Source organism: Notolabrus celidotus, chromosome 19, assembly GCF_009762535.1.
Source record: "Notolabrus celidotus isolate fNotCel1 chromosome 19, fNotCel1.pri, whole genome shotgun sequence".
Classification (NCBI taxonomy): domain Eukaryota; kingdom Metazoa; phylum Chordata; class Actinopteri; order Labriformes; family Labridae; genus Notolabrus; species Notolabrus celidotus.
In genome coordinates, this window is record NC_048290.1 from 14965498 (window position 1) to 15453084 (window position 487587).

The 487587-nt window shown below is 40.4% G+C and overlaps 14 protein-coding genes and 2 long non-coding RNA genes across 47 annotated transcripts; 8 read left to right on the forward strand and 8 right to left on the reverse strand.

Annotated features, from left to right (window-relative positions):
- Positions 1–46284: 46284 nt before the first annotated feature.
- LOC117831386 lies at positions 46285–48342 on the forward strand. Its single transcript, XR_004634986.1, has 2 exons — positions 46285–46468; positions 47974–48342. It is a non-coding gene; the product is annotated as an uncharacterized LOC117831386 (long non-coding RNA).
- Positions 48343–82013: 33671 nt separating this feature from the next.
- LOC117831447 (ephrin-A5b-like) lies at positions 82014–175141 on the forward strand. The gene is made up of 5 exons (XM_034710148.1): positions 82014–82938; positions 156817–157109; positions 168335–168400; positions 168528–168608; positions 169634–175141. The coding sequence occupies exons 1-5, from the start codon at positions 82814–82816 to the stop codon at positions 169756–169758; spliced, it is 690 nt and encodes a 229-aa protein (XP_034566039.1). The 5' UTR covers positions 82014–82813; the 3' UTR covers positions 169759–175141.
- An 8349-nt stretch (positions 175142–183490) lies between these two features.
- Positions 183491–185871, forward strand: LOC117831351. The gene is made up of 2 exons (XR_004634979.1): positions 183491–184031; positions 185275–185871. It is a non-coding gene; the product is annotated as an uncharacterized LOC117831351 (long non-coding RNA).
- Positions 185872–226105: 40234 nt separating this feature from the next.
- Positions 226106–231512, reverse strand: LOC117831349. 2 transcript variants are annotated; one of them, XM_034710012.1, is made up of 7 exons: positions 231412–231512; positions 230056–230184; positions 229338–229666; positions 227935–229228; positions 227671–227795; positions 227053–227287; positions 226106–226924 (listed from the first exon to the last, which is right to left on the reverse strand). In XM_034710012.1, the coding sequence occupies exons 1-4, from the start codon at positions 231496–231498 to the stop codon at positions 229000–229002; spliced, it is 774 nt and encodes a 257-aa protein (XP_034565903.1). In that variant the 5' UTR covers positions 231499–231512; the 3' UTR covers positions 226106–226924; positions 227053–227287; positions 227671–227795; positions 227935–228999. The 2 variants fall into 2 exon arrangements, with proteins under 2 accessions (XP_034565903.1, XP_034565904.1); XM_034710013.1 differs by having other exon boundaries at positions 230056–230181; positions 231412–231434.
- Positions 231513–245360: 13848 nt separating this feature from the next.
- LOC117831311 (growth arrest and DNA damage-inducible protein GADD45 gamma-like) lies at positions 245361–246541 on the reverse strand. The gene is made up of 3 exons (XM_034709945.1): positions 246441–246541; positions 246119–246326; positions 245361–246006 (listed from the first exon to the last, which is right to left on the reverse strand). Exons 1-3 carry the CDS (start codon positions 246539–246541, stop codon positions 245893–245895), a joined length of 423 nt encoding a protein of 140 aa, XP_034565836.1. The 3' UTR covers positions 245361–245892.
- Positions 246542–250718: 4177 nt separating this feature from the next.
- gadd45gb.1 (growth arrest and DNA-damage-inducible, gamma b, tandem duplicate 1) lies at positions 250719–252216 on the forward strand. The gene is made up of 3 exons (XM_034709911.1): positions 250719–251084; positions 251198–251405; positions 251518–252216. The coding sequence occupies exons 1-3, from the start codon at positions 250942–250944 to the stop codon at positions 251629–251631; spliced, it is 465 nt and encodes a 154-aa protein (XP_034565802.1). The 5' UTR covers positions 250719–250941; the 3' UTR covers positions 251632–252216.
- A 940-nt stretch (positions 252217–253156) lies between these two features.
- si:ch211-22d5.2 (serine/threonine-protein kinase NIM1) lies at positions 253157–265983 on the reverse strand. Of its 3 annotated transcripts, XM_034710324.1 has the most exons (11): positions 265688–265983; positions 264692–264797; positions 264361–264429; positions 264022–264086; positions 263551–263686; positions 262397–262524; positions 262080–262184; positions 258808–260879; positions 257987–258288; positions 256536–256804; positions 253157–254554 (listed from the first exon to the last, which is right to left on the reverse strand). In XM_034710324.1, exons 9-11 carry the CDS (start codon positions 258258–258260, stop codon positions 253793–253795), a joined length of 1305 nt encoding a protein of 434 aa, XP_034566215.1. In that variant the 5' UTR covers positions 258261–258288; positions 258808–260879; positions 262080–262184; positions 262397–262524; positions 263551–263686; positions 264022–264086; positions 264361–264429; positions 264692–264797; positions 265688–265983; the 3' UTR covers positions 253157–253792. The 3 variants fall into 3 exon arrangements, with proteins under 3 accessions (XP_034566215.1, XP_034566218.1, XP_034566219.1); XM_034710327.1 differs by lacking the exons at positions 262080–262184; positions 262397–262524; positions 263551–263686; ... (2 more) ...; positions 264692–264797; positions 265688–265983 and having other exon boundaries at positions 258808–259509; positions 259683–260755; XM_034710328.1 differs by lacking the exons at positions 262080–262184; positions 262397–262524; positions 263551–263686; ... (2 more) ...; positions 264692–264797; positions 265688–265983 and having other exon boundaries at positions 257987–258272; positions 258808–260755.
- A 655-nt stretch (positions 265984–266638) lies between these two features.
- On the reverse strand, positions 266639–289191 carry ghrb (growth hormone receptor b). The gene is made up of 9 exons (XM_034710404.1): positions 288876–289191; positions 282240–282327; positions 274589–274724; positions 271796–271977; positions 270754–270932; positions 270288–270432; positions 269967–270057; positions 269627–269696; positions 266639–268780 (listed from the first exon to the last, which is right to left on the reverse strand). Exons 2-9 carry the CDS (start codon positions 282316–282318, stop codon positions 267908–267910), a joined length of 1755 nt encoding a protein of 584 aa, XP_034566295.1. The 5' UTR covers positions 282319–282327; positions 288876–289191; the 3' UTR covers positions 266639–267907.
- Positions 289192–295509: 6318 nt separating this feature from the next.
- Positions 295510–311917, forward strand: c7b (complement component 7b). The gene is made up of 18 exons (XM_034709604.1): positions 295510–295985; positions 296799–296860; positions 297114–297189; positions 297394–297535; positions 297798–297942; positions 298030–298168; positions 298318–298446; positions 298564–298807; positions 299601–299714; positions 299807–299973; positions 300227–300455; positions 300815–300986; positions 301127–301214; positions 301342–301474; positions 310037–310228; positions 310356–310452; positions 310563–310738; positions 310812–311917. Exons 1-18 carry the CDS (start codon positions 295980–295982, stop codon positions 310988–310990), a joined length of 2490 nt encoding a protein of 829 aa, XP_034565495.1. The 5' UTR covers positions 295510–295979; the 3' UTR covers positions 310991–311917.
- Positions 311918–312130: 213 nt separating this feature from the next.
- On the reverse strand, positions 312131–337918 carry c6 (complement component 6). Of its 2 annotated transcripts, XM_034709603.1 has the most exons (21): positions 337234–337918; positions 336862–337034; positions 335361–335491; positions 334455–334593; positions 322321–322452; positions 321232–321388; positions 320369–320513; positions 320055–320196; positions 319610–319748; positions 319286–319480; positions 317624–317867; positions 317137–317259; positions 316892–317058; positions 316581–316806; positions 315969–316137; positions 314711–314822; positions 313889–314021; positions 313616–313810; positions 313353–313440; positions 312911–313155; positions 312131–312818 (listed from the first exon to the last, which is right to left on the reverse strand). In XM_034709603.1, the coding sequence occupies exons 1-21, from the start codon at positions 337363–337365 to the stop codon at positions 312637–312639; spliced, it is 3369 nt and encodes a 1122-aa protein (XP_034565494.1). In that variant the 5' UTR covers positions 337366–337918; the 3' UTR covers positions 312131–312636. The 2 variants fall into 2 exon arrangements, with proteins under 2 accessions (XP_034565494.1, XP_034565493.1); XM_034709602.1 differs by lacking the exons at positions 334455–334593; positions 335361–335491; positions 336862–337034; positions 337234–337918 and adding an exon at positions 322856–323150 and having other exon boundaries at positions 322321–322511.
- A 2751-nt stretch (positions 337919–340669) lies between these two features.
- On the reverse strand, positions 340670–349809 carry rnf180 (ring finger protein 180). Of its 4 annotated transcripts, none has more exons than XM_034709805.1 (8): positions 349697–349809; positions 346748–346821; positions 346390–346488; positions 344487–345245; positions 344057–344185; positions 343696–343893; positions 342227–342352; positions 340670–341673 (listed from the first exon to the last, which is right to left on the reverse strand). In XM_034709805.1, the coding sequence occupies exons 2-8, from the start codon at positions 346802–346804 to the stop codon at positions 341554–341556; spliced, it is 1488 nt and encodes a 495-aa protein (XP_034565696.1). In that variant the 5' UTR covers positions 346805–346821; positions 349697–349809; the 3' UTR covers positions 340670–341553. The 4 variants fall into 4 exon arrangements, with proteins under 4 accessions (XP_034565696.1, XP_034565695.1, XP_034565698.1 ...); XM_034709804.1 differs by having other exon boundaries at positions 343696–343915; XM_034709807.1 differs by lacking the exon at positions 340670–341673 and adding an exon at positions 341740–342014.
- Positions 349782–353529, forward strand: htr1ab (5-hydroxytryptamine (serotonin) receptor 1A b). Its single transcript, XM_034709808.1, has 2 exons — positions 349782–349815; positions 351822–353529. Exon 2 carries the CDS (start codon positions 352056–352058, stop codon positions 353301–353303), a length of 1248 nt encoding a protein of 415 aa, XP_034565699.1. The 5' UTR covers positions 349782–349815; positions 351822–352055; the 3' UTR covers positions 353304–353529.
- Positions 353530–356291: 2762 nt separating this feature from the next.
- LOC117831160 (formin-like protein 13) lies at positions 356292–432488 on the reverse strand. 24 transcript variants are annotated; one of them, XR_004634952.1, is made up of 10 exons: positions 432349–432488; positions 432104–432128; positions 431462–431576; positions 431173–431314; positions 409444–409549; positions 390258–390323; positions 364412–364540; positions 363560–363704; positions 362923–363305; positions 359824–362489 (listed from the first exon to the last, which is right to left on the reverse strand). XR_004634952.1 is itself a non-coding variant. In XM_034709689.1 (7 exons), the coding sequence occupies exons 6-7, from the start codon at positions 363213–363215 to the stop codon at positions 362021–362023; spliced, it is 762 nt and encodes a 253-aa protein (XP_034565580.1). In that variant the 5' UTR covers positions 363216–363305; positions 363616–363704; positions 364412–364540; positions 431173–431314; positions 431462–431576; positions 432104–432488; the 3' UTR covers positions 359824–362020. The 24 variants fall into 24 exon arrangements, 4 of the variants coding, with proteins under 4 accessions (XP_034565580.1, XP_034565579.1, XP_034565581.1 ...); XR_004634938.1 differs by adding an exon at positions 409769–409928 and having other exon boundaries at positions 432104–432488; XR_004634943.1 differs by lacking the exon at positions 432104–432128.
- On the forward strand, positions 402475–414106 carry parm1 (prostate androgen-regulated mucin-like protein 1). Its single transcript, XM_034709687.1, has 7 exons — positions 402475–402913; positions 403025–403528; positions 403640–404062; positions 405629–405785; positions 407684–408292; positions 411277–411355; positions 411818–414106. The coding sequence occupies exons 4-7, from the start codon at positions 405755–405757 to the stop codon at positions 411894–411896; spliced, it is 798 nt and encodes a 265-aa protein (XP_034565578.1). The 5' UTR covers positions 402475–402913; positions 403025–403528; positions 403640–404062; positions 405629–405754; the 3' UTR covers positions 411897–414106.
- LOC117831162 (platelet glycoprotein Ib alpha chain-like) lies at positions 423449–428016 on the forward strand. 2 transcript variants are annotated; one of them, XM_034709693.1, is made up of 4 exons: positions 423449–423516; positions 425716–425934; positions 426187–426263; positions 427279–428016. In XM_034709693.1, the coding sequence occupies exons 3-4, from the start codon at positions 426204–426206 to the stop codon at positions 427693–427695; spliced, it is 477 nt and encodes a 158-aa protein (XP_034565584.1). In that variant the 5' UTR covers positions 423449–423516; positions 425716–425934; positions 426187–426203; the 3' UTR covers positions 427696–428016. The 2 variants fall into 2 exon arrangements, with proteins under 2 accessions (XP_034565584.1, XP_034565585.1); XM_034709694.1 differs by lacking the exons at positions 423449–423516; positions 425716–425934 and having other exon boundaries at positions 426139–426263.
- Positions 432489–433235: 747 nt separating the features above from the next.
- spp1 (secreted phosphoprotein 1) lies at positions 433236–471673 on the reverse strand. The gene is made up of 9 exons (XM_034708903.1): positions 471608–471673; positions 440679–440951; positions 436244–436315; positions 436090–436134; positions 435937–436011; positions 435504–435566; positions 435229–435387; positions 434783–435118; positions 433236–434471 (listed from the first exon to the last, which is right to left on the reverse strand). Exons 3-9 carry the CDS (start codon positions 436295–436297, stop codon positions 434052–434054), a joined length of 1152 nt encoding a protein of 383 aa, XP_034564794.1. The 5' UTR covers positions 436298–436315; positions 440679–440951; positions 471608–471673; the 3' UTR covers positions 433236–434051.
- Positions 471674–487587: the final 15914 nt, after the last annotated feature.

The following is a 487587-nucleotide window of genomic DNA, read 5'->3' on the forward strand; positions in this document are numbered from 1 at the left end:
GCCTCAGTATCTTAATTAAACAGCAGAGTGGTTTAAAGAAAGATCTTCACAAAAATCTGTTTCAGGTGGAGACAAACATAAAAGAATAAATTAGCGCTTTTGCACCTGCATTGTAAAAAATCCAATTAAATTAATTGGCTGTTTGTTTCACACCTTTTCTCTTATTTTCTGGAGTTGGAGGGAGGCTGGGTGTCACACACCGTTAGCTCTAAACGTGCTCAGCCTCGTATTTGTCTAATTGGACACTCCTGGGGACCTTTGAACACACCGCAGACACGTTTTTCTCCTTTGTCTTGGTTAACTGTCTCTCACTGTAGCCGCTGACATAAAAACACTCGGCTCTTTGTGTTCGCTGCTCTTCACTCTCTCTGCTGTTTTTATTGGCTGATAACTAATTAAGGAAATGGGTTTCTGTGGCGCATGCTGAGGGATTTGATTGTTGCCTGGGTGTCTTTTTCTTCATGACATTGTCATCTGACAAAACGTATTACAAAAAATTACACAAGAATAATTTCCTTTGTTTACTTTCCAGTGACTGCTGTCAGGAGCTGACATTGTTTTCTCACTCCAATGTTTAATTCAGCATCGGGCCCCTCCTGTATTGACTTTAGGACAGATTGAAATCCTACTTTTGTTTTGTTCTACTGTATGTTTTCACTCAGGAAACAAAGCACACATTTGCAGCACTTGAGTTGTAAAAAGGTTGCAGCTGAAATGGAAATATCAGGATGGAAATCTGACAGCCTTTGAGTTGTTTTCAGAGTGGAGTGACGACCGTCTTTGTGCTGAAATGTCATTACGAAGCAGCAGGAGAATGTCAGAGCTCTGATTAGAAGGAGACATATGTGTATATTATGTCACAACACAGTGTTCTGTTCTGGGATATGAGACGTGACAGGAGACATTTCTTTTCTCTGAGCGGAATATAAAGCAGGAGACAGGCCGCAGAGAGAGAGACTCAAACTGAGACTGAAAAAATGGGAAATCATCACATTTAGGCCAAATGTAAGTACTCCTAATTTTGAAAATGAGGCTTTTGCAGCTGAAGGTGCTTAAATCCATAAAAACGTTTGTATCTTCCTGTCAGGGTTATGCATTATAAATTTCACATGGTTTCGAAAAATAAGAATGAGCTGCAACTTTTAATAACACAGGTTTTAAATATATTCCAGGAACTACCTTCGTCTCTCTCCCTAAAATACTTTGTCTACATTTAAAGGTACTGTTCAGACTTTTTAACTGGTTGCAGCAACAAGATTGGTTATTTCTTGAATTTTAGCACCTGTGTTCAAGTTGTATTTCCTTCAAAGGAAGCCTAATTGTATTTGCCACTCACCAGGAAGTCTCCCGTTTAGAGCTCCACTTCTCTTAACGTGAAAAGATTTGATGACACTTTAGATGACATTTTCTTTTGGCATAATGTTTTGTTCTTTGTTTCTTGTCTTAAGCAAGGAAAAGTAGTATCAAAAAGAAGATCTGGAATATTTATTTACTTCAACAAAAAATGCATGCTTTTGCAAGAGCCATATCTGTGCCACAGAGGGTGAAGGTGCTCATGGGAAAAGAAGTCTTCATCTTGAAAAAAACAAGCGGCAACCTCCGGCCGCGAGAATTGAAGCCAATGCAGAAGTGTTAAAAACTGCAGTTCATCGAGTGTCCACTTGAGGCTGGCTCTGGAAGTACCAGAAACAACATACACACCAATTCAAAAAAGCTGATCTTTGCAGACGAAATAAACATGTTTACAGCCTGGTTCAAAAAACAAGTGTAGTCTGGATAGCTCATTTCATCGACACTGTACAGGGGGTGAATTTTTTCATAATGCTGGAATTTCGAAGATATTAAGATTATGAGTTTTCAATTACGAGAGGCACAGCTGACTTGATTGACAGGCGGGAACACTGTAGCTGTTGGCGAGGAGGCTCAAACTCTGCCTCTTTACGTCACACTGGCTCGACAGAAGTTATGTTGAGTTCAACACAACTTGAAAGTTCCTCACAGTGCCTTTAAGTAAGGATCCCATCATAATTAGGAATTATAAAACTATATGATTCATCCAGTCTTAGTGCAGGAATAATCCTGCTGTGCTGCTGCTTGAATACAGACGTGTTTAACGTCTGATTAAGTCAGATTTACACAATGCTTTGTTCCTGATCTGATATTTTGTAGTTATTGAAAAGGCAGAAGTAGCCTTTTTGTGGTGCATGTGGCTTTTCAATCATGACACTTTTATTCCTCACATGGCCGAACATCAGCTGCTTTTGATTTTGAAAGTATTAATCAGCCGTGGTTTTACCTGAGATTTCATTTAAAGGCATTTCTGATTCAAGCTGCACCTGATGTACTCCTTTAGAGGAGCCATTCAGGGGAAAACACACTCCTTTATGGGAAAAAGTCTCAAGTGTTTGTCAGGGGAGCTTTTAACTTCATCACTAAATACCAGCAAGGTGGAAAAGTCACGTACTAACAATCTTAGACACCAAGAACTCCTGTAACCACAAACCCTTCGACATGACCTCATGAGCGGGAACCTGTTGTCTCGGTCCAGCAACACCTCATGAACCAGGTTCCACATCCTGCTGCTGTTGGCTGGTCCCGCTGTCCACCGGGTCCTCTCTGAACCTGCACAGTCTGCTCTGTTTCCGTTAGTTTCTGATCACATGATCTGAGGCGAGGAGCTGCTGTATCCCTCATAACCATGTGTCAGAGAGCAGGAGAGGGTCGGAAATTACTTAAGTCTCTTATTACTCACATAAAAGCGGCAGCTAGAGATGCAATTACCTGCAAGCACCTGAGGATATGTGGTGGCAGAGAGGAGCGGCGTGCTGTTGTTAATCATCCGCACTGCTTTCTTTGGCTGAAGAAATGTACTCGAACAGGTTGATGACATGTGACGCTGGCGGAAGAAATGAGAGCAACTTCTATTTTCTTCCAAACACAACTTTCCATTTTCTCATTTAAGCGCCACAATTCATATGAACCTCGGTGTTAGTGCATGAGTGGACAGAATGTGAATTTCCTTTTCAGAGTGCACTGGTGAGCTGGAGACGGCAGCATGGCTGGTTCATATGCAATTCATCATCATGTCAAAACGCGGCACACAGTTGTCTTTACGGAAATGAATATTTGTCTATTATGTTGTGTTCTCCTAGTGTGTGAGCTTGCGTTCAGACTCCTCTTCTGCTTTGACAGTTAAATGGAAATAAACCAGCATTGTCAAACAAACATGCTGTGGCCCTGAGAGAGTCCCCAACCTGCTCGTAAATCACCAGGGGAGAAGAAGAAGAAATGTGGTGCTATCTTTGTGTTCTAGCCATGCTCTTGGCCACAGAGTTAACTTTATAATTCCAGCCAGCGCAGCTACGATGAATTTATTCCATTATGTTGCCATGACCATGCATGCTTGAATTTGTGTGTAGATCGGCGTGCACATGCATGCTTTTAAGGTCTGGGTTTATCAGCACTGCCGCTGAAATTCTCTCTCAGACCAGAGATAAAGCTCTGAGGCCTCCAGGCTCAAAGCTGCCATCTTACCACAGCACGCGAGCTGGTTGTCATTCACACACAGCTGCTGTTTGGAGAGAGGAGGCATGCAGGGGGGGATTAATAACCAGAAACACAGCCAAGTGACTCGCAAATGTGCATGTATGAATGTTGTGCTCATGCATTAACAAGCGTGAATGTGTTTTTGTGTGTGTACGTGTGTGTGGAGGGGGGAGATTCAGGGGTCATAAATTATTGTTGTTTGAGGGGAGGCTTCAGAGATTAGAAAGGAGGGGAAAAGGAGGGTTTTCAGGTATTTTAAGGGATTTGCGCCTGACGATTTCCCCATTCTTCATTCATGGTCGCTCTCCAGGCCAGATGAATGTCATTCTGCTTTTAAAGCCGGCTCCACACCCATATAATCAGAGATAATTTCACCTTTCAAAAGTCCTTGTGAAGCTCTTATTACTTGGGCAACTGCTTTTCACATTTATTATTTTAGCGGCTGTCCCTTTCGAGGACACTTGTGTGTGTGTGTGTGTGTGTGCCGACCATGGAAAGAATGTGGGTTCTTTAGACTGACAATCCAGCTGCAGAGGTTATAGCCAAAAAAATACCAAACACTTTAAAACTGTTCTCTGAATACATAGTCAGTTAAACTGCTTATTTAGTGACAGTGCAGAAATGTCAACTGAGGACAGCTGAAGCTTAAGCTCTCCTTTATGATGTGGGTATGTCTGATTTAAAGATTACCTCTGCCACGTGGGGTCTCTCTTTCACGTAAAGATAAATTATTAAACAATTTGATGCATAGGACACACTTTAGATACCTGATTTGTAATCTTGAAAGCAGACTGGCTGGTGATGCAATGCTGGTTTAGCTAAGTTAGGAGAGCAGGCGCCCCATGCACAAAGGCTACAGTCCTCCTTGCACCATGTTGCAGGATCAATTTCAAGTTTTTGGCAAGATTTTGTGCACATCCTGCCCCTTCTCTTTCCTCACACTTCCTGTCTCTCTCAAGCTGTTCAATATAAATAAAGACAGTGATGTGTGAACTTTGGCTACATAACAAACATGGATTTCAGGTCAGAGAAACATCTTGAGGATCTTAAGAGGCCTCTCTCCCTGTGAATGAAGTTGAACATAACCTTTCTCCAAAGCAGGGGATGAAGATAGATAAGATAAGAGATAAGAGATTCCTTTACTCGTCCCACACAGGGAAATTCAAGTGTTGCAGTAACAGAGTAGACAAAGTGCAAAAGAAATATATAAAGCAAACTGGAGCCTATAAATGAACAATTAGAATTAAAATTAAAGAGGTAAAAGATAAGCATATCTTAAAATCATACACATACATATATATATATATATATATATATATATATATATATATATATATATATTATTGATTATAGAGTCTGACCACTGCAGGAAGAAAAGACCCGTGGTATCTCTCCGTGAGACACCGCGGGTGAAGAGGTCTGTCACTGAATGAGCTACTTAGTGTTGTTATGGTCTCCTGGAGGGGGTGTGACATGTTGTCCATCAGAGAAGATAGCTTTGCTATCACTCTCCTGTCAACCACCACCTCCACAGGGTCCAGCGGGCAGCCCAGGACAGAGCTGGCCTTCTTCACCAGTCTGTTCAGCGTCTTCCTGTCAGCAGCAGAGATGCTACTTCCCCAGCAGACCACTCCAAAGAAGATAGCTGATGCCACCACAGAGTCAAAGAAGGACTTCAGAAGAGCCCCCTCCTCACCAAAAGACCTGAGTCTCCTGAGCAGAAAGAGTCTGCTTTGACCCTTCTTGTACAGCGCATTTGAGTTGTCTGACCAGTCCAGTTTATTGTTCAGGTGAACACCAAGGTACAGGTAAGATTTCACAATCTCAATGTCCGTTCCTTGGATGTTCACTGGTGTGGGAGGAGGGGACTTGCGTCTTCTGAAATCCACCACCAGCTCTTTGGTCTTTCCTGCGTTGAGCTGGAGGTGGTTTCTCTGGCACCAGACTGCAAAATCCTGCGTCAGCTCTTTGTACTCCCTGTCGTCCCCATTGATGATTAGGCCAACAATGGCGGAGTCGTCAGATAACTTTTGCAGGTAGCAGCTCGCTGTGTTGTGGGTGAAGTCTGCAGTGTAGAGGGTGAACAGAAACGGAGCCAGAACCGTTCCCTGGGGGGGCCCCCGTGCTGCAGACGATGGTGTCGGACTGACACCTCTGGGCCTTCACATACTGTGGACGATCGGTGAGGTAGTCCAGAATCCAGGACGTGAGGAGGTGGTCCACTCCAGAGTGTTCCAACTTGTCCCTCAGAAGCAACGGCTGAATGGTGTTGAAGGCACTGGAGAAATCAAAAAACATGATCCTCACAGTGGCCCCAGCCGTGTCCAGGTGAGAGAGGGCTCTCTGATGGAGGTAGATGACAGCGTCATCCACCCCGGTGCCAGGTTGGTAGGCGAACTACAGTGGATCCATCAATGGTTTTACCAGGGGTCTTAGGTGACCAAGGACCAGTCTCTCCAGGGTCTTCATCAGCTGCGATGTCAGCGCCATCGGCCTATTGCTGTTGAAGTCTTTTGGAAGAGGGGTCTTTGGCACCGTAGGTAGGTAACGAGTGAGGTAGTAGTATGAATACTTGAATGAATAAAGGACTAGTCACAGTTTTTAATAGTGCACACTACCAGTCAAAAGTTTGGACACGCCTTCTCATTCAATGGTTTTTATTTATTTAAATTATTTTCAACATTGTAGATTAATACTGAAGACATCGAAACAATCCATAATCTGGTTTTGCCATAATATGGATTACAACAGTCGTCAAATAGAGCTATCCATTGTGTACTAACCCTACCTCTGAACAACACAACTGATGGTCTCAAACACATTAAGAAGGCATGTCATTCTACAAATGAACTCTTGACAAGGCTCATGTTAATTTGAAACCATTCCAGGAGACCACTTCATGAAGGACTAAGAGAATACCAAGAGTGTGCAAAAAGCTGTCATGAAGGAAAAAGGGGGCTACTTTACAGAATCTAAAATATAAAACATATTCTGCTTTGTTTAACACTTTTTTGTTCATTAAATAATTCCATATATGTTCTTTCATAGTTTTGATGCCTTTGGTATTAATCTACAGTGTTTAAAATAATTACAATAAATACAAACCCTTGAATGAGAAAGTGTGTCCACACTTTTGACTGGTAGTGTATGTTCAAGCTTACATACTTAAGGTTTCACTTTTTCAAAGCCTCCATTTGGTGTTGGGATAAATGTCTGATGTTCATTTTTCAACAGATTTTTTTTAAACGGAGACCGCCAAAGTAGTAGGACTGTAAAGTGAGACAGTACATTATATGACAAAAACCATGAACTAAAACAGACGGATTCTGAGAGAGAGTTCGATACCTCTGGATCAATTATTTCTTTATTATTAATAAAAAGTCAACAAGGAAGTTGTGGTTGGAAAAATCTGACTTTTAGATTCATACAATCTCTGACAGCAGTTTGAATCTTTCCTCCAACTTTCTGCAGTTCCAGCAGAGCGTATTCAGAGCCTAGCTTAGGGCAACTCACCTAGTATCTCTACCCCGACCCCCCCCCCCCCCCCCCCCCCCCCACACACACACACACACACACACACACACACACGCACACACACACTTTACATTCATGAGCAGAGATTCATGTACGCGTGCTTGTGTATAAATGACCACCTCCTGAGTTTTGCCTGGTGGGCATCTGCTGCCTGTGGGTCAGGTTATAATAAGGTGAGACACAACAAGGTGACACTCCTCCTCTCTGCTTCCTTCTTCCCTTAAGTGATTCCTTCTGATGTCACCCAGTGCTTCACCCCACCTCCATTATTCCTCCATCTTGCCTCAAGTTCTGGGGCGTACGGAGCACCCACGTCAAAGGCGGACCCATGTGTCGTCACCTGCAGGGGGAGCGCCGATGGGGAGGAAAGATGGAGAGTGTTTTTCTATTCTCTGCCACAATAATAAGATATAAAAAAGAACTGCAGGTCTTATTTAAGTAACCCCAGTGCTTTTTAACTTTAAAGACTCATGAAGAAAGCCACATGTTGGCCAAAGGCTTTTCCTCTATCCTGAAATCTCTAAAAACTGCATTTGAAATAGTGATTTAAATAGCTTCTTTTCTTATTAAAAGATTACCTTACGGCAGTGAAACTAAAGATAGTGACATGGACGGGGACAAGGAATGCAAATCAGTGAAAGAGGGTTTTTTATGTGGCATGGGCGTTTCTTAAGTTGTACTTTAAACAATACTCCCACGCTGAACCTAAGAACTTTGTGCTCAGTTACTATCATTAACCATGGCACGAGAAATCAAGACACAGTGGGTTGTACTTAGCAGAATAACATCCTTCATTACTTATTAGAGTACTGACATGAGAGGAGGAAAGATTGTATAATTGGATGTTACATTGACTGACATGTTCAGCCGCACCTCAAAGCCCCTTTCCAACAGATTTGAAGGCATTTAAAATACCATGTGTCTGAAAAACTCTATTAGTTTATAATAGTTAAGTCCAGATCATGACGTCTATCTTATGTCTGAACACACAAACTTGTCATATTGACAAAAAGCTCTGGACACGAGTCTTTCCAGATCAGACTGGGAAACATTTCATCTTTCAACACAGCAGAAGTCTGAATTATAAATTCATGTCACATGAAGTAAAAATGAAGTTGACATCAGCATTAAAGTAAACATACTTCTGCCTTCTAGGATTAATGTAATGATTTTTAAGTTTTAATCATGGCCTTTTGATAAAAGTAATTCAGTATAATATACTTAGGAAAAATTATGAAGGAGCCAATTCTAAGTTGTCGGATCAGCATTAACCAGCATTAAGTTTCCTCCTACAGGGTGCAAAAAGAAAAAGATAGGAAACCTTGGCTGTTTTTGAAACCGCCTACAATACTAGCAGTACGTACTGATTTGGTCAAAATTCAGTATGTAGTAAGTAGTAAGTGAACAAGAGCAAAATCTGCAGTATGCCAAAACTCCCCGGATGTCTACTGATTCAGGAAAATATCTCAGCATACATCGGACCAGTCTGCCTTGCGTACTGTTTCCCACAATGCACAGTGCTCGTTGCGCTTCTTCTTTTTCCATCTTTTTTGACGGGGGGTTATCCATTTTGGGGTAATGTGAATGTTATTGAATTACATATAAACCACTTCTTAACTTTTCAAATCATTAGTGGATGCTAAAGAAGTTCCTCCATTGGCTTCGCCGTTGTTTACTTCCACATTCCAAAACTGGAAATCCAGTGACGTCTGACCCAGCATGCTGCATGACAGATCAAACAGAACAGTCATACTACATACTAATTTCAAAAGCAGTATGTAGTAGGCAATACGTACTGCCTACTACATTAGTAAATAGTATGCAGCAGGCCGTTTCAGAAACAGCCCTTGTGTTACAGATGGAGGTAGTTGGTGACCCCCATGGCTCCTAACGAGCCAATCATGGAGAGCACCTGTCCTCATTGCACCCAGCTTGAGCTCATCAACCTGGCTGCTCAATAAAAGAAGCTTCTTTCCCTCAGTTGGGTGTGTGCAACAGAGAAGACAACACCTTCAGTTGTTTTCTCTGGGTTTTGGTTTTTGTGAGATAGTGTGTATGTTTGTGGATGTATTGTGGAGGGAAGGAGGGTGGCAAAGGGATAATTAAAAAGAGGATTGATCTCTCAGGAGAGTTTTTGCAGATTACAGTTTGTTTAGGCCATTTCCTTAGTTTGTCTACTCTTTGTAGCAGAATTAGTGGGGGGGCTGTGGAGCTTTACACCTCCACTCCACCTTTTAGACCCCAAAAGCCTTACATTTATTTGTACTTGAGGGTTTAAAGTTTTTTTTTTTTTTGTAAGTGTCCCTGTCAATGACCTCTGTCCTTCATGTCATGTGGCTTGCAGACACATAACACCTTGATTAGAATAATAACCCTATCAGCAGTCTTCTCATGAATAGTAATGTTCATTCTTTTCCTGCATTAATTGCGTTGTGGCAATTCTAGTAAAAACTAGAAGGTCTGGCCAAGCTAGTCCACCAAAAGGCCACGACCAGCAATGTGAGGGGAAAAAAAGCTGGACCGCAGCACAACTGATCTCCTCACCGCCCATCTGAACACGGGTTCATCATATGAAATCAAAAGAAAAGAATGGGCTTTAGAGTTATACATAAAGCTGCATAATTTGACCGTGGTTGATTTGATGAGTGGCAGAGATGCAGCTTTTTGCAGGAGGCTGAAGACTTTCAACTCCACCCTTACGCTATAGTTTCTAGATTGATGGAAAGTTTGGTTGGGTCATTTCCAACATGGTGACTGCAATCTTTGGGCTTCATAACACCTCTTATATGGCTGACATTAGAGACTAAAGGGAGGTGTGACCACGACTACGTCCATGTTCTACACAGTGTGTTTTGTGTTGAGTTCCTTCAACCTGCATTCTTTCTAATGGCCAGCAGAGGGCGACTCCACTTACTACAAATAAATGGAACATGACACAATCAAAAATGAGTAGAATCTAACTTATTTCATTTTCATGCTTCTGAAACAAAAAAGACATTTTATTTTTCCTTTTTAAAATCTGCAAGGAGGAACTTTTGGTATACAAAAATGTTAATCCTATAACTAAATGCCAAGCTACTACATTATCAGCCAAATTCCAGCAGATCCGTGTCCGGTCCGTCTCCGATTCGTCACGGTACCAGATCTGATAGGTTTCTATTCTAGTCAATGTGTTAACTTCCACTAGATCCGCTCCATTGCGTTCCGGCTGCGTCTCTGATCCGGCAGGTCGGAGCCCTCCGGATCAGAAACACAAGACTTCTATTTTTGCCGGATGCTGGAGCACGACGCATCAGTCGGGACAGAGCAGATGGTGCGGGACAGGAAGTCAGGCACCAAAACAAAATGAAAACATACGGTTAATTTTCAGAATAAAACACTGTTTATCGTTAGATCATTTTTAACTTAACTGCAACAACAAACCATCATGATGAGTGGAGCCAGGCCTGGAGTCAACAGGTCAGAGATTGATGAGAGGAGGAGGAGGAGGAGAATCCTTGATTCAGTTATTACAGTGGGAAAACCTTGGTCTCATGACTCCTGCTGTCCTGCTCCGTGCTGCGTGCTGAAAATGCAACCAGTGGGTGTTGATGGACCAGATAACACGGAGCCAGACCGCAGTGGATCAGAGACGGACCGAACACGGTTCTGGTCGAAGTCCCGTGTCAGACTAAAGGAAACATTCCTGTTGAAAATATATAGACAGGCTGTTTCTTCATCACGCTGTCAGTGGTCTACTCTCTCGCAGTGGTTCCAGGCATTAAAATGTATATTATAGATAGTTAGTTTTGTTGCTGATGATCTTGTTTGCTTTTGTAGTTCATAAAGAGGAATAAAATCAACACCGCTCTGTCACGAATCACACTTTAAAGCTCCTGTGAGGAGTCTTCAGCTGGTTGTGAAACAAACTTTACACCTGCTCTGTGTTTTTGGTTTTATTTCTTATATTCTCAGTTTAATCACTAACCTTAATCCCTGCTGATGTTTCAAGTTTAATTTGCTAAATGAGAACAACAGTGTGGGAAGTAAACACGCAACACTAAGACTGCCAGACTGGCAGGACTCAAATCACACACCTGCACGACACGTTGTTTCAGCTCAAGGCTTGAATTTTTTTTTAACTCACTCAAGTCTTTTTCTTTGTCAAACCCTCGCTCATTCCACATTTCTGTGCTTCTCTCATGTAGAAGCAGCAGCAGACGTTCGGGGAAGGTTATCTCAGTCCAACAGATGACTTTCATTAGCAGCAAGAGCATCCGCCAAAATTCCCACACACCATGATCATCACCAGATTTTCAAACAAACACTGATTCCCGTCCCTGTCGGAGGAGGCAACATGTTGGTGGACAGGGATGAACACATGGACAGCACCCTGCCACATGGAAGAAACCTCACAGGAAATACCAACTTTTCCCGATCATTCATCAATCAACAATCGGGGATGATTAATGAGATCCTCTGACCCCGATAAATCCCAATCAAAGTCCAACTAAAGAAGACAGCATGTTTGTTTTTCTGCTACAGGACATATCTCAGCTGTTAATTACATTTCCTGTGTTGTCCTGTGAGAAAAACAAACACTTAAACTCTGTAAACAGTGCGGTCTCAGAGCATAAACTAGACTGCGAATCACTACAGAAAGGCACAGACTGAACCGAAGAACACACTCGACTTTTTATTGTTGAATCTTTGTGTTACTGCCTACTTTGCCAGGCCTCCCTTAGACATGAGCTCTCTGATCTCAAGATGACTAACCTGGCTGAATGAAGGTCAAAGAAATCTAACATAAAATTAGGACATATATATTTTCTTTTACAAGGTTTCACTGTACTTTTTACAGAATAAGTAAAACTACTTTGTTTGGTTTTGACACAAAAGTAAATACAAGTGATTGGCTCCTGTCTTTATCCAGGATCTTAGAGCCTGGGGCTGCAGAGGTAAGGACACTACTCCAGTTGTCGCTCAAGCAATGCCTGAGAAGTGTGTGAGCTGCAGACATACAGTATGTCTAAAAAAGAGACACCTGATGTCACTGTATACATTAAAAGTAACGTCATCATTTCCTTTTTGATTCATGTAAATCTTAAACCGTCCATGACACGTTTCTCTCCTGTACTCCGTCTTTCCTCACCTCCTGATCCTCCTCAGGTGACCTCAAACTCTTTGATGGAGTTACAAAAGCACAGGGCAGGTAGCTCAGCTCATCTACAGTCTGTGTTTGAGGACAGTCTGCTTCTGAAGAGAAATACAACAGTGAAAAAAATCAATTTCCCATTGACCCCCCATCCTTTCTCTGTGGTGTTCTCCTGAGGTCCGTCCTCACGTTGCACGAAAGAATGGTGAACTAGAGAAAGTTCTCTCTCTGAGTTTCTTCACTTTGAAGTAAAGTCCCAACATTTGTTTGATCTCTGATGTCTGGAAAAGCACATCTGAATCTGCAGTGAAATTCACATTAACTCAATACTTAAGGTTTTGATCCATTCTTTGTAGTCATCTTGGTCAATACAGTACAGTAGCATTTTCCTCCCATACTGACTTGGATATATGACTAATAAGGGATGGTGCATTTAAACTTTTAACATGTTGGTCTTCTGTGGCATCATGTTGTTTGATAAACTACTTTTTGTAGTTGGTTATTTCGTGATTTACCCAGGAGGAGGACCTAATGTGCAGAAAAATCCTGGAGAACACAAGGAAGACCATGATTGAACACAGGGAAAGGGAAACAGAGAAACTTAATCCACAGAGTAATTAACTCAGGTGTGGACACAGGTGAAAATAATGAGGGGAATCAAAGAGGAGGGAAACAGACAAGGACAGGAAGTAAAACTAAACTGGAAAAACAGGGATCAAGAACTACAAAATAAAACAGGAAACACAGTAGACTAGACTAAAACACAAGAACACAACACAAGACATGGATCAATAATAATACGAAGAAGACATAGGGTAACGTAACTACCACGGAATACAAAAACAAGGCATGAAACACAAGGGACTAGGGATGTAAATTTCAAGTATGATCGATCTTTGGAAATGTTAGCGATCAATTATCGATGTGGAGCAGCCTTATAATCTTCGTGGACACAGTAAAAAAGGTGAAGGCTCAGACTTCAACAAGGGAACTGAACAGAAACATTTCAGACTCAGTGTCCAGTTTTCTGTCTACTCGTTCTTATTGAGAAAAATAAGCATGTGAATGTGGTCAGGTGTCAGCCAGGAGCGCAATCAGGTCATAATCAGTCCGGCAGCGGAGAAAAAAAGCGCTCATGGAGACCTGTCACTCAGCTGCTGCCCCCAGCTGAGAGTCTCCGCTGTGAGCAACACCTTTAGTCAACTGATTCTGAAACATGCTTTAAACTTAAAACACCTTCCTGATAGCTGAACCAAATATGAGACCACATGATGTTTGTTCCACGATATAAAATTGAAATAAAAAAATGTGTTCAAGTAGGTTTGCAATATTCGATTTAATTGTTGACATCCCTACAAGGGACATCTATAAAAATCAAACAGGAAACAAAGACAGATACAACACAAGGAAAAATCAAAAACCAAACAAGATCAACTCATGACACATGGCACACCTGTGTCACCTGTGTAATAAGTAAGCTGTTTAATCAGCATCCTCATAACCCACACAGTCGAGTGGATGGATTTCTTTGAAGTAAAAGAACAGTCCCACATCCACTCATGAAAATTGGAGTAAAAATAAAACCGTCATTCAAATAAATTTTTCCGTGTGTATAAATTGCTTCTCATCACGAGTACTTAAAGCAGAAAGGTGAAAAAGTGCAAAAACTCAAATTGAAAATTTGACACCTGTCAACTAACTCTTCAACAGTCTTTCAAGTTGCCATGGTAAGGTCTCCAAAGGTGTCAAAACTAGGTCAACTCAAGAGAAGCAACCAAAATAAACACTAACGTAAGAACATAACAGTATCTTCTGTTATTAGATCAGAGGCTGTACAAAGATGTAAAGCTCTAACAGCTGAAACAGAGAATCTTTCCACAGTCCCAAATCCAACATCTTCTTAACATCTCCATGTTCCCAAAGTGGTTCACTCCTACTTTGACCTGACCTGACATTCAAATGGAAGTGGGCACCTAGCTTAAATTCACCTGGACCTCACTCATCATGGAGAGCAGAAAATGCCAGAAAACCAGTTTCCAAGATCATGAACGCAAAAAAATGTAAACAAAAAGTCTCTTTTCCATCCAAGACTCCATCCATCTAAGTCTTCAGGATGCATTAAAGTAAACTAGGCAGGAATAAGCTTTTACATGTTTATTTTTCTGAAGAAATCATGGAAAATGATCAAATCAACATTTTCTAGAAACAAAGCAGGAGTTCAGTCTTTTTCTAACCGTCTCTTCAGAAGCAGTGCTCTGAAGAAAGAGTTGTCTTGTGTTGAAACCTTATTTTGTGTTGTGTTATGGCCGTGCCGCCTCACACACGGAGTACAGGCTCACTACTGGTAACCTGCACAGATAATGAGCCATATCCGGGCTGTAATTAGATTGACATTTTGTGCTAATAGCCTAAACCTCTGTAACTGCTTGTTGAGGTAAATTCTAATATTCATGGTGAGATCGTTTATGAGGAAGCCCCCGGCATACATATGGCATTATATTCTTCTGAGCCGAGAAGATTATGTTCAACTTTCTTTGTGATGTGTCTATAACGCTACACATCGCTAATTTGTCATACTCTGCTGAAGTGAGTTTCTGGTCTCAGAGGCTGAGTGTGCAAGGAAGAGGCTTGTGTCTGACATCAGCAGTCTGAGGAGGACAGAAAGAGACATTTCAATAAATGTTCTCCTCGTCTAAGAGACATATTAGATTGTTTTTAGAACATCCGTCTTTGCCCGACATTCATTTTTTCATTTTAATTGACGAAACTTGTCTTCATCTCATGCCTCAACTTCCTCCTGCCTTTTCACACTACCTGATCAAAACCTACACATTTAGATGAGGAAATAAAAACTCATCGCTAAAACAACAGCATGTGATAACAAGGACCCAAGTGGTAGGATGGTGCCGAGTCTCCAGTCGCTTATATCTGGTAAAGATGTGCTATCGTAAGGTGAGAATTCCTGAAACAGTCCGATCGTGACAGAGTAAAAGACACAGGATGATGGTTTTAAGAAAAAACAAATAGGAGTGTTAATTGGAGAGTCGACCACTGCTTTGCCTTGAAATCCATTTGGAAAAAATGCCAAAAACAAGAAAAACGAACTTACTTCAAGGTACTTTTACCTTGAAACAAGTAAAACTCAGTGAAAATTTGCTTGGTAAGATTTCTTAAAGTAAGATTTAATATTTAGAAAACTGTGATCTTAAAATTTAATGGGGAAAACTTATTTTAAGCAATATTCTACCAGTATTTAAAGCTTCATGTCTCAGAATAAGCCAGGAATGCTAACAATTAGTATTTTTTCACTCAAAAAAAGATTATTGCACAAATAAATTTCACTTGAACTTCTTCATTTGAGATATATTCATCTTAATTGGAGTTTTATTATAGCGGCACTTCTCTAGGTTTAAGACCATCTTGTACTTGAAATAAGCTTACAAAGTTTAATTTGAGCATTTTGAGATATGTCTTCTCATAGTGAGCTGGATATACTAATATTCAGTCATGTTGTTTTTTAGGATAAGCCAGCTATGCTCAAAAGTAGGTGTTGCATCATTGTGTGCATGTAGTTTGAGGATGTATATTTTTATCTGATTTAGAAGAAACAGTGCCTGAAAACTGTAACCCCCCTTTAATAAACAACAACTTTTCTGTCTTACCTTTATCAATGGAGCTGTTTTCTGATAGATTCTCCAATAAAATGCATCAAGTAAAAGGTTTGTCTTAAATCAAGATTATCCGTCTTCTACAAATAAGATCTCAGCTTGAAAAATGTATAACATGAAAAATAAACCTTTCTTCTAAATTACAACTCAAAGCAAGATAATTTCAAGATTTTTTGACTTAACAAGATATTTAAGATGAATTTTCTTAAAACAAGTCCCTCTATCTTGCTCAAATGTTACTTGTTAAGTACATTTATCTTAAATCAAGTGGGATAAGACATTTTGACTAAAACTGAGACAATTTCACTTGGTAAGATTTTGAGTTTTTGCAGTGCTCTTTTATTTTTCGCTACAGAACAATGGCGGAAAACACGTTTGGTTTGTGTTTTTGATCACGGCAACCCCGCCCCTCACTCCTGACGTAAGCGGTTCACGGTTTTAGAACAGCAAAGAGTTGGAGCCGCTCTGGAACTGGTTTTCCTGGCCGGGAGCCGGATCACTCCCAGTCGAAACACAAAAAAAAACGGTTCTCAATTGAGTGCTGGTTCGGAACCAGCCCTGAAACTGCCTCGGTTGAAAAGGGGTAATAGTGGTGTCACATTCAGCATTAAACAGCTGCCTGAGAAGACACGGTGCAGAGTTGCTGTTTCCTCTCTCAGGCCTGAGCTCTGTTGTTCAGGGAGACGAGGAGGTGAGAGCAGAAGAGAGTGACCAGGCAGTTTCTCTCCACCCCTGGTTACACATCACTAGTTTACTTCACAGCGATAATGCACTGCAGGTCTGGAAACACACACACACCTCTCTGGGTGATGATGCTACACTTCTTCGCTGAGTCACGCACGGAACATCCCGAATGGCCCTTCTGATGCACAGTGAACCCCTTACACACACACACTCAAAGACAAACACAGACACACACTTGATCATGTGACCTCTCACATTTCAAACAGACACCCGTCACGTTGTGTGCTGCCCATCCCGCTGAGGCCTCTGTCAGCCGTGACTGACGGGCTGACAGGAGGATGCTGTTATGAGTCATGCCTGGGCTGGTGGCCTCACAGCTGGGTACCTCCAGCACCACACCTGGGTACCCCAGCTGTCAGCAGCACCAGCCAAACCGGGCAGTGATGAGAAAGACAGAAGGACGAGTATCACTCACAGGGAGAGGCTCTAAAGAGACAATACCAGATAGGAGGATGTTGAATATGGATGTGAGACACTGGTCAGACTTAAGTAGCTTGTAAGGCGAGACCTTTCATAATAAGGAGCAATCTGCAGACGACCCGCCTGCAGAGACAGAAAAAGGACACAATGGAAAGTCTGTTTGAGGAGAGAGTTTGGACAGAAGCCGTGGAGCTTTTTGGTGCAGATTGTAGGATTAAAGTAATGTTCAGTAAATCTAGTCTGTAAGCCTCGTTGATTGGTAGATGCAAACGGCAACATTCCTACAGCTCTCTGCAGCCAGAGAGAGATACCTGTAATGAGTGTTTACAATGTGTGCAGAGTCGCCTCTCTTTCACCTGACACATTGCAGAACAAAGTAACACATTTGCAGGACAGATTGTTGTGTTTGTTTTGCTCAGACAGACAAAAGTTTGCAGGAGACAGAAGGCAGGAATAAAAAATTGCATCTTAAATAGACTTCTCAGGAGCAGAACAAACAGAGCTAAGGCTCATAAAATTAAAAAGCTAGAGTTCTTTGAGAATATAGACATGGTGCTATGAGAGAAAATGTAAAAAGCTGTAAGAAAGGAAAACAGAGCTTGAAGAACACAGGTCCAAGTATTGCAGAAACTTCTCAATTTCTGCAGCTGGATCGACTTTAACCTGAATAAAGTTTGTCCAGTTTTCCTCCAGGTCCCTAGTTGAACTCTGAGTTTTTCTTATTTGATGCTTGAGTCAGATACTTAACATAATCAGCATCAACATGTGCTTTCCCAAGGCAGCCTACAAAATCAGGTGTTCAACAGATGACCATCCCTGTTTGTATAAATGTTATTTACGACTGAATGCTGCCCCTGTTAGCTGCACTCTCTACTGCAGTGTGTTGGAGCTGCTCATTGAATCAAGGGAGGTGAAAAACGAACACTTGCACATTAAACAGCATGATAAGAACCAATTATAAGAGAAAGCATGTATGAGAAAAATGTATTTGACGTGTAATTACATTTTTTAGTTTGACCCATGTACCATCTGTTCTGGAGGTGGCGCGCTTTGGGACCTATACTTAAGCCAGTTACCAGGGGGAGCTAAAAGTTATGGCTTTATCAAAAAAAATCTCTTCCTGAAAGTTTTATTCATTTATTTCATCTTAATTTTAGGGACTTTCAACATCCTCCTGAACTCCTCCTCCCTTTTGAACCACACAGTCACCTGGTCACTAACTTTAGAAAGAGGCAAGGACACCTTCATCAATAATCTGAACCCAAAAATAAAAAAAGAACTCTGCAGTTTCTGTCTCATTAAATCTCAAACGGGTGTTTCTGTTTTCAAATGACACTGGAACTACCAGGGAGGAGTCTCCAATTATGGTTGTATTTAACCAGCGTGACATGGTTTGGCACGTCAGCCTTGCTGCTATTTTGTAAAAACTGCCAAACTGCAGTGGTGGAACGAGGACTGACTCCAATCCAAAAAAGGATTTCCCAGTTTCTACCTCTGGAGTCTGGTGTGACTCTGGTTTGGCTTTTTGGCTGTAAGCAGGTGTTTGTACTCCCTGGTAGTGACCTTATTGATAAAAGACGAAAGGCTGTATCCTGATTAACATATTGACTTGGTTGTGTCTTTTCCTTTATAACATTATTAACTTCTCTATTGTCTGTTTAACTCTAAACAGGATCCAAATGTACATAATAAATATCATGCTGCCTTTGAAAGGATCTGAAACAACAGTTGAGACATATTTTTTAAAAACATCATTCACTCATTTTTAAAAAGTCTACAGAGGAATTAAACCAGTCAGTTGTTGCATTGGGTTGATATATGGGTAAGAACCTATATCATGGTGTGCAGGTTGCTGGGAGGGACACAAGAAGACAGGCTCAAATGGAAATGCAAGCAGTCCTTTTCTTGTGAAGTCTACAATTAAGGTCTTTATTCTACCCACAAACATTATAGCAAGAAGCAGGGTCACTGGCTGTTTTTGAAACCGCCTACTATACTAGCAGTATGTACTGATTTGGCCAAAATTCAGTATGTATTAAGTGAGCAAGAGCAAAATCTGCAGTATGCCAAAACTCCCCGGATGTCATACTGATTCGGGAAAATTTCACAGAATGCATCGGACCAGTCTGCCTCGCCTACTGTTTCCCATAATGCACAGCGCTAACGTTACGCTTCTTCTTTTTTCTTCATTTTGATGGTGGAACTCAGTTTTTAGGTGCTGTGAAAATGATTAAATTACATATAAACAACTTCTTACTTTTTTAAAACATTAGTGATGCTAAAGAAGCAGTTTCTCTATCAGCTTGGCCGTTGTTTACTTCCACTGTGCTGGTGCTTTTGTTTTGGATTTTTGCACGTGTTTTTTTAATTTGCAGCATGCTTCTCTTTAAACGGATATATTCAGGCAGTTGAAGATTGCCTGCTTTTGCCTACCACCGTACAAACCAGGAGAAAACATCCCCTTCTAATACAGTCATGCTTTGGACAAGTAAACAGATAAACCTTCAGCATCACAGCGAGCTGAAACTTTCCATGTTTGATGGTAGGAAAACACAGTCCATAATCGATCAAATTTTTCCAACCCCAGGTAAAAGGGTCAAGGTGTTTGCTCTAACGATATGTTGCAGGTTTACTGCTGCTTAAAACACAGCAGGAGCCTTTTCAAAGAGCTCACTGGAGCAGTTTCTTTCTTCACTGTTCCTCTCTGAAATATCCAAAACTGATCCCCCTCCCTCACATGAAGGCCTCCTGCTGCTTCACTGATGGAAAGCTTTTAATGTGAATCCACATGTGAGTTTCCTGCCACCTCTGCTCTACATCAATAAGCTCTGGATATATAAGGTGTAATTTTTCTGTTCACCTTGTTTTTGATCAAAGATGTTGGTAGTAAGTACAGCGCCCACAGAGATAAATCAGAGCAAATGGCCAGCTGACCAGCCAATCCCTCTGCTTGTACATCAGATAAATCAAGACCAGCCAAGAGACACACGGCTGTGAGCTCATTTATTTTCAATGATCAGAGACGTGTTGGCAAATGTGGAACACGGTCACCTTGTTTACTTGTTTACAGAGAAGAAAAGTTGGCTCTGGTCTTAAGTTTTGGGTGACTTCGCCCATCAACAGCTAATCACAGAGCAGCCGGATGTACAGTGAGAGACGAGGCCTGACCCTGCAGCAGACACCCGGCCAAGCACCCAGGCCTCAGATGCTGCTAATCTAATCACCCCGTCCACATGGCAGCTCACCTCTTCTAACCTCACACACACAAACACACTCACACACTCCACAACTTGTCGTGCCCCAGCTGGGAGCGGCGCCACCCAGACACCCAGACGCAGCTCACTGGAGCAGGGACCAGACCAGCACCTGCTGCCTGACTGGGAGGACCACACACTTCCACACATTTCTCATTGTTTTGTCTCCCAGGCTATGTTTTAAAGTGAATTTCCTTCCCTCCCAATATGAGACGACCTCAAGTTGGGTGATTGTTCCCTTGGTCTCTTATTACCCTTCTCCCTCCTTTATTCCTCTGACTTCTGGACTTTTCCATCACTTTCTCACTGACACTCTTCATTCCTCTTTATGCTCCTCTATTAAATTTTAAAAGCTGAAACACTAGCTTAGTTATTGCTCTGATTCCCTCATTTAAGAGAGTCTGTTTTAAACAGAGAGATCATATGCCCCACACTGCTGGAGGAGCATGTGACCGCACTTATTCTGCCTCGAACAAATGGTAATTTGTTTTGCATTGACTTTAAACCACATGGCTTCACAATCAGAATTGCATGCATGGTGTCTTTTTCTTTCATATGTAATGATTAAACTGTATAAAGGTACATGGTCCTACATCTATTTTAAAAGCAATCTGCATTCCACATGAATGAGGTTGTTAAAGGTCCTTTTAACAGACAACTTTTGATTGTTACTGTAGAAAAAGCACACGTGTCTGGTGTCCCAGTTAGCAGGCCGTTGTCATTTACTGTTCATACTCACACCCACCCTCAAATTATTTAATCCACTATCATCTTTATAAAACCCACATCAATGTGACCCAATTAGGAGGTGCTTTGGTTGGATCTAGTGCCCAAATGAGGCTTGAGTATCTGAGAGAGTAACTGTCCCAGTTGCATGGAGAAACTCTGGCAACACGGAAAGACCACTTGGGTTGTTGGCTGGGGGCAATGGATACAATCACCAAGAAGACTTAGATTTGAGTGCTCTCTCACACACAAACACCAAAAGATAAATAAATAAATAAATAAAATCTCTGAGTTGCTACTGAGATGTCTCACCTGGACCAAATCAAGTAGTCTTTGTCCGTACATTTAAAACTGGACGGTCTATTTATTTTAAGTTTGCTGTTTGTTGGTTGGTATTTTGTTTATTTGTTTTTTTTTTGTTTTCTATGACCCTTGGCAATCTATGTTTATGTAACTGCACAAATAACAATAAAAATGTCATCACAAAAAAAACGGTCTCCCGATAATCACACCTTAGATATGAAGAAAAAAGAAGCTCGGAGGTACCTAACAACAAAACTTCTTCAAGAGTTACAGAAGAGGAAAACATCTTAATCATGTGCTACAACCACCTTTAAATAAATGCTATACAGGCATTCTGAGAATAAAAGACTGTTAGGGAGCCTCTAAAGCATCAGCATTTGACGTATGGGGTTAAGAAAAGGATGAATGTTTGTGGTACTGAAAGAAACTAGAAATGATGAGCAAATCACACAGACTGGTTTTCAAGGTACTGCTGCAGACTCACAAACCTCTACTCAAAGAGCATCAACGCTGGAAGAACCTCTAACTACCTCTGATGGTGAAATCAGAGTCACAGTCAGCACAGAGGATTAGAACATTGGGGCATATACAGGCTCCCCACATCTGGTCTTAATCAGGGCTAATTAGACACACACACACACCTGACCCTGCACTGAGATTTATCAATCGCCAGACTTTATTTATAAAGCGCTTTTCACACAATGGCATTGTAACACTAAGTGCTGCACATAAAAACAACTTAAAATAGAATACATTAAAAAAAGAAGGATGGATATAAAAATAAAAAGACCCCCATCCTAATCCCCCAGCCCTGACTCCAAATCTACCCCACAATCCTAAAGTTAAGGACACAATATATGGAACAATATTAATAAAAAAATTACAAATAAAATAGATAAGATAAAAATAAATAAGAAGTTGCTGAGCGAACTGAGGAAACGCTCTCATGATGTCTTGATGAGGAAACACTGGAGGTAAAATAAGATGTTAAAACTCAACACAGGAAATTAAACTCACAAAAAAAAAATACATTTCTAAGATAATAAAACGCTAAAATATTAAACCATTAAAAGGAAATAAGATGCTATACTTAAAAAATAAAATAAATAAAAGTGACTAAAATTTTGAACTAGATAATGAATAAATAATACAAATAAATAAAACTTTTATAAGAATAAATTAAACTCAATTAGAAGTGGCCACTCCCTAAAACATGAAAAAAAATCACTTAAATTATACATTAACATTGCAATAAATAAATGCATATACTGTATATGACTTTTATTAAATACTACTTGATCTTAAATGTATAAGGAAAGGCAGACTCCAGCAGTAACAAGGAAAGGTGCTCCATTAAAAAGGTAATTACAGAGCGCAGATGCATTGTTACAATCCTGAAAATACAGACGGCCTTATAAAGAATCAGATTGGGGTCTCATTTTCCTGTGCCTATTTCAGAAAAATCTCATCCATCCATGCAATTAAGATGACACACGGACAAGCTGAGATGCGTTCTGCACTCATGCCTTGTTGAATTGATGCTTTGTATTTCAGTCAATGTGCAGCTGTGACACCTGAGCCCCAAAACCCCCTTTCATTATTCTCAAGAAGAGAGGGCTACTCTCATTAAAGGGCAATTTTAAAAAGGGACCAAATGGTGGAGTATAATGCAACAAACCCATCAGGTTATTTTTGATTTTGATTTTGAATTATCTTTTTTCTAGGTCGGTTGCGGTTTCAAGATAACCTGCTTGGTTTCCAAAGATGACATGGCTCCAACTGAGGGCTTTATATTGAAAAGTGAAGTTGAACTGCAGACCATGCAGTGCCCCAGCTGCCCCTTTTCTCTGCTTTTATTCATCTCATTGGTAGCCAGAGGATTTCATGGCCACTGTGATATTCACAGTCAGTGGTCCAAGAAAAAAGCTGAAGTGGTCCTGCTGGGAACACTCGTGGCACACAGCTTCTCTGAGCATCATGCACCGACATGCACACTGGCATACTGCAAAAAAAAAACATCAGCACAGTCTTCACAAAACCTCCAAGGCTGGAAGTGATGCAAATGCAGAAATGCAAAAATAACTGCAGTTCCTTGAATGGCCACTCAAGTCGAGCGCATCAAGCCGGTTCGTCCTCATAGAGTCCCATGGGGAAATGCTAAGGAGTAATAATGTTTGAAGCCATTTAAAAATACATATTTGGAGTATTTTAAACAAATTTGCCATTCACAACAACTGTGCTAGAGATACATTTGTGTAAATCTTGTCCATTCAAATTATATTTTGACTTCACGTTATGCATTATCAGTGACATGTTGATGCTGCTAGCAGAGTTTTATTTGTCAGGAAGAGACCTGATTTTAGTCACTTGTCTCATTACAGTAGAACTGCATAACTTCTATCATTGGGGTGTCATTAGAAAGGTCAGAGCCAAATTTAACCCTAGTTTGCTGGACTCTATACAAACATTATTATATAGGGCACCAAATATGCAGGTAGAACCATGGCTAAAAACTGCTTGTGAGAAACATAAGCAGTGCCAGGCTTTAATGGTACATAGAGCTGAGTGTCGTCTGCATACAGTGAAAGTCTATTCTGTGCTTATACAGGATTTGCCCGAGGGGAAGCACGTAGACAGTGAATAAGAGGGGACCCAAAATAGAGCCCTGGGGTACTCCATAGGAGAAAGGAGCACATGAGGAGGCATGTCCAAGCATTTCAGAAAATCACCTGTTTGACAGATGAGATATGAACCAGTTCAGTGCCTCATCACTAATTCAAACATCTGATGTTCATACTCAAACATCAGGCATCAACAGTTGCTATGTGATGACTAAACATAATATTGAATGGTTAAAACAGAGAATAACAAGTGGCGATTTAGAAGAACAATACATTGAAAGTTTTGAACAAGAATCCATATCTATATTTGTGGATGCCACAAACACCACAATAACTTGATATCTTGCTAAAAGACAATGAAGTGTTACAAGAACAAGAAGTTCATTAACCACCTGTATCAAGTCACATGAGTGGGGAAAAAAAAGGTAGACACCTCTCCCACTGCAAGCTCACAAAAATATCAGAGCAGACATCACTGATCTTACTCACACAGAGGCAGGTCTGGCAGCTTAATTAGAAACTTCCTGTAAATCACAGCAGCTGCTGCATTAAGATCCCAGTGTGACAGTAGAATACCCTGCTGGTCATGTTCTAATAATAGAGGTAATAAAATAACTCTGAGTGTCCAGTAAGGATATGACCACTATCCAGACCAGACACAGCTCCCGGAGAAAAATTGCAGCATGAAAATGAATATTAAAAGTTTGAAGTTGTGAAGCAGTGCTGCTCATGATACATTCATGTCATACGGGAGATGCTATAATTACAAGTTTGATTTGTAAATACCTTCCTCTGTAAAACTCAAGTCATAATTATGACCAAGGAGACTGAATGCTCTGAAATGACCAATTTTAACTATTAATATGCAAGTCGCAGGATGAATAAACACATGTCTCTCGCCTTGAGGTCTGCTCTACACTCTAGCCCAAATGTTTTAAATGTATAGAACTTTTTCAACTCTTAACATTAGCTCTGCAATCTTACTTAATGACTTAATTTGTGTTATAATAAGAGTTCTTCATCTTTCCTCCCTTTTACTCTGAACAGGTTGATTACACAAAGCATTAAATGTCCATTTTCAAAGACAGGATTCTTGTCTGCAATGGAACAAATCTAATAGATGCACAATATTGCGGGGTTATTAAGAAAATATTATGTTGCAGGCAATTTAACAGTGCTTACCCCATGACTTTCAGTGGACAGTTACATTTTACAGTGTAGTTCCTGTAAAGTTACAACTTTAATCTTATACATTTACTACTTTTTTCTCTTGCGACTTTATTCTCGTACAGTTACGACTTTAATCCCTTAATCTCCATTTTTTTTTTTCAGCAGACATTTTTTTTTCAGCAGACATATCGCCAAAATTGTCCACCGTTGCTACGAATCTCATCAGGGGAGGTTTTAAAGTTTTACAAGAAAGCTATTGAACAAACGACTTACCAACCCTGTTAAGTTTTTGACCTGCTAGCCTCTCCTTACATACAATTATCCTCACTAGAAGAACAGCTTCCTCTTATCTATTCTTCTTTATTTGCAGCTCCATTAAAAAAGTTATTTCTTACTAATTAATTAAATGTACACCCTCCCTGACTGCTCTTGCTGATGTTGTTGATGGTGGTCTGAAGGGCTACCTCCTGTTTTTTCCTTTAAGTGATGTTGATGAAGACTCAGGACAGCCGGCTTCACTTGGCATAGTTCAGATTAACCACAGTTTGTCAGTGACGTGACCACAGCCTTGTGTGGTTGGTTAATTCTGGGGGTTTTTTTTGTACCAACTTTACCTGGCTTCCACAGGGACCATTACACATTTCAAAACATATCCACAAATGCCGTCTAAAGGCGTCGTTTCAAATGAGGCACCAGGAATGATTAAAGATGTCACATGTCAGGGATGTGTATCTTTTAAACTGTTTTCTTTTTCCCACTTTAAACAACCGAGATAAAGCACGTCAAATCAATAATGTGAAGATGTAATTGACCGTTGACCGTTATGTTGTACGTCATTCCTTAATGTTGGACTAAAGCTCATATAGACTGAATAGAGTTAATAGGGAATATGGCCTTTTGATGAGGCTTGATGAGGCATTACTGCCATTTGAATGCTTTGCTAAAGAACCCGTCATTATTGAACAATGGAGGTAATGGAACCTTAAGGGGCTGCTATTGATCAGTGAGCTGCCACTCTTTTAGACTAATTTGATCAATAATTCAGCCTTAGCCCGGAAAAAAAAAAAAATCTCTAGTGCCTGTGGTGTGAACTGCTCTGACTTCTTTTGTTCACGTATACCTTTGTACAGAACATTTCCATTAGGGGGATTGTGTAGCCGCATGCTAGCTAGGTGCTATTAATACCAGAGAGCACTTTAAAGGTAGATGTAGATGATGAGATAGCAGGACGGCAGCTGGACTACGGAGAGGGAGTGAAGAAGTTAAAAGATTTCAAACAAAAAGAGAGAGAGGTGGGGAGGCGACAGAGAGCTGTGATGTGAATCACTCAAAAAGGTAACAAGCTGATCCCTCAGTGATAAACTGGTGAGACATGAACGTTATGGGTACAAGTGTGCATCGGGGGTTTGATGGTTACTGTCTGGAGACGTGAAGAAAATGACGATGAGACGGTTTCATAGTCTGTTGGCATCAGAAACAAGATTTCTCCTCTCCTTTAACGTTAACCTCACACCTTCTTCAGTATCTGCCAAGTGAAGATGATCTCAGGGAGGATAACTGAAGTTTATAACTTCTGCATAACTTTGTTTCAAACTGTCAAAATCATCTAATACGTCTTGCAATTACAATGTTCACTAGCATATTTCACTACAACCAAATCTTACTGCAGTTTGTGTAATAGTGCTAATACAGAGATTTGTGTACACACACACATTCCAGTTTGTCTGTATGCATTTCAAACCTCTTTGCTTTTATTGGTATTTATTTCTATTTCTTGCCAGCCAGATGGGAACACTTTTTGGTTTGAAGAGATGGTAACCTCTGCAGTGGAAGGAATTCCCCAGACTGCAGAAAACATGGATAGAGTCTGTGTGGCATCACTCTTTGGTTTCTGCAGAGTTGTCAATGAAGCCTGATAATTACTTGAATAGACAGGCTGTAAACGTGTTTACATATGCTGTAAAAATTGACATTTAATATTGGTTTTATGGGGTTTCCTGGCCTTTGCAGGCTGCTTCAAGTGGATACTCCAGGTGCACTTGGCTTTATATCACACCAGATATTGCCTCTTAAGACTTACATGCCAGGCAGCTTTCAGGTCTCTGTGAAGGACATTGTTGGTAGCATCCTTTATGAAAGAAAAAACACAAACCAACTCCAAGTTAATGTATCGTAGCAAAAAAATATATTCCCAAACTATAATCCTTTCCATAAATGAACCGATAAGTTTTGTTGCCTTCACCAAACTGTAGTTAAGGTCTGCAACACTAACGAAAGAAACTCATCTTCGTCTGCAAGCTCTGGTCTTGCACAGAACTAAGACTCCAGTCTTCTGGATGTACAGTAGGTCCTGTGCTTTTTAATCCATCCGTTGCCATCCTGGTGGACTTTCTAGCTCTATACACTAGCTCTATATACACTTAATACCAAAGCATCTGCCTTCCTGAAGAGCTTTCGAGGTTGCAGGTTCAAAGAGCACTCGTATACAGTGACATTTGGCGAACGGACATGAGGAAAAGGGATATTAATTTCCACTTAAACAATTCAATTAAGAATATTTGGTGGCTGTTTCACAGACTGAGTAACAAGCTGTCATGAACTCTTCTCCTGCAGTTTATATCAGATGACTGATCAATCCATGTGGCTGTCACTATGCACCATTACTGAGGTGTAATGCGTCATGTTGTTCTTTTACCCCTGGCTACGAGGAGATGAGATGAGGATCATATCCTATCAAGGATAGAGGTAATGTTCTCATTCATCCTACTGTGTCCTTCTTGAATGATGACTTACAATGTATTATATTATAATCAGGCTACCTGTCTAACGCTTGGCCTGTTTGTGTATGTGTGTCACTTTTTTCACACACTCTTCACCACAACAGGAGACTAAAGGATGTAACTTAGGCTCCTTGTTTCACTCTGAGTCTCTCTATTGATCGGATTCATTAGTAAGGTGCTTCAAAGATGTAAAGACATAGAGAGATGCATTGAGCATTAGCAGTAGTAGAATAAAAAGACTTCCTGTGTTTGTCTCTTTGATTGTCCAGCTGGTCCATGAGAGTCAGCTTCAGTCTCTGCCAGGAACGCCACCCGGTGTCACAGATTCTCCTCACATAGTCATTACTTGGGCAGATACCGGGGAGAGGATGATTCTTCTTTCTTCCTGTAGTTGCTCTTTTTCTTCTCACATGCATTTAGTCTTCTTTCGTCTTTCCTGTCTTCCTCAATCTCAAACTTTTAAGTGGAAAGAAAAAAACTCATGCACTAATCATTGATGCTGTGCAGGAAGCATACAGTGAGATTTACTCAGCAGGGCTCCAACACATACAATGGGCCAAAAGATACGTCATTGCATAGAAATAAATCTTTGATTTTAGTCGTTTTATATGTTTCTCATGTAAACTATGAAGTTTAGTTGCTTCATCACATGACTCACTGACTCAAGACTTTACTTTAACTGGTAGCCGTGACTCCTTAATTGAAACCGTTATAATCATTCATAATCAATGTAAATCTACAAGATACATTGCAAAAGGTGATTATCATACAAATAAATTAATCAATCATTTTTTATTTGCATAGCATCAAATCCAAGCAGAAGTTCTCTCGTGGCACTTTCCATATCAGATGAGTCTAGATCATACCTTCTGTAATATTCCTAAAGAGAATAATAATCTGAACCAGCTGTTCCCCTGATAAGATAAAGATAAAGATAAACTTTGAGGGACATCTTCAGATACATTTTGAGCTCTCTGTCCCCAAACTTTACTTACTTTAACTTGAAATGCTCTTATTTCACCACGTTGTTTTCAGTTCATTCATATATTTATATAGACGTGCAGCAGCAAGCAGGTCAAGAATGCACTCTGTTATATTAAACAGAGAGACTCAAAATAAACCCACCATGAGCAAGCACTTCACAACAGAGGCAGGAACAAACAACCTTTAACCAGGCCGAAACCTCGAGCAGAACCAGGCTCACGTTGAACAACAGCCCTGACCAGTTTGCCCTGGAGTTTGCCAGTTGAATAAGTCTAACACCTCATTGTAGACCTGCTCTGCACTGAACAGACGCAGTTAGGGGTTATATAATATGATATTGAGAAGTGTTATATCCCAGCATAAGGTAGCCTAATGGGGCAGACAGCTACCCACAAAATGAACCATTAAAAATCACAAATAATCAAACAATTTAAGAGGCAGCAGCCGATCCTCCAAATGCCTCCATTCTCTGAGGGCAGCACTGAGGATTTTAATCATCCAGGATCAGGTGTTCCTAATTGCCAATCACTAATTTCACCTGGTCAAACCTGCAGAAAACAAAAGAAGAGGGACAAACAGACACACAAGACACATAGCATTAACATAAAGCACCAAAGGCCAGATTTTTGAGGGTGGAGACCAAAAAGGAGCAGAAAGGAGAAATCATTTTTTACTTCTATTCATCTGGTTAACACAAATATGAACTGTAATGTTCTAAACATCTAATATTACCTTTTTTTTAGACTAATTTGCAACTCACATGCTCTGATGATCTGCTTAATGTTTAAATGAGAAATGTTTTGTGTACAATTTGGCAATACATTCTGATATTGAAGAAAAAAAAGTAGATGAACTGGACTTTCACAAATGCTTTTTATTTCAAGAGTCAGCCTTCAGGGACACGGACAATTCAATTCTTGTCGAGCAGTTTAATGACAAGGAGTCATATCTTTCGTTTGGCCTGATATGAATCACCTACTCTGATAGGGTTAAGATTTGACTTGGAAATTAGCTCTGCTGAGTGTTTTTTATTCAATAGACAAAAGGCATCATGATGTTATCAGTAACACTTGTGCTTTTGTTATGTACTGGTTGGATTTCATGCTGTGGAAAAGGACTACACACATACATTTTTCATATTTATGTATGATGATTCGGTACTGTAAACAGCAGCAGATTTTGTGTTTGATTTTGTACTCACCAGCTTCGACTCACAGTTAAAATACTTTGATATCTCCATGAGAAACACAAAAGTCCCTGTGGTCCTGTTTTCAGGTTGTACTCTACATACTGTACATCATGTGTTTTGTTTCCAGGGTTCAAACCTATCTATTTTTCTCTCCATGAATCTTTCCATTCATCGCTCTCCCCTTCTATCTTTTCGCTTTCACAAACAAAATTACAGAGATAAAAGGACTCAGGAGGGTGCTTGTTCGCACACAGATGAACAGGCAGGCAACTAGCAGCATATTCAATACCTTGTGTTCCTACTTCAGAATAAACAGCAACAAAAAGCCTCTTGGTGTCTCAGTGCAGGTTTGATCAAGGCTGCTTTTGACATTATCAGGCCCATGGGTGCTGTTACTCCTCTCAGCTCCATATACCTCCTCTTCAAACTGCACGCTCCTGAAAGAATTAGCAACCTGCAATAACAGAGAGCCGGGCTCAAAGCTACGCTCTGCTACACAGCGGCAGCTCCACACCGCACTTCAGCTGCTTATAAATCTCCTAATAAACATCTGGGCTTTCTATAAAAGGGAGCCCGGCTGAGCATGTGCAGCGTACCTGACACCAGATACTCCCTGTGACACTGGGCCTTCAGGACACCTAGAAACAGCTTTGTGCTTTTATTATTGGCCAAGACGTGCATGAATGCATCTGTGCTAACCCAGCTGAGTTTATGAAGGGATTGTGCACCAGGTTTCCATGCCTCTGCCTGCACCTGAGCGAAATGACTATTTATGTGAGAGCAAAACTGAAAACATATAAAGCTTGTACTATTTATCATTTACACTGGGTAACACTTTATTTTTATGCTTCTGGGATTATCCAATATGCTGGCCTCCCACTGAACTGGACGTCTGGTGGTTTCTGCTTTCTCCAGTGTCTGTTAGAGCTGAATGGCTTGAGTGTTTTCCCTTGTGTTAAGAGCAGGATTAAAAAAATCAGGACTGACATATTAGCTGGTGACAGGATCCATGTCGGAGATCTGGTTTATGCTTCCAGGCCTGCTGATCCCAGAGCTCGTCTGAAACTGAGTTTATAGGACCATGGGACCTGCAAATTTCCAACATGACACGCTAATGGCTTTATGTGTTTAAACGGTGTGCACTGTAGCATTTCATTGCACAAGCACTATCTGCGAGATCTGACATGTTGATTCCTCTGAGGACAGATAAGAGCCAATTTGTTAGCCCTGTAGGATTAACTCCAGTCCTGCTCTGGATTTTGGCCTCTGCTTTGGTAGTGACGGACAGACTCCAGCTGTCAGTTTGAGTCTGAAAATCTGAAAATGGTGTTGGAGTTTGGTGAGAATTCATCACAGGATAATGACTGATAATTCTTGAATTAAACTTGATCCTTTTCAGCTTATTTCTACCATCGCCCCACGTATCCGTAATCCTCCAAAGTTCACAGGTTTGACTCTGACAAAAAGCCAAAGTTTCCGTGAACCGAAAGCTGAATCCCAAGCCTCCTTTGGGAGCGTTGCTTCTGGCTGCCTTCTCGGTCCAGCCCGTCTGCTGAAATGTGATTATGTATACTACGAGGCTCACAAGAGGGATTTACACAGAAACGCATTAGTTATGCGCTATGTCATATGGCAAGTGCAAAGTTACAAAAATCCCCTAAATAAGTGAATAGATGGAATTATTTCAAAATGACTTTTCTCTTTAGCCTGATATATCAGGAGAAATGCACGTACTGACAGATTTTATATTAAACACAGATTTTAAGTTGAAATATTCATTTATATGTATGTCTGTAACAATGCCTTCAAGGAAAACTCTGGCTTTATTATCCTTTGGTCCGACAGCAGATCTTATTATCAGGAACAGGACGTCTCTTTTCACTTCTCTCACAGGATAGTTTGGAATATCTCTCCACATTTACTGATGTAGCAGCTTAATGTCTGTATTGGCACTGCTGATAACTTCCTCTCTGGCAATCTGGTCAACTATTTACCTTTGCTTCCTGCCAGAGGGTGTTTGTGGTTTTGGTAACAGTGGGTAAAGTCTAGTTTTGCCCCTCCGTACCTCGATTTATGTGGTACAGGGGGTTTGGTGGATGAATATTAAAACACAGCCGCTCCATTTGCTGCCAGGAATAACAGGCTGACTGGTTTCCTGTGCGGGGTTAGATTGCCTTCTTTGCATGGGCTTCTGGGAGAGTGAGGCCAGTCGAGTCACAATTTCAAGAAAGGTCACCTGAGAGAGAATAAAGAGGATAAAGAAAGCAGGGCTAGAGAGAATAATCAACTGAAGGACATTTCACATGTGAATGCAGCTGTTTAAACTCTAAACAAAGACAAAACACTGCTGGAACATGGCTCACACTGAACATCAACAAGGACGTGACCATGGGGTCAAGAACACAGGCTTCAGCGGGAAAATTGGGATTTGGCGGACTAAACTGTGTAGGAGGGATAGTCCTGGTACTTTCAGAGAGCATCCAATCTCTCCAGAATCACAGATCTGACTCTCTTTGTCTGTTTCCTTCAAGGAGACGCAGGATACACAAAGTCTGACAGTCACACGGCTGTTTGAAAGAGTTTTTTATTGTGTTGTCACGCTAACAGCGTTCACAACTAGTAGAGGTTACCATGCAGTCTGCAGCAAGAACGCAATGTGAGATCATGTTTGTACTGTGAACCAAATAATGAACCTCAAAGAAAAAAGGAATGGTCACATATTCGTGCACCAAGCAGTCATGATCTTTACAGCAGAAATAAACAAGTTTACAGCCTGGTTCAAAAGACGAATGCAGTCTGGAATGCTCATTTCTTGATCGGCACACTGTCTGGGGTTGAATTTTTTCTTAACGCGGCAAATTCAAAGATATTAAGATTACAAGTTTTCCATTATGAGAGGCACAGCTGACTTGACTGACAGGTTGGAACACTGTAGCTGTTGGCAAGGAGGCTCAAAGCCCGCCTCTTTACGTCACACTCGCTCGACAGCAGTTATGTTGAGTTCAACATTTCCAATATGGCTCCCGCAGACGATTCGCCTCAAAACAGCGCTCAGAAACAGAACTGTGATGTCGGATACTACGTTCATTATTTATACAGACTATGGGACAAATGTATTAAACATTGCAGATACAAACTGTAACCTTGATGCATCTTCATATTCTTCGCACATTCCTTCTTTCTGTTTCTATCTTTTCTACATTCTGCAGGGGTCATCAAAGATTAAAGAAAACTCCTGTGGCAAAAAATATCTGAGACATAAAGCTGAATGGTTCATCGCCTCCTAACGTAATCTGGAAGTAACTGATAAATTCCATTTGGTATTTTCTCTGCAAGCTGTTTAAAGTTGGAAAGTAAGATTGTTCGTGTCTGAGTATCCTGTTTTATCTGCCTGCTTTTGAATGTACAGAATGTAAAGAAAGGGGATTAGACTTTATATATTTGACTGGTAATCTTCATATATTATAAATAATGAATTAAATGCAAAGACAAGTAAGGAATCCAGAGTGTTTTTGACTCTGTGGGATTAAAGGATATTTTCTCTCTTTCAGGACACTGTGCGTGTTTTAACAGTCAGTACCTCAAAAATGAATCAAACCCCTAATAATAAAACAAAGAGACCAAAAAATGAGATCAGGTTCTCCTTGTTTCCCCTCAGGGAACATGATATTATGATGATCAGGATCACTTCAGCTGCCAATAACTGCATGAGAGTTTGTATTGGCAGAGACCTGAAACCTAATAGTGCTTCACAGAATATAATAATGACACAAAAGGTGGAAGGACGACAGGATCTCATGGTACAAAATGGCAGCACAGGATGTATTAATGAACCAGAAAATATGAGTTTTAATCTAAAAATATACATTTATACAGTATCTTTGCAGAACATCTGCAGCTGTGGAGGAAACTGTGGTTGGTTCTCTTGTAGGAGAACCGCAACATGATACAGTAATAAGAAGGTGTCGTATTTAAAACTGACAAACTCAGACAGACCTTGACCTTATAATGGTTATGGTTGTGTTGAAAAGGAAATGTCTGCTTAGACATCTAGATGTTAAAGCTCATGCAGAGTCTCCGGGGTTTGTTCAAAGACTCTTGTGAAATATAACCACATGTGGTCTGATGACGTAGTTCTACATTAAATCATTTATGAAGGTTACAATCTTAAGTTTAACTGGAGCTCTCCTGAGGTGGACAACCTGTACTGAATGTCAGCTAGAAGAAAATAATGTGGACTCTTTTTATTGACATTGTAAAATAGGCTTTCATACAGGTACTTTGATAATTAGTCTGTAACCACTTCTTTTACTACTTTTATTTTTCATGTTGGTGAAGACATATTTCTCATTACTTTATGAAACAATGACAGGGTTTTGTCAGAGACACTGCAATCTCAGAATCATCTATCATGGTCTGATGACAAGAGGCGTTGTGTCTCTGTGAGGGGAATGCCAACTTTTCAGTGCATCTGGTGTAAGCCAGCGATTACAAAAACAACATACTTTACTTATGTAATGTAAATGCTGTCATTTGTTGGTCAATGACACTTGGTGTCCATTAATCTTTCAAGTTGAAGTAGCCCTGAGTTCAACAGTAGACACACAGATGTTTCAATCTGGCTTACTTCAGTGGCACCCAAAATAGAAACCCAATTTCAATCAAAATTCCCAGGTGACTCAAATTTAAAGGAGTAAAATAACTATGTTGAACCGAGGTTGGGACGATCATGCATTCCAGAGAGTCCGGAAATCTTGCTGCTGATGGGCTTTTGCAATGCAACAAGCAATTTTGATCTGAATCAGCTTGTCAGCTTCACTTGTATTGTGTTTTTAGAGGTACATAAATCTTCAGATTACCGCCAAAGGAATGGGGATGTCATTGCAGAGTTTGCACTACGCCTGATTTTGCTGTTATATATATATATATATTAATACATGGTCACTGAAGGTTAGGCTACAAATGAATGCTGTAAATCCAGACCATTGTGTACAGATTTTACGTTTTTTTATCTAGAGTCTGTAAATAGAGATTAGGGATACTGTAATTCCAGTGTACGGCGTTAAAAAATATATTTTCCATAGGAAGACAGAGAACTTTCTTCAGTCCGGTTTGTTGAAGCTGTTATTTTATGCAGCCTGCTTGGGTTGCAAGGCCTCTGCAAGGCTCCTCAGGCATCAGACAGCTGTTGCCACTTTGCCCAAAGTCCCCGGTCATAGCATCCGTTTCAGTGTGGTCCAACTTTGACTGAAAAGTTAGAACTCAATGTGATATGCTGGTTGCACCCAACACAATACAGTCAGTGCTGCTCACAGCATCAAATATTATTTAGCTCTAAATGAATAATAAATAATTGAAAGCCTACATTCCTGAAGGTGAAATGTGAGGTTGTAGCTGGTATGCACGAGGGGGGGTGTACTGCAGGGATCATGGGGTGTAAACACATACCTACCCTGGTTAACATGCAAGCAAGCCTGAGGATACTCCGGGGTGGGAGGCATGTGAGCAACACTGGAGCGGACTTAACAAAGCCTGCTCCAAATCCCTGCACCCCTTCACGCTGGAGCCTGTGGAGAACCAGCAGGATTATCAATAAGAGAAATATGCTGACAGCCGAGAGGTAGAGGTCGTTCGTTACTAATGTGCAGACACATACGGATCAGAACAAGAGTCCTCCCAGGTGCATGTGTGCTTACAGTGTCCGTGGTGTACATGTGGCTTCATGCTCATTAGTCCTACATACATTATGTAAACATGCATGTGGAGGAGCTCATTAACTAACACTGATGATGGTGCTTGTTAAAGGCAGAAGAGTGAACATACAACAGCAAGAAAGTTGGCACAAGCGTGTAATAAGCCACACACACACTAACTTTCTCTCCTGGAAATGATCCTTCATTATTCATTCTGCGGTATTTTAAAACACCTTTAACTGGTGTTATCTGTTACCTGTTTTGCAGAAATGTTATGTTTTCTAAGATTCTCCTCTCAGTCTTCTGACCGTAGCATGCTGCACTGACTGTGTGATATTTAAAACAATAAATCAGTCTAGCACAAAAAACATCTGTAATTTTCAATCAATCCTGCTATATTAGCTGCTTTTCTGCAGGCATTGTCTGCTGCCTCTGTTTGGTGCAGCTCACTACCCACCACAAGTGCTGCATTCAAGCCCTCATCGCCAACAGTCTCTCAGGTCTCTCCAGGTCAAGTTTTCCATTAGATATTTATCAACTACATCAGCATCCTGGGGTTGTTTGAGCTGCACAGCCAGAGTGCCTGCACATGTGAAGTATTTGAGTTCCCTTTTTCAGTGGAATAGCTATAACTGCTCGGTGCACCATGTCTCTGGCCTTCTTGTAAACATCAAACAGCCCACAAAGCAGTTGAAAATTAACTTGCACTGAAATTATCTTGTTGCATACACTAGATTTCAAGATCGTTTTGGAGAAATCTCACCACAATTTATCATTTTTGGATGAGGATGTTGCCTTGTTCTCTACATTGGCTGCCTGTTTCTTTTCGTATTGATTTTAAAACTATTTTACTAGTTTTTAAGGCGCTGCATGGCCTCGCACCAGACTACATATCAGAGATGCTTTTAGTGTATAAACCAGGAAGGCCTCTCAGATCCTCCAGCTTCTCTCTTTTAGCTGTTCCTCAGAGGAGAACAAAAACATTTAGTGACGCTGCTTTCAGCCACGATGCTCCTAAACTATGGAATAGCCTGCCGGAGGATCTGAGGGGAGCTGATAGAGATATTCAGACTTTTAAACATAAACTTAAAACGTATTTATTCAGTCTGGTTTTTATGTAGGATTTAACAATTTTATTACTTACTTTTTACCCTTCTATTGATTTGAATGTGCTTTATTATTTTATTTTATTTTAACTGTTAATTTTTATTTTTTTATCTACTCAGTTTAATTGATATTTTTAGCCTTAATTTCATTTTAAACTCTTATCCTTACCCTTTTTAAATGTATTTATTTTAACTATTTATATTCTTAATATTAATTTGATACTTCAACTTTTTTAATTACACATATTTTGTTTTTGTCGGTGTGCATTAGTGTCCATTTTAAAATCCATTTTTGTTTTTTAATGTCTTGCCATTATTTTATTTCTGCTTCTTTCTTGTTTTCAATCGCTGTAAAACTCTTTGGGTTGCATTTGATTTGTATGAAAGGTGCTATATAAATAAAGCTTGATTAATTGATTGATTGATTGATTGATTCATTAATTTATTCATTGTTGTAGCTGGTTGGAAATGGTTGAAGGTGGTCATCCACGTTTAGGAAGCGAAGGCTCAGTTCCCAAAGAAAACTGTTATGTGAAGTATTTTAGTGCTCACTTTTTATTCAAACCGTTGCTTTTCCTTTGTACTTTCCTATTGACTTCAGTAATCTTGACACTGTTCATGACACAAAGGACAGTCCAAACATGTGCATGCTCAGTTTGACGTGCAGGTTAATCGGTTAAGATTGATTGCTGTTGTGTGTGTGAGTGTGTGTTCAGTCCCTGTGCCTTTGTGGCTTCTGTCTGCATGCAGGTCGTAAATATGTTTCTTCTTTCACAGCGCAGGCCACACACACAGTTAATGATAGAAGCAGAGGAAATTGTTTAATATCATTACCATTTTTCCACTTTATGGTTTGACCCCAGACTATGTTAAATAGCCTATAAAGCAGCAGAGATTTGCAGTGCTGTTCTGCGCCCACAGTCAGTCTCAGAGCTTTTGTTCTCCTTCTGAGAGAATTCCTCTGCTCATGTGCTTTTCTGCTTTCCTCCACTCGGGTACTTCCCTGCAGCACAGTATAATCAGTTACATGAGGTTCTGACATTATTTTGCATAATGGCTGGAAATACTTGCAAAGAGGGTAAACATGTAAATGAAAAACAAAATGGATGTTTTTATTGTTACCAGAAGAAGCAGGGTAATTTCATTCATTACAAGCCTTTCACTAAGTGAATGCTCTCACTGGTCTCAGATGGAATTAATCTACTTATTGAACTTTTATTGCCTTTGTGTCTTTTTCCATTACTGATGTGTTGGCTACATCTCCGTCCCTCTGATACACAATCATTTAGTCAGCTTAAGTCATAGCTCATAAGTGGTTTCTACCATAAAATACAGTGGAAGGAAATGCTGTGTTGATCACCACATCCAAACAAAAAAGAGAAATATCTTGATTGGGTGCAACAGAAATACATGATCTGGGTTTCCTTTCAAAATGTGCATAATATATAACAAACACAGAAAGGGAAAGCATCATGATTTTGCTTTTGTAACCATCTCACCAGAAAGGTCATGGCCTTTTAAACTGAAAAGAGTACATTTGGGTCAAATTGAGCACCAGCAATGGGACTGTATATGTTGACTATGCCAGTAAAGGATTAAGGAAAGTGAGCAGATGTTTATATCAGGGTGTTCAAAGTGCACAGTGGTGGGGATTCTTAATCATGTAACTATCCGCTCACTATACACAATCCCACTTATTCCCCATTTTCATAAACATTTATCCTTACCCTTTTTTTATGTATTTCATTAGTCTCTAGTTCAAAATCTATTTTTGTTTCTTTAATATGTCTCCCCATGCAAAAGAAAGGCCCAGAGAGAACCCACGCTGGGTACTAGGGCTTAATCCAAGACTCTGAAAAACCAGGTTAATTGGTCACTCCAAATTGCCCGTAGGTTTGAGTTGTGTGAATGGTTGTCTGTCTTTCCATGTTTGCCCTGTGATAGGTTGAAGTCAGCTGGGTTTGGCTCCAGTCCCCCGTGACCCCGAACAGGATAAGTGGTCAAGATAATGGATAATATGTAGTATGTTTTGCCATTTTTAAAATTTCTTCTTTTGTCATTGGTTTCATCGCTGTGAAGCATTTGATTTGTATGAAAGGTGCTATGTAAATATAGCTTGATTGATTACCCACAAAAGATATGGACTAGTTGACCAAAAATATTGGTTTCATTGATTTAATACTGGCTAATTAAGCTAATGCAAGCATGTTATTGCAAAATGGAGAAGGCCGGAGGACCAAGCCACACATCATGCAGATCTGTAAGGATGCAGAGTCACTGATTGTTTCTGATGAAATTAAAACCATAATTTTAAAAGCTTTACCCTTTTTAGAGCAGGTTCGCACTTGCACAGCTTTAGTACTGAAGACATGACTGAACATACACAGAATTTTGACACGTGCTTAACAAGGCGGGTGAAAGGACAACGATCCTCCTTCCAGCGGTGAATGGCTGCAGAGGATTTTTTGACTGCATTAAGTGGCATCATCTTTCATTCAGAATTTTCCATGAATCCCAACCTGGGCCAAAGTGATTTCTTTCAATTTCACACATAAAGATGTTTAATTTACATGATTAAGGAAAAACTACAGTTTCAGAAATATATAAATATGAGTCATGAATTGAAGGTCACATTCTTAACTTTCAATTCTACGTGACCGAACAGGTGACACTCCTTTTGAAGTCTTCACCCTGCCCCATGTGTATCACCTGTTACAAGATAATGATCTCTATTAGTTAAATATTTCCTATCTCATATTTTAACTGTTCCTTCATGTCTTCAATTACAAATCATTTGATCATATTTCTCTCTCATCCCAGAAACAGTTTGAGGCAAAAAAACAACAATAAAAAAGTAATGTTTTATGCATACTCATTAAACAGAACAAACATTGTTCGTCACAACATTTAATGATCTTACACCTTGCATTTACAAAAATCATTAGTGGTGTTATTGGCCTGCTGTGTTGAGGTGTTAGCAGGCACGGCTAATATGAGCTCTGCGTATGCAAAACCACGTTCTCTATTAGTCTCTGAACAGTGTGTTGTCTCTCCTCACACCACCAGCTGAGACTCATCCACTGTCAGCATCAGTCACAGTCTGATGAAGTCTCAGTGTGTGTGTGTGTGTGTGTGTGTGTGTGTGTGTGTGTGTGTGTGTGTGTGTGTGTGTGTGTGTGTGTGTGTGTGTGTGTGTAAGTCTTTGTTTATCATTAGGCCTTGGTAGACAACTCAATGTGTTTGCTTTGGTTGACGTCTTTGTTGATGGACCCTGTGACAGTAGAGGGATGTTGTTTTAGTATTTAATTGGTCTTGAGCGAGTTTTGTGTACATTTGTAGTAAGACATCCCCTCTTAGACTCCTTTTCAGACATGTTTGTGTCTTTCTTCTCTGCCTGATTCATGTTTAGAACATTTCAACTAACTGGTTTCTGGTTGCAATAACCTGAACGACTGAACGAAGGTCCTGAGCTGAGAGGATTATCCCTCAGCATCAGCAAACTCTGACGCTTCTCAGAGGAAGGTAAACAGTTTCCACTGACACCCAGAAATAGTTTGAGCTGCTTCCTCCAGAGTGGAGCTCTCACCTCCCTTGGGTCCTGTGCAATAGATATAAACATCCCGTTTTAGTATGAGCAATAAAACTGCTTAATTTGCACTACAGCAATTAATTTGCACCCTATGTTTTTACAAGCAAGATACTCACTCTCTTGTTATTTTAGTTTTAAAACATTTATTAGTTTTGTAAGTTTTAATTAGTTTTTACTGCCATTATGTCTTCCTCTTTATAACTTATATTTTTATTGAGTTTTACTAATGGATGACTCTGTTTTACTGTGCAAGGCAAATTTCCCAACTGGGACAATAAAGACTGAAATGAACTCTGCTTTTACAAGCTAATTTTATGTTTTGTGTTAAAATCTTAATTGCAAAGTAACTACCAACTGGAGCATAAAGGTACAGTGCTTTCTTTAGAATCTGTGGAGCAGCATTATTATTTCTGCTCGTCCAGTTTTGCTCTGCACAGGAGAACTCACTTTGTTTGAGGAGTGTTATGATGAAGTTTCACTCGACTTGCTTCCCGGGATTCTCTCCTTCTCTGTCTCCTCTGAACTTTATCCAACTCCTCTGTGATCAAATCACAGCAGGAACATCAATAAATCCCATGCAGAGGTTTATTTGACCAATCCCTGTGCCCTGCTGCTCGCTTGTTTTCAGTAACTCAATCTTTGCATTTACATTCTTTGTGATATTTGGATGTGAAAAGCTGTTTGAGTTGATCTCCACCTTTGCAGAATTTGCTGTTACACCCATGAGCCTTTTGATGACATCATGCGGAAAATCCCAACCAGATCCCAAATTAACCGTGTCATCCAATAAATACTCCCTCAGGATGAACCCACAAGTCCAGAAAACAAGTAGGACATCACATGGTACCTGTACCTCACCTGACCCGAGGACTTATCAGTCTTAGTGAAAAGGGTTCTCTTTAGCGTCATATCAGCTCCAGCTGTTATCACTCATGTATGGTTTTAGTTAGCGGTTTGTCTGTTGGGATAATGTCTATTTTTCTACATCAAGCAGTTGTAGGCCAAAAGTGAGCATTCAAGGGCTTGGACTTGGAGACTAATGGACTGATTTTCGTTGATGGATTTTTCCTGTTGCGTAGTTTCTTATTTTCTCTCATGGTTTACAGCCCACACTGTTACCAACAGGAGGGAAAACTCTTGAAAACCATGTATATGCTACCTGCAAGTAAAAACAAAGTAAAGGTTAGCAACTAGCTAATCAACATAAAATATCTTTTGGGTTTTAGTGAACACTTTCAGGCGTTTTTAGGTTGGTCTTATCAGAAAACAATCTTGGTTCAAACAGCTGTATGAGCAGAGAGACGGGCGGGGTGATGGAGGCAGAGGAGAGGGAGACTGCACAAGAGGAAGCATATCCCCTAACCTGATGCTGTTTCATAATTGACATAGCTTAATTGAAGCCTACAGAAATTATGACAACTTTCTTTTCATTGAAAGTCCAGCCACGACTCAAAGAAAGGGATTGCAAGCAACTTCATTCACCAAATAATCGTCCTGCACAAAACCTAAGAATAACAGCATTGTGTGAAAACAAGGACAGACTCTCCTTACAAGAGAATAGATCAGGCTTTTTCTTTGACATTAATTAACTAAAATGTACTTGCACAAATTAAAATGAAGTCAACATTCTTCCGGTCCTATAAGCCACATTTACTTGAGCTATATGGACCAGTGTTCTGTGAATTAAATATAACTTGCATTAGATCGTATATTTCTGGGCCCCGCTCAGCTAGAAGTACCTGCACAAAGCACTAAAGTAAATCCAGAAAACAAACCTTGGAGATGACTGTAAAGTTGACTGAGCAATGTAAGCCTCCAGCTGAAGTTATAAACCGAGTCACAATGCTGTTTGGTTTTCTGTGAAATCTTTAATAGTGGGTTGTTTTAAAGCAGACAAAATATAAACAAACTCTGGTGCTGTCAAACTCGGGCAATTAATGTGAGGGGAGTGTTATCTCCTTTAGGTATGAATACACATTAAGCCTTGCCCTGATGTAAGTGCTGCTCTCTAATGATGTTTGCGGAAGCCAGTGTCTTTTAACAACTTTATTTCTGCTGCTCGAAAGTGACCTCGGGGTAGATGTTGAGACAGGACAGCATTTAAGTCATTAAAACTCTTCCTGAGGCAGCCTAAAGAAAATAGCATTTCATACTTATCAGGTTGTCCCCCCTCATTTAGATCATGTGGACCTGCTGGTGGCCGTAACTCAACCGTCTTGATCAAAGTGGGTGACTGACAAACCTTACCATCTGTTAAATGAACAGCCAGTGTGGATTAAGCATGGTGTGGTTCTCTGAGGGGGTGGTTACAAAGGGTTAATGGAGGGAACCTATAAATTAGAGGAAAAGAAAGCTGTACGTCATCCTCTCAAAGCGCCCGGCTCAGGCTTGGGGTCAAGACCTTGTGTCTGAAATCTCGGTGGCTCTAAACAGAGCTGAGTGTTAGGGTTGGGTAAACTCTCAGGGAGAAAAGACCCTTTTGAAATGAGAGCGAGTCACAGCTTTGGGTTCAATCACTGGAGTATAAAATATGGCTAGTGTCCTCTCACGGAGCTAACGAGAGCTGGGTCCCGACCTCTGACCTTCATGTGTTGAAGGTCACCACGCTCATGTGAAATTAAGAGCTATTAACAGGAGGTCATTGCTAATGAGGACCCCTTTCTGCCTGTCCAAGGAAAGCTTGATCTGAGGAATGTGGACTCCTCATGCGCTCTGTGAGAAGTTAGCACCACAGGCTCTTGTGACACGGGCTGAAGTGACATTAAATTACACAATACGCTGGGCTCGAGGAATTCCGCTCACGCTGTGGGACTAGCGTTGAAAGCAGTAGCAGATTTAGCTCATTACAAACAGCAGTGAGAGGTGTGAGAGGTAATACGGTAATGCCGAGACAAACATGACTTTTTCACGGTAAAGATTAAGTGTAATCCATTTTTCCGAGAGGCCAAAGGCGTTCTAACATTTTGATCCTCAGTGGGAAATCTTGACAGTGTTCTGAAGGATTAGCGTAAAGTTTGGTGTGGTTTTTCATGTTTCCCAATAGATGATTACATGAACCGTATGACCTCTGATCATCAGGTTAAAATGTCTGTTTCCACCCTTCCGTTCATGTGGCATGTTCCGTCACTTCAACATGTGAGTTGACCCAATAGTTTGTACCAGTCCACTTCAAGAAGAATGAAAAATGAACGGTAAATAAATTTATTTTGAATATCTTTAGCAGGAATTGACCGAACAGCTAGTGCAGATCCTTGAAACTGACACCTTGTCAGTAGTACACATCTTCGTTTTAAAGGCATTGCTGATGATTCACACACTCTCAATAAAGCTTGAATAAAAGTCCATTCAGGAAGAGGATATTTTGCATGATAGCACTCACTTATATATCCTGTTCTATTGTGATGATCCGAACAAATAACAAAAAACTTGTCCTTAAAGTGTCTTGTCTTCTATTCAGGGTTTAGTAATTCATTTTAATTCCTTATTTGTAACAACAGACGGTGCCTTTAATCTCTAAAGTAAGTGTTCCCCTCATGACTGAGACCAGCCGTCACAAACTGCTGCGATGTCAGGGAAATAAAGATGATTAAACATTGTGAACAAAGTTGCTAAAATTATTGGACAATAGATGGCAGGATGTTTCATTTTCATGGTATTAAAATACTGATACCATTAGTGCTTCATTTAGACAAGGGATCACAGTCACTGTGGGAAACTGACAAAAACTGCAAGTCAATAAGAAAGCCAAAGGAAACTAAACCCTTCAGTTTTCTGAAAAGGTGTTGTAGGAAGTATGACTCCCCACGGACAACCACTGATTCTATCAAAGGAGAGACAAACAAATGAATTCAGCCCAAAATAAAAGGAAATGTGAGTCATTGATCGGGGGGCACTTAAACCCTCATGTACCCAGAAAGCCAGCTGAAGGTGTTGACCTTCTGATACAGCCTCTCTCAGCTGATTGCCACCAGCTGAGGGGGATCACAGGTGCTCCCAATAGCTGCGGATGAGTGAGGCAACCTGTGGACCAGATTTGGATCTCTTTCGAACAAACGAAAACACTTTTATTCATTCAAGACACTAGATCTATTACAGTCCTGAAAAAGCTTTTTTCTAAAAATGAATCTTGAAAAGTGGAGGTCGTCCTATAATTGGGGTCCTGTATTTGGGCCAACACAATAATAACCTGGTCCCATCTATTTAACAGCACTGCAATAAACCTTCATGCTGGCCTATCATGTTTTAGCTGTCTTTTAAAACGTGGCTTTTCTCTGCCTTCATGTCTTTCTCTGTCCCGCTCGACCTGCTCTGTTGACATTGATGCGTGCCCTGGTATCCGGCAGAAATAAAGGTCTTTGTATCTGATCCATAGGGCTCCGACCTGCCGGATCAGAGACGCACCCGGAACGCAACGGAGCGGATCCAGTGGAAGTTAACACATTGACTATAATAGAAACCTATCAGACCTGGTGCTGTGACGGATCGGACACGAACCGGACGCGGATCTGGTGAAATTTTGCCATAAGTTTTGTTGTTTCATCATCATCAGCCCCAGCCAGAGTCTGGACTCCATGAGTTTTTTCTCATGCCTCCCTTGAAAGTTCAAGGTCCAAAGACTTTCTGACAGTAATTCTGCTGTGATCTACCCTTAGTCTATGGTTGTAAACTAAAGGCGGGTTTATACTTCTGCGTCGTCCCTATGCAGCAGGGGCTAACGCACCACATACTTGTGCGTCGATGTGTCCGTGTCGCACAGCAATTCTTTGCCGAAATGCTTGAGGGCAGTGAGGTCTCTCTGATAGCCGGTCGCCTGCTTCCAGCCCCGCTACGATCTCTGTTTACTTTTCCACAGTGATTCCGAGTGTGTTATGATAATCTACAGCTGATACATGTTGCTGTTTATCATACAGACATGATTACATGAAGAATAGAGAGGAGGAGATGAAATACACGGCGGATGAGCGGGGATCCCGGAAGTGCTGTAAATGCAGGAAATACAATGCCACCGAGCCAACCAATCACAGGGCTTTCGGTCTGCGTCGTTTCCACACGTAGTTACATTTTGGAGGAGGAGCACTTCAGCTACGTGCGTAGGCCTCTGCGTAGGTACGGGAGCTACGCAGACCTCCGGCTTAGGCTACGCCGTCGATCGACGCAGAAGTATAAAACAGCCGTAAGCCATGAAGGAAGGGAACTCCTGGTACACACAGGATAAATGGTCCTTATGACTAGGCCTGTGTTTTTTTTTTTTTTTTTACAATTTTCCTGATTTTTGTGAGATAAATGATTACAAAAAACTTCTAAAAAATGATTTAAAAGGACATGTTCTTCCTAGAAAGTCAAACTACATTAACTCAGTCAAAAAGGGAACTTTTCATTAAATTTGTGACCCATATCTTTCCTGCTCGGGTAATAAAGCATTGTGATTTGTCTCTTTCTGTTCTGAAACCCTTATAAAGGTTATGAATTCATTATCACACTCATTATTCTGTACACACACTCTTGCATTGTGTCCTGTAATGAGTAGAGTCTTTATGAACATGCAGCAGACTTCTCAGTGTGATATTTCTCCCTGATCAGGAGGGGGAAGGGATTTAAGTTGTGACAATAACTTTTCTGTAAATGAGGTGATGATAACTCCATCATAAACGTGTCTGTGTCATATTTGTTTGTTTGTGTGACTTCCCACATGTTCTGTGCTGCTCCACAGCTTGTGTGGTTATGATTTGATTTTCCTCATCTGAATTCAGAGTCTGTCTCTGCTGATATGAGCTAACTGGATTCCACATATCTCACGGTGATTATCTGATTACAGTTCATTATCCTGTGACCTTACACCAACCTGTGCTGCTGACAGTCTGACAGCAGGAGGCGCTACAGCTCACACAGGGGTCTGTTACTCTCTGATGTCACCTTCCCTCAGGTGGATGGATCTCAAAGTGAAGAGGGACACATCCTAAACTGTCCTCCTAAAGCGGAGGAGCTGTGAGGCATCGTGACTTTCATGGTGAGACAACAGTTGTGTTAGAAATAGTCAGATTCCAGGAAATGCACAACAAGCAGGAGTTTCTTCTTGTAAGTGAAACCAGAAATGTTGACAGAAACTTGAAGCAACAAAAGGAATATGAAAAGTGAGTTCGGTGAGTTCAGTGTGGGTGTGTAAACATTGGGGATAAGCTGAAAGGAAGACAACAATAGCTCACCTTTAGGCAAAACAAACAGTCACAAGACAAGTGTTGCTGCAGATGGTCATTCAGAGCTGCAGGGTGTCGGACCAGGAGGATTAGAGTAAATCAGAAAGAAAATATGTAATTTACAGGATCAAGCATTTAAAACCGCCAAGCGTATCATATTTGATACGTCAGTTTTTGAGACCTCTACATCATCAGTTTGATATATTTTTTCCAGAAAAAACCTGATGTATACAATCAGATACATGCAGTGCATGGATAATCCACCAGGTGTGAGTAATTCATGCTCCAGAGGGATGTCACTTGAGACATCCAAAATGGCAGCTTCAGATCAGAGACCCACTCAAGGTTTTTCAGGGATATTTTTTTACCAATTTTGAAAACGTTTGGATGAAAATATCTTTCAATTGTTCCATATAAGGTCATTTATTTTCAGACCTGTCAATCATAATTTTATTACATTTCATACATTATGCATTCCATAAAGCAACATAGTCTTTTTATTATTTAAGAACATGTTTAAATGACATAATCAGGTATATTTAGAGTAGAAATTGAGATACTTATAATGTCTATTGTATTTTTATATATGCAACCTGCTGTATCATGATGATTGAGGACTAGTTGAATGTTGCCATGACTCCCTAGTAAATAATTGTCTTTTGCTCATTGATATCCACTAAAAATGTAACAATTCAGAGAAGAAATATACAATTTTTTTGTTTTGTTGTGTAGCAGATACAGAATGTGTATGATGTTGTCGTGCAATATGGAAAAAAAAAATCTGGGTTTAAAATTACTTGGGGGAATAATATCAAATATGATACAAATTAAAACTCATATGAAAATTGCTATTTAATTTCTTTTTTTATTACTTGTCAGAAGGTTCAACAAACACTCCATTTTCAAAGAATTAGAACATCTGACATTTATTTTATGGTTCAGGCTTTACAGGGTTAATTATCTATAGAGCCCTTTTTTATACAACATATCAAAGTGTTGAAAGTGAAAGACAGCAGCACAGAGAGGAGACCGCTAAATGAGATCAAAATGAACTGTGTGAACAACACGTTAAAAAAAAGAACAGAAACTTGGAAGTATTTAATCCTGTCAGGCATGAAACCTATAGGACCAGCAGAGTGATGCTTCTTAGGCTTCACAGAGACTTCATCAAACTGTCCGCCCATACTGAATGTTTTCTGCTCATGCTTCATAAACCAAAACATCTGTTTCTACATCATAAACAAGGCACATCTGGCTCAGGCAGCTTTCCCCCTCAGATATTGTGAGTTATTACCCAGCTTTTTTTATTTACTACCAGGCTGTGTTGAATACCGGATTCTGATTGGTCAAAGTCTCATAACAACAGTGATTCAACAGAAGCAATGCCAGGGACAACCTGATCACAGGTTTCCGTCTCTGCTGGTCCTGGAGCAACATCCTGTCCTGCAATCCAGGCAACCGCAGAGCTGATGAGAGCTTCTCTGAGCTGCTGACCTCTACAAAGTCACCTCGACCAGAAGAGGAAGAGATGAAAGCAATTAAAAGTTGTGACATGTGTCTCATTTATGTTTGAAGGTGTGTTAATGCAAAGCTCTCAGAAGAGGGAGAGCTGAGGTTTTTTCATCTCACATGGAAATGTTCAGTTTAATGTGATTAATAACAAATAAACCAGCTAATGTTTTAACTTAACCATGAATTCAAATGTTCAGTTTTATGTTCAGTCGACCTGCAAGGAGGCAGATAACAGGCCGCTGCCATAGAAGCATTACTGACTGTAATGCTTTACAGCAGCGTGCCTTATAAAGATGATGCCAACTTAGTATTAAGGAGAAATAATGCTTGCAGTGTTCACCACATTAGCTCAGATAAGGCTGCCAGCGTTTGTTCATAAACCAAAGCGGCAACAATTCCAACCTTACAGAGGACTTGGATTTATTTGTACCCTCTCTCTGATGCTGCCAAACACTGCAGTGTAATGTGTTTAAAGCAGCGTTTTAAAATAAACACAGGAATACTATCCATGGAAAAAACAAATTCCTTAATCCGGTCATAATCCAGTGATGAGTGAAGCAGAATTAACAACATCTTTATTATTCTGAGGAGTGTTTAAAGGTGAGGTGTTTTCTAATAACAGCAGGGACTCTTACTAAAACCTGACACAAAGCCTGCCTCCCTTCAACCATGAGATAAGTAAATGTTTACATTCTTAGGTTTTAAGACAATTAGGGTAAATTAGCTGAAGAGAGTGAGACCAGATTAACTAAACTAACACTGAGAGACCTGCTGAGACACTGAGAGGAATCCTGCTGAGGGTTTGTTTTTCCAGCCTAAATTCACTCACAACACTTATCCTCCACAATAAATCATAGACATAAAGAACAAGCTGTTCATCTAGTCATCAAGCTGTTCTTCTATTTTTCCTCAGTATGTCAGATATACCTTTACTTTAAGGTACATTCAATGCTTACATACATGTTCTTGCATCCCTTCCATTATAAGACTCAGAATCATGTTGACACAATCCAAAAACACATGAGATAAAAACCTTTATTAGGATTGCCAGTCTGCGACTATTTTTAAAAGTTCCCCAGACGATGTAACCACAGAAAACAGGGTTTGGATCTTAATTTTGACCATATGATAAACCTGTTTCTGAATGGCAGCTGTTAAATTCTCTTATCTGCTTCTTCTTTCTTTGACTGCCATTTCTGAAACACTGCAAAGCAGATTTTTTATTATTCATATTTATCAGATTCATATGTCTTCACTTAATGTCTTTAACATATTCTCCTGAAATATCCACTGAAAATGACTCAAGAATTATCAAATTATTTTAAAGTTTATGAAATTTAGAGAACTTAGTCAAAGCTTTGTATAAATATATGTACATATATACACTGAACAGGAGGGCTGCAGGATAAATGCAAAATTTGTATTTTTGCTCTCATTTTTCAAGAGCTGAACTCAAAGATCTAAGACTTTTTCTATGTAAGAACGGCACATTTTTGAGCAGCCTTTTATTGTGGCCAGCCTAAGGCACACCTGTGCAATAATCATGCAATCTAATCAGCATCTTGATGTGCTACTCCTGTGAGGTGGATGAATTATCTCGGCAAAGGACAAAACACAGATTCAAACAATATTTGAGAGAAATAGGCCTTTTGTGTATGTAGAAAAAGTCTTAGATCTTTGAGTTCAGCTCGTGAAAAATGGGGGCTAAAACAAAAGTGTTTATATTTTTGTTCAGTGTGTGTATATATAAAAAGCCTGTTGGTTTCTGATTTGATCAGTGTAAATGTAACCAGACCATTGAATTCTTTTAAATTGAGCTATTTGTCATTCATAAGTGTTTTTATTACCCACAGGGGATCACGGTAAGCTCTGCCTCTTCAACCAGAGACAGAATCAAGAGAGAAGCTAGACTATCACGTACTGCAGGGGGGGTCAAACCCTACCACGTAATTTAGCTAATTTGATTGACCTCCAATCCAAATGCGTATGTTGCTATAAGTATGTTTAGAAACGTTTTACTATGACGCTTTGTTTTGGCACCTTTTATGGATGCAACACGTGTTCCTCCGCCTACAGCACACTCTCTGCCTCTGATCTGATGAGCTTGTATTGGAAGAAAGATATGCCGGTGAAATACAACTGATGCAGCTATATTACACAGATTGCAATATTGCTCTATCAAACATAAACATGTTTTGTGCACACACAGTTGTCCTTGATTCAGCCTGTGATGCATAATGACCCCAAACAGATGAAAGAACCGGTTTTATCTTAGTTGGCTGTTTTAACCATTACATGCAGGTAACATGAGCACAGTCTCAAACAGATGGTTTATTGTAGCATGGTGTTTTTGGCTTTTAGCACCTCAGAGAGAAAAGCTTCAAAGATCAAATTATCCAAAAGACCCAAAAATGGAAGTCTGTGTTATTTTCTCTCCATGTGTTTTGCTCTGTACATGTTTGACGTTGAACTTTCCAGGTTTTCCAGGTAACACAGAGCAGTCCATCTCCTCTCCTGAGGCGACCCTGCCCAGTGTATCATCGGTGTATCGTCAGTGTATCTGCTGCTGCTGCCTCTGACAGTTGCCACATAATGGATTATCAGGGCGGCAGTGTAAACAGTTCAGGGCGCGAGCTGTGTGCAGGGGAGGTCAGACACGCTGATTTATTGCCTCTGTGATAAATCACCTCCTCTTTCAGGGAGGAGGTCAGCTTCAGATCGTCCTGACACAGGAACATCTGTGGATTCAGCTGTGGCCTCCCTGACCTGCAGGCAGGGCGGACCATGCGGCCTGGAGCCACCGTGCCAACTGAATACTCCTCCTCCTCCTCATACTTCTCTTCTTCCCACCCCTCTTCTCCTTTGTCATTTATGTCTTGTTCTTCAATCTTGCGTTTCACCTTTCCTCCTGCTTTTATTGCTTCTCCACTTTCTGTCTCCAATTTCACCAAACCTCTCCCTTATTCTCATCTGCTGCTCCCCCTCTTCTTAAACCGTTCAATCTTCTCCTCCCCCTCCTCGCTCTCCTCCCTCCTGTCCTTTCTACTGTACACACTTCCCTCCCCCTCATTCTCTGTACACTCTCTCACCTCTCGCTGCTCCTCCTCTGTCATTCCTTATTATCTCTCACCGGTAACTGCTGCTCTCCTGCTTCTTATCCTCCACCTCTTTCTCTTTTTCCTGTTTAATTAGATAACATGCATTAGTGCTCTCTCCATCATCATTAAAGTGTGACCTGCTAACAGACAGGTTGATAACATGCAACATACTTACTAAAGCTGTTGCAGATTACTAACTGGTGTGCATAACTTTGAGTCTCTGTGATTTACACAGACTGCAGATGTAATGAACCAATATGCTGTTCGTCTGATGTGCATTAGAGCAAACATGAATTACTCTTGATGCTGGGCCCATGACAATGTGGAGCTTAGATTAAAGTGGCACAGAGGCTTCTTTTTGGGTTTGTAAGTTGTAATTCATTCCCGTAAGGGGAACCCAGAAAACATTTACAAGACCTCTATGGCCACCGTTTGAAAGATGCTGAAACTGAAAGTTTTTTTACCCACTGTTTAGAAAGTGGATTAAATGTCTACTTAACAGCCGGCTCTCACAAGGAAATCTGCTTCTGACACAAGATTTGTCAGATATTTGTCATGAGTTGATCTTGTAATGTTTGGGATTTTTCCTTGTGTTTTATCTGTCTTTGTTCCCTTGTGTTTCATGCTTTGTTTCTTCCCTGGGTGTGTTCTGTGTTCGTTATAAGTTATCCTATGTCTTCCTTCCTTTATTTTGTAGTTCTTGGTCTCTGTAGCTGTTTTCAAAACGGCCTGCTACATACTATCTACATATACATACTGCATTTGAATATAGTATGTAGTCTGACTGTTCTGTTAGATCTGATCTGCAGGATGCTGAGCCGGACGTCACTGGATTTCCGGTTTCAGAAACGGAAGTAAACAACGGCCAAGCTGATAGAGAAACTGCTTCTGTAGCATCACTTATGATTTAAAAAGTTAAGAAGTGGTTTATATGGAATTTAATAATTTTCACAGAACCTAAAAACTGAGTTCCCCCGTCAAAAAAGAAGAGAAAAGAAAAAGCGGAGGAGCGCTGTGCATTGTGGGAAACAGTATGCGAGGCAGACTCGTCCGATGCATACTGTGAAATTTTCCTGAATCAGTAGACATCCGGGGAGTTTTGGCATACTGCAGATTGTGCTCTTTTTCACATACTACATACAGAATTTTGGTCAAATCAGCTACTAACTGCTAGTATAGTAGGCGGTTTTGAAAACAGCCTTTTTTTTCCATTTTGGTTTTACTTCCTGCCCTTGTGTTTCCCTCTTTTTATGATTAGCCTGATTAGTTTCACCTGTGTCCACACCTGTGTTGATTACTCAGTGGATTTACCTCCTCTGTTTCCTTTTGCCTGTGTTAGATCATACGTCTTCCTTGTGTTCTCTGTGTGTTGCTTTTTCCCAGTGTTTCCTTTTGGACTCTTTTGGATTTCATTATATGGTCTTTTGTTAAGGTTTTGTTTGTTCTTATATTATTTAATCTTATTTCTGCACAATTTCACCTCTGTTTTTCCCCATTGTGACCATATTCACATCATTTTCAAATAATAATAATAATAATAATAATAATATCAAGCTTTATTTATGTAGCACTTTTCTTAACAAAGTTACAGAGTGCTTCACAACAAAAAATGTAGAATATTACAAAGCATAAAAAAACAAGACAGGGAGAAAAGAAAAAAAACAGAGCAGAGCAATATTCACAATCTAGGAGTGGAGAAATGCCTTCTTATATAAAAAGGTTTTTAGTGAGGATTTAAAAGCAGTTAAGGTTGTGGACTGTCTTATTGGCAGTGGCAGGGAGTTCCACAGTCTTGGAGCTCTGACTGAAAAGGCCCGGTCACCTTTTGTTCTAAGGCGGGATCTTGGCACAACCAGCAGAGCTGCATCTACAGATCTGAGGGTCTGCTCAGGCACATAAGGGGTCACATCTGGTACATTTTGGTGACAGTAATCCTGAGCTCTGAGTCATTTTAGCCCTAATACTCAATCCTCTGACCTCTGGCAGGTGAGTCCACCACCACTGCTGTCAAGAAGTTCTCAGTCCAATTCTCTGACTGATGAAATATCTGTCAGGTATCAATCAGCTACGTCAGCGTCCAGGGGTCTTTCTACCATTGAAGCTTTGCAGCTCTGCCTGCCTCATGACACTGTGGTGAAAATGAGCTGCAAGTTTACATTTTCATTCTTCTTTTCATTGTTTTGTGTCTCTGAACAGGAGTGTAGTAAATCCATGCTGTCCTATTTTTCTTCCATTTTACCAAAGCAAAATCTTGATGCAATCTTCAATAAACTAAATGTAACCACATATTCAATGCTGGCTCTCCACAAATAAACAATTCTGTTGTGTCATTGAGAGAAATATCGATAGAAATGATGGAAAAGCAGACAACAGCGTGTTCAAATTGAAGCTCCTGGAACAGTCCTTGATCTTTTGTCCAAACTTGCTAGTTTTTATTTTTAATGTTTGATTTGAATATAACTGAAATACTGATCACAATCTGTTGTGTTTTATTATCTGCACCCTTATATGAAGAATATAAAACTAAGAATATAAAACCATGAACAGGATAAATCTGTTTGTAAATACACGTTTAGTCCCGGCCCGTCAGACTCAAAGAGATTGAAAGTAGCATTTTGCGATCAATGTCCCTCATCAGCATGGAGCAGCTGATCTGTGCCTCTGTCTCCTTCCACGCTTTCCTCATTACCTCACCCTCCTGCTAACACACACACACACACACACACACACACACACACACACACACACACACACACACACACACACACACACACACACACACACACACACACACACACAGTGATGGGAAGTATTCACTTGGGAGATCCATGTTTGTGTTCACGCTCCAGATTTATCCAACATAACTGAGTGTGCTGGTATGTGCATGTGATGTTGTGATACAGAGAGCTGTGCAGAATTCCCCCACTGCGCTGTTTGTTTGTGTGTGTGTCGGCGTGTGTGTGTGTTTGTGTGTGTGTTTGTGTGTGTGTGTCACTGGGGCCTGTCATTCGATTACAGGTCATACTAATCTAATCGTCCAGCTGTGAGCTCAGTGTGCAGGCACGTATGAAAGGCACTGTAGAGCAGGAGAGCACAAACCTCAGTCTGTCACCATGTTACTTTTCGCTCAATGACAAACTATGTCTGGGCCGTGACTGATAGCCTGCGGCTGTTTCCCAGACTGATTACTGTGGGAGTGAGCGGCCTTTAGACACTTCACCAGCTCTGGTTAGAAATGTAAGTGTAAACACGGGGTCACGTCTGGCCTCCAAATCACACGCAGGTCCGTCTGAAACTAGGGGGAAGTCCAGGTGTGACGGAGGACAGCAGCGTCTCAGAGATAAAGCTGTTATCAGTGTGACTTACAGAACTGGACAGCACCGGTGACTTACTCTCCTCCCTGAAATCATATCGACGGGAAACGCAGCTCCCTCACATGAACTCCGAGGCGTTGCGTCTGCTTTATCATTCTGGGACCCGGCTTGTGAGCGTTGGCAGCTGTTTCAGGTTTTCTCAGGCTCAATCAGCTGAGCGGCTTGAGGTAAAGGAGATCAATACTTTTCATTTTTAACACAGAGGCGATATCGACCGTCTGAAAAACGGCCTCTTCAGCGGGCACAGAGAGGCTTTCTGCACCATGATAAGAAGCGTATTATTTTAATCATCATTATCTTTCATCTGCTCCCTTTCTTATCTGTCGCACTTACACAGGAAGATGGTTTTGGAGGAGGTGGTAATATAAAAAGCTTCACGGAGTGTTACAGAGGCAAAACAGATTTGTTTACTTATCTCTAAACCAGTCACTTCTCCGTTTTTTACACTCTTTGTTGAATTAGAGCCGCAGCTAATAGGATGACATGCTTTTGTCAGGTTATAAAACACGCTGCCATGAACACAAATATTCACACAACACTAAAATGAACACTTGTAGTATATATAACACCTCGTCCAAAACTGAAACACACAAATACTACTAATACTTCATTTCTGCCCTAAAAACGCACTTGGCTGTACCTCATCCTGCTCATTACACACCTATTTACACAAGAAATCAATAATCTAATTCAGAATCGTGCTTAAAAATGACTGCATTGATTTGAAAGAGATCTCACGTCTTCTTCTAAAGATAGCTGAACACTTCCATTGATGAAGTGAGACACGTTGAACAAGACCACTTGAACAACCGACCTATTAAGCTTTAATTTCTGTGGCACAAACACATTATTAAGTATATTTCAACATGGCTGTTCTCCAGCTTCATTCAGAGTCTTATTCATGACTGTTTGTTTGATTGTTTGGTCTTCCTTGGGATGGAGGGACAGGAAAGGGTCACTTTTCAGCTGCGCTCCTGCTTCCCCTTGGTTGACTGTGACACTGTTTTCTTCAATTTTGACAGATTCTGTGTCATCTCATTGTGGTTCAATGTGTTTCTGCTCCTTCTTCATCACATTTTCTTCTCTGTTTGAGTCATGCACGTATTCCTATAAACAGGCTGATGTTAAAATACCAGACTTCATTCTGCAGATCAATATCACAGGAAATGGTTCTCTGGAGTCTATCATTAGATCTGTTTGTGACAGTCATCATTTATCCCCAGTTGATCAGAAAAAATAAACCATGAACTTTGACGATTGAACAATCAGAACCAAGTATTCAACCAGGCAATGTATTAATAAAAAGAAGGCCTAAAAATGTCACAAGTTCAAGCAGGAACCACCGGTCTAAAAATATGAGGCCAATGCGGAAGTGTTAAAAACTGCAGTTCATCGAGGATCTGCTTGAGGCTGGCTCCGGAAGTACCAGAAACCACATACACACAAATTCCAAGAAGACGATCTTTACAGCAGAAATAAACATGTTTACAGCCTGGTTCAAAAAATTAGTGTAGTCTGGATAGCTCATTTCTCGATCGGCACACACTGTATGAGGGGTGAATTTTTTCATATCGCTGCAATTTCCCTGAGTTTTCCATTATGAGAGACACAGCTGACTTGATTGACAGAACACAGGAACACTGTAGCTGTTGGCTAGGAGGCTCAAAGCCTGCCCCTTTACGTCACACTCGCTCGACAGCAGTTAGGATGGGTGAAGTCACGAATACTACGTCCACTATTCATACAGTCTATGGTTGCACCTCTCCTCCGAAAGGCTTCTTCAGTTTTTAACAGAGTGGTGGACGGAGCTGGAAACTAAGCCTCTAAGGGTCGTTAGTATGTTAATGAGTGTGACAAGGAGTCGTTGACCTAGTTCCTGAGGGTTACTCAGGTCTTTGAAATCCTACACGATGGAGGACAGCTGACACATCTTGAAGTCCAATTTCCTTTTCGGATCAAGCTTTCATTCTGACCATAATCACTTCAAGTGGTGATAGGACATTTAACCTCATGTCATGGTGAAGTGAAGAACCAGTTTGTAAAACAGGATACGTTGCAGGTGCTGCTAGCTGCTTACAGTTTGCAGTGCACAGCTAACTCCATATTCCTGCACCCAATGGAGTCAACATTTCTAAAAAGGCAACCGCCGTCTTTGGGCTTCATAGCGTCTGTTAAGAAACCATTGGGTAAAGTCACTGAGATGACGTCCATGTTTTTTATGATCTATGGTTTTCACTTAGACTCACAGCTTGTTGGGTTTGGTTCATATTGGTTCAAGATGACTTGAGCAATAGTTTTATTTTATATAAACAATGCCTAAAGAATGAACAGCTGATTCTGAAGCTCATCTATTTCTACTGTTAGACACAGCAGTCCTGGTTTGTTTTTCTCTCTCACTGTTAGAGCCTTTATTTCTGAGAGAGTTCTGCTTATTGTTTGTGTTATTTCATGTCAGTGCAGCATGCGTAATTAAAGGCAATTAAGCTTGTAGTCAACCCTGGCCTTTGATTTGTCGAAGGGCATAGCAGGCATTGTTTTATTCAAAGCTGTGAATCTATTGTAACACACTGGTCTTTCAGTGTGCTTTATTTGTTATGTACTTTTGTACAAAGCTTTTTATTTTATTTTTTATCTATGTTGACAAAAAGCTTTCCGTAAAATATTGAAACAAAAAACCGGGACTTCATTATGTTTTCAGCTTTTCACCTCGCAAGCTCTCGATCCATGGTGCTACCAGCCTCGCAGTAAAACCCTCTAAGGAGGTGAAGTTTAGAGAACCTCACGTAAAGTGTCAAGCAATACTTCTAAATGAGTTTAGTTGGCTTGGAATGATTATCTAATTCTTGTAAGATTGTGCAAACTTCAAATTTCAAAAACATGCAAAAAATACCCAGGCAGCAAATGTCAGTATTTAATCCCTCAGAATAATTGTGTGATTTCCTGTTGACATTAAGGCCAGTTGTAAACAACAGTTTGTCCTTGAGAGTGTATCACTGCATTGAAACAATAAACCCTGCTGCTGACACAGCCATTAGATTTGTATTGCCTCCGCCTCTTATTGCCACTTTATGAATATGGTTTGTATTTCATCTGCCAATTTGGTCAATGAATAAAATTACAATATATTGTTTCTGTGCCTCGTGAAAAACTGTGATGGAGCTGAGTTATTCTGATCTGCATCGGGCGGGGCGGTGATTCATGGTCACGTTCATGCTCTAATATTACTGTGTGTGTGTGTTAGTGTGTGTGTGTGTAGCTATGTCATGAATACAAATATTCATTGTTTTCCTATGATAATATTGGTACATTGTTCTGGTACTTCTCTCTGTTATAACAGCTGATGGTATCACTAACACTGACACTATTCTTCACTTCGGGTTGTGGTACTTTACATTGGTACCATTCAAACAGTCATGGGACTACTTTTTTAAAGTTCTCCTGTTTTAATGAGTCAAACTTTAATTCTGTGTTTACAGGGTCTCTGTCATTAAGGTCACTGTGTAATCCAATAAACATCTGGCTGAAGTTCTCCAGAAAGTTTCAACTCTCATCTTCATCAGATATTTGTTTTATTTCAAAAATAAACTAATCTATAAGATTTCCAAAATGTTCTCCTTTCCTTTTTTTCACCCTGTAGACTTTGGGCATCTAAACATATTTAGCAAGTTGTGCAAAAAAAATAAAAACAGGCCTACCATGAGATATGTTCTACTTTTGTCAATCAAGATTTCAAACTTCCTCCATGTGACAGCAAACAAGATAGGGATGTTTCTCTTATCTAAAAGAATCTCTCAGCTTAAATCTTTTTGTTTAGTTTTTTGGGAGAATTTTTTGAGCAACTGCATTTCATTTGCTGAGAAAGAAATCAAGATTATTACAACAAATTATTACTTTGACACCCACTGGTTGTGCTTTAGGAAAGCAGCACAGAGCACAACCGTCGGACAGCTGGAGTCATGTGACTGACCGAGGTTTTCCCGCGGAATTACTGAATCAAGGATTCTCCTCCTCCTCCCCTCATCCATGTTGTCTTTATGGTCCTCTGAAAACCTCTAACCTGTTGACTCCAGGCCTGGCTCCGCTCAAAATGACATTTTGCTGTCATAGTTAAGTTAAAAAACAATCTAGCGATAACACAGAATGTTTTACTCTAAAAATTAACCAGATGTTTTCATTTTGTTTTGGTGCCTGACTTCCTGTCCCGCTCCATCTGCTCTGTTGAGATTGTTGCGTTGTGCTCCGGCATCCAGCAAAAATAGAAGTCTTGCGCATCTGATCCGTTGTGTTCCGACCTGAGACGCAGGTCTGAAAGCAACGGAGCGGATCCAGTGGGAGTTAACAGATTGACTAGAATGGAAACCTATCAGATACGGTGCTGTGACGGATCAGAGACGGACAGGACACGGAACTGGTGGAACTTTGCCTTTAGACCCATCACAAAGACGGGACTTAGCTGACTTTTATTGGAAGGGAGACATTAGGCTGGTTTAAGGACTGATTATCTTGTAATGTGTGGCTAGATGTTTGCTGCTTGAGCATTCAGCAAAATGCTATGAAATTATAGAAATGAATAGCTGTTAGTGTGTGTTCACAGATAATAACTAAGATGTGGCTAAGTAGCAGCTATTAAGTGTCATGAGCCTTTATTTGTTCTATTCCTCAGCAGGGGGTGACTTGATTGAATGAAAATGTCTGATTGTATGAAACCAGATATGAAAAAGAGTTGAATTATTAACTAAGGAAACATTTTCTCACTGAATGATAAGATGAGTCTGTAGATTCAAGTATTTTTCAAAGCAGCTTTGTATTCATTTAGTAACAATTGCTGTTTATAATAAAGCAGAGTATGTATGACAGCACATGGTTGACGATCTCTACCACAATGACCTGCAAAGACAGATGCAGGGATGTGTATCTACCCAGGGGTTGAAATCCTTCTGCATTTTTCTTTTCTGTACAAATGTGTTCGTACTGTTTCCTCACGGCACACAAAGAAGATGCTCCTTTCTTGGAGTCTGCATTGCAACAGGCTCATGACAAAGGCACAAAAACCAGGCACTTCAAGGTTGTGGAGCCCTGATTAACTTGAGCTATTGCTACTAGCACCAATTCAAGGTTTCAATGAATCACCTTGGCTGCATCCATTGTGTGGCGCTAACCAGATACTGAGAGGAATTTACTCACTTTGCGCTTCCATGTCAAAGCGTCAGTTTGTGCAGAAACACTTGTATTGTCTTATATTTACTCCAGGGTTAGAGATACCTTGACTCGTTTTTGGGGGTCAAAGTTGCTGAAAATATCGTAAACCTTGACTGCATCATTCGCTTCACAAAAGAAAGACAACACTGAAAAGATTTTTGTCAAAAGGCCTCTCCTCCTCCTCGAAAATGTGACCCTGCTTCCACTCCGAGGAGCCCCGAGCAGATTTATCCAATAATCCTCACTGACAATCCAGCAGCAAGGGCTTTCAGGATTGTAAAGGAGATTAACTAAACAAATACATCACCTTTACAGGCTAAATCTGTCTTCAAGGAGACTGCTGAGGGATGAGCCTCTGCGCATGGAAATAAAGACAATGAATGAGAGCGTGGTGTCCGTTTGGGACGTCAGAGTGATCCGATAGCTGCTGAGGGCATCCTGTGACCTGGAAATCACACGTCTCATCTTTGCAGAGATCGATGTGTCACTCACTGCTGAAGTGTCCTTGAGCAAAAACAGGAAACAAAATGATTTGTTGAATGTAGCCGTCATTCCTCTGGTGTGTTTGGCATTTATTGAATACTACATCAAATTCAAATCTTTGTGAGGTGCTTTTAAACCTCTCAAAACGAGCAGGGAAGCATCAGAGCCGCTTCAACCGCATCTCGGTGCTGGTGCTTTGGAGAACAGAAGCTTCTTTAGCATTAAACACATTAAGTCCACTCTGTCAGCAGAGAAAGTCTGAAAACTTTGGCTTCATGTATTTAATATTTTAAGCTCTGGTTCATCAGATTAATGAAGTCCTTTTGAGACATTAAATTGAGCCTCTTCTATGCCCGCTTACAAGCCTCTTTTGACTCCACAGGGGGTGACACTGAGTCTACATTGCCTAAAGTGATTTCACCTGTGCTGGAGTCAGTACCTGCTGAAGTCTAATCCCCAGTTTACACAGGATGCGTTGCATTGCGTTACAGCTGTGCAGCGTGTTTGCTCAGTCCGACAGCTTGTGCCCCTGCTACACAGGAAGCATGTTTGGAGCGTAGCACCTGCTCAGAGCAGGCAGGAATAGCTGGGTCCGGTATAGAGGGAACTACATACAAACAACAGGTCACAGAGCCTTTCTGTGGTCGAATTTCTGCTCATTTGGAGAGTTTTCCATTACTTTTGTGCTTTAATCATCACTGAGTATGCTGCATAACTATAACGTTTAGTTTTTGCAGGTTTAGATGAGTTGAATATGAATAAATATGCTCTCTTTTGTTGTCCCGTGACCTTCTGACATAGTTATCATCTTAAAGTCCTGTTGTAGTCGACCTGGATCACATATATGTGGCTGTTTGTAGCTTACATCCATAATCGATGAGTATTTCTGATCTAAACGATCTTTAAACAGTCGGGACTCCATATATGATGTTTTATTTTGAAATTGGCAGATGTTGCAGTGCCTGACTTCCTGTCCGAAGCGTATCTCTGGTGGAGCGGTACGGGGGCACGCCGTCGAGACAGAGCGCCCTGTGTACACATGAGCATTGACTAGAATGGGAATTTATTGGTGCAACCGTGACGCTGCGCATCCTGTGTAAATTGGGGGTAAGGGTCCTTTTTTATACAATGGAAAACGCACGGTCTAAGCGAATGATGCTATATGGATTGTTACATTTTGCTGGTAAGCAGCCCATAATCTGAATCGATTATTCATAGTTGAGTTTTATGTGTCCCATGAATCTAACCAATCAAGCGTCATCTCACATTCCCTTAAAAACAAACCGCATCTTCACCTGACGCCCATACAACGAAGCCAGTTCAAAAGATTCAGCTTCACCTAACCTGACATAGGAGATCTAAGCAGTCACAAGCAGCTGGTGATAAACATGATAAGCCAATACAGAGTGTGTTCACATGAATGGGGCAGTGTCAGCAACATAAGCCCAATCACAGACATGAACAAGTCAACTGACAGCAGATCGCCATATTTTCAAACACAAAGCAAACTGTGACATTAAAATATGAAGTTTATAATCCAGATTAAAATCAACACAGCTGTGTTTGCAGGAAGAACTGGCAAAGCAGACAAAAGTACAGAGTGAATGCACAAGTTATTATTGTTATTGTATCACTTTCCTATAATTAATGCATGATAGATCTGACTATAATAACTCCTGTTTATTCCCTGAAATTGAAGTGTCGGTTTAATTTCATCTTGTGGTGTGTGTGATGGTTTCAGAAGTAATATTTTAGCTGCAGTCCAGACGGTATCAAACAAAGTGTTATGAAGGTAGCACTAATAAAAATCAAAGCATGATTAAAAGTGATGATGCATCACTTTATATTTAATATAGTACAATAACTTTAGCACTAAAATGTTTACGTCTTTATTGAAGTACAATGTCAGAAAAGTAGTATTAATATCTTTGTTTAATTTTGCCATATGTAAAATCGACAAAGTGTTCTGCTCCCCTCAACGATCAAGCGAGTTGATTGGTTGGTCAGCAGAGTTTTCTATGAACTTATCTCTTGTCCTGAACATAACCTGTCCTGGAGCAGGATAAGACTTCAGCATGATTTAGCCTTGTAAGAAGTGAACTCCCTTGGTGGTACTAAAAGTTAGAGTTAACCCTGAAGGTAACTCAATTACTGTAAATCCTGTATACTCCTGGTGTTATGCTATTTTGGGGGTGGATTCTGTCGATCGCCAAATGAAGTTAAGGTGTTAACTTAAATTCAGAAGCAGGACCACGTCTAAATCACACCCTCAATCACCTGACAAGCCCACTTAAACGTAGCCAGCCAACTCCAACCGTTTGTCTGTGATTCTTCAACCCACCCTCCCTCCCCTTACTCTGATTCAATTACCTTTTTCCTTATCCCCTTCTACTCAACTTGTGCTCGCTTCTTCTGTGGCCTTGTCTAATTCCAGGTACAGCCTGGGGTCAAGATCAGCTCGGCAGGATAATGATGTGACAGAACCCCCATCCTGAGTCTCCTTCTGCTGGGCCACACAACGCACAACTAATTCAATAAATGTTCAAACTTATATCCTTGTGTGGCGTGGTCCTTGCTAGTGAAACAAATGTTTCTCGCCGTTGGAAATGGACCTCCTTATACACAAGCTGACAGTTTACGGGAGCAGCAGATCCAATCCAAAAATCTTGCCAAAGTGAAGAAGTTGTTGGAGGAGAAAGCAGTGTGTATTTGTGAATGGTCAGACAAAGCCCAAAGAAGTTTCAGAGAGGTGTCAGGGGACAAGGGGAAATAAAAGTTCACTGTGTAAGAGACATGAGGTGGAACAGGAGGAGGACCACTGAGCCAAACAACAAACAATGTGACCTCCACCTCCACTGAGGTCAACGTCCCCTAGACTTTCTGTCCTGAGAACACTGAGGGATTTGGAGGGCATTCAAGGTAAATAGCGTCAACCTCCGGTCTAAAAATATGTGTCCAATTCAGAAGTGCTAAAAACTGCAGTTCATCAAGGATCCGCTTTAGGCTGTCTCTAGAAGTACCAGAATCCACATACACACCAATTCAAAGAAAACGATCTTTACAGCATTAATAAACATGTTTACAGCCTGGTATAAAAGACGAGTGTAGTCTGGATAGCTCATTTCTCAATCAGCACACACTGTACGGGGGGTGAATATTTTCATAACGTGGTAATTTAAGAGATATTGAGATTTCGAGTCTTCCAATGAGAGGCACAGCTGACTTGATTGACATGCGGGAACACTGTAGCTGTTGGCGAGGAGGCTCAAAGCCTGCCTCTTTATGTCACGGGTGTAGAAAGGAGGGGGAGGACCCAGGTGCAGATTAAAAAAATAAGGGACTTTAATAAACTAAAAAACAGATATAAAACAAACTTACTTCAAAACAAAATCCAGGAAACTAAAGAAACACAGGAACACTGGAAGACGGGAATCCAAATGACACGACAGAAGCACAGAAGTACAATGAACAGACACAGAAGGGAGGAAACACAGACCAAATAGACACACTGGGTAACCAGTAAGGACACACTGGTGAAGACAATCACAAAGGCGGGAAAATACAGGCAGTAACACTAAACTTATCACAAGAATATTCTATAAAAAATAAAACACTGAAAACCAACCCAAGACCACAGGAAAACACAGGTAGCAACAAGACAAAACACTAAACACTAAACACATGACTTCAGAGGTAAACATCACGCTGTGCTGGATTGAGGTTTCCACTGTGAGAGCATATTTAAAATAAGGGTTCATTATAGATTGTGTATAATAGAAATCTCCAGACTCAAAGCCCACAGACAACCAGTCTATTTAAAAGTAAGAGAACAGGACATTCATAATTTCAAGCTTTGTACAAAACAGAGCGGGATACAGATTACAATTACATCTCTCATGGTCTCGGGCTCTCTGATTACAATGAGTCCCTCTAAGTGATACATAAATACACTCCTGTATCACGCTCATTAATCATTGACTTGACTCACACCCTTTGAATGACTCATGAACACTAATAGACTCTAAAGATCGGGAGCTTCTGCAATTAGCATTTCTGATGGAGGGAAGTCTTTATTTTTTAATCACCTCTCTAATCCCAAAACAGATCCCAGTGTCTGTCAAAGACAGATGTGTGACACTTAATGCTCCAAACAGCACTCAAGCTATGTTTGTTTCCTCGTGGCATTAGCTTATGCTAGCTAAGTCAGTGTTTAGTTAGAACAGCTGCAGCATAACTTCTGGTTCATCAGGTTCGTTGAGTAGCTCTGTTTGGATTTTCATGTGATGTTGGTTTTTTAGGGTGTGATGTTTAACTTAATCACATGTGAACTTGCAAACACACACCTCTTGGTAATAGTGGTTGCATCTTTAAAAACAAGAGTTAACAAAGTGCATATGAAGCTGTACTCCCACGCTGGCATGACAGTTACCTTACCTTTTTCACCAATGACATGCCAGCTTCTTTACAATGACTGACTTAAACTTGTGGATTACTTTTTGCCAATTTACAACATGTCATGTGCTGAAAATATCACATGTTCAAAATATTATGTTATCTCATTACAGTGGCACCTGTCAGTGGGCGAGTGGGAAAGCAGGAAAAATGGGCCAGTGTAAGGATGTGAGAGACGACTTTGACAAGACCGAACTGTAGACGACTGAGTCAGAGCGTTGCCAAAACTTCAGCTCTCATGGGATGATCCTGATCTGCACCTGCCAAAAGTAGTCCAAGGAAGGACAACCAGTTAACCAGCCACATGGACACAGTCGGACAAGGCTCACGGATGGGGAGAGAAGGCTGGCAAGAGAGAGACTGGAGCTCAAAATAGTTCAGGCTGTTCTGATGGGGTTGCATAGCTGCAGACCCACGCTCATGCTGACCTCTCCACCATCAAAAGAGCCTACAAAGGTCATGTGAGCCACCGTCCTCCACTTCCTCAGAGGAAGTGGAGGACGGTGGCTTGGAGGAACACAACAATGAGTTCAAGGTGTTGATTTTGTCTCCAGATTTTCAGGATCTCAGTCCAATCGAGCGTCTGTTACTTCTTTTCGACCCAAACCGGGTTGTATTTCCGGGCTGGTCCCGTTTGTTTTTCCGCCCGCTCAAGCCCGTGGAAGAGGCACGTCACGACATCAGATTTACGTGACCGCTTTTCCCAGCAGCGCTAGCGCGAACCTTCCCTCACAACAACAACGATGGTGGACAACGGCAGCTTGTCTACTTGCCTGGCCGATGCTTTGCCTGGGAATCCATTAGTCACTTTTATTTTTTTCGCTGCAGGACAATGGCGGAAACACGTTTGGTTTGTGTTTTTGATCACCCCAACCCTGCCCCTCGTCCCTGACGTTTGCGGGTCTAAACCAGCAAAGACTTTGAGATGATCCGGAACCGGTTTTCCTGGGCCGGGAGCCAGTTCACTCACAGTCGAAACACAAAAAAATGTTTCTCAATTGAGTATTGGCTCCGAACCAGCCCTGAAACTACCTTGGTCGAAAAGGGGTATATGCGATGTGCTGGATAACCAAGTCTGATGCGTGGAGGCTCCACCTCACAACTTTCAAGACTTGAAGGATCTGCTGCTAACATTTTGATGTCAGATACAACAGCACACCTTCAGAGGTCTGGTGGTGTCCATGTCTCATCAAGTCAGAGCTGGTATGGTCCTGACCTAAGGAGAGGGGGGTCAATACCAAGCACAGAGTCATGATGTTGGAGTTGATCAGTGTTTATGTATTCAGCATTAAGAGACTTTGATCGGTCAATGTATTAGCGGTGCGAGAGTTTGCTAGTTTAAAGAGGAATTTGTAACGATTGTCGTAAAATATAATCCTGAGTTAGTCCATCCTTTTGTTCTTGTATTTAAAACTCTCTAGAAGTCTAAGATAAGAAGGATTCCTGACTCACATACAGGCTAGTTCCATGGCTCACATGCTGTTATTCATCAACTCTCCCTCTCTCTCTCTCTCTCTCTCTCTCTCAGTCCTGGCTGTACCACTCTGCTGGGCTGGCACAGACTCCTGTGATCCATCATTACCAGCCACAGCCGATGCAGAGTCACCTCAGCTACGCTCTTCTCCACAGGCTGTCTGCTAATTAGGAGGAGCAGAGAGTTGTGAAGTAGCTGCGGTGCAATAACATCCACAAGATATGCATGTGTGGCCAACATGGAGCCGGGAAATTCTTGATTTAGTTTCATGAGAGGCTGTTTCAATTTGCTGTCATAACAAAAGTTTGGTACTAAAATGGGACAACTTCCTCTGGAAATTACAAAATTACAATTAAATGTGAAAGTTTATCGTTTTAGCTGAAAGCTGTGATGACGCCTAATGTTTAAATTTTCAGGATCAGACGACTATTAGACAAAAACAAATTTCTTTTTATGGGCGTTTGAATTTGCACACAAAAACTCTTTGTATTTGTGAAATTGCAGAAAAACAAGTTACATCTGCCCCCAGACATCTCTGCACTTTTTTTCTTAAAGCAGAGAAATGTCAGTGAATGTTGACAACTCCTTTCAGGTGATCTTTGGAGTGACATTGTCTGTATCGCCCACATGCAGACATTACCACATGTCCCACCAATCACCAAAATGCCACCGGTGCTACGCCTGGCAGCTGCTTTCTGTTGGCGGTTTGACAGTTTCATGATGATTTGGTAGCTTGCAGGATGCTCTGCAGGAATTTTGGTGCCGAGCCAAACTTTGGAAGCCACAGATATCCAAATGAGGAAGAGTGGGGCTGAAAATACAGATTTGGTGCTCATTGGATTTGGTTAAATTATGTTTATATCCACAGACTGGGTCTTTGTTGTTTCTAAAATTGGTAGTTTGAAATAAATTCCTGAGGGAAAATAAAAGCTCCAATTCTTTTTTTAATTATCTACCATTTTGCAATCAGAGGTGGTGCTCTATTGATGCATGTATAATGAAGCAATTTGCATGGCAGAGACAATACTACCTCCACATAATGATTTAAATATAAATTATGCGCAGCTGTAAAGCCTTCCTGACATGTATTTTGTACGGACATAAAACTGCAGGTCAGTCTGGGTCTTCCAAACTGAGGAAACGGTTACTTTCTAACTTTGAGCCTGGGGGGATTTTAATGTAGAAGCAGGGTTGAACAAAAACAGTCGCCATAAAGTTAGATTAATTCTATTTTCTACAATAAACTGCAGCATTGACATTAATCCCTCCTGAAGTGTGTGAAGGCCACGCACAATAAGGAAAATATTAAAATTTTGAGAACATTCAGTTTTAGTCACAGGAGAGAATATATATATTTAAATATATATATATATATATATATATATATATATATATTATGGCAAGCCGTTCAGGAAATTAATATATATGGAATGAAGTCTGAATATATGGATTGAAAGTCTGAATATATTGAATGAAACTTGATATATATGGAATGAAACTCGATATATATGGAATGAAGTCTGAATATATTGAATGAAACTTGATATATATGGAATGAAACTTGATATATATGGAATGAAGTCTGAATATATGGAATGAAACTTGATATATATGGAATGAAACTTGATATATATGGAATGAAGTCTGAATATATTGAATGAAACTTGATATATATGGAATGAAACTTGATATATATGGAATGAAGTCTGAATATATTGAATGAAACTTGATATATATGGAATGAAACTTGATATATATGGAATGAAGTCTGAATATATTGAATGAAACTCGATATATATGGAATGAAGTCTGAATATATTGAATGAAACTCGATATATATGGAATGAAGTCTGAATATATTGAATGAAACTCGATATATATGGAATGAAGTCTGAATATATTGAATGAAACTTGATATATATGGAATGAAACTTGATATATATGGAATGAAGTCTGAATATATGGAATGAAACTTGATATATATGGAATGAAACTTGATATATATGGAATGAAGTCTGAATATATTGAATGAAACTTGATATATATGGAATGAAACTTGATATATATGGAATGAAGTCTGAATATATGGAATGAAACTTGATACATATGGAATGAAGTCTGAATTTATTGAATGAAACTCGATATATATGGAATGAAGTCTGAATATATTGAATGAAACTCGATATATATGGAATGAAGTCTGAATATATTGAATGAAACTCGATATATATGGAATGAAACTCGATATATATGGAATGAAGTCTGAATATATTGAATGAAACTTGATATATATGGAATGAAACTCGATATATATGGAATGAAGTCTGAATATATTGAATGAAACTCGATATATATGGAATGAAGTCTGAATATATTGAATGAAACTCGATATATATGGAATGAAGTCTGAATATATTGAATGAAACTTGATATATATGGAATGAAACTCGATATATATGGAATGAAACTCGGAATATATGGAATGAAAAATCACGTCATGTATGGCTTGCGCCATGTTGTCTTTCTGGGGTGTGATCATAGGGGTGTGATTTTGTTTTCCGGTTAGACGTAGCTTTTAGTAATGCAACCATGAGGGAGGCACGAGATGTTTTCACTGCAATTTTAATTAATGAAGGGGTTATCAACCCCTTGGGTAATGCATGTGCTTTTAAGTCAATCCGTATAGGAAAAAGGAACCCACCCCTCCTCTCTATTAAGTTGGTTTCATCCAAAAGTGATGATCGGACCGTCTGCACAGAGAGACGAGAGGAACACGAAGCAGTGGGCTGCAGAAGCATTTAGGAGGGTAGTTAACAAGTGAAAATACGAAAATATTAAATATCACAGGTTATACACACTTCTACAAAGGCTAAAGATATTGCCCCTTCTTTATTCAGGTGGTTCAGTCCTCTAGTTCGCTAGCTAACTTTTGTTATGACTTGTGATAATGTAGCATCCTGTTCAATGTTAACAGGTGGAGCTCATACCTGTGTGCATCATCTGACAGTGAGTGAGTGTAATGAAAAAGTACGACCAAATTACCACAGGTTACAGAGGTAGAGGAAAATGTGTCCCCTCAGAAACACTAAAAAGAAGTGCAAAAGGTTATTTTCAGAGAGACATTAATAAAAGATGAGTCTCTTTGATGACAATAAAACAATACGATTATAAGTGGTGTTCAGAGTACTTATTTAAGCTTTCATTCAATATATTCAGACTTCATTCCATATATATCAAGTTTCATTCCATATATTCAGACTTCATTCCATATATATCAAGTTTCATTCCATATATTCAGACTTTCATTCCATATATATCAAGTTTCATTCCATATATTCAGACTTTCATTCCATATATATCAAGTTTCATTCCATATATTCAGACTTTCATTCCATATATATCAAGTTTCATTCCATATATTCAGACTTTCATTCCATATATATCGAGTTTCATTCCATATATTCAGACTTTCATTCCATATATATCGAGTTTCATTCCATATATTCAGACTTTCATTCCATATATATCGAGTTTCATTCCATATATATCGAGTTTCATTCAATATATTCAGACTTCATTCCATATATATCGAGTTTCATTCAATATATTCAGACTTTCATTCAATATATTATTTCCTGAACGGCTTGCCATAATATATATATATATATATATATATACGGATTTGATTTGAAGCAAAGGCAGCTTTCTGACAATTTAATCTGGACATCCAGTATGAATGACAGTTTTGTATGATAACCAACCTTCTACTTTTTTCCCCCACACTTACACTTTTTTCTTAAAGCTCCTGCAAATAAATTTTGGTTTGTGTGGAATTTGGCGCCCCCTCTGGATAATGTGGTACCTGTTATCTCTTAGCTGTCTTTGTCCTACATATGTAGGTCATGATTTTAGACAAATAATCTCATCTTGCTGTTCTTCTCCAGGCATTGTCTTCCTTTATTTACAGCTGAAGAGAGACAAGGAGAATGGGGACAGATACGCAGAACAGGGCTGTGGCCAGGGGTCGAACCAGTGGTCACTGCAATGAGGACAATCGCTTCTTGACATGAGGTGTGCGCTTAGACCATTTGGCCAATATGCAATTAATTTCAGTCTGTTTCATAACCAGATACAAACTCCTCTAAAGAGCTTAAAATTTGACTTTCTTTTTCCTGGCCTAAATTATGTTTGAAATAGTGATATTTAAGCATCCACTCATTTAATATAGAGTCTGAATGAACATTGTGCAGGTTTGGTGCAAGCTGTCACATGACCAGAGTTGTATGCAGTCTGGATGCATCACGAAAGAGGATGATTGCACTAACAAACCCAAATGAAAGTCCATAACAGGATAAAAATGAAGACTTAGGTACACAAAATGTTAAAGATGTTTATATTGATAAGTTTGCATATATTTGTCTTTGAGCAGTGTGGTCATAAAATGGGTAACATGTTGACTGCAATGACTTACAGGAGAGAACACTGCCTTTCTTTTGTTATATTCTTTAAATGTAAAGTACGTAATGTTGTATATGATATGATATATGATATTGGATTACATTGACACTACAAAAAAAAAGGCTCCCAGAACACAATAAGACTGGAGAAGGAAGAAAGTGTTGCCAGGCAGAGTCAAGCACAAGCACCAAGAAAGAGAAACTCTTAAATAACTTTAAATGGTCAAATTAATTATATTGCAATCAGGTGTGGAAGGGGATTTCTTCTATGTCCTCCATGTTGCTGATTAGCTCTACTTTCACTCTGTCTCACTCACATTAATGCATTAATGATACAGCAGCACAAACCTTAACTTGTCCTGGGTGTACAGTTTGCCTTTGTTATGTATCTAATTGTAAGACAGAGCTGTTGATGCCTCCTGTGCTTGCATGCCGACTGAGTTCATTCAACCCTCTGATCTACGGAGAGCCAAGAGGAGAGCGGCTCCTTTTCCAGTTTATTATGAGGCCCAGACTCAACAGATGTGATACGAGTGTCACCGTCTGTAACTCAGCTTCCTCCCTGCAGCTCGTCCAGATAAAATAACACTCTCATCCTCCTCATGTGACTTGAAAAAAACGTCCTCACACATCTGGAAAAGTGTGTAGGAGTTGGACCGATTTCACCCCTGATTATATTAATGTCAAAATGTTATTAACAGACTGTATATACAGAGGTTTTATTACAGGGCACACAAACATGGAACTGTAGCTGTGAATACTTTAAATGTGAGATGTCTTATAAATGCTCCTCAGACACAACAAAGTTTTAAAGATGCCTGAAATGATCTCTTCAGCATGTGGTCTTTAGTGCTGTTTAAATGGATCTTCTTGCAATCACATTTATTTGCACAGATTTTAGGCCAAATATGCATAAACACTCATTTTAATGCAAATAAAAACAATCATTGATTCCATAATTACAAAACTATTACTTTAAGCTTTAAAAACTCACTGTGAAGGGATTTCTTGTTGTGTTGATTCTAAAGAGTTAAACCATATGCATTTACGTTACTCAGACATTTACTTGGACACAAAAAAAATCTATTGTTTTTGTCCAGGACAAGGACTGCATTTCCCATGAGTACCGTCACCCACTGTTGCAAAAACGTGACTCTTTCCAAAGCGTGCATTTGTTGTGTTAGCAAATGAATAATACAGATCTTCTTTTTAATCCTGCTTTTCTGTGTTCAAGAAAACTTTTGGATACAGAGGGATGAGGCCATGTAATGACTTGTAGCTACGTCAAATTATTAACTGCAACGTAAAAAAGACAAAACTTTGTAAACTCTAATTTATTACTGTTAGTTAGCTTATAAAGGTGAGCAGATGTACCGATTTAACATTACCTGTCACAGCTCTGGTGTCCAAGTAAATGTCTGAATAACGTAAATATGCACATGGTTTAACTCTTTAGTCTCTAAAGAGCAGTGAAGCCATCATAAACAACATTATATCCTGTTAATAGACATTGAGCTCTTTTAGCTAGCAACGGCTGTGTTGTACGTTTCTCCGTCTAAAACAATACTTCATCAGAAAACTGTTTTGATAATCCTGCTCCAGTAACAGCCATGAGGACAAAGGAAAATTACTTCAAGTAAAAAAAACACTCCTCCTGCTTGCTTGGTGACTTACTTCAGACCTTTCCAGCAACTCTTAAGGTGAATACCGAACATCATCTGGCTTGAACACAGGCACTAAAGTTCAGTGTAAAGAAATAACCAAGCTTGTCGCTGGTAATCTCATTTTACAGGGTCATGAAAAGGTCAATATGAGAGTCTCACTGTGCCTTTAATTCACTTTTTTCTAATTCACTTCTCTGTAGAAAATACTTAATATACTCAGAAGTTTCAACTGAACTACGACCAGACTTTAAATTCAAGTAATTGTCGTCTTTGAGTTCTTTTACTAGTTTGCATACACGTTTGTTTTAGGGGCCAAATATCTTATGGTTTCTGGCAACTGGTCAAACAAAGTTAACTCTTAAATATGAGGACTTTCTTACATTTAATAGACCACATTAAATATTAATTATTAGCTTAACTGACATCAATAATAATATTCTGCAGGATAGGTTTGTTTATTACACTTTTTTTTTTCATTGCTGAGTTTGAAACAGAACAGTATCCCGTCTTTACATCAACACTGTGTCTCTGGAGTTTATTTGTGATACTTGGTGTTTCTACATGCTTCAACCTGAAATCTGTCATCTGATTGGATATTTTAATTTTGATTTTGGCTCCTGTTCCTCAGGCTGACCGCAGCGTAACTCGTTTATTTTCCAAACCTGCTTTAAAGCCACCAGCTTTATTGAAAAGTGTCTGTTTCATTGTCACACAGATCCTCCCAGAGGGGGGTCAGATATCTGTCGGAAGCAGAGCTGGGCCGTGTATTCCCTCCTGCCCTGCCTCTCACCCCCTGCCCCCCACCTCAGCCATGACCCTGTCAGGGTGAGATCTTTCCCCGCCGACGCTTACCCCCCCCCCCCCCCCCCCCACTCCGCTGATGCACTCGCGGGGGAAAATGAGCTGATGAGTCTTTTCGATGATTGGCATCAGATCAATTTTTGACCACGCTCGCAGTGATTTTGTTCATGCGGGTCTGATTCACAGCTCCCAGATTTCCTGTTATGATCAAGTGGCCACTTCAGCTCGAAATACTTCACATCAAAGACTAACGAACAAAAGCTGGCAGAGCTAATTTCCAGACCTTTTCATTTGAAGGACTAAAAGGTGTAAGTGCTGTGTGTATAATTAATCTCTTTGATAGAGATTAACTCAAAGAGCTACTTCAAAGCCTCATTTCTTTCTGAGCTGATTCAGCTTTTGTTTACAGGTCCCTCGTACTGTGCAGGACGTCTCTCTGCTGTTCAAAAAGGGGGCTCTGACCCGTCCAAAGGGAACAACATGCACTCAATATATGTACATTTATCATTCAATCATCCATCCTGTCTTTTATTTCTCTCCTAAATCTAATCTGAGCTCCTACGGCTTTAGAAATAAGCTAATTTCAGACTGACTAAATTGTGTTATGAGAACGAGAGAGAGCGGATTGATTGAACGGGCAATAAGGGCCAATCAATGAGCAGATGAGTGCTCCACAGTGTGTGACTCCCCAGGGCACATTTGCCTTCGATTGGGACAGCACCCGTTCATTCAGTCTGTGGTGCGGTCACCCTCAGCTGTGACCCTTACCCTGAATCAGTGCCAGGCATGGACTCTGTGACTGATGTTTAACTACAGAGCCATGTGGGGATGAAAACTGTCATCTACTCATCCTCATACAAGTTTTGGGCATCAGTTCATTAATTCATCTGATGAAGAGACCGGTCAGCAGAGCAGAACAGATTATTTGAGTTTGGGGCTCCGGGGATTCAATGATCAACCACAGGGGAGCCTGGGGTTAACTAAGGTTTACAGAAATCAAACCACTTTGATACTATGGGGCATGTTGACCTGCGTGACCTTTGAACTGACCACAAAGGCCTAAAAGGAACTCAAGTTTTTAAAAGCATGAAGCTTGGATCAACCAGAAAGACACTGTTCAACTACAGGGGCACATGCACTCCAGACAATACCCACACAACCAGGTCTTCATATTGCCTCTCCATTTGTGAGACAAAGTGTAGGTCCACTAATTCAAACATCTGCTTTCTTAAATGTTTCCCTTCTTCCTGGTTATATCCCAGCACCTCCATGGTTGAATCGATAAAAGGAGCTTTGGTCGAGAAGGAAATGAAATGAGACGATTATTGAGGTGCAGCAGCAGCAGCACCACCTAACTCAGCTTAAGTTCTTCTTTTTGCCGTTACTGTTTGAGCATGCATTGCCTTTGACAAGCATACAAAGAAGGAGGTGGGAGTTGGATTAAGTGCTGCAAGGTCTACCTGTACTCTGAATTTTCCAATTGCCAAATAGAACCACAGATAACATACAATGTAAGAGATGTGAACATATATCAGTCTGTTTGGTTCGGTTTTGGCAGAAAAACTAAATTATAAAATTTCATCAGGATGGAAACAAGCAGTGTTGACGGGGACACTGTTGCACTGAAGTGAAAAAATGCACTGAGTAACTCAAAATTAATCCCTGGGGGAGGACATTTAAAAAACGGTGGCTTAAACACCTTCCCTCGGGGCTGACAGGCATGTAAAATAACGATACAGTAAATATCAACATTCATGTGGATGGTTTGGTTTGTAGGTCAAAGAGGCATCAGTATTCATTTCAGTGTGTGTCATAAGCAGCTTAAAGCCTGAACCTGTCCTAATACAAATAAGACTGTAAGGTATATTTAGGTTAAATAAGGGGCGCCCCACCCCTCCACCCCCCTCTGTGTACACCACTGGTATAAATGAACAAATCCAACAATCACCTCCCCATGCTAACATAGCTAACATTCCAGTGTCAGCAGCCCTCAGTCTGAATGAGTTTAAGCAGGGCCGGCTCCACGGGTCACAGACATCACTTACCTCCACACGGGGAAACGCCACTGAGAGCACATGGATGGAGCAACGTTTCTTATCCAAGACAACATGTGAGGTGTGTGTGTGTGTGTGTGTGTGTGTGTGTTTGTGTGTGTGTGTGCCTGTCCTTGTGTGAGCTTACACACACACTCCCAGGCTTTTGTGTGCAAGTGTGAGTTTGTGTATTTGTGTTTGCAGAGGTCATGTATACAATAAGAGTTCACCCAGGTGCCACACACAGACCCACGAGTGCAGATTCAACAGGAGTAAGTCAGACCTCCCACGATCCTCTGGCGCTCAGTCAGCCTGTCATCGAGCATCCTCCTCACACCCCTCCTCTCCCTCAACTCCTATTACACCTTCATTTGTGTATTTTTCACCGCAGCCAAATCTTTTATTAAAGGTCTATTCTTCCTCAAACTTCAACATCCACGTCCTGTAGTGACTGCCTGCAGGGTCAGCTGGATCAGTTCACAAAGGAGTTTAAGACAGAGCGATGAAGAGAGAGAGACGGAGGAATAAACCGTTCCCTTGGGGGAGAGATAAACATTTACTTTTCCATGAGGAGATGGTGAAAGCATTACAAGCAGTCTCAAAACAAAGAAAAGGGAGAAGTGATGAAAGTACAAATGAAGTTAAATGGGCAGGGAGAGGAGAAAAGAAAATGACTGTCAAAACCAATCTGCATCCAACTCACAACTTATTCCAACAATAACTTTTCACTCTTTCTAAAAACCTTTCAGAGATGAGGAGCTTGTTGGATGTAAAGTGTCCATGGCCAATACCAGGAATTGATTTAATATGAAGAATTGAAATGACAGCTCAGCCTGAACTCAATGAAAGATAAGTTGGTGGGAAAGGTTTGATCGTATATGAACCAAAAACACAAGAAACTTAACAGGAACCATTTCCACCTAATTTTATCCTCGACTTTCAAACCATCTCTGTCCACTCACTGCATTTTTGTGCTGGCAGCGAAAGCTTCTCTCGATCCTACGTTCATAAACGCCCTCAGCTGTTTATGTTTAGACTGCTCAAAGCACTCGCAGTTCAAAATAGTTTAACAGTTAAAACACTGTTATACTTATTAATGTCACTTCTCCTTGCAGACCAAATAAAATCAAAAGAGGGGACGGGACTTCTGATATCAACTTTATCGACGAAAAATGGTGGAGGGCCAGTGGAGTTTTTTTCAAGGACACAGTTTCCAGGTTAAGAGCTGCGGCTAATGCAAGGACACCATCTCTATCAATTAGTTTTATGTCTTCATAGTTTTTCCCATCAAATGAAAGCAAAGATGAAGTACAGAGCATATTCTAATTATTTAAACAGGTTCATGTGCAAGTGCAGAAAAAACACAGCTTGTGGACACAGGCCCTTGCTCCTCCAAAATAGAGTGCCGTGTCAATTTTGTTATGATTATGTGAAACTTAATTACCTCATACAAAGCCACCAAAATACAATGCCTCCAAAATGTACTAATGGTGGCTCAAGGAAAAAGGGTAACGCAAAAAATATAAATGTTTTCTTTTCATCTTTTCAGTACAGTCACAAATCACACAGCCGTGGCAACACATCTCTTTAAAATTTAGAAAAGAAAGGAGACCCACCCGCCATCCTGCCCAAAACCCACAGACTTGATTGTGTTCATTATTAAAGAGCGTATTCTGTGATTACAGCAGATTCCCGACCAAATAAAAGCTGCACATCAAAATCTTGGATATCAAGATTATCAAAAAAGGCACAAACAGACCGGTCGCACAAAGAACTCAGCAGAAGCTTTTTTTATACAACTAATCCCAGTAAGGTATCCAGTGCCCTAAATGTTCAAATTAACCCCCCCGAAAAAGTCTATCTACAGGTAAGTCAAGTCTCGGCAGGCACCTTAGTACACTAATTTTCAACAGAAAAGTATGGCCAATGGACAGACTGTGTTGTCTTTGTTCAATGTAAGACAGAATACAGGAAGTCTATGGCTGCAGGAAAGATGATGCTGATACTGAGAATAACATGTCTTGGCTGGTGCTTCAGTTTTAGTGTTCTCGATGTTGATTTTCATGTTTTTTTGTGTTTTGCTAAAAGTTGCACACAAAAAACACAAACCTGCAAACTGTTTTTAAACTTTCAGAACTTTTTTTTAGCAAGAACAAAAACAGACAAGATGATTAAAAAATAATTCCTGCTGACTTAAATATGTATTTTCTTTATATGGCTCAAACATACACTTCAAGTTATTTCTGAAATACTGGATTTTTCAAGCTGGACCTGCTAGGGGGTTTATGTAGCTCTTTAAAAAGTACTTTCCAAAGGTCACATAACAACATCATGTGGCGCTTCTGCTAACTTACAGCACTGAAAATCCTTCTCAAAACTCAGATTAATCAGCAGAAAAGAAACAAGTGAAGTGGATACAGCAGATTTTTAACTTTCATTAAGACTAAACTTCACTTAACTTTCAGTACAAGCTGGAAAATGAAATGGTGTTGTTCTTTTGCAAAGCTGTACGTGATTACAGAGTGTTTACGAGCTGCTAATGCAGGAGTACTGAAGGGCTGTAATGCTGGTGTCACAACATAAACACTCTGAGGCACTTTGATGGTGCTCGACTGCATCCATAAAGAACAGAAAAAAAGCAGTTACAGTCTGCAGCTCCCCCCGCCATGTGTGATGTATTCTTCACATCCAGATCTCATTCCTCCATGTGTGTGACAGTGGACTCATCAGGCCATGGGACACATTAGGATGCACCGCTGTGTGTCGTGCTGCAGCCCCACTGACCCTAATTTATAATGACTCCATTGTCTTGGGGAACACAGACGTACATCAGGCCTAAATGAAGTGGGACAGGCACTTTAGCTGCAGTGATGAGGTGATTATAGCTCATGGATTAGTCTGGCCGCGGTGGCTGATCAGTCGGACATGCACGCACACACACATGCAACAAAAGATGCACACACGCAACAAACACTCAGACCTTGAGGTTTATGCATTAATAGAACACAAAAACACGAATACACACACACACACACGCAGACACGCACAAAATGACCTCACAGTGACACCCAAACAAACACAGTCTGAGGTGGATTTACTGTAAACAAAGCCCACAGAGAGACGGTCACGATTCTGTCCACTGTGGGTTCATCTTCCTCACCAGAGATTTTAGTATTCATGCTTTACAACAGGCGCTTGTCGAGGTTATTTACTCGTTCTTTAGGTGGGCTCAGGGACTGACAGATGGATTTAATGCTGTTCAAGGTAAAGAGAGGTACTTCAGAGTCCAGTTATGTGTCACCTGGGATTTTAAAGACTGTGATATTGAATATTAAAGCACATATATATGTCCGCAGGCTCATCGTAAGACTGAATCTCACTGAATGTTTTACTTTTAAAACCAATCTAGCAGAATAAAAGACACACACCCTGAGGATAGTTCACTGAAAACACAAAGAGGGCACAGTCAGTCTGATGTTATTTAAAACCATAATATGGTGGCTGTTGTGTCAACACATTAGAGGCATCACCCAAGTGATTATAAAAACAAACAACCTCAGCAGCATGATATGATACGATACGATACGATAATAATCTATTCACTTAATGTCCCCTTGAGGAGTTTTTCCTTGGACTCTAGTGCTGCACACACTCAGCTCTAGCATTAATAAATAAAAGCATTACAAACAGACTTTGCACTTTACCCATACTGCACATGTTCAGCATAAAACACAACATAAGTACGTGATATGAGATAAGAACACCATGAAGCTTCTGCATAACTCATGCAGCCTCATACACAACATGTTCACATTACTGAAACAGAACTCGGTCACAGGTTAACGCTTGAACATATTGTGCTATCAGCAGATTTAAGCTCATCTCTACTTCAGACATAAACTCCTGCAAGTCTACAGAATGCATGAAAGTTCCATTTATGCATGGATTATTTCACAGTTTTTTTTTACAGTCCAGCTCAGACACTGCATTATAAACCACATTACTGTTTACCTCTCAGTCCAGGATAAGAAATCATTTGATATGATATTTAAAAAAAATGTGACATTTTTAATTATATACCGTCTAAAGCAGGGGTTCACAAACTTTTCAGCCAAAAATATAGGTGCCAAAGACTCGGGGGCCCCCACTGTCCCTCAAAGTGATTTAATGTGGCTTCATTTAGCTGGTCTGCAGAACATTAGCCTACCTATATGAGCATGTGTCTGTGTTTCCTGTGCCGTTATGAATTAACCTACTGCTACTGATGCTTTTGATAATTAACTGTTCACTAACCCTAAACTTTTTAGGAGGAAAGTTTAGGAGTCATCTGGCAAAAAGAAAGGCAGAAAACTCATAACATTTTCTATTTTCAAGGTTTTATTTCAAGTTCAGCTACTATTTTTGATGATATTCTTTACTGTAATGGGTAAAATGTACTAATTTTAGATGACTTTTAAAAAAAAAAAACATTCTGGAAGACATCTCACGACCCCCCATTTGTATCTCGCGGCCTCCAGGGTCCCGACCCACACTTTGGGAACCCCTGGTCTAAAGCATTGATTTTATACAGCCTGACAATATGTACAGTTAGTTTTAATGCCTTATAATGCACTTTATGTAACACATAATTCATATACACAACTATATATTAGATATGTGTGTGTTAAAACACTCAATCCAAGCATTTGATTTAAATCTACAACAATTCACGTGATAATTATGCAGCATTCAAAATGTCATAAGCTTTCAATATGATATATATGTATTATCTGATCTTATATTTACCTGACCACCTCTCTATTTCACGCCCCTTACAGATCATCATTTCTTATAAAACAATTTCAGCATTCAGGGGTTATTCTGCAGAAGTTATTTCATTATGGGCTTCAGACACTCAATAGTTTATAGATAAGTGTACACAGTGTGTCATCGGAGGCTAAGCAGATGGAGAGAGAAACTGTGAACCAGACATGATGGAGTTCAGTGCGCCTGTGAAGGTGGAATAAATCAGAGTGTTTGTGAACAGAAGCCACGGTGTGACTGTTCAGTGTCTCTGTAAAGTTTACAATCCTGCTGCTGCTGAGCCCAGCGGCCCTCACACCAGATCCCTCAGTGTTCAGTTGTTATGAGGAGGATTAGTTCAACCAGCAGGCTGAAGTCTGTCTGTGTCTGCACTAAACTCACTCACTCACTTACAGTCCTCGTCTGCACCTTGAGACAGAGTCTAAATACTTTGAATGATTCCTAACAAACAGAGGAGCAGTGAGGATGTGCTTTTCTATAATGAGCAGTGTATTGAATTCCTTTAAAACAGACGGTGTCATTGAGAGGTTGTTCCTCTTATCACCGCTATGTGGCGCCCTGAGTCATCGACCCAAAGTAATGTACAGCACAGTCAAATCTACAGCAGGATGTGAGACCAGTGCATTGTTGATAAAAAAAAAACCGACATTATTCAGAGGGGAAAATAAAACAAATGAAGTAGTTTCGTAGTATATGTTCTGTTCTGTGATATTTTAGTTTATTTTTCATGCTCAATTGGAATTAACTCTAAGATGAGTAAAGATGCAAACAGTTATAATTTGCAACGCATGTTTTTATTCCTGTTGAAGTTCGTGGACTTTCTGCATTTGCGTGGATCATATTTATGTCCGTGTTCTAGTGTTAATGTTCGTTTTAAATAACTCACTAAAACTGTTATAGACTGAGAATTTTCACTATATAACTGTACTTATATGAGTGGGAAACTTGGACAGGATGAGTCCTAAATGTGATGTGAAAATAAAGTTTCCTCCGTGAAAGGAGCTCGTTGTGCAGCAGCAGCAGCAGCACGACTGACCTGATCTGGGATCTGGCTGCCGGGCCTGGGAAGCTCACACATACCCCCCAAGGAGGAGGGACGTTGTTTTTGTAAGCGAAACGCCCGTCATTCAAAATCCGAAGCCAATGAGACTGTGAGCAACCGTGAAACTGTACACTGCAAAAAATGTGCGCAATAACAAACCGCGCTGCAGCGGCTGCACTCGAAATATATCATGAATGAACTTGAACTGAGGTCTTAATGCCTGTTTCTGAGTGAACTGGTCTGCTTTGGATGCAATCTGTAAAAACATGATGCACCAAGAAATAAAAAGAGCTTAAAACTTGCACATGATATTGCATTAAACTCAATGTACTTTAAAATATCACTTACATGTGCAGTACTTTGATTTCCGGTGCAATACCTCATAATCATGTGCAATATTGTAAATCATCCCATAACATATATTATTATTATATTCATCTACTACATGTGCGCTCTGGCTTAGGCTAATTTAACTTGTTTCATGTTTTTAAAAGTACTTCTTTACCTTTCTTTGTACAGATAGTATTTTTATTTTTATTTAGAAATTTTGGATTTGTGTTAAGGTGTATATATTTATTGCCCTTACTGTCTTGTGTCCTTTCTGTCTTGTTGTGTCCTTACTGTCTTGTTGTGTCCTTACTGTCTTGTTGTGTCTTATACTGTCTTGTTGTGTCCTATACTGTCTTGTGTCCTTACTGTCTTGTTGTGTCCTTACTGTCTTGTTGTGTCCTTACTGTCTTGTTGTGTCCTTACTGTCTTGTTGTTAAGTACTAGTGTTCCATTCACCACGTCAAATTCATTGTGTGTGCGAGCTCACTTGGCAATAAAGCTTTCTTGAATCTTGAATCTTGAATCTTGAAAGCACAATCTCAGGCAGATTCAACAGCATGAACGCCTCAGCTACACAGACACACACTTTTTACAGCGTGCCCCGGCTGGCACAGTAGGAGGGAGGAGGAGAGAGAGGGAGAGGGGGTTGGTGGAGGAGGGGGGTTGGTCCGGGAGAGCATGGCCGCAGGAGCCACAGCGCTGCAGACTTGGTTTGGTTCCTGCACATTGGTAACAGCGCTCGTCAGGGGACATTTCACCCGGAGATTGTGAGCGTTTACGCGCCGTGGAGACATTTGATTTACTGCGTGTGTTGTTGTTCGGAGGGGCAGAGGTGCTCGGGCAGCTGGAGCTGAAGCTGCTGGTTGGAGTGTTCTTCCTTTCGTGGCTTCTGGTGATTCACGGCGAACAGGAGACAGGAGCACAGACACAGAGCCGAGGAGCGACGGGACAAGGACTGCGTTTCTCCTGTCGCTAACCTTTGCATTGTGGAACATTTTCTCTCCAGTTTCTGTGTTTATAACTGCGTACGCAACGCTGCCTCCTCTCTTGGTGATTCAATGCGAGTTGGAGAAACTGTTCGCAGCACTGCGCGGAGTTGAGCCGGGGGAAGAGAGTACGAGGTTCGGACTGAGATCTCCTGGATTTTAAACGGCTATTTCACTTTATGTGTGACTGTTTTAAATCAAAGTGAGGGGAGAGTTTGCGTTTGGTGCAAAGTCATTGATCTGACTGTCAGACTGAACAAGTCCCCGCTCTGCTCAAAGAAGATTCTAAGCTTCTTTTTTCTTCTGAACTCGGAGGAAGAGGCATTACATTTGTGCGGGAATTAAAACGCGCAAAGTGCAAGACTTCACTCCTAAATCCTTCAGAGTCGTAAACCTGATCCTGAGGAGGGACTGTTATCGATTTGGCTTCTCCGGAGTTCCACAGCAAACATGCCGCAGGTGGAAATGATCCTGTTTCTCATCCTCGTCATTGGGATGTGTGTGTTCGGCCAGGACCCGGCTTCCAAGGTGGTGTCCGACCGCTACGCTGTCTTCTGGAACCGGACCAACCCAAAGTAAGTAGCCCGACCCGTTCGCCTAAAGCTATCCTTCCTTCGGTCTCTTCAGGGACACACAGACTCACAGGGGATCCTGATTTATCCGTCACCCTTGACGTTGCGGGTTGTAGCTGCACTCCATCTGCTTCACAGTAGTTAAATTGTCGACAGACTGGTTGTTGTACACACTCTGTTCTCTCTCGGCTCAATATGAAGCAACAAATGTTCGCAGAACCTCTTCAAAAACAAAACCTCAGTGTGAATATGAAAAATATAAGAACTCTTTTTTTTTTATCAGTTTTGAGCTGAACTTAACAAAATGCAACATTTGCTTTAATTACCATTTTTATAAGCTCATCTTCAGCTTTCTTTAGGGGTGATGGATGTTTGTCAGATTCCCATTTGATTGCAACCTTTATTTGTTGTCTCCTTTGATTGATCGTCGTGATTATTACTCTTTAATAATCCTCCAAATCCGAATCATCTTTGTAATAACCCGAGCAGCATAAATCACTGCTGACGGATGAACAACATGCAATCCCCCCCACCCCCTCACACACATATCCTGGCCGCTATTACGCACCATTACGCGCTATTACGCATTAATGTTCGGTGTTTGCTCGGCGTTAATGTCGAAAATGAAATACATGATGATGGTAAGAAGCGCTGTGAGAGATGTTCGGTTGAGCCGCTGTCTTTGAATAATGCTGAGTCGCTTCCAGTCTGCTGCTGTCGATTAGAAATGACACAATTGATTCTGTGCCAGATGGAGACTCATCCTGGGAGACTTATGCAGATATATTGGTCAAATTTTGAGTTGTTGTGGTTCACGCCTCCCCTCACAGAGACAGTGCTTTGATTTTAAGGTGCACATTAAGTATGTTATGAAATATTATAAACTTTAAGTTGCAAGTTTGCATAAAAAGTCTCCCCAAATCTCAAATCTGAGCAGTGCTTAGGTGACATTTCTTCTCCCTGTGTGTCTCAGGGCATCTGTGTTGACTGCCTCTTATTACTTGAGCTCATCTGAGTGTGTCACTTTGTTTCAGTGTGACAGGAAAACTCTCCAGGATAATGTTTGGGTGTGAGTCCAGATACAATCAAATATCCACGTCAACATTTCCTCTGGAACATGCGATAAACTGGTTTGTGGAGCAGGAGAGGAGTTGAATTGACATCCTGTTAATGATAGAAATGCAAATGTTGGGATGGTAAGATCAAAGGCTGATGGAGGTCCTGCCCAGATAACAGACGGATATCTGAGACTGATAACAGCTCTCTGTCTCTGTCCTGCTCGCAGGCTGCAGGTTGCTTTTTTTTCCCTGTTGGCTTCCAGACTGTTCCCACTTCCCAAGTCTTGTTTCTTGGTTGCCATGCACCCCTGTCCCTCCACCCCGCTCCACCCCTCTTGCCCCCCTCCCGGCCCACGCTGAGGCAGACAATGCCGGGGTACACAGGGGTATTTCAGCTACGGCCAAGGCCCAGCGTGGTGCCCGGTCTTGTGAGAGATCCACACATGCTGAGGTCACACACTCGGTAGTAACCAGGCGAGTTTCGGGTTAAGCAGCGCAGAGGGGACCGTTGTCAGGGTCAAAACCGGGGCAGCACCGCCGGCCATGGGGCCCCGGTGACGGCCCCGGCACAGGCGCCCCGCCTGGGCTTTGTCTCAGCAGAATGGAGGCTAAATAAATGAGTAACTCTAAATGACTGTCTCCTTTTCTCATTCATGACTTTAATCTAAACCTGACCCCGGCTGTAGAATGTAAGAGAGGGCCGTGTTTAAAGCCAGGGGGCCCCATGACCCTCAGCAGAACCTAACAGTATTCCATACAAGCTTTCTGGCCCCGGATCCCTGCTGGTTAATGTAACCATACTCAGTATTGGAGCCCTGGGAACCTGCTGTGGTACAGTCCCAACTTCCAGATGAGCCCCCCCTCTCTTGCCTTCTCTGCTGCATATTTGACCAAAGTGGGAGAAATGGCATCCGGAGCAGCAGTCCATACTCAGCCATTCATGAAATCCCCTACAGGAGCTCTGGAATTGAAAAGGGAAGTGAGTCGTGAAAAATGGAAATGCGATGACATTTTCATGTTTTTCTATTGTTTCAAATGAGGCTGAAAGAAAGAAACCTTCGTGTGATTTGGCCCAACATGCGTCCGTGTTTGCTGTGCTTTCATCTCAGAGAAACATCCTCCCGTGCTGATGCTTGTTGCTGATTAGACGAGCAGGACTGTGAGCAGCGCTGGGAGAGGGATTTACAGCCCTCGGGATGGTTCAGTTTCGCCTGGAGTTTGAAAAGCCTCCACAGTGACAGCGAGTAGCTTTACTCACCCGTATAAGCTACTTAATGAAATTAAATGAAACTCCAGAATCAGGGAGTCTTGTTAGAAAGAAACTGCTGAGATGCATTTGATGAAGACTCTGAAAGTTTGTTCTTTTGGTGCCAGATCCTCCAAATAGAAGCAGAGAGGCTTCAGATAATTGTGTCTGCAAAAGGCTGCAGGGGAGTCTTCTGCATTGTTCTCCTCACTCCATTAGTCTGGAGATGTTATGTGTAGTGGTTGTGCACTTAGTTGCTACATTATGCTGGTTTGGAAAGTCTGGAAAGGCTGGTTTGGTAGTAAAGCTCAGGATTGAAAATAGAGTGTTGTAAATTGGCCCCATGCAGCCGTCTGGTCATATTGTAGACATTGTTTTCAGGTTCTCTAAGTTTGTAAATCACTTTGTTTCACTTTTATACAGTCCTCTGAAGTTGTTTCCACTATATTAAATGTTAAATAACTTTTAATATTAATGACAAGTTTATTGAATTGAACAGTTTGGGGCCATTACCCATCAAAAGTTGTGATAAAAGAGACCCTTTATCTACTTTTAAAGGAGCACTGTGAAAGACGGAAATCTTTATTGTCTCATCACACGGCATCAGACTTGATAGATCGTTCTTGTGGAAAAAACTCTGCCAAATGCTTTAACACTATGAAAAAAGAAGACGGATGGCTAAGGGATGCAAAGACAGAAAAGTATCATCAAATACAAAAAATAAAAAGTTAGATTGGATCCAAATTTGGCAGAAATTCTATAAATGGCGTCACAGTGAAGTTTTAGACATTGTAATAAAGGATTAAAGAGGAAATTTTATTTTTACTGTATTAACTGTATTAGCTCATAAAAAATCTTGAGACTTCTATCCTACGATGTATATTTTGTTACAGTATTAAAATAAAACAGAAGTTTCTCATCTAATTCCATGAAGGATCATTATACCTCATTTCAATAATAATTTGTCACTTCTGAGATATCGTAATATTTTCTGAGATGTTATTGTAATGTAAAAAATCTCCTTCTGTTCCAACCTCCGCTGTTACAAACTCTAAAGAAATGTTTGAACGTACTTTGAAGGTTAGAGGTTTTAAAGGCGTGAACTTAGCTTAGATGCCTGCTCTTTAAATCAGTTATGTTATATCGTTATTTATCATTAGTTAAAGCTTTTGTAAAGTAGGTCTTGTGTGAAGTAGTCCATGAAATGATTTTACGGCAAAGAAGACACAATCATCACAGTTTATTAAAGATCTTGTAACAACTTATCTTTATCCCTCTAAAATCACCGTTAGTAACAAATCATAAACCTGGAAATCAAATCAAATTTAGGAAGCATTTGTCCTCTTTGTGAGCAGTGAGCGTCACTTAGTTCCAGCATATTAATTCATTCTTAGGTTTGATAAAAAAGTGGCACCAGGGGAACAGCATGGACCTGAGAGTACAAAGCGGAGCTCGGAGAATACAAACTGAGGCGTTGGGTTGTGGAAAAGGCTCATGTAAGAAAAATGAGCCACAGATGTTCCTCGTCAGCTCTGCCGTCTGTGTGGGTAACCAAATGATGGAATAAAGCGTACGAGTGGGGTACTTACTGCTGCTCTGACAAGGAGCTATTAGTGAATTCCCTGCTCACCAGCTCTTTAGCTGCTTCATTAAAACCCACCCGGGTCCATATGGTCTGCAGGCAGGCGCTGCTGTGGCCCAAGGTGTTTATTTGTTGCTGATAGGTGGGATCAACGGAGAATCAGGGCCAGGTTCCGTCCTTAATCTCCCGAGCTGTTTGTGTCTCGGACGCCATGGAAACTGATACCCCTCGTCATCAAAGAAGCTCATTGGGTGGGACTAACGACCTGACAGCTGGGCAGAGAGGGATTCCAGCGTTCAGGGAGAGCTCTGTCACCCCAGGGGTTTCCTTTAATCCCTGATAATGCTCCTCCAAAGCTCTCTCCAGCAGATGCAACATATTTCTCCATAAGACAATCAAAGAATCTTTTCATTGGCTTGATTTCATGTTTGACAGAAGTGCGGTTGTTGACTTTAAAAGTCTTCTTTGATGATCCAATTCTCTCTTTCATTTCAGTCTGTGCACATATGTGATTGTTTTCGGTCGCAGAAATAGGAGTAAGCTCCTCAACTTGACACTTTTAGTGCACGCATTTCTCTTCAGAGCACAGTGACCTCCACTATTTGCTTTTTCTTACGCTGCTCTCTTTTTAATCTCCACTTAGAGAAACAATACTCTATTTTTCACTTGGTGGCGAGCTGATGTTGTGATAGTTTCCCAGTGGTATTGTGAGTTGCCCCGTTTGCATTGTTCCCTGTGTTTACCCTCGCTTTCCCCTCTCAGCCTTTTCCCGGCTCCCTGCCGCTTGGTTCCGCTTGGATTAAAAATGGACACAAAAAGGCAACCACGTCCAAATATTGACTGGGTCTCAGGACCGCAACCCCTCTCTCAGCGCCGGCACAGAGCGCCTGAAAGGCCGCTATTGTTTCTCTCGTACTCAGCGGCCCATAGCAGGGTTTGAGCTGTGCAGAGAGACAGAATTAGGAGGAGGAGGAGGAGGAGACGGGAGAGGGAGACGCGGTTGTGGAGAGTATGCATATGTTATCTGAGGTGGGGCAGGGAGATTATAACAGGCGGGACAGCACAGTTGCGGGGGTGAAAGAAACTTCCGAAATAGAGGCCAGAGGCTACGACAGAAGAACAGTGTCCAGGCCGCAGAGTCCCGGGGTGGGGTCAGAAGTGGTGTTTCCACCCCTGAGGAAGTGTCAATCTGAAAAGGCATCAAAGAGAGCTGAGTGAATGTGATTTCCTGCAGGGAGGGTTCAGAAACTATCAATAAAGTGAGGATGAGAGGCTTCTTATCTGAGGTTTACCTTTCATTTTATTACAAAGTGCAGGAGCATTAAGCCTCCTTACAGCACTCCGCTCTCTCAGAGCATGAAATGAAAGAGCAGCACTTCACAGATAGGATATCTGCCTTATTCACTCTCTCATATCATGTTCAGTGTCCTACCGCTGCCTGCTTTAATCACCTGTACCTTCAAAAAGTGCTTCATCAGACTGAACCTTCAGGTCACTTCTACTGAGAGTTTCATGTAATAAAATTTCTGAAGAGGAGGGACAGTCGTCCTGCGGAGACGCCCGTCATTCCTCGTGCTCTCTATGACCCTGCCTGCAGAGCGAAGCGGCCCCTGCCCTCCTTTACGCTCTGACTAATAAGTCGAGGCCCTCAGGCTGTGCCGGCCTGATTGACAGGAAGTAGTGACAAGGGGTGACTAATGAGTGTGGCAGGTTTATTAGTTTACGGCAAAATTCCTCACAAATTCTGACACAGCAAGTGAACTGAAGTAACAAAATATATTCTCTAAGTTGTCTTTTCTTTCTGGAAGTTGTTTTCTTTTAAAGAAACAGTCAACTTGTTTTCATATTGGAAATGGAAATTAGGGAAACCTTAGTGTCCTTTTGAGAACAAATAAAGGTTTGAATGAATAAATGAACAAATTAATAGTTTGAGTCAGCAGCCTATCACAAGAAAGGAGACTTCAGAATCTCAACATGGGAGTGGAAAGCTGATCTTTTCATGCAGTTGGTGAAAGAAATTATTATTTCAAGAGCTTTTTAGAACTGAGTCTCAAAACCTCGAAAGAAAAAAAGAGTGTGAAAGGTCTTTGCTTCAGCATGAAAACTACACTTGAGTTTACAAGTTTAGATGAAGGTATGTGGAAAAACAAACTTATGAATAAGCTTGTGAATAAATCTCTGAATCCAGAAGAACATTTCTGAGAAACAAAAGGCTGGAAACAACTTTAACTTGTTAAAGTTAACCCTTTCATTCGCCATATAAAGGAGATATTCCTTGTTCCTCTGAAAACAGTAACGTCATTGCACTTGCATATTGCTTTCCCAGTCAAATAGTCATACCTGCATAGAAGGAAATTTATGATGGCAGACTTCTGACTCTAGTGAGTTTATCAACGTTCTCCAGTCTAAGTCAGTGATTTTTGCCATAGTCATCTTGTTTGGTTGCCTGTTGAAGAAGGCTTCAAGTAAGATTTATTTTTATAGAGCACCTCTCAAGAACAGAGGTCACAATGTGCTTTACAACAACAACAAAAGAAAAACATTAAGAGGCAAAACAGAGATTGCAAGGCGCGTGGTGTTCTTTGCTAGTGTTTCATTAAGAAGTTACACCGCCAGCTACTGATTTATTTTTTTAATTTAATGCGGCTGTTCTCGTGTCGGGTCTGAATGTAGATCAAGTTAACCTTACAAGTCTGAAAGTAAAGCTTGTTTCAAGGTATTTTAAGATACTACGAGCCACAAGTTTGGCCCTTATTGCTTATAATGAGTAATAATATCTTCTAATGCAGCAAGCAACTTTTTCCTGACAAGTTTCTTGATTAAAGTATTTCATCTCATCTCAACTAATACACTTGCAGGTTTGAGTTTTGCAGTGTAAAGGCAATCTGTCTGCAGTTTATTCCTCTCAGTATTTCAGTGCAGTGATATATTTTTCAGAAACTTTTCCAGTGTTATGATCCTGAGAGAAGATTCGACACAGTAACAGAAACACGAACTGTAATCTGGAGAAGTCTTTAAACATTTGGGCTTGTAAGCGGAAACAGAAACCAATCTCTCTGCTGGCGGATGTTTCCAAATATTTCAGAAAATTAAATGTTTCTGACTCCAAGAAAATAACTCTGTGTGATTCGAAGTGTCCAGATCCGATAGTGTGCTGGTTTGGCATCCTGTGTTTGATATGCGCGACAGTCAATGGATTAGCGGGGGACTCTTCAGGCCTAATCTCACAGTCTCAGTCCGCTGCACAGAGGTTCACTTTTCTGCTGTTTTAATCTTAGTGGGGCTTTTTTGTGTGTGTGTGCTGTTTAAATGTGAGTGGTGAAATGGCATCCCCTGTGTCTTTGTAGGCACCGGTGAGGGTATTAGCAAAGAGGCTCTAAGGGGCTTAAGAGGTCAGCCCTCCCTTTGTGTGGAGACACAAAACACTTCCTGTGAGACCCTTCACCCCTCTCTGTTCTTCCCTCAGAAAGCCAAGGCCTGCCTGACCATTCACATTAATCAGCCTTAGCTCCTAATGACTGCAGTAAAGCTCCTAAAAACGGCCACAAAAAGAACCTAAAGAGCCTCTAAGCTGCTAACAGAGCGGGAGAGGCTGCTGCTGTTTGTAGTGCATCATGCAGAATCAAAGATCATGAGGCTGCGTTTTGGTCCTCTAAAGTCTACTCAGCACCAAAAAGTCAGGAAATGTGAGTTTGTGTCGTTTTTCAAGACTTTAAAGTGGATTCAGGGAAAGGGAAAGTTATCAGCAACCTCTGCAGCTGAAGGAAGGCTGCTGAAATGTTTGCACTGTAAAACATGTTCAGTTTTTAGTAAGACATTTTGTTGCACAATTTAATTCTTGAAGTCTTGATTTCTTTTTAAGACATTTTTGTAACATATTACAAGCACAATTTGACTATTTTCAATGTTTTTTAAAAGAATAATTCGATTTTTTTTTATTCTGGAGAAGCTATTGGCCTCAGTCTGTGCTATTTTTTCTAAAAAATTCAGAAGTAGCACCACTCTTGGCTTTTTTGGCTTAATATGTGCACATTCAAGGGATATGGGCGATTTTTCTTTATTATTTTTTCAGTAAATACACAAAACTAAGCATGACTGATGTAATTCTTCATCCCTTTTTATGCAGAAATTAGAAATTTTGAATTCGCTTTGCCATTAGCTTTGGTCTATATTGCGTTTTTTACTTTAACATTCAATTTTATATGGCACTATTTTATAGAGAAGGGGTTTACAAGGATACATATTGACAATTATGCAACTTTAAATAAGGATAACATGAAGAAATGTCCTGAAATTAGTAGATTTGAATTGGAACAGGTTGAAATCATGCAACATTACTAGTTTTTTTTCTTGAGTGTTTTTAGGAATAATTCTAAATAAAATAGTGTCATTAAAGTGTTTTTCTTTGTTTGTGAAATGGGGATATGTGTGGAGAATGAGCTGTTTCAACAGGAGTAGGTTAATCCATCTTATTCGTTGCGCTCAGTGCACAAACACATAATTAGAAGCATTCAGCTTCAAATTTCTTGAAATGGTTCTTTTGTGTTTGAAAATATGTCACATAATTGTTAATTCTTCTTGGAGTCTTTCAGGATTCATGGTGAATTAATGAAAAGGAAAATATTAGCAGGATAAATTCTGAGTTGATTCAGGAGGACAGAGTGGAAGCAGGACAGAACACAGTCAGCGGGACCATCCGAGTTTATTTTATCATTGTTTGGATTATTAAGAAGCAGCTAACCCTCTCCTCATGCTTATTTATCATAATTAAGGGAGGTTCAGTTGAAATTCTGCAGGTTTGACTCACTGGCGGTGATGTCAGGAGTTTCATTACGTGATGTTCCTGACAGGACAGACGCTTTCTGTCTCTGCTGGTTTGAGACAAATGGAGGTTATGAGAAAATTGGCACATCAGTAGATTGAAATCATAAACCATTATGTATGAAATGTAAATTGGCTTGAAATCTATTCTTGATAAAAAGCAAATGTGATCCTTTTGACAGCGGGGGCCAAACACAGTAAATGTTTCTGGAAGTGTATTTGGGTCAGTGCGGCTTTGGAGGGAGGCCTGAAACAAGAAGTATGTGCACCTCCTCATCAGGCCCTTGTTTCCTGATTCTAAATGGCTGCTGACTTTTTACTTTTTGTGTTTCTTGGAAGAAATTAGGCCCAGCTGACGTGTAGGTTAGTGAATCATGTGTGATTCACAGAGTGATGAAGCTCTGCGAGACAAACCAAAACATCTGATGAAGAAAAATCTGCTTTGTGAGCAGATCTTGACGCTCGCTGTGTTCTTAGTTTCTTTTGTTTCTCTGGTTCAAACGTCTTGTGTAATCATTTGGGTTTATCTCATGATAGTTTAAAGCTGTTTTTCTGTTACCACAACAGAGAGGAGAACTTTTGGCTTGTTTTGCAGTTTTCAGACCCATGTGGCGAAAAAATATTGAAAACACAATTTTTATTTACACGCGTGTGACGTACAATTGTTGTTTCATGAACTTGGTGTGACTTTGCGGACCTTTCGTGTGGCTCTCCGGCCCGTTGAGACCCAAAGTGTTTCCTCCTGTTGGATTTCAGCACACGTGGTGCTTTGGGACCCATGAAATATTAAAAAAGTCGTTTGTGATCTGGACGAACCTTCACACGCAAGCAGGAGAAATCCAGGTCAGGACCGCCATGACTCTAATAGAGGGGTCGACATAATGTCGTCTGTTCTTTTTCTTTTTCTCAAAATTCTTTCCTGGCCTGTGTTTCTGTGCTGATGTACAAACGTGATTAAATAGTTTTGTGCATTTAATCACTACACAAACTTGAGTTGTGCAGGCATTAATTGAATTCTCAGACAGCTTACGTGTGCACACTTTCCGTAGACGTGGCTGATTTCTTCCTCCTCCTCTTCGTCTTTTCTCTGAGCTGTGTGGCGGAGCGTGGAGCTCAGGCAGCCATTTTCCAAATTCGACTCCATTTTGATTCAAAGAATAAAAAGTAGGTTACGAATCCTGGGATGTCACTAGAGTGTTTTCTGATCTTTTCAGACCTGACACTCAACTCCGGCAAAAAAAAAAAAAAACCTTCTTAGGAACTCACTTATGTCTTTAAAGGAACTCACTCGTGTCTGTTACTTCAATCTTTGAGTCAGATGTTCCATTAATGTGAAAAAAAAGTAATATGAGAAAAAATATTACGTTTCAATTATCAAATCAGTCTTTATTCATGAACCTTGATTCTGTTGAAATGATATAATTAACTTTTACAAAGTTCAAGATCAAGAAACAATCGTGCACATTTTTTGAAAATTGAATTTTGAGGTAATTCTGTTAGAAATTCTGTCCACAGTGTTTTCAGACTTACTTGTGCTAATCTATTTCCCTAAATCACATACATTGCTGAAGATTGATTAGTTATTATAAAATCTTTAGTACATTTGCCTCATTTCATCAAACAGTGTTCATGTGCAGGCGGTAATATCCTTCACCAAATCAATGTGCTGGCCAGTGCTGAACACAAACTCCGATAAAAATCAGACGACTCTAAAACTTGATCTGATAAAGATCTTTAAATCAGTCACAGATATTTGATATGAGCACGGAAACTTCAGACTGTCTAGATAAAGCTTTTGAGATGACGGACAGCAACAAAAGACTTCAGCTCACTTCAAATATTGTGAAGAAGCTTTAGTTGTATTTCAATCTTTCTTTGTTGATTGTTGAAAATAAGTTCAGCCAACTAGTTTTCTCCTCATAGATGTTGAGCTTTCAGTCTTATCTTGTGCTAAAAATACTTTAAAATCAAGGCTATGCAACTTGAAGCTAGTTTGATAGTTTGACCCAAATTCAATGCAACACGGTCATTTATTTTGGATAAGACACAGTAAAGTCTGCTGCTGTTAATTGTGAGCTTTCTGGCATCTCGCAGCCTGATTGACCTACTAACACAATAATGGTGGCACAAGCTTTGGTGATGCTCTGTCGCCCGGTTGCCATCCCTGCTGCCCGTGCGAGCAGCTACCTTGGCGCTCGTATCACCGGTCACAGCAGCAGCACGATGGGAACACGCGGGCAGACGCTGGGAGCGCTCGCGCCGATGATCCCCTTTTATGTCTTGGCTCCATCAGGGCCCGGAGTTATTCTAGTGCATAATTGATGGAGGAGTTAGAATAGCAGAAGTAATGCGATGAGAGGGTGCAGCCAAGCGGAGCGAGGGATCGCGTGCGTGGGGCTGCAAACATTGCAGGGGACGAGAGGAGGGCATCTGGCGTAACAGGTCCCAGTGCTGAGTCGACACAGAATATGTCACCGCTGCAGCCAATCGCAGAGCTCCTTTTCCCGCCCAATCAGAGTGCTCCACTTGAGCAGAGTACTACGCTTTCATGAATCAAGACTCTAGGTTATGGAGCCTTCAAAGAGCTTTTTTCAGCTTCTTTTCCTTCTTATTTCAGGTTTAAGATTTCCAGTCGATCCCGGCGTAAAACTGAGATAATTACACCTCAGGAATGTTGTAAATCTTTTCTTTGTGTCCGACTTTCTTTGTCCTTTCCTTTAGAGGATCCTGAGGCCGACTCTGCGGTATCAGCAGTGACAGGGTGGATATCACACCTAGACAAGCACCTACAAAGAGAAACTAATGGCCCAACAAGTCTGTTATTGTCTGTTTTACAAAGGAGACAAGGTCACAGAGAACCCGTCCCGTCCTGCATGAAGAGACGAGGAAACTTCTGAGGAAACTAATAAAAACCAGGAGAAGAGACGAAGCAAACCAACAAATCTTCAGTCTTACTTTAATAGCAGAAAGTTTTTTTAATAGGCTAACAAATTACAGAAAAACTACAAACTGATATGGCAGGACATGTGCATATGTTCATGATTGAGCATTAAAAATGGAAAAAGTTAAATACAAAGAGGAATAGAGGAAAGCACCCATAAGTACGTACATGATGTAAGGAATGGCGATGTGATGCACTCCATGTTTGACATTTCAACCTTCATTACTAGTTGCAATTATCTAGTTTAATGCACTTTAAAAAAAAGAAGACAACCTAAACTAGAGGGTTAAGCTGATAAAAAACTTTAAAAGTCCTTAGAACAAGAAAGAAAGTGGCGATGTGACTGCTGCACTTGTTTCAGTAAAGTACATTTTATGTAAGAACTTAATTTAAAAAGCTTGTTTCAGCCTAACACAGAATTAAGCCAGAACAATTGCTTTTTAATACAGTAAACGCATGAAACATGATTTTTTTTAAATCTTGAAAATATGATTATTTCAGCTCATTAGCAGATGTTTGAAACAATTTTTTACAGAAGTATAGTTTTGATTTTACAGCTTTGAAAATGTTGAGTTTTAGCTTTGTAATCACCCCATCTTCAAACTGAAGTACCCAGACCAGACGACTCCAGCACAGAGTGTTTGTTGTGTATCAATTAGCTTCATATTCAGTGCCTTAATATGCAAAATGTGCATTAGAGCCGGCTAATGGAAATTTATTGTAATTTGTGGAAGTGTTCTTTTAATTATCCAGCAGCCAGCGTAATGCAGACAGTGAGTTTTGCAGTAGTTTTGTGCGTGGCGGAGCAGACAGTAGCGGCTGTCTGAAACACAGACCTGTCCAGCTGAGCACTTAGAGGCCACTGGACCGGTACTGTGCCTATTAACATCATAAAATCCTGCTCATAAAGATGTTTTATTTGTTTCCTGAGTGTGCAGGCTGCTTAGGTTTCCATCAGAAGTCTTTATGGCTCAATGCTCATATTTCTGTCTCTGCACAGAGGTGACTATTAAGTTTTAGTGGACTTTTGTAAGTAGCAAAACGCTCGGTCACAAAAAGTTCACTAATTACTTTTTTCTTTTTGATTGTGGACTTGGGAAGTTTTTCAATACGCTGTGAGAGTTTGGAATAATACATCTGGTATACCCAGTGTCATTTAATGGCAGGTTTTAGAAAAAAAATCACAGGTCATATTTAAATACAACAAAAAAATATTTGTAATCAATTTGCACCTGAATTAATTTGTATATTTATATATTTTTAGCTTTCTCTGATTATCTTTGTCACTTACTATATATATTTCATACTATTTTTCATTAATCACACCATTTTTACTGTATTTTGATTTACTTCCCGTTAACATTTTATTGCTTTAATTTTTTTCATTGACAGAATAACTTTTTTTTTTTCAGTTTTAGCTTTATTATTATTTAAAATAATAGCTTTATTTTTAATGGAAAAGACAGGCAAACGAAATCTTAGTTGAATTAATCGCTAAATTATAGTCAGTGCAAAATTAGCTTTTTGCAAATTTAAATGTATTATTATATGTATGCTTTGTAAATGTTTAGTCATTTGCATGAATATGTGCTGTATGATTTCTAAAGACATCACAGTATATAAAGATGTGATACCCTTGCACATAGTTATACCTGAAATTAATTAAATATTCAACATAGCGTTAAATTGTAAAGACATTTTTTGTTTAATTGCTTTTCTACATTAAGAAAAAATATTTAAATATTAAATAAAGTAGTTTCCATCTTGTTGTAACTTTACTTTACCTTATTTCAGTTTTTTAGCATATCATTAGATTTTAACGGTGCTGCAGCCATCCTTTTGAACATTAAGCTGATATTTAGTCTCATGACTGCAGCTCTACCTTCTGCAAAAGTCTTTTCAAAGCTAGGTGGCATTTGCAGGGTTGAACTCGCTTTGATGCAGCCGTGTGTCCCCGGCGCCGGGTTCCACCTCTGTCACTTCCCCTCAGTTTCACTTATTTGAGCCTGTGTGATTATAGGCTGGAATAAAAGGCAAGAATTGATTGTAGATGAGGAAGAAAAAAAAACATGGGCCTTAAGTGTGGATGTTTGAGTCCTGTGACCGCTCCTCTGAGTCACATGGTCCTTTCCAGAAGTAGTGTTGGTGAGGTCTAGACACGCGATACACAAGGGGGTTAGAGAAACACGCCGGCTAAGACGTCACACACATTTACCATCCACCAAGCCACTCCTGTATGGAGGCAGGCCTGTTTCTAAATTTGCCCAGCAACCCAGCAGTGGAGTGGGAGATGTGGTGCGATGGTGCTGCACCACTGTTTGACAAAGGTCTTCACTTGTCTGATCAGAAATCACATTATTTCCTGATTGTTTGAAAGTACAGCAAAGACTCTGCCGCCTGTAAAGTTTGTGCTGCAGTGGTTAATTTTTGATAATTGTTCCCTTGTTGAATTAAGAGTTTGAAATTGAACTCTGGAGGCTGAATCACCAGCTAAGGGGCTTTTTTTAATTTGGTGGTATCACCTCTTTGTCATTTGCAGCCAAAAATGTTAAAATTAGGTTACAAATCCTCCACACTGCAGTAAAAATGTAAAATATGCTAATTAGTCCAAACCCCCCTCCTGAAAAAGAACCCCAAAAAACAGGGGTGTGTCCTCGTTGAGAGTCTCCAATCAGGATTAACCCATTACCCCGCGGCAGCCAATGAGGCGTGGAGCAGCTGTGCTTTCATTGGTCCGCCGAGTGCAGATCACCAAAACTGTGCCAGATACACCAGGGTAGAAATAACCCAGAATTTCTGTTGCCTGAAGGGAGCAAAGCTCTTAATGCAGCATGTTGAATCCAAGCTGCAGCAGCCGCCTGCTTTCTGTAGGATGTAAACTGAAATGCCAACAACTATCTGAATAAATCACTATCTGTATGGTCGCTCCTCTTCATGGCTCACACAGAGAGTCTGCCACAGTATAAATGTTAGAGGTTACAGCCAGCTGACTGTGCTTCTCTCTTTCATGCTTCCTTGCTCGCTAATTATGTCTGCCAGTGCTTCTAATTCTCCACTTTCAAGGAAGCTGAAATCTTTTTGTCCCTCCAAAAAACTGACATTTGAAGTAATTAGCCTAGAGAGAACAAAAATCTACAAGTTTAAAGTGAAACTATACCTGTTCTGTACAATAACCTTCAATATTAAAGCACAAAGTAATACAAGAAACTCCAGATAAGCCTTGTCTGTGTGACAGCAGCACAGATTTTAAACTATTCTTCTTAAATTCAATCTTTTTCGGAATCCACACCATTTTAAAATGTATCGCAGGTTGTATTCTACGTGATGTATGAAATATGTTCCCGAATGAAAGATTTTTAATGATCTTTTTTAAAAACTCTCAAAAGCGTAAGACACAACATGGTGCCGTAACCCCGTAAACCTTTAAAGGGCCCGTAAAATGTCCTTGGCATGATCCCAAAAAATGTCACAGTGCGTACAATTTAAGTACAAAATATATACAATAATGTTGCTGCTGGTTTGATTTGTTAAGATGTTTTGAGAAGACTTAGTAGGATTTAATTTTTCCAAATTTTCTATAGTGACATAAAATCTATAATCTAAGACAACAGCAAAAATAAAAAATCAACAAATTCACGTATGTGGTATCATCAAGCCTGCACACATTTATTAAAATTACAATATTTAGTACAGTGATTAAAAAAAAAGATTATAAATCATGTGACAGAAAATTAATTTGGTGCATTTAAAAATATATGTATTCAGGATTTAACCAGATTTTTTTTTACAGTATCAGATTTGCTCACAAAACATTTAGATACCAAAAATTTTACCTAAAGAACCGAAATATGTCTTAAAGAAATGTTACTGCACACTAAACTCCCGGTTCAAAAAGTATTTGTTATAATTCTGTGAATACTTTGATAGATGAGTCGTTGAATATCCCAAAAAGCTTTATTTTCTAGATGAACCACTTCTTTTTTATATTAATTTTGTTAAGTATTGTCTTGTCAGACTTTTAAATGTCTTCACCTGCAGGTGTGTTGCTCCTGGTTCAGCTCTGCAAGCTTCCCCGTCCAGATGTTTCCCATCCAGCTGCTCTGCTATTAGATATAAGACGGGTGATTAAAGCTTCTCAGACTTCCAGTCTTTGTTCTGCACCCAGAAAAAACTCCACTTTCACTTCTGATCACTCCTCTCACTCCTTTATTCCCTCCATACATGCAAACATACGACCACGAGGCGTTCATTGTACGTTTACATTACTGTAACGGCGCTGTTCTGCACTTGATTATGAGCTGACGTGTGCAGTCAGCCTCCAAACAGGACAAATGTGTGGAGTGTTCCCCTGAAGTTGGTCCACTTTGTGAGTGTGGACCAATTTGTAAGAAAACTCTCTTCCTTGTGATCCTGCTCAGATAAATGTCAGCACATTGGTGACTTTAATTTGGCGGTGTGCTCTGTGGGTGCAGACACACATTTAATCTACTGTGGAAAATGAGTCTGCAGACTTTGGGGAGACAGTGTGATCACACACACAGTCACTCACACACACAACACAGGCCATGCATGCCTGCACACACACCGATGCAGACGCAGACTTGTGAGCAGGGTGTCATATGTTTATCATGTAAGTTAGCTGTTTGATCATAATTTGTGATTAATCAGCCATGAGGGCTTTTGAATTAAGAGCAGCTTTTCATGTCAGAGTAACTGCAGCCTAATCCGTCTGGCCTTTCCCAAAAGCTTTATAGTTTAGCGGAGCAGATGACACAGAGCGGGCGGCTGGGTGCTGGTTACAGAGTCTTAGAACTGAAAGGTTGCAGGTTTTAGTCCCAGTCTACAATAAACTCCTGCTTTACTGATGAATTATGGATCTAGGAGGATTTATCTTCGCACATTCAGACAGTTTGTCATCTGGATGAATCCTGAGCAGGCGAGGAATCTGCTCTCTCTTTGTCTTAAAAAATGTCTCAGGTGTGGAGCTTCAAAGATTTGCAGCAAGAAAAGACCAAAAGGAACAGAAACACAAGAAGAAATGCTTCCACGAAGATGCTAAAGTCTACGAAACATGGTTTCATGTACTGAAAGTGACAACACAGCACTACACAGAGCCAGAAGATCGACTTATATTTAGAATCTTAAACAGTAGACTGAGATTGATTTTCTCAATGAGGAACTCTTCTATCTTCATGTCACGTATCCTCCATTTGGCTGGTTTCTTCCACATACAGCAGCTGAAATCTGTCCTGAAGCTAACGCCCGGACATGATGCTCACGTCACTTACTGGTTTAAGAAAACTGGTCAGTTTCGTTCAGCACTTCATCTGAGAAATAATGTTTTTTATTCAAATAGTTTGCAACAACATAAACGTTTGTAAGAGAACCTTCTGGATTTTTTTTTCCAAATATATTTATGCAATATAAAAACGCCTGACTGGCAGGTTGCAAAAAAGGTGAAACTGAACTTATTAGTGTATTTACTGATCATTTTTGTGACTTTTTTTGGCCAAAAATCACAACCTTTATCACTCTCAGTATGCGTATTACACATAATTGTTCACATTTTTCAGTCATGTTCAGTACAAAAGCATTAGCCGTAGCTTTAGAATGTTTTTATTTTAAATTTAAATCTGACTAAATACACAATCTTTCCAGAATCTCAACGTAGATACTTTCATTGCCTAAATTTAACCACAAAACAGAGCAAGGACCAAAGTTGTGAATCCAGTGAATGAATGTAGTGCAGTACTTGCATTGTGAAAACTATCCATGCAGGTATTATGCAGCCATAACCAAATAATTAGCAGTTCTGTATTAATCGTATATATTCTTTAGTATACAGAGTTTGATATTGCAGTATAAAGTCTTAAAATCTGTACTTTTTGTTGACTTGAAGTCAATATTTCTGATCTTTACATTCACCCTGAAGCGGCTGTTTTATGAATTAAACTAATTTATTGTGGAAAATCTGAAAAATTTTGCCTGAATTTTGAAAAAAGGGAAATTTGGGAGATGCAGGTAGTCAAACCTGAAACACCTGAATGTTGAATTCTCATCTCCTGAATTGTATTGGAAACCATGCTTGCAGCAAAAAAAAAAACCCTGTTTGTTGTAAAAGCATGTTATTGAAGCACAAAGTGTAATATCTGCCTGTGTGGACTCATAAAGTACAATCAGAGGTGAAAATAGTCACAGCTTTTGGGTTATAATAAGTGTATTTATATATAAATACAACCCCCTTACTATCACTAACAATATTTATTTTTTTTTCCGCCCAGCTCCTTACTTGAATCATTTTATAGCTGGCCTGCTCACATGCAGAGACTTTGTTCTTTAATTGATTTGAAAGCTCCTTCGTCAAGCAGAGCATCAACTCAAAGTTAGGATTCGAAAAATAGCTCAGACCAACTCTTTTAAGAGACAGTTCTTGCTTGTGCAAATAAAATCTTTTCACCATTTAATTCAGAAAAGTTTCAGCCAAAACAAAGCCTTCACATTTATCTGCACATGTCTGCCTGTTCGCCTCCATTGTTTCTGTTCCTCTGCATGTCTGAAAGAAACAATTCCCTTCTAATCTCACGAGTATCCATGCCAATAAAATACCTATAAAACGCTTCAGACTCACCCTGCACGCCGTGCCCTGGGCACACTGTTCCCTCCCCACAAATGTTTCTCCTACTGCCCCCTTTGTTCCGCTCCAGAATGGAGTTGACGCGTGTGAAACCGAACGTGATATCAGGGGCCCGAGGGTTCATTATTCGCCGCTGTTCTCACGGGGCGAGTGAAAAATCACTCCTTTGTGCCTTGGAAGAAAGAGCCTTCCTCTGACCTCATGGTTACGCAGTGTAATGTCAAAAGGCCCCGAGGTTTGTGCGGTGTAGCCACACCCACTCTGTTGTGGAGCCGCCGTGGAACCCAACCAGGGTTCCCCATCCCTGAGAGGAACAGAGTGAGGAAAAAAGCAGCCTCTTGTAAACAAATGTTTGGATCCCACATCCTACACCACACTAATTGGACCTTGGCTGCTTGGAGAGTCTCTTTTTCACTCAAATCCAAATAGTGCATTTTCTGCATTCTCTGTATACTGTCCACATCAGACCACACTCACTCTCCAATTAGGCTCCTTCATCCAAAGGACACGTTAAAGACTCCTTGGTCTCTCTGCAGCTCTGCACTCTATCAGACCAGTTCGAATTACAGGTTTCTTAACGGTTGGGGAATCTCCTCTGCTCGTCTTGGAGAGTTGACCTACATCAAACACGTTTCTGTGTGCATCAAAGTGGCAGCATGAAGACGCTTTCCAAGTGGCAGATCTTAAAGCTTCACTGTGAACACTTTTAAGACATGATGACCCAGAGGAGGAGCCTTTCAGGTGTTCATTTAAGATGTGTTTTACATTCATATGTGTATATTTTCTACTCTTAATCCCACACACATGAAAAGAAATATGACATTTATGTTTGTTTTTTACCTGGAAGTGTTTAATTCCTTAAAATAAGTCCCAAAGTATTTATATTTTAACTTGTTTCAGGTAAAAGAAGATTTTACTTTTATTCTAGTTACTCAGTCTGCTTGAATCTGTCTTGCCATAGATGTTTCAAAACTTCATTTTCTTGTTTATTTGTTTCTTGCATCGTGACTTTTGTGAACATCACTAAAAAAATGCAGAGTGTAAGTACGTGGGAGTTAGCAGGAATACTAATTTTAGCACTAGTCCCAAGGCAAGTTATAAAAAAACAGACATGTAATGCTACTTGAGATGACACATTAAGGGATTAAAACATAAATTGACTTGCTAAAATTCTGATTTATGACAATGAATGCAAAGTCCTTTGGTACTTTAAGTCTTGAGGCAGCTTTGGTCTGTCTTGTTTCATTAAGCTGACTTTATTTGTCATATAGTCCCTAAAAAGCACAAAGACTATATTTACTTTTTATAAGATCCAGTGCTGTGATACCTCAGAGTGAGGCACAACATACTAAAGAACCCTCTCAGTGATGACTTATGTTTCTGTTGATCTCTTGTTTGGAGATACTTTATCTGCATAAGAAATTTTGGGATAATTCTAGTTAAAAAGTTTTAATGCAAAGACAGATTTGTTTTGCAGCAGCTGCTTAAACCTGCAGTACTCCTCCATACTGCTGACAAGTCCAGAAGTTGACCGCAGGCTGTGATGGAGTTTTCATAGCAAATCCTTGTAACTGTGCGATATATGATAGCCCGCTTTAATCACTCATTATTATGACACGACTCAACCAAAGCGGCGCTCTCATGAGGTTGATTTTGGATGCAGCTCTAATGTTCCATCCAGCTCCTCCATCTTTCTGTCGTCTCCCGCCTCCCTCGATAGCGCCGCCTTGTTAGCCAGGAATGTGGAAACGGGACATTTCTGCTAAACTGAAGCTTCATGGGAAAACGTTGCTTCTTCTGTGTCTGCAGAGGAAGAACTGTTAATGGATTAAGTGGCTGCTGTTTCCCACCCGAGGACCAGGCCTTGCTCGTACCCCGGTTTATTCAATCTCCCCCCCTCCATCTGCATGCAGGGCTAATAGGCATGGCTAGCGTAGCTCAGCTTTAGACCCCGGTCCTCCGCCATGAACTTGGCTTTCCTGCCCCTCTTCACCCCATTCATGTCAGCAGGTCCTGGCAGTCTTGTCGGGCTTTTTTGAGTGTGTTCACTTTGGACGGCAATGAAAGGAGTCGGGGGAACACGGGATCTTAAATCACTTAATGAGGGGAGACAGGCAACGCTTTTGTCCAGCTTGTTCTGGAGCTGCGTCCAGCCAAAGGCCTCTAACGGGCTCTGACACCTCGCTCTGCTGCAGACCTGAGGGTGTGTGTGAGTGTGTGTGTGTTGGTATGTTGCCAGCTTTGCCTCAGCCTGCTTTGGCTTCGACGTTCCGACCATTTTTGTTCAACTTCGCAGCATTTATTCACATTTCCTCACAAGCTCGGCATGTTTGTTTGGTCTCGGCCTTTTTTGTGTGTTTGGGCGGCAGGAAGCATATTTGTATGTGTGGTGAGGGTTAAGTGGGAGGCGGAAAAGAGGCCACATGATGTGTGAGGCGGCCATGTCGAGGACAGGGTCGCTCCCTGCGGGTGTTTGGCCTTGGCCTACGTTAGCATGTGCTGACTGAGGCGGAGCGTGGAGGGAAAATCCAGAGAAGGAAATAAATAAACAAGTGGCAGCAGAGCTTCATGTGTTTGTGTTTGGTTGTTACGTCGTCCTTGGAGTCTTTCTGATCCAATGAATAAACACACAAATATGTTAACGATGGGTGGAAAAGATCATTAAACGTTTTAACGGGGCCAGAATGTGTTGTTCTCAGGTTTGTTCCACTGGAGCATGCTGATCTTGATTCTTTCTTTTTCAGAGACAGGGTTCTGAACATAATGTCAGATTATGCAAAAGGTAAAATAACAGCACGTGACCTTAAACATCGGGGCAATCACACGACATTTAGACATGTTTACAACACTGCAAGAAGTGACCTGGGGAGCTGATAACTAAGAGGGTAAAAAAAGTAGCCTGAGAGTTTTTCGACTCTGTGTGCCAATCATTTAAATATGCAGTTTATAGTAGCTCAGTGTTTCAATGTGCGCTGCTGAAGGTTTGAGGTTCAATATCAATACTAGAAACTATGCTGTCTTATTTTCTGGTTTCTGTTAGAGTCAGTGCTCCAATAAAGTAGTTCTTTCATCTCATTTGACCAGAGTTTTGCATTGTTCAGCCACTGTACACAAATTATCAACAAATATCCAATGCTTTCTCGTTCCGTGCCGATGCTTTGTCACATCTTTCACGCCTTGGATTATCAGGCAGAAACACAGAGTAGTGGCGGATAAGCATCTTTTTTCAGGAGGCTATTTTTCTTCTTCTCCTAAGTTAACATGTTTGAATACAAGCCTGACTTATACTTCTGCATTGAATCTACGCCCTAGCATACGCCATATGGTTTTTACGTAGCCTTCAGTCGTAGCCGTACGTGCATATCCTCCAAAATGTAGCCCCACACAGAAACAACACAGACCACAAAGCCCCATGATTGTTCCGTGATTTTATTTCCTGCATTTACAACATTTCAGGTATCACCATCGTCCTCTATCTATACGCTGATTCAACCAAGCCATTTCCTCTGTTTTCTTCGGTGCAGTAATTGCAATATGATGAACTGCTGCTTATCAATGTGCTACATTTCCAACATCATAGATCAGATTTAGTCATCATTGGTTCCTATGCACAAACAAGCTGGGAACATTGTGGGACTGGAAGCTGATTATGTGACTATAGCAAAGAAATTGGATTGCTGTCCAGTATTTAGGCGGAGTATTATAGAGCAACATGGACAAGTACACACACGTACGTAGCCCTCACGATGGTGTAGCCTCAATGTAGAGTAAACGCAGAAGTGAACTGAATTAGCCAGGTGCTGCATTTCATTTTTTATTTTGGCCCCAGTTTGTGAAAGTTTCTGCTGTTTTTCTGCCACATGGAACCTGAAACATTTTTGACATGTTCAGACTCAACGATGAGTTTGTCCTTGCATTTTTCGAGCCTACAATAAAAGGTTTCTTTAAAAAAGTATTCTTCAAGCCAGCAAGTGAAGTGTCCCTCAAAGTAGAGCTCACACTGTGTGCCAAACAGTCTGCGTCAACATGAGGTAGCACCATCATGAGGATCAGGAAGGCCCTGGGCAGACAGGGGTCAGCTTTGGAGGTCTCCACTCTGTGACATCACATCCCTGGAAACCCCCCTCAGCATCCTCCACCCTCCACCAGCCAGACTCCCTCTCACCTCCCTGACTCTCCTGCAGCTGAGAGATGAGCGGCTGTCTCCTCCTCTGCTGCTGTTGCTGCTGCTGCTGCTGCCGGTTCAGTCTATTCACCTCGCTTAGTCCATTCTCACTCATGCGCCTCCATTAACACTCCCCCACAGTCTTCCTGGATACTCCTTCCTCCTGTTGTCTCTGACATCTCTGCCCAAGGTGTAACAGCGCTGGGATGGCTTTTTGCCTCTGACAGTTATACTCCCCCTCTCTCTCTCTCTCATTTATTGTCTTTCCCTGACTACCACCAACTCCCTCCTCTCTCTCTTTCACACATGCTGCACACACACATTTCACACATTCTCGCACACACCGAGTAGCTGGCATGCTGTCGTTTGCTTCCAGTTCTAGAGGCATAAATGAGCTTTCTGAACTGGTCTTCATTAGAAACCGAGCTTCAGAGGACAATGTGTGCACCCTGGCACCAAACGGACCCCGTTTGAACCATTTACATATCAGTTTCAAACAGCTGCTGTACATGTGTGTGTCTGCGTGTGTGTGTGTATTGAGGGTTTAAGTTGGACTCTAAAAAGCAGAGATTTATACGGCGTTTTCAGTGTAGCTTTAACTGCAACTGCTTCTTGGCTGTTAGAGCTCACTGTTCTTTTCAGCTGGCTCAAGTCCGGCTCCTTTCACAGTCCTCCAAAACAAGAAGAATGCCACGAAGTTCCCATGGTAAATCACAATCACATTTACATTTTAGGCCTCATCCAGAATGCCACGAATACTATGGGAGAGGCTGTGTTCAGGCCCACAATGGCACTGCATTAAAAAACCATAAAAGCCTGTACGGGTGTGAAAACAAACCACCACAAACAGTTTGATTATATCACATGCCAACACATTTTTACAGCTGTTTACACTCTCTGAGGACAGATTTTACAACTCTGGAAGGATATACAAACAGTTCTGTTCCTCATTCCTCTTTTTGTTTTCAGATAAACGGTAGAACTGCAGAGCTTGATTCTCATTGTCTTCAGCAAGAGAGTTATTCTAACAAACCCAGTTAGAGATCAAATAAAGCAAAACAGGAAAACAGTACCAGCAAATACATAACTATCACATTTTTGAAAGAGTTACACACAACATTGTACTCTACAGAGAAGGTTTACTTTAAGAACGATGTTGAAAGGCAATCATTAATTAACAATGAGGGAGCTGGAAAAAAATGGCGTTGTTTTTTGAACGCATTGTCAGAATTAGGGATGTAAATTCGAAGTATTCTCCGTGATCGATTTTTGGAAATGAACAGCTCTATATTTCTAGTTTTTAAAAAGTGTTTTCTAAGAGGAGACAGAGACTTGATAACTCATAGAGAAATTGAGGTACATTTTAGATCAAAGATTAAAGATTTCAACATTGAGGGTTTTAATTTGGGTCAAATCGATGATGTTTAGACATTTCATTCTTTATTAGATTAGATTTTAGTCCAATACCTAAGTCATTTTCAAAACAGAACCATGTTTTATGTGCAAAGATTTGCAAATATAACCATTACTGGCATGTAGGAGTTCTCGTATAATAAAACTCACAGCAAAACCCAGATCGTAGAGATGTGCATCTTTCCTTCACAAGACGATCTGATTAAATTCTTGATAACTACGGTCTGAGTCAGTCCGTAAAATGAAGAATGATTTGGCATGATTGGATTCGGTACAATTTGATTCAGTCCTTTGCAAAATGATAAATTGCAAGATTGAAGATGCTGAGCACAGTATACAGGTAAGCAGCTACATCTTAAACCAGTTCATAACTTAAAAACTATACCACTGACGGGTTCCTAGTACACTTTTGTCGATCCAGGGCCCCTCAGAAATGTGCATTTTAATCTTAAATGTTAACATCTTTATAGATAGATCTTGTAAACATACTCTTATTTTAAATATTTTATTTTGGACTATCATAACACACATATAAATATAGAATCTACAGAGGTGAATGAGAAGCTTTTGAAACAAGAACAGTGAGTGCAGGTGGAGCATGAGCGACACTGAGCGCAGTCCCTCCGGCCCTGCGGTGGCACTGCTCTTTTCAGGATGTTTACTCCACTAAATGGCAAGTTTGTGTAAAACGGAAAGTACATACCATCCAAACCGCAGTCAAGCCAAGTGGTGGCTGAGGAACAAATCCCATTTCCAGAGACTCTTTGTCATTTCCAAACAGCACCCTGCCAGTTCTGTCACATCTGTCCCCACTCAATGTTCTGTGCTCTGTTTTCCCAAAATACAGAGATATGTTTTCAATCAGAGGAGATGAAAGACAATAAGAGCAGGACTTTTCATTTTTAATGTCCAATCTGCTGAGGCTAAGACTTTTACAAGCTCTTAAATCCTGCCCTATCAACTTATTTGGCTACTGTGTGTGAAAAAACAACCTTTCCATGTTTGACTTTTCAGACCTCTCATGATCCGCACTTTGAGTTTTGAGAAACAAAAGGCTTTTCCGCATTGCAAAGTGAAACCAGAAGACGCAGGAGTAAACGTCATTGTGCTCCGATAACTATGGATTCATGCTTGTGTGACCAGACTACAAACAGACATTGTGTACTTTGCTATGCAGCCGCTTTACATGGCGTTTGAATGGGCGGCTCGCTAGGCCATGAGACCATGAGAAACCCCGGACATGAAAGCCGTCGTCTGCGCACCAAGGAAATTCTGCTGACATCTAATCACAAAAAGAGAGGAGTGAAAAAAGATCAGCCGGAGCACACAGCGATCTCGGCGGGTTATCTTGAGGGAGCGTAACCTTTGTGACATTGATAGGATTGTACACAAAAGAAGGCGCTGGGCTTGTGCGCGCACCAACACACAAAACATTACCAAGTCTTTCATTAGTCTGCTTTGGGGTGTGTTTAGCTGGCTCTGAAGCAGCAGAGGTGATGGATGTCAGCCTGCCCTCTGTCGCTGCTCTACTCCACTCGCCTTAATGGACCTTTAAGAGACTGGAGTGAAATTAATGGGTAAACTAACCCCAAAATAAAACCGGCCTCTTTTCTTTTCTGCTCTTTTTCTTCAGTCTGCAACCGCAGGGCGCCTTATCAGCACCCCATATTTTACACACAGTAAAACCTGTCATAAAGATCTGTTTCTCTTTACCTCATGTAGCCGGTCTAAGCTCACCCTGCAGGAAGTTGAAGTTGAGCTGGAAGGCAACCAGTGCAACCAGTCACTCCTCGGCTCTCTCACTTATTTCCTCACATCTTTCTTTCTCCTCATCTGACAGAGCTTTCTCATGTCAGGCCAAACATGTGATTCCCTTTAACCGCAGCCCAGCAGCAGCAGCTGATAGCTCTGAAGTCTTCTCTTTGACCAGGCAGCAGCAGAGACAGACACAGACACAACTGTTTATTTTATTTACTATCTATAGAAGGCGTCTATTTCAGGCTGAGGTGTAAGGCCGGCTTGATGAGGTGTTTAAATCAGGGGGGATGAAGGCCAAGCTTTATGCTCCGTGCTGGCTGCTCTGTACCCTCTTGATGGACAGGGTTTAACTTTTCCCCCTTTAGGGAAAATGAAAGAATGAAGAGAGAGGTCAGAGCGAGTGCAAGCAGTCACATTTCTACTGTACAAGAGAAACTTCTTATGAAGGTACATGTGCAGGGCATAGACTTGAGGCGGGGCAGAGTGAAAGACTAATGCAGCGCTGTGGTGGTGTGTGTTTTAAAGGAGCTTTTAACTGATTGTTAGAAAGTCTCACTCTTATACTGATGCCTTTTCATGATCAAAATGAGCTTATTAGCAACAAGATTAATTAGGTGTTTATACTGAATTATATTGCCCATGTTCAGGTTGAATTTTCTGCAAAAAGGGGCAATATTTAGCAGATATTTTGGCAGAGAAGGAAGCTAGCATGCAAGAGTAGTCCTTTCTTTCTTTAGATAAATTTTTTTGACGGAATGTTTTGTCCTCATGGCTGATGGCTGAAGAGTAGAAACTGTTCATATTTAAAAACAGAACTCCATGGAAACTATTTCATTATTACTTTGAAACAACTGAAACCAGCTTAAAACCAAATGGTTCCCTTATTACATTAGCTGTTGCAACCAAGGATCAGAACGGCCTCATTAAGCAGACGTGATGGATGCATGAAAAAAACAATCATTTTCCAGGCGCCCCACATAACGGTGAAATTGTTAAATTAAATTTTACCCCTTGTCTAAATTGTCCTCCAATTTGATGCGAAAATTGCAGAGAACGATTTTGTACATCTTGTTGTCAAATCTTACTGGAAGGTAAAATTGTTCGGCCTCACTCAAAGGTTGGGAGGAAAGTCGGTCATCACCGTGAGGGCTGAGACGTGATAATCATTCCAACGTGCGGATAATGGCACATGTTCCAGACGCTCTCTCCTGGAAGGCATTCATATTTCTGCACTCGGTTGCACACATGAAATGACGTAGTGCATGAAGAGACGAAGAGGTGTGGAGCTCAGAAAGAGAGTTGGTCAAGGAGAGGGAGGGGGGACAGGTAGAGCAGCACCTGGAGATAAGGAGAGAGAGAGAAGTAGGGTTGCAAAATTCCAGGAATTTTCAAAGTTGGAAACTTTCCATGGGAATTAACGTGAATAAACCAGGAATTTACTAATATGAAGGTTGGCTCTTAATAGGGAACTTAAATATAGTTGGGGAAAATATATTGTTGCACAATCCTGACTAAAACAACCAGATTTCATCCAATTACAGTTCAACAAAACAAATATTTATGCTTGGATTTGATACCTTTCCATTAAATTACCCTCAATTCCCAGTTAATTCCCATGGAAAGTTTCCAGTTTGGAATATTTCCAAAATTCCCCAGCTTAAATTCCCATGGAAATTTACTGAAAACTTTCTGGAAATTTACCAGAAATGTTTCACCCCTTTGCAACACTAGAGAGGAGTCACTCTGATCTTCATCTTCATCTCTGTGTGAATGTTTTGACTGAGATGCTGAGCGGAGTCCAAGCTCCTGCCATGTGCACCAAATCAAGACCTAATCTTATTCCCATCACTACTTCACACACACTGCTCAGTCTCTCTGTGTGTGTGTGTGTGTGTGTGTGTGTGTGTGTGTGTGTGTGTGTGTGGGTGTGTGGGTGTGCGTGTGGGTGTGTTGATCTTAAGTATGTTTGTCCACTTGAGTCATCACCTGTAGTGACTACCTGGGACACAACAAAATCGGCCTGATTGGAATAACCTGAATGTTTGTTCTGTGTGTGTGTGTGAGTGTGTCTCTGTGTGTGCGTGTGTGTGTGTGTAATGACCCCATGTGTCCTTATCTCTGTGATTACCCTCTGGTTCAGTGATAAGAGGACAAACAGCCAGCAGGAATTCACTCAACACACTCAGCCAGAGACTCCTGAGCGCAGACGAGAAGCTGGAATCAGCTGTGCAGTTTGGTAAAAATTGCCCTTGAGAATTTAGCTAGTCCTGTGCAGAACAGAGAACACTAAGCAAGATGTACATTGGTAAAGAAATGATAGGTAAAAGAATAGTTCCATATTTATTGCTAAAAGTTGAAACAGGGGAACAAGTAGCACATTTTGTAACATTCAAAAACTAAGCTTTAGTAAGAGGTTATGAGATGGACTATTTCTTGACAACATGATCATTAATTTATTTAAGTTACATGTTATGAATTCCTTGTGTCTCGTGAGACATTGAAGCATATTACAAGGTAAAACTATAGATTTTATTAACCCTTAAGCTGATTGGCTGGGGGTGCAATGGAACACAAATCTTGCAGTTAGAAGTGGATGGAGGAAGAGATGATTATGAAGACTACTCCTCACTGAGCAGTGACTGTAACTGTGCATTTCAAGGCACATTGAATCCCAGTGCATCTCTGTGCTTCTTAATAATATGGTTTTTTCCCTAACATTATTTAACAAAAAGCCTTAAAAGCTCTTATTTAAGAGAGATATAATGAATCAAATAAGGGATATTCTGAACCTAGCAGCAGGACGAAGTGCTGCTAGTAGCGGGCACTGGCAGCGTCTGTCTCAATCTTTATGTCAGTGTTCTTATGACGAGGCGTGGTGTGTGTGTTCACATTTTACAGCCATGCTCAGTGTGAGATTCAGAAACTGAGCGAATGTTTTGTTCTTCTTTTGCTATTTAATTCAGTTAGCATTATTCTTCTTCTGTTACTTAATGCGGTTATCAAACAGCTTTAAGACGCTCTGTAGCCACCGTCTGGCGGGAATACCGTATTACAACCAGGCACCGAAAAAAACGATGAAAAATTGTACTTTTAAAATGAGAAAATATTCAAAGTAAATCTTCGATTTTTACAAAGTGAACGAATATTATAATATTGGAGAATCATTGCCCATCCCTAGTTGATTCCAATCAGGAAGCAACATCTGGTCATCTTCTGTATGTGTTTGCGTCTCAGTGATCCAGCTGCGTGCACTCGCGGGTCATGAATTATGTTCCTCGTGTTCCTGCTCTGCTCACATTGACAGTGTGTGAATATCGTCCCCGCTCTGTAACGGCAGTGTTTGCATGAGTGGTGCGATGCTTTGTCTCTGACCAGCAGCTCGGAGCATGAAGGGACCTCCAATTTAAGTCAGTAACAGGACATAACATCACGTTGCCATCTTTCATGTTTTTCGGGTGTTTTATGAAGAAGCTCTTAACGATCCTTATTCGCGGATCACAAGAAGTCCAAACCGAGGGGACTGCTTGCATGACTTTATTGCTATTTGATATTGATGTACAATCCAAGAGAGGCAGAAAATCTCTGAAATATCAACACACACATTTCTCAAAAATGTAATGAACGTAATCTAGCTTGCAGTGCCGCATGCAAAGAAGTTTTCTGTCTTGATGCCTCATCACAGAAATATTTAGGTTAGAAGAGGAGTAACGCCGTCAAAAGTTAAAGCTATCTAGGAAACTTAACACTTAAAGTGTAAAGTTAGCTGTGGCTCAGTGGAAACTAATGGGATATCAAAGATGTTTATCCTGAAATATAGCCCCATTTTAGAGTTTTCAATGTGGCTTGTTTTTTCAGCAGCAGATCGACTGCAAAGAGTTGAAATAATAATGATTAGTCAAATTCATCACAACCCTGAAAACAGCAGTAAGAAATCAAAGCAATATTAGATTTTTCAACCTTTGGCAAGCTCAAGCTGATGGAGAATCATGCTTCTCTTTCTGTACACTGAACAAATCCTGTCATAGGTCTCTTTTACTCAAAACTTTAGCCGTGTACAGCAACTCCAGCACAGAAGAGAAACACATTTTGCGGCACAGACATCAAGCAGCAAGTCTTCAGAGTTAGTGCAGCAGGACTGCAGGCTGCACAGCTGATTGATGGCAAAACAATGTTGATGTTAAATCACACGGCTTCAGGCTGAACACCAGCAGACGCTTCATTTCCACCACCCTCCCCTCATTATATTCTGCCCTTCATGTCAGCAAAGGTCACTCGGTCTTGACCTCCTGACCTCTTCTGTTCTCCAGCCGTCCACAAAAGCTTCAGACGTCGCTCATATGATCGCTGCCAACACCTCCTTCCCCCCTCCCCTTCCTCCCCCATCCATCCTCCTCCCACCCGTCCTGCAGCCATTGTCTAAATGTCATCTGGCAAACAAAACGCCTGTTCATACAGAGCCGGAACAAAACACAGCATCCTTCATTCACACTGCGACTGTCAAACACTCCAAGAAGCGCTGCCACCTTCTCAAAAAACCTGCCTGTCTCCTTTCTTTTTAGTAGCGGGGGCAGAGAACTTCTCACCCCAGATCAAAGAGAGTATCATAGCAAACATGGCAGGGATCCCGACCCTGATACTTATACTATGTGTGTGTATATGTGTGTGTGTGTGAGTGTGTGATTTGTGCATGCAGGCTATGAAAAAGCCCATTGTGGTTGTGCGAGTGTGCCTAATTAGTGTGTACACAACTATGTCAGCCGTCCTGTGATCTCCTCTTGTTCGACTGTTTGTGGGGCTCTATTGTGAGCCGAGTGTGAACGCTGAAGGAAATGCACAGATCTGTGTGAGTGTGTGTGTGTTATCAGAGACACACATCAGCGTTCCTGTCTGTTTCGTTGTGGTCGCGTCTTCGTTTCACCCGCGAGCTCAGCGTCTCAGATGCCTCTTGATTTACGGCGGCGAGGCCCTGCGGCTCCAGGATCGGGTGGCGCTGGGCCTCGCCTGCCCAGTGTGCCAGCCGGGCCCAGAGGGGTCCAGCTCAGTGCTGTTGTTTACTTTATGCCCTTTAAAAACTAAAGCTTATGTCCTTATCGACTCATCCAGGGCAAGTATTTTTCAACTGGGTAGGGTTTCCCAAAGGCACCCGAGGGGCTTTCTTGGTTTTGATTTAAGAATGTGTGAGAGTATGTCAGATAACAGCTGCATCAACCCAAAAAACAATTTATATAACTTTCTCAGATTAGTCTTTTTTCAAAAAGTGAGGGTGAAGATAATCTTCCTCAATCAAAAGTGATAAACACTCTGTAAAAAAACATTTGAATCTAAGAATGAAGAAATGTAGCTGTCATTGAGAAGAAGGAATTTGTTTTCTTGTCTCCTAAGAGATGTGTTGACAACTTGAGCCAGCACTAAGGGTCTCATACATCCTCTGCAGTCCAAGGAAATCTCTGGGCTCCACACGTTGAGTTCACGTGGGATTGCAAAAAATAGATGAGATTTTTGAAGGTTCATTAACTTTTTTTAAATACTGGAGGAAATTAAAAGCTACAGTGTGGGTCTTTGCAGTGAGGTTGTAAGAGGTTATCATCAGTAGTAAAGCTATGCAGATGTTGTGCTGTTAAAAGACAACTTCCCAAAGAAAAGGATATTTCAGTGAAAGAAGTATCACACAGGACTTCCACCAGATCCATGTCAGGTCCGTCTCTGATCCGAGCAGAACTGCCGGACAGCTGGAGTCATGTGATCGAGGCTTTCCTGCGCAGGAGTAGTGCAAGAATGGCAAGATGGGATTTGATTGGTTTCATAGTTTGGCTCCTGATGGCAGGGATTGGTTGATGTTTTCCCAGGTTTACTAATCTACTATTATACGTAACTGCAACAGGATGCACTAAACAACACCAAGGGACACCAGACGACTCCAGAAAATGTGAGACTTTCAGGCACAAATACTCTTTGTAACAAAGCTCTGTGAGTTCAAACTGTTGGAAGATTAACTTTGACTTGATCAAATGTTTTCTGTTCCCCCCCTGCCCTGTTTGCACAGATGAAAGAGTTCACTGAATGGGCTTTGTACTGGATGAGGGATAAGACTATTGTCTGGATTGAACCTTTGTCAAGGATTTCTGTTTACCTCGTCCGCGTTTCTGTTGCTGGGTTTGCACCATGGAGACAAATCATCTGACTTTGTTTCTTTAATCTTTGTTCAGTTTACACCATGCATCAGAACATGGAGAGGCTGGAAACTGCATCAGTTCTACATAAATGAGGCATGAGAAACAAGTCATACGTTGTAAGTTTCTTGATAAGATGCCTCAGAAGAACTTTAATATTTTGGTGACCGTTATCTGAAGGCAAGAAACAAATAATTTAATGGTTGGAGAAACTTAAAACTCCTTGAAATGCAGCGTTATCTTGATTTCCTGGTGTTGATATCAGAGATCTGTTTGATTCCACTTGAGTCAGATGATAAAAATCTTGTTTTCCAGCAAAACTTTTCATCAGATGTACGTTTGATCTCCTGTGAGCAGGTTGAGATAGATCCGCCTGTTGACGCCCCGCGCTGCACTGCTTTGGTAAAAAAAAAGGAGTATGGTGTAGCCCAGACAAAGCCACAGGAAGATAATGCAGAGGTGTGTTATCAGTCTTTGATGCTTTGGTATGGCTGTCTGAGTGTGTGAATGTGTGTAGGTGTGTGTGTGTGTGTTTGTGTCCTGCTTTATCAGCACACTGAGATGTAAGAGGGCCCTGACCTTATCACAGTGTCTCTGCCTCCTCCTGCATCCCATCCTCCCCTAGTGCTCTTAAGATCAGCCATACAAACACACACACACATACACAAACACACACATATGTACACACCCAAACAAAGCAGATCAGAGGGAGCGCTTCCAAACAGTTCAATACATCCGTCAGTGACGCGCTTTGAAAGGACAGGATTCCTGCAGTGTGTGGTGACCTGTCCAGACAGCTGATATCGATAAAACACTGAACATCAATACAGTGGGTGGAGCTGGACGGTCTGATCATTGACCTGTGGTCACACAATGGTTGGTTGTTTGTAGGTTGTTTAGTGGTTCAGCAAAGACTCATGCGAGCGTTTCCGTACAGTTTCTGTGAGAAGAGTTTTGGATGGAACTGATGATTTAGAGCGAGAGATAACATCGTTATAATGAACTAATGTATTGAGCACACATCAGGTTTCTTAGGAATAACCTGGGAAAGGCTGCTCGGAGCTGACCTGGGGCTAGATTATAATTTACTTGGTGACCACAAATGGGAACTTTTCTTCATCATCAATGCATAATAATAAAAACAACTTTATTTATATAGCACCTTTAAAAACAAATGTTTTCAAAGTGCTTTGACAAACAAAGCATGGTACGAATAACAAAGTAAACCCTTTGACAGACAGGGAGGAGGAATTTTAACAATGCAAAACAGAATACAACGTGAGGTTAAAAAGAATACTCGTAAATTAAACAGAATAAAGTGGTGTGACAATAGTCCATTAAATCATTGTTTAAGAGGTTTTTCAAAGATATATAAATACAATTATAAATAAATAAATAAAAATTGATATGTAAATAAAAGCATTAAAAGGACAATAAAAGATGTTTTCAGAATGAGAGGATGAATAAGAGGATGACATCACATCGGGAAAATTAGAAAAAGTGAAAAGGATAAATTAGGAATGTTAAAATAATAAATGAAAATAAGTAAATTAAAATAAATTAAAACAATAAATAATCATATAAAATAATCAAATAAAATACTTGGACATTTTTACTTTCCTTTCAAAGCATCCTGTTTGTGGACTAGGATCTGGAAAGACACAACATGATACAATATAATACAAAATATTTCATATCAGTATGAAACGATACGATAAAACACAACTCGACACAATTCAGTACACTTCATTGTACGGTGGAAATCTGTGGACTCCAGTGATGCACAAATTTAGCTTTTTACACGGTTGTACTGATAAAAAAAAGTTTACCAAGGTAGTTGGAAATGAATAAAAACACCACTATTTGGTGTGTAGGAGGTTTACATCTTAAGCAATGAATGTTGCTTGTGATATTTTCAACCAATCATGTTTATCTACAGTATTTTTCCAACCAAGCCGACCCACAGCAACAGGAGTTTAGCACGGCACCCTGCATCTTCACGGCTTTCTTACACCAACAACAGAGAACATAATGAGGGATCGGTCTTCATGGCAGGTTTTATAGAAGGCTTTTGTCAATAACTGTAACAAACTGTGCAACAAACACATTTTTTATCCGTCTCACATTGTGTTGTGCTTAATTTACCAAGGTAAATTCCCCTTTGAAGTCCCTGCTTGTGTTAAGGTGTGTGGGCAGTGTTGAAAATCCTCAGGCAGGAGTGATTTTAAGTAATATTGGATTAAGAGGATTTTGTACATTTGGCTTACTGGTGAGATAATAGGATCTTGGATGTTCTTCATGATCAGTAAGGTAGAAAAAGTAAGAGCCGATGACAAGTCACATGTCTCATAGGGCTGTGGATAACAGATCATTTCAATAGCCTTACTGGAATTGATGGTATGTTGGCGTTAAGCTACTTTCAGCATGTTATAATATACAGTATAAAGTCTTATTTCTTTCCTAATTTAAAGTAAGACTCCAGCAAGCAGCTTAAAACAGGAGTATTTGAAATAATCATTGGGATAATAAGAGTATGCTTAACTGCTTTTTACAATCATCAGTCATGTGCTGTGAAACATGTTCCATCAAACCACATTAACATTAGGTTCAATCTAATATTTGCTGAGATGTTTTAAATGAAATCACTGTTGGGTTTAATGGTTACAGTCAATTAAAATTCTCCTCTCACTGAGCAAATAAAAGGCCTGTGCTCTGGAGTGCACCGCAAACATCCCAAGATATGTCTGATTATATTAACTAGATCAGAAGTACAGAAGTCAGAGTCTGAGTCCATGCTGTCAGCGCTGCCTGTTTCCATCTCAGACCCTCTTAAGCCTACACATTTTTAAAGAAACAGATCAGATTGGTTTCCATCATCACTCTGTCAGGGTAAGTTTCCAGCTAATGTCTGTTCTACGAATCTCTGGGCTGTAACTTAGGGATTGTTGTGGTCTAGCTTCCCAGAGCTGGATCAAGTCTGCTGCAGAGTTTGATTTAAGAGCGTTATATTCGACCAACACTTCTCCTCCAGCAGAGCAGAAGGCCTTAATTTACGTCCTGCTTTTTGCTGTGCGACTGTGTGGTCACAGCTCTCATCTGGTTTTAAGCATGGAGGGGAAGTCACTCTTTTGCCCCTCTGCACGTGTGACTCATTAGCTAACATAGCTATTAGCCACAGTTAATCCCTTTCTGTCTCTTTGCTGAAGCCCACCGAGAGACACATAAATATCCTGAGTGGAAAACTAAAAGTGTGGACACGTGACTCCGGTCACTTCCTGCCCACCAGCTGCCCAGCTAAGCACTTTTTAGTCGTGACAAAGTCCTTGACACACCTCCTGACCGCTGACACCGTGTAGCAGGAAAGACAAGGGACGTTCCCAAGTGTCACTTGGTCTTGATGAGCCTGAGATTTATGGTGACCTGACCCAGGCTAGGCCATCATTGGGGCGTCTGGAATTATCCCAGGTTGACTCCTCCGGGGAATGACTGCTAGAGGTCAGGGTGAGAGATGCAGATTTATATAGCCAGAACTACATGCTGCACATGCTCTTTCTCCATTTAGCTAATGGGTCTGCTGTCATAATAACTATCCTTTCAGGGAGGATGAATTATGGCCCCCATTGTCTCCCTGCTGAAGTGGTTTGTGTGCCTTCTTCATGGGAAGCTGAGGGAGCTGCAGGTTCTGTGCTTGTGTAAGCAGTGGCCTGTGGCTTCAATGTCACATGTAGTTGTTTGATTCCTGCCACATAGTGAAAGCACCATGGACCAAGACTCTTAAGAAACAACTCCTACTAACTTGCTCTAATATAACAAACCATTGTTACAGTAGCTAGTTCAATATTCAAACCTTCACATGGACATTTATTTTCTTTTTTTTCGATCAAGCTAAGCTGAATTGCTAAGCTATTGACCTGAGTATGAGACGGTTTCTTTTTTGTTCTGGTGCACATGATAAAGTGGGATCATCTCATTCTTGGGATCCAGACCTTTAAATGCCAACTTTTGTTCACAGCAGGGGTCAGCGCCACTTGTTTGTAAAGCAAGTGTACTCTTCATGGCTGAGACGAGCCGTCACTCACAACTACAACGCCAGCGGGATGAAAGGTGGAGAGACACAGTGATTGTCTCAAAGTGATGCAAAAGTAGACTAAGTTAGCCATCATCCAAGGTGGATTAATAATAACCACTTTAAGATAATGGTCATCAATTCAGCAGTTATAAACAACTATCAAGAAGCCAAGGAATATGGCATCATAGTGTAACGCCCAAATATGGCGAGCCCAGAAAAAGCATCTTTAAAATGCCAACAGTCAGAAAAAATCTTATGGTCCTCAAAGAGGCTGTCAGGAGATTGACAGGAGTGTGTGTGTGTGTGTGTGTGTGTGTGTGTGTGTGTGTGTGTGTGTGTGTGTGTGTGTGTGTGTGTGTGTGTGTGTGTGTGTGTGTAACTGAAAAACGGACTGAAGGAGATCGCCATAGAGTTGTTTTGTTAAACTAAGGCATATGGCATTAACATCTAATAAACTACAGGTGGTTTTAATTTCCATGTGATTAATGGTAAATACCAGAAGCACAAGTCCTTTTTTTATACACATGATTTAATTTAAATAGAAGTTTAATGCAGCACTTTAATTCAAAAGATATTGAAAACCTATTTAAATATGAAATTAAATTAAATTAAATAGCTTAGTATTTTAATACAGACATTTTACTATGAAAAATATGTTTCTCCTCCATCTTTAATGTTTTTCTTTGCAGTCACAACGACTACATTACATCCTGTTGGGATGAAGTTTCACTGGCGGCTTTTTTTGAAGCCAGAATCTTTTCCTAATCCTAACAGAAAACTACTTGAGGTTTGAACAAATACCATGATTTTGGTTAAAGAATGGTTCATTAAAGGAAACTAAAAAAGCAGGTACGTTATTTAAGTTACCAACATTAATTATCTTTTTTCAGATAATTTAATTCAGCTTTGACTCTTGGACCTTTTTGGGACTCAAACACGGTGTCCTGTTTTAGTTTCAAGCCTTCGTATAGGTGTGCCCAGTGTAGGTGAAGATATTGGCGAAACATTCAAATTTGATAATACATCAGTTTCAGTATATATTCATGATACTCTTGCTATTAAAATCTTTGGCCAGTGAAAACGTGTCTTTTTAACTGAATGGTAGAGAAACAGTACTCGCTCCATATCCAGAGTCCAAATCCCACCATCTGTCCGGTCCCGCCAATGTAAACATTTCCATCATCAGTCTTTCAGCTCAAGCATGAACTGGATGGGTTTATTTTTCTTTCTTTTTTTACTCAAATCCTTTGCCATTGCTATTTACTACAAAAATTACACCGCTTTCCATTTTCACCGGGAATAGAACGACTATTTTATTACCATTCAACAGATCCCATAAGACTTCCAAAACATGGCACTAGCTAAAGGGCAACACAGCAGCCGTGTCACCTTGTGTCATGTCATTCAACGCCTTTAGCACACACCAGATGTGCCATTCATCGTGAGAGGTACGGCAGCGGCATGCTGAATGTGATTAAACTGTAGCTTTTCCAGGTCATCAACTTCTGATTGGAGTGACACCGTCAAATGATAAACCAAGATGACGGGTGAGGGTGAGGGTGAGTGGGCAGGCTTATGCACAGTATGTTGACCCTGGTGTTCTGAGTCATGTCATACAGTGAGGTGGTTGAATGTAGTCCTAAAACAAGCGAGAATGTGAGGGAGTGGTAGCAGCTCAACCTTAATCTTATTTTGGTTTATACGAGTACAAGATTATTTCTAACCGTCCCAATTTTCAAGCTTGAAAAACACATAACATTAGTTCAGTCTTTTTTTCCTCACTGTTAAAATCAATTCACCAAAGTTCATGTAATTGTAAGTTGATAAAGAACTGAGCAATTTAGACCAACAAATTATTGTAACATTTGCATCCTGATGTAAATATGGCATTTCAATATGGGGTTTAATGTGGATTGACCTGCTTTTGGAGCTGGCCTCGTGGTTATTTAAGGAACTGCAGTTTATGGCACCTCTATCACCCTTTTCAACCTAGGCAGTTTCAGGGCCGGTTCGGAACCGGCGCTCAATTGAGAACCAGTTTTTCGTGTTTCGACTGTGAGTGAACCGACTCCAGGCCAGGAAAACCAGTTCCAGAGCGGCTCCAACTCTTTGCTGGTCTAGAACAGCGAACCGCTTACGTCAGGCCGAGGGGCGGGGGGCGGGGTTACCGTGATCAAAAACACAAACCAAACGTGTTTCCGTGGTTGGCCGAGTAGAAAAGCTGTCATTGTCCGCTATCGTTGTGAGGGAAAGTCTGCCCTACCGCTGCTGGGAAAACGGTCACTTGAATCTGATGTCATGACATCCCTCTTCCATGGGCTCGAGCTGGCGGAAAAACAAACAGGTGCTGCGCTGGTTTGCGAGTTCAACCAGCTCCGAACCAAAGTGAGTGCCTATACATACAACCTGGCTCGTGTTGCTCGAAAAGAGGTATACGTTTGTTTTTGAAAAACTAAGCTCATAAGACAGAAAGTTATCTCTAAGTTACCTGACAGGCCAGTCTGAACAGCAATCTTCAGATTGTTTTGCACCATAATAACTGAAAATAAATACAAGGATTAGGATTTTGCAGTGATATCTAAAATAATGAAATGTAAAAGTAGCTGTTAAAACGTTTGAAATACTGCAGGCGTGTTCAGAATACTGAAAACCACTTACAACAAGCAAATCACAAGTGTGACCAACTAGGAAATAGGTGTTACGAGAATTGCATGTTACAAACTCATTAGTCTTTCACATGGTGACACAGGTTAGTTCAATGACAGTCCATGTCTGAGCCAAGTGCACATGCAGTCCAACACCCAAGTCCACACAGCGAACATCTGTGCCACATTCCTCTCCCCTTCACACAAATGTAAAGACAGCAGCACGGTAGCCTCCAGCTAACCCTGAAACACTGCTGATTAGCAACGCCACGCTGACTAACAGCACAATACAGTGTTGAGAGGAGCTAACAGGCTGTGCACTGTTGAATGAGGAGCAGGTGTGCCGGAAAACATGAAACGCACACACACACACACACACACACACACACACACACAAATGCATGCATACGCTTACACATAAATTCATGCATTCCTCACGTGCACCTATAGATTCATCAGAGGCTCATCAGAGGCACACACACACACACATGGACCAGATGGATGGTTATAGATCAACATGGGCCATGTGCCAGCAAGCAGCACGGTCATTAGGGGAAAGAGGGCTAGGAGGAAAGGCTGGAGAGGAAGAAGGAAGTAAAAGTGCAAGAAGAAACCTTAACCTCCTGGGAGCCCTTCGTCTCTCAGGCTCCTTGTATCACATTATGAGAAACATAAAACTTTTTATTGTCTTAGATTAGATTTTAACTTTGTTTTAGACCCGGTCTCACCCTAGAATTAATGTTGGCCTCTGGACAAGCATTGAGCTGATGTACCATTCAAAATCCACTGAGACTGAAGCTAATTAAATTCTTTAACGCAGCGTGACATCTCAGGTGCAGAAAGGGCTGAAGGATGCTGGAGTGAATGCAGGTTTCCTGCCAACAGCTATTTTATCTGCAGGACTAATGGATAGTGTTAGCTTCACTTCATTTTTTGGTACAGATAAATGTGTCTGTAGCAGAGATTATCCATCAGATTATCCCACTTGTACAAAAAGCTGGCTGCAAATATCTGGTCAGATTTGTCATCTCTTTGACGGTTTTTATTTAGGATTTGGGAATCAAAGTTTTATTATCACATCCAGCATAATTTTCCACTTATTGAAATCAAATCCTCTTGTGAAATCAAATTGGATTTTGCTGTCTGCAAGAGATTATAAATGACTAACAATTTATAATCAGTTATCAGCTCTGCGGAGAAGACAAACACTCAGTGTCTTCCTCATTAATGCTCATAAACTGTTGCTTCAGGCTTAAAATAAGGAGATACTTGATATGCATAAAAGACAGTGTTTCAGCTACAGCTATAATCCCTGCAGGTTATATTAGCATTGGCATGACCATGGACTGTATGAAACGTGGATGTAGTCTCTGTGACATCACTGATGGTTTCTGAAGAGGAGCTTTGAAGCTCGATGGCATCGCAGTGGAAACGCTGACTCACCCTAGCTTTCAAGCAACCTAGAAGCAGACAGAGAGGTAGAGCTGAGGTAACCTTTGTCTCCCTGGCAAGCAGTTGCATTGCGCCCATCTGTCATTCACTTAGCCCCGCCCCCAATTATGAACACATATGTAAAACTCCAAGCCTTTAAGTTATCTTGATGAGTGCATTTCAATATTCGCTGTGCATATTTCTGTTGTAGAAATGGGCGTTTCATGGGCTTCCTGGGCTTTTGGAGCTTGTCTCAAGTGGACACTCGAGGAACTGCAGTATTTTGCAATTCTTCATTGGCTTCATTTTTCAACATTGGTCGTTGCCGCTTGCATTTGGATTCGGAGAATCTTAATTGTCCCCAGGGAGCAATTTGGTTTGCAACAGCATTCCCACACACATCATATACACATATTAACAAACACAAGTTCACACATTTAATTTAAATACATATCTACGTAGCTCCCGTGGATGACATCATTTTTTCTGCATATGAGACCAAAGGTACCTCAATCCTATGTGGAATGGCAACACCCGACAGTTTGTTTAAAAACCCAACAGCTGAGGGCACAAATGATCTCAGATATCTTTCAGATCTGGCCATCCTAGCACAAGTAAACCTCCTCCTTGTCGGCAAAAGTCAAAACTCTGAGTAGAGGGGGTGGTGAGGGTCTTCAAGGATGGCCTTTGCCTTCTGAGTGGCTCTCACTTGATAAAGATGGCTAAGATCATGAAAATTAGCGCCAACGATCTTTCGGCAGACTTTGACGATACAACCCAGTGCTGAGGTTACCAAACCAAGAGGTCATCGCAAAAGTTAAAATAGACTCAATAAAAGATGAATGATACATTTTTAAATGTGATCTGTCAACATTAAAACCCCTCAGCTTCATCAAGAAAAAAAGTCTCTGATTCGTCTTTTTGCAAATGCCATCAGTGTTAGCATTAAAAGACAGTTTGTCATCTAGGATTGTGCCGAAGTATTTATACTCATACACTGTCTCTTTTTGACAGACTATTGTTACAGCAAATAAAACAGAACAGAGAAAGAGAAAAAATGGTGTGAGATGACACCCTCTGTGATGCTAGCTGGATAGCACTCCCCTGCTTGATAGCATCACAGAACCAAAAATGGCAAGGAGAGCTGGAAGGTTTGTAAACACTGTCATTAGCTCCAGAGCTTAGCTAATCCATTTATAATGACAACTTAAATGTTGTTTCTCTACTCAAAGTGAAGGGAAGATATTAGTAAAAACAAAGAAGTTTATTACACGCCTCAAGATAAGACCAAAAAGTATCATCTCTCCATGGACACTGTTCCTCAGGTATTGTATAAGCAGTAGAATCTGAAAATGTCCAATACCCAGCCCTAGTAAAGTATGACAGAGTCAATTTATTGCTTCAATTTATTTTTTATGCCTCTGTGTGTGTGTGTGTGTGTGTGTGTGTGTGTGTGTGTGTGTGTGTGTGTGTGTGTGTGTGTGTGTGTGTGTGTGTGTTTGTGTTTGTGTGTGTGTGTTTATTTAGGTAGTAAATCCCCAGCAGCAGGCAGTGTGGCTGTGTGTCAGGACTTACTCATCGGTGTTTGGGGAAGGGATTATGAGGGATGAGAGACCTACATCCACACACAACAGGATGAAGGGAGGAACACTGAGAGAAAGAGTTCATTTACAAACTGCAGGCGTGTTCTCCTGTCTCTTCTTCTCATTTGTTCTCCTGCACCATTTAGCGAGAGCTTTTATCTGGAGTGCCTCACCCTATCATGTGTGCGTGCATTTTTAGCACCGGTAGTTCCTCGGGGGGGGATGGCAACGCCGCCACAACTCTCAACTCTGCCGCCCTGGCTGAGGCGGTGCCATGCTCTGCCAGTCGAGCTTATGCAGGACCACACACTTCTTTCCTCCTCATTAGTCGTGTACCCTGCAGTCACGTCTGTGAGGTATTAGGAAAAGTCCTGGTTTTCTTGACAGTTGCCTCGGTCACGGTTGCACCACATGTCCTCTGGTGTCCGGAGTAGACACCAGAAGACATGTGCAGGGCTGCTGCATGTGAAATATTTTGGTCTGCAGACTCAGTTTATCTCAAAGTTTGGTGCAGTTTCTTGAAGTTTCTCTGGTGGTGAACATACTTGTGGTGGTTTTTATATCTTAAAAGAAATCTTTTTGGGTTTCTAGCCCCCAACTTCACAGTCTTGATTACCTGTCTTCCCTCTCCAATGATGCTTAGTTAAACAGACTCCAGAAATGGAAGAATTAACCAGTGAGACGGTTTAAAAGACAGGTACTTTCTTCATTAACTTTCATTCATTCCTTTTTCTTGTTTTTAAATGCAGAGTCATGATGAAGATTGTGCGCTGCAGTTTAAAAACTCAGAGCTGTACCTTTGCCCCTCTCAAAGTCCATGGTGTCTGATATTGCGTGTGATGGATGGAAGAAAAGCCTCATGCCAAACAGGGTGTTGGAAATGAAAGGCATGATCCCCTCTCCTCCTCCTTCAGCTTGATTTTTCCCTCCATCTTCACCATCACTCTGTCGCAGGTCCTCCATAGCTCACCCCGAGCTGTCAGGCCCAAATCAGGGGAACAGATGGGAAACAAATGGGTTTTGTCTGGCACACATGAGGGAGGGAGATACGCTTATCAGGGCTTCAGCGGTGGGCTTTACCCAGCGCACCTCCGCTGCCCCAAGCCACAGCTGCCCCTTCAGCTTTCTCCCTCCCTCCCCTTCCTCTCTACCTGCCATTTTATCAAAGGAATGTGGGAATGCAGCACAGACAGGGATGGAGGGAAAGACAAAGAGGGATTAAAGCGGAGAGGAAGGAGTCCCAGGGTGCTGACAGGCCCTCTCTCCGGGCCGACACCTTCTCCTGAGCTCAGACGGATTAGAGCCTCAGTGAAGAATCTACCCATCATCCCTCACCAGTCCTCCCTCCTCTCCTACTTTAAACCAGCTACTGTCCCTTACTCCTCCTAGGGGGTACAGTCAGAGGTATCGCAGCTGTCACACTAAAAAAAACCTTGTGCTTGGCACTCTGGCGATTTTCAGCTGAATGAAAACGGAAGCTGGCTCCTCATGGCTTAATTTAGAGATGGTTCAGCAAGTTTCCTGCTCGTGCTGCAGGCCAAAAATGCCCACGACAGGATGGAGGGAAGACTTTTGACTTCCAGTATACCATAAAGTTGGATAGACCCAAACTACAATATGCATTCCTATTGTTGTCAAAATACAATAAATTGAACATGCACTGTGAGACGAAGGAGAAGAATAACGATTTTAAGACTTACGTTGGCTTAAACACAACCTTGGTCTCTAGATACTTGTGGTAGGCAGCTTTAGTTATTGATCAGATTTGCAAGTACTTGACAGAGTAGATAAAAGTCAAGATACATCTTGAACTGCCTTGTCTTTTTCTATTAGTGACATACGGGTCAAGTTCAATCAGCTTGATCAAGTCAAGATCTAATGAAAAAGTGAGGAGAAACAGCTCTAGTTCGTGGTTCTTTTTTGTGTTGCATCCCTTTAAAGTTTTCATGCTTTTTGTACCTCTGAATTCTTTAATTTAGTGTAGATGTTTGTATCCACTTGATGATGAGTCATTGGTTTTATTGCACTTTATAAAGGTCTGTCAGGCACATTTGCGTTCTTTATCTGCACTTTTAGAGCATCCCCGGGACACACATTGACTCTCTGTGCTGCAGAAATCCACTCAGGCCGTTTAAAAACTCATCGTCTGTAATATCATCCTATTGTGCTGCGTTTACTGTCAACACCATCCACTTAATGTTGCCACAGATGCACATATCGGCCGTTGCTGGCACCAAATGTGTGACTTGTCATCCGTGGGGGCGGTCCCACTGACCGCAGGGCCACCCTGATGCTCTCATCCATTTATGGCGAGGCAGTGAGTGTTTCAGTCATGAGGAGAGGCCCAGAGGCAGAGCTGGCAGAGCCCAGGAGTGTTTGTGAGAGGAGGTTAGTGAGTGATTGAACACAGACCTCTGTAATGTGTGTCAGGAGCAAAGAATTGTGTCAAATACTGCGTGATGTGCATGCTGTCTGAGACTGCTGAAAGAAACCTCTTTTTGCAGGCTTGTGGTGTGTGCATGCAAATGCCTTGAGATGTGTGTGCGTTCCTTTATATGCATACATCTGTGAACTTTACTGCAGTGTTAATGAGAAGCAGAACAGCCCGGAGGTGTGTGTGTGAGTGTGTGTGTGTGAGTATGAGCTTTCATCTCCGGTGTCAGATCATCGCCGCACAGAGAGGAAGCGGAGAGGTGAATATTTATTCTAAACAGGGGAAATTCCTCTTTATGAAGACAAATACAGGCTGAGACAGAGCCGGAAAGAATTTCAGGATTAAAGAGCGTCTCAAAGATTCATTAACAGTTATTAAGACGTACAGGTTTTCCAGATTTAATCATCCGTGCCATGATATTCCATCTTGTTTGATCTGCGTTACATTTGAGAACAATAAAATGTATACAAACTGCCTGACTAGCAAGCATTTAATGATTAAAGAATCACTTCATCACCTGGAAACATTAAACGGGCAGGAATCTGTCTTAATGACTCTGCCACAGGGACTCTCTGACAACAGTTTACACTGAAACATATGGTGTAATCTAAACAGGACCCTGCATACAATATACAAAGGTATGACAAGACGTACTGTGCCATGCAGAGTAGACTATACATACAGTGCTACGTGTAAATATTCAATATACTGTAACAGTGTAAATTCTGTGCTTAATACATATCATATAAACATTCAAGGTAACAAATGTTTTCGTGCATGAACTGCTAAGAAGTCAACTACCTCTGCTCCTTCTATTATCTCCTGTAGTGTTTCTCCTCCCTCCTTCCCTCCTTTCTCTGTTCTCTGCGTGAGTGATGAAGCCCGGCGAGCACAGCTGCTCTGTGACCCCTCAGAGGGGTCCCAGTCTTCTCCTGGATTCAGTTTGTGCCTCAGCTCAGCTGGGGAGCCCATCTGTAGAGCAAGTGCAGTACTTGGACACGAAAGCAGACACTGGAGTGCAGGTGCCAGAGTCTGGACTTTGGTTTCAAGAGGAAGTTTAATCCCTTTTATATGTGATATGGCTTTGATAGCACAGAAACCAGCTCCTCCTCAGTCCCAACTTGGTCAGCGGCCAAACACATCAAGACACAACACTGTAGATCTGCCTCAAGCATCATATCTGGGTGTTTGATTGTTTTGATGAAGTCACAGTCTAAGAATGAAGCTTGAAGAGCATGGGGGCTCGGGGTTTGCAGATAAGAACAGTTGATCCTGCCTTCTTCTATTACAGAGTGAAACCAAAAGATTGACTTTTATTGAGTCACCTTTTTTAAGCTTCTCAATGTACATCAGTTATGGGACTATTCTAGAGTTGCCACCCATACCGTTTTTCCCAGAATTGTTCCTTTTTCTCACCAGCTGTCCCGGGAAATTAAAAATCTCTCCCGGGACACAATTTGTCCCGTTTTTGGGGGAAAATACAAAAACGATTTCCTTTGTTCTTTAATCTAGAAAAGTCCCCCGTGCTTCTGCAGCTATTTAGAATGGTCTCTGTTTTCTTCCCGTCTATGCGTATGTCACACACACGATCCCTAGTGCTCAAAGTGGCTCAGGCAAGGAGGGAAACTTGACCGAAGAGAGACAGCAAGCTGAATAGACCGACGTACTCTGTGTTGAGGAGAGAGACGACTGACGAGGAAGGAGATGGAGCAAATACATACAAGGCACCAGCACGGAAAAAAGCAATATACTAGTTACAATCCTGACCGGGCGACAGTGTCAGAGTTTGAATGGGTACGGCCGACCCAGGGAGACAGTTTTTCCGCCACATGCGTATTGTGTCCAGCGAAAATCTCCGTAAAATATGAAGGGAAAAACGCATAAAACAAACAAAAACAGGCAGCAACTTTTATGATCAAAAAAGTTCACCAGAAGAAGAAAAGATTGCAGCGGCAGAGCTTACCAGTGTCCTATGTCCCAATTGTATGTTCTTTTGGTCAGTTCGAACTGGTAATAGTGGCCGAGCCCTCCGCCCCAAACAATTGGCAGTGCCCCTTTTTTTTTTCACACAAATCCAAGTAGGCAACCCTAGAGTATTCATTTAAACCATTGACTGTGTACAAAGATGGACGGCTCGTCACCACCTCCTTCAGTTGTTAAAAGTGAAGCCCCTGCAACCAGCAATGAAATATCGGCTGGTGATGACATTTTTGGAGCCAGAGTCTCTGCAGGAGGGATCAGGGACAGCCCCCTGTGTGTATCCTTAGCATATTCTCTCTGTGTTCCCCCTCTACTTTGCTAATCCGGTGCAGGCAGTGCAGCTGGAATCATATTTGTCAACATCGCTGTCTTTCATCGCGTTTTACCCTTTTTTATATATATCTAATAACTCATGTTGCACCAGTTAACATGGCGGGGGCGTGGTTTATGACCGACCCAGCCAGAAGAAAGAGCTCTAAGTGTTTTGCCTTTTTCTTAGTCTATGATTAAGCCTCCAGTCACAACCTTTGTTCTAAATATTTCAAAGTACCTGAACATGAACTAACTGTGACTTTCACAGAGGTAACTACGTGTTGACTGATGCTGTATTTCCAAAACACGTATAAATTTGGAATATTTCCCAGCAAGCTTTCTTTTTTTAATCAAATAAGATGCTTTTAAAATATCGCTCACATCTGTCCTGTTGAAGTTGCTAATTTATGATTTTGTTATTATTAATTTGATTATCTCAGTGGACCGTGCATATTTGTTGCAGCCCTGCATGTGCAAAACAGATGCAGGAGGGGTTCTCAAAGTGTCACGTTTTGAAGTGCTGAGGTGATGACCAATTCAAATAGTTGGGAGTCAGAAGGTTTTGTAGAAAGTCAAACTGTGATGGAAACTGATTTCAGGGGCAGAACCACACCTGATATTCACTTATGCCAAAACAGTGACCATTATGATGCTGTAGCCTTTTCTAAAATGATCACAGGATATTAGAAGAGAAGAGGCAGAGATCCCATCTGATAGGTAAAAAGGTCAGGAGGGTCATTTACATTCCCCTCATGTGCTGTCTGTCTCAAACCTGCTTCACATCTGCTGCCGGGCTGAAAAGAGCAATGTTGTTCCTTCCAATTAAGACCCCCGACCTGCACACACCGCCATCACCACTGCTGCTGCCTGTCTGCCCTTAGCTGCATCCACCCAGGTGCCCCCGATTGTCTGGCTGTACTGTTATTAAACAGCAGAAATACATTGTTATTAATGCTATTATTTGCACAAACCTAATTATCAAACCTTAAACCCTGTCTGCATATATTTATTTTACATTTTATGGTTTCACTATCCACAAAACATGATTATTTCAAAGCTTCAATGGTGAAATATGTTGAACCACTAATGGTTTATATTAAAAAAAAAAATAGACAAAGCAAATAACAACGATTTGTCCCAAATACTAAACATTTTGGTCACTACCTTTAAGAAATGCACACAAAGAAATTATTGAAATATTTCTGTAAAAAAACGATAATTGAAAACACACTTTAATGTTGTTAGGGCATCGAATATAGGTGTGGATTTTAATATTAAAGAACCCAGTTAAATGTATTCAAACGTGATTTAGCAGGAAATTTATTGTACTTAAAGCTGTTGTTTAATTTAAAGAAATCTGACACCAGGCCTGGATCCTGTATTTCATATTTAGAGCTTTAGTGGCACAAGATGTTGGTGTAGCATTTTGGAAATAAACCCTTGAGTCCTCAGGCAGCGACAGCCCCCAGCCTCCATCTGTGTCCTGCAGTTCGGGCTCTTGTCACCTGACACCATCTGCATGCTAACAGGCCTGTGAGAGGCTCTTCAGGCCGGCCGGCACACTCTGCAGAGCCCTGCTGCGCTGCCCGGTGACAAGTGTGGAGGGACGAGAGCCAGCAGGCACACAGGAATGCAGCAGACACTCACTGTGTGTGTGTATGTGTCATTTCCATTCCTTGAACAGGTTAAGAATGGAAGCCTTGCACTCAGTAGGTTGTTGAAGTCTATTCTTGTTGTTTTCTTAGCTTGTTTGCCTCTGGCTAACCTGTGTCTCTTTGAGAATCTCAACAAGCCTGCTGAAAAAAAGGCCCTTCACTTCCTTTTTGTGTCACACCAGCTGCCCTGTGGCTCTTCCCTCCTTAAGTGACTAAATTATTATTTATCATGCAGGGATTTTATATCTCAATAGCTCATTAGCGTCTCCTCTGTCCCTGTGAAAAAAACACCAGATAGTCAAGGAAGTGCAAATACAGACATTGACCTTTCGTAAGATATTCAGTAACATAAACGCAGTCTGGCTTTGAAATAATACTCCTGTTAAATATGAAGCTAATCACAGCGACACCTGCCAGAGAAAATACGAGCGGCTCGGTTTAAACCGATTATTTTATTCTAAAAATAAGGCACCAGAGAGCTCCATTGTTGTCCTGTATTACCCTGAATGAATACCCTGCACACTTTCTTCTGACTCAGACTCGCACACAGGTGCTTCCTCCTGCAGCACGGTTTTTCATAATTGAATTTGTCCCAGAACAGGTCCCAAAAGCTTTTCAGAAATAACCAAGTCTTTGTGTGCATGAACTCTTCACTAAGTGAGAAATTGGTTTAAGGCTTGACTTTAGGAAGTAGTAAATAGGGACGGGCATTTCAAGCCAAAATACTATTCGATAATCATTGGCATCTATTCGACGATTATTCGAATAATCAACCCCCACCCCCCACACACACAAACATACAAACACCTGTCCCATTAACAGCCCGTTTGTGCGGCAGTCGCGTTAACCATTAGCAGGACGAGGTGCTGCCAGTGGAGGGCACTGACAGCGTCTGTCTCAGTCTTTATGTCGGTGTTTCTGTTACGCAGCGTGGCGTTTGTGTTTACATTTTACAGCCATGCTCAGTCTCTGGAAATACATGTGTTGTAGTGTGAGATTCAGAAACGGAGAAAATCACTGCTACTGTCGCGAATGTTTTCTTCTTCCTTTGCTATTTAATGCAGTTAGCATTCTTCTTCTTCTGTTGTTAGCATCAGAATCTTGGCTTTAGTCTTTGGCAGTCAGACCATCTTCCTGTCTCTGGAATCCCATAATCAAAACTGAGATGACAGAGGCGGGACACCAAACTTTTTTCTTAAAACAGAGAGGATTGAATGTATCCTGAACATGCCAACAGCTGCTTTACAACGTGGGTCTTCAGTTTAGATGGACAACCAATTAAAAGACATGCTGATATAAACATCCTTTAAGTGAAATCTCAACCTCTTTACTTCTTACATGAATGAGCTGCAAAGCTTCAGTGAAAAAAAGTGTGTGTGTGTGTGTGCTGTCGCTCATGACCTGAGCCTAATCATTTGAGGGATTATGGGGATTTGAGTCTTTACCTGCCGTGAGAAACCTGATCAGTCTGTCTGCCTGTGACGGCTGCAGCCTCGGTTTCACTGTCGCACCATCTCACGTTGTGACACCTAACAGGTCAGGGGTCTCATTTATAAAAGAGTGAGTAGAATCCCTACTAAAAGAGTACGTACTCCGAAAACCCGTAAAAATAATTCTGATTTATAAAACTGTTCGCACGCAAACTTTACGCAATGTTCCGTTTATAAATCACAAACCACCTGGAGATATGCGCACGTAGTTCAGCCTCGTATTCCGCCCTTTTCACGCCCACATTCAACCATATACGGTCAATGCAAAGCACTTTGTGAATGAACATGCATACAAATGAGCCGGAAGATCAAAGGTTCTCACGGTGAATCACGGCAACAACGGAGAGGAAGACGGAGGAAATAAAGTTTCTGACACACAAACCGTGGTCCTCGTGAAAGAAGCGGAGGTCAGAGAGCACGCATTGTTTGTTTCTTACAACAGGAGGGACACAAAATAAATACAAATAAAGAATAAAAATGTCGAGTGACTCCACGTCGCTGCAGCATTCATGTACCCGTCAGCAGTGCCAGAGCATCCATCATTCATCACTATGCACATGTCTCACTGCAGTGTTTCATGTTTACAGGACACAGACTTTTATTTCACATTACAGAGAGATCACGTCCTTCAGAGATCTCCTCTCTGATATTATCTGACAGAAGTTTGATCCGTGAATATAAGTTTTAATATGCTGGTTTCATCCTGTGCAGCTTGGCCTGCGCTTTGACTGATTATGATGATATGTAAGATAATAACTGTGAGAACCGGGCATGGCTTTACTCCACACTTTTCTCATTAACACAGTAAACACATGCAGGTGAGGAAGATGTGATCAGTGTGTGAGGCAGCCATCACTGTGTCTCTGCGCTCCGCGTGCGCCGTACAGCAGTCTTTATTAAAAGTATAACTACACTCAATGACTCTGCACAGCGTTAGAATCATTGAAAACATGACTGTCACTTTGCTCGGCAGCTTATTTACGTCTTCTGATGTTACTTTGGTTTTACCTCCCGACGAACACGTTAGGATACGGCCTGCGTGTTTCCTCTACACTTGGAGAAACTGGAGAAATGTGACGGTGAAACAAAGCTGATTAAATATTTGATGAACTTTAAGACAAGCTTTTATCTTTTAATGATAGCTTATTGGAAACGACTCACCACAGACACACATTCAAATAGAATATGTAGATTTTAGTGATGATGGTGACGCGGGTCTGTTAATGTTGTTATCCAATGAATGAAATGTGTATAATCTGACTTCAGTTCCCCCTCTCACCAACTGCGTCGCCAATTTCTCCCTGCCTCTAAAATGTACGTACGCCTGGATCAGAGTTTGCTTACCGTTAGTCACATTTTCATGTCAAGTTTGTTTTTTATAAATCACAAACTTGGCGTGAAAACTGGCATACGCCAATTTCAGGCCCCGTTTTGTGCGTAAGCAACCTTTATAAATGAGACCCTTGGACGTGTCACACCTTCACCATACACACATCCATGCGGTTAGACACTGTTTATCAAAAGTGCTCCTGCGACCTCATCCCGCCTCTATACACGACTACACACACCTACTCAAATACACAGAGCGGGCCAGTAAAGCCGCCTGTGTGTATAGTGGTCAGGCTGGAGCAGTTTGCTTTACCTGACTGATGATCGCTCAGTCTGTCAGAGCAGCAGAGAGCCTTTGTTGAGGTGGATTAGCTGCCTGCAGGGCCGGGCTCGGGTTACTGCAGGGCTGGACTCAGCTAGCGCCTAATGACAGAGGAAAGGTGCACTCTGTGACCTGTAGGTGTTAAACTGAGACCTCTTCTCAACTGAGGTGACCTTGCTCTGCCATCGGACAGGTACAATGTGCAGGGTGACATCTTAACTCTCATTTCACCACTGATTTCCCACATCACCTCAAACCAAAGCTGGAATATAAGGTGGATGTGAATTCAGTGAGGCAGAAATCAGAACTGCTCCACTGTGGTCCATGACCCAAAAAATACTCATACCTGTGAAATCATGATTACTGAGGATCACTGGACTCTTCTCTGTCTTGGTTGGAAACATAACCAGTCATTAAGCTCTACCTTGACCAGGAAACCTTTTAGACATTAAGGAACTTCACCGAAAGGATGAGGAACCCTTGGAAGGAACCAGTTTTTAAAGCTGAAGAGACTTTATTTTACCTCCCATAAGTCCTCTTCCCAAAAATACAAGGATGCAAGAGTCAGGGCTAAACATAACCAATTTAGTCTTGAGGCACATGAAGGTTGAGGGACGAGCAAGGGATCTGTGGTCAGTTTTTTCCTCAATATCAACTTAAACTCCTGTGAGAAATGTATGTTGTGTTTTGATTTTGGCGCTCCTGTGGTCTTAGCTCTTAGTTGACTTCGTCCTGTTCATTAGAACATTTTCAACAAAAAATCTCATCCTGGCTTCTATTAAGAGTCAAATTTATCATTCATTCTGAACATTTACTTATGTAAAAGGCTTTTTCTTCTGGATGCTTGTCCAACACCCGCCCTGCAGCAGTGGTTACAAGCTTTGAAAATCTCAATAGTGTTGTCACCAATGGTCCCGTTTGCTTTTGAAGGTCATGAAAGGGGATTAGTATTGATTTCAGTCTGTTTCAGTACCAGTTAAGAACTCCTCAGTGGAGCTTCAAGCGACTGTCCTATCCTGATGTATTGCTGTAAAACACACAACCGTGGCGATTGTGGCAAGAAAAGGTTTATGCAAGACAGATTTGAAACATTAAAAACTTACTGGGGAAGGAGTGAAATGAGGAAGACTTATTGAGGAAGAAAAGGCTGTTTAAGTGTAAATTTGGGGGGCAGTTGTAGTGCAGTCTGTGAGTCTGTAGAGACATAACTGTGGAACCAGAGGGTCAGCAGTTCATGTCCCGGTACAGACAATAATATGGAAATTGGGCCGGTGGCTGCAGAGGTGTCAGTTCACTTCTTGGGCACTGCTGAGATGCCCTTGAGCATGGCACCAAACACTTCCCTTCACAGGGCGCCCATCTATGTGCACCCCCTGTCACTGTGACATCTCTTCATTAGTACATGTCCACAGGACGCTGCTTGTGCATGCATGTGTTTATCTGGCCTGTGTGTGAGCTGCATATTCATCAGAGTGTAAAAATTGAATGCCTCCCTGAGGATTATTGAAGTATGTCTTCTAATTGACAGGAGTATGCATAACCAAACCACAGTATCAGCTGATGTGATAAGTTTTGAAGACTGCACACGTAGCTGCACAGAGAAAGAGACACCAAGGCTCCAGAAAGTTATTCTGGACATACCTTAAAGTTAAAGTCAAAGAAAAGAGGAGATTTGAGAAACGTGTGTGTGAAAGCTGCAGTTGAAATGTGTATTTATGCGTACACTGAGTTATGTTGTTGACTTTGATTTGATTTAATTGAATCCAGACAGTTTTGTGGAGGGTAACAAGAATTATGTCCAAATGTTTGTGTCTGTGTGTTTATAATGGTTTGGTGAGCTGCTCGGAGCCCTCTGTTGGTGTAATTGGCTGTTGTTCAGAGGGTAAACACTATCTGAGAAGTGTTGAGCCTGTGAAGTGTTCACTGTGTGTGTGCTGAAAGCAGTGTGTGAATCGTGTGTTGGACTCTGTGTGTGTGTTTGCTGACTGATGTGTGTTCAGGGTGATTTTAAACTCTGGCCCTCTGTCATAAACTGCTTATTTCACACATACAGACGTTTTCTTTCCGATGTGTCGGTCCTTTAGGTCAGACATTCAGCAGAAACACTCGTCACATGTGTCGGACCACCATCAGTGACGGAGGAATGTGTCTGCTGCTCTATTTTAACTCAGAGAGGCATTTTTTGTCAGCGATGCACTTGTGCTGTTTTAACTTGTCGTGCCGATGTGTGTGGAGATGTTTTCAATTTTACATTGTTTTGAATTAAAGTCCAGCTGCCTCAAACTCTGACTTTGTCAAAGCAACACCCGTTATTAAAAATGTAATCTAACAGCTTCCAGAAGGTTGAGAACCAGAGCTTTGTCTGGGCGACATGGATGCAAAATCATTGCTGTTGGCTTTTGTCAAAATTGGCAAATATGTTAACAGTGTCGAAACATATTAAACTAGGCATGATGAAAACAAGAAGCACGCTGAAATCCAAGTCTCAGGACTATTTAGAGGTTTTATTTTGATCAAAATTGAAGTTGTAAGTTTGTGTTTATGATATAATAAAGTCAAACATCCCAGAGGCTTCTTATCTTGTGTACCCAGCATTCATTGTTTGTCTTTCTTGAACTTTGTGTTCCCGTAACCTTCTAGTTTAACACAATCATCACGTGAACTGACTTCCAAAACTAACCCACACATAAACACACACACACACACACACACACACACACACACACACACACACACACACACACACACACACCCACACTCACCCACCCACACACACCCACACACAGACACAGAGCTCGGCTGAGCTTTTGTTGTGCTTATCAGCAAATATTGTCATGCTTAAATGCTTCAGTAATATTTTAAACATGAAAAACACTTTACCTACCAAACCCTGTGGTGTTGGTAATGTCAGATGCTTAACCTTTAGCTTGACTGACATTGTATTTATTTCTCTTTAAGTGTTGATCTTTGTTTTTTGAAATAATAGAAAGATACATTTCCGCTATCCTTATTTATTGCTGGTCATGTTCAGTGATTTTTTCAGCTTCCATATCTCAAACTGTTTCTTCAAATCCAGCTGAATACTAGAGATCAGTATTTCTTTTGTAATCACATCAATTTATTAAGAGAATCATGCATCATGACAAGTCGACACCAGGACTACACCCTGATGTGATTCTGCTGAAACCCGATCACAGTATATTGAGTTACTGCCACGCCCTGGTCAAATAACTCGCTCCTGGATTTTGCTCTAAAACACTGCTCTGCTAATTGTTGCAGAGATCGAACCTGCGGTTGTTTTGATAACTGAGTGGTCTCTGCTACTGCTAATCTGCCCTCCCTCTGCACATTCAAACACTGAAGGACAGGAAGGATGTACATTAAGGGCCAAAGTACTCAAAGTCATAAAAAGTAATGACAGTGTCTGCTGATGCCGGCGAGCAGCTCCAGTCCAACGGTGTGCCTACGCTCCATTATTTGAAGACGCTCTGTGAGTGGTCGTATCTTTTTACAACATTCCTAATGGTTATGGATGAAAATGATGGCACACATGATGACGCCGCTTTTTCCACAAAGCAATAATGGCGGTCACATGCCATTTAGAGCAGGAGGGAGAGGTTAGTAATGGCAGAGAAAGGACAGGGAGAGCGAGAGGCAGAAGGTTAGGGGTTGTATTAAAGCGATTACAGATGAAGGGTTAGGGTGGCAGCCCCAGGAGCGGGTGGAAGAGGAGCCGGCAGGGAGATGAATAGACGGGTCGTAGTGTAAAATGAGCAGAGAGGAAGGGTTAAGATGGCAGGTTCAGCCCTGCTCTGCTCTCTCTGTCTCCCCAGGGGGTAGATGAGAGATGAGGATGCCTGTCATTCAGTGAAGGGGAGTATATTTATCCAACCCTCCACCCCACTATGTCTCCACTGACTCCCACTGAATATATTTCTAAAACCGTTTGAGCTCTGTTCTCTCTTTCCTCCTTTAGATGTTTCATTTTTCCCCTTCACTCCTTTCTCTTTTTTCTCACCCTTATTTCTCCCTTTGTCTCTCTGTCTTTGAACTTCTCGTGTCACTGTTCTGTCGATTTGCAAGTGTAATAGAATCGTATTAATAAGGGTCATTTTAAAAAAGTAACATTTGTCAAATAGCTAAATTCAGCTGAACCATAAAAGAGTAAAGCTAGTTTTTCTTGAACAGTAATAATTGCACAAAAAAAATCATACATTTCTAAATTATGGGACTACGTCAAATAATCTTAGATTCTACGAGTTTCAAGTGCACCTTCACACGAACCAAATTTCGTCAGGATTCAAGGTATCCCACTGGTTGTTTTTTTTTAATTAAAGACATAAAACAGATTTTAATAGCTACACTACTTTTCCAGGTTTCTGCTAACTGCTGCTTTTATAACATGTTGGAAATATTTTTAAACTAATGCATTTTGTTGATACCAGCCAGATAATCTCACATAACTGACAGTACGTTTTGCTTTATGAAGGCATTGAATCAAAGAGACAATGGATTATTTTTACCTCGACACATCTGACAAAGGCAGGACTTTCGTTTTTCAGAGGTTTAGCAATGAAATGCCAATTTTTGTTCGTAAAAATTGGATGGCACCACTTATTAATCACTCAAGTGAACCCCTCATGAATGGGCCAAGCTGTCACTCACAACTACAGCTGCAAGGGGATGAAAGATGGAGTGACACAGTGATTGTTTAGGACAAAGTGTCTCGGAGGTAAAAACCAAGTTATTCACCAACTGTGAGGAGAGTTATGATTCTAATTTTAAGACAGTGGTTATAAATGCAGCAGAGTCATTAAACAACTGTTTGGCGTAGGATGGTGTATGCATAAAGACAGCTTCAAAATGCATGTATGAGTACATTACTGAAACATGAAACAAAGTTATACCCATTTCTAGACCATTCATCTAATCAGCAGCAGGTTATTGTAATTTTTACGGTACTTGAATGTGGCTGTTATATTTTGAAAGGTATCAAGGAAGTGATTTGGTGAATGGTGTTAAAAAGGACCTGCTAACTTTTAGTCCAGTGTTACACAAATTATGATGCTGAAAGAAGCATATCAGTTGTTTTAAATCAGTCTAAACGATTGGCACAAATCAAAACAAAAGGTTTTTCTGACTTCATGAACAAACTGGAGGATTAAACCATACAAAGGTTGACTCCTCTACACAAAATATAACGTGACCTTTTAAAAGCTGAAAAACTTGAGTTTCATGACACGAAAGCCTTGAGGAATAAAACTTGATATGACTTTACTGAAGGTCCCAAGTGACATGTAATGAAACCTACACATTCAACCATCCTAAAGTTAAGTATAGTAATTCAAGTTCTGTTAAAACAACCTATATTTAAGCTAGACTTATAAAGTCACTGTCTTATTTTTGACCTTATTCGTCTTGTCCATTTTTAACTCGTCACATATTTTGTCAAATCCCCAAATTCACAAATCAACTGTGCTGATAGTTTAAAGCTCCAAACATCTCTCTCAGTCGGTGTTTTGGCCCCCGTCCACACATTTCATACCCTGTTAGAGCTCTGTCTCCTTTGCCAGATCTTGATTTCTCTTTTTTCTTCTGACCCACAAACAAGGACAGGCGGTGACAGTGTCGCCAGCAGCTGTCAGGGTGAGACGGCGAGGAGAGAAGTGTTGTTGCGTGTTGAAGTCTGAACAGCAGGCTAGTATCTCCACTCCAATAACAATTACATCAAGTGGTGTGTTAAATGAGGTGGCCCACGGTTCAGCGGCTGGGGCTAATCACAGCAGTCTGCTCCCTAAAACACGGCGATAATGACGGGCAGAGGGGAGGATTGGGTTGCAGAGAAAATGCTTAATTTAACCCAGGTGAAAACCATACATGCGAAAAAAGACACTGTTGCAGACTATGGATGTGATAAAAACAAAGTTCCTGACTATGAGATAATCTGAAGAAAGATACACATCTGTCTCCCTTTCCTCGGCGAGGTGTGGAGGCGAAGAAGCCGCCTGTCGTGCTCTCATAGAGATGGAAACTGGTCCGTGGTGAGGTGATCTATCAACAGCGGCTCTTTTCCTCCTTTATGGCCCTCTCCATCATCACATCCAGGCAGTAAATCCGTCCTCAAACTGACACGCAGCTGCTGACATGTGGTTCCTATCTGATGATTTCACAACTGGCCCAGACTCAGTCGAGGTGACGCTTCGCTCAGCGAGGAGCGGGCCGATAGCTGATCCGGGGTCGGCAGTGAAGTTCAGAGAGGAGACGGGGTACGTGTCAGGTGTTGAGGAAACATACGGATATAATGCGGATGTGGCTTTGGTGAAACATTTTGAAGTTGTGTTTCTGCCTGATAGAGGGCTCAGTTTGGTTTAATGCTGATCAGCTGTTGCACAGCAGCTGCTGATATTTCTTTTGGCCCTGTCCACTCGGTCCAGGCGGCCTGCTTTGTCCCGGAACAGACTTCTGCTGCTCTATGTGGCCTTTTGCTCTGAATATCGTGGGCTGTGTCTGCAGAGTGCATGTACATGTGGGTGGAGGGGTTTGGATGAGTGCTTTTTTTCTTAACTTTTATTTATCCAGGGAGGTTTCCTGTTTGCGACGCCCTCGCCAAGTCACTTTACCACCTTCTGCATCCATTCCAAGTGCTGCACGCAGTGTGAGTCCAGAGATGGATCTTGTGTGGACGGTGGAAGTGGAAGTGGAAATGATATAGTGGCACAGACAGTTGTTGATCTTTTATATTCCTTGTTGTGAATTTTGTTACATGGGTGGAACTTCTTTCAAGGTGCCGAAACACTTTCATGGAAAATCTTAAAAGTCAGGATTGACGCTTATCAAGGTTACTCTGTATGATTGACAAATCAATCTCAGAGCAGATTTTAGTGAAGGCATGTAAGAGAAAATATATCTGATGGTCTGTAATGAAAATATTAAAATATGAAATCCAAAAAACTGACAGCAACTGGACGAATAAGATGATCCTTAAAGCAGGGCATGCCATTGAATCTCATCCTTCAGACCGTCAGTTATTTTGGAGATAATAATAACAACTTTTGCTTCTTTGAATTTCTGAAACATTAAATCAGATTAGATCCTGGATTAAAATGTGCTTGAATTAGAGAGCTTTCCTCTCTGTGCTTTAACCAGTAAGGCATAAAAGAACCCAAAATCAACAACCCTCAAGTCCACCATCCTCCATGTTCAGCTCCCTCTGCCTCTGTTGGTTCAGACTGTATGTTGGTGGGTGTGTCTGCAGGTTCTTTATAGATTCATATGTGTTGTAATTTTGGAGCACCTCTCAGGTGTATTTATCATCAGTAGCAGTGGGAAACTGTTTTATATGCATTAAAGTTTGCCCACAGGAAGCCTAAAAAGACGAGACATCACCTCAGCCAGTGAACACCTCGCACCGCGCTGAATATGTGAATGAGCAACATGGCCTCTGCCGGCGCTGACACTCGAATGCAACAGGGGGTGTGAATATGAAATACAGCCCCTTCAGGTGGATTGTGTGAACCCGAGCCTGGACTTCTAAAGGCGGCGTGTTGTGAATCTGAGCTGGACTTCTCTTAAGGCGGTATGTGAAGATCTGAGTGAGCCTGATAGTTTGCAGGCTGATGGACGAGACTTTGACAGACATTCGGTGTCAAGGGGAGGGAGCAGGGGGGTGCGATGGGGCCCTGTGAGGGCAGATTGAACGAACCAGGTGGTACGGCTCGACGCTGGCATGCGGGGCACTCTCAGGGCGCTTCTATGTTTAGCCCTTACATGATGTTACATGTGCTGTTTTTTCTGGGCCTGCTGCGGGATGTTAGGAGGACAGAGCTGTGCCTTCTAAGTGTTTCTGCCCCTGTAGCCTTTTATCTTGGACACTTTAGACCTCTTAGTGGCTTTATAACACAAATAGTTCACCGCAAGTGTGTTCCATATATTAAAGACCTACACTGTTAAGTATGGGAGATAAATGCATTATGAACTTCATTAAAAGAAGCACGTTTTGTACAGCTTAAGATAGTTAAACTCAGACTTTCCTCACATTTACCTGAATCAGTCTCTTGACCTGAAGCGCTCAGTTCAATGTGGGGCTCAGAGTTCAGTGAAATCATCAAAAGAGCAGCTTACTAACAGACTTCTGAGCGTGCTCTGTGCTATAATACGCTGAGTCTTTAATACACGTTAAGCTTAGTCTTGGTTATTTCCTCTGATGGTAATAAAAACAATGTGAAACACATTGAAGGTTAGTATCCACCTAAGACCCTCACCCCATAAAAAGCTGTAATTAAACAAAGTTACAGAGCAGGCTGCAGCCTTATGTAATGTCACCAGCTCTGTCGTAAAGTGGCAGCAGAGTCAGCCATAATTTTTTATGATTTAAATTAGAAACTGACTTATCAAACCGAGGAAGTGAAAAGGAAACCCGAGATGATGGAAAGAGATATTGTTTGGATTTAGTTTCTCAAGTTTATTAATTTTGTTTCTTCAAATTCAGTCGAGTCCGTTTTCATTTCCAAGATTAATGAACCAGATTTTGTTTCCTCCAACCTTAGTTCAAACTCATATTTTAACCGTTCTTCTGTGTTTGTTTTGGAGTCTTTGGTAGTATATTATTCCATCCTATTCTTAATTTATATCCCATTCCTCTTCAGTGTTGCTGTCCAGACGCCATGTTTTCATTGCTTCATTGCAGCCAAACGTCTTCTCAGAAATCCTCTCAGGTCACGACAACACTGCAGAGGATTCCTACAAACAAGATTTCGATAACGAGATTATGTCTGTCTAAACTAATTTTCCTGAAAAAGGCATCCCAAAAGATTTCACTTTTGGTAAAAGGCTCATGGGACTGGGTGCTTCCCAAGCAATCTGTTCTAAATGCCTGCATTACTGTTTCCACAAGTCTTCATTTTTGCTCCAAAACACGAGTATCATGCATATCATGCATCTGTATCCAAACTCTAGTAGTCATGGCCTCTTATATTTCAGTGGGCAAAGTGAGGGTCATGCATTCACCTGTGCCTGTACTGACATGCCTGCACAGTAGAAACGTCTTACCCCTTCACTAACACAGTGCAAGGTGTGCTAAGGATGCCATGAAGATTGCAAGGGGTGGACAGAAAAGTAAACATGAATGAAGTCTGTTTTTTGTTTCCTCAGATCTTTTGTCACTTAAATGGGTGCTTGACAAGCTCCAAACACACACACACATACACACTCACATGCTGTTTTTGCAGGAGAATCTCAAGGGACCACCATGACATGTTATTCACAACAGACTCTGTAATTATACAGAAATTATAGAGGTAAAAGAACAGAGAACGTGACGTGTTGTTAAAGCAGTCATTCTCTGATTTCTGCTGTGAGATGTTCGTGTTTCACATGTTGTTCTGCAGGATTTATACGGATGTCTCCATCTATTACACTCATACATTAAAACATGCCTTCAGCTGCCTGCTTTGATTACATGACCCTCGCCTTGCATGGCACAGCAGCCTGTGAGAGACTCCCCTTTTGGTCTGATGCCCTACTGTGCAACAGAGTCAGGCTCTGACTGAGCTGCGTTTTTCCATCGAGATAGATGGAAAAGATTCTCACATCTGGAACTTTTCTTTCTTCACGTCTGCTTTGTTTGGTCCTTTTTAAGTTCATACTGGGTTGGGAGCCGTTAATGTTATGGGACCCATTGAGACTAACTATGTGATATTGTGCCATACAAATAAACTGTCTCATAACTGAGAACGCCCACACACACACAAACACAAAACAAGCGCACACACAGACCTCCTTGCTCGTATACAGGACCTATGGGAGTTTTAAATCAAGGATGTGCTCTAACCCACTCCCATCCTCCACAATCCTCACATTTTCTCACGTCATTTTGGCTTCTCCTTTCACATTTCTCTCACTACTCAATCCTTCTCTCTGCCACTTTTCACCCCCTCCCCCTCCTCCTCCTCCATTTCAAACCTTGAATGTAATCCTTTCTCACCCCTTCTTTCTCCCCCTCTCTTCTCAGAACACAACAAATTTTTTCCGAGTCTGAGTTTTTAGCGTTTCACCATCTCCCCACTGAACGCCTATTACTGCACCACGTCATCTCCACCGCACTTTGATGTGTGTGAGACCTCACTGGTGGATAAGTGCTGGTGTTGGTGAACGTGTGTGTGTGTGTGTGTGTGTGTGTGTGTGTGTGTGTGTGTGTGTGTGTGTGTGTGGTGTGTGTGGTGTGTGTGGTGTGTGTGGTGTGTGTGAGTTTGAGTTTGCAGGCTTGTCATGGGCGGGTGATTGAGTCCAGACATTGCGGGTCCCTTTCCTCACCGCCGTCCCCCCTCCTCCCTCCTCCCTTGGTTGTGGGTTCAGAGTGTGTTGGGGTTGAGGGTGGGCGGGGCTGCAGGCTCCCTGGGGTGCAGTAAAGTGATAGGGCAGCACAGGGGGGCTCAGATCAACCCTCGGGAGGGGGGGTCAGGGGTCGTGGTCTCGGTCCTGCAGAGAGAGGATCAGGGCTGTGTTAGTGAAGCAGCTTCAGGTGGGGTCTTCCTGCAGAACTCGATGCTGCATGTGTGTTTGTGTGTTTGTGGTAGGTTGTGCATCAGTCTTGTGGGATAACAGATTCCTTGTATTTTTCTTCTGAAATTCTACTTTAATATTTTTTTTTGTATCTTCCTTTTCCTTTCTTTGCAAGCTTCCATCACACATTCACAGCATCAGTTCAATGAAATAATATAAAAATACTGGATTTCTGAAGGGTTTGCTATAAGAACAATGAGATGATGTTAGCTATCAGGGACCGAGTCTTAATTATAAACAGTGGTAGCACTCAGTTTAAAACCTCTTTTATGCAGCAGTTGAGGACTATAGCAGATGTACCAAAAAAAAACAAGTAGTTCTGCAAACAAACTCCACACCTGAGCCTGTTACGTACTCGCACAGGGAGCAGGTTAAGACTTAAGACTTAAGAATAGCTTCAAGGTAGAAAGTTGTGATAAGTCCAGTTAAACTGAAACACTGAAGGCCATAATGCTTATAACTGATAATGACTGCTGAATTGAACTGTTGGAATCAGATTTTGATTTTGAATACGTTCTATAAAATTATGTTTTAGATTAATCCTTGAAATCGATGATACTACAACAATGATGTTGTGAAATAAAATACAGTGTAACGAAAGTTAATGAAGTTTAATCCACTTGGTCCAAAATATGAAGCAGTTTTAGGACATTAAAAAACACAAATCTCTGCAGCAATGGTTGTAATAGATACTTTAGAGATAAACAAGACAAAGGTGAAGAAGATGACTCTGAGCAGGACGACCAACAGAAAGAAGAGCTCAAAGTTCCCAGGAACAAAATACAGGAGTGAATGAAGCGCGGGGCATTTCATGGATAATTTAGTTTCGTAGAAAGACTTTTTAAAACTTCAGCAGCTCCTAAGATAGACGGCAGCGAGGTCACTCCGTCACCTGGACTCAGACACTGACCAAACACTGACTCTGGGGCTGAATAATGGGCTGTCACTAACCCCTGACCTCAGCTCAGAGTCTAAGGTGTCAGATCGATATCAGTCGAGGACGGTGAGCCGCTCGTCTGAAGGGAGGCATCCTGGGATACATTCAACTGCTCTCTCTGGCTGTGTGCTCTTCAAGGACACAACTGTTAAAGCCTCTGGAAATGTACTTTAACAGTAAAACTGCACTTATGATATCAAAGTTGAAAGTCTCATTAAGGACCTGATGAAATTGGATTTTTAAAAGACGTATGTGTTAGCAGTTTTGTCATTTGTCAAGTCTGTGCAGGCGTGTGGGATCATGTTTTGATTGACATAGATGTGAACACAGCAGTGACGCATGTGGCAATCAATGTAGCTCAGCCCAAAGCTATGTTTGAGTCATCAGAAAACAGAATCAGAGGCTCTGCCATTTAGAAGTGTTCATTTCAGTTGTTCACTGAATTGTGAGTTACAAAAATCTTTGCTATCATAGTTAGCAGTTAGCTTAAACATTGCAAACGTCAGCAGTGTGGCCTCTATTTGAAATTATAAATGCAGTAAGAGAAGATAGCTGTGTTATAGTCAGTGGTGGATAAAGTACACGTCTTCATTACTGAAGTCAAAGACAAGTTTCAAATGTTCATCTGGAATCAAACCAGCGTGTTAGCTACTCCACATGCTTTCTCAGGTTAGATGCTGATGTTTTGGAGGCTGTGATGAAGTTTGTGTGATAAACAGATCAGAGATTTACAACAATATAAACAATCATTCTTTATTTCAAAACCTCAAATTTGGGTTTAAAATATGGCCGTGGTGCTCAGGTAGAGAATCATCATCCTTCTCAGTCATAGCCATCATCACCACGACTAAATGAACGCACTGATCTGAAGAACGTTTGAGCTACGCTCAACCGAGGTCCGGCTACACCACTGAGACAAACCAAACACAAGTACACCAACAGTTTACAGTCTTTGGGATCTGATCTCAGAAAGGAAAATTCATCAGGTGACTTCAAAGCAAAAGTAGTGAGTAACTAGAGCACTGATAGAAATATAGAGGGGTCAAAAGGATGATATTTGTCTTTAAATGGAGTAAAAGTGATAAGTTACCCAAAAATTTATACTCAAGTAAAGTACAGATACTCAAAACATGTACTTAAGTACTGCACTCGAGTAAATGTATTGTGTTACTGCCCACCACTTGTTATAGTGTTAATATTTTACAAACTAGTGATCCAAAAGTATTCTCCCCAGTCATGCTAAATACCCACTGACAATAAAACACATAAACATCCTGGACATAATTGTTTAAATAACGGTAAAGCTGCAGAGTAGTATGAGTTACCAGAATAAATTCAGAATTTTCACAATACATATTGATTTGAAACATGCCCGATTCAAACTCCAACATCAGGAAAGTTAACAGAAGCTAACACGAGACCTTTTGTGAACATATGACCGTAATTATCAAAGTGAAAAAGCTCGTGTGGATTTAACTTTATGTTTAAATAAAGTCTTTAATTTATATGTTTAATCAGAAGGTGCACAAAGTGATCTGAAGCATCCTCCACTCTGATGCTGACAGTCGCTGATGGGTCATATTTTAGCACGGTTATTTTAACAGGACCCACTCCGGGCCTCCTGCAGAACGTACGTGTGTACTCGTTTGTCGTTGTGCGAGCAAGCCTGCATGCGTGCACCTGCAGGTATGAACGCTATGCATTTACCCAAAGGGTCCATTCTCTGGTCACGCAACATGTTGTTGTTGTAAACTGTCTTCATGGCAACCTGAACGTCCATGTTTGACACTTCAGCGGTTTATGGCTGAGTCTGTCGGCCCCCTCTGGGTTTTACACTGACTGAATGACGGAGCCCTGCTGTGTGTGTGAGTGTGTGCGTGTGTGTTGACTGACACTAAACCCATGCTGCTGTTGCTGCTTTGACCTCCCTGACTCCAGAATAGCATTGTGAGTAATTAACCTGCTCCGACCATGTACGACAGACAGGACGAGAATCACGAATATTCATCTTAAAGGGACACAACGCTCAGATCAAACACCTCTCAGTCTTTTTTTGGCTGAAAAATTGTGAACAAGCAAAAGTGATACTACACATGCATATTTTAGCTGATTACCAATCAGGTTGAGATTGTTTTGAGTGGAAGATCAAGAAACTGATTCATGAATCCTGTTTCATGAAAATCAGGTCAGCTTGACATGCAAAGATGTGAACGATGACAAACTAACGATGTCAAATTTAAGAATATGGTTGATGTTAAAGGGTCCCATTGTGAATTATTTTGAATGAAACGCAAAACATACAAACCAATGCATATTGTGAAATCAATGATTATAATCAGATGTTATCTATAAAGCCCTTACAGGGATAGTTTTTTAAAGTGGGATTGAATGAAGTACTTTATTGTGCTAATACAGATTCAAACAGCTGATCAGAGCCCTGCAGAATGTGCTGCGTCTGAGAATAGTGCAAAAACAAATTGACTGTCTGATGGCAAAGTAAGAATAGTGTTTCAGTTGGAGTTTCTTAAACGTAGTTAAATTACGTGGTAGAGTTGACCCCCTCTGCAGTCAAATGTCTAAAGTTTGGACACACCTTCTCATTCAATGGTAGAATCTAAAATATAAAACATAATTAAATAATTCCATATATGTTCTTTCATAGTTTTGATGTCTTTGGTACTAATCTAAAGTGTTTCAAATAATTAAAATAAATACAAACCCTTGGTTTCAAGGTGTTTCCAAACTTTTTTTTTTTTTTTACTTTTGACTGGAAGTGTACATATATTGATGAACATATAAACTACCTCTTCAATGATAACATACAGGGAAGCAAAAAGAGGACATTTTCTACAAAAATTGCCAGTACCACACTAATAACAAAAATATGACAAAAACTCTAAAAAGTAGTGGTGAAATACAATCCAAATAAAAGTGTGTAAATTTGCGCCACACTAATTACAAAACTCAACAAAAACAATCTAAAGATTAATAACATGAATGAATAATGTAGTACAAGATAAATAATGAATTAATAATTGCTTTAAATCAAACATGCATCTCCAAGTTTTATGAATATTGTTTACTTAACTCGTCATGGTTTGTTTTGGAAACTTTAGTGTGACGTCCTCTCTCTGTGGTACTAACAGTAAACCTGATGATGTCATCACAGTCATTTTGGACAGGCCCAGGATGCCTTCTAGAGAAAAAAAAGAGCACAACAGTTCAAAGAATCAGGCTCTCACCAGGAGAAGAAGGTCTAATAAAAGACAGTTGTTGCATCATGGGAAATGTAGGATCCATTGTCTCTGGAGCTTGACCCTCGCTTAGCAATATAAGTCAGGAAGTCTCCGTCTCTGGTATTTCAGCCGAGACTGTTTCCTTTTAAATCTCTCTCTCTCTTGTGAGTCTCCTCACTTTATATTCAATCTGAATCCCCTGTGTGACTCTTTATACCCTCGATTCTTCAGATACTGAAATGAATTACATAGCTCTCTCCAGGAAACTTCCTCAGACTGTAGGCAATTGGAAGACCTCCAAATTAAAACAAAAAGTGTGTATTTGTGCAAAAGCAAATATTTGAAAATGTGGCTTCATTTAAAAATAAAAAGGTTAAAAAGTGTTTTTTATGTATTTCAGCGAGGACCAGAAAGAAAAGCTGTTTTTGTCTTAACATACGTTTTCTCTCTGCGACCTGGCACGAAGACAACAAGGCCCTAATTTGCAAGCAGACAGAGATTAGAATATACATGAAGCTTTACATAACACCTCCTCTGTGTGTGAGAGTGTATGTGTGTGTGTGTGTGTGTGTGTGTGTGTGTGTGTGTGTGTGTGTGTGTGTGTGTGTGTGTGTGTGTGTGTGTGTGTGTGTGTGTGTGTGTGTGTGTGTGTGTGTGTGTGTGTGTGTGTGGACTGTCTTAGCCTGGCACACAGCGGGGCTGCAGCTGCATTCAAGTACGAGTGAGCGATTGGCACAGTCGGGACCACCACCAGGATCCATAAACAGACCGTCCGCTCTCATTCTTCCTGCCTCTGCTTCCTCTCTTTAGCCTCTGTTTTACTTTTCAACTATCCGAGGTGCTTACCACAAGCAGCAATGTGTTTCCAATCTGAGGCCAATTATTCACCTCCTCTGGTTTTGTTCCCAACAGAAAGAAAAAAACACAGAAACACAGAACTGTCTTTACTTTACAGGCTCCATTTTTCCCATCTCTGAGCTGTCAACGCCCAGAGCCCCCCTGGCAAACACATTATGAGCTAAATACATTGTGTGTGTGCATGTGTGTGTGTGTTTGTGAGTCCAGCGACAGATGTGTGTATATAATTAGCCAAAAAAGTAATAATGGCTTTAACTTCCCAGCGGCGAAAAGCTCTGACTGATTGGACAGGTGGAGGGAGGGGGATCAAGACCTCCCAACCCCGAGGGCAGCAGCACGGACAGACCCCATCTGGTGACATCACGTCACATGACCGCAGACTTATTAGACCCCTTTTTGGCCCCATAAATAGCTCCCCCGTGAGGCAGTGAGGAGGAACTGCAGGTTTTGATGGCGTGGTATGTGGAAGAGTAAATTGAGGGACTTGATGTAGGAGCAGGCAGTCTGTGGTCTGTGTGTTCTTTTGTCCGTGTGTGTGTGTGTGTGTGTGTGTGTGTGTGTGTGTGCTGAGATAAGAGTTTCATGTGTTTCTGCGCTCTAAAAGCATCTCCTCTTTGCGTTCTTTGTGGATAACCCTGGGAAGCTGCCCCTCGCCTGACCCAACCGTGTTCATGAGGAAAACAACAGGAGGGCTTTATCCTCCTCTCCTCCTCCCCACTACTTTCTTACTCCCTCTGCATTCTTCCCCTTCCATCTTTTTACCGCTCCTCTTCTCTGCCTTTCTCCTACTCTTGTCCTTCTCAGCCTTTTTATTCATCTACTTCAACATCTTCTCTGCCTCTTGTATTCTCTTCGTATTTTCCACCTAATTTATGTCTTTCTCCTAAACTGTAACTTTCATTCTCACTTCTCTCTGCTGTAACTTCTTCATATGTTGTCATTATATATAACTTTGTGTACGAACAAGAACTGTAACTGTTCTTCAGTTCTCCTTCTCCCTTTCGTTCACACCCAGAGGGACCACTGAGGAAACAGAGGTTATGTGAATTTTGGGGGTTTTGGAAACTTTTGAGGATTTACAGTCTGAGATAAAGTGCTTGATTCCATTACTTGATTTATTTAAAATAATTTAATTTGACTACTTTGATGCCAAAGACTTATTGAAAACCTGCTTCAGAAGAAGGTTATGATCTCAGTCGAACAGTCAAATACAGTAAAACGCTCGTCTCTCAATCAGAAGGTCGAGGGTTCAATCCCAGGTCTTGCTGTCTACATGCCGAAGTGTCATTGAGCAAGACGACCGACCCCACACTGCCCCCGGTGGCTGTGCCAGCAGTGTGTGAATGGGATTAGTTAACATTGATGGGCTCTTTACATAGCAGCCTCTGCCATCAGTGTTTGAATGGGTGAATGTGTAAAAGCACTTTGAGTGATCTGAAGACTATACAGGAAGTGACAGTGGCCCAATAACAAGCCAGCTCAAAATCCTTTATTGAGTTATTTTTATATATATATATATATATATATATATATATATATACATATATTAGGTGAACATAACAATGCACATTTGCTTTTCACTCTTAATCTACCTACAAGTGTGTGTTCTGTGCTCAGTGGTTGGAGGTTTTAAGCTCTGACTTTTGACTCATTTGGAGTTGTGGTTCATCTTTTGTGGAAAAACAATTTGGTCAGTAGTGTTTAGAAGGCTGAGTATTCTTTGTAACATTAGCAAGGAGTCTGTACTGTGTTTCTTTATCAGTTGGCCGGACAGGGTTCTCATGTTCCCTGTATATTTTATCTATATGTAACAATGCTTCAAGATCATGTGTGTTTAGTCTGTTTCTTCTTTGAAATTCAACATATTTGCACATTTATTTCCGAGAGGGGCCTGAATATCTCCTTCCTCTCTTTTACCTCTGCTGCTCACTTTCGTCTGCTCACTGCATTGTTGGAAAGTTCAGGATGACATGCAGATTGATGACTTCTATATATTTCTGAAAACAAAATAAAGTAAAACATAAATAATTCATTCTTTTTGCTCCAGAATTTTTAAGTTCCTGAGAAATTGTGAAGAGAGCTTTAAATCAAATAAATGAAAACAGAGTAGACGGCTCTGCAAAGTCCAAATAAAGATCCTCCTGGCCAGAGCTTTATAATCTTTCGATAGATATAGAGAAAATCGAGAAGGGAGTTAGTTTGGATCTTTACTTGTTGATGCATCACGCTGTTGCGAGATGTTCAAGGAGCTTTGATGGTCTCTACAACTCTGGCTGTTTATCTTCCTGCAAACTTTCTTACACCCTCTTTTCTTTTTCAGTTCTTGGTTTGTATCTGTACTCCTCTTTTCTCCGGCCCTCACATGTCCCCTCTCCGTCCCATTACTTCTTTCTCTCTGTCTCTATGTAAACTGTGCCATGCCTCACCTATGCCAGGCCACAGATAGACAATAACATGCCAGAAGGGGATAAAGAAAGCAAATAAGCGGGGGAGCTCACTGAAAAGAGGGATTACTCAGAGATGTGTGCTTTGTTAAGAGCTCCGGTTACTGATTCATCGATAAGCCCCTCCAACTGGCCATGAGTAATTCAGCCAATCAGAGATCATCGGTCCCAAAGACAAATGGATTCAGGATTTAGGTGCTTTTATTTTGTTAATGGCTCATTATGACACATTTGTAACCGACACTGAACCGGTGAACCGTGCTGATGTTTCTGTTTCGTGCTCTCAAACCCACGACCCCTCGATCAGACGCACACACGTCCTGCTGTGAAGAAAAACAACAGGCAGAAAACACAACGGGTGAAATTGCTCCGATCAGCCCAGCAAAGCTTAATGACTCACTAAACAGCCTCTAACGATAAAGCCATTATGAAAAACAGATGAATAAATCTTGTTAGTAATGAACATGAATTGACCCTGCTGCAGAAGATTTCTCACACTCAGGATGGAGAGAGTGAAACGTTTGTGGTCAAAAACAAGAAACCAGCAGACGCTGAGTTGAAATGTCTTCTTTTGGACCGCATCTTGAGTCAGCCTACGTGCTTATGGTCGCCTGTCTGATCGATATTTCATTCCTGCCATTCAAAAACGTTCACACAGCTCCCATCTGGCAAACATCTGGATCGTCTTTTGGCCGACTTGCTGCTCTCACTGAGCATTTTATCGCCTTTTGTTTTAACAGTCCACATTTCAGATGTATGTTTTATTATTTTGTCTTTTCTACATGTGTATGGCCTCGTTTGACCCCCGTTAAGATCTGACACTAGAGCCATCCATTGTGATCAGAAGTGAGGAGGAAAACAACACACATCCAAGGAAACTAAATGAGACGCAGCTGATTACATGACATCTGCAGACAGACGTGCATGTGTTTGTGGTTCTGTTGTACATTACAACGATGCAACCACATGCAAATGTAAATTATATGAGCTTGCATGTTCAGACCGGTGAAGCAAGAAATAACTGAAAATGTATCATGAATCTTGCAAAAAGAAAAGTCTGAGAAACTTGGTGCAGCATCCAGACTTAACTTTAAAGAAACAGTCACCAGTTGTTCCTGATTCCCATCCAACAATGTCGCTGAAAAAGAATGGAAGTAATATTTCAAACTTTATTTTCCATTATTGTTTTAATTAAAATGAAAACAAAGAATCCATCCAGAGTGTCTCATGCCCGTCCAAGTTTCGTCTGGCTCCATGATTCGCTGTTGACAATCACATTTCATTCTTAGTGCTGGATTAATTCTCCTCTGTTCTGTGGCCTGACCTGATTTTAATTTTTACCACTTCCTCATCTTCTCTCCGTCTTGTTCCTATCGTCTCTTTTAATTCAGTTGTATTCAGCCATGAAAACACTTTTCATTTATTTGCTCTGGGTCTGAGATATCAATCTCTTGGATTTTGGCCTCTATCACCCCTAACACAAAGGAAGTGAATGAACTGATAAATTAAGTTTAAATTCTAAAGCAACAAGTTTCCATTCACAGGAGAAAAACAGACCACTTGTGGATAACTCCCACATCTTGCTGCCAACACTTTTGGCAGAAAATACATTCACTGGCTCGAACAACGACATGATTAAAAAAATTCCAAGTAAATTTCATATGTTAAACAAAATGTCTTGCGAGATGCCAAAATGGCCTCTGACATGCTGTTTAATTGTTCTGCATTGAAGCATTGAGTGATGATGAATGTACGGATCTGTGCAGAAGTGAAACTCAACAGAAGTGGAAACTAATTTTAAGGTGCAAAGTATTTCTGTACGTTAAAACGCTGTCCCTTAGGCCGTCTGTGAACACACCTCTCCCTCACAAAGTCAACAGTTGAAACTCTTCAATATCCTGACTAATCTTTGCTGTTCCTCACGGGTCGGCTTTGATTGACGGCTACTGACACTTGCGCAAGTGAAGCTAACATTAACAGCTTTGTAAAGACATGAGAGGACAAAGCAGGCTGTCCCACAGTGCTTCCAGGCTGACGGCATGATACCATGAAGCCGGTTGACCCCCGGTAGTCATAATATCAGCCAGCAGCTCTGCAGCTGAGGCTAAAGGAGGCCATGCTGTGCCTGCCTGGAGCCAAAACGCTCAGCTGGGGATGAAGGGTGCAAAAAAGAAAAAGAGTGGAAGAGAAAACAAGAGCTTTGGTTTCACTTTCACCGGACTGTGATTACAGAGTAAAACAGATTCAAACTTGCTGGTAAACCATTAAACATCCACACTCCTTTATTTAGAGCTTCCCCTTGATAGTCGACCACCCGCAAGTCCATAAAATGAAACCAAGTCAACCAAGTTTTTATTCGTTGTTAGGTTGCATAAAAACAAAAAGCCTCAAATCTGTCATGTAGAGCAGCTACACCGTGTCTGTTTACTCTGAGGCAGTCAGAGCTGTCTTTGTTGTTAGAGGCAGAGAGTCTCTCCCATCACTTATCAAGACATCTACTGCAGAACTAATGTATTGTCCTTACAGCACAGAGTGAGTAAAGCAACCTGTGCAGTTTTGACAACATGACCAATCAACAGCCTCACATGTTGAAAAATGGAGTCAATGCAGAAGTGCAAACAGCTGTAGTCCCACAAGGGTCCACTTGAGGCTGGCTCCAAAAGCCAGGAATGCCCAGGTTCCGTATTAAAGCGCCTGGATATATGGTAAACTTTAACATGACAATAAAAAGGTCTTGATCTTTATAGCAAACTTTTAGGATTTGATTTTTGTTTAGGGGTAGTAAGGGTTAAAGCTGATATGACTTACTGGACACATCATAGCTTTTAGACTGAGGCTTTGACTCCAGTTTTTCTTGTAACATTTATCGTCAGATGATGAAAACAAATCTAATGAATGAGCACTGACCAGTCGCTCAAAGGTTAAAACCAACTACTTTTAGGTGACTACAAAAAATCTTAAGTCAGTGGCGGTCCTCCGAACAACATCACACACACAAAAGCAACCACTCATTTGCTGCACTGCAAACCCAGAAGGACGGCCACTAATCCTGCAGCACATTTACAATCTGTGTAACGACAACCTGATACCCCCAGCAGGCCGTGGCGAGCACACACCTCCCTTTATACTAAACACGCCTCCTGAAGCCCCAACACGGAACAGCAACAGCTGGGACACACACCTCCCTCCCTCCCTCCCTCCCTCCCTCTTTATCTCACCTGGTCTCAGATCAGCTGACTTGTTCTCCTGTTTCCTGTGTGTGGATCAGGGGTAGGCGTAATATTTGATCCAGTGAGAGAAACCTCACAGCAGGAACCCCCTGTGAGGCTATGGTGACTTCACCCATATCGAATTGACAGTCTGCTGCATGCTCCAACACGGTCCTTGTCCTGTCTCCCCTGACAGCTCTCACTGTGTCAATGAACAGAGGTGGGGTATTGAAGACATCCGCAGTATGTCAGTGATACTGAACCGCAGGCCATTAGCAGCTACAGAGACACAAGCAGCAGCTGTCCCGGCCTAATCTGTCCCATCTAAAAGCCCCACAAATGCAACCTTATAGAGCGCCTATGGGAATATGTGTTTCCAATCGCCCTCCTAAGGAATGAATACCTGACATATCTCGCCGCTGCCCTTTTATTTCACCCCCATCTTACTCCTGTCCACTTGGTTTACTGTAAGCACAAGGGGAAAATCGGAGGGCTGTTTCAAGGCTAGGCTTGAGAACAGGCCTCATTTTCCCAGACTCTGAGATTCCATGGGGGGCTCCTACATCAAGCTGTCATATTAAACTAATGAAAATCTCATTCTACTCAGGGATCCTCTCGAAGCTGCTAAAGGCACATGCTAACCAGGGGATTAGCCATGCAACGCTGAGGGACTTTAATTTCAGCACCAGCATAAGTCATCGCTGCCGAGCACTAACATTGATATATGGCTTAGGACCGGCTAGTGTGTGTAGTAAGATGTTTCGGCCGGGCCGGTGTGTTGCACAGGGATTCAGTTCAGTCTCACAAGAAGCTGGGAGGATTGAGACTGACATGATGGGATCCTGTAAACAAAACCGCAGAAGTTGAAGCTCTGGAAGTGTCTTTCTTTTACTGCTGCAATTTGGCCTCACTTAAGATAGTCAAAGTATCATCTCTCGTCATCAGGTGTTGAAGTACTCGTAACTCTTTGGAGGATGCTTCATCAAACAGCATGATGATGAGAGTGTCCCTGAGCAAATCACTGAGAAAACTATCTCCCTACTTAAACAGCTGCTACCAATGTACACTTGAAGAAGCAGTGCTTAAGGGGATCAGGATGTTAAATGTGTTGAAGACAAAGAACAGGTTGCTGCAGAGAGAACATGAATTCTGCTGCACATCCTCACCGTGTGAACAGAGGTCAAGATCAGGATGCTCTGGGAATTATTTTGGAATTCACTTTGCACTCAAATACAAAGCGTCAACTGCAGGAGTCGTATGTTTTCCATGAAACACACACTTTTGTACGTGTTTTCCATGAGGGCAACTACAGATAAGCTAGCAGCAGCTCACAGCCCCTCCTGGTATCACATCTTCAGAAACTGCTTTGCTCTCTGTTTCCCACAGTTATACCGAGAAAAGTGTCAAACAGACATGCCATGACATGTTATTCAGCTTTGGTTGAAACCTTGTGATCATTTTGAGACAGCTATTATCCTTATAATAAAACATGCACAACATGGATGTACATGCAACACTCCCCAGACTGATTACAAATGAATCATGTTGTTTTACGTGCAAGTCACTCTAAGTAACATCTCCTCTCTCTCTTTCCCTAAGGTTCTACCGAGGTGATTACCACATCGATGTCTGCATCAACGACTACCTTGATGTCTACTGCCCGCACTACGTCGGTCCGGTGTCTGACGATCGGGCGGAGCGTTACGTGCTCTACATGGTGAACTACGATGGCTACAGCTCCTGCGACCACACTGCTAAGGGCTTCAAACGCTGGGAGTGCAACAGGCCTCTGTCACCGAACGGACCGCTAAAGTTCTCTGAGAAGTTCCAGCTCTTCACTCCCTTCTCCCTGGGCTTTGAGTTTCGCCCTGGCAGAGAGTACTACTATATCTGTGAGTATACATTAACCTGTAGTACATTGAATTTTCTTGATTTGATACGGTTATGAAGGTTGCAGAATTAGTGAGCACCAAGTTTTGCAATAATTCAATCACATTTGTCCTGTTTTAAACTCAATTTGTTTGGTGTAGTTTATGTATAGCTGCAGTTTTATAACATTTGTATTTGAGAACTTTGGCATCTTTGGTTAAATATAAAAAAAGTTCTTATTTCTGAAGTAAGGTACCCAGAAAGCATTATTATGGTGTCCGTTCTGAAACTGAGGTTTAATATCAGTGCTCGCTCAGGAAGATTTACGATGATGTTGAACTTTAACTTGTACTTTTATCGATAGATCAATATCAATTTCAACTTAAATCTTGTAAAAAGACAGCAGCAGTGTACGGGTTTTGTTTTTGAAGTCCTTGGAATGAGGGCCAAACCAAAATACGAGCCAGAGGGAGCAAAATAACTCTGCTGTTGAGGTCTCGTCTGGAGTTTCTTTTGTTGCTGCCTGGCCGAGCTCAGCTTTCTCCTCCTCGTGAGAAGACGCTGGAAAACAAACAGCTGGGAAGCCGTGTTTTCATAAGCAAAGTCAGAGCCCTGCAGGGGCAGAAGTGAAGGACTAAATGAGATTCATTGCACCGCATGGTAGATATTTGGTATTAGGCTAGCAGTCGAAAGAACTTACTATTAAACAGGAACCTGTGAGAGGAAAAGTGCAGAGTCAGGCTAAAGTAGAGTACAATCTTGGCAATGCTACAAAGTGCATAATAAAGGTACCAAATCCAAGCAGTCTTAATATGGGGAAGGGGAAGTATACAGAGATCTTTCTTCATACAGGTTTTCAGCTCTGCCTCAAAAATCCAGAGCTGTTATATGAAAAACGAGCACCAAGTTTTTTTTGTGGTGAAATGCAAAAGAGAATTTGGGATCTGAACTCTTACTTCCTATAAACATTCACTTGTTAAATCAGTGGATGCAGACTCTTAGTTTTGTATCTCAATTAATATGGAAGTTCCTTTTACGTAAATTAAGTCTTATGACCAGTAGAGCGCAACTCTGCAAAAAGAAGTCTGATTTATTTTCCGACTGATGGACAAGAAAGTGAGCCAACATCACATTTGATTTACTACACCAGTAAAACCTCTCCTAACGAGTTTGTGGTCTCAAGTGTTAGTTTTAAGAGTTCTTCAGAACAACACAATGGTCATAGTGGAAAATTACCTTTTATTGCTATGCCTCCATATTTGCAACTGTTCAATGTGTGTCCACTTTTTAGTCCTGAGAAGTAGTCTTGCTCTAAAATTGAAGATGGCAAGCCAAACTATTACAATCACCATAGCTGCGCCCACTTTTAGTCCACAGTCTATGATATTAACCCTTTAAGTTGTATGATTTCCAAGTCAATATTCTATCTAGACGCTTTAATATCTTTAAACGTTCTGTGACCTCCAGTAGAAGTTAAATTGCCTTGCACTGGAAGTTTAAGAGCTCAAGGAACATTTTTATATAATTAAGTGGTTTGGTTGATGATAAAATATCAGTCACTTGAGTATTTGTTTCCCTCAAGTCCTTACCTCAAAGATGTTGGACGCTGCTGCAAGCCAGCATCTGTGATCACATCATCATCAAGATGGTCCTCTTGAGATATTAACACATATTTGTTACAGGGTTTTATCGTGATTTATCACCCTTCACTGGATGTTTCTGTTGGATTTCCATGACAATTGGCTAGTCTACTTGACTCTGTTACTTAAATGGGATTGTATTTAGATCAGGGAAAATGTGGTCTTTCGTCAGCCACGCCAGAGAACTGATGATGTTTTTGCATTTCCTTGGATGCTGATAAGAAAAATAGTTGGTTGCCTGATTCTGTCTCATTGCTCCAGTTGGCTCAGGCTGATGCGAGGCTGAGTGAAGACACTGTTCTGTCGGACTTCTGATGATGATTGATCATCCGGAGAGAGAGGAAGACAGAGAGATAGTCCATATGGCTTTAACAGTTTCAGGCCATAAAGACGATCTCTCGCTGACTCAGGTTCGTGACTCATGTGTCGGACCCTTGTTCTCCATGAGAACAGGAGATCTGAGCCGAGAAGAACAAACAAATGAGAACACAGGATTCCAGAAAGAGATAAACTAACAAAAGACAAAGACACCTCCAGGAAAATACCAAGGCCTTATCGTCACAACTCTGCGGATGACACACAGTTTTCTCACAATATTTAGAGTTGAGTAATGGAAATGAGAAGCTGCATCCAGAATTATGTTTACAGATAAGTTCCAACTTAAATGGTTTTATTCTGTCACACAACTTTATTGAGCTTGTGTTTTTGGGTGACGCAAGGCAGAGAAAACTACAACACCCTTTTGCCTCAGCTGCTCGATAAGAAGCATATAAAGTAGTGGTTTCTAGTGCCAAAATTATAATGAGTCATTTCTACGGCTGCTTTCATTTGTTGTCATGTTTAATTTCAGTACAACATTTGTTCTTCTTTAAACTCTGTTTTTGGTCTCCACCAGAAATACTTTCAGCATTAGTTGTGAAATACTGCAACACAAAACTTTTTTGGCTAGTTACAAATATCTTCTCCTCGTTGAGCCTCAGCATGAGTGTTGTGGGTTTGTCGAGGCCTTTGTGAGGCTAACAAAAATAATACTGTTAGCTCAGAGCTAGCTAGAAGGTCGCCCCTCCTAGCGTGATAATTTTCCACTTTTGTTATTGCTTGGATTATTAGAAACATGAAGGGAGAAAAGCAAAGTGATCTGCAGCCAAACCGTCTTTTTAACTGGAGACGTTAAAAGAGCTTGAGATTGTTTAATGTCTCCGTGGTCAAAAAATAAATAAGATACAGACATCCAAAGTCACGGACGCAAGAGGGGAGGAAAATGTAATCTCTGGAGCAGGGTGAGCAGAGGAGCGATATGTAGAGGCGTGTAGTGACTGTATTTGTTTGTTTGTTTGTTTGTTTGTTTGTTTCTTTCTTTATTTGTAACACATTACCTACTATGACGTAGCGATGGCAGTTTTCAGGCAGAAATAGTTTCATTCAACATAACACTTTATTTTGCGCCAATGAAAAAAGGGAGGTTGAAATCTCTAATCAGAGCAGAAAATAATTTACTCTGATTGAATTAAACCTACACATGTAAATAGAGGTATTGTTTCTGCAAAATAAAGTACTATAACTTTTTTAGCCTCTTTCATAACAGGAGAGTACTTTTTATTCTCCTACATTCTTGAAGAAGGTCACCATTCAGTCACTAAGATACTTTCCTTTTAAGCACCGTCTGAACATCAAACCTTTCTCATTAACTCAAGTAAGTGCTATCATTCATAAAAATCACATTATTTAGATTATAGCAACATCATGCAGAGGCACTGGTGACATTACAGTTAACTGTGTTTCAACAGCTGCTAGAGCAAGGGTTGAAAGTATTTGTTGACTGTCCTTGTTTCAATAAAGCAGGACAGTAGGTGATAGTTTGAGCCAGTGTTGTAAATAAAATCAGGTTTGGAAGTCTGTTAAGTGTCCGTGTTATTGACAGGTTGAAGGGGGGTTCATGTGTGCTTGTCTCAGTGAGTACAGACACTCCTTTGTCCTTCTCCTTCGTGATCGTCACCCGCCCCAGGCAGGCTGGAAGAGGGGGGCGGGGTCACGTCAAATAGATGACACCTGCAGTTGGCTGTAGGCCTGGCCGTCTGGCAGACAGAGGAACACCCGGTGGAAAGCCGCCTCCGTGTGGGATCAGTTGTGCAGCAGGTCCTAGAAGGTCAGAGGTCAAAGGATGACGACGCGGTCTGTGCTGCAAGTTTCTCGTGGCCTCAGAGGGCGGCATGTTTTTCTAATAGAGCCCCAGTGGAGCGGGGAGAGCCTGATCCTAATCTCAGAGGATAGAAATCCAATTTTCAGAGGAGACAGTGGAGAGTCTGGCTCTCCCTGTGTGAGAGAGATGACTGTCTCCCTGTAAAGCCCTCTCGCTTCAAACGCTGCGTCCTGTTCCGTACAGCTAGCGCAGATCTACATCAATAATGACATGAACCCCGCCAGCACAGTACCCCGACAGTTTCCTTTTAGCTTCTCGCGGCTGAAGCAAAGACAAAAGGCTTTGTTCCTAAAGATAAACAGATCATCACAAGAAAAACATCTGATCCCGCAGTATTTATATCAGGATCTGTCTAATTCACCTCATTGTCACATCAAAGCCAGGCCTAACAAGGTGTCCCAGCCTGTCTGCAGATCTGTGATATCTGCTGCCAGTCCTGAATGTCCCACGGTTCATGACTGAGCGTGTAACATGTGCCAGAGCGTGTGACCGGGAGGTTTTTTACTCTCGTCACATTGTCAGCGGGCGGATGACCTGGCGAACGTGGCGTCTAGAGTTGCAGGCAGAGCTGGAGTTACAGTCACGGTGAAGCACGGCTGTGTTGCTCGAGGATAGAAAAGCCAGACTCTGACCTCAGTGGCAGACATGAGGGAGAGGAGGAGAGACAGTCGGGTAATTATGTGTGTGAGTTGGAGTCTGTGAGGGGATGGGAAAGAGTGAGAACGTGAGACGAGGAAAGAGAGTGACAGTATCAGAGAAAGGTAAAGGACAATGGAATAAATGGATGAGTTGTTGTTACAGCTGAAGGAAAAATCTCCTCAGATTTAAAGAAACATCTCATATTCAGATAAGCTTCATTGTAAAAGTGTTAGTAGTAGTACAGACACAAATAGCGACCCTATAGAAAGGCAAAGAAAAGCATGCACTACTACTGTCTCCTTTTTAAACCTTCAGAAACATCAAAGCTGTAAAAAGTTCTCCATGACATAAAAGAGATGATGCATGCTGAGATGTTCTGATATATGACACCTTGGGGTGCATTACTCTGCTTATACCACGCTCACTCAGAGGAAACAAAAGCGGCTTTGTTTTATTTCCCTTGAGGCTGAGGTTATTTTAACAAAGATTTTATACTTTAATTTGGCCTTTTTACGATCTAAGAAACAACTGCAGCTACTGTTACTGCCGCCGCTGCTGATGCATGAGGTTTCTTTTTGCAGTCTAAACTCATTTATACGACTTTTGTTGTTGGATTGTTTTTATGGAGGTCCACTGCTCAGGCTCCTGATGATTGTTTGTGCTTGTACCGACGGAAACTTTAGCATCATGAGCTGTTTGCAAGCCCTGTTGAAACTGAACAGTGCTGGTTGTCTAAGGGGTCAAAGGACTTTGCCAGATTGAGGAGAAGTATTAGAGAGACCAGTGAAGCCGTGTTGGAGCTGCAGTCTGGGGCATTGTGTTGGTAGTTTTACCAATACTGCAAAAACTCAAATCTCAGTGTGTTTGTCTTCTAGTAAAAAATGCCTCATTAGACTTCAAATTAGCCACATTTAACTGACAACCACATAAAGGACTTAATAGTCAGAAGTTCTCTGTGCAGACATTATTCTGATAACTATAAATTTACCCAGTAAAAATCTAATAAATCGAGTTTCTTGGAAATAGAATAATGTCTTAATTTAACAATTCAATTTTAACTAGTAACTTGCAGATTTTATTTACACATTATGAGCAATTCAGATCTTATTATTGCTTGTAAGATCTTGTAATAAGATGTCCATCAAGACTTATGTCATGTGAATGTGGCTTATAAACTGCAAAACCTAATGACTAAGCAAGTGCTTTGTCTTATTTCTAATAAAAAGTGTCTTATTAAAATTATTACAAGCCACATTTATCCAACAAGTCCAGATAAAAGTCTTAGTTCAAGACATTACAAGGCAAAAATAAGAGCAGAATTTCTTCTAATGATTGAAAAAAAATGCTAATTGGATAAGAAAAAATTAACAGTTGAGTTTCTTGGATTTAGAATGTCTAAATTCAAGAAACTTAACTTTTTATTATCACATCTGCATATTTTGTCACCCTTTACGAGCAACTCAAGTCTCATTTTTGGTTTGTAATGTCTTGAAATAAGACTTTTATCTGGACTTGTTAGATAAATGTGGCTTGTAATCATTTTAATAGGATACTTTTCACTAGAAAAAAGACAAAACACTTGTTTAGTCATTAGGTTTTGCAGTTTATAAGCCACATTCACATGACACAAGTCCTGATGCTAGTTAAGTTAAGATATTATTCTATTTCCAAGAAACTTGATTTATTTGATTTTTACTGGCTAAATTTCTCGTTATCAGAATAATGTCTGTACAGAGAGCAAATTTATTTGAAAATCTGACGAAAAAGTCTGCTATAGAGCCAAGACTATTTACAATTGTTATTTTCAGCGTCTGAAATTTGACAAAATAAGAGAACTGACCGTGTGATTTGATACTTCAAGCTGCAGCTGTACTTTCAGACATTTGATGGACAAATCAATAAATTTCACTGGATATAATAAAAACATTCTTTTTCAACCAGAACATTTGTATGTTACAGCCCATACTGAGTCATTTTATAAGAGTATAAACACTGGAGCTCCGGTCAGTGATGTCTTTCTTATGTCCTTCATGTCTCAGTTCTGTCCCTCTAGACGTTTGTGTGCGAGAGCAGCAGCTGTAAGTTTCAGAACTCAAAGTAAGTAGAGAGATAATGACAGCCGAGCAGACAGAAGGAAAATGAGGAGCATGAATAGAGAGTAGTCATGGGGTTCTGGGCCGGTTGAGTTCATAGACAGAAAGTGAGTTCTCCCGTCTATTCGAGCCGCCATCGGGGTGTGAGGTAAGTTACTGGATACCTGCTGACACAGACAGAAGCGGCGTGATTGACACCGGTTTTCTCTCGTTTATTTCCTCCCACTGAGCTTCACTTCCAATATTCCTGTCATGGTGAAGTTTTAAAGAGGATTTTATCTGCTCTCACAGCCGCGTGGTATCTGATAAAGTGCCTTTTGAAATAAGAGCCCCAGTCATCTGCGACAGTGGAAACACTGACACGGTTTACTTTTATCAGGAATCCACCGCTGGGCTTGAATCCATCAAGCCAAGCGTCTGGGTGGAAGGACTGAAGAGTGTCTGCGGACAAACTATGGACAGCATTTGCATGGATGCACAGACTCTGGAAACAGGGACATATATGCACGCATACACACCCAACTGGCTCAATCTTATCTGAAGATGTAGATTTGGGCCAAAAGGGTCACGGCATGAAAAGTCCTCATGGTGTCTTTAAGTTGACTTCTTTAGTTTCAGAGCTGAGGATAGTGACATAACAAGAGTTAGTTACTTAGGTGTTTTCATTCCTAAGGTATTTAAGTAACATAAACAGCCTTTGTTAGTTAAAGGTGACATATCACGCTTTTTTCATCAATATATATTGGTCTAAGAGGTCCCAAAAACAAGTCTTAAAGTTTATGCTCAAAAAAACACTTTGAAATCAGATTTTGGCATGCCTGAAGAACCCTCTTCTTCAACCCTCCTCAGAACACTCTGTTTTCTCTCTGACCACGCCCCCTCAGGAAGTGATTGTGCCCTCGGCTCTCCAGCACGTTGATCTAATGTTTACATGTTGGCTGAATATACACGGCTGCTCAGAGATCACGTTACTTCAACCCTCTGAATCTGATCCAGAATCTGATCCTGACGGAGAGGCGCCTGCAGCAGGACCTTTCTAAAGGATTGGTCACAGATTTAGTGTTTCTTGTTGTTTTATTTATAGCTACATGTTCGACGTGTGTCTTGGTACACAGCTACGAACATGTAGCTATGTGGCTATGCTAACTAGCGCTAGCACTTATCCATGATAAATAAAAATCATCCACTAGATCTTCAAATCTGCAGGCCTGGGGAGTAAAACCGACCTCTACCAGAAAGGCAGTGGGACCTTTTCTGAAGGATTGGTCACAGATTCTGTGTTTCTTGTTGTTTTATTTGTCAGTATGTAGACGTGTGTCTTGGTACACAGCTACAGCTACGACATGTAGCTATGCTAATTAGCGCTAGCACTTATCCATGACAAATAAAAATCATCCACTATATCTTCAAATCTGCAGAAGTGGGGAGTAAAACCGACCTTTGTGTTTATTAAGACAGCCTACAACTAGCATGCCTCCCTCCTAAGCTCCTTGTTAGCACACATTTGTGCAGGTAATGAAAAACAGAGGAGGGGATTCAGTATTATTTTATACAGTCTATGGGCTGAACAAGCTCCGAGCTCTGACTCCGTGACAGACCGGATATTTTTGTTACGTAACAAAAACACGGAAGTCTGAAACGGCTCGTTTCACACACATTTACAGAAAGGTGTAGAAATCAGAACAGGGGCAGAATGGATTTTTTTCATTCTCGGGGGGTTTGTAGACATGCCAGGGAAACATATTTCAGGTAGAGAACCATTAAAAAGTCCATTTTGCATGATATGTCACCTTTAAGCACGTATTCAAATCGTAAAAAAGATATTTCCTAGATCTAACCAACTAAATAAACAGCAGCACTTGTTGCTTGTACCTTTAGTAAATGTATAAAAATATTGCTTTGTGAAACATTTCCACAACCACTGTTGAGAAAATCTACCAGAATAACATTTATTTATCAGTGAAAGCTCGACTACTCGACACTGAAAAACTCACCATGTATGTATTTAGTATTTAGACATGTTTATCCAAATAGACTTAACCCTGTAGCCATGCATGTGCAAAAGATGCATCTACGTTGTTATATTTTCAGACTTTGAGCCACAAACCGAGCCGCTGTATTGACGAGTCAGAAGAGAGACAAGTTGACACAACACAAGCTGACAAATACCCAAACATCTCTGGGTTTTGTGGGTTCAAGAGACTTGGCAGGAAAAGGATGGAGGCCAGAGCATGAAGGCTCACGAGGAACAGTCATCAAAAGAACAGAGAGGTTGAATATTGTGTTTAAATCTAGAGGAAGCATAAAAATATTCTTCTAAAAAGTGCTCACAGACGTTGAAGTCATGCATCACAGCTGGAGAGACCCTCAGTGCTCTATTAGCGACTCGGTTCCCAGCACTGTTCGAAAACTAATTAGTTTTTTTAACTCTGCAAAACAATCACAACAAAGCCACAAAAAGAAAGTTTTAATGATCGCCTCTTACAATCAGGAAGAAGAGAGAATGAGATTTTTGTAGGTGAGAATAACAGTCTGCCACGCGGCTGCTGAAATGACTGCCACCAAACAAATTAGACTTGGAAATATGAGGGTGACATTGAAATGTTTCGTGGCATAAAATATCGAGACTTATTTCTAAGGACACGAAGAGAGGAGATAAAGCTCTTCAGACTGTATTTAACGGAGATAAGAGTGAAACACCTCCGATAACAACAATCGACCTTGTCTCTTTGTTCCTTCCTGTTGCTGAGCTGATGTTTATGAATGAAGGGAGATTTAGAGAGGGAAGACGTTTCAGGGAAAGCCGCTAAGTGAATGTGAATGCAGAAACTATAAAACTTATGCTTGAGTCACTCTTTGAAATATCTTGCCTTTCAAGATGCAGATGAGGTGATCATAGACTCATGAATGTTTGAAGTGACTTGGCTCAGACTTTTATTTTGTGCATACTTGCTTTGGTTCAAGGGAACGTTGTGTCTCCAGTGGGTGCAATCAGCTATAGACAAGGTTTTCTCAAACCTGAGGAGAGGTTTAAAAACCAAACTCTAATTAATACGAGGGCACTGAGGGCGCTACTCAGAGTCTAACGTCACACCACAGAAGAAGAGTCAAAAGTTTCTGACAACAATCATGGCGATGTTGGAGGAGTATTGATTAATTATCCTCTAAGAAAGAGACAAAATGTGCATGCATTGATGGCGAGGTAAGGTCAGCCAACCGCACAATCACTCCAATACTGCCTTCAAGACGATCCACTACTTCTTTGTTGTGTTTTTCCTATGTTGTTAAAACTGGTGGCTCCACTGCCTGTTTGTCTGTTTCCATATGCATGATGTAGCGCATATGAGCCTTAAGACAAAGTTTTTCCAAGCATAATGCAATATAATGCACACAAATAAATATATGATTCATCCGCAATATTTCAAGAAAGAAATAGAGAGAGAATGTGCAATAATAACGTGTAAAATTGCTTTGAAAAAAAAGGCTTTTAAATAAATGTTTTAATTGTATACTACTTTTTTTTTGTATAATTTCTTTAATTCACATTTAAGCATAATACAAACAACAAAAAACAAGATCAACAAACAGAACAAAAAAAACACTTATACAGACTTAAACTCGCTCCTCACACCGACAAGCTCGACCTCGGTAATTTCATAATTTTTCTTCTTTAAATACATGTTAAAAAAAAAAATCAAATGTAACATAAAATATTTAATCAGAACGCAATGTTGCACTACTCAAATGAGTAAATCCTAGTTGTGCTTTTTTTTTATAAATGTATTTATTTATTTGTATTTATCACCACCTCAGTGCCCAATACATAAGGGGTACGTTAACAGGAAACTCCAAGTGGAAGTTTAAAATAAAAAAGAGAAAAAATAAATAAATGAATAAAAAACGTATGAGCTAAGTGCGTGTAATACTTAACCCCATATGTTTTCAAAATGAAATATTTTGTTCTTTACAAAGGCTAAACTACTTCTTAAGGCTCCCCCAACCACAGCTCCTTAAGGGCCTGCCATGAAAATTTGATCATTTCCTGAAACAATAATACGAGTGGTTCTGGGCCACAGCTGCAGAGTTTGGACGTGTTATTGTAACTGTGTACATCTTGGAAAGATCAGGTGTCTTTTTACATACCTGTGCAATGTGATTTTTGTTTTGTTGAACTCTAATTTTATGTGAAAAAGTTCAACTTCTGAGCCCAAGCAGTAATTTTGGACAAAATATGTTGAATATCACAGATACAGGAAATCTGTCCTGATTGCTCTTGGTTGTTTTGTCTCAAATGTTCAGATCCTTGGTTTTTGTTTCAGCTTTTCAACACACAACAGTTGTCTTGGTCTGTTATGTCAGCTGTTGAGAAAAATCGCCTTGTTTTTTGTAATAAATAAACGTAGGTGTTGATAGCTGAGCATGTTTGTTTATTTCTGGTTGTCAATTTAACGCCAATACTTTTGAATTGTATGTTTAAAGAATTGAACGTTAGTGGGCCAGAAAAGGCTGCAATTTAAAACAATCCGAACATGGATAAATCATCATAATCTCATTCAGCATCATATCAACGCTGCCAAAACCCCAGCCTCACAACCCTAGATTAGATCAAGGAAGGTATTTTGAAATAGAAAAGTTTTAATGTGTTTTGTTCTGAACTCTGCCTGATGTTCCCACAGCCTCCATCACGGACGACAGGGGGAGAAGGAGCTGCCTCCGACTCAAAGTCTTCGTCAGGCCTCAAAGTGAGTCTCAGATTGTTGTGTCTACTCTGCCCACTTTTCTCCTCTGTTGTGCACCAGCTTGTGATCAGACTGGGCATGAGTGACGTTCAAGGTCTCTAATCTTCACATGTTCTCTTTGTTTCCCCAGACAACTGCGTGAAAAGCTCCGGGAGTGTGCAGGAAGGGGTCGATTTTGACGAAAACAGTCACAACTCTCTAGAACCCAGAGGTTGGTGGGAATAAGCATTACATTATGTCTGTGTGTGTGTGCGCGCGTGTGTATGTCAGTTTTAACTTCTCATAACCGCCACGTCTGACAATGATACTTTTTCTTTTTCATGCCCTTGAATTTTATTTGATTTTGAACATCATGATTCAATAAACTAAAAAGATTTGTTTTCCACGACTTCACTTTTTGCCTTCGTGAAAATGTCGCAAGCTGTTTGAGCTTCATACGGTGAACTGAGTCCAACCAGGTTTGGAATATGTTGTGCGTTCGCAGTGGACAAAAAAGGAAGAAATAAGCAACAACAAAAAAACAAGCAGACAGACTCAGGAAAAACACAGAATAAACACCTGATGCTTTTGTGCTAAGATCCAGGCCAAAGCCAGAGCATGCGATCACTCAGTCCCTTAAATCTTTGATTTAACTCTTCTTTCAATCAATCAATCTTTATTTATATAGCACCAAATCACAACAAACGTTATCTCAAGATGCTTTTACAAACAGAGCAGGTCTAGACCACTCTATGTCAAATTATGAACAGAGACTCAACACTAAGACAGGGTAAGACTCAGTCTTACCCCACCTTAATCCACCATGAGCATTGCACCTCGGTGTATTTAGCTAGTTACAGCGGCTTCTTAGTCTTGTCTTGTGTCTATTTTGTAGTTCTTGATCCCTGTGTTTCCAGTTGAGTTACTCTCTGTCCTTGTGTGTTTCCCTCCTTTGTGATTCCCCTCATTAGTTTCACCTGTGTCCTGTGTTCACACCTGTGTTGATTCCTCTGTGTATTTAGTTCCTCTGTCTCCCCTGTCCCCTTATTGGATCATTGTACGTCTTTCTTCTGTTTTCTTCAGTTTTTCCCTATTGTGACACTGATAATCTGTGTTAAGCTGCTTTCTGTGCAAATTTGCACACACATATGCTCAACTGAGGCAGTCATTAATGTCTTCATGTGCCATGAGAAGTCCTGCTCCCAGTGTTTGACTTCCTCATCAGGTTTAATGAAATCTGGATGTCTTTCATTTCAGACGGCATCGGTCATGAGTCACCAGAGCCAGCCCGGCGGGATGTCAACTCCGCTGGTTGGCGCCAGACTTCGGTCCTTGTCCTGAGCTCTGCCCTCATCTTCCTGGCCGCCATCTTGTCATTATAGCGCCCCTGGGAATCCCCGGGGAAAGGACTGTCCTGATTGGACTACAGGCCGCCCTACCCTGCAACCCCTCCCCCTAAGGAGCACTTTTTTAAAAAAACAAACACTGACAATCTCTCTTTGTGTAAAAAGAGAGAGGAAGGGACTTCCATGCTGAAGCCTTTTCATGTTTTTTGACTTGCCAACTCGTGTGACTCTTGACTTTCTGTTGGGTGCTGATGATCCAGGCGCCCCGAGGTGAAAGAGGCGGAGTCTCTTACCTGTTTGCCTCACTACCGTTCACAGTATGCAGATATTCAACATTGCACACATACATGTTTTAAACACACTCACGCATATTACACAATCAGAACACTTGTCAGCTGTATCTGCAGAGAAGCACAGCGGGATCCCTTCAAAGTTTACAGACTTTTTACATTTTTGTGTTCAGGAAATCGTCACCAATCCCACACATAAAGCATCATTAAATCTCACGTCAGAGTGGAGGAGATTTTGTAAAGAAGGTTGGGAGCGACACATCACCCATGGTCCAACAAAAAAGAAAAAGAGAAGAGGAAAAGAAAAGGATGTTGTTGCTATAGGAGACTGTTTAAAGGGCGCTGGGGTGAGGGGGACAGGCCTTTGATGACTTAACCTTCCTCTCAGGTTAAAAAGGAGTCAGACGCACTGACTCGGACTGTGGAGGGGCGCTGTTGAAAGTAAAAAAGAAGATTTAAAGAGGCACTCATCTTTTAGTGTTTGGGTAGAGGAGGTTTAATGATTGATTAATGTGTTTGTTTTTTAATAAATCACGTAATTCAATTGTAGCAGCCAACACAGGTGTACAGTAAAATATTTGAACGGAGCGTAGAAGTGGATATTTGCCAGGCAAAATGTATTTTTCCTATTTATTGTGAAGTCCTTGTGCTTTTTTCTGTTCTGGTTTAGTCTGCAAGTTCAGTAGAAGGGCAATGAAAACAACTTACCCATTAAGTTAGATCATATTACACCGTTTATTTGATACAATCATACAAAAACACCGAGTACAGCTTATGTATCTGCTTGCATTGATGGCTGATGATGTTTTTAATTGTTTTTAAAAAAAAGTCCAGGAAGAAAAAAAAAGTCTGATGTGCTATCAGGGTGTAGAAAACGTAGAATGCTTGTGTTTCAAATCTGTCATTAAAAATGTCACCAATGTAGTTTTACTATTACACTATTGCTTTTGTGGATCACTGTTATAACACGACTGTTGTATATAAAGAAGATGGCAAATTTCCTACAAAGTTCAGGGATGTGTTCAAGCCGAACATGAGGTTAAAAAAAAGATGATTTTTAAAGCAGCACAAGTTTTCTGTGGCTGAAGATGTTTCAGTGAGACAGTTATGGGCTTCTGAGGAGTGTGTGTGTGTGTGTGTGTGTAGGTGGGCAGGGGTGTGTGTGTGTTTGTGTGTGTGTGTAGGTGGGCAGGGGTGTGTCTGAGCCCTCTTTGATGTTGTGTAAAGTGACATCCCTATCAACCACCAGGAGAGCTGGGAGAAACAGAGCAAGGTGTCTTGTTCTGAAGTGGACCACAGAGGATGAAGAGAGAGAGATGTGGAGCTGTGTGGGTCTCCTGCTGAGATCAGTAGTCACAGTTTAAAGCAGGAAACTTGATGTAAACATATCTTTTTCACCAACTGGCCCAAATCCAAACCCTCTATCAGCTGCTGAAGTTGTTTTTAGACCTCGGCGAAAGAAGAATCTAAATCTGCTTTCTAGTCAGCATTTAAAGGAGATATTTCCATTGCTTTGGCATTTCTGCAATCATAATCGATGATACCCGTCTGCTTTCTCTCTTTTCTATCCGTCCATTCTGACAAGTGCGCTGTGCAGTTTGAAAGTTTGCATCTCCATCCTCTATTTTCCTGCTGCAAAGCTGCAGTACGTCTATGAGCTGACCGCCCTTTTTCTCACTCAGCCATCGATACATGCCGGGTCTTTCTCACCAGACCGGCTCATCTCTCTGTAGTATAAAACTCACTCTTGAATGTATTTCAACCTCCTAAATATCTGACAGCTGACTAACAGTCACTTCTGGATTCTGTTTTGTACTTATTATGAAGAATGCAGATATCTGGTTAATAATATTCTCACCCCATGACTCTCAGCAGCATCATTAATCACATGAAACCATGCCCTGCTTGTTGTCCTGCTGTAAACACCTGTTGCACCTGTAGCTCACTTGAAGGTGCCCAAACTAAGAGTCGCTCTGATGTCTATTTATGTCAGATTAGTAGAATTGTTGCCTTCACATCGACACTACAACTAATAACAAATAAGCTGTGTCCCAATGCAGGGGTAGCATCCTTCTGAGACCCCAGTCTACGAAGGACCCGGCCTTCAAAGCCTGTAAGTATTCGTACCCCTTCACTTTTTCTCCATTTTGTTACGTTACAGCCTTATTCCAAAATGGATTAAATTCATTTTTTCCCTCAACAATCTACACACAACACTCCAGAGTGACAAAGTGAACAATGTTTTGAAGAAATCTTTGCAAATGAATTAAAAATAAAACACTCAAATATTGCATGCACATAAGTATTCACACCCTTTGCTTTGAAACTCAAAATTGAGCTCAGGTGCATCCTGTTTTCAACTTGATTGGAGTCCACCTGTGGTAAATTCAATTGATTGGACAGGATTTGGAAAGGCACGCACGTGTCTATATAAGATCCCACAGTTGACAGTGCACGGCAGAGCACAAACCAAGACATGAAGTCAAAGGAATTGTCTGTAGACCTCTGAGACAGGATTGTGTTGAGGCACAGATCTGTGGAAGGGTTCATTCACAATTAATATTATACACATGAACACCAAAACAAACAAACAAACAAACAACAAATAAGATCAACAAACAGGTGTTTCATTTTTAATTAATTTGCGAAAATTTCTACAAAACATTTTTCACTTTGTCATTATGGGGTATTATGTGTAGAATGTTGAGGTCCAAAATGAACTTAATCCCTTTTGGAATAAGGTTGTAACACAACAAAAATGTAGAAAAAGTGAAGGGGGTATGGATACTTTGTGGATGCCCTGTACCTGCCTTGATCCTCAGCCACATAGTGCCACCTGTCACCTAGCATGAGGTAGCTAGCTGGCTAACATTTTTGTCACATAGCTTAATCACCAACATTTTCCTTTCAGTGCAAATTCACGTTGAAAGGCTTCTTTCTTTAAACTTTTGTATTGCTCACTAATGCATTGAGTTAAAACAATTTCTCAGTGTTTTACTCAGACGCCTGAATGTGCCATCTCGTTGCAGCCGCTGCATCGCCCATTTGTCAGCCAACATTTAAAGAAACAGCCTTCAGCTCGCTGCTTTGACACAATGCGCCCTAAAAATCCCCCCTTTTGAAGGAAGCAGCCCCTGAATTCTGACACAGCTGTATGTTTAAGATTATATCATCTGCTCCCCTGTTTTGAAGGGTAAAACCAAACAAACATCATCTATGTCTGCATGAGCGATCACCAAAAATAACATCTGAGCTGAGAACACTTTTGGAAAATGATTTGAATATTCTAAATAGCATGTTGATTAGTTTCAGAAAGGAATGTTTAATTTGAGGGCACAAATTACTACTCGATCAAATATGGTTTCCTCCTCACACCCGCCGGCCCCCGATGCTTTTTATTTCCACCAACATTAAGAGTCCACTGTCACTGCAATCATTGCCTCGAGCCACGCCATAATGAGAAAAAAATCAATCTGTTAGTTCTGTGGATACTGTGTATCCAGCGATTAGCCTGTTGTTACATACAGTGTTAGATACTTCTCTTTTTTCACTCCTCTTTTGAAGAGCAATTTAACTGACACATTAATGTTCTTAGCAAGAAAAAAAAGCTCACTGTTTGATATTAAAAATGCTTTGTTTCATTTCGTACGTCTTTTATATGAAACAAGAAAAAAACAGGATCATCATCATCACACCCTCTGTATGTAAATTCTCGTGAGTGCAAACATGCAGCAATGTCGGGTTACAATCATGAATCAAAGAGCCTGAAGAGAGAACAGATGGATCTCTGTTAGCAAGTGTTCTTTATTTCTCCCCATGCCACGCCTCTTTATTGTATTAATGCATCTGAAATGTTTAAGATGCAGGATGTAGAAGCTAGGTGGTGGATAAGTAATCACACTATTTTACCAAATTATAACGGCAGATATTTCCTCGGACGTCACGCTCCAAACGGAAGCTCCAATTCTTATTTGACATCACATTTCTGTTTTACAGGTTTGTAAGTAGGATGAGCATTGAAAATGTGAAATTATAAAAGGAAAAGATATTGACAGTGGGGTAATCCAGAGTCATTGGACCATATTTCAAAGTAAAACATTCATTAAAACTCATCTGAAACTGTTGGCCAACCATTAGCAGTCAATGAGATCGGTTCTTTTGCGTTATTGAATTGTGAAACACTTTGGAACTGAAATGTTTGCAAGAAGTGATTGAATGCTGAGCTGTTTTCTGACTTGCACGTGTTATCATATCTTGTTTTACTTTGAAACCCGGCCATATGACTTTCTGTATTTTCACCACCAAGTGTCTTCAGTCGCTGAACTCTTTCCAATCATTATTTAAGAGAATACTCCCTTCGAGGTGTTCGTTATCAGGAGCTAATGGACGTCATGGAGGCCATTGTGCTAGCAGGAGTGAAAGATAATACGTATATATTATCTTTAAAACCAAAACCACCTACCGGTTATTTCATTGTTCACACATCAATATCAGGATTTTCAGGACCCCAGTCTGCCACACCCTTATGGGGACCAGTTGTTTTAGATTTAGACCATGCTGTCAGACTTTAGGTGTGTATTATTTGAAAACCTGGAAAGCAACACTTTTATAGCAGCATCTGAGCTCCCTAAGCGTGACGTAAAAGGAAATGACAGCTGTGCAAGTACGTTTGATTGTGCAAACTGTTCAACAAAGATGGCAGGTGTTACAAACTATTGACTTCTTCTTTGCCTGACGTTGGTACCATGTAGCCTGAAGCTAGCACTGTGCCCCTGGTTTGCAGCGTCTGTTCATCCCTGTGTGCTCTTAAAGGATGTGTGTTTTTGTCTGTGCATCTTGGGAAGTGTTTTGCTACGTGAGTCACAACTGTGTTTTCTGTTCCCAAACTCAACACGGATGTGCCACAAAACTGCACATTTCTTTGAATCTGTAGTACCTGTACCTTGTGCCTATGAGCCCCATCCTTTCATGTACTCATCTAATCTCTTCTAATGTCTGTTCCCTGCTCAATCGCTCACTAGAATTTTCTACTAAAGGCCATTTCTTTGTAAATACACGTGTTGGAGCAGCTATGACTAACTGAAACAAACAACAAAAAAAGATTTAATAAATATTTCTGTCGTTGTAAATGATTGTGTCTTTGATTCTTTTTATTAATCAGCAGCTGGTGAGATGGAGAGAACATCAAAAACGCGTGAAGGCTGTGTCGGAGCAGCTCCAGTGAGCCCTGGATGTTTGTCTTGGTTGTCACTCGATGCATAATCACATGGGCTGAGTCCAGGGGAAGTGGGTGAACAGCTGTTTCTCCATAAACTGGAGGTAATTCACAGACTGGAGAAACAAAAACAGAAACAGCTTCAATTAATCTTGCGGGAATGTGCAGTGCTTCAGGAAACTCAGCCAAGAAAACTCTGTCTCACACAGTCTTTAGCTTCCCCTCTTTGCTCTGCCTCTGCTGCTGTCTGATCCTATTCCTCACTTTCTGTCTCCGTCTCGCTCTCTTTCTCTCCGGCAAATTTACCACCTTTTACCAGCCAGCGGCAAGAGCTTTAAGACGTCCTGTCATAGCACTTAGACCACACCATCACAAACACAACAGGAAATGTCCAGGAAAAGGGCAAGAACACACTGTTCTACGGTCCACTGGAACAACTTGTTTTATCAGCCGTAATGAAGGTGCAGCTGAGCTCTTTGAGTCGGAGTCACTGCTGCTGGAAATCTCAGATCCTGTTTTGGCTGGTTTGAAGCTGCGAATTCTCAGTGCTAGTAGAAATTCTTTAAAAATATAAAGTATTGTGCTCTCTAACAATGTTAAAAAATATCCTCCATGTTGTTTAGACCAGTGATTTTCAACCACTGTGACGTTGCACAGTGTGCCGTGACAGATCGTCAGGTGTGCCAGGTCTGTGCCTGCAGCGTAGTGACTGGCTGAGTGATTCAATCCTCGTCATACTGACTTCCCACCCACTGGGTGGCAATAAAGCACACTAATGACATTGTTAATTTAAGACAATAGAATTAATGATTCGTGCAAGAGGTGTGTGTGTGACAAGAAGTAGGCGTACAACAGCCATGGATAAATATTCAAAATGGAAAAATGAAAACTCCAAACTGGTCCCTGGATAAAATTCTAACCCGGATGAAGAGCGTAATATGAGCGGTGGTAGAGGCAACTTTATGAGAAAAACTACAATGTTGTCCGCGAGAGCTCTCAAAGCTAGCTACTTAGTAGCTGAACTTGTAGCCAAATCAAAAAAGCCACACTGTGGCAGAGACAGTAATACTACCTAAAGAAGCCATTGTAAATGAGATGCTTTGCCCTGACACAGTTAAAGAAGCAGCCAAAGTCCCTCTCTCAGATAAATATATTCATAAAATGAAAGACTAAATGTGACTTTTTGGAACACTTTAGTTTGGTGGTGTGACTGAGGGTTTTTTTAATGTAAGAAATGTGCCTTGGCTCAAAAAAGGTTGAAAAGGACTGGTTTAGACTACGTGATTTAGAATTATAATGGAAATTGGTGGGGGTTTTTACCACAATGTCAACAGACCAAGGTGAAATGTTTCACTGATTGATTTGAACGTGTTATCAGGTCGTCCCTGACAAAACTTTGCTGTATAAATGAATCACCATTTGGGGTAGGACTACATTGCATGGGAGGGATCTTTAAATTTATAGCCAATCCTGAACCCTTAGAACTCATTGATAAATTAGTTCTTCCAATGGAAATCTTTAAAGACACAAAGCAAACATTATCAGCAGCAGACATGCCATGCACCGGGCGGCACATCAAATAATTTAAACACTTTATTCAAAAGGACTTCTGCAAACCCTGCAGATGTTTGGTTGCTAATCGGTGGTTCGTCACTCCATGCATTTTCTGAAAACATATATGTAGCAGCATTTTACTTTTAGATTAAATATGTCATCAGATAAATCTAAGCACATATGCAATGAAATATGAAAGATTGAAATACATTAGTACAGTCAAACCTTCCTTTCTGTTACATTCTGTGCAGCCATAGAGACAAAAGAAACACGCCACACTCCCTCTGACATTTAAAGTGTTTCACAATGTTTTAACTGATGCACCTGTAGTTTATAGACACAGATGTTTGACCTTTTCGGTCATCTTATTCTGTTGTTATGGAAACTCACTGATAAAAACCTCTGAATCCAGTTTGCCACTCTGCAGAACGATGATGCTGGTTGTTTTTGACCCACCTTTACAGAGCAGTGGAGTTGCCTCAGAGTCATGTCACCCTGAGCTTTTCCCTTTAATTTGGATGCCTCCTGTACATGTTTCATGTTGACAGAAGTTGGATTGTGGGAATGTCTTAAACTGGACTTCCCACTGATAACAAGTCCTCTGTTATCTCTGTTTTGGGTCTGAGGGAAATGCTTCTGGCAGAAACTTTGCTTCCTTTCTCTCCGCTGATTTTATAGCCTTGTCTGTTATTGGATGATTTTCATTAAACTTCAGTAAATACAGTGCTAAGGAATAAATATGCAATCAATGTTTTAACCTATATCAGTCTTTAAGACTTCAGAATTACTCACATGTTTAAAGTCTTACTGTAAGATTACAAAGGATAACTCTTGTTCACAGTGATAAGATTACCGACACACAGACTCACTGTATCTTCTGCTGTTAAAAGGATCTGCTTCAGACTGTTAAAGCTGCAGATTATCACGAGGCACTGGTAGTGTAATCCTTACAACTCATCCCTTATCGCTCACTTCATCACATTTCTCTGGAATAAGGAAATCAGCTCTGTTTTCTGAGTTTGAAGAACTTTAAACCATCTGAAGAAACTTAACATTTTGGTGGTTGGACTGTGATATGCACTCCTGGGAGTGTTGTGCAGGTTACAGCTGATTACTCCTCTGCTGTACCATCATGACAAAAGCCTGCACCATATTATGTATTATGCCACCGTCTCCAGCTATAGAGCACTGCACATTTTTAACATGCTATAGTGCGAGACGGTCGTTGTGTCACATGAAACCTGTCACCTTGAGGAAATGTCAGTTGCAGGAAGTAGTCTGGTGGTTTCCATTGTATTGTCTAAAAGGGCAAGAGATAACATGTAGGCTCATAGCAGCTGAAATGGAGCTGTTTTCTCCAGTAGACACACTAGATGTCTGAAAGTCTGATGGCACTGTCAACCGTTGCTCTATATGTCAGCAAATCTTCTGACTTTGTGTTGCAATGGTTTGTATTTGACTCTTTCAGCTTGTAGTAAATTAAACCCATGCACAGTACCAGACATTGACATACAGACCTCTTGTGTCAGCCCCAGCCAACACCTGTGGGATGAATTGGAAACTGTGAGGCAGGCCTCTGTAACCAGTAACAGCACTGGACTTCACTAAACCTCTCTTTTCCCCGAAGGGGCAAATCTGTGATAACTTTATAAATTATTTAGAGATTTATTGATAGATCTAAAATTCAAAAATAAGAAAAAGTAATCCAAAATAGAGGTCATGGATTTGACTATCCACACAAATATGAAGCCTCAGGAGTATAAATGAGCCTCAGTGTTAAATAACTCTTTAATGCCCAGTCAGATAAATGTTGACATTGCAAAGGACGAAAGGAAATACTATTACTTTTTTAAATCTGTATCTACTTCCCTTGTTTTCAGGCCAGGAGCTTTATACCAAATTAATCACATATGCATGTGCAACGTCACCCCTGGGCCCACACACACTCACCCTCTTTGTACTGACATGGAGGGAAAAAAAGCTGAGTCCGGCCTAAAAGTTGACTGCCAACAAGTTGTTCCAACTCCACTTTGATCCCAGAAACCACAGGAGGATTCATAAAACCTTAACGGGGTTGTATGAGGTACTTATCAATAATAAGTGTAAAACGTAGAGGATACAACTGTCAGCATGGACCCTGTTTGGAGATGCTGGCCGGAGTACCTGCATGGAGGATAAGCACTGCACTGCTGTGGATGGGGTCCAAAGCAGATTTCCTTAAGCAGTTCCAAAAGTCCTACGTATGAAAAACAGCATTTCAGTTTAAGCTTGACGTCACGCTGCTCTTTGCTGTGGGACGTTTTTTATCCTGTGAACGGCTGTGTTTCTGTGTTCTCTCCAACCCGGTGACTGGTGGGTGGCTTGCTCTTCCTTTTTAATCTCCATTTACAGAAATTCTACATATAAATGTTGAATCTGTGATCAGGATCTGGATTTTTACCAATGGAAGTGTATTGGTTTCCTTATGAGTATGATGGTGGTCTGATTAGTGTTGACCAGTCACATATCAGTTGACCTTGGTGTATGGAACAGTCTGTATGGAGAGCAGGATGACCACAATCCACTTGCTCCCATCAACGTTAATCTAATGAACTCTATAAACAGAGAACGGCATGCAAGCTAAGCTAAAAATCCATTCAAGAGAAACAAATACAACTTGAGCAACAAACCTGCTTTATGCTGAGTCACCAAAGCCAATCAGTGCATCCTGCATCAGAAATGATTTGGTCTTACCTCCGTTTTAAAAGTTGTTTTCTTTTCCTCAAAGTTTTCATTTTGTTGTTATTTCAGGAAATCTCAGACGTGTTAATTTGAGGTGAATCAGATGACAGTCGGTTTCTATTTTGGTTTTTCATATCCCTGATGTAGGCCAAGCTTCTAAGTAACTTACTATTTACAGCGAAACTGAGACCTATCCGAAACAGATGAACCAACACTACCCTGGGGGAAGAAATTAACCAAGAAATTGTAGTGACTTAGAGGGGGAAATTTTGCTTTGCTTTTGATGCTCCTCGAGTTGCTAATTGGATTTAAAACAATGCAACTCATGGAAAGTCTTTGTTGAAAGTTGTTTATCAAAAGTTGACCATCGTCCCAAGAGGCATATACTGCATCAAATTATATCCAATTGGTTCCTAGAGTTCCGCCTAAACACATCAGTGCAGGCTGAACAAGATGCAAATTCACTGTCATAGTTATGAGTCTTTCAAGTGGAGAGAAAAACAACCTTTGAATGGTCTGAGGACGTCAGGTGAGCTTCTATTTCTCTCAGTTTAATGACAGCAAGCATATATAGCCCCATAGTCTGACACAGGGATCAGCATTGATTGCAAACTTATGTGGTCTGATCCCAGAGTAAGAAGAAAACTATAAGAGGGAGAGAGGTCAATAGATGGCTGATAGATGTGGATTTTTAGGAAGTACTTGTGTGTAATGATAAAAAATGATCTAAAGCCTCCGAGGTCAAAATGTGCTGCAAGACTGCACTGAGATCTCTGAACAGCCTGCATACTTAACAGACTATTACCATTTTGACACCTTCTAATTCATAATCCTTCATTTTACTGATTAATTTTCCTGTCGTCTCGCTCTTAAGAACGTCTCATGTGGCTCGTCTTAATTTGATCTCTCGGGGAGAGCCCCCCTGTAATATCTCCACTTTAATTCTCAACGCCTTCTCCTCAAACTTTTATTCCTGTCTTCTTCAATTTAGCTGAAGGCTCGAGCAGATGGAATTGGCGGACAGGGCCGTGGTAAATGAATCGTTTTTGGGGAGCGAGACGTTACATCGGCAGCCAAACAATTGGACCACCTCTTCAGAGGTATTGACCTTCGACCTCATGGCACACCGCCACAAACCCTGAGGACAAACCCATTTCAGAAATCATCATGGAAAATCATGTCTGCTGTGTGCGCGGACAGCGAGGGACAGGCTGTATTACTGAACTCCCCCGTATTCCCATAATAGAGACCACACAATGGCACGCCAGCCAATTCTCTACCCCGCTGTTAAAATAAAGCCCTATTCAGTTTTATGTAGGCCATCTGTAAGTCTACTCAAACCTAAAAATAAAGACTGAGTGGAAGCAAACATATTCCTCGCTCCCTATTCCCGCTGTAGAAGGCTCCAAGCTGAATGGATCTCTGAGAAGGAGAGAGCGGAGCCAGAGAAAACACAGAGCGTGGCACTGTGATTGACTCAAGGCCGGTGGTATTAGCTAAATCTATTATTCAGACACATACAGGGCTGTAGGGTAAAGCTCATACATTAGAAAAATAATCTATATTTACAAAATGGTGTGTTTAGCTGTTTCAGCACAGGACATCGTGACTGATCGTTAGATCCTCCTCTAGAGAGAAGAGCCTCAAATATTGTTCATCTGTCCAGGATGGAAACTTCCAAAGATCAAACTTTTTTTACCAAAAAACATAAAACAAACGGTAACATTTTTCAGACTATGCTAACAGAATAGAAGTCTCCTTATCTCATGCTTCTATCTGCTGACGAGCTTGATGGAAACTCTGAGACCCTCTTCCAACAGGACTTAGCTCCTGCCCACAGCGCCAAAACTACCAGTTATATTAACGACCTGATGATGATGATGTTAATGTGCCTGATTAGCCATTGACTTGACTCCAATAGAGCATCTATTGAATATTTGTCAAAAGGAAGATGGGAAACACCCGGCCAAAAAATACAGACAAGCTGACAAGCCAGAGGGCTGCTAGGTCTGGGTGACAAAACCAGCCCAGAGACCAATCAAAACTGGCCCAACAGCTGATAAAACCAGTCCCAAAACCAGCCTGATGCCACAATGAGTGAAAACATGAAAAATAAATGGTCACTATACCAGCACTGAGAGTAGTTTTCCTACACAGTAGTTTAATCTAGTCTCTAGTTAAAAGTTATCAAAAGGGCAGTTTAGCACATCACATGCAAAGAATCCTTTTGATTCTTTTTCCTCTCCGACCTTTCTCAACAAAATTAACTGTTTTTACTTCATATGCGTGTAATTGATTCAAAATGACCTTATAACACCTTATAATGTTGCTGCATTGTATTTTTAAACTTATTCTAAAACAAATAATGTGTAAACAGTCTACTTATTAACTGTTAGCATTTTGTTGTACCTTTTCAACTGCAGGCGCTGGCGGTGCTGTTGTGCGTGCAGGCGGGCAGTAACAAAGTATTTGTACTTTTACTTTGTTTCTCTGATTGTTGATCATATTATTACATTTGAGCCAAGTTGGAATAATACCTGTCAAAAAAGAAGAGAGGAAAAAGAACCTGACCCAGTTCTGCATCAAAGAAGCTGGCAGGTCTTCTCTCTGCATTGGCAGCTGTGTTTAGCAGTAGTAGTTGATATTGGCTGCAGCAGGACGGGGGCTCAGTACAGATTTGAGGGGCCTGCTAGGACCACACTGGAGATGGAAATTATGTCTCAAGCTTCATGGCAGACAACACTTTTCTTAAAAGGGGAAAACAGTAGAAGAAAATGGTTGTTTGGATGGTCAGTCAAAAATCATGCAACAGTTAAAGAAGAATTAAAATTTCATTCATCTTGCATCACACTGAAGACCACCAAGAAAAAAGAAAACAGACCCAACGTGGGAACCAGAAGATGCCAATGAAGCTATGGTCAGAAAATTCAGAAAAACATATTTTCTGTCTGAGTACGTTTTTGTGTTGTACTCTCTCAATAAGGCCGGGCACACACTTTGTGGTGGACAGTGAACTCACAATGTACAAGTGAATTGTTTATGACTTACAACCAAAGCTCACGATTTATGTGGTCACTCCCTACAGTCTGACAATCAAGCTTGACCTGAGTGATGACACTGGCTGTGTTAAATCAGGACGGAGCTCTGAGAATAGTTAGAAAAAGATAAAGTTTCCTCTGAAAAGTCTTATTGGTGGAAGCTGAAGTCAGTACATTTACCACATTTCTGACATGCCAATGAAAAGCTGAAGCTGCAGAAGCTTCGTAAATGTAGAATTCATGGTAGAGCTGTTGTACTGGATTGAATCGGTTTGCACAGGTGGTCATAATGTTAGCATGTAAGTGTGTTGCTGCCATTTTGCAAAGGCACATTCAGGGAAACAAAAAAAAAGCCTGAAGTTGAGGGATTGGCTCCGGCTCTGTTTTCACAGAGCACAAGTGTGCAGTAGACTGACTAAAATATCTGACATGCCAGAAATTCATACAACTGGTCAAGAGCAGCTGATTGGGCTGAGATTAACTCCCTTTCCCCTCCTGCAAATGAAATTCAGCCTGACTTCAAAATCTGTTGTGCAACTCACAACTCAGGTCAGAATCAGCCTCATTTTAAACAGTGAATGCCTAAAACATTGATCACTATTTACAAAGACGGTCTGCATTTGGGTCCTTTACCTTTCCATAACTCACCACCTCTGAGTGAAATGGACACAACCTTAAACTGTGAATCCTATAAGGCTTTGTGATCAATTTTCGAGTATTGTTGCTAATATGCGTTGATTTAACATTTTGCGTAGTGATTGATGCAAATTTAGCAGATTTGTAATGTTGCTACTCTGTTAAGCTAGGTAGATTAGCCTTTAGAATGTTTCTTAAAATTGTTATTTAGCTATTTGTTTTTGTTTTTGTCTTATTTATGTTAGAAAAACTGAACTACCAATATCCCTGTTCTTTAAGTATCAAAAGAGGCGGTAAAGCATTCAAAGCCTGGTCATTTTAGCTTTAGCAAGCTGTCAGGAACTAGCTTAAACCAGCATGGTTGTCTGCTTTAGTTTTATCCCTGTCTTTCAGGTACATGTGTCATAAAACTACCCTTTTGCTCACTGAGATCACAAAAAGTATAATCATACTGACATCAGATTCACAATTTGTTTTAAATGACCATCCTGAAAATAGTTAATCCTTTTTTTAGGCACCAAAACTTCAGAGTTTAGGCGAAGGAAAAGTCACAGATTGAATAAATAGAAAAGAGATGTACTAAATGTACTTTGACACCATTTGGACAAACCCTTTTTTCACACTCATCCCAATGTGTGACAAAGGCACAGCTTGTTTTGACAGTAGTAGCAGGCTGGATGTCGTACACAGGTACAGTGTTTACTAGCTCTGATACATCCATGCAGTGTTGTGTTACTGTAACTGTTACACAACAACAACACGAAGATGAAACACCTGGGACAACAAGGAGCTGCAGGCAGTGAGGAGGCAGGTGTTCCCTCAGCCCGGAGCCTCGGGTGGCCACCTGGCACACAGGTACAAACACAAGCACACACATGCACACACGCCACACACATACTTACAGTATGTAGTCACATATTTCAAACTATGTAACTACACAAGATCCCAGGGGCCAGCTCACAGACAGGGCAGCTCTACAACACACACTTTAACATACACACACCCACATACACACAACCAGTCACCAAGGAGATGACCTCTCCTTGATTCTGAATTGGTACAAAGTGGCACAAAATAACTGGAACAGTCACTGCAGTTCTGGGAATCAAATCTGGGGCAGATGGTTGCAAATTACTGGTACACTGATGAGTTATAAAAACATGACATGTTTCCTATTCTCAGAAAATCCAATCATGTGATGAGACGGCAATTTTAAAAAAGAGCAAAATGAGCAATTAAGAAAAATCTTTGGTCATCTTTAAAGAAGCTGTAAGTTCAGTCAGTCAGCTCACGATGCATCAGTGTTTGCATACGCTTAAATGAGCCATCATGCATTCATTGAAGTAAAATGTTCCCCTTTCTATGCAAATGAGCCTCATCAGCAAAAAACCCTAATTCCCTATCAAACAGCACCAACAGCCTCAGGCAGGTAGAGTGAAATTTTTAGTGTTCTGGAGTGATTTTAAGCCTTGATACGCTCAAACTCTTCAGTGATCAAAACAACAGCACCACCTCTGGATGACATTTATATTAATGGAATTAAGTGCAGCCAATAATGAGATCACACAGGCTTGGTCAATAACCGGAAACTGGCCTTTATTTACATATAAAGGACATGATCCCGGTCGTAATAAGGGCCTGGATGCAAATTGAACACCGGCTTATATTTGAGGATTTACAGTAATTCTTCTGGCATTTTAATGTGGATTCTCACTATAGACTGTATAAATAATGAACGTAGTACCCGTGACGTCACCCATCTGTTCCTGAGCGCTGTTTTGAAGCCAATCGTCGGTGGCAAACATATTGGAAATGCTGAACTCAACCAAACTTAGTGTGAGGTAAAGAGGCAGGGTTTGAACAGCTATGTATTCCCGCCTGTCAGTCATGTCCTTATTTAGGCAAAAACTCGTAATCTTAAGATCTTCTGAACCGTCGTGTTAGAAAAACATTCACCCCCCATACAGTGTGTGCCAACAGAGAAATTAACTACGTAGAGCCAAATCGTTTTTTGAACCAGGCTGTAAACATGTTTATTTCTGCTGTAAAGATTGTCTTCTTTGAATGTGTGTGTATGTTGTTTCCGGTGTTTCTGCAGCCAGCCTCAAGCGGATGCTCGATGAATTGCAGTTTATAACACTTCCACATGGACTTCATTTTTCTGACACTTGACTGGATTTTGGATTCTGAAACAAGTTACAAATCTTATTATGTCGAGGTCGCAACAGACCGTGATTCCACTGAAGGCAGAGTCAATCCAGCTTTATCCGGACAGCCTGCAGCTACACCCATCCTGAGGAGACAGAAAGTTGGAAGACTGCTAAACAGGCTGTGACCTTCTCCTCTCAGGTCTTCAACGGGCCTGTTTATCGGAGGGTGTCAGAGAAAATGGAGGAAATTCCTTCAAAGTAAGACATTTAGCCGTGTGCAGCTGGTGGAGTTTTAAAACGGCAAACTGAAGAAGGCTGCTGAACACTGACTGTAAGAGAAAAACCCTACAGGGATGACCTGTGCTTTTATTTTAATTGCTCTGCTGGCTCAACCTGATGCTTTTTATACAAGACATTACATCACTGAAAGCTGAGCTTTGTTTTTGACGGTCCTGTTTGTCCTGTCTCTGTTTAGGGCTCATTAAGACTAATGTTTGGATTTTAAGCCCATTTATTTTCACTGTAATAAAAAGAATAAACACTCAGATGACAGGATCCTAAACAACTCAACAGAAGACCAGGCGGGCTGGAGTACATTCTGGAAAAAGTCAACATTTAAAGAGGGGGTTGTGTTTGGGGTAAGTCTTCGCTACTGTTTGCCATGTTGTTCCTGGTTCAACATTTTTCCTCCCACCAATATATCATTTATTTGAAGTGCGCTCTCAATGCACCACAGTTTCAACTTCTGGAAGAAAATGATACTTTACATTTGGCTCAGTGAGGCCCTGCTTTAGAATAAACCTGATACCAGACACATGATGTTTTTTAAGCACTGCCCAGCTTACAGAGCAGCAAACACACAGATCGTTAAGAAGGCCACACCTGCAGGCAAACAAGTGCAATCATGACAACAGAGCACAGGTGTGTTGGAAGAGTTTTAACCGTGCAAACTGAACAAATACGTAGGTGTTTATTTCAACAGTGACTCACACACTCTGGTATATTTATCAAAGGTTTAATTTTTGCATCCAGACAAAGAGATGTAGTTTAAGAGCATGTCCAGTGAAGCAGACAGTGAAGCAGAAAGCATGATTTACAGTGCGGTAAATTTAATATGGCACATTTTTTATTGTGGGCAGTTTGTTTGAGAACCAGTCATTTCTGAACACTCCTAATTCTGCTCCTTTTTCAAAAAGAGAAACACGCATGATCCGTCAAATAAGGTTTAGAAATTTGACGTCTTTGGGGTTTGACTCCATCGTGGGGCCGGAGCTTCCACTCAGCTTAATTGTTTTCACCTGTGTGGGTGTGGCCTTTATAACATCCTGTTTGTGGCCTGCTATGTAACACCATTGAAGACAGACTCTCAACCAGAACAGTCCTTTAGCCTGTCTTGTAAATACCTACATGCTACATATGTTGTGAAATCCAGAAGTTCTTCCTGCTTTTTCTTTTACAGTGACTTTTACTGCTGCACATTTTTGCAGCTGGTAGCTGGTGTTTTAAATTTGGCTGCCTTTAGTTTTTGGAATAGAAACACAGAACCACCAAACTGCTGTCAATCTTTCAAATTAATTGCAGCCGTGATTTGGAGCATGAAGCTCAAGTTAAGGGAATAAAAATGAAGATAGACTTTTAAATTAAGGAAATTTGAAAAGTCTTTGTGTATGGATGCTGTGGATCCAATTTTTACATTCACATTATATACACATCTTTATAAGCTGTAGATAATTGTACCATTTAAGATCTTGGATGTGTTTTTTCTTGGATCTGTGAGCCGGCCTCAAGTGGCTCACAAAGCCAAGTAATAAAAAGTCCCTTTTCGGCAAACGCAATGTTTCATACTTCACAAAATGAAAGAGGAAAATTCTATTTCAGGCCTAAGAAAACTCAGTGACTTTAAATAACCAAAGAGGGAAATAAAGGGAATATATACACCTATGTATATGTTTAAAAAGAGGCCGGGCTGAGGGGAAGTTTGAGGACTTTAACCTTACTAGTAGTGTGTCTGTGGAAGGCAAATGATGGTGTTGGGTTTCACTTTCCCAGAGTGAGACATAAAACGAATATCAGCTATTAATCACAAATGAAACCAAAATGAACAATTTTTATGATAAGAAAAAAGCCTGTCTCCCAGATGTGTGTGTGTGTGTGTGTGTGTGTGTGTGTGTGTGTGTGTGTGTGTGTGTGTGTGTGTGTGTGTGTGTGTGTGTGTGTGTGTGTGTGTGTGTGTGTGTGTGCGTGCGTGCGTGCGTGCGTGCGTGCGTGTGTGTGTGTGTGTGTTTCCATTAGTGTTTTTTTAAGCTGTATTTACCATTAAAGCTCCTATGAAGACCTCTTTATGCCTGTAAACCCTACATCGATCGGGGTCTGCGTCAGACCTCAAAGTTGACATAACAGCATGCTGCCGAAGCAACTTGTTTTAAAGATTCAGTTTCATGCTACACATTTAAAATAAAGAGGGATGAGATTTACTGTCAGAAAACATAACAAGACATGATCAGAAAAGAGAAGAATAACACATTTTGTCCACAGGGGATGCCAAAAACACCAGAAACAAAGAGTTACTGATATGAGCTTTAAAGTTAAGAACATCAATATTATTAATCCTTCATGAACAACTAGATAAAAGTGGATAACCATGAGATAAACTACATAATATGACTTACAGATAAACGTACATTGTACCTTGTATGAAGGGTTACAGCCTTTCAATGATTCCTTCTGTGGATCATTGAACAATAAAACTTGAGAGCAAAACGCTTTCAGTAAGAAATTCAGCATTATGACAGGCTTATTTAAAAAACCAGACTGCAGAGACCACATCTGAGATCTGTGCATGACCTCTGCCCAAAACAGTAACAGGTTAACATTCACACATGGACATCCATGTATAAAACCCTGCAGACAGACAGAGGCATGCTCAGCACACCCTCAGCTGCTGTTTGCTCTCCTACATTCCTGTCTTTTGTAAGTCTCAGTTTGAGTCCCCCCCCCTCCTCTTCTTCCTCTCCTGTTTGACATTCCTTCCTTTTATATGCCTTTTCTTTGTTAATTAGCCTGAGTGTTTTTATTGCTTGGCTAATTAGCATAGCTTTACAGTGAGGTGACACATGGTTCTGTTTCCCATGCAGCAGTGCCGTGCCGTTAACCAGCCACGTAACCTGCATTGCGTGGAGCCGTACGATGGTCCACAGACGTCTGCTCTCTTGGTTTGATGGATGAGTAACTGAGCTCCATTAGTCATGCTCTGCCGCTAAACGGCACCACTCCCAGGCCTGAACAGGTCACGTACAGACGGCCAATTATCACCAGTGAAAAATGAAACTGCACTTAAACTTTGTGTAAACTTTGGTCAGACACTTTGGCAGAGCTTTATTCTCTCCTTCTTTTACGTATAAGGATATTATAGACTTCTATTGTTTTAGGCAGAAACCTTGTATCTCCATATTTGATTATTTATTTCAAAAATAACAAGAGAAAGACAGGAGACATATAGGACAAGGTAACCAACTACTGAAGCAGAGTTATGATACTCTTTTAGAAAACTGTTACAGCAGAGACATTAAACAATTGTCACAGAGTCTGAAGAAAGCAAGCACGAAAACATCCTCTTAAAGTGCAGTGAGAGTTTGTTTATGAAAAACAGATCGAAGGTATGCCCATCACCAATAGATGGCAGGTTATTTGATTGTTTATGGTATTAAATAGATGGTATGGATACTTAATTTAAACATGTAATCACATTTTATTACATTTCAATGTGATTTTAAAAGACATTTAAAGGGTTTGTTTTTCAATCAATCAATCAGACTTTATTTATAAAGCGCTTTTCATGCAATGACATTGTAACACAAAGTGCTGTACATAAAAACAACTTAAAACAGAATAAATTAAAAAAATATATATTTAAAACTAAAAATAAAAAAGACAGCCTAAATAAAAAAAGACACACCCACCCTAGCCCAGACTCCAAACCCACCCCACAATCCTAAGGTTAAGATCACAATATATGCAACAATAACAATATTAACAATGAAAATAAAATAAATATATGAATTAAAAATAGTAAAGAAGTTGCTGAACGAACTGAGGAAACCATGTCATGAAATCTTAAAGACGAAACACTGGAGGTAAAATAAGATGTTAAAACTCAACACAGGAAATTAAACTTACCAAAATAAAACACATTTCTAAAATAATAAAACACTAAAATATTAAACCATTAATAAAATATAATAAGATGCTATATTTTAAATAAATAAATAAAGTAAGGTGAAATCTAATTATTATAAGAATAAAACTCAGTTAAAAGAGAGACTAAAAGGCTTTTAAAAATGTTGATGCCTCACCCTGTTTTTTTTTTAACATTATTGACTTTTTTTTGTTTTTTACAGAAACTAAATTTGGTTCTCTTTCTAAATATTAGTTTTGAAAAAAGGGGGTTGTTTTATAATCAGGGTCATCCTAAATAAGGGCCAATACTATACTTCTTATTTCCATACCCAGGCTGCGTCCCCTTTACTGGATGCATTGGAGTTTAAACTGTTCAGGATTAGTTCCAGCTTCAGTGGCTCACACTTCAGCTCAGGCTGTTTGTCAGAATGTGATTAAATGAGAAGACATTCATTGGACGCTCGGTGAGACTCTTAAAAATACTCCAATCTGAAATCACTCTGGGTCACACTTCCTTCCCTTGTTTCCTATAACTTTACTTAAAGTAGATTTCTTTGTAATAAAATAAGCACATCCCTGTACCTTTTTTGTAAAAGCAGTTTAATGAATCTCATAATTAAACTCCAGAGGAAGTTATAGCCTCGGTCAGGTGGAAACAGATGGAGTCAGTAGGCAGCTGGGTTGACTGGGTTTACAGATGTAAGTACTCCTTGATTCTCAGTGCTGGAGCTTTCAGTAAATGTTTATATTCATTGATTGCTCTGAATCATACCGGGCACAGTCACATCTCACGTCTGATGGAAGCGAAAGAGTTTCTTCAGATGACTGTTCACCATCATAGTAAAATGTTCCAGTCTGTGCTGTCAGACCTCTCGGTCCTCAATCTAAAATCCCACAGCAGAGTGAAAGTGAATATTTGTGTTGGCTGCTAATGTGTCGGGGAGAAAATTAGCCACGTGTTAGAATAACAGCGTGTGTCAGAGTCCTGCAGGAACGAACAGGAGTGCTGCTCTGATGGAGAGAGACGGAGTGTGTTTGAAGGGAAGCTTGGAACTCGTCGAGTGCTGTCAAAGGTCAAACATTTCCTCAAATCAATACTTCCTGCTGAACAGAGACCCTCCCTTTCCAGTCACTACAGTAACGCCATGTTCACACGGAAAAGCAATCTCCAGTACAACTAAAAACATCATTGAAGAAACACTTTATTACTGCAACAAATCTGCAACAGACTTTTTTTTTTTTTTCTTGTCCCATACAATCAGATGTTTCAGAAAATGAATAGAATAAATTAGGAAAAAAACATTTTCAACTTGCTAAAGGTTTTTAAAAGTATGAGTTGAATTAAAGAATAAATAATAAAATAATGTTAGACAGAAGCAAATAAATGATTTATCACAAAACAGAAAATAAAAAGCAGCAAGGACGCAGGAATAAAGGAAGAAGAAATGGAGGTATAAATAGAGGGAATACAATATTCGGTGAATCGAGGAAGAATGAAGTAAGGGCAAAGATGAAGGAAAACAGAGAGGGAAATGATAACAGAAGAGAGAAAAGAAGGAACATGATGGAAAGTAGAACATATTGAAAAGAGCAGTCAAAGTTGGGGGGAAGGGAACAGTAAAAAAAAAATTTAAGAACAAAGGATTGAGATAAGAGAATGAAGAGAATTTCGATGACATGCATACAACTTACAATTTCTTTTCACTAAGCTTTGTGTTGTTTTTTTCACATTTACCCCCATAGTTTTATTTGTACTCATTGTAGAGTGAGGAAGTTGGAAAGCAAGATACTAACCCCACATTGTGTAGAAGCAGATTTTTTCCTGAGCTAATTATTGAAGTACAACTGACAGAAGAATGTGTGAAGAGATTTTGTTGACAGAATACCTATCCAGGTTGAAGTTATTTCATATTTATGTTGCATCTTTTCTTTCTTATAGTGGTCCCTCTGCACTCGACTCACGGCCTGCTTTGAGAGTGCAGAGTTCACTGTGAATCGGCCAGCACACAAGACAGAAATCTGGTTTTAGCGTGTAGCGTGCCCCATGGTTGGAAAGAGGAGTGGGTCTTTGTAAAAACAATCTTCTGCTGATGAGTTACAGACCTGGGGAGGATGAATCTGGGATTAACGTTCCAACTTTGCGAAAGTTTTCAGCACAGGCATGCATCTTCCTCCCGTCTGTTATGTGTTAATTCAACCGACCGAGTGTTTGACATCAGCCAGTCAGCAGGCAGTCATACCTTCAATAAAAAGCTTGTATCCTTTTAGCTTCTCCTCTTTCTGTTGCTCATTAACGCCATGTGGTGTAAAATGTAGAGAGGTACACTTTCCATTGAAAATACTAAAGTAAAAGTTTTAGCATTGATTTTAAAAACTAGTCAAAAAAGTGAGTACACCAAAAGCTTCACAGTTAAAGTTACATAAATCAATGTTATTATAACTTCCTGCCCCTGTATGTACTGACATGCATGGCAACTGCAGAATTGTGAAGCATTGTGCAGGTGACATTTAGGTGTAGGTCAATGACGGTGAAGAACATCTTACAAAGAGAGATGAAAGCTCATTTCAAAGTATGCAGCTCCCAAAACTCAGCTGCTGAAGTCAAACAGCCACACATAACTGTAGTTCTTGAGACACTCGTCTGGTTTCTGGTCCGGCTCTCAGGCCTCTTTTCAGGCAGATCCCTGTTATATCAGTGAGGTAGGCAGCACTCCCGGCCACCAGCATCACACACTCACTGCCAGGTTTGGTATCAGTCTCAGGTTTCTTTTATCCGGCCACACAGAACAGAGGCAGTGTAAGAAAGCCGCTCTCCCCGGCTGTGTCAAAGATGCTGCTGGCTCTTTGTCAAGTCAAAGACGTAATGAGATCTTTGCCGTTCTGAGTCAGCCCCTGAGAGTTCCTCCAGCCAAACATCGGGGCCAGCCGCAGGTCAAGCCTTGCCTCGTGATTTATGTTCTTCTTTATCTGACATAATGAGTCTTCTCACAATTAGCTGGAGACACGCTATCAGAGCGGAGCTACGTGACAGAGCTGACCCGCGCACACACAGCTGCCTCCTAAAGACGGCCGAGGCAAACTCAAGATTTCTGTTTTAATGGGCGGAAATCGCAGCTTCGCCCGCTGCAGAGGCGGCTCATTACGCCGCCTCTTGAGAGCAGCTCCCACCTCGTCACGGAGGGACGTCAGCTCGGATCCTTCCGCTCGCATCCTGCTGCGACCTTTTGAGGTTTTTAGTGGGCTATAAATCAGCTTTTTACCTACTCATTGCTCAAAGGGGTCAATGAGGGTCATTTATAAAAAAAAGTGTGAGACATGTAACAGGTGTCCTGGTTCTGTGCAAGTCAAAATATGGCACTAGACGACCTTATATGGTCACACATGTTGTGTTTTTTTCTTTCTTTTTAAAACAGAGACATGCACAATCAACCAATAGACACGCTGCAGCCAATGACAGAGTTACAAAGTACTTCTGTAGCAATGTTGTAACAATTTTAGGAATTAGTTCTTGACTTGAGAAATTGAATTTCGAGGATATTGAAATTACAAGTTTTCCAATGAGAGGAACAGCTGACTTGATTGACAGGTGGGAACACTGTAGCTGTTGGCGAGGAGGCTCAAAGCCAGCCTCTTTACGTCACACTCGCTCGACAGCAGTTATGTTGAGTTCAACATTTCCAATATGGCTGCCACCGCCGATTGGCCTCAAAACAGCGCTTCAGAAACAGATGGGTGACGTCACAGATACCACGTGCATTATTTATACAGTCTATGGGCTCCACCTCCTCCACTCATCCTGCATCTAACCTCACCTCCACGACAAGACTCCATAGACGGGTTTACTATCCTGCTCTCGGCCCCTTTAAATACACAAAGACACCACGTTTGAGTCTAATCGCCAAAGACATCGCACTTTTGTTGAATTTTCTAAACATGTTCAGTCATAATGAAGTCTCTCCTGATTGAAGTGTTTTTCAGGGCTTTGCTTCCACATTTATGAAACTACAATCCCATCCACAATTAACCAAATCAATTATTTTTTAGTAAGCTGCAGATCAACTGATTTATATTACATTTCATTATTTAGTTTCGTTCGGAAATATTGCTTTAGTTGTTTGTAGAGTTTAAAAAACAATAAATAATCTCTGCCATGTTTTCATTTTGAGCTCTTGAGAAGCAAAAACAAAGAGTATTAGTCCGTCTTCACAATCAAAGAAGAAATTATTTAAATGACTTTCATGAATAATAAATGGATAACCATGTTTTTTTCTGTTACAAATGATTTGTTTCAACGCTTCTTGTTACATATCATTTGGTAAAACATTATTTATTAAAAATCAATCTCATTCAGTAATTATTCAGCATAATAATGGCCTCGTTTCAAACTGATTCCCTGACAGCAGAAATGAAATATTAATGTTACAAAATCAAGATGAAAAAACTCAATCTAAATACGACAGCAGATGAAAACATGGTGATGTGTTTGTATCAACTGCCCACAGAATTTCAATTAATGTTTACTGCCTGATGGGAAACCTGACGCTGAGAGGCACACACTCACTTCGGAGATAGGCTGGAAAATCATTTAGAAAGGTGTAATGAAGACTTGTAAAGAGAGCCGCATCTTGGCAGCTCTTTATTTTTAATACTTTGCAAATAAGTTGGTTTATTTGTTCAGGGATCTCTTTACAGAGCCTCATATTCCATCAATGTAATATGAGCTTTTCATACATATTACACAATAAAAAATGACATGCAGGGAGTATTTCCATCACTATAAAAACATTACCTGAATGAGTACGGGTCTAATTTATTGTATTTATCTGATATTTTCAGCTCAGATGAAAATGACCCTGTATAGAAGTCTTTGTACTCTCTCCTTTAGCAAGCCATCTATTGTTTCCTCTGAGCTAATTAATATCTCCATGCCTCGGGCTCCCAGCATGCACCACTGCATGTTGCCCACTGAGCCAGACTTCCTGGCAAATTGGCACAATGCAGGGATACCCAAACTTTTGAAAGTACACACACACTGTGAAGGCAGATGTTTCCCTGTAACTTCTGTGGACACCAAACACTGACAAGGGTTTTAATATTTTACGCTTCTATGACAAGTTTGGAGGAACAACAAGCAGTTTGTTCACGGAGATCCCTCCTTAGAGTAAGAATCTATGAGTGATTAGTGGATTCATTGTCCCAGAGGAGGCTTCCAAAGTTAATCTGACCTTTCCTCTACAAGTCATCATGGTAATATTTGGAAAATGCTAAATGAGGGGCTCATGAATATCAAACAAAAAGTTCTGAGCACATTTATGCTCCCCAGAGGATGAGCTGCAGGGGATACAATCTGGATTCATTGTTACACTCTCTTTTCTTGTTCAACATCACCCCAAAAGTTGTACCCAAAAGAATCTAATCTTATAAAATGTATTTCAAATAAAATGGTCAGTGTTGTCATGAAACTCATTGTCTGCACTCCTGCTCTCCAGAAGATGGACTTTCTGTATTCAACAACATTGAATAAAAGAATGAACCTTAATTTCCCCCCATGAAACAGTCACTCATCACTAATGGTTGGTCGTAAATTGGGCTAAATTGTCATGGAGCTGACTCCAGACCTTCATGGTTCCAAGAGGATGACTCCTGTATGTTTTTGTTGACACACTGACCTTCCTTGTAGCTCTTCCATCATCTCAAACTTGCCTCACATTCATGGCTCTGAGCGTATAAGCAGATAACACACAGGTCACTGTTATTTAAGGTTATGTTGATGCATGGTGTTATATCGACTGAAACAATCACAGTAAAAAGCAATCAGGGACTTTCCAAATTAACAGGCGTGTACGTTTACTCACGAGGCACAGCAGCATTACTTACAACGTGGGACACAGACAGTATCAGACTTTAAATCTATCTTTACTTATATTTGCTGCTGGATAACATAGTTGGATACTTTAATACATGCATAAAGGACACCGTTTAGAGCCTAGTGATGGTCTCAGGTTCGCTGTATCAGCAAATTCCTATGCCCATCTTACTTTCTCGCTCATGTACATACTGCATCACTGACTTTAGATATTAGTCCAGGTTTTTGTTGATCTAAGGCACACATGCTCTCTGCAACCCAAAAATAGCAACCTTTGTACCTGACAACCCACCTTATTTTAAGATTGTCACACCCATGAGTGCCAACGTGGGTGTAAATTTATTAGGTATTTTCACGACAGAGCTTTAAAATGAGAACTTTGTCAGGTGTAAAATAACAATGAGACACTTTGCACCAGGGGCACAACAGGGCCCCTTGTTTCAAACATTTATAAGTGCATCCTTCCTTACAGAATAATCCCCCGATATCGAGCAGCATCCATCAATTTTCCTTCATTTAAAAGCCACAAAATTTCAGAAAATCCAGTTTGGAACTTACAGACTCTTCATAAAACTTGCAATACTGTAACAATCAAGCTCCCAGACTGAGGTTCTTAGTTCTCACACCCAAGCCTCTCCTTTGGTGCAATCATTAAGCATGCAAATCAAAGAGCCCAGGAAGTTTTGTGATTACATTTATCCCAGAGGATGTTACAGTAATTCTATTTGGGACACTGAGTTCTCCTTTAACTCCAAAATAGTATAACACAGGACTTCCACCAGATCCATGTCCCGGCTCCGATCCTCTGCGGTCCAGCTCCATGCTCTCTCACCCATCAACACTGTATGTGTAGTCCTTCTATAGCACTGTGAATTGGTTTATTTTCTCCAACAGTTATACAAGTCTAATTTAATAGTCATAACTTTATCTGCAATACTTCCCCGTCTTCAATCTTCATGTTTTGACTTGGAAAAAAGAAAAAAACTTCAGATGTGTTCAAATGACAGAAATTGTGAGTAGTCTGACTAAATATTATAATCATCAGGATTTCAGTCTTGGCTTTCGCAGTAACACCTGTGGTTACTGGTGCAGGGCCCAGAACGGTACTTTGTCAGGATTATGTTAGAGGAGAAACTGTTGTATCTGTTTACACCACAGCCAAACAAACTCACATTGTTTCAATAAAGAAATCAGTCAGTAATCTTCATTTTTCCATCATGACATGAGAAACCTTGATCTACTTAGCGCAGAGTACTTTTCCACACACCAGCAGGTCAAAGTGAAGTTGGTTACCTTGCTGAGAAGTTCTGAAAATATTTTTGGAGGATTGAGACTTTCATTATGAAGAAGATAACAGAGAGATGATAAGAAGAGAGGGGGAAGGACACTTCTGTTGAATTGATATGGCTACACCGCCAAAATAAGCTCAGTACTTAGGAACTGGATTTCCTGTGGCTGCTTCATAGTAAAAGTCCTGCTGTGTTTATCAGTGGAACACTTAAAAGATAATATTAAAAAGGTGGATGCATGAAGCCATTGTTCATGTGGACTCCTGACAGATAGGGAATTTGAAGATGTCCAAATCTGGGAAACACTCCTCTGAAAAAGTAGGACTAGAGAAGTAATCATTTATGCAGAAAGGTCTTTGACACAAAGTTTCATGTTATGCCGATGATACCATTTTATACACATCTTTGAATCCTTGTTAGTTTAGAATCATACTCAACAAATGGTGTTGACTGTTTCTTCGGCGTGCTGATAATGTCTCATCTGACACCAACCTTTTCGCCTGACGTTTTTGCCTGACTTCCTGTCCCACTCCATCTGCTCTGTTGAGATTGATGCGTCATGCTCCAGCATCCGGCTGAAATAGAAGTCTTGCGTATCTGATCCATTGCGTTCCAACTTACTGGATCAGAGATGCAGCCAGAACGCAGCGGAGCTAATCCAGTGGAAGTTAACACGTTGACTAGAATAGAAACCTTTCAGATCCCATGCCGTGACGGATTGGAGACGGACCGGATAGGATCTGTTGGAATTTGGCCTTTAAGTTGCTTATGTGGGTCATAAAGAGGCATCACTGTTTATTTTAATCAGTTTTGTACTCAGTCAAAAACTTCTCAGAGGGGCTTTTAACAATGAGGTGACTGAGAGCATCCCAACATATAAGAACCCTTTTATTCCAAGAGGAACCCCATCCATTTATTACCGTATCCAGTGTCCAACAAAAAGAAGTGTTTCCTCTTTGGTGCAAGTCTACACTGTCATTTTCAATATGTGTACTACCTCATCCTCACTGAAATGTTGGACTCAGTGAACCAAGTAGAGGTATTTCATTTCCAGATTTCTAAATACATCTTTGCATCTCGTATGACAAAGTTGGTTTTTCATCCTCTACAATTCAACATTGGTTCATCTTCCTCTATAAGGGATTATGAATTGCCCTCTTATTTATGTCCTCTAAGGACTCCTTAAACTCTCAGCAGCAGCTGCAGCCTTCGGTCACGTGGACTTATAATGTATCCTCAAACTCTCTCAGTCTTTGGTGAAAGGGTTTTGAATGTTTTAGTCCCCTCATCTTGGTCTGAGCTTCAGTGTCACCCAAAAGTCGAGTATTTTATTATCCTAAAAGTTTATAAAATGGGATTAGAGATTATTTGACCAGAGAATTAAATATTTGATGAAATTTCTTCTGGTTATAGTCAGCCACAGTTAGTTACTATGTCATAAGCCTGTAAAATAGGAAAGGTTCAGAGGGTTTATATTGTTTTAATAAATGTTGAATGCTGCACAATAATAAAAATGAAACCATAAAAAGGGCCTGGGGAGAGCTTTCTTTCTTATTAATCTCCAGAAAAGTAATACTCGGTATGTTCAGGGTCGACACGAGCAACATTACATTACATGGATCGATGTAATGTCTGTTCTGGCTTTCATGTGGGGACTTTCTGCATCCTCCTGTGACTCACTGCCTCCTCTATCTCATATTTCCTGCGTTTCCAGGCCTGCATTACCCACAGTGCTGAAACTGCTCTTTATGGATCAGCCCAGGCTTAACCAGAGCCATCAATTACAGGTCAGTCAGCCCCGGACGATATTTGGTCATAACTCAGTGAAGCGGCCACGCAGGCAGCCAAACTCCTCCTGCAGCATTTAGCCGGCTAATAATGATTTAATGGACGGGCTCTGACAAAGATAAACAGTAGCCTCATTCTTGACAAGAGAAGCTACTAATTACATCACAGAGTGCAGGCAGAGAGGCAGCCTGTCGGTACAAGAGCAAATAACCGGGTGCATATGTCTTCCATATGGAAGGACTGAGCCCCCGGGCTGCAGCTCTGCCCCTGGAAACACCGAGACAGAAAACCACAAAAAACTTCCAAGGGAGACGCGTTTCAGCCGACTTTGATCCTCATGAGCAGGAGACAAAAAAAGGCTGACTGGTGATCAACGCACTCATCATAATGAGCTCTGATTTCACTTACGATCATCAAAGCAGCTCATCACAGCACGCCCATTGTGCGCTTGACAATAAACTCAATGTCGCTGCAAAGACGCACAGACAAAACATGTCATGTTTTGTTATTGTGAGCCTCTTCCTCCTGCTTTTTGTAATGAAGCATTTCAAGTTCAAAGCAGGGGCAAATGCTTTAGTTGTAAATGTAGATATTTGAAATAATTTTACACTTGAAATTTAACGATTATGCTGGTGGAGTAATGGCTGTATTATGCAGTTGACATCTGTAGAAAAGTAATCTATTCCATTTCCTGATGCCCTGGGAGAAATAACTTTGATTTGCACAGATGATGATGATGATGATGATGATGATGACGACAATAATGCAGTTTGTGAAGTGCAGTTTGAATCTTGATCAGACAGCTCATCATTCTCTGCTTCTCCCCATGTTTTCCTGGCATTGATTTAACCTCAAAATAACCCATCTCTGCTCATCACGTGTTGCTTCCCTTTCTCTTCCTTCATTTATGCAGGAACGGTGGATGTATGATCATGCAAACAGCCAGACACTACATATCTGCTTTCACACCAGCACAGAGTTCAAAGTACCTGGATGAGCTGCATGTGTGAACACAAACATCTAAGGTTTTCATCCTGGTTGGAAAATTACCTGTGAGGTGGAAGGCAGGGGCGAGGACGTTTGTAGCATGCCAGACATGGATCTGGTGGAAGTCCTGTGTTGGTAGTACCTGAATTGCTAATGTTCCTTAGACTCTGACCATAAGAAGCGAGAGTGAACACCTTTACTTTGTTGATTATATTAAAAGATTTGTATTCATTCGAAGCTTTCCAACAAAAACGTTGTGTATTATTGGGTGAGGACGTTTGTAGCATGCCAGACATAGATCTGGTGGAAGTCCTGTGTTAGGAGTACCTGAATTGCTAATGTTCCTTAGACTCTGACCATAAGAGGCGAGAGTGAGCACCCTGACTTTGTTGACTATATTAAAAGATTTGTATTCATTTGAAGCTTTCCAACAAAAACTTTGTGTATTATTGTTAAAAGAATTAATAATACATTTAACAGCCAAGTTTGTGTCTTTTGGCTGTAACGTGATGCTTCATGTTAAAACCATTAAACTGTGTTAATGTTATAGAACATGATTCACTTCATATAATTCCTCTGGTCAGAGATCAGCAGCGTTCTGCAGGCCAGGAGCCTGGGGTGACGACATGAACTTCAGCGTTGTGGTTTGGAGCTCTACGGGGTCATTTTCTCTTCTTATTTGCCTGATCTGTAATTTTTTGGACGTTTGTACCACCCCTACTGAAACACTCTTTTGGCAACCTTAAGAATCACAAGAGCTGATCATTAGTTGAAATTGGATCTTAATTTACTGATTAATTTATCTATTTGCGGTATGTCGCACCTTCAACGTAAAAAAAAGTGTTAAATGTTTTTCTTTTGTGCAGTTGAGTATGAAAATGTTGACAGGTATTTGTTATTTAAAAAATTCTTGTCTTTTGTGACAGCAGATGTGACTTATAATCTTTGAGTTTTTTTAATTGAATTGTTTTGACTAAATTTTTCTTTGCCAAAAAATGTAGAATTTGTAAATATAAATGTCACATAAAGATGTTGTTGATGTCAGCATTTACAAAGTTATTCAGTTACATTTGTTAGTTTTGTGCAAAATGTTGTTTTCCCACTCTGGTTATCCATCTTGTGTGTGTCTTTTCCAAGTCTGTCCCCTTCAGGCCATCATATAATCTAACGATCAAACTTAACTCAGTTATGCACAGATTAAATTAACAACAGCGGAGTCAGTGGCACACAGTGCTTTACTGAAAATGTTGTGCTCGGTCCAAATCACCCCTGAGAGACTCGTTGTTAACAAGTGACGCATGCAGTTACCAATGTGTGGTAACCAAAGTCATTCTTAGTCATTTTTTCGAGACACAATATGTTGATTGGAGCTGGCTTTTTGATGGCTGCTGCAGCTTTACTTCACATTCCTTCTAAATCCGTCATGTTGCACTGTTTTCCTAACTAACATGATTTAGCCTGCGTGCTCTGGGCCGGAGCCCTCACGCCGCGCTGCAGGAGTCTGAGTGGCATATTAAGTTATAAACGGACCAACACATGGAATCTTACTTTTTGCCATGTTTGCCCTCGTGCTTCCCTGGAAGTTGTCCCAGACAGTTATGTCTTTCAGCAGGATTACCCAGGACTAAAAACACCCTCAGAAACAGGAGAGGGGGCCTGAGCAGGCAAATCAGACCCGCTCTGTTAGAAAGCGGCAAAGGGTATTTATTACAGCTCTAAGCAGGCGGCAGAGGAGAAAAAGAAGAGGCAGGGATGTAGGGGATAACACTTTTTGAAATATTACTCTAAGTGGAATTAATTCCTGCCTGCTGAGCGCCTGGACATCCCAGGTGTTACTGTGAAAATACCATCTGGCTCATTAATTGGAAGTTATTCCAGACGATTACTGATACCCCGAGGACCGCAGTCCACTCTCTCTGCATGCATATTGAATTTCATAAATAAGACACCGCCACACCTCACCCCGGGGAGCCGCTCAACCAGGTTTTTATGGGTGAACATTGATTAGCAACAGTTCAAGGTAGTTTATGCACATTGTGCAAAAATGCACAGGTGGAGGCGAAAACAAACCCTCAGAGTGAAAATTATTTAGAGAAACAAATTGAAGCCTCTGAACAATCCAGACAGTGTAAAACTATAACTGCAATTAATTTGACGTTCACAAAGGCTTCTTTTCCCACACGGGGAAATAGTTTTCCTTTGGGCTGAATATTTTTAAAACATAAATAACAGTCAAGCACCACAGATAATTGAAAAGTTAACTCAGATAATTAGACTGAATCAAATTATATAAACAGCAGGAAGCATCCTGCAGTGTCCAGGTTGTCCAACAGGCAAACACCTTGTTTATGCTGAAGCTTTTTAATTTTGCATTCTTTCTAAAGACCAGCAAGGGGCTTCTCCATCAGTAAAGTCCAACTGAATAGAAGTCTATGACAAAATAATCCTACTTCTCCCTCGATTTATTACCTCAGAAAACATTGTTGTAATAAGTTTATGTTCCTAATCCCTATGTTTAGATCTCCTTAACACAGCATTCATGCTCAGTTTGTTGAGTTCAGTTGGACAGCTCACATTGTAATGCTTTCAAATGTTTATTGCAGCAAAACATTGTTTGTATTTGGCGTCTCGGCCCAAACCCTCATCACTCCTTGCTGATTTATTTTACAGGCAGGGATTTAAAGACTGACATATTGCATTCACAAGAGAAAATAAATCAGCTGTTTTTCTGAATTAAGGAGATACTGTGAGGCCTCCCTTTAAATCCTAACAGAAGCTCTTTCTGAGTGTATGAGGTTGATGGTTCAAAGCAGTCTAGGTTAACTAGTAAGGCATTTAATTACTAGTTGCATGCTACATGTCCATATTATGACAGATAACTTGGCCACATGTAACAGAAGAGGGCAGACCCTCCAGGTCTTGGTGGAGCGCTTTTTGTAAGCTTGTTGCAATGTTTATTTCAACTCCATCATTATACTATTCCGGTAGTGTCATCTACAGCGATGAAACGTCGTATTATTCTTTAAGATCATGATATCTTCAACAGCTTTGTGAAAATGACTTTCCAGCTGATGAAATAAAGTTTTTGAACAGTATTTATCTCAGAAGTCAGGTTATTTTGTCAACACTTCATCCCTCATTTTAGCACAAAAAATCAACATTCAACATCTACTACTTAATTCACTGTAATCAATGACCATTTTGCAATTCATAGAACATATTCAGCAAATAAATATTGCTCACCTGTATTATTTCGAGACCGCTACATTTGTTGAGGAAGTCCCCAGAAAAGTGGTCTGAATCTTTCAGATCTTGAAATGTGTTCATCCAGAACTGTGCATGTTGCTTCCTTAAATGTCCTCACCAGAGCTCTTTTCGTTGGTTATGATTGCTTGAACCATACAAGTAGCGTATCCGAGAACATTCGTCCATCTGTTCCCAGGTCTGATCAGATTCGGGTAGCAGTCCCAATCATTGACACCTTATCAATAAAGTATCCAGCAATAACCTTGGAATCACTACTTGTAGAGTATGCATGTAGACATATCACCATTTGTGAGATCCCGTCTATTGCACCATTGATGCAGATCCCATGTGGTTAAGTTTATTGTACGAGTCCACATGCAAGAAAAGTTCAGGCCTGGATTCGGATACGAACGTTGCTGCAGTTGCCCTCCATGGGGATAGCATATCTTCAGCAATTGTCTGATTGTCTCTTGAGTCACCACGTCGCCAACTTGAATGCATTTCAGATGCATCTACGAAGCACTCCATATCTGCTCAGCTGATCCTGGAGAAATTCTGCAATGACCTGCAGATCAGGACAGGCTTTATGTCCTAAGGTGCCTGCGCCAAGATGACAAATTAAAAACAATATCATCTATTTTACTTAAAGACACTTGTATCTTCCAATGTCTTCAACCCAAAGCAAAATCAAACTGCATTAATCTGAATATTTTTACCCCCTTACATGGCAGTGGTGTGCAGTTAGCATTTTACGTTAGTGGTATGTCGTTAATTCATAAACAAAGAGCAGATATTTTTCTCATGTGAATGTGATACGCTTCTGATGTGATGATCAGTCATGAGTGATGGCAGCAGCTTTTTAATTGACAAATACCTAAAGTTCATAAAGTGAAGTTCACATGAAGTCAGGAAAAGGGTTCATCGATGTCACTTTTCTCCTCATCAGAGTAAATATAATATGTCTAGAGCTGGTCCTGGATCTCTGACAGCTTGTGCCCATTGATTAGACGGAGTAGTGCCCTCGCCCTCTGACACCCGGGGCAGGGGACCAATCCTTTGGACCCCTAACCCCAACACTTAACTTTGACCCCCACAGAACCAAGAAACAGACGCACGCTGTTATGCTTTTGCTTAGTTCACAAAATGATTCCATGTCTTTCTTTCCTCCTGAGAACTAAAACGCTGGAAACTATTTGTCCCTTTCTTCTTCCTGCCACATTTTAACGAACATGATCCGGCTCATTGTGTTCAAGTTTCAATCTATTGTGTTTTAAAGTCCACACAGTCTGGTAAACTAGCTTTTTTTTGGCCCAAGAATTTTTCCAAGAGCAGAGCTTCTACCATTTTCTCCCCAATTTATTATGTCAATACCATCCTGTGTTTCTTGTAACTTGTAACCTCACTGGGGACCGTGACAGAAGTGCTCTACTGCTTCCTCCATGACACACAGACTGTTTCCTCACTATGGTTTACTTTGCTCCTTAAATCTGGAATACCAAAGAGTTATGATGAAGAGGCACGAGGACGTTATTGCACTTACTGAATAAGATGTCCTTACTTTCTGTAGTCTCATATTAAGAAGAGGACAATAACTTACTATTGAGTTACAGAAAAACAACTGACACCTGATGACTGCAGCAATAATTATAGTGCTACTTCAGCATTGATGCAGTACAGAATTTAGCTAACAGGTTTATTTTTCATACTTTAAATGATCCCTGAGGGGGGATTCAGTTTTTCACTCTGTTGAAACATGCTACACATTAAGGCAAAACATATATGCACAAATAGAGTCCCATTAGCATGCACTAATGGAGAGATGTCAGAGTGAGCAGGCTGAACATGAACGAGTGCTCCGAGCAGCTAAATGTTCGGTGCCATGCACAAGTTCGTGTAGGAAGTTAACTAGCAGTTCTCTAGCTTCAAGCCCAATTTCCAAACTTGGTCTGTGAAGTGGCTTGAACCTTTGACCCTCCTGTTCCCAACCAAAGTCCTTACAGATTGGACTGCTGCCTCCTAATAATCAAACCAGTGACTGCTGCAAGAAGGAAGTTCTGGTCAGGTAAGGTGCGAAAACCTTTGTCACTTGATTCCAGTTATAAGTTGTACTAGGATGATAGCCAGCTTCGCCATTCAATGTAATCAAGCGCAACCTTTTTAATAACAACAGACTGGAGTGGCGTTTGAAGGAACCCCTCCCCCTAATTTGCATACAAGCAAATTTGATCTGCAAATGGAGCCAGTTATTCACGTGAATTAAGCATGTAATACACACAAAACATTCTGGTGTTCATAATTGCGCAAATTAAGCAATTTTTCTCATTTGGTGTGAACACATTACTGATGCACAATACACATCAACACAAGAGTAAAAAGGCGTCAGGGGTGTGGATGTTTTTCAGGTTTCCAGAGGAAGATATGATTTACAAACAATTTACAAAACATGTGCATCCATAAAGTAGTCATCCAAACAAAGATGTAGGCACGGAACGCAGCAGTGACTCATGCTAGCACCAGCAAAAATATAACGTCTATAGTGCTAATTTGAGAGCTGCTGAAAGTTTGCCAGAGACAACCCAAAGCTATGTCAACTAATGACGAAATCAGTGAGCCTTCAGCCCCTGATGATCCAACTTTTTCAGCAGCTAAAAGTGTATTTGGGACTGTATCCTGAGTCGCAGCTACTTTGCAGTTATACCGTGCACATATGGACTCCTGATCTTAGTCAAGTGTATACTTAGTGTGACGGCCTGTGGCTGCATGGCTGCATGGATGAAGACCTTATCGTGAAAAATATTATTGCATGCACAGGAGTGTTGTAGTTTCCAAAAAATAGTCCTTTTTCAAACTCTACAAAGACCCCAAAGACAAATATCATGGGTCCACTTTCAGCATCAGTCAGAGGGAGCAGTCAATAGAGGCCGGTCTCAGATGAACCATCTCCTCCCACAAACAGTTCAAGTTGAGCTTTTTGAAGCCTCATTTGAGAGAGAGTGATAGAAACTGTCTGTCAGAGTGTTTCACGGATAATCAATGCAATCACCCCTCAAACGACCAATCAATTGTTCGGATCCCTGCATCATCCGCTCCATGCAGCACGGCGAGTGATGGTGACACCTGTAATTGGATTCACTCTGTGAAACAAGAGAACAGAAGAACGATCCGTAAAAAATGAGACAATTATACACATCGGCGATGTGGTGTGCAGTGGATTTAGACAAACTCATATTTATTCTGTGAGGTAAAGTGAAGCAGGAGACGCGGCAGGCGCTCTTCAGAGGTGCTTTATTGAATTTGTCAGGCTGTTTCCTTCTCCTCGGCTCGATCCTTTCCTCTTTCTGCTCTATCCATCACACACACACATACACACACACACACACACACGGGCAAACAAACAAACTCCAAATGATGGGTTTTCCCTGCACCCCAGGGCTCACTCGACCCCTGCACCAGATTAAATCTGACACTCCTGACCAACACTGACAAGGGGTGAGAAATACTGCGGGTGAGGAGGGGGAGGTGAGGTGAAGTGGGTTGGTTAAATGGTAAGTTAGAAGTGACGGGCTAATTAGGGCTTTCCTGCATGAAGCTTTATTTTCATATTTACTCCAGAGTCACACAAGGCTAAACAGCACTCTGACCGGGCCAGATAGGGTTACACACACACACACACGCGCGCACACACACACACACTTACGTCTTGACCTTAGCTGTTGCAAAGAACTGACAAAAGTTGGCAGAGATAAGACTGACACTTGATCTCATCCAACTGGCGAGGAGGGGCGCCCTCTAGTGGTTCAGAGAAAAACAAACATGTCTTTTTAACAGTTTTCAGACATGATCAGACATTAATGTGGGAAATAAAACCACCAAAAGATGGTGGCCTTTGAGGAAAAGAAGCTCCTGTGATGTATGATAAGTTTGATCATCCATTTGTCAAGTTTTTACCATCAGCAACATGTACCAATACAAATTATTTTGTGCACCAACCACTCCTGACCACTTCTTGGTCTCATGATTGTTGCATTTCGCTCAGCAACTCATTGAAAACAAAAATGCATATTTTAATAGTTAGTCTGTTCTGTGCAACAATAGTAACATGGAGCAGTATGAATCACAAATTGTCACCTTGAAAATCCATAACGGTGATGACATCTGAGTCTCATTTCACCTGCATGTCCTTTTTATTGGTTAACCAATTGATGCATCTTCTGACTGTTCATACTGCAGATTTTGCAACTTATTTAAACAAGCTTTAAATCTTTGGTTTCAATGTTAAATTAGTTGATTGGAAACTGACACAAACAGAAAATGATTCCCAGGAGCTTTAAGTACTTTGAAACTACTAATAATGATTTAACGGGTAATTTGGGTTAAAGCATATTCGTAGCTACCGACTACAATTAATTCTAAATGCTGCTGCAAGACTGTTAAACAAGTCCAGTAAAACAAACCACATCACCCCTATCCTGTTCTCCTTACATTGGCTGCCAATCAAATTCAGAATACAGTTTAAGATCCTCATATAAACAACATATATATCAATCCATCACCAAGCACCCCAATATATCTCTGACCTTCTCCACCCTTACATCTCCAGTAGACCCCTCAGATCCTCAGACCACGGTCTGCTTGCTGTGCCTTGTGTCAGGCTAAAAACTAAAGGTGACTGTGCCTTTGGAAAGTGGCTCCAAGTCTGTGGAACAATCTTCAACCCCAAGTGCGATGTGCTGTCTCTACTGAGACTTTTAAGAAGCATCTTAAGACACATTTGTTAGTTATGGCTTTTGACCATCTTATGTAAGTTGTTGTTATGTTGTCTGCTTGCATTATTGTCTTATTTATTGCACATTGTATTTGTCTTGTTGATATTGAAACTCGTGAGTGAAGCACTTTGTGACTGCTCTGTGAAAGGTGCTATACTAAAAAAAGATTACTTACTTGCGTTGTTTTTAGCATAAAGATGATTTATTTTCAGCCTTTCTGCCGATCAAAGCTGTGTTTGATACAAATCTCATGTTCCTGCATTGCCTGTTGTTACTACAGCTGTAAAAGCAGGATGAAGTTTCAGACCCTTATAAGCAACCGACCCTAGCACATTTTGTATTCCCACATTCCTCTGAATGTGCACACAAACACAAACTGACGATATATTTTACCGTGCAGGTCGAGGCACATGGAGCAAAATAATCTCACAGGGTACAAAAAAACAACATGAAACAGGCCGAACGATATATCACTCTCTAAACACTGTTTTCTTATAACATTATATATGCACGTACGTCATGCCGTGAGGCTGCAGCTGCAGAGGAAACAGTGGTGAGTGACCAACAGTGTGTGGTTCAATGTCTCCTGAGAAGAGGAATGAGATGAGGTCATGCAAGAAGTATATCACATAAAAATAATACAAAATATCCCCCGAGAAGTCCACAGAGGGGCACGGGCACGTGAAGGTGGTATCAGTGAGGAAGATTGAATGAACAACATGTTACTTTACCATGAATCATGATCTATCCATTTCCTGTGTTGCAGTTTGTGACTGATCTCTCCCTGAGGATAATTACAGCCTCTACAGTTCAGCTTTTCTCCAGTGATTTCCTGCCCCATGAAATTAGGCCTCGCTGGGTTCATTTATCATCCCATTAACATTAGAGTCCCGCTCTCTAAATATAGATCCAGGTCTGGAGAAGAAGTGGAGAACGAGAGCCGAAGGGTGCTAACAACAACAATAACGACCCTGCAATCACACAATCGGTCAGCGCCTCTTGATTACAGCACTTATGGTAACCCACATGTTTGATCACAAGCTACACCAACCTCCGCCTTCACCAGCTAGAGCTTCAAACTTCACCAACAAATATCAGATGAGACCACTTCATCAAGGGCTGCAACCGTATCATCGAGTCATATCATTACCATCTTGTGGCTCTTAAACAAATCATGACGTTAAAAATAAAAAGAAGCGTGTACCTGATAATGAATTTTGTATCAGTCAGCAATGTTGTTTTCAAGTTGGAAGTAATGTCCTGTCTCTGTCACAACAGCCTTTACATTAGCAGGTTAAGGAGTATATTGAGCAAGAATGTCTGCTTGGGTGGCAGGTGGGGTCAGAGGATCGGTCAAATAAACATGACTTGCACCCTCGAGACCTGAATTTGAGACTTGCACAAGACTAAAAGTCAAAACTGAGATTTTTAACTGACATAATTCGTCCCATGTAAGCATTCAAGGGAGTTAATTGAAGTCTTTAAGTTTTCTTGATATACCGTAAAGGAACTTTCAGTTGGACTAGACTTTGGCGCCCCCTGTGGAGAAAAGAACGTTTTATTTATTTGCTTATTTTGTCCTGAAAAAAAAGTCATCATTCTGTCTTTTAATAGTCAAACATACAATCCAATGTTCAAAGTTGCTGTGCAAAATGTAAAAGAAGAATTGTTTCTTCAGCATGCTTGTAAGCTTCCGTGCTTCCCTGCAGCATTGGTTGCAGGCATAAAAAACAAAAAGTTATCAATCTTGTTTGCTTTTGTAGGTCATAAAGAGGCATCACTATCAGTTTCAGTCTGTTTCGTAACTGGTTAAAAACCTTTTAGGGGATTTTAACTAACCCAAATATCTTCTTTTACATAAGCACATTGTGTCAGTACTGGGACCAAACCTAACTGGGATCATTATTTTCGACAGATATAGAATCTGTGGAGGTTGACTGTTTTTATTTGGGTCCAAGCGGCAACCTCCGGCCCGAGAATTGAAGCCAATGCGGAAGTGTTAAAAACTGCAGTTCCTCAAGTATCCCCTTTGAGGATGGTTGGTGGGGTTTTTTGTATATAAAATAGGTGATGCAGCTCATAAAAATGCTGTTAGTGGACACGGGCCCTTATCCATAAAAGTATGCAGAAAGATCCGTGGAAATCTGGCCAGTAGATTTCTCTTCTTGGGACTGTATACCATTGTTTTGGTAACGCTGTGGGGTTTGTAGACTGGGAGACATGTCAAGTGGCTCACAGAAATTAATTTAATTTGATTCATCCTCTGGAAACCTGAATACTATAAGTAATTTTCAAATTCTGTCTAGCAGTTTTGAAGTTATCTGTTGGACCAATGGACACACAGTCAGCCAATAGATAGCACCAAGATTTAAAGTCTATTTATTGAGTGTATACTTCATCACAGCCTCTTAATGAGCTAAATGCAAACGTTAGCATGCTGAAAGTGCCGATAAAGAATGCATAAAAAGGAGAGAGAGGTTCATATTGAACCCTCCACATTGATATTATGCAGGGTCAGAATAAGAACACGTACAATAACGTCTACGACACAGACACTATGATTTATTTATCTCTACATGACAATACTGTTATGAATAATGCAAAAGGGCCAATAAATATGGTGCTCCTCAGAGTAAGTTGGATGAACCGTGTGGAGGCAGCACATTACTCATGGACGCATGTTTGTCTCAAATGCATATCAGGGGAGAACTTAGTGTGCATCTCTGGAGCTTTTCCTCCTCTCGGCTTTATGATCTAAGATGATATTTCTCAGGCCTTTAAATTATACACCACTTTATTAAAACAAGGGCTCTTATTCAGGTTTTTTTCCCAGGAAATATGTTTCATGAGCAGTCATTAAAATTCAGTTAAACATGTATGACAAACTCTCCAGAGAGGTCTGGGCTAGTAGCATAAAATATGACCGCAGCATGTTTGACTTTCTTGGGGAAATGAGAGAACAAGCGCTAACACTTAGCGTGATGTTTATTTGACAAGGTTGTCAGTCTTAAAGGAGCCTCCGGAGTGACCTTTAAACAGGCTTCACCTGCACTTTAAACAACGTCAAAGCTTTAAAAAATTTTTATTTGAGTACAAGCCTTTTCTTTTATTCTTTTCATTGTAGGAACTGAAACAGCAGGGGAGGGTTTATTTTGAAAAGGACAAAAAGGAAAACATCTGAAAGGGCTTTGACCTGTGGCTCTCTGGTGAGTGTAGATTAAATAAGGTGGCGGCAGTCGTATCAAACAGGCCTTCCAGGCCATCAGGAGACGGTTAATATGTCGGTGGGAAAATGAGGAGAGGGAAGTGAGAAGTGATGAGGGTCACAGCGAGGTCGTGACATGAGGAGCAGGGCCGGTTTGAGTGAGAGGGCCCCAGGGGGTTCTACTCAAGCATGAACCTCCTCAACAAACAAGATATTTCATCCGAGCACCTCGAGACTTCTGTTCCAAAACACATTCATAGATCCAACATGTGGATCACTCTGCTCACCAGAATCGTTCAGATCGGACAGCTTGAAAGACGTTTTCATATTTTTTTCATGTTGATAACTAAACACCTATAAATCTGCTGAAAACTCAAGAAATACATTCATCTACGAAAAAGAACAAAATGATTAAAGAAGCAGTGTTTCAGCAAATTTAGTTTATTTAGTTAGTTTACTTTAACACTTCGATCTCTAAAGCTGTTTAAAATTCATATTTTGTTTTTATTTGGGACTTGCGGCCGACATGAGCATGCAGTAGACTCATGCATGCCTTAGCCACATTGCTGTAAAGAAACAGAGCAGATCTCTCTTCTGAAATCAGGTCTTCTTTCTCTGCTCTCAAGATGAAGCCGCACAAAATCCACTCTAGCTGAAGCTGTAGACCAAGAGCAACAAATTCAATCTCTAGAATCATACGCCACTGGAGTCAGCGATCGCACTGAGTTCATGAAGGCTACCTGGGCAGCCCTCCATAACAGGGAGCGTGCCTATTATCCCACTGTCCTATGTTCCCACATTTCTAAGATTTTTTTCAATCTGATTATGTTTGTCTGACTTAAGGAAATCGAACAAGGATTCGGCATCCATAAGCTCTGCTTAAGACGAAACCCTTTTCGATCAGCCGATTTCATTTTTTCTTATAATGATTGTGATTGTAACGATTTCTGCCGCTGCTGATCAAAATAAAATTACTCATTCATTCAATCATTTACTATAAAGTGCTTCCAAAAAATCTTGTGGGAGGAAAGTGATTAAATTGTAGGTACCCAAGACCTAATTTAGAAAATGTCCTAGAAATTTGGGAACAACGACAACAAGTTTTACTCATTCACCATCACTAAGTATGCAAAGTTGTCTCTTAAAAAAATGGCACTGTCTGTATCAATCTTCAGTAAATGGTCCAGATGTTACATGGGGTACATGCAATAAATACAGACATTTAAAAAAGCATTTAGAAAATGACAAATAATATAGCATACAGGAATAAGAGCAGTTAAAATTGCAGCAGTATAACAACCAGCAGTCAGTTTAATTTCTCTTCATATGTGATTTTATATTTTTCTTCACATGAGAAAACCATAAAAGACTAATACAATTTCAAACAGAAGGGTTTCTGTGTATTGGTGTGCAAAGAGCAGAATACTGTGAACATCTATAAGTCATCAGTCTGTCTCTCCCTCAGAATCAACTTCCTGTCCAGTTTTTGTCCATTCAAAGTGATCTCTGTCCTCTCAGTTTGATTCCACGAGAAACACACTCGTCTTTTTTGTCTTGGTGTGAACGAGAGCTCAACCAAACCCACTACAACATCCTCTTCCCCCGTAAATGTTATTTCTGCTCTCATCGGACTTCTTCCCCAGCAGTATCTGTGTCGACTCTTCCTGCCGTGAACTAACTCAAAACATGTTTGCCTGTGATCCGACATACCGGGCCGAAACCGTTATTTATTCATTAAACAGGGAGGTCGTTTTGGTTGGGGAGAAGATCTCAGAGGTTCCTCTCCAGGATCAGGTATCAGTCATCCTGTAAGCACGAAGGAGCCTATCCGAGGGGAAGGGGGGAGAATTCCTGAGAGGAAAATAATGTGTCCATGTGAACACCAGTCATGTGTGTCAGCTGATGAGAAAACATGTTTTCAGTTAGCTCTAGACATAATAAACAATGATTAAAGGCCTTTAAACGCTTTATGACTGACTCTGGTGCAAAACAGGACAGAGAAAAATATTTTACACTTGATATGAGATACACAGGAAGGTAGATCCCTGAAGTTTAATGACAACCTGTATCTGTAGGGAGCTGAGTTACAGATAAAAAGAGGATCACTGGCTACCGGGGAGGCTCATAGAAGGTTCTATACGAAACTCTGTCACGTAATGAAATTGCACACTTGTCCCCTTTGGTCTTTAAGAGTAGGAAGATTCTGCTTGTTTATGGACACAAGGTTTGCCTCACTTGGAACTTGAAAGTAGTTTTTCGCTCCTTCCTATGTCTTGCGCTGTTGTGAGTTGTGTGAGTAAATCTGTGTATGAGAAGACACGTTTTAATATAAATCTAACAGAGATTTAAATGGACTGGTGGTTGAATTCATTCTTTGAATAAGTCCTTCTTCTTTTCTACCAAATTGACATCCTCCACTTGAGTATTTTCACTAAGTACACATGTTATGAAATTAACAACCTCTTGGTGTATGGTATAATTGAAGAACCAAGTCAGCATCAGAGCCTCGGAATATTCTCCTGATGTCTTATAGGCTATTTGTCTGAAGAACTCACAACCCTGCTGCCGAACAAACTGGAGACCAGTGTGACTTACATCAGGACTCCAGGATACTTTTACGTTGACATTGAACCCTGTAGTGGAGTCACTGAGTCAAGCATCCCAAGTCTTCAAGTCTGAGTTGAGTCCCCATTACCTGAGTCTGAGACCAAGTTGAAATCTGTGTGGTTGAGTTTGAGCGACGGTTCAGAAGATATCAAGATTACAAGTTTTTCCCAAATAAGGACATGACGGACTTGACTGACAGGCGGGAACACATAGCTGTTGGCTAGGAGGCTCAAAGCCTGCCTCTTTACGTCACACTCACAGCAGTTATGTTGAGTTCAACATTTCCAATATGGCTGCAGCCGCCGATGATCGGCTTCAAAAAAACACTTCAGAAACAGATGGATGACGTCACGGATACTACGTCCATTATTTATACAGTCTATGGTCTGAGCCAAGTTCCAAGATGGACTTAATATTGGACTTCCGCCAGGTCTGTCCTCTGCTCCACTGCAGTTTGGCTTCGTGCTCCCTCATCCGTCAACACCCACGGCTGCTGTTTCAGCACAGAGCAAGAACGCTAGAGTCACGTGACCGAGGATTTCTTACAGTAATTACTGAATCAAGAGTTTTCCATCTCCATGATGAACCTATATCTGTTCTGGAGGAGCCGGAACACAACGCAGCAGAACCAGTGGAAGTAAACGCATTGACTAAAATTGAAAACTTCCAGTGACGGAGCTGAGACAGACCGAACATGAATCTGGTATCTGGAATTTAGCCATGAAGCTTTCACCATAGGCTGGCTTTCAAGAGACAATAAAAAATACCAACAAATAAGGTTCACGATTGTCTTACACTTTTTCCTTTTTTTTTGGTACAAAAAACAGCATTAATGAAAGTATGTATAAAAAGTTATAATGCAAAACAGCAAAATAAAGGCCCTGTCTAAGTTCTAGGTCAGTGCAAGAAACAGCAGATTGAAAAATGCTTTTCAGCCTTATCCCGACTCGTTGACACGGGTGTCTTATTCTAGCTGCAGCTTCTATAAATCCATTAACAGACCCAAGCTGAAGAGCCCCATGTGGAGCTGTTTATTCAGCTCACAGCTCAATGAGCAATGCACTCTGGCCAAGGTCCCTACCGTAATGGGAACTTGCGCTTTGTTTGGTATGTTTAGTCTGACCTGAGTTTCTTTGATTGCACTGATGTCATCTGAGGAAATGTTATCTCTTCAAAAAATACTTCACATACCATCCAATCTCTGCTACTCGGCGACCTCTGCTTCCTCCTCACGCTGCTCTCTCAATGAAAAATAAACTTTCTGCCAGAGTCTAACTTCCTTATAAATATTGCAGATATGCTGCTATAATCTGATCTCTGAGGATTTGACCACTGCAGTGTTGCTTTCAGTTGGTCTCATTGTAACTTTTTGTTAGAGCTGTATGTCATCAGACACCCAGACACAAAGCGGCCTCCAGAGAAAATACTGGCATTTGTCTACCACTCATTTCAACTACTGTATAACAGCTGCAAGTTTGACATCAATGGATATATTTCCATAATGACACAGCCACAGAAAACACATTTATGAATGTTCTGCAGGTGAGAGTGGACAGTACATCAGATTTTTTTTAGCTAGTTAAACCAGCTGATTGTGAATCTACTCTTAACTTTTACAATAGTTGATAGTTTTAAGGAGTGCACTAGCAGCAGATAATTGTATGTTAGGTTGATCTTCATGTTTAAAGCCATGTTTTTTATGTAGCATACGTTATTTGTGTTGATAAATTAAATTGTTACCAGCGCTTGTATTGGTAGCAAATCTAGGCATGCGTAGCGTGCTAGCTACATTTAGTATCAGTCCACTGACATGACGTTCACGTGAGATGTTTATACGGTGGATTTTGTAAATAGTAGGAAGCAACATTTAACGTTAGGTATTTAGAATTTATTTTTGAGACTGTGGTAGCTAACGGTCAAATTCCACCAGATCCGTGTCCGGTCCGTCTTGGCACTGGATCTGATAGGTTTCTATTTCAGTGAATGTGTTAACTTCCACTGGATCCATCTCGTTGCCCTCCGGCTGCGTCTCTGATCCGGCAGGTACGCAAGACTTCTATTATTGCCGGATGCCTAAGCATGACGCATCAAACTCAACAGAGCAGATGGAGCGGGACAGGAAGTTAATTTTCAGAATAAAACACTCTGTGCTATCATCAGATCGTATTTCACTTAACTACAACAACAAACCGTCATGATGAGCAAAGCCAGGCCTGGAGTCAACAGGTCAGAGGTTTTCAGAGGACCAGAAAGACAACATGGATGAGGAGAGGAGGAGGAGAATCCTTGATTCAGTGATTACTGCAGGAAAACCTTGGTCACGTGACTCCAATTGTCTGTCGGTTCTGCTCTGTGCTGCGTTCTGAAAACGCAACAGGCGGGTGTTGACGGACGAGAGAGCCGAAGACCTGTGTTATCTATATTGTTTATTGTGACCTAAAACTTAGATGTAACTGTGCACCCAGTCATAAGATCGTCTTAATAGCCACACAAAGCGCTGATGGTCATTCAAGACACCCCTTTCATGTTTGATGTAGACTGTAAATGAAGGTAGCTTTTAATAGCACCAGTCAATATTCAGTGTGCTGTCATCAGCATACTTATGTTACCACGCAATGCTAGCTAACGGAGCATCAGAGCTACAACCATGACTACAGACTGTTTTGTTTTCCAGTGCATTAACAATATTTGTATGATGGTATGTAATAAAAGTGCTCTTGTCAAGGGCTTTTCCAAAAGGCTTTTGTAAGAATCAAAACAACAAGTATCTGTGTTAATTTTATGCTTGAAAAATACAAACTTACTGTTTTCATTCACCTGTTTTCACCATCAATAAAAAGAGCTGTCAACTTTATTTAAAAACAGACGTGCGGTTTACCCTCCAGCTTCTCTTCCTCACTGCTAAGCAAGTGCGGGCGTCTTGGGGCCCGGCACTCCTGGTCCTGATTGATTCTCTAATAAGGAATGAACAGCAGCGCCTGGTACTTTGGGTAATTGTCATATTTGTCACCCTCAGAAGCGAGCCGAGGCGGTGAGTGTGAGCAGCTTCTGTGATCTAATTGGACAGAGTTATCAGACGGTGAACAGCAGCAGCATAGCAGGGAGCAGCGGTGATCCATATCCTGCTCCAAATGAGAATGAGGAGTCGTTAAGAGAACAGAGAGACATTAGGAGCATCAAACACATGCATCAATTCACACACATCCCTGTAAACACATCCACACACACATTCAGTGTATTAGTTTGATTTTAGTACCAATATGCCAGCTCAGATTTATTGCTGGGACTGGTTTACAAATATGCACACAGATAATTATTCTCTCGTGAAACTCGTGTCTCCATAGTGAGTGCTCTCTGATGTCATCAATAGTTCAGGCACAAAAGTGTACCAAGCTTTTGGATCTTCAATGCAACAGCTTTGTTTATCTCCCATTTATTAAATCTTGAGTGATTGATTCTGAAGTGGAGTGTCTTCACAAAGAAAATATTTTCATGGACCGGTCTAATCAGAGGACATTTATCTCCAATGCTCTTAAATGGGCTCCTTAACCATGGGCTCTATGTACAAGTTAATGATCTGTTAATTACAGTGATCCTGAAGAATCGTTGAAGATTTAATGTTTCTCTCTCTCCTTCTTTCTCTCAATGTTGTATCTTGTGTAAGCTTTAATTTCAAACCTGTGTTGTGTTAGAAACATGGCTGTCAGTATCAACGTATTAATCCCAATGCGCAAATCATGATACTGGCTCTGTGCTCTCTCGTCCGTCAACACTCACTGGTTGCATTTTCAGAACGCAGCACAGAGCAGGACAGGTAGAATCATGTGACCGAGGTTTTCCCATGGTCATCACTGAATCAAGGATTCTCCTCATCCATGTTGTCTTTATGGTCCTCTGAAAACCTCTGACCTGTTGGCTCCGGACTGGACGCGGATCTGATGAAATATGGCTGTTAGGGAAACACTTCTTGTTATGCAATCTCCCTTTCGTGCCTCTCTCTCTCATCTATTTTGGCATCGGTCTGTAAATTAAGCGCCCATGTTTAACGTAAGCAAGATAATTTTCTTATAAGACCATGCTACGAAACCTTGAAAGCATACATTGGAGCCATAACTCGTGTGGGCTTTAAGTGCATGATTTCACTAATCACTTAACGTCAGGTGACGTGAGCTATCTTCTTGTCTCTTTGTCATCTCTCTTCACGCAGCTTTTTTTTTTACACCTGAATGTAATTTAAGGACTTCTTTTAAAGTTTTATCTTATTTTTTAATGTAAATAAGATATTTTTCTGAATGTGTAACCCCTGAAACTACTCCTGTATCGGTAAAGCAAACAGCCTGATAAGTCACGAGTGATTTGATTCACATGTATTAATTATTATTTACAGTTAATCACACGCCACGTCTCCAATTTCTATGAATACTCTGTTCTGATGATATTTATCAAGCCAAGATATTTTAGTTGTAGTTTATGGCCCTATTTTGGGGAAAGACAATGACGACAGTAGCAAGTCACGGAGTCGACACATATGAATAACATGCTGGCATAAGATGGATCCGTCATGAAGCCAACATGTTCCCCATCTCTTCACGCAGCTTTTTTGCACCTGAACGTAAATCAAGGACTTCCTTTTCAGTAACCTATTTCTTTATGTAAATAAGATATTTTTCTAAATGTGTAACCCCTGAAACTACTCCTGTATCGGTATAGCATACAGCCCGATAAATCACAAGCGTTTTTTTTTCTGTGTAATAACTATTATTTACAGTAAATCCCACGCTACTTCTCTCTTTCCTGTGAATTCTCTGTTCTGATGATATATATCAAGCCAAGACATTTTAATTATGGATAGTTTATGACCCTGTTTTGACTCAAAATGATGAGGATAGACGGGGCTGACTTTAACAACTCACGGAGTTGACACGCACGAATAACATGGTGGCATAAGGTGGCTCCTTTACGAAGCCAACACGCTTCCTGTCTGAAGCCAACTTTGTTCTCCCAAGACTTATATTCTGCATTATATTTTGTGCTAAAAAGACAACAGCAAAACACAAAAGATATTACTCTCATGGTAGTCATATAGAAAAACATAGAGAGCCAAACTGACATTTTTAATAAGATATTCGTGTCCTGGTTAATGCCCTGAGGAGCGTGACGTACGTGTTGATTGCTCTTTATATTGTAAATCAGAGACACAGAATGGCAGCCTTGTACAAAATAAACAATGACTCCTTGATTACATGCAGGGATGGGGGAGGCTACCTTATTTAAGACCTTGTGATGAAAGAGTTAAACTAATGTGCGTGTCTTCTGCAATTATTTATGACCCCCTGCAGCTGTGCAAATACCTGTGTTGAGCAACATTTCTCACTACAAATGACGGCCTGAGTTTAAGTATAATAATGACGGATCAGTGCTGGATAATTCATCCGAGCGCCCTAAAATATGCTATTACTCTGCAGTTGCTCCAGATCCATCTATCACAATGCTCAACAGTTCACGGAGAAACAGCAGCACTTTCAACAACGCAACAGTAAGTTATTTAAAGTTACGGGCCTGTTAGTGATTTGTTGTTGTTGGTGTTCGTTCTCCCAGAGCAAGAAATGATCTGATGCACAACAGGAAGTCAACACTTAGGGAAGAAAATAATAGTTATAACCACATTTGACCTTTGACCCCAACTATAAGGAACCAGGGAGTGAGTTAATATTTTCCAAAACACAATCAATCCATCCTGAAAACAAGAAAAATCATTCCCCCAAAAAATCCGACCCGATCCAGGCCTCTTCATGTCTCATTATTCTGTCAACACAAACTCTTGACTCCTTGGTTCCTCTGAAAACAAGTATAATTTGATTTCATTCTTTACTGCTATCTATCACGAGTCCAACGCCATGCCAAAATTCCAAGGCTCTGAAAAGAGTGGACATGACTGAAAAAAAGCCTCTCCTGATGACTCCAGCGGTAATAAGTGGAGGAATCCATCAGCATGTTTGCCAGGAGAGTCGTTTCTTTGTCTCCACCTCCCCCGGAATGAAGAGTCCAGTCTGTGATTGAGATGTTTTTGTGTCTCAGGGAGAGCTGCAAAATATAAAGAAAGAAATGATTAACCTCTTTTTAATGTTCTCGACTTGGTTTTTCTCAGCCAGTGGTTTTCACTCTTTTTGTGCACTGCTTCCCTTTAGAAATACAAAGAAGCATCAAGCCCCAGGCCTGCTGACAACTTAAAGGGATAGTTCAGGTTTTTTTTTTAAAGTTTTGTTATATGAGTTATGGTCAAAAGTCAGTGTATTACCCACAGGGAATCTCAATCAGCTCAGCCCCTGTTTTTTGAGAGCTGGCATGGAAGCTAGCTATCAACCACAGTAGAATAGGACAATTTTGACACGTAATTTAGCTCATTTTCAGACAACCTCAGCTAGACATCAACATTGGTAAAAGTGTACCAAGAGGCAAACTGCAGTTTCTCGGGTGTCCGCTTGAGGCTGGCTCCGGAAGTACCGTAAAAATAAACATGTTTACATCCTGGTACGAAAAACAAGGATAGCTTATTTCTCGATCGGGGGGTTAATTTTTTCATAACAAGGCAATTTCGAAAATAATAAGATTACGAATCTTCCAATATGAGAGGCACAGCTGACTTGATTGACAGGCAGGAACACTGTAGCTGTTGGCAAGGAGGCTCAAAGTCTGCCTCTTTACATCACAATCGCTCGACAGCAGTTATGTTGAGTTCAACATTTCCAGTATGGCTGCAGCCGCTGATTGGCTTCAAAATAGCGCTTCAGAAACAGATGGGTGATGTCACGGATACTACGTCCATTATTTATACAATATGAAGTGTACGCTATATTTAGGAAATTATCAGTGCTTTACTTTGCCATTCAAATGCCACTTTAGCACTGTTTTGGAGATTCAACACATTCATGGTCCTCTGCAACATCAAAAGGCAATGGTTGTTGGAGCTGCTTCATTTATCAAATTGTAGATGTACCTCCAAGAATGCCTCCATTACACACTGTTGTAGTTTTTTTATGTTTGTATTATATAAGTACGTCTTCTTGGAGACATCTCCTCTCATGTTTGAGACCCCCTCTAAAACGAGATGGCTCATCTCAAACGGTTTATCCCAATAAAATACATTTATTTAAAAAAAAAAAAAGCAGCATGCAAGAATAGACAGAACCTTTTGTTTACCTGTTGTGTTTCTGGATGGAAGATAAAATAATCTTATAAGATTAAATAAAAGGCTGGTTGGAGAGTGAATTTCATTGCCATTAATGAAAAAGGAGGAAAGGAAGCTTGTGTGAAGTGACCCTGTGTGAAGAGCTTAGAAAACAGCAAGAGACAGCCAGGTCCTGAAGCTGAAATAAAAACCTGCTTTAAAACAACTGATCCGTTTCAATTCATCAGGGTGTTTGTTGTTCTGACCTCTGTGAAGTCTCAGCAGAGCTGTACGACCCAAAACAGCTCATCTGCATACACATCAGAGTTTATTTACTCCTGCTAACCCACTCAGCGACGTCTTTATACGGCAGATGAAGCTTGCTCCTTTGATATCCATTACCGTATTATTCGCCCGTAATATCTCTGCCTGCGTTATGACTGCAATTATGACTGTCATTCAAGCCGGGCTTTTAACATAATTGAGTCATAAGAAATTAGCATAAAGGGTAATTTGTTTGATTATGCGTGAATTTGGGGAATTATGGGGCTAAATGATGACGGCTGTGTGGCAGGTTAAAAATGAGCGGAGGGGAAATTGTTTAAGGAGCTCAGTGATGCAGCCGCTCTTCATAATGTGTCCGTCATGCCCTCAGATCACCCCCCATCCTGCCAAGGCCTAACAAACACCAGCTTTGACTTTCATGCTTTAATATCAGAATGATCTCACGCTCATTTTTAGAAGCAGCTGACCCTATGAAAAGCTGTCTGAGGTCCTCAGCTGACATTTTGATGACAGGCACGTGTATGTTTACCAATCTTTATATGGTGTAACCCTCTCAAAAACAAGCTGGGTCAGAACAAGAGATTTCAACCAAATCCAAACTGAATAAAAACGGCATCACCTCAGCTTCAAAACAGATTTTACAGCCTGTAGGTTTCTTCCTTGAAGCAATAAAAATGCATGAAATATAAATGCTTAGTTTCATCCACAAAGGTTTACATGAAAGTAAATGCTCTTCACTAATAGAAAACCAAGTTAAAAAAAACATCTCTTTATAATTAAACAGTTCTTATAACTAGACCAGTGTGATTTCTTGTCACCTTGGCATGTTTCAAACACAAACTTCCTGCAGACCTCCTCAGAAGAGTCACGTGACGTTGTGACTTGCCTGTCAGATGATATATAGGTGTCAGGATGTACACGCCCCCTGGACAAAAGAGTTAAACCTTAAGCATATTTGCGTTCAATGAAAATGTATCGCACTGGTTCGCAATCAACCACAGTCCCTAACAACCCTGCACGAATAACACTGGAATTATATGGGATCAGCAAATAGCTGTTCTGCAACCACTTCAATGATTGGTTGGCAGGTTTTGGATAATGATCCATACCTTATATCAGGAAGGCTCACTGAAACTTAATTAACAGTAATAAATGAGAATAGTAGTTTTTACTCTGTTAGATACCTACTCAATATTATTTGCATAAGACCTTACATTGCATGTTCAGAAGGTTGTTGTGGGTTAGGATCATCTGAGACTTTAAGGTCTTGAGAGCTGTATAGTTTGATGTTTCTATATTTTAACATCTATGTTGATCTACCCACCTCGTGTTATTTCCCATTTGACTCTGGGGTCAAGAATGCCACCATCTGGCCTTATCGGCCAACTTTTTTACCTTAAAATCACAAGAATATCCCAGAGCACTCATTTTAAGAATAAAGACGCCTTTATTGTCATAGCACAGAAATGTTGGACTGCCTGCGAGTACTGGTATCAAACCGGGGAGCCAAACAGATCCCATAAAACAGTTACCTTAATGTCTAGGCCTGGAGAGGGTATAGACCTGTGTAACCCCAGCAGATGGCAGTGTTCAGGTCAGTTTTATTGGACACGGGCTGAAACACTTCTTATCTCATTTGTCAAATAGGAGTGAATGATGTGTTTGTTGGGGTGTTTTCACCAGTGGCTCAGTCTGATCCTGAGTACATCCTGCTGCAGCTTATGAACAATCAAACAGTCCCAAACTCACCTTCATAGAGAGGAGGTAATGTGGTCCAACAGCTCCCCCTGTCTGCCACTCAGAGCTCTGCTCCTCAAGTAAAGAGCAGAGCATCAGAGCACTTTAACTGTTAATATAACTCAGTATTTCAGTTTGGTTTAGACTACTTTAACTACTTTAGACACTAAAACAAAAACACTTTATGTTACTATTCTCAGTCCTTGTCTTTTCAAAATTGTCTAAATATGAACCGGTACATACACATTTGACTTATTTTCTTGGTGCATAGCACTGCATGATCCCAGCATATATTTTTTTTTATATAGTGCTGAAGTCAGGTGTGGTAATGCGAAGAGCTTCATTGCTTTTATCTTTTTTTAAATTATTATTATTTCTTGTTTTTCTTTTATTCCTGTCATTTTTTTGTCCTGTTTTCTTTTAATTGCTTTTTTCTTTTTTGTTTTTAGTTCTTGTTTTCCTTTTTTGCTTATCTTTTATTATTATTTTTATTATATTTTCTTTTTCACTTTTTTGTGTTTCTTGTCCTGTTTTCTTGATTTTTTTCATCTCGTATCTTCTTGCCTTCTGTCAATATTTGAATTGCCATTGATACGACTATAAAATTAGTCGCTTCAGAACATCCCCAGTTCAGGACAAGATCAGCAAAGAGAGGCTTTGTCAACAAGAGTTGCTAAGATTGGCAAGAACCTTTAACCAGCAATGATTGTTTCATGTCCAAAAATCATAAATACTTGATGGATTGGCTTTTTTATTTTTTTTATTTTAAATAACCTGGTGCAATTTTATCCGTGCAATAACATACTTATCTATTTATCAGATAGAAGTGTACATAGCGTGTATACATCTGTAATAGTTGCCATATTTTATTTAATTTTATTCTATTTTATCTTTATCATTGCTATTATAATTGTGATTATATTTTTTAACTATGTTAGTACATTGTTGTTTTCCCCTGTCCCCTATTGTAAGCTGCTTTAACAAAATAATTTTCCCCAGTGGGGGACCAATAAAGTATATCTTATCTTATATCTTATCTTATCCTTGCTTTAGAAATCTCTCCAGATGATGCTTAACTTCCACTGCTTCAGCTGTAGGTTTTTGGAGTTTTATTTGACTTCATGAGGTTAGATTATACCAAATAATGCCCCCTTGTAGTTATTCAACAAGTCACTTGTTATAATGTTATATTTTGAAGGGTTGGCTGTGGTGATGGGGCCCACTGAGATATCTTTTCAGGGGGCCCAGAATTCTTGGCGACGCCCCTGGATAGATACACAAATAAACAAATACTTAGATTGTTAAGTTAATACATGAATAAATAAAATAAATCATGAATACAATCGTTATTTTTTAGATAAATACGTCTGTAAAGACACTACGCAAAATCAAACAAACCCTATTTCCCCATGTGCACCCGGAAGGACTCTATCCACCTCACCGGGTCACTTGGAGCAGGTGAGGAGCGCGCGCTGGAGGTACAGTGGGCCTGAAGGCTGAACGAAAGGGAGATCCCCGGGGAACTCTGGAGAGAGGACGTTCTGTAAGGAAGCGAAGATGAGGCAGGGTAGGAGCTGGACTCTTTGGACTTTTTTCTGCTTCTGTCGGATGATGATAGCTGCTGCCGGCCCAGGCACGCGCTGGGTCTGTGGTGCGCGTGCACTGATGTTGTGTATTTGTATCGACTGGTTGTTTATTTATTCTTTGTCATACATAAATACATATTTCATTTAATGAAGTCAACATTAGAATAATTAAATCATTTTCACACATTCATTTTATTTTGATGAAATTCTATAAATTTAAATGGGTTTATTCATTTGATTTTGGCAAAAGCAACAATTGTCAGTCATTTAATTTAAATTGAGGAGGGAAACATTGAACAGAGTTGGATTTTGCATGGATTCCTTTTGTGTTGTTCTGGCTCGGTGCTCCTGTTGCCTGGTTTCACTGAGTGTATGATTTGATCCAAATGTATGTATTTTGTATGAGTTCCTTTATTTTAAAGTTTGTCACCTAACAGGTAACAGAGTTGTTACTAATCAAACTGAGAAATAAAAAAGGAAACTCAATGATTAGAAGGAAAAATTGAATACTTGTGCTATTTGAGTGAATTTCGGTCGTCTTTGGGCAGATTGTCAGTCATGTCTAGTAAGGAAGCTGTAGAGAGATGAAATATAAAGACAGTCGGGGTGTGAGCAGACTCATCAGTCAGTTGTCACATGTGAGGATTTGCCTCAAAACTCTGAGACCACTTTGTTTCTTCATATATGTTACCAGTTAGCTTTAGCACAGGACTTTGAGTTTGGTATCAAACTACATCTTTAATGTCCTCCACTCTGTGTTTTGAATTTATATATTTATATATTATTACTTTAGCAGACTCTGTACTCTGTATGTGATACCTTGCTGACCTTGTTGCAAAGGTTATATATGAAATACAAGAAGGACGATCTTCAGAGTCTTGACTCTTTGTTTTAGATTTCCCCCTCATACCATAGTGGGCGGCTGTGGCTCAGTGGTAGAGTTGGATGAATCTCAATTGGGAGGTTGGAGGTTCAATCCCAGGTCCACATCTTTGACAAGAAGCCCAAAACACTGCCCCTGGTGGTTGTGCCAGCAGGGCTGGATTAGTTAACTCTGATTGGTGCTTTATAGCAGTCTTTACCATCAGTGTGTGGATGTGATATGTCATGTAAAAGCACTTCAAGTGGTCGACTCCAGACAGTACATAGACAAGGTATAAGTCCAGCTGTTAAAGTCTTATTGTTGTAAGTTTTATTACCAACATGAAGTTAAAGTTGTCAGTATTTTATCACTACATCTGATACTTTTGATTAGTATTACCACTTCATAAATGAGTGTTACATTTACATGTTCAAAATTCTGTAATGTGAACTGCTGAAGCTTTCAGACAAATTCAGTGAAGTCTAAAGTTCAATATTTACCTCTGAGTTTTAGTGAAGTGGAAATATAAATCACTGTGTAAAGTCTTAAAACAACAAAAACAAGTTCAATAACAAAAAGAAAATATCACCTTAACCAAGTAAATCACTTGAGACACAATATGATGTAAAAATTGATATCTTTATTTCAAATATTTCAATATGTAGATAAATAAACACATTATTAAAATGAGACATTTCTGAGCATTTTATCTTTAAACAAATGAATCACATGAGACACATCATCATATTCAAATATATATCTATATTTTTGAATATTTTAATAAGTAGAAAAACAGCTTTTTACATAATATTTAATAACCTAATAAATTATTTTATTTTGATATTTTATTTTGAAAGAGTTTTTTAAAGTTAAAGAGTTTACACAAATAATTAAATATACAAGTTTTATATTATTATTTATATTATAACACTTCAGAGCGTTCTATCTTGAAACAATTTAATCACCTGAGACACATCATCATATTTAAATATATATCTTTATTATTTAATATTTTAATAAGTAGAAAAATAACTTTACTAACATTTAATAACCTTTATAAAACAGTTAATAAAGTACATTATAAGTTAACCTTAATGAGTAAGAGTATAGATTTCAGAGATTTGAATATAAATTATTTTATTTTGTCATTTTATTTTGAAAGAGTTTTAAAAAGTTAAGTTTACAAAAGTAATTCAATCTAAAATGTATATTATTTTATATTATATCTTGTTATCTCTATGTGGAATAACACTGTTGATATTTGTAGCGTATTGTACTTTAGTCCTCACTGTGGAAAAGGTCAATCTAATAAAGGTGAAATAAATCAGCTCATATTTCTGTGTTGGTGTTTTCTCTTAGCAGGCTGTTTCTATGTTTGAGGATTTGATTTTTTGAAGCGTTTGTGGTCCTGAGTGATCTTAATAAGAGATCATAACTTGTTCCTGAGAGTCTTTGACTTCTCCTGAACCACTTCATGCAGAATAAGATCAAACATCCCATAATGACTGATTTTATAACTTCTTTAGTTTAGGATTTGTATTTTTAAGTCTATTTTTTCTCAATGAGTTTCTGTTTTTAAAGCATTTAGATTAAAATAATTTTACTTGGTAGCTGAATCAAAACCTATTATTCTACTTTTTAATAATATAATAAGTCATAAACCCTATCTCTTGATAAAAAATGTTCTCATTTTTGGTAAGGTGACTACATTTAAGATATTTCTTTCTTTTTAAAAAATAATAATTTGAGTGTCTTTGTCTCCTAAACTAATATCTGGTTTGTGACATAACTGTACCCTGATTTGTTTTTTATTATTGAAGCTAATTTATGGAGGAGACAAGAGCGTTTTTTTTAAACTAAAGGGTCCATGAGAGGATGAGCTTTCAGGAGAGGAAAGGAGTAGGAGTTGGAAGTGAACATGGAGGATGAGGAGGAAATGAGGATGACTCTGTGCACAGCTCTTGTAGCAGAAAGTTCTTCTGTGGGGGCCTTGATGTTGGTGAGTCCAGAAGGACATTCTGCTACAAGAGCTGTGCACAGAGAAAACTTGTTCAAGCAAGATTCATCCCAAAAGTCCAGACCACATCAACTCAGAGTCAACTACAAAATCATTTACACTTAAATATCTCATCTAGCTGTGCATCAGACTGATTCTTACCTTTAAAGTTCAGAGGAAGGAAGCCTCTGCAGGTGGAGGCAGAGGAGCAGGAGCAGGGGCTTGGTTGGTAGTTCAGCTGACAGAAGCTTTAGGTGGAGGTTCAGGCTTCCGTCAGACCCTTGTGGTTGGAGGACTCTGACACTGTAGGTCTGTGAGGCTCCCTGCCTAGATATGCAGATGGAGGTGTAACCTGCAGTCTGCGGGCAGAGGCTTCAGGTGGAGGCAACAGATGCATCTGCATTCAAAAAGGTTGTAACATATGACAGAATTTGTCTTTTTAAGTCTGTCGCTTTTTCTCAATAAGTTTCTGGTTTTTAAAGCATTTAGATTAAAATTATTTCAGTTGGAAGCTGAATCAAAGCCTATTTTCTACATTTTAATATAATAAGTCATAAACCCTATCTCTTAATAAAAAAATGTACTCGTTTTTGGTAAGGTAACTACATTTATGATGTTTCTTTCATTTAAAAAAATAATAATTTTAGTGTCTTTGTCTCCTAAACTAATATTTTGTTTGTTACATAACTGTTCCCTGATTTGTTGCTATTACTGGAGCTAATTTATGGAGGAGACGAGAACGTTTGTTAACATAAAGGGTCCAAGAGAGGAGGAGCTTACAGGAGAGGAGCAGGAGTTGGAGGTGAACATGCAGGATGAGGAGGACATGAAGAAATCTCTGTGCACAGCTCTTGTAGCAGAATGTCTTTCTGCACGGGCCTGGATGTTGGTGAGTCCAGAAGGACCTGCAGAAAACCACAAAGAAAACTTGTTTAAGCAAGATTCATCCCAAACGTCCAGACCACCTCAACTCTGAGTCCACTACAGGATCATTTACACTTACTGTAAATATCTCCTCCAGCTGTGCATCAGACTGATTCTTACCTTTAAAGTTCAGAGGAAGGAAGCCTCTGCAGGTGGAGGCAGAGGAGCAGGAGGCTGGATGAAGGCGGATGCTGTGAGGAAGAAACATCAGGGGGAGTAAGAGGTTGAGGATTAGGTAGAGGTCTGGTTCTGGCTGCTACTGTCTGCAGCTGTCTGCATGTAGAGTCAGTGGCTGCAGACAGCAGGCAGAAGCTCCAGGTGGAGGTTTCAGGAGCAGCAGCAGGGGCTTGGTTGGTAGTTCCTCTGACAGAAGCTTTAGCTGGAGGTTCAGGCTTCCGTCAGACCCTTGTGGTTGGAGGACTCTGACACTGTAGGCCTGTGAGGCTCTCTGCCTGGATATGCAGATGGAGGTGTAACCTGCAGTCTGCGGGCGGAGGCTTCAGGTGGAGGCAACAGTTGTCAGTCGGTTGGAGAGGCTAACGGCAGAGGCAACAGATGCCTCTGCATTCAAAAGGTCTATGACGGTGGAGACAACTTCTGCAAGAGTCTACACACAGTCTGCAGGTGGAGGTGAAGGTGCAGACATCTTGCAGAAGACAAAGTTGGAGGAGGTCAAATCCGGTGTTTGGTCACAGTTGAAGGTGGAGGCTCAGGCTTCAGCTGTCTGCCATTAATCTGCCGGAGGAGGTGTCTGTAGATTAATGGCAGAGGTTGATGTTGGATGTTCGGCTGAAGCTGATCATCATTGTTAGGTGGAGGTCGACGTGATTTTTGAATCTGCAGCAGCTGGATGTTAAAAGCTGCTGGCAGACGACAGAGGAAGCAGGTGGTTGTTTGGTTGGAGGCAGAGGATGGATCTTCACCTGGGTGGTTTTAGGTGGAGGTGGGTTAAGGCTACGAGGTTCTTTGTCAGGCAGGAGGAGGCTTAAGGTGGATCTTTGGTTGGAGGCAGAGCATGAAACAAGTCTTTTAAGGGTTTTTAGAGGTCGGTTTGTATCCTGTCAGGTGGTGCAGGTGGAGGCTCAGGCTGCATTATCTGGCTCTTAAAGAAAACTTAAAACTTAAAACTACATATTTACATATTTACAGTTTGTTCTTCTTGAGCTCATAAAAAGTCTCTGAGCTCTACTTCCTGGCTCTTTTCTGTAGAGGAGTCTCGGGCTGCGGTTCTCCTGATGTGTCCACATCATACTGAGGAGGATAGACTCCGACCCCATGTGACGCGTCCCCATGCACAAGTCCGTTTTCATCGACTGTCTCCGTGAAAGTTGGACAGTTCAGTCGTTCCCAGAGCTTCTGTTTGATCCGTCGTCCCAGCTCTAAGCTGTAGGGACGAGGGCGGCCACTCTTAAATCTGTGAGGAGCAAAAGAAACAGAAATGAAATCACAGCTACGCATGAGATGAAAAGTGATCTATTGGAGATCATTAAAGGAGAGATTCTCTATTTTCTACTCAAACATACTTCAGCATGTCGTCTACCACTTCATGGTAGATCCGCTGATACTCCTCCACTGAGCGGTTGTGGATCCTGAGATCTGAATCAGGCTGCAGTGGAGAGGTGGAGGTGGAGGGCCGGGGGCTGGGGGCCACACTGGAGACCACAGGAAGCTCATCAGGTGGGATGGGGGACCGAGGCCTGGGGGCCACACTGGAGACCACAGGAAGCTCATCAGGTGGGATGGGGGACCAAGGCCTCGGGACTAGAGGTTCAGCAGAAGCTCTGGAAGGAGGAGCCGCAGAGGTCCTCTTCCTCTTCTGAGGTGGGCGGGCAGAAGGAGCAGAGTGCTGCTGCTGAGGGTTTGAAATGAGAGGAAGAAAGAAACACAAGAGAGGATGTCAGAATGCAGGAAGCTTTACAACAACTTCTACAGCCTTACAAGAGTAAACACAACATGAAATGAGATCACAGAGGACGAGTTTGTGGAGGGGAACATTCATTCACTGTCTCTCTGTCCATTTTGACAGATATTAAAGGCACGAGAAGATGATAAATAAATGCTGCATAGCGACATTTTTTAATTTCATAAGCGGCGCAAACACCCTGCACAGTAGATGATGTTTTATAACTTTCAGTAATAGTAGTTCAGTCTGCCTGATTATCTAATAAAGATTGTTAAGGATTACATTGTAGATATTTTGGGACCTTTCTGTTTCTAAAATATGAAAATCAAATGTGTTACCTGCTCGTCTCTGCAGCATGGACAGCGTTTGCGTGCTCTGGACCTTCTGTCACTCCCTGCACGGCGTGCAGAGACTGTCCTGTGACAGGAGGCGGGGTCCTGAGGTTGAACCGGATCAACACACTGCTGCTGCAACAACAACAACAACAACAGCAACAATATCAACACACGTTAGAGTGAGGCTTTACAAGAACAGTTAATGCAGCATTATAACACTGAATGAATGAAAAGGAAAAAATCCATCACTTTCCAGCAGAACAAACTGCCTCTTAATACTTTAATCACATTACTTAAATATTCAGCCAGTGAACAAATGAGCTGATATCATGCAACAAAATATATGTAGGATTGAAGAAGTAAAACAAAGTATGAATGTCATGCTTTTACTACATTACATACTCTTTTAAATCCTTTCTTAAAACATTCTTTTATTGCAGAGCCTTCCTGGATTTTATCTGAATTTTATTTTATATTAACCGTCTTAAGAAATATGTTTTAAAATTGTTTTACTCCTTTAGAGTTCTTTTAGTGTAATGTTATGTCTTTTAAAATAGGTTTTATTTCTTTATCTAGACTTCTGTGTTTTTATGAACTGCCTGTTTTATTTTGCTGCCCATGTAAAGCACTTTGTAACTTTGCTTTTGAAAAGTGCTCTACAGATAAAATTATTATTATTAATTATCATTAAAATATGAAAATACAAAGAAATATTTAAAGAATTTAGTAAGAGTTAATGTGAAGAGACAGAACTTAAAAGAAGATGCCAGTAAATGAGAATTATCAAATTAACCTAAGACATTTATTGACAAAGATGTATAATATTTTTATTTTTAGTACTTGTTTCTGGTGTAATATTTAATGTTAATATTTCTTCATTTGTTATAAATTTTGTAAAGATTTCAATGTTGCCCCAGAGTTCAAGTAGGCCTTTTTTTACAGTTAAACTTGAGACTGAACTTTCTTAACAATTGAACAAACTCCCACTGGGAAACACTCAGATGCTCTGAATGTATCAGATGTATATTATATAACAACCTTTATCATATTTTGATCTCTATGATAGTCTATAGTCTATTCAATTATTTAAAAGAAGGCTACTCAACTAAACCATTATTAAACATGTTCAGCTTCTTGTTGGTCTTATTTAATAAAGACTGTGCACTGCAGGTCAGACAGTGCATCATTACAGTGAACACCTGAGATCGTCTAATGATCATATTTCAGGATGAAAGTATTTTTTTCCAGCACAAACTTATATTATTTACCAATATAAAGACATATTTAATAACGTATGAGGTTTAAAGTGACTTTTTTGGGGCCTTTTATTGAGAAATATATCTGGAGCACAGATCTTACGTTTTCCATGACAGAAGTTTGAACTCTCTCCAGTCTGTGGAGGTCTGTAAGTGTCGTCAGGACGAAAGAAGATCTCAGTTGAAGCATGAAATTTGCAGAAATCGTCGAGTGAAAGTCGAGAAAATACTTTCCGTGGCTGCTTCAGATTTTGTTTTTGTTTAAATTAAAATGTGATTAACATGATGCACCTGGATACCAGCATAGCAACCATGGAATCCTCCTCGTGCGTGATGTACGTACGTGCGTCTTTACGTTCCATGTATATTAATCATTTGAAGTTGCTGAAGGACTTAAATACTGTGGCAGATTTAATCGTATTGATTGTGTTGTAGTCAGTGGCACCGTATAGGGGGGAAAAGTTAGGATGATTCTAAGGGCCCATGACTGACAGGGGGCCCGAAAAAAACAAATAATCATAATTAATATTTTATTCAGAGTAAGGTAATTAAAAAAACAGAGATCTCTACTTTATTTTGGCAAATTCATATTAATCCCCCCCTGTATTGGCATGAAATGTCTGGAAAGACAAAGTCTGAGTCCGAGAAAAGGAGGGAAAAGAAAGGAGAGAGAGGAGAGAGAGAGAAGAAAGGGCAACAGTATATCACCCAGTTTTTCTCCAGGAAATGTTGGTATAGTCTTTGAGTGGTTAAAATCAACCTGTTTGCTAGTTTGATGTCCAGAATGAGATGAACTATGTTGTAGCTAATTATACTAAATGGTTTTCCCCGCCCTCCCTCCCAGACTCAGCAGCTATGTCAGCAGGTGAACTGTCTCCCCACAACTCCCCTCAACCCAATGAACAAGAAGGTGAGAAACATAGCATGTCAATTAGCATTATTGAAAGGGGGTCTATGGGAATCTCTTTTTTCTCTCTCTATCTGTACTATAACAGAAGCCTATAAAAACAAAGCTATAGCTAAGCTACATAAGCTACAGCCTATAGTCTGTTTTGGATGCTGGGCAGGTTGAAGCATTGAGTGATTTAGTCTGTTTTAATGTCACAGAGATTACTCAAATAAAACCTTAAAATCAGATATTTTTGGATTGGAATAACTCTTGAGATATTTAGAATGGAAAAATTGACCTACCAAATAAGAATCCAAATAGACAAATTTTATCGAATTTGGAACAACTGGCTTATATTTATTACCCCCAAGAGAGCAGATTTTATTTGATCTCACTGGTAATGTTATTCTTTTAATTTAACTATTTAATTTCCGTCTGGTTATTGACGATTTTTTCTTTGACAGCAGCGGCAGGCGACCACCCTGGTTCATGTTCATAGTTCCATGTACACTGTTCTATCTTTGATTAAGTTGTAACTGAGTTCTTTTTAAATGAATAAGTGAGCCTTATCTGGCAGAGTTTGTCCTGAGCAAATTGTCAGGTCTGCCCACAAGAGGTCACTGTGTATCCACTATTATTGTCTCTTTTTTACAACTGCTGGGAAATTTTAGTTATCAGTGGAGAGTGGACGCCATAATGAATGGACCAAATCTGATCGGGTCTATGACCTTACATTCTTTGGACTCGTATTCCAGGATGGCTGAGGTTTTTTTGTTTCTTTTTCTTCTCTGGACTCAAACAAACAAAATTGGAAGGACTTTTGTTTTTACTTTTACTACTGTTACTTTACGGTTGTATCTACCTGTCCATTCCAAATAAAGATACAATTATAAAAAAAAAATCAGATATTTTGATGCTGACTGAATTTTGGACGGTCCCACAAGGGGAAATTTGTTTAAGTAGCTTTAACCTCTTAGCAATTGTAATTAATAAACTTGATCTGATAAACTTGAACACAATAAAGTATCAAATCTAGCGTTGCTGAAAAAGAACAGCATTATAGATCCATTGTTCTGCATGATTCAGTGCTGCTCCTTTCTGTTGTGCATTCATTTTTAAAGACTGTTGTAACTTTGACTATGATGTTATTATGAATGGTATACTACAAGATATATATGGGGCCCAATGTGATAATTTTTCATGGGGCACAAAATCCCTGGCAGCGCCCCTGGTTGTAGTATCCACACAGCAGAAGGATGATTGACTCTGCAGCTTTAATTCAAGGGATGGAGATGCTGTGCGCATTTTACGCACGTGGCACAGCACCGGTAGGCTATATTTAATTAGAATTAAATCTCGTAACAAGACAACATGACCACTCAGGGTTTTTAGGTGTTGATAGTTACATCCACATTACAGGCAGGAGTGCAGTTATACTCACATTATACTGGTGTGAAACACTAATAGATAAAAAGCGTCTTCAATATCAGCTGGTTTTCAGAACTCTCAGCACATTTATTTATTTATTTTATTTAGTTTTTAAAGCAGATGAAAAATGATATTAGAGCTTGAAATGAAAATGTTAAAATACACAGCATGATATCAGGTAAAAAAAAAGTTGAAATATCACAATGTGACCACAACACAAAGGAAACAAATGTGTTTCCTGTCTGCAGCTTCTACCTCAACCTCCTCCACATCTGCAATATTTTACAAAAAGTTCTGATTTGCTGTTTCTCTCTGTTCACATGATTAATACCCATTTTGCTTGAAGGGCAGAAAACCAATAGAACAAAATTACAGCAACATGAGTTGGAAAATGAAGAATGAGCTGCTGATTTGTGTTTACATTGTTAAAGGATTTCTTACCTCAGGGAAGGAAGTATGAGAGTCTGTTAGTTTGTTCTACAAGTACTTCTTTCTGATGCGAGATACATGTCTTGAGATTGCATATTCACCAGTTTCACTTTTGAAACCGGGGGCTATAGATCTGACCCTAACTATCTTGGTGCCCTAGAAAAGATTTTAAATGGTGCCCCTTGGCCAACCCTTCAGGGCTACATTCACTTTTTATACAGTCTGCAGCTGTAACCCACTCAGAGCAAAGAGAGCATGAGTTTGCAGTGTCGTCTTGTTTCATTCAATAATATCAAGTGTAAAAAACTGTGTTCTAGTGACTGATTTCCATATTTGAACCTTTACTTTAAAATCAAATTGAGTCTAAATGTGAATTTAAACTGCAACTGAAACTACCTACCAGTTCCAAAACATAAACACCCTTTTTTATCCTGAGGGTTTAGCTGTATTGAAGCTCCACTGTGTGTCCTGAATCTGTGTCTCTGACTCGCTGCAGGAGGCTTTGTGTCACTGCTACGCACCGATACTCAGAGCCAGTCAAGCGCACAAATCCAATTTGCTGTGTGGGAGCATTAGAGTGTCAGACCCGGCGTTAATTTCTTCCTTAAATGATTTCCAGTGTTTTCTGTGTACACTCCGCGAAAGAGAGGGAGGCAGGGGAGAGGAAATAAGGGAGGTGGAGACAGAATAGAAAAAGATCTGTGCTTATAAACAGATAATTGAATGAAACTCTTCCTGACATATTTATTACTGAAAAGATGACAGGAGTGTGTTTAGAGACGTGGGTGTAAGTCGGGTTCAGAAGTGGGAGAATGAGGTTGCACTCTGACTGTACAGCCCTGAGAAGTGTGTGCTGAATCTGCACCAATCAGAAGGTCAGGTAGCCTGTGCACAAATCACTTTCAAGTTTAACCGAGGTCCAAGAGAAATCAACTTAGCAAAACTCTTTAAAAGTCCAAGTTATGAGAGTTTAAATTTGGTCACAGCACAGCACCACAGAGATTAACTGAACCTGGGGAAGACTGGTGTGTAGAGTCACAATATTTAGACTGCAGGAATGGATGGGTCCCAGATGTGTAGGAGGATTGAAGCAGGAGCACAGCTGAGCCCATGATTAATATAAGACAAGTTAAATATGAAATACAACAGAATCATCTATGAAAAAAAAAAACTAATTCAGCAACATGCAGAACCATTCACAGTGCTTCATTTGAGCCTATACACTGATCAGCCTGAGGAAGATATCAATGAATATCTCTTTACAACAGCACCTGTCAGACACTGAAATATGTTTGGCAGCAGGTGAACATCTTGTCCCTGAAGTTGATGTGTGGAAACAGAAAAAGTGTCGGGATGTGAATGACTATTATCAGGAGCTAACTGTGATGACTAGACGACTGTGTCAGAGCACTGGAGCTCTTTGGGGTGTTCCCAGTCTGCAGAGGTCCAGGGAGGGACAACTGTTGACCTTACGACAGGGTGATGGGCTGCCAAGGCTCACTGATGTTGAATGGAGTCCTCACCTCACAGCTTCCACCCAGGACTTCAGGACTCTGTTTTGGACATAACATGATAAAACAACAACATTTTTTACTGTGTAATTGTAAAAAATGTCAGTTTAAATGAAATTTAAAACACGGAAAAAGTAGAACATTTGTACATAAAGATTACATCAGTAATATGTCACTCCAAATTTAATAAACCAAATGGAGTTGTAGAACAGAAATGGTGCTGAATGAAGGGACTTCACCATGAGACTTTGCAGTCTGTAATACCAGTGTCACACCAGTAGATGGCAGACCACACACATATGATTCATTACAATGAGGGTAAGATCTTCTCCCTCTTTACTGATTGGCCTTTAACTCAGCTTAAGATGCAGTAATATGTAGCAGTATTACAAGGATAATTTAATATTTTTCAGAACACATGCTACTCTTCTCTTTACTTTGTACTCTGTTAGTGGTGGCGGCACAAGTTACATTAGATAAAATCATGGGTGCATTTGAAAATGAATATGAACAAATTTGCAGCTCGTCTGGTGAACAATTTACAAGACATCTGTGTTATGCACTCAAAAAATCAGCATAAAAGGGACATTTCAAAATAAGTCCAAAACTTATTTAATAGTGTCTCATTTTTTTATTTTATGCTATGTCTCCCCTCCTCCAGTAGGATCAATATTGTGTAGAACACTGTGATTTAAAGTATTCATAAGAATAAAACTTAAGGTTTTCATTAATTCTATCCATTCACCTTTTTTTCTTGTTTCCTTTAAACCTGCAGTTACCTGTGCAGATCATAGACAGTATAAAATAGGAGCAGATGCAGCATGTGATGCAATATATTCTTCTGTCACTAGGTGGCACTGCTGAGGTGCAACCAAGCAGATGTGCACTACTTTGTCCCCTGTCTCACACTGGCTCTTCACTGAGGAAAAACTGTGATTGAGAGTGAAATCTGAGCTTATTATGGATCAGGAAATATTTTCACCAACATCTATATCACAGATGTCACTGCGGGAGTCCGTTAGAAAAGATTACAGCCTAATATGAACACTTCTGAACCATGATCAGTCAGCACAGGTGCCCCAGGAAGCCCCCCCTTAAAGTTTGCGTTGTGCCTGTCTTTGTTCTGCAGCCTCATGATGTCTGTAGTGGTTCAGCAGATAGTAGTGTTTATAGTAACAGGCTGTATAAGAGAGCAGGGATGGGTATTGGACATCAACTAACTGCTTCAGTGCATGAGACTGCAGCTCCTTCAGTGTCATCTTGAATCTAGTTGCAAAAGCTAAGATGACCCCGTTAACAACCGTGTTAAAACATCCGTTCTGACAGCAGGAATAAAAATGTTTGCAGCCTGGTTCAAAAATCAGTTTAGCTTTGAATAGTCCATTTCTACTTGATTGATTATTTATCATATTTTGAAGATATTAAGCTTGGAAGTGTTGAAAAAGGAAGCATGAGTATGGGTGTTGCTGAATTGACTGGCAGGTGTGTGCACTGCAGCTGTTTGCAAGGAGACATCAGGCCGACTGCACCTCCATTTGCACTACCATTTTTTAGGTTTCCCAAAAGTTATTCAATAAAAGCCATTGAATGAGAAGGTGTGTCCAAACGTTTGACTGGTAGTGTACATTACGTTGCTGGGCATTAGCTTTATGGTTTTCTTACTGGTGGTTGTGTAACATCTGCAAATATAACATGCAGCATGTACAGTTTTCCATTTTATTCAGTTAATTTTTTTTTTATTTGCATGATGTTTTCATCATTAATGCAATAGAGGCAACTTTACAAGCCACACCGAGTCCAAGACATAAGATAAAAATACTATATTTAACTCACGGTGACTTAATTGATTATAAATCAGATAGTATCATATATTAGCGTATTTTAATCATAGTATATGGTATCATATATTATGCTATATATTTGTTTTATCACATTCTTCTCATGTCATGTGTCCCTCTGACAATTAAAGCCCTCAACACACCTGCAGTGTGTATGTAGCTGCACGTGCAGTTTTTAACTATTGCATATTTGTTCATTTATATCATCATATATGACATTTTATGCAGATGCCATTATTTCTTAATGTAATGTGTGTATGATTGTTATATTTTAGCTTTCATTATACCCTCTTAAAACATATCACATGTCTAAATGTGCAACATTGAATAGTATTGTACAAGATCTAACAATGCAGTAACAGCGTGGTGTAGTAGTAATGTGTCTACCTTTACATTTTGAAATAATTAAGAGTTGAATGAGTAATTAACATTGGTGCATCATATTCATCTTGCACAGTATATTACCTTTTTTTAATTGCCATAAATTGATTATTTTTTTATTTAGTTCCTGAAGAGAAATCAACTGAATAACTGACCATGTTTTTAAATGTCATGCAAAACACTTCATAGATGTGACTTGTGATTTGTGAGGTTCATAGGAAATCTGATTTAGTTTAACACCTTGCTTTAATATTCACCGGCACTAATCAATCGGACACACGGATCATCCTGAAGCACTAAGACAACTAATTGCCTTCCTTCCTGTAATTGAGACACTCATTTAAGGACAGCACAGCAGCCAATCAGAGAGCAGAGCTGTGTTGTCACTGGGTAGAGCAGGGTGCAGAGCTTTAGCTGCTATTGGCTCAGACTAGATTTCTTTTAGTGGTTGCTGAACAGATGATGTGCCTGCTCCATATGGCAGACCTCGGGGACCCCTTTGTGCTGTGACTGATGTGACTCATGTCAACTTTAAAGGCTTCCTCCTTCACTTTAAGGCCCTCCCCCAGCCCCCCTCTCTCTGCTGCTGATCTGCAGGATGAATGGAGAGTCAGCTCCACGTTGATCTGGCAAAGTGTGCCTAGCGTTTTGTATACAACCTCCCCCCCCCCTCCTCCTCCTCCTCTTTGCCCCTGCAGCTCTGCAGCCTGCACACTCACAGCTCCAGACTTTGTTTTTGGTGAAAGGGACCGTCTCAAATGTCCCGTGCAGCCAGCAGCAGCTGCTCCTGGACCTCTCCATTCTTCTGCACAAAGGAGGAGAGAGGGCCGGGGTCTCGGTGCACTTTTGTGCAGGGCCCCTCCTGTCGTTTTCTGCTCTTTGTGCCCATTGATGAGGGCGTAGAAGTGTTGGCTGTAGCTTTTGTCTGAGTTTTGTTTTGGTGAGGGTGTGCAGAGAGTGGGGGAGCAGTACAAGCACATTTAGCCATCTGATCTGGTCCTACAACACACAGACAGACAAGTGATGTCCTGAATTAGTCTGCAGTCTGGTCTACAGTCCACCTTATTATTATTCTGCTCTTATTCCCATCTTGCATCATCACTTATTGCTGAATCTTATTTTTGGGATCGCACAGATGTGCTTGAAAGCTCCAGAAGAAGTTTGTAAGCTGCCTACGACTTATTTTTGTTCCACTGTTACATTTTAATTCACTTATTTTATCAGACTTCAGTGTTGGAGGACAAACTTTAAAGCTCAAGATTCAAATTCTGTGACTTAAGTTATCTCAAACACAACAAAACAAAACACACGCTATGTGTTGCTGAAGTGTCTGAACGAGGCCCTTGAGGGTCGCAGCACTAAACAGAGGAGCAGAGCAGTGTTTTGGCAACAGCTGTCAGTGTATGTGAATGTGTGTGTGTGTGTGTGTGTGTGTGTGTGTGTTGCTCTGAATCCACTTTTTGTTTACAAGCTGCAGCCGTGCACGTAAGAAGATAATAAAATGTCTTATCTTTATATTTATTTACACTCGTGTCGCTTTGCAGATAAAATCAAACACAAACAAAATAACTTTCACTTCCAGCAACATCCGAGGAGCCAAGGAGGAGTGAGATGCTGCTGGAAGTTTACAAGAAGCCAAACTTTCAGAGTCTCAGAGTACGATCAGGTTTGTAGTTTGATTGAAATCTTCTCCGTGTGATTTCATTAGAGAGCAGCAGCTTCACATTTGTTAATGAAATTATTAATTAGATTCATCATGAGCTGGAAGAGGCCACACTGATGGATATCACAAACAGGAATTAGCATAAACAGCTGATAGCTGAGGGAAGGAGAACGTGTCTGTGTGTGTGTGTGTGTGTGTGTGTGTGTGTGTGTGTGTGTGTGTGTGTGTGTGTGTTTGTGTTTGTATATATTATGCACAGATCACACTGCATGTCGACTCATGCAGTAACGTATGTGTGGGTGTTGTTTGACCCTGAGCCTGCTGTGACCTGCAGCTCTGCAGCAGCAGGCGTATGGTAATAATGGAGAAGATGACATTAGCATAGTTAGAAAATATATTAGCATAGTTGTCAGACAGAGCGAGCCAGCTGACCTTCAACCTCTGGAACTTTACAAAGCTTTAACTATTACTTATTTGATCTGTACAATTTTACAATTTTTACTAACTCAACTTGATCTGATGATTTTCTGATAATGTTAATTAGAGGATTAACAATGCAGAAAATGGATATTGTGCTATTTAGCTGTACAATTTAGAATGATTTGTTTAAATTCAGAGATATGGGGGCGTGGTTTGCTGGCTATGGAGTAAGGTGTTTCAAGCAAGCTCCCAGTTAGCTTCTTTTTTCAATTAGTTTTAAACATTCCTTTCAAAAGATACCAGAACATCTTTTAAATCAAGTCTAAAGAAGACGCAGGCCCGCTGGAGTACATAGATGGCATCAAGCTTACGAAAATATCATCATCAATGTCTGTATAAATAATGGAGGTAGTATCCGTGATGTCACCCATCTGTTTCTGAAGCGCTGTTTTGAGGCCAATTGTCGGCGGCAGCCATATTGCTGCTGTTGAGCGATTGTGACATAAAGAGGCGGGCTTTGAGCCTCCTAGCCAACAGCTACAGTGTTCCTGCCTGTCAATCAAGTCAGCTGTGCCTCTCATTGGAAGACTCGTAATCTCAATATCTTCCAAATTGCCGCATTAGAAAAAAATTCACCCCCCGTCCAGTGTGTGCCGATCGAGGAATGAGCTACCCAGACTACACTCATCTTTTGAACCAGGCTGTTTATTTCTGACGCCAGAGAGATGGACGACCTGAAGTCAGAAATCCTTTGTTCTTTGAAGGCTGATATCTCAGCTGTGATAAAGTCCGAGCTAAAAAACACTCTTGCTGATGACTTCGTATTTCTAAAGAGCGAACTAAGCGATGAAAACCAAAAATAATTAAACTCAGAGATATACTTCACGCATGTTTTTTATAGTCTTATTTTTCTAGAGCAGGATCACAGGAGGACGTCAAATATGAATCCCTGTGACAGGAACACACCTGAGTCCTGTTCAAACTTAGGAGAGAAACTGTTTTCATGTCACTTCAAGAGCATACTTGGATAAAGTTAGATGTTGAAGGAATAAAAAAGTAACTTAAAGTTTATTAAACAAAGGATGAGAGGTATCTGACTGATGCTGCTGTGTACCTGGCAGGCCGCTAAACCAAAACATCAACAAACTAAGGGAGCACAGGAACATACACACACACACAGAGGGAGAGAGAGAGAGAGAGACCGTCAGAACCATCTGCTGCAGCTCTCCAGCACACAGAAAAGATTTGGGATGGAGGAGGAGAAAAGAGGAGGAGGAGGAGTAGGAGGCTTTTATGATGAAAGGACACTTGAGAAGCAGCATGTGGCTGCAGCAGCAGAGCTCTTTATGACCGGGGTTGAGGCTGAGGGCAGCACAGGTTACTGAGGGTGACCGAGTTCAGAGAGTGACTGCAGCACTTAAACGTACTTGGATATTTATGTTTTGAGCAAAAATATAAAAAACACTTTACTACACTAGTGAGCTCTGGAGAAGGTGGACAGGACCAACCTTGTTTCTCCTCAATTCCAGTCTTTATGTTAAGCTAAGCGAATAATGTGCTGACTCCAGCTGCATGCATATAGTAGAAGTGATCTTCAATCTAACTCGTGTCTTTTTAAATATTGTTGAAGTTTGCAGCTGAAGTATCTCAGCAGAGCAGAGATGTTCCTGTAAAGCAGATGCAGCTCCATCCTGCAGAGACCCTGTGTGTGTGTTTTCACTCTGCTCGTGTTCCTGCTGACTGTCGGGGGATGGTTTTGTTGTTGTTTGGTCAGGATTTGGTCCTGAGTGGATGAATGGCAGCAGGCTTGTGCCAGGCACATGGCCTCATCCCCCTCCACCTCCTCCTCTCTTTCTTTTCTCCTCGTCATTAAATTGGGCAGCAGATGGAGTGAGTGCCGGGTTTGTTGCTGTGGAGATTTAAAGGGCTGATTACGTTTCAGCTGCTCGTGCTTTTCTTTCTTTCTTTTGACATGGAGGGTGTGTGTGTGTTTGTGTATATGTGCACATGTGAGGGTGCAGAGCGCTGAATGATGATGCAGCTTCAGGTTTGGTGCAAAAGTGCAGGCTCAAAATGAGTTGTTCTTTATATTTGGTACATCTTTGTATTTTTATGTTTAACTTCTTGTTAAGCAGTGAGCACTTTAGCAGAAATAGGAATAAAAAATGAGTCTGTGCATGTGTGTGTGTGTGTGTGTGTGTGAGTGTGTGTGTGTCACAGTGGGGTGTGGGGTCTGCAGCAGCTGTTGACTCCACAATAGTTTCTGGTGACATGCAATACACAGGTCAGAGTGACTTTAGAGTTTGAGTCCAGAGACACAAAGAGTCACTAATGCTTCTGAATCAGAAATGAGGGACAGAAAAGAAAAACCAACGTGTGCCAGGAGCAAAAGATCACCTTCATTAAGCTGCAGCTTCTCTACACATGGAATAATCTAGTTCTTTGATTCTTTGTAGTGTGATCACAGCCACGCGTACATCTAGAACAAGTTCTGTGTGCAAGGTTTCTCTGGTTGTGTAAATGTAGGCTACGTCATAAAAAGTCCTTGTTTGAGTACAACTACATCTCCAGGACATTAAATAAAGCTTCTTCTTTTCATGACTGCCTCCAGTTTTAGGTCACTGTGGTAAACTTTAGTCTCAGAAAGCTCCAGTGCCTGAAAAGGGAAAAGAAGAAATCCAAACCCAGAAACATTGAGGTCCAAGCAGCAGCAGGTTCTTTAAACAAGAGCAAGTATGACAGGAATACAACGTGATTATTTTTACCTCTGTCTTGATGTTGACCAAATAAATTAGCATATTGCACCAGCAGAGCAGACACACGCCCCGTCTGTGTGCATGCATGTGTTTGGTCAGAAACTCAACCTTCTTCAAAGAAAAAAGAATGCCCTATTTTCCTTTAAGCCAGTGGTTTCCAAAGTGTGGGTCAGGACCCTCTGGGTGGTCGCGAATCACAAATGGGGACTCGTGAGATGTCTTTCAGAATGTTAATTTTTTTTTAGTTATCTAAAAATAGTACATTTTACTCATTATAGTAAAAAATATTGACAAAAATAGTAGCTAACCTTGAAATAAAACCTTGAAAATAGAAAATGTAATGAGTTTTCTGCCTTTCTTTGTTGCCAGATGACTCCTAAGTTTAGAGTTAGTGAACAGTTAATCAAAAGCATCAGTAGCAGCAGGTTAATTCATAACGGCACAGGAAACTGTGGCTGTTTTCGAAATGGCCTGCTACACACTACCTACTAATGTAGTAGGCAGTAGGTATTGCCTACTGCGTTTGAATTTAGTATGTAGTATTACTGTTCTGTTGGATCTGTGCTGCAGTATGGTGAGCCAGACGTCACTGAATTTCCGGTTTCGGAAAGCGGAAGTAAACAACGGACAAGCTGATAGAGAAACTGCTTCTTTAGCATTCACTTATGATTTAAAAAGTTAGGAAGTGGTTTATATGTAATTTAATAATTTTCACAGCACAGAAAAACTGAGTTTTACCCTCAAAAAAAGGATGAGGTAAGAAAAAGCGGAACAAGCGCTGTGCATTGTGGGAAACAGTATGTGAGGCAGACTGATCCGATGCATACTGTGAGATTTTCCCAAATCAGTGGACATCCGGGAAGTTTTTGCTTACTGCAGATTTTGCACTTTTTCACATACTACTTACTACATACTGAATTTTGGCCAAATCAGTATGTACTGCTAGTATAGTAGGCAGTTTCGAAAACAGCCACAGACACATGCTCATATAGGTAGGCTGATTTTCTGCAGCTAAATGCAGCTAAATTCACCACTCACCACAGTTACCTGTACTCTCAGCTGAACTGACCCTCACTCCTCTCGCAGACAAACACACTGGTTTCTATTCATTTACAAATCCCTCACTGGTAAAAACCCTGTTATATCTACAGTCACTTATCAAAATTCACAGCACAAACCGTAGCCTGAGATCAAGTAACTTATCAACCTCATCAAACCCAAAGCCCAAACCTTCTTTGGTCGCACCTCATTCCAGTTTTCCGCTGCAAACGACTGGAATCACCTGCAACAATCCCTAAAGCTGACCTCTCTCATTCCACTCGCAACTTTAAAAAACTTATTACACCCTATAACTCAACATCACTGCACTTGCTTTTAAGTTGCTTTTAAGTTGTTCACTCCTGTCATATTTTTGTATTGTACTGTTGTCTCTAGGTCTCTCTGTATGTCCTCTCTGTTCTTTGTTTTGTTTTTATTTATTGCCATGCCACCTGTGTTGCCTTTTCGCCCAGGTCGTTATTGTAAATGAGAATTGGTTCTCAATTAACTTACCTGGTTAAATAAAGGTTAAATCAAAACAAAAAAAAATGAAGCCACATTAAATCACTTTGAGGGACAGTGGGGGTCGCAAGTCTTTGGCACCTATATTTTGGGGGTCACAGGCTGAAAAGTTTGGGAACCCCTGCCTTAATCCAACGAACTCGTAAAAACGTGTAACCTCAGGCTTCTGTCAGCCTCAAAGATGTGTTAAACTAAAGGTATAGATTGCTCTCTTTGACTTTTTTTGAAGACTTTTGAAGGAATATCTTCACCTGATTTGAAGTTAACATTTCAGTCCTGGTAGATAATTCAAGTAAAAAATCTCCTCTTCAATTTTCCATCCATACTTATCAGGACTATGGTATTTCTCACACTGGACTTACATAACAGGTGAAATATTTCCACAAATTCCATGATGCATTCAAACGACAGAATGTACACATCAATAAAAATCATCTCCTCACTCTCATTTGTTGTGCAGATTTCAATGATCACCAAATTTAGAGGGAGCAAACACTTCAAGGTTTTTCAAATCTGAAGTCACAATAGAGCTGAACTGGTGTGTGAACGTGCACAGAGCCAAACTTTAAAGTGCAGAGGAAGTTGAAGACTGAGTGCAGCTTTGTAAGTCAAGATTTAGAAGATGCACTTCAGCAATTAAAGGAATAATCCACCAAGTGAGCTCAGAAAATCATGAAGTGAAAGCAGGTAAGAGCTGAAAACAAAGTCTGCATGTTGCAACATTAAACTCAGGTAAAACAGGATCCAGATAGAGAAAAAAAGTAAGTTTGAATATTTTATTTCAGTGCTTCATCTTACAAGAAAATCAGATCAGCAGTGAAAACGTTTCAGCAGTTTCATACAATCAAATCTATTTCCTCTTAACATTTTGTGTAGTTCATCTAAAGTGAACCCTTTAGCTTCTTTACGTATGAACAAGTTTGTTTCCATCAGGATCACAACATCATCAGTCCAATCATTTTGTATTTGAATAATTCAGTATTCTATAAAATGTAAGGTCTTAAAATACAATTCATCTTCTTTTTTCAAACATTTAATTAATTCAGTCGTTTCCTAAAGTGAAACCTTTAGAGAATCAACTTTTTTTAGTTTCTTTTTTTAGTTTTAGAATATAATTCGTCATGTTCAACATCTAAAGTGAAACCTTTAGAGAATTGACTTTTTTATCTTCTTTTTTTTTAGTTTTAGAATATATTTTCGTCAGTTTAAATTTCTAAAGTGAAACCTTTAGAGAATTAAGACTATTCTGGAAAGTGGGAAACATTTCTGCTGATTGCAACTGATGTCATGTTGCTCAGCAAAGAGGCCATCTCTAAAAAGTCCCTTTTCAAAGATGCCTCTTCCTCAGCACCGCTTCTTCTCCTGCTGCGCGTGCTTCAAGATGCGACATTTGCTCTGTGGGGACCACAGGACGCAGAACTCGCTTCTCCTTCCTCTCCAAACCTCATCCGCACAAAGAATGAGGGTCGATGTGTCGCTCTTGTGGCATACCTGACCTCATTCACACAAAGAATGAGAGTCATCTTGGCATGGACAGAACAAGAGACGACGATCACGGGGGCCACTCGGGCCGGCGCCGTGCTGCCTGGACGGGAATCCTCCTCAGGAGTATCCAGGGATGAGAAACAGGGTCATCCTGTTCATCAGGATGAGTATTTCCAGATAAGAAGCTTTACAGCATCTGAGTAAGAGAGGAGCCGAGTCCCAGATCAAGGCTCGGGCAGGCCGATCTCGGGAACCCAGTCATTCAGACGCCGGCTCTCCTCACAGAACAGGTGCAGCTTCTCCAGAGAGGGGTCCTCCCAAGAGCCTTCAGCTGGGTTCTATTCACATAAGAGAAGAGGAGCAGAGTTAGACACAGGTTCTTTGACTTTTCAGTGACTTTAGAGATGATTGAGGCTGATAAACACGTGTCAGTAACAGAGCTCTACATACCGTGATGAGGACACAGTGGGCATCTTCAAGCTGCTCAGCCTTGTCTCCAACAATCTCAGCCAGACGCTGCATGTCGCTCACTCTGACGATGCTGATGTCGTTGTCGAAACAGAAGGACTGGATGAGGGTGAAGTGGATCTGCAGAGCGATGTCACACTCAAACTCCTCATCCACGGCCAGGACGCAGAAAGACACGCTGTCCGGGTCACTGTGGAAACAAAGAAGGAACATCCTGTTAGATATTGCTCTTCAGTGTTAATCATACTGGTTTTTTTCTGCAAATCCACATTGAAGATACACTGTGATATTGTTTCAAACTTACTCAGTCATGATTTTAGCGCTCTCGTAGACTCCAACAGTGAGTCGATCCTCATTCTGAGCACAGTGCAGAGCTTCCTTCAGAGATTTTCCTGGAGACTGCATGATGATGCTTTGACACTTCAGTTGATATGATCACAAAGTCCAGAGAAGACTGTGCTGTTTGTAAGGATCTGGCAGCTTTTATACTACAGAGCCGGCACACGCTCACCCTCTGATTCGCTGTTCAGGCACAATGAGTACAACAGGCCTGCTGCCCCCTCCCCACCCTCAGGGACGCGTGCCTATAGAAAGTCTTAGAAAATCGGGGGCAGTTGAAAGGATCAGATGTAGAAACTCTCTGACCTTTAAATGATTCTTTCAACTTAAAGAAATAATGGAACCACACAGGAAGACCAGACTGCTGTCGTCAAAGCACTCAAAGTTCTGGAAGAAATATTAACCAGAGTCATACAGGGGGCGCCTTCCAGTACTGATCATGGCTGGACATTCTGCAAACCATGCCGTGGTTTATGGATCTCTTAATGTTTGACATAACTGGTGGCCTTTGATTTCTGTTGCATACTACACTATACAAAAATCACTGAAAGAGCACTAAAACTTTCTTTGGACATAATCCATCCCTGATGACATCAAGTACACTTTTATTTTGTCAACCTACAGTATCAGTATGTGGTCATTTAGTGTGTGTAATTCTAGTGTGCAGTCTAATTCAGTGCATTGGTCATTGGTGTTCGGACCACAAGGAAAAGCTTTTGTATTTCAATCTGTGGTGTCAAACTGCGGAACAAACTCGATATGGAGCTACAGCAACACCAGAACATAATCCAGTTCAGGAAGAGGTATAGAGTAATTTTCATGAGGTACAAGGAAGAAGACAAGTGTTGAGAATCAAGAGGGGTTTGCTTTTGATTGAAGGTGTAAGTATGAAGATAGGAGATGAAGATTTGTTTTGAGGGATTGCTCTCGTATAATGCCAGAAAATAGTGAACAAGGGAAGGATTAGATAAGTTTTAACTTCTTCCTACTCTTTTTTGCGCATGTAAAGTCAAATGTTTCAGTGCTTGCTAATGGAACTGATTGATTTTGGGGTTCTTTTTGTATAACTATTTCTTCTTTTTACTAGTTTTTTTTCTATTTTACTGTTACATGATCAAAATAAAGACACCAAATCAAAATCAAACCAGTCTCACTTTGACCATTTTGCAAATTTAAAGTTCAGTTTTATGAATGATGTGGCTCAGGTAACTTTAAAGAGTCAGTTGAGCAGAAATCATTACTGCACTGAAATACATCTTACAATCTGATCTTGTATCTTGAAATCTGAATAAAGATGCAAAGATATGACAAAACACAAACTTTTTGATGGTTGCATTTAAGCCATATTCACTTAAAAAAATCACCTTTATTGCATTTTTGTTTCTTCCTTTGGCACCTCCAGAATAAAAGTATGAAGCAATATTGTTCCTGTCCTATCCAAGGTTTGAGTTCAGTTGGGTCTTGTGTAGACATTTTTAAATTTCCTTTGACAACCCAAAGTTAAATGTGTTTATTTCAATTTTTTTCACATTCTTGAAACTGTTTTGGATATTCTTTTAAAATGAGATAATACATAAAACTGTGTCACAGGCTACAGAAAAATACTTTAAAAAGTTCAGTCTGTACATCATGCGTTTGAAAGTGGCCTATAAATGCGTGAAATAACTAAACTTGAAAATAAACTTTATGATTTATTAAACGCCTTAAATGATTTAAAGATAGTTTGATGGAGCCCACTTATTCAAATCAAAGTCTGAAAGATTTGATAATGTAATACAAACGTTTAAAAAGTTCAGTTTTTAACACACTCAGTTTGTTTCTTCTGTTTTGAGCTTCGTAATTCTAATGTTCCAGTCATTCAACTCTCCCTCGATGACAGTTCAACTTCTAAAAGTCACGAGCAGCCAAACTACATTAAGTGTTTTTTGTTGATTAGACGGTGGCACGCGCCGCTGCTTTGCATGCGTAAAGCCAGACCTCACTTGAGGCGCGTGGCATCTGGAGATGCCTGCATGCTGTATCTCTGTCTGCATCACTCCCCATAGCAACCAGCGAGAGATACCATCTGTCCCCGGGGAGGGCTGAAGGGAGGGTGGACAAAGGAAGTCAGGCAGCACCTGCTGGGCGTGATGGCAGTGTGTACTTTATGATTTTTATGACTTTAGGTTAAACTAAATCTGAGCGCAGAAGTCCTGTTCGACTAATAACACAGACATAACAGTTTGCTTCTTTTATTTCAAAACAAAGAGGCTACTTGATGGAAAGAAGAAGAAAACAAACTGAATATATATTTCCTTTTTTGTAAAACAGTCACCAGAAGCCAGCCAGAAACATTCAAACATCTACCCTGCAGTTTCAGACACCATCCGTCCTCACAAAGAGCTTCAGGTCCGTGTTGCGCCGCCGCAGGTCACCAGAGCTTTGACCACCAACACCTGTCGCGCGTTGCCAGGCAGGCCCCCCATTCGGCAGATGTGCTGCAGCAACAATAGGCCGGTATCGATTTGCACGCGCCTGCCCTGTGGCCACGCAAGCTGATCCTTCCTAAAACAGCCCAGAGTCTTTATCAGCTGGATCCACATCAAACATTAAGCCTCTCGGCCAGCTGATGTGCCTCAGAGTTTGAAGCACGCGCACAGAAACTGAAAGTGATGTGTAAATAAAGAAATGATTATTTTGTTGCTGTTTCGTGCAGATAAGAGATTTGTTGTTGTGCAAAACACACGTTCAGCATTCTTGCGTGTGTTTACAGCTCAGACTGAAAGTTAATTCTATCTGCCGACAAAGTCTGCCATCTTCTGCAGATAACATTTGTCATTGTGAAAGTTTAGACCATAAGCGCGTCTCTTTGGCATTCAAATTTAATCAAAACTCAGACAACAGACTGGCGAATGTGGAGACTTGTAGACAAAAGAGCGGCGCGCCCCAGGGTCGGGGTTGACCTGGGTTTAGGAGAGAGGATGGGAGGGGGGGGCTCATAGCGACAGTTCTCCATCTGCCGCTCTGCCCTGCACAGAACAATAGAGCTGAATCAATCACCGCCAACCTGTGTCTCCTGCGCCACCTCTCCACTCCAGCACCCCCTCCTCTTTTTACACAGCAGTGGCAGCAGGCCTGACCTACTGCAGGATGAGTTTGGGATTATCATGCAAATAAAAATAATTATTTGAGCACGAGCTGTTAAAGGGAGGCTGTATATGAATGAAGCAGATTCAACAGAAGTGTGTGCCAAAGTTTCACTTTGCGTAAAAGAGAACTGCAATAACCGAAAACTGTGACAACAAGTTAATTTACAAATACAATTGAAAACAGTTTGATTGCAACTCTGATGATACAAACAAAACTGCACGAGGTAAAATAGAAAAACCTGAAACACTGAAGTTGGAGTTGTGCGTAAAACTTTTGATGTGCGTAAAAGTGATAGAAACTTTTTGATTAGTTAGTTTTATTAAAAGTTACTTGTAGGGTTGTTTCAAATAATCACATAAGTGGACATTTAGTGCAACAAACACACATAACACAAGTGCAATAAACTTCAGAAGTGAAACTAAAGAATTCAGTCCGTGTGGCCCCTGAACTCCCCAGAGTAAATAAATAAAACCGAGCTAGTGTTTTTAGGACAGCTGATGGACACGTGGTCTGCACTGGCCAGCAGCGCAGATTGCGCAGCACGCACAGCGTTCTGGCACGCGCTGTTCATTTGCATTTGTATAGTGTGCCGTGATAATAGAGGGCTTCTGTGCGCACAATGGGGCTGTTTTCTGGCCAGCCTCTAGTCCACAGATGGCATCATCCACCTGCCCTTTCTCTGCTGCTCGGGCCGAGCGAAGAGGGGGAGGGGTGTTTGACACTTTCTCCATAAAGATGCTGAAAAACTTTTGCTAAATAACTAGATTATAAGAAGCAGAAATACGTTTCGATACATTTCCTGTGTGTTTGATTCCTTCTCAACGTTTTTAAAGTTATAAAAGAAGCTTGTGAGGTCAGTGGTCTTCTATAGAGTCTTCTTTCCATATTAAAGAAGTGAAGTATGCTTCTGTGCATGCTGAAAAGCTCTTATAAATGCATGCAAAAGAGCAATTGATGTTCAGCATGCATACTTCGCTTTGTATCAGCTGCTGGGTTTCTCTCATTTGCACAAAAGTGCAGCAGATTAATGAAACTTTCTTTTTTAACGAAGCTATTTTTAGTTTTAGTCCAGCCTGCTGCAGCTCAGAGGGGGAGCGTGCGTGGCTCGATGACCCCCATCAATCTGCCACGAGCCGGAGTGTGACAATAGCATTATCATACCAATACACCATTCAGCTTCAGCCAATCAGAGCACAGCGCTTTCACTCCGCCGCACGAGCTGCAGAGTATAAAGCTGGGAGGATGCAGCTTGCTCATCACTCTGCTCCTTTCGCGGATTTGCTCAACGACCTAACTCTCAACTCTCCCTTTGCGGAATTATCCTGATCACTGTCATCATGACTCTTGAGGAAGTACAGATCCAGAAGCCCACCGAGCGTGCCGAGTGCACCGGCCAAGCCCTGGAGGAGGTCCTGGTCTCTGCCAAAGACAACGACTCCCTCACCGTGGGCGTCTACGAGTGCGCTAAAGTTATGAACCTGTAAGTTTGAGTTCCTCAGCTGAAGATTTACAACTTTCTACATTTTGAATCTAATGCAGTATGATTGATGACTGTAACATGAAACTCATGGATTGTTTATTTTGTTTCCACAGTGACCCGGACAGCGTGTCTTTCTGCGTCCTGGCCGTGGATGAGGAGTTTGAGTGTGACATCGCTCTGCAGATCCACTTCACCCTCATCCAGTCCTTCTGCTTCGACAACGACATCAGCATCGTCAGAGTGAGCGACATGCAGCGTCTGGCTGAGATTGTTGGAGACAAGGCTGAGCAGCTTGAAGATGCCCACTGTGTCCTCATCACGGTATGTAGAGCTCTGTTACTGACACGAGTTTATCAGCCTCAATCATCTCTAAAGTCACTGAAAAGTCAAAGAACCTGTGTCTAACTCTGCTCCTCTTCTCTTATGTGAACAGAACCCAGCTGAAGGCTCTTGGGAGGACCCCTCTCTGGAGAAGCTGCACCTGTTCTGTGAGGAGAGCCGGCGTCTGAATGACTGGGTTCCCGAGATCGGCCTGCCCGAGCCTTGATCTGGGACTCGGCTCCTCTCTTACTCAGATGCTGTAAAGCTTCTTATCTGGAAATACTCATCCTGATGAACAGGATGACCCTGTTTCTCATCCCTGGATACTCCTGAGGAGGATTCCCGTCCAGGCAGCACGGCGCCGGCCCGAGTGGCCCCCGTGATCGTCGTCTCTTGTTCCGTCCATGCCAAGATGACTCTCATTCTTTGTGTGAATGAGGTCAGGTATGCCACAAGAGCGACACATCGACCCTCATTCTTTGTGCGGATGAGGTTTGGAGAGGAAGGAGAAGCGAGTTCTGCGTCCTGTGGTCCCCACAGAGCAAATGTCGCATCTTGAAGCACGCGCAGCAGGAGAAGAAGCGGTGCTGAGGAAGAGGCATCTTTGAAAAGGGACTTTTTAGAGATGGCCTCTTTGCTGAGCAACATGACATCAGTTGCAATCAGCAGAAATGTTTCCCACTTTCCAGAATAGTCTTAATTCTCTAAAGGTTTCACTTTAGAAATTTAAACTGACGAAAATATATTCTAAAACTAAAAAAAAAGAAGATAAAAAAGTCAATTCTCTAAAGGTTTCACTTTAGATGTTTAACATGACGAATTATATTCTAAAAATAAAAAATAAATAAGAAAACAGTCGAATCTCTAAAGGTTTCACTTTAGGAAACGACTGAATTAATTAAATGTTTGAAAAAAGAAGATGAATTGTATTTTTAGACCTTACATTTTATAGAATACTGAATTGTTCAAATATAAAGTGATCAAACTGATGATGTTGTGATCCTGTTGGAAACAAATGTATTTATGTCTTACAGTTTCACTTCAGAAATTGTCAAGTTGAATATAATAAATAAAAGTTTAAAAAAATACATTTTCTGTAATGTCTTTCCTTCTCTTACAGAGCAAAGTGTGTGTGCATGAGTTCTGTGTGTTGTGTCCGAGGGGTCAGAGAGGGTGGAAGGGGCGGGGTCGGTTATAAAACTCACTAAAGTGTAAAACTCAGCAAATTTGCATGGAAGGCGCTGCGGTCTGTCATCTGCTCGCTGTTGTCCCTGCAGTAGAGTAAAAAAAAAAACCTCTGCTGTCCCTCCTCCAGCAGGACTCATCTGCATGTGTATGGCGCAGAGCACAATAGCAGAGCTCCAGGCCTGTCAGCTCCAGCGGTCCGCACAGTGCTCCTATTGTCTGCGCCGCAGATGTCTCCGCAGCCACGCCGCGCCATCTGCCGCTGCCTGCAGGTGGGGGTCGGGCTGGGCTTGTGTGGGAGGAGCTGCGGGGTCAGGGAGTTTTGCAACGCCAGAGGGGTGCAGGCCTGGCTGGTTTGGGCCGGTTTGGGCCGGTTTGGTGATCATGAGGGGTTCTGAGTATCATCTGGTGTGCTGCCAGCTGTAGGGACTGTTATTTACTCACACGCACTTGGTGAAACTTTGGTCAACAGCACACAAAGACGAGACAGCAGCTCTGTTTGGGTGCAGCAGCAGCAGCAGACACCTGCTCTGTGCGCTAACAAAGAAGTCTGCAGGAGGCATCAGTTTTCTTTGCACCATTTTATTGAGTTTTTCACAAACAATACAAGACCCCTCAAGAGACAGAATAGGCTGTGGGTGTAGGATTTCACTTACAATGTTCATGCGCACTCAAAAAGACTGCAAAGCTACAATCAGGGGCACAAATAAGTTCACAACTTTTATTGGTAAATAAAATAAATACTCATCCCATGCCAGAGTTCAATGTTTTTGGCTTGTTATGAAGCTCATACAAAGCATCAACTAGTTTATATAACGTGAGGGTTGCATAAAGTCAAACAAAGAAATCTTCTTTAATAATTCCAACTCAGTTTTCTTGTGAATCCTTGATCCTCTTCAGGCCTCTGCAGACCCTGGGTCATCAAATGTCGTTGAGAAAAGATATCCTTTAAGTTTGAATCTTTTACAGATGTTTTCCCAGCTTTTACCTTAAAGTTTGTATCATCAGGCACTTACACTATCCCAAAAGGTTGCATTGGAAGCAGTCAAACAAATATATCAAAAGCTACACGATGTGAAAATTGATTCATTGATTCCTTCATTAGAAACATGTCCATCGGCCGTGATATAAAAAAACTCCTCTAGGTTTTATTGATATAAAAGATTTGTGCATAAAGCTGAGTGCAGGTTTCTACCAGTCTGTTATGAAAGCACACAGAACTTGGAGGTGTGCCTGAGGCCCCTGTAGGCCCGAAGCCCCTCCCTCTTGGGGTCCCTAACCATCCCTCGGACCACTGGGGGAGTGTCACAGCCCCTCCTCCTCTGTGCCCGGTGCAGCAGGATTCGGTAAACCCCTGTCACTGGGCTGCGGCTGTCTTTGAGTGGATTGTTCAGCAGGTGATTTGAGGTGAAACCCAGCTCCTCCAGCATGCACCTGACTTCTTCCTCCACCTCCTCCTCCAGGTCGCTACGGTCAGAGTCCAGCAGGCTCTGCAGGGGGCTTGACGGCTCAGGAGGCACCAACGACCAGGGAAACTCCACCGGTAAGAGCCAATCACAGCCAAGCATCTGGTCAATGGCGTAGCGCTCGGCAGGGACCGGCTTCAAGATACCCCTGATGAGCCTCTGGCAGGGGCCGGGCACCCATGGTGGGAGATTGTAGGCACCATCGATGATGCAGCGCCGCAACTTCCCCATGGTCTCAGCACGGAACGGCATGCTGCCAGTCACCATGAAAAAGAGCAGGACCCCCATCGCCCATACGTCCACCGGGGGCCCCACGTAGAACTCGTCCTTGAAGAGCTCAGGAGCAGCGTATGGCGGAGAGCCACAGAAGGTGTCGAGGGTGTCGCTATGGTTCGAGACCCTTGTGCTGAACCCAAAGTCAGCCACCTTCACACAGCCACCACAGGTGAACAGAACGTTCTCCGCCTTCAGGTCCCGGTGAATGATGTTGTTGTTGTGCTGCAGAGAAAAAAACATGCATGTTGTCAACAATGTAACTACGAATTCAACACAATCTGAGATGATCAACCAAACAGAGTGTCAGATAATTAAAATAGAGTCTGTTACACACATTCATGAATAAATAAAACCTGATTAGCTCTTGTAAGAATACATCTAAACACAGCCGCTTAAGTCAAAGTCAGAAAGCAGTCTCTAATCGCTGGTTTACTTCATTACCTACGTTGTGGGTTAGTGAGTTTCTTGCCAAATGGATGCTTAAGTGAGACCTGACATGTCCTGTTGCTTGTTTCTATTTTTATGAAGAGTTTTCCAAGAAACCCTTCAGTAAAGAAGCCAGTACAAGAGTAATGAAAATGATTCCCTTCCGGTCCTAAAAATGTAAACAAGACTGTTAAGTTAGGGGGAACTTCGAGTACCTAGTTTTGTTAATTAACCTCAGACTGTATGGAGGATCTAGCCTCCTGGTCTCAGAAGAAAAAAGCCTGTGCAGTAGTGCCTTAAACCTGCACTCTTTGTACCAGCTGCTGAGAGTCCTGGATACTAGCTATAAGAAGTCTGGTTGTATCATATACACTACCAGTCAAAAGTTTGGACACACCTTCTCATTCAATGTTTTTTAATTATTTTAGTTATTTCCAACATTGTAGATTAATACTGAAGACATCAAAACTATGAAATAATCAGGTTTGACCATAATAAGGATTACAACAGTAATCAAATAGAGCTATCCATTGTGTACTAACCCTACCTCTGAACAACACAACTGATGGTCTCAAACACATTAAGAAGGCAAGTCATTCTACAAATGAACTCTTGACAAGGCTCATGTTAATTAGAAACAATTCCAGGAGACCACTTCATGAAGCAGACTGAGAGAATACCAAGAGTGAGCAAAGCTGTCATGAAGGAAAAAGGGGGCTACTTTGCAGAATCTAAAATATAAAACATATTCTGCTTTGTTTAACACTTTTTTGTTCATTAAATAATTCCATGTATGTTCTTTCATAGTTTTGATGTCTTCAGTATTAATCTATAGTGTTTCAAATAATTAAAATAAATACAAACCCTTGAATGAGAAGGTGTTTCCAAACTTTTCACTGGTAGTGTAGAAGCTGATAATTACCCTACTTCTCTCAAAATGTAACTACTCAGTAACTTCTTCCAAATTGAATTAAGTTTCAAATTTCAAGTTTCAGGTTTGATAATCCTGTGATGTATGAGTTCCTCCTGAAACAAGTAATTTTAAGTTTTCATTTGTTCTTAAAATAACACAGAGATGCAGAACAAATCCTGTTTTAAGTCTGTTTTTAAAAGGCACAAACTAGCATCCCAATAGATTTCACACTTTCAATGAATTACTGATGCATCTTGCTCCATACTGGAGCTACTGTATCTTTAGCTGATAACTAAGCATTTGTTAACCCCTTGCTTCTAATATTATCAGTTTGACTCCAAAGAGAAAATAAAAACTCACAACACTGTGTGCCAAACGTTCAATTGAGGCATTCTAATCACACTTCCTGACGACAGCAGACGAGCATGCTCCCAAATGTTGGACAAACACGATTAAGGGGCCCGATAATATGACTGAAGACTCCCACACATCCGCTCTTCAAGACGTCATCACAGCAGTTTGTCCTCAATCCCGGTCACTGATACCTCACACCCTACAAACCCCTGTGACCTGCTGCGACTTCTTTACCGTCACTACTATTTACACCGTCACAAAGACGCTTAATGGAATCAAGCCGTGACTTAATTTGATTAAAAGGAGGAACTTCATGCTGTGATTTAAGAATGTCTGCTGTAAAAGGCATGCTTCTCCTACTTCCTCCTTATTTTGCATCAGGCTGATTGGTTGTTATGAATTCAGTGTAATTCACCTTCAAGGATACTCTACATACATCTGTTATTATGGGTTGTGGTTTCCTGGAGTTCCCTAAAAATTTGTGATGGTTGTGAGAGGTTTGGTACCAACCATGTATTTGATGGCGGATAAGATCTGGGCGAAGGTGATCTTGCTGTTATTTTCAGACAGTTTCCCCTCAGTGCAGATCTTGTTGTGGAGGTCTCCTGCTCCTGCATACTCCAGCACCAGGTAGAGGCGGCTCGGCGTTTCCACCACCTCGTACAAACGCACCACGTTGGGATGCTGAAGACACTCCATGCTGCTGATCTCCCTGGAGAGGAGACGCTGGGCCTGATGGTCCAGTCGGGTCTTGTCGAGGATCTTTATGGCCACTTTGTCTAAAAGGAGAAAGATGGAGTCAGATGAAGCATGAGTCTGTAAAATGAAGAGTTCAGGTCAAAAATATGGCTCCAAAATATGGACAAAAAGGGGCGCTGGTGGCCTAGCGGTCAAAGCGCCCACCATCCCACATACAGAGGCTATAGCCCTCGTCACAGAGGTCGCGGCGGGGAATCGAACCGGCGGTAGGTCTTCCCCGTCTCTCAACTCCCCATGTTTCCTGTCTCTCTTCAGCTGTCCTCTCATAATGGCAAAAAAATGCCCAAAAAAACATAACTTTAAAATAAAATAAAAGAAGCACAAAAAGTAGGACTTGTTTAAAGCACCATAAAACTGAAAGTAGGGTTATTAGTCAATAGTATATATAGTAGTATATATAGTAGTTTCTACATCACTGAAATCTATCGTATCTGAGTGCTGAAACAATAACACATTGTTATACTATTAAAAATACACATTGTATTTCTTTCATGTTTTTGCTTCTATTCCTGTATTTGTGCATCATCCAAAAATCTAGGTCACGTTTTACTGTGATGCTTTGACAGTTTTTTCTGAAACTATGAGCTACAATTTGAAAACCTTTGAATTGAAACAAAGTTTAAAAATAGATCATGCATCATGAACAGCCCTAACAATATTCACTGTTTCAGCTCTGTAAATGTGAGATTTTTTCTCTATTTTATGTCATCAAAGTTAAATATCCTTGGGTTTTAGAAACCACTTTGAACTCTGCAGAACAATTAAGACCTGTTGGACTATTTCTCAATTTTTTTTTACTTACTTTTGTTTTGGTTAAGGCAACTTAAACACTCTTTGTGACTTTGCACATCATGTGTTTCCATATGCAATGCCCAGTGAGAAAGAGAGAGAGAGTTAAGCTAATGTTTTTTGCAAGGACAGTTATGGACTGGGTTCGAGCCTCAGTTTTACTTTGGGTACATCTCTACTTCTGAAGGTTTACAGGCTTTTTTTCTATATTCTGTTTTCTTTTATGAGGCTTGATCCAGTTTGACTCTGTATTACTCGTGCACACGCTTTCAAGTTGTTTTGTGTCACTTCCATTGTGAATGAAGTAAAGTTGCCCAGGTCACACTGATAAGGGAAAGAACGGCAGGTAAATGACATGAGATCCGACAAGTGATGATGAGGGACAGTAAGATGAAGCAGGAGTGAATACCAACCTCTAGTCAGAGCATTGAAAGCCATCTTGACCCTGGAGAAGGTCCCACTGCCGATCTCCCCTCTGACCTTGTAGAAGCCCACCCTGCGGCCTATGATCAGCTCCTTGATGGTCTTCTGATCCTTGCACAGGTCGGTGGTGAGCTTCTGCAGGGGGTTGAGGCGTAGCTGACCCTCGACATCGTCCTCCTCGGGGCTGAATTCAGAGCTGTCGGTCAGACTGTACTGGCTGTGGTGAATTTTGGCACTTGGCACTCGATACTGGCTTCCAGGCATTTCTGCAGCAGGCTGAAGATAAGGTCATCTTCACAAACATGATAATGTCATTAGGTCTTTGCCAGCTCATGGTTAACTTTGTTTTCACATTTCTCTGAATCTTAGTACACAGCTTTTCTTGCTGTTTGATGCTTACTGACTGATATTTGTTTTCTTGCTTAGTTTATTGTGAATGCTTCACTTTGAACTTATTATTCATTTTTTTCAGGTTACTATCAAGCACTTTTGGTTCTGTAGTATAAACGGTGCTGTATGATACATGTACATCATTATAAATAGCTCTGCCTCCGTCACACACTGTATCAAGGAAGCAATCACAGTGCTCCATGGAATCACACATTTTAAAATGAGCAATCATGCTCTTCTAACTCAGATAAAACCCTGATTTCCACACTATCATATAATGCATCACAAATGTAGTACATGTTATATGCTTCTTCCTTCCTTTTTCAATAAAACACAGTTTTAAAGGCTACTCTGATATTTGTATACAAGTTCTTCCAAATGCAGAAGAGATAAACATGAAAGAAGATTCTTGTTTTCTTACCAAGTTTCAAAAGAGCTGCTCTGCATCAGATCACAGCTGGAGCATCCGTTGCAAACAGTCCAAAAAGTGTTGATCTTGTGGCCCAGCAGGACCCTGAGAGATGATTTTCTTCTCCTACATGCTGCTGTCTGGGAGATTTTGGCAAAATCCTTTCAGAAAATTTCATCCTTGAAAGCAGAACAGCAGCGTCATGGTCTTCTTTCCTGTTCTCACGAATAGACTTCGGTTCACTGATGGGCAAGAGCTCAGGAGGTGAGAGGGGTGCGACAGTCTCCTCCTCAGAGTGACGAAGGATGATGGGTGTCAGGACCTCTAATCTGGTTGTAATTTAGGCCTGTCCCAGTCGCAAAAAGCTGAAAACAACTCAAAGCAGCAGAAATGATGCCAGAAGATCACAGCAGACGAGAGATGAGAATGTGTTTTTATCTACAGGAGATAAAATGCTTCAGTTTGCATGTTGACTAGAACACAACTGTGTGATACTAAAGGCTGTGTTATGCAGCTACGGTTGATCTCCTGGCTGTTGAGAAGGTACTACGTTATGCAATGGCATTAACCAATGTTCCCATAGAGAGATTAGCTCCCTGTCTCCTGTAAGGGCTGGCTCAGCAGCACACTTAAAGAGATTAAAGACCATGGGTTAGCGGCAGGCAGAACAGCGTTCATTCAGGTGTGTCCTCCCTGTGAGACAGCATGGAGACACTTCAGAGAGAAAATATCAGTTAAGGTCACAAAGGTCATTCAAATCTGTGTTTTTTTTGTAACGCAGCGTAGTTCAGGTAATACTGTCTGACCGATGACATAACTTTTAGTCTATACTGCTAACTATTCAGCCTACATGAATCAATACAAGCCCATCCTAGAGTTCTGTTTACCTTTTTTTTTGGAGGAAGAAGCACCTCAATCAGAAAGTTTGCTCTCCATGCAAACCTACAGATATTCAAGTTAGTGTCATATATAACAGAGATGCAAATCCTCGCATTAAAAAAATTAGAAGTAGTGGATATATGCTAAGAAAATGTATTAACTCTAAATACTTCATAAAAGTAAAACTAGTTTCCTTTAATCGTCCTACCTTTCTGCTCTCAGTTTTTAAATCCCAAGTTTACGGTGTCGAAATTAGATGTATATTTCTAAGTGTTGTAAACATGAAGCTAATCTCAGCCAATCAATGTTGAGATCAAAATATTTTAAGTGTACAATGTCTCTTTAGATCTCCCAAAGCTAGTATCAGTCAGGTTTCAGGTCCCTGGATACTGCATTTCTATGAATATTGTCACAAAATAATGCTGCACTGTCATGCTAACATTTGCAGAAAGAAACTAAATCATAATTAAATACTCAGGAGGTTTTAGATTACAGAGAAGACTTTTTACTTTCCCTGACATCAACAGAAGGAAATCCTTGAACACAAATTACAGAGTGGAGAAAATATCAAGCTGGTAAAATAAACTGAACAAGACTTGTTAAAAATCTAAGAAAAAGAGTTCGATGGTGTATTCTCTCTTTTAATGAAAAGACATCAAAAGGATTAATTCCTTGAATGAGACTGGCCTTCAAGAGACTGTATTCACTCCCAAGGACGCTTCTCCTGCGTCTGCACCGCCCCCGCCCTCTGTCACTCCCAAGCAGTCATCTGATTGGATTAAAACCTCAGGCAGGACAGCATGTGTTTAGAATGTGCTCGGTACACACCGGTCACCTGCAAGCAGCGTGGTGAGACTGCAAATCTGAGCTTGACAGACAGTGTTCAAAAAGACGCCCTGGTGCTAAAACAATCTGAAGGATGTATCAACAACTTTTAGGAACTAATTTTAAAACTGAACTGAACTGAAATTTAAGTCTTTAAATGTCACAAAACTTTAAACCTTTCCGCCCACAGACAGGTCAGGATTTTGACACATCTGCTAAGCACGCGGGTCAGCAGCTCGTTATCTCCTAAACAATCAGACCTTTCTCTTCAGAGGGTTAACATTGTGCCCGCCGACACGCTGGTTCTCTTCCAGCTTTTTGATTGTCTGACGCAGGGCCTCAATCTCTCTGTTCTTCTCTTGCTGTAAGAACTGCAGCTTCTAGATACACACACACACACACACACACACACACACACACACACACACACACACACACACACACACACACACACACACACACAAAGACGCAACTTTAATCCACAAACCAACGCAGACATACTAGAAACAGGTTCTATAAAAAAACACACATTGAACACAATGGAACAGCGGATGTGGGTAACCTACAAAAGCACGACCTGTCTCTTGCCTGTGACTCTTGCTAATTGCTGCACAGGTCAATAATGTCAGGCCGAGTATTTAGAGGAAGTGTTTTAGTGGACTTAATGCTGATGCAAAAAGTTGCACTGGGCAATGCAACCTCCAACCAAGACATTTCAGATAGAATTGAAATGCATCAACTTACAAACAGGATGTATACATTTCAAACTCATGTCTGCGCAGTCAGCATACCGTCTGTTTGAGGTGCCTTGTTTTATTTGGAGTGTCCTAGAAGTGATTGGAAGTGCAAGCTCTGATTTAAGTTGAATATTTCGTCCCTGTCTTTATTTATTCCTTTGGCTTGTGTTAGCTTTGTTTTTGTGAAATTGAAATGAGAGTAAATCATTGTAATAAGGTAGCAACTGGCTTGAAGAAGCTCGCAGTGGAGCTTGAAGTTTCTGGTGACAGTGGGTTTTATTGTCAGGATGCTGATAATTGCCTACCTGCTGTAGCTACACTACCAGGCAAAAGTTTGGAAACATTGTCTCATTCAAGCATTTTTATTTATTCTAATTATTTGAAACAATGTAGATTAATACCAAATAAATCAAAACTATGAAAGAAGGTATATGGAATTATTTAATGAACAAAAAAGTGTTAAACAAAGCAGAATATGTTTTATATTTTAGATTCCATATATGTTCTTTCATAGTTTTGATGTCTTTGGTATTAATCTACAGTGTTTCAAACAATTAAAATAAATACAAACCCTTGAATGAGAAGGTGTGTCCAAACTTTTGACTGGTAGTGTATCTACATGATTTGCAGCTGTTTTTGTGTGCCTGTTTACACTGCCATACACAAACAGTAGTGTGGGCATGGTTTTAGGAGGCAGTTATCACTAAAACACGAATCCGTAACATCAGTTGTACTCAAGATTGTGTCTACATTTCTTCACAAAGTGCACCATGGGCCACTTGAATTAGTTGTGTACCCCCATCCTGAAAAAGAGAGGAAGAGGACACTGTGTGAGCTTCTCACCCTCTTGTAGACACTCTGTGGAAGAAGGCTGGATCCGTGTTGCTGCTGCTGCTGCTGTTGACTCAACTGAGCTGTACTCTGAACTCTGGCTAACTTAGCACCAAACTGTCAAAACACCAGAGACACACAACAAGGAGCTTAAAGAAAGGCTGAAAGTAGCTGCTGAGGAGCAAAGCAGAAGTCTACTTAATCGCAAGACTTCTATCCTGCAGGCTTACAATGCAGGCTATTCAACCCAGCAGAACACACATCACGATCCTCACCCATTGATTTTGTCTTATGCATGGCTAATTAGGAAAGTGTAACCTTTATTTTACCTCCATCTGTAACTTCAGGAGCTCGCTCTGCTTCTCCTTCTCCTGCTCCTTCAGCTTCCTCTTCATCCCTTCCAGGTCCACATCCTTTCTCTCCAGCAGAGTCTTTACTTCAGCATCTTTGGCTTCCACTGTCAGGAAATAATAATAATAATAATAATAATAATAATTAGTTTATTTGTAGAGCACTTAAAAAACAAGTTACAAAGTGCTTCACATAGGCAGCAAAATAAAAGAGGCAGTTCATAAAAACTCACAAGTCAAGATAAAGAAATAAAACATATTTTAAAAGACAGAAAATCCCCCTAAAAGAACTCTAAAGGAATACAATTATGTTAAAATATATTTCTAAAGACAGTTAAAGTAAATAAAATAAAACAAAATCCAGATAAAATCAGGAAAGGCTCTATGATAAAAGTATGTTTTCAGAAGAGATTTAAAAGAGCTCACCGACTGTCCCCTTTCATTTTAATTTTTGTATTTGGAATGCACATTAACCCTCTGCCTGAGGATCTCAATGCACGCGTCAGCTGGTAAGGCACTAAAAGGTCTGCTATATAGCTTGGAGTAAGTCCATGTAGAGCATTAAAAGTAATCAGTAAAATCTTAAAATCAATTCTAAGGAATCTAAAACCTGAGAGGTGTAGTCATATTTTTTGGTTCTGGTTAAAACCCTGGCAGCTGAGTTCTGTACAGTTTGGAGATGATCGAGAGATTTGTTGTGCAGGTAGCTAAAAAGACTGTTACAGTAGTCCAGGCGTGGTGAGATAAAAGCATGTAAAATTGTCTCTGTGTCTTTAAAAGTTAAAATGGACTGAATTTCAGAAATGTTGCAAGAAAAAAAAGAAAATAAATAAAACAACTTAAGAAAGAAGTTACAGATTCATATTTGTCACAGCTGTTATGTTTACTTGGATGCTATAGGCTGATCAGGAATAATTGATATAACCCTCTAACAATGTCACTTTGATCATTTCGACTGATCTAATGAAGAAGAAATGCATCACAAATTTGCTCTACAATGCTATTTGGAATAGTATTCTCATAGATAAACTTCAGGGTGCATGTGCTTATTTTTATATAGATGTATAATTATTATCAGTATTCTCTAACTTTCCCTCGCTCTGTCTCTGTCTCATTGTTTAGTGAGGTCGTACACTGATTGAAAGCCTCTCTGTGAGCCTCCTCCACCTCTCTCCTGCACTGCTTCCTCACAGTCTCTAGCTCCATCTGGTGGTTCTCTGCCTCTGCTCTCATTTCACAGACCAGCCGCTGAACCTCTGCCTCACCATCCTGAAAACAACACACAAGTTACAACCCATGCAAAAACACATTCAATCTACTGATTCGCAAACATCTAGAATTGCTCAATAAAAAGAGCTTTAAAATACAGGTAATAATGAAGTGAATCAACTAATCAGTGATAAAAAAAAAAGAGTGCTGACTTCTGGTGCTGGTTAGATTAGAACAAACATACCAATACTGTTTAAATGCATACATTTATATTAATAGATTAAACACTACAATGAAATCTATCTTTATCACTGGAGGATTACACATGTGGCTGAAATGTGTACATCATAACAGAACTACTTAGCTTAAAATGTATCAGCTGAAACAATTTTTACCTGCATTGTTTTCTCATTCTGTTCTTTGAGGTCCATCATATCACTCTTCAATCTGTCATTCTCCACTACAACAGAGAGAGGTAGTAAAAACACATGGAGAAATTCATGCAATGTGGTTTGAATTTTGAATGCATTACTAGGAAGTTGTACAAGATATGTAGTCAAACAGATATCAAACAATACTAAATAATAAAATGTTGTAATAATTGCACAATATTAGTTTATATGTGCTTATTTTATCGTGCATAATTCATCATAGTTCATCCTGCTATATTTATGTACCTCAGCATTTAGCTGTATCCTTAAAAGAACATGTCTTTAGGGGGTTATTACAGTTACCTCTGAGGTTGATTTGCTCCTGCAGAGTCTGCTGCAAACTGTTCACTGTGACCAGAAGACTGTCTCGCTCTGCAACAGGGACACATGCAGCACATTTTCAACAGTGGTTTGATTATTTTCAGCTCAACTCTTATATTCAGAGTAAGCACAGCCTTAATTGGAGAGTTAGAGTTTATGGTTTAAATTTATGCACTGAAAACAGGACAGCTGGGCGGACTGTTATTCCACAAATCAAACAGCAGAGGGAGACACAAACTCTAAATTCAGCATGGCAAGAATTAAAGGAATCAATGTAGTGCATTGACTTTAAGAGCACAGAACGAAAACTCACCTTCAATCAGACTGTTCTCCTTGGTCATGTAAAATTTCAGATGTCTGTTGGCATTCTCCAGCACTGTTTCCAATGCATTGTTTTTGCAATGCACTTCTGTTATTCCCTATTTGAAGTCAAATAAATTGAAAACATTAACTTCATACAAACATCATACAACAATATATTTAAACTGTTATTGTTTATATTTGTAGGGTATATTTTTTATGTCTTTGGTGTGAATTCTCTGCAGATGTGTAGTTTAACTGGCATTGCATTAGATTTTATTAGTAAAATAATATTTTTTCAATCCAATAAATGGAGGAATTCTAATTATGGAAGAACCTGTTGTTAATGTAAAGTTATTTTTGTTATTCTTAGCATTTTTGAGTGTTAAAATTAAAACTAATTAGTTAAAATTAATAAAATAATAAAAAAACTTTTAAATCCATATAAAACATTAAAGTAATACAATTTTAACACACTTTACATCTATCTATCTATCTATCTATCTATCTATCTATCTATCTATCTATCAAGCTTTATTTATATTGCACCTTTCATACTACAAATGCAGTTTAAAGTGCTTTATAGAAATTGAAAAGAAGAAAGAAGCAGAAATAAAATAAGTGCAAGACATAAAAAAAAAAGGATTTTAAAATAGAGACTAATCTTAAGGGTAAGGATAAGAGTTGAAGATAAAATAAAGGTTAAAAATATAAATTAAATTAAGTAGACAAATAATAAAAACAGATAGTTCAAATTAACAAAATAATTAAACAACTTTTAAATCAATATAAAGCATCAAAGTAATACAATTTTAAATTGTAAAAAATAACAGCCAGACTCTATCTATCTATCTATCTATCTATCTATCTATCTATCTATCTATCTATCTATCTAAACGTTTCTTGTTGTTTTTATCTCTGTAGTCCATTTAATAAAAACTGAAAATGGCCAATATTACAAACTAACATCAATGGTTAGCCCTTAGTGTGCTAGCTAAAGTTACCTTACCATTTCCAGTTGAGAAAAAGACTCCAGAAATGTGTCAACATTAACTCGGTTTGCCTTTGACATCTCACTAGTCGAAGGAAAATTAAAACGACTGAGGACAGACTTTATGATATAATAATATTTCCAACACAGACAGTTTAATTCAAACACTAAAAACTAGCTACTAGCTAAGAAGGCCTGATGCTAAAGCTAGTTAGCTTGTGAGGATGAGACCTATGAGGCTTCCTCACTCCAGTCTTAGCTCGACCTCTGAATAATTAAAGCTCCCTCTATGAAGGATCAGCAGAGGTTCAGAGTATTTGAATCAATTAGAAAAAATATATGGAGTACGAATTTACCTGGAATTTAATAAATAGTTGAGTATTTCGATTTTATTGAGTTTTAATTTTAGAGATATTTTGTGTTTTAAAATCCAAAGAAAATGGCAATAAAAATATAACCTTATGGTATCTGCTCTGCTTCAAAAAATTGAAGCAATAAATTACTGGAAAAATATTTATCATCACTATAGCAATTAACAACAACAAAAGTGTCAATTAATTAAAACAGCAGAAATATGTGCAGATGTGTATAAATGTATTTAAGTGTCCTGATTTTTGGCTGAAAAATGTCACTCTTTTTCTTTTTTCTGCTTATTTTAATAAAACTCTTGGTTTTGCCTTCCTGGTTTCCAGTCAGATGAAATCTGTTCGTTTACGAATGTTCGCTGATATGCTAAGTGGCTGACTCTCCCTTCTTTTTAATATCTTTATGTCTTCCATTTACTGAGATCGGGGTGGTATGGGGGTGGACCTGGACCTATTTTATAGTCTATGGGGTGAACAGAAACTGGTTTGATGGAGGCGGGAGGGGCTTTGCTTTTCTATTTTGGTTTATTGATTGTTTTTGTTCTGTTACAAAAAAATATATGTAACTATTAAATCAACTAAGATTAATAAGAGGACCAAAGGGCAAAAGTATAAGAGCTTTTTATTTACAACTGCATAACAGGCACCTTAAAATTCATAATTGTACAAATTTAACACTGATGACCATGTAGCCCCAACGTTTTACTTGCATTTAATGCACAAAACTTGATAAAAAATACAATATTTTATAGCCCATGAACTCAAAAGCAAAAGACTGACCAACAAAACCCCCAAAAATGTCACAATTTAAAACACAGGAAAAGTCGATGGTAATTACACAAGCATGGTGTCAGATTTTGTATTCTCGAGTTGATCATGCTACAAACAACAAGTTTTTCCTTTGGTGACAACATGATGTATGAATCCTTTTAAGACTGAGACGTAAGAAAAAGAAATATTCGCTGATGTTAACATCATTTCACAGGTAAAACGTTGAAATATCGCATTCACAAGTGCGAATAACTAATATGGTTATATGCTTTTTTATTTTTATTTTCTATTTACATTCAAACAAATTTTTAAAACAAAGGCGCTTTTCAATGATATAAAATGTCAGAATAAAGCTTTGACTTTATATCTCAATGTGCTCGGACTTTAAACCCCAGTTTTATATTTTCATGATAACTTTGCCACAACTACCACCATGCACTCTTCTGTTCTGCAGAGGTATTAGCCACTGTGATAACACCCACTTATACAAGTAGAAAGAATGAGCAACTCTTTGCTTGCTAGACAGAAAATATTTTTAGCTGGTGTGGAAATCAGAAAATGTAGCAGCTGGAGACCCAGATATTGTCTCAGGTGTTTATACCTTGTTGAACTTGACGGTGGGTCAATATTAGACTTATTAGTTCAACTGAAAAACAGCTTTAACTAAATGATAGTTCTTCTTTATCATTCCTATGCATCGGTAATTGTTTGCTGTGTTTTGACTGAGAAGTGGCCAACTCAGCTCAAACAAGTACAGTTTTAATAGTGAGTCTTACTGTCCTGTGTTCAGGACTGGTTCAGTAATCCCAATCCCAGTTTGTGTGTTTTCTAATGGAACAGTTCCCTTTTCACAACTGCAATAAAACACATTCCTGTGTCCTCTTCCTCCTTCATGCCAAACTTCCAGCAGTGTCAGCTTTATGGCCCTGTCAAAGAAAGCAGCGGGAGGCCAGAGGAGGTAGAGGTGGCGGCAGGACAGGCACAGATAGTCCTCAACTATTTTAGGAGAGCTGACATTTTGAAAAGTCAATCTCCAAAGCTGTGCCCAAGCGTATCTCTGCCTTTGATTGAACGGTTTTACTTCTGCACAGTTCCCTGATGTTTATGGCGTGATGCTTCCCAAAAGGTCAGGGGTCAGATAGCCGTCTGGTGTCGGCATGGTCTTTGGGATTATCAGCTGGGGGGCTGGTGTTGAATTGGGTGTCAGTAGGAGGCTGTTCTGCATGTCAACACGCTCCACCATGGTGTAGACAGGAGCAAGGGGAAGAGGACTTGTGGGTGTAGTGTCTGTTTCGTGGTGAGGAGACGGGGACATTGAACAGCTCGAGTCTCCCCCTGCCTCACAGGGTTCACACATATCTCCTGGTGACCATCCCGGGCTTGTTTTTCCTGCGTTGAGCTCTGAAGTGTAACCTTGATGATCTGGATTCACCACAATGAGCTGAAACTCCTTCTTTTCTTTCTCTGCCTTGATATCTTCCTTTGTGTCTTTGTTAACGGTTTCCTCCACCTCACTTGGCTCCTCAGGTGACAGCAGCACACTGCCAGACGATCTTACCTCACTCACCTGGGTGTACAAAGCTTCTCTGCCAGGTGTTTCAAAAGGAGGCTGTCCGGTGGTGGGGCTGTGGACCTGAGAGCTTGGCTCAGAGATCCCGTGGAGTGAATCTTCTTTGCTGAGGGATTGATTTAGGATGAGAGGATGGAAAGGTGATGCTTCCAGGTCGCTGGGGAGGTCTGGGTCACAGCAGCTGGCCCTGCCCGAGTCATCGTCTCTGAAGCTGATGGTGAGGGGAGGGCTGTTTGAAGACAAGCAGGATTGCATGAGACAGTCCGTGTCCAGGTCTGTCAGTCTGTCGCTCTGCTCCTCGATGTCTAGATCAATGAATTCCACCCAGGGGTCGTTGTTGTACAGCTCCGGCCTCAGATCAGAGGGGCCGCCCAGGATGGATGTCAACTCCCTCAACTTCCCTTTCTGTGAGACAAAGACAATCAGATTCAAACACTTAAGAAGCCACATTCAGTAAGAGCAGTCTGGTTTATTACTTATTGGACCCCTTTTTAGCTTTGGCCTTTCTATCACTAACATATAATTGTTTTCATCAAGTTAATATCTGATCATAAAGAATGAGTTGGCATTGCTAAGAAGAAGTTGGATGGGTCAAATAGCACAAGCCATGCACTGACTGTAGCTGATGTTTCATGCATTAACTGAATGCCATGTGATAGATGTGGTAGATGCAAACTATTAGTGTCAGCAGACAGCTCCGGTGAAACAGTGAAGTACTGAAGGAGAACAAGCCCTGACAATGGCTCTTAGATCTTAAATCTTAGATCTAAAAAGCTAAGCTGATCCTACTGCTTCAAACTCCACCACTAAAGCACATCCCTGCACACAAAAAGGCGGCTTTGTATAGTATATTGAACGTGCATATTACCCAGTTTTTCCAAAACAGAGTTTCATTGCGTGAAATTAAGTATTTTAATTTTTCACAAAGTGTTTCAAATTATTCTTGAAATTAGGAACTATGCCTAAACTGAGAGGGTTTTCCGTGGGCCGGAAAACAGCAATCTTTTTTTTAAGTAATATTTTTGTTCTTTTACTCCCTTTTATTTTATAGAGGAGAGGACAGTGGATATTGTAGGAAACTAGGAGAGAGTGGGTGAATGACATGTGGGAAGAGGTTGCAGGCTGGATTTGAACCCGGGCTGCCCGCTACATGGCGCACAACTTAATCATTAGGTGCGCAGAGATCTTTTAACATTTTGTTCTAAGAAAAAATTCAAGCTTGAACAAGCATTCAGACATGAAGATGAATACCTTCAGTAGCTCAGGGTCAATTCCTCTTATTTTAGGTCCAGGAACAGGAGGCAAGAGAATAACCATCAACCTTTGGTAAAAAAATGAATAAATTATTAACAAAAAGAAAAAGTTTAATTTGACATTTCAAACATCAGATCACAAAAGAAAACATTAGGCTCCAAGAATAGCATAGAGGTGCACAGACAACATAAATGAGCAGTTACAGAATGAAACAGAGACACTGGCTTTTTTCAAGGCCAGGTAGCAAACAAAGAGAGCTGTGCAGTGTCTCACAAAGCAGCATACTTTTCATTATTCCCTGCCTACACTGATATTATTGTGTTTCTAAAGCACTTACTTTTCTTGCTGCAATATGATGACCAACATCAGGATAGCCACTAAACACAGGGCACCGAAGATGAGCAAGGCCACCACTGGGAAGTTCGACACTGGTGGAAAAATGCACACAAAAAGAATGAATGGATGAGAAATTGATAAATTGTTCTGATGGTTCAAATATGGCAGGTAGGAGAGCTGTCAGATGTACGGTAAGCAAGAATATTTATTCAGGGTGAAAAGGACATTCAGCTGCAGCCTCTATTGTTGGAATGTAAAGCCTCTATAACAGCCCTTGAAACAGTCTTTTCATCATGCCTGTAAGCATAGCAGGAGCGTTTACCTTTAGATGGTATGTGGACGAAAACAGAGTCACTAAATTCTCCGAACTCCTTCCCGCTGAGCATTTTGCACCGGACCCGAACTTCGTGGTTGACGTTTGTTTTAAGCCCGTAAACAGAGCAATGTTTGCCTTTCACAGATTCGATCTGCAGTGAAGAGAACATAGTTTAGATTACTGAAGGGGTAAAACAGCATGGTTATCTTCACGTATATGGAGCATTCATGTTTGACCATCATAAACATCAGGTGTTTTACTCTTAGTGATCACAGTCTATAAGCTTTAGCAGATGCTACCTCTTGGTTTCAAATATATTCATGCCTTGGATCTGCAAACTATCATGCGGCCACTCTTAAGTCTTTGGTTGTAAAAATAAGTCTGATTTTAAGTAAGTGTAGTTTTTTAACTGATCCTACTTCTTACTCAATGTATTTTGTAAATTATAGTAAAATTGAGTAAAGACACCCACCACTTCCCACTGGTCCGAGCTGACATCACGGTACTGGACCTCATACTGCAGGATCATCCATCCCATCTCCACATCTGCAGACTGAGGAGGCCTCCAGCTCACCATGATGTCATAGTATATGCCGGTAAAACTCATATTCAGCTGGGTCCAGATCAGGCTCACTGGAGGATCTGGTTGCACTGCAGGACCGGAAAAACAACACAAAAGACGAATCATCAGCAACAAAAATCTGTGTCCTACCTGACAGCAAATTTCTAGAGGTAACACTCGTGGACACATTCTGTAATACAGCGTTAGTTGGTCGAGGAGTCCTCACTTGGACCAAAATCCAGGGTAAAAAAGGATCAAACTACTGTTGCTGAAACCATGCATTTGAATCCGCTGCTTTCCACAATGTTTTTTCCGTTTTTTACCCTTTGCTTTCCCTTGTTCAGTTACACATGTAAAGCAATAAGACCTTGCTCCCACACACTCCTCCCACACACCTGTACGCTGCAGCTTTAAGAGTGAAGTAGGGACCTGAACTACTCGGCTGACCCTGAGACAGAAAGAGTTCCTGTCTTGTCCTTGCATTTTGTCATATTTGAAGCAAAATTTCAGCATGTTGTGCAAATTTAATTCAGAAGCAATCAAATCCATAAATTCCAGAATATTTGTGTCAAGCAGATATTAAGAACTGTCTACTAACATTTGATAATTAGCGCTAAAAACAAAGTATAGCTGAGGGTGACGTCAATGTAATAAATTAGGATAATCTGGTGGGTCATCTGGCTATAAACAACATATCTGATGATCATTTAGCTATACTGGAGGGCAGCTAATGGTGACATACAGACACTTCCTGGTTAACGTAATCCCCAGTAGTTTTGCATGCCCGTGAAAGAAGCAAGATTAATTTACAACCTCAGATGCAATTCAAGAATGTCTTCCCTGACGTTTTCCGGTCATCAAACTTAAGGAAAATAACAATAGAACATGGGAAACCCTTGTATATTGTAATTTTCTTCAAACTCAAGTCATGCCAGTCAAGCAGTTAACTCACCGATGTCTTGAACATCGAAGAATTTCTCATCATAGAGGATTTCTTGATCCCTGGAGCGGAGCTGCACGCTGTAATAGGTCCAGATTGATGTGTGGTGTTCGTTGAAGAAGCACTCGTTTGGCCTGTCAGTGCTGTAGTGAGGACATTCACTCCACTCGTTACGGGATGTTTGGGGAGGTTTGCTAGGGGATGGAGGAGAACATCAGTCTAAAAATAACATTCACAAGAGGAAAGGGGGGACAGGAAACAACTCTTCATTCAGTGTACAAGTCTTCTCAAGAGAGCAGTTCCTTTCACTTTAAATGCTCCAAATCCCCTGTTGCTCGTAGCTTTATAGTTTTAGATTTAAACTGCTTTTACAGATCGCACACTTCTTTTGAAATACAACAAAGACCATGAGGTTGTTCGAATGAAGCTAGTCATCCTCTAGGGGGAGCTGATAAGCTTCTCCTGGATACAACTCACTAAGTCCAAATGTGAATTAATCAACAGCTTAAAAAGTCCTCAACAGATGCACTATTTCCTCCATTTATTAGTATTTCTGACAAAAACATTTAACTTTAAGTGTTTAAAGCAGGAACCATTAGGCCTTAGGTTTAAAACAACATGCACTTGAAATGTCACAGAGTATTGAAACATATTGTGGGTTTAATCTCATCATTGGAAATTAAGTCAAAAATAGAACAATGCCTGGCTTGTCCTTGAAGGCCTTTCGGTGTTCACACATTTATTTACTTGTAACTTTACTCACTGGAAAGAGGAAAACACTGCCATGCCCTCAGTTTTACCATTTGAAAGTAAGATACTATCTAAAAGCAAAGTGCCAGAACAACTGGACTTTTGCCATGTCAACACACACCGAGCAGGTGTTTGATATTCGCAATAAGGGTTAGACACAACAATTTAAATAGTTGTAAAAGCGGTGACCCTGCTCGGCCTCAATCAGAGCAGCGGTTGAGTAAGACAAAAGAAAAATGCAAAGAGGGAGAGGATGTCTGAAAGATATGTCTCTCTTTTTTTTCCGTCTGAATGGATTGCAAGAAAATTCAAGTCTTGTTTAGTCTGACTTTTATTATTTATATCTAACTCATCAGTTGTCTGAATAAGGAAAAATTGGAATGCTCCATCCCGGTCCACTTTTAAAAAACAACTCAAGCACCACTTGTTCACTGTAGCCGACAACCCCATAACTCTTCACTCTATTGGACTCCCAGGCTCTTTCACTTGTCTCGATCTCCTGTATTTTTTGTTGTTGTTTTCTCACTCAACTTTTGTAAAGCGACCTTGGAAAGTCAGTATATGAATTCAGCGCCTTTTTTCCTTTACAAATACAACACAGTTTCAGTGTTTAGCTGCGCTCAGAGCCGTATCAACAGAAACTAGGTCAACTTTTGGAACATTCAATACCAAGAACAATAAGAGGAGGAACTAACCTGACTTTTGACATCTCCTTGAATAAAATAAATTATGAAACCCACAGAAGCTTTAAAAACAGACGTAACGTGCCTTTATATGACTTTTCTCCCTTGCAGAAATTGTGGTTGTTGGTGCTGCTAGCACAAAAATGCCTTTAGGTGATCTGTGATTCACTTGATTTCTCTTTCTTTCATTTCTTTTTAATTGTTCTATATTTTTTGTATGTGTGTGTACTTTTCAAAAGAAGAAGCTGTGATTCACTTGATTTAGCAGCTTGTAACAGTAGTCTTCCCTCAGCCCACCGTAAATGCGTCTCTCCCAGTGTTACGGTTTTAAAAGTGACCCTGTAAACTGGAGACCTTCAGCTGAACGTATCAGTGTTTGTGGAGTTTACACAGCTGTTGAAACACAGAGGGAGTTCCTGGGAATGCAAACTAGTTTAGTTTTTATTAAGATTTAAAAATATCCTCATCAGATATTTAATGATCGTCTAAAGACGTTTATGAGGGATGCATCCAGCTGAAAGTCGGCAGTTAACAGGGTCGCTGTTTAAACCAAAACACCGGCCGATCTCTGCCACAGCTTTTTGAGTTCAAAAGGATTTTAAAGCCGTGTTGAAACGCCTTTGCTACTCGCGTTTATCTCCTCTCACATGTTGATTCAGTGAATCCATCTGTGATGAAATATGGCACCATCTAAAACAGCGTGAGCTGAGTCTCTTCCATGCTAATAGGCTAACTGTTGTGTTGCTCATAATGATACCTGCCTGTCCGTCTGCTTCTATGGTGTCATCTGTGATGAATGGCATTTGTCTTTGTATTACTGCCCTCTACTGGTCTGGTGGTGTAGTGCATTTACTTATTTTTTTCTCCATACGTCACTGGCCTGATTTGCACAATCTACCCGGGACTTCAGCCCACGGCTGATTTTGCAGACTACAATGGGCGCACAGAAACCTTTTAGTTCAGGGTAAAGTAGTTCTGGGGGCTAAAAGACCCTGGAACTCTTGGTTGAAATGCACCTTTTAATGGACATGGACTCTTAAGATGACATTAAAAGAGAGTCTTGTGTGTTTTTTTATTTTTCCTAACGATTCTTTTAAAATAGTTTGTACACTTATAAAGTTGTACAAACTTTTATTTTCAAGTGTCTTTCTATCTTTAATACTTGTTTGTTTTTATAGATCAACGTGTTTCTGTCATTTCATCAAGTGTCCTTTTTTAACCTTTCAAAACCTGCAGGGTCAAGGCTCGTTATTTTTGGTTGTACTACATAATCTAGCGTCTGTCAGGTGGACTCAGAGTAACAAGAGAGTAAACAAAAGATCTTCCTATTTAAAAAACATGTGTGCAGGTAATGATGAATGTTTCCCCTCACTCTTTCTTGATGTACAATAAGCGTAAATCTCCTGGCTCCGAGAGGTTCTGGAAAGTTCCCACATTCCATCTGCAGCGGAAAGTCTCCATGTTGGCAGAGAAGCACCCAGTGAGGTGTGGGGGTCTCTGGGGGAGGACTGTGGGGAGACACAGTGACAGGAGAGAGAGAGAAAATTATTACATATCTAATTGTTTTGGATTAAATCTGTTTCGTTAAATAGTTTGTTTGTAACCGCTGTGACTCATTGTTGCCTTTGGAGAAGACTGTGCTCCACTTCAGTCATGATATATGTGACTCCAGTGAGCACCCCAGCCGCAGGGCAAAAATCAGCTTTTTCCTGGAAGTCTTTGTTACAGCTCTTCAAGTGAAAGCTGCAGAGTTCACTGCCACAGCTGTCAGGGAATATGTTTCTGTGTACTTAGAAATCTGCAATTTGGATCCTGTTTTCAGCCCACATTGAAACCATGTAATCAGGGCAGAGTTTCTCAGAGGAGCTGTGTCCAAATACAGTACATCTGTATTGTGTTTACAAAATAAGAACACTAAAAACAGCTGATAGTCATACGGAAATAACCTGGTATTTACGTGTGCTGTAGACAAAAAACAAAACAAAACACTAAGCCTTGGAAAAGTGTGATAATAATTGTTTTTAACGTCCCAAGTCTTGAAGTCTACTGAACTGCCTCAAACAGAACAGACTCAACATTTGATCTTGCAGACCTCTTCTCCTCATAAACATTAGAGGCTAAGAGCTTGTTGTTTTATTAGATACATCAGATAGTGTAACACAACCAAATCCACACAGTTGTGTCCAGAGTTATAAAGAAACCATGTGTGATAAAAAATGAAAGAACATGGAGAATGAAGAGGACCGTATCTCTTCTCTGGTTCAGTCACATTGATTCTGATCTTTCATTTTTACTGCCCACTGTGACAAAATCAATGGAGTGCTATGTCAAATTTAATTGGCTGTAGCATTGATCAGATAGTTTGATTTACATCCATTGGTGCACATATTGAACATGTATTGAGTTTGTTGTGCATATAAAGCAGTAAAACACCAGGATTTTGAGCACGCTAACCACGTACAAAACACACTCATGGATTGTAATGCATTACTCTGCAAACGACACTACTCTAGCAAGAGCTAATGCAAGAGTGTAAGTTTAGCATTGAGTCTGGACCAAGCAACAATCTCCAGCCACGAGAATTGAAGCCAATGCAGAAGTGCTGAAAACTGCAGTTTATCGAGTGTCTGCTTGTGGCTGGCTCCAGAAGTACAGGAAACCACATACACACCAATTCAAAAAGCCGATCTTTACAGCAGAAATAAACATGTTTACAGCCTGGTACAAAAAACGAGTGTAGTATGGATAGCTCATTTCTTGATCGGCACACACTGTACGGAGGTGAATTTTTTCATAACACTACGATTTCGAATACATTAGATTATGATTTTCCATTACGAGGCTCAAAGCCCGCCTCTTCACCTCACACTCGCTCAACAGCAATTATGTTGAGTTTAGCATTTACAATATGGCTGCCGCCGCCGCCAACTGGCCTCAAAACAGTGCTTCAGAAACAGATGGGTGACATCACGGATTCTACCTCCATTATTCATACAGTCTATGGTGTTCACATGGATTCCTTGGCTTTGGGAGTCAGCCTTAAGTGGACACTCAAGGAACTGCAGTTTTGACCACTTCCACATTGGCGTCATTTTTTAGCAGTGACGGTTGCTGCTTTGTTAGCACTTGGTCACAAACAATATAAAAGTTAATTTACTGACATGAAAAATGATAATTGGCCAAATTTTTCAAAGCTTTCAATTTCCAGTTTCCAGCGATGCACAAATTCTGGGCGTTTGAATACACATTTTAGCATAATAATCTTAATTCAAGGAGCTACCAAGAGCATTACACTCACCATGCATGTGTAGAAAAATATCTGCATGACATACATAACCATTGAGAAAATCAGTTTTGTCTACAGAAGGTGAACTGTCCCTTTAAGTAAAGAGCTGAGGGGGCCGTTTTCATTCCATTCAGTTGCTGATTGTATTACCAGGAGGTGTTGTGATCAGTGGTTCTGGGGACAGCAGCAGTAGTGCTGATGACAAACACTTCATGGAGAAACCACACACACACACAAACACACGCACACGCACACGCACACACTGAGTAGGCTTGAGCACTGTGACGAGGGAGGACAAGATGGCTCCTTTGCATCAACGCTGGGAGCAGATGATGAATACCTTTGGCCTGCTCAGGACACTTCGTGGAAGGAGAGCTACAGGTTAAAAATAACCTGTTTACCAGATCCTCTGTCCTCCTCAGAACTGTGCTTAGCTCAGGATTAAAAGAAAAATCAATTTGACACTCAGCTATGTGAAGCACTTTTATGGCTCGCTTCATCCTGATAAATCATAACAGCTGGGCGTTTTTTCACTTGTGAGTGTTGGACAGAAATACATGTCAAAGCAGCAATTTCTCCAGATTAATTTATGGTGTATTCTCATGGTGTGTGTATAGCAGGGGTGTCAAACTAATTTCAGTTCAGGGGCCACATACAGCCCAAGTTGACCTGAAGTGGGCCGGACCAGTAAAATCATAACATAATAACCTATAAATAATGACAACTCTACATTTTTCCCTTTGTTTTAGTGCAAAAAAAGTACAAGAACATTCGGAAAATGTTCACATTTAATGAACTATCATTCTACAGAAACAACTGTTGTAGTTTTTGCCATGCTGACACAGTGTGTAATGTTTACTGCAAAAGAACACAGAGACTATAATAATGAACAAGGTAAAGTTGACTATTTTGGACCCCTCAGCTCAAACATGAACAGTCTGCTTGCTGGACAGTGTTGTATGAAGGGATAGTGTGAGTGTTAGTAGTGACTGAGTGCACCTGTAAGGCATGCACATGTATGGTAAGCACGCGTATAATTTGTGGCTCCTTTTGAAAATTGTGGATCCACCGTTCCTGCTGTAATAAGTTTAGATATAAAGTCTACATATATGTAAACTTTAGTGCTAATTGGATCATCTTATAGTGCTTTGAGAAAAAAAGTCCCGGAGCGCTGTTCAGGTGCGCTCCATCAGCGCTATGATTTTATGCGACCCCCAGCAAACAAATCTGAAATAGTAGTTACTTTTATTGAAAAAGTGCAGTAAATGTCTTCTCTGTAGTTTTTTCACTTTGCAAAGTTGTTCCGCGGGCCGGATTGGAACTTCTGGCAGGCCTGTTTTGGCCCGCAGGCTGCATGTTTGACACCCCTGGTGTATAGTACCTGGACACTGAAACTTTTTTGTACTGCTACACCCTTAGTCAATAAGTCAGTATGAAAAGAGTGTGTGCCTAAATCCCATGTAGTGTCTAATTATTTAAAAATCATGTTTTTTTCTTGAATTCCTGAAAAGCATCGGTTTTGGATTTGTGAGTTTTCAGCCAAACAGCTATGAAATGTGTTTTGGAAATAATGGAGGTATGTGTGACGACACCGGTATGTTTCTGAAGCGCTGTTTTTAGGCCAATTGATGGCGTAAGCCATATTGGAAATGTTGAACTCAACATAACAGCTGTTGAGCGAGTGTGACGTAAAGAGGCGGGCTTTGAGCCTCCTTGCCAACAGCTGCAGTTTTCCCGCCTGTCAATCAAGTCAGCTGTGCTTCTCATTTGAAGACTCGTAATCTTAATATCTTTGAAATTGCTGCATTATGAAAAATAACCCCATACAGTGTATGCGGATCAAGAAATGAGCTATCCAGACTACACTCAAAGTCGTTTCACAGGCTGTAAAAGTGTTTATTTCTGCTGTAAAGTTTGGCTTTTTTGAATTGGTGTGTATGTGGTTTCTGGTACTTCCAGAGCCAGCCTCAAGTGGATCCTCGATGAACTGCAGTTTTTAACACTTCTGCATTGGACTCATATTTTTAGACCGGATGTTGACGCTTGATCTGGTGTCGCAGGTGTCAGAATACATGTCTGAATAAAGTAAATATGCAAACAGTTTAACACCAAAATTGCTTTAAAAAATATAATAAATAAATAGTTACAGTGTATTGCTCCTTATTTTGACTTTAGTCCAGCTCCACATGCTGTGTGAGCGGTCTGCATGTTCTGTTACTACGTGTGCTCTTAATGGCAGAGAGTTCTTTCTGGTAAAACTAGAACAACTTGCAAACTGGCTTCACTTCAGTGTCTGTGCGTCCGTGCTTGCTGCTGTGTTTGCTCAGCAGCTGCCACACAGAGTTCACTTCTAGCGTAAGCAAACATGAGAGCAGCGGCAGCCGAGCACTTTCTGAACACAGCCATCAGAGCTACAAAGCAAACACACAATTTCCAAGACCTTATTAGCGATTCAAAATGCATTCTCATTACAGGTCTCCTCTTTCCCAGGCAACCATACTGAGTAAACATGTTTACAGCGTGATTTTCTCTGAGTGCTGCCCACACAGTCTATTTCAGGGTGAAACAAAACATTCTGCCTCAATCTGTTTTGATTAGCTCAGAGGCATTTCCTCTTCGCCATCATTTCAAAGGAAGCAGGAAACAGGAGTTAGCAGTAATGTCCTTTAAAGAACTCGCTCATCCCTTCAGCCATTCCGGTAATTCTTATTATTTTGTTGATACAGCCTGCAGATGATAACAAGTGTTTTCTTATTACATCTATTAGCATGCACACAGCGCTTTGGTGGGAAGCCTTTTTAAAGTCTTCCCTCTGAGCACACAGGACAAACAGTGATTAAGAGAGTCACATGATCACATATCAATCAGAGCACTCTCAGGGGGAAATACTTCATCCTCAGAGTGAAGGAAAGCCACTTCCTCCCTTGGCGGAGCACCACAATGCCCTAATCGGTCATTACTGAATCTTTTACAGACTTAACAAGCTCAATGAGGCAAAAGACAGAAAAAAAGCTGTCACTTGTTTGTGCAAAAAGTCACAGTATGACCTCTGCTAGTGAGCATATGCAGAACTCATGTCCCTATTCCTATCAGCATTGATCAGGTGGGAGCAGGAAAGAAAACTTGTCCTCCACAGCAGGGACCTTTCATCGAACACAGGACCTCCAGTGAGTGAAGTCAGAGGAGTTATTTTAGGCGACTGTTGTTCTAAAAGAAAACTTCCCCTGCAGTATTCATGGCTTGAATAAATATAAAACACTTTGTCATTCTGATGTTTCCAGGAGCTTATGGTGACGACAGTGTGAGGCGTTTTCAAGGGAAGTCATTTCCAATGAACAACTCAGCAACTGATCTGACTGTATAAGTCTGCACTCCTACTTACTTCTACAAAAAGTTGAATAAATCCCAACATTGTGTTCACTGGTCTTCATTATGTGATAGATTTTTGAAGACAGGGGCCACACACATATGTACATACAGTACACTACCAGTCAAAAGTTTGGAAACATTTTCTTGTTCAAAGGTTTGTATTTATTTTAATAATTTGAAACACTGTAGATTAATACCTATTAAGACATCAAAACTATGAAAGAACATATATGGAATTATTGAATGAACAAAAAAGTGTTAAACAAAGCAGAATATGTTTTATATTTTAGATTCTGTAAAGTAGCCCCCTTCTTCCTTCATGACAGTTTTGCACACTCTTGGTATTCTCTCAGTCTGCTTCATGAAGTGGTCTCCTGGAATGGTTTCTAATTAACATGAGCCTTGTCAAGAGTTCATTTGTAGAATGACTTGCCTTCTTAATGTGTTTGAGACCATCAGTTGTGTTGTTCAGAGGTAGGGTTAGTACACAATGGAAAGCCCTATTTGACTACTGTTGTAATCCAGATTATGACAAAACCAGATTATTTCATAGTTTTGATGTCTTCAGTATTAATCTACAATGTTGAAAATAGTTAAAATAAATAAAAACCATTGAATGAGAAGGTGTGTCCAAACTTTTGACTAGTAGTGTATACACGTAGATTTTGCACAACAACAGGCTGTTGAAACAAACTGACAGACACTAAGCATTCCACCTACTCGCTGAAGGTTCATGTTCCAGACTGTCACCTGCTGTGTTCACACATTGACTCAAACTAACATCACACAGACATCATGCAGGAAAAACGTCAGCTTAGAGTCTGCACCATAGACTGTGTAGATAATGGAGGTAGTATCCACGATGTCACCCATCTATTCCTGAGTGCTGTTTTGAAGCCAATTGGCGGAAGCAGCCATATCAGAAATGATAAACTCAACCAAGCTTAGTGTGAGGTAAAGAGGCAGAGTTTGAGTCTCATAGCCAACAGCTATGTGTTCCCGCCTGTCAGTCAAGTCAGTCATGTCCTTATTTGGGCAAAACTCGTAATCTTATTATATATCTTATTATATTATATATTTATTAATGCTGCAAAGATCGTCTTCTTTGAATGGGTGTCTATGTGGTTTCCAGTGTTTCCGCAGCCAGCCTCAAACGGATTCTCAATGAATTGCAGCTTATAACACATCTGCATGGGCTCCTTATTTGAGACCAGAGGTTGCCGCTTGGTCTGCACTCACACAGCCACCCCTACGGGTCAAGGCAGGGACACTTTCTGGAGGGAAGTGCATGAGGGTAGCTGCTGCCGCGAGACATCTTAAGAGTTGTCTTTGAGAAGCTAATTAGGAATAATCATCAAGTCCCCCTTTTTTTAATTCTTCAACGAAGTATTGCCATTTCTCCTGCTGGGCCTGCAGCCATTAACCACAACATCACAGTTTGTTGACTGATTACTGTTTAGATCACAGCAGCGAATCAGACATGTGACTCAGGCTGTTAAGAGTTTGTAAACTTGTTCTAAAAGTGTGTTTAAAAAAATCACAACTGATTTGAATTTGGCAGCAGGTTATCAGTGCTCACACCCAAGTATGGAAAAAGGGAAAGACGTGTCTGCACATGCAGTGGGATCCAGTGCCAAGGACATAAAATGAAAAACAGTAAAAATGAGTAGCAGGGGACTAAGAGTAGAGGAGAACGTGTCCTTTGTCCACGCCTCTGCTCATTTACCCACAGTGTTGCGTAACAAGACAAAAGCACAGGATGTCCTTCTGTGGATTAAATGGTGAGTACAAACATTGTTTACATCTGTGAATAAAAACTCGGCCTATGTATGCAAATACACATCCTTTCTCCCAGCACTGAGAGGCTGTTTGGAAGAAAGAGGGCCTCCACACACTAAACAGCTTCTCATTGTTCAGCGGTGGAGTACTCTCCGCTCTGCAGAATTCCTGGTAAGCCACTTCACTAGAAATCAACTGGCTGCTCCATGTGACTCTCTGAGGAGAGCTTGGCTGCTGTGCAACATTTTTTACAATCACTTTAATGCAAAGAGCAGGAACTACGCAACTATAAATGTGTTCTACTTTCCAGGCTCAGAATGTCCTGTCGCAAAATAAAGCAGATTTATCTCAGACATTTGTTCCATCTGATGTTCAACTTTTGACTCCAAACAAAAAAATGTCAGCATCCAAAAACACTGCAAAACATTTCCCATGCCAAGAACAGATTATGAAAGAACCCCAACACAATATGTTAGATTAATCATAAACCTACCTTAAGTTAAAAAAAATAAATCCAGTTATACTTGATACTATGCAAATTATTTAAGATAAAAGTTGCAATGAACAACTAAAATATTCACAAACATACCTTGATGGGAGGCTGATTCCAGCGCAGAAGCAGAAAAGATGTGGAGGAAAAACAAGAGCATGGTGAGAGCGGCAGCCATGGTGTTGAGCTGTCAAGGAAACATGTGGCAAATGTTACTTTCTCTGTGCCGTCCACCCAGGCTGAACCACACTTCACATGAAGGCCCAGCCCACCACCATCAAACAGAGACACTCCTCAGCTTTCAAAGAGGAGAGACGGGCCTCGTCCAAAAAGAAACCTTATTAAGTCATAACATTTTAAAGTGCTTAGTCAAATAACTGCACGTTACAGTGTGTGATTCATGCTCCAATGTATACATCAGACCTTATCAGGATGTTCTATACAACATCCAGCTGCTCTGAACTCACTCAGCAAATATTTCGCTAGATTCTTGGAACACTTTGAACTCTTTAGGACAAAAACCCCAGATACCCTTTTACTATCTAAACCTTTAATCTGTACGTTCTCTCTGCTTTTAATTCATGCAGGCTTCAACATCATGCACATCTTTAGTTTGCATAACATAAAGATAACCTGGATGTAAAGAGCTTTTTTAAAAAGACAGTCTCTGACAGTAAAGCAAAACAAACAAGTCATAAAAGCATCAGGTTTCACAAGTGAAAAGAAACCCAGATGAATGAAAGATATGTGAGCTACTTGAAACTATATATTTGAAAGAGCTCACTCAGCTGACTTAATCTTATTTCAAATGCTCATCCAATTAACAACACTTGTATGAAAAATCTCAAATTTTCACGCCTGAGCTGAAAATGAATCCTTAAAGGCACAGTAAGTAATTTTCATGCTGTGTTGATGTTGATTCTGGTGAACTCTTCAGACAGACTGCATTTCCCATGAGCACCATCACCCGCTGTGTTCAATTGTTATTCCAGCAAATGATTGGAATACAGATCTTCTTTTTAATCCTACTTTACTCTCTTGGTTGATAACTTACTTCTCACTGACAAACTTTACCTGCAGAGCTCTAAACAGAGACACTTCAGGGTAAGGAATAAATATCACTTCAAACCTGAACACAGAAATTAAAATCCAACATAAAAGGAATAAACAATCATGTCTCTGATAATCTAATTTTATTATGTAGGTCATGGTCCAAACTCCTCTCATTGCCTTCAAAGCTCTTCACACCGACACTTTCTGCTGTTTTTATCACTTATCTTTTATCTGACATTGTTACTTCTTTCCTTGTTTGCACTCTGATTACATCTTTCAGCAGCTACACCTAAACAAATAGGAAGCTTTACGCAGAACTCACACTGAAAGAGCTCCTCCAGCCGCAGGCTACGCTCCTACTCTAAACTTTGACTCAGTTTATCCCTTTAGTTTCACACTGGAACCAACACTCAACTTCAAGTTGTCTCAATGATACTTTGAATTTTTGACACAGTTGCATCATCTCAGCAGCTACACTTCAAGTCCTTTTGTTGCCTTCTTGTAAACACTTCATCTCTCCTTTAAGCACTTTCATATGCATTGAATATTATAGAGCTGTTCAGACTGAGATGAACTTAAATAAGTGCTTCCACTTAAACCACAACTTCAGCAACATCCATTTTTTAACTGCCACATTCACTTAATTTAGTCTTTCTGTTCATACTGAGACTTACTGAACTTCTCTGAGTGCTTCAGTTTAGCTCAAAACATCTCCTTGATCATTTTTCATAACATCATCATCATTGAAATATGCCTAACGCATGGACAGAGACTTAACAATGATTTACGAAATGTTTGCTCAGTGTAGCGTACGTTATTTTCTTCCAAGTAGATTCAGACAGCATGTCAAGTGAATAATCTAAATTAAATTTAAGTGTTGAATTACAGTGCACTGCATTTACTGGACAGCAGGGAGTACCAGCAGCAGTAAATCAGAATGGGAGCATGTTTTATTCATGGTTTCCACACTGATTACCCCTCCAGGAGAGGCGTGTTTCCAAACAGTAAACAGTTTTGTTACAAACGTGACACTAATCTCCAGCCGACAGTGCTGGGCTCCTGCCAGCATGAGTGAAATCCACCCGTACTATGTTCTCAGCCTTATTTACTTATATGTCTTGTTTACTCTTCTTTGAATGTGGTTTCAACAAGAATTAAAATATTTCCACTTATATTATTTCCATTATTTTTCAGCCTTAAGTTTGAGCTCTTTGTGTTAGAGATCCCTAAAAAGTTTCTCAGCCTGAGTTTATTAAATATTTTCTGCAAAACATCTTTCTCATTTTTCTGAAACGCCTCATTATTCTGAGAAAAACAGCATCTTCATGTTCCTCTTGCAACCTAACACCCGTCTAATTGCTGCTTTTACAATCACTTCAAGGCTTTAACATAATTCAAGTCCCCACCCAGAAATGTACGTCACTGAAGGGATTTTGTGAAAAGAGTGTACACACCTGAGAGGTCAGCTTGTAGATCAGGTGTGCTAAAGGTATCAAATGTTCTCGACCTAGTTTTGTGTTTTTCTTTAAGGTGGACTCAATGGAAACGTTTTCACGGCCAGTAAAGCACAGAAACACACGGATGGATCCATTCATACTTATATCACTTATAATACAGGGAGGAGTTAATGCAGCTTGATAGGTCGTTACAAGCATTAATACTCGACCCGCAGTGCTGAATCATTTTTAATTTGATTTATTAGAAAATAAAGGTTAATCTTAATTCGATCTCTCAAATAACCACTGATGACTTTATTACTTTATCAAGCTCTGCTCCGTTTAGTTACAACATGGGAATGTTATACTGAGTGGACACGACTTGAATCTTATATAAAGGGTATTTATAGCTTGCTTAATCATACGATTAAGGCATTTAATATTCTTTACATTCTGTTATAAATAGGATGCATGTGCTGCTTCATTACAAGTCACTGGACCAAATCTATGATAGAGGGATGTTTAAGTAAAAAAAAAACAGCATGAAGAAAATATATATAAAAGCAAACAAACTCACTCATTGCTACATGAATATTAAGAAACACAAAATTTAACCTAAACCAAAATCTAACCTAAATTTAATGGGGAGAAAAAAGAGAGTCCAGGTAAAGACAGGCAGCAGTACACTATCACCTGATGAAAACCATTGGGTCTAAACTTTGTGATTATTACTTGTTTGTGTCTTCTCTTTAACACAACCAGATCTACAAAATATTTATCCTCTGATACACAATACATTCTTAACAGAGGTTAGAATTTAAAACTAATGCTGCATACTGAGATTCTAGTTTTGGGGACACTTTCATTATAAGTCACTCGCTATGACATGTATTAAATCTGAGTTCCTCTTTGAAAGATATGAAAACTGACACCATACCACTGATTTATAAACAATCTGAGTGAGGGGACCAAGCGGCAGCCTCAGGTGTTAAAACTGTCGAGTCATACAAATATCTTGGATCTGCGTTTGATTCTAAATTGAAGTTTGATGTCAACGTAGAGTCCATCGTCAACAGAAGCCACCAGAGAATTTACCTGTTGAGAAAACTGAACTCTTTTAATGTCAGGGTGAGGATTTTAAGTCTCTTTTATTGAAAGTCTTTTAACCTTTTCTTTTTATCTGCTGGATTAATGGCTTACTCATTAAGGAGAAGAACAGCTTGCAGAGCATTGTTAAGGTTTGCAATGTCAGCCATTACATGTTCTTTCTACTGAATTTGTACTGATGCCTTCAGCTCGCTGTTTTTACACACCCTTGAGGAGAACTAATCGTTACTCCAAATCTTTTATCCAGTCTGCTATCAGGCTTTTAAACTCAGGCAGTAGTCTTTTTAGTCATTTTAAATAGCATTGGTATGACAAAGTAGATCATATTGTCTTTTAATCTTTGTCTTATCTTACTGTTATTTATTTCATATAAAATTAATCAACTTAGTGCTGTCCTTCACAGACCCTCTGGTCTCATGTACAGATCCGGTGCTTGACTTGTAGCATGTATATATGATGGATGTGTTGTAAATGTTAAATGTTAAATGTTGTATGGTAAGATATAAATGAATTGCCCTTCTTGGGATCAATAAAGTTGTTTGAATCTGAATCTGAAAACTGAAGCCAATACATGAGTGTTACAAGCTGTAGTTCCTCCAGTGTCCACTTGAAGCTGCCTCCAAAAGCCCAGTTCCAATTCAAAAAGTTTGCAGCCTGATTTGAAAGATGGTTTCAGTCTGTATGGCCTATTTCTCTCTTCGGACACGCTTCAGGGTGAATAGTTTAAAAAGTCATTTGACGATATTGAGGCTACAAGTTTTGTATAATTACACATAATGAGAGGTGCGGCTGACATACTGACAGGGGAGCACACTGTAGCTGTAAGCCAGGAGCCTGAAGGCCCAACTCAATGCCTCTTGCTAGGCTGATTCAGCATTTCCAATACGGCGACCTCCATCCTTTTGAAGAGTGGATTCAATCGATAATGGCGATAATCCTCTAACACATAAGTGCTAGAAGCTGCATTAGTGAGTGTTTATGTTTATGTGTAACGAGTAATAGCTGTGAAGTCCTGGCTGAATTCACCTTATGAGTTTGGCCTTGTGCGTTCGGCATCAGTCAGACTCTCTGTTAGGTAGCTTTACAAGTGCAACACGTTAAGCATAATCCCTGTTACGAACCTTTCTCTACTTATGAAGGGTTACTCTGAGGCTACATTCTTGAAAGTTGCATTAGAATAACATTAATTTACAAAAGTAGAGATAGGAGAAGGAAGAATGTTCACTTCAACAACAAAAACTCGTAGCGATGGTATTTCATGTAATCTCTGTTGGACACACAGCTGAGAGGAGACAAACATTCACACTATGGGTTTTCTCATGCTGATAAGACGGACTCGCAGACTAAACCTGCTGCAGAAGCCTCAGACATGGGTGAAAAGGTTTTGGACTCTACAAACAAACTCAAGGTCTTAGCAAAGATTGTGAGAACCTCACAGTCAGGTTTTAAAATCTGGGAGCTGCTATTTCTTGAAACATTGTCCTCAAACGTTTACGTATCTCGGCTGTCACAGTCAAGCAGAAGAAGGCATTTTAGGTTTCTGAGGTTTGTGGGGTGAGATTTTGAAATTCTGTGAGATTGAGAGCTTAATCTCTTTCCAGCAAACGGTTGTTATTTGATTGTGATTACATTATGTCACACAAGGTGAAGAAACAGCTGTAATATGACATCTGAATCAATCAACATGAGAACATTCAGTTAAGATCAGCCTAAGGCGTGCAGGGTTACGGTTACATTGCAGTAAATATCTTCTAATGCTATCATGGCCGGAAACCCGGCCATACATCTGTATTGACTTTCACTGAGTAGAACAGGAAGGGTCCGGCCCTATAGCTCAACAACAGTGGAAATCCCCTCTCGTTTGAAAAACAGAGATATAAGTGTTTGTGTTCAGTTTTCATGTTTTCGTGTTTATCATGTGACTGGATGTGGGTTTGCCTCAATCAGAGCGAACCATTACTGTGAATCTGTGTACATTTATCAGACTTTAACAGGAGCTTAACGTGACTAAATCAAAGCATACACCTAAGCCCCGTGGGAAACATCAAAAAGTAACTGCGTAAGACAGCAAAGCATGAAAAAGTTGAATTTTTCTTCGCCTCTTTCTTTGTTTATCGTTCTCTTTTGGCCAGCAGCACCGAGCTGTTAGAATTGCAGTGACAAATCAACATGATCAAGTTGTTATTCCAAATACTTAGTGTCCTTTTGTGGTTCTTTTCTTTAGTCCCACTTTTTCCACAAACTCCATGCTAATGCAGTTTTAAATATAACATTACAGTGTTTCTCTTTGGATGTATTATACTCATCTTTTAGGGCATGAACTCCAAAAAATGTCTGTTATCTGCAAATCATTTTTCCCAGCGCTTTTGTACAAAGACATTTTCTAACTAATCTGCGCTTCTGTATATCCTTTATTATTTTATTTGATGCATATTTATATCTTATTTTATTATTTCTTCTATTAATATTTAATTAATTATTTAGTATATATAATGACTGAATTTCCCTCCCAGGGATAAATAAAGTATTTCTGATTCTGATTCTGATCATTCAAGCAGCCATCGGTTTATGCAATCAAGTGCTCGATTAGATTCAAAATCTACATATTGTGCATGTTTTTTTCGTTTTCTTTGTCCATGCAAAATGTGAAAGGAAAAAAATCCTCACAAACAAGAAGCTGCAGCAGGTGACCAACTGACATTTTCATGGAAAAACTGCACAAGCAGTTGAAAATGTTTGTCCAAACAGTGCTCAAATTCATAAAACAACCAATTTCCCCAGTTCTAAGGAATAAAAAAAGATACTTTCCTTCAAAAACTGAATAATAAAGTAACTTAGGTCCTTAGAATGTGAATTTAACTGATCTTACCAGTGCAGATTGTAATCTTTTTTCAAAGCTACATGAGCTGCTTTTGTAATGCAGGTTAAAATACACATACTTAACTTTCCTTCACAGCAGTCTCACTTTAATAGAATGTTTTTTAACGCTTCACAGTCCAGGCTCATACCTGTCTCCCTCCTCCTCTCTGAGATTGTGCAACAATCATGGAGAAAGTAAGCAGACAGCTTTTACACATTCATATCTAAAAGTAAGTACATTTAACATTGAGGCTGTAGGACAGTAAAGACTTCAGTTTACCGTTCTGGTTGGGTCACAGAGGGATCCTGGTCTCCATACAGCTGCGTAAACACACAGGACCACACAGGACTGACATGAGAAGCAGCTCACCGCGGTGCTGGACTTGGCAGCAGTCTGATCCCCTTCCTGGAGGTCTGAAGGGGATCTCTGATTAAAAACCCGATAGTGAAAAATCAAAGAGGTCCCAAGTCCCTCGAAACAACCCGCGAGGACACGCTGACAGACCCAGAGGAAATGAGTCTAACCGAGATGGTGAATGTGGGCTGGATACGCTGTCGAAGAAACCCTACTGACTGGCTGCTGCGGTGTGTGTGTGTGTGTGTGTGTGTGTGTGTGTGTTTTGGAGCAGACGCACAGCTGTTGTTCAGGCGGCGCAGAGGAGGGCGCCATCTGTCGGTGAAGACAATCCACTGAGCGTCATGATCACCTAATAAAACCATCAGTCTATGGCTAGAAAAAATCCTGTGGGTGAGATTAAAATAAGTAGTTCACATTTTATAAAGTAACCAAGCACTTTATTCAAATTCTGTGAAGGAGTTACTTATATTTTTTCGTACTTCTACTTCCCTACATTTCCGAGGATACTTCTTGGATCAGGGGTTCCCAAACTTTTCAGCCCGCGACCCCCACTGCCCCTCAAAGTGATGTAATGTGGCTTCATTTAGCGGGTCTGCACAGAATTAACCTACCTATTTGAGCATGTGGCTGCGTTTCCTGTACCTTTATGAATTAACAAACTGATACTGATGCTTTTGACAATTAACTGTTCACTAACCCTAAACTTAGGAGTCATCTGGTATAAAGAAAGGCAGAAAACTCATTACATTTTCTATTTTCAAGGTTTTACTTCAAGGTAAGCTACTGTTTTGTCAATATATTTTACTATAATGGGTGAAATGTACTAATTCTAAATAACTTTTAAAAAAAAAACATTCATGAAGACATCTCACGACCCCCCATTTGTGTCTGCGATCCCCCAGGGGGTCCAGACCCACACTTTGGGAACCCCTGTCTTAGATGACATTTCATCAATCACGAGTTTCTTTCTTATTAAATGAAATAATGTAAAGGGTTGGAATACAAAACCATGGAAGCCCTAAATGGACATCATTAAATACATTTTATTGTCTTTGTTTTCTCGAGATAAAAACTTAATTTCACAAGATTTTTCAAGATTGTAACTTTTTTTTTCTCTTTATCTCGAAATAACAAGCTTTGTTTTCTCCAAATAATGAGAAAAATAAGTCGAGATCCAGAGAAAACGGAGAAAATGAAATGTATTGAATCATGTCCTTTAAAGGCTTTTGTACTAAACATAAAAGGAGCACATTTATACATATTTATTTGTACATATGGTAACCTATAACTTCAGGAAATAGACAAGGCCTGTTATCAGTTTCTTTAATTGTTTTGTTTTTTCACAAACATTGTTTAGAACATTTTCTCTCAGTTCAGAATAAAAATACATTTTCTTATGAGACATCTATCTTACAGGTTGAAGATCCAAAACACGAGCATAATTCTCATTATCACGAAAAAAATAAGTTAAGATCTTGAGGTGACAACAAAATTAACTCATTATCTCAAGAAACAGAGAAAACAAAATGCATTGAATCATGTCCTTTTAGGGCTTCCTTATAGAACAGCATCATACAGTTACTTATCAGAGGTGGCAAATGTGAGATGAGCTTGGATCAACATAAACAGAAGTGTATGAATAATACAATTAAAAACATTACATTACACATCAGATGATCAGAAAGATGACATGTCTCAGCATCTGGATCTGTGAGAACTGTGCAGTGATAAGGAGACTAAGATAGGGTGGCACATACCAAAAGAACAAACAAAAGGCAGATAAGGAACAAGAAAAGACAGCTGCAAGATGATAGCGGCTCACATGAGGGTGTGTGACAGTGCCATGAGTACTTGATGAGAACAAGTGATATCTCAACCGCCAGCTTCAGACGATGGCAGCAGGAGATTAAGAATGTGTGAGAGAATACTGTTCAGAATGAAAAATAAACTAAAGGCAAGATAATTAAGATAAATGGTCTTCCTGATTGAACTTTAGTTTGAGCTCTACAACTTCATTTGAGTTTTTTGTCGAGTTAGTCCCTCTTTTTTTTTTGAAAGACAGTCCTGAAACTTAACGCACTCGTGTCATTAGATGTTTTATTTGAAGGAGTCTTGGCCAGGGCAGATTACCTCAATGATTTTTTTTCCATGGCTAGATTAAGGTCAAACAAAGATTTTTTTAAAGGTCTGTCAATACATTTTGGTCTCAAGTGCAGCAATCCCCCATCATACTCCATGACAAGAAAAAGTCCTGCATTTGAGTCATGTCTTTGTAAAATTAAAGTATCGCATTTTACTCTCAGAGATAATCTTGAAGTGACAACGATCATGAAGTTAATGTTGAAAATAAATAATGTTCAGAACATCCTAATAAAATGAAGTAGAGAGAAAACAGTATTTCAAATAGACATGTTAAAGCTCCCGTGAGGAACTTTCTATATGTGTTGATTTTGGCGCCCCCTGTGGACAAATTGATGATCTCTTATCTGTTCTTTGATCTGGCCCCGTGCATGTGTAAGCTGTGTTTCCTGACAAAAATGTCTTCCTGTTGTATTTTTAGAAGAAGAAGAAGAAGTAGAAGAAGAACGTACTTTATTAATCCCCAGGAAGAAATTCAATTTTGTCACTCATGTTATTTTTCGGTCATGCTACAAGCACAGTTTTTGGTATATACATGCAATGCACACACATGCAGTGGACATGCACTTAGGCAGATATGTCAGAGTGAGGATGCTGCCATCAACCAGCGCACCCCAAGCAGTTGGGGGTTCGGTGCCTTGCTCAAGGGCACCTCGGCAGTGCCCAGGCAAGTGAACCAGCACCTCTCCAGCCACCAGTCCACTTGTCAAACTTCGTCCATGCTGGAACTCGAACCGGCGACCCTTCGGTCAACAGTCAAACATATCACTCACTGAGACTCTTTGCTTAGGTAATTTAAAAATAGGTTGATCTCTGTGAGCTGTGACTCAGCAGGTCTAAAAGCAACACCTTTGCAGCAGCTACAGGCTTTAAAATGACAACATACAAATAGTTAATCTTGTTGCTGATGATGTCGTCTGCTTTATTGGTCATAAATAGGCATCACTATTAATTTCAGTCTGTTTTATAACCAGTTAAAAACTTCTTACAGGAGCTTTAAGAATAACAACAAACTATCAAAGTTCACTACTTCTGCATGTTTGACTTGTAATGCAAAGTTCAAGTTCTTATTTCTCATACAGAGAAATGTAAGAAGCCAGAACACTAACCAAACAATGAAAAATCACTTCACGCTCAAGTGCTGTGTTTCCATCTGAAGAACTGTGTTTGTTTTCATGTCACAGAGCAGCTACTCAAGCTTTCAGAGCCGTACTCCAGCCTGCAGAGTCACATTTCAGGTCATGTTCAGTCAGCAGCACATGTGAGTTTCAACAACTCACATGTGAGCGACTTGTTTTTGACTGTGTGTATGAGTCAGTGGGTGCCACCCACACACTCTCTGCATGCTTTGCATAGCACACAAACACACACACACACACACATACACACACATAGCAACACAGACACATAGTTTGAACTTTTGACAGAGGCCTCTAAATCATTCATCTTGTGCGATTAGCTGACAGTAATGGAAGACAACTACTACGTTTCAAGAACACTAACAACTGGCATCACATTTTGAAGTTGAATACAGTATGGCAGAAAAAAGTTACACACACACACACACACACCAGGCCAACATTTCTGGCCAGGCTGTTAAAACGAAAAAGCTGTGAAAACTCAAAATTTCAAGGCAACTGTCTGCATTAGAATTTTGAGTTTTGAGGCTGACTAGAAATCTTACATTTGAGCCAACTGATTAGTTTTTGTTGAGATAACTTATCATTCATATGTAGTGTAACTTAAAGTTTTGAGTTCTACATACTAAAAAGTGAAAGTCGTGCCGACTCATAATTTTTTGTTCAGGGGTTTGTCTTGGTGTTGTTGATGTATTAGAAATTAAACAGACATTAAATCAAAATGATAATGACAACAATCTTAGATGATATTATTAAAGGAAGCTGCATGCAAGCTGGTTCTTGTAGGGTTTGCAACATGCAAATCAGGGCTGCTTGCCAACATTCCCTGCGGCGGCTCAGCTGAGACAAGAACTTGAACACTACGAAGATTTTTGAAAATGTCACCCGACCAGAAAGGAAATTATACCCTGTCAGAATCAGGATCAGGATCTGCTTTAATGGCCCAGTATGTGTGCACAAATAATTAATTTGACCCCGGTTAACTTTGACCTCTAAACATTAAATATTAAGTTAGTATGTACAAGGCTACATTAAACATTAATGACAGACACATGCCTGCATGAGACAGCAGAGCAAAGGAGACTGAACTAAATTTAAAGATGCAATTTTTCAATGGATGGGTGATTAACATGAGGTAGAGTATTTTACTGGATTAATAAAAAAGAACACAGTGCAAAGAGACATTTTACATTCAATATGTGTATCAATATGTTGAAAATAAATAAATTGGTTTAGCATTTTATATTTCTATTTTAAGATAAAGAAACACTGGAAATGAAATCAAGCTATAGTTAAAAATCTGTCACCACTAGATGTCAACCACAACATTGTGTGTAGAACCACAAAGACTTCAGTCAGAGCTTCCTGCTCTTTGAGCTCCCTGTCCTGTTTCCTGAAACAAACCACAGAATGAAGTGAGAGCTGTCACAGCTTTGTTCCCCTACAAGTTAAATGTGTTTTCTTTGGAGATGATGAGAGGTATTGTTGTCTCTTCCTTCTCTTATTTCATAGGTTTTGCGTTTTCTTGTGTAAGAAATGAGGAGAGAGAGAAGGAGAATTACACCAAAAGTTATTTTAGGACACTTCTCAGAAAGAGCAGGACTAAACTGTACTCTTTGTTTTATTCACTTATAGAAAAGTAAGATGTCAAACTTCTATGGACAAGGAGAGACTCTGAGCAGAACCAGACTTGTTGATGGACATCCTTAAAGTTGGATGGAGAGCCAGAGGAAACAAAGATTAATGAAATCTCAATCCAGAATTTTCTGTGGGTTAAGAGATAAGATAAGATAAGATGTACTTTATTCACTCTGGGGAAATTATTTTGTTACAGCAGCTTACAACATGGGACATGAGAATACAACAGTTTGCTTACATAGTTAAAAATATAATAGAAAGGTAAAATAAAATAGAATAGAATAGAACAGAACAGAATAAAATAAAAATAGAATGAAATAAAATATGGCAAATATTACAGATATATACACACTATGTACACTCATATCTAATGAATAGATAGTGAGGTAAGTTATTGCATACATAAAATTGCACCATGTTATTAAAACACAGTATGATTCAGATGTGAGATACAATAGTTTGTCGGTGTGATTCAACAACAAGAAACAAGTCACAGTAATACAGTATTATTCTCTATAAACAGGTTCTCCACTATTTATGAAGTACTTATGGACCTTTTTATCTTGCTTTTTACTGGTGGCACTTTCTTTCTTTTATCTTGTTTCTATCTTGTTTTTATTGACCAACAGTGGATTTTATGTCTGTCTTGTTTTTATTGATTTTGCTCTAATTGATTGCTCATTTCCTGTTGTTATTGTTTTTATTCAAGGTTACCTCTTAAGCACTAAGCGCTTTGTCACTTTTGTTTGTCATGTATTGTCTTGTGCTGTTTGTTGTTTTGATGTTTAAAGGAGGCTGACTCACTCGCTGCAAACAGAATCTACCTAGGGGTATGAATAAAGTAACCTTGAACCTTGAACCTTGAACCTTGAACTTCATACACATTGACCTGGGAAGACAGAGACATAGTGCCAGGTCACACAGTAACTGCCATGTAGTTACATGAAAGCTGAGAACAGATGAAAACATACATTCCCCTGTATAACTATTGACCCCTTCAGCTTGCCATATGTGTTGATGATTTATTTTGAGGTCATCTGTAATGTCCAACAAAAACAAATCCATAATTTTGAAGTCTTTGTGTACTAATATGTGCATTAGTGCATGATGTTAAATATTATTTTCAACAATGATTCATCCATATTCTATCCTCTTATTCCACTCAGGGTCACAGGGGGCTGGAGCCTAACCCAGCTCTCATTGGGCAGGAGCTGGGGTCCACCCTGTACCGGTCACCACTCAGTCACAGGATTGACATACAGAGACAAACAACCCAACACACTCACACCTATAGGGAAGAGTCACCTTTTAACCTCACAAGCATGTTTATGGACTGTGGGAGGAAGCTGGAGCACACGGAGGGAACCCATGCATGCATGGGGAGAACATGCAAACTCCACACATAGAGGTTCCTGCTCCCTCACAGAGGATTCTCCAAGGGGGGTTGAAAGGTTTTGACAACAGATAAATTAACAGACAGAGCAAAAGATCATTTGCTTTACCCACTGAATTAAAGGTCCAGAAATGACACTTAAACACAAATAGTTTTTAAATAAGACAGCATTTATTTTCGTTAAATGTCTCTATCAGTAGATGATTAGTACTCTATGTTATGTCTACAGGTATTCTGTGTTTACAGAACATCAGATCCGAACACTTTGAATTCTGGGCCAAGTGGGGATTTTTTGCCCTTTGTCCTAACCGTGCAGACTCAGCTTCTGACAGCAGAGCGGCCCTTTGTTACACAACAGATTCTGTTGCAATCCAATGAGAATGTTCTTCATTGTAGGATTTCATCACACTCCTGTACCCCTCAGCAGCACTCAAAGCACACATGATTATCACCTAGAAATAAGATCACTGTGTTGTTGGAAAGAAAAGAGCAAAACAAAGCTGGAGTGACTTCAAGCTGCAGTCACATCTCTTCATGACTCAGAGATCGAACAAGGACATTAACAATCTGGTTCAGATTTAATGGGAGAGATGTTTCTTAAGAGTGGGAATTCCTGAACTCCGGGATCTATTGAGAAATCTCCCGTCCTGCTGATTATATGACCCTGAATGTTTGAGAGCTGGACAAATAAGACTGCTGGCCTCTGAGGAGCACATCATGAAGGTACTGTACAATCTATCACATGTTTTATATCAAGATTTATTTTACTCTTTGTCTCTGTTTAGATTGCTCTGAGTTTATTCAGCTTATAACGTCTGTTTGTGTTCTCCTTTAAGTCCAAATAAGTTGTTTATCACCTTGTAGGCCTGTTTTTTAGTTATTAACACCCTGGTGTCAGTAAGCAACAATGCAGTTTGCAAACAGGGTGAAAAGCCAGAGCAGCTGTCCAAATCCAGGTATATATAGCAAGGGCTGCCAACGCGAACAATACTTTATGTTGTCATAGAACTTTACTTTCTACACTCTCTACTAAACGGTCAGTTTTCTCTGGAACTAAAAGTCATTGTTGACACATTTAGACCTCTTCATGACTCTTAACACTCATGGCTAACAACAGATCTTAACTTCCTCTGCCACATTCAAAGACCCACAGTCCTTAAGGGACAAACTGCAGATGACGTTAAACACCACAACCAGAAATAGATCAACAATGGAAGCTCCAAAGCCGGTGTGAAACACTCAGGTCAAAACAGGAAGCTTTCAATAGCCACAAGTGAGATTAAGTGAGATTCCTAAAATGATTACAATGTGTTACAGCTTCTGTAAGGAATTTTTCAAACTGGTGACCCCCTGATAAAGCAGTGTGTCTTACATCCCTTTATTTAATACTGAAGGGAAGACTACTCCCAGTTAAGGTGCAGATAGGATATGTGTCCCATAAATCACGGGGCTGATACGTTGAGGAAAAACAACCTTCTATGCTCTCATTTCAACCCGTTTCATTAAACCCAACACCTGTCCTCATTTTCTGCACAGCTGGATTTGGCTGCCTGTCTTTCTTCTTTGGCCCTGTTGTCAGTCCTCTTGTCTCCAGTTTGGTAATGGCACACTACACACACACACACGCTACACAAGCCAAGCTTTTTACATCTCACTGCAGCTTTATCACTTGTTTTTATTGTTCTGATGATGTGAATCATGAGCGTCTGCTTCATATCTTCCATTAATTAATATCAGAGAATGAATTTTGGCCCAGGCCATGTTTTTTTAATCTGTTTCGCTTCTTCTGCTGTATGTTTTGGAAAATAGTGATTGATATGATTTAATAGTGTAAGTATCCTTTCCTCTCAGCTGTCAGCAGCCTGTTAACTGCAGATGGGGACCTTATGGAGAGTGGTCCGAGTGTGATGGCTGCTCCAGAACAAAGGTATTGAAGAGCACACTCATAGTAGTTCACTCATGGTCTGTTCTTAAATTCTGAGGACATTGTAAAGACTCAAAATTCATAGTTTGAAGTTGTGTTCAATAAGTAACTCTGCTGAATATCTAAACCCATGCCTCATCTCTTAAATTCCGTTAAAGAAGTTCAAGTTTAAACTGCATGTGATGATTATTTTGGTTTCCTCTTCAGGTGAGGACTCGACATGTGGAGGTGTACGCCCAGTTTGGGGGTGTGCCATGTCCAGGAGAGGCCTCACAGAAACAACCATGTGTCCCCCAGAAAGGATGTCCCCTGGAAACAGCTTGTGAAGACAGGTTCCGCTGCACCTCTGGTACGGTGCAACATCAAAATCAAAGTTAACAAAAATTTGCTTTGTCAACATTTTCAAACAAAGCTATCGTCCCCTTTTCTATGCTGCGTATTAGCATCATTAAAGCTCCTGGTTAGAAGAAGGTAACCTTTATGGTGACGGCTCTGCTCATGGTTTAATTTAAATGTCTCTATTATGACTCTATTATGAGTTTATTTGAACATCTTCTCATAATGCCTCTTGCTTTATAGACTGATCCCTCTTTATTGAATCCCTGCTGCAGGTCAGTGTATCAGCCACTCTCTGGTGTGTAACGGAGACCATGACTGTGAGGATGGCCTGGATGAAAGAAACTGTGAGGATGACAGCAGCGACTACTCATGTGACATTCACAAAACACCTCCGAACTCTGACTTCACCGGCAGAGGGTGAGAAGTTACATCAAAATAAATCTGTAAAATGTCTCAGTTTATATAAAAGTGTGTCTAAAGGATTTTTTGTGTCATGTATTACAGGTACGACGTGCTGACAGGCAAACTGCGAGGCGATGTTCTGAACACTCGCAGCTTTGGCGGGCAGTGCAGGAAGGTGTTCAGTGGAGATCATAAAGTCTTTTACAGGCTGCCACAGAACATCATCAAGTACAACTTTGAGGTGAGTGGAACAAATTGATAATGTTTGGTGGAGATGTTCAAAGTTGAGAGGCAAAGACCGGACCTCTCTGCATCCTATGTGAAAGTTAATCAGGACTGCTCCTCTAATGAATCCACGTTTTGAACATTTGCTTTCTTTGTGTGCTGCAGGTGACAGTTAACAATGAGGAGAGCGATGAATCCTATGAGAGCTCCTGGTCCTACATGCAGCACATCCAGTCCAACGCTTTGATAGGACACGACAGACGCACTTTCCACAAAGAGCTCAGCGACAACAAGGTGACAGTGACACCTCGTCTGCCTCACAAAGACCTGACACTCATGCACTTTGGCTCTGTTACTTCTTGAACCATCTTTCTTGGAATGACATCCTTGTCTTTTCTTTCTATCCTGCAGGCTCACAGACTTCTAATCCTGAAGAACAAAGTGGAGCTGGCCCAGTTTCAGAACTCTGCTCCTCAGTACCTGATTCTGTCTGACGGCTTCTGGAAGGCGTTATCCTCTCTGCCGTTAACTTACGACTACTCTGCCTACCGCCAGCTGCTGCAGACGTACGGCACTCACTACCTCTCAGAGGGCGCACTGGGAGGCGATTACCAGGCTCTGCTGGAGTTAAGCCGCCAGGCACTTGATTCAACCAGTAAGAACAGCTGATGTAAATAATGTAGCACATGCAATCCAAGGTGGATTGATTACAGGAGGTTATTGTGAATTTCTTGTTTGCATTTAGCTTTATTGGGTCATGCACAGGAAGCTTTCATTTTTAGAATGAGTCTAAAGTTTACAAGTTGAGGAGTAAGCCAATAACAGCACACATGCTTGTAAAAGACACTTTTGATCAAATATAGATGGGGTTACAAATTTCTAACACATTTAACATGTAGGGCTGCACGGTGGTGCAGTGGGTAGCGCTGTTGCCTCACAGCTAGAAGGTTCCTGGTTCGGATCCCGGCCGGCCGGCAGGTGCCTTGCTGTGTGGAGTTTGCATGTTCTCCCCGTGTATGCGTGGGTTCTCTCCAGATACTTCCTCCCAAAGTCCAAAAACATGCTTGCCAGGTTGATTGATCACTCTAGTGTGAGTGTGTGCGTGAATGGTTGTCTGTCTCTCTGTGTTAGCCCTGTGATAGGTTGGCGACCTGTCCAGGTTATACCCTGCCTTCTGCCCAAAGCCAGCTGGCATAGGCTCCAGCCCCCCGTGACCCCTACCTGGATAAGCGGTCAAGATAATAGATGGATTTAACATGTAAAAAATACATCATATTAGCTACAAACAGAGCTACTCAAAGAGTTTAATTGCATCAAAAAGTTGAAAATGTCCAACGTGGAGTCTCCTTCAACACTTTAGATTTAAGTTTTATCTCTCTGATTTAAAATCTGAAGCCTTTCAACCAACAGTGTGAGATTTAGGACTGTGTTTATCTCACACTCCTCAGGTACAACGGATATAGACTACCAGAGGTGTTGGAGAAAAGTGAAACGTCGATTTTTCAGAAAGAAAGTCAAGACCGTCTGTGAAAAACTGACAAAATCTTTTGCGTCCAGTCATGGTGAGTAAAAACGTCCACTGTCGTGTCAAGAGACAAATATGTGTGGTTTTCTCCTCTGTACATTCTGAGCTTAATCTTCTTTTTGCCTGCAGGACACAAAGAAAACAAAATGCCCATTAAGGTAAATGTGTTTGGAGGAGATCCGTCCTTCATATCAGCTTTGAGCGTTCTGGATCTGGAGAACCCTGAAGCTAACGGGGAGATCTACGACAACTGGGCCTCGTCGGTGAAAGACTTCCCTGAAGTTGTGAACCAGAAGGTGAGACAGAGAGCGAGTTAAAGCTGTGGTAGATTGTATAGTAGTACGAGCTCGTCTCTTGTCCCTATGCATATTGATTTAGTTTTTTTGTGTCCATCCTTTAATGTACATAACACATTCATACATCAAAATGTATATTATTTTACTTCCTTTTTTTTAACTTCAACCATCAGTTCTCACAACTAGCTGTAGCTTGCTTAATTCCCATAATGTTCACTGTCACATCTATGATAAACTTGACCTTGTTCCCCAGCTGCGTCCTCTGTACGAGCTGGTGAAGGGGGTGCAGTGTGCCGGTCTGAAGAAGCTCCACCTCAAAAGAGCCTCAGAGGAGTACCAGGCAGAGGAGCACCCCTGTCACTGTCGGCCCTGTCAGAACAACGGGCAGCCACTGCTGACCGGCTCCGTGTGTCGCTGCGTCTGCAGACCAGGAACATCCGGACGAGCCTGCGAGAGGGGAGCTGTGATCGGAGAACAACCGGGTGAGCAAACAGAGACACTGAGGAGACAAAAAGGCTGTTAAAGATATAAAGCTTGAGTTAAAAGAGATCAAATCAGAGTGTGAAGTGGATTTATTTAAATATCTATGCATCAAAGATCAATGTGCAAAATTAGTCATTTCTATTGTGTTCTGAAAAACATTGGCAAGAAATGGTGGATCCCTTTTTTGTAAACGTAGCATCGAAAGAAATCATTGAAAACTGTTTGATAGACTAATTTAAAGCCAGTTTTAATCAGGTGTAAAGTCAATTCAAGTTTTTCTAACCGTCTTTAAATCTGATTTTAAGTCCTCCGATAAACACAAAGCCAAACCTGAGAAACAAAATCTTTTCTTCTTCAGGGGTGATCCATGGCAGCTGGAGGTGCTGGTCCTCCTGGGGGTCCTGCTCTGGAGGTCATAGATCGAGGACCCGAAGCTGCGACAACCCCGCCCCCAGCAGAGGAGGCCGTCACTGTGTTGGACTACAGGTGGAGCAGAAGTCCTGTGAGGATGATGAGATCCAGTTCTTAAAGTAAGGACTAGTGCACCCACACAAACACACACACAAACGTATGTGTTGTGAAGTTGAAATCAAACTTAATATCAGACACTGTTAATAAGCAGCAGGTGGTGGTATTTAAGTTTCTCACAGCTTTAACTGTATGCGTGCAGGATGATGGAGCCGCAGTGCTTCAGTCTCTCTGTGGCTCCACCAAAGACCTGTGGACCACCTCCAAACCTCAGGAACGGATTCATCCAGGTATGTGTCATTGATTATAAACATCGAGAAAAGAGTGCAAAACTGTCGCAGAGTAAAAAAGTAACTATGCAGAAATTATGATTTTGGTTTTTATTTGAGAGTTTCCTTTTTTGTTTGGTTTCCTCAGAACCCCAGAGACTTCTACCTGGTTGGAAACACGGTGGAGTACTCCTGCATCGAGGATTATTACCTCAGGGGAGACGCTTTGGCTGAATGCACTGAAAACCAGACATGGAGGACAGGAGCGATGGTTTGCAAAAGTATGCCTTCACTTCGTTAACTTTGTCTCAGAGGTTAAATCATGGTTTTAAAATTGTGAGACTCCATCTTAAAGAAACACGAGGACACAAAAAGGACTTTGTAGACCAATGGTTTTGCACGCTTTGTGTAAAAGTAAAGCTGGACAGATGTCTTGCTGGCCCATGGCTCAAGTCTCTGGTTTCATTTGTGTGAGTTTGGGATCCTTAATATAAAATTGTTGAAAAGAGTAATGGAATCTTTCCTGTTTGATCTTAAGCAGGATATCTCTGAAACTAAAGGCTGGTTTATACTTCTGCATCTCCCTTACGCAGCAGGAGCTGATGCGGACATGAGCACCACATACTTGTGCGTCGATGTGTCCATGTCGCGCAGCAATTCTCCTCCGAAACGCTTGAGGGCAGTGTGGTCTCTCTGATAGCCGGTCCCCTGCTTCCGGCCCCGCTACGATCTCTGTTTACTTTTCCAAAGCGATTCAGAGTGGGATTTTTTAATCAACAGCTGATGTTGCTGTTTATCATACAGACATGATTACATGGGGAATAGAGAGGAGGTGATGAAATACACGGCCAATGTGTGGCCGGTGGCCGGGATCCCGGAAGACCTGTAAATGGGAGAAACACAATGCAACTGAACAGACCAATCACAGAGATTGCGGCCCGAGTCGATTCTACGCCTAATTACACGAGACCCTAACCCTAACCCTAACCCCCTAACCCTAATCGTAACCGAGATCGTAACCCTAACCCTAATTGTAACCCTAATAGTAACCCTAACCCTAACTCTAATCGTAACCCTAACCCTAAATCGTAACCCTAACGCTAAACCTAACCCTAATCGTAACCCTAAGCGTAACCCTAACCCTAACCCTAACCCTAATCGTAACCCCAACCGTAACCCTAACCCTAACCAAATCCCTAACCCTAACCCTAATCGTAACCCTAACCCTAATCGTAACCCTAACCCTAATCGTAACCCTAACCCTAATCGTAACCCTAAACCTAACCCTAATCGTAACCCTAACCCTAATCGTAACCCTAACCCTAATCGTAACCCTAACCCTAACCCTAACCCTAATCGTAACCCCAACCGTAACCCTAACCCTAACCGAATCCCTAACCCTAACCCTAATCGTAAACCTAATCGTAACCCTAACCCTAATCTTAACCCTAACCCTAATCGCAACCCTAACCCTAATCATAACCCTAACCCTAACCGTAACCCTAACCCTAAACATAACCCTAACCCTAATCGTAACCCTAACCCTAATTGTAACCCTAATCGTAACCCTAACCCTAATTGTAACCCTAATCGTAACCCTAACCCTAATTGTAACCCTAATCGTAACCCTAACCCTAACCATAACCCAAATCGTAACCCTAACCCTATTCGTAACCCTAACCATAACCCTAACCCTAATCATACCCTAACCCTAATCGTAACCCTAACCCTAAACCTAACCCTAATCGTAACCCTAACCCTAATTGTAACCCTAATCGTAACCCTAACCCTATTCGTAACCCTAACCCTAACCCTAACCCTAAACCTAACCCTAATCGTAACCCTAACCCTAGCCCTAACCCTAACCTTAACCCTAATCGTAACCCTAATCGTAACCTTAATCGTAACCCTAACCCTAACCCTAACCCTAACCCTAATCGTAACCCTAATCGTAACCTTAATCGTAACCCTAACCCTAACCCTAATCGTAACCCTAACCCTATTCGTAACCCTAACCCTAACCCTAACCCTAAACCTAACCCTAATCGTAACCCTAACCCTAGCCCTAACCCTAACCTTAACCCTAATCGTAACCCTAATCGTAACCTTAATCGTAACCCTAACCCTAACCCTAACCCTAACCCTAATCGTAACCCTAACCCTAACCCTAATCGCAACCCTAACCCTAACCCTAATCGTAACCCTAACCCTAACCCTAAACGAATCCCTAACCCTAATCGCAACCCTAACCCTAACCCTAATCGTAACCCTAACCCTAATCGTAACCCTAACCCTAATCGTAACCCTAACCCTAATCTTAACCCTAACCCATAACCTAACCCTAATCGTAACCCTAACCCTAATTGTAACCCTAATCGTAACCCTAACCCTAACCCTAATCGTAACCCTAACCCTAATTGTAACCCTAATCGTAACCCTAACCCTAACCCTAATCGTAACCCTAACCCTAATCGTAACCCTAACCCTAATCGTAACCCTAACCCTAATCTTAACCCTAACCCATAACCTAACCCTAATCGTAACCCTAACCCTAACCCTAACCCTAATCGTAACCCTAACCCTAATCGTAACCCTAACCCTAGCCCTAACCCTAACCTTAACCCTAAGTGTAACCCTAACCCTAACCCTAATCGTAACCCTAACCCTAACCCTAACCCTAATTGTAACCCTAACCCTAATCGTAACCCTAACCCTAGCCCTAACCCTAACCTTAACCCTAAGTGTAACCCTAACCCTATCCCTAATCTTAACCCTAATCGTAACCTTAATCGTAACCCTAACCCTAACCCTAATCGTAACCCTAACCCTAACCCTAATCATAACCCTAACCCTAAACGTAACCCTAACCCTAATCGTAACCCTAACCCTAATCGTAACCCTAACCCTAATCGTAACCCTAACCCTAATCATAACCCTAACCCTAACCGTAACCCTAACCCTAACCCTAACCCTAAATGTAAACCTAATCTTAACCCTAACCTTAAATGTAACCCTAATTGTAACCCAACCCTAACCCTAAACATAACCCTAACCCTAATCGTAACCCTAACCCTAATCGTAACCCTAACCCTACCCCTAACCCTAACCCTAACCCTAATCGGAACCCTAACCCTAACCCTAATCGTAAGGGTTAGGGTTAGGGTTAGGGTTACGATTAGGGTTAGGGTTAGGATTAGGGGTTAGGGTTACGATTAGGGTTAGGGTTACGATTAGGGTTAGGGTTAGGGTTACGATTAGGGTTAGGGTTAGGGTTACGATTAGGGTTAGGGTTACGATTAGGGTTAGGGTTAGGGTTACGATTAGGGTTAGGGTTAGGGTTACGATTAGGGTTAGGGTTACGATTAGGGTTAGGGTTAGGGTTAGGGTTAGGGTTACGATTAGGGTTAGGGTTACGATTAGGGTTAGGGTTACGGTTAGGGTTACGATTAGGGTTAGGTTTAGGGTTACGATTAGGGTTAGGGTTACAATTAGGGTTAGGGTTAGGGTAAGGGTTACGATTAGGGTTAGGGTTACCATTAGGGTTCCGATTAGGGTTAGGGTTAGGGTTACGATTAGAGTTAGGGTTAGGGTTACGATTAGGGTTAGGGTTAGGGTTGCGATTAGGGTTAGGGTTAGGGTTAGGGTTATGGTTAGGGTTAGGGTTAGGGTTAGGGTTACGATTAGGGTTAGGGTTAGGGTTATGGTTAGGGTTAGGGTTAGGGTTACGTTTGGGTTAGGGTTAGGGTTACGATTAGGGTTACGATTAGGGTTAGGGTTAGGGTTACGATTAGGGTTAGGGTTAGGGTTACGATTAGGGTTAGAGTTACGATTAGGGTTAGGGTTGGTTAGGGTTACGATTAGGGTTAGGGTTACGATTAGGGTTAGGGTTACGATTAGGGTTAGGTTTAGGGTTACGATTAGGGTTAGGGTTAGGGTTACAATTAGGGTTAGGGTTAGGGTAAGGGTTACGATTAGGGTTAGGGTTACCATTAGGGTTCCGATTAGGGTTAGGGTTAGGGTTACGATTAGAGTTAGGGTTAGGGTTACGATTAGGGTTAGGGTTAGGGTTGCGATTAGGGTTAGGGTTAGGGTTAGGGTTATGGTTAGGGTTAGGGTTAGGGTTACGATTAGGGTTAGGGTTAGGGTTATGGTTAGGGTTAGGGTTAGGGTTAGGGTTACGTTTGGGTTAGGGTTAGGGTTACGATTAGGGTTACGATTAGGGTTAGGGTTAGGGTTACGATTAGGGTCAGTGTTAGGGTTAGGGTTAGGGTTAGGGTTAGGGTTAGGGGTTAGGGTTAGAGGGTTAGGGTTAGGGTTAGGGTTAGGGTTAGGGTTAGGGGTTAGGGTTAGGGTTAGGGTTAGGGTTAGGGTTAGGGTTACGATTAGGGTTAGAGTTACGATTAGGGTTAGGGTTGGTTAGGGTTACGATTAGGGTTAGGGTTACGATTAGGGTTAGGGTTACGATTAGGGTTAGGGTTGGTTAGGGTTACGATTAGGGTTAGGGTGACGGTTAGGGTTAGGGTTAGGATTACGTTTAGGGTTAGGGTTAGGGTTACGATTAGGGTTAGGGTTAGGATTAGGGTTAGGGTTAGGGTTACGATTAGGGTTAGGGTTAGGGTTACGATTAGGGTTAGGGTTAGGGTTACGATTAGGGTTACGATTAGGGTTAGGGTTAGGATTTGGGGTTAGGGTTACGATTAGGGTTAGGGTTACGATTAGGGTTAGGGTAACGATTAGGGTTAGGGTTCAGTTAGGGTTAGGGTTAGGGTTACGATTAGGGTTAGGGTTACGATTAGGGTTAGGGTTACGATTAGGGTTAGGGTTAGGGTTACGATTAGGGTTAGGGTTAGGGTTACGATTAGGGTTAGGGTTACGATTAGGGTTAGGGTTACGATTAGGGTTAGGTTAGGGTTACGATTAGGGTTAGGGTTACGATTAGGGTTAGGGTTACAATTAGGGTTAGGGTTAGGGTTAGGGTTACGATTAGGGTTAGGGTTACCATTAGGGTTACGATTAGGGTTAGGGTTACGATTAGGGTTAGGGTTAGGGTTACAATTAGGGTTAGGGTTAGGGTTAGGGTTATGGTTAGGGTTAGGGTTAGGGTTACGTTTGGGTTAGGGTTAGGGTTAGGGTTAGGGTTACGATTAGGGTTAGGGTTAGGGTTAGGGTTACGATTAGGGTTAGGGTTAGGGTTAGGATTAGGGTTAGGGTTAGGGTTACGATTAGGGTTAGGGTTAGGGTTAGGGTTACGATTAGGGTTAGGGTTAGGGTTACGATTAGGGTTAGGGCTACGATTAGGGTTAGGGTTAGGGTTACGATTAGGGTTAGGGTTAGGGTTACGATCAGGGTTAGGGTTAGGGTTAGGGTTACGATTAGGGTTAGGGCTAGGGTTTACGGTTAGGGTTGGGGTTACGATTAGGGTTAGGGTTAGGGTTTACGGTTAGGGTTAGGGTGACGGTTAGGGTAAGGGTTAGGATTACGATTAGTGTTAGGGTTAGGGTTACGATTAGGGTTAGGGTTAGGCTTAGGGCTACGATTAGGGTTAGGGTTAGGGTTAGGGTTACGATTAGGGTTAGGGTTAGGGTTACGATTAGGGTTAGGGTTAGGGTTACGATTAGGGTTAGGGTTAGGGTTACAATTAGGGTTAGGGTTAGGGTTACGATTAGGGTTAGGGTTACAATTAGGGTTAGGGTTAGGGTTACAATTAGGGTTAGGGTTACAATTAGGGTTAGGGTTAGGGTTACGATTAGGGTTAGGGTTAGGGTTAGGGTTAGGGTTACGATTAGGGTTAGGGTTAGGGTTAGGGTTAGGGTTAGGGTTACGATTAGGGTTAGGGTTACGATTAGGGTTAGGGTTACGATTAGGGTTAGGGTTAGGGTTACGATTAGGGTTAGGGTTACAATTAGGGTTAGGGTTAGGGTTAGGGTTAGGGTTAGGGTTACGATTAGGGTTAGGGTTAGGGTTAGGGTTACGATTAGGGTTAGGGTTAGGGTTAGGGTTACGATTAGGGTTAGGGTTAGGGTTACGATTAGGGTTAGGGTTAGGGTTACATTTAGGGTTAGGGTTACGATTAGGGTTAGGGTTAGGGTTACAATTAGGGTTAGGGTTAGGGTTAGGGTCACGATTAGGGTTAGGGTTAGGGTTACAATTAGGGTTAGGGTTAGGGTTACGATTAGGGTTAGGGTTAGGGTTACGATTAGGGTTAGGGTTAGGGTTACGATTAGGGTTAGGGTTACGATTAGGGTTAGGGTTAGGGTTACGATTAGGGTTAGGTTTATGATTAGGGTTAGGGTTACGATTAGGGTTAGGGTTACGATTAGGGTTAGGGTAACGATTAGGGTTAGGGTTAGGGTTACGATTAGGGTAAGGGGTTACGATTAGGGTTAGTGTTACAATTAGGGTTAGGGTTACGATTAGGGTTACGATTAGGGTTACGATTAGGGTAAGGGGTTACGATTAGGGTTAGGGTTACGATTAGGGTTAGGGTTACGATTAGGGTTAGGGTTAGGGTTACGATTAGGGTTAGTGTTACAATTAGGGTTAGGGTTACGATTAGGGTTAGGGTTAGGGTTACGATTAGGGTTAGTGTTACAATTAGGGTTAGGGTTACGATTAGGGTTAGGATTAGGGTTACGATTAGGGTTACGATTAGGGTAAGGGGTTACGATTAGGGTTAGGGTTACGATTAGGGTTAGGGTTACGATTAGGGTTAGGGTTAGGGTTACGATTAGGGTTAGTGTTACAATTAGGGTTAGGGTTACGATTAGGGTTACGATTAGGGTAAGGGGTTACGATTAGGGTTAGGGTTACGATTAGGGTTAGGGTTAGGGTTACGATTAGGGTTACGATTAGGGTTACGATTAGGGTTAGGGTTACGATTAGGGTTAGGGTTACGATTGGGGTTAGGGTTAGGGTTACGATTAGGGTTAGGGTTACAATCAGGGTTAGGGTTACGATTAGGGTTAGGGTTAGGTTTACGATTAGGGTTAGGGTTAGGGTTAGGGTTACGATTAGGGTTAGGGTTAGGGTTAGGGTTACGATTAGGGTTAGGGTTAGGGTTACGATTAGGGTTAGGGTTACGATTAGGGTTAGGGTTAGGGTTACGATTAGGGTTAGGGTTACGATTAGGGTTAGGGTTACGATTAGGGTTAGGGTTACGATTAGGGTTAGGGTTACGATTAGGGTTAGGGTAACGATTAGGGTTAGGGTTAGGGTTACGATTAGGGTAAGGGGTTACGATTAGGGTTAGTGTTACAATTAGGGTTAGGGTTACGATTAGGGTTACGATTAGGGTAAGGGGTTACGATTAGGGTTAGGGTTACGATTAGGGTTAGGGTTAGGGTTACGATTAGTGTTAATGTTAGTGTTAGGGTTAGGGTTACGATTAGGGTTACGATTAGGGTTAGGGTTAGGGTTACGATTAGGGTTAGGGTTAGGGTTACGATTGGGGTTAGGGTTAGGGTTACGATTAGGGTTACGATTAGGGTTAGGGTTAGGGTTAGGGTTACAATTAGGGTAAGGGTTAGGGTTACAATTAGGGTTAGGGTTAGGGTTACGATTAGGGTTAGGGTTAGGGTTACGATTAGGGTTAGGGTTAGGGTTACGATTAGGGTTAGGGTTACGATTAGGGTTAGGGTTAGGGTTACGATTAGGGTTAGGGTTACGATTAGGGTTAGGGTTAGGGTTACGATTAGGGTTAGGGTTAGGGTTACGATTAGGGTTAGGGTAATGATTAGGGTTAGGGTTAGGGTTACGATTAGGGTTAGGGTTACGATTAGGGTTAGTGTTACAATTAGGGTTAGGGTTACGATTAGGGTTACGATTAGGGTTACGATTAGGGTAAGGGGTTACGATTAGGGTTAGGGTTACGATTAGGGTTAGGGTTAGGGTTACGATTAGGGTTACGATTAGGGTTACGATTAGGGTTAGGGTTACGATTAGGGTTACGATTAGGGTTAGGGTTACGATTGGGGTTAGGGTTAGGGTTAGGGTTAGGGTTACGATTAGGGTTAGGGTTAGGGTTAGGGTTAGGGTTACGATTAGGGTCAGGGTTAGGGTTAGGGTTAGGGTTACAATTAGGGTTAGGGTTAGGGTTACGATTAGGGTTAGGGTTAGGGTTACAATTAGGGTTAGGGTTAGGGTTACAATTAGGGTTAGGGTTAGGGTTACGATTAGGGTTAGGGTTAGGGTTACGATTAGGGTTAGGGTTAGGGTTAGGGTTACGATTAGGGTTAGGGTTACGGTTAGGGTTTACCATTAAGGTTAGGGTTAGTGTTACGATTAGGGTTAGGGTTAGGGTTAGGGTTATGATTAGGGTTAGGGTTACAGTTAGGGTTTACGATTAAGGTTAGGGTTAGGGTTACGATTAGGGTTAGGGTTAGGGTTAGGGTTTACGATTAAGGTTAGGGTTAGGGTTAGGTTTAAGATTAGGGTTAGGGTTAGGGTTACGGTTAGGGTTACGATTAGGGTTAGGGTTACGATTAGGGTTACGGTTAGGGTTACGGTTAGGGTTACGGTTAGGGTTACGATTAAGGTTAGGGTTAAGGGTTAGGGTTAGGGTTAGGGTCAGGGTTACGATTAGGGTTAGGGTTAGGGTTACGATTAGGGTTAGGGTTACGATTAGGGTTAGGGTTAGGGTTACGATTAGGGTTAGGGTTAGGGTTACAATTAGTGTTAGGGTTAGGGTTACGATTAAGGTTAGGGTTAGGGCTATGGTTACGATTAGGGTTAGGGTTACGATTAGGGTTAGGATTATGGTTAGGGTTATGGTCAGGGTTAGGGTTCGGGTTACTCTCTCTTCTGACTTTTTCGTTATCACATTCATCCCTCTCTCTTTCTTCCAGGTTCCACATGTGCACTTCCAACACTCAACAGTGAAGTCATAGCCACGCCTAACAAAGCAGCACATCAGATCGGAGACACAGTGTTTCTCTCCTGTCCTGCAGGGTCTCTGCTGGACGGTGAGGTCTCAGAGATTGTGTGTAGTCCTAGTCTGCTGTGGTCTCCTTCTCCGACCAGCGCTCACTGTAACGTAGGTGAGATAAACTTACCCCTGATCTTTCATTTAGTTGTGTTATCATTATTAGTTATTTTACCCTATTAGAGTTCTAGTTTTATCTGGTGCAAATAACCATCGCACCGCTTCTGTATCATCATCATCAGCACCCACAGTCCCCACTCCTCCACCTGGCCTGAAGTGTAAACTGTGGGAGACTGTAGGAAAAACTGAGTGCGTGTGTAAAATGCCCTTTCAGTGCTTGTGAGTATGCTTGTCGTTCATTATTTCTGCTTCAAACACAGAAAAATAAAGAAGGTTCTCAAGCAGTAAAAGCTAAAGGTAGTAATTTCATATATGTCCTCATCTCTCAGGTCCTCTCTGCCGTTGTGTGCCAGACTGGACTCAAGCCGAACCCGTCTACTTGGTGTGTGTCAGCTGGGAGCTCTGCGGTGTATCGGCCGGAACTTCACGTTGGCTGGTGACAGCGACTGCACCTGGCCTGAGGAGACTGCCTGCAGTGACTGCAAACCAGGGACAGTCTGTCAAGGTGAGGATGATGAAAAGAGAAACCCTGACTTCTGTTTGTCGCATCATATAACCTCATTGTTTCGGTTTTACAGAATCATCCGGAAGATGTGAATGTAAGAGCATGTCTGAATGCCGTGAAGACTCCGCTCTCCTGTGTGTCAGCTCAGGTGTTGGGGGTGTTGCGTTGACAATGACTGAGTGCGAGGTGGGGGCCAGAAGGTGTGCTGGGGAGAAGATGAAAGTGATCGGTATTGAGGCTTGTCCACAGTGAAGGAAGCTGATGTTTTTCAGAGTGTACAGAAGGGTTTTTCCTCCTCAATGACTGAACTTAGAGATGGGTGGACGATAAAGCTCTGAAGCTTATGTTACCTGAGTGAACTCAAAATGTTGCAGGCGAAATGTTGGGTTACTGAAGCTGCTTCAAACATCAATGGTGCTTCAAAAACTCTTCATTCAGAAGTTCTGTATGTCAACAAGAACTGAACTACCATTGTAAATACAAAAAACAAAAACTAGCCTACAGCTTTATGATCTATTTGAACAAGGGAGAACGGATATATGCTTCAGATAGTTTTACTTCATAACACACAGGCTGCTCTGACTTCTTTTCCTCAAACATTTAACTAAAACTATTAATAACAGAAAGATGTATTGATGCTTCACACCATCATTGAGAGGGCTGCCTTAATATTTACAACCACCAGATTTCACTCCGCTCGCTGAGTTTGAAGCTTTAAAGCATTGAATTGTTTCTGCACAAATGAAAAGAAAGCCTCAGAGCTTCTTTTGTCTTCGTCCGCCCATGACTGACAGAAATGTAAATAACACAATATTTCCCAACTTTTGAATCGAGTGTAAATATGTTCCTTTGTTGTCTTTTTTTTATTTTTATGAATGGCTGATGATTTAGGACATTTGAAAAAAGGGTTATGCAGGTTTGAGCAAATGTTCAATACATATTCATTCGTATACATTATTCTTTTGAATTATAGTGAATAAACTTTAAGAATACACTCTTGTCTTTGTTTGTTAAGAAGATATCAAAGTTCATTTTTGAACTACTTTGTCACTATCATTATAAATAAATTCAAAAGTTGATTCTAAAATAAGTCCAAACTTTATCTGATGAAATAAATCTTATCTGAACGCAATCTGTGTAGGAATGTTTTCTGTTTAATAAACCATGATGCAGAAGAAATTCTCTCTTCATTGAGTTATTTTGTGCTTGAGCAAACTTTGATATTGATGTGGTTTCTTTTTGTGGATCTTTGTGATACTTTGTGAAAAAAAGTAATAATCCCACTGACAAAAATCGACACCATCCCTGGATGTTCTCAAGATTAGGATCATGTTTTTCATCCCGCTCTAGTTTGTCCTGCAGCAGCTCATGAGGAAATCAAACACTAGATGGCACTGTGACATATTTTTTCAATATTTAATGTGTGTGAGTAATCCATACATTATCAAAATGACAGAAATTGAATATGAATGAAAGTGGACACTGAAGGAACTGCATTTTTTAGCACTCTTGCATTGGCTTCATTTTTAAAAACTGGAGGTTGCAGCTTGGATTTACTGCATGCCTCGCTCGTCACGTCTCAATTAAAGGAATATAGATCTTTGCTGCCATCTGCTGGCTGGCGGTGTATATTGCATCATGGCTCACAATTATTTCAAACTCTTTGCTCATCTCTCTTGTATTGAAATGGACAGCTTTTATTTTATGTCAAATCTTCCTTTATGTCAGTAATGGTCTGCTTGTGGAAATTGGTACAGATAGGAGTGCTTAAAAGCTGTAATTTCATAGTAAAGAAGTGAGAAGTGTCAATCATCTGCATTTAAAAAGAGTGATTACTTTCAGGTTTTGCAGAATAAATAAGATGTTGAGTGTGACGGCATTGAGGAGCTTTAGTAGGATCATCCAGACACACACGGGCCTTCATTTTCAATCTCAAACTGATAACTTGTGCATTTTAAGGCAGCCATCGAGCAGAGGTCCATGCTGCGTGTCCTCTGGGTCCGGGTCAGCTTCACACAGAACATGTGCTCCTCACTCCTGAGGCAGTCACGCGCTGCCTTACACTCACACTTCTTGGATGCTGAGGACAGATATGATACAGAGAGTGAGTGTGGCAAATGAATGCACTAAACCCTTCAAGCTGAGTTTAGAGATGGCTTCAAGTAAACTCACCTGAGCAGGTCTCCCACTCATAACAGGTGTCTATATCGCAGGGCTCCTTAACAGAGCTCTTGGCGGCCATTTTGGCTCTGAACTTAGCCCACTCCAGTTTAGCTGGGTCCACTTCGTCACACGAGCCGTCACTGACGAAGAACAGGGGATCTCCGTGGCATCCACCAGCGTGGAAGGAGCAGAGGGACATTGGCACGATGACGTCCACGTCCAGGTTAAATACACAGAGATTCTCTGGATGTGCACTAAACACGTGCACACACACAAACACAAATGATTAATGTGTCGAACCCAGCTTTTATGTACTAGAACCCCAATATACTGTATAAAATGTCATAAACATGATGATAAACCTGTAAGTAATGTGTTTGTTATGTTTTTAAGTGCTTCAAATATCGCCATATTTTAAAAATGACACATTTATGAGGGATTAAAAACGTACAGGCAGCTCTCCCGTTGGATGCAGACACATTGAGAGTTTTGTCGTTTCTCTCCTGGACCACACTGACCATCAGGGACAAACGGCTCCTCTGCAAGCAGGACAAACATAGACACAAGAGACTTACTTCCTGTTTACGATTAACAGAACATTGCTCATACAACAAATGAGCTCTACTTGGGTTTATATCCTCCACTGCTCGGGTCTAACAGCCAGCACTTGTTCGTCTGGGAATGCATGAACCGTAATGTATTGATGAACTGTACCATCAGTGCAGCGGAGGTCTGCGGGTAGAGAGGGAACCCAAGTGAGAGTGCTGCTGCACTTGTAGAAGCCTGATGGTACAGGTAGCAGGCTCGGGTCATTACAGTTCAGACCCACTGATTCCCCCACTCTGTACTCGTCTTTGGTGGGGAACAGCGTCATGCCATCAGGGATCTCAGGAGGAAGGCACAGTCTCCCTGAATGAGGACAGAGTTTAAGATTCTGTGGATTAAGTCTTTTTATTTTTATGAATTCCTCTGGAGAAACAAACTTACTGATGCAGGTTCCTTTTGGTTGACTCCACGTCCCATCAGGGAGACAGTTGATGTACTGAAAACCGTCCAACTGAAACCCAGTGAAGCACTGGAACTCCTCGTCCTCACCAAATGCATAGTACTGCTTTGCTTTCTGCAAGAGGAGGGAATCAAGAAAAACAAGAAAGATGAGAAAGGATACAAAAATAATCCTCCTGGGATCCTTTCAAGGTCATGTTCGGTCTCAGCAGATGTGTGTCTAACATGAGTCTGGTCCTGCTGGAGGTTTCTGCCTGTTAAAGGAAGTTTTTCCACGCCACTGTAACTAGCTAAATACTGTGAGGTGCAATTCTCATGGTGGATTGAGGTGGGGTAAGACTGAGTCTTATCCTGTCTTGGTGTTGGGTCTCTGTTCATAATTTGTCCTTGTCACTGTAACTTGTGCTCTGCTCATGGTGGATTAAGATGAGATCAGACTGAGTCCTGTCTGTAAGAGGGGACAGGATCTTATCCTGTCTTGATGTTGGGTCTTTGTCAATAATAGAACATAGAGGATGGTCTAGACCTGCTCTGTTTAGAAAGAGTCTGAGTATAATATTTGTTGGGATCTAGCGCTTTATAACTAAAGATTGATTGAAGTTGGTCGACGTTATACCCACAATCTCTGAGCCAGGTTGTGTTGTGACTAAATAACTTAATAACTAAAATAACTAATATTTATTTGTAACTAACTTTTAAATGCACTTTAAAGTTTTCTTAATATCTTGTTTTAAATATGTGTATGTTTATAAACTTTGAGTTCCTTATGTTTGAATTCCCAAGAGCAGCAGAGTCGGTCTTTACCCTGAGGAAGCTGTTGGCCGGCCTCTGTGGTCTCAGACAGCCCTGCTCACCCGGAGGCAGCTCGTCCCTCCAGCCCACGGTGAAGTCATCATCGTTATCACAGGTCTCCTGTCTGCATGCAAAATCACAGACCAGAACATTCGGTATCCCAAAGTTATATATAACTGTATCAGGAGAAATTACGATGAAGGGATTTCATATATTGAATGTTTGCAGCAGGGGCCAATCATATCAGTCAGAAATACTGCTATGGTGGAGATAATTTAACATTTCAAAGACAAAATATCTAATTTGATGAAAAGTGTTAAGAAAAAATGTTCACCTCCAGTTACTTTTAAATTGCTTTAAGAGAATGAAAACTGAGTTTCCAGACTTTCTTGCCTGTGATAGCCAAACTGGGGCACTGACTCTTTTGTAGGGGTGACCGGGCGCGGTAAACATTAGAGGCTTATCCTAAACCTGGCAGAGTAATCTCCACTAACCAGGTCTACTTTAACATCTAATATAGGCTTAGACTGCCGGGGGAACTGGTGCACTGACACACTGGGATCCTATCTCACCCCCTTTCCTCATCACTTACTTTAACTCTACCTGTCCCATTAAAGTCACTAACCATAGACCTTTCTGGAGTCCCTGAGCTCCCTTGTCTCGTAGGTTCCTCTGAGCTGCCGTAGACGTCCTCCTGCTGTGGACGTTCCAGACTCCAGCTGACACGGACGTGCTTGACTCCAGCTGCAACAGCTTCTACTACTTATCTCATCACTATCACCGCTCCCTCTCTCTCTTATTTTCCTCTATCCCTCTTTCCAGACCATACTCAGTTGAGACAGATAGCTGTTTAACATGAGTCTGGTTCTGCTCGAGGTTTCTGCCTGTTAAAGGAAGTTTTTCCTCGCCACTGTAACTAGCTAAATACTGCGAGGTGCAATGCTCATGGTGGATTAAGGTGGGGTAAGACTGAGTCTTACCCTGTCTTGGTGCTGGGTCTCTGTTCATAATTTGACATAGAGTGGTCTAGACCTGCTCTTTTTGTAAAAGCGTCTTGAGATAATGTTTGATGTGATTTGATATAAAAGAATCCATGAGATCTGATATGCTTGTTTATAAACATAAAACTTAAGGACTCCAGAAATGATGTTTTTCCAAGTCTCCATTTAAAGCACCAACAACAGAAAATGTTCCAATATGAAAAGCAAAGAAGCGTCTAACAGTGTGTTAGAAGCTCCGCCACCTCTGTTTAAGGTGAAGTTGTTCCTACTTTTCAAAGATAGAGATGTGACACGGCTCCTCCTGTCTGTCTGGACCTGGGCAGGGTTTTCCTCCTCTCAGGGGGGCGGGGTTGTCACACCTCCTCGTTCGGTGTCTCCTCATTATACCTCCACAGCTACTCCATGCACCCCAGCAGCTCCAGTAGCCGTCCACTCCCTCTGTGGAAGAAAACAAGCACCAACATAATGAGCACACACATAACCAAACATTGTTGGATTAAGTACTCTAGTATGGACATCTTGACTTAAAAGTGTTAAGCAGTTTTCATAGATTGCTGGCGACGCACTCTAGTGATAGATTTGCAAGTTTTAGGGATGCCCCTCGCAGGTTTGAAGCTTCATTTAGAGGAAAGGTAAGGGCAAATCTAAATCAATGATTCACCGTCTCAGGAGCATAAAAATGATGGATTAAGTTTAGAAAAATGAAAAGGTTTCATAGTTTGCAGATGTCTTCAAATATCTGAGGAACTCTTCATCTCTGCTGCAGACCCATCATGAGTCTGTGGTCCTTCTTATTCTTTTGACTCAACACTCAGCAGCAGTTTTTCCATTTTCAAACTTCAACATGAATCAGACTCTGGTCCTCAGCAGTCCTGCTGTACCTGAATTAAAGTCCGGAGCTCTTGTCTCACAGTTTTCTCCAAACGTGCCGGTTTGACAAATACAGTTACACTCTGTGCCGGCGAGAACTGGCCTGGCGTTGTTCGGACAGGGAGCACACTTGCAAGCGTCAAACTCCTCCAGGTACTGCAGCAGAGCCTTCCTCAGGTGCCTCCTCTTTGTCACCGCACATGGGATCCCCCGAACCAGGTCTACGATGGGAAGCAGCTGGGCAGACACACAGAAAGACACATGTTTAGCATTACGAACATGTATTCTTTCATTTCTGCACTTCCTCTGTGTATGAATACACCTTGTATTCAACCACAGCCGGGTTCTCAAGCACAGATTTGGCCCAGTTCTTGTAGGATGTTTTGTCCGGAGCCGGTCCCTGCCTCTCCCAGGCCAGAGCTGCTGCCTCTCTGGTTCTTCCTCCTTTCACCATGGAGAAAGACTTCTCTGCTGACTTAACGTACGAGCCTGGAACAAAGACATCTGTGAATAATGACAGCAAATAAAATATTACTAAAAACCAAAAGAAACAAAAACAGAAGCAACCTTCATATTTCTGGGTCATCCTGTTGTCCCTGCATCGGTTTGAGCTGCTGTACTGAGAGTAGAGGATGATTGTCCAACCCACCTCTCGGCTCAGGCAGCCAGTGACATGCTCTTCTGTTTCACCTGAGGAAGAGTGCAGCACAAAGTACAGAATCACAGGAACTGATGATGCACATATCACGCTCTGAATCTCAACAGGGAATTAAATGTATTCTAAATCTGTTAATCCTTAGATGTTCACTCCTTTTAGGTTTGTAGCACTCAAGCAGTTTGTAAACTTTAAAACCAAAAGTTTGTAAAACCAAATTATTTCCCCTGAACAACATCCACTCCTGTGCACCTGATTTGATCTGACACAAACCAGACTCAGTTTGTGATAAGCTGCTTTAAGCAAACGATTGCTGCCCTACAAGTGAATTCGAAATGAATCCCAGAAGTCCTGTTTCAGTATTTAAGTGTTTGGTCAAATTTTCAGTCGCTGTTGTACCTGAACTCTTGAGCTCCTCTCGACTGTACTGGTACCACAGGTCATAGTGGCCTCCTAGGACCCCGGAGCTGTAGTAGTGTGTCCCAAAGCGCTGGAAGATCTCCCTGTAGAGGGCATAGTTGTACTCTAGAGGGAGAGCGTGGAGGAACTGGAGGAAAGGCTGTGACAGGACGAGGTCCTCTGGGTCCTTCAGTTTAAACGTGGATATGGGCAGGACCTGGCTCACTCTGATAAATCTGGAGTCCTGGAGAAGGAAGGACAAGAGGGGAGAATCAAGAATCAAGAAGAATCAAGAAAGCTTTATTGCCAAGTGGGCTCGCACAAACAAGGAATTTGACATGGTGAAAGGAACACTGGTACTTGACAACAAGACAGTAAGGACAATAAATATAGAAACCTAAAATCTAAAGGTATAGAAGTACTTTTAAAGACATGAATACGTTAAATTAAGCCAGAGTGTAGATGAATATAATAATAAAATATGTTATGGATTGAATTACAATATTGCACATGGTTATTGAGGTATTGCACCAGAAATCAAGTATTGCACATGTATGTGATCTGTCACAGGAGTCTTTAGTGGTTTACAGTGTGATTGATCATGAGGGATATGGCCTGAGAGATGCCGGGATGTTCTGGTGCTCAGAGCTCTGAAGCACCGGCCCCTCTCCCCCAGGCCAAAGAGGTGGTGACCCGGGTGAGAGGGGCCTGTGAGGATTTTCCCTGCCCTTTCCTCATCCTGGAGGAGTACAGGTCCTGGAGGGAGGGCAGGGGGATGCAGATGATCCTCTCTGCAGTCCTGACTGTCCATTGCAGTCTCCTCATGTCTGATTTGATAGCAGAACCGAGCCAGACATTGAGGGAAGAGCACAGGACAGACTCAATGACTGCAGAGTAGAACTGTTTCAGCAGCTCCTGTGGCAGGTTGAACTTCTTCAGATGGCGGAGGAAGTACAGTCTCTGCTGGGCCTTTTTCACCACAGAGTCTATATGGGTCTCCCACTTCAGGTCCTGGGAGATGATAGGGGGGTTCCTCCTAAAATCCACTGTCATCTGAACTGAGCATGAGAAAGGAAGGATGGAAGGAAGAAGGGCTAAAAGGGGGACATTTAGTCTGGCCTACACTTCTTTATTTACCTGCTCTGGCTGGAGGGTTACAGGATGCACTTTGTGAATGAAGAGCCTAACAAGTATGCCACTACATTTGTGTGTTTGTGTGGAAGCTGTTGCTTCAGCCCATAAGCTCCCTTTACCGAGCCTTTTGCAGGTTAATAGATGAATGGGTCAAACTTTAAAATCTTATCAATCAAATCTTTCTCAAATGGTGGTTTCTATCACTTTACTTCTTTTATTTTCTTATATTTTTTTGGCCTTTTTGCCTTTATTTGATACAACAGCTGATAAGGGACAGGAAATATGGGGAATATAGAGTGGGGAAGACATGAAGGAAGTGGTCGACCAGCTGGGAATTGAACCGGCGACCCCCGGTCGAGGACTTGTGGCCTCTGTATGTGGGGCGCTTAGACCGCTAGGCCACCAGCGCCCCAGTTTCTATCACTTTAAGTTAGTTCTCATTCTACTTATTTATGCCAACACATAAACACTCTGAGATGTTAAGTTGTTATTATTATTATGACTACAGTCAATGTTTGAGCCCCTCACCTTTTTCTTTGAAGCTTCAAAAACATCTCTCTTGGAGCTAGAGCGTGACGAAGACCCCGTGCTAATGTAAAAGATGACGAATAGCAGGCCTTGATCATTATCAGAGGAGTGTGCTGATGAAGATGAGGTCTTGAAATCGATCGGCTCAGAGGTGACGGCCTTGGGCTCGATGCTGAAGTCCTCTATAACTGCAGCCTGTATAGACACAAACACTTTCGTTAAACAAGGTCTACAATCAGTCTGTAGTCTTACATGTTTTCTGTCTTTGCGTCAAGATTTCAAACTTGTTTGAATTCTGTTCCCAAAGCTGTAATTTGATACTACCTTGATGTTCAGGCTCTCAAAGTTGTAAGGGACTCGGTGGTAGAGCAGCGTGCTGGGAGGCCTCCTGATGTTGCAAGACCCCCCCATAAACATGTTGTCCAGCACTGCTCCTCTCGACTCCTCGCCAATCGCATCAAACCTTCCAACAGACATTTTTATTTTCAATCAGAGATACTTTAGAATATTATTTTTAATACCACAATATATTAAATTCATATGATCATGTTAAAAAATGTACATGTCGTATTGTTAGACTTTTATTCTATCGAGCATCAGCCTTAAAAATCCAGAGTTGGCCGATTCCTAAAAACGACAAATGTATTTTTGCAGCAAACAAATAATAAATTAAAATCAATGAACAGCATTTTGCAGAAAGATTTTTGATTTATAAGACAGGGAAAACTGAAGCTGTAAACTCAGCAGTGACATTTTGACCTCAGCTTACCCGTTCCCCACGAGGTCCGCCCCAGGGGCCACTCTCTTCTCTACAGGACACACGATTTTGTAGTCGACACAATCTCTCTCATCAGAGTTATCTACACAGTCGTTCTGTCTGTTGCATGTCAGTGTGGAGTTGATGCAGCGACCTGCAGCAGAAAGGAGGTTTTGTAGATTACATCAAGGGCCAGAGACTGAAATACTTTTTTTTGTTGACTGATCTGGACTAAATGTGACAATAAGGCAAAGAAAAGAAAAATAACAACATGTCTCAAAGGTTTTCAGATTTGTTTCCCTCTCCTCTGTTAAAATACAACTTACCATTATCACACTTGAAGTCATCTCTGCAGTCTATGGGTGCTAGCTTGCACTCTTTGGAGGGGAAACAAGGCCTCTCCTCTGACAGATCCTCGCTGCAGGCCGATCCACCAAACTGGGACGGCCTCACAACGGACCGTGTCCGAAACTGGAGGAAACAAAACAAATCATTAAAGCTGTGATTGTGTCTAAAAAAAGAATAATATTAATCATTATAAACGGAGTGACCTTAAATCAAAGCGGGCCCCTTTAAAGACAGTTGTTAGAAATAGACAGGAGCAGATGGAGAAAAGCAGAAGTAGAAGGAAAGGTTAATTTTCTTGTGAAATCCCAGAAATTTAGCAAGTAGTTGTACCAATATGTTCCAATGCTCCATTATCTTGGACTGAGCTACAAGGTCATCTTAAACTAGACTATTGTTTTGGCATCAAGGATTACAAAAACAGGATTAAGGACTTTTTGTCAGCTGTATGCACAGGTCATGTTTAATATTGCTGATTCATAGTTTGTGCTCGTCTGATTTTTGTATTTTTTTTGTGACACTTTTTATGATGCTGTCTCTTCTAGGACTCTGTTATAAAATGTTCTTCAATGCATGGTAAAATAAAGGTATGTGCAGGTCGCAGTATCGCCTCTGGTCATGTCTTATAATTACAGACAGAGTAGGGAGAGCAAACACTTTGCTGAAGCTGAAGTTCAGATACTTATCCAAAAAAAAAGAAAACAGAAGTGGTTCAGCAAACTGAAGTAGTCAAGGATCTGTACTCAAAAATACACCAGAGTGAGTTCATGCACGCTCAAAGACTTCAGAATAAGAATTCAGACATTGCAGTGTTGGAGGATGAATCTGGAGTTTTATGTCTTGCCTGTTTCTTGGCGCAGGGCGAGCAGTCAGACCAAGCTCCAAACTCTGTGAGGCGGCAGTTTATCGGACAGGCCTGCTCATTGCAAGCTCTCCTGTCATATTTTTCACACAGCTGACTGCAGCTGCTTCTCCAGTAATATTCATCACGCTGAAACGTCCTGTCAAGAACAACGAAAATCACTTCTGTAAACAGAAACTTTTAGCATCTCATCTCAACTCAACTTAACTTTATTTATATAGCACCTTTCATACATAAAAACATGCAGCCCAAAGTGCTTCACTAAATAACAGAGAGACAGAAAACAACAGCAATGGTAAAATTATAAAAGGCATGATTATAAATAAAATACTTACAAATAAAATAAAATCAATACAGTAAATTGATAAAATAAGTAATAGTGGAAAGAAAAGTTAAAATAAGGTAGCGTTAACAAGATCATATGAATACAAGAAATAAATAATTAACTAAGATAAATAAATGTTAAAGCAATGATTAAAATAATAATGCAGTCCAGGGCTAAAAATAAATTACTCCAAATTGAAAGCTAGATTAAAAAGTTAAGTCTTAAGTTTACTTTTCAAAAACACCTAGAGAGCTCATCGTTCTGATATCCAGAGGCAGAGAGTTTAAAGGTTAGGGGCATAAAAACAGAAGCTCTCTCTCTTTGTGAAACACACAAGGAACATTTAAAAAAGGAAGCATTCGAGGAGCTCAGTGATTGAGCTGGAACATAACATGACAGGAGATCAGTGATTTATGGAGGAGCAAGGCTGTTAGGAGCTTTAAAACAAGTAAAGGGACTTTAAAATCAATTCTAACAGAAACAGGGAGCCAGTGCAGAGTTTTAAGAAGATGGGTTATGTGATCAGTTTTTTTTTTCTTCATGTTAAGACTGTGGCAGCAGTGTTCTGAACAAGCTGCAGTTTCTGAGAGACTTCTACATGTTAGGGATTTTATATTTCACAACAATGACAGAGAATAGCAGAGAAAGTACGCTATGATTAGAACATTTGACCACTTCTGAAGCTCATAGAAGTTCAAATCCACAAAAATCCACAACACAAAATGATATTTCTGGTGTCGTCTCACCGTTGTCTGTGCTGAACTCCATAGTTGCAGGTCCTGGTGCAGGAAGACCAAGATCCCCAGGGGTACCGGTCACAGAAACAGGCCAGCCCAGCAGAAATGCAGCTGAGGAGGTGAAGCAGAAGAACCAACCAGCTGGAGGGAGCCATGGAGGGATCGAGCTGGTTTCACCTCTGAAGACGTGTTCCTGTGCTCTGTTGGGTAAATACAGTGAATGAGTCATTTATTTCATTTTCAGTGTTTGGATATTTATACCAACAATCTATTGATAATCAAAATGATCCCTGACTGAATAATTCAACATAAAAGTAGCATCATTCTCTACAGAAGATCATCATCAACCACATTATTTATGCATACAAAATACCTCAAAAAGGCCCGGCTGGGTTCATGTTAGTTTCAGCACATCATTTAATAAGAAAACGAATGAAAGAAGGACACAAGCAACAAGCAAATATCTGCTGTTTTGAGCTCAAGTGGTTTTTATGCAACAATTAATTTTCAGTCCACATGCCAAATATAAATAAATCTGACTCACCGTGAACACTGGCGTCCTCTTCAGCTGATTAAAGCATATAATGATGTTGCTCCTGTGTTAGCCTGCAGATATTTTTAGTTAGGATCCTCTCTCTCTCTCAGGCAGAACTGAGATATGTGTCTCACTTATCAGCAGCTATTTAAATCCTCCTCTTCTAATTTTGCGTTGGAAATTTTTCACTTGCATTGCTCAATCTGTGTCAAAAATAAAAACAACTTTCTCTTCAGAATATTCAGAAAGCAGCAGCAAAAAAGGTTCTTACGCAACACTGCTGTCTCTCAGTGTTACGGGAAGTAAGGAGCCGTGGAGTTTCCCGGCTGCAGAGACATAAACCAGATGTTCTGTGTTGAGACACTTTAAGATACGGAGGGGAGAAAGTGTACTTTCTTTTCACTCGTTCTCCAGCCATGCAAGGTTTTGCACAATCAAGCTCCAAACACAAAAACACTCGAGGGAATTCAGCCAAACTGCAACAAATGTGTGATCACTGAGTGTTGCTCAATGAATGGTTCAACATTTTGACATAAAATGCAATTACTGAACTGAGTATTATTCTGTTTGGTGAGCAACGACTTACCTCACAGGGAAAATACAAACAAACTGAGGTGAAACATGGATTGAACCACTGCACTTTATCATATTATTTTAGCCTGTACATATTAGTCATGCCTATTTGTTGTTTCTTTGTATTTATAGCTAAGGTTATTGTTATTATATTTTTATTTTATTTTTATTGTAGTTCTTATTCTTATTCCTATTCTTATGCCTTGTACAAAGAGAGCACAGTTTACTAAAGTCAAATTCCTTGTGTGTTCAAGCATACTTGGCGAATAAAGCTGATTCTGATTCTGATTCTGATTCTGATTCTGATTCTGAATTCTGAATTGACGTGACGTGTGTGATCAGGCTGTCCCTACTCTTGGTTTCAGAATCAAGAATGTATCACAGCGGGGTAATAATGAAAGTTCAATGACTCTTGGTCCTAGTGTTTGTTCCATCTCTGTCTGCTTTTCCTCCTCTTTACTGCTGATCTGCAGGAGTTGCATCTGGCCTTACCATCAAATAAATAATTAAACAAAGTCTTCTTCCAAAACCTGCTCTGACACTGGAACTGTTCTGACCAAAAACTATACTTTTGAGTAACCCTAATGATACAACAGTTTTTGAGACCTCTACATCATCAGTGTGATATATTTGTTCAGTAAAAACCTGATGTATACAATCAGATACATGCAGTGCACAGATAATCCACCAGGTGTGAGTAATTCATGCTCCAGAGGGACGTCACTTGAGACATCCAAAATGTCAGCTGTGGATCAGAGACCCACTCGAGGGTTTTCAGGGATATTTTTACCAATTTTGAAAAAGTTTGGATGAAAAAAAACTTTCAAATTGTTCCTGAAACTTCAAGAGGAATAGTTACTGGATTAATGCAATGTAAAACTAATTGATATTTCATAACTTCCTTTATAGTCAAGTCATGTTGAAAATGTGTGTATCAGAATTGATACAGCAGGTATATAAGGACATTTATTTGTTTTTATTAAATGTCATACATTATGCATTCCACAAAGCAACATACAGTCTTTTTATTATTTAAGAACATGTTTAAATGACATAATGAGGTATGATTAGAGTAGAAATTGAGAGATTTATAACACCTTGTATTTTTATATATGCAACCTGCTGTATCATGATGATTGAGGACTAGTTGAATGTTGCCATGGCTCCCTAGTAAATAATTGTCTTTTGCTCATTGATTTCCACAAAAAAATGTAACAATTCAGAGAAGAAATATACAATAAATTAGTTTTTTGCTGTGTAGTAGATACAGAATATGTATGACATTGTCGTGCAATATGGAAAACAATAATTTCAAGGTTTGCAATTACTTTGGGAAAAAATTGAAGGAAACTCAAAGTTTAATAGGCTAAAATTTTGTTTTTATATGTTTTAGTTTGTTTGAATAAGAAGAAACTGTGAGCAAAAAAAATCCACCAAAATACCTGAAGTATCAAATATGATACAAATTAAAACTCATATATGAAAATTGATATTTAATTTCTTTTTTTTAATTATTTGTCAGAAGGCCCAATAAACACTCCATTTTCAAAGAATTAGAATTTTCTGGCAGTTATTTAATGGTTCAGGCTTTACAGGGGTAAAATGTCCCCTAACTCTGTGTCTGGATCTCAGAGAAACAGCACCATCTACTGCTAAAAACACACACAGGAAGCTGGTGTGTGTCTCCAGGAGACTTGAAGTGGCCTCTTTCAGATTCTCACTGTGCTTCACGAACCAAGCAGAGGAGTGCTGCAGATGTAAGGACACACTATCCCCTCTCACTGTGATGCTTTATTATAGATTTATTCACACTTTGCCATTATCTAAACTTCTAAGGGTCAATGTAGCTCTTCTTTTTCAGCATTGTGTACACATTTTGAGTTGAGGCGCAACCAGAGATAGAGATACTGTGTGTGTCTTGTTTTTTTTCTCTTTTTCATTTTTGGGGCAGGAAGTTGGTGCGCTACAGAGAAGCATCTCTGTTCTCACCCTGAGGAAATCTTTTGAGGGGGAAACCTCAGAAACCACGGAGCAGTGTGACGAGCAGACCGAGTACGAAGATAAAGAGACAATAGTGTGTGAAAGTAAACCTTTTAAAAACATTTGGAAACACATACACTACCAATCAAAATGTTGGACACACCTTCTCATTCACGTTTTTTATTTATTTTAATTATTTTCCACATTGTAGATTAATACTGAAGACATCAAAACTATGAAATAATCAGGTTTTGCCATAATCTGGATTACAACAGTAGTCAAATAGGTCTATCCCTTGTGTACTAACCCTACCTCTGAACAACACAACTGATGGTCTCAAACACATTAAGAAGGTAAGTCATTCTACAAATAAACTCTTGACAAGGCTCATGTTAATTAGAAACCATTCCAGGAGACCACTTCATGAAGCAGACTGAGAGAATACCAAAGTGTGCAAAGCTGTCATGAAGGAAAAAGGGGGCTACTTTACAGAATCTAAAATATAAAACATATTCTGCTTTGTTTAACACTTTTTTGTTCATTAAATAATTCCATATATGTTCTTTCATAGTTTTGATGTCTTTGGTATTAATCTACAGTGTTACAAATAAATGAAATAAATACAAACCCTTGAATGAGAAGGTTTTTACAAACTTTTGACTGGTAGTGTATGTCGACACAAATATCGACCGACTTCAAGAACAAGATGTGACTCAAGAGGATGTTTTTTGTAAAGTCACTTTTCAGCTCAGAGAAGTTTCCAATTTAAAGTCATAACACAGTTTGATTCTTCTTAGTTTGGTCAGAACAATTTTGCCTTAAACTTCAGCTGACAAGAGTCTATCAGAGTCATTTTGTCAACATCTTTCCATAATTAGTGGAGCTTTGATTTTTGACATTGCTTTTATTCTTGTACTCGCTCATCACAAAATCATTCATGTTTTATTTTTCATTGTTTTCGAACAAAAACAACACAACAAATATCTCATTGAGTTACAGAGACATACATTCAATTATCATCTTTCTGTGTCATCATATGGTAAGGGATGAGAAAACTGAAGATAATTATTCCAAAGATAAGTGACAGGATGTTCAGTGTCATGGCCGTCTTTGATGCATCCCTGGCTTCATCCATTTGTCCTTGTGATTTTGCTTTTTGTACCTTCAAAAGTGAAAATAAGTTTCAATCAAATTGCAAGAAATCTACAAAATGTCCATTTGTGGAAAAACCTTGGTCCAGTTTTATCTCAAAAGGAGACACTTTGATGTTTGTTAAAAGTTTCCTACCTTTCTGGAGTAGTGAAGGGCAGCAACCCCCAGTGGAAAACAGCAGAAAAATGCATTCAAGTAGGACCACACAATGTAGGATGGAGCCTCGCCGTCATCCATTCTGCCTCTCTGTCTCAGCTCAAGTAGATGGGAGCGTCACGTTGCTGGCCAAAGTCTGGATGTAATGAGTGATGGGGCTTACAACTTCAAGCCTTTTATTCTTCATGGGTGGGGTCTAACGGGTGTTTAACACTGACAGCCGTATAAGAAACCACGTATGAAAGTGAGAAACCCAGTGTGAGACTGGATGGAAATGGGGTCATTTGAACATTTGTGTTTAATTCAGCTTCAGTTAGTTTTCCCTGAACATCTCAAAACATCTTCATTCACAATATTTAACGCCTTCCACTTCATCAGGTGTGAGTTCAACTGAGTCCATTCTCTTGGTACATTTGTGATGCATGTCAAACTTTCATCAAACAGACATACACTACCAGTGGAAAGTTTGGAAACACCTTCTCATTCAAGGGTTTGTATTTATTTTAATTATTTGAAACAGTATTTCAGAAATTGCTGATCTACTGATATTTTCATGCACAACCATCTCTAGGATTTACAGAGAATGGTCCGAAAAGGAGAAAATATCCAGTGAGCGGCAGCTGTGTGGACGAAAACAAAGCCTTGTTGATGTGAGAGGTCAGAGGAGAATGGGCGGACTGGTTCAAGATGATAGAAAGGCAACAGTAACTCAAATAACTACTCGTTACAAACAAGGAATGCAGAATACCATCTCTGAACAAACCTTGAAGAAGATGGGCTGCAGCAGCGTATGGTGCCACTCCTGTCAGCTTAGAACAGGAAACTGAGGCTACAGTTCACACAGGCTCAACAAACTGGACAATAGAAGATTGGAAAAACGTTGCCTGGTCTGACGAGTCTCGATTTCAGCTGCAACATTCAGACCGTCGGGTCAGAATTTGGCGTAAACAACATGAAAGCATGGATCCATCCTTCCTCGTATCAACGGTTCAGGCTGCTGGTGGTGTGATGGTGTGGGGGGTATTTTCTTGGCACACTTTGGGCCCCTTAGTACCAATTGAGCATCGTTTAAATGCCACAGCCTACCTGAGTATTATTGCTGACCATGTCCGTCCCTTTATGACCCCAGTGTACCCGGTATCTTCTGTTGACTACTTCCAGCAGGATAATGCTCCATGTCACAAAGCTTACATCATCTCAAACTGGTTTCTTCAACACTACAATGAGTTCACTGTACTCCAATGGCCTCCACAGTCACCAGATCTCAAACCAACAAAGCTCCTTTGGGATGTGGTGGAACGGGAGACTCACATCATAGATGTGCAGCCGACAAATCTGGACCAAAATCTCTGAGGAATGTTTCTAACACCTTTTAGAAGGAAGGTGTTTCTAAATGTTGAAACTGAGACATTAAATTGTTTTATGAAAAATATGTGCTCTTTTTTTTTTAGGTTGGAAAATTAAAAACAAAAAGGAAACACCTCAAACCCTCAAACCTCAGACCTTGAAAGCTGAACTAGGTCAGTTTGCAACAGGTCGTTGGCAGCATGAGGGTAGAGAGCTGGTGCAGAGACCTTTAAAGGGACAGGTGCTCAAAGTTAAAAGGAGGCACATGCAAATACTACTATGAGCTGATTTAAATAAAATAAAATAAAACTACTTTCATTTACAATGTTACAATGTTACAATGTCATTTAGCAGACGCTTTTATCCAAAGCCACAACAAGAACAAGAACAACCCAAGCAAAGTTTTAGACAAAAGGAAACAAGATCAGTAAGAGTAACAAAGTGCTTCAAATCCATTTGGGTGCAGGTGCTGCCAAGCAGTGTAAAGGTAATGCACATAAGTAAGTAAGGAATTTATTTTCTTTTCTTTTTAAAAAAAAATAAAATAAGGAACATCTACAATGAAGCAACCAAACCATCTAAGACCTTCCATTATCATCAACAACAATTAACTAAAAGACGACAAGTTTATCCTGACCGTCTCCTCAAATGTGAACACACACACACACCTTTAGAAGGGATGTGTTGTTGTTAGCACAGCTGTTCTAATTTATTTAATTATTTAAATGTTATAAAGAAGCAAAGATCATATGTTGAATGAAGTTGACCTGTAGTTGAATCTTAGTTTTCATCTTAGTGGAAACTTTACGGGAAGTTTTTCATGAGAAAGGCACAACAGATTCTTCAGTATTTAGGTCACGTAGCTTCATCTGAAGGTCTGAAAGAACCCTGAGGTTTGTGTGGGTGAAAGGTGCTCGATGCTACACTTTCGGGAAGAGATGTGAACTGTTGACACTGCAGAGAAAAAAAAAATCTTCTCTGTTGACAGCAGGCAAAGTTGCACTTCATCAGATACAACAATGGACTAACTGGAAGAGATTTTTGTATCATGCGTTATCACAAGCTATGAAGTTAATTAGATGATGCTAATGAGGCAAATTATTATATAACAAAAAAAAAGAAGAAGAAAACAAAAAGAGCGACATAAGAATCAAAACAGAAAGAGAGACCTTAAAGGTGAAAAAGTCAAAACTATAAGTTTATGTCAGCTAATCTAAAGGATGGAAGGACTGCCAATGTGTTATTATTATATATTTTGCATCATTGCACATCTTTTTAATAATCACGGTGTTGTTATCTCTTTTCAGATGTTCAAATGTGTAGCACCGCAGCGGTGAATCAGTCTGTGTGCAGCGTTTTAAATCAATTGCAGTTTATGTTGTTGCTGGTTTTTGAAACCAGAATAAAGTACATTACAGTTGTGAAGTCTGGAAGAGATGAATGCATGGATGACTTTTTGTAAGTTGGCAGTAAGGAAAGCAAAAGCCGGATTGGAGTCGACTGTCTCGACTGAGCTCAACGGGACACTCCGGTGTCTAAGTGAAGCTGTCACTCACATCTATGTCATGGTTTCAGAACACAGTGGTGCAGCAGTGCAGCTTTTATTTGAATAATCTAAAGTCAAGATCATGAAGTCATTTCACTGCATTCATTTGATTCCCAAATCAAATTTTGAAATGAAAAATAATGTTAGAGTTTCAAACACGCAATTAAAAATTAACAGTGGTTGACAGTAACGGAGTAAATGTTCTTAAGTACAGTTTTTGAGTATGTGTTCTTTACTTGTGTGTTATTTTTGGGGAGAACTTATCCCTTTTACTACATTTGAAAGACAAATATCATCTTTTTGACTCCTCTACATTTCTATCAGTGCTCTAGTTACTCACTACTTTAGCTTTGAAGTCAGCTGATGAGTTTTCTTTTCTGAGATCAGATCCCAAAGACAGTAAACTGTTGGTGTACTTGTGTTTGGTTTGTCTCAGTGGTGTAGCCGGACCTCGGTTGAGTGTAGCTCAAACGTTCTTCAGATCAGTCCGTTCATTTAGTCATAGTGATGATGGCTATGACTGAGAAGGATGATGATTCTCTACCTGAGCACCACGGCCATATTTTAAACCCACGTTTGAGGTTTTGAAATAAAGAGTGATTGTTTGTATTGTTGTGAATCTCTGATCTGTTTACCACACAAACTTCATCACAGCCTACAAAACATCACCTAACATGAGAAAGCATGTGGAGTAGCTAACACACTGCTTTGATTCCAGATGAACATTTGAAACTTGTCTGTGCTTGTAGTAACTTAGTTTATATTTCATGGTAGACTTTTTAGATATAAAATCATGTTTTCTAGATAAACAGAACGGAGCAGAATGTACACCCATGCATTCTTGACTGCACTCACACTTTGTGAAAATAAGTTTAGAGATATTTTAAAAAGTACTTTGAATACATCAGTATTTTTAAAAGTAAGTACTCCAGGACTTTAACTCAAGTCATAATCTGACTGAACAACTTTCACTTGTATTGGAGTAATGTTTGACCAGGAGGATCTATACTTCGACTGAAGTAATGAAGAAGTGTTCTTTGTCAATCACTGGAAATGAATGATTGAAATTCAGCAATGTCACGGTCCTCAGAGAGAGTGCATCGTTTTGTTCAGGTTTATTACTCTGAGCTATAGAAACAAGCAGGTGTTCAGTCTCCCTGAAAGTTCAAACACTTATTATATGGCTTTAAAAAAAACATTGGACTGTGTTTCAGCAAAGGAAGTGTTACACCGTAATTTTGTTTTTTACTAAGGCCGCAAAAGTGTCTTGATTTCAGTGAGTGTGAGTCAATTGAACAGGTGTATCTAATAAAGTGGCCGGTGAGTGTATCTGTGAGAGGGTGTCAGATTCTAGTCTTTTAAAAGTTATGCAAAGTTTGGAACAGAGAAGGAAGAATTAACATTTTTGTATAAAATTTTATTCACATTATAAAATGTTCTATCTGTACAAAGGTGTAGCTCTTGATTCTCTACAACGCTGGACACACCAACTACACGTCTCACTCAGAGTCAAATACATGCCCAAACAAAGAACTTAGTAAACTAGACATCACCACTTTGTGTTACGGCAAGAAAACAAAAATTTTCACCAACACCAATTTACAGATAATATTGCACTTACATTCAATGGGGGATGGCTCGGGAGGATGAGTGTTAGTGTAGATTTTCTGATTCTGCTGTTTCTGTACATTCAAGTCTTTGAGAAAGAAGACTGAATCTGGAAGTTAAAAATGTCTCTTTCCGTGCAGACTGTAACGTTTGATTTGGATATGCATGTATTTTTGGTTAAACACAGTTTCAAATTCAATATCAATCGCTGCAGCTCGAGTACTCACTAGAACTAGGAAGAGAGCACATCTCTCCAGTGTTAGCTTCCTTACACTGGCTCCCCATAAAGTCTAGAATAGAATTTAAAATCCTTCTTCTGACCTACAAAACTCTTAATGATCAGGCACCTCTGTAGCTTAAAGAGCTTATAGTGCCCTATTACCCCTCTAGAACACTACGCTCCCAACATGCAGGCCTGCTCATCGTACCTAAAGTACCTAAAAGTAGTATGGGAGGTAGAACCTTCAGTTATCAGGCCCCTCTCCTTTGGAATCATCTACCAGTCAGGGCCCGGGAGGCAGACACCCTCTACTCTTAAAAGTAGGCTTAAAACTTTCCTTTTTGATAAAGCTTATAGTTAGAGCTGGATCAGGCTTGGACCAGCTCTTAGCTATGCTGCTTAGTTATGCTGCTATAGGCTTAGACTGCCGGGGGAACTGACACACTGGGATCTTATCTCACCCCCTTCCCCCCAACCCCCCATCACTTACTTTAACTCTCCCTGTCCCATTAAAGTTACTAACCATAGACCTTTCTGGAGTCCCTGAGCTCCCTTGTCTCGTAGGTTCCTCTGAGCTGCCGTAGACGTCATGCTGCTGTGGACGTTCCAGACTCCAGCGGCACATACAGATGCCACAGTCCTCATCCCAGAGGTCACCTGAATGTCTTCCCCCACTCTCTACTCCTAACATTTCCTGTATCTCTTCAGCTACCCTCCCAAATAAAGGCAAAAAAACCCCAAAATAAATAAATCATTTAAAAAAAAGGAAAACTTTTTGCAGCTTTTATTAATCTGTAATATAATTTAGATCTTTACACTCAACAGCTGAATACTTTAAAAATAATTTCTATAGAAAAAGCCAGCTTTAATGTTTCTTACATGTAAGTAATGTAATAGTGAGGATAGTTGAGGTGTCACACCGCACAGGTATGTAGAGGCTCACCTGGCAAGAGCTTCTACTGCATGAAAACATCCGGAGGGTGTTAGAACTGAAACATCTCACACTGTGAAACATTCAAACATGGAGTGACAGAAGCACAGTGAGACAGCTTCAAACTCAAAATGCCAGTGCATAGCCTGAATATTTACATGTTTATACTCTTTGATTACATGAAGTGGCACAAAGCAGAAGTATCAGGAGGGGAAATACTGCAAGGACGGAAAGAAAGAAATGCAGAGATGTCTAGAAACAGGTCACAGATACTAGAAGTTTACAATTTTCGATATGGTGGAAAAAACACTTGCAGCTAAACAAAGAAAAAAATGAACTTAGAGTGATGAATTCCTTTTTTTATTTACATCAAAAATATACTGAATGAATGTCCTTCCCTTTTTGTGTTGACTGCAGTGTTCACCTTCAGACTCAGCCGGACACCATGCAGCAGAGTCCGGGGAAGCGTCTCTTCCTCTGCCGGATCAGCGGGTGTGGAGTCAGGTTCAACAAGCTGCTGTCATCTGGAACAAACACACGGTTCAAAATGAAGCGATCACCACACAAAGACAAAATCCAATGAATGAAGTTAATCTTGTTCCAGATGATTCTGCAAACACAGCCTTCCATCTCCTTCCAGCACTTCCCTGTCTTGTTGCTGTCGATGCTTCTACTCTAAAACATCAAGAATGGGAAAACTTCTGAAAGTATAAAAAGGTTTCACAACCAAAAAAAGAACATTTTGATCCCTGTAGTTCTCTGGTTTTTAATTTATTTGCAAATTGTGGCTTCATAAGCGATTTCAAACAGCCTACTCCTCTTCAAAGATTGTGTTCATCTGTTGCTCAGTCTAAACGTTGCTTCATTTGAATTGTATGCAGCTAGTTTAATGATTGATAGTCACTGTCTGATGCAAACGTGTACAGCACTGTTACATGTTGTCCTGTTGTGTCTGCTTGTGTCTTTCTTAACATTTCCTTATTGCTGCTTCCTGATTGTCTTGCTCCGTGTATTTTATGTCCATGGACACTTTCTCAAAGACTGTCATGTCATCTCTTGTTGTAGCTTTTAGTCATTTTTAATCGTATGGTGCTATTTGTTCTTTTCTTTTCTTTTCTTTTTGTGTGTGTTTTGGTTTCTCCTCTCCCTTTTTTATTCTCATTTTATTTTTTTGTTTAATCTTGATCTTTTTAGGGAGCTCTTTTAACATCTGGCAAACGATTGTGGATGTAAACTAGCCTTTTGGCTAATTCTGGCATATTTACAAAGTGTTAATTAATATGTGTAGTCCTTTTAAATAAAAACATATATATATAAATAAATTATGGCGTGCCATCTCTGCAAAAAAGTGCCAAATGTATTTAGCTTTTCACCTTCATGTGAAATTGGCACTATATAAAGATGATTTATTTATTGATTTATTGATCCAATAATTGTCCTTACTTCTTATCTCATCACTTCAGATTAGAGCCTGACAGCAGGACAATATTATTATCAGCAGCTATGAGGCTATCAAAGATATCTACTGCCACAGGTTTTCCAGTATGTGTCCAAAAGAAAGTTTTGTCTTCTCTTATACATTTCCGTTTGTGCAAAGCAGTATCTTCAAAGAGCCATATGTACGGTGGCGCTGAAGTGCAAATCACAATGGCAACTCACAAAACACATCAACAAATCAGATGGCCTGACTGTGCCTACCTTTTCCGGTTTGGTTAATGTTGTTATGTTTTCTGATTTGTTGTTGTGATTTCCGATTTGCCGTTGTGATTTGCACTTCAGGGCCACCGTACATATGTGTTGTATGCCATACCATGATTAACATTCCCTGCAGCTGTCAGTGTGTCAGTATGAAGAGTAGTCGCACGTGTAGAATTGCCTCAAAACTGTTGCATTATGAACTGAATTTGAAGAACTGAATCTATCAAAGAAAGTAGGTACCTTGGGTTTTCAGCGGCAACGGCATTGTATCCCTGAGTTTGCTGAGAAGGTTTCGCATCTCTCGCATGTCTCTGTGAGGAAAAGGAGAGGCAGATTTGTGTAAAACAAAATTCAGCTGATGTTGCATCGCTACAGCGTGTCAGAGCAGCAGTTGTACCTCTCTATATTATCAATATCAGTTCCAACCAGCCACTGCTCCTGCAGGAAGTCGATGGGCGAGGAGGACCGCTCTTCTAGGATGGGGACGTCAGAGCTTTCATCAATCCTAAAGTCCAACTTTGGCTCCGAGTCCGTTCCTTCAGATCCAGACAGAGACAGAAAATACGGACAATGAAAACTCAGACACATTTAAAACATCTTTGAAATGATTTTAACCTAGAAAAGAAAATCCAGAGCTCACTTCACAATGTTTTAAAATGTCAGCATGACACTCATTTTTGAATCTTGTTTTGAAATGATGCGTGTCTTTTTTTAAATTATAATATTACTTTATGAAAATAGAAATTCAGTACAGTTAGCATCAGAACATATCTTTCTTTTTACATAAATATTGACGGACAGAATCGTTCCTCTCTTAGAAAGCCATGAGTGAGTCTACATGCACGAACCAGAACCCTAACCCTGCAGCAGCTTACTGAGTTCAGTGATAATCACTGAGACCTGCTACTCTTGTTGAGACATATCAAACTGTTTCCTTCACGTTTGAAGGATTGTAAATAGTCTTCATGATATTTTTGGAACTACAATATTATTTTCTAACTGATGGGCAGATTTTTTTATGTTATTTGTATAAAAATGAACCAAACTGCATGCTCACAGTTTGTATCGTGGTCGTTTATTCACTTACAGCACAGACTCTTAAATTGAAGAAGACTGTGCTTGTTTACTTTTCATTCAATGTCCTCCATCTGACTCTGTTTAAGAATGTTTCAAATACGATGAATAAAGATGAATTTAACATTTGTTATTATTCAAACTGGCTTTTAAGGATCATGGAGGACTAATTTCTCCATGTCTTCTTGTCTTGAGAACATGTGTCAGTGTTATTATTGAGTGGTAGTACTTTTTCTGTGCAGCTGCAGCACCCCCAGCAGGCACATGGACTTCAGCATCTCTGTTACGAACATCTCCAGGCAGCACTGCAGCTGGATGAAGAGCCGACAGATCTCAGGGTGGATCTCTCCGTCCTCTGGACTGCAGAGCGAAGAAGAGGAGGAGGGACAGAGGTAGGATGAAAGGAGGAAGGGAAATAAAGAGGTAAAGATCAAAAACATAGCATGACAACGTTCAAAACTAGGACTCAAATTGTAGTTTCTGTACATTTAACCCTTTGTTAATTCATGCAATACAATACACAAATGACTGAATAAAGATTGTACTCCAACACGGTATTGTCTTTCTTAAAGTACTAATTTCTAATAATTTCATCCAAGAGTTTTCTGAATGAAATTGAAGTCAGTATATTTTCTATCAACATTTTATGAACAAGTTATCGCTTAAAAATCCACCAGGTTCCCTTTCATTGTAACTTTTTCAGAGTGTTGAACCTTATTTTATAGGGACACACAATATTATCTGCATTATATCCATATCAGCTGCTTGGTTTATTCCCATAAATTCCCATGGAGAGTTTCCAACTTTGGAAATTCCCAGAATTTTGCAACCCCAACGACATCAACGAGCTTCCACACGTCAGTCAGTCGTTCAACTAAAATAAGAAATAAAGCAGTTACCGTATCTCTGAAGGTTTAGGACTTGAAAAAGGATAGATCTTCAGAGCCTCACGATAATGGAACAACATACCAACTTCTATCAGAGAGCTCAACACATACCGGTCATTTAGTTTTTGTTTGAAGCAGCGGCTCATAAGCAACCAAATCTGTCAGCACTAAACACATCTCCCCCTGCTGCTGCCACCTTGTGTCGGCACTTTGTCCTGTGTTTGTTAACATACAGTACTGTTGCTTGCTTGTGTTGTCTATTCGTTGTGCTCACCTGTCACTCAGTCTATATGTTGCCTCATTTGAATTGCATGCAGCTAGGTTTGGTAGTCACTGCCAGGTGCAAATATGTACAGCACTGTTAACCGTTGTCCTGATGTGTCTGCATGTGTCTTCTTTAACATTTCCTCATTGCTGCTTCCTGATTGTCTTGCTCCATGTATTTTATGTCCATGGACACTCTCTCAAAGACTGTCATTTCATCTCTTGTTGTAGCTTTTAGTCATTTTTAATTGTATGGTGCTATTTGTACTTTTCTTTTCTTCTCTTTTTTGTTTATTTGTGTTTTGGTTTCTCCTCTACCTTCTTATTTTGATTTTATTATTATTGATAATTTATTATTATTATTATTATATTGTGAATTCTGCTTTATTACATTTATCACTTTGCCTTGATGTAGCATTAACAGCCAATCAGACACTGTAGATGCTTGAAACTAGATGTAGCTTTGAGGAGAATCCCACGATTCACTGGTGTTTGAAAATGATGAAGGGCATCAGAAAGGCTGTCTGCTGCAGCTCAAACCTGTTCCTTTAAGAAGAATCAGCCTTGTTTCGTGCTCACCCTGAAACAGCGATGACGGCCAGGTCCTGGTGTGCAGCCCGGGCCATGGAGCATCCTTTGGTCCGTGTGTGGTGCATCTGAGCCCGCAGAGAAGGGCAGTCTACTGAGATCTCTCCCACCGATATGACCTGCTCCCTGTACAGGGCTACAAGGTTGTTGAATTCCTGCACAGTCTGCAGAAAAACAGCGAACAGGGATGCATGTTGTGAATAAAATATCATCTTTTTAAGGATTTCATGCGTTTTGTCTTCTTTGCGCGTTTGCAGCACCTGCAAGGCGCAGAAACAAAACCTGTGCTTTGGTGCAGAGCTGCAAACACAGTCGGACCTCTTGTCATCAGGAGCAGATTAAGCTCTGTGGGTCGGTACTCACCATCCTGCTACCGTCCACGACGCCCTCCGCGCTCTCCCTGCGCTCCGGCTCCGTCTGCGCCACTTTACTGACAGGGAAGATGATCCCTGCAGATCTGGGGCGCTTCTTCCGCCCGTACGGTGCAGAACACATGCATGCAAACTCAACACCGGATCAGAAGCCAGACGTAGATAGAGGGAAAGATGATGTCCTTTAGTGAAAAACACAAAATAATCCGTTTGGAAGCCGTGGCGTTACAACGACTTCATAAAAGCAGGACTGTCTCGTCAATCCTGGAGCAGGACCGTGTAGTGGGTCGGGCGGACCCCCAGGAGCTCCCAGTGCATCCCAGCTGAGAGGAGAGTCACCTTCAGCCCCTCCTGAAGGCCGAGAGGGAGGCTGCTCCGTCTTCCGCCGCGCGCTCACGTGTGAGGAGGATTCAGTCGGAGCCAACAGCAACACAAATCGTCATCCAGCGACTGATCATTAACTGTTTAGGAGCAGCAGTGGTCCAGACCAGAACCACAGCCCCACACAGTTTAACAACAACCCACCATCACTGGACGATACATCATCTAACACATGGATTTTACAGCAGTGCTGTGTCCCTGTACACTCAGACATGTGCTGCAAGCTGACAGCTGATTCAGATTCACAGCATCTCAGGACTCAGTGCTGATCATGACTGAGGGCTCTCCACACCTTTTCTTGAAGCTGCATTCATTCTTTTGGACACTAGGTGGCACAATAACTGAAAAACAAGCTGACATTCATGCAACTTCAAATCTCCTCACAGTGAAAGAAGGAGGGGGCAGAATATTGCATAAAGTGTAACTACCATACCTGCCAAGATTCTGGAGAATCGTAAAATCAGCCTATACCCAGCAACCCCGTCCATATATGACCCTGAACTGCAGATTAATGCATTCAATCAACGGAAATGGAAGTCAAACAATTTAAATGACTCTTAATTTCAAGGTTTGCAATAAAATATGGCAATGGAAACATACAACATTTAAAAAATCCATGTCTTACAAAGCTGACAAAAGTCATAAACCTGTTGAGGAGTGAGAGTAGAGTGAGCCACTGCAGTGAGGAGTAACCATAGACTGTAAATAAAAGGGAGTAACACACATATTCCAGGTGGAGTGGTTGGCATTGACACCATATTTTAATTTTAATACCATTATAGTATTATTTCAGTTTTGAATGCAGGAGACTCTTTAACATGAATCTACATCTCTATGTGCTTTTTAAAGTAATTTATCTGGGTCCTTTAAATCCTATTTATTACCTACAGCTAAATGTTATCTGACTGACAGTAACCTCTGCATCCTCAGCCTCTGCTGCCTAAAGAAGGAAGAGATTTCCTCTGCATCTCCACCTGAGGTTATCAGGTAGAGTTTAGTGATTTAATAACTGATGATATTGTGATAGTTACACTGTCAGCACTCTGTCATCAGAGTCACACAGCTCTAAACTCTCCTGATGAACTTTAAAGAGGATTCTGCATCATTGCACGTCACAACTTAAGTTAGGTATCAAGAACAGGGCTAACCCACTTTAATGAGGGATGGATCAAATCTTCCGGTGTCACACAGCTACTGCACATATCAGCAAAGACCACACATTCAATGCACAGGTTTAAAGAGGCTGATTCTCAAACCAAAGACAGACACCACAGTTTCTATCCTAAGCTCATGAAAACATGACACCACCTCTGTTGCACAAGTCACTCTTTAATTGAGTTTATTAAAGGTCAAGTGAACAAACAGTTTAGATCTGGGTTTTTTACTTATGAACCAGTTTGAACGACAGAGCCTTGTATATGAAAGCTCTTCATACTGAGCTACAGGGCAGAGAACACAAGAGAACAAGATTCAGCTAAAGGGAAACACACGGAAACTAAAGGTGTTTTTGTTTCATAATAATGACTCTGAAACCAGGATCAATCAATTTCATTTTGTTGTCGAGTTTTTAACATTTCAAGATCAAAAATCTGAATCTGATCCTGCAGGTTTGAATTTGTTAAAGCACATCAGCAGCTCAAATAACACTTTTTAGCTTTAAGTTTAATTTGTAGAAGCACAAGAAAAACTTTACACAATAACAAATCTTTAGTGTCTTCATCTCCTCTCTTATTTATTCATATTTTGTTTTCTGGCTCTACATTAATTTTGGTTTCTTTTCCCAGTCAGCTTTAACTTCTTGATTCCAGTTTCACATTACCTGTTGGCAGAAGGCACAGACTCAGCAAAGGCACCTCACTGACATGAATACTTCATCATTTTTAATCTGTTATTTATAATAAAATTCACACCGTCTCATTTCAATCCTGAGCATCATCATTTTTGGAGATAAACCAGCATGTACACACAGAGATATAACTCAATCCTTAGAGCTTCTCTTTTGTTTTTTTAACTTCATTATTTCACTCAATAAAACACACTTATGACGAAACCTCCGGATTTACACGAGTAAAACTAATCCCTAATCCCCTGTCCAATTATGATCACATAACACATTTTAACACATACATATAATGTTGCAAAGTTGGATGTTGGTGTAACTCTCGGGTGTGTTTTTTTGGCTAATTTGAGAACTTTGCATCAGGCTCTGTCATCCTGTTAGGGACAGCTCCGAGCTGCTAGTCATGCAAAGCTGCTCAACAAGAGCCCCAGACTGACGTAATGAGAGGTCTCCTTTAAAGAGACAGTTCAGCACTTTTTGGGGTACCTCCTCATGCGATGGTCCTCCTGAAAACCAAAACTGTTTTCTGCCTTTCTGACTTTATTGGCTTGACGTCAGATTTTATTTTGCTGGAAATCTGCCTTTCCTCCATCCTGAGGGTTGCTTCAAACATACTCTGCGCAGATCCACAATCCAATTTTTTAAAATACGGCAGCCTTTCCTTGACCTTATAAAAACCCTGCAGTTCAAGGAAGCACCTCAATAAAGCTGGATGCAGATTTTGAGTTTTCCATAGATGTTCTGTTGTTCTCTATGTAGATTATCACATGTGGTGTTTTTTTAAATGATATTTCTCAGTTTGTTTTTGGTATTGTAATTATAATTTTTATTATCATTATTTATTAATTTACTTGTTTTTACTTTTTTTTTTAAATATATTCATATATTGTTATTCTTATAGCTATTTTCCCTTTTCCAGTTATTTATTTTTTAAATATAAACCTATTTATCTTATTGTAGTTTCACTATTATTTATTTTCCCTTTATTTATTTATTATTATTCTAAATTATTATCGTTTATTATAATTGGTTGCTTTTTTCGTTCATTCAATTATTATGTTTCTTATAGAAAAACATTGATATTTTGAATGTAATGTGTAAAAATTTAAATAAAAAGATCTTTGAAAAAAAAAAAAAAAAGAAACATTATATTCACTTTATATGAACTCTGAGACCATAAAATGAGACGCGTATGACACTTTGAATCTGAAGAGTTCAGCTTCAGTTTGACACAGAAGGATTATTTATGAGCCCTAGGTTTAGTTGGCAGTTCATTGATTCAACTTTAGATGAGTCCAGACTAGCTCTTTACTTCAGTGTCCAGCTCAGGTAGTCTGGTTTTATCTCCTGGCTCCAGCACTTTAGGACTCAACCTTCAGGAACTAAACCAAGTGCACCAAAACAACTTCCAAACAATCTCTTTAACAAGTTTTCACACAGGCCAAAGAAAGACATGTAAAGAAAGAGAGGCCACTCTGCTTCAGGCAGTGTCGTAAGTCTGAAATAAGTATTGCTCATAATCACAAGACACCTCTGGGTGCGTAATTGCTTTGATACAATTAAAGGTGCAGTGTGTAAGTTTGAGGATCTGTTAGACAAGATAGTTAAAAGAAAATCAAGCTGTACATGTTCAGTTCTCTTTTGAGAACTTAAAAAATAAACACCTATCAGCCAAAACATCATGGCTGCAATGAAACGTGCTCCTGATGTTTCACTCCTCTCATGTTTGTTAAAAGAGCGGCATAATATCAGGAACACGTTTCAGTACGATTGACTCCAGTGTATGTTACGGCTCTACACACACAAGAAAGAGGCGTGTATAATTATTTTCAAGTATTTTACAAGCTACTTTGTAATGAACTCTTCCCCCCAGACATTTTTGGCAACTCTCAAACCTGAAACTTTTAGATTCCTGCTCCGGAATCAACATGTCCGACTGGTTAAACCTCAAACACACAAAGAATAAAAGACAAAAGAAACCTGCTCCTCGAACCCTGCACCGCTCTCCACAGTCTTAAAAAAAAAAGAAGTAATACGTCAGGAAGCCGAGGAGCAGCAGAACCAGGATCCAGTTGACTGAGTGGATGTAGACTATGACCAGGCCGATGTCGAAGAGCCAGCCTCGCATGTCTGTGAGGTCCAGAGCGCCCAGAGTGAAGCCTCCGTGGACAAAGTGCCAGCGTCTGCCGGCCATCGCTGTGTGTCTCTGATCTTCCGGAGAGAACATGTAAAGTACAAGCACAAGGTTGTCATTTATGTGCAAATGTAAACATTTGCAAATGTGCACCAAGAAGTCTTTCAACCTGAGTCCTTTTCTGAAACGTCTTTACTATCTGAAATTATATTTCATCCTGCAGCAATGACTGAAGAGGTTCGAACATTTCAGTGATATTGAGTTTTATGTTCTCTGCAAGTCAAAGTGTGAAGAACATTTTGACACCATTATCCATATCAAGTTTAGTGAGTTCACTTAGAAACAGTGTTTATCTAACAGGGTGTTTACTGCTGATTCAGAGCTCGTAAAGCTCTCGGTCGGAGCAGAGGATCAGGTGCTGTAAAGATAAAGTCAGATTTAATGGAGAAAAGCGATAAAGTTTCTGCTTTCTGATGAACTTCGGTGATTTCAGGCCATGAGATAAGAGTGAGAATGAGGTCAGTCTGCAGGCGGCTCTGGTGATAGACTGAACCAGCTTTCTTCAAACCACAGCTGCTGCTTTACAGAAGAATATAAAAAAAGATTAAACAAACACAAACAGAGTCTTACCCCAAAAGGTCCGGAAGCGTTTGCGACAGCAGGGCAGCGGCCATTTGGCACACGGAGCATTCTGGAAAGTCTGCTTCCGGGCGTAGTAAACTTTCGGGAAGAAGGTTTTGGCTGTTTGGTTGAGCTCTGAGGAACAAGAACATTTACTTTAGAGACTAATTGATTCAAGTTCCGTTTTTTTCCTTCTATTATTGCAGCCTGAAGAACACTGCGTCTTTTTGTTTCCTAACCAGTTTCTTTTTGAGCAAATAAAAGACCAAAATGAGGACAATTTAATTCACAGTGGGGAGAGATTTTGTATAAAATCCAATAAAAATGTGAATTCTACTCAACCACAAACATTCGTATAGAAGAACCAGAGAAAAACACATAATTACAACCGTTTCTGTTTGATGTACATGTGCAGTTAGAGTTTGTTTGTTCATTGTTTTGTTCTTTGCTGGTAATTATCAAAGCAAATGTTGAAACTCTAAGTTGTTGTTCTTGGTTTCACTTGCTCTAAGTCACTTTCTATACCTGGCTGCTTTTGTTGAAGCTTAATCAAAGGTTTCCTTTATGTTTACTCATGTCATCACAATTATTCAATAAATAAAAAGTAGGGGTGTAACGATTCATCTACATGGATGTATCAATTTATATTCCTATGATCCGACTCCATCGATCTGTGCTCAGCAAGTTGGCCTTCCGGACGACATATATTGATCTAACATCATTTTAAAAGGTAATAAATCAATTGATTGATACTAGGAAATAAAGCATTGGATTTAAAGCTGGCGTTGGTAATCAGATTTAGATACACTTTTTGTTCATGCTAGTTTTCCGAGACTACCAACCCCAGCTTTAAGCACAGCAGACTTTACAGGGATGTGTTTTTTTTTGCACTTTTAATGATAAAGATGTTAAATGTTACTCAATTCAGGCTGCCTGTCTGTGACTTCATCGCCACGCGCCACAAGACAACAAAACATAGCATGACGAATGGCAGAGGAGAAGCCGGGGAGCGAGAAATTATCAAGCCACCATTGCGGTCCAGTGTGTGGAAACACTTTGGCTTTTGCAAAGACGGAGATGTTCTAAATAAGGTCAAAGTAAGAGCAAAAAAGGTTAACCTCCTGTTAATTCAACCTGAAGTGTTGGTTGCACTTTATTCAAATAAAATACGAATGCATTTGCCATTAATTGTTGTTTCCTTGTTTGTTTATATCCATAATTAATTTATATCTGATTCCCATACAAGAAACAACAGGAATCTAGGACTGTCCAGTTTCAAGGTATTTACTTCACAGTCACACGGGTTGTATTTTTGGCTAAAAAGTTACTGAATCAATTTCAAGTCACTGAATCGTATCGTTCTAAATGAACCAATACCGCCCTTTAATCATATTGGCAACCACGAGTCATGGTCATTTTTAAAAAAAGAATCGTTACACCCCTAATAGATATACACTGACACCACTTAATGTTTTCACCTTTACTGAAGGAGGTCTGTGAGATGAGCGTGCGGCAGAGCGGGCACGGCGTGTTTGTCGGTCGGTTCTTGGCGATCGTGCGGAGACACGGCTCACAGAAGACGTGACTGCAGGGCTGACAGCAGTACGGGCTGTAGTAGATGTCCAGACACACGGCGCAGGTGAGGCCTTCTCTTTCCTCCTCCTCGCTGTCCAACACTGAAGCATTCACACTCTCAGCCTGGAAACACACAACGCCTTAACAACAACTGTGTGATCCTTGAGCATTCACGCAACACAAATCCCTCCCCTCACTTGTTTTGAGCATCAGTAATGAGACCCTGCGTACACACACAAAGCGTTCGGTGTAACATCGTCTCACCTGCTCCTGCTCCAGCTGATTGTGCAGCCACCGCTCCCTCCTCCTCTGCTTCCTCCGCAGACTCTTGAGGCGGTTTTTCTCTCTTTTGCTCAGTCTGTTTGAACCCAGGGAGGTTGGAAAGGCTTGAGGCTGAGAAGGAAACCAGAGAGTTAGATTTTTGTTGTCGTCAAATTCCACGAAAACAATACATCACACTTTTCATCGCATGCATTTAAGTTGCACACTGGATCTTAACTATACAGTACATCAATCACAATCCTGATGCTTTACTTAAATGTGCTTCAAAAGGCTGACAAAGAGCCAATGAGCCAGAAATTCATTCCAAGAAGGAAGAAGTTCATGATTGTGAGCCAGGCCAAGACAATATAAATAATATAATACTAATATTTATAATGCATTATTTGGTTTATCATGAGTAACTGTAACTAACCATCTCTTCCTGGTCGTGCTCTGCTACACTGTCAGAGATCGATCTCCCTCTGAGGAACAGGGCCAAGTCAGAGACCTCCTCGTGGACGTCCGTGGTCTCTGGAGAAGACTGGACGTCCTCCACACTCTGCAGCAGCTGCTGATCCAGAGGAGACCATGTCCTCCCAGAGACCAGTGAATGGCAGGTGACCGTGTTGACTGAGGCTTCTCCATCAGAGTCAAACTGCTGACTTACAGGATACGCAACAGATGACCGCGTTGACTCATCCGTCTCCGCACTCCTCATCTCTAAAGCAGACTTGTGTAACGGCCCAGCAGGACAAAAACATGAAGACCTGATGGCTACATCCTCGTCCACGCTGCAGCGTCTCCTGTGAGAGATGCAGCTCAGAGGACTGAAAGAAAAGGACTGGTTGTTTTCACTGCCTGACGGAGGGTGAGAGGACACAGCAGGGCTGCTGGAGGACATCACAGCAACACACTTCTGCTGTAAACCGTCGAGAGCAGTGCGGCTGGATTCAGGCCTCTGCTCTCTGCTCTGAGAGCTGTCTGTCATCAGACCAGTCTGTCCCCTCTCAGGCCTCGTCCTCCTCGGCTGGACAATGAGGACGCAGTTTCTGTGGTCACGATCCACGCGGCTTTTGTTGAGGTGGACGGTGGCATCCAGACCACAAGGACAGTCGATGCGGTTGATGAAGTTGAAGCCGCCCAAACGAGCTGAGCAGTGCTGGCAGTTTAGTTTTCCCACAGTCCACTGGGCCTGAAAGAGAGAGGAGTATCGGTTCTGTTAGAACATTAAATGTTGACTATGATTTAATGATTCATCTTTGAGCTGACACTATCATTTATTTTATTCTCATTAGATAATCTCTTTTTATCCTTAAGTTAGGTGTATAAAATGTCACAAAATAGGAAATAACACTCTTCATATGCTCAAAGTAACAACTTGAAATAGTTTTACTTAGAGTTGAAAACTCAAATATTCAGTGTAATGTGATATAGGAACAGAAAAATAAAGAAATCCTTCAATTTGAAAAACTGGAGACATTGGGCAACTTGGCTCTATTAAATGTTTCTACAAAATTCCATTATTTTGATTTTCTGTTGATTTTTCCGGCATGCATCAGATGTATTACTTCAGCAGTAACACAGATATCAAGCGTCTTAATGGTTGATATTAAATTTGTGGGATTACTGACTGCAGTACCAAGATCTACAGCAGAGGTTCCCAAACTTTTCAGCCCACAACCCCCAAAATATAGATGCCAAGGACTCGCGACCCCCACTGTCCCTCAAAGTGATTTAATGTGGCTTCATTTAGCTGGTCTGCAGAAAATGACCCTACCTAGATGAGCATGTGTCTGTGTTTCCTGTACCTTTATGAATTAACATACTGCTACTGATGCTTTTGATAATTCACTGTTCACTAACACTAAACTTAGGAGTCATCTGACAAAAAGAAAGGCAGAAAACTCATTACATTTTCTATTTTCAAGGTTTTATTTTAAGTTTAGCAACTATTTTTGTCAATATTTATTTTACTAGAATGGGTAAAATGTACAATTTTTAGATGATTTAAAAAAATAAACATTCTGGAAGACATCTCACGACCCCCCATTTGTGTCTCGTGACCCCACAGGGGGTCCTAACCCTCACTTTGGGAACCCCTGATCTACAGGACAAATAGTACATGTATAATGAAAGGGGAGTGGTAATAATGAAACATTTTTTGCACCAAATGTATAAAATTGTTTCAAACATAATTATATGTAAAACAAAATTGTTGCTACTTAATTTTCAAAAACTATGAAACAAATGACAGAGTTCACTTCAGTTAAAGCATAATTAAATAGAAAATGAAAACCTCTTCAGAGTAGCACACATCCCTGAAGTGACACACTTACCTGGTTTACCGAGGTCAGGATCCACTCTGGCAGCGTGTCAATGTTCACATGCCAAATACTGCAAGCAGCCGCCGAGCTCTCATCTGTGTCCTCAACTCGCTACAACAGAAACCCAAACAAACACACGAGATGGATTAAAATAGACCCTGATGAGGGGATGAGTTTGTATTACTGCTTTACAGTCTCTGAACCCTGATGACCCACAACCAGTTTGTGGACTAGGACTTAGGATTTTGACAGCCTCCTGAGTACCTGCGCGAATTTACATGTTAAAATCAATGCATAATCCTCGTAGCAGAGTCGAGGCCTGGTTTCCTCAAAGAATAATATATGATAGTGTTTTAAAAGGTCCACTAACCATTGACAGACATGTTGAGTCGATGATTCCCTTCCGACACTTCCTGCAGCGGAGCATGACTCTTTATTCACCGGCTGTTGGAGGAGACGACAGTGAAGACATGCAGCTCATAACACATCTGCATGAACACACAATCCAGCAGAAGCTTCCTCTTTCCTTTAAGTTCAAACTTAAAGTGAGTCAGATATAGGAGGAGCGATTGCAGGCGGCTGCTTATTTATATATGGAGGTAACCAGATGCTGTTCCCTGTGCAGGGGCATTATATTGATGTAAGTATTTTTAGAGTGACCCTCTTTAAGGTTCTGAGAGAAGAAATCTCTTCAAATCTCAGGTCTACTGGTCAGCAACTTCTTGTGGTCCCTAAGACCAGGATGAAAACCAGGGGTGGTCGGAACGAGCTGCCCCCCCCATGTAAGACTGTCCCCAATATTAACGACTTTTAAATCCTGTCTTAAAACATATTTCTCTGTCTGTTGTTTTATTTTTATTTGCTATTTCAGTGTTTTTATTTGACTATTTTTTGTATTATTTATTTTACTTTTCAGTGTTTTTTAACAATTTTTTAAAAGTGCTTTATTATGATTATTTTATTTGCTTCTATTTTATTTTCTGACAGCGTTTTATGTTCTGTGTGTTTTAACTCATTTGACCTCACTGTGCAGCACTTTGCTAAACTTCATTGCTCTTTTTAAATGTGCTTTATAAATAAAGTGGATTGGATTGGTTGAGTGTATGTAAATAAATAAACTATAGAGTGTACAGTGTCCTGAGCCATTTGGTACAGGATGTTCTATTTGTTGACTTGTCTGTGACCCAGCCTTCACTGCCACATGTACAGATAAGTGTGCAAACATCGTGTGCAGCATATCTGCAGAAACAGTTCAAACGTGCAATTTACAACTGGGTCACTAGAACGTGTCGATGAGTGGAGGCAGGTTTGCAATACATACAACTCACAGCCTTTCACTTTAGAGTGTGATGGTGCAGAAGTTATGACTCATGATTCAGAGTGTTAACCACTGCTCGTCTTTTAATACAGTCATACCTAGACTCAAGTATACAGCGACCACAAACCACTGTTCAAGATTTATTAACAGACCACAGTCTTAGCTTTGTGCATGACTGATATTTGTTATATTAGTCTGTTATTAACTCTGTTTTATGAGTGCATTCACTTGGGATGTGAGGATATATCGCAAGACGATAAAAAATCGATACAATTAAGGGTGGATTAAATAAGAAAGAAGAAAGAAACGTACTTTATTAATCAAATTCAATTTTTTCACTCTTGTTATTTTTTGGACATGCTACACATACAGTTTTTGGTATATACATACATACAATCATGCACACACATGCACTTAGGGAGAGATGTCAGAGTGAGGATGCTGCCATCAACCAGGGCACCACAAGCAGTTGGGGGTTCGGTGCCTTGCTAAAGGGCACCTCGGCAGTGCCCAGGCAAGTGAACCAGTACCAGTCCACTTGCCAAACTTCGTCCGTACTGGGACTGGAACCGGCAGCCCTTCGGTTCCCAAGCCAAGTCCCTGTGGACTGAGCGACTGCCACCCCCAAAATTGACTAAACAAAATTTGTATTGGGATGCTTCTTTTAGATAGTAGAAGTGATTAATTAATTGATCGTTAACATTTCCAAAAATCGATCATGGAAATACTTTTTACATCCCTAATTTAAAGAGATGTACCTTATTTGTTTTAATATTTAATACTTTCATTTGGGAATTGTTCACTTTCAATTTCTCCATAATTGTTTTAATTTTCCAACAAGGTTTTTTTTTGGTTTGGTGATTTTAGTTTTTTTTGCAAGTTGCAGAAAAAAAGTGTGCAGTAGTTTTAGTTGAGTTACAACACACCTTAAAATGAAAAAAGGATTACTTTGTATACAAAGAAATTTAAGAGAAAAAATATTGCAACTGTCCATATCTGAGAATTGTAATAAAATAATTGTTATTTAAATTTTGAGTTCAATCCAGTTTTCTTGAAAATCGTTAGAGAATCGCATCATGGGTTAAGTGTATCCTTACATCCTTAGTATTCACTGCAACAGAGCATATTTCATAGCATTTCTAGGAGAGCAACTTTATTATAGCTTTCCCTTTACATGACCTCTGACCCCAACATCAAGGTACTGAGTAAACTGTAAATATACAGCGTGTTCAGTTAAACCCTTGTGAGCACACGAGGATAATTTACCAAGATGTCTTTAATGCACTATTTATTTTATCACATCTGGAAAATGTGTTTTAATGTAAGTTTGTTTACATTTTCAACCTTAGCTCATGTAACTCTCTTACCTTTTAAGTGTTTCATCACTATGCTATGTCCTCGCAAAGCAAACTTACTCTGCTTGTCATAGGCTTTCTATGAGATTTTTAAATCTGCTGGAGGTATTTGCTCCATGCAGTGAAAACAGGAGCATGAATTGAGGAAGGGAGGGTATTGATGTGGGTTGTTGAGGCCTGGCTTTTTGATACCAGAGGTCCTGAATCTTTTCCACAGCACAGGATGCATGGTCATTTTATCAGTGCTAGCTGTAGGTTTAAATGCATTATTGTCTTAGTATATAATTGTACTGTTGCATTCCTAAGCGGTTGGAATGTGATGAATCCTCCCTACTCGAGTATGTGAGAAGTGCTGGAGGCTACATGGTCTCTCCTGATCGTATTTAGCCTAAATAAGTCGCTACAACATAAACATGCATATGAAACATCAACAACACGTTTCTGTTATGATGGTGGAATAACTACAGCTGATGTTATGTCACGTGTGTATGTTCAGTACACAGCTAACATCAGAAGTTAGCTAACACGCTGGAAGAATATAAACAGATGTCAAACAGGATCTCTGAGGGCGTTCTCCCCGACATATAAAACTCTTCAGATAAAGACATTCATGAAATATGATTTTTAAAGATGTAGACCCGCCTACCTGATAGTTAGGGAGACTGTCGGAGTCGTGCTGTAGGAGAAATCCTGATAACAAATACAAGAAAGTTCAGCAGCCTCTGGTTTTAGTGAGACCGTGACGTCACAAAAAGTGAAACTACGGTGAGTCTAATAGATCAAAAGTCATGTTTTGCTTTCGCTAAAAATACACAAATAGAGCTGCAGGGAGACTAAGAACAGAAATAAAATAAAACAAAAAAAAAAGTAAATAGAGACGAAAATTAAATTAATGAAATATTTATATACAATAAAACATAATACAAATAAATCAAATGCATTAAAATAAAATAAAATAAAATAAAATATAATTCGTTGATTTGATTTCACGCTGTGTTGACACCATAGACTGTAAAAAATACACATCAGATGTTGACACATCTGTTAAACTTTCTGGTCTGACCAAAATGAACAAGATAGAAATTATTGTCAATGCATAACTTTATTGCAAAAAGTCACCAACTTGCAAATATTAATTATCTACTACTTGTAAATTAAATACTTACCATGTATATATCACCTTCATTCCCAGCACCTTTGTACATAGATAATTCTAACAATTCTAACTTCTGTAGATACTTTATTATTTTAAATTTATTCTATTTCTATTTTATTCGTATTTATATCTTTTTTTTATTCTTTCTTTCTTTCAATCATTATGTTAACTGAATGTTATATAACATTGTTATTGTAACTACAACTCATGGTCATATTACACACCCATATTTATTTTTATTTATTGCTTAATCTGTCATTACCAACCATAATCACACCACGTCAACCTGTCACTACTGAAACATTTTTAATACTGCCTGTAATTACTTCTATTTAATCTAAATTCCATTGTAACATTGAATTTATCTAAATTGTATTCTAGCTTTATTTATCTTATTTTATTTTATTTATTTATTTTTTATTTTACTTATTATAACTTCTTCTTGATTGTACTTATTTCTGGGTTGCTGTAACAACCCCCCGGGATCAATAAAGTAATATCTTATCTTATTTTATCTTATTTCCCCCCGGGAAAAATAAAGTATCTCTGATTCTGATTAATATTAACAATTGTGATGGACGAAAACTTGTGATAATTTAAAAAAATATGGTTATTTGATACCGTAGATGTCAAAAATCGCAAGTGTTCACTTGTTTTAAATAAGTCTACAATGTAAAAGCTGCAAAAGTACACCGTGTACATGTAGTTAAAATGCAGAAATGGAGGCCACATTTGATTGACTCGTACCTTGCAGTGGAGGAAAAATATAGCAAGCTCAACGTTCAGCTGATTGTTTGCAGGACACAGTGGAGCTCTTTGTATTACCTCTTGATGCAGTGTTTTGTTTTATCATTTTTATTTTATTGTAGAAATTTAGAAATATTGTTTTGAAAAATATGTGGGCCTAATATGCAAGTCTTCGTTTGTCCAGCCTGTATCAAGTGACGCAGACTGACGCCAGGTGGCAGTGTGCCACACCTGGAGGTCCCAGAGCGTTGACCATGGTGCTGAAAACTCACAATTACATCTCACAATAGAAAGTGATTGAGCTATAGTTGGCTTCTGATCCTTGATACTGTGCAGCAGTTATCACATTACAAGATAACTTCTTTGGACCTTTATTTTGAGCATTATCAGTCCACTGTGCAACACGTTCACTGTTATTCATTGGATACAGAGAGTCAAAACTGAAGCTGCTAAAAAGACAAATAACAGCTCCACACTGCTTCAATACTAAAGAACTGGAACTACTTGAAAGCAATGATTAGAATAATGATTTATTAGTTGTGATAACAGTATAATATTACATATATTCGAATTATTTTGTGAAATCATCAACGAAGTAAAAGTTGTAAAACAGTGCCTTTACTGTGCAGACCAGTTCACTACCATCTATAAAATGATACTCCAGAAAGTGTTAATTTCTCAGAAGACATTTTGAGATGCTGCTGTAAAATATTAGAAACTTATTTTCTCTCCCAATTAGATTAACCCACTTATATTAAAATGTGCAGCGATTAACTTGAACGTGCAGCCTTAAGAGCGTTACAGCAGAGACAAAGTATTTAAGTTAATCTGTGTTTGTTCAATAACACCCTTGTCTTCCCCGCTTCAGCTGCAGACTAAACTGAGACCACCAGCCAGACTCTGTAACATCCTCACTGCAGGTGACGCATTTTCCATCACGGGTATAAATACGCAGCATCATTCTCCTTCAACAGCCGACACTCGCAGTTCAGACTCTTCGCTGCTCACACTCCTGCAGTCCAACATGCGCTCCTCCTGGTGCGGCGGTGTGATGCGCACCGGGCTCTCCACAAAGTGACAGAAGCTCTAAAACACCTCAACAATGGACGGCACAAACAACACGACAGATTGGTTTTTGTTTCAGAACTCTTCAAACTCAACACAACCTGAAGAAGAGGAGGTGAAGCTGAGCTACCAGGTGGTCACATCCTTCCTGCTCAGCGCGCTCATCCTGTGCGCAATCTTTGGGAACGCGTGCGTGGTCGCAGCCATCGCCTTGGAGCGCTCTCTCCAGAATGTGGCCAACTACCTGATCGGTTCTCTGGCTGTCACAGACCTGATGGTATCGGTGCTGGTGCTGCCCATGGCGGCGCTTTACCTGGTCTTAAACCGGTGGACTCTCGGGCAGATACCGTGTGACATCTTCATCTCTCTGGATGTACTGTGCTGCACTTCATCCATCCTGCACCTGTGCGCCATCGCCCTGGACAGATACTGGGCGATAACTGATCCTATAGAATACATGAAGAAGAGGACGCCGAGGAGAGCAGCAGTCCTCATCAGTGTCACCTGGCTTGTTGGATTCTCCATCTCAGTGCCGCCCATGTCGATCATGCGCTCCCAACCCGGCAGCATGGCAGAGGACAGAGCGAACCCGAAACAATGCAAGATCAGACAAGACCCCTGGTATACGATATACTCTACATTCGGGGCTTTCTACATCCCACTGACTCTGATGCTGGTTTTATACGGCCGGATCTTTAAAGCGGCCAGGTTCCGGATAAGGAGGACTGTGCGTAAAGCGGAGAAAAAGAAAGTTACCGACTCTTGTTTGGCTTTGTCCCCCGCCCTGTTCCATAAAAAGACTCAGGGAGACGCGCAGGGTAAGACCTGGAAAAGAAGCGTGGAGCCCAGGCCGCTGCCGACCGTCAATGGCGCAGTGAAGCACGCGGAGGACGGCGAGTCTCTGGAGATCATCGAAGTGCATAGCAACTCCAAAGGGAACCTTCCCCTGCCCAACACCCCGAACCGCGTGCCACTGTTCGAGAACAGGCACGAGAAGGCGACCGAGGCGAAGAGGAAGATCGCAATGGCACGAGAGCGCAAGACTGTGAAGACTCTGGGCATCATCATGGGCACCTTCATCCTCTGCTGGCTGCCCTTCTTCATCGTCGCCCTGGTAATGCCTTTCTGCAAGGAGTCGTGCTACATGCCCCGCGCGCTGGAAGATGTCATAAACTGGCTGGGTTACTCCAACTCTTTACTCAACCCCATCATCTACGCGTACTTCAACAAAGACTTCCAGAGCGCTTTCAAGAAAATCATCAAGTGTCATTTCTGCAGACCGTGACTGAAAACCAAACAGCCTTTAAAAGTGGCACAAACGATGGTTCTGCTACAGATTGATGTAATAACTGAACAAAGGGATCATACATTATCGGTCATCACCATCGGTATCAGTATTGAATGTTCCCAGACATGTCTCTAGTCTATGCATAGATAAAGCTGTGATGTTCCACTGAAGCTCCATCTTCATCCTGTTCTGTCATGTTCAATAAAGAGATACTTTTCTAGAACTTTCAGAAGTCGTGATTTTAACAGGAATATCCAGTCTGCTCATAAAACTGAAGTTTTTTTTAAAAAAAGCTGAAAAATCAAGGGGGAAATATTTCCCTCTGCACAAAATAAAATAAAATACATAATGTGGTTATCCTTATAGCTGATAATAATGGAACTAAACGCTTGATTAAAATGCTGATTTCCTGCCTCTTGCTGTTTTAGAAGTTACATGTCTTTGGATTCAGGACTGATACAGGAGGCATGATAATTGAATGCATGGTGAGAGGTGTATCACGCCTCTCTGGTGCTCATCTATATCACATTAAACTCTGACTTGTGATTGTTATAGTTGAAAGAACATCATTTAAAGAAAGTGAACATGATGTTACTGCATTTATTTATTGACATTCACTTAAAGCAGCCTGTATCCTGCAACACAACAATGGATTTCAGAGTGGTGTATGAGCAGATCTCTGAAAGCAGAGCTGTAACTCTCTCAGAGACTCCTTGATGGAGACGGTTATAGAGTTAACATAACAGATACAGTTATATGTGCTTAAATCTGGCTTTTTTGTTAGCATATCCATGAAGTTATTCTAAAAAAAAAACCGAATGCCTTAGACTAATGAATGTCACATCAACGTCACATTAAGACACAGTCTTAATGAAGCCATGATACAAACTACATGAAATCATGCATCATCAGGGGTTGAAAACAAAACTTAAAGCTCCTGTGAGGATATTATTACTGGTTATCAAACAGACTGAAAATTCACACAACTCAAAGATCTTTAAACTGATCATAAAACTGACTTAAATTAATTAGGATGTTTTCTTTATCTCCTAAAAAAGGCAAACAACACGCTCAGTGACAAGACTGATGATTCTTATGTTTTAGTTTTAATGTCTGTAACTTTAATGAGGGGGTAGATGTCAGACCAGCTAACTGACAACAGGCAAATAAAAGCCTTTTTAAAAAACAGGCAATTTTAAAAGTGAGTAATACGTCTGAGGAAAAATGTAAGCAGGGTGAGATTTTTTCACCTGAAAGATGATGAACAAAGACTTAAGAGCCATTACTTTGTCCACAGGGTGAGATTTTTTCACCTGAAAGATGATGAACAAAGACTTAAGAGCCATTACTTTGTCCACAGGGAACACTGACACAAACACAAAGTTCCTCACTGATGCTATAAAATTAACCTTTAAGTTTAACCATTATTTGTTGATCTCAGAAATTGAGAAGAGCGTTGAATAATTTCTCAACTTTTACAGCCAAGAGAGTTGAAATTATGATGTGGTGAAGATCAGGGGTTCCCAGAGTGTGGGTCGGGACCCCCTGGGGGGTTGCAAGACACAAATGGGGGGTCGTGAGATGTCTTCCAGAATGTTTATTTTTTTTAAATCATCTAAAAATTGTACATTTTACCCATTATAGTAAAAAAAATATTGACAAAAATAGTAGCTAAACTTAAAATAAAACCTTGAAAATAGAAAATGTAATGAGTTTTCTGCCTTTCTTTTTGACAGATGACTCCTAAGTTTAGGGCTAGTGAACAGTTAATTACCAAAAGCATCAGTAGCAGTAGGTTAATTTATAAAGGTACAGGAAACACAGACACATGCTCATATAGGTAGGGTAATTTTCTGCAGACCAGCTAAATGAAGCCACATTAAATCACTTTGAGGGACAGTGGGGGTCGCGAGTCTTTGACACCTATATTTTGGGGGCTGAAAAGTTTAGGAACCCCTGCTGTAGAGTACCATTGAAGCAGCATAACTCTAAATGCAATCATACTTCACTACATGTTAAAATGCTTTAATACTGTTTATGTGGCAAAAGTTAATGAGCTAAAGCACTTCCATCAGTTTGCTAAAGCTCTTATCCTCGACACCATCACTTATACGTTCTCATTATAAGACTGAAAGGGGCCGTTAAACATCTGAAAGACAATAAAGAAACACCCACGCTGCTTCTTCTCCCCAAATCTTTTCTTCTGTGTGTATAATTAAGCGTCTTCTGGTCTGCTCTTCAGAATTTTTTTGTTCTCCCCTTTAATGGGTTTGCATGGAAATGATGGCAGTAAACATCTGCTCTTCAGTATACTTCACAACCCCCAAAGCGAGGCACTAAGCGCCAGTGAAAGCTGTCAAAAGTGGAGGATTTCTTCAGTGATAATGTGCAGCAGAAAATGATGAATCCCTGGTGACTCTATTAGGCTGGAGAACCCACACAACCTCACTGACCTCTTGATGTGATGAAAGGTGATAACAAATGTCTGTAAGCATTCTTAAACCCACTGAATTTGCATTCAACGAAAAACGAACGAAGACACTGAGTATGCAGTGCTGAAACTTTGGGGTAATGGGTCTGAAATTGATGCTGAATCCATCAGTATTTAGATTGGATTGAAAGCTGCTGTCTTGAAAACACAAAGTGTCTGATTTGAATATTTCTGTCTAAATAAACATCCTTATACCTCTATGAACACCTGGATCAAACTGCAACAGAACACTTGGTGTGATCCACTCAGACAGACTGGAAAAAGATGAATTAAAGCAACTTAAAATGGAATAAAGCACAAAATGTAATAGGGGACATATGTGTGCCATAAAGCTGAATTTATATTTGTCACAGTTGGACTTTACTCTATCCCCGGCATTAGAATCAGTGCCATCCTTCCAGCGTGTCTTCAAATAGCATTCTTTTCTTCCCCAAGCTTCACCTGCACTCTGATCCTCTCATAACATGCGTGTGCTGATTTCAGGAGTGATCGTATCACAAATAATATCTTTATTCAGTGACATGAAAAAGATGTTTCAACATTTTAGAGGCTGGCATGGAGAGTGTCCTACATTTAGCTGGACGGGAACAAACAGAGGGAGAGACAAAAACAGACATTCGTCACCAAACACAAGCCGTCATAAAAAGGTTGCTGTGAAGTGGTGGTGGTGCCCTTTTCCCTCCATCACTCATGGCCTCATAATACATAAGTCCATCTTAAAAAGGCTGCGAAGGGCTCACACAGGTGGATGCTGGAGAGGTTGTCACCATAGCGACATATGGGGGATGCAAACTCCTGGGCCGAAGGGGCAATTACCTGATCAAAGGCCTGCTGGGACAGAGGAGGACAGAGGTGTGTGTGAGGGGCCCACAGCTGGCGGCTCCACCAGACAATACACAGGTTGTTTCTTTATCCTTTATTTTTTGTCTCACTGCGTTACACAGCCTCACAGTGACTAAAGCTCTGAGAGCCACAGCACCACAAACTTTCTCTTTCTTTGAATCTCAGTCGAGTGCTGCGAGGAGTTTATTACAGGCTGCTGAAAATGAAGCCAAAACTGCAGTTCTTGAAGTGACCTCTAGGGGGTGGCTCTGAAAATGAGTCAATCCTCACTGGGCCCCACATGAACATGCCCATGTTAACTGCAGAACAAGCGGCAATCTCCGGTCTAAAAATGTGAGTCCAATGCGGAAGTGCTAAAAACTGCAGTTCATCGAGGATCCACTTGAGGCTGGTTCTGGAAGTATCGGAAACCACATACACACCAATTCAAAGAGAAGATCTTTACAGCAGAAATAAACATGTTCACAGCCTCAAAACAGCTCTTCAGATGGGTTATGTCACGGATACTGCGTCCATATTTTATACAATCTATGTGTAGCTTCCTTTAAAACAACTTCTCTTTCAGATGTTCAGCTCTCTGACTGACAGGAGACATTCAGAGAATCACTCATAAAATCAACCGCTGATCTCAGCTGGAGAGAAAGCATGACCCACTGAGTAAAGTGTTAAACGTTTCCCCGACAGGAATAAAAAGCCATCACAGTCCCTGAAATGTGCAGGCTGGTTCTGAAACCACTGAACCACTTTGTGTGTTCTGCTGGTTTGTTGTCCGTGGTTCCTCAGAGACTGCTACTGAGTGCACTTGTCTGTAAACCAGCCTGAACATTGGAGGAGGTGAAGAGCGTGGATTAAATTTCAGCCTTACGCTCTTGAGCTGTTCAGTTCGTGTGGTGCCTGCGGCGCTGCTGTGGGCGATCTGCTGTCAGATGAATTATGAGATGGGCTTTCACAGCAACACAGGAACCACAGAGAGACTAAACCCTCCTGTGTTTTTGATGTTCTTTTGGGAGTTTGGTTTTTGAAATGCCAAAAAAAACAACATTTGTGAAAGAGCTGCAGAATATCCTTCTGAAGAATTTGAGTGCTGAACACTACAAGGATGTACAGCATTGAGCACATCCTGCATATTCTGTCGATCTTAAAAAAATAATAAATAAAAAAAAGTAAATAAGTGAATTTTATTTTTTTTTTAAGTTATATTTTTGGGCGTTTTTCCCTTTATTGATAGGACAGCTGTTGATAGACAGGACATGTGGGGGGTAGAAAGAGGGGGAAGACATGCAGCAAATGGTCACAGCCGGGAATCAAACCGGTAAACTCTGCGATGAGGACTATATCCTCTGTATTTGGGGCGCTTAAACTGCTCGGCCAATGGTGCCCCACCTTAGTACCTTTGAGTAACTTTTTAAGGTTGTGTTCCCTCTGTGATGAATCTTAATTTAAAGACATCATGAAAATTTTAAACATATATTACTGGTCAGGCTTGATAGTCTCTCTTTGAGCTATACATGAACCAATAAAGCCGGTCCTGAGAGGTTAAGTTTTACAGCGCTCTTTAAATCGTGATGAAGTCATGACTATTTTTACTTCATCAACTCATTGACTGGGTAAAGTTTCTGAGCTCTGTCTGATGTGTCTAAAAATAACAGTTTAAAGGAACAAATGGATGTATATATTCTGGACTGGTGTCTAGTATTTTATTTATTCACATTAACTCTCCGTCTGTCTTTTTTCCCCTTAAAAAAAATCTATTTTTGACTCTCTCAGTCTAACCCTCCTGAACCTGCAGCAGGTGTGCACGTTGTCACTGTATTAGCTTTCACAGTCAGTCATTTAAAGTGAAACATCAAAAAGGCTCATTGTTTGTTGTCTTGTTGTCTTGTTGTCTTGTTGTTTGATTTTTTTTATATTTCCTGCAGCTGTCTCTCCTCCTGTCCGACTTATTTCACTAGAAAAAGAGAGCGGAACATCTTCATCATTCGGCTCAAGCTGATTGCATTTATTAAGTGTGTGGAGTGTGGAGGAGGTGCAAATGAAAGTGGCATAAAATATGGAAAGTTATTCAGATGAGTATTTTCTGATTTAACATTACCCCAAAAAGTTTAAACTCTCAGGACTGATTGATGACACTTTAATAAAAAACATGTATTAAGCATGTAAAGCATTTCATTTATATACATTTCTTTTGTAACAAAGCACTCTATAACAGAGTAGCACTGTGTTAAAAACAATTTAACAGATCTTTAAATTACAAAATAATAAAGTAGTCTAAGTGTGGGAGCTTAGACCAGGGGTGTCAAACATACAGCCTTCGGGCAAAAACAGGCCCGTCAGAGGTTCCAATCCGGCCCTTCAGATGACTTTGCAAAGTGAAAAAGTTACAGAGAAGACATTCAGACAATAAAGTTGTCTGAATCTGAATTATTAGACCTTAATGACTTGTCTAACCAGCTGTATCAGCATACAGTACTCCATGTTTGTTCCATCCAAAGCGTTGGTTACGGTGTAGTGAGTATCTCAGCCTGTAGGGGGCTCTAGTGAGACTTTAAGGTTGAGTCTTTCTTCCAATGATTCTAGTTTCTGTTAAAGCAGACATGCATGCATAAAGAGGAAAGTCATTTTACTGAGAACACTAAGTTTGACATAATTAATGGTGTAACAAATATGTGATAACCAGGCAGTGATCATCTCTCCCACAGTGGATTTCTCTCTTATTCTTTTTCATAGTGAGTTCCTGAAGAGAAAAACAAAACTGCAAACCCCCATCCCAGCACTTTTTAAAATGCTGAAAGCAGAGCATCATTTGAAAACAGCGAGGCATCTGTCACCCGGCAGTGCAATATCCAGACGTTCTCATTCAAAGTTATTAAGGACGGATCAACCCGTGACATTTTCCATCTGCCTCTCAAATCCCGCTGTCATGAGCTTCTGAGACTCATTCTCAAGTTGGAGTTTTATTGTTCAAAGTTGAGTCTTTTTTTTTCTTTCAGAGATTTAGTGTTTGTCACCTCAATCACTGTGTAAGATTTCAGTCTAATGCCATGCAGATTATTATTATGGAGCTGTATGAAACTGTCACCACAGGCTCTCGAAGCAGGTGTGATGTTGGCTGATTTGGCAAAGAGCTGAAAGAGTTTGCCAGAGCACTGGGGGTCAAGGGTCAGGGGTCAGGCTAAGTCAGCATTAATGTTCTGTTTTATTACTTTATTAATATTGCTGGATCACATGATGTAGTTCTAGCATCCTGATATTTTGAATGACAATATTGTAATGATACCAAGATTCTGTATGGTATATATCATACGGTGACAAAAAAAAAAAAGCTGTGATTCTTAGTTTATAAAGATGAATCTCTGTCTACCCCCTCTGGATGCTTAAATCCAAGTTTGGTTTCTTTTTATTCTGATATGCATTGATGACGTCAAATCCAGAGTGACAGAAGTTCATCAGAGCATGACAGAGAGGAGCACAACCCCTGCTTCAACTCAGAGAACAGTACAGAGGACAACACAGAGAACATTGTGCGACAGAGCAGACATGCACTGTGACTTGGCGGCGTGATTGTTTTAAGGGTGAGAGGAATTTTCATCCTTGAATGTTAGAAAGCCATTGATCCAGAGGAAGTAGCTTCTAATGCTTACAACAATACCACATGTCTAGACTAGATACATTTGATCAGTTCAGTCTGTGCATCTTGATGACCCTGACGCACCAGACCGGCGCTGAGCCAATGTGGGACCGTCAATGAGCATCTGTGGCCCTTAGCTGTGGTTTAAGGCAGCTTTATGGCAGAACCAGCAAGTTGAATTGGTGACTGGTTCTTCTCCCACAAGCAAGTCACTGCACGAAAACAGGGCCAGAGTCATTGGCAACATTTTGAAAGACTTATTCCTGATCAGATTAAGATACAGAATAGCTCCAACTGAGAGGTAAACTGGAGCAAACTGAAGGCCAACGCCACCAAATCATAACAGAGTGTTTTGATAACCCTTGGTCGTAAAAAAATCTTGGCTGGTCATACATACATCATGGCCCATATATAGATGGCACAACAGTTGGTATACTTTGATGCCAGTTTGGTGTGTCAAAAGGTTCACCTGCACTTATAATTTTAGTTTTTGTTGGTGTTTAGTCAAAAACACTCTAAAACTAGTGTCTTAATTCTCTCTGAGACTGGGTGAACAAATGTAAAGCAGAGAAAGTCAGAGGAAACACAAGGAGTGAGAATAGTGTGAAACAGGGAGGGACTGCCAAGGAAGACCAGCTCAGGAAATGCCTCATCTGGAAAACAATGGGCTCTCGTACAATGACTGCGATGTAAAAACCAAACACTAAGAATAAGACATAAAAAAAGTAAGAGCATTTAAGAAAATAAATCATACTTGTTTCTTTATAGATTATTTCCTTTTGTTGTTCAGTGAACACTGTGTACTTTTACGATAATGGATGCTGTACATTCTGATGACACTGTGTATGTAACATCCCAAATATAGACAAAAGTTGAAAATAAACTGTCCAAAATGTCAGTTTCATGCTTTGAACTAAAAGATCTAAAGTTGCATTGCATCTATCAAATTAAATCTTGATCTTGTAATGCTGTCCGGTAAAATGTCTCATCATGGAAAGTTGTAATTTGATATGATTGGCACTTTCACATCAAATTAAAGGGACCTGTCTTCTACCCGCTCAAGCTAGTGTCTGTAAAAAAATGTTTTGGCTGTGGGGTGTTCTGGGTTGTTAACAGCTAAATTAATTAAATGTATGCTAAAGTATAAGATCCCATACCCTTCAGCATACAATCACTAACATAAAAAGAAGTGTTTGGAATTTTGCAATACATAGAATGATTTCTTGGCAGTGATGTAAAAAAATATACCTTCCTGCAGATAACTGCATGCAGAAAATATTGTTTTCTTTTGTTGTGTCTGTCAGTGATGAGAGATCATCAGGAGTCAAAAAGACGACATCCTCCTTTTAAACTCAGTGGTCTTCTTAAATGCAGGAAATTGCCAGCTACCTAAAACTCATGGCGGCTGCAAAATGTCAGGATATTTGTAGGTTGTTATCAACCTGCTATTCTGACTGTAATTGGAGGAGTCACAGTGAGTTTGCATAACTCACTCTGCTGTTGTTCTTAGTGATGGTATAAAACTGCAATGGCAACATATGTTCTATGATTGGTTTCAGTGGCGTTTGCTTCACAGATATTTTTAAAAAATTAATAAAAGCCATTTGTGTTTATTTAATATATTATTATGACTTAGCCAACCAGTGGTACACAGTTCAGTCAGCAAACAATCAGCCTTAGTGATGAAAAAGATTTGAGACTCATTAAAGTCGCCTCAACACCTGAAGTCTGTAGTCATGTTTAGGTCAAAGGTCAGAGAGAAGAGTGTTCAAACAGGATGACTTTTGAATGGTTGGAGATGCTGGAGAGCCTGGAGGGCTTATAAGCTCCAATCCGAGAGTACACATCTGCATCGGAGCAGGCGCCCCAGGATAGGTGAGGGCTTGGTGGGTCGGTGTGGATCACAGACAAGGGCAAAGGGAAGGCCAGGACAGGGGTTGCTGGAGGGAGAGAAGGTGGAGTGTGGAGAAGGGGTGGAGGCAGAACAGGAGGAGGGGGCAGTGGAAGTGGAGGTGGAGAAGACGTTGGCGGTGGTGGAATTGGTATGATCGTGGCAGCGAGTGTCACAGGGGTAAGAGTAGGGGCAGGTGAAGCAGCTTCGAGGATGGACCCGTTCTTGGTTGGTAGGTCTTGACTCTGCTCAGGGTGCTTGAGGGTGTAGTTGGCGCTGTGGAAGAAGCTGTAGTACTCCAGAGCGTGCCTTGCACGGGCCAACCTCAGTCTGCAGAACACAACATACAGTTCCATAATTAATCCTGCACAAATCTGATGGAGATTATGCAAAAGGTTCAATTATCAAAGCAAGTTAAGAAGATTAATAAAAACTAGATGTCTTTGGGGTTCAGGGAGAATTTTAACTCTGAAACTTGACCCTCGTTCGAAATATTTACAGGTTGATTACAAACGGGAAAATCACTTATGGAACAATTTTTTTGCAGCATCAGTTTCAGATTGTCATCTGAAGTGTCTAAAACATTATGACAATATTATGCTTCAATCTAACCATCAGGCCTTAAAAAACTAATGTTTTGATGCAGCTGTAGAAAAGCATCCCCTCTTTCCTTCAAGGTAAGTTTTCTGTTTTTTTCAGCCGAGACTGGTGACTTTAAGGTGTTCAACGTTCCAGGGGCCATGGCTCACATACACATACACACCTGTGTCTGAGCTGCAGGAGTCTGTAGAGCAGCAGCAGGATCACAAGCCCAGCCACTATGACCAGAAGCACCACCACCCTAACATCTAAGTTCCAGCAGGATTTCCCAGATCCAGGTGAGCTGCAAGAACTGGGGGTCTGTGGAGTCTGGGGGGATCCCTCCATACCCCGTTTAGGATTAATGATGGCCTGGACTAAAGGGGGTGGGATATTGTCCAGCAGGATAGGGTGTCGATGAGGCTGAGGAGGGATCTGGAGAGAGGGGGTGCTGGTGAACTGATGATTCAGCTGCATTGTTGTTAAAGAGCAAGAGTGTGGTTTGCCTTGAACTATGTCATCATGTTGAAATGTTCTGATGTTTGAGGAGGTGTCCAAGGATGGAGTCTGTAACATAAAGAGTTTTAGGTCACAGAATACATTTCTTAATGAAATCTTGTTGAATCTATAACACAGTGCAGTGTTAAAAGCTGTTCTTTTCTCAGTATATAACCTAATCTTCTGAGTTTATGGGCTCAGTCACTAGTTTTCAAGCCTTCCTCTTACAGCATGATTCTGCGCATACATTCAGGGGCCCAGTACAGGGTGAGAAAAGTAAGAACAGTCCTAAGGGCCCATGACTGACAGGGGGCATAAAATACCTCTGGTAGTGAATATCTGTGATATGATACTTTGTTATGGGCCCTGAAATCCCTGCCTGTGATTGACGGGTCAATACCACGGCATCCTGTCAACCAGGAGAGATGTGTAGATCCACCCTGCTGTCAAATCTGGTCACAAGTGGCTCTGAGAAAATATAATGGTAATAACAAAACTGCCAAACTTGAGTGATGATATCAAAGTAGCCTCATCCTGTTCTCATACACTACCAGTCAAAAGTTTAGACCACAACTGATGGTCTCAAACACATTAAGAAGGCAAGTCATTCTACAAATGAACTCCTGACAAGGCTCATGTTAATTAGAAACCATTCCAGTAGACCACTTCATGAAGCAGACTGAGAAAATACCAAGAGTGTGCAAAGCTGTCATGAAGGAAAAAGGGGGCTACTTTACAGAATCTAAAATATAAAACATATTCTGATTTGTTTAACACTTTTTTGTTCATTAAATAATCCCATATATGTTTTTTCATAGTTTTGAGTCTTCAGTATTAATCTACAGTGTTTACATTAGTTAAAATAAATACAAACCCTTGAAAGTGAAGGTGTTTCCAAACTTTTGACTGGAAGTGTATGTACAAAGAGTAGAAGAGAGAGAAATTCAGACTCGATCATGTCTAATAGGAACGGGGTCTAACATGCAAAACATCAAGCTGTAGCACCACTTTATCAGAAACTATTAAAAGTACTCTTACAAATAATGATGAACATACAATAAAACGGTGTTAATGCCTGGAATAAGTGAACTAATCTTTCTTTAAGTGAAATAAGTGAAGCAAGAAGTTCTATGTTCCAAAAGAAGATTCAGGGACAAGAAAGCCTTTCTACTTACTTACTCCAGTTTGATGAAGATGAGTTCTTGCATTTTTCTTGGTAAAAATAAACTCACAAAATGGTTTAACTTAAGACGGAAGAGTGCTGGTTTGGAGCTGCGAGGCTTTCCAGGACCAGCAGCAGATTCCTGAGCACACACCAATGGGAGGAAACCAGTGAAAACAGCAGGAAGCAGCGCACTTCCCTGACATACAGTACAGAGATATGATTGGAGAGAACTTCCCTTTGCTATGGTTACAGGAAACTGGTCAAGGATGTCCTTTTTTTAAGGACTCAGTGTTGAATGCAGCTCAACGGAGGCCTACATAACCTTAAGACAAACTAGTTCTGCACGTCATCAATCCTTGTAGGGCAGAGAAAGCAAATTAAGCCTCTTATATGCCGATAGAATGAAAAGTAAGAAAGAAAGAATTGAGGTTTAGACATAAATCTAGTGTTAAAAGGGTTTTCACGGCTTCTTTACTTTGATAAATCAGGGAACAAAAGACTAAATAGAGAAGCACAACACATCTACACAGTGTGAGCTTTAGATCCGGGCTTTATCTGAAAAAAACAGAACAAAAAGCAGTTTCAAAGTGAAAAAGAAACAGCCTTTTTTACCACCAGAGCAGCCCACATTAGTCCTGGCAGTGCCGGTGTGGGTCAACAGATCCAGAGAGATGGTGGCTGCAGTGAAAGGCTGGCTGCTATCTGATTGAGCCGGTATTCAGCAGACGAATAAATGACACACGAGCAGAGAATAAGGCCAGGCTCTGACGCGAGTCCAGCTCTCATTTATCTGTCTAATAAGTTTTGATGCCGGGCCAGAGGGAGGAACTCTTAGCACTACACTCAATATCTCTGCCTGGCACCCTCACAATCCTCTGATATTGAAGAGGAGAGTAATATTAAAAGATCTGTTATCAGAGGCACAATTGTAGTTCGCGAGGGGAATGATCCGCCCAGACAACTTCCAGGAGAAGGACTCAGGAGCAGTACTGTTTCCTAAAACCACAGAACATAACAGAAACAAGCGATTTCATTCTCATATATTCAGGTATTTCATTTATTATTTTACTGTGCTTTAGTGATGAAGAATGAGTCCACATTACAGTTCTTAGATAGGATAACTAGTGCAGGGGACAGACAGAATCAAATGAATCCATCTTTATGTTCATTTCGGCTCCATCCTTGTCATTTTCAGCATCTAGCAGCTGCATAACAACTTAATTCACCCGTATGAAAATGACAGTCTTGTCACTGACTTACAAGTACAAATGCACTAGCAATAAAACGTATTACAATCATCAACCTTTGCTGTGAAACAGTGGAGATGCATTTTGAGCAGCTTAGGATTCTTCACAATGTGTTAAAGTAGCCTCCAGATGGCGAGAGGTTGGCGTGTGGGCTCAGGGCAAGGATCTGGGCCTGTAGCTGGGAGGGACATAATATGACAGGAGAGAAAAAACAGCCTCAAAATACAACAACTCCATCCTGACAGAGCCAGCACACACTGTGAGAGCTGATGATGATGAAGAGGACGGTGAAGAGGCTCGTAATGACGAAGCAATAAGAATGGTATTGACAATGTTGAGAATTTGTCAACAGAGCTGTCAATAAATCAGTTTTTTTTCATCAACAGTAAAACTCCACTTCTCAACTTTATCAGGGATCTTCATGCTCTGCAGTTGAACTGATTAACATTCAGCAGATTTGGTGTGTTCTTATTTGCTTGTTGTTTTTTGTTTTTTTGCTTTTGTTATTTTTTCTAACATTTTAATTTACTCCTCAATTTCTAAATATTATTATTATTATTTGATTGAGTTTTATCTTATTTGTATAGTACTTTACATATTTGCTTTTTGGGAGGTTTCTGTTGATGATCTATTGGTGTTTTGGTAAGTTCCACCATCAACCAAAGTGTTCCTTTCTCGTCAAATTTTGACTGTACTATGGATTTTTGTGTCTATATTCACTATTGTGTCTCTGATTATTATTAATGTATATCCATGAAAATTCAATAACAATATATTCAAAAAACAAACAAACAAAATAACTAAACTTCTCAGAGAAATGAACATTGGGAGAAAATATCAGCATGATGAGATCTTTATTTGACATGTCTTAATTTTTATAGTTCGACCCATGTTCCATCTGTTAACATGGGGGAGGCAGGGACCTATACTGCAGCCAGTCACAAGGGGGAACTCTACATCTTTTGGCTTCCAAGTCAGTGAACACAAATGCTTCATCTGCCCGAGGAGATCAGGTATGCTGAGTCAGTGAGCTCTTTTAAATCCCTTCTTAAACTTTATTTATTTATTTTATTTTAACTGTCTTAAGAAATATATTTTAAAGGAATTTTGTTCCTTTAGAGTTCTTTTAGGGGAATTTTATGTCTTTTAAAATATGTTTCATTTCTTTATCTTGACTTGTGTGTTTTTATGATCTACCTGTTCTATTTTGCTGCCCATGTAAAGCCCTTTGTAACCTGGTTTTGAAAGGTGCTCTACAAATAAAATTAATATTATTATCATAATAATGATGTCCATTTTATAAAATCAGTGGCGTTAATGAGTATTATGACGATAAAGAGGTAGAGCAGGACAAGATGATGAGGATGATGATGATGACGGTGTGAAGGGGTGTTGATTTCAGGGAGGATGATGAGAATAAATAAGTACAGAGGAGGATGTGATGAGGATGAGGACTCACCAAAAATGATGAATGTAGGACTTGGGATGATAAGGATGAAGATTATGATGAACATGAGGATAATGATTATGAGGAGGATTCTATGATAATGTTCACATTTTATACTTTTATGGAGTTCCAGTTGGAAGTCACAAGTTATCCTGCCGTCTCTCTCTTTTAATATCCCACTGTTAACTTCTCTCCTCAGCCGCTTAACTTCTGTTCATGTTAAAGTATTTTGTGTCATCAGCGCTGCCTTGAGGAGTCATGAAGTAGTGATGCATTGGGCAAGAAAATCTGTTTAGAGCACCGTATTTTTCAATTAAATATAAACATTTGGGTATTGATTATTGCATCACATAAGTCAGGATGGAGATATCGAAATTGTGTTCCACTTCTCTTTGGAATGAGATCAAGTTTTTCAATGAGATTACCTTGTCATAATGAAGTTCTACAAAAATTAATAAAGTAATAAAAACAATTGAAACGAGACACTGAAGCCGGTTTGTCACACCCAATGGCGCTGATACAAGCAGCAGAGTAATAAAGAGTATAGGGTGAGAAATCAGCGAGAGAATCCTCCAGTTAATAATCCGAACAGATGTAAATGTATTCATGAGCTCTTAATGTGAAGTGCTAATGTGGCCGTTTCCATCAGAGTGAGCAGCCGCTGCTCTGACAGCCTGAAGGACTTCACTGATTGGACCTTTTCTTTCTCTGTGCGTATGACTAAAGACTAGCAGGGAACTGTTAAGTGCTCTTTGACTGGCCATCCACTGTTAACCCACAGGACTGTCCATCACACCGTGCTCACTACAACCACACTCACAAGTGTTCCGAATGACGCAGGGCGGAGGAAGAACCACTGGAGGAAATGAAGCTTGTGTGCTGGTAATAATCACGTAATGGACACTCTGTCCTAAACGTATACTGAAGGTTTAAAAGTCTGTTAGGCCAAAGTTGATGTATAAAAGGCTTTTTCTGATACTATCTAAAATCCTATTTATGGCCCATTAAGTGCAGCATGATATATTTATTCATCATTCATCAGGAAATAAATTTAGTAGCCATTTTTTGGAAGTAGTTTATGGAATTTATGGTTTAGTCATTTTTCGAACTAAGACGTCAAACATTTCTTCATTCAAACTTCTTAAATGTCAAGATTTTCTGCTTTTCATTTATGAAACATGGAGGGTCTCAAAGTTGTGAACAAGTTGATTTTAAAGATGTCACTTTGGATTCAGAAAAATTGAAATTGGCATTTTTTAAAAGTTTTCCAACATTTAAATGACTCAATATGTTATCATGAGAGAAACAATCATTCTTCAGGCTCAACTCCAAAGTAAAATTACTTTAATGCAAGTGCACGGAAATTAAGTTTAAGTGAAACTTTTGAAAGTAACATCTGCTGTTAGCTAACATTAACCCATAGACTGTAAATAAAAATGGACAGCGTTGCTCCGCCTCTACACGTTGTACGGCTCTGAAGCCAAAAAATCCCGCTCCTGGGCGCAGCCATTGTGCAGCCAGAGCCTGCGAAGCCACTGTAACGAGCTCCGCCCTACAGCGTAGCGTCACAAGACGATGTTTGTCCTTTGAAGTTTCCCTCTACGGCGGCTGTGAACCAAAGGAACCCGGAAGTAAAAACCCCGTTTTTTAAACTCTAATAACTAACGAAAAAGAAACTTTTCAGAAAAAAAGAGGCCTTTGACACCAAACAGTCAAATACTAACTACGTATCACCACAGCATACGGATGTGAGAAACATTCGTACGACGTGTATTTACTTTTTAAAGTTTGAGACGGATTTTTTGCCCTGTACTGCAGCCAGCCACCAGGGGGCAGACACTCCGCTGAAAGCTTCACTACCAGCCGAGCGAGCTGATCCCCTGCATCATCCTCATCATCTTACATCAAGCTGTGGATGCAACAACCTGTCTCAATGAAGGAAATCTAAATCGGTTCTAAATCAATAAAAACATTTATTTGACTATATTTGGTGTACAATTATTGACCCATTTGGTAAGTAGTAGGTGTGGGGGAAAGAATCGATTCGGTGTAAATATGCCAAAAAGTAATCTGTGTCGTATCAAATCATAAAAGTGTGGTATTGCCATCCACTACTGCCAGGTGAACTACTAGTAAAGGGGCGTCCTATATAGGGTCGTCCAGCCTGTTTAACTCAATGAGATGCTCTGGAGGGGGAAAAAAAGCTAAAACATTAAAAATGAATCATTATGATCCATAAATTAAATTAATAGATGCAATTGGAAAACGGGTCAGGTCTCATCCTTGTCAGTTTTTATCCTCCTCTCTTCTCAGCTCTCTGCACTGATCAGGAGCTGATTGACAGGCACAGTCGGGAGCTACACCTCAGGAGCTTAATGTCTCACTTATAGAGGTCTTGACATGGACTGGCTGCAGGGACTGATCTGCTGATTCGCTGGGTGTTACAGTCAAAGACAACTCACTGGCCTCGATTCGTACTCTGCTGATTCATAAAGGAAAAAAAGTGAGCACTAATTGTTTAATTGATGTGCAAAGTGTTTTTGTTAACGGCCTGACGCCTCCCGGTCCTCCCGCACCATCAGTCAGTCTGATTGTTTTCTGAGCTCCCTGGTCTACGCTCGGCCTCAGGGCCTCACGCTGTCAGATCAGATTTCATCTGCAGACAGCACAAGGTCATCAGATGATGACCCTCAGATGAGTTGCCCCGCGGTCGCTCAGCTGTCCACTGTGATTCCCAGTCAGCCGATGTCCTGTGCTCACCAGCTGTCAGGACGGCACCGCTCTGCAGCCGAGCTGAACCTTCATCTGCCCACACGGCTAAAATCTCCATCCCTCTGCTGCTCCTCACATTATTGGTAAATCACTGATCGGCTGTCTTACTGTCAGTTTCATAACAACAGGGGTTGAATGGGGACTGGTTATGTAACGGGTGGCTGTGGGGTTGTTATTGGAGCTCAGGTGAACACAAACTACTGATGTCATTGGACAAACTGTGAATAAAATACAACATGATCACAGTCTGTTTTGCACATTGGGACAAACTACTGAGTAACGGGATACTGTAACTCAAGTACTTTTTAAATTTAAATAAAAGCATTACAATTGCGCTCCTACAGGCCTTATGATGCTATTACATTAGAAAATACTTGCAGGAAGAGAGATAACAAACATGGACAAGAAAACAACAGAAGTCAGTCTGATTAAAAATAAGTTGAGCTAGTTTTATCACTCTTTATTAAAATGTAGTTTTATAAGTTCAGATAATTGTCATCTGGTGACAGCAGAGGGTAGGAGTCCATCTTTTACTCATGACCCTCTTTCCTTGTGCAACAACTACCAACACGTACGCCGAAGATAAATGCAGTCTAAAGAGACAAGTCGAGGACAAAATGTGAGCTCTTTAGGACTCTTGGAGGCAATCATTAGACGGAAATTGGTTCTGCTGTTTAATGCGTCTCTGTCAGAGTGGAAAGACTGAGGAGTACTGAAGAGCTTGACCTCCAAACACCTCAGCTTGTGCTGAATGGGAACACAAAATGAACATGCCAGGATGCAGAGTCTTAAGGTCTGCACTGGTTATTGCATCCTGAGATAGACTGAAAAAAAACGGAGATATTGATGAGTTTATCTTTAGGAAGCTTGTCAAACAGGAACAATGTTTCAACATGGTTTCTGAGTAACTAAAGGGTGATTTATTCTTCTGCATCGCCCCCCCACGCAGCAAAGGCTGACGCAGACATGAGCACTACATACTTGTGCGTCGATGTGTCTGTGTCTCGCAGCAATTCTCTGCCGAAACGCTTGAGGGCAGTGAGGTCTCTTTGATAGCTGATCGCCTTCTTCCGGCCCCGCTACGATCTCTGTTTACTTTTCCTCAGCAATTCAGTGCGTGTTATGTTAATCTACAGCTTATACATGTTGCTGTTTATCATACAGACATGATTACATGAAGAACAGAGAGGAAGAGATGAAATACACGGTTGATGTGCGGCCGATGAGCGGGGATCCCGGAAGTGCTGTTAATGCGGGTAATACAATGCCACAGAGCGGACCAATCACAGGGCTTGCGGTCCGCGTTGATTCTATGTAGTTGCATTTTGGAGGAGGTTCACGTCAGCTATGTGCATAGTCCTCTGTGTAGGTACGGGAGCTACGCAGACCTCCGCCGTAGGCTATGCCGTCGATTCAAAGCAGAAGTATAAATCAGCCTTAAGGGTGTTGTAACACTTTTCACATTGTCAACATCCTCCCATTGCGCTTTGAGTGGTCAGACAGACTAGAAAAGCGCTATAAGTACAAGTCCATTTACCATTTACCATGATAAGCAAGATTTGCTTTATAAATTCTGATGGCAATCCTCGTCTTTGGATGATTGAGGGTGAAATGCTCCCAGGCTTTAAAAGTTCTAAGGACACAACAGCGATTCATTGACCGTCAACATTTTGCTATGTTTGTTGTCCTATCACTAGAGGGTAGCTGTTTTTCATATTATAGGTTAGTTGTTTGGAGGTTTACTGCAGAGCGAGTGCACCTTGTGTGTTAATAATGCATTTTCAAACACAGGGAAGCTTTGGGATGGGAGGTCATTTTATGTTTGAGGTTCTTCAGAGGAACACAAATTCCCACATGCCTGAGCCTGCAGAGGTTTCATGTTACACAGCTGACACAATGAGGCTAGGTAGCTGGTTTTAAGACAGAGCAGAGATGACAACTTAAATTCTGTGGATACACAAGATTAGCAGAGGTGCCATGCTGTTCTCTGGGTGGTTCTGTGTTATTGAGTCAGACAATGTGACTCTATGAGATCATCCATCTCCACAGCTTGTTGGACACTGAAGTTCTTTGAGAACAGAGTGTGTATTCTAGGATCTGATTTAAACCGTCATGATTCAAAGTGGACGACTGTGTCAGACTTGGTTTGTCCTGGATTTAGAGATGAGATGTGGGTCAAAAGGCTTTCATTAGTCTCTCACTATGCTAATAAATAAATCACACTCATTAAGGTTGAATTAACTTCATAATTTCCGGCCTTATTTCCATATTCATGTGATAGAGAGGTCAGTGGTTGAATTACTGTCAAGGTGCCTTTGAACAGAAGTATAACGTGGGTTGTGTCTGGTTTTTATACTTTCTATTGGACGGTATTCGTACTTTAGGGGTATATGTGACTTCAGAAACAGCATGAGGCCAAAACAGTCAACCGTTGTGTTCAACTGAACTCTAAAAGCCAGTTAGAAGTTTCTAAAAACATCTCAAACTGATCATGTCCAAGAAGCACAGTCTGCCTGTGTTTAACAGTTGGTTACACCCTCAGTCACCTCCATGAAAACAATTAACATGCTCTCATTTGCAACCAGACATATTCATCTCACTGACTCATCTGAAACGCTCTCATCAAACGTCTCTTTGTGAGTCTGACTTTGACAATGCAGCGCAATCAGAACTACAACGGTAACGACTGCTTTAAGTGCACTCTCAGTCAGGCAGTTGGATGAGCATCTGACAGCTCCTTTATACCCTCCACATGTGAAACTTTTGATTTATTACATTGTTAAAAAATAATTTAGAAATGTGAAAAATAAGAAATTGCAGAAGCATGACCAGGCGGAAGAAACAGGCAGTATCGAGTTACAGAGAGATGGTAAAGACAGTTCTGTGGCAGGTAACCTGTCCAGCTCCTTGGTGCTCTCTTTGCAGATAACAGGGGATGTTCCATATTTAACATAGTCTAAGCAACGTCTTCAAAGGTATTCTGTTGATCTCAAAGATATCTCCTGCCTGCCCACTGTAACAAAATGTTAAACAGAGTAAAACTAACAGCAAACAGAGTGTCCCAGTGTGTTCAATAAAGTGAGAAGGTCTTACATTGGACAGAGAATTTGGTTGCTGGAAACAGAGCATTTTGAACGGTTGATGTAATGGAACCTTGAAAAATGGGCAAGAGTAATGATGTAAGTGACTTTGACTGGAATGACTTTGGCAAGGACCAAAGTGTGATGGATAGATGACTCTCTCAAAGCATCTCTAAAGCCTTCTAAAGTGGTACAAGGAATTCAATCTGGTGAAGCAGGGACATGGTCATGGTTGGCCCAGTTCCGATGATACTTGCTGGGAGCAAAGGATGGCCTGTGTGGACTGATTCAACAGAAGATCTACTGGAGCTCAAACTTCTGATTAGATAGATGACAGAACACAGTTCATCACAGTTTGTTGTGAATGGGACTGTGTAGCCGCAGACAGCTGGCCTCTGTTAAAATCGCTGGGAACATGAGCTCAGAACTGGACCATGGAGCAATGGAAGAAGGTGGCCTGCAGAAACACAATTACAGGTATGTTGACTTTGCCCTCAAATTCCTCAGATCTCATTCCAGTGGAGCATCTATTGGATGTGCAGGACAACCAAGTCTGATCCATGGAGGCCCTTCCTTGCAACTTTGAGGTCTTCAGGGGTCAAGTGGAGTCCATGCCTTGACAGGTCAGCAGTGTTTTGGCTCTGACTTGACGAGGAAGGGGCCTACACGATATTTATGTAATGGCTGATTTGGGTTTGACTTTCCTGTTTTAAAAAAAAAAAAAAAGCTGACATATGGCTAGTTTCCACCAAGCGGTCTGGTATGGATTAGTACAGTTTGGTACGGGGCAGATCGGTAACGCTTGATCCTGTTTAAGTTTCCACAGCCAACCGTGCCCTACTTGGTGGGCGGCGTGTAAGCCGGATGCCGATAACCGCGTAAGCTACGTAATAGCGTGACGTCGTGGCAGCACGACACAGTGTACCCCACTAATAAATGCACAAAGAAGAAAAACGTGAGGAAAGTCTGCACCTCTGCGGTCGACCATGGAACGCTGTCTCTTGGCGCCATTTTATGAACAAAAAAAGTTATCTTCCTGAAGTCCACTGGAGATTTAAACATGCCGGGGTTATGTGTCGTTCTTTATTACCGATTTTGCACGGGAAGTGACGATTCTTTTAACCAATCAATGGACTGCAGTGTTTCTAGCTCCACCTTCTGGGGTCGGATCGGTATGTCTAGCACCCCAACAGAAGGGTACCAAAAAATGGGGACGGTACGGCTCGGTAATTTGGGGACCTGTCCCGGTTTTAGTCAATGGAAACGCCACAAAATGTGTGCCGTACCGAGACAAACCGAACTGAACCTCTTGGTGGAAACGAGGCTATAGATGTTTCTTGTGTGACGCATCAATAGATAGGACCATATGTTGGCCTGTGTCCTCTATAACTGTTATGAAAGGTGTCCAATCATCCCTCCAAATCACTTCCTGTAGTGTGTGTCAAAGCAACAGTGGTGGGATTTGTCTGGTTGTATCATTAAGTGCAGGGACAATGCAAAGATGCAGATCGACATGACCATACACTGGGAGACAAGATCCATGAAAATCCAAGCATTACTGGGTTTGCAGGAGATCGCTTTTTCCTTTCCAACTCAATAACTTTTTTTACATTGAGTTGAGAGAGCACTGAGATTCTTGATGTGTCCAGGAGAGTGTCATAAATGTTCAATCCAACCTTTGATCAGAAAAAGAGCATTTTAACTTTTGGCTTGTCTTCTCTGACATACTGTAAGTATGATCTGGGCCTAGCTGACAGGTTATTAAAACTCTGCACTGGTTAGCCTGAAGTACTGTAGCTGGGAGTGGCAGTAAAGTTATTAAAGACAGGGTCCTTGAGGAAAGCAGTGAATCTAACTGAGCTGTATTCCCCTCTGGGTGATAATATGAAACCAGACAAGACAGTGTTTGAGTCTCTGACATGTCTGAAGTGTTGATCACTTCATGTTGTGTAACATCAAGTTAAATTAACTTGAGCAAGAACGCTATGTAAAAAAGGGATGCACAAAACATGATGTTAATTGTAAAAGCTGTAGATAGAGGAGAATTTACATACACACTTTACAACAAACATGTTAAAAGCAACTTATGTCGTCTAATCTGCCATATTTCTGCCACCATCTCTGTAAGCAGATCGTTTTTCCTTGTCCTGATTTCAGCAGACCACAGGCTGTGGAGCTTAGGGAAACATTTGGAACAGATCCTTTGGATTTGTCACTGTGTCCCACAGGCCTTTTGCATGACTGGCTACAGAGGTATTTTAGCAATTCAAATCTTCAGATGGCTCCAAATGGCTTCTGCTGCAAAAAGACACCCATCTGTGGGTGTAGGAACGATAGGCACACAAATCTAGTTCTAGCTTTAGAATCCACAAAACCACCTTTGTAAGAGAACAAACATATCCCTTCACCACATACAGCAGTGCAGGGTAAATATCCGGTGTAATCCTTTTACCAGCATCTCTTTGCTGAAAAGACACGGACCAGCTTTGCTTTTACTGAGGGCATCATGTGGACATGGAGAAAAATAGTCCTGAAGCTGTGTGCTTATTGTTCAAAGGAAACTGAATCAAAATCTTTGACCGTGCTGGAGGTGTTGAATTTGATTTGTGCCTCCTCTTCTGCCTCTCCCATTTACTTTGCTGGTGCAAAGATGTTTTTATCATATTGGAAATGGGGGCAAAATACAAGAAAACACTGAATGCTTGGCTCTAACAGGGAGGTCATCTGGTAGTTCTGCAAAGCTAAACATTTTGCCAAAAAGATTCAGGTCCATTTGTGCTCACAGAGAAGCGTTGAAGATAAATACAAAGAGGGAGAGTTTCTTCAGGATGACAAAGTACCAGGGGTGTGCGCCGATTAAGAAATGAGCTATCCAGACTACACTTGTTTTTTGTACCAGGCTGTAAACATGTTTATTTCTGCTGTAAAAAACGTCTTTTTTGAATTGGTGTGTATGTGGTTTCCGGTACTTCCGGAGCCAGCCTCAAGCGGATCCTCGATGAACTGCAGTTTTTAGCACTTCCGCATTGGACTCATATTTGTAGACCGGAGGTTGCCGCTTGGTCCAAACCAATGCATATTTACTGAAAATTTGTTATTAAAATTTCTGTAGCACAGTAGGATGTCACGTGTCCCTATTTAAGCAGTATGACGTCTAATTTGCAAGGCGAGGCGTCATCCAACTTGATCTTTGTTACGCGGCCTCCACCCAGACCACGTCTTTAAAACTCTCTCTTTGTCCCTCGGGAAGTGGGCATGTGAAAAACTCTGACTAATACGATAAGTCGTATGCTTTTAGTCCCCATGGTTACTCTGAACAGCGGTACTCTGTCAATGTGGTAAAAGGCATTCAGTGAAATTGAGGTCATGAAGTAGCTGGTAATGGTGGGGATGTAACATGACAGACAAACATGGGCCAAGTGGGGAAATGTAGGACAGAACATGTTAAATGCATTCATTTAAGATCATTCACCCACTAGGGGCCCGAGAAGACAGCCTCAACAACACTTGAGCATGTATGATGGAAAAGATGACAGCGGGAGGGAAGATAGTGGAGATGTTTTGCTCGAAGGAAGAAGAGGAAAGTTGCTGAAGAAGAGCATACACAAGCCAAGGAGAATAAACCTTTTTTTATATATATGCAAGTCCACCAAAAAAATTAACAACATGGCAGAATTCTGTAGCACTTCCCATACAGCCCAATACAACATTAGGTCTACAGTGTCTGCAGGTTCTGGTGTGGAAGAGTGCATGAAAACAAGGGTCATAATAAACATGGACCATACAATGAATTATACAGAGGTATTGCCGCATGCACAGTCACAATCAATAATGTACAGGGGTTTGTATCGAAATCCTGCATCAGGCTTAACGAAGACAGAGCTCAAACCTGGACCTGTACCCGGCTCATTCTGTTGTTTCACAGCTGGAGATCACAGGCTCTGTTTGCTTTGGAGAGGAGGGATGTTTACGATGAACACTGGAGGGTCATTTTGAGACTTGGGCATTCATTTTTACAGCCAGCCAAGCTGTTGCTTCTGCGATGCTGCATGCTCTAGCCACATTAAAATTCATAGGTGCAAGATCTCAAATAGATTGGATGATTGGATGCAATTCAAGAGAGACTCTGATATATAATGTTTAATATTTGCACAGCTCAATAATTTAAAACTAAGTTGCACATGTTAAAAAGAGCCTTGCCATCATGAAGAGGGATGCTTGATTGCGGACTGTGCTGGTGGAGTGATTACCCACAGGGTTTGTTGTTTAACTGCTGTTGCAGGCAGATTGACGTTCACCAATGAATCTAGTTCTACTCAAGGTTTCTGCCAGTTTGGAGGGAACATTTCTTGCTACTGTTGCCAAGTGTTTGCTCATGATGGACAACTGTAGAGAGGGGTCCAGCTGCTGACCTCCACTCTCAGCCGGCTTAACGGATCCTGCAACGTGAACCGGAAGTTCCCCTCCATCGCAGGACGGAAGTGACGTAAATCTAATCCTCCTTTGCGGTCTCAGCCGTCTGATTGGCTCCTCCACCTCCAGCTCCTCCTCCTCCATCGTTGGATGGAAGTCACAATAAATATGCCTGCCTAACGTAAAACAATGTCTTGAACGTTTAGATATCGTAGCATAAGACAATTAGCTTCGGACTGTTGGAATCACTTTAATCATCATCATATCAAAAATAACGAAATAACCGTAAAATAGTTATCATGAAACTGACTTAAATGAACATATTTTACCTTCACGTGTTGCATATAATATTAAGTGAATCCTATTGCAGTGAAACTTTAAACTTTGAATTTATCCTATCTCTATCCCCGTTTTACGGTTCAAACATCAATGAATGTAAACACAGAGGTTGTGATAGGACTGGAGCACAAATGAAACAATCATCTCTCTCTCTCTCACTCTCTCTCTCTAGGAAGTGAAAACGGTCGAGATCATTACACCAAACGGAGGGTGCCCACCCATTTATGTTGTGTAATTGATGACGTGCATTTTATACTTTGCTTTTTCAATGTAACACTATTGAGGAATCAGGTTAACCAAGTTAAAAACCAAGAGGGTCCAGCTGCAGACCGCCACTCTACGACTTAATCCTGACGTCACTTCCTTCTGACGGTGGAGGGGATCTCAGAGTGGAGCCTGCAAGACAGTCGGCTGAGAGTGGAGGTCTGCAGCTGGACTGTCTTGCAACTGTTGGCTCTCTCCAATAGATATAACAAAGAGTGTGGTCTGGATCTTCTCTTTTTGTGACGTGTCCAGACAAAACTTGCTTGCTGGCATATAACAAAAAACGACTAATTACTGATGGATTGATTGGCGAGGTAACTACTAACACACGAGGCAGCCTGTTTATGTGAATAAGCAGGCTTATCTTTCTCTTTACACTGAACTAGGCCACACAGGACACAAAGCTGTTGTACAATATGTAGATTAAATATTCAGTCTAAACATATCGTAGGCCATATTGTTCAACTTCTGTTGCTGCTGAACTGGGACATTTACTCCCTATGGGACTGTACATCAGTTCATTTAACCAAGAGTTTTAATGTAAAAGAAAAGAGGTGTTCTCTGTCTCCTGTCCTGTCTGAAAGTAGAAGTTTCTTCTCTAACAGAGAAGGTTACATTAAAGTGGGTGATGCAGTAAAGGTTAAAAAAGGACGATAGTTTCCTGCTTTTTAACCCCTTAAGCTCTCCGAATCTTTAAAGGTCAGAACTGTCTAATCTATCAGACGTATAGGGCAAATTTGGAAGTCAAATTTTTAGGTCGAGCCAAAAATGTAGACAAGTGGAATGAGCTCAGTCAATTCTTTTAACAGCCTTATTGATTTAGTGGCACCAAAATCAACTCAGAAAAGTCTATTTATCATTGGTTATTGATGAACTGTCAGTCGCATCAAATTTCCATCAGACTGAAATGCTGGTCGTATGTTGAGTCTAAACTGTAACAGCCATCGTTACTGGGAGGGCTGGAGCTCTTGTTAGTGGCTTCAACCGTAATGCTATAAAACTCTACTACCCTGATGTAAACAAGCACAGATGACAGAAATTGAAATATAGATCAGCTTTTTTTTATGTGGTTTCTGGTGTTTCTGCAGCCAGCTCCAAGTGGACACTCGATGAATTGCAGTTTATAACACTTCCGCATGGGCTTCATATTTTGAGACCGGAGGTTGCTGTTTGGTTTAGCCTTGCTAAGTGAATTGTGCTTGATTTTGACTGCTGTCTGAGTGCCCAGTTACCTTTAGACAAGCTGGTAATGTGGGATTTAAAGTTTTGTTTAAACAACTAGGAAATGAGTTGCTTTGTACATCCCTAGCTGAGATGAAACCAAAATATCTGGTGCTACCTTTAGATATTAGATATTTGCATGTGGTGGTTGAACCATCCAGTGAATCATCATTTAAAATGTCAAAGGTTGAAACCTGGGCTTACATATTTCAGTCCAGTCTACTAGCATCTGAAGTTTGTCTGAACAAATGAGAGAGTTGAGATCTTTCAGTTTCTTATTATTTTCTTCTAATGCCTCACATCTTATTAACTTCATCTACTTTTGTCTTCAGTTTTTCTGTTTGGATGCTCATAAAACTTTTGGTATCACATCCCACTTCACAAAGAAGCTACTGGGCAATTTAATGACGTGTGCTAGCAGGCAGAAGAGACTGTCAGTGGAGAGAGATTTCATTTTTTCCTTCTCTGGTGTGGGTGGAACTCAATTATCTTTTGTCTCAGTACTGATGAAACAGAAGACTGGAGGTGATGGGATTGATTACTTTTCATCTTGTCTGCATTACAGAACCTCACACAAGCTCACATATACAGTATGTACACAAAATCATTTCGTTTGTAACAAATAAGAAAATAAGAAAGTGATACTTCTGAGGTTATTGGGATCATTTTGTTCACTCTGGCATCCCTGAGTATAACTACATTTTTTGGCTAGGTGAGGTGAGTATAAATCACTCCAAATGTTCTGTATCAATAAAGAGAGACAATTCATCAATAAGTAAGCACTTATCAACAGTGACCATGGCTGGAAACAAGAATAGTAGAATATATTGTCATTGATCTAAAGTCAGTCTGAGATTAATATGGTCAATTAAAGACAGGAGAGGAGAGCTGGATCAATTACCAGCCAGCAAGAGAAAAGTTTGACATCTCATTAACTCAGCAGAGATGAATGAGCAGCTTTTAAAGCACTAACAGAGAAGTTACAGGAACAGTGGCAGCAAGTGCATGAGACAAATTTTCCTTTACAAACAAAATTAAGCTGAATAAAGATTCTCACAAAGTTGCGTAGAAGCCCATTCATCACGTTGACAGCTCAATAAAGTGAACTTTAATGCTGTGCTGTAATTATGCTCCACAGTCATTCTAATGAAAAAGAAGGGCTCTGTATAGAAAAGTCAAATGTGATGAAAGATTTCACTCAGACAGGTATACTGTTCATTTCATAATGTGCACGCTCCTCAAAGAAGTAGTTTGTTAATGTAAGTTCAGACCACATGACATTTCTTTTCATGCAGCCGAATGCATTCACATTATTTGGATGTTCTGACATATATTTACATAAATCTGAGTCAAGCTGTCCTGTCATTTCCAGATTGCATCAGAAAGTTAATTCCATGCGATGCAGTTTGGGAGGAAAAGTATTTACTGAAGTAGCCTGAGAAGCCTGCATCCATCAGGCTCCTCCACTTTGCAGTCTTCTACCAGTCAGGTTCAGGAGGCAGACACCTTCTCTCCTCAACAAAAAACATTTCTCTGTTGATTTTCAAAGGATGAGAGGAAACACAGCTGAACTTTAATTTATGTCAGGGAAAGATGGTTTAAAAAGATTACCGTATACCGGTGGTTAAACATTTTTTTGTGATAGGACAGCTGAAGAGAGCAAGGATATGGGGGGAGTAGAGAGTGGGGGATAACATGTATCAAATGGCCAGATCAATCAATCAATCAATCAATCAATCAATCAATCAATCAATCAATCAATCAATCAATCAATCAATCAATCAATCAATCAATCAATCAATCAATCAATCAATCAATCAATCAATCATTAAATCAATCTTCATTTGTATAACGCCAAATCACAACAATTGTATCTCGAGACGCTTTTACAAACATAGGAGGTTTAGACCAGGGGTTCCCAAAGTGTGGGTCCGGACCCCCTGGGGGGTCGCGAGACACAAATGGGGGTTTGAAATGTCTTCTATAATGTTTTTTCTTTTTTAAGTTGTTTAAAAATAGTCCATTTTACCCATCGTAGTAAAAAAATATCAACAAAAATAGTAGCTAAACTTGAAATATAAACTTGAAAATAGAAAATGTAATGAGTGTTCTGCCTTTCTTGTTACCAGATGACTCCTATCTTTAGGGTTATTGAACAGTTAATTATCAAAAGCCTCAGTTGCCGTAGGTTCATTTAATATGGCACAATAGTCTACCGTAAACTCAGACAGGAGAAAGAGAAAACATTTAAAACAAAGACTAAGATAAACAGAGTCTCGTTGTAACTTCTGGTAAGCACTTGGAGTCTTTGTTTATTAGCTATGAATAAAAAAAGCAGATTATAAAGGTGTAATTATCTGCAGGCCGTGAACCTGAAGTGTTAACTTCTGTCCTTCACCAAGATGAAACAATGTTCATTCTCCAGTGTTTATCTGGCCGTTCACATCAAATACAGTCTGCTGAGTGATGATTGGTGTGTAAACCAGATGTATGAACTGTTGTCTGCTCAACATGCTGAGGATTATTTTCATTACCCTCTGCGTTTAAACTCGCTCTGTTTGTCATATCTACAGAGACCCTGAGACGCTGGGTGCTAATGATCTGTCAGTACTGATGGAAGTGTCTTCCACTTGATTATACAAGATGTACTGACAGAGAAATGTTTACACCGACACAAGAGCAGTTATTATGTTCATGTTCATTTTGAATGGTCACATAATCAGGTGTAAGATGTACAGTATCTCACAAAAGTGAGTACACCCCTCACATTTCTTCTAAAGCTGATGCACAAGAAACCCGCAAACAGTTTGCTAAAGACAGCAGACTAAGGACATGGATTACTGGAACCATGTCTCGTGGTCTGATGAGACCAAGATAAACTTATTTGATTCAGATGGTGTCAAGCGTGCGCAGCGGCAACCAGGTGAGGAGTACAAAGACAAGTGTGTCTTGCCTACAGTCAAGCATGTTGGTGGGAGTGTCATGGTCTGGGTCTGCATGAGTGCTGCTGGCACTGGGGAGCTACATTTAATTGAGGGAACCATGAATGCCAACATGTACTGTGACATACTGAAGCAGATCATGATCCCTTCCCTTCAAAAACTGGGCCACAGGGCAGTATTCCAACATGATAACGACCCCACACACATCCACAAGACGGCCCCTGCCTTGCTAAAGAAGCTGAGGGTAAAGGTGATGGAGTGGCCAAGCATGTGTCCAGACCTAAACCCTATAGAGCATCTGTGGGGCATCCTCAAACGGAAGGTGGAGGAGCGCAAGGTCTCTAACCATCACCACCTCCTTGATGTGGTCATGGAGGAGCGGAAGAGGATTCCAGTGGTAACCTGTGAAGCTCTGGTGAACTCCATGCCCAAGAGGGTTAAGGTAGTGCTGTAAAATAATGGTGGCCACCCAAAATATTGACACTTTAGACCAAATTGGACATTTTCACTTAGGGGTGTACTCACTTTTGTTGCCAGTGGTTTAGACATTAATGGCTGTGTGTTGAGTTATTTCGAGGGGACATTAAATTTACAGTTATACAAGCTGTGCACTGACTACTTAACATTATATCAAAGTGTCACTTCTTCAGTGTTGTCCCAAAAAAAGATGTAATTAAATATGTGCAGAAATGTGAGGGGTGTACTCAGTTTTGTGAGATACTCAATCACACATCTTGAACACACACACACACACACACACACACACACACACACACACACACACACACACACACACACACACACACACACACACACACACACACACACACACAGTGTTTTTTGTAATAGCAGAAAGTGTAATGAAGACGTAAACTACACAACAAAGACTTCAGGTCTCAAACAGTCAGGTGTTCTGTACAGAGACTTTTACTTTGAAAGGGCCAGATGCACTATGCCGTTCCTGTATCTGACCTCCTGTCAGGTTAACCTGCTCTGTTTAGTTTGATGTGTGCTGGACACGTCCTTTGTTGAAAATAAACTCAGTGAGTATTTGTACCGGAGCAGAGAGGAGATATGAAACTGTGAATTCGCAATACAACCAGAGGAAATATGAGCATAGTCTAAAGTTGGAGCAAACAACTCCGGAGGATTCAGAGCAGACACATGAAGTGGAATCAAAGGCAACTCTACAAAAACATGATCCACTGTGGGTGTTTTCTAATTTTATCTAAGTGAGAAACAGCAATGAAGCAATCTCACATCAAATCATAGGAACATTCTGCAAAATTGCAGATGTAAACAAACCACTTTTTACCTCCAGATACAGAAACAGCTGAGGTTTGAATTACATACATAATAAGAGAACGATTTGAGATGCTGGCTTCTCAGCACATTAACACTGTAGTGTCGGATATTCAACCATAAAGACTCACTACATTTAACATTCAGCCTACAAGACAACATTCAGCCCGTTGTTCTGTGACATCTACAGCGGACATCACCTCTCAGGCATGAATGCTGAAGACGGGCTCATTTGAGAGGGGGACAGTTATCAGGCGGCATCTCGCCCACACTGCCACTGATAGCTGCAATCAGCAGAAGAAGGAAGAAGGGGACTCGAGAGTGAGGCTCGTCAGCTCTGATAAGGCCTTTTGTGTCACCTCTGATTGAGTTGGAATACTTACAAGATGCACTGTAATGAATGTAATGTGCTGTCTGAGGAGCTCTGCCGCTTTGTATTTGTGTGTGTGTTTGTAAAGTCGAGAGAGTGAAGAGAGAGAGAGAGAGAGAGGGTGTGAGTGTGAGTGTTTGTGTGTGTCAAGAACTCGTGTTAAGAAATGTAAACTGTCTCTCATCCTCATGAAGAAATCTGATATTGTGTTGGACTGAATGTAGATGCAAAGAAAGGGAGGGGAGACTCCCCACATTAACTCACATTGCATGGGTTTTACTAAGGCTTATATTTAAAGGGGTTGCAGTGACTTTATCCTGCTCTGACAAATATGCTGCAGTCACATGGATTCAGAGAGGCTGGAGATTACACTACGATAACTTTGGGACAGCACGCAAAAAAACACAACATGACAACATGTTAGCAAGGTTATTTTATAAAGAACAATAAGCTTTGTTACATATTTTTTGTCTATATTTTCACACATATATTTTGGAGTCTGTATTTTTAAATGCAGAAACTTGCACTGATGTATTCATCTTTGGCATGAATAGAGAGAGGCTGGTTGAGCTGTGTAAGATATATTTAAAATTTTTCTAAGCAGTCTAAAAGTTAAATATTTCACCTTGAAGCAACACAGCTGTCTTTACAGTTGTTGGTATTCTCTGCTGGTCTCATCTAATTTTCTCTCACTGCTTTTGTTCACTGAAGTCATTCTATTTGCTGTGCAGTGTCCTCCTGAATCCATGGATGCAGCTTAAACTGGGGAGTTTTTTGAACGTGGCCCCTTTGTGTTTTAAAAATTAAAATACGATAATAATACTTTATTGATCCCAGTGGGGAAACTCGGTTGTTGAAGCAACACACACATAGTAGCAAGAGTAGTACAAAATAATAGAGCACAAATGGAGAAAATAAATAAATAAATAGATAAATAAATAAAGTCAAAATAATAATAGATAAATGAAAATAAAAAAAACAGAATATACATTTAAAATTGTAAGATACATATACAAATTCATGCACCTCTGTCACCTGACAGGGCAGATTTTATGTCTCCAGAGGCTGTTTGGTAACCTCATCATTTCACTGCTGATTTCTATCCTGACCAGTTTCAGACACATTTTAAATGTAATCACTGAGCAGGAACTAAAATGTGAATATTCAGTTTGACAATCACTCCAGAGTCCACAGTTGGACTCTTGCTCAGAGATTTTAATACGTTCCTTCTTCAGAGATAAATCATCTCCGGTAACAGAAAAATCTATTTTATAACATTTACCGTGCTTTATTTATTTATGTTAAAGGAGTGAAATGAGCCTCAAGAAGTAGTTTAAAGAGGAACAAAGACTTTAAACTTTAAGATATGAACGGCCAAAAGTATGAGGAAACCCACATTTTAGATCCATATGTCTACAGCTTCCTCCACTTACGCCTGGTGGCACCTGTCTGCAGGGACGTGATCTGTTAAATCACAAGGTTTCCAATGTGGAGAGTAAGTATGTGTGAAAACAGCTACAGTGTGCAGAAATGTCTAAATGTCAGATAAATCAACCTCCCTGGAAGTCATTAAACAAAGTTAAACTCATTATGAGCACACTGAAAATAATTGAGGGTGAGTAAAAATAACACCGAGCCCTCCTCAAGTGTTTGAGTGTGTGTCTGTGTGTAGTGGCGCATGTGGAACAGCTGGAGTTCATGATTTGTTTATAGTGTTTAAAGTCCTGGGGAGAAAATCTTGTGCAGTCAATTAAACTAACCATTTAAAGGTCATTAGGTCAGACTGTAATTATAATATGAGACCTGTTAAATATCAGGCATCTCCTATAAGGATAATGTATTCATATATAATTTTATAGCTACTGGTAAAAAATACAGTCGTCATTAGCATAATGGGGTCACATAATGCTGATGATAAATGTCACCAGAGAAGGCTTTTCAATTTGACCATAAAACTATATTTGCATGCTCACTCTGCTTCTACACAGCTCCACATGTTTCAATCAATTATTCTGACAAATCTTCTCTGATAAGGGATGCATGATCCTACTTTTTAGGTCCCGATACCGATATTCATACCTGGGCTTTGGCATCTGCCGATACCGATACTAGCTGATCCGATCCTGGTATTGATTTAACAATCTCTATTCCTTGATGTGAGGATAGAATCATGTTTTGGCAACTTCAGGCTTTTCTGACTTGATGGTGAACTGTACCTTGGTTCCAAGTGCTAAACCAGAGGCTGGAATCCCTTAATTTTAAGGATCCGGAACAATTAAATCCAGTAATAAGCGTTTAAGCTATATCTCAACTCAACTTATTTTTATTTATATAGCACCTTTCATACTTTCAAGCATGTACCCCAAAGGAAAGGGATATAAAATACTTAAAAATAAAACCATGACAATAAAATCGATAAAATAAAATCAGATAAATACCAGGAAAATAAATATAAAAATAAAATATAATATAAGATGGAATAAAATTAAATAAATAAAAATGATGGTAAAATAATGGTCATAATTATAATAATGCAGTCCAGGGCAAAAGGGAAATTACTCCGAGTTAAAAGCCAGATTAAAAAGGTGAGTCCCTACTTTCCACCACATGCTCCCAGAGCTGAATGTCACGTCTTTCATGTGTTTTTTTTCAATAACAACAGTTTCAAAACGCAAAGGCATTCAGTTTGAAATGGCATGAAATACATAAAAACATAAAATGTCCACTTTACAAGATGGAGTATAAAAGTCACTCTGAGATTTATCACCATAGTTCTGGTTTGATAAAGTCGGCACAACTTTCTTTTTCTAAGCTAGTTTAAATTTTATTGGGATTTAAGCCGAGCGTCATTAAACATAACTTTTGAGCGCTAGTGTTTTTTGGGGTTTTTTTTTTGCAAAAAGCCTCATCAAAGAATGTATTTTTATCATAAACTCAGCGATTTTAATGCTTACAAGACTTCATGCAGATGTTTTTTTCCTGTTTTATTGAATCTCTCAACTTTTTCAATGGTGTGCTGGTTTGGGTCGACAAGTTTGAAAAATAAAAAGAGACATCAGGCTATTGTAAAGATATGCAGCAGGATTGAGGGCACGTCCCGGCCTGACATGTCCAGCCTTTATCGAGCCAGGACTCTCTGCAAAGCCTGGTCCATCGTGGCTGACCCGTTCCATCCTCTCTTTAAACCGGCTTCCCTCATGCCGCAGATACGCGCTGCCAAAACGCAGGACGAATAGGAAGAGAAACTCTTTTGTCCCGGTAGCAACTGGCCTGCTTAATGATGCCATATAACACTATTTTCTTTATGTTGTTACTGCTTTAAATGGAGCGCCGCCTGCAAGCTAGTTCAGGCAGACAACTTGAGCTGCGCTCATTCATACTGACACGTCATCACCTCTCTATCAGCTGATCTATTTAAACTGCAAGTCTCCCTGTCTCTGCCTCTGCTTTGCCCACCTCCTCCCCGGCATCCACCTGCGGGCTCTGAAGGGGGTTAGTCCTATCTCATTACTCCTAAATGTCTGCATTTAAATAATCTATGAGGATTAATGAAGTTCGGAGCCCACACGCCATACACAGTATGTATGCTGCAATAAACTTTATCTTGAGTAAAAGTGAGTTGTCTGACTGAAATGTTTTAATGTTGTGGTGTCATTTTTTTGTACAGTTTTGTTTATCTGTCACTGCTGACCGCTTTATCTGAAACCTTGAACCTTGAACCCACGAAATACTGGAGGTGCCTTTTCAATTATTTGTTCCCTTCCCTTAAAGTCGCAAGAGTATGCCACTGATTCAAGGTCAAGGAACACATGAAGGGCAAGAGAGTCGGAATAGCACTCAAATTTTAACTTTACGCCAGAGTGTGTGTAGTGTACTGGGGCAGGGTCTTGTGCTGCATTCGTTATGTTTGCCTTGGTGTTTTTCCGCCTCTGCATCTGTCTGCATCAATTTGCACCCTCGCCCCTGAGACAACTCAGGAAGCCAATCAGTAGCATTCTGCCCTCTCAGACCACTACTTCATCTACAACCGAGGTCTTAAAATAATAAAAATGATTAATCATGCCTTAACTGCTCTTATTGGTAGAGGCTGTATGCCACCAGTGTTTGAAAAGCAAAATTCATGCAGGTATCTTCTGCCAGAAGTTAATGATCAGTCATCGTCATCTATCTTTGGGAGTTCATCAGAACGATGTGTGAAACAGGATAATAATATGTCCTCTGGTTTCAGCTTTAGACACCAAAAGGCATCCGGATGATCCAATATGTCATTTTATGTGACTCAGTCCAGGCTGCAGCTGCTACAACCACAGCTGCATCAATCATCACATTCCTCCCATCAATATAAATGCAAATCACACAATCTGGAAAGGCTGTGTGGATTATGACTTAGCAGTACACACTCTGTGTGATATGATGCTGTGAAAGGTCACTGGCTCGTTAAGTTCAGGCAACTGCCAGGGCTGGAAAGGCAAGCATAAGGAGATGACTCGTCTGAACACAGTAAAGAGCAACAACACTGCCAAGCGTCTTTACGATGTTCGGAGCTGAGACTGCTGCTGCGTCAGGGAGCAGATGTATCCTGTCACATCACTTATAGGGAGACAAATCTGATCCAGGTAAACATAAGGGCTCTGTCTCTTTAATTCATATTATATGGATTCCATGACAATGTATTTGTTTATATTTCCATTTCAGCTCATCTATTTAACTGATATTTGTATTTAAGAAAAAATAGAACACCGTAAAACAAAATAAAGACATGTTTCACCTTAGGTTGCACAACATTCAACACCACTGGTTTGACTTCACACTAAAACAACTTCTTAACATACTCAAGGGTCCAGCAAGGGTCCTTCCTGTTTGGTTTACAGACATTTTTTTCCAACTGTTTTCACAAAATCTGGATTGAAAATGTAGGGCTAAACAAAGTGATTGTAAATGTTTTTTTCCAAAAGTGAACACATCATGTGAAACCAAGTTCCAAAGTAAGCGGTGGCTTGCCTGAGACAGTTGATGAGTCCATCACTCAATCATGAAATTGTAAAGACTCTAGAAAGATGCTATTTAGGTAGTCTTCTGTCCGCTCATAGCACCTCTACACTACATGTCACATTCATCCATTCACATACAGATAGCAGAAGATGCTAAACTAGGGAACCCACTTTACTACTTCCACCTATAAACATCTTAAAACTGATGGCTAGGGCACTTTAAGATGTGGACTAATGGCGAAATTCCACTAGATCCGTGACTTCTATTTCTATTCTAGTTAATGTGTTAACTTCCACTGGATCCACTCCGTTGCGTTCCAGCTGCGCCTCTGATCCAGCAGGTCGGAGCCCTCCGGATCAGATACACAAGACTTCTATTTTTGCCGGATGCCGGAGCACGACGCATCAATCTCAACAGAGCAGATGGAGCGGGACAGGAAGTCAGGCACCAAAACAAAATGAAAACATCTGGTTAATTTTTAGAATAAAACACTCTGTGTTATTACCACATCACATTTCACTTAACTACAACAACATTTGTCATGATGAGCGGATCCAGGCCTGGAGTCAACAGGTCAGGTTTTCAGAGGACCAGAAAGACAACATGGATGAGGAGAGGAGGCCTCGGTCACATGATTCCAGCTGTCTGGCGGTCCTGCTTCATGTAGGTTCTGAAAATGCAACCGATGGATGTTGACAAACGAGAGAGCACGGAGCCGGACCGCAGCGGATTGGAGACGGACTGGACATGGTTCTGGCGGAAGTCCCAGGTAAGGGAGCTTGGATCGAAACACCAACCTGATCTAAGAGGGCCAACTCTACCAATGAGCCACAGCTAGCTTTTAGTGTTGACAGAAGATACAAATATTTGAAGTGGAATCTTTATCACACTGAAATCAGATTTCATTATTAAATTGTGAGTAAACGACGACATGTAACAAGAGCACACGGCAGGAATCACATGGTAAAGGTTTTTATTACAGCTGATAATGTTGTGTTGATGAACCTGACCCAAGGAAAAGATATACGTTTCATGCTTTGAGCATTATTTGTAACACACACACACACACACACACACACACACCCACACCCACACACACCCACACACACAAACACAAACACAATCTCGCTCTGTCTTTCTCTGTCTCTCACCCACAAACACACACACACGAACAGATGGAGACCTGTATGCTGGACTTCATCTAGTGGCGGCCAAACCCCAGCCTCAATTAAACAGTCTGTTTAAACTGCAGACCTCTCTCCACTCGAGGGATAATTACCCCCATTATTCCATTGATGAAGTGGCACCTGAAAAATCCCTTTAATGTTTTATCCAATTTGAATTTTGCATGCAACACACCTCCTGTGCTGCATAAAGCAAAAAGTTCTTAGAAAAAAAAGCTCATAATGAGTGTGTGGGCTGTGCTTAAATGTCCACCTGAAACAAATCAAAGAAAAACACACTCACCTTCAGCTTCTCTGAACTCAACACAACAAAGACCTCTTCATCTACCTGGGCCGTGTCGGACTTTCACTATAAAACAAGTAAAAAAGGCGCTATTACTTATATATCAGAGAGGCACAAGCCTGTTTATTCATCATGCCCTCCCTTTCAGACGTTTCAGTGTCACAGCAGTGCTTCTCATTTGTTTTGCAAACTAATTCAGGGCTATCAGCAGCCAGGCCATTAATTAGGGAATCATCAGGAGGTGAGGGAGATCGTCACAGCGAGGTCACTGCATGTGGTGTCCATTATTTTCGTCTCCCTCTGGGGCCTAACTTTCACACTATTGGCTTTTATCACTGAACACAATACTGACCCACAGCTGAAATATCTAGACATCACAGTTTATCAAGGAACTTATTTATTGATTGATAATTCTGCTGTATCTTATTTTTGCAGGCTTTCATATTAAGCTAGAAACTGAACTGTTGGTTAATTTTCATTAAATTATTGCTTCACAGAAAATAGGTTATGAACTGAAAAACACAAATATCTGTCGTACAATATTAACTTGTTGACAGATATTAGATACCTGGGTTAATGTCCAACGAGGTTTACACTAGGGATGTCAACAATTAATCCAGTATCAATTAATTGATCTTTAAGAACTTACTCAAACACATTGTTTTGTTTTAAATGCTCTATCACGTGAAACAAACATCATGTGGTCTCATATTTTGTTCAGCTATCAGGAAGGTGTTTTAAGTTTAAAGCATGTTTCAGAATCAGCTGACTGAAGGTGTTGCGCACAGCGGAGACGCTCAGCTGCGGCTGAGTGAGAGGTCTCCACGAGTGCTTTTTTTCTCCGCCGCCGGACTGATTATGACCCAGTTGCGCATGCTTATTTTTCTCAATAAGAAGGAGAAGACAGAAAACTGGACACTGTGAGTCTGAAATATGTTTCTGTTCAGTTCTCTTGTTGAAGTCTGAGCCTTCACTTTTATGACTGTATGTCTGAGGAGCTTATGAGCCTGCTCCACACGTTGATATTCAGTGTGTTTAACGTTTTGTACGCCTCAATACGACCCACAGCTATTCAATAATGTCAGTAATATACATTGTATAGGAAGGAAAAAATTGGATTCAGGGGAAAAACTAGTTTGGCATTGTTTTTGACATGGAACTCGTTTTTTATTTTAATTTAAATGATTAATTTATAATTGATCATTAACATTTCCAAAGATCAATCACAGAAAATACTTTAAAAAAAAATAAAATATATATATATATAGATATATATATATATATATATATATATATATATATATATATATATATATATATATATATCTATATATATATATATATATATCTATATCTATATCTATATATATATATATATATATATATATATATATAGATATAGATATAGATATATATATATATATATATATAGTTTCACTATATTTTTCACATCTTATAACTACATATTGAAACATAAATTTTATATTAAGCTTGTCCACTTAAAAAAAAGTACATCTGTTCAAAGGTTTTTCCCAGAATAGCTCATTCCTCCAGGTGTTCTGTGTTTTACCCCGGGTAAAGGGTCATGATACACATTAGCCAAAAGCTACTCAGGGAATCCATTTCTGGGAAAGTCTGGACAGTCATGAATGAGCAATTTCACTCACCCTCCTCTGCCCTTGCTTCTTCTCTACTCAAACAAACACATGCTTTTAATCTTTTAGTGGTGAGATAACATGACAAGGGCAAAAGTGGCATGAAAGAAAAAGGACGAGACGATGAAGAATGAAAAGACGTATCAGTGAAGATTACATGACTCAAGTCATTCACAACTTCTCTATGACTGTGAGAGTCTGATATGCGTTCAAAGGCAGCAGGTTGAGTTTCACATCAATGCTGGTTTGTTTTGTTTTGAGATGCATCATGTGGTTGGGCTTCTACTGCCACCTATTGGCTGTTTCTTGCACTGCATCATAGGTGAGTGTCTATCAAAGCTGCCATCATAGCATTTGCTACCAAATCAATTCTGGAACATGCTCCTTGATGCAGTATGTGAGACACATATGCATTCATACACACAGAACTAAACATATATCCCCTCCTGGCATCAGCCAACACCAAATTCAAGGCACCAGGTCCATCATGCTACAGAGTCAACAGTCACATCAACATACTGTACATCACTACTTCTTTGTTTTTCCATTAAGCCTTAGACAACAGCACCACCTCTTGGAATTCTGGAGATGAGTCACTAAATAAACTCAGAGGAAAAGATGCAAGGTATTGTAGTCCTGCCCGCGTACTGACCCTCATTACAGACAGCACTTCAGTCCGTCCAAAAATAGATTTATTTATTTATTCAGAACTTCTATGAATTAACATCCAGGGATCTGCCTCAAAATCAAGTCATCTCTGTTACAAAGTCACTTTCAAGGACGTCAGTGTTAAAAGGCTGAGTCTATGGAAGATTCTTGGTGTTGTTATTGGGGCTTGCAGCATTGAAATATACAGACAGCTTGGGGGATTTTTCTGCGCACCTGCTGTGAAATATCCCATCGATAGTTTCATTTCTGAGCTTCACTTTGCATTTTTTAGTTCCAGACAGTTTTGGTTCTTTTCATAAATTCCAGCTGTCATACAAAGACAACTTATTAAGGGACGAGTCATTTCAATCACAGGCCACATTTCAAAGCAATCTGCTGCTCTCTAAATTAAAAAAAAGTAAGACTTCATGAATAAGTTGGAATCAGGTATAACTCAAGCCTTGGAGCATTTAGTTTAAAACCACAGATATGCAGATATCAGATTTAGATACACTTTTTGTTATACTGGTTAAAATGATCTTTATGTCCCGACGGCAATCAATACATAATGTGTTCTTAAAAAAGAGCTGGAAAAAAAGCTGCCATCTACAGCCGGAGTAAACCTGGGAAAACACTAACCCAAAACTTTAAACCAATCAAATCCCGTCCTGCCGTTCTACCCGCCTCCTGAATTAATGACATTTTGTAAGTCCTACAATACTGTAGTGTCCGTCCGGACACTGAAGGAATGTCAACGTCAACCAACAAAGCAACAATCAATGTTTGAATAAATGAAAAACTTCTCCTCTTGTCTCTCCTCTCTCCAGCTTGCACACTCTACACCTCTCCTGATGCCTTCACTAACCGTCAACACTGTAGGAATCAAGAACATCTACACTGAACACGTTTAAAAAACAGTAGAGCTGTGACAGTATTACATGACTTATAACTTTTCTCCTGATACCGTGTCACCAGTAGAACTGGATAATGTTAGCATGACAGTTGTGAGTACTAACAATAGCCATGTTTGTTTGTGTTTTTAACTTTCACTTGTGTTTTTAACTTTTTCTGCCCACCTGCTGTGAATTATCCCATCGAAAGTTGCATTTCTGAGCTTTACTTTGCATTTTGCAGTTCCAGACAGTTGTGGTTCCGGTTTTGAATCAGTCACAATCAAATGGTCGTGAATCAGTGGTGCTCGTGCATGTGAGCAGGGGCATCGTTTTGGAGGAGCTCCGAGGGGAGGGGGGAGGGTTAGACTGAGTCCTGAAGACATGCTAAATTCAAATTCATGCTAGTTTTCCGAGACTACCAACCCCAGCTTTAAGTTTCAATTCTAAAGAAATCCTTGGGTTGGTTATCTCCGCGTTCAAACTGCTGCAACTCCCTCTTTTCAAATGCCAACACCCAGCTCAGCATCTCTTACTTGCTGATATTGGTTTTAGAACTAAGTGTAAGGATAAGGATCTTTTTATACTCTTGTGGGATTTGGTACACACCCTCTCCCTGAAGTTGTCCAGTGTTACACTTGTTGTACTAAGAAAAAAACACAGAAATATCTGGAATCAAAGAGAGATCTGAAAGTGAAAGATTTCAATCTTTGCTCAGTTCTTACCTCTGAACACAATTAGTAAAACCACTGGTCTGTCAAACTTTATGTCACTGGCTGAATCACATTCCCTGTCATATCCTGCTTCAGTGTTTGCATGAAAATCAGACCCGGTTAGAAAAAGGCAGGATGAACGCAATCAACTGTAAGAACACCCCGGCTGCATCCGCTGTAGTCTAATGAAGATTTGTTCCTCTCTATGAACAGATATCTGCAGCTAACAGTCTGTGATGGATCAAAAGGGTAACTTGGATGACATATCTGCTTGATGCTGTGTCGCAAAAGCCAACAAAATTTCCTGATGTCCTGGAATGAATCACAAATTATTGATGTGACTTACTTACAGATCTCAATCATGATATTTTGACCAACCGAAGACTGAGATATTTGTGAGAAAATCACAAGAGGATGGATTTATTGGGTTCAAACAGCTTAAGAAGCTGCTGTGTTAACATACTATCTGCTGCTGAACTGAGACACGCACCAAAAGCTGATGAATGAGAACTACTCAGGGATAAAATGGCGATGTTTGGCAGTGGGCATCCGCTCCGAGAGGTATGTATCCTTATCAGATAGTGAGAGATGATGATTGGCAACAGGTTCCAAGATTGATCAAAAACTGACATTGACCTCAATCTTACAGGTAAAACATGTTGCAGCAGATTTTCAACAGTTTTGCAAGTCTTGCTTGATAGTCTGAGGTTCGTTTTATGAGACACCCAACTTTTATACGCTTCAAGACAACAGGACAATTTTTGGCAACATGATGGTTTCCCTGCACAGCTGGTCATTATCACACGGGACATCCACTAGATCCGTGTCCGGTCCGTCTCTGATCCGCTGCTATCCGGCTTCGTCAACACCCATCGGTTGCAATTTCAGAACGCAGCCGGGAGCAGGATTGCCGAGCAGCTGGATTCATGTGACCGAGGTTTTCCCACGGTAATTACTGAATCAAGAATTCTCCTCCTCCTCTCCTCATCCATGTTGTCTTTATGGTCCTCTGGAAACTTCTGACCTTTTGACTCCAGGCCTGGCTCTGCTCATGATGAAGGTTTGTTGTCATAAATAAGTTAAAATGCAATCTGGTGATAACACAGAGTGTTTTATTCTGAAAATTAACCAGATGTGTTCATTTTGTTTTGGTGCCTGACTTCCTGTCCTGCTCCATCTGCTCTGTTGAGATTGATGCGTCGTGCTCCGGCATCCGACAAAAATTGAAGTCTTGCGGATCAGAGGCGCAGCCAAAACATAACGGAGCAGATCCAGTGGGAGTTAACAGATTTGACTAGAATAGAAACCTATCAGATCTGGTGACAGATCGGAGACAGACCGGACACAGATCTGGTGGAATTTGGCCGTTAGGCTACGTCAATGGCAACATTCATTGATTAATGTCCTTCAGCTTCATGTTTAACTGCCAAGTCAGATTGAAAATCAGTCAGACACAGTCCCACAAGCAGAGCATACCATCTGAATTTATACTGATCATACATTAACCAGTGTCAGTATTATGTTTGACAATTTTTCTATCACATATTTGTCGGCGGGGTTATTTTCTCTGGAGCTGATGCTGGGACACTCAGAGGAAACTGTAAAAAAAAAAAATAGTTGTTTGATGTTATCTCTGGGTGATTACTCAGCAAGCCCCCTTCAAGTTCTCTTTGTAAAACCTGTACCAGTATGGTTTTACACTTTCATTTTCAGTGAAACGGAAAGGCGATGAGGTCCCCTGCCTAAAAAAGGACATCCTTAGCTCCAGCAGGGTGTGACACTGTCAGTTCTCCACCATTTGACCTCACCCTGATTCTTATATTCACTCACAATCAGCCAAACGCAGGACCACCATCCACAGGAAGCAGAGTGCAGCGCTGCATGCAGCACAAGAAGTCTGCAATAAGGAAGACACACTGCTACACAATGATGAGGGTCAGCATGCTAACTCTGCTAGCAGGTAAGAGACTCTGTTTTGCACCTGTGTCCTCAAATGTTCATGACTGCATGCTGCTATGTGATTAGAAATCTGCTCTTTGTTCTTAAAAGTCAATCTGCAAGCTGAAGGAGTTTTTGGAATGAAGTGACATGTTGCAAATGTATGTCGTCATATACTCTTCAAAGATATATTTAATTAAAAAAAATGTAAATAAATAACAGTTATTTGTAAGCAGGAGTCAAACTCAGGACTGGTATATGACAATTTAACAAGAATCAGGTAGAGACGAGGAGACAGAAAATCCAATTCTAAAAAGAAAAGTCTTGATAGTTACTCAATTTTAGGGTTGAGTTTAATTTAACTCGAGTGAATGGATTTTGAAAAAGCATCAGTGTAAATTATTCAAATTGAGGCTTTGTTTATGACAGACTTTTAAGACTGAGTTCTGTGCAATGTGACTGTGAATATTTCTTTTGCCAGCACAGAATCTAAAATATAAAAGACATTCTGCTTTGTTTAACACTTTTTTGTTAATCAAAAAATTCCATATATGTTCTTTCAGAGTTTTGATGTCTTTGGTATTAATCTACAGTGTTTCTTTTTTTTCATAACTTATATTTTATTTGCTTTTTTTTTTGTTTGCTTGAGTTTGGTTCTGGTTCTGTTTGCTTGAGTTCGGTTCTGGTTCGGTTCTGGTACGGTTTTGTTCTGATTCTGGTTCGGTTCTGTTTCGGTTCGGTTCTGGTTCGGTTCTGGTTCGGTTCTGGTTCAGTTTTGGTACGTTCTGGGTTTGTTCTGGTTCGGTTCTGGTATGGTTCTGGTTCAGTTCTGGTTCGGGTCTTGTTCGGTTTGCTTGAGTTTGGTTCTGGTTCTGGTTCTGTTCTGTTTCAGTACTGGAAAAATTCTGGTTCGGTACTGAATAATTTCTGGTTCGGTTCTGGTTCGGGTCTGGTTCGGTTCTGGTTGGATTTGCTTGAATTTGGTTCTGGTTCTGTTTGCTTGAGTTCGGTTCTGGTACCGTTCTGTTCTGGTTCTGGTTCGGTTCTGCTTCGGTTCGGTTCTGTTTCGGTTTTGGTTCGGTTCTGGTTCAGTTCTGGTACGGTTCTGGTTCGGTTCTGGTTCGGGTCTGGTTCTGTTCTGGTTGGGTTTGCTTGAGTTTGATTCTGGTTCTGTTTGCTTAAGTTAAGTTCTGGTTCTAACCCTAACCCTAATCATAACCCTAACCCTAATCTTAACCCTAATCACAACCCTAACCCTAATCCTAACCCTAACCCTAATCCTAACCCTAATCCTAATCCTAACCCTAACCCTAACCCTAATCACAACCCTAACCCTAACTCTAATCACAACCCTAACCGTAACTCTAATCCCAACCCTAACCCTAATCACAACCCTAACCCTAACCCCAACCCTAATCCTAACCCTAATCCTAACCCTAATCCTAACCCTAATCATAACCCTAATCCTAATCCTAACCCTAATCATAACCCTAATCCTAATCATAACCCTAATCATAACCCTAACCCTAATCGTAACCCTAACCCTAACCACAACCCTAACCCAAATCCTAACCCTAACTCTAATCCCAACCCTAACCGTAACTCTAATCCCAACCCTAACCCTAATCACAACCCTAACCCTAACCCTAACTCTAATCTCAACCCTAACCGTAATCACAACCCTAACCCTAACCCTAACTCTAATCCCAACCCTAACCCTAATCCTAACCCTAACCCTAATCACAACCCTAACCCTAAGCCTAATCCTAACCCTAATCACAACCCTAACCCTAATCCTAACCCTAATCCTAACTCTAACCCTAATCACAACCCTAACCCTAACCCAAACCCTAACCCTAACCCTAACCCCAACCCTAACCCAAATTCTAACCCTAACCCTAATCACAACCCTAACCCTAACTCTAATCTCAACCCTAACCCTAACCCTAACTCTAATCTCAACCCTAACCTTAATCCCAACCCTAACCCTAATCCCAACCCTAACCCTAATCCTAACCCTAACCCTAATCACAACCCTAACCCTAAACCTAATCCTAACCCTAATCACAACCCTAACCCTAATCCTAATCCTAACTCTAACCCTAATCCTAACCCTAACCCTAGGATCAGGCTGAGAACGTTTTGTAACAGAATAAATGCACCAAATTGGTCAATTATAAGGCTGCACATAAAAACACTGTATGTAAAAGGGTTTTCAACACAAACCATTCGGGTTTTTTTCGGGTCTGGTTCGGGTCTGGTTCGGTTTGCTTGAGTTTGGTTTCCTGTTCTGTTTGCTGAAATTTAGTTCCGGTTCTGGTTCTGTTTGCTTAAGTTTGGTTCTGGTTCTGGTTCTGGTCTATTTCGGTACTGGAAAATTCTGGTTCGGTACTGAATAATTTCTGGTTTGGTTTCGGATTCTGTTTCGGTTCAGTTCTGGTACTGTTCTGGTACGGTTCTGGTACGGTTCTGGTTCGGGTCTGGCTCTGTTCTTGTTCGGTTCTGTTTCGGTTCTGTTTCGGTTCTGGTTCGGTTCTGGTTCGATTCTGGTTCGGTTCTGGTTCTGTTCTGTTTCGGTACTGGAAAAATTCTGGTTCGGTACTGAATAAGTTCTGGTTCGGTTCTGGTTCGGGTCTGGTTCTGTTCTGGTTGGATTTGCTTGAGTTTGGTTTTGGTACGGTTCTATTTCGGTTCTGGTTCGGTTCTGGTTCAGTTCTGGCACGGTTCTGGTTCAGTTCTGGTTCGGTTCTGGTTCGGGTCTGGTTCTGTTCTGGTTGGGTTTGCTTGAGTTTGATTCTGGTTCTGTTTGCTTAAGTTTAGTTCTGGGTCTAACTCTAACCCTAATCATAACCCTAACCCTAATCTTAACCCTAATCACAACCCTAACCCTAATCCTAATCCTAATCCTAAACCTTATCCTAACCCTAACCCTAACCCTAATCATATCCCTAATCCTAACCCTAACCCTAGGATCAGGGTGAGAATGGTTTTGTAACAGAATAAATGCCCCAAATTGGTCAATTATAAGGCTGCTCATAAAAACACAGTACGTAAAAGGGTTTTCAACACAAACCGTTAGTTTTCTCAAAGTTAAGGTAAAATATACGGCTACAAAAGATCCTAAATTAGGAGCCGTTCGTGAGTCAAAAGAGCTGACTCTTCTTTGGGAGCCGAGTTAAAAGAGCTGGCTCTCTGAAAAGAGCCGAACTTCCCATCACTAAATCACATGCTTACTACCATTTGCACTCTTAGTTTCCCTTGGAACTATTTGTATTGTAAAACGTAAATGTAAATACTTCAGACCTGTACCATAGTGATAAACAGATAACACTTCAATTTGAATCAAGTAAATACCACTTGTACACTTTAAAACAGAGGGTCATTTCATTCCTTGTGGACTCAACATGACAACATTTATACTTGTCAAGGAATTGATCTTAAACGCTTTCAGAAAACGAACAGTAGCAAGACTCACATATCCCTTCAGCCACCAAATGGTATCATAACAATGGTGTATGCTGTTTTGTAATGACACAGCACAATTTTATCATTTATTAGAAATGTATTCAAATTATTTCACGGACCCCCATGCTATAGTTCGCGGACCCCAGGGGTCCCAGGACCCCACTTTGAGTTCAACTGAGCTAGAGTACGGTAATTGAGCTCTCAGCCTGCAGAGAAAGTTGGGAGAAACAATAAAACATAAACAATATACCCCCGTTTTCTGTGAATGCATGATTATGAAGTGAAGGAGAAAAGATGTGAAAAAAGTTGTGCAGTGTCGCTGTCTTTTCCAGCACAGCGTGCACTCAACTTTCAATGAATGGGGATGTGTTTTGTTAATCGGGTCAGGTCGCACGCAGCCATGTTGGAATAATTTTCCAGGACTATATCTGATTTTCCAGGACATTTTCCAGGTGTTTTCCAGTACTTGAAAACTGGTCAACTGTTTTCCAGGTTTTCCAGGACGGGTGGGAACCCTGGTGTCAGTTAACAACTGTCAGTTTAGCCTCCTTTAAAATCTGCCATTCTCTTCAGACTTTTTGATGGGTTATAAAGTCAGTACACTTCTTCCATTTTCCTTGGCAGGCAGATTGTTGAAGTCTTAAATTGTGTGTAAAGTTCTCCATATTGTGTAGTTTTTCAACAATGTCCAACCAGTTTCTCTGAGTGGGGGGGTCCTCCTTACACCAATTTCTTGTTACAGCTTTCTTTGATGCCAGCAATAGTATTCCAACCAGGTACATGTCTTTACTTTGTATATTTTCCTGTGTTAAATTTCCCAGATACAGCACTTCACACGTCTTAGGAAGTTCATAACCTAAAACTGCTGTCATTCCTTTCCACACTTCATCCCAGTATTCAGTCATTTTCACACATTGCCAAAAAACATGAGCTTGATCAACATCATGCTCACCACACTGTCTACAGCAAGGCTATGGGACAGGTGAGAATCTACAGTGTTTCAAATAATCCAAATAAATACAAACCCTTGAATGAGAATGTGTTTCCAAACTTTTGACTGGTAGTGTACATATACTAGATTCCAGTGCATAATTTTAAAAGTGCATTATATGTAAATGTGCATCAGCCAGTCTAATGAACTTAAATTATAATGATCTGGTAATAAGAAAAGATGAGATAACCCTTTATTCTTACTACAAAAGGGATATTTGCATTGTTACAGCAGTAATGGTAGAAATATATTTAATACAAAATAATCCTGTAGACATATTTATTTCTGCTGTAAGGACCAGCTTCTTTGAATTGGTGTCTGTGGTTTCCGGTGTTTCTGCAGTCCTCAAGTTTTTCACAATTCTGCATTGGCTTCAATTCTTGCGGCCGGAGGTTGCTGCTTTGTCAAAACTTGTTGATCTGCTAATAAAGTTGTACTGTGTACTATAAGTGTTGCTGGGTTTTTTGGCATTTGCTCGACATAGCTAGCTCAAAACAGTAAAAGGACTATTTAATTCAGTTGCATTGTTAGCTTTCTCTTTTTGCTTGTTAAATTGAATCTAGAATCTTTGAATACAAACGTACTCATATCAAACTAAATGTATAATTTTGTTCTTAATTTATATATGCTGAGTTCATCAAAGCTGCATTCTAAAAACTGTAATCAGCCATCATCTTTTGACTTTACAGGGGTGCAGTTATTCTGTGTCCACATGGGACATACTGCTGATCCCTCATCTTCACCACCTGGCCCCTCAGCGTTCTCAAGTGAGCTGCCAGCGTCTCCTTCTGACCTGACTCTTTCTTCACGTGACAATGGTTGGTAAAAAGCTAGAAACATGTTTATCCTTAGTCTAAGATTTGATCCCGGTGAGATATCAAAATAAGTTTAGAAGTTTCACTCGGTGCACTTGTAGGGCGATGAACCCAGAACATTTTTAGACGTGGAATTAAAAAAACAAACCTTGTTTTAGCCATGGCAGGGATTCTACTGAAGATAGACCAATTCATCGGGCTGATTGATGTCCTTTTGAAGTTTTGAAGGGGCATTGTTCAACAATAAATTATTTTTAACTCATGGCTGATAAATAAATACATTGAATAAAACTGTATCAGTAAACGTATTGGTCATGGCCCTGCATAAAAGAATCAAAAATAATTTATTTATCCTAGGGGAGGGAAACTCAGTCATTACAGTTTCTACACAATAAGTTATACAAATTCAATTATAAGCTATGTAGCAAATAGATACACGGTTGAAGTCCCCGGTGGTCTGTCTGGAGTCTGGCTGTGGCAGTGTTGAGAACGTTGGACGCCGTAGTCGGGTTGGCAGAGGGGGGATGTTAACGGCTACCAGTATGACATGTGAGATCTTCCTGTGAAGATAATATGGTCGGAGGCCCACAGCGCTCTCAGTGCTATCCCGGTCTGCTCGGACAGTCTGGAAGCCGTCAATGGAGACGTTGTGGTCGGGAATATCCTGATGCAGCCACGTTTCCGTGGAGCACACCATGCCTCATTCCTGAAACTCTGTCTGACTCCTGGCTAGTCCTGTTAGCCCGTCCATCGTATTATCCAGAGATCTCACGTTGCCCATGATGAAAGAGGAGAGACACAGCTTCTATCTCCTCTCCATAAACCTCCGTCTTCTCATACCAGCTCTCCTCCCTCGTAGCTCTATGCTTCCTCTGCTTCTATGCATCCTAAATCTCCAGAGTTCTGCAGGAATATCCAGCGGTTAGGCCGATGACACGTAAATGATCTCCAGTGAAAGCAGAGTTTGACAGTTGAACCCCATCATCACATGACTTTTTTTCATGTGTGGGTAATCGTGTTGTTTTAACTTTCACTGTGATTTCTGTTCTCCTGTGCTCCAACAGGACAGACTGCAGCAACCACCATCCCACCATCTTCATCCTCAGGATCATCACTCTACTCAAGTGAACCACAAACCTCTCTTCTCTCTGCAACTGTTCCTCCTGTTAGAGCCACGAAGAGGGAGGTGACTGAGGAATTCTTGGAAGCAGCACTGACCACAACTGTGCAGCCTCCATCGACACAACCTCTAGAGTTACATGGTGATGCAGCAGCTACAATTTCAGCTCAGCCTACCAGGGACGCTGAAGCCAACTCTTCAGTTCATATTCAGTACATTGACTCAGTGACAGCCGGACAAATAAGCATTACTTCTGATCCAGTTTCATCAGCGACACGCACGATTAAAGCTTCTTCCATACCTCCAGCCACCACAGCCCAGGACTCTACTGCAGGTCATGAACTAAACTTTTCAACTCAGACTGTTTCAGCGTCCATCCCGACCACCACAGGCAGCAACAGCAACAGCACTAGCTCATTAGGTAAGACAAATGTTTAATTTAGCCAAAATTATTTCAGTTTTAAGACCTCAGTCCCTATGAATCAGGAATGATGATCTAACCATTAAAACCTCTTTTTTCCTGCAATTGCAGCAGCATCAACAACATTTTCTCCAACAGGACAGACTGCAGCGACCACCATCCCACCATCTTCATCCTCAGGATCATCACTCTACTCAAGTGAACCACAAACCTCTCTTCTCTCTGCAACTGTTCCTCCTGTTAGAGCCACGAAGAGGGAGGTGACTGAGGAATTCTTGGAAGCAGCACTGACCACAACTGTGCAGCCTCCATCGACACAACCTCTAGAGTTACATGGTGATGCAGCAGCTACAATTTCAGCTCAGCCTACCAGGGACGCTGAAGCCAACTCTTCAGTTCATATTCAGTACATTGACTCAGTGACAGCCGGACAAATAAGCATTACTTCTGATCTAGTTTCATCAGCGACACGCACGATTAAAGCTTCTTCCATACCTCCAGCCGCCACAGCCCAGGACTCTACTGCAGGTCATGAACTAAACTTTTCAACTCAGACTGTTTCAGTGTCCATCCCGACCACCACAGGCAGCAACAGCAACAGCACTAGCTCATTAGGTAAGACAAATGTTTAATTCAGCCAAAATTATTTCAGTTTTAAGACCTCAGTCCCTATGAATCAGGAATGATGATCTAACCAATGAAACCTCTTTTTTCCTGCCATTGCAGCAGCAGCATCAACAACATTTGCTCCCACGGGACAGACTGCATCCATCCTGCCGTCATCATCTCTACATTCAGCCGCTCCACAAACTTCTTCTCTTTCTGCAACTGTTCCACCCATTAAAGCCAGCAATTCAAAGGAGATGGAGGAATACTCAGGAGCAGCACCAACCACGACTGTCCAGCCTCCATCTACTCAAGCGCCCCTGTTATCTGTTGATGTGACTGTAACAAATTCAGCTCCTACCACCATCAATGCTGATGCCAACTCTCAAGTTCCTACTGAATATACCATCCAAGTGACAGCCAGGCAAAGCAGTACTGTCGGGGATCCAGTTTCATCACTAACTAACAAATCTACCACAGCCAAGGCCTCAACGTCAGGTCCTGAACCAACATCTGTGACGCAGGTCTCAGCATTCACTTTAGGTAAGAAACCGTCTTTCTGCCAGAACTTCAGCTGTAATCTTGTCCAAGGACTTAAGAAAGCAAAAAGGGCGACATTTCTGCATCCATCCCAGCAGATACTGAGCCAAGCCATTTTAGTTTATTGTGTTTGCATGCAGTGTTAATTTTCGGGGCTATTTTAGATTTAGTCTTAGTCTTAAGACGAAAATGCCAGTTAGTTTTAGTCTCATTTTAGCCTTTTCAGCCCTTTATAGTCTTAGTCTAGTTTTAGTCGACTAAAACTCAAAACATTTTAGTCTTTGATTTTTGCCAAGACATCTTCACTCTTTAAATAATTCATGTAGTTGATCAGATATTGGTAACAGGGTTATATCAAGTGTTCAAATCGTCAACACTCCTTTAACACTTTTGCTTGTGTAATATCTTAAGTTAAATAATTCAGCCTGTCCCTGCTAAAATGTCAAAAGAAAACATTCTTGATGTGACCACTGTGACTGTATTTTGATTCTCTTGACTCACAGAAAAATGTCATTAAAGGACTGTATTGCATATTTACGACGGTCCTTGAATGCCCCTGCAGTGACAGGCGCACTGGACACAGTCAGTTCACGGCACTCTGAAATGAATCTGCATCTTTGATGACAAGGAGTTGATCAAAACTTACTGAAGGAGGCTGATGTTTCACCAAACTGTAATAAATCAAGCTAGATGCAGAGCTTTTTACAGTAATAGCGGCAAAAACGTCAAACATCAAATATTAAACAGACGTCCCCGTGTTGTGTCTTTGTCACTAACGCACACCGGGGGTAAAAATCCTCAATGAAGATGAGACATTCATGGAGGTGGGGAGAGCTGGTTCATAAAGCACACCTGCTGCAGGTAAAGAAGCACAGTGGGGAGAAAATACTTGAAATTTACATCCCTAGTGCTGTTATACTCACTGTTTCTTGTTCCAGTTTAAGTCTTGCAGCAACATTTTGATTGAATCTAACAAATCAATGAATTATTAGTAATAATTATTATTACACTAATCAAACAAGTAGTCTTATCTATTTAAATGCAAATAAATCCACACGTCTCTTTACATTTTTAGAGACAGGAAGGGCTGAAACTTGCCGTACTCTATGTTTTGTATGTGCTGCTCTCTGCTGGTGTACAATTTAAATTACAAGTAAGATGCCAATGAGTTATAACTGAGTATGAATTTAATGAAAAACAATGTTAAAAAAAAAAAAAAAAAAAAAAAAAAAAGCCTTTGTATAAACTTATAAAGGAACAAAATAGATTTTGTAGTAAACATTATGGAGCTTAAATATCAACCTTTTGGAAATATTAAAGTGGTGAGGAAGTGTTAAATAAAGGGGAAAATAATCCTTAAATTAATTATTATAATTATATATTAATCATATCAGATTGAGAATAATGACTTACAATAAGATCACCAGTATTTTAAAATGTGACATATTTAATCTAAATATTACCAGAACAATGTGTCACCTTCGTGTTACTTCCTTCTTTCATTAGAAGGGCTTGTGCAATCTGCCCTGTAAGGTTTTGAATGAAGTCATTACACAACCTCGCCCCCAGGCTCTTATAATCAGTCACCTCCAGGCAGCTGCAGCCACACACACTACAGCCGTCCTCAGAGAGCACAGAGCACAGAGCTACACTTCAGCACGTGTTGGTTGAGATTTACAGGAAAGGAACACAACAATGAGGGTCAGCCTACAAACTCTGATGACATGTAAGTAAACTCTGCCATCGGTGTATCTGATTTTATTTACTACGTGAGCAGTCTGTTTGCTTTAATGTAAACTTCTTGAGAAATATTAGGAGGATTAAGAGCAGGAAAGTTGTCACCTCAGCTAACATGTCACTTCTCAGGAGTATTAAGGCTCCACAATCATCCTCGCCGTTGTTGAAAATGTCGACAAATACAATTTAGGTCGCTTTTCAAATGACAGCATTTCCTATAAATAACAACATAATGTTTTGAAACACATGTTTTCTATATATAAGTCATAGTGTAGTCGTTGGTTAGTCAGTCCTCACAAATGACAGATTGCTGAACAGATACAAGTCAGAGGCAGGAAACCTTTTCAAAGTCTGACATGTTGTATTGCAATCTGTGAGCGGTGATGAAAGACTCACACTTACTCACGCGTGTTATCAAACTGATATGCTTTACCTCAATACGTGGAGCCACTTTTAGGTCTATTTTCTCAAAGATACATTTTAAAAAGTGAAGTTAGTGTCCAAAAAGTTCATTAACATTTATATAAATGTACAAAGCGACAACTGCTCATTTGTTCAGAAGTGCTGCCGTCTGTGACATCTTAGTTATTGGTTGGCAGAAGTGGGTTCTGCTTTCCCAATATACTTCCCTTGTTAAAATTTGTTAATTTTGAAGTGTTTCTGCCAGTTTTAGTATTTAATGTTGATGACGTGTTATTTTGAACATTATTTCTTGTCTCACCTGCTCTGTGCAGCTTGACCCAGTTGTATGACAACTTGAGATGCCCAATATTGGATTTTGGTAAAACTTCAATATACCAATATTTTTAAGAGGTTTTGGCCAACACTGATACTGATACTTACATATACACACCGTAGAAAAAAGTTGGTTTTGATCAAGCGGCAATCTCCGGTCTAAAAATATGTGTTAAAAACTGCAGATCATCGAGGATCCGCTTGAGGCTGGCTCTGGAAGTACCGGAAACCACATACACGCCAATTTTAAAAAGACGATCTTTACAGCAGAAATAAACATGTTTACAGCCTGGTTCAAAAAACGAGTGTAGTCTGGATAGCTCTTTTCTCGATCGGCACACACTGTACGGGGTGAATTTTTTCATAACGCGGCAATTTTGGAGATATTAAAATTACGAGTTTTCCATTACGAGAGACACAGCTGACTTGATTGACAGGTGGGCACACTGTAGCTGTTAGGGAGGAGGCTCAAAGCCCGCCTCTTTACGTCACTCTAACTCGACAGCAGTTATGTTAAGTTCCACATTTCCAATACGGCTGCCGTCACCAATTGGCCTCAAAACAGGTTCAGAAACAGATGGGTGCCGTCACAGAAACTACGTCGATTATTTATACAGTCTATGGTTTTGATGTTATTAGAAGCAACACTTGGCCAGAATTGTTACAACAGATAAAATGCTTCTACTTGTTTAAAGCAGACTTCAGGGCATAAAGCTCTCTGTGTTTGTGTTGAGCTCAGTGTTGTGATGAGTAGTTGAATAAGTTTAAGAGAGGAAGGGATGTAGAAATATAGGAATCATCTTACAAGCTGTAAAATGAGGCAACAGAGACTAAAGGTAAGGTCTCAAGTTAAATTTAAAGTACCATCATTTACATATTGGCATTATGAAGCTAATGTAGGTAGTATAAGAAGCAGTGAAACATACTAACAGGATGGAGAAATCCTAAGTGTGTCATGGCTTATCTTTGACTTCCTGTTCATTGAAACGCTTGTGATGAAACTTTGCTTTGAAACAGGAGGAAGTGGTGCATTTGTTGGTGGACTATTTCTGTAGCAAACATATGTATGACTGATGGATGACAGAGGATATAACAGTCAGTATACTTAAATAAGATTGACTAATAACTGCCTTATTTTGTTATGAATTGTAGGTCTGCTGTTGTCCACAACAGTGGCATCTGCAATTGATGTAAATTCCACTGATCTAACAACCCAAAGTACATCCTCCATCCAAAATCCGACCACCACTGTGGGTACTACTCTAGGACCAGAAACCACCCCTGCATCCACTTCATCTGCATCCATCCCAACACAGACCCAGGACTCTAGCACCAGCATCACGACCCCCGTGCAAACTGACAACACTACCAACACCACCCAGTCCACCAGTGCAAGCCCCACCAACAGCTCCATTGACACCATCCAGCCCACCGGAACCACTCTCGGTACAACACAAACCAGCAGCCCAATCAGTACAGCCCAATCCACCAGCACAGCCAGTCCAAACACCACTCCAAAAACCAACAGTTCAATAACCACTAATCCCGGGACCACACAACCCCCCGGGACCACACAACCCCCCGGGACCACACAACCCCCCGGGACCACACAATCTATGGGCACCGCCACTCCCAGCATAACCTCAAGCCCTGCTGGCACCACCCAAAAGATCACCACTACCAGTCCCACCACCACTACTAAGACCACTGAAACCATCACAGTGGAACAAGAGGGACACAAGTCTGAGGGCCTGAGCTCAGGTTCGTGTCAAACGTTTTTTTTTTTAATACTAGATCAAGTAAATTATAAATACAATGTCAAATACACTACCAGTCAAAAGTTTGGAAACACCTTCTCATTCAAGGGTTTGTATTTATTTTAGGGTTAGGGTTACAATATTATTTTAGGTGCTAAAAAAATCAGATGTTTAGCATTTAAATAAACTGCTTTAGCATGTTAGAATGCTGAATACAGATTTACTATTTAGCACTGGAGTGAATATCACAATGCAACTCTGGTCTCTCTTCCTCCTCTCCATTCTTTGACAGTTACTTATTAACAATTTCATCATAGCAAGTAATCTCTGTTTCATATTATTCCTGGCATGAATCTGCTGTAGGTTAACTGTGGTTATATGTCAAAGGAAAGCACGCCTCAAAGAAACAAACAAAGCACAGGCGATCACATCACTTTAAAAAAAGGGGTCTTACATCAACCTTTGACCTTCTTAAGCACTGTGCCAGTCTTTGGTTAATACGTGAACACAACATGCTTCCTTGTTTACTTTGCAGTTTAGTCTTTACAGGCTGAAGGAGTGAAACCAAAGAGCCGCTGTGTGAAGCCGTTTGTCTTCCAGCTCTTTTCCTGCTCACTTTATCATTCGCAAAACTGTTAAACCACTGACCTGATTTCTCATGCCATCCTGTTATTCTCTGCTTGACAATTATTGTAGCAGTATACACCACTTATTACAGAGCTGTCTCCGAATGGTAGACATTGAATGCGCAGAGGAAATTCCTAACTTGGTGACTCAGAAAGTCAGACACACATGACCTGTTTTTCAAACTGAATGCTGATATCTTCTTTTGAATTATGGTCTTATTCTTTCTTGTTACCTTTACCTTTACAAAGACATGTTAAGTAACTACAACATCATCTTCTTTTTCTCATCCTTTTGGCCTTTTTGAGTGTTCTGTGGTATGTAATTCCCAATAGCTTCAGTTTCGATAGCTTGAGTTCGAACTCTTTATCAGTAGCCATTACATCTGATAAAAGTCAGACTCAGACCTTTTATGATACCTCTGACACTGAAGTCAGTGACTCATCTTTTCCTCTGTAATTTACACTTAAGCAGGAAACCACACATTCTACTTTGTCCTATTAATCATAAGGAATAATGAAGACATGGTACATTTTACTGATCAGGGTTGGAACGGCAGCAGGTCCTTGTCCATCAGGAATTGCCAACTGTTCCTACAGCGTCTTGCGATGATTTTCAAGGGTCTCGGGAAGAGTTCCTGCATTAAAAGAAATGACTTTATCAAACATACTTTCTATAAGACCATTCCCAGTGTCAAACTGTAGTTTTGGACTAGCTGAGATTTTTCTATTCAGGATTAATGTGTCATTATTTCTGTAATGTTCCACCATTTTTGATCTTACTATGTTAAACTTAAGCACCAGGGTAGAGGAGGGAGTTTTAGTGTGACACTGTATGACTGTAGTATCTTACATACACAAAAAGGGACATCTTTAGGGTGTTGTTTCGTCCAGTTTCTCACAAGCAGATTACAAATGAAGACTCAAGCTCAAAGGTCAGTCCAGCCTCGGGTTTATCTTATCGGGGCAAACTGGCCATCAATTCCTGACGCACAGATCCAGGTCTCACAGGAGGAGCTTCAAGTCAATCACATGGAGAGGTTCTATCAGCTGAGAACAGCACTGTATAGACTTCAATATGTCAACAACTATCACATGGATTGTCAGATTTTGCCTTTGAGAGCTACCTTTGCTCACAGAGCCTCATCACTACACGGACATTGAAGGGCAGCCAGCCTGCATGACCTTCCTTTGGCCTATACCTGACCTGAGCTATCGTCTCTCCAGTTATTCTGATCATTTCATTCAATGACTCAACCATGACAGCCCAACATTGATAATCTTCAATCAGAATCCTAAATTTAATTTAAGTTCAGATTGAATTCACATATTCTATTTATTTTATTATTAAAGTATCACCTACATATACTTTTTTTTTAATGTAAAAACTACCTCTGCTACTCACCACTGCACTAATATCATATTATTTTAGTCTGTGCGTATTAGTCAAGCCTATTTGTTGTTCTTTGTATTTATAGCTGATGTTATTGTTATTATTATTATTATATTTTTATTTTTATTTGTATGCCTTATTCTTATGCCTTGTACAAAGAGAGCACAGTTTACCAAAGTCAAATTCCTTGTGTGTTCAAGCCTACCTGGCCAATAAAGCTAAAGCTGATTCTGATTCTGAAATAGTTTACTCTTGGAAAGCAGACTGTAGAGAATCAGGAGGTTTAATCACAGAAAGCTCATTGTTGCACTTGCGGGGCATCCAAGTACAGTCAAACAATGCAGATTAATACAACCTAACACATGTGGATGACAGCTGGGAGTCAAAGATAATTAAATTTTTGCAGTTGTTCGAGAAGTTGTAGCAAAAGATATTCAAAAATGATTAAAATTTGTATTTCAGATTTTAAATTCAAATTGGTGATTTTTCTTTGACCCGAGCTTAAACCACTTTGAGACTCCATTAAATTTATCAACAAAATTTACGATATGCTAGCTCAAATGCAGGCAGAAATGCTGGAATATGAAACGTCTAAAACACATTATCATGTAAAACAGATATCTTTAATACTGATTGTCTCTCTCTCTCTCTCTCTCTCTCTCTCTCTCTCTCTCTCTCTCTCTCTCTCTCTCTCTCTCTCTCTCTCTCTCTCTCTCTCTCTCTCTCTCTCTCTCTCTCAATTCAATTCAATTCAATTCAAAGGGCTTTATTAGCATGGAAAACATACGTAACCATTGCTAAAGCTTAAAAAGAAATAAAACACAAAATTACAAACAATTACAGAATAATAAGATTCAATGTTAAACTAACACAGCTGTATAGAAGAAAGAAAATATATGAATAATAAAAATAATAATGATAATAAAAATAAAAATAACAATAATAATAATCTCTCTCTCTCTCTCCTTCTAGCGAGTATTGCAGCCATTATTTTCTTCGTCATCGCAATTGTCATCTTAGTGATGGGGGGACTTTACTACTCCAAGATCCGGTGAGTTCAACACTTCTTACACTGATCTTCTATTAAATGTGTTAGGGCACATTTACAAAGAATGGATCCATACAACCGCAATCCTTCAGTCTCAATGTGTGATGGTAAATTATATATTAATGTCAAATGATATTCACAGGTCTCATGAAGGTTAAATTGTTAAAGGACTGGGCCTGGCAGTCTCTATAAATGCACTCTGTGAAGCTGTACATATTTATTATTTAAGCTGTTTGTGGCTACAAATGTTAATGGTGTTATTGGACTTTCATGCACTTATTTGCACACATATTGTTTAACAGATGTATGAATACTACCACATTTTAGTGTTGAGCTTAACTCCCAAATCCTTTGCAAACAAAAACACTATCATCCTTTTTTTGTTGGTGAATATAAATCAAAGGTTTCAAACAAATCAATGTTATATTTATTCTTTTTTCTGTATGTTGTTTTCCTCTATTTCAGACGTAAATCCTACGGACCTCTACTGGAGAGCAACCCCGGAGCTTTAGGACACTTCACCAACCCCATGTATGACCCTTAAACCCTAATGTTTGACGAAGACTACCGAAGGTGCTCCCATATATATAAAAACATCGGTCTACAGAGGAAGAAGCCCAGATCAATGTGCATTTAGAGTGTGTGTGGGTGTGTGTGTATGTGTGTGTGTAATAAGTTAGGGATGGTCACATTTCACTGTGACTTGTAGCATGGTAGCTTGTTTGCACTAAATTGCAAAATGCAAAATATCAGTGACATAACACACCTATCCTTTTTCAGGGAGTGATAGCTATCATCAGAAAATACTTTTTATTTTAGTTTATTTTTTGGGGCTTTTAAACCTTGATTTTATAGAGGAAAGGACAGTGGATAGTGTGGGAAACTGGGACAGAGTGGGGGAATGACATGCAGGTAAGAGGCCACAGGCTGGATTGGAACCCGGGCCACCCGCTACATGGGCGCGCAACTTAACCATTAGGCCAAGTCCGCACCCCAGAAAATACTTTTTACTCAGGGAGTGTTTCAAACAGCTCTGGCTGCAGAGACGCAGCCGAAATTTCACAGTGAAAACAAGCACTTCACTTTCACAAGTCAGTGGACACCTGTTGTAGTAGCCAAGTTTGTATGATGCCACCAGGTGCATGAATTCCACCAAACAGCCATGAGAACTCGACAGACATTTCACCTTTGTCATAAGTCATGTATGAAATTTATAACCCACTAGAGCTTCCCTTTTAGTGCAACTATCATGAAGTAGAAGTGCATTTAATCTAAAACGCTTAGCCACAAAGTTGTAAACAATGAAAGTGAGCCGCTGGTAGATGAAGGAAGTATTTGGGGCTTGAAATAGATAAGGACCTGACATTTGTCTTTTCTAGTTTTCAGCATCACATCAGGAAGAGAATCTGAATCAGAATGTCTGAATTAGGGATGTCGATTTTAAGTATTTCCCGTGAACGATCTTTGGAAGTGTTAATGATCAAGTATCGATTAATCATTAAAAAACTTTGTATTTCATGTAAAAAATAATGCTAATTTCGATTTTTCCCCGTTTATCATATTGAGATGTTCAAAATGCTAAACAAGTTGAATATCAATGTGTGGAGCAGGCTTATACAAATAACCTCCGTGGACATACAGTCATATAAAGGGAAGACTCAGACTACAACATGTGGATTTACTGCAACAAGAGATTAGACTCAGTGTCCAGTTCGAGTACGTTCTTTACAATCAATTAATCGACACTCGATTAATTGTCAACATCCCTAGTCTGAATCACAACTTAAAGAAACATTAGGTCAGGACATGTCTGCCATGTAAATAATGTACATACGATGTTTATGAGACACAAAATGTTTGTGTTCCAGATCTTATTCACGTCGGCTTCTGCTCAGAAACATGTTTTCACTTCAATTGTGATATAACACAGCTGATTCATGATTGCTTCATTTAAACCAACATTATTTATAGTAAACAAACAGAAAAAAACAACCCAGTTTTCCTTTTTTTGTGTGCATCAAGAGAAGGGGAAATTTTCCTTCTGTAGGAAACTGAATTTTTGAGAAAAAGCTGAAATGGGAAGAAATGATTCTGAACCCCTTGTCATGTAAATAATCTTGATAGAGGACATTTTGAACCACATTTCAATGCAATAGTAAGAGCTAGACCCTGCTTTTACATATCCTAATGAGGCATTTTATGTGGTAAGAAGGGCAACACTCACGCTAATATAGTTTTAAAAGCAACAGCGTTGAAATGAGCCTGATCTCCAGAGGAACATTGAGAGAGTTGCCTTAAAAAGGAGGATCCTTGTTTTCATCCTGCTGAAGTGTCCTTGTGCAAAGCACTGATCCCCGTCCTGCTCCGGGACCTGATCTACTCCTGAGCCTGACCTTGAGCCAAGACAGCACATTTCCTTACAACAATGATTTTATATTGAGGTTTAATTTAACATATCATGTGGCCTCATAGAATGTTGGTCATGCAGGAAATTGTGTCTCTGTCACACCATATCAACTTTTTGAATGTGTGTTTTTTTTAATAACTGAATGTTATCGGAACATTTGTGAAGTGTTTGAATGTTAAAGTGAGATTTTACTGCGAGGTGTCACTCCTTCAGTATTTGATATTTTATGGTTTGATAATCTCAAGTTAAGGACTAATGTGAGTGTTGATGCTTTGAGTAGATTTTATTGTTTGCCATGAAATGAAACTAAAATGTTGATGCAATAAAATGAATAATGGATAAAAACAAGAAAATAAGTTTTTGTCATGCTTGATTAAGAAAAAAGAACAGAAACCTTATCATGTCATCATCGTTTGTATACCTTTTATTGACTCTGCACTTCAAGAACTTGCAATGAATCCCACAGCTCGGCCGATCAAAAGTTAAGGGATCTCTTTTTGAAAGTGGGTCACAAAAGTTTATATCTTAAAAGAGAACTACTGTAAGACTTCTGGGTTATGAGAATAACCTTGATCTGAGTTCTTAAAGTGTTTCAAGGTGCGTGATCGATGTCCCAAACGTGTATGATAGCGCAGCATGAGCGTAAAACAAACATGGACACTGTTGTTAAGCACTGTCTTTGTCTCTGCTCTCAATGGGCTGCAGGGTGTTTATTAGTGGAAGCTGTAATAACTACTCTGTCATCACTGCCCTCCCATCGTAACCACATCCATTCTTCCTCTTTCTCAAAACCTTCCCATTAAATCTTCCTCTCCTGCCTACGCTCCTCTTCTTTCTTCCTGCTTCATCAGATACTTATTGTTCTGGCCTCATATAAACTCTATCCTAAGCTTCAGGAATTAAACTGTAACACTGTTAATGTTCTCTGCCTGTACAATCATTGACTGTTGACCTCAGAGAGGGCAGAAATAAAGAATAATGTTAATTTGTTCCCAATCCTCCCTTACAGTTGAAGGCCTCCTCTCTGTTTTAACTTGTTCCTGTTGAATTTTCTCATGATACAAATATAAATGCTGAAATTGAAATTTTAAATGAGTGTTCATTTCTTTCATTGTGTAGCAGTAGAGATATAGTAAGACAATCCTTCGAAACGAGGACAATAAAAGCTTTACTTACAGATATGTGTCTATGTGTGATCACCTGCAGGAGGAGAGCATGTGTCCGGCGCAATGCGAGAATTGAAGGCAATGCGGAAGTGCTAAAAACTGCAGTTCATCAAGGTTCCACTTGAGGCTGTCTCCGAAAGTACCGGAAACCACATACACACCAATTCAAAAAAAGATGATCTTTATGTTTACAGCCTGGTACAAAAGACGAGTGTAGTCTGGAAAGCTAATTTCTCGATCGGCACTATAGACTGTACAAAATATCGACGTAGTATCCGTGACGTCACCCATCTGTTCCTGAGAGCTTTTTTGAAGCCAATCGACGGCGGCAGGCATATTGGAAATGCGGAACTCAACCAGGCAGAGTGTGACGTAGTGTGAGCCTCTCAGCCAACAGCTTTGTGTTCCCGACCGAGAGTCCCGTCAGTCATGTCCTTATTTGGGCAAAAGTCATAATCTTAATATCTTCTGAACCGTCAGCTTTAAAGTTTGAACCGTAGCTTTGTGGAGCCAAGCCGTTTTTTGAACCAGGCTGTAAACATGTTTATTAATGCTGCAAAGATCGTCTTTTTCCCATTCATGTCTATGTGGTTTCCGGTGTTTCTGCAGCCAGCCTCAAGTGGATTCTCGATGTATTGCAGTTTATAACACTTCCGCAAGGACTTCATCGTTTGAGACCGGAGGTTGCCGCTTGATCGGCACACACTGTGCGGGGGGTGAATTATTTCATATGGCTGACTCATCCAAAAGAGTGTGACTTAAAGATGCGGGGTTTGAGCCTCCTAGCCAACAGCAATGTGTTCCCGCCTGTCAATCAAGTAACTCGTAATCTTAATACCTTCTGAACTGGCGTGTTAAAAAAAAATTCACCTACCGTACAGTGTGTGCCGATAGAGAAATGAGCTACATAGACTGAAGTCGTTTTTTGAACCAGGCTGTAAACATGTTTATTTCTGATGCAAAGATCATCTTTTTTGAATGGGTGTCTATGTGGTTTCCGTTGTTTCTGCAGCCAGCCTCAAGTGGATGCTAGATGAATTGCAGTTTATAACACTTCTGCATGGGCTTCATATTTTGAGACCGGAGGTTGCCGCTTGAGTTTTATGCAGAAATAAAGAAAAACGTCTCAGTGGTTTGTGAATACACTTAAGAGGCTAAAAACAAATGTTAATGCCCCTCCGAAATACTGCTTTGTAAAAATGAAAATAAAGAATAAAAATGCATATAGTTAAGTCATGTAAATGTTCTTTGAATTTCCACTCATGCATCACATCTCCATATGTTGTAATCACTGCTGGGCTGTGCAGTAATAATAGAGGGACCAGATTCTCGTGCTGCTCTGTTATTATCAGGCCTTAAATACTCACTCGATGTGAGTGTGTATCTGTGTGTGTTTCCTGATAATTACAACTAGGAGAAGGCGGGACTACTTTCTTAACATGCCAAACAGCTGGACACTTTCAATGATGTACTGCTTTTTCAAATTGCTAAACATACACTACCTGTCAAAAGTTTGGACACACTTTTTCATTCAAGGGTTTGTATTTAATATAATTATTTGAAACACTGTCGATTAATACAAAGATATCAAGACTATGAAAGAACAAACTTTTGACTGGTAGTGTATGTAACATATAAAGTCTTCAAACTGGAACATGGTCTGCTGATCTCCATGATGTTTGTTGTGTGAACATCTTCAGTGCAGCGGTGTTTCAGTAATCTGGGGTCATACAAACAGTCATTTCAGACTGTTTATGATACTTCTACCCGTCACACCGGTTAAAACAAGAAGTGGCAGAAATAAAGAGAAGTTTGCACTATCAATGATGTTATGCCACACAGTGTGTAAAGTACATCAAACAGTCTCTTCCTTTAATATACTGATATCATTTAACTGAGCGTGTCAGATGTTGAGAAACAGGAAGAAGCCCTGTCTGATCATAGTTGTGTGTGAAACCGCATTCTGCAGTGGAAGGTGCAGTGTGAACACAGGAACAGGAACAGGTGGTCTAAGTGCTGAAGATATTCACCACAAGGAAATACAACACGCATTAAACCACGTGGCTTTCACAAGATGAGATTAGGGTGAACAACTTAAGTAGAACAGATTTTAAGATTATTTTATTGGTTTTAAATATCTTAATGGTCTTGATCCTTCTTATTTATCAGATTTGCATTTATCATATGAGCCAGTGAGAGCCCTCAGGTCTTCAGGTAGTGGACTTTAAATTGTACCAAAAACTAGAAGTAAGACCCCCGGTGAGGCAGCTTTTTATCATCACGGCCCACGCCTGTGGAACACCCTACCTGAAGATCTGAGGGCTGCACAGAGCATAAACATTTTTAAAAGCAAACTCAAGAACAACCTTTTTAGTCTCGCTTTTAACTGAGTTTTATTATTTTATTCTTATAACAGATTTATTTCACCTTATTTTATTGTTTTATTTATTTATTTAGATATAGCATCTTATTTTCTTTTAATGGTTTAATATTTTAGTGTTTTATCATCTTCGAAATGTATTTTATTTTGGTGAGTTTAATTTCCTGTGTTGAGTTTTAACATCTTATTTTTCCTCCAGTGTTTCCTCATTAAGATATCATGAGAGCGTTTCCTCAGTTCATTCAGCAACTTCTTTTTTATTTTTCATTTATTTATTTAATTTTCATTGTTTTTATTATTATTGTTGCATATATTGTGTTCTTAACTTTGGGATTGTGGGGTGGGTTCTGGGTCAGGGCTTGGGTTGGGATTAGGATATGGGGGTCTTTTTATTTTTATTTTCATATATCTCTCTTTTTTTAATGTATTCTATTTGAAGTTCTTTTTATGTACAGCACTTTGTGTTACAATGCTATTGTGTGAAAAGCGTTTTATAAATAAAGTCTGATTGATTGATGAAGTAGGTAAAGGTTATCAGGATAATAATCGCACTCTCTTACTCACTGGAGACACATTTCAAGATTCAAGATTACAACCTACACGATCATGTGGAGGGGAAGTGAATATTTCGCTCTGAAAGGAGCTGTACATTTACAACTTCAGGCTCTTTAGTAAAGAACTTACAGCAGGACTTTAGGAAATCTGTATTGATTTTTAAAAAATGCATAAGTGGTACCAGTTGCAATTTTGAACCTGACCACCTAAACCATACAGAAAGCAAACTTTAATGACTCCTATCTAAGAATATGAACACACGCACGCACGCACGCACGCACGCACGCACGCACGCACGCACGCACGCATGTCACTGGGATCAAGGGTTTTGTCTGCATCTGCCCTCCAGTCACAATGACAGGATTGTCTAGACTCTTTGCACGTTCAGTCTGCTGCCGCACGCACGCACGCACGCACGCACACACACACACACACACACACACACACACACACACACACACACACACACACACACACACACACACACACACACACACACACAGACAGTGCATATGCCCACACACAGATACCAAGTCTCCTGATAAAAAGGAAACCGTTAAATGAAAGGTTTCATTTACACGGAAAAAACCTGCAGCAGGTTTCACTTTCAGCCGGTTTCACTTTCAGCCTCAATGTTCTCACCACCTCCAAGATACAGAAATAAAACCAGGAGGGAGACTCTGCAGCGTGAGATCAGATAAACACTGAGAGCTCTTCTGATTATCTCTCTAACGTTATCCACACTCAGACAGGTTTCAGTGATGAATCAGTGATCACATTTTTAATAAATTGAAACCTTCCCTGGTTTCATTTTATGTGAAATGTTCAGTGTTTAAAGGACACCTTTATGAGACATACAGTTTATTTCTGCACTAACAGTCTATCACCAGCAGATGTCGCTAACCACCAGGGTTTGTTACATACACTACCAGTCAAAAGTTTGGAAACACCTTCTCATTCAAGGGTTTGTATTTATTTTTATTATTTGAAACACTGTAGATTAATACCAAAGACATCAAAACTATGAAAGAACATATATGGAATTATTTAATGAACAAAAAAGTGTTAAACAAAGCAGAATATGTTTTATATTTTAGATTCGGTAAAGTAGCCCCCTTTTTCCTTCATGACAGCTTTGCACACTCTTGGTATTCTCTCAGTCTGCTTCATGAAGTGGTCTCCTGGAATGGTTTCTAATTAACATGAGCCTTGTCAAGAGTTCATTTGTAGAATGACTTGCCTTCTTAATGTGTTTGAGACCATCAGTTGTGTTGTTCAGAGGTAGGGTTAGTACACAATGGATAGCCCTATTTGACTACTGTTGTAATCCAGATTATGGCAAAACCAGATTATTTCATAGTTTTGATGTCTTCAGTGTTAATCTACAATGGTGAAAATAATTAAAATAAATACAAACCCTTGAATGAGAAGGTGTGTCCAAACTTTTGACTGGTAGTGTATGTGTTTTAGTCATGGAGTTAGACAAAGCTGAGAAAGAGTCACAGAGAGTTTTTGACTTCAAAGATGTTCGTACAGAGAGAGGATATTTTGCCAGGTTCTTATGTGAACAATAACTTCCACATGGACTGTTTCAGATTCAAATTATTAAAAAAAAAAAAACATAATTTCTACCTGGAGGAGAATAAAACTGCACAAGCTTTATGGTGATTTCATTCTTAGTGCAAAAAATATTTTGTGTTGATGCATCTCTTTGGAAAGGATGGAAATGTTGTCCCTTAGAACGAGAAATGTCTCACTTTGTTTTCTTACGGTGCGTGGTACATCGTGAAACCTGTAATCTCTGCATTCCAACAAAAGCTGCTTTTAGGTAAAACAAAATGAAAGTCAGAGATCCGGATCGCTTAAATGTTTCGTTGTGCTCCAATTGTTAATGTGGGCGACACTGGCAACAAAGAAGCACAAAACCAGCCAATGACTGAAGAATAAAATAGACTTGCTGCTGACTGGCCTGTCTGGAAGACATGGCGATCCACCAAAACTCAGCCCCCGAACTGACACACATCTAACTGAAATGCAGAACTCAGACAACCTTCTACGCATTTAACTTCAAAAATGACTCCCCTCGAGTGGAGCGAGGGACTGGGCAGGTTGCAGGCAGATGGACAGGTGGGTAAGTAGAAAGGCAGGTAATGCATATAATCATTTTATTCAGACTAAATAGAATGATTGGCCGTCTGCACTTTCAAATAAATGAACTAAAGTTTTAAAATATGTAGGTAAAATGCCTAACCTAGCTTCAATGACTCAGACACTTAAAGATATGTATTTCATATCATAGCAGTCTTGCACACTTGTCTTATTCTCTCCATCCAGCAGTTGGATGCATTGTTTGGTCTAATGTTTGTGTTTTGTAATGACACCAACCTCACTCTGGAACACCCTACAGCGGGAACTGGATCCCCCTCTGGGAATTCAAACTAACTTTATGAGAGCTGGATTTAGAAGGTGTGGGAGTTTAAACTGACGACCACGTGCCAGTTTTGTTCTTCCGGTTTTCAGATTTATGTTCTACTTCGTCAGTGTTGTGAGTTCCCTGTGTCTCTGGCTTTGTGTTGTTTTGCTGCTGTTGTCTTGACATGCTTGGTCTTAGAAATTGGACCTCCTGTTTCACTGAAGTTACCTGTACAAATAAGTTTATATATATAATAAAGCCAAGAGGAGGAGCTGCCTTCCAGAGCTCCTTCACGGCCAAGTTCCACCAGATCCGTGTCCGGTCCGTCTCCGATCCGTCATGGCACCAGATCTGATAGGTTTCTATTCTAGTCAATGTGTTGACTTCCACTGGATCCGCTCCATTGCGTTCCGGCTGCATCTCTGATCCGGCAGGTTGGAAGGCAACGGATCAGATACACAAGACTTCTATTTTAGTCGGATGCTGGAGCACGACGCATCAAACTCAACACAGCACATGGAGCGGGACAGGAAGTCAGGCACCAAAACAAAATGAAAACATCCGGTTAATTTTCAGAATAAAACACTCTGTGTAAATCGTTTTTAACTTAACTATGACAACAAACCGTCATGATGAGTGGAGCCAGGCCTGGAGTCAACAGGTCAGAGGTTTTCAGAGGACCATGAAGACAACATGAGGAGAGGAGGAGGAGAATCCTTGATTCAGTATTTACCACGGGAAAACCTCGGTCACATGACTCCAGCTGTCTGGCGGTCCTGCGCCGTGCTGCGTTCCGAAAACGCAACTTGTGGGTGTTGACGGACGAGAGAGCACAGAGTCGGACCGCAGCGGATCGGAGATGGACCGGACATGGATCTCGTGGACGTCCTGTGTCACACCCCCGAGTACAAGACTCACACCACAAGAAGAGTTCCCTCCCATCTGCAGCAAACCTCATAAACAAGGCCCAGGACCCCTGGTGATGTGGTCCATTCCCATGGACTGTTTGGACATTACAAATAAGACTGAAGCACAAGCTTCAAATGAGACCTGATGCATCATGAAAATACACTTTTAGAAATGTCCAGATCTCTTTACGGTGAATTTATTCATGATACTGTGTACTGTAAAATATTTTATAGCTGTGTTGCCTTATTTCATTTAACAGAAGATATTTTTTTTATCCTAATATTTCTGATTTAGATTTAGATTTATCTCCATGTTTATTATTATTATTATTTAGTTTTAGTGCAATTGGACCATGTTCCATTCCTTCTAACTTTACCTGACAGTCAATCTGAGTCTGAGATCACACTGCTTGTTACCAGTGTTTTTTCCAACCTCACAATGCTCAACTATTTTGATAAGCTACAGTAACTTAAGACCATAATGATTCAGATTATTATGATATTCACGTTATTTGAATTCTTAACCAGCTTTTTTTCATATTATGCATCAAATTAAATTGATTGATCATGTAAAGTTCAACAAGTAGTTGGTGTGATGGAAAACTTTGTTGTGACTAACAGCTTTAATATCCAGGTTAAAACTCTTTTGTGACTCAGAGGTTAACTAACCAGTCGAGTCTCCAGCCTGACTTTGCATTTTGGATTAAGAAAACATCCATTAAACAACGTACGTAATGGCATCATAATCTTATAAAGACGTACGAAAATACAAAGTCATTCTGAGCATCACTTTATAAATGACAGGCTGACCCCGGTCATGAATCTGTGGCATATTGAAGTTTCCTGATATGAGATATACTTCTTCATTGTGAGGTAATATTTCACTTACAACATTAAAAGTATGAGGAAACTCTGCATCTTTATGATGAGCAGCTGTGCTAAGACCCTTTCAAGGAAATGTCACGATGTTCTTGAGCACGAGAGCAACAAAGCGTATACCTGTTTTTTATTTTCTACCTTTGACATAGACAAGATGTCTTAAAGAGCAAATTCCTTTCATGAAACATTAACAGGAAGTAGTCTGGCCTTAAATCATCCCAGAGGGCAACAAGAGTGACGGAGGTGAAGGGGAAATTTCACTGGTACTCCCTAAGAAACACAACTTTGTCAGCGCGATTCGGTTTCAGTAGCGTATGACATTGAATACAGTGTTCCACGTGAGTATTCAAGTCCCTATTCCTTTCTTTCTTTACAACCTCCCTTTAAGTAATTATAATGATGTCAATTATCATGTGCTGCGCCACTGAGGAGTATTAAGGCCAGGGGTGACATATAAGAGATTATTCCTTTAATAATGCCGTCTCAGAAAAAAAATGTAAATGTTGAGAATTAAGTGAAAACATTCAAGAATAAAGTCAAAATGTTAATTTTAAAATTAAATTTAAAAACATTTTGCCTTTTCTTATGTTTAAAGAATGTGTTTATTGTTATTGTTTACGACTTAAACATTACTCATACTGGTGTATGAGTGTAACTAGCATATGATTACAGGTTAACTCATAGCTTCATGATAACTTCAGGACACTTTAAGGAAGTTTCCTTTTCAGTCATTTTTAAATGTAACTTGAAAAATCTACTTCAGCTATCTTCTCTTCTCTCTACAATCACATGGATATCGGAAGAAATTAGGGATGGGCATTTCAAGCCAAAATACTGTTTGATAAACATTGACATTTATTTCACAATTATTCATAAAAATAAAAAAAAATAGCCAACAAAACAATCAAGTCCAATAGCAATTTCCTATGCTTTCCAATTATTATTTCTCAATTAAAATTAACGTTAAATCAATCAATAAACATTTATAAGCAGTAACACAACTTTGCCTCATGCAGTCATTTACATCAGTTTAGTGTCACCACAAGGTTGTTTATTAACCCACACTGACTGAACTCTCTGTACATGATAATAGAGAAGACCGGTTTGATGACACTAATAAGTGACCAGAGGAGGGACTTTCTCCTGACAAGTTCTGGCTTAAGTGTAACCTCTGAGGCCGAAACTGGACTTGTAAGACATGTGGTATGTGATTCAGGGTGTGTTGACAGTAGAAAGTGAGTTAATCAGGCTGATTTATGACATTAAGGGTCGACATTGATATTTAAGTGTGATTTACTGATATTTTTAACTGCATTTCAGCAATGAGGTTTCAGAAATGTATGTATTGTGTGTCCTGCACGATATGCTTTTGCTTTCACACTACTGCAGCCTCTCTGCTGGAAGGTTGTTTTCTTAACATGCATCAAGGCAGGAGCCAAAAGCCAAAATCAGCGGTGTAAGTGATGTCAGTTTAACATTTTAATATTCAGTTTAATATTCAATATATTAAATTGACATTTTTTGCAGCTGTCAACTTTAATAGCTGAGCGTCATAGCCTTGATTTTAGAGATACATCAGTGAGTATATCTATATCAAGATCAAGATCAAGATCAAGAAAGCTTTATTGTGGTGATTGGAACACTGGTGCTTCACAAAAAGACAGTAACGGCAATCATTCAATCGATCAATCAATCAATCTTTATTTGTATAGCGCCAAATCACATCAGGTCTAGATCACTCTATGTCAAATTATCAACAGAGACCCAACACCAAGACAGGGTAAGACTCAGTCTGATCTCATCTTAATCCACCATGAGCAGTGCACCTTGCATTATTTAGCTAATTACAGCGGTGAGGAAAAACTTCCTTTCACAGGCAGAAACCTCGAGCACAACCAGACTCATGTTAGACACACATCTGCCTCGGGGTTGGAAAGAGGGATAGAGGAGAATAAGAGAGAGAGAGCGATGATAAATATAGAAACCTAAAATCTAAGTCTAAGAATTCTAAATAAAAATACTTCCTTCACACAGAAAAGTTTAGAAGTATTATTGAAAGGCATAAATAAATTAAATTTGTCTATGCCAGAGTGCAGATTTCAGCAGATGAAGCATAGATGAGCATTTTCAATAAAGCGTTGAGTCATAACTGAGTCATCAAAGATGACAATGCTGTTGGAAGTTTACTTTGTTTACATAGGTTGCTTTTGTTTCCCTGTCAGTTTTATAAATGCTTTTGAGTCAGGTGTCATATTTTGAATAATTAGTTGTTTTTATCCTTTTAATCTTTGAATTGAAACTTTGGATGACTCACCCTGAAGTGATCGCACGGTTTTCACACGTAAAAGAGAGGCTGAGGGGAGAGGAAAAGTTTCAGAGTGTGAGGTAACACCGAGGCGTCATAGACACAGGTCTGATCAGAGTGTTATTTAACTCTGACTCTCCTGTTACATTCCTCTGACTGCTCAACTCTAAAGACTCTGTATGAGGGTTATATTTCTCCATCACCTCATTCAGACTTCCGCTTCCATCTGCGAGATGTCATTAATCTGTAAAGTGTCCGAAATCATTCGGCCTTCGAAACACAAAATCATTCATAAGTGCCAACCGAGGGTGGAGGACAAGATTTAACATCTGACAGTTCTCTTCATCACTACCAAACACTAGGTTTGAAAAATGATTTTATGCAACATTTACTCAGGGTGAGTTTGACTGTGTAAGTATTTTTAATGGGAAATACTCGTCTCTATGTCCAGCTACAAACAGAGACAATACAACTTCCTGCTTAGTCACTGAACATTGGTTTTAATATTTAAATCCTGAGGAACAACTCATAGTATCTCAGAGTGAACAGTTGCCACATTATGGAAAAATACTCTTACATTTTAAAAGCCACACAAACAGCACCCGTCTGACACCCCGGAGCTCCGATGCGTGCATAACTCAACACTCAGAGACTATTTGAAATGTATAATTTTCAGATTCTGGAGTTTTTATGTCTTTAGATTCAGAGTCAGACGGCTAAAACATGCAGGCTGTGAACTCTCTCTTGACCTGTCAATCAAAGAGTTAGGCCACGCCCACACAGTCCTGAGAAATGCTCTGACCTGTAAAATAAGCTGGTTTTGAACAGAGTTTTTTCAGAGTTATGAATATTTATTTTCACTCAGATTTTTGTTGAAGCTTGATTACACATCACATTTTGATATTCTACATGAATTTTAAATATTCCATTTACGTTTCCAGGGGCTTTAAGGCTGGACTGATTGATAGAGCAGCTTTTTTCACCACCACAATTCAGATATCATTTCTTTACAGTGTGAAAGAAAATCCCTCAAAGTCCCCTTGTTTAAATGTATACAATGACACACTCATGATCACATGAACACACACCTATACAAAAGTGAATCAACACTTGCCTGCTGACAGAGTCATATATGTAGTAATGGATGCAGGAGTATGATGTCTAAATCATGTACCCATCACGGGGGTGCCAGTTTAAAAAAAGTTTTAAAGCAATGATCATGTCGTAGAAGACTAAAGGATTAATGTACATTTGTGAAAACATACATAACCCACAAAACAAATAAACAACAGATTCAACATGTGTGAGTGTGTGGTAAACTTCCTCCTCTGCCCCTCCCTTACACTCCAGCCCCAGGCATCCCAGTCTTGCCCAATACTCTCCCCTGGCACAGCCCTGCCCATCCCACCTTCACGGTCAGGGCAGCGTATATTAGAAGCAGCCAGTCCTGCATGGAAGACAGGCATCGTTCTGCACTGACAGAGAGCCGTCACAGCTACGAGGACTCCCTTTGGTGTGACAGGATTTAAGAGACGCTGCAGAGAACGGGTCTGGTGCGACAGATAACTGGTGAGTTTTACATTTAATTTAGCTTTTATTTACTTTATACTATTCTACTGTGATTATGAACAACTTCTCACTAACTGTGTGAATATACCTCGCTAGAAAACATTAATGTTTGTATTTCAAACACAGGAGCATTGTTGAGAGTGTTGAGCTTCTCCAGCGTTAAACACTGTTCTTACCTCAAGCCCTGTGACAGTGTCTTGTTAGTTGCGCGCAAGTGACTATGTTTTCATTTGTGGTCTCCCTCCTTCGCAGACAGGAACCAATCAGAGATGAAGCTTCTTACAATCGCCCTCGTCATCGTCCTTCTTACAACAGCCTCTGCTAGGCCTGTAAGCCAACCACAAAGCTCTTTTTACCTCTATCCCTGATCTCTCTTTCTGTCAATGACCGTTTCTCACTTTCTTAACGTTGTGTTGCTTTCATTCTCAAGATGAAATATGAAGTCCTTTGCTGCAAGAAATGTTTTGTTCTAGTGTGAATAAATTTCAGTTTCTATTTGATTTAACACACCGAACATATTGGATTCATTTTGAGTGTAGCACTCAGGTGATTTGGGACAGGTCTGCTTCTGTTCCCAGAGTCAGAACCTGACATGGAGAAGCAGCATCCAGGTTTGATGCTCCTCATGTCTGAAGCAGGCCCCCCAGAAAATGTCAGGTCTGCTGAAACTCATAGGTTTTTTAAATCAAGGATAAAGATTCAAATGTTTACAGCCATTTCATTTGAACTTCTCTTTGATTATTGGTGTTTCTTCTGCTCTTTATCTTTGTGTTTTGATGTCTCTTGTGAATTGCCTTTGTGCTGAAATGTGCTCTAAAATGACCTTCGCTGCTTTGCCCTTTAACCTTCAATGCCAACATTGTTAAAATAGCATTGTTTTACATAGTGTGTCCATAGAGGCTACAGTATTGCACTGTTTAAGGTATGGCCTACATATATTTCAGCTATTAGTTTTGTCTCTTTCTCCATTAAATTTGTGGCGTGCCCTGTGAATGAAGTTGTAGCTCCTATTTCTGCAGATCTTGCAAAATTTAAAATGGCTTTTAATTCAGCTTGCTGTGAATACTAAAATATCCTCACAAGGGCTTTAATGTGATATGTGTTTAGGAGTCCAAAATGACAGACCTGAAAACTAAATAATGCACGCTTGGACACAGTGCATGTCTAAGAGGAGAGAGAGCAGATTAGCTAGTTCAAATGAACCAAGTCAAGTCAAGTATGTGACATAGAACATGTTCAGTTTAAACGTATCAAAGAGAAGCTGGACTGGGGCATTAGTAAGAAAAGTATGAGAAACAGTTTCTGACATTAACATCTTTTGGATTTGATGTATTCTCTCCTCAGAAGCGTCGGCGTTGGCATCAAAAGGCTGACATCAGGGACAAGGACCAGAGACAGGGATGGCTGGATAAATACAAGTGGTTGTCTTGGTTGTGTAATAAAAATTCTAGCCATGAAGGCTCTTCCTCTGATGAGTCGCAGGAATCCAGTGAATCCTCTGAAGAGTCATCGGAGGAAGTTCAAATACCCGATCAGACCACCCCGTTCATGCCCACCACGTCGTCCACGCCCACCACTACACCAGACAGGAGCACCCTCTCCCCCACACCGGGGAACGTAACCACAAACCGGCCAACTGCTGCGCCCCCCACAACAACAACCACAGCTGTTGTGATCACTTCTCCTGGCGGTGTGACCCCAAATGTTACACAGAGGTTTCCCACGGCAGCTCCCATCACAGACAACAGAGGGGACAACTGAGCAACTTTGATTCCTGCTGACTGATCGCGAACGATGACTTATCATATCCATGTTTGATTCTGTTTTTGAGGGTTAATCACAATGGGCATCAAAAAAAGAAAAAAATAACTTACAAGTACATATATTAAGGGAAGCTAATTTGAAAATTAAAGTTAAACTATAAATACTAGCTGGTATAAGAACTTAGCAGGGAAGAGTTGTAGCAAAGTGCCTTGAGATGCAGTTTCTTCAACGACCACTAGATGCAGGACCAAAAGATGTACAAAGCTGATTGTTGAACATTTTAGTTGTGTGTATTAATAGTAATTAAAAGAGTATTTTCCACCAATGACACAGTTTAGATTGAAGTTGTAATAAAATCAAAAATGGATGTACACGATTATATAAATGTTTAAAAATTATCTTCACTTAAACTCAAGAAATCAAGCACAAAACGTCAATAAAATGACTTATTTTGATGATATTTTAACGTGTCACAGTTCCTTGAAAACCTATAAATGGTTGATAATATAGCGCTGGGCGATAAAACGATAGCAATAATTATCGTGATATTATTTTTCTCAATAAAATATAACAAATGTATTATAAAACGTTGATATATCTAAACCTTTGATTACACCCTCTAACCACTGGAAATGGAGAGGGGTAATGGTGCGTCTTAAAAGCTAGTTCCCACCCAACATTAAACAGAAAAAGAAAGTCGCCATGGAACAGCCAATCGCGTCGCAGGGTTAGAGGTAGACAGGGCTTAAAGACGTTTGGAGCTGAATGTAAAAACAACTGAAACGAGTGAGAACATGCTCGACAAGAAAGGCCACTAAACTTCATTAGTTCAGATATTTTGGCAATTTATTCAACCTCTAAATCCAAGATACAAGCTAACAAACCATCTGAAAAATCTGCCTTTAAAATGATATGACAGAATGATTTTTGACGAGAATGATATTTATCGTGAAAATGATCGATATCAACTGATATGAAAAATGTTATCGTGATAACATGTTTTTCAATATCGCCCAGCTCTATGATGATACATCCTTCACTCAGCGACTACAATAATGTGATCAATGAACTGCTTTTTTATTTTTTTGTTCCTCCTCCACAGTGCACAGCGAGCTAGCAGTTATGGCTCATTAGCATGATTGCTACCATGAACAATCAATACTCACAACATGCCCCTCCTTATTTTCCAGTTTTAAAGGCAGCAATACCTATATTACTTTTTATAAAGGTGTGTTCAGTGATTTTAACACAGAGACCAAACCACTTTGTTGACATATGTTAACATAATACAAACAAATCTGTGGCTCAGTTAGGATTATGTGAAGTATTAACAGTTTGGTAAAAGCAGGATAATTTGGTGTATTTCTTTGAGCGTGCCTGATCCAGTCTGTTTCTGTAGATGTGCTCCTAAAGTATAGTTAAAAGCATTTTACTTCATTTTTATGTGTTCTATGAAGAATCTCTAAGCTGTAACACCTGCAGAACAGGTTGTTGGAACAGTAGAACTTTGTCCCCAGGTCTTAATATATGTAATGCACTGGAATTTAAAAAAGTATGTAGCCCACAGCAGTGTGTGCACAGACTTTAGAGGGTGTGTCCTGTTTGTCTTGTAAGCTCTCGTCCGTTGTCTGTACATGCTGAGTTATTACCACACTGGGTTCTTTAATTACGGGATGTCAATCCAGCTTCTCCAAGATTAGATCTGGTTAGGAGTGCTGAAGACAAAACTTTGATGTTGTTGATTTGTTGAATAAGCTTTGTGCGTCATTATGGTAAACAGATGTGAAGTATATCTAAATGTGTTGTTTGTTTCACTGCTGTCTTTTTCTCTACTGAGAAATAAAATGTCTCATTTGAAACTTACTTATTTGTTTAATTATTTACTTCTGTGCGTTAATAATAATTGATATGATCTTCTTAGTTTCCCTTTTTAGTCATTAGCCATGCATGTCATTTTGGTTTCATGTGTCCACAGTTTGCAGAATGTCTCAGAACTTAATGCATTAAAATAAAGAAAGAGTGGAACAATATAACTTGTGGTACTCACAGAATTGAAACATATACATTTAAATGTTTCAAAAATAATTTCTTCTTCTGGAAACATTGCTACCATCAGGCGACTGGACTATCAGAGAGACCACACTGCCCTCAAGCATTTTAGAGGAGAATTGCTGTACGACACGGACACATCGACGCACAAGTATGTGGTGCTCATGTCCATGTCAGCCCCTGCTGCGTAAAGGCGACGCAGAAGTATAAATCAGCCTTGAGATGTGTTTTACACTCGCTAATAAATAATCTTAAATGATTTACGCTGCTACAGACACAAACAAGAAGAGCCTATGTTTAAATTTACCCTAAAACTGTCACAGTAAGCAATAATCTCATTTAGCCAGTTCAGGAGTTTGACTTTAGAGTACACTAGGAGAATACTGCCGTGTATGTGCTTAACAGGATATTCAAAGAGATTAAAGAAAGAAGGAACTGAGTGAGAACAAAACATTGTAAATGGACTGTGATTGCACGTGCAGAAAAACAGGATTCAGCTTCGGCCGTGATCAGGTTCCACGTAGTTCTTCTCCTACACATGTAGGTCATATGGTTATTAATTAATGAAAGACAGTGTGAGACGTGGCTGTACACTGTCTATGAACGTTACAGCAGTCATTCCTGTAAAACAACTGGCTTATGATTTGAATCCTTGCCGGGCTACGTCTTACTTTTGGATTATAGTATTGAAGAAAGAGGAAGATTCATGAACAATCACGATTCATAACAAACTTTCATCATCAATCCTGCAAATAGATACACTGATCTTGATGCAACATTCAAAGAGCGGAGGTTTAGGAGAAGAGGTTTTAAAAATGTAACTTTCTTTCACTCAAAAGTGTTGCTTTACAAAATAAGATCCTTCTATACTTACACACATATCTTACATAAAATAGATGTCCTTCACAACGAGTGTTTTAAGATTTCATAGCAAAATAATGAAGTTACAAATCATGTCAGAGATTGTCCAGCATGCCAAAGCTTTAATCATATCAGGATCAATCTATGTCCATAAGTGTTCTAAATGAAAAAAGGTATACTAGTCACATTTAATGTATAAGTACAATACTGCCTGTTGTTGGAAACCTTTTTATTCTATAATCATAAAAGTAGTTTTTAACTACTCAAAAGACCAAAACCAGCTCCAGTTACAGCTTAGCATCCTATCTTTGAGTTAACTTTAGCTGAAAGAAATCTCTCTGTTTTTAGGAGAGTCAAGGTGACTCCTGTAAATAATCACTGCAGTGACTCAGCCCCATCTAGTGGGGAAAGTTATGCGTTGCACTCTATGCAGACCTTTGAGATTTCAAACCAGTTTATGGTTGATGTTTGGATCTGTTAAATCTTTACATAGACAGATAATGCTTCTGTGTACAAGGCAATGATGGCACGTTCTCTGTTTGTGTGTTTAAGAACTTCACTGACCTGCAAAGAGCCCGTTCTGCAATCCTCTCCAACATCTTTGGGGGAACTTGAACTATGACCCAATATGTAACCTCATTAGCACTCATGCTTCTGGATGGCGAAGAATCCTCACAGCTAGCATCACCTCCATCTGGTGGAAAGCCTAAAAACCCAAAGAGAGTGGTGTGAGAACATGTCCCACATTCATATATGACTGCAGTATTGGAGGTAATATTTACCATGTGCTTCCCTCAACTGAAGAAATATGGAATAAGTCAAAAATTGTATTTAGTATTATGAACTTAACAACCTTTGACCTGGAAACATGGAGAGTTCCTTGGAGATATTTGGTCAGCATCACCTCTTCATTTCCAGAAACCAGAGTACTTTTCCACAGTATAGCCCTACCTGATGTTCAAATTGATCTGGGAGGAAGATAAAAACCAAAGTTAGAAGATAAAACACATTACCCTTAGGTTGTACAGATGCTAAGACATTTAAGGATGCTCATAAAAATAGCTGAACTGGTTAAAACACAGACTTTCTAACCCCTGAGTCTAATGCTTGAATAGAGAAACTGTGGTAGATCCCTCAAAGTCCTAAATCACACTTTTCCTGTCTTGTTCTTGACAGTTTGGGACTTCAAAAGTGTTCTAAGGACAGGATTTATTGGTCTTCATGCCTCATATCCTGCTGCATAATTACACAGCCGCCACTATGACTCATGGATAAATACAGTACACACAATTAACCTTTTACAGGGTTATTTAATTATGTGAACAAAAGCAAAACTCAGGCACAATGTCAATGATGATCTAACTGTAAGACATTGTTAAGGGCCAAACCCTGCAGGAAGAGGAATCAGTCAATAAAAACATGTTTAAGCCCTCAGGCAACACAAAACATTACATTTGTTCATAACTAACTGACAGACAGAAGGTATCTGACTTACTGCTGTGATGCCACAGTCCCTTCCTCTGTCGTTCGTGGTGGTAAAGTGTTTAGTAGCCATGTTTTATGCTTTATGGGTCATTTTATTGTCATCTTATCTCCATCCCCCTCCATAACAGCTAGCTAGTTGACACAGTTAGCGGGCTAACATCGGCAGCTAGATTTCGCTACGCAAGCTAGCTTAGCATTAGTTGAAAAATAAAGCTATCATCCTGGATTTAGGGTTTTATAGAACTAGAGATTTACCGGTATGAGTTATTTTCTCTGGCACAGTTGCCTTGGCTGTGGTAGACTCATAGACGGGTAGACTGTGTGAAACTATCGAACTGATCGCCTTATGACCTTATAACCTTTTGACCGTTTGACCTTTTGACAGCAGGGTAGAATCGACGCAGGCGCAGCAGCAGCAGGTGGGAGGGGCTAATTGGGCAGTTAGGCCCCGCCCCTGACGAGTTTGCTTCCTTCGCCTTCAAAAATTAAGAATTTATGGAATAAAACGAAAGGTTTTTTAAACATTGGAAAAATTAAGTCATTTATGTGTTTCCTAGAAAAAAAGACTTTGATAGTTAATTTAAGACAGTGATGTGATTTATGTTAAGAGGAGGTGGAGAAAATCCTAGAATCAGACATCCCCCTGGACCCTTTATTGTTCCTGTTGGAAATATGGCCTGGACACTTGTTTACAATGGATCAGTGTTTTATTCTGCACATTTTGTTGATGACTGCTAAAAAAAAAAACAAGCAGCTTCAACTTGAAGCTGAGGGGTCCTGATTTATTTGCCCTGCTGACTGTCTCTTTTTTAATTACAGTTGCCAGTGTTCATGCCTTGAGTTAACAATGTCATTTGCAGTTGGTTTTAAAATTGCACTTTAATGAGGGCTAATAAATCAAGACACAGTTTCTGCACAGAACAGAACACAAGTCATTTACATTATATAACGATTCCTGTCTTGATGCCCAGCTCACACCTCCTGGCTTCAGCTAAGATCAGACATGATACTGGTAGTATTTATTTCCTCAATTTCAGTTAGAAACAACTCTTTCTTTATTCTTCTTCAATTCTTTTTTTAACTGTCAGGTGTTTGTTTTATGTTTACTCTTCTTTTGTGAAATGTAAAGCCAACAGCCAGAATCTCTTTTTATGAAAAACTTTATTAATATTTTAGAAATGGTACAATATGATACATTACAGTAAACAACATGGGACAAACAACATGTAGTGTAGGTACAAACTGTGCAAACGAACAGGACTGTGGTGTATGTGTACTGCATTTATATTTGAATGAACCTTGTACTGGATTTCTCTTTCATAACATCCTTTACTTTCACTTTCAAATTTGATACTAGCAAGCAACAAAGCTGGGCCAACAGACAGCAAATGTTTGGCCTAATATCAAGTTACGATTTTAGTTTGCATAAAATGATAAAAATATCTTATTTTACATGTTATGCATTAGCGTATTGTAGTTATTGATTAATGGTTAAAGGCAGTGTTGTGCTGGTGGAGATATCAGGAATCATCTTTTCTTTTCTCTTTTCCAGTTTGACCTTCTTTAATGCAGTAACAGACCAGGGAGGAGGGGAGGGGGGAAAAGGTTGTGCGGTCCTCCTCCTGTTGCAGGTAGCAGTCGTCAGTTACACCACATTTCCCCTGCAGGGTCAAAAACAGGACTTCCCAGGGTAACAAGACCACAGTCTGAGAGGATAATGCATTTATTTAAATATGTTTAAAGTGAACAAGAATTCTGCTTCCAGAAGGATGCACAAACAATCACTGAAATGTTGGCTGAATACACTCATATCAATTAGATCTAATCCTAGACTATCCCTGTTTGGCCCTGCAGTGGAAAGTGGCTCAGGAGGGGGTTTTGCACCTGGATGCAGCATGCGCTCTCTATGTGAATCTTTTGGACACCGCTATCCACTCTGTTTCCTGATTGGCTGGGGTTTATTTGGCAGTGATGACCACCGGCACATCGGTGGTGATGTCAGGTCCTGCCCCCTCCTCATCGGAGTCACCCTCAATGCTGTCGTTCTCATCTGAGTCGCTGTCAGCGGCTCCAGGTGTAGCGGTGGCCTCCTCACTGCTCTGGCTCTCCTCATCCTCTGACTCCTGGCTGGTGCTGGCACTGTCGCTGGCGGTGCTCGAGCTCTCCTCCGCCTCTTCTTCTTCCTCTGGAGTGCTGGAGCTCTCGCTCTCGCTGGTGGTGGCATCGCTGGCACTTGCACTGTCCTCCTCTGGAAGGGGAGCCTGGCGGGGTTCAACTGCCTGGTCCTGAGAGATACCAGAGGATGCATCCAGGCCCTGGCTCTCTACCTCAGGGGTGCTGGTGTCCTCCTCCAGGAGATCAGCGTGGACGTGGATTGCCTAAAGGGAGGCATAGAGTGAACATGAGGATTAGTTTGATACATTCTTAGAACCAACAAGTTTCTTGGTTGAAGTTCATGCAGATATTTTGGCTTTCAACTGAAATGTCTTAAAATTTTTGACCCAGTCCAGTTGCCTTTTGGATGAAATTTAGAAAAACTATGATGTGGATGACTGAGAACCTTCACAGAAAAGAGTCTGTAGCAGATTTCTGAAGGTTTGACACTACCACTGGCTCGCAGCGTCACATTCTTTTGCACCCTATTGCCTAATAAGATATTTTATGGGCTGTTACTCTGAGGAAGCTTTACCTTGTACACTTGCAGTGACTTCTCCACATCATTGCCCTCTGTCATGTCGTAGGCCATCTTCTTTCCGGTGTTCACATACTCGTAGGACTTGTAAGGAGCAGGAACCTTGTGGTAGGATTTGTCCTCCACATAGATAATGGTCTTGTAATCACTGGGGTATCCACCCAGGCTGTCACCACGGGCGTCTGCGTCTGTGACGATGGTGGGTTCAATTGGTGCTTCGGTGGTTTCAGGTACGGGTTCCTCTGTGATGATCACAGGGGTGAGGGTGGAGGGAACGGTGGTGGAGGACTCGCCTGACTCTGAGCTGTCGCTGGACTCGTCCTCATCGGTATCCTGGAGAGACAGAGGTGGGAGGTGAGCTGGTGTGTAGGAACTTTTGGATCACTAAGACAGATGGTTGCAGAATCCCTCCCCTGAAATGAGCCGCATGTATTTGTACTTACGTTTTCCTCTGTCTCATCATCATCATCGTCATCATCATCATCACTGTCTTCACTGTCCTTGCTGTCGACAGAGGCTGTGTCTGTTGAAGCTGTGTCTGTTGAAGCTGTGGCTGAGATGTCTGACTTGGCTTCAACTACGGCCTGGAATGCTATCTGCTGCTGCAAAATCATCGAAATTCAAAATTATAAACTTCACAAGAACTGTAGTGTTTTAACAAAAGACAAAAGCCAAAGAAAACTGTGAGTATGAATTTTTATTACTGAGCATGTCTCACCTCATCTTCATCTGAACCATCTAAGCTCTCGTCTGAGCTGGCAGCAGCAGCTGCTACGACATTCTGAAACATTAGAAAGACATACATTTAATACACTCATAGTTTAACTTTTACTACTTCTATTGCTGCTTCATTTCTGCCAAAGGCAAATACCACTCTAAGACAATTGCTAACCCGATGCCTCTCTCACTTTTGAAGCTTTACAAAATATATCACTGTCATAAAATAAAGTTTTATGAGTTTCCTCAGGGAAAAAAGGAGTTGCAGGATCTTCTTCATAACACAGGAGCCTGTGAGTTGAAAGTCTGGAGTCTATTTTGATTTGAGAAATCAGAAATCTCCCATCTAATCTCTTAAAGTCCCAAAGGTTTGAAAATGGAGGAGGGGGCTTCTCTCCAAACACAGCCCTTTGAATGTTAGATGTTTAGTTTACCTGTACACTAGCCGCACGGGCCTGTGGAACGACTGCTGCCTGTTTCCTGATGGGTTGAGCTGCAGGTCGTCTCACCTGTGGAGCAAAAATCAGTCAGTTTTGACATCTGTTCTATCTCTAAATATCTATCTCGCCTTTTATTGAGATACTCACCACTTCCTCTGAGCTCTCTGAACTGCTGACAGAGACTTTTCTCGCCTAAAAGACAAATTTAAAAATAAGTCGACTGCCATCTGGAGACGAAGCTTCTGTTTAACTTCAACAAAATTCATCTAGAAGTTTAGACTGAAGAGGAACATTGACTCACCGGCCTGCAGAGGACTGTGGCGAAGAGGAGAACGAAAATAACAGCCACTTTCATTGTGTCACAGTTTTGTGTCTAAAACGGGAGAAAAGCAGAACAAGCAGGTTGAATTCACGCAGTAAAACATCATCGTATAACACAATAAAACAATGAAACATAATCATGATATTCAGGGATTGTACAACAACAAAATATTGTTCACAGGCCACAACTTCAGAGGAAACACAATGACATGTCAAACTGAAAAATGCGCTGCAGGCCTCGTCAGTCAATCCCCTCGCCCAGATTCCTTCCTAAAAATGGAGGCTGCATGGTCACATGTCACAGGAAGTCATTAAGCCTTTAATTACAGACCAAGACGAGAGGTTTTGTGTCCCTGAAAACTGTTTCGATAGACTGAAGCATTCTGTCTGTCATCAGGCTAGAAATCACATCGTTTGGGCTTGTGGTTTGTTTAACTACGAGGCAGGATGTATCTGGCTGATTTAAGGCAAAAAGATGTGAGAAAATTACATCTATGATGGAGAAAAGGATGAAATTAGTCTCTTAGCACTTGACTGAAAAGATTTATGGGAGGAAACCAGCCATGTTTGGAGTTGTCTGAATCTATAATTCATTCTCCCTCAATTACTCTGCAAAAAAAGTTTCAGAGACTTTGTCAGGGTTGAAGACAAACATGTATCTTCCAATCAGACACAAAACTAAATCATCTTAGAACGGGAGTCAGAGTTTTGTATGGTCAAAATCAAGACTCATTTTTGATAGAGGGCTCATTAAAGCTCCTGTAGGGGTTATTATTAGGTTAAGAAACCGACCGAAATAAATAATGATGCTTTTTTATGATCTAAATAAGCAAACAAGACCATCAACAACAGGAGTGACTATTTCTAAGTTGCTATTTTTCATCTCTGAAACCAGGGGCGGGGGGCAGGTGTTAGACCAAGAGGTAAGCTGCATGCTCCAGATACAGCCTCTGTCACATGGACTATGGCAAGTGATCTTTTGATTGTTAAAAGAGGCCAGCATATGATTTTTCTTTGGTAAGGAAATATTATGTTCAGGACAAATCAGCATAGCCTGCTTTGGGCGCTGATATGGACCCAAACCTAATGTTCCTCAAAGGAGCTTTAGTTTCTGGAAACAAAAGGACTTGACCCCGCTGCTCAAACTGAAATCATCTTTTTGGGACTATTTCAAGCAGAGGAGTAAAAACCTTTCTACTTTGGTGCATATGTACAAACCTATATTTCCATACAAAACCTCACAACATTAACTACAGAAAATATAAAGCCGATAAAAAGGTTTACTGGCCAAAGGTAAACAGGTAAACTGGCCAAAGAAAGTTGTCTATAGTGGTTCTGCAAAACTTGTCACAACATAAAGAGTTCATAAACGAGATAATTCAGAACTATAACTCATTCTGGACTAAACATATAGTCACTGCAGATAGCCCTGGCCTGTAGTGTTCTGCAGAGGAAAGGGTTTTATCAGTCTTTCGCTGCACAGTCAGTGGTATTCTCGATTTCTGTATGTGGTTTGTTGACAGTAACAGCCACAGTAACTGTAACAGATGGTTCTACAACACTTTTCACCTTTATATCTCTATACAAGTAAAATATCTTTACATTTCATTGATGTACAGCTTTTTCCTGCATTTGTTAATATCTTGGGCAACATCTTTACAAACACTTATCTGCTTCTCATTTCCCTGTTCTTCACAGTGCCAAACTCTGCTTTTCATTTATGCTGTGGGAGGAGCAGTCTGAGTGTCTGCTTCCATCTTTAATGATGGACTCTTCTTATACTATATAATTCACCAGGTTATAACTGGAAAGCCACAGCGCAGCGGGATCAGGACAGACGCCCATATGGCCGTATGTGTGTTTTTCTGGATGCCTATCTTTGTGAGGACCAACATGGGAGTTAGACGTTTATGGTGGACACATGTTTGGTTGGCACATTCTTTCTCATCCTTATGTTTTTAAGGGGATGTTTAAAGCTAAACTTAAAAGTTAAAAGTTCAAGTTAAAATATGATAGTTTTGGCTGAAAGAAAGAAGCTGGAGCTGTTTGTGTGTTCATGTACTTAAAGCTCCTGTGAGGAACTTTTAGTTAGTGTAAATCACTTTGCTAACACCTACCCTCCAGCAGAAGTTTCAGGCATAAATAATAACAACATAGAAATTATCAATCTTGCTTCTGATGGTCTTGTTCACTTTTTTAGGTCATACATAGGCATTAGGATTTACATCAGTCTGTTTTGTAACCTCATCACAGGAGCTTTAAAGTTTCAGATCTCTATACTAAGCACATGTTGTTTTGTCATCACATTGTCCAAAGGCTAACTTCTAAGTTATGCGTTTAAGTTTTGGAGGTGAGAGGTTTGGACTTAACTTCATAGTTAAGGTTAGTTTGTCATTTTGGGGAACACACTTTTTAAGCATTTGTTACAAAAGTTTAAGGAAATAAAATGTGCTGAACTGCTTACACAAACAAACCTGAAAACACAGGCAGATTTAGTTTGGTTTATAAAATCCTGAGTCAAACAAAGTGGTGGATCTACATCACGTTCTTAGATCAATCCCAGGATGTCTTTAAACCTTTTAAAAGAGATTTACAGTTCTGATAAAGACAGGGACCATAACTTTATTAGATTGCTGAGTTGCAAATGATTCTGGAGGAGTTAAGAGAACAAAAGCTCATTCAAGATCACTTAAGTCTGAGGTCTTGGTTGCAGTTTGTGTTGGGGGAATTCTGACTGCCAAAATTATACACCAGTCTCGATAATTTAACTAATTTTACTGTGCAGGTCTGCCAAGGCTTGTTTTGTCATCTAAACTCCTCCACTTAGAACCTCATAAAGTCTTCCTCAGCTCTTTGGTTGAACACACTGTAGACTGAGCTGATAGTTAATCAGACTTGATGTTTACTAAAGCGTGGTTAGTCTGGGCTGGTCCTGGTAATGTTAGTTAGTTTCCTGCAGCCTACAGCTTCCGGGTCTTTCCCTGGTATCACTGCAACGCTCATCAGCCAATCAAACATGGCATCCCCCCTCTTCAGCTCTAAATCTCAGGCGCACTTCCACTGCCATGAAGTCTCAAAAAAGAAGTCATAATTAAAACTGCACAGCCTTCATGGTGGATAACCAAATCCTCCTGTGGGTGTGATGCAAGTTTCCTCCACACAGACTTTCAGTATCTGATGGTGTGTGCAAGTATTTCAAAATAAAACTTCAGTTTGATGGACTGCAGTGCAATGCCCAAACCGAAGTGCAAGAGTTTGATTTTAAAAACCAACTGAATCAAAGTAATGTTTGAGGAACTGATGTTGTTGAGATCATGTTAAACTTGAGGACATTTCATTCCAGATTTTGAGAAAGTTAAACAAATATTCTTTAAATTCTGTTCGGAAGGATTTGCCTTGAGATTCATTTGACTGATGAAAATCCACATTAAGGCAACGAGTACTTGGACACATGGTGTGTTGTGATGGTTGAATATTTGTTTTTAAAAAACACTGGCATAAATCTGTTGCTATAGCATTGAATCTCTGAGACAGGCTCTCTAAAAGATGCTGGAACCTGCCTGCAGAGAGTTGCTCACTATCTGCTGCAAGACATAAAACTCATGTTTGGTGGCAGCTTTAGTTTTTCAGCTTATCCTGAAGATGTTGGATGAGTTCAAGACCAGGACTTTTTGCAGGCCTGTCCAGTTGTTGAAATGGGAGTACTCTTCCTGGACCTGCTTTTATGTTAACATTAAAAAATCAATGTAAGAAAGGCTAACCAACAAGGGATCTTTGGGGCTGAGAATGAGACTGATTTGAAAAGGAAGAAAAACACAGTTGAGAATTTGCAGCTGGAGTAAAAAGAGACCTTTACTGTGAGGTTTGTTCACAGGTTTGGCTCTGATCTTACAGCAAACATAGCATGAAAACTTTTAAAAACTCCATGGCAGAATATTTAACTTGTCTGTGATGTTCTATATTGCAGACAGTGCTGAGAGTATCCTAAAGTTTGTAGTAAGAGCTCCCTCTGCTGGAAAAACTGTCTAATAACAACATTTCTATTTCAGCCAGAACATTGTTTAGATTTCATGCTCTGTCCAGAAAGTTTTGAAATAAAAACCATACAGCATGAACTGATACAAATATATCTGTAAGAGGCCTGTATGGATTGCAGTTTGATAATACCCTGCTTTAAAACTAGGAGACCAAACTATGAGAGGAAGAAAAACAGTCCATGAAAGTATGTAAACAGAGCTGTTAATATATTTCAGGGATTTTTCTGTTGCTTTGAGTTGAGTTTTAAGTTGAATTGTGTTGTTTTAAAGTTAAATAAAGCTCATTCTCAGCATCTTTTACTTTACTGCCCTCCATCTCTTAACACACAAACAGAAAACTCAAGACTGTGCGCTTTAGAAACTGTGTTCCTTTCATACCTTGTTTGCAGTCGAAGGAAGTTTCAGGAGCTCAGCAGACTGTGGAGCAAAAACAGGCTGATGTGGTTTGTCTCAAGTGTATCTCCTGGGTTTCCCTGGGTGTTGTCTGCTGCTCGGTGATGCTGCTGCTTGGTGCTGAGAAACTCCTGATTGGCTTTTTAAACCCTCCAGCCTCAGACAACAGCCAATCAGCTTGCAGCATGTGATGTCATGAGGTTAACCACTCCGTGGTCCACCTCTCCTCTCTCTCTCCCACTCTTCCTGTGGTTGGTGCTGTGGTGGTGTGGGGGCAAACACACACACACACACACACACACACACACACACACACACACACACACACACACACATACAATGCAAAGACAAATTCATGGATGAAACTTGCAGACATTTACAGCCCAGACAGAAGCATGTGAGTTCTTTTGCCCCTCTTCCTCTACAAAAACACACACATGCACGCACGCACACACACTTGTATGAGTATGAAGTTAAATTAAGGACATGCAGTGACAGGCTCTGGGAAATAACTGCAGCATGCAGTGGCGGGTGGTATGACAGTGATTCAGCTTCCTCACAGACAGAAGAAACTCATCTGACTGAGGTCTGACTGGATAATTGAAGAATTTGTCTGAGAAACCAGACTGATTTGTCCTCAGCTGTCAAGCAGGGGAGCAGAGGCATGTTTCTCTATGTGTGTGTCTGTGCAACAGTCTTTGTAGTGTTTCCAAGTATGTGTCAAAGTTTAGGTTGAGTTCTTTTGTGCGTCTGAGTTTGTGTAAATCTGAAAGTATGGATATATTTGCAAGAGTTGAGAAAGCCGCACACATGAAGAGATAAAGGCACAATAAAAAGGATAAAGTGTTATTTCTTATTATTTTAGGCTTAAAGATTAAAACATGATGTGTTGAAACAGATAACTGTTTATTTTAAAACCTTATTTGCGCAGGACTTCACTGACTTGTAACAATAATAGAGAAAGTCTGTGATCTGAATCCAGTGATCCCTCCATGTCAGTAATTTGTAAAGAAATAGTCCCCAGCAGTTTGCCTGTAACATTTTATCAAACACAGACAACCACAGAGGTCTTTAATGATATTCTCCCTGTCGAACGACATCCTGTTGATTTGGGGATGTTTTCTATTTTTACTTTGTCTTCTGTTGCGCACCTTTTTCTGTCATTACGCTGGGAAAAAAAAACGGGGGCTGCACTGCCAATTATTTAAGAAAGTATTGACAGCACTTTGGATGCAAATTCAGACGGCTCATCTCCGCACACAGCATGGAGACAGATTTTCACAAATTGGAAGCTGAAATCCATCAGAACACTGAACTCACACACTGATTCAATGGATGGAACGAAGGCGGCACACAGAGACATTTCTGATTATGCGGGAAGATAAACAGTCAAAGAAAATGTCACCTTCAGCCTTTATTCAGGGAATATCATCATGTAATAAGATGAAATACAATGTTTGTTTATCCTATGCAGATGGATTAGAGTCTCGTCATTTCAGTTCCTGTTATCTTGAATTCTTAAACCTGTGTTTAACACTCTTCTACCTCTGATTCTGCCATCAGTAAACTCTGTTCATTTTCTTCACTGCTGATCTTTGTTCTTCCTTTTGGTCTCGTCACTTTTAGCATCCTCTTCGTGTTGTTTACTTCACTTTTTGACTTTTCCTTCTCTGGATTTGCTTGCTGTTTTCAGGTTTACCTTCCCTGTACTACACTCTGTTTCTCCAGTGATGAGAGGCTTATCTTCTGTGCTGTTGTCCTTTATATGGAAACAGCATACAAGGCTCTGAGTACTGCTACACTCGTTATATCGCTTCTTAATCACATGAGGTCAACAGGTAATACAAGTCCCCTGAGAGTAGTCTTTTAGATGTGTCATCGTCATGGCTCGAGTTTCACACAACGTTACAAATCAAGACTCCTAACTGTTACATTCCTGTCATGTGCTGTTTATAGTCAAATTGAAGTAATTTGCAAGACCAAATCAAACAGGCAATCTCAAATTTCCCTGAAAAATTGTAAAACATCTCTTCAGAGATTGTTCCTCTGCTTGTGCCGCCAGTGTAGGAACTGTGTCACATCTGCAAATGGTGCAGATGATGATTAGACTCTCTGCTGACAGAAAAAGTGAAAGAGAGAGAAACATTTCACACTTACACTGACATTAGAGTTTGAGTCCTAGTTTTTCACAATTATCTGAATGACTTGGTAATAATGACCCGTCTGCATGCTGGTTCTTGGCCGAAGGGCTGAGTGGGTTTCCACTTTGGGTAAGTATGAGTCTATTGACAAGGATCATAACACACTACACAAAACAAACAACAAAAGGAAACCACTTACTCTCATTTGTGTGTTGATCTTTGGAGTTAGACTTGTTTGCAGTTATACCCTACATTAAAATCTATGTATAGGTTGTTTTTTGTTTTTTTTTATAAATGTGCACAACTGGAAGTTCAAGTCAAAGAATATAACTTTGACAATAAATATAATGTTTGATAATTACCTTCCTGATGGGTCAAAAAAATAACTGAAAACTGTAAAAGCTTTATAAATGCACAATTCATGGTGTATTGCTATGTGTATTCTAGGTATCCACTTTACATGGCAAGTTGCAATGGTGCTTTCGGATGCTGTGTTCCATTTTGTGCAGGCGCATTAAGGATATATAAATATACTGTATGTATGACAAATAACTAGTTTCATCCGACTAGTCTGATTGGGCTGTGATCAGCTCATTTTTCATGTACTAATGAGAGACAGTATTTCGTTTTACTACGAGTGCAAACACTAAAGGAAATGACTATTTAGAGAAATCTTGAATCTTGTCTCCTTCTGTACACTGAACGCTATACGATGTGCGATGGGGCTGAGATTCAGCCAAACTTCAAATTCAGTTGTACATTTCCAAACTGCGTCTGAGTGCTCGACCTACAACCGTCCTCAGAAATAGCCACCTGTTCTGTTGTGCAAACACATCGCACTAATGTAGAACAACACAGAACTAAGATGTGAATTCTTCACCACTTCAAATTAACTGATGTTGTTCTAATACATTTGATGCAGATATAACTTCAATCCCTCTTTTGCTCTTGTCACCTAGTCCTTACTTCAGTTTCTTCCTGTCCTCTACCTGGAAACAAAGACTCTTGTTTAAAATAATTTATATCACATGAAACTATCTTCAGGAGAACTCAGCCTTATGTTTCAGATGTATGGCGGATCGAGTAGTTACTTTTATGCAGACTATCTTTTATGTTTATGCTGCGTCTACCTGCCTGTCTCTATATCATAAAACTGACTGATGTAGGAATGTTTGTACACACACCTGGACATAAACAACTGTGCGTATTTGATATGTGTCTGTATATGTGTGTGGCTACAGTCTATACATACCCAGCCAGTGTGCATGTGTGTCAGACATGCACACACAGACAGCCTGAGACAATTTATGACTCAATCAAGTTTAATGCTTCTCTCGTGTCAACGACGCTGCAGGTGTTCAAATCTGAATTATATAAGAATTCAAAGAATGCACGTCTGTCTCGGTGCAACCCACCGAGACCTCTGTTTGATGTTCAAACATTAAAATCCCACCACATCAGTCTCATCTTCAAATGGGTTTACTAATTAGGCTAGACTAATAAAACAGTATTTGCTGCAAATAGTCTAGTAGTATTTGTTGCTCAGTCTGACAAATGTAAGACATGAAAGAGCTGGCTTCTTGTATGAAGGATAAAATCAGGACATTTTTAATGTTTGAAGAATAAATACAAATTCTAAGCTTAAACTGGACATTAATACAGAAATAATACTTTTTTGCTGATATCTGAATTTTGGTCTAGCAGGCTTGCAGGAAGTAGCCAGGGTATGAAGATTGGTGAGCAGACAGTGCATCCTACTCAGCAGCTTCCCTATGAACACCAGTTTTACAAGTCTTGTCTCACCCTGTCCGAGTTCCAAAATTCTAGAAAAACAGCTTACTATGCGATGTACAATTTTAAAAATGTTGGGACGCTGTGTCGAATGTTGATAAAAACATAATTTGAGGGTTGTCAAATCATCTTATCAACTTAATTGAAAACAGAGCAAAGACAACGTTTACCATTATGAAATTAAAAACCTTCCAAGGTTTATCAAAAATATGTGTAAATTTTAAATTTGATGCCAGCAATAAAAGAAGTTGGGACAGAGACAAGAAAACACTTTTAAAGTCAGTTGCATGACTGGGTATAAAAAGGGCATTCAAGAGCGGTCTCTCAGAAGTAGAGATGGGAGGTTCATCATACTGTGAGAGACTGCGTGAGCAAAAAGTTCAAATGTTTCAAAATAATACTCCTCTATCGCAAATAATTCAGACATTTCATCACTACATTATAAAATATCATTATGAGATTCAGAGAATCTGGAGACATCTCTGTACAAAAGGGACAAGGACGAAAACCAAGACTGGATGGCCATGATCTTCAGGCCCTCGTTTGAGCAAAATGAGTTGCACTGCTACAAAACAAAGGAAAATCATCACTTCTTTTTTTCTTTGTATTCAGGAAAAGGTGTAAAAACCACCAAACTTAAAGGGGACTTCTTATGGTTGTAAGTCAAAGTACAAAGGCCAAATCAAGACTTTAATTTGTTAAGTATTAATACTGAGAATCAGACACTGCTGGTTGGAATGAGATTTAAGCAAAAAATATATATGAAAAGAGAGAATAAAAAATCCAAATAAATATCAAGCAAAGGAACTAGTTTGATTTTATTAATTGTTGTGCTTCAGCCTGAGTCATTTCTCTTCAAACACCAATTGAAATGCAAGCATTAAAAACAGACATGACTCTGCAGTGGAAATCACTGCATGGGCTCAAAATCACTTCTAAAAACTATTGTTTGTGAACAGTTTGTTGCTGCATACACAGGTGCCGGTAACCGTACCATACAAAGAGGAAACCATATATAACTCATACATAAGATGGACTTTGGTGAAGTGGAAAACTGTCTTTTGGTCTAACAATTCAAAATTGTACTTTCTTTTTGGAAACCATGGATGCTGCATCCTCTGCTTTAAAAAGATGAGGGACCACCCGGCTTGTTATCAGCACACAGTTTCAAAGCCAGCATGGTATAAGGATGCATAAGAGAGAGAACAATATATTCAAGTTTTAGAGGAACATATTTTGGGGCGATGATTTTTTCAGGGAAGACGTTGCAGCCAGACAATGCCAAACCACATTCTGTATGTATTAGTTATTAAATTAGGTTAGTAAATAACTTTCAGACAACTTATTCTCACTGTCCAGTATCATAAAAACTGTATAATAATTTATCTTTAAGATGACTTCCTAGTCACATGAACTCTCCCATTTCTTTTTATAAATGCATAGCTTTTCAATCATTCAAAAGTCATTAATTCAGTGTAGACACAATTCAAGATCATTTGTAGGACACACGCAGGCCTCAGAGTGTTTGCATTTGACACGTTCATTATATCTGTCGACAACAAATAGTCGTTGGGATTACTTACACACCAACAGTGTTTACAGATACACTGTGTGTCATCACTCTGATCGTACAGACAAGTTCAACTCTGACAGTTTGATGATTTGCAGGCACTTTCAGTCTTAAATGTGCAATTATAGCCACAAATCAAAGCTCTCTTCTTCTGCCGACACAACAATGTATGTTGCTGCAGAAACCTCACAGGAGTCACCTGCTCGGTCTTGTATGACCCCGAAGAACTCATCACCGTCTTCAAAGTAGAGTTAATGCATGTTACTTTATATTGGCACCTTCGACCTTCTGTTAGGGATCAGCAAACGGTTTTCACTCGGTTCTCTGCTTACTTGACTAATATCAGATCTAACCGTAACAGATACAGCTTAAGTCCATCATGACAGAGGACATCAGGGATATTAAACAGCTTGAAGAAGAAGAAACAGTCAGCCAAGACGGACCACAGTAAAATATCCCACGTGATGAGTGGAGGATGGACGGGTCTGAGACACTCAGTCTCCTTTTCAGCCTCCAACAGTTTCCAACAAAAACAAATGTGAATGGTGTGAACGTGTTTATTTGGAAAAAGACAACAGTGCTGTTTCATGGTTCAATAAAACGGTCTCCAAAAATCAACCAAAGAGGGACGAAAAACAAATCAAAAGGACTTTTATGAAAAAGTTTGTCACCCCATGCGTGTGCTTGTATCTTGTCTTCTTAGTTAATGGTGTTTTAGGTCTAAATGTGCAAAATTAATTTACGTGTCACGTGTGTTTGCAGCTCAAAGTACCGCTTTCCTTCTGTTCAGATTGGATTTACATTCTGCCTTACTCCTCGAATATATACTCTTTTAACGGTGAAACTTTAGTGACATTAAAACGTTCACTGATAATGAAAAAAGGAGATTTAAAAAAAAGGAAACCAGTAGCTGTCTTCTGCTGTTTTCAGCATATTTTGAGAGGACTCTCTGTGCATGCTTTTATTCAGATTAAGTACTTGATGATGTACACACAGATATTATTTAGATCACTTAATTCAGCATCCATGTAAATAATGAAGTTTGAATCTCTGATCAGAATGATTTTATTCAGGTTGAACAAAAAGTGCACATTTAACCAGATTCTAGGCCCCTTTGCAACAAGTGGTTGGGTTGCATTTTTGTCCCCAAGAAGACAGAACATGGATTCATTTTGTAAAGTGAGTTTTAACACTATTTTGGTTCATTTCAACAGCATTTTAACATGAAACTGTAAAAAGATATTGATAGAAATCATGTCAGAGCATCAGCAGCAGCTCTAAACCAGGAAATATTATCTATACAAAAGTGTGATAACTTTCTCCCGCCATTGTGTCAACAAAGTTGATTGCAGAAGTCCCGCCCCTTCTTGATTCTGATTGGTCGGTGATCAAGAAGTGACATTGATGAGCGCTGTGTTGTTCCAAAAGTTGAACTGAGAGCGCTGCGACTGACGCTGAGGGCATTTTCGTGCTGACAAACTCTGAATCACTTTGAGTTTGCATAGAAAACAGGCGCTGCCAGAGTAAAAAACGGCGGCAGTGGACACACCCCCTTAAATGAGCACAAAGAAAGTCAGCACCTAGCAGGTGAACACAATGCAGCATTTAGCAGCCTCTTCCAGGGGTTGGTGGAGACCAAAACAGAGTTACAGAGTGAAAACTGGATGATTGTTATTTCTCAACTGTGACTATGTTCCTGTGGCTGTTTGCTAATAGGTCAACTTAAAATGACTCAAGGCTTACAGAAATTAAGCTAACTTTGGTATCAGGACAATGATTCTGACATTACAGTGTGAGGCAGTTTTGAGTGTCTGTGCAGTGACTTGATTGTTGGACGATTATTTTCACTACACAGACGGCTGAGATGTGTGCAAAAGATGGATAAGAGAAGTGTGTGAGTTACGTATATCACTGTGTTTATGTGTAAGTTTAACCTTTATGACTTATTGTTACTTTCTTCTTTCTTGATGATTATTTTTAATGCACCAATGTTCCTTTCGCTCACAGTTTCAAACCTTTCATAATCACCTGATTTCAAACAGCTTCATGCACTTGCAAGGGGAAAGCAGATGTCTTTTACTACTGGAAGCTTCTTGTTTAATGCATGTCACGGGTTTCAATCTCTGCGGTCACAACAGGATGGAAACATTCCCTCTAATGGCGACCTCAGGATATTTGTGTGTTCATACAAATTGCTCCGTTAGTCTTTAATAAGATATTAGCCCATCAAGTTCTGTTATTGTAAAACATATATACGAGGGTGTTAATGGATGCTGGGAGAGATCAGATGTGGTTTGGCTGCTGGGAGAGACGGCACACTCACACACAAACACACCCGTGTACCATCACACGAGTAAAACGGATACAAAAACACAAAGAAACACACACACACACACACACACATTCTCCGACTATAAAAGTGGTTGGAACACTGGCTGGCAGACAGTGGAACAAGAAATAAATGAGTGTGAAACCAGTTATGATAAAGACTTTCACAGACTGTGTATGTGGTGCATGTGTATGAGTGTGTTCATACGAGAACGGTACTGAAAACAAGAGCTAAAGACTTTAAACCTAATTGTTTTCCTGCATCTTATCTATTCTGCAAGAAAAGTTTAAACACTAAAAGATTTAGATTGAGAGAATTGCTTTAAATCAATGTTTTGTTTTGTTTTTTTCCAACTTTATTTTTAGAAAATTTTCAACATTTTAGACAGGGTGACACACAACATGGGGTACAAAAATGTAGAATAGACATCAGTTGTTACATCTGAATATCAACACCCTTCCCCACCCACCACCTATTACAAGGCTATTCAACAATTACAAAAAATAACAATAATAATACATAAATAAATACATAAATAAATACATAAATACATAATAAATAACTAAAATAATAATGACAATAAATAAGTGGAAGCAAATAGTATTAAGGTACAATAGACTAGAGGAAATAAATAACAAAGAGTAGGTTAAGATTGCACACATCAGTCCTCCAACTCTGAGGAGAAATCTAGAGAATGTATATAGTTAAAAAAGGGATGATTTAAATCAATTGTTTGAGTCCCTGCGTTGTCGTGTGTGAAGACTGTGATCAGGTTCACAGACTCTCACCACGTGTGAGTTTATACATCTGAAAACATACATGGAAAGAAGTGGTGAAAATAAATGTACTACTATACACATTATACACCGTACATTTTAAACCCTTGTGGAAGTAAGATAAACAAAACTGGTAGCCACAATAAAACAATATACCTAATCTTGTTCATTTCCACCCAAAACATAATAATAAAAGAGGAAATACATATATTTGAAAGAAAAGTCACCTTCTGGATTCCAAACTAAGCTCTGGCAGACGGTTTCAGTCTTGTAACTGTTTGAGAGACCTCTTGTGAAACCGGCCACAGTCTGGATCTCCTCTGCTTGAATTTGGAATAAACAGTCTGGATGTTTAACATAAATATATTATGTAATAGACAATGTGCCAGCTTTATGTGGTTAGGATTGCCGATCTGTCACGTTGAAGGACCAAATCTTAGAGCTCTGCAACTCACACTCAAAGCTCAGTGAGAAAAAATGAGCTAAAGTGAAAAACCGTCGCCTCTATGAGACGGGCTCCAAACTGAACAGGACAAATACTGAACCTGCAAGCCAAGGAACAATCTGGAATATTATTGTCCTCAGCTTTACAAGGGGGTACATTTTTTATGTTCCAAATGAAATATTAAATAACCAATAAGGAGAGAAAGAGAGCATGATGCATCTTTAAGTGAAACATGTTTTTGAAATACAGAAAAATAAAATTGTTCTTTCAGCTTTTTATCACATCCTGTTTTGATTCTTTTTCAAACCGCAGTTTCTCAAATCACAGGCGCGCGCACACACATACACACACATACACACTCACGTACCCAGGTCTGCCATTTTTAGCTTCCACCCCCAGTTTCCACCATGACTGGGTGGCCGTTTGCTTCCTGTATCGGGTTTGGCTGCAGTGTCTCACTTCCTGGAACCAGCAGCTTGTTTCCATGAAACGGTATTCATCAAGTGTTAGTGCCTTTGTGTATATGTGTGCATGTTTCTTTGTGTACTGTGTATGCGAGTGTGTTGACAGTGATTGTTGTTGTGTGTCGTGGATGTTTGAACACAAATGTTTAAAGGTCACATGTGCCAGGTTATTCTGAAACATTATCTCACAAGATCTTTGGAAAACAGTGCATCTCAAAACTTCCAGTTAAATCAAAAATAGTTTTAAATCGAGGCCTCTTCCTCATACGTACTCCTCTGCACGCAACATTTTCTGAAGTCGCTTGTTCACACATGTCTCACAGCGGGAAGTCTTCCCTGTTGGACAAAGATGTGGGGCAGGATATGACATCAAAAGCATGCTATGACGGGGAACTTCAATGAGATCTGTGTTCCGTTCGACTCAGCTCCATCATGGCAGATAGTTTTCACTCAAGTCTAGTGCTTCTGCTGCACTGAGCTTTGACAAATCCTCAACACAACTTCTCTCTTTTCTTGCAAAGCTTGTTATTTCTTAAGTTTATTTTCTTTGCTCTGAACCAACATCGGCTTCACTGTCATTGTCATACTTTGTGTTTTCAGAATCATGGTACCAATCTGCACCCTGGTAAACAGTCAAAGGCACGTGCTGCACAAACAGAGACTTTACTGGACCGAGCTTGGACAACCTGTAATCCTGTCACTTCCTATTCTCAGTAAACAGAAAACATATCCAGCTTTCCAGTTCCTCCCTGTCAGCTGTCATCAGCCTGTGGAAAATCAGAGGGGGAGTATGAATCTGAGTCATCATACATTTCTAAGGGAGGTTATCTATCTGGGAACACGTTACTGATGCTAACCAGCCGGTAAAACCCTCTTCTACTCCTCATCCTCCAGGTTATCTCAACTCAAAGCTGTTGCAGCATGACAATTTGTGATATACAAAAGGACTTCACACCTACTAAAAACTAGGTGTAAGTTTAAGTTGTGTATTGCCCTTCGCTCGAGCTACCTCAGCTGGTGCAACCCCTCAAATCATAGTGTTGCATAAACTCATTCAAACTAGACTGTGCTTGAACCCTGAGCTGAAGTTTCTTATCATTTTTCGGTCTGATTCATTCGAGTAAGCCCTTGTTTCATTTTCAGCTACTGTAAGTGAGTACTGTACATATAATCAGCTGGATCTCTGCTGTTTCAGAGCGTGGTTTTCACCCTATTTTAGATGCACTCTGAAATTACAGCAGGTTGTCTGTTACTAATTACAGATGCTCGTATTTCTGCAGCAGACTGACAGCCTGGCTGAAACCAGGCCACTGAGTTTCCTGCCAGTCTCAGCTCTACACTCTGTATATAGACCAGTACAGCTGTTTGCACGCTCCATGAAGTGGAGGCACTTAGAGTAAATTCCTCCTCACCACTGGTCCTGGGTGAGAGTCGTACAATAAAACGTTCTGCTGCTTTTAAAGCAGGAATTCCACATACAGTAGTGGAGAAGGTTACGTAAAGTGAAACGCAAAATTGAGTCATTAAACTGAGCTGCTTGAGGTAAATACCAGAGTCAGTCCCACAGCAGAGGAGGCTGAGCTGCTACCTACTAATCAAAGCTTTAAAATGATGCCTTATCAGCACTAAACAGTTTAATGTCTCTGGTACTGTTTCATATTTTAACGGTGCTATTGAAATATAAGTTGCAAATAATTTCAGCAAGATTGTGTTCATTTATTCTTGGAGTCTGCTGCTCAGAAATATGTCCCTCCTCAATCATGATTGTGTTTTTGTTTATTTGAAAGTTGTTTTAGTCTGAAAATGATCAAACGTGTTATCCATCTTGTTTAGGCTTTTTATTGCTGCTATCAATAAGTCATTAAAAAATATTTTACTAGTTTTTAAGGCGCTGCATGGCCTCGCACCAGACTACATATCAGAGATGCTTTTAGTGTATAAACCAGGAAGGCCTCTCAGATCCTCCGGCTCCTCTCTTTTAGCTGTAGCAACTTTATTACTTACTTTTTACCTTTATATTGATTTAAATGTTGCTTTATTATTTTATTAATTTTAATTTTTTATCTTAATTAATTAATTAATTTAGCTATTTATTTATGTATGTATGTATTTATTTCTTTATTTTTATACATCTACTCAGATTTATTGATATTATAAGCCTTAATTTTATTTTCAACCCTTATCCTTACCCTTTTTTATTTATTTATTTTAACTATTTATATTCTTAATATTAATTTGACGCTTTAAATTTTTTAATTACACATATATTATTGTTGTCTGTGTGCATTAGTCTCTGTTTTAAAATCCATTTTTGTTTTTTAATATGTCTTGCCATTATTTTATTTCTGCTTCTTGTTTCAGTTGCTGTAAAGCACTTTAGGTTGCATTTGATTTGCATGAAAGGTGCTATATAAATTAAGCTTGATTGAGGGTACATTTGACTGAGGGATATGACTCCTCCTGCCAAAAGCATCAACCTATCAAACCTTTGCTCTCAGGGAGAGATGTAAGGGGCAACCTCTTGTGTCAAAAATGATCCCAATTCAGAAGGGTGAAAAACTGCAGTTCCTGTCGTGTCCACTTGAAACCGTCTCCATTAGAAGAAATATCACAGTGCTCAATTTACAGAGGAAATAAACACGTTTACTGCCAAGTACAAGAAACTGTTTTGGTCTCTATGAATAATTTCTTGTGGGTCTTGTTAACATGACTGACAGGTTGGCGTATTGTTTGTAGTTGTTCACCAAACAGCTGCAAACCTCTCTTCCTGTTTCTAGAGTAGTCAGATTTTTGTTGAAATCAGCATTTCTAGTAACAACTTCCACCTTTTGGCCTCTTCAGAATCCAACGGGTGGCGTCATTATGACTAAGTCTCTGTTTTTAACAGTCTATTATGTTAATGTCATCATCATGACACCTTATAGACTCAATAATGATTCAGTTTGGAATGTTTTCACTGGAGTCCCAGTTTAGCTCTGTGGTTGAATCCCACGCCCTATGTACAGAGGTTATGGTCAACAGAGCAGGCCCAGGTTCAAGCGTTCCAGCCTGCAGCCCTTTGAAATGTCTTCCTCAGATCTACCTTCCCAGTTTCCTACTCTGTTCACAGTCTGATCTCTAAAATCAAGGCATAAAAAAGGCCAAAATAATTGTTTTTAAAAACGGATCATTATACCAAAAAATCTAATACCCTCAGTGAGTCTGTATTGGACTCAGGTAGTGCTTAAAATGTGGCATTGGGCTTCAAATACCATAATTTCTTTCTACATTTTCTGTCATCTAAAAAGTGGGCTGCATATTACTCAGATGTGTGTCTAACATGAGTCTGGTCCTGCTGGAGGTTTCTGCCTGTTACAGGGAGTTTGTCCTTGCCACTGTAACTTGCTAAATGCTGCAAAGTGCTCTGCTCATGGTGGATTAAGATGAGATCAGACTGAGTCCTGTCTGTCAGATGGGACTGGATCTTATCCTGTCTTGATGTTGGGTCTTTGTTAAGAATAGAACATAGAGTACAGTCTAGACCTGCTCTGTCTGTCTTCAGACATTTGTTGGGATTTGGCGCTATAGAAGTTAAGATTGAGTGATTGATACCACACAACTACCAACACTACCACTACTGAGCTTTAGTACCGTACTGGTAGCAGAATAGTGAACAAAGATGGTATAGAAAGAGCTTCGCAGTCCCACAGAAGACTGCACTTTGTGGATTTTGCTGAATGAAATGGATGTCTTCATATAGAAGAACAGCTTGAACCATTTGCTCTTGGAGATCCCCAAACACAAACTGCATCTCATGCTGGTGTAACTTATTTTACGGGTTTTACAGTATGTTAGCAAGTAAACATATCTCATACAAAACACATTAGCATAAAAATGTAGCTGGTTTCAGGTAATCATGGTGTTGATGTAACCAACACAGAAAGTATTGTGGTAGCAGAAATTGTAATGTTTGTCAAAGTTTGCAAAATGTAAATCATCAGAGTTTTGAATCCAACTTTATCATCACATTAGTTGAGGAAAAATTTTCATTGTCACTTGACCTTTTAATTAATAACGAAAAAAGTGTTTATCCAAATGTAGCATGTGATGGACGTTAGTTTTTTAGATTTACTCAGGTGTAAACAGGCAGTGAATATTGTCTTTGTGTTTATAGCAGGATCTGCTTCAGTTTGATTCAGAGACAGAGCGGAGCAGCATCACAATTACAGGCCTGAAATATACGTTCAGCTTCCTGTCTGTGTGAGCTCAGGGTGGTTCCCTAACAACCTTCCTCAGACATTCCTTTTCTAATTATGCCCAAGGAGAAAGTGTGGGTGTGTATGTGTGTGAGTTAAAAGGGTGGGGGGGGCTGAAGGGGATGGTGATAGTAAAAGAGTTATGTCTGCCAGGATATAAAGCTTCACTTGAAGACTGACGTGTTCGACTCGTGTCGCAGTCACCGCCATCGGTGCAGAAAGTCTCTGCTCAGAGTTTGGTTTGGCGCTGTTCGTCTCAGACAAGATATTTTGTTTTTTGTTGATTTAACAGTGGAAGGATGTAATTCATAGTATTCTCAAAATACTGGAGTTAGGGTGGAGACACATATTTCAATTTTTCTGTCACTGTGTTCCTGTGAATCTGGGCATTACACAACATAAGTATTAACATTTGCACGTCTAAGGTCTCTGAACTCTTAAAACAAGGATTTCATAAAAATGGAACATCAGAAACATCCTCATACAGCTTATCTAAGGTGCAGGATGAGTCAATTTGGAGGGTGTTATAAGGAGCACACTCAATGTGGTCATCGATAACCCTGTTGAAATACTGATCTCATGCAGCCACTCCTGTGAGATTAGCTCTTCCACTTTGTGGCTTTTGGTCCGATATGCACTCCTTTGTTGAATTCAGTTTGGTAGACAAGTGCTTCTGAGAAAAAAAACAACTATCTAGCTATTAAATGGACAGTTTGTTTATTTAATAGGGGTTGTATGAAGGTCAGCTTGGTCAGCTTGGCCTCTTTGTTAATTGGCATGGAAGAGAAGCTGTCGGCCCCTGCGGACAGGCTTGATTTTGCTAAATTATTTAGCTGGTTTAAAGAAACTTCAACACAAACATGACAGTGTACAATATTTCCAGGGCTTTACTTTGCCGTCAGAAAGCTTGTTTGTGGACACAACACATGCATGTTTCTCTGTCTGCAGTGTGCACGCTATATTTAGGAATTTTCAAGTGGTTTCAGTTTATCAATAAAAGGGGTGAGATTGACCTCTTCTTTGGATAAAACACTTAAGATTGATCAAATTAAAAATAAAAAATCATTATCCTTCAAATAGCTAAAGCTAGTGTTTCACTAAAGTGTTGAACCTTTGTTGATAGCTAGCTGCTACTCTTCTACTGTGTTTCACAGTTTGTCAAGACATTGTTCTTCATGGTTTGCTTATCTTTTTTGCTGTAAATGGCTGTTTGTTGCTGATTGAAATAAGGTGAAGGTGCCTGACTACACCTTTTAATAAATGCTCTTTTAAACCACAACTGTGAGCTGAAAGTCGCAGCTGCTACCCTTCTATGTCAGTCAGAGTAAAAGCAGTTGTGAAAAACTACTGCAGCCACTGTTGATAAGGCTTAGGTCCTCTCTTTGTTGCCCCTGTCCTAGACATACACGCATGTACTCTAAAGAAGTAAAGCTAATACATTTTGTAAGTGTGAATCTTTGCTGTAACAGACACTCATTTTTAGTGGCCGTCATAGTTTGTGTGCTGCATCTTCTTTGTCCAAGACACCGGCAGGGTGGCAGGCTTCAAATCGGTAAAAATATATGCAGTCTTCTAGCTTATGGTCTGGCTTGTCTCTGCAGGTCATACAAAGGCATCAGTATTCATTTTAGCCAGCTTCATCAACATTATAAGACTCCTCACACTACACTTAATAAAAGATATGGCAATAAAAATCTATTTAGCATCACTACAGTATCATTTATCACCAACACTTGTTTTATTCCTCCAGTCCTCAGCTGCAGTCTCCGTCTTTAGTAAGGATCAGGACCGTTGTGTGGTTTCTCTGGCTGCTGGCATATAGACTTATGTCCCTCATTAGCAGGCAGCATGACCATTATTTTTAATGCATATTAGTCATGTCAGAGTATTTTCCTCACCCATTAGCGAGCACAACAGCTGTTATTCTTTTTTGGACATTTGAGTCATTCCCTCTTGACAGCTTGTGGTTTCATTTACTCTAGAAACCGAGGAAGAAATCAAAATGGGACGAGGCCCAGCGGCTAATCACGCCCAAAGACAGATATGAAGTCAGAATCTATACGTCAGAATAAACACATTTTTAATGGAGTACGCGAACAGCCCAGAGTGATATCACCTCAGATGTATTGTTTATGTTCCTCTATAAAATGTTAACGGGTCTGGGTTTGGTGCACATTTTGACTTTAGTGAATGCTCTTAGGCTGTAACAATCTACATTGTTTATAGGGATGTGTGCTTCCAGGTGACCTTACGATTAAACGTTGTCACCTTCACTAGTCGCATCATTTCAACAATTTCAATGAATTACATTTTATGTGAAACAAGTTGCTTTAATGTTGACAAGCTCAGTCCCTCTCTACCTGGATCTAAGACCTGCCCACCTGCCACCACCGAGCCATTCCACTGGACTAGTCACCTTTTACCATCTGCATTTGGGTCCTGTCTCCTTCACACACTGCCAACCCTTACAGATTGATTCTTCTTAATCAACAAGCTCTCTTTGCACCCGAAAAAGCAACAAACCATGAAAATCAAAACGGACCTTACAGTCCTAAAGCAAAACATCTGACACCACGCTAGCTCTGCCAAAGCCAAAAGCTGTGAAGTTGCTCCAAGTCCTCGTTTACTAATGATTTAAATGTGGCAAGTGTTTTCAGAAGTTTATTACAAGCTTAAATATGATGCTAATGAGAAGGTTAGGCACTGCTGGTCCAACCCCAGGTTGTCAGTCAAGTGAGTCCACAAGTTACCAAGTCACACTGGGAGTAATTATGGATCCCCAGAAAGGAGAGGACTATATATTTACTAAGCTCCATATGAATGATCTGATGTGATCAAACAGACCACCAACCAGGAGGAATTAATCCCATGCGGCTGGGTGGGCAATTAATTTTGTTTCGCCCAACCTTGGCACTTTGACAATCCAATGATGACATGACCCGCTCACACTTTAAAGTGGAGTTTGTTCCATTTGAAAGGTTGCTATTGGAGGAACTGGTGATGAGTTTAGGACAAAGATCTAAAGATGTAATTGGTTATTGGATGTGCCGCCAAGCTGATGTTATCTAAGTAAACCAACCATTGGCAGCATTAGACCATTCCTCTCATTCTTTGGGTTAAACTTAAGTCAGCACTAACCTGTCGGAGTTGGAAGTGAGGACATCAGGGAAGGAACAAAATGCAGATGGGAATGGAATAGATGGCGTAAATCAGAGGTTATTGTGTCAGCTAGCAGGGCCTCCATTGAAGATGGCCTGAAGGCCCTCCCAAGGTGAAAGCAAAATGTCAGTTTCTAAAGCAGCCTCAAATATATCAGGTGATTCAAGTCCAGACTTTAAAGGCAGTGAGACAGCATGCCCAGGAAGAGAGGTAGGTGTTAATAATGACAACTTTATGTGTGATGCACCTTTAAAAAGTACGTTTACATAACACAAGGGGAAAAAAACAAGTAGGTACAGACAGTTATGTGAAAATGTTAAAATACTGATACCCCAATAAAATTAAAATAAGATGATTAGATAAAATAGCACACCAGTTAGAAGGAGGCCCAACAATAAAGACGGTTTCAGTGATGATTTAAAGGAGACACAGACTTCCAAAGGACTTCCACCAGATACGCTTCGGTCCGGCTCCGTGCTCTCTTATCCGTCAACACTCAACGGTTGGGTTTACAGAATGCAGCACGGAGGAGGACCGCCGGACAGCTGGAGTCATGTGACTGAGGTGAATCAAGGATTCTCCTCCTCCTCCTCTCCTCATCCATGTTGTCTTTCTGGTCCTCTGAAAACCTCTGACCTGTTGACTTCAGGCCTGGCTCCGCTCATCATGACGGTTTGTTGTTGTAGTTAAGTGAAATGCGATCTGTTGATAACACAGCGTGTTTTATTTTTAAAATTAACCGGATGTTTTCATTTTGTTTTGGTGCCTGACTTCCTGTCCCGCTCCATCTGCTCTGTTGAGATTGATGCGTCGTGCTCCGTGCATTTGGCAAAAATAGAAGTCTTGTGTACCTGATCCGGAGGGCTCCGACCTGCCGGATCAGAGACGCAGCCGGAACACAACAGAGTGGATCCAGTGGAAGTTAACACATTAACTAGAATAGAAATCAGATCCAGTGCTGTGACAGATTGGATAGATTTCGCACTCAGATTTGGTGGAATTTAGCCATTCACTAATCTCAGATCCTCTGGCAAGGGGCTCAGAAGCTAAGGGGCCCAAACAGTGAAAGCCTGATGACCTTTGGTCCATGTAGCTGACAGACCGGCTGTGGACAGAAAGGCTGTGGAGTCATGATCTTATTAATAGTTCCCACTCAACAAGGTTCAGATAAACGGGTGATTTACTGACTTCATCATCAGCTCGGAGTATGCAATACTTGTGTTTCTGATCAAATACTATCAAATCTGATGATATCCAAATAGCTGAGCTCTTGTGTTTATAAATAATTGTTACATTTTTGCATTGAGACATGCTGGACTCCCATGTTTACAGTCTACATCAGTGTATGAGAGCAGATTTCCAGGATTCAGTCAGTCACATCAGGGCGGTGTGTGTTTGTTGTAGTGTGGGTGTGTGGATTGTGTGTGGGTTTTTGGGTGGAAAACTTGGGTTCGGTCAACATGGGCTCTTAGCTTTCAGTAAAATACTACTGTGGTGGGTGGCTTTGGTGCCAGAAAGCACATTGAGTTGTTGTCTCCAAGAGGACCTCTTGTCAGTGATTTTAAGCTCATGCATGAAGACGCTCTGGGCTTGTGTCTCTTGGTTGAACTGGCAGCTGTCGTGTATGGCTCTGGTTTTGTTTTGGGGTATTCTGCCCACCAATAATATTTAACAAGCAGCATGGTTCGACTAGATATAAAAGTTCGGCTTATACATATTTCTGTTGAACCAGAACAGGGAAACAATGCTGTGGTGTCTATAAAAAAGAATTGTGTTGCTTTATTAGGATTTTGGTGAACCCGATTTTGTTTTTGGTTATATAACTGTGTTCTTTTAGTATTTTTGAGTGTCTGCTCCGAGACCTCTCTGGTTATAAATCTTCATGAAGATGCTAGATCAAGAACTTTGTTTTGAAATGTTGTCTTCTAGAGGATTAGGGTCTGCACTGTTGCTACACATACTTTGGTCTTGTTCCCCAAAGCTGTCTGTGTAGTCTGCACTATGTTGGTGTGAGGGTGTGGCTGCACAAGGGCTGCATGGGGTATTTTTGTCTGTGAAGATGGACAGCTGTGGCCATGTTGTGGCCAGACTCTTCAGTTGGACCAGACACTGTAGTGAAGGGAACAAGTGAGGAGAAAATAAGACACTAGAATAGAGAAACAAAAAAGGTTGCATATACAATTTTTTTTAATGTTTGGAGTTGGAGTGTTTTGACGAGAAAGGAATGTTTTCAGTGATTCCTCTCTATATAGAGAGCATGACAGTTCTCATTTTAAAACCCTAATTTGAAAAGAATAGACTTCTTAAAACCTTTAATGACAATGACAACCTTCAGAGATTATCTCATGGGTTACATATAAACCTGTCTTTAGTGATATTTTGGAAATCCTGCAGCATAATCAACCAAACCCCAATTGGTGACTTGCAGGCTAAAACAAAACCAATGTATACAGTGGTGATTCCCATAATGTGGATAATGGCCCACTAGTGGGTTTTGAAGGAACTGCAGGTGGGTCATTAGATGACATGACAAGACAATCTATAAGTAAGTGATCTTATTTTCCATTTTAAGGTGAACCGTTTCTACATATTTAGTGGATTCACAAACTGTAACATGTATGTGACCGGAATATTTATTTGTTTTCAAGTGGATTTTTTGGGGAAAATGTTTAATGGGGGTGTAGCATACTTTAATTGGCCGGTCTGATCTGTATATCAGACTACTAGAAACTGTAGCGATTTGGACTCATATTTTGTTTTGTGTGCACTTTGTTTTTGCATGTGTTGCTGGTGTGGTTTCTGTGTTTTCAGAGGCTGGGACGTGGCCTCTCGTGCTGGAGCTCCTGATTTCACTCACCTGCTCAATATTTACCCTTGTCAGTGGCAGCTTAAAACTTCTGTGTTCCATTCCCTTGCTGCCAGATTCTCTCCACTCTCCATGTGGTATTGTTGGCTACTCGCATGTTCTCATTATCTGAACTTTTTCCAGTGTTTTTTGGTAACCTATGTCTTATTGTGTGGCTTTTCTTTTCCCCAGTGCTTTCCCCTCATCCCCCAGCCTCTACCTCAGCTTCCAGCCACACCATCCCACTTTCCAAATAAATCACCTTTCCCCTGATCCCTGTCTGCTGGTTTTGCTTTTGGGTCCTGTTAAAAACTGGTAGTAAACCGTCAAAGAAACTGTATGAAGCATCTTTGTTTCAAAAGGAAAGCCTATGTTGAAGCAAAAACTTGCATTCTTTCCAATAGCAGGTCAGAAATGGAATCAACTGGATGGCAAAAGAGGTAAAATTGTAAAGAGGCAGATGGGAAGACAACCCTACTTTCTGTTCACTGTCTGGATAGGATAAAATATCAATCCATCATTCATTTGCCATCCTGAGTGGTGAGATACAACTATCAACACACTAATAATAAGCCAAATATAGATGTAGTAATTTAAAAAAATATAAAGCAATCAATCTTTATTTATAAAGTGCCAAATCCGAACAAATGTTATTTAAAGACTCTTTCCAAACAGAGCAGGTCTAGACCGTATGTTCTATTATTAACAAAGACCCAACAACAAGACAGGATAAGATCCAGTCCCATCTTACAGACAGGACTCAGTCTGATCTCATCTTAATCCACCATGAGCAGAGCACTTTGCAGCATTTAGCAAGTTACAGTGGCAAGGACAAACTTCCTTTAACAGGCAGAAACCTCCAGCAGGACCAGACTCAGGTTAGACACCCATCTCCTGAGACCGTGTTGGGGTTGGAAAGAGGGATAGCTCATCACATCATCACTACTTCAATGACTCCTTGCAGTGAAGCTGATGAAATGATGGAGGATAACGTGAACAGAAATTAATTTGCTGAAGAAGATGACAGCGGGATTAAAGTACAAGAAGACAGCAACATCTACAACAAGAAAGATTACAAAGCTGGGTCAGTGTCTGTTGCAAACAAGTCTGCACTAAAAGCCAGAATTCCCATCACTACAAAAAACAACAAGATGGTGACGGGCAAACAGTCTGACTCAAACTTCAAAACTGTAATTCCCAAACCAGTGAGTTACTTTAAGGTGGCTACAGCCTCTTGTTACGCCTTTGTCCAATTTGTTGTCTGTGGTCAAACCTGGGAGGCTGCACCTCAGCACAGCTCTGGAGAAAGACTTCTTTAACCTGCTGAATGTTCACCTCAGTGACCTGCATCTCAAACCTTTGGTTTCATTCAGTCTGCAGTCTGAGACAGTTGACTTTAACTTAGCCCTTTATAACAACAATGAAGCCTCATGCTGTACTACGCCTCACTGTGGTGTGTGTGATACGGTATCATTGTGGCAGACACTACGTTAGCCACAGGTTTACATCCTTTATTCTCCTGACCTACAACACAAACTGTGGTAGCTGCTGCTGGAAAACCCCTTCCTTGTGTATTCACCGGTTTGGTGTGTCATGGGAAATCAGGCAGAAGGACGAAAGACATGCAAAGAGTTGTCTGTAAAAAGATTGTGTATCAAAGTTGTAGTGAAATAAACCAACATGGATGAAGATGAAAGGATGACACATTCAACAAAACCTTGTTTTTCACAATCATTTAGTATTTCCCAAGCTTGGCCTGGGAACCAAATTTCCCAATTCACAACACATTTTTTGTCTGTAGCAGAAAAAAAAGGAACTCAACTGCTGTTGCCAACCCATTCAAAACTGCAACATTTATTAATCTGTGTGAAATGAACAGCATTGACCTGATTTAAGTCCCATCTATTAGCTGTATCTCAGTATTTTCATGTAAGACGCAGCCCTCCATACATGCCAGAATGAGTCAGAGTTCCTCAAGGCTATATGCAGGGACAATTTCAATTAAATCTATCCATCATGCCAGATAATACCAGTCAGTTAGCATACCTTAAGGAACTACCCTCTGGATAATCTGGCATTTAACTAAAATAAACAGGATGTATTGTCTTTGGGCCCAAACTATAGACTGTATAAAATATGGACGTAGTATCCGTGACGTCACCCATCTGTTTCTGAAGCGCTGTTTTGAGGCCAATCGACAGCGGGAGCCATATTGCTGCTGTCGAGCGATTGTAAAGGTAAAGAGGCGGGCTTTGAGCCTCCTAACTAACAGCTACAGTGTTCCCGCCTTTTAATCAAGTCAGCTGTGCCTGTCATTGGAAGACTCGTAATCTAAATATCTTCGAAATTGCCGCCTTAGAAAAACTTTCACCTCCGTACAGTGTGTTCCTATCAAGAAATGAGCTATCCAGACTACACTTGTCTTTTGAACCAGGCTGTAAACATGTTTATTTCTACTGTAAAGATTGGCTTTTTTGAATAGCGTTGTATGTGGTTTCCAGTACTTCCAGAGCTAGCCTCAAGCAGATCCTCAATGAATAGCAGTTTTTAGCACTTACGCATTGGACTCATACTTTTAGACCGGAGGTTGCCGCTTGGCCCAAACATCTCTGAGACACATTTAAAGATATCTTAAGAAAGGAGCCCCAACCTGCTGTGCCAGAGTGCCAGATCTTGTTGTTGTCATCATGATTGTTCTTACCCTAACCCAAAATTAAACCTTTAGGGCATTGTAGCTTTGCAAAAATCAAACATATGTGGTATGTGCATGAAAAGCAATCCATATTTGTTAAATTTTGGCTAAATTGTTGCAGTTCCTTAAAGTCAGGCTGCCTAAATAATCTCTAAAGACTTTCAGCTTTCAGTTATTGAGGAATGGATGAATTGAAAGCTAATTTTGTATCTCTCAGAAGGCATACAGCAACATGACAGTCATATTTCCCCTGGTGAAAAAAGTGTGTATTGGACAAACAGCTATAAATGACTTGACCAAATCATACAAGAAAACACTTGATGGTTCCAAAAACTCTGATTTTTTCCCCCCTTGGTTTTAAACCTATGTATAGACGCTTTCTTCATGCCCTCACTCTCCATAAACATCTGGTCTCAAACATCTTTACTTTCCATTCCACAGTGACCCCAGAAAACCGCTTTAATATTTACAGGAGGTTTCCTTCCAGCCCCTGACCCCACTTATTCATTAATTTCTAATAAACATGGTTTATATGTTAAATCTGCTGTAAAGCTAACCGCTGTGAGGTAGTAAATGTGGGTTCTACAATGGCAAATGTGATGCTCAACATTATAATGGCAAAAGCATCCCAGCTGATACAGGGACAGTGTGAGATCAGACTCACTAAATAGATGTCTGGTTTTGGGATCAGCAGCAAGACGGACACCTTTAGTGTTTTCAGAACCAACAACTGATGATCTTCAGTCAGGAACGCTCTCATCAAAGGTGATGTGATTATGATCTGGGAGCTCCCTGCCTTTCAATGTGCATACGTGGATGCCAAAGCATGAGGCGGGTAGAGCACACCTCCCCTCTTCTTTCCAGGTGTATACATGAAAAACCTGAGGAAGGGAGAGCAACAGCAATGGACTCAGGGAAACAGTGACATACAACTGATTAATTTACCTTCTGTGTTATTGACCACTGTTCAATCAAGATGCTAACTGTATCCCTAATTATAATTCTAATATAATTCTAATTATGATATAATAATAATAATAATACATTTGTAGAGCACTTTTCAAAAAACAAGCTACAAAGTGCTTCACATTAGGCAGCTCATAAAATCACACAAGTCAAGATAAAGAAATAAAACATTTTAAAAGACATAATTCCCCTAAAAGAACTCTAAAGGAATACAATTATTTTAAAATGGATTTCTTAAGATGGTTAAAATAAAATAAAATACAATTCAGAAACAATCAGGAATCAGGATTATATTAAGAATGTTAAAAAATGACAACACCATTGATACATATTTATTAACTGGTATACTTACATTTTCCAAAACTTTTCAAACAATGTTTAATCCCCGTAAATAGTAAATTCACTAAAGGTTTGCTTGTGTTTCATTTTGTCCCATTCCTTAAATGGAAACATATATTCACTAATCTTATCAAATACAAATGCTTTGTTGAATACAATTCAAAATATGGCATCCAAAGTGCTCCCGTAAGTCACTTTTGTACATACAGGGATCTGGGGTCAAGTTAGCAAAGATATATATGCGATATCTGGTTATAACACAAAAAAAGCTTAAATAAAATGCAGTGCCACATGTTGCATTGACAAAACATTTGCACACATGCAGGAGTAAAGAAAAGAAAGATTCACAAAATCCTGACACACTATCATGAGCTTTTAGCTGGATATGAAACAGCCTTAAGTTAATATTAAGGTGAAACAATTAAACATAATCACCCCTACAAGTCGGCACCAGAATTAGTTGGTTAAATGAGTTTTTAACATCTGTATTATTGTGGGCCTGAGATGCCGGTCATTTGCTATGTTATTGGTGACTCCCAAGACAGAGTTTACATTACATCTGAGTGTCAAAAGAAAGCAGGATGAAAAGAAAACGCGTGTACATATGCATGAATGAATGTGAGTAAACATTACATAAATAAATCATCCGATGGTCAGTGGTCACTTCTCAATGCTCTCATTCTTCTTAAAACGGCATCCTTAAATGTTGTTCAATCAAAAGAAAACGAAACAGAAATCTTTCATACTTTGCTTTCAGAGGACTGTAATAATAACCTACCGCTCTTTAACCCTAAAAATGATGTGCTTTGCCATATTTGTCATATATTTATTTCCCATCAGAGGTCACAGTCTGGTGTTGAACTGTGTAACTCCTACACTTTGCAGCAGCCACTTCCCTCTAAATCAAGGCGCTCATTAAACCTGTTACAGCCGTTAGCATGCGGCCTCTGCAGAGCGCAGACAGAAAGGTGGAGAGTTTACAAAGCACAACAGCAGCCGTGAGCCGGCCCCCACAAACCAAAGTGAGTGGGCGTGCTGCTGTGTTTACATCTCTCACTCAGTTCCTAGAAGAAGGAGGAAAAAAGCCGGGCCTGCTTTTATATCATTACAGAGTAATTTGTTTTGAAGAGGAGAGAAAAGCACACTCAGCTCTGAAACTAGTTTTATGAGAAATGCTTTTCAAAAACAACTCTTGATGACTTTTTTGCCGTTATTCAAAGAAATACTGGAATCTAGCTCATCTTAACAAAGTCAGATATCAGTGTGTCTTAATTAATTAAACATGAATATTTAATTTAAAAACTACTTAAATAACAACTTGCTTGACTGGACTTAACTTAGTCACATCTGCTGACTGTCTTTTTTGTTTCTAACTTAAATGTTGCAAAGACTGTCTGATAGCATGCATCTACAGCTCCACATTCTCTATTAAGTCTTCTAAATTTACAACCCATGAAACCCAACATGCAAAGCAAAATGCTCCCAGCATGTGCAGAACATATAGTAGATATGACAACTTTAAATAAATTTGTTCTTTCTGCATATTTTCCTCTGCTCCTGAATCAAACAAAAGCAACGGAAAGTGTAGCACAGCTGTAAGATGCAACAATCTTAAATTAATGCAGAGAGGTTCGTTTCCTTATCAAATTATTATCTCTGTTTTTTTTTTGTCGCTCAGCTCCCCTCTTTTCGTAATGATATACACGGTTGGAACTGAGGCGGGGTTTAACACAATTTCTGAGTCATATGAATCATTTTTTAAGTCAGCCCAAATTTCACGGTACAGTACAGCAAATGTCACTCTTGACTGGTCGGTTGAATTTGTGACATGTTACAACTCACTCGACTGCATCCTCTCACACAGTGAAAACAGGGCCATGAACCAGTTCCCTAACTTCAGGGCAGACAATTTAAAACAGCCCGAACAATCCTCATCAGGACAAATGAGCTGCAAATGCAGAAACGAGGAATCTTTGAAAACACAAGCAGAAGTCAAGAGGAAATGCAACAGCGGAAACATGCTACAAATAAGAAAAAGTGCTGCTAAAAGCCAAATCAACTGCACTGACACCAAACTTGCTCCAAATACACAAATGATGCAAACTCAAAACACACAAAATTATAAAACATCTGCAAGAGATAAGTTGAGGCTTCGCAGTGTAGGAGCTCCAGGCCTGTAGGGGGCGCTGTAGGTAAAACAGCTCATATGTATGTGTATCTGGAGTGGAGTACTAGAATGCTTCAGCCTACAGACTGAAAATAGGCGAGACAGACTGTTATCATAAATCTCACAGTCTGACAACCTTAATGAGAAGGTCCCTGTAATTACAAATATGTTTGTTTAACTTGAAACAGAAACTCCAGGAAAAGTCTGCAGGAGTTTTTAGGTACACGAAAGACCCGCATGCAAGCATTTACAAAAACATGGTGGGCATGTCAGTGGAGAGAACATGCAATTTTAGCAGCAATTTACTTAATCCGGCGCACCGCCATGTGGCAGCAACGCAGCCTGTTTACTGCTGAGTGAGGAGATCTAACAAAGCAAGGTGAAATGTTTTGATCCTTATCGCCACGCAGACCACAAGGTCGGTATTAAAAATGTTGGATTGATTTACGATAATAGAAGCTAATTCAAGTTCTCCAATCTTACTTTCAGGCCTTGATAGTTGTGGAATTAAGGGTTTAGCACTCAGTTGGTTTCAATCCTACCTGACAGACAGAAGTTTCTCTGTCCATTTGGGAGATTTTTCTTCTGGGACAGCCCCTCTTACTTGTGGTGTTCCTCAGGGGTCTGTTTTGGGCCCTATCCTGTTCTCATTGTATATGCTGCCCCTGGGATCTATTTTCCAGAAATATGGCGTCTCATTTCATTGTTATGCTGATGATGTGCAAATTTATATGCCGTTCAGCTTAAAGAGGAATGGATCCCTGCAGTCCTTATTCAACTGTTTGAAAGATGTAAAGTTATGGCTGAGCCTAAATTTTCTGCACCTTAACGAGGAAAAGACTGAGGTCATTGTATTTGGACAGCCCCAACAGTTCGATGGGAGCACTCTCGGCCCTCTCGCAGCAAATGTTCACTCCTCTGTAAAGAGCCTTGGAGTTCATTTTGACAGAGCCTTCAAATTTAGGAAACAAATCTCTTCTGTGGTTCAGTCCAGCTTCTTCCAGCTGAGACTCATAGCGAAGGTGAAGGCATATCTCCCTCCTAAGGATCTAGAGAGAGTTGTACATGCCTTTATTACGGCTAGGCTTGATTATTGTAATTCTTTGTATGTCGGCTTAGACATGGCGTCTATTCAGCGCCTGCAGCTTGTACAAAATGCTGCAGCTCGCCTCCTGACTGGCAGGAAAAAGAGGGAGCACATCACACCTGTGCTGCGTGCTCTCCACTGGCTCCCAGTCCGTCACAGGATTGATTTTAAAGTTGCACTTTTAACGTACAAGGCCCTAAATGGATTGGCACCATCCTACTTGGCTGATCTTCTCCATGCTCACAACCCAACCCGAGCACTGAGGTCAACAAACCAGCTGCTCCTGGATGTGCCTAAAAGTCGCCTTAAAACCCGGGGAGACCGAGCCTTTGTGGCCCCCAAGCTCTGGAATGGCTTGCCACTCCAATTAAGATCGGCCCCAACTGTTGAATGTTTTAAATCTTTGTTGAAGACCCATCTCTTCTCTTTGGCCTTCTACTCGTGAAGAGGACATTAATATCCTGTTATGTTGTTGTTTATTGTTGTCTTCATGTAATTTTTACTTTTTACCTTGTAAAGCACTTTGGCCAACACTGGTTGTTTTAAATGTGCTATATAAATAAAGTTGACTTGACTTGACTTTATGTATGTTCATGTCTCCTCTCTGTTTTAAAAGGACCACGTAGCTAAGGTGCATCGACAGACAATCGTCTAAAATGAGGGGAAAGGACTGTCACTGTTTAAATGAACTTAAGTGTGATTTTGTCTTAAAATCTAAAGAGTAAAACTTCCACACGTCAGCTGTTCGTGGCCGTCTTTCTGTTTCTTCCACTGCTGCTAACTGAGTGTTTTTCCACGGATGTGACGGTGTTGATGATGACACTGCTGTTTAATGCTGTATCTAATAATAACATCCAGACACACACACCAACACAACTACTTAACTCTGTGCTGAGCCTGTGATTCTATTTCTGTGTTTACAAGCTCCTAAACTCTCTCTAACCTTATTGCTGTCAGCTGCATCTTCATTTACTGTAAGCGCTGTTAAAGTCAACCCTCCACTCAAACACACTCATGCCTTTCATACGAGATATTCCTACAATGTGAATGTGAACAATCGAGTTAACTTATATCCACCCATGTTAACATCACCTGTTGTAACCTTCCGCCATGGAAGCTAGGCCATGAGACACAGCAGATGTTGCAGATTTCATCATGTTATCAGCTAATTTTAAGAAAGTCTGTCTGAGATACCAAGCAGTGTATGCTTTAAAGCTCTCAAAGCTTTACTTTACTTTACTGTCGGAATGACCTTCAGTTTCCAGCACTAACTTTGGGAGCAACATGTTTGTGTGGGCTTCAAAAGAGACAAATGAAAGAAAGAGTGATTTTGACGGCAGAAATAACATCCTGTTTACTCTGGACACAAGAACTCAAATACAGAGAGGAAGACCTAGACTCAACAGACCAAAGGAGAGAGAGGAGAAACCTCTGTGCTACTAGAGAGCAGGAGAGATCCCAGATTACCTGCTGGTGGAGGTGCGTAAATTATGAGTCCATAAACACAAACCCAGAGAGCGTCCTCTCAGACGAATGGGACTTGGTAACAGCAAAAGGACCTTTCTGAATCAGAGGACACCAACGGCTCACATCCAGAGTTCCCTGACTCACTGAACAACGCTGTTTTGCCTGCTTCTTCAATTTTCAGAAGTTGAATTAAAAAAATCAGACAAGCTATATGGAAGTGTATTTTCAGAGTAAGTTTTCAGTTCTTGTTTCTTTTATTGCATAATGACATGGCTCTGAAATAAACCCTACAGACAGCACTGTTTCAACTTGATAATGTTCAGCATTTGTTGCTTAAATTAAGTTCAATCTTAGATGCAAAAATATCAAAATTCATTACTTAAAGGCCCTGTGAGGAGTTTTGAACTGGCTGAGAAACAGACTGAAAATAATACTGACTCTTTATGACCTTCAGTAGCAAACAAGACCATCAGCAGCAACACTGACACCTTCTCTGTTATTTTAAATGCCTGAAACCGTCCTGAGGGGTAGGTGTCAGACCAGATGATGGACATCTTGCTTCAAAAACAGCCTTTATTTGACTGTTTCCATGGAAAATAATCACATTTCCTGATAAAGTTGACATTAAAAGAAAACAGGATGAGGTTTTTGTTGAAAACACTACTTTTGCATGTAAAGGACAAGAGATAAGAGGTATCACTTTGTCCACAAGGGGGCGCCAGAACCGATACAAAACAAAAGTTCCTCACAGCAGCTTTAACAATCAGTGAATTCAGCAAAAGTCAAATGGACTTCCCGACACAGACCGGACAGCTTATCAGTTTGCTGTTTTGCATACAAGAAATACATAGATAAATAATTAAATAAGATAAATAAATGTTAAAGCAATGATTATAACAATAATGCAGTCCAGGACTAAAAATGAATTACTCCAAATTAAAAGCTAGATTAAAACAATGTTCACATACACTCACATTGGTGTTATGGTCTTACTTTCTGAAAAATGGTCTATTTTTTGATTCCCTCCTTATTTTCATTAAAGTGTCTGAATTAACCAGGATATCTAATACACGTAGTAGTCAAGAGTATCTCATACGACCTCTTTAAAAGGACACAAAAATGTTTTGCTTTAAAACAGGAGTTAAATAATTATGGCAGCTGCCGGCTCCCGTAGACTAACAGAACAGGACCCAGATAGTTCTCTTGTCTCTGCAGCATGTGCTAGACTCACGAGGAGTCTTACCTTGTGTGAGAGAAACTTTAACTAGAATGTATTTTCTTTGATGTGGCTCAGTTGTTGCTCTTAATGTTAAACAGATGTCCACTCTCTTCCTCACTGACTCCTGTTAATTTAAAGCTCTGTAAAGAGTCCACTGAAGAGAATGTGATCTTAGCATCCTGTTAAGTAGAAATATGAAAGCTGTCTTTCAAAACATCAACCTGACAGGTGAGATATTGTCACAGCATCATTGTCTCAGTCCTCCAGATTTCACTGTGGTTATAATACAAGAGGACTTTAAGTAGTCCGTGTGTGTGTGTGTGTGTGTGTGTGTGTGTGTGTGCGTGTGTGGACAGCTGCGTGGTCAGTGACACATGACAATAGACTCATCTCCTTTAACGAGTTTGTAGAGAGCTGTAAATGTCAAGTTTGTTTTATGAGTTTTGAAAATGTTTCATGTCTTCTCTGAGTCACTTCTGTGCGTGTGTGAGCATGTGCAGGTATCGTGTTTGCGTACTCTGCTGTCACTTGTGTCTTTATTCATTGCCTGGAGACACGACAGTCTGCAGGAGTTGAATTTTCTGAGGTTTTGTTTCATTTTCTGTCACTGAAATGCTTTATGGTGATCAGGCTGAAGGATGAAAAGATGGAAACATAATAAACTGGAGTTATGTCGCAGAAATGAAAAAGAGTGAAAAGGAGAAATAAACATTTTGCTGAATTTACAGTCAAAATGTTTTATTTATAAAAAGTCTGGAATGAAAGAAAGAGTGTTTATGGTTTTATCTTTAGGTGCCAAGTGAAACATCTGCCCTAAGTTCAAAAATCATATGGTGAGAAAGTCTTGCTGTGATCAGTCTGTAGCCTACAGAATTCTTAAAAGATGTAAGAACATTTTTTTATTAAGAGAACACGTCAACATAAATAAAAGAGATGCAGTTTAAAATAATTATCGATCATTTTTTCTTGCATTGATTTATGCTGCAAAGAGCTTCTAACAAACTGGATGCGTTTTGATGTGGTTTAAGAGGTCGTCTTTTTGTTTGCATGCGCTGCATGTCCACTTTTATGCTGAGTCACTTCATGCATTTGAGCATTCAGTCACTTTCTGTCCTGCTGTGTTTTGTGCTCAACACAAAAGCAGGACCATAAATGTGGAATTCAAAAACTAACACTCAATCAAAATAAGGGGCAAACTATTTTAAAAACAAGAAAAACTTACATCAAATTCCCAAGAGGTCCAAATGAAAGCACAGAGAAAGTTCAGGGAGCACAAGATGGCATGAACACTGGAGGCAAGATAGACAAAGGAAGGAAACACAGAGGCTAAATACATGCTGGGTAACGAGCTGCAGGTGTGGACACAGGTGTAACTAATAAGGTGCAATCAGAGTGGAGGGAAACACACAGGGCAGGAAGTAAAACCAGGCATGGTACACAAGGAGGAGGAACTTACAAAATAAGACAGGAAACACTTCACACACAAGGAACACACAGGTTAAATATAATGATACAACATAAGAGATGATTAAAAAGCTCAAGGAGGCTAAATAAGGGAAAGTCATGAGTGATACAAAAACTTGTAGAACAAGAAGGAACATAAAATAAAACAAAATGTGGAAACAGACATAAAAAAAATAAAACCAGGAAAATATGAAACTGAATGAGGATAGAAAAAAGGGCTCTCAGGGTTTTTATCCCTGCTGTCAAATACCAGGTAGAGAGAGCTGCTGTAGAACACTAAAACAAGAGTCGTTGGTTTTTAAAATACAGTCAGTGTCTGCTTTAAATGAACACATGACTCTTTCTGCTTTGAACTAATCAGTAAGTTCATGTGTTTGACATCAATTCTGCAGCTCCACCAGTCAGAGCCCTTCTTCACACGCCTCAGCTTTAAAGTACATCAGCAGCACAGTATGTCAGTGCTTCTGTAATTTGATGGAAGGCGCGTCATCTATATTCATGTAGATAGTTATAAAAGTCAAGACAGTAAAACTTTCACCACCCTAGTTGTTCACAAATTGTAAAGATAGTTTTGTATTTGCACAATTTCACGAAGACAAATGAGGTTTTCTTCAACATTCACCCTGAAAACAAACTGTTATATAATGTACAGTTGTGACAGAAGCTCATTCAGACTCTTCCTTTAGTCTGAACCATAAATCATGATCTCAGTATAGGAATAGAAATATATTTCCATACTCCAACAATGGTCAGGTTGAGAGCAGACATTTTCCACAGTCCACTGAAAGGCAGAGGAAGCTCAGACGCCATAATCATGGATCACATCATGCATAAAATAAAGAATACATCCAATGTAGCTCAATGTGACCTCAAGAATTTGTGACGTGACCACAGAGAGCCTCCGTACTCTTGTATGTGTGTGTGCAACATCTTGAAATAATGCAGGAAGTGAAGGAGACGCGGCGTGTAGACCTGAACATGACCTCTCGTAAACCTTATGTTTTAAGCTTCTTATGAGACCGGACCGGCAAACATCCGGTGCAGACAGAGCTTACAGGATGGTTAAAAAAATACATGACTTACCGTAAACCCACTGATGCAAACCAGCAGAAACACAAGATATCAATGTTGCTGAAACATTTAGTCTTAAAAATCATGAAAAGCCAACAAAAGGAGAAAGTAATGATGGTCATATTTTTATCCCTGGTAATATCTTGCACAAAACATAATGCCAGAGCATTATGAGAAACATAAATACCCTATGTAGGCGTTTGTGGTTGGAGGTAAAGGAAGAGAGAACAAACACAAGACTTTCATCAGGGAGGCCAGAATTGCATTCTACATGGCGGAAACAAAAAGTCAACAACACTAATGACTAAAAGAAAGGTACAACAACAACTTTGAGCTCGGCATGAGGGACTTCCTCCCATGCTGGAACTGCTAGTTAACGATGAATATCACTGAAAGACATACACAAAGTCATTAAATGTGAAATATATGTCTGCAACTTTTATTTTGAAAGTCAAACCTTACATTTTCTCTGAGCTTTTGTTAACTCAATATCAATCAATCAATCAATCAATCAATCAATCAATCAATCAATCAATCAATCAATCAATCAATCTTTATTTGTATAGCGCCAAATCACAACAAACATTATCTCAAGATGCTTTTACAAACAGAGCAGGTCTAGACCACTCTATGTCAAATTATGAACAGAGACCCAACACCAAGACAGGATAAGACTCAATCTGACCCCACCTTAATTCTCCATGAGCACTGCACCTCGCAGTATTTAGCTAGTTACAGTAGTGAGGAAAACTTCCTTTAACAGACAGAAACCTCGAGCAGAACCAGACTCATGTCAGACAGCCATCTGCCTCGACTGAGTTGGGTCTGGAAAAAGGGATAGAGGAGAATAAGAGAGAGAGGGAGCAGTGATAGTGATGAGACGAGTAATAGAAGTTGTTGCCACTGGAGTCCAGCATGTCTGTATCAGCAGGAGTCTGGAACGTCCACAGCAGGAGGACGTCTACGGCTGCTCAGAGGAACCTACGAGACAAGGAAGCTCAGGGACTCCAGAAAGGTCTATGGTTAGTAACTTTAATGGGACAGGGAGAGTTAAAGTAAGTGATGAGGGGGTTGCTATATTTTAAAACTTTTGTCATTTAAGCTAATATGACTACTTAGCATGTACAAAAGTGTTGCTGCAAGGATGAAAAGATCCTCTTGAAATCAAGCAAGAGGCCAGGACTCGGCTGCAGTAGTTGTCAAAGGTTTAAAGAGAGAACAGATCGTCTTATTTAGCCGACAGAGGCCATGTTCAATTTTTAACACCTTTATATTGTTACTAAATCTTCTTACCTATCAACCAAACTACATGCAGAGAAAGTTTAATCTTTTCCTGGAGGTTTCAGACTAAACAGAAACCTCTTCCAGACCTACAGCACTGACCTCAGCCCTGTTCTGGGGAATGACTGTAAAACCTCTGATACGGTTCAGACTGACTCAGCTGTGACCCTGTTCGCCCTGACCGGTCTCTGTACTGTCCCATGGTTTGGGTGTTTCAGATGTTTTCAGACGTTCAGCAAATGCATCAGTAAGATTGTAAAATGCAGAAGAATACATCTTCATGCTTCGTCATTGACCACAGACCAACATGACGCGGAGCTCAACTGTGCGTTTTATGACCAGTCTAACAATTTCTATTCCTGTAATGTAAAGATCAGCACTCCTGTGACAACTTCAGAATCGCTGCTTCCTCTTTAATGATAAGAATTAGGCATAAAGATGACGTTTGATAACACCTGTGTGTGTGTTAAACTGAATTCTTTATTCACGCTCTGATACGTCCTCAGATCTGATTTTGTTTCCAGAGCCAGACCTTTATTTATTTTGCAAAACTACCTACCCAACTCTGATGATAGAAGAAGTTTGAAATCAGAGATGAATCCTTTTTAACTCACGCTCAGGACTTATTTGCATGTCTCAGCATTTAAACATCTACAACTGTTTGTCAAAAATGCACGCTGCCTTTCCCCTGAAAACAGTGAAAATGTTTGTAGTGGGTATGGCCGAACTGAAGCATGTGTTTTGTTTAAAAACTGTCTATCTATACATGTGTGAAGATGTGATTACATGTTTACACACGCGTGTCTGAGCTCTAATTTAAAACATGTTTGGAGGAAGTTCTTTAACATCTGAACTAACAGTAACGTGGCTCTCTGAGGCTCAACGGACCAACCGTCTGTAATTACAGACTACCAGGCTGAGCAGGCTGGCACTCCCAGGCACAGTCCAACCAAGAGGCCCCGTCTCAGGGGGAGGAAGTCACCTTACATGGACACTCTTCTGGATCTGTGGCCTGAGGCCCGGCTCTGTGGTTCACTGAAGCTGCTGACCTACAATAACCTCATTCTGTGACTATGTAGACATATGGCTACTGTATAGATTTCTAAATTTAAATCTGCCAGACTAAGAGGAATGAGAGCTAGTCAGCGAGGGAGTAGAGGATGGAGGATGAGAGCACAGCGGGACAACATCATGCGTTGTTATGTTTCATCATGTTGATGTTGTTTTCACATTTTCTGATTATATTTCACAGAAATCTTAAAAGTACATGTTAACATTTAGCATATTACCATGCAAACTGTGTGTCAGGTATCTTTGTAATACATGCTTACGAGCAGGGGCGATTCGATTCTAGGATGGGATGTTTAGGGGTGCTGAGCACCTAGAGAGCTGCCCAGCCGGGCAAGATAACTTTCACAGTTTTGTATATTTATATGCAATTTCATTCCAACATTTTTGGAAGAAAAGTATAACACAAGTCTGTGACTAAACCATCAAATCTGATAAAGGTTATTTAAATGCTGAGCCACAGCAAAAGAGAAATGGATTGGAATCATAAAAGTAATATGGTAACCCTAATTTCTGGGGAAAGAAAACTCAGTTTGACACAGCAGCTCCTCAACATATATATAAACAGTATGTATGTTTCTGGAGTAACCCAGCCCCCTATAGTGAGTGCCAAAAATAACAAAAATTGACACTGGAGTTATTTTTGGACTTTCATTTGAAATACAACGCACAACATGCAAAACACATTTACAGAAACTGACTTTTTCAATGTTGTTCTCTGCCTTTTTCCTTCTTGTCTGTATTATATAATTTGGCAAGATTTTCCTGCCACTATTCTCTGTTTGTTTTCTTACCTGGTTCTTCCTGATCTTGCACTCTCTCCTCTCCTTCCCCTTTTTCATCTCTCCCTCTTTGGACTGACAATAACATACACATAGATTGTAGAGCTGCTGTATTTTTGTTGTTGAAATATTACATTTCAACCAAGTACTGTATGGTTTTGAAACATTTATAATAAATAATATAGAAATAATAAATAAATAAATCTCTCAAATTTTAGGGGTGCTGGGATTCAATTTAGGGGTGCTTCAGCACCCCCAAAAATGGGCTAGAAACGCCTATGCTTATGAGCTCTGGTGTTAATGTTCCGGTGAGGGACTACCTGTTTCTGTTGATTTTGGCGCCCCCTGTAGACCAAACGATACCTCTCATATCTGCTCTGATCTTGTTCAGATGTGTAGATTACGAGCAACAGGTGTGGACACAGGTGAAATTAATGAGTATAATCAAAATGGAGGGAAACGGGCACGGTGGCCTAAGCAACCCAAATACAGAGGTTATAGTCCTCGTCACAGAGGTTCGACTCTCGGGCGCTACCATCTGCTGCATGTCTTCCCCCATAGACTGTACATAAAAAGGTCTTCCCTCACTCTCTACTCCCCCACATTTCCTGTCTCTCTACAGATATCAATAAAGGCAAAAAAGGCACAAAAATATAACACAGAAGGACAGGAAGTAAAATGAAACCAGACACACAAAGGGGCAAGAACTACAAAATAAAACAGGAAACATAAAAGACTAAACTAAGACACACAAGAGAAAATGAACACACACACAAAGAATAAAACACAAGACATGGATCACTAATATACAATACAAGGAATCAAAGACGGATAACAACAGAAAGAAAATATAAAAGCAAACAAGAGCAAGTTGTTACATTGCGCTCTTTATGCACAACATATGGACGTCCGCCTGCAGCGCACTGATCAGATGTTGATGTCTATGATGTTCAAGTCAACTTTTGGCCCAGCACACTGATTGTTTTGTGAATCCTCTGTGGGTAATACACTTTCTATTGAAGAAAATTTCTTGCAACCCTCTTTAAAAATAACCCAACTAACCCACTAAGTAACACCTGAACGAGGCTTTTCAGCATTAATGCCTCCCCTAACCCCTAAACGACACAATAGCTACACACAGTCCATCACACTGTGCTAAAGTTAGGTGTTTTTTCCTTCCACACTTCTTCCTCAGCTCGACAGCAGCACGAGTAAACACACGTAAACCTCACACAAACAAAGAAAGCTAACTTTCCCCTTCTGACTTGAAACTGAAAGAATCTGATGTTAAAAAGATGAATAAATAAAAGACGAGTGAAAGAAAGAGAAGAAACAGACAGTCCCCGTCTATGTTAACCACATTTTCCATGTTGTGGCCTACACAGATTATGACATCTGTTCCCTTTAACTGGAATGAACTGCGTGTTTTCACCTTGGGTTACATGTGTGGGCGGTTCAGATCCTCGGTGTCGTCAGCACAGTTTGTCCAGACTCGGTGTAAGACTTTCCTCCCTCAAATACTACAGCACAATAATATTTTGTCACAAAGCTTTATGTCTTGTTATTCTTATAACATCACAGGTAATTATATGATTTTAAATGTCATCATTATGTGACTAAAGGCCCGGAAGTCTGCTGCTTAATGACTTTCCCACACTGGCTATTTTAAACTGCAGGTAGGACGAATGAGGAGTAATTTTAATTCAATTCTTTAACTCCACTCTCAGCTCAGAGTCTGTGGCTTTATTATGTAACACACACATATACTTGACCAGTCAGTTTAAACATTAAACATCCTGTCTTTGTTTTATTAAACACTCATCAAAAGGGTTGAAGAAGCAATCCATATTATTCATGTTTAACAGCATCTGGACATTTTTAAAGGACAGTTTTGTTCCCTGGCGCTGGGCTCTCCACTCACCTGTGATCCATCTGCTCCTGATAAGCTGCCTCATATAAGCTCCCGGCTTCTCCCCACTCGCTGCCAGATTGTTACTATTCCTCTATTGGACTGTAAACCTGCACAAGTTGAAATGACTAAAAGTGTTTGTCATAACTGATTACATAGACACTTGACACCAAATCATACAACCCGACCATCAACCCACCATACTACACATGTAAGAGCCTTTTTTTCCTGCCTATCGGTCACATCCCAAAGGTTTTCACCTAAAAAGGAGTCTACAGTGTACATGCCTTTAGCCCGGGGACATGTACACAGTGTACTGTTCTCTCATACAGGGGTTCCCAAACTTTTCAGCCCATGACCCCCAAAATTGGTGCCAAAGACTCAGGACCCCACTGTCCCTCAAAGTGATTTAATGTGGCTTCATTTAGCTGGTCTGCAGAATATTACCCTACCTATATGAGCATGTGTCCCCCCCCACCCAACACACACTTAATTTAACCAAACCCATCTTAATTTAAACAAGCACATCTCCACTTATTTATGACAGTTTTGTCAATGGTCAAAATGTTAGAGCCTTCTACAGCAAACAGCGCGTCAATGCTGGCATACTAAATTAGCTTAACCTGAAAAACACTCAAAGTTCTAAGAAGGGGCAGCTTCGTTGGTCCAACTGCTGTCAAAATTCAAGGAAAGAGAAGCCGCTGACTACGGCTACAGAACAGACACGGCCGCTTCTGTCGAGTCCTCTTAAACTTATTTTTTGTCACACATTCATCCAAAAAGATCACAAAGCCATAACAGATAAGAAGATATAAAGGTTAGCTCGCGCTACACGTATTGTGTACTATAACCCTTGAAGTAACTGATAGGAAATAAGTAACTGACGTAAAACAAGTCAAAGAGAAACCTATGTTGCCCCAGACTTTCAGGGAATTTGGTTGAGACCCCCTTCCAATTTAGGGACATGCATGGACAAGTTTTGTAACCCTTAGGCTAGCAGAGCCCAGGTAGGTATAATAAATAACTAGAGATCAAGATAAGTTTGGGCTTTGTAGTAGGCTATGTCATTGGTTCGCAGACCTATAAAAGGTGTTGGTCAACAGCACTCTGGGAGTCAGCAGATTTGCAGAACTGTTCTCCCAAGCATTCCGGGTGCTTGTTCGATGCTGGTATTGTTTTCTTGTAATAAACGTATTACTATGCAAGCAAGCCAGTGTCACGAAGATTCCTTCTGCATCTACACATCACGGGCGGTCAAGATACAACACCCTTCTTCAACGTTAGACCATTCCACCCGTGTGGAATAAGCATTCTCGCACCAAGGCCCATCGCGCATTGACACATGACCCGCCCTGCTCTGCCTCTGATTGGTTGAAACAATGGTTCTGGCTAGCTGTATTTGTTGAAAGCAGTGTCAGTTCAATAGGATAGCATTAATGCGACCACAACAAAGCACACATGGAGTTTTTCCCCTTGCCATTTTTCAAATGACGTAAATCCGTCATGGCGACGGAGAACTTAAATCAATGAGTTTACTCAATTGTTTTCTCTTCTTTTTTTTAATTTTCAAGTTTCCCCAGCTTAAATTTAGTAGTTAAATTTTTTAATATTTTTAATTCATACATACTAGATGAAACTGAGTCCTGACTGTTTTCGAAACCGCCTACTATACCAGCAGTACTGATTTGACCAAAATTCAGTATGTAGTAAGTAGTATGTGAAAAAGAGCAAAATCTACAGTATGCCAAACCCCCCGGATGTCTACTGACTGGAAAATTTCACAGTTTGAACCAGTTTGCCTCGCGTACTCTTTCCCACAATGCACAGCGCTCATTACGCTTTTTCTTTCCTCTTCTTTTTTTGATGTGGGAACTCAGTATTTAGGTGCTGTGAAAATTCTTAAGTCAGTGATACTTGTGTGTTATAGTCCAGTGTGAAACTTTCCTCTTGAGCAGAGGTCCTTTAATGCATCATGCAGAGGCTGACACGAGAGGATTAAACAGAGAGAGAGAGAGAGAGAGAGAGAGAGAGAGAGAGGCAGCTAAATATACCCTCTTTAATATGAGGTCTGGACCTGTGAGCCGTCAGAGGAGGGTTTGGGTGGATGCCACGTACATCTGCCCGCTACAACTTACTCAGTATGTGTGTGGCATCGCGGCTTTACATTAACGTCATGCAGGTGGAGCTGGAGTTCAAATGTAATGTTTCACAGCTGAAGGTCTTTAACTGGGTTTTTCCTAAGAGGGTCTTATTTTCCTTATCCTCCTTTCAAAGGTGTTCAGGCTGTCAGTGATGGTGCTTGTGAATTAGACAGTTTTTGTAATAAAGTTTCTTTAACTGAATGCAAAATGGCTCATCTAGATACACACAAATTATATTAATTAATTAAATGGACTATATTTGTCCCATTAAAGCAGCTGCAACAGCTGGACTATCATTTTGTGAATCAAGGCCTCAGTTTCTCCAAAGACTGCAAATATTACTGGGTCGTAATTTATAAGACTAAAACTAGATTCCTCTTGAGATTATTTATCATTTTGCTGCAGGTGTAAAGAAAACAACCACTGGAGCAGAAACAGAAGGAGCTTTGGTGAAGGTCCCTTTTTGAGTGCTGTAGTTTTGTTGTATTAGTTTTTAGTCTCACTATTAACTGAGTTTTATTGTTAAAACCGTTTTAACTCACCTTACTTTATTTATTTACTTGTTTTTTTATTTTTATTTTTTTATTTTTATTATCTAGTTCAAATGTTAATCACATTTTATTTATTTTATTTTATTAATTTATTTATATTAAGTATAGCGTCTTATTTTCTTTATTATCTTAGAAATGTATTTCAGTAGAAGTTGCAGAAAAGTCAGATTGATGTTGTGCAAACAAGTAAACAAAACATGAATTCATCATATTTATTCTTTGCATTAAATCCACCTGTTAGTTCAATGTTAATAATTCTCTTCTTAACACAGCTCAGAGTGAGGGCTTTTAAAGCATCCCGTCCTGCTAAACACTACATATCGTTTGGTCACACTTTAATAGTGTTGACAGAACAAACTCAGCATGTAAAAGTTTCATTAGAGGAAACACTGTCTTTTCTTGGTGTGTTTTATTGGCCTCTCCTTTTTATTTGATGCTAAACTGGCTCCACTGCCACTATTTTAATCCATGATGGCTCCCACGCTGGCTTTTGTTCCATTTCCCAACAAGTTTTAGAAAGCTTGTAAAATTGTGGTTCAACAGATTTGAAGAGATCCCGGAGAGATAGAAAAAACAGTGAGGATGAAAAACAGAAGGGAGCAGATGTGAGAAGGAGAGATGGATCAGACTTGTTTAACACATTTCATGTGTTGTATATCAACAGTATGCTAGCTGTAATAAAAATGCATAGATAATTCAAATGTATTAATGACCAGAAATAAGTTGACGGATTAATGCAAGAATCAAATCGATACCTGGAGTTTGTGTTAGCATTCAGATTCATATTACCTAAGCCATGGGACATGCAATATGTTGTTATGCCAGTATGTTAACATACATGCAATGCTCAATTAAAGCTCCTGTGGGGAGTTTTTGTCTGGTCATGAAACAGGTTGAAATTAATATTGATTCATCTATAAGTCAATGAAACAAGACTGATTGTGTGTTATTGTTTGTGATTGTTTGTGATATTGCTTCACATGCCTGAATCCACTGCTGTTGGTTAGGTGTGAGATGAGGATGCTAACATCATGCTACAGAAACTGTGTTTTGAAAACTTTCCACACCAAAGATTTATCATTAGTTTATGTTAGGAATTAAAAATTAAGAAAGAAGAGACGTGTTTTTTGTTGGTAAATGTACAAGAATCAACAAGATCAGCAAAGAGATATATTGCTCCATGCTGTCCACAGGGGGGGTTGGGGGCGCCAAAATCAACACAAACAGCAAAGTCCTAACAGAAGCTCCAAACGTATTTATCAGATGCAGTTTTTATCTGCTTTGGCAGTACTTTTTTTTATTAGCATCATAGAAACTGTTGAACAATTAAATTTACTCAAGTACAGCAGAGGCTGACGCTAAGTCATTAAAGTGGCAGATATTTAGTGGTAAACAAAGTGTTACACTAATTCAACTTTGGCCTGATGATTGCAGGGGATGAAAATCTCAGATCACCTGCATCACCACTGAGGAGACTGACTTAACTCCATCCATCCATCCATCCATCCAATAGTTGTTGATGTTTTTTAGATGTTATGCTCATCTTGAGCTGACTTACTCTGCTCTTATTAGCCACCTGTTGCTGACATGTCAATGGATCATTTGCAAAAAGGCCAATGAACATTTATTTAAGATGACTTAGTCATTACTTTGTTGACTCTTTTTTTTCTGTCTGTTGTTGTTAATTTATTTAACACTTACTAGAACTGCTTAAAGTTGTGTTCTTTGATTATTTTGATGCTTCTGTTTTTGAACTTTCCACCGTAGAGCTGACTTTGAAACACTTCTGTAATAAAAGATAAAAGATGCTGTTTTTTTTAACATAGGTTATATATAAATGTAGACTTTGCGTAATCCACACATGTGGAGAAATGTTGGGGTTCTGGACCTAAACTTTATGCAGTGTTCGTTTTTCACCACTAGATGGTGGTATTGTTTACTTCTGGGTTTAAAGTCTTCACTGTTCTGATCTTGTTCTGTGTTGGACACCAGAGGGCAGCATCTCCATCTTCAGGCAGGGCTGACCTGACTGAATGTAATCTGTAGGCTGAGGCATGTTGTTAGTAATAACAGTATTCAAAGTAATAAAACGGTTTCTATCTGTGAACAAAAGTTACTGAAGTCATGTTTCCAGCTAAAGCGGTTGAAACGTTTGACTCAAAGCAGAGTTTCTTCTCTCACAATGAAAAGTTCATGGAGGGGCTTTTTGACTTAATGGAAAGTTTTTTATACACTAAGACAAAGTTTCCTCCATTAGTCTGATCTGCCTCTCTTTGTTTGTTTCTTATTGATGGGACCAGAGAGGTGCATTGGAGGAGCACCTTGAAGAATAGCATTAGGCAATAAAGCATGTGGTTTGAACCAACCAACCTCAGAAACGTTATTGTCTTTAAATTTTACTTTTACAGTGTGCTGGTTTATTCATTCTTTGATGTTTGAAAAATGTTTAATTCATGGTGGAATATCAGAGTTACATGTAAGATATCTCTTTATGGTCTAAAATTTTGAGATTTTAATTAAATATCTGTTTGGACTTCTAAAGGATGGATGACAGACTAAAGTATCAAGCATTTTAACACCTTAAAATAAGTAAAAGAAAATAAATAGTAGCAAATTATAATTTTTTTATTTAACCTTTATTTTACCAGGAATAGTCCCATTGAGATACAAAGTCTCTTTTTCAAGGGAGTCCTGGCCAAGACAGCAGCATAAAAAGTTTCACAAATAGAACAGGACAAAACATACAGTGGCAAGTAACTATTACATTGATTTATAGATAAGCAGTGTTAAGCTTTAAAACATGTGCACAAGCTGATCAGATCATCCTTTATCCTAGTTTTGAAATCCTCCAATCGAATTAAACAGTCCAGTTTCAGGCGACCCTGAAGCTCAGACCAAGAAGAGGGAGCAAAGACATTAAAAGCACTTTTACCAAAGACAGAGCGAGTCCGAGGAATGACAAAAAGAAATTGTCCATGGGACCGAAGATGACAGCCACTGACAACTTTAGGAGTCAATAAGGAGCATAAATAAGACGGCAGCTCCTGGAGTATGGCCTTATAAAGAAAGACATACCAATGCTCCATTCTTCTGTTGTATAAGGAAGACAAGCCCACCTTCTCATACAAGATACAGTGATGTGTGCGGAAACCTAAACCAGAAACAAACCGCAATGCAGCATGGTACACAGAGTCCAACATTTTCAGAGAGGCTGAGGAAGCATGCATATAAAGAACATCACCATAGTCAATTACAGATACAAAGGTTGCTAGAATGAGCTTTTTACACGCAGCAATGGAAAAACAGCGTCTGTTTCTATAAAAGAAACCCAACTTCACCCTCAGTTTTTTAGTAAGACTCTCAATATGATGATTAAAAGAAATATTTTCATCTAAGAGAAAACCCAAGTATTTAAATGTTGGGACACATTCGATTTCCTCATCTGTGGAGGTGAAAATCTTAGACTCATTTTTCACCGTCCTCTTGGACTTGGAGAAATACATCACCTTAGTCTTGTCGGCATTTAAAACCAGCCTTAGTTTACAAAGATTCATTTGTACTGTGTTAAATGCAGCTTGCAGTTTGCTAATTGCACTAGATACGGACGACGCTGAAGAGTACAAAACGGTGTCATCCGCATAAAAATTAAACTTTGCATCCATTACATTTTTACATAAATTATTGATGTAGATGACGAATAAGATAGGACCCAATATGGACCCTTGCGGGACACCATTTGTTACATTCATATAGTCAGAAGCTAAGCCATCAACCCTGACACATTGCTTCCTACTGCTCAGGTAGCTTTTAAACCATTGAACAGTTTTCAGCGCGAACCCAATGTTAATTAATCTCTGAAAGAGAATGGAGTGATCCACTGTGTCAAATGCCTTAGATAGATCCAAGAAAAGGAAGAAAAATACCTCATCAAACCTTTGGGGGTTCTGCAGGGCGGGCAAGTGGAGTGTCAAATTGATCAGCCAGGGATATGGTGTGTTGTTTCTTTTAAAGATGTTAATCTAAGACTGAAAATATCAGACTTGGTTTTGTGATTTGTTAGCAACAAGCAACTGGATCATATTCACGAGCAACATGCTCTCCTCTTCTGGAAGTGTGACGTCCAAATACAGCACAGAAGATATGCAAAGCTTGGGGGATACGCCATTTGATGATACGGGATGATAGGGGTAAGGTCCAAAAACGATGGCTTTGTATTTTAAAAAGTCAACTCACCCGTCTCATGTTTATAGTCATAGACACTAGACAAGTCTGTGTCCTAAACCACATACTAACATACTACCTACATACTCAAACAGTGTGTGCTGCATGCTGCTCACTGACTTCACTGTTTGAATTCCATCACCTGCATACCATGAACGTCCCCTCTGCATCGTATGACTTTATCAATTCTGGTCAGAGCTATGATGGCTAAGCTAAGCTAGCACACCCATTAAGCCCTATAATAATTTTAAATATACAGACAGTTAGCTGCTTAGTTACTTGATATATATTTTTCCACTTCCAGTCCAATGTGCAGTTTCTTACAGCATTTCATCCCCCCCGTTTCTCTTCCACTTCCTGCTCTATGCACCGTCCTCTCCTCTAAATAAAGGAATGAAAACAGAAAAGTACTTTTTTTTTTTTTAATGGCCACTCTCTTAGCTTTCTGAGCATTTCTACCATACATGAAATTGCATAATTTAAATTCATCTCACTCAATATGAAGCCATATAGTACGAGTCTTATGAAGTGTTTTCTGTGTGTGCTTACTGTGCAGCATTTGTCAGCTAAAGAGAGAGAGTCAGTTCTCCAAGAGTCAATCCAGACCATGAACAGAGCTATAAGGTGTTTTTCGACCAGAGGAACTTTACCATGGAACTACATGTGTTTTGACCGGTAATCTCCCCCCTAAAAAGCCCCTGCTAGGGAGGTTGTACTTCTCAAAGGTCCCGGGACTTTTGGAGGGTAGGGTGGGACGGAAATCAGACTTTTTACATGATTGTCTGATTGGTAGATTAACCGCACACAAAACATCACACACGTGTGATTCACTTGATTTCTCTTTCTTTAATTGGCTCTATCTTTTTTGTATGTGTGTGTGCTTTTCAAAAGAAGAAGCTGTGATTCACTTGATTTAGCAGCTTGTAACAGTAGTCTTCTACACACATCTTCTATACAAAACTGTTTGATCAGTGTTATGAGATTAAAATTGTGTCATACAAAGCTCTTTTAGCTCTTTATTACTGCATGATTGCAGGTAATAATTTAGTATTTTAGTTTATTTATGCTCTGAGCATCTTAAACCAGAATTCTTCACTTCCATGGTGTTCAGCTGGAAGCAGAAGTTGCAGAAGAATATTACAGCAAGAACAGAACTGCATGTATGCGTAGATGCAGAAAGTACAGTAAGAATGAAAACCAGGGCAGCTGAGCGTGCTGGTGCTTTATGTCACTGACAGTTAAAGTAAAAAGACGAACAATACATGAAGAGTAATGCCAAGAAGAAGAAAAGAAAGTTATCTAGAAAAAGAAAGTCACTAAGGCAGAAAGAGAGAAAGAGAGACCGGAGCATCAGCCAAACAACAGAGAGGAAGAGATGAGTCAGAGTTCAAGAGACAAAGATTCGGAGTAAGAGTCGGCTCACATCGCTGGTGTGGTTCAGCATGTTTCCTGTCAGGGGTAATAATAGCTCTGTGTGTTCCTCTCTGCGAGAAGCGTGGGAGGAGGAGCAGCGAGTGACACGTGGGACGGCCGCTTGTTACTGTCACTACAGGGGAAACAGCAACATCCTCCCTTAACACACAAACACACTCACAACATTCACAACATTCACACATGATTTAGCACATCAGCTCTGACGTAGGTGTAGAAGAGTTTATTTTTATGAGGCTTCTTTGGAATCCAAGAACGATGTACTTCTCTTTTTCTTTCCAAATGCAAGATAAAGGACAAATTAAGGTCAAGCACTAAATATTGTTTGAGTATATCCATATATCTTGCACTGGATTAAAAACTGTCCACAGAAAGTTTTGACTCAGGGCCTTTAAGAGAGAAGTCAAACATGTTTAAAAAATCTGAAAAAGGCTCAGCGGTAGAAGAAGCGTTGCATTCATGAGCAGAAGAAGCAGTCAGAGGTTAAACTTGCACAAACTTTAGCTGGTAGCTGGTTGGTCGGTTAAAAGTAGAAGAGAATGGTTATACCACAGGACATTATCACATTCAAACAGAAATAACTCATCTGACAGACACTGAAATGTGTGAGGTGATCTCTAACATGATTGATAAGGGATCTGTACAGGTAAAGCACACCCTGCTTTGTAGACTATTTTAATACTAAATGCACATCTTACCGTCTTGACAGGTAACAAATAATAACATATCGATACCAGTTCAATCAGGAAATCGAGAGGGACTACTTTCTTGCAAGTCAATAATTTATTTGACTAGATTCAGAATGTTAAATCTGCAAAATGTTTGGCGGTTAGACACTATCGGGACATATTCATGTCTTCAAAGAGATGATGAGGCCAACTGCAGGATAGGATAACCCCCTGATGGAGCCTAGACACTGGTGGTGAGTGTGGTGAGGGGTGGACATCTGAAGAACTAAACCCAGACACTGATGATAAGGTCTGGAGGAGACTGGAATGGAGGAGGCTTGGAATGATCCATGTTGCAGGAGCAGAAAGGAGAAGTTCAGCAGCAGGGTACAAATAGTCGGGGTCAGTGGTCAGCATGGTGCAGTCTGTGGCCTCCATTACTGTTCAACAGTCTGATGGTGGTGGGCACAAAGGAGCACCTGAAGCGTTCAGTCTTGCACCATGGTGGAATGATGCGCTGACTGAACGAGCTCCCCATCAGCCACAGCTCATTATGGAGAGGGTGAGAGGGGTTGTCCAGGATGGCTCGCAGTTTGTCCATCAACCTCCTCTCAG

What these genes read in the sequence shown, in the direction of transcription:
- LOC117831447 (XM_034710148.1), top strand. Translation starts at nt 82,814, where the DNA reads ATGCCGCAGGTGGAAATGATCCTGTTTCTCATCCTCGTCATTGGGATG. An exon ending in TGGAACCGGACCAACCCAAA is followed by an intron (nt 82,939 to 156,816) that starts GTAAGTAGCCCG and finishes TCTTTCCCTAAG; the next exon opens with GTTCTACCGAGGTGATTACC. An exon ending in CAGAGAGTACTACTATATCT is followed by an intron (nt 157,110 to 168,334) that starts GTGAGTATACAT and finishes ATGTTCCCACAG; the next exon opens with CCTCCATCACGGACGACAGG.
- LOC117831349 (XM_034710012.1), bottom strand. Translation starts at nt 231,498, where the DNA reads ATGCTTCAACTGAGATCTTCTTTCGTCCTGACGACACTTACAGACCTC. An exon ending in AAACTTCTGTCATGGAAAAC is followed by an intron (nt 230,185 to 231,411) that starts GTAAGATCTGTG and finishes TTGTTGTTGCAG; the next exon opens with CAGCAGTGTGTTGATCCGGT. An exon ending in CATGCTGCAGAGACGAGCAG is followed by an intron (nt 229,667 to 230,055) that starts GTAACACATTTG and finishes TCAAACCCTCAG; the next exon opens with CAGCAGCACTCTGCTCCTTC.
- LOC117831311 (XM_034709945.1), bottom strand. Translation starts at nt 246,541, where the DNA reads ATGCAGTCTCCAGGAAAATCTCTGAAGGAAGCTCTGCACTGTGCTCAG. An exon ending in AGCGCTAAAATCATGACTGA is followed by an intron (nt 246,327 to 246,440) that starts GTAAGTTTGAAA and finishes TTGTTTCCACAG; the next exon opens with TGACCCGGACAGCGTGTCTT. An exon ending in CCCACTGTGTCCTCATCACG is followed by an intron (nt 246,007 to 246,118) that starts GTATGTAGAGCT and finishes TTATGTGAATAG; the next exon opens with AACCCAGCTGAAGGCTCTTG.
- gadd45gb.1 (XM_034709911.1), top strand. Translation starts at nt 250,942, where the DNA reads ATGACTCTTGAGGAAGTACAGATCCAGAAGCCCACCGAGCGTGCCGAG. An exon ending in TGCGCTAAAGTTATGAACCT is followed by an intron (nt 251,085 to 251,197) that starts GTAAGTTTGAGT and finishes TTGTTTCCACAG; the next exon opens with TGACCCGGACAGCGTGTCTT. An exon ending in CCCACTGTGTCCTCATCACG is followed by an intron (nt 251,406 to 251,517) that starts GTATGTAGAGCT and finishes TTATGTGAACAG; the next exon opens with AACCCAGCTGAAGGCTCTTG.
- si:ch211-22d5.2 (XM_034710324.1), bottom strand. Translation starts at nt 258,260, where the DNA reads ATGCCTGGAAGCCAGTATCGAGTGCCAAGTGCCAAAATTCACCACAGC. An exon ending in TTTCAATGCTCTGACTAGAG is followed by an intron (nt 256,805 to 257,986) that starts GTTGGTATTCAC and finishes TTCTCCTTTTAG; the next exon opens with ACAAAGTGGCCATAAAGATC. An exon ending in TATCCGCCATCAAATACATG is followed by an intron (nt 254,555 to 256,535) that starts GTTGGTACCAAA and finishes TTTTCTCTGCAG; the next exon opens with CACAACAACAACATCATTCA.
- ghrb (XM_034710404.1), bottom strand. Translation starts at nt 282,318, where the DNA reads ATGGCTGCCGCTCTCACCATGCTCTTGTTTTTCCTCCACATCTTTTCT. An exon ending in GGAATCAGCCTCCCATCAAG is followed by an intron (nt 274,725 to 282,239) that starts GTATGTTTGTGA and finishes GTCTCCCCACAG; the next exon opens with TCCTCCCCCAGAGACCCCCA. An exon ending in TTATTGTACATCAAGAAAGA is followed by an intron (nt 271,978 to 274,588) that starts GTGAGGGGAAAC and finishes TCCATCCCCTAG; the next exon opens with CAAACCTCCCCAAACATCCC.
- c7b (XM_034709604.1), top strand. An exon ending in ATGGCTGCTCCAGAACAAAG is followed by an intron (nt 297,190 to 297,393) that starts GTATTGAAGAGC and finishes TTTCCTCTTCAG; the next exon opens with GTGAGGACTCGACATGTGGA. An exon ending in AGGAGCGATGGTTTGCAAAA is followed by an intron (nt 301,475 to 310,036) that starts GTATGCCTTCAC and finishes TCTTTCTTCCAG; the next exon opens with GTTCCACATGTGCACTTCCA.
- c6 (XM_034709603.1), bottom strand. Translation starts at nt 337,365, where the DNA reads ATGTGTTCTGCACCGTACGGGCGGAAGAAGCGCCCCAGATCTGCAGGG. An exon ending in AGCTCCGGACTTTAATTCAG is followed by an intron (nt 316,138 to 316,580) that starts GTACAGCAGGAC and finishes TTTCTTCCACAG; the next exon opens with AGGGAGTGGACGGCTACTGG. An exon ending in AGACCTCCGCTGCACTGATG is followed by an intron (nt 313,441 to 313,615) that starts GTACAGTTCATC and finishes TCCTGCTTGCAG; the next exon opens with AGGAGCCGTTTGTCCCTGAT.
- rnf180 (XM_034709804.1), bottom strand. Translation starts at nt 346,804, where the DNA reads ATGCTCCGCTGCAGGAAGTGTCGGAAGGGAATCATCGACTCAACATGT. An exon ending in ACTCAACATGTCTGTCAATG is followed by an intron (nt 346,489 to 346,747) that starts GTTAGTGGACCT and finishes TTTCTGTTGTAG; the next exon opens with CGAGTTGAGGACACAGATGA. An exon ending in ACGCTTCCGGACCTTTTGGG is followed by an intron (nt 341,674 to 342,226) that starts GTAAGACTCTGT and finishes TCTCTCCGGAAG; the next exon opens with ATCAGAGACACACAGCGATG.
- htr1ab (XM_034709808.1), top strand. Translation starts at nt 352,056, where the DNA reads ATGGACGGCACAAACAACACGACAGATTGGTTTTTGTTTCAGAACTCT.
- LOC117831160 (XM_034709690.1), bottom strand. Translation starts at nt 363,215, where the DNA reads ATGCAGCTGAATCATCAGTTCACCAGCACCCCCTCTCTCCAGATCCCT. An exon ending in CTCCTGCAGCTCAGACACAG is followed by an intron (nt 362,490 to 362,922) that starts GTGTGTATGTGT and finishes TGTGTTCTGCAG; the next exon opens with ACTGAGGTTGGCCCGTGCAA.
- parm1 (XM_034709687.1), top strand. Translation starts at nt 405,755, where the DNA reads ATGAGGGTCAGCCTACAAACTCTGATGACAT. An exon ending in GTCTGAGGGCCTGAGCTCAG is followed by an intron (nt 408,293 to 411,276) that starts GTTCGTGTCAAA and finishes CTCTCCTTCTAG; the next exon opens with CGAGTATTGCAGCCATTATT. An exon ending in CTTTACTACTCCAAGATCCG is followed by an intron (nt 411,356 to 411,817) that starts GTGAGTTCAACA and finishes CCTCTATTTCAG; the next exon opens with ACGTAAATCCTACGGACCTC.
- LOC117831162 (XM_034709693.1), top strand. Translation starts at nt 426,204, where the DNA reads ATGAAGCTTCTTACAATCGCCCTCGTCATCGTCCTTCTTACAACAGCC. An exon ending in CAACAGCCTCTGCTAGGCCT is followed by an intron (nt 426,264 to 427,278) that starts GTAAGCCAACCA and finishes TTCTCTCCTCAG; the next exon opens with AAGCGTCGGCGTTGGCATCA.
- spp1 (XM_034708903.1), bottom strand. Translation starts at nt 436,297, where the DNA reads ATGAAAGTGGCTGTTATTTTCGTTCTCCTCTTCGCCACAGTCCTCTGC. An exon ending in CCACAGTCCTCTGCAGGCCG is followed by an intron (nt 436,135 to 436,243) that starts GTGAGTCAATGT and finishes TTTGTCTTTTAG; the next exon opens with GCGAGAAAAGTCTCTGTCAG. An exon ending in ATGATGAGACAGAGGAAAAC is followed by an intron (nt 435,119 to 435,228) that starts GTAAGTACAAAT and finishes CTGTCTCTCCAG; the next exon opens with GATACCGATGAGGACGAGTC.